The sequence below is a fragment of the Hypomesus nipponensis genome, chromosome 7 (genome assembly GCF_054491055.1).
Source record: "Hypomesus nipponensis isolate SF chromosome 7, ASM5449105v1, whole genome shotgun sequence".
Taxonomy (NCBI): Eukaryota; Metazoa; Chordata; class Actinopteri; order Osmeriformes; family Osmeridae; genus Hypomesus; species Hypomesus nipponensis.
The window spans coordinates 14,969,389-15,500,795 of record NC_140367.1 but is presented as its reverse complement, the minus strand read 5'-3'; the positions used below and the strand labels follow the sequence as shown (position 1 = coordinate 15,500,795).

Genomic DNA, 531,407 nt, shown 5'->3' with positions numbered 1-531,407 from the left:
AAATAACACGATTCTCAATGCCAATTTCGATACCATGGTAAAAAAAAAAAAGGATTTTCTAAGACTTCATGTACTTGAACTTGAAACATGAACTTAATTATACAAATATTTGGAAAAATAGCTAAATGTCATAAGACATACAAAACATGTGCAACAGAGCATAGCACAACATAATACAGTGCAATTAAGCCATTCAGCTAACAAGATAAACATGAGTTTACCTTCTAACCAAGGTAGGCTATACGCTAAATTAAAACTACAGCATAGCTAAGCTAAACTATGTAGGCTACACAACATTAGCCATTGTAACTGTAGTGCCCACCATCTCAAACATCGCTTAACGTGTCTGACAGGTAAAAAAAACAGAGAGTGCATTCTTTGGATGTATTCAGAACTTTGCCGCGACCACAACGAACATTGATTTATTTGGTATAATGCCAGTTGTTAGCATCGGTGCTGCACCTCATCTGGAACGGCTCACCTTGAATTCTTTAAAGGGGCAATTGACTGCAAAACCGATTTTACCTTGTCATAGTTGAATAACGACAGTTCGGTGGGTAAAATGAACATACCGTGAATATCAAAGTCCATTGACACCTCTTTCCTATTCAAATCTCAAAAAGAAAAAATTTGGCTGTAAAACGCTAGCTTTTCAACAAAGCTACCGGTGTGACATATGACCGGTGATCGCCCTCTCATTGGCTCTGGTCTGTATCTTTGTCACGCCCCAGAATTTACATACAGACCAGCCCACTCACTGTTGTTTCTGCCCAGTCCGAGGTATAGCGTTGATCTCCGATGCTAGTTTAGCTGTGCGCAGTACTCTGTAGGCTACTTCTAAGCAATACCAAGGATATTGAAAATGGACCACGGTCGTAAATACTATATTCCAGGCTGTACAGGGAAGCTAACACTTATAGTCTTCCCAAGGAGCCAAACATTCGACAGGCATGGCTGCTGTTCGTCTATGAGAAGATCCCGGCGAAGTTCGACACACAATTACACATTTGCTCTGAACATTTCACTCGAGACAGTTTTCTCAACCTTGGACAATTTCAAGCAGGATTTGCTAAGAAGCTGCTCCTGAAAAGAGGTGCTGTTCCGACCGTACGCTCATCGCAACTGCAAGCTGTAAGTAGGCCTAGGCTACAGTATGATTTTGTCTCTAACAGTTATTACCAATGCTAACTTCTCCTGTATCTACTACTATAGGTAGAATATGTGATGTAGTTTATTGTAAATGGGGCTGGTGCTGAGTAGAATCACGGCAATTTGTTTGCTAAGCTGTAAAGTTACCCACCTAAGTCGATCCCGTTATTATTTCAAATGATATCTAGTCAATCTGTTGGAAACAGTGTTGTGTAGATACAATAGATTTATTTTCACGTTTTTATTTCAGAGTACCAGTACATCACAAGAACGACAACACACAACAGACGCAGAATGCCAAACCGATTCTCCAAGTGTGGCATCTCACGCGACACAAATGTCTTATATGACATTGGCACCTCGCCTACGAAGCAAAGGTAACCCTTCTAATTACTCTTACATAACCTTATGGGGTTTGTGTGTTCCAAACATGTGTAGCATTATGCCTGGGTAGCATTTAGCAGAGCAGGGTTATCCAAGTATGTTTACCATGATGACTGGGTGCTTTTATCAATTCTGTGAGCCATTCTGTCAGGGCTGGCTGCAAGGAGGACCCAAAAGCGGAGTACGGAACTGAAAGTTTATTAAAGAATAACCGAAATCTCACAAGCAAAGCTCTGGAACAAAAATAGAAAACAAGCCGCAGAAGGCAACTCAAAAGGGATGATCCGAAAAACGTAGTCAGGGAAGGCAATCCGGTATGTCCAGGAAAGGGTAAGGCAGCGGTTCGACGTGGCTGGAACAAAGGGCGTATCACATGTAAAGGAACTGGTGTCAAACATAACAAAACTATTCGGCAAAGAAGGAGGGAAAACAGAGGGTATTTATAAGGGGTGTAATCAATGCAAACAGGGAACAGGTGGTGAGAAGGAAAATAGAAATAACGTTGCAATGACATACAGTGACCACTAGGTCACCCCTCAACCCCTGACACATTCAGAACAAATTAAAGAACCATTCATAGTATGAATAGAACTAGTGATCATCTGTATTATCACTTATTGGTCTGATCTCAAACAATTGCATTACCTTTGGTGGGGGAGGCTGGTGAAAATGATTTGGTCAATAGGTATGAATGGGTTTATATACAAACAATATGGCTGAATAGTAAATTGTGTGTTGAAGATGCCTTTTCATTTACTTGTGCTATTGTATCACAGCAATACATTGTCCTTAGGCACTGAGCTATCCGTAAGAAATACCACTAAAATACTCTCCCCCTCCCTCGTTTAAAGGCATACAGGCATCAGTACTATGCCAAAGTGTGGCAGTAGGCACAACGGCTCCTTCAGTCGTTGGGCCATTGTCTTCAACTCCTTTGAAGGGTCTGAGGCCAGAAAAAAGACCTCGTCTAGAATTTGAGGAGGAGGTGGAGGATGTTTCCTATGCAGGCACTGATCCTCAAGATTTAACATTCGATCCTGCACAGTCAGTTACGATGGAGACAGAATCATCTCAGCTTGAGTAAGCAAAGTTACAACTCTCACAATGCAGCAGTGTTATTTACATACAATGTGACTGTTGTCAGATTGTGCAATTGATTTTTGACAGAGATGTTCAATGTTGTTTTGTCTTTTTTTCTTAGCTCTTGTAGTACATCAGCAGTGTCACCGTACGGTGATGCAAAGTACATTGTTTTTGAGCAATGCCTCATCAGTCTGTTCGAGACATGCCCTTTGTGCACAAGGCAGTGTAAAGTCAAGCCACGCAGAAAAGGGTCCTTCGTAGCTGTTGACCAACTATGCCCTCATTGCCAGTTCTTCAGACAGTGGAAGAGTCAGCCAGTTAATGGGAGCACCCCTGTTGGCAACCTTCAGCTGTCTGCTGCCATCTACTTTTCTGGAGCTTCATTTGCAAAGTTGAAAAAGGTACTGTGATCATTGTCCCCTGCAGAACGTGTTTGTCAAACCCTCAACTCAACACTTATTTACTTTGAATTATTTTTTAGGTGTTTGGGGCAATGCAGCTGAGAACACATAGTTATGCTGCCTTCAGAAAACATGCTAAAGCATACCTGGAACCAGCTATAATCCACAGCTAGACTGAATGGCAAACAGCTACGCTTCAAACACTCAGTAAGGCAACCACTGTCATTCTCGGAGGCGATATGCGAGCAGAATCACCAGGTACACATTTTTCTTTCTGTTCAAATGTGTATGCATTATATCAACAATTTTAGGTGAGTTGTTGCCTTACAGTGAATAATTCCACTCATGTTTATTGACTAAATTTAGGACATTCTGCAAAGTATGGGAGCTACTCGATGATGGATATGCAGACCAACCAAATCATAGACATACAGCTGGTGCAGGTATTTGAAATCATTAGGACTAACGCAATTGATCACATGCATATGCACAAGTAGTATTGACAATAGTGTCATTACAAACCCCTATAAGCCTTAGCTGTCTTTTGGCATACACATATGTGGTCAAAATGGTCAGAAACGTGTGTACATAATCCCCAGTTTTGGCACAGAATGTAAAAAGGTTACTGGATCGCTTTTCTATGTCTGCCTCGTTCTACCCAGAGCAACGAGGTGGAGGGAAGCTCATACATGGAGAAGGAGGGTCTCATAAGAGCTTTGGACCTCCTACATGGTAGTGATGTGAAGTTGGAGTGCATCATCAACGATCGTCGCCCTCAGATCCAAAAGTTCCTGAGGGACCGTAAAATCACCCATTACTATGACGTATGGCATGTAGCAAAAGGTATGTTCCCCTTTATTTATATATTGTTCAATACATATAGACGTTTATTAGTTAACACATTTGTGAAGTGGCTATCAGCTTTAACATAAATTGAATTATCACTGAACAATTTTTGTCTTTCTATTTAAATTTAATTAATTAGGCATGTCAAAGAAGCTGGAACTACTTGCAAAAGACAAGGAGTGTGCTTTGGTGAAAAAGTGGCATAGGAGCATAGTCAACCACCTGTACTGGTGTGCCACAAGCTCCCTCTCTGGAACAGAGAAGGTAGCAAAATGGAAGTCTGTGTTGAACCACATTCAAGATGTCCATAGTCATTCTGACCCAGCTTTCCCAAAGCGTGAACATCAATCCAATGCCTCAAAGGACCCTAGCAAGTGGTTTCGACCAGGTGTGTATTACACAGTGCATTATAAAGCTATGTTGTGAGCAAACATGTTATGTATCTTCATCAATATACAAGATTCTAAATTACAATTTACATTCTCTTACATTTCTCTTAGGTTCTACAGCTCTGAACAGGATTGAAAAGGTGCTAACAAACAAGAGGTGCCTTACTGATGTTGAAAAGCTAAGCCATCATTTCCAGACATCATGCCGAATCCCAATACTCCCCCTTACCCCTTCCCCCTAATTTACCCCTAGCCCTTGGCCCTCGAAACTAAGAAATGGGACACCACTTGGTTACAGGTACGTCATCTAGCACGCATCGATATCTCCAAAGCAAGTAGTGTTATGCACTGATTTAAACGAAATTCGCTGCTAATGGAGTTTACTTTAAACTGTAGACATGCTAGTCAAAGAAATGCGGGACTGTTGTGCAATTCAGCACTGTAATATTAGCGTACCAAACTAGCGATTTTTAGAAACGTTTCAATTAGGAAAATGGTTGCAAATATATATGTTCATGACTGCATATAACACAAAACAAGACTGTCATAATTTTTTTATAAATTAATTAAGCCGAAAATATTATATTTAGCGGACTCTCTGGATGATCTGGCCGCCATTGTTGCCGGTCGCGCAGTTTTCACATAGCCCTCGGTTTCAAGTAAGCTCCCGACCTCACTTGGTTTCAAGGGGTGTATACCCCTTAGTCTTAGCCCTTCCCCTAGCTCAAAAAGAGTATTGGGACACCACTAGCTCTCACGGGAACGCGCAAAACGAAGGGGAAGGGGTAAGGGTAAGGGGTAAGGGGGAGTATTGGGATTCGGCCCAACTGTGGAGTCATCCAGTGTTTTGCTCCCAAAAATGTTGTTTTCCCCTTCATTGGAATGCTATGCAGGTATGTACAATCAAATCTTTAGTAATGCAAATGTGAATGGGGGACCAGATGTCTGCAGACACTGGTTTTGTTCCGTGAAGGTGTGACATGAGCAATGGTCTGGAGACATCAGGCCTAATTGCCGGCCATCAAAATGCAAACTATTTCAGTTTAGGCTACTCTAACTGAAAGGCACTGGCTAGAGTCTAGTTCACAGTTTTAGCAACAGTCTTTGCTATGAATTTACAGGAATAATTTGATTGGTGTGTGCATACAAAATGACTCACAATTGTTTTACAACATTTCTGGTGTTGTTCTGTTTAGGTTGTACCTTGCTGCCATGCACTTCAATGAGAATGCCGAGCCCCCACAACGGAAGACAGCCAAGGGGAAAACAATTTATCGACTTGTGTTCCCAAAGGCCAAAAGGGGAGGTTACACGGTCAAACAAATGAAGACAGAGCCAACAATGTGTAAGTATAAAAAATATATTTTTTATTATAAACAACAAATCAAAATGTGCATCAGCAAAGGCGCTAAAATATAACTTGTATTCACATCTATTCACACACAACAGGCTATGTCTTCAACATGATGCAACTGGTGTTGGAAGAGATCATCCATGACCCCCTTCCTTATGTGGCTGCCGTCCAGCGTATTCCTGTGCCCCAGCCCCTGTGTGGTCAGCTTGACAGGCCTTCCATGGAGGATTCTGTTGTTCAACATTTGACACGGTTCAGTCAAGGGGGGGTCTGAACCCAACGTACTGCCGCACCACACAAGAAGGGATGACAACACGGACACTTCTTCCAAGGGAACCCCAGCACCAGCACACAAAAGTCCTGTAGGACAAATGTCTGCATTGCCTGCAAACAGAACAGGGTGGAAGAGCACACTTTGTTTTACTATTTATTTTATCATTAGTATTTATTTTACATTTCAAGGTAATACACAGGATGATTGTGTTGACACAAAATAAAGTTTGTCATTCTGTCTTGATCAAACTGTGTTTTTTGTAATATGCTCAACTAATAATGAATGCTTATTGGTTGTAAACACTTTATTTATATACTGTATCGGATTGGCCTCATCTTTCCATCCCTCTTATTCTCAAACGGCCATGGTCAACCCTGTAATTATTCATTGCATTTTGCAAGGAATACATATTGAGGCACACCGGGTCGAGGCCAGGATGGTCAATCATACAGGTTATTGCTTAAGAAACCTGGTCCATTCTTCTCATGACCTATACAAAAAAAAGATGACCATGCAGTTATTTCACAATTTTGAATGAGCAGAAAGCAGCATGTAGCTTGTACATGTATCTCCAGTTTTAGTTACCTGAGGTATTTCCCGACAACATATATTTTCTCTATCCAGGGGCATGTGTGCACAGTTTCCACAAGTACACCTGGTAAGGGCAGATGATTGTAAGATCACATAACTACATGGAAAGAACATACTCTAATAATCAGGTGGCCTTATCAGCAGGAGAGTATGGTAACAATAATACTATACTGACGTATACTTTCGTTGCTATCAGTGATATGAACAGCCCAATGCAGACTGGCTGCGAACTTTTTAGCTAACAGGGTGTCTTGACAAAAATAATACCAAGAGGGTACAAGTAATAAAACAGTGCTAATTAATAACATTTAGCTTACAATGCTAAAACAAACCTAATAAAAAGTTATGCTTAGGCTACGACATTGAAGTGCGAGTTTTAGCCTACACTAGGAGCTACGCTATTACTGTACAGCTAACAGGTGATGTTGCAAATTCAAGACAATTCGAAATGACAACTTACCAATCTGAAACAGTCATTTCAAATCTTCGGGCGAATGGTTGCTCCTCTACTTCAGATTCTTCCTCTGATTCAGGCTCAAACATATAAGGTCGAACACCTAATGCCTCCATGTTATTTTCACCGTGGATGTTTTATTTAGTGCATGTCGCGTCTTTGCTCGCAGCTTCGCTCGTTGTAAACCAACCAATCAGCGCGCAGCTCATCTAAATATTAATGAGCATACCATAAAAAGAGAAAACCTAGCGTTTTTTCCCAGGAACATTTTAGAGGATGTAAAAGGGGGCATAGAACAGCACCAGGGGCATTTTCAGCTCAAACAATGTTACATACCCTATTCTGAGACCTTAAGGAACAGTGTGAAACAACAAAAAAACACAATCAATTGTCCCTTAAACAAATCCGGATGACGATCTTTCAGTTGCTTAGTTAAATTGGAAGTATTACCTCCCTGCAGTTGCTATCTTGGTTTTCTGAATGTAAACGTCGCCTGGAACACTCCTGAATACTGCCCCCGACAGTTCCAGAAGAGGCGCAGCACCGATGCTAACATCTGGCATCGGCGCTCACGGTGCTTACGGTGCTTCAAAAATATGGGCATCGTCGGTGTTTTGTTATTTTAGCATCGAAAGGTATCGTAAGTATCGGTTCTCGTGACATCCCTATTCCCAATATAGACATCCTGGTGGAAATGTTGTTGTTCTATTATGGATACCTTAGGTTCTTTGTTCAGACTCAAGTGTACCAATTTATCTTTGAAATTGTTGTTTCTTCTGTACCCAGAGTTTAATTTAAAACCAACCAGGTCTTCCAGGGTCTCCTGGGCCTGTCCAAAGTTGTGCCTTAACTGGCCACCCAAACGTCCCAGAGGATGAGAGAACGTTGTGACCACAGGTATAATTTTCTTTTCATCATTTTGCACTACATTTGTCCCACTTGTTTGAAACACCCGTCTCACTTAACTCCTTATCCCCCTCAGGAACCTCAGAGAGTATCCCCGAGGCCTCAGGGCTTTAAAGAGGACCGATGTCGCCTCCTCCACATCCCTAAGGTGAATACAAATGTGATGGAATCTGATCAATTGTGATTTGACCAGACACTTATATGTATGCTTAGGATGGTAACTGTTTTTGTGGAGCAACGCGTGCCTATCTGTTTCCTTAAAGAAAACTTTAGTGTTTTTGTTGTTGCCCCCAAACTGGATGAAACTGGATGAACTGGATGACCTGTGTGTCTAGAAATTCTAATGTTTCCCTCTGGATGTTGTGTGTTATTTTGATGGCCGGATGATGTGTGTTTAAGACTTCCAAGAATGCTTTAAAACTCTCCATGTCTCCCTCCCAGATACCAAAGATGTCGTCAAGGTACCTAAAATACAGCGACGGCAGATGGCGGCATTTCACAAATACTGATTCTTTCCACCCACACATATACAAGTTAGCATAGGCTGGGGCAAATTTTTTGCCCATAGCTGTACCATGGATCTGGAGGTAGTGTTTGTTGTTAAACTCAAAGTCATTCCGGTCCAGGCTCATCTTTAACAGTTCTAAAATATACGCATCAGGGGTCTCATTTATAAAGCTTGCGTACGCACAAAACGGGGCTGAAAATGTGCGTACGCCACTTTCGACGCAAAGGTTGTGATTTATAAAAAACAAACTTGACGGGAGAATGTGCGGTCCTCCACGCAAACTCTGACCCTCCTGTAGGCCTACGCACATTTTGAAAACAGTTGGAATTGGTGACGCAGATGACCGTACTGTAGTCAGACTGCAGAAATTGAATGTGGGAAGAACATTACTCGAAATGTTTATATATTTTGTTTTCCTCACACACGTTTTTTTCATTCAATTTCATGATTATCATGAAAATTACATCCAGCAGTGTTATTTGCGCTTGTACTGAGTGATTCTTGTTCCATAAACACCTTGTACGATCCAACTCAAATCAAAAAATAATAATCAGCGCTTCCTCACCATCAGATTGTCCACTGCGGGAGTTCAGGAGGGGGAGATTCCCCGACTGCATGGAATACAGGATAAAGTCACATATCCTACCTTTAGATAACTGCAGAACACAGTGTATAACTAAATATATTTATTTAATACTGTGCAAATATCCTCATGTCAAAAAGTGGAAATACAGTCCTTCAGCTCCCGTGCAATCGCTACACTCTACGTCCTCGTTATCAGTCCAGACTTTAATAGATTACTGTTCATAACAAAACACTTTTGTTTTCAAATTGTATCTCGACTCGCAGTATATCACTGTCACAGTTGACGTCACTCGCACAGTTTTTTTTAAATTGGTGATCTACCGGCCACCACATTTTTTTTTTCGGGCTCCACCAATAGGCTAATAGTGTCTGAGAAGTTGTCATGCGCTATGATTCACCGAAAAGAACAAATGTATGCCAGGGTCATGATGAGATACAAGATTAGCATTCATAAGGTGCTTTGCATTGACTATTTATGGTTAAAAATGGGCGTGTTCAGGGCGGGGTACAATGCTGATTCACGTACACACACTTGTGGGTAATCGGTGATTTATAAAGGGAACATTGCGTACAGGTGTGCGTACGCACGGTTTTATAAATCTGAATTTTTGTGTGCGTACGCCATTTTAGGCTTTTGGGCGTACGTACACTTTTAGTAAGAATCCTACGCACAGTTTTATAAATGAGACCCCTTGTCTTCCTGGAACAGGAAATTTATTAAAAGCAGCTCTTATTGACTGTAGGCCCAAGGTCGTATCTATGTTGGTGTACAGAGAGTTAATGTCAATAGAAAACAAAAACGCATCGGCTGAGACAGAAATTAACCCAACTTTCTCCACAAAATCATATGTATCCTTTATGTAGGAAGCATGTTTGTGTGAAAGAGGGTTAATGTGCAGGTCCAGATACTCAGCGATATTAGACGACTCTGAGCCACAGTCACTCACTATAGGTCGACCACAGGGAACCCGGCCCGGGACAGTCCATTGGGCCAGGCCCTTGTGTATCTTCGGAAGCAGGTAGAAGACTCTTGGCCTGGGAACATCCGGCCCCAACAGGTAAGTCATTTGTTTTGATGTTATTATGTCATCCCGGAACCTATCACACAAGATGGGTCGGATCATGATTTGTGTCTCGGGCTGCATTGAATGTAATAAAGGTGTGTAATGATCTCTGTTGGCCAATTGTCTCTCTGCTTCCAATAGTTACTGTGTCCTGTCCATAATCACAATTTGTGACCCCTTATCTGCCGGTTTGATTAATAGAGCTGGGTTGTCCGCCAGGGTTTTAATGGCTTGGAGTTCCTCTATGCTCAAATTGTAGGTGTGTTCCGGCATCGGTCTAAAAGCCCTTAAGGCTTCCAGATCCTTTTCGATAAGGGTCTCAATTGTGTTTGACACTCTCCTTGGCACCCAGCTTGACGGGTCCGTGAAGGGTGTATGGACATATTCATTTTCATAATTGAAATGATCTAAAAGCTTCAATCTCCTGTGATACACATGGAGATCTCGGCGTAATTCCCTGCGGTCTGGCTGTTTTGGAGTAGGAATAAAAGTAAGTCCCAGTTCCAACACTTTTTTCTCAACCTCATTCAGTCTATAAGACCTCGAGAGGTTCATAATGTTAGATGTTGGAGCTGTATCTTCACTCTCGTCTCCATCTAGTTAAAAAATTCAAGCCAAAGTTTAAAAATTCTATCCGCAGTTTCCGGAGTCCAATGGACCGGGTCCCTTGGCATCACACAGAAGTGGCGCGTCTCCAAGACAGGTAAGTATTCACAATGTTTAACAATATCCTGATTAAATCTCCTCAGTAGGCTCTTTTGTTTGCCACTCAGCCTATCTGAGAAGTGGATCTGTGCTACATAAATAGTAGCATGTGGAAATGCTGTGTCACACACTGCTGGAAGTCGACGCAACTGTTTTAGTAACGTCTCAGGTACGTTCTCCTTTAAACAGTTCACCAGGCCCACAGAAAGGATAACCTTTTCTACTTCTGTTTGAGGTGTTAGCTTTGCTATTACTCCCCTTAGGTGATCACAAGAGGCTCCTGGGAAACTGTCCACTTGGATGTTATTATTCTCAAAGGTGGGTATTCTTGCGAGATTGGAGTCTCCAACAAACAGTGTTGGTTTTGTGACTTTCAGATTCCTAAAGTGGATCTTTCTTATAACATTTTGATGTTTCACAGGTTCCCTGCGAGAGGCGGTGCCCAGTGGCAGCTGGCAGCGAGGACTAAGGTAAGTGGGGCTGGGGGTGTGTGGGGAGGGGCCGGAACGGGGGACTGGGGCGGTTGAGGTTAGGGTCAGGTGACAGAAAAGGGGTAAGGCCCCCATTAATCCCCAAATGGTTGGGGTAAGGCACTGGGGGCAGAATGGGGGTAAGATCCCCATCTGTCCCTGGTGGAGGGGAAGCCCAGGAAAGGGCTCAAAAATGTCATTTAGCCATTTTTGAGTGTTGTTTTTAACTATATCGGATGGTTTGATGAATGATGCTAATTTGTGTACCTGTCTTTCCATCCCTTAGGGCAGATTCCTGTTAAAAGAGAATGACTCAGGATCTCGGAATGGTGTAATGCTTGGAGAAGTTTAAAGTATTTCTTGGTGAGTGGGATGTTGAGAGTATTCGATGTGTAATTCCCTCTCTTTGTTGTGTTTCCCCCCAGGACGTTTCCCACTTCCGTGAGGACGGCGGTCTGCTCCTGGCTCACCTCCATACCTACTGGTGATTGAAAACTGCTTGGGTTAGGTAAGGGGAATAACTAGGTAAAAAATATTTTTTCACCCAGGGTGCACGGGCACAAGGACTAAACCTATGTGGAAACCCATAGTGAAAAATTAGAAAATTAAGGAAGAAAATGAAAAGGGGGGGGGGGGGAGGGAAAAGAGTAAGAAAACATACAAGAAGATAAGGGTAGGGGGAAGAACAAATATATAATTCACAGTAGAAAAAGTGCTCCAGATTAAAAAGTGCTTACATTAACGAGGGGTACCAGGTGGGGAAAGGTTATGGTTGGGGGGGATGGGGAAGAGCAGAAAGAAGGAGGGGTCAAGGGAGGGAAGGGGGGGGAAGGGGGGGGGGGCTAAAAGGAAAAAGAAGGGGGAAGGTTAAGTTTAGGCAAAAAAAAAGGGGAAGAGGGGGGGGTAGGTTAGGTTTTGGTTAGGGTCATATTGACAAAAAGGGGAGGGGAAGAGGGGAAAGGGAAGGTTGGGTTTAGGCAGGAGGGAGAAAAAAGGAGGGGAGGGAGAGAGAAACCAAAGAGGGAAGGAGAGCAAGTGTGGTTAAGGGGGAGGAATAAGAGTTAGGGTGGGAGATGTGTGGGGTGTGTTGGTGTAAAAGGAATACAGGCCCTGCAGGGATAAATCCTGGGACAAGGAAGGGAACAGAGAAAACCCCACTGTAAGTCTCATATGCATCACTTATAAATAACAAAGTTAATTTATCAATAAATAAATAAATATAAGTACAAACCAAATCATAAGATAAATGAGAAATAAGACCTAGTGAAGTGCCACAAAAAACATTTTACCGCACAAGAAACACACGAAAAATTATATATAAATCCTAAAATAAGTGCTTGATAGGTCTGTTTCCCAATATCAGTTATTGTAAATAAATTCATAAAAGTGAATGCATATTTTCTAAGACAAACTTTAAGTCATTCCGTTCCCTCTTTTTTATTTTCATCACAGAATTTCACGAAGGCCCAGGAGGAATAACTCGTATTACCCCATCCCTACCGGTACCCAGGAACCCAGGTAAGTAGAAAACATTTTCAATTTGATATAATACATTTTGTTATTGATAATTGTTTTCATGTTCTTACTTGTTTTGTATGTCCCCTTTTTCCTTTTTTAGGTATATATATATATATATATCTACGTAGGCCCATACACTCAAATACAGGCACCTCTTAATGACCTTTTAACTTCAACCAAAAGGAGGCCCACCTAAAGGTCTGAGGTTGTCTGAACCACCCCCAACTTCAATATGAAGAGTGACTACAATAGAGGTTCATGTAGGAACAATTTAAAAGGTACATATCTAAGAGAGATAGTATGTAAAAAAAAACCTTAAACATATCTCTAGACATATGTAAATTACATCACACACATGAAAAAATTCCACACACATTCATACAATAGTTTTTAATTTTCACTCCATGCAATTTCCTCTAAGGGATAGGGAGTTCCACAGAGAACCCTGTTAGTAATAACCTTATTTGGCCACCAGGTGGGGCCTAACAGCCAGACTGGGAAAATAAGGGACATTCACCTCTCATTGAGACCTAAAGGGGTCATGGAATTCAAGGTTTGAATCCATTTCTTTTCAGTTCTCATTCGCTGAGGTCTGGTCCATTGGTTGTTAGTTTCCAGGCCAATAATCTGTAAGGTATCTGCTGAGTGCGTCTGAAAGGGCATATAGAGTAGAGTGGTTCTGCTGCCTCTTCCAATGTGGTAAAGATGTTGTTTTAACCGAACCCCCAATGAGTTTTTAGTTTCTCCCACATATATTCTCTAACACACTGTGCATCTAATAGCATAAACTACATTAATGCTCTTAGGTCCCACTCTCTGCCAAATAGGGGCTCCTAAGCCTGAAGATGTATTGGAGATATACTTAAGGTAAGTAAAATGCTGGTTATTAGGAGACACAGATTCTTTTTTTTTCTTACTACTGTTAGAGTGAACCGGTATATCTTTAAGGTTCTTATTCCTCCTATACGCTGATATCACTCTGAAGTCTCCCAGTTCTAGGTTACCTGCCTGTGCTACGACAAAGTTAGACTTCAGCTTGGAGTTCAGGCTCAGCAGTGTCCGGGAGTATTTGGAAACAAAGGGTATTGCGTGGCGGTTGTCAGTGGCCTTAACCCATTTATCTCCCATCAGGAATCTATTCTTAACCTCTGTTTTGATTTCTCTTAGAAAGCGTTTGGAATAGCCCCGAGGGCCCAGAGCCTAGAAAAGGACCCGGGTGGCCACCTCCACATCCTCAGCAAAGGTACATATTCTATGAAATCTAATAAGTTGAGATTTTATCAGTCCCCCATAAGTATGTTTAGGATAAAAGCTAGCCTTATGGAGGAGGGCATGTCTATCCGTATCCTTAAAAAACCCTAAACCCTAGTTTCTTAGTCTCTCCCTCTCCCCCAATAAAAAACACCTGTGTATCCAAAAATTCCAGTCTCTCACACTGTATGTTATGGGTAATTGTAATGGCAGGGTGATGAGTATTCAAGAGGTCCAAAAATGCCTGAAATTCTAATTGGGAGCCACTCCAAATGCCAAAAATATCATCCAAATAGCTAAGGTGCAACAGTGGTGTGGTTTCACATTTAGCAAGAGCAGTTTCCTCCCACATTCTCATATAGAGATTTGCAAATGCTGGAGCAAATTTATTTTCCATTGCAGTCCCATGGATCTGGAGGTAAAATTTGTTAAATTCAAAATCATTTCTCAGCAGGCTCAGTTCCAATAATTGAAGAATGGCTGCATCTGGACGGGATGAATTTGGATACATCTCAAAGGTTTCCCTAACTGCCTGTAAACCCAATTGTGTATCTATATTAGTATACAAGGAATTTATATCCACAGAGAATAAAAAGGCATCCTTAGGGGCCTGGATGGTTTTTAATTTACTGACAAAATCATAGGTATCCCTCACATAACTAGAATGTCTCTGTGATAATGGATTAATATAAAAGTCTATGTATTCTGCTATCCCATAGGATTCCGACCTATAGTCACTGACTATGGGCCGACCACTAGGGACCTGGAAAGGGATAGACCATTTATCTGGAGGTTTATGTATCTTAGGTAGTAGGTAGATTTGCCTGGGTCTAGGTGTATCAGGACCAGACAGGTAATCTAACTGTTTCTTTGTAATATACTTCCCTTGATATAGGTCTCTTAAGATCTCCCGCAGTAATACTTGTGTTTCTCCCTGAATAGAGTGAGTTAAGGGAACATAATGCATAGCATTGGAGAGTTGTTTTTCCGCCTCCAAAATATATTGTACTCTATCCAGGATAACCACCTGTGAGCCCTTATCGGCTGGTTTAATAACAATACTGTCATTATTTTTCAGGTCCTTCAGAGCTCTAAGCTGTTCCTTAGTAAGATTAGTCTGACTGGATGGTTTTGGTCTAAACCCAGCCAAAACTCTTACATCCTTCCGGATAAGGTTCTGTATACTTGGAGAGATGGTTTCCATTGCTGGGATCCATGTAGAGGCTTTAGTGAACGGTATGTGTGGAAAGTCTTTCTCATACTGAAAGTAATCAAGCAATTTCAGTCTTCTATGATATGTAAATAAATCTCTGCGTATCTCATCCCTATCTAATTTACCCGGGGTGGGGATAAAAGACAAGCCTTTTTCTAAAACTTCTCTTTCCTCCACAGAAAGCCTGTAAGAGGAGGACAACTTGGTGATGTTGGAATAGAGGGGAGTTGTATCTGGACCCCCCCTTACATGTTTAACTGATCCAACCAATGGTCCAGGATCTCAGAAGCGGTCTCCTTGGTCCAGTGGACTGGATCCTTTGGGTCAGTCTTAAAACGGAGTCTACTGATATCAGGTAAGTATGAACATTTATCCACTATGGTAAGGTTTAGAGTTTTTAAAAGATGCTGTTGTTCTCTGTCCAGACGATCTGAATAACTAATGATAGGTACAAACACCTCTGCATTGGGGAATACTACTTCACAGGTCTTTAACAACTGTTGCAGCTGTTTCCAAGTGGTAGAAGTAACCTGTTTCCTAAGGCAGTTGTTAAGGCCGAAGGATAACACTAACTTCTCTGTAGTGGGGTTGGGTTCCATTACTTTTAGGACCTCCCGAATATGATGAAAAGTAGCTCCAGGGAAGCTGTCAACCTGAACTTGCGGATCTCGAAAGGTTGGTATGGGTGACAGATTTGAATCTCCCAACACCGCTATTGGTTTGTCTACTCTGAGGGTCCAATCTGTTGTCTTCCTATTTGTAATAGGATGCCTAGTAGGTTCCGGGCGTGTGTCAGAAGCAGACTCTCCAGGTAAGTTTAAAGTTTTAAAATGGGGGGACTCAGATTGGGTGTCACTCTGATTAAAAAAATATTTTAGAGTGTGACCCATCATCATATTTGTGTCTCCACCTTCCGTTGTTAATTTTGGTAGAGTCTGCTCTTCCACCGCCCGGGATCCTTTCTGTTTTAAATCAGGAGGAGGAGAAGGAGAGAAAGGGGAGATGTCATTACTGCAGGGTAAGACCACATTACTGTACAGTCTAAGTCCTGCTCTAGGGATATTCCCGATCGTACTGGAGGAGGGCCTGTTCTTATCTAATTCTATGACAGTGGTAAGGTTTCTCCCCACGTCCTCCGTCTGGTCTCTCTCAACCTCCCCATTGTCCCTCTCCTCAGGTGGAGGCATCTCAAAGGAATCTTCCCCCAAAGCAATAGAGATGTTTTGAAGATGTTCAGGTATGATTGTTATGGCTGTCACTACGCTGAATTATGGGCTAAAGCCCCTGTGACAGCTGTATCTGTATTATCTGCCTTTTTGTTTTCTAATCCAGAGGCTAAAACAAGACTCTGCTGCTGAGGATCACGAGAGCGCTGCACCGATGGAGGAAAGGCTGTTGGTAAGTGTCTAGGAGGTTGTGGATTGCTCAGCAATGGTGGAAAGTCTGTGTCAAATTGGGCTGAAAGCGGTTCCACCACTGGGGCCCTATCTGTACAATGCAATAATGATCTTAATGTTTCCACTGAACTGACAGTAAACTTCCGTTTATATCTTGTTTTTGCCCAAGAGACTGCCCTATCAAACGCCCCCACATCCCACTCTCCCAACTCACGGATTCCCTCTGCTATCACCTGGTCATAATGTTCCCTTAGGATAGACATATTTACGTTCATCCAATCCAGAGTGTTTAGTTTAACTTTCTCCAAAGTTGTTTGATTAGGGGATGAAGGCTTGATAAAAGCTGTAAGTTTATCAACCTGCCTCACCATGCCAGGGGGTGCAGAGTTCTTGGTCAATGAATCCGTTAGGATCTCAGTGTGATGTAAAGCCTGAAGCAGTTTAAAATATTTCTTAGTTAAGGCCAGGTCAATAGTGGGACCAGGTCCCTGGGTAGGCTGTTCACTAGTCCTATTAACTCCTAGGTCCGGTCTAGACTCACCCCGTCTGCCGTTCCGGGCCTGCCTAATGAAGCGTTGATGGTACGCAGCCATTTGGTGAAAGTCTAATTGGTCTAAAAACAGCTGAATTGTTCTTAAGGTGAAGGCTTAAGAAAAAGTGCATTGAAAATATTAAGTGCAACCAGGAATTTCTACTGTGAATAATATAAATATAACAAATATGAGATAGATTTAAGGAAATAGCAAATGTCAAATAACTCAAATGATGTCAAAATAACAATATGTACCAGGTCTCACTCACTCTAATATGGATGTTATTTCACAAAAGGTGGGTTCCCATCGCCATCTAGTGGGTAAAAGTGGTCATCGCTATTTTGGTGGAAATCAAGGGCCCAGTACAATGAAGGAATATCAGTTCAATTAGAGTTTTGTAGAGTTCTAGGGCTGTTAGGCTACTCCATCAACCAAATAATTGTCAGTCCCTAAATATTCAAAAAATTGTGTCCGGACAGAAAATCTAGAGAGAATATATAATTGTCTATGAGCAAGGAGGTCTAAATTGTTTGTAAGCAAAGTTCCAAGGAAGGGAAAGACGTCCTCTTCGGTGTGCACACCAATAGAAGGTCCTCCTTAAAGGGAAAAAAGGGTTATACACTCCATAGTCACACCATCCTCACTTCTTTCGTTTAAGTTGTCCAGCTTTTTGATTTCCTCTTTTTGTTTAGGAAAGAGCAATGCCACCATGGAAGGTTTGAGAACCTTCTCAAAACCGGAATCTGAGTCCCCAGTAAAAAAATAGTTATGTATCAAACATTGGAGTTAAAAAAAGTCATTTGTAGAAGAATAAAAGAGGGCCAGGGTTAGGGTAAGGGAGAGCACACGAGCATGGCACTCATTTGAATGGCACTCATTTACATATCGCTAGCCCATTGGCCGAGGCGCTTTGACACCGCCCAGAAAACCTCAGGACAGTACACGGACGTTACAGGGTTTTGAGACTTTGCTCCACCTTGTGGACAAAAAAAAAAAAGAGGTCAACGGTTGTGGCCTTAGGCGTCTGGTGAAGCCCTTGTGCGGGCTCTGACACGCACACGCGGGTGATCTCCCTGCATTCAGCAGGCCTCCAGCTTTCCGTGGGTATGCGTTGTGTGGGTGTTTGTCCCCCAATTGGGCCCCTCGGGCAGGCAAAGGCGCGAGGCGTGGCGTGATGTTTTTGGTCCTGATGGGCTGCGGGAGGGGAGTGAGTGAAACAGTGGGGGACCAGGGTGGGAGGAGGAGTCCGCCACAATCTTATTTGCTTGTCTCAGGGTCCTCGAGGTGTGCAGGTCATCGAGGGAAGGCAGATTGCCTTCCGTACTATGAGCAGGTCAAAACGAACATTAGAGAGAGTGACAGAGAGACACCTGCCAGCGCGTCCACTCAGGAGAGAAGCCGTAGCACTGTTCATCTCATTGTGATAATACCCAAGGGGCACACACGGGCTCACCTGTACGGCGACTCTTTGTCAGACTCCCAAAGCCTCTCTGAAATGGAATATACATGGTGGTCTGAATTGAGTTGTCATTGAAATAGTAAAAAAACGGTCAATGGTAACAGCACAACAACGTGGATGGGGACTTGACTCCAATTGCCCCGTAGGATAGGCCCTTGTTAGCTTTTAGACCAATAGAAGCAGGCCATAACATAACAGCCTTAGATGGTATTTGTCTGCTGTTTATACGACGATATCATTTTTCTACCGTTCACATTTGCACGGGTGAACACTAAACAATTTAGGAATCAATGAGTGTCTGCAGGTAGGTCATGTCAATAATGATCTTTTCTATTGGCCGTGGTATAAAAAGGTCAAAGGCAGATTGAATGACTTTGACATGTGAGACAGCACACCTTGTGGTTGACCTGGGTCATTTCTATTATGTTATGAGATTTTTCTGTACCCTGGCTTTCATGGGGGATTGAGGACCACGGTATTTTGCCATTTTTGGACATCATTACCATTCTTTGAGCTGCTAAATCAATGGTGTCCTCTTCCTCGTCAGAGCTATCTGCATTGTGTCTCTTCACTCTGCACCCCCTCTTCCTCATCATGATCAAAAATATGATCAAGTGCTTCTTGAGTAGTGAGTGAGTCTGCTCATTTTGACCACTGCAGACGCTGCTTCAGAATGAAATGGGTAAAGCCTAAAATAGGTCTTATTTATAGCAATTTCTGGAAACCACTCCCCTCAATTTATTTTTACTGAACAGCAAACAGACAGACAGACAGACACTCAGACACACAGACAGATGCTCAAAACAGTAACCCTTTGATCTGTTAGGTGAGAAACAAGTGGATTCCCCTTTCCTGCACTGCGCACCAGCATAAACGTATACAAAGTTACAGATAAACGGGTACTGTCTAGTCGGTGTTTGTGTGTGAGCATGTGCGGTGTGCCAGGTGTGTGGCCAAAAGCGCGAGAAAACCCAAGCTCATATAAAACTGAGGGACGGGAGATATGTGTGCAGGTCCTCGAGGGAAGGCAGATTGCAGCCAATCCCCTTCTCTGCAGTGCGGATGACACGCTGCAGCCTGCTCTTGTCCTTGGCAGTGGCAGCAGCGTACCAGGTCAACAAAAAGAAGAAGAAGAAGGCAATGGAAAAAGGCAGGAATGCAAATGGAATGCGTTATGAAATCATGTGTTTGTTTATTTTTGCAGGTGCTCTGTGGCGATGGATGAGTGTGTAAATCCATGTGTCTGCAGGTAGGTGCCAAATATTTGGAGATTAAGGTAAGTGTTGTTGCAACGTTTTTTAGTGTGTAGGTGAGTGCCATTTTTGGACATCATTACCATTCTTTGAGCTGCTAAATCAATGGTGTCCTCTTCCTCGTCAGAGCTATTTGCATTGTGTTCTGGATCCCATTCAATATTGTCCTCTGTTTCAGACACTTCCTCCTCTATTTCACATTCACTCTGCACCCCCTCTCTCTCATCATGATCAAAAATATGATCAAATGCTTCTTGAGTAGTGAGTGAGTCTGCTCATTTTGACCACTGCAGACGCTGCTTCAGAATGAGATGGGTAAAGCCTAAAACAGGTCTTATTTATAGCAATTTCTGGAAACCACTCCCCTCAATTTATTTTTACTGAACAGCAGACAGACAGACACACACACACACACACAGATGCTCAAAACAGTAACCCTTTGATCTGTTAGGTGAGAAACAAGTGGATTCCCCTTTCCCGCACTGCGCACCAGCATAAACGGATACAAAGTTACAGATAAATGGGTACTGTCTAGTCGGTGTTTGTGTGTGAGCATGTGCGGTGTGCCAGGTGTGTGGTCAAAAGCGCGAGAAAACCCAAGCTCATATAAAACTGAGGGACGGGAGATATGTGTGCAGGTCCTCGAGGGAAGGCAGATTGGAGCCAATCCCCTTCTCTGCAGTGCGGATGACACGCTGCAGCCTGCTCTTGTCCTTGGCATTGGCAGCAGCGTACCAGGTCAACAAAAACAAGAAGAAGGCAAGTGAAAAGGGCAGGAATGCAAATGGATGCGTTGCGAAATCATGTGGGTTTTTTTGCAGGTGCTCTGTGGCGATGGATGAGTGTGTAAATCCATGTGTCTGCAGGTAGGTGCCAAATATTTGGAGATCAAGGTAAGTGTTGTTGCAACGTTTTTTAGTGTGTAGTTGAGTGCCATTTTTGGACATCATTAACATTCTTTGAGCTGCTAAATCAATGGTGTCCTCTTCCTCGTCAGAGCTATCTGCATTGTGTTCTGGATCCCATTCAATATTGTACTCTGTTTCAGACACTTCCTCCTCTATTTCACATTCACTCTGCACCCCCTCTTCCTCATCATGATATGATCAAGTGCTTCTTGAGTAGTGAGTGAGTCTGCTCATTTTGACCACTGCAGACGCTGGGTTAGGGTTAGGTGTGGCAATAATAACGAGGAAACACCCTGCGGGACCCCGACGGGACCGCAGTACAGGTGAGACCCCACTTAGGCACGCGCACCTGAAACCCCACTCACTCCGTCCCCCTGAAATGAATGAATGAGCAAATCTGTTCTATAGGCTACTCCTTCTCTTCTGCCAGTAGCATTGACCAATAGGAGTAGTATTAACATCCCACAGGGATAGAGTTGTCCGAAGCCTTGACTAGTACCTATGGTCAAAAAAGGTTCCCAGGGACCTTTGCCTTCTTTCTCCTTTTTACTTTCTCTGTGGTGATGGGAGGTGACTCAAGACAAATCTAGTGATAATGAACAATGGGGCTTACTGAGGGACATTCTTCAGGGGTGACATACTGTTGTCCGAAGACTCTACCGCTAACCATTGTTAAGGCCAACCTTTCAATAAAAGAGTCTGCTCAATAGGCGCCTCCTTCTCTTCTCTTCAGGGATGGCAAGAACATCCACCGAGTGGTAATCAAAACGCAACTCAAATTTAATTAAAACCGTTCTCTGACTCAGAATCCCCGTAAAGGTTAAGACCAACATAATCCAGAAGCCCAGGGCCAGCAGTCTCACAGAGAAATCGTGTCACACAAGCACATCCCTACTCTGCACAATAATACAACCCAGACCACCAAAGCCCGCAAAGTGGTTGAGGTCACATCCGATCTTCCCCAGCACCAACAATGCCGACCGTGATGCCTAATCAATGCCCTGACAGATGACTGCCGGCTAGCATGACACCAGGATCACATCCGATATACCTGATGCCCACGGCCACTCCAGGCAGTCACCCGAGACCACGTCCCATGACAAGGCCCAAGATTAAGATCACTGTAGAGGGCTAAAAGCCCAGCAGTGAGTCCAGGTGGTTCAGAGATTATGAAAAGTCATAGCCATCATCTCCTGAAGGAGCTGAACGTTTTGATACAAAAATTATAGGAATCGGTGAAAGTATGCAGGACTAGTTAAAGGCCAAAAAACGGCTTAAGAACTAAGAATATGGAACTAGAAAAGGCTGTTCCTGCGAAACAGCAGTGAGAATGCAGAAAACCTGAATGGGGATAGCTGACCATGCTAAAAAGCTGAAAATTGTGAACATTTTTAGAAAGTTATAAGCTGAAGCTTCAAAGCTCCCGAAAGGTATTTAAAATAGGGGCTGGAGCTGGACGAAGGCATACAACTAAAAAAAAAAAAAAAAAAAAAAGATTCCTTCCTTAAGGAGGAATCCAAATAAATCTGTTTGCAGCTTCGCTGCTTGGCCCCTAATAAAACTAACAATAACAATAGTTTTCCTCCTTACGGAGGAATCCTAAATATAGCTGCAAGCAGCAATGGTGGATTCCTCCTAACATTACAAACCATTGAAAAATGTATATTCTTCACAAATAGTCACTGTATAGAAAAATCCATGCTGCCGACTTACCAATGAGAACAAAGGCAAATGTGTGAGATGAACTGATGTGGAGCACAAATCATCCAAGAAGCAGTACTTCAAGTCTACCACTTGAACTGGTTTCATCACTTAAGACACTAAAAGTCAGCAGCTTGGCATGCTGGGACATGGAAAGGATTAAACATGTTGACTTTCATCAGAGTAAAAAATGCTGGTTTGTCTTTTTTCATCAATTTCCTCAAAAAAGCAGTCTGCAGACCCTTACAAAAAAGAAATATATGAAAGCTTACTATAAGTATACTAAAATATGGATAGTACACTTTTAGTTCACTTTTGATATACTTTTAATAAGTATGCTTAGAAAATAGTTCACTTTTAATATACTTTTAAGTATGCTTTGAAAATAGTTCACTTGATATACTATTAAGGAGTATGCTTAGAAAATAGTTCACTTTTTATATACTTTTAAGTATGCTTTGAAAATAGTTCACTTTTGTAAGAAGTATACTTAGAAAAAGGTTTACTTTTGATGTACTTTTAAGTATGCTTTGAAAATAGTTATCTTTTGATATACTTTTAAGAAGTATGCTTAGAAACCGAAAATTGTATACATTTCTTCTGGAGTAAGATTTACTTTGTCTATTATTATACAGCAAAAACAGTCAAAATAATTTTAAAGTACATTACAGGTTACATTTTTTAGATCCATCTCATTCTAATTATTAATGTCTATGAAAATCTATTATGAATCGCACATTTAATCTTTTTTTGTTACTGAAGCTGTAACCTTAATTACTCCCAAAACATTCTGAAGCCCTATACTCTTATAATAATAATTATCAATTGGAGTATTAATGGGGAAAAAAATAAAAAGCTACTTGAGAATTTGAAGGTTATACTGTCAAACTGACTGAAGAACGAAATAACAACGTGAAATAATGAAGATAGTGTGGCTCATTGGCTAGTCAATTCCCATGATGCAAGGCGGCAAATAGTGTTAACATTTGCTGATAAGTTTGCCGTTTGTTCGAAATACAAATGTAAGACGAGAGTGTATAGCGTCCTACTGAAGTGAACACCGAGAGCGCTGCATTGACTGCGAGTGATCAAGGCTGTAGTATAATATTGAGTTTAGCTAAAACATAGTCTTTTGGGTAGAACTGAAGGGTCAGCAGTTAGATAACCAGTTCAAACTGGTCAAGAAGTAGCTAGCCAGTGAGTCAGTTTCGGTTTCGGTTTCAGGGTACTCAGGGTATTTTTTTGTTTGACAGTAATTGGGGGCGTTGTATCTGCGCATTAGCATATTGTCAGAAATATTAATCTATCAAGCATTGCACAGTCAGTCGGTGAACAAGTTTAAGAAAGCTTTATTGCTTGCGGCCAGCCCACAAGGAGACAAAAACATCACACGCCATTGTGCTACAAAGTTTGTCCGCTAGCATGTTGCGCTAGCTAGCTATTTAAGCAGAACCGCTCTTTACAGTCATTGGTTAAGACAAAGGCATGCAAATGTTCCATTGCTCTTCTTCATTGGCTCCTTGCATAGACCTGGCGCAGGCGTGTGTGCGTGCGTGTTGGAGTGTGTGTGCCTTTTGACCCCTGTAAGCTTGATCACATGATTCACCCAACACAGATAAGGCCAGACATCTTTTATGGCCTCTCCAGTAAGAGAGAGTGGTCAGCCCACGTCACCTTGTTTACATATGCCTAGTGTTACCCAAAGTCCAGATTTGTGGGTAGGCCTCTCTCTACACACAAGGAATGCTGAACACAGAATCATTCTTATACAGGATAAATGTGTTACATCTTCAATTTTCCCAACACATATTTAAGGCGGTTAGCACTACAGAGGCAGCCTCGTCTGGCAGCCTTGGCGCACAAAGACTCAGTCGAACAAAGACAAAGGAGTCTACCTGCGGAGTCCACCGAGGAAGGCCGAAGAGGCGGATCACCTCTTCTGATAAGTATCAACCTATTCATATTCATAAATTTGATTATATTCTACCTAGAACCTATTCATAGCTATTAGTGTTTCCTTAGCATTCCTGTTCATTACACTACCCGTAGACGTAGATATGTCACAAAGTATATTCGGTCAACTTCTAACCTTCACTACCTGCCCTTTCTCTTTCTTTAGCGCTCTGGAACTGCCAGTCTGCTGTGAACAAGGCTGACTTCATCCCGGCGTTTGCATCCCAGGCTTCTCTTCATGCTGTTGCGCTGACAGAGATGTGGATCCGCCCAGAGAACACTGCAACTCCAGCTGCTCTCTCCGTCAACCACTCTTTCACTCACTCACCCCGCTCAACCGGACGGTGTGGTGGGACAGGTTTGCTTCTTTCCCCTCATATTAAATACACATCCACACCACTCTCCTTTACTGCCAAATCATTTGAACACCATTATGTGATGATAACTAATCCTATCAAAGCATGCTTAATTGTTCTTTATTGCCCACCAGGACCGCTTGCTGACTTTGTGGAGGAGCTGGACATGCTCCTCAGCGTCCTCCCGGATGATGGAACCCCCCTGATAGTCCTTGGGGACTTCAACATCCACCTCCAGGGAACGCAGGCTGTCGACTTCTTGTCCCTCCTGACCTCCTTTGACTTGACGCTGCTGAGCACACCGGCGACCCACAAGGCAGGCAAACAGCTAGACCTCGTCCTGACACGTAACTGTATCACTGACTTAACCTCTGTAACCCCACTGCACATTTCTGATCACTTCTTTATCAAATTCTCTGTCTCTCTCCCTCCAACCCCTCCTACCTCCCCTCCCCTCGTAACTTTCCGGCGCAACCTCCGCTCCCTATCCCCCTCCCATTTCTCCTCTGTTGTAACATCCACCCTCCCTCCCATTGACGAGTTCCCGTCCCACCCCACTAACACTGCCACTGACACCCTGTTAACCACTTTAACTGCATCACTTGACTCTCTGTCCCCTGTCAACCAGGCCTGCGCGATCCTCTTCCTCCTGCCCGTGGCTTACGGATGTTATTCGTGAAGAGCGGTCCACCCTTCGAGCAGCTGAGAGGAGATGGCGCAAGTCCAAAGACGGTCTGGACCTTGATAAGTATCACTCCCTCCTTAAATCGTTCTCTTCTCACATAACTGGTGCTAAATCCCTCTACCTTCTTAACAAAATTAACTCTGCTTCAAACCCCCACAAACTTTTCTCTACCTTCTCCACCCTTCTTAACCCACCTCCCCCACCCCCCCACCCCCACTCCACCCTGACAGCAGACAACTTCTCCTCCTTCTTTGAGGAAAAAGTCTCCGACATTAGCAGTCGGTTCCCTAAACCCACCTTTCTTACCCCCTCACCATTCATGACTGACCCAACTAAATGTCTTAACTCTTTCTCTCCCCTGTCCGAGTCAGAGCTCTCTGACCTCATTCTCTCTCATCGCCCCACCTCCTGCCCCCTTGATCCTGTCCCCTCCACTCTCTTTCAAACCATCTCCCCCTCTATCATAACTTTTCTGCTCCATGTCCTAAACTCCTCTCTTACCTCTGGCACCTTCCCCTCTGCCTTCAAACAGGCCAGAGTTACCCCTCTACTCAAAAAACCCTCCCTTAACCCTGCTGTCCTCCAGAACTACAGACCGGTATCACTGCTACCCTTCTTTTCTAAAACAATTGAACGTGCTGTATCTAACCAACTGTCTAACTTTCTCTCTCAGAACAACCTGCTTGACTCCAACCAATCAGGCTTCAAGACCGGCCACTCCACAGAGACTGCCCTCCTTTCAGTCACCATTGCCCTTCAGTCTGCCAGAACCACCAGATCCTGCTCTACAGACTTTCTGAGATGGGCATCACTGGCACTGCACTCCAGTGGATCTCATCCTTGGGAAGATCCTACTAGGTCTCCTGGGGAGGCAAACTGTCTGACCCTCACCAGCTCTCCACCGGTGTCCCACAGGGCTCCGTCCTTGGACCCCTCCTCTTTTCTCTGTACACCACCTCACTTGGACCAATCATCACCTCCCATGGCTTCTCCTACCACTGCTACGCCGACGACACCCAGCTGTACCTGTCGTTCCCCCTGACCGATCCGGGGATCTCAGCTAGGATTGAAGCCTGCCTCGCAGACATCTCCGCCTGGATGACTGAGCACCACCTCCAGCTGAACCTCGCCAAAACTGAACTTCTCATCATCCCGGCTAAACCCTCCATCTCCCACGATCTGTCAATCACCCTGGGATCTGCGACGGTGACCCCCTCATCCTCTGCCAGGAACCTTGGGGTTACCATGGATGATGAGCTCTCCCTCACGGCCCACATCGCTGCAGTCTCCCGGTCTTGTAGATTCAAGTCTAGACATCAAGTCTCTCCTGCAACCTTACACCCCCACCCGTCACCTACGGTCTTCTTCAGACAACCGCCTAGTGGTCCCACCGCTCAAGACCGCCCGGTCCCAACACAAGCTCTTCTCCTGCCTGGCCCCCCAATGGTGGAACCAGCTCCCCACCTCCATCAGGGACACTGACTGTCTCCCCACCTTCAAGAAAAGGCTCAAGACGCACTTGTTCCGGGAGTACAACGGCACTTAAGAATGCTTGGCTGGACATGTTAGTTAGTTTCCTCCAGGATCACAATGACTCTTATTAAGTGACTCGTTGCTCTTTTAGGTTAGATAAAACGAAGCTAAGTTTTGTACTCGCTGTGAAATATTTTACTGTTGATTGTTCTTCTACAGGTACAGTCCTGCACTTTTGTGGTTCATGTTGTTTTAATTTGTAACTTATGGGTCTTCCCTTTTGGCACTTTTTCACAATGTATGCTTCATGTTTTGGCTACTTGCAATGTTTAGGACTATCTCGTTGTTATGATCAGTGACCTATGCTCTTTTGTAAAGCTCTCTCTTGGAAGTCGCTTTGGATAAAAGCGTCTGCTAAATGAATAAATGTAAATGTCAATTCGTGCCAGACACGCGGAGGATAGAATAGTGAAAAAGTAGCATCACAACGGGCGAAACACTGCAGCTACTCTTGTTTCTACATCATTCATCTTCTTACGCTGATCACGCCTAATGGAGGTTCCCAGCACACACAAGATGGACGACAAAGAGAAAGAAGAGAGTCATCCTAATTCAACTCAACATTTTCCTAGTCAACTGTATGAAACCCGCTCAGTTATATCACGTTTTTCTAAGAGCTCTAGCAAGTCATCAGCAAGTTTGGCAGCAGCTAAAGCAAGAGCTGAGGCTGTACAGGCTCAATCTGACTTTGTAAAGAGAGAAACTCCGGTAATGTTAGAACGGGCCCGGTTAGAAGCCGAGCTAGTCTCAATTCACCATGAGAAGGAAGTGACAGCAGCATTAGTTGAAACCAGAATACTAAAGTCCGCAGCAGCTGAACTAGAGTCTAAAGGAAGTATTAAATCTGAGGACCTTATCAACATTCCCAAAGACTCTCAAGAACGACGTACAATTGATTATGTCGAACGCCACACTAGAATACACCCTAGTCAGCTTTCACTCTTTAAGGCAGTACCTGCCGACACGTCACAGCAAGTCCACTGTTTTCCTGACAAACAGTGCAGGTGAGACAAATACACCAGCCCACAACCATCATGACTACTGCCAGGTAAATAAGAGCACCTCAGAGAGATTTAACCAAACCAACCCTAAGGCTCCCTACATAAACGCTCCTTTCCAAGATATAGCCAGATACCTAGTGAGACGCGAGCTTGTGACATCCGGGCTCATCAAGTTTGACGATCGTCCAAAAAACTACTGGGCTTGGAAGTCTTCATTCCACCATGCCATGGAGGAGCTAAACCTTACAGCCAGTGAGGAACTCGACCTCCTAACAAAGTGATTAGGCACTAAATCTACAGAACACGTAAGGAGAATCAGAGCTGTCCACGTGCACAATCCCATCACAGGGCTTAAGATGGCGTGGCTACGCCTTGAGGAGTATTTTGTCTGTCCCAAGATAATTGAAAAGGCTCTCCTCGACAAATTAGAAACATTTCCCAAAATTAATAACAAAGATCCCCCAAAGCTAAGAGAGCTCGGCGACCTGTTAAAAGAGCTTGAAGCAGCAAAAACGAGTGGCTACCTACCTGGGCTGACCTACATTGACAGTGCACGTGGAGTAAATCCGATTGTTGAAAAGTTGCCGAATAATCTTCAAGAGAAATTGATGTCATGAGGTTCTCAGTACAAGATCCAGTACCAAGTTCCATTTCCCCCATTCTCTTTCTTCGCCAGCTTTGTGTGTCAGGAAGCACACACGCAACGATCCAAGCTTCTCTCTGACCTCATCTGGTCCTACTCCAATCAAGCAAGACCATTCTGTGAAAAGGTACAGACACAACAAGAGCATGGTTTCCGCCCATAAAACTGACATCTCATCCTCAAGCACCACTGACACGCCAGAGTCTCAGTGCAGCAACCTGGATGTAGACAGGCAATGCCCTATACATAAAAAGCCTCATCCTCTCAGATGATGCAGAGGTTTCAGAATGAAGACCCAAGAAGATCGGAAAGCGTTCTTAAAGGAGAATGAAATATGCTTCCGGTGTTGTTCTTCAAACAATCACGTGGCAAAAGACTGTTAAACGTCAGTCCAGTGTAAAGAGTGTGATAGCTACAGTAACATCACAGCCGCCTCACCTCTCTGTGTCGTACACTCGACAAGAAGCCCGAAAAGAAAGAACACTTCGTAGCTTTCATGCAGAAGATCTTCGATAACAATCATGCTGAATTGGCTCCAACGCTGAGTGAGGGAGAAGAAGCCTGGTATTTACCTACCTTTGGAGTCTACCACCCACGCATACCAGGTCAAATCAGAGTCGTGTTTGACTCAAGCGCTCAGTACTTAGGCGTTTCACTGAATGATGTGTTGCTCACTGGGCCAGACTTGAATAATAGCCTACATGGGGTTCTATTGCGCTTCAGACGGGAGCAGATAGCCATCACCGTGGACATAGAACATATGTTTCACAGCTTCATCGTCAAAGAAGACTATAGGAACTATCTCAGATTCCTGTGGTTCAAAGATTATGATACAAGAAAAAACATTGTCGAGTACAGAATGAGAGTACATGTATTCGGCAACAGCCCTTCACCTGCTGTTGCTATGTATGGTCTGCGACGCGCAGCTTTACATGGGGAACCTGAATTCAGTGCAGAAGCAAAACACTTCGTAGAGGGGGACTTTTACGTCGACGATGGACTCAAGTCGCTGCCCTCATGAATCCATCATCCTGCTCAAAGCCACGCAAGGTATGCTTACCATGTCAAACCTGAGACTCCATAAGATAGCGTCTAACTGTTCTGCAGTCATGCTAGCCTTTCCCTCACAAGACTATACAAAAGACCTGAAAGATCTCGACTTTGACGTGGACAGCCCCCCCGTTCAACGTAGTCTCGGGTTGAGCTGGGACCTCAGCAGCGACACCTTCAACATCGCTACTAGTGACAAGCCATTTACACGAAGAGGCGTTCTTGCAACAGTCAACAGCATATTCGATCCCCTTGGCTTGGTCGCCCCATCACCATCCAAGGTAAGCAGATGCTCAGAGAACTCACCAGCTCCACCACTGACTGGTATGCCCCCCTTCCTGCTGAGAAAGAAATGGAATGGGTTGTATGGAAAGATTCATTACAAGATCTCAAGGTATTTAAAGTTCCTTGTACTTATATTGCTACATCTCTCTCCAGCTCCAAGAGAAAGGAAATCCATGTGTTCTCAGATGCTTCAGTGCAAGCTATTGCAGCCGCTGCTTACATAAAACTGACGGATCTTGACGGACAGTGCCATATAGGTTTCATCATGGGTAAAGCCGAGCTGGCTCCTCAGACCATCCATACCATTCCCAGACTGGAGCTCTGCGCTGCTGTTCTGGCAGTTGTAATGGCAATTTTTGACATAGTTACTAAGAGTGTCTTTTTTAAGAGACTGAGGTTGTGTTTAGACAGATGGTAGCTGACCATCTGTCTAAACACAAGGTATTTGAGACTGATCTAATCAACAGTTTCCTGGGGCACTAAAGTTGGGGAGAGTGGTCAGCAAGTTAACCTCTGCCCTCCTGAGCCTTGGCCTCAGGAGATAAAGCCAGTGTCCTGTTTATCATGAACTACATCAAGGACATGGGACGCTGGCCTAGGGGTTTCTATTGTATTAAACTGTCACTGACCAGTGTTGACCAATCATGGTGACTGCTGTATTGATTGATTATTAACATCTGGTATCTGTTCATATAAGGGAGCCTTTCCTTATTGTCCTTTATCACTCTTACGAACGACCTGTGTGGATAGCACCTCCTTCGTTGAGACTGATCAGCAAAGCTTTGTTTAATCATATTAATTGTATAGTCTAAATAAATTGTATTAAAACCATATCCCTTGACTGTTCAGATCTACACAGTGCCACTCAAATTCTTCCATAACATTTGGTGGCCTAGTACAGAGATCCTCGATCGGTCTATGGCGTTCAGCAGGCAGCTCCCCTCGGCGAATTGATCCTCCGGTACAGAGCAGCCTTTTCCTCCATTGTGTGAGACAGCAGGGCCAGGGGGGGGTGCCCGTTGGACGTTCTGTGACAGACACGGGATCTTCAAAAGAACCGGTGAGATATTCTTTTTGGTCACTGTGTGATGTTGAATTGTCTAAATATGGTTATAAGCTATTGTCAATAATTCGGTTAAAGGTAGAAATTGGGCAGTGGTCAGAGGAACAGTGTCCTGTATGTGTTGAGTTGTACGAATTAATAAGGTAAGGTTGTTGAACCTATCTTTTACGTGAGAGTCGTAAGAAAAAGATCTGCAGAGTGTGTCGACAGACATACATAGAGGTAGTGTGTTTGACGAAACACACATAGAGGGAGAAAAACTCACATGTGATATCGTGTTTTGTGTTTCTTGGAGACCCTAAGGACTAGAATATTTGGGTTTGTGATAGTTTGAGAAGTTGTATTGGCTTTGGTGGTCATAACAGTTCTTATTTATTAACGTGGCGTAAACGTGATTCTAAGTCCAGAGAGAAAAGTATACTAATGAGGTAATCAGCTGAGTGTTTTTGGAGGGTTTGAGTCCCTGAATTTGGTGAAACAGAAAAAGTTAGTAAGTATCCTGAGGGATTTTCAGAATAAAGGTTTGAGTTTTGACACGCGTGTTCATGTTCATTTTTGTTTTACTTGCAAGTTATGTTTTTTTTTAGGTTAAAAGAAGTAAGAGTGACAAATGGTGTCAGAGTAAAAGCCATATCCTACAAATTACAAAAATTAACTTTAAATTATTTTTATTTTGGTTTGAACAATTGTAATTTATGATTGTGCAGTTGGGGTATATTTTCATTGAAAAGTTGTGAAGTCGGAATTTGAGAGTTTTACAAAAGGAAAGGGGTAATTTTGTTAATATTTATTTCCTTTCGTTGGTTATTGTTGGTTCAGTGTGGTTATTGTTGGTACAATGTGTTCAAATATTGATTGTAATTCGAAAATGAATAGGGCTAAAGATGGTCTGGAGGCAGGATTAACTTGCAAAACATCAATTACATGAAGCAAAAGTATGGTAACGATAGTTTATTGTAAATGCAATGGATTGATGTGTATTTCCGTTTGTGGGGTCGTTTTGTTTAAGGACCTTATTGAATTACGAAAGCTTGTGCAGAGAGAAATTGATATCGATGTAAGCCTGATTTGAAGTCTTTTTCTGACTGGATGGAGGCAGGTAGTGTCAGAGAGAAAGACATGTTAGAACAGAATAGTGTTTTTTTCTTCATGTATTTCATGATTCAGATTCAAGATTCAAATGTTCTTGCTGTTCCGCAAACCGCAGTTGGAGGGGTTTTCGGGTGAATGCGCAGGCGCACAAGGGTTTGCTGGCAAAATGAGTTATTACTTATTTTCAAAAGAAGAAGTTAAAGTCCTCTCCGGTACAAAGGGTTTGAGTCCCTGAACGAGTTTTTGTGTTTGGAATGCACAAAATGCGCGGTTTAACTGCGGGTATTTGAGCATTATGGACGTGAATGTCCGGAGATGTGTCATTGCTATTGAAAGTTTCTACATTTGTGCGGTTATTGTTGCTGAGATGTGTTTGTTTTGATATGTTTGGGTCTGGTGGTAGACACGTGCCTTACAAACATGTGTTATTAAATCCTAGCCAAACAAACAGGTTGACAAGGCCTGGGCAACCAGGGGCCTGTACTACGAATCAAGATCAACATGCTCTGGATTACTTTCAGTTACCCGGCTATGCGAAGCCTAACAATCGCAGTCACGATAAGCGGTACTACGACGGCGGTTATCAATTCTCTAACTCAACCCAGATCTTTCCAATCTAGAGACGTGCGCGTTCACATAAAGGGGCGGTGTTTGCACCGTATGTCCAATCGCAAACATGGACGAAACAAGAGCAGCATATTTCACGAAGGAGGAGCAGACAATCTTACAAACTTTGTCTGCTTCTCTTGCATGAAATATTGTAATACAATCATATCAGGAATACAGACATATAATATAGGCAAAATTCAACAAAGTCGCTGCAGCCAATCTGGCAGAAAATAGCAGCTGTAAATGCGTAAGCTACATGATTTATTGAAGATGTGATCATAATTACATGTGTGCATTCCACAACGTTAAACTTTTGTTGCTGTATTATTTTAGTTGCAACCCTGCAGTGGCAACCTTGCAGTGGCAAACGATTGTGGGAGCAAATAAAAAATAAAACCATAATTCAAAACGGTAAGCCAATACTTGTACATATTTTAAGGCCAACAAGTACAAGGCTGAATTGCCTGAACTCGTCCCTTTTTTAGGATATCTATCAGGGTCACCCCATGGTGGAAGGGGGCATTTCTTCAGACCCTGGTGGCAGAAGGTTGGAAGCCCAGGCATATGTATGTTTCAAGTAGCCTAATCTATGTGACCATGTTCATTCAACAATTATTTATGAATATTGTAGGAGTGAAATGTATTACTGTTCTCTGCAGTGACTGTCGTCCCACTGTGCCATACAGAGGTAACAGTGAAACTAATAGTCATACGCCAGTATGTATGCCATATGTGGTTGCTAAATATTGATCCAATATACCATTTACTTTCTCGTCCAGGTCCTAGATGATCAGGAAACTGTGTCTGCCTGCTCATTTTGGGGGTACACTTTTGAGTTGTAGTTACCACAATAAGCAATGAACCTTGTAATAGTCAAATGGACACCTTCAACTTTGACCAAGTGTGCCTTGGAAAGGGACAATTTTCTTTTGTTTCAGGTTGGAGCAGACAATGTGAGGGGCTCTGTATAAAAAAAAAACCCTGGAGCTCGATTATTAGAGGCTTTTAATTAAAAAAACAAGGCTGGAGACAGAAAAACTGGAATATGAGAAGAGGTAGTAATTGACTGAATGAATGACACTAAAATTAGTTACACTAACATATTTTTCTGTATTCCTAGGGAAGGGAGAACACATGAGGATGTATTTGTTAAACTTTGTTGTACGTTTTGGTCTTTTTAATACCTTTTTGTGGCTTTCTTGTTGTGCCGTTTGAATCTTTTCTGGGGGTTTTCACCACTTATCTCTTGAAAAATGCTATAAAAGTGAATGAAACATCAAAATTCAATGAAAGTAGTGAAATGATCATTTATGTATCAGTTGTGAAGAGCTTTGTACAGATACCCATTGTTCTTCTTGGTTTGAAAGGTTTTGATTGGGGGAAAAAAAAACACATTTCTGATACGGAAATGATTAGAAAATGGCTCAAAGCACCCAAGGACAACAGCATGGGTTAAGTTGTAAAATATGATATCATTTGCATACATTTCCAGAAGGGAAATCAGAACATTGAGTGAAAAACCTTGTTTCATTTTGTCAACATATTAGAGTCCAAAGTTTTTACAAAGGGCACTTTGGAAATCTCTTTTTCACCACGACATTAATCAGAATATGGTGGCAACAACCATTAAATAAAATCTGTTGCAAATAGCGTAGCAGACCTTGTTCTTGCTCTTGCTCAGGTTCTCTGCATCACCCACACTATCAAAGTACCCATAGCGAAATAACGAAACAATATGCATACAGTCTGTGGGACTCTGAGTGCACAGCTTCAATGTGTAGCATTGGCCAAATACGGCTCAAGAAGCTGGAAATATACGTAATTCCCTCTGTTAAGAACCTACATCTTTCAGAAAGATACTGATGAGGAAATGCGAAAGGGTTTTGTCAGTCTCTAAATGTTCTGTTTCTTCTGAGTGCACCTCTGACAATCCGCGTACCAAGCTCCATAGGAACTTCTATGAACGGTGACGACATTATCGTCAAGAATGAGTTAATGGGCAGGGTTTTTATACCGGTTGATCTCTGATCTCCAACTTAACCTGCTCCCGACCAGGTTAGCCGTTCAGCATATGTTACCATGGCGATCTACCCCGGTAACAAGTAATCCACCGTCGTAGTACAGAAAACCCTGGGTTGAACCTGAAGTTACCTCGCTAACGCCAAATCTTGATTCGTAGTACATGCCCCTGGACTCAGATATAGGCGTGAACATAAGATAGGACTTTTCAGTGTACAATGTAGAATTTTGACCTTTTAAGATTGCTGATGAATTGGGAATTGTAATTTACGCATGGTAACCTAGAGGGGTTTGTGACCAGAAGTAGAATGAGTTCCGAACTGGTAACGTACAATGTTGACACACGTACACAGATGAAACGCTTGGGAGAGAACTTGTTATATCCTCTTCAGATTCTTATAGATATTTATCGGTTATGACATTGTTGGTAAAGGAGAGACAATTGACTTATTTTATTGTTCTACAACTTTGTGTTAACTGTTGGATATTTGATGTTAGATTTTACATCAGTCTGATTTGTTTTGAAGACGGAGAAAGTATGAATGTAAATTCTTGGACTGAATTCTCTATTTGAAAAGAGGCGCATGCGCTTGAGTCGATATACAAACTACAAAATATTCAAGTTAAATATTTTTATTTTGGGTTTTTGGTCCGCGAAAATTTGAGAGATTTGATTTGGTGAATTTAAATACAGAAAAATAGAAGAGAATCTAAAATAAAAAGGTATTAAAGATAATAGGAGATTCAAATAAAAATTGAGGTTATTCGTAATTTGGTTGTTATATAAATAGTTTTATTCTCTACAAATCGGTTTAAAAGTTGGTTACTTCAGGGTAAGCTTGTCAATTCATAAAAGGGAAAAGAGTTAACATATTTACTGATTAATTAATACTCCATTGGATCTACATATGAATTTGGGAAAGGTATGGAAACAGGGGATTTCTTATCTTCACCTGTAGAACAACTTGCTGTATGCAAATATGGGGTTCACTCTAACTGATGATTATTTCACAGAGAAATGCTAGTGCTGAAACAAATATGGGGTTCACTCTAACTGATGATTATTTCACAGAGAAATGCTAGTGCTGAAACTAGCTGGAGCAGTTTCTAGATTACCTGCAAGCAATGATGAACTAACTTGAATGTGTTTTTGATATTGACATATGTTTGCAGGAAGTGCTGAGATGGTGTTGTCATTGTCCAGATAAGCCTAACTTAACAAATTTGGGTTGACAGGAGTCTCTCAAGGAAATTTGTTGTGTGACTTTGATTCAATATTTGTCACAGAATCTTTAAGGGAAGTGCAGGCTTCTTAGAGAGAAAGAGTTGACATTTAGGAATTTATGACTGACTGATCCAAACAGAAAATGTGTGGGGTTTTAATAGTTTTATAACTTTAGCTTCAGCAGTTTGACTTTATGGTAGGACTGTGAGAGTTTGATGTAATACTGCTTAGTTGAAAATGTTTGACTGTATTTAACCCAAGTGAGAATTTTGTTTTTGTTTGAGCGTATTTTACAAGAATTACAGAATGCAGCAGACAGATGGAGAAAGGAATGGTGGAATGGAGATTTGAATTTGGACTAAACCACAAGAAAATGCGTTTTGGAAAAAGGAAGGATATGAGAATGGAAGTGGAGGTTGTATGGTCTGCATAAAACATTTATCTTGAGATTTTGCTCAGTTAATACATGGAAAGATCATGCCTCTACAGTTTGTGTGATATCAAGTATGCATTAATTTTAACATACAAGGGGATTTTTAATAATTGCATAGTCATTTTGTCAGACTCATATGTGGAACAATTATTATGGGAAAAGGAATTTAAACATGTTAAGCTTCATAGTTAAGGTTAGAGAAACCATTTGAGTATTGATAGAAGGATTTTTTGGAGTTACATTTTGGAGAAGTGATACTGTTTTAATGATTGTTGATGATTGATAGAAGAAGTTGTTGGAAGAAGTTTTAGATGTCTCAGGCAGATTTTGGTTCAGTTGTCAAGCTTTTGTGAATTTAGATTATTCTTCAATTAGATTTTTTCTTTGAGGATACATAATGATAATGGGTCACACTTGGTTAAGGACGTTATTTTGGTGTTGATAGGAGTCAACATTGTGTTAATTACTTCAGTTGAATGAGAAAATGGGATCTTGAAGATGAAGTCAGACGACAAGAAATACGTTACCTATTAACTGACCTTTGTGAGAATGTGCTTGTTTATCACTGTGCAACCCTTGGTAGTCTTTGTTTGAGATTCAGAGGCAGGTGAAGGAGGCTATTCCTTATCCGGTGACAGGACCGCTACATGATCTGAAACCAGGGGACTGGATCGTGGTGAAGGACCTGAAACGCAAGTCCTGGAAAACTCCAAGGTGGACGGGGCCATTCCAGATTCTCCTGATGACTAATTTGGCGGTTAAGATCGATGGGAGAGCAATGTGGATACACGCTCGCCATTGTAAGCGTGCGGATGCACGTTCTGCGTAGTACCAAGGAAAACTCAGAGTCTGTGTGTATAGTGCAGGTCTTTGAAAGTTGCTGTGAGCAATTTGATCGTCATTTGAAATTGGTTCGACTAGACTAAACTGCCTGAAAGAAGATTGCCTATAGCCAACTGAAGATGGAAAAAGAGGTTAATGTAAATGATAGGAAGGAATTCAGATTTTCATGATGAAGATATCAATGTGTTTGCTTTTGATGTTCTAAATATAAGGGTATGTATAGATTGATGGGAATACATTTGCTTTGTGTGTGTTTGTATTCTGTACGGATATCTTTTACTGAGTTATTGCTTACTTTTGTTGATGTTTTAGTCTTATTTTCCTTAAATTGACTGTTTGGATTTATGTTGTTAAAAAAAAAAAAAAAGTAATGACTGTAATGGCAATTTTTGACATAGTTACTAAGAGTGTCTTTTTTAAGAGACTGAGGTTGTGTTTAGACAGATGGTCAGCAAAGGTATTTGGAACTGATCTAACCAACAGTTTCCTGGGGCACTAAAGTTGGGGAGAGTGGTCAGCAAGTTAACCTCTGCCCTCCTGAGCCTTGGCCTCAGGAGATAAATCCAGTGTCCTGTTTATCATGAATTACATCAAGGACATGGGACGCTGGCCTAGGGGTTTCTATTGTCTTAAACTGTCACTGACCGGTGCTGACCAATCATGGTGACCGCTGTATTGATTGATTATTAACATCTGGTATCTGTTCATATAAGGGAGCCTTTCCTTATTGTCCTTAATCATTCTTACGAACGACCTGTGTGGATAGCACCTCCTTCGTTGAGACTGATCAGCAAAGCTTTGTTTAATCATATCTAATTGTATAGTCTAAATAAATTGTATTAAAACCATATCCCTTGACTGTTCAGATCTATACAGTGCCACTCGAATTCTTCCATAACACAGTCGAGGTTGCAGAGTTAGTTTTGCAGGAGCTCGACATCCAGCCAGATGCTCTAGAATTTTACACTGACAGTAAGGTGGTGTTAGGTTACATCTGCAATGAAACTAGGAGGTTTTACGTATACGTCAGTAACAGAGTACAACGTATACGAAGAGTCTCTCATCCTGAGCAATGGCATTATGTCCCAACTAACCTTAACCCTGCAGATGTCGCAACCAGGCCAATACTTATTAACATTAAGTTAGTAAAATTGGTTACTAACTTGGTTACAGAATACGCAGTCAATGCAGTGGTTTCGATGTTCACTTCAGCAGGACACTATACGCTCTCAGCTGATTCCAGGTTACTGCGGCTTTTAAACCAAATTCTACAACGCCCCCAATTACTGTAAAACAAAAGACAACCCTGAGTACTCTGCCACCGAAACTAACTCACTGGCTAGCTCCTCTTTGACCAGTTTAAACTAGTTATCCAACTGCTGTACCTTCAGCTCTACCCCTGCGACTAAGTTTTAGCTGACCCCACTAAAAACAACAGCCTCGATTACTCGCAGTCAATGCGGCGGTCTCGATGTTCACTTCAGCAGGACACTATACGCAAAAATTAAGTTCCAAGAAAACATTACAAATAAGACACATGCTAGAGTGCATGTGTTTCTACTGAGTGAACATTGTGACCGTCATCTTACTAGTGGGTTAATCTGTCCTTGTTTCATTATTTGTGTTAGCTAGACTTAGTCTCATCACGGACAGGGCTCTGCGCCAGTAGTTAGGAATAACTCACAACCGAGAGTACGTGTGTAGTTGGTACTTTACTGTGCAAGGAACAAACCCGTGCGACCACACCGGAGACAACCAGGGGCCGGAGCACGCAGCCAGCGAACACAAACGGCGCATGCGCCAATACAGTTAACAATAACATGCCAGCAGACTGGCGTGACCACCTTTCTCCTCCCCATCGCCGACCTGCGTGAGAGAGCATGACAACCGATAGCCACAATACAGCACACAACAACCCAAACTACAATACACAACATAGAAAACGACTAACTATACAGGCAAACCAGCCACATGTTATTTGAGCAGTCAACAAGCTGCGACACACCCACACCAGCAGTACACATGAGAGTGAGAACAGAATGGCATTACACATACAAGGAGCAGCGAAATAAGGTACATGAAAGGGATACGCAAAGAGTTCATCACGAGTCCATGACATAATCACGCAGACGAGAGGGCTGGCGACGCTGCCTGGTGGAACGCCTTGGCGAGGGGGGAGCAACATCAGGATCAGCCTTTGCAAGCTCTGGAGCCTCCCAGAGCCCACAGGATAGGGCCGTGGAGTTGGGGCGTAGACCCATCGGAGCGGGCACCGATGCTTTTTCGGGGGGGATGACGGGAGGAGTGGAGGTCTGGGGAAATACCACCTGAGGCATAGTTGGAGCCATCATGTCGTCGTCATCGGATGAGCCGTCGGAGCTGGAGACACGGCCGGCATCGGGGCAGGTGGCTGGAACCTTGTAGCAGTCACTTGTCTTGACACGATAGGTGAGGTCTCTAAGCTGTGAACCTGCAAACTTGCGCAGACTACACCAGAGGCCTTCGACAGAAACAACGAGGTATCGGTCGCGGCTGCATGATTTGTTGCGATCCACGTGCAGGTAGACAAGATCACCAACCACGATAGAAGTGGGGGGTAGGGTCTTCCCCCCAGGGGCTTTAGATTTCTCACTAGAAGGGTGATTCTGCACCCGCTTGTCATGCTGCAACCGTATAAGATCCTCATCAGCCAGAGGCAACTGAACACAGGTGAACTGGTCCCTCTGTGTCCACATCTCTCGGGCGGACAGGCCGCGCGACCGGATCCTGGAGTTCAGGCAAGCAGTTGCTATGGCTAGGAGCCTCGCCGATACCGGACCACCACGCGGCTGCTGCCTGAGCAGTTCCTCCTCCAACTCCTGAACGGCCCTTTCCGCGACAGGGTTTTTATTGGGGTTCTTGGCTCGCCCTAGCTCCAGTGAAATCCTGTGTTGGGCAAGAAGCGAGTCAGCTACCAGGGCCTTAAAGGCAGGGGCCGGATCAGTCCGGATCACGGCAAAGGGGCCATCTAGAGGGCGTAGTTCCACACATAATCTGATGAGTCCATCCCGCAAAGTCTGGTGACACTCATCCTCCACAAGCATGGCCACGGTAAAGGACGTCACACACTCTCGTACTACCAGCACCAACTGGCGTGTACGTTTCATGACATCCGCGGCAAAGGTGATGCCGACGGCCGCCGGGGGGTTGGATGAGGACTGCGCTGCAATGGCCTGGGGTGTATGTTTGAGGGCCGCACACGAATGACAGCCATCAGTGACACGGCTGACAGCCTTGTCAAGGTCAAGGGCAAAAAAGTACCTCCCAACAACCTTTCTCAGCTGATTCGCTGAAGGGTGGCTAAGCTGCAAGTGCAAAGCAGTTAACAGACCGTCCAAAACCTGCCTAGGAACGATAATGCACTCACGTGAAGGGGAGAGGGGCTCGTCACGTCTCACAATGAGCACACCGTCACTGGACATGGATGCTATGTTGAGATATCTCTTGACGTCCTTGATGTTGGTAAGCTTCTTGGATGGCCGTGTGCCTTGAGTAAGATGTGCATGGGTGCGACGCAAATCCGGACACTCAGACTGTAGAGATCTCCATGCCGTTCTGCTCGTGAACGGGAGTCTCGCGCGACCAGCCAGGATGTCCTCACTAGACAGTAGACGTACAACTGAAGCCTGCAGGTGTTGCACAAAAATGCATACTTGGCATGCCATGTCAGTTCAGTCAGGGGGGTTCCGACTGGCAAAATCAGACGGGAGAATGGCGGCGCCTGCCACATGTCGGATTGAGACTTGGAATCTGCTCGCCGTCGAGAGGAACGTAGACACTCTGGGACTCGCAGAGAACTCACCCCTGCACAACTTCTCATAGGCTTGCACGCACGGCTTGCTGTCTGTCAGGACACATGCTCTGTGTGAAGACTGAATGATGTATGGGCCAAAGTGTTTAACAGCCGCTGCAATAGCGAGGGCCTCCACCTCGCAGGGTAACCACGTCAACTGGTGGCTACGCAATTTGGCGCTGAAAAAGCCAGCAAGAGCAAGTTTATCGTTGCGCATGACGTACAGGGTAGCGGCTACGCCAGGTCTTCTCACAGCGTCGTCAGAGACAATCCATAACTGGTCATCTGGACGCGGCAGAGTGACGGAACGGCTCGAGGAGAGTGACTCTTTCACCTTATTGAAGGTGCAGTACAGGTCGTCAGTCCATGTGATCTTCTCCTGTGATGCTCTTCCCGCTATGGCATCGTCCAGAGGGGCAAGGAGGGCAGAGCAGTGTTGAATCACACGGGCCATTACTTTGACGGCACCGATGAAGGATTTCATGCCACCAACTGTTTTCGGAGGCTCACAAGCAGTTAGCGTGGACACGCGATGGGGACTAGGCTGAAGTTTACCCTGGGACCACACCCACCCCAATACAGCCGTGGAGTGAGGGTTAATGACAGTCTTAGGTGCTGAAAGGCGCAAGTTGCAGCGCCTGAGCGCATGTAGGACCAAAGACCAGTTTTTCAACAGCTCTTCAGGGGAGTCGCCGCCACAGTATAGATCGTCAGCAAGCTTGGCCACAACACCTGCTTGAAGTAGATCCCCTAGCACGCGGCACATGAGTTCCTCAAGAGCCGTCTCTGATCCAGGCATGCCCATAGCTGAGCGTGTATAGACACGGACTCCACGGAAAGGGGTGACGACGCCACAGTATTTCATGGATTTGTGTGCTAGAGGTATCTGGTAGAAGGCATTAGTTAGGTCAGTCGCTATCAGGTGTCTCCATTGAGCTATTTGTCGTATGGTACTGTCAACGTCAGGCATCAGAGAGGGCTGGGGTTTGGAATATCGGCCAACGTCCGTGAAGGCAGTCACCAGACGATACCCGCCACTCTGTTTCCTCACCAAGAACGAGGGGTTGAGATACTCCACCGACACATCCACATCCTCTGGACGACGGAAGACCCCGAGACTCTCCAGTTCATCAAACTTTAGTTGTAACTCAGTAAGTTTGTCCCTGCCATACAGAGGTAAACGGCCTTTGCGTTGGGGCGGTTCAACAGGACCCATGTTAACTTTGGCTTCAAAAGGGCCTAGGGCACCATTGTAACCAGGGATAGCAGGATTGAATACCTCATCATGTTGGTCTAGTAATGTACGGAACCTATGTTTGACGGCAGGAGAGAGCAAGTTGTCCGGATCCAATTGGACACTCTGGGAGTGCTTAGGTCCAGTAGCTGGTGACAAAAGGTGCCTGACTATGGGCATGCTGGTGTAAGGAGCAGGTAGTGGGTGAGGAGTGGTAGGGGACGAGAGAGGATCCACTTGGCAAAAGTGTTGATGGCGCCTAAGGATGTGAGGCTCATTAGAGAGGTTAGGGATACGGATCCTTCCTGCAACACTGGATACGACCCCAGGGTGGGGCCAGGTCTGTGCCGCATCACACATGCGTACACGACGCTCGTCCAGACGGGGCTCCATGACATATGCCGAGTCAGATGGGGCATCAGGTGGGAGACAAACCTCTACAAACTCACCCGGCCATACTGTGATAGACGTGGGAGGAGCACGCAATACAATGGTGCGACGGACAGTATTGATGTCATGATGGCTGCCAGTGGAGCCATAGGGAAATGCTGTCCCATCACCCAAGGTGACAAGTCTTTTACCAGGTCGCACCGAAATATCATTCGTGGACATAAAGGGGGTGCCTGCCAACACGTCAACATCCAAGTTCTCCACTACCAGGCCATCAAACTGAAATGACTTTGAGTCACGACAGAATGTGAGGCGAGTCTCGCCAACCACCTTCATGGGAGAGGAACCATCAGCCTGGTGAGCTGACTGGGAGCTGGGGGAGATGTGGACATTAAGTCGGCGAGCAGCAGATAGTCTAATCATGTTGCACGTAGCACCGCTGTCGAGAATGATGCGTGCGTGGTGGTGTTTGTAGAAAGTGTCGATGTATGGAGATTGACGGACTTGAACAGAGCGAGCAGTGTGAGGCTGTGTGGGCTCTGGCAATCCATGAGGAGGTGGCTCATCAGGGAATTCATGGCACACAAGTGCGTCGTCATCAGGGTTTTCGTCGAGCACAGAAACTATTTGCCTAGCCTTAAGCATGAATTTCCGATCCTGCTCAGGTAAGTATTTGCATGTGCTGAGGAAGTGTGTGTTGCTCGGGCGTCCTGCTTGTTTGCAAAGGGGACATGACTCCTCGTGAGAGCCAGTTCTCATTGGCAGTCTATCAGAGGGAGCATACGAGGGCCTGCGTGGCAATGGGGTACTAAATGACCGGCTAGTGGTAGCAGCACGCATGATTTTAGCATTGTCGGCAGAGCGGATTTCGTTGAGGAGAGAGTCGAGGGCTTGAGAAATCTCTGATTTAATTGAGGCCAGAGTGCGTGTGCGTAACTCAGTACCATAGCGCGGTTTGATGAGTTTGGGTAGCTCCGGGTGTATTAGACGTAACCATGTCACAACTATGAAGTTCTCGAGGGATGGGGATAGCTCCTCGTCCTCAGATACAACTTCGCCGTGGTGAGTCAAAACATTGGCTTTGAGAAGGCTATCTTCTGTGAAGGCCATAAGGCGCTGATATAGATCTTCAGGTCGCTCATCAGTTTCTAGATGCATATCCACAAAATCAATTAACTGAGCGCCAGTTGTCTGAAACCCATAATGTAGGCGAATGGCTTGCCAGATACCGTCTATGGATATAGAATTTTTGACAATGGTATTGCGTGAAATCACGGGCAATAGTTAGCAATTTGGCCTAGCATCAGCTCCAAATGACTAACTTTCTGTTGAGCAGTCCGTCTACGGGCTGCGGGCAAGTCATCGCCGTCATCCCCGAATCCTCTGAGGACGTTATTTTTACTCTTTTTAATCCACGTCGTACCCTCGACGAGAAACGGGGCAAACAATGGATCCAAAGACAGCGTGTACAGTAAGTTCTGCTTCCAGTTTTCAAAAGAATTCAAAGTCTCTTGTTTGGACAAGCACCACTGTTTCGGTGCGCGGTTAGCGTTAGCTGCCATTATGCAGATGTGTAGAAGAGTTAGCCAGCTACCTTCTCAGTCGGTGACTCGTGCGTCCGAGTTATGATGGGGGGTAGGGTTAGATGACTTTGCGCTGTCACCACGCCAGTAGTTAGGAATAACTCACAACCGAGAGTACGTATGTAGTTGGTACTTTACTGTGCAAGGAACAAACCCGTGCGACCACACCGGAGACAACCAGGGGCCGGAGCACGCAGCCAGCGAACACAAACGGCGCATGCGCCAATACAGTTAACAATAACATGCCAGCAGACTGGCGCTGGGGTACAAAGCTAGATTGGTTTATGGTAACTAGCTAGCGATTGAGTTTCAGGGTATTCGCTGCCGCAAACCCAGCTCTGTTGACATTATAATTAGGGCCATTGTCAGCTGTGCATTAGCATATTTAAGGCGGCTAGCAGCTTCGTCTCGGTGCACGAAGTCAGGGAGTCTACCTGCGGGAGTCCACCGAGAATGGCCGACGAGGGGGACCACCTATTCAGATAAGTATCAACCTATTTGTACATATTCATAGCTAGCATGTGTTTCTTCAGCATTCCCGCTCATTACACCACTCGCAGACCTGCCCTCTCTTTCTATAGGGTTCTGGAACAACCAGTTTGCTGTGAACAAGGCAGACTTCATCCCGGCATTTGCATCCATGCTTCTCTGCACGCCCTTGCGCTGACAGAGACATGGATCCGCCCAGAGAACACTGCAACTCCAGTTACTCTCTCCGTCAACCACTCGTTCTCTCACTCACCTCGCTAAACTGGGTGAGGTGGTAGGACAGGTTCACTTCTTTCCCCACATATTAAATACACATCCACCCCACTCCCTGTTACTGCCAAATCATTTTAACACCATTATGTGATGCTAACTGATCCTATCAAAGCATTTTTTGTTGTCACCAGGGCCGCTAGCTGACTTTGTGGAGGAGCTGGACATGTTTCTCAGCGTCCTCCCGGATGATGGAACACCGCTGATTCAAAATCCACCTCGAAGGAACGCAGGCCGTCGACTTCAAGACTCTTCTGACTTCCTTCGACCTGAAGCTGCTGAACACACCGGCGACCCACAAAGCCGGAAAGCAGCTCGACCTCATCCTGACACGTAACTGTATCACTGACTTAACCTCTGTAACTACATTGTGACTACACATTTCTGATCACCCGACTACACATTCCTGATCACTCCTTCATACAATTCTCTGTCTCTCTCTCCAACCCTTACTACCTTCCCTCCCCTCGCAACTTTCCACCGCAACCTTCGCTCCCTATCCCACTCCCATTTCTCCTCCATTGTAATATCCTCCCTCCCTCCCTCCCATTGACGAGTTAATGTCCCACCCCACTGACACTGCCACTAACACCCTGTTATCCACATTAACTGTATCACTCGACACTCTCTGTCACCTGTCAACCAGGCCTGCGCGATCTTCTCCCTCCTGCCCGTGGCTCACGATGTTATTGGTGAAAAATGGTCCATCTTTCGGGCAGCTGAGAGGATATAGCGCAAGTCCAAAGACGGTCTGGACCTTGATAAGTATCACTCCCTCCTCAAATCCACATTACAACAGCCATATTTCCATGTTATAGTATTTTGAATAAGACTGACATCGTTTTTTAAATACCTTCATTGCATGCGCCAAACCCTACAAATCAAATTATTTTGTGTAACCTAAATTTACTCGACAATAAACCGGATTCAGATATGTTTTCGGCACTTAAACTTGTATGGCTTAACAAATATCCCAGTTCCATCATAACTGTTGTAAAAAGAGAACCAAAATAATCTTATTTTCCATCGGAAGTAACTTTCAGCATGAGTTTAATGTAGTTTTCATGGTCGGCCTACGTGTGTCTCCACTGAGTCTCTGTGCTACGATGCACTTAGCGATCTACGACTGGTCTGGAGCTCTCGTTAATCTACGACGATTTTCAAGTGCCTCTTTAGCTACGATGGTTTCGGAAAACGGCCCGTACAACTAAGATCCATCGTACGATGGACTCTACGATCAACTTGGACTTACGACGCACCCCTGGTCTGTTCACACGGACAAGGTGGTCAAAGCAGCCCGTAAACGCCTCTTCTTCCTGAGGAGACTGAAGAAGTTTGGTATGGACTCAGTCATCCTCACTAACTTTTACAGATGCACTGTAGAGAGCATTCTGACTGGTTGCATTAAAGTGTGGTGTGGGAGCTGCACAGACAGGGACCGCAATGCCCTACGAAGTGTGGTCCGTTCTGCTGAGTTCATAATCGGCAGGAAGCTCCCAGCCCTACAGGACACCTACCACACACGTTGCCTCAGGAAAGCCGGCAGGATTCTAAGAGACTGTTACCACCCATCCTTCAGCCTCTTTACCCCGTTGCCTTCTGACAGGCGTTACCGCAGCATCCGGTCGCGCACCCGCAGACTGGACAACAGTTTCTACCCAAGGGCCATCAGGCTTCTGAATGGTCACTGATATGGACATTGATTCACTGCACACTAGTCACTTATACACTGTCACTTTCAGTACTGGTGGCACTATCAGTAACATTGCACTACTGTACCTCACTGTACTTCGCCATCAGGCTCCAGTATGGTCATTGACATAGTCACTGATCTGCAATTTTGCAGTATTGTACTGTACTCCACCTAGGTTAGAATAGGTTGTAGGGTTGTAATAGGTATTATGTGCCTTTAGGGTTAGTATAGTGTATTATTTATTGTTACCTGTATATTTAGGAAGTTTCACTTATTGAAGCTCAGCATAGATGTAAATTATGTTCTGTGTACTTATATGTTATGCCAGGTGTTTGCGTCGTCTTGTCTTAAGAATTTCAGTTTCCAGTCTGACCTTGTGTTGTTCTGTGTACCTGACAAATAAGACTTGAAACTTGAAACTTCTTAACCCCCCTCCCCCACCCCTCCACCCTGACAGCATACGACTTCTCCTCCTTCTTTGAGAAAAAGGTTGCTGCATTCAGTTCCCTGAACCCACCTTTCCTACCCACTCACCCTCTATGACAGACCTTACCAAATGATAAAACTCTTTCTCTCTCCTGTCCGAGGCAGATCTTTGACCTCATTCTCTCTCATCGCCTCATCTCCTGTCCCCTTGATCCAGTCCCCTTCCCCCTCTTTCAAACCATCTCTCCCTCCATCATAACTTGTCTTCTCCATGTCCTTAACTCTTCTCTTACTGACAGCAGTTTCCCATCTGCCTTCAAAATACTGTAATTTCCATCATGTGGTTGGTTTTCTTCTCCAAAACTTCAGTTCTGTCCATAACTTAACTGTGTGATTATTATGATAAACTGTCTCTGAAACTTGCTGCAGCAGGGACTTTCTTTTTATCCCAAATATCAAGGTTTTAATTGGTTCATTTACGATCTGATATAATTTTTTGGCTACTGAAATGCCGGTCAAACGTTTGAATAGGAATTCAAATTGTAGGTTAGGCTACTCAATAATGAATTGTGATTACTTAGCTTAATTTGTACTTATTTTCCACCCCTGCTCAGCTGCAGTAATGTGTGATCATTTGGACTTCAGAACAATAAATAATTCATGATAATTTACAGTAAATGCCTCCTTATCTCCTTCCAATCTGAAAGGTAACCTTTGATGTTCTTGTCAATCTTTGGTTAAGTTAGTGACTGAATTGTGAGTTTGTATAGATGTTGACAAAAGGTGTGTCCTGATTCTTTTGCTGACTCTACTCAGTACTTTATCAGCAAGGGAGTAAATTTTATGACTTTCTTAGGGAAGTCCCGCAGCCATAGAAACCCTATATGGATAGCTTATAAAGGCGCCAGCAACTCTTTACTTGACGTCAGTAGCAAGTTAAGAGAACTGTGCAAGAAGGATCCAGTCTGTACAGGTAAGTTACAAATGAACATTTACCTATTAGTCTTGAACAGGGAGAGGAAGCGATGGATCTTAAAATTTCTGTCATACATTTTCAGTCTTCATCATTATGGTCCTTAATCTGTACAAACTGTAACTACTGTATCAGTTTTGTTGGTGACAAATGAATATAAGTAATAAAACACACACACTTAAGTGTATTTCTGTGACTTAAGAACACAAGTTTAGTGATGAGAAGAGGCCATTCACCCTGCTAGGTCCGTCTTTCTGTCTATGGAGTGTAACTAAAATAAATACATTTTAAGCTGTGATTAGATTTAAATATATATAAGGTAAGAGATGGAGTATTCATCATTTCCTAGAGAAGAACAAGACATGCATTTGACAGCTGCTATGTTTCTTTTCTCTTGGATACAAACTTCAGAAAGCTTTCCTGTTAGACTTCTTACCAGGGTTACTGAAGGATAAATGGCCTTCCACAACCACCTTTCTCGTGTGCAGAAAATACTGCTGGCAATGTTTTGTTTTCCTCTGCTTCCATTCTACCTGTGCTATGTGTGTAAGTACGATTGCAGTGATTATTTTTTATTGTTGATTATGTCTTGTCTGAATTACTTTCAGCTGTTATAGAGCATCGTTCAAAATTATGAGTGGATGTACATGAAGAAGTGACTTACATAGTTGTTTTGCACTATATTTTGCATGCCATCTAACATGTTATCTGCAACCCCCACTAAATGTCTTAGGCTTCTGTGCCAGTGAAGACAAAAACTATAATGATGATAGCCAGGAATACAAACTTGGTAAGTAAAATGAGGCTAACATAAGATAATGTTAGATCATTATGGCAATGATCCACATTATTTGAGTCATTGAGCAAGCTGAAAGAGGTCCAAAGTCAGCATATCGGTTAATGACGCAGTGGCTGTGCCATTTTGCATACTTAATTACTGTGAATGACAAGACTGCTTTGACGTGTCTCACAGAGTGCGGGGAGAAGGCCAGAGCCGATGCGGTTGAACGACACAGTGATAATGGTGAGAGACATTTACTGGTGTGTAACATAATACAGAAACTCAATCAGTTTTTCTGAAGGCAGCAAAAAATAGAGCATTGCAAGATGACCAAACATTGTGAGCCTTTTACATACCTGACACATCAACGGTTGTTAAAAATGTTAAGAAAAAACGAATGCCCTCTCATTGCTTTTTTTTTTTTTCTTATTCACCTTGTTTATGGAAAACGTACAGAATTAGTTTTCAAGGCCTGGAAATATAGTGATTTCTTTTTACATATATACGTATTTTTACATGTTTTGGAAAATTTGATTTTTTTAAAAGAATGATCATGCTTTTGATAATTTTGTTTGTAAGCTTATCATCATGTACATTTGTATGCAATGTATGTGCTTACTAGCTCGCTAGTTTAGTAACATTTATTACAATAACATGCTGCACGTTATGAAGTTGGAATGGTTGAAACGCGTTAAATGCTGCGGCGGCTGCTGGCCTTTCAAAGAGGGGAAGTTCATTTTCGGCCTACATCCTAAAAACGTTCCATTTATTTGGCTAGTTCACTGGCTAGTTCACCCCCACAACACTAGCCTAACCTACTGAATGAATTAATGAATGAACAAACGATCTATCAAAACAATATTGATCTCGAAGGAGGAAATGTGGAAATTAGGTTAAACTGAAACAAAGAACATGGTGTATAATTGTATGAAATGTATGATGAGAAATGGTTACATTACATTTATTCATTTAGCAGACGCTTTTATCCAAAGAGACTTCCAAGAGAGAGCTTTACAAAGTGCATAGGTCACTGATACTAACAACAAGATAACCCCAAAGCATTGCGAGTAGCCAAAACAAGAAGTACACATTGTGAGCAACCAAAAAAATAAGTGCTAAAGGGAGGAAACCATAAGAGCGTGTAGTTAAACAAGTTACAATTAAACAACATGAAACTCTAAGTGCAAGTGTACCTGTAAGAAAGCAATAAAAATAGGATTAACTAAAATAGAAAACAGTTTAAATCAGCTACCACTAACAAACAAGAGCAACAGTCTCTAAGCAAGAGTCATTGTGATCCTTGAGGAAACCAGCGTTGGGTTCACCAAACCATTCCTAAGTACCGTTGTACTCCCAGAACAAGTGCGTCTTGAGCCTTCTCTTGAAGGTGGAGAGACAGCCTGTGTCTCTGATGGAGGTGGGGAGTTGATTCCACCACTGGGGGGCCAGGCAGGAGAAGAGCTTGTGTTGGGATCGGGCGGTCTTGAGCGGTGGGACCACCAGGCGGTTATCTGAAGAAGACCGTAGGTGGCGAGTGGGTTAGCAATTGGTTAGCAATTTCGCCAAGCAAATACCAAGAAATAGGTTTCTACAGTTTGTCTTTCAACTACAGTTGCAAAATCCGCAATGGGACTGAACTTGAATAGCTTCGATGACTTTTTATAGTACAACATTACTGTCAATCAAAAGGAGATGCAGTCTGTCGACAGACCCTCCAATCATCACGCACAAGTCCAGGGCGGGACATAATCACAGCATTTATCCAATGACCGTATAGTTTCGAAGCACTGAAAAAAACCTAACCAGCCTCATTGAAGACCATGGAAGCTGAGCTTCAACAGGGAAATGCACTGTGGCACTACGCATGGGCGTATCTAACCCTAACCTAAAAGTTTAATTAGCCCCCCACTAGAGGACACTATTTAAAAGGATGTTTTCAAAATTGTCTTCTGGGGTAACATGCCTCCAGACCCCCCTAGTGGGAACCTAGATTCGCCCCTGGTACTACGGGAATGTATGAGAAAGAAATCAGTCAGTTGACCTGCTAATATATGTAGCTGATTCTGAATGAACTCGTCTTCGATGTGAACGTGTTCTAACGCATTTAAAATGTTAACACAATAGTAAATATTTGACCATGAATTTTTTGAAATGTTAGGGGAAGCTGACCTTCCCTTGCAGTCTTAAATAAATTGCCACTGGTTAAATGGTTCAAGAGTTTAACCGCGGGGAAGTCTGCGGGGAGAGAATACACTATTTGTCATTCTTCAAGATGTAGTCCATATTTATGCTTCAAATCCCACAGGCATCTCAAGTTTACATTATGATTTAGTTGTAAGGCTACTTCACTCATTATAATGCAGAAATACAGTCATGGAAATTTGGTAAGAAGTTATAGAAAAGTCATGGAAAAGGGTAAACATTTGTTGGAAACCTGTGCTTTGCATTTTGTTCACAGTCACAGTTGAGGTTCAACCAAGGAGAAGCACTCCAACGTTGTCAAAGAGATTTTCTTTTGGTAAAGGTAAGGTGAATGACAACAATAGAGGCTGACAGGAATTGTAAGGAGTTTCACACAAGATTACATTTAAGAAAAGGTTGTGTCTCACAAGCACTGTGTATTCCTGTTTTGAAAACAGGTATGCTACCTCTTGACTGGTCACTTTGGATTATTTGAGTTAGGCCATGTTAAAATGCATCCAAAAAGTTATATAAAGTATGCAAGATGAAATGAGGAAAAGTATTTTTGGTGCACTACAGGAAAAGATGTAAGGAGAAATGAAGTTCCATATGAAAATGAGGGTAAAACAAGTTCCTTTCTGGTTTAAAAACATGCAAATAATGTGTTTTTTGCTTTTAACAAAATTAATCTAATGGAGATAATTCAGCCAGGTGTCTACTGCACCCTAAAAATGTGTTGGCATGGACTTTATTACAGGTTTTGTTGGTGATGACTATAAAACAGAGCTTGGCAGGAAGACTGAATATGGTGAGTCTGTATAAACCAAATACAGAGAAAGCTTATTTTTCCCCCTCAACGAATGGTGTGTTTTGTAAATCATCAAATCAAAATGTATTTGTATAGCCCTTTTTACAAGCAATGTCACAGAGGGCTTCATATACACCCATAGAACTGCCCCTCAACCAACCTAAACCCTCAAGGAAGACAAGGAAAAACTCACTAGAGAAATAAATTAAAGAATTTGTAGCCCATACAGCAAAGCTTAACGTACATGGTTTGTTTTGCTGTGCTTCTCATTTTAGCTTTCCCATGGGACAAATCCAACCTGAAGTCAATGTGCATTTATTTAGATAAACTCAAACATATTGATGCTTATGCAAGTAAGGTAAGCCTTCCTTTTATTGGAATCTGTCTTTATAAAATTGCTGTTTAATATGCTTTGTACTTTTTGGTAAGGTAATTTTGGAACAGAGTGTATGCTTTGTAAATGCTTAGTTTTTCAAACATTGGTGTCATTGCATTACGTTAGAGCTGTGCAAGGGGGAAAAATTGCTGTGATTGTGCTCTTTGTTCTCAGGTGAAAGCCAAGGACACTGTGGAGGCCCTGGTCCAAGAGCTGCTGAAGGGGACTAAAAGTGACATGGAGAAGCTGAGGGCTATCTGGATGTGGGTCACACACCACATTGGTGAGTCTGCTCTAGAGGGCTAGGTTTATTCATTTCAGTTTTTCACGATTGCTAAAACACATTTCTTGAAACAGTCAACCATTTTCTCAAAACTGTAAACACAAAACCAAATATTCAAACTCAATTTCCCAAAACTCTGACTCTTCTGGCAAAATCTAACACTCGCCCCTAAACCATTTAACCTGTGCTCAAAATCAAACTATGCTTTCAGATCATATATACAGCAAATCAATATATAAACACTATGGAGCATTCATTAGACACAACAAAAAAAATGTTAGAACACAGCGTCCAGAGCATGTAGTTAAAGAAAATGTTGTTATTAGTGTATACACAGTATAAATGCCATTTCCAATAAAGAAAATATTACAGTAACCATCACTTAGTAGCCTGGTCCTAACCAGACCCTCGTACATTTCATTTGTACAGAGGGTCTGGGATCTCTCCATTGACAAACGTTAACTTCCTTGAAGGCGGGTCCTCTGTTGAAGTTTAAAACTATTGGATCCGTCCAGAGCCACTCTGATTTGCCATAACCAATCGCAAGCATTCGCCTTAGCCAACTCCTCCACCACCACTGTAACACATCATATTTACGTAATAGCGTCTGCTGTGGATACAAATCAGTAAATAAAACCGATGCATGGTATGCAATTACTCATGCAGTAAACGCTGTATCTGGAGAAGTGCGCAGAACTGATGAAGTAAAAACATAAATGGTTTAACTTAAATCTGAATTCTTAAGCAAAAAAACAGTGTTTTTTTGACTGTTACAAATATCCATGAGGACTGCTCTTGGTAGCCTAAAGCGTTCCAACAGGTAGCCTACTCGTCGCTCTCTGTAAATAAATCGGTATGGTCAAGGAAGATGTGATTCCTCCTCAGGGAAAGATCTGCAACATTTTGCAGCAGCAATAAATACGCCATTGTGTGGTGTAGTCCTAGTGTAAGGAATAAGCCTACTTTGGGTCTATAAATACAGTGATAAGTCACTTATTATTTGATGGCAAAGTTCCCTGTTAACATAATTGATTTGAATTGAAGGCAAAGCAAGGCTAGTTTACAGTTTTTTGAATGACCCATCTCAGAGTAGCTTTATAGAATGTACGGTTACTGTATTGAAAAAAAAAAGACATCGCATAATTGCTGCAGTAAAGGCTTCATTTGCAACAGGACAAGAAATATGCAATATAGCTTCCATTTACAGTATTACCCAAGCTTTGGCCCCTCTCTGAGCGCCACCACACATTCTAACTCCTCTCCCTTGTCCCACTCCTCTCCCTTGTTCTGGTACTTGTCTTCCTCTCCCTTGTGCAGGCATTACTGTATTCTTACTTTCTTTTGCTGCTCTATATTGTTCTTTTCCCACACTAGATCAGCCCAAAGAGGTTCTCTTTACTGTCTATACCATATGGTCATGCAATTGAAAGAACCTCAACACCTGAGTGTTTCCTAGTTGGGAATCAGCTGTGATGTACAGTATTTGCATAACTTAAGCTGTTTCTCAGTAGCAATAGAATAAAATACAGGGCATATATTTCTGTTTCAATTCACAATATAAACAGCTGTTCAGTTTGACTTTAGCCAATAATTTAGGTTTTGAACATGATGTTATCTGTTTTGCTGACAGTGTGAAAGCATTGGTAAATTGGGCAGTAAAAATCGATTGTTTTGGTCTTGGTTGAGCTTGTGTGTAAAAGAAGTTCAAGCATTAAAAGTTTGTGTTTACTCTATGCATTTTGTGTCAAAGTAACAAGAAATGTGTTAATTGTACAGCCTACACAGATGGATGTTGTGCTCACTGTGTTGAGTTTAGGAAACTTGTTAAAGGTATTGAAAAAACTTTCATAGCGATTGTAAAATACTGTATTTGTATATGCCTAGCACAATTCATACACAATGGAAATTCCAAGTGCATTACAAATGAGCAGAAGTGTAAGTGTAGTTTGTATTTATTAAAACAAACAAAAATATAGCTGCAAGCAGCAATGTGGTGGCCAAGCAGGTCAGATGACCCAGAAGAAACTTTCGACATCTAGTGACTGTGGTGTACCTGGCTTCCTTTGCAGTGGCTTACAGTCTCGCAAAACAGAGAATCGGAGACATGACAAGCTTGTCAGCTTTGGCTGGATTCGAACCTCTGACGTTGACATTGCCAGGACTCCAACTTATCCTAGTGAGCTATTCTCAGTGCTGGAAATTACAGATTTCAGTTACTGGGTAACAATTTGATTTGTCCAAAGTTTAAACATCTGTAATTCAGTTCTATTTTGACATGTCAAGGTGATTGTGGTCTGAAGATAATCTGTGCCAAATTAGGTGAATATTTGATATTTACCAAAAACGGTTCATTCATTCATTCAAAATGGCGGCCACATCTATTCAGCTGGTATCACAATTTAACATGTGTCGACACAGGATCGCCCCCTAGCGGTTAGATGACACCACCTTGTGTGGACCTCTTTGGAACAGGGTCCTGAGCACCTGTACCAAGTTTTATGTCAATTCAGCAAATGTTTCCTGAGATATGATCTCTCTTCCTGTTTTGGCGGCTTCATCGCCGAATTTGATCAGCTTTACCGAAATGTGAAAAGGTTTGTGAGGCTTGATCTGAAGATAAATGGTGCCAAATTTTTGCTTATTGCAGCGCCACCTAGAGGTGAAATGGCATGACCTATTTTGGACCTCTTTAGAACAGTGTCCCTAGTCCCTATACCAAATTTGGTGTCAATGCAGTAAAGAGGTGCTGAGATATGACCTCACTTCTTTTATGATGGCTTGGTTGACGACTTTGATTGGCTGTTCCAGTCAAAAGTGTAGAAAATCAGAAAAACATGTGATGTCTTTTGTGAGGCTTGGTCTGAAGATGATCTGTGTCAAATTTGGTGAAGATTGGATAAACCTTATAGGAGAGGTAGCGAAAAAACCGGTATATACAAAATGGCAGCCACATCAATTCAGCCATATCAATTTGATGTGGCTGTAACTAACAAACGGTTGCGAAAATCAAAGTTCCAGGGGATAACTTTTGTGAGGCTTGGTCTGAAGATCATCTGTGGCAATTTTTAAGAACATTCAACAAGAATTGTAGGAGGAGTAGCGAAAAAACGCTTTTCCTTTACATTCAAAATGGCGGAGAATCTATAGGACTGGGTATGATGTCATGCGTTGAACTCGTCTTGATCCAGGGAATCCAACGATACCTCATTTTGGACAATGGGGCATATGGTTCAAAAGTAACATGTGTAAACACAACTTAAACTTTGACCCAATGGTGGCGCTAGATGGTTGAAATGGGAGACATGAAACTTGGTGAAATTGATGAGGGGACTGGTCCCAAGAGTGTGCCAAATTTCACAACTTCTGACCATGTGGTTGGGGCTGCCATAGACTCAAATGACAGATGTGTGATAATAATAATAAATAAAGCTGCAAGCAGCAATGGAGGGGCCAAGCAGTCCAGAGCAGGACATGGCCTCCATAGCACTTGAGCAACAATTAAGTCACAACAACCTGTTGCACTCATGCAACACACCAAGTTTGGTTGCAATATCTGTTTGCGTTCCAAAGTAGTGAGTGTTCAAAGTGTTTTTTCTGGTATAACACCACAGGCCTCCTCTGCTCCTCGTGGGAACGATGGAACCCAACTTTGGTGACAATCGCACAAATGGTTGCTAAGTTACACTCTCACGTGTCTTTTTCGGCTTCGCCGCCGCCTTTGATCGTCTCTACCGAACAAACGGTTTTGAAAATGGAAAATCCATCTGTCACCTTTGTGAAGCTTGGTCTGAAGATCGTTTGTGCCAAATTTAGTAACGATTGGACTATTTGGGGCGTTTAAAAGGTTTTTACACTTTTCCATGAAATCCAAAATGGCGGCCGCGTCAATTCGGTTGTTATGAAATATAATCGATGGTCAAGCTTGATATCTCACAATACATCAACAGACAAAGAAATTACTTTATTAGGGTAAACATTTCAACAGTTATTAGCCAAAACACGTTTATGCTTCCTGCCACGGCTTTTACTCACATGACACAATTTTTGGAGGACATCCTTAGAATAAAGTTCAGAGTAGGCGTACCAACTTTGGTGTCACTGCCTCAAAGAACTGCTGAGATATGACTTCACTTCCTGTTTGGTGGCTATTCTGCTGATTTTGATTGGCTGTCACGGACAAACGGTTGTGGGATTAAAATGCTCTACCATAGCTTTTGTGCGGCATGGTCTGAAGAGCATATCTGGTAATTTTGAAGGAGATTTGACAAAAATTGTAGGAGGAGTAGGCTTTCAAAGGTTTTTGATAAAACCGGAAATAGTGGAAAATCTATATAACCATAAATTGACGCCATAGGTTGAACTCGTCTTGATCCATGGAATCCAATGGTACTTCACCTTTTGAAAATCAGTCATACGGTTCAAAAGTTGCGTGTGTAAACACAAGTCCAACTTTGACCCATTGGTGGCGATATAATGCCCAAGTATGGGACATGAAACTTTGTGAATTGGACCAGGAAACTGTCCCAAATGAGTGTGCCAAATTTCACAACTTTCGACCAAGTGCTTTTAGAGCCTGCCATAAGACCCCATGGCGGAAGAATAATAATAATAAATATAACTGCAAGCAGTAATGGCGGATTCCTCCAAACATTGTGAACCATTGAATTTTTTTTATTCTTGACAAATTGTAACTGTATAGAAAAATCAATGCTGCTGATTTACCAAGGGGATACCAAATCTGACCAATTCCAAATATAGCTGCAAGCAGCAATGAGGTGGCCAAGCAGTCAAATAACCCAGAAAACATTTTAGACATCCTCAGAAGAGGGTAACAAGTACACGCAGCAAGTTTGGTGTGAATCCATCAAAGATTTGCTGAGATACAACCCAACTTCCTGTATGCTGGCTTAACGGCACATTTTGATTGCCTGTACCGGAAAAACGGTTTCGAAAATCAGAAAACCATGTGTTAGCTTTTGTGAGTCTTGGTCTGAAGATAATCTCTGCTAAATTTGGTGAAGATTTGACAACATGTGTAGGAGGAGTACAGAAAAAACGTTTTTCATTGAATTCAGAATGGCGGACGCATAAATTCGGCTATTATCACAAATTATTATGAGTCACACACGGGATGTCCCAAGATATCATGAGACAAAGGAATCACTCAATAAAGGCAAACAAATCAATAGTTATTGGCCAAAACACATTTTTGCTTCCTGCGGCCACGCCCAGTGATCACATGACACCAAATTGTCTAGATATCCTCAGAAGAGGGTTCCGAGTCATCATACCAAGTTTGGTGTTGATATCTTGAAGATTTGCTGAGATATGACTTCACTTCCTTTTTGGCTGCTTTTCTGCTGAATTTGATTGGCTGTACCGGACAAACGGTTGTGAGGATCACAATTCTAATCGATAACTTTTGTGAGGCTTGGTCTGAAGATCATCTCTGGTCATTTTGAAGAAGTTTTGACAAAAATTGTAGGAGGAGTAGGCTTTCAAAGGTTTTTGATAAAACCGGAAATAGCAGAAAATCTATATAACCGGAAATTGACGTCATAGGATGCGTTGAACTCGGCTTGATCCAGGGAATCCAATGGTACCTCATTTGTGAAAATCGGTCATACGGTTCAAAAGTTGCGTGTGTAAACACAAGTCCAACTTTGACCCGTTGGTGGCGCTAGAGTGGTCTAATGGGAGACCTGAAACTTGGTGTAGGTATAGAATGAACTGTCCTTAATGAGTGTGCCAAATTTTACAAAAAGTTGTCGAAGGGGTCTAGGGGCTGCCATTGACTCCCATGGCACTAGAATAAAAAAAAAAGAAATATAACTGCAAGCAGTAATGGCGGATTCCTCCAAACACTGCGAACCATTGAAAAATGTTTATTTTTGACAAATTGTAACTGTATAGAAAAATGTATGCTGCAGAATTACCAATGGCATACCAAATCTGAAATGCAATACCATCAAGATCCACAAGGGCCTTTATTTCAAGCCAGTAAGTGAAGGAAGGGGGCTTGGTGAGCTTATCCATTCCAGAAAGCCTTGTATCTTTATGCATTAAGGCGTGGCCTGTAGCGCCACCTATGGGTAATGGTGGGACATTTGTGGTGTGGTAGTTACTCTTGGCCTATACTATTAATGTTTCAGGATTTTAAAAACTTTTTACCATTGCATATAAAATCGGAAATGCAATACCAACAGGATCCACATGGGCTTTGGGTAAAGTGTGGTAGTTACTCTTGGCCTGTACTGTCAATGTGTCAGGATTTGGAGACCTTTTTACTATTGCATACAAAGTAGGAAATGCAATGACACCAAGGTCCTCAAGGGCCTATGCTGATATTCAAGGAATGAGTGGGGGCTTGGTCAGCCCACACAGTCCTGATATGTTGCGTGTGTGTCTTGCCAAGCCCGCGCGTGTCAAGGGAAGAATGAGTGTGTGAGAATTTGGAGCATACGCGGGGAGGAGCAGGGGACACATTTCATTGTAAATTTCCCTAGAAATTAGCCAAGCATGCATGTTTCAAAGATTCACCAAAAATCGACCTTTCATGTTTGAGTCAACTTTTTCTCAGATTTGTGTACTAAACATTCTCAAGAGTCTTCATATGAACTTATTTGACTGGCTTACGTGTAAAGCATTGCGAACCATTGAAAAATGTATTTTCTTGACAAATTGTAACTGTATAGAAAAATCAATGCTGCAGAATTTCCAATGGGATACCAAATCTGAAATGCAATAACATCAAGATCCACAAGGGCCTTTATTTCAAGCCAAGAAGTGAAGCGCTTTAATCTTCACAAGAAGTGAAGTGCTTTGTGCTTTAGGGCGTGGCCTGTAGCGACACCTATTGGTAATGGTGGGCCATTTGTGGTGTGGTAGTTACTCTTGGCCTATACTATCAATGTTTCAGGATGTTTTTAACTTTTTACCATTGCATACAAAATCGGAAATGCAATACCAACAAGATCCACATGGGCTTTTGTTAAAGTGTTGTTGTTACTGTTGGCCTTTACTATCAATGTTTCAGGATTTGGAGAACTTTTTACCATGGCAAACAAAATCTGAAATGCAATACCATCAAGATCCACCAGGCCTTTGCAAAAGACCAAGGAATGAGTGGGGGCTTGGTAAGCCCACACTCTCCTGAAATGTTGCGTGTGCGTCTTGCCAAGCCCGCGCGTGTGTCAAGGGAAGACCTATGGGTAATAGTGGGCCATTTGTGGTGTGGTAGTTACTCTTGGTCTATACTATCAATGTTTCAGAATTTGTATAACTTTTTACCATTGCATGCAAAATCGGAAATGCAATACCAACAAGATCCACATGGGCTTTTGTTAAAGTGTTTCTCGGCCTACACTATCAATGTTTCAGGATTTGAGACCTTTTTACCATTGCATACAAAATCGGAAATGCAATACCATCAAGAGCCACATGGGCCTTTGCTAAAGACCAAGGAATGAGTGGGGGCTTGGTCAGCCCACACTCTCCTGAAATGTTGCGTGTGCGTCTTGGTTGGGGAAGGCTGAGTGAGTGTGAGATTTTGGAGCACGCGCGGGGAGGAGCAGGGGAGACATTCATTGGAAATTTGCCTAGAAATTAGCCAAGCAAGCATGTTTCAAATATTCACCAAAAATCGACCTTTCATCTTACAGTCAACTTTTTCACAGATTTGTGTTATGAACATTCTCAAGAGTCTTCATATGAACTTGTGATTGAATCAGAGTATCAGTTTTTGACTGGCTGATGTGTAAAGCATTATTTTAGCGTTAGCGATAAGTTCAATTTGCTTTATATCAATCATTTTTTGAGATATGAATTTGCCTTTGCACATGGTAACATGTTGTAGTGTCTTCCTCCGATCTACCAAGTTTAGTGTTGATATCTCAAAGATTTGCTGAGACATGACTTCACATCCTGTTTGGCGGCTTTTCTGATGAATTTGATTGGCTGTACCGGACAGACGGTTATGAGGATCAAAATTCCTTTGATAACTTTTGTGAGGCTTGGTCTGAAGATCATCTCTGGTGATTTTGAAGAAGATATGACAAAAATTGTAGGAGGAGTAGGCTTTCAAAGGTTTTTGATAAAACCGGAAATGGCGGGAAATCTATATAACCGGAAATTAACGCCATGGTGTGCGTTGAACTCGGCTTGATCCAGGGAATCCAATGGTACCTCATTTTTGAAAATGAGTCATACGGTTCAAAAGTTGCGTGTGTAAACACAAGTCCAACTTTGACCCATTGGTGGCGCTAGAGTGGTCTAATGGGAGACATGAAACTTGGTGTAGGTATAGAAGAAACTGTCCTTAATGAGTGTGCCAAATTTCACAAAAAGTTGTCGATGGGGTCTAGGGGCTGCCATTGACTCCCATGGTACAAGAATTACAAATAATAAAACCACCAATAACAATAGGTTTCCTCCTTACGGAGGAATCCTAAATATAGCTGCAAGCAGCAATGGAGGGGCCAAGCAGTCCAGAGCAGGACATGGCCTCCATAGCACTTGCGCAACAATTAAGTCACAATAACCTGTTGCACTCATGCAACACACCAAGTTTGGTTGAAATATATGTTTGCGTTCCAAAGTACTGAGTGTTCAAAGTGTTTTTTTCTGGTATAACACCACAGGCCTCCTCTGCTCCTCGTGGGAACGATGGAACCCAAGTTTGGTGACAATCGCACAAATGGTTGCTGAGATAGGCTCTTGCGTCTCGTTTGGCGGCTTCGCCGCTGCCTGAGTGTATGACACTTACATAATTGTGTGGTTAATATAGAATAGCAGACAGATATAAATGTATTGTTTAAAAGTTATGACCATTCTAGTGATGAATGAGAAAACAGGCTAAAGCATTTAGAATGTCAAGATTCATTTCACATCACCACTTCTCAAATACCTTTGCATTCAATAAATTGCATCTGAAAATAACGGACACCACCACTGAAATATGCATTTTATGTGTTCAATAAAACACACACTTTATTTGTTTTGAACATTAAACTGTGAGGGGAATGATATCTCAGCAAAACAACAAACTTTCTACTGTAAATATTTTTTTTAATAAATAACTGCAAAGCAGAAGATATATAAATGCATAAACTCAACTGCAATCCCTGTTGAGAAAGGAGAGGGAGAAGACAGGGAGATAAAGAGGCAGGGGGAAGACAACACCAATAAACACATCCTTTTCCATCTACGCCTTGTCGCGATACTGGTCACACTCAGATGACTGCCAAAACGGAAAACAGTTCCTATTGCAAAGCAAGCAAAGACGTTTGCCATTACATTTCGGCGCGCAAGAAACTACATTTGTTTTATTTTCAGTCCTATTTTTACGATCATAGCCATAGCATAGCCAGGCAGTGGTTCTCAAATCTGTCCTCAAATACCACCTGTTCTGCATGTTTTAGATGTTTCCCTGCTCCAACACACCTGATTCAAATGCATGTTTGTTACCAGGCTTCTACAGAGCTAGATAACGACCCATTTATTTCATCAGGTGTGTTGGAGCAGGAAAACATCTCATATGCAGGACAGGTGGTACCTGAGGACCGATTTGAGAACCACTGTGTTACAGGATTTTTTCCATTCTAGGGAATATGGGTTGTGTGAAGTGACGACAAAGGAGGGACTACAGGTTTTAGCATAATAATCCGATTATTATGAGTATTAGTCTTATGGGAAACAGAAACAAATAATATACATTGATACATACCCAGATGATGTTCCTGGCTGGGTATCAGGTTCAATCTCATTTTTCCATCTCCTCCTCGTCCTGGTCTTCCTCCAGCAGTTCCTGGTTCAGTAGGTCCTCCTCCTGTGTGGTAATCAACAGTCAGCTGCCTCCTCCTCTTGCAGGGATAGTCTTCCTTCACCTCTACAACAGAAAAAAAAAATTAGTAGCCTGCAGTGTGTTCTTCCCAAATCCGATAAACCATAACGTTGAACTGTGGACAGCCCTTTCACACCTTCCTTGCGAATAGTAAGATACAAACATCCTAAAATCACGTCTGTATGATGGATGGGTATAGCTATCTGCAAAAATATAGAAGGATGTTTCATGACATGAGAAAATCAACAAGCTAAACTTATCCAACTGCAGTAGCACACCAGTTTCCAGGCAGTTCTGAACCTACCTATCCCAACCTCAGGCAAATGTACGGAAGCAACAACATTGGCCCAAAAAGTTATTGATCTTTAGCTAAAATATGACATAGTATTGCTAGTAACTATTTACTTCACACACACAAAAAAGTTGATATAAGAAGAGATTTGCTGCTTGCCTGTCAACAAGCACCGATTGGGTGAAGTCGAAAAACTAACTAGCAGCATAGTTACTCCTCCGCGTAACTATCAAGGTTTTACTATATTCCACAATCGGCTAAATTGCCCAAAAAGTTATAAATATTTAGCTTAAAGTGTACATGGTGGTCCTAGCTAATGTTTGTTATCCAGGTTTCCCAAAATTAGCTAAATCGTTCTTCTTTTTGCTCACGTCACTCCAGTCCTAGTTCTACAAATAAATGCTTCGTAACTAAAACATTTGACTTTTAATTTGAACAATGTTGACAATATTGATAACACATGTAAAGAAACTTGTCTTACCTCGTATGATCGACTCAGTTTTCAAAATGAAGCAGTAAATCCAACTCTTGCGGTGATCTTACACCATACCATAGATATCCTTTATATGTCTGTGCGGTCAGAAATAGGACTCTACCAGCAGTTTCAAAAACGTGTTTGTTTTGTTGCCACGGTGATGGTGCAGCTAGGATTGCTAACAAGCTGGGCAGACAGAATAATATACATTTACCTAGCATCCACACCTCAAACAAGTTAACCTAGACGCAAAACTATAAGTCGTATAAAAAAAATGAGGATATTTTCCGAGACCCAAGACTCTGCCGAAACCAGAGATGTCCTTTATATGTCTGTGCGGTCAGAAATACGACTCTACTGGCAGTTTAGAAATCGTCTTCCTTGTGCTTTTTCTGAGAAATGTGTCCCTAGATTTTACATTGGTCTCAAACGTGTTTGTTTGGTTGCCACGGTGATGGTGCAGCTATGATTGCTAACAAGCTTGGCAGAGAGAATAATATACATTTACCTAGCATCCACACCTCAAACAAGTGAACCTAGACGCAAAACTATAAGTCCGATAAAAAAAATGAGGATATTTTCCGAGACCCAAGACTCTGCCGAAACCAGAGATGTCCTTTATATGTCTGTGCGGAAAGAAATACGACTCTACTGGCAGTTTAGAAATCGTCGTCCTTGTGCTTTGTCTGAGAAATGTGTCACTAGATTTGCATTGGGCTCTATGGGGCGAGAGTTGGACTTTGTCTCGCTTTCGTGGGGCTCTGAAAAAATGTGTAAGTTTGTTGGATTCCACAGACAACTGTCTACGACCAACACATAATTAGCTATCTATTGATCCAAAAATGAAGCACGAAGAGTGAAAATTGTGGCAATGCTGGCAAACTAGAAATACTTTTTGAAACTGATTTCGAAGCTCCCCTCCACTCTAAGCGTTTCAGTCAGCACTCTAGACTCTCACATAGACACCCATGTAAATCTCAGAAACGGTTTGAAAAACTAATGAAACATAATCAGTGATATTAAAAAAAGTTGAAAAGATATCAAAAGGCTGAATTACAGAAACTATAGTTTAGTGTTTTGTCATCATTTTAAAATTTAAATGGTGGCTGTAGCTGAAAGATTGAGGAAGAAGAAGGATTTGAAAGTTGAAGAAGTTTAAGAGGATTGAGAGGATTTGAGAAAAAAAAAACATGTAAAAAATATGATGAATATTGATATTTTCCATGAAATCCAAAATGGCGGCCGCATCAATTCGGTTATTATGAAAGGTTATAAATGGCCAGGCTTGATATCTCACAAGAAATCAAGAGACAAAGAAATTACTTTATTAAGGTAAACACTTCAACGGTTATTAGCCAAAACACGTTTATGCTTCCGGCCACGCCCCCTTGTAGTCACATGACACCATTTTTGGAGGACATCCTTAAAATAAAGTTCCGAGTAAGCCTACCAACTTTGGTGTCACTGCCTCAAAGAACTGCTGAGATATCGCTTCACTTCCTGTTTAGCGGCTTATCTGCAGAATTTGATTGGCTGTACCGGACAAACGGTTTTGAAAATCAAATATCCTTCGATAACTTTTGTGAGGCTTGGTCTGAAGATCATATCTGGTAATTGTGATGAAGATTTGACAAAATTTGTAGGAGGAGTAGGCTTTTAAAGGTTTTTGATAAAACCGGAAATAGCGGAAAATCTATATAACCGGAAATTGACGCCATGGTGTGCATTGCACTCGGCTTGATCCAGGGAATCCAATGGTACCTCATTTTTTAAAATGGGACATACGGTTCAAAAGTTGCGTGTGTAAACACAACTCCAACTTTGACCCGTTGGTGGCGCTAGAGTGCCAAAGTATGGGACATGAAACTTTGTGACTTGGACCAGGGGACTGTCCCTAATGAGTGTGCCAAATTTCACAACTTTCGACCAAGCGCTTCTAGGGCCTGCCATAGACACCCAGTCTTAAGAATAATAATAAATATAACTGCAAGCAGTAATGGCGGATTCCTCCAAACACTGCAAACCATTGAACAATGTTTATTCTTGACAAATTGTAACTGTATAGAAGAATGTATGCTGCAGAATTACCAATGGCATACCAAATCTGAAATGCAATACCATCAAGATCCACAAGGGCCTTTATTTCAAGCCAGTAAGTGAAGGAAGGGGGCTTGGTGAGCTTATCCATTCAAGAAAGCCTTGTATCTTTATGCATTAAGGCGTGGCCTGTAGCGCCACCTATGGGTAATGGTGGGCCATTTGTGGTGTGGTAGTTACTCTTGGCCTATACTATTAATGTTTCAGGATTTTAAAAACTTTTTACCACTGCATATAAAATCGAAAATGCAATACCAACAGGATCCACATGGGCTTTGGGTAAAGTGTGGTAGTTACTCTTGGCCGGTACTGTCAATGTGTCAGGATTTGGAGACCTTTTTACTATTGCATACAAAGTAGGAAATGCAATGACACCAAGGTCCTCAAGGGCCTATGCTGATATTCAAGGAATGAGTTGGGGCTTGGTCAGCCCACACAGTCCTGATATGTTGCGTGTATGTCTTGCCAAGCCCGCGCGTGTCAAGGGAAGAATGAGTGTGTGAGAATTTGGAGCATGCGCGGGGAGGAGCAGGGGACACATTTCATTGTAAATTTCCCTAGAAATTAGCCAAGCATGCATGTTTCAAAGATTCACCAAAAATCGACCTTTCATCTTAGAGTCAACTTTTTCTCAGATTTGTGTACTAAACATTCTCAAGAGTCTTCATATGAACTTGTTTGACTGGCTTACATGTAAAGCATTGCGAACCATTGAAAAATGTATATTCTTGACAAATTGTAACTGTATAGAAAAATCAATGCTGCAGAATTTCCAATGGGATACCAAATTTGAAATGCAATAACATCAAGATCCACAAGGGCCTTTATTTCAAGCCAAGAAGTGAAGTGCTTTAATCTTCACAAGAAGTGAAGTGCTTTGTGCTTTAAGGCGTGGCCTGTAGCGACACCTATTGGTAATGGTGGGCCATTTGTGGTGTGGTAGTTACTCTTGGCCTATACTATCAATGTTTCAGGATGTTTTTAACTTTTTACCATTGCATACAAAATCGGAAAAAAATACCAACAATATCCACATGGGCTTTTGTTAAAGTGTTGTTGTTACTGTTGGCCTTTACTATCAATGTTTCAGGATTTGGAGAACTTTTTACCATGGCAAACAAAATCTGAAATGCAATACCATCAAGATCCACAAGGCCTTTGCAAAAGACCAAGGAATGAGTGGGGGCTTGGTAAGCCCACACTCTCCTGAAATGTTGCGTGTGCGTCTTGCCAAGCCCGCGCGTGTGTCAAGGGAAGACCTATGGGTAATAGTGGGCCATTTGTGGTGTGGTAGTTACTCTTGGTCTATACTATCAATGTTTCAAGATTTTTATAACTTTTTACCATTGTATACAAAATCGGAAAAGCAATACCAACAAGATCCACATGGGCTTTTTGTTAAACTGTTTCTTTGCCTATACTATCTATGTTTCAGGATTTTGAGACCTTTTTACCATTGCATACAAAATCGGAAATGCAATACCATCAAGATCCACATGGGCCTTTTTTCAAGCCAATACGTGAAGGGAGGGGGCTTGGTGAACCTATCCATTCCAGAAAGCCTTGTATCTTTGTGCTTTTGGGCGTGGCCTATAGCGCCACCTATGGGTAATGGTGGGCCATTTGAGGTGTGGTATTTACTCTTGGTCTATACTATCAATGTTTCAGGATTTGAGACCTTTTTACCATTGCATACAAAATCGGAAATGCAATACCATCAAGAGCCACATGGGCCTTTGCTAAAGACCAAGGAATGAGTGGGGGCTTGGTCAGCCCACACTCTCCTGAAATGTTGCGTGTGCGTCTTGGCCGCGCGTGTGTCAAGGGAAGGCTGAGTGTGTGTGAGATTTTGGAGCACGCGCGGGGAGGAGCAGGGGAGACATTCATTGGAAATTTGCCTAGAAATTAGCCAAGCAAGCATGTTTCAAATATTCACCAAAAATCGACCTTTCATCTTACAGTCAACTTTTTCACAGATTTGTGTTATGAACATTCTCAAGAGTCTTCATATGAACTTGTGATTGAATCAGAGTATCAGTTTTTGACTGGCTGATGTGCAAAGCATTATTTTAGCGTTAGCGATAAGTTCAATTTGATTTATATCAATCATTTTTAGAGATATGAATTTGCCTTTGCACATGGTAATATGTTGTAGTGTCTTCCTCCGATCTACCAAGTTTAGTGTTGATATCTCAAAGATTTGCTGAGACATGACTTCACATCCTGTTTGGTGGCTTTTCTGATGAATTTGATTGGCTGTACCGGACAGACGGTTATGAGGATCAAAATTCCTTTGATAACTTTTGTGAGGCTTGGTTTGAAGATCATCTCTGGTGATTTTGAAGAATATATGACAAAAATTGTAGGAGGAGTAGGCTTTCAAAGGTTTTTGATAAAACCGGAAATGGCGGGAAATCTATATAACCGGAAATTAACGCCATGGTGTGCGTTGAACTCGGCTTGATCCAGGGAATCCAATGGTACCTCATTTTTGAAAATGAGTCATACGGTTCAAAAGTTGCGTGTGTAAACACAAGTCCAACTTTGACCCATTGGTGGCGCTAGAGTGGTCTAATGGGAGACATGAAACTTGGTGTAGGTATAGAAGAAACTGTCCTTAATGAGTGTGCCAAATTTCACAAAAAGTTGTCGATGGGGTCTAGGGGCTGCCATTGACTCCCATGGTACAAGAATTACAAATAATAAAACCACCAATAACAATAGGTTTCCTCCTTACGGAGGAATCCTAATAATAATAAATATAGCTGCAAGCAGCAATGGAGGGGCCAAGCAGTCCAGAGCAGGACATGGCCTCCATAGCACTTGCGCAACAATTAAGTCACAATAACCTGTTGCACTCATGCAACACACCAAGTTTGGTTGAAATATCTGTTTGCGTTCCAAAGTACTGAGTGTTTGAAGTGTTTTTTTCCGGTGTAACACCACAGGCCTCCTCTGCTCCTCTTGGGAACGATGGAACCCAAGTTCGGTGACAATCGCTAAAATGGTTGCTGAGTTACGCTCTAACGTGTCTTTTGTGGCTTCGCCGCCGCCTTTGATCGGCTCTACCGAACAAACGGTTTCGAAAATTTGAAAATCCATCAGACACCTTTGTGAAGCTTGGTCTGAAGATCATCTGTGCCAAATTTAGTAAACATTGGACAAAATTTGGGGCGTGTAAAAGGTTTTTACACTTTTCCATGAAATCCAAAATGGCGGCCGCGTCAATTCGGTTGTTATGAAATATTATCGATGGTCAAGCTTGATATCTCACAAGACATCAAGAGACAAAGAAATTACTTTATTAAGGTAAATACTTCAACAGTTATTAGCCAAAACACGTTTATGCTTCCGGCCACGCCCCCTTTTAGTCACATGACACCATTTTTGGAGAACATCCTTAGAATAAAGTTCCGAGTAGGCGTACCAACTTTGGTGTCACTGCTTCAAAGAACTGCTGAGATATGGCTTCACTTCCTGTTTGGCGGCTTTTCTGCAGAATTTGATTGGCTATACCGGACAAACGGTTTTGAAAATCAAATATCCTTCGATAACTTTTGTGAAGCTTGGTCTGAAGATCATATCTGGTAATTTTGAAGAAGATTTGACAAAATTGGTAGGAGGAGTAGGCTTTTAAAGGTTTTTGATAAAACCGGAAATAGCGGAAAATCTATATAACCGGAAATTGACGCCATGGTGTGCATTGCACTCGGCTTGATCCAGGGAATCCAATGGTACCTCATTTTTGAAAATGGGACATACGGTTCAAAAGTTGCGTGTGTAAACACAACTCCAACTTTGACCCGTTGGTGGCGCTAGAGTGCCAAAGTATGGGACATGAAACTTTGTGACTTGGACCAGGGGACTGTCCCTAATGAGTGTGCCAAATTTCACAACTTTCGACCAAGCGCTTCTAGGGCCTGCCATAGACACCCAGTCTTAAGAATAATAATAATAAATATAACTGCAAGCAGTAATGGCGGATTCCTCCAAACACTGCAAACCATTGAACAATGTTTATTCTTGACAAATTGTAACTGTATAGAAGAATGTATGCTGCAGAATTACCAATGGCATACCAAATCTGAAATGCAATACCATCAAGATCCACAAGGGCCTTTATTTCAAGCCAGTAAGTGAAGGAAGGGGGCTTGGTGAGCTTATCCATTCCAGAAAGCCTTGTATCTTTATGCATTAAGGCGTGGCCTGTAGCGCCACCTATGGGTAATGGTGGGCCATTTGTGGTGTGGTAGTTACTCTTGGCCTATACTATTAATGTTTCAGGATTTTAAAAACTTTTTACCACTGCATATAAAATCGAAAATGCAATACCAACAGGATCCACATGGGCTTTGGGTAAAGTGTGGTAGTTACTCTTGGCCTGTACTGTCAATGTGTCAGGATTTGGAGACCTTTTTACTATTGCATACAAAGTAGGAAATGCAATGACACCAAGGTCCTCAAGGGCCTATGCTGATATTCAAGGAATGAGTTGGGGCTTGGTCAGCCCACACAGTCCTGATATGTTGCGTGTATGTCTTGCCATGCCCGCGCGTGTCAAGGGAAGAATGAGTGTGTGGGAATTTGGAGCATGCGCGGGGAGGAGCAGGGGACACATTTCATTGTAAATTTCCCTAGAAATTAGCCAAGCATGCATGTTTCAAAGATTCACCAAAAATCGACCTTTCATCTTAGAGTCAACTTTTTCTCAGATTTGTGTACTAAACATTCTCAAGAGTCTTCATATGAACTTGTTTGACTGGCTTACATGTAAAGCATTGCGAACCATTGAAAAATGTATATTCTTGACAAATTGTAACTGTATAGAAAAATCAATGCTGCAGAATTTCCAATGGGATACCAAATCTGAAATGCAATAACATCAAGATCCACAAGGGCCTTTATTTCAAGCCAAGAAGTGAAGTGCTTTAATCTTCACAAGAAGTGAAGTGCTTTGTGCTTTAAGGCGTGGCCTGTAGCGACACCTATTGGTAATGGTGGGCCATTTGTGGTGTGGTAGTTACTCTTGGCCTATACTATCAATGTTTCAGGATGTTTTTAACTTTTTACCATTGCATACAAAATCGGAAAAATATACCAACAAGATCCACATGGGCTTTTGTTAAAGTGTTGTTGTTACTGTTGGCCTTTACTATCAATGTTTCAGGATTTGGAGAACTTTTTACCATGGCAAACAAAATCTGAAATGCAATACCATCAAGATCCACAAGGCCTTTGCAAAAGACCAAGGAATGAGTGGGGGCTTGGTAAGCCCACACTCTCCTGAAATGTTGCGTGTGCGTCTTGCCAAGCCCGCGCGTGTGTCAAGGGAAGACCTATGGGTAATAGTGGGCCATTTGTGGTGTGGTAGTTACTCTTGGTCTATACTATCAATGTTTCAGGATTTTTATAACTTTTTACCATTGTATACAAAATCGGAAAAGCAATACCAACAAGATCCACATGGGCTTTTTGTTAAACTGTTTCTTTGCCTATACTATCTATGTTTCAGGATTTTGAGACCTTTTTACCATTGCATACAAAATCGGAAATGCAATACCATCAAGATCCACATGGGCCTTTTTTCAAGCCAATACGTGAAGGGAGGGGGCTTGGTGAACCTATCCATTCCAGAAAGCCTTGTATCTTTGTGCTTTAGGGCGTGGCCTATAGCGCCACCTATGGGTAATGGTGGGCCATTTGAGGTGTGGTATTTACTCTTGGTCTATACTATCAATGTTTCAGGATTTGAGACCTTTTTACCATTGCATACAAAATCGGAAATGCAATACCATCAAGAGCCACATGGGCCTTTGCTAAAGACCAAGGAATGAGTGGGGGCTTGGTCAGCCCACACTCTCCTGAAATGTTGCGTGTGCGTCTTGGCCGCGCGTGTGTCAAGGGAAGGCTGAGTGTGTGTGAGATTTTGGAGCACGCGCGGGGAGGAGCAGGGGAGACATTCATTGGAAATTTGCCTAGAAATTAGCCAAGCAAGCATGTTTCAAATATTCACCAAAAATCGACCTTTCATCTTACAGTCAACTTTTTCACAGATTTGTGTTATGAACATTCTCAAGAGTCTTCATATGAACTTGTGATTGAATCAGAGTATCAGTTTTTGACTGGCTGATGTGCAAAGCATTATTTTAGCGTTAGCGATAAGTTCAATTTGATTTATATCAATCATTTTTAGAGATATGAATTTGCCTTTGCACATGGTAATATGTTGTAGTGTCTTCCTCCGATCTACCAAGTTTAGTGTTGATATCTCAAAGATTTGCTGAGACATGACTTCACATCCTGTTTGGCGGCTTTTCTAATGAATTTGATTGGCTGTACCGGACAGACGGTTATGAGGATCAAAATTCCTTTGATAACTTTTGTGAGGCTTGGTTTGAAGATCATCTCTGGTGATTTTGAAGAATATATGACAAAAATTGTAGGAGGAGTAGGCTTTCAAAGGTTTTTGATAAAACCGGAAATGGCGGGAAATCTATATAACCGGAAATTAACGCCATGGTGTGCGTTGAACTCGGCTTGATCCAGGGAATCCAATGGTACCTCATTTTTGAAAATGAGTCATACGGTTCAAAAGTTGCGTGTGTAAACACAAGTCCAACTTTGACCCATTGGTGGCGCTAGAGTGGTCTAATGGGAGACATGAAACTTGGTGTAGGTATAGAAGAAACTGTCCTTAATGAGTGTGCCAAATTTCACAAAAAGTTGTCGATGGGGTCTAGGGGCTGCCATTGACTCCCATGGTACAAGAATTACAAATAATAAAACCACCAATAACAATAGGTTTCCTCCTTACGGAGGAATCCTAATAAATATAGCTGCAAGCAGCAATGGAGGGGCCAAGCAGTCCAGAGCAGGACATGGCCTCCATAGCACTTGCGCAACAATTAAGTCACAATAACCTGTTGCACTCATGCAACACACATAGTTTGGTTGAAATATCTGTTTGCGTTCCAAAGTACTGTGTGTTCAAAGTGTTTTTTTCTGGTATAACACCACAGGCCTCCTCTGCTCCTCGTGGGAACGATGGAACCCAAGTTTGGTGACAATCGCACAAATGGTTGCTGAGATAGGCTCTTGCGTCTCGTTTGGCGGCTTCGCCGCTGCCTGAGTGTATGACACTTACATAATTGTGTGGTTAATATAGAATAGCAGACAGATATAAATGTATTGTTTAAAAGTTAAGACCATTCTAGTGATGAATGAGAAAACAGGCTAAAGCATTTAGAATGTCAAGATTAATTTCACATCACCACTTCTCAAATACCTTTGCATTCAATAAATTGCATCTGAAAATAACGGACACCACCACTGAAATATGCATTTTATGTGTTCAATAAAACACACACTTTATTTGTTTTGAACATTAAACTGTGAGGGGAATGATATCTCAGCAAAACAACAAACTTTCTACTGTAAATAATTTTTTTTATAAATAACTGCAAAGCAGAAGATATATAAATGCATAAACTCAACTGCAATCCCTGTTGAGAAAGGAGAGGGAGAAGACAGGGAGATAAAGAGGCAGGGGGAAGACAACACCAATAAACACATCCTTTTCCATCTACGCCTTGTCGCGATACTGGTCACACTCAGATGACTGCCAAAACGGAAAACAGTTCCTATTGCAAAGCAAGCAAAGTCGTTTGCCATTACATTTCGGCGCGCAAGAAACTACATTTGTTTTATTTTCAGTCCTATTTTTACGATCATAGCCATAGCATAGCCAGGCAGTGGTTCTCAAATCTGTCCTCAAATACCACCTGTTCTGCATGTTTTAGATGTTTCCCTGCTCCAACACACCTGATTCAAATGCATGTTTGTTACCAGGCTTCTACAGAGCTAGATAACGACCCATTTATTTCAATCAGGTGTGTTGGAGCAGGAAAACATCTCATATGCAGGACAGGTGGTACCTGAGGACCGATTTGAGAACCACTGTGTTACAGGATTTTTTTCCATTCTAGGGAATATGGGTTGTGTGAAGTGACGACAAAGGAGGGACTACAGGTTTTAGCATAATAATCTGATTATTATGAGTATTAGTCTTATGGGAAACAGAAACAAATAATATACATTGATACATACCCAGATGATGTTCCTGGCTGGGTATCAGGTTCAATCTAATTTTTCCATCTCCTACTCGTCCTGGTCTTCCTCCAGCAGTTCCTGGTTCAGGAGGTCCTCCTCCTGTGTGGTAATCAACAGTCAGCTGCCTCCTCCTCTTGCAGGGATAGTCTTCCTTCACCTCTACAACAGAAAAAAAATCAAATTAGTAGCCTGCAGTGTGTTCTTCCCAAATCCGATAAACCATAACGTTGAACTGTGGACAGCCCTTTCACACCTTCCTTGCGAATAGTAAGATACAAACATCCTAAAATCACGTCTGTATGATGGATGGGTATAGCTATCTGCAAAAATATAGAAGGATGTTTCATGACATGAGAAAATCAACAAGCTAAACTTATCCAACTGCAGTAGCACACCAGTTTCCAGGCAGTTCTGAACCTACCTATCCCAACCTCAGGCAAATGTACGGAAGCAACAACATTGGCCCAAAAAGTTATTGATCTTTAGCTAAAATATGACATAGTATTGCTAGTAACTATTTACTTCACACACACAAAAAAGTTGATATAAGAAGAGATTTGCTGCTTGCCTGTCAACAAGCACCGATTGGGTGAAGTCGAAAAACTAACTAGCAGCATAGTTACTCCTCCGCGTAACTATCAAGGTTTTACTATATTCCACAATCGGCTAAATTGCCCAAAAAGTTATAAATATTTAGCTTAAAGTGTACATGGTGGTCCTAGCTAATGTTTGTTATCCAGGTTTCCCAAAATTAGCTAAATCGTTCTTCTTTTTGCTCACGTCACTCCAGTCCTAGTTCTACAAATAAATGCTTCGTAACTAAAACATTTGACTTTTAATTTGAACAATGTTGACAATATTGATAACACATGTAAAGAAACTTGTCTTACCTCGTATGATCGACTCAGTTTTCAAAATGAAGCAGTAAATCCAACTCTTGCGGTGATCTTACACCATACCATAGATATCCTTTATATGTCTGTGCGGTCAGAAATAGGACTCTACCAGCAGTTTCAAAAACGTGTTTGTTTTGTTGCCACGGTGATGGTGCAGCTAGGATTGCTAACAAGCTGGGCAGACAGAATAATATACATTTACCTAGCATCCACACCTCAAACAAGTTAACCTAGACGCAAAACTATAAGTCGTATAAAAAAAATGAGGATATTTTCCGAGACCCAAGACTCTGCCGAAACCAGAGATGTCCTTTATATGTCTGTGCGGTCAGAAATACGACTCTACTGGCAGTTTAGAAATCGTCTTCCTTGTGCTTTTTCTGAGAAATGTGTCCCTAGATTTTACATTGGTCTCAAACGTGTTTGTTTGGTTGCCACGGTGATGGTGCAGCTATGATTGCTAACAAGCTTGGCAGAGAGAATAATATACATTTACCTAGCATCCACACCTCAAACAAGTGAACCTAGACGCAAAACTATAAGTCCGATAAAAAAAATGAGGATATTTTCCGAGACCCAAGACTCTGCCGAAACCAGAGATGTCCTTTATATGTCTGTGCGGAAAGAAATACGACTCTACTGGCAGTTTAGAAATCGTCGTCCTTGTGCTTTGTCTGAGAAATGTGTCACTAGATTTGCATTGGGCTCTATGGGGCGAGAGTTGGACTTTGTCTCGCTTTTGTGGGGCTCTGAAAAAATGTGTAAGTCTGTTGGATTCCACAGACAACTGTCTACGACCAACACATAATTAGCTATCTATTGATCCAAAAATGAAGCATGAAGAGTGAAAATTGTGGCAATGCTGGCAAACTAGAAATACTTTTTGAAACTGATTTCGAAGCTCCCCTCCACTCTAAGCGTTTCAGTCAGCAGTCTAGACTCTCACATAGACACCCATGTAAATCTCAGAAACGGTTTGAAAAACTAATGAAACATAATCAGTGATATTAAAAAAAGTTGAAAATATATCAAAAGGCTGAATTACAGAAAAAATTGTTTAGGGTTTTGTCAACATTTTAAAGTTTAAATGGTGGCTGTAGCTGAAAGATTGAGGAAGAAGAACGTTGAAGAAGTTTAAGAGGATTGAGAGGATTTGAGAAAAAAAAACCATGTTAAAAATATGATGAATATTGATATTTTCCATGAAATCCAAAATGGCGGCCGCGTCAATTCGGTTATTATGAAAAGTTATCAATGGCCAGGCTTGATATCTCACAAGACATCAAGAGACAAAAAATTACTTTATTAAGGTAAACACTTCAACAGTTATTAGCCAAAACACGTTTATGCTTCCGGCCACGCCCCCTTTTAGTCACATGACACCATTTTTGGAGAACATCCTTAGAATAAAGTTCCGAGTAGGCGTACCAACTTTGGTGTCACTGCTTCAAAGAACTGCTGAGATATGGCTTCACTTCCTGTTTGGCGGCTTTTCTGCAGAATTTGATTGGCTGTACCGGACAAACGGTTTTGAAAATCAAATATCCTTCGATAACTTTTGTGAGGCTTGGTCTGAAGATCATATCTGGTAATTTTGAAGAAGATTTGACAAAATTTGTAGGAGGAGTAGGCTTTTAAAGGTTTTTGATAAAACCGGAAATAGCGGAAAATCTATATAACCGGAAATTGACGCCATGGTGTGCATTGCACTCGGCTTGATCCAGGGAATCCAATGGTACCTCATTTTTGAAAATGGGACATACGGTTCAAAAGTTGCGTGTGTAAACACAACTCCAACTTTGACCCGTTGGTGGCGCTAGAGTGCCAAAGTATGGGACATGAAACTTTGTGACTTGGACCGGGGGACTGTCCCTAATGAGTGTGCCAAATTTCACAACTTTCGACCAAGCGCTTCTAGGGCCTGCCATAGACACCCAGTCTTAAGAATAATAATAATAATAATAATAATAATACTACCAATTACAATAGGTGCCTCGCAGCTTCGCTGCTTGGCCCCTAATAATAAATATAACTGCAAGCAGTAATGGCGGATTCCTCCAAACACTGCGAACCATTGAAAAATGTTTATTTTTGACAAATTGTAACTGTATAGAAAAATGTATGCTGCAGAATTACCAATGGCATACCAAATCTGAAATGCAATACCATCAAGATCCACAAGGGCCTTTATTTCAAGCCAGTAAGTGAAGGAAGGGGGCTTGGTGAGCTTATCCATTCCAGAAAGCCTTGTATCTTTATGCATTAAGGCGTGGCCTGTAGCGCCACCTATGGGTAATGGTGGACCATTTGTGGTGTGGTAGTTACTCTTGGCCTATACTATTAATGTTTCAGGATTTTAAAAACTTTTTACCATTGCATATAAAATCGGAAATGCAATACCAACAGGATCCACATGGGCTTTGGGTAAAGTGTGGTAGTTACTCTTGGCCTGTACTGTCAATGTGTCAGGATTTGGAGACCTTTTTACTATTGCATACAAAGTAGGAAATGCAATGACACCAAGGTCCTCAAGGGCCTATGCTGATATTCAAGGAATGAGTGGGGGCTTGGTCAGCCCACACAGTCCTGATATGTTGCGTGTGTGTCTTGCCAAGCCCGCGCGTGTCAAGGGAAGAATGAGTGTCTGAGAATTTGGAGCATGCGCGGGGAGGAGCAGGGGACACATTTCATTGTAAATTTCCCTAGAAATTAGCCAAGCATGCATGTTTCAAAGATTCACCAAAAATCGACCTTTCATCTTAGAGTCAACTTTTTCTCAGATTTGTGTACTAAACATTCTCAAGAGTCTTCATATGAACTTGTTTGACTGGCTTACGTGTAAAGCATTGCGAACCATTGAAAAATGTATATTCTTGACAAATTGTAACTGTATAGAAAAATCAATGCTGCAGAATTTCCAATGGGATACCAAATCTGAAATGCAATAACATCAACATCCACAAGGGCCTTTATTTCAAGCCAAGAAGTGAAGCGCTTTAATCTTCACAAGAAGTGAAGTGCTTTGTGCTTTAGGGCGTGGCCTGTAGCGACACCTATTGGTAATGGTGGGCCATTTGTGGTGTGGTAGTTACTCTTGGCCTATACTATCAATGTTTCAGGATGTTTTTAACTTTTTACCATTGCATACAAAATCGGAAATGCAATACCAACAAGATCCACATGGGCTTTTGTTAAAGTGTTGTTGTTACTCTTGGCCTTTACTATCAATGTTTCAGGATTTGGATAACTTTTTACCATGGCAAACAAAATCTGAAATGCAATACCATCAAGATCCACATGGCCTTTGCAAAAGACCAAGGAACACTCTCCTGAAATGTTGCGTGTGCGTCTTGCCAAGCCCGCGCGTGTGTCAAGGGAAGACCTATGGGTAATAGTGGGCCATTTGTGGTGTGGTAGTTACTCTTGGTCTATACTATCAATGTTTCAGGATTTTTATAACTTTTTACCATTGTATACAAAATCGGAAAAGCAATACCAACAAGATCCACATGGGCTTTTTGTTAAAGTGTTTCTTTGCCTATACTATCTATGTTTCAGGATTTTGAGACCTTTTTACCATTGCATACAAAATCGGAAATGCAATACCATCAAGAGCCACATGGGCCTTTTTTTCAAGCCAATAAGTGAAGGGAGGGGGCTTGGTGAGCCTATCCATTCCAGAAAGCCTTGTATATTTGTGCTTTTTGGCGTGGCCTGTAGCGCCACCTATGGGTAATGGTGGGCCATTTGTGGTGTGGTAGTTACTCTTGGTCTATACTATCAATGTTTCAGGATTTTTATAACTTTTTACCATTGCATACAAAATCGGAAATGCAATACCAACAAGATCCACATGGGCTTTTGTTAAAGTGTTTCTCGGCCTACACTATCAATGTTTCAGGATTTGAGACCTTTTTACCATTGCATACAAAATCGGAAATGCAATACCATCAAGAGCCACATGGGCCTTTGCTAAAGACCAAGGAATGAGTGGGGGCTTGGTCAGCCCACACTCTCCTGAAATGTTGCGTGTGCGTCTTGGCCGCGCGTGTGTCAAGGGAAGGCTGAGTGTGTGTGAGATTTTGGAGCACGCGCGGGGAGGAGCAAGGGAGACATTCATTGGAAATTTGCCTAGAAATTAGGCAAGCAAGCATGTTTCAAATATTCACCAAAAATCGACCTTTCATCTTACAGTCAACTTTTTCACAGATTTGTGTTATGAACATTCTCAAGAGTTTTCATATGAACTTGTGATTGAATCAGAGTATCAGTTTTTGAATGGCTGATGTGTAAAGCATAATTTTAGCGTTAGCGATAAGTTCAATTTGCTTTATATCAATCATTTTTTGAGATATGAATTTGCCTTTGCACATGGTAACATGTTGTAGTGTCTTCCTCCGATCTACCAAGTTTAGTGTTGATATCTCAAAGATTTGCTGAGACATGACTTCACATCCTGTTTTGCGGCTTTTCTGATGAATTTGATTGGCTGTACCGGACAGACGGTTATGAGGATCAAAATTCCTTTGATAACTTTTGTGAGGCTTGGTCTGAAGATCATCTCTGGTGATTTTGAAGAAGATATGACAAAAATTGTAGGAGGAGTAGGCTTTCAAAGGTTTTTGATAAAACCGGAAATGGCGGGAAATCTATATAACCGGAAATTAACGCCATGGTTTGCGTTGAACTCGGCTTGATCCAGGGAATCCAATGGTACCTCATTTTTGAAAATGAGTCATACGGTTCAAAAGTTGCGTGTGTAAACACAAGTCCAACTTTGACCCATTGGTGGCGCTAGAGTGGTCTAATGGGAGACATGAAACTTGGTGTAGGTATAGAAGAAACTGTCCTTAATGAGTGTGCCAAATTTCACAAAAAGTTGTCGATGGGGTCTAGGGGCTGCCATTGACTCCCATGGTACAAGAATTACAAATAATAAAACCACCAATAACAATAGGTTTCCTCCTTACGGAGGAATCCTAAATATAACTGCAAGCAGTAATGGCGGATTCCTCCAAACACTGCGAACCATTGAAAAATGTTTATTTTTGACAAATTGTAACTGTATAGAAAAATGTATGCTGCAGAATTACCAATGGCATACCAAATCTGAAATGCAATACCATCAAGATCCACAAGGGCCTTTATTTCAAGCCAGTAAGTGAAGGAAGGGGGCTTGGTGAGCTTATCCATTCCAGAAAGCCTTGTATCTTTATGCATTAAGGCGTGGCCTGTAGCGCCACCTATGGGTAATGGTGGGCCATTTGTGGTGTGGTAGTTACTCTTGGCCTATACTATTAATGTTTCAGGATTTTAAAAACTTTTTACCATTGCATATAAAATCGGAAATGCAATACCAACAGGATCCACATGGGCTTTGGGTAAAGTGTGGTAGTTACTCTTGGCCTGTACTGTCAATGTGTCAGGATTTGGAGACCTTTTTACTATTGCATACAAAGTAGGAAATGCAATGACACCAAGGTCCTCAAGGGCCTATGCTGATATTCAAGGAATGAGTGGGGGCTTGGTCAGCCCACACAGTCCTGATATGTTGCGTGTGTGTCTTGCCAAGCCCGCGCGTGTCAAGGGAAGAATGAGTGTGAGAATTTGGAGCATGCGCGGGGAGGAGCAGGGGACACATTTCATTGTAAATTTCCCTAGAAATTAGCCAAGCATGCATGTTTCAAAGATTCACCAAAAATCGACCTTTCATCTTAGAGTCAACTTTTTCTCAGATTTGTGTACTAAACATTCTCAAGAGTCTTCATATGAACTTGTTTGACTGGCTTACGTGTAAAGCATTGCGAACCATTGAAAAATGTATATTCTTGACAAATTGTAACTGTATAGAAAAATCAATGCTGCAGAATTTCCAATGGGATACCAAATCTGAAATGCAATAACATCAACATCCACAAGGGCCTTTATTTCAAGCCAAGAAGTGAAGCGCTTTAATCTTCACAAGAAGTGAAGTGCTTTGTGCTTTAGGGCGTGGCCTGTAGCGACACCTATTGGTAATGGTGGGCCATTTGTGGTGTGGTAGTTACTCTTGGCCTATACTATCAATGTTTCAGGATGTTTTTAACTTTTTACCATTGCATACAAAATCGGAAATGCAATACCAACAAGATCCACATGGGCTTTTGTTAAAGTGTTGTTGTTACTCTTGGCCTTTACTATCAATGTTTCAGGATTTGGAGAACTTTTTACCATGGCAAACAAAATCTGAAATGCAATACCATCAAGATCCACATGGCCTTTGCAAAAGACCAAGGAACACTCTCCTGAAATGTTGCGTGTGCGTCTTGCCAAGCCCGCGCGTGTGTCAAGGGAAGACCTATGGGTAATAGTGGGCCATTTGTGGTGTGGTAGTTACTCTTGGTCTATACTATCAATGTTTCAGGATTTTTATAACTTTTTACCATTGTATACAAAATCGGAAAAGCAATACCAACAAGATCCACATGGGCTTTTTGTTAAACTGTTTCTTTGCCTATACTATCTATGTTTCAGGATTTTGAGACCTTTTTACCATTGCATACAAAATCGGAAATGCAATACCATCAAGATCCACATGGGCCTTTTTTCAAGCCAATACGTGAAGGGAGGGGGCTTGGTGAACCTATCCATTCCAGAAAGCCTTGTATCTTTGTGCTTTTGGGCGTGGCCTATAGCGCCACCTATGGGTAATGGTGGGCCATTTGAGGTGTGGTATTTACTCTTGGTCTATACTATCAATGTTTCAGGATTTGAGACCTTTTTACCATTGCATACAAAATCGGAAATGCAATACCATCAAGAGCCACATGGGCCTTTGCTAAAGACCAAGGAATGAGTGGGGGCTTGGTCAGCCCACACTCTCCTGAAATGTTGCGTGTGCGTCTTGGCCGCGCGTGTGTCAAGGGAAGGCTGAGTGTGTGTGAGATTTTGGAGCACGCGCGGGGAGGAGCAGGGGAGACATTCATTGGAAATTTGCCTAGAAATTAGCCAAGCAAGCATGTTTCAAATATTCACCAAAAATCGACCTTTCATCTTACAGTCAACTTTTTCACAGATTTGTGTTATGAACATTCTCAAGAGTCTTCATATGAACTTGTGATTGAATCAGAGTATCAGTTTTTGAATGGCTGATGTGTAAAGCATAATTTTAGCGTTAGCGATAAGTTCAATTTGCTTTATATCAATCATTTTTTGAGATATGAATTTGCCTTTGCACATGGTAACATGTTGTAGTGTCTTCCTCCGATCTACCAAGTTTAGTGTTGATATCTCAAAGATTTGCTGAGACATGACTTCACATCCTGTTTGGCGGCTTTTCTGATGAATTTGATTGGCTGTACCGGACAGACGGTTATGAGGATCAAAATTCCTTTGATAACTTTTGTGAGGCTTGGTCTGAAGATCATCTCTGGTGATTTTGAAGAAGATATGACAAAAATTGTAGGAGGAGTAGGCTTTCAAAGGTTTTTGATAAAACCGGAAATGGCGGGAAATCTATATAACCGGAAATTAACGCCATGGTGTGCGTTGAACTCGGCTTGATCCAGGGAATCCAATGGTACCTCATTTTTGAAAATGAGTCATACGGTTCAAAAGTTGCGTGTGTAAACACAAGTCCAACTTTGACCCATTGGTGGCACTAGAGTGGTCTAATGGGAGACATGAAACTTGGTGTAGGTATAGAAGAAACTGTCCTTAATGAGTGTGCCAAATTTCACAAAAAGTTGTCGATGGGGTCTAGGGGCTGCCATTGACTCCCATGGTACAAGAATTACAAATAATAAAACCACCAATAACAATAGGTTTCCTCCTTACGGAGGAATCCTAATAATAATAATAATAATACTACCAATTACAATAGGTGCCTCGCAGCTTCGCTGCTTGGCCCCTAATAATAATAATAATACTACCAATTACAATAGGTGCCTCGCAGCTTCGCTGCTTGGCCCCTAAATATAACTGCAAGCAGTAATGGCGGATTCCTCCAAACACTGCGAACCATTGAAAAATGTTTATTTTTGACAAATTGTAACTGTATAGAAAAATGTATGCTGCAGAATTACCAATGGCATACCAAATCTGAAATGCAATACCATCAAGATCCACAAGGGCCTTTATTTCAAGCCAGTAAGTGAAGGAAGGGGGCTTGGTGAGCTTATCCATTCCAGAAAGCCTTGTATCTTTATGCATTAAGGCGTGGCCTGTAGCGCCACCTATGGGTAATGGTGGACCATTTGTGGTGTGGTAGTTACTCTTGGCCTATACTATTAATGTTTCAGGATTTTAAAAACTTTTTACCATTGCATATAAAATCGGAAATGCAATACCAACAGGATCCACATGGGCTTTGGGTAAAGTGTGGTAGTTACTCTTGGCCTGTACTGTCAATGTGTCAGGATTTGGAGACCTTTTTACTATTGCATACAAAGTAGGAAATGCAATGACACCAAGGTCCTCAAGGGCCTATGCTGATATTCAAGGAATGAGTGGGGGCTTGGTCAGCCCACACAGTCCTGATATGTTGCGTGTGTGTCTTGCCAAGCCCGCGCGTGTCAAGGGAAGAATGAGTGTGAGAATTTGGAGCATGCGCGGGGAGGAGCAGGGGACACATTTCATTGTAAATTTCCCTAGAAATTAGCCAAGCATGCATGTTTCAAAGATTCACCAAAAATCGACCTTTCATCTTAGAGTCAACTTTTTCTCAGATTTGTGTACTAAACATTCTCAAGAGTCTTCATATGAACTTGTTTGACTGGCTTACGTGTAAAGCATTGCGAACCATTGAAAAATGTATATTCTTGACAAATTGTAACTGTATAGAAAAATCAATGCTGCAGAATTTCCAATGGGATACCAAATCTGAAATGCAATAACATCAACATCCACAAGGGCCTTTATTTCAAGCCAAGAAGTGAAGCGCTTTAATCTTCACAAGAAGTGAAGTGCTTTGTGCTTTAGGGCGTGGCCTGTAGCGACACCTATTGGTAATGGTGGGCCATTTGTGGTGTGGTAGTTACTCTTGGCCTATACTATCAATGTTTCAGGATGTTTTTAACTTTTTACCATTGCATACAAAATCGGAAATGCAATACCAACAAGATCCACATGGGCTTTTGTTAAAGTGTTGTTGTTACTCTTGGCCTTTACTATCAATGTTTCAGGATTTGGAGAACTTTTTACCATGGCAAACAAAATCTGAAATGCAATACCATCAAGATCCACATGGCCTTTGCAAAAGACCAAGGAACACTCTCCTGAAATGTTGCGTGTGCGTCTTGCCAAGCCCGCGCGTGTGTCAAGGGAAGACCTATGGGTAATAGTGGGCCATTTGTGGTGTGGTAGTTACTCTTGGTCTATACTATCAATGTTTCAGGATTTTTATAACTTTTTACCATTGTATACAAAATCGGAAAAGCAATACCAACAAGATCCACATGGGCTTTTTGTTAAACTGTTTCTTTGCCTATACTATCTATGTTTCAGGATTTTGAGACCTTTTTACCATTGCATACAAAATCGGAAATGCAATACCATCAAGATCCACATGGGCCTTTTTTCAAGCCAATACGTGAAGGGAGGGGGCTTGGTGAACCTATCCATTCCAGAAAGCCTTGTATCTTTGTGCTTTTGGGCGTGGCCTATAGCGCCACCTATGGGTAATGGTGGGCCATTTGAGGTGTGGTATTTACTCTTGGTCTATACTATCAATGTTTCAGGATTTGAGACCTTTTTACCATTGCATACAAAATCGGAAATGCAATACCATCAAGAGCCACATGGGCCTTTGCTAAAGACCAAGGAATGAGTGGGGGCTTGGTCAGCCCACACTCTCCTGAAATGTTGCGTGTGCGTCTTGGCCGCGCGTGTGTCAAGGGAAGGCTGAGTGTGTGTGAGATTTTGGAGCACGCGCGGGGAGGAGCAGGGGAGACATTCATTGGAAATTTGCCTAGAAATTAGCCAAGCAAGCATGTTTCAAATATTCACCAAAAATCGACCTTTCATCTTACAGTCAACTTTTTCACAGATTTGTGTTATGAACATTCTCAAGAGTCTTCATATGAACTTGTGATTGAATCAGAGTATCAGTTTTTGAATGGCTGATGTGTAAAGCATAATTTTAGCGTTAGCGATAAGTTCAATTTGCTTTATATCAATCATTTTTTGAGATATGAATTTGCCTTTGCACATGGTAACATGTTGTAGTGTCTTCCTCCGATCTACCAAGTTTAGTGTTGATATCTCAAAGATTTGCTGAGACATGACTTCACATCCTGTTTGGCGGCTTTTCTGATGAATTTGATTGGCTGTACCGGACAGACGGTTATGAGGATCAAAATTCCTGTGATAACTTTTGTGAGGCTTGGTCTGAAGATCATCTCTGGTGATTTTGAAGAAGATATGACAAAAATTGTAGGAGGAGTAGGCTTTCAAAGGTTTTTGATAAAACCGGAAATGGCGGGAAATCTATATAACCGGAAATTAACGCCATGGTGTGCGTTGAACTCGGCTTGATCCAGGGAATCCAATGGTACCTCATTTTTGAAAATGAGTCATACGGTTCAAAAGTTGCGTGTGTAAACACAAGTCCAACTTTGACCCATTGGTGGCACTAGAGTGGTCTAATGGGAGACATGAAACTTGGTGTAGGTATAGAAGAAACTGTCCTTAATGAGTGTGCCAAATTTCACAAAAAGTTGTCGATGGGGTCTAGGGGCTGCCATTGACTCCCATGGTACAAGAATTACAAATAATAAAACCACCAATAACAATAGGTTTCCTCCTTACGGAGGAATCCTAATAATAATAATAATAATACTACCAATTACAATAGGTGCCTCGCAGCTTCGCTGCTTGGCCCCTAATAATAATAATAATACTACCAATTACAATAGGTGCCTCGCAGCTTCGCTGCTTGGCCCCTAAATATAACTGCAAGCAGTAATGGCGGATTCCTCCAAACACTGCGAACCATTGAAAAATGTTTATTTTTGACAAATTGTAACTGTATAGAAAAATGTATGCTGCAGAATTACCAATGGCATACCAAATCTGAAATGCAATACCATCAAGATCCACAAGGGCCTTTATTTCAAGCCAGTAAGTGAAGGAAGGGGGCTTGGTGAGCTTATCCATTCCAGAAAGCCTTGTATCTTTATGCATTAAGGCGTGGCCTGTAGCGCCACCTATGGGTAATGGTGGACCATTTGTGGTGTGGTAGTTACTCTTGGCCTATACTATTAATGTTTCAGGATTTTAAAAACTTTTTACCATTGCATATAAAATCGGAAATGCAATACCAACAGGATCCACATGGGCTTTGGGTAAAGTGTGGTAGTTACTCTTGGCCTGTACTGTCAATGTGTCAGGATTTGGAGACCTTTTTACTATTGCATACAAAGTAGGAAATGCAATGACACCAAGGTCCTCAAGGGCCTATGCTGATATTCAAGGAATGAGTGGGGGCTTGGTCAGCCCACACAGTCCTGATATGTTGCGTGTGTGTCTTGCCAAGCCCGCGCGTGTCAAGGGAAGAATGAGTGTCTGAGAATTTGGAGCATGCGCGGGGAGGAGCAGGGGACACATTTCATAGTAAATTTCCCTAGAAATTAGCCAAGAATGCATGTTTCAAAGATTCACCAAAAATCGACCTTTCATCTTAGAGTCAACTTTTTCTCAGATTTGTGTACTAAACATTCTCAAGAGTCTTCATATGAACTTGTTTGACTGGCTTACGTGTAAAGCATTGCGAACCATTGAAAAATGTATATTCTTGACAAATTGTAACTGTATAGAAAAATCAATGCTGCAGAATTTCCAATGGGATACCAAATCTGAAATGCAATAACATCAACATCCACAAGGGCCTTTATTTCAAGCCAAGAAGTGAAGCGCTTTAATCTTCACAAGAAGTGAAGTGCTTTGTGCTTTAGGGCGTGGCCTGTAGCGACACCTATTGGTAATGGTGGGCCATTTGTGGTGTGGTAGTTACTCTTGGCCTATACTATCAATGTTTCAGGATGTTTTTAACTTTTTACCATTGCATACAAAATCGGAAATGCAATACCAACAAGATCCACATGGGCTTTTGTTAAAGTGTTGTTGTTACTCTTGGCCTTTACTATCAATGTTTCAGGATTTGGATAACTTTTTACCATGGCAAACAAAATCTGAAATGCAATACCATCAAGATCCACATGGCCTTTGCAAAAGACCAAGGAACACTCTCCTGAAATGTTGCGTGTGCGTCTTGCCAAGCCCGCGCGTGTGTCAAGGGAAGACCTATGGGTAATAGTGGGCCATTTGTGGTGTGGTAGTTACTCTTGGTCTATACTATCAATGTTTCAGGATTTTTATAACTTTTTACCATTGTATACAAAATCGGAAAAGCAATACCAACAAGATCCACATGGGCTTTTTGTTAAAGTGTTTCTTTGCCTATACTATCTATGTTTCAGGATTTTGAGACCTTTTTACCATTGCATACAAAATCGGAAATGCAATACCATCAAGAGCCACATGGGCCTTTTTTTCAAGCCAATAAGTGAAGGGAGGGGGCTTGGTGAGCCTATCCATTCCAGAAAGCCTTGTATATTTGTGCTTTTTGGCGTGGCCTGTAGCGCCACCTATGGGTAATGGTGGGCCATTTGTGGTGTGGTAGTTACTCTTGGTCTATACTATCAATGTTTCAGGATTTTTATAACTTTTTACCATTGCATACAAAATCGGAAATGCAATACCAACAAGATCCACATGGGCTTTTGTTAAAGTGTTTCTCGGCCTACACTATCAATGTTTCAGGATTTGAGACCTTTTTACCATTGCATACAAAATCGGAAATGCAATACCATCAAGAGCCACATGGGCCTTTGCTAAAGACCAAGGAATGAGTGGGGGCTTGGTCAGCCCACACTCTCCTGAAATGTTGCGTGTGCGTCTTGGCCGCGCGTGTGTCAAGGGAAGGCTGAGTGTGTGTGAGATTTTGGAGCACGCGCGGGGAGGAGCAAGGGAGACATTCATTGGAAATTTGCCTAGAAATTAGCCAAGCAAGCATGTTTCAAATATTCACCAAAAATCGACCTTTCATCTTACAGTCAACTTTTTCACAGATTTGTGTTATGAACATTCTCAAGAGTTTTCATATGAACTTGTGATTGAATCAGAGTATCAGTTTTTGAATGGCTGATGTGTAAAGCATAATTTTAGCGTTAGCGATAAGTTCAATTTGCTTTATATCAATCATTTTTTGAGATATGAATTTGCCTTTGCACATGGTAACATGTTGTAGTGTCTTCCTCCGATCTACCAAGTTTAGTGTTGATATCTCAAAGATTTGCTGAGACATGACTTCACATCCTGTTTTGCGGCTTTTCTGATGAATTTGATTGGCTGTACCGGACAGACGGTTATGAGGATCAAAATTCCTTTGATAACTTTTGTGAGGCTTGGTCTGAAGATCATCTCTGGTGATTTTGATGAAGATATGACAAAAATTGTAGGAGGAGTAGGCTTTCAAAGGTTTTTGATAAAACCGGAAATGGCGGGAAATCTATATAACCGGAAATTAACGCCATGGTGTGCGTTGAACTCGGCTTGATCCAGGGAATCCAATGGTACCTCATTTTTGAAAATGAGTCATACGGTTCAAAAGTTGCGTGTGTAAACACAAGTCCAACTTTGACCCATTGGTGGCGCTAGAGTGGTCTAATGGGAGACATGAAACTTGGTGTAGGTATAGAAGAAACTGTCCTTAATGAGTGTGCCAAATTTCACAAAAAGTTGTCGATGGGGTCTAGGGGCTGCCATTGACTCCCATGGTACAAGAATTACAAAATATAACTGCAAGCAGTAATGGCGGATTCCTCCAAACACTGCGAACCATTGAAAAATGTTTATTTTTGACAAATTGTAACTGTATAGAAAAATGTATGCTGCAGAATTACCAATGGCATACCAAATCTGAAATGCAATACCATCAAGATCCACAAGGGCCTTTATTTCAAGCCAGTAAGTGAAGGAAGGGGGCTTGGTGAGCTTATCCATTCCAGAAAGCCTTGTATCTTTATGCATTAAGGCGTGGCCTGTAGCGCCACCTATGGGTAATGGTGGACCATTTGTGGTGTGGTAGTTACTCTTGGCCTATACTATTAATGTTTCAGGATTTTAAAAACTTTTTACCATTGCATATAAAATCGGAAATGCAATACCAACAGGATCCACATGGGCTTTGGGTAAAGTGTGGTAGTTACTCTTGGCCTGTACTGTCAATGTGTCAGGATTTGGAGACCTTTTTACTATTGCATACAAAGTAGGAAATGCAATGACACCAAGGTCCTCAAGGGCCTATGCTGATATTCAAGGAATGAGTGGGGGCTTGGTCAGCCCACACAGTCCTGATATGTTGCGTGTGTGTCTTGCCAAGCCCGCGCGTGTCAAGGGAAGAATGAGTGTCTGAGAATTTGGAGCACGCGCGGGGAGGAGCAGGGGACACATTTCATTGTAAATTTCCCTAGAAATTAGCCAAGCATGCATGTTTCAAAGATTCACCAAAAATCGACCTTTCATCTTAGAGTCAACTTTTTCTCAGATTTGTGTACTAAACATTCTCAAGAGTCTTCATATGAACTTGTTTGACTGGCTTACGTGTAAAGCATTGCGAACCATTGAAAAATGTATATTCTTGACAAATTGTAACTGTATAGAAAAATCAATGCTGCAGAATTTCCAATGGGATACCAAATCTGAAATGCAATAACATCAACATCCACAAGGGCCTTTATTTCAAGCCAAGAAGTGAAGCGCTTTAATCTTCACAAGAAGTGAAGTGCTTTGTGCTTTAGGGCGTGGCCTGTAGCGACACCTATTGGTAATGGTGGGCCATTTGTGGTGTGGTAGTTACTCTTGGCCTATACTATCAATGTTTCAGGATGTTTTTAACTTTTTACCATTGCATACAAAATCGGAAATGCAATACCAACAAGATCCACATGGGCTTTTGTTAAAGTGTTGTTGTTACTCTTGGCCTTTACTATCAATGTTTCAGGATTTGGATAACTTTTTACCATGGCAAACAAAATCTGAAATGCAATACCATCAAGATCCACATGGCCTTTGCAAAAGACCAAGGAACACTCTCCTGAAATGTTGCGTGTGCGTCTTGCCAAGCCCGCGCGTGTGTCAAGGGAAGACCTATGGGTAATAGTGGGCCATTTGTGGTGTGGTAGTTACTCTTGGTCTATACTATCAATGTTTCAGGATTTTTATAACTTTTTACCATTGTATACAAAATCGGAAAAGCAATACCAACAAGATCCACATGGGCTTTTTGTTAAAGTGTTTCTTTGCCTATACTATCTATGTTTCAGGATTTTGAGACCTTTTTACCATTGCATACAAAATCGGAAACGCAATACCATCAAGAGCCACATGGGCCTTTTTTTCAAGCCAATAAGTGAAGGGAGGGGGCTTGGTGAGCCTATCCATTCCAGAAAGCCTTGTATATTTGTGCTTTTTGGCGTGGCCTGTAGCGCCACCTATGGGTAATGGTGGGCCATTTGTGGTGTGGTAGTTACTCTTGGTCTATACTATCAATGTTTCAGGATTTTTATAACTTTTTACCATTGCATACAAAATCGGAAATGCAATACCAACAAGATCCACATGGGCTTTTGTTAAAGTGTTTCTCGGCCTACACTATCAATGTTTCAGGATTTGAGACCTTTTTACCATTGCATACAAAATCGGAAATGCAATACCATCAAGAGCCACATGGGCCTTTGCTAAAGACCAAGGAATGAGTGGGGGCTTGGTCAGCCCACACTCTCCTGAAATGTTGCGTGTGCGTCTTGGCCGCGCGTGTGTCAAGGGAAGGCTGAGTGTGTGTGAGATTTTGGAGCACGCGCGGGGAGGAGCAAGGGAGACATTCATTGGAAATTTGCCTAGAAATTAGCCAAGCAAGCATGTTTCAAATATTCACCAAAAATCGACCTTTCATCTTACAGTCAACTTTTTCACAGATTTGTGTTATGAACATTCTCAAGAGTTTTCATATGAACTTGTGATTGAATCAGAGTATCAGTTTTTGAATGGCTGATGTGTAAAGCATAATTTTAGCGTTAGCGATAAGTTCAATTTGCTTTATATCAATCATTTTTTGAGATATGAATTTGCCTTTGCACATGGTAACATGTTGTAGTGTCTTCCTCCGATCTACCAAGTTTAGTGTTGATATCTCAAAGATTTGCTGAGACATGACTTCACATCCTGTTTTGCGGCTTTTCTGATGAATTTGATTGGCTGTACCGGACAGACGGTTATGAGGATCAAAATTCCTGTGATAACTTTTGTGAGGCTTGGTCTGAAGATCATCTCTGGTGATTTTGAAGAAGATATGACAAAAATTGTAGGAGGAGTAGGCTTTCAAAGGTTTTTGATAAAACCGGAAATGGCGGGAAATCTATATAACCGGAAATTAACGCCATGGTGTGCGTTGAACTCGGCTTGATCCAGGGAATCCAATGGTACCTCATTTTTGAAAATGAGTCATACGGTTCAAAAGTTGCGTGTGTAAACACAAGTCCAACTTTGACCCATTGGTGGCGCTAGAGTGGTCTAATGGGAGACATGAAACTTGGTGTAGGTATAGAAGAAACTGTCCTTAATGAGTGTGCCAAATTTCACAAAAAGTTGTCGATGGGGTCTAGGGGCTGCCATTGACTCCCATGGTACAAGAATTACAAATAATAAAACCACCAATAACAATAGGTTTCCTCCTTACGGAGGAATCCTAATAATAAAACCACCAATAACAATAGGTTTCCTCCTTACGGAGGAATCCTAATAATACTACCAATTACAATAGGTGCCTCGCAGCTTCGCTGCTTGGCCCCTAATAAAACTAACAAATATAACTGCAAGCAGTAATGGCGGATTCCTCCAAACACTGCAAACCATTGAACAATGTTTATTCTTGACAAATTGTAACTGTATAGAAGAATGTATGCTGCAGAATTACCAATGGCATACCAAATCTGAAATGCAATAGCATCAAGACCCACAAGGGCCTTTATTTCAAGCCAGTAAGTGAAGGAAGGGGGCTTGGTGAGCTTATCCATTCCAGAAAGCCTTGTATCTTTATGCATTAAGGCGTGGCCTGTAGCGCCACCTATGGGTAATGGTGGGCCATTTGTGGTGTGGTAGTTACTCTTGGCCTATACTATTAATGTTTCAGGATTTTAAAAACTTTTTACCACTGCATATAAAATCGAAAATGCAATACCAACAGGATCCACATGGGCTTTGGGTAAAGTGTGGTAGTTACTCTTGGCCTGTACTGTCAATGTGTCAGGATTTGGAGACCTTTTTACTATTGCATACAAAGTAGGAAATGCAATGACACCAAGGTCCTCAAGGGCCTATGCTGATATTCAAGGAATGAGTTGGGGCTTGGTCAGCCCACACAGTCCTGATATGTTGCGTGTATGTCTTGCCGCGCGTGTCAAGGGAAGAATGAGTGTGTGAGAATTTGGAGCATGCGCGGGGAGGAGCAGGGGACACATTTCATTGTAAATTTCCCTAGAAATTAGCCAAGCATGCATGTTTCAAAGATTCACCAAAAATCGACCTTTCATCTTAGAGTCAACTTTTTCTCAGATTTGTGTACTAAACATTCTCAAGAGTCTTCATATGAACTTGTTTGACTGGCTTACATGTAAAGCATTGCGAACCATTGAAAAATGTATATTCTTGACAAATTGTAACTGTATAGAAAAATCAATGCTGCAGAATTTCCAATGGGATACCAAATCTGAAATGCAATAACATCAAGATCCACAAGGGCCTTTATTTCAAGCCAAGAAGTGAAGTGCTTTAATCTTCACAAGAAGTGAAGTGCTTTGTGCTTTAAGGCGTGGCCTGTAGCGACACCTATTGGTAATGGTGGGCCATTTGTGGTGTGGTAGTTACTCTTGGCCTATACTATCAATGTTTCAGGATGTTTTTAACTTTTTACCATTGCATACAAAATCGGAAAAATATACCAACAATATCCACATGGGCTTTTGTTAAAGTGTTGTTGTTACTGTTGGCCTTTACTATCAATGTTTCAGGATTTGGAGAACTTTTTACCATGGCAAACAAAATCTGAAATGCAATACCATCAAGATCCACAAGGCCTTTGCAAAAGACCAAGGAATGAGTGGGGGCTTGGTAAGCCCACACTCTCCTGAAATGTTGCGTGTGCGTCTTGCCAAGCCCGCGCGTGTGTCAAGGGAAGACCTATGGGTAATAGTGGGCCATTTGTGGTGTGGTAGTTACTCTTGGTCTATACTATCAATGTTTCAGGATTTTTATAACTTTTTACCATTGTATACAAAATCGGAAAAGCAATACCAACAAGATCCACATGGGCTTTTTGTTAAACTGTTTCTTTGCCTATACTATCTATGTTTCAGGATTTTGAGACCTTTTTACCATTGCATACAAAATCGGAAATGCAATACCATCAAGATCCACATGGGCCTTTTTTCAAGCCAATACGTGAAGGGAGGGGGCTTGGTGAACCTATCCATTCCAGAAAGCCTTGTATCTTTGTGCTTTTGGGCGTGGCCTATAGCGCCACCTATGGGTAATGGTGGGCCATTTGAGGTGTGGTATTTACTCTTGGTCTATACTATCAATGTTTCAGGATTTGAGACCTTTTTACCATTGCATACAAAATCGGAAATGCAATACCATCAAGAGCCACATGGGCCTTTGCTAAAGACCAAGGAATGAGTGGGGGCTTGGTCAGCCCACACTCTCCTGAAATGTTGCGTGTGCGTCTTGGCCGCGCGTGTGTCAAGGGAAGGCTGAGTGTGTGTGAGATTTTGGAGCACGCGCGGGGAGGAGCAGGGGAGACATTCATTGGAAATTTGCCTAGAAATTAGCCAAGCAAGCATGTTTCAAATATTCACCAAAAATCGACCTTTCATCTTACAGTCAACTTTTTCACAGATTTGTGTTATGAACATTCTCAAGAGTCTTCATATGAACTTGTGATTGAATCAGAGTATCAGTTTTTGACTGGCTGATGTGCAAAGCATTATTTTAGCGTTAGCGATAAGTTCAATTTGATTTATATCAATCATTTTTAGAGATATGAATTTGCCTTTGCACATGGTAATATGTTGTAGTGTCTTCCTCCGATCTACCAAGTTTAGTGTTGATATCTCAAAGATTTGCTGAGACATGACTTCACATCCTGTTTTGCGGCTTTTCTGATGAATTTGATTGGCTGTACCGGACAGACGGTTATGAGGATCAAAATTCCTTTGATAACTTTTGTGAGGCTTGGTTTGAAGATCATCTCTGGTGATTTTGAAGAATATATGACAAAAATTGTAGGAGGAGTAGGCTTTCAAAGGTTTTTGATAAAACCGGAAATGGCGGGAAATCTATATAACCGGAAATTAACGCCATGGTGTGCGTTGAACTCGGCTTGATCCAGGGAATCCAATGGTACCTCATTTTTGAAAATTAGTCATACGGTTCAAAAGTTGCGTGTGTAAACACAAGTCCAACTTTGACCCATTGGTGGCGCTAGAGTGGTCTAATGGGAGACATGAAACTTGGTGTAGGTATAGAAGAAACTGTCCTTAATGAGTGTGCCAAATTTCACAAAAAGTTGTCGATGGGGTCTAGGGGCTGCCATTGACTCCCATGGTACAAGAATTACAAATAATAAAACCACCAATAACAATAGGTTTCCTCCTTACGGAGGAATCCTAAATATAACTGCAAGCAGTAATGGCGGATTCCTCCAAACACTGCGAACCATTGAAAAATGTTTATTCTTGACAAATTGTAACTGTATAGAAAAATGTATGCTGCAGAATTACCAATGGCATACCAAATCTGAAATGCAATACCATCAAGATCCACAAGGGCCTTTATTTCAAGCCAGTAAGTGAAGGAAGGGGGCTTGGTGAGCTTATCCATTCCAGAAAGCCTTGTATCTTTATGCATTAAGGCGTGGCCTGTAGCGCCACCTATGGGTAAAGGTGGGCCATTTGTGGTGTGGTAGTTACTCTTGGCCTATACTATTAATGTTTCAGGATGTTTTTAACTTTTTACCATTGCATACAAAATCGGAAAAATATACCAACAATATCCACATGGGCTTTTGTTAAAGTGTTGTTGTTACTGTTGGCCTTTACTATCAATGTTTCAGGATTTGGAGAACTTTTTACCATGGCAAACAAAATCTGAAATGCAATACCATCAAGATCCACAAGGCCTTTGCAAAAGACCAAGGAATGAGTGGGGGCTTGGTAAGCCCACACTCTCCTGAAATGTTGCGTGTGCGTCTTGCCAAGCCCGCGCGTGTGTCAAGGGAAGACCTATGGGTAATAGTGGGCCATTTGTGGTGTGGTAGTTACTCTTGGTCTATACTATCAATGTTTCAGGATTTTTATAACTTTTTACCATTGTATACAAAATCGGAAAAGCAATACCAACAAGATCCACATGGGCTTTTTGTTAAACTGTTTCTTTGCCTATACTATCTATGTTTCAGGATTTTGAGACCTTTTTACCATTGCATACAAAATCGGAAATGCAATACCATCAAGATCCACATGGGCCTTTTTTCAAGCCAATACGTGAAGGGAGGGGGCTTGGTGAACCTATCCATTCCAGAAAGCCTTGTATCTTTGTGCTTTTGGGCGTGGCCTATAGCGCCACCTATGGGTAATGGTGGGCCATTTGAGGTGTGGTATTTACTCTTGGTCTATACTATCAATGTTTCAGGATTTGAGACCTTTTTACCATTGCATACAAAGTAGGAAATGCAATGACACCAAGGTCCTCAAGGGCCTATGCTGATATTCAAGGAATGAGTGGGGGCTTGGTCAGCCAACACAGTCCTGATATGTTGCGTGTGTGTCTTGCCAAGCCCGCGCGTGTCAAGGGAAGAATGAGTGTCTGAGAATTTGGAGCATGCGCGGGGAGGAGCAGGGGACACATTTCATTGTAAATTTCCCTAGAAATTAGCCAAGCATGCATGTTTCAAAGATTCACCAAAAATCGACCTTTCATCTTAGAGTCAACTTTTTCTCAGATTTGTGTACTAAACATTCTCAAGAGTCTTCATATGAACTTGTTTGACTGGCTTACGTGTAAAGCATTGCGAACCATTGAAAAATGTATATTCTTGACAAATTGTAACTGTATAGAAAAATCAATGCTGCAGAATTTCCAATGGGATACCAAATCTGAAATGCAATAACATCAACATCCACAAGGGCCTTTATTTCAAGCCAAGAAGTGAAGCGCTTTAATCTTCACAAGAAGTGAAGTGCTTTGTGCTTTAGGGCGTGGCCTGTAGCGACACCTATTGGTAATGGTGGGCCATTTGTGGTGTGGTAGTTACTCTTGGCCTATACTATCAATGTTTCAGGATGTTTTTAACTTTTTACCATTGCATACAAAATCGGAAATGCAATACCAACAAGATCCACATGGGCTTTTGTTAAAGTGTTGTTGTTACTCTTGGCCTTTACTATCAATGTTTCAGGATTTGGATAACTTTTTACCATGGCAAACAAAATCTGAAATGCAATACCATCAAGATCCACATGGCCTTTGCAAAAGACCAAGGAACACTCTCCTGAAATGTTGCGTGTGCGTCTTGCCAAGCCCGCGCGTGTGTCAAGGGAAGACCTATGGGTAATAGTGGGCCATTTGTGGTGTGGTAGTTACTCTTGGTCTATACTATCAATGTTTCAGGATTTTTATAACTTTTTACCATTGTATACAAAATCGGAAAAGCAATACCAACAAGATCCACATGGGCTTTTTGTTAAAGTGTTTCTTTGCCTATACTATCTATGTTTCAGGATTTTGAGACCTTTTTACCATTGCATACAAAATCGGAAATGCAATACCATCAAGAGCCACATGGGCCTTTTTTTCAAGCCAATAAGTGAAGGGAGGGGGCTTGGTGAGCCTATCCATTCCAGAAAGCCTTGTATATTTGTGCTTTTTGGCGTGGCCTGTAGCGCCACCTATGGGTAATGGTGGGCCATTTGTGGTGTGGTAGTTACTCTTGGTCTATACTATCAATGTTTCAGGATTTTTATAACTTTTTACCATTGCATACAAAATCGGAAATGCAATACCAACAAGATCCACATGGGCTTTTGTTAAAGTGTTTCTCGGCCTACACTATCAATGTTTCAGGATTTGAGACCTTTTTACCATTGCATACAAAATCGGAAATGCAATACCATCAAGAGCCACATGGGCCTTTGCTAAAGACCAAGGAATGAGTGGGGGCTTGGTCAGCCCACACTCTCCTGAAATGTTGCGTGTGCGTCTTGGCCGCGCGTGTGTCAAGGGAAGGCTGAGTGTGTGTGAGATTTTGGAGCACGCGCGGGGAGGAGCAAGGGAGACATTCATTGGAAATTTGCCTAGAAATTAGCCAAGCAAGCATGTTTCAAATATTCACCAAAAATCGACCTTTCATCTTACAGTCAACTTTTTCACAGATTTGTGTTATGAACATTCTCAAGAGTTTTCATATGAACTTGTGATTGAATCAGAGTATCAGTTTTTGAATGGCTGATGTGTAAAGCATAATTTTAGCGTTAGCGATAAGTTCAATTTGCTTTATATCAATCATTTTTTGAGATATGAATTTGCCTTTGCACATGGTAACATGTTGTAGTGTCTTCCTCCGATCTACCAAGTTTAGTGTTGATATCTCAAAGATTTGCTGAGACATGACTTCACATCCTGTTTTGCGGCTTTTCTGATGAATTTGATTGGCTGTACCGGACAGACGGTTATGAGGATCAAAATTCCTTTGATAACTTTTGTGAGGCTTGGTCTGAAGATCATCTCTGGTGATTTTGAAGAAGATATGACAAAAATTGTAGGAGGAGTAGGCTTTCAAAGGTTTTTGATAAAACCGGAAATGGCGGGAAATCTATATAACCGGAAATTAACGCCATGGTGTGCGTTGAACTCGGCTTGATCCAGGGAATCCAATGGTACCTCATTTTTGAAAATGAGTCATACGGTTCAAAAGTTGCGTGTGTAAACACAAGTCCAACTTTGACCCATTGGTGGCGCTAGAGTGGTCTAATGGGAGACATGAAACTTGGTGTAGGTATAGAAGAAACTGTCCTTAATGAGTGTGCCAAATTTCACAAAAAGTTGTCGATGGGGTCTAGGGGCTGCCATTGACTCCCATGGTACAAGAATTACAAATAAATATAGCTGCAAGCAGCAATGGAGGGGCCAAGCAGTCCAGAGCAGGACATGGCCTCCATAGCACTTGCGCAACAATTAAGTCACAATAACCTGTTGCACTCATGCAACACACCAAGTTTGGTTGAAATATCTGTTTGCGTTCCAAAGTACTGAGTGTTTAAAGTGTTTTTTTCCGGTGTAACACCACAGGCCTCCTCTGATCCTCTTGGGAACGATGGAACCCAAGTTCGGTGACAATCGCTAAAATGGTTGCTGAGTTACGCTCTAACGTGTCTTTTGTGGCTTCGCCGCCGCCTTTGATCGGCTCTACCGAACAAACGGTTTCGAAAATTTGAAAATCCATCAGACACCTTTGTGAAGCTTGGTCTGAAGATCATCTGTGCCAAATTTAGTAAACATTGGACAAAATTTGGGGCGTGTAAAAGGTTTTTACACTTTTCCATGAAATCCAAAATGGCGGCCGCGTCAATTCGGTTGTTATGAAATATTATCGATGGTCAAGCTTGATATCTCACAAGACATCAAGAGACAAAGAAATTACTTTATTAAGGTAAATACTTCAACAGTTATTAGCCAAAACACGTTTATGCTTCCGGCCACGCCCCCTTTTAGTCACATGACACCATTTTTGGAGGACATCCTTAGAATAAAGTTCAGAGTAAGCGTACCAACTTTGGTGTCACTGCCTCAAAGAACTGCTGAGATATCGCTTCACTTCCTGTTTGGCGGCTTTTCTGCAGAATTTGATTGGCTGTACCGGACAAACGGTTTTGAAAATCAAATATCCTTCGATAACTTTTGTGAGGCTTGGTCTGAAGATCATATCTGGTAATTTTGAAGAAGATTTGACAAAATTTGTAGGAGGAGTAGGCTTTTAAAGGTTTTTGATAAAACCGGAAATAGCGGAAAATCTATATAACCGGAAATTGACGCCATGGTGTGCATTGCACTCGGCTTGATCCAGGGAATCCAATGGTACCTCATTTTTGAAAATGGGACATACGGTTCAAAAGTTGCGTGTGTAAACACAACTCCAACTTTGACCCGTTGGTGGCGCTAGAGTGCCAAAGTATGGGACATGAAACTTTGTGACTTGGACCGGGGGACTGTCCCTAATGAGTGTGCCAAATTTCACAACTTTCGACCAAGCGCTTCTAGGGCCTGCCATAGACACCCAGTCTTAAGAATAATAATAATAAATATAGCTGCAAGCAGCAATGGAGGGGCCAAGCAGTCCAGAGCAGGACATGGCCTCCATAGCACTTGCGCAACAATTAAGTCACAATAACCTGTTGCACTCATGCAACACACCAAGTTTGGTTGAAATATCTGTTTGCGTTCCAAAGTACTGAGTGTTTAAAGTGTTTTTTTTCCGGTGTAACACCACAAGCCTCCTCTGCTCCTCTTGGGAACGATGGAACCCAAGTTCGGTGACAATCGCTAAAATGGTTGCTGAGTTACGCTCTAACGTGTCTTTTGTGGCTTCGCCGCCGCCTTTGATCGGCTCTACCGAACAAACGGTTTCGAAAATTTGAAAATCCATCAGACACCTTTGTGAAGCTTGGTCTGAAGATCATCTGTGCCAAATTTAGTAAACATTGGACAAAATTTGGGGCGTGTAAAAGGTTTTTACACTTTTCCATGAAATCCAAAATGGCGGCCGCGTCAATTCGGTTGTTATGAAATATTATCGATGGTCAAGCTTGATATCTCACAAGACATCAAGAGACAAAGAAATTACTTTATTAAGGTAAATACTTCAACAGTTATTAGCCAAAACACGTTTATGCTTCCGGCCACGCCCCCTTTTAGTCACATGACACCATTTTTGGAGAACATCCTTAGAATAAAGTTCCGAGTAGGCGTACCAACTTTGGTGTCACTGCTTCAAAGAACTTCTGAGATATGGCTTCACTTCCTGTTTGGCGGCTTTTCTGCAGAATTTGATTGGCTATACCGGACAAACGGTTTTGAAAATCAAATATCCTTCGATAACTTTTGTGAAGCTTGGTCTGAAGATCATATCTGGTAATTTTGAAGAAGATTTGACAAAATTGGTAGGAGGAGTAGGCTTTTAAAGGTTTTTGATAAAACCGGAAATAGCGGAAAATCTATATAACCGGAAATTGACGCCATGGTGTGCATTGCACTCGGCTTGATCCAGGGAATCCAATGGTACCTCATTTTTGAAAATGGGACATACGGTTCAAAAGTTGCGTGTGTAAACACAACTCCAACTTTGACCCGTTGGTGGCGCTAGAGTGCCAAAGTATGGGACATGAAACTTTGTGACTTGGACCAGGGGACTGTCCCTAATGAGTGTGCCAAATTTCACAACTTTCGACCAAGCGCTTCTAGGGCCTGCCATAGACACCCAGTCTTAAGAATAATAATAATAATAATACTACCAATTACAATAGGTGCCTCGCAGCTTCGCTGCTTGGCCCCTAAATATAACTGCAAGCAGTAATGGCGGATTCCTCCAAACACTGCGAACCATTGAAAAATGTTTATTTTTGACAAATTGTAACTGTATAGAAAAATGTATGCTGCAGAATTACCAATGGCATACCAAATCTGAAATGCAATACCATCAAGATCCACAAGGGCCTTTATTTCAAGCCAGTAAGTGAAGGAAGGGGGCTTGGTGAGCTTATCCATTCCAGAAAGCCTTGTATCTTTATGCATTAAGGCGTGGCCTGTAGCGCCACCTATGGGTAATGGTGGACCATTTGTGGTGTGGTAGTTACTCTTGGCCTATACTATTAATGTTTCAGGATTTTAAAAACTTTTTACCATTGCATATAAAATCGGAAATGCAATACCAACAGGATCCACATGGGCTTTGGGTAAAGTGTGGTAGTTACTCTTGGCCTGTACTGTCAATGTGTCAGGATTTGGAGACCTTTTTACTATTGCATACAAAGTAGGAAATGCAATGACACCAAGGTCCTCAAGGGCCTATGCTGATATTCAAGGAATGAGTGGGGGCTTGGTCAGCCCACACAGTCCTGATATGTTGCGTGTGTGTCTTGCCAAGCCCGCGCGTGTCAAGGGAAGAATGAGTGTCTGAGAATTTGGAGCATGCGCGGGGAGGAGCAGGGGACACATTTCATTGTAAATTTCCCTAGAAATTAGCCAAGCATGCATGTTTCAAAGATTCACCAAAAATCGACCTTTCATCTTAGAGTCAACTTTTTCTCAGATTTGTGTACTAAACATTCTCAAGAGTCTTCATATGAACTTGTTTGACTGGCTTACGTGTAAAGCATTGCGAACCATTGAAAAATGTATATTCTTGACAAATTGTAACTGTATAGAAAAATCAATGCTGCAGAATTTCCAATGGGATACCAAATCTGAAATGCAATAACATCAACATCCACAAGGGCCTTTATTTCAAGCCAAGAAGTGAAGCGCTTTAATCTTCACAAGAAGTGAAGTGCTTTGTGCTTTAGGGCGTGGCCTGTAGCGACACCTATTGGTAATGGTGGGCCATTTGTGGTGTGGTAGTTACTCTTGGCCTATACTATCAATGTTTCAGGATGTTTTTAACTTTTTACCATTGCATACAAAATCGGAAATGCAATACCAACAAGATCCACATGGGCTTTTGTTAAAGTGTTGTTGTTACTCTTGGCCTTTACTATCAATGTTTCAGGATTTGGAGAACTTTTTACCATGGCAAACAAAATCTGAAATGCAATACCATCAAGATCCACATGGCCTTTGCAAAAGACCAAGGAACACTCTCCTGAAATGTTGCGTGTGCGTCTTGCCAAGCCCGCGCGTGTGTCAAGGGAAGACCTATGGGTAATAGTGGGCCATTTGTGGTGTGGTAGTTACTCTTGGTCTATACTATCAATGTTTCAGGATTTTTATAACTTTTTACCATTGTATACAAAATCGGAAAAGCAATACCAACAAGATCCACATGGGCTTTTTGTTAAAGTGTTTCTTTGCCTATACTATCTATGTTTCAGGATTTTGAGACCTTTTTACCATTGCATACAAAATCGGAAATGCAATACCATCAAGAGCCACATGGGCCTTTTTTTCAAGCCAATAAGTGAAGGGAGGGGGCTTGGTGAGCCTATCCATTCCAGAAAGCCTTGTATATTTGTGCTTTTTGGCGTGGCCTGTAGCGCCACCTATGGGTAATGGTGGGCCATTTGTGGTGTGGTAGTTACTCTTGGTCTATACTATCAATGTTTCAGGATTTTTATAACTTTTTACCATTGCATACAAAATCGGAAATGCAATACCAACAAGATCCACATGGGCTTTTGTTAAAGTGTTTCTCGGCCTACACTATCAATGTTTCAGGATTTGAGACCTTTTTACCATTGCATACAAAATCGGAAATGCAATACCATCAAGAGCCACATGGGCCTTTGCTAAAGACCAAGGAATGAGTGGGGGCTTGGTCAGCCCACACTCTCCTGAAATGTTGCGTGTGCGTCTTGGCCGCGCGTGTGTCAAGGGAAGGCTGAGTGTGTGTGAGATTTTGGAGCACGCGCGGGGAGGAGCAAGGGAGACATTCATTGGAAATTTGCCTAGAAATTAGCCAAGCAAGCATGTTTCAAATATTCACCAAAAATCGACCTTTCATCTTACAGTCAACTTTTTCACAGATTTGTGTTATGAACATTCTCAAGAGTTTTCATATGAACTTGTGATTGAATCAGAGTATCAGTTTTTGAATGGCTGATGTGTAAAGCATAATTTTAGCGTTAGCGATAAGTTCAATTTGCTTTATATCAATCATTTTTTGAGATATGAATTTGCCTTTGCACATGGTAACATGTTGTAGTGTCTTCCTCCGATCTACCAAGTTTAGTGTTGATATCTCAAAGATTTGCTGAGACATGACTTCACATCCTGTTTGGCGGCTTTTCTGATGAATTTGATTGGCTGTACCGGACAGACGGTTATGAGGATCAAAATTCCTTTGATAACTTTTGTGAGGCTTGGTCTGAAGATCATCTCTGGTGATTTTGAAGAAGATATGACAAAAATTGTAGGAGGAGTAGGCTTTCAAAGGTTTTTGATAAAACCGGAAATGGCGGGAAATCTATATAACCGGAAATTAACGCCATGGTGTGCGTTGAACTCGGCTTGATCCAGGGAATCCAATGGTACCTCATTTTTGAAAATGAGTCATACGGTTCAAAAGTTGCGTGTGTAAACACAAGTCCAACTTTGACCCATTGGTGGCGCTAGAGTGGTCTAATGGGAGACATGAAACTTGGTGTAGGTATAGAAGAAACTGTCCTTAATGAGTGTGCCAAATTTCACAAAAAGTTGTCGATGGGGTCTAGGGGCTGCCATTGACTCCCATGGTACAAGAATTACAAATAATAAAACCACCAATAACAATAGGTTTCCTCCTTACGGAGGAATCCTAAATATAACTGCAAGCAGTAATGGCGGATTCCTCCAAACACTGCAAACCATTGAACAATGTTTATTCTTGACAAATTGTAACTGTATAGAAGAATGTATGCTGCAGAATTACCAATGGCATACCAAATCTGAAATGCAATACCATCAAGATCCACAAGGGCCTTTATTTCAAGCCAGTAAGTGAAGGAAGGGGGCTTGGTGAGCTTATCCATTCCAGAAAGCCTTGTATCTTTATGCATTAAGGCGTGGCCTGTAGCGCCACCTATGGGTAATGGTGGGCCATTTGTGGTGTGGTAGTTACTCTTGGCCTATACTATTAATGTTTCAGGATTTTAAAAACTTTTTACCACTGCATATAAAATCGAAAATGCAATACCAACAGGATCCACATGGGCTTTGGGTAAAGTGTGGTAGTTACTCTTGGCCTGTACTGGCAATGTGTCAGGATTTGGAGACCTTTTTACTATTGCATACAAAGTAGGAAATGCAATGACACCAAGGTCCTCAAGGGCCTATGCTGATATTCAAGGAATGAGTTGGGGCTTGGTCAGCCCACACAGTCCTGATATGTTGCGTGTATGTCTTGCCAAGCCCGCGCGTGTCAAGGGAAGAATGAGTGTGTGAGAATTTGGAGCATGCGCGGGGAGGAGCAGGGGACACATTTCATTGTAAATTTCCCTAGAAATTAGCCAAGCATGCATGTTTCAAAGATTCACCAAAAATCGACCTTTCATCTTAGAGTCAACTTTTTCTCAGATTTGTGTACTAAACATTCTCAAGAGTCTTCATATGAACTTGTTTGACTGGCTTACATGTAAAGCATTGCGAAGCATTGAAAAATGTATATTCTTGACAAATTGTAACTGTATAGAAAAATCAATGCTGCAGAATTTCCAATGGGATACCAAATCTGAAATGCAATAACATCAAGATCCACAAGGGCCTTTATTTCAAGCCAAGAAGTGAAGTGCTTTAATCTTCACAAGAAGTGAAGTGCTTTGTGCTTTAAGGCGTGGCCTGTAGCGACACCTATTGGTAATGGTGGGCCATTTGTGGTGTGGTAGTTACTCTTGGCCTATACTATCAATGTTTCAGGATGTTTTTAACTTTTTACCATTGCATACAAAATCGGAAAAATATACCAACAATATCCACATGGGCTTTTGTTAAAGTGTTGTTGTTACTGTTGGCCTTTACTATCAATGTTTCAGGATTTGGAGAACTTTTTACCATGGCAAACAAAATCTGAAATGCAATACCATCAAGATCCACAAGGCCTTTGCAAAAGACCAAGGAATGAGTGGGGGCTTGGTAAGCCCACACTCTCCTGAAATGTTGCGTGTGCGTCTTGCCAAGCCCGCGCGTGTGTCAAGGGAAGACCTATGGGTAACAGTGGGCCATTTGTGGTGTGGTAGTTACTCTTGGTCTATACTATCAATGTTTCAGGATTTTTATAACTTTTTACCATTGTATACAAAATCGGAAAAGCAATACCAACAAGATCCACATGGGCTTTTTGTTAAACTGTTTCTTTGCCTATACTATCTATGTTTCAGGATTTTGAGACCTTTTTACCATTGCATACAAAATCGGAAATGCAATACCATCAAGATCCACATGGGCCTTTTTTCAAGCCAATACGTGAAGGGAGGGGGCTTGGTGAACCTATCCATTCCAGAAAGCCTTGTATCTTTGTGCTTTTGGGCGTGGCCTATAGCGCCACCTATGGGTAATGGTGGGCCATTTGAGGTGTGGTATTTACTCTTGGTCTATACTATCAATGTTTCAGGATTTGAGACCTTTTTACCATTGCATACAAAATCGGAAATGCAATACCATCAAGAGCCACATGGGCCTTTGCTAAAGACCAAGGAATGAGTGGGGGCTTGGTCAGCCCACACTCTCCTGAAATGTTGCGTGTGCGTCTTGGCCGCGCGTGTGTCAAGGGAAGGCTGAGTGTGTGTGAGATTTTGGAGCACGCGCGGGGAGGAGCAGGGGAGACATTCATTGGAAATTTGCCTAGAAATTAGCCAAGCAAGCATGTTTCAAATATTCACCAAAAATCGACCTTTCATCTTACAGTCAACTTTTTCACAGATTTGTGTTATGAACATTCTCAAGAGTCTTCATATGAACTTGTGATTGAATCAGAGTATCAGTTTTTGACTGGCTGATGTGCAAAGCATTATTTTAGCGTTAGCGATAAGTTCAATTTGATTTATATCAATCATTTTTAGAGATATGAATTTGCCTTTGCACATGGTAATATGTTGTAGTGTCTTCCTCCGATCTACCAAGTTTAGTGTTGATATCTCAAAGATTTGCTGAGACATGACTTCACATCCTGTTTGGCGGCTTTTCTGATGAATTTGATTGGCTGTACCGGACAGACGGTTATGAGGATCAAAATTCCTTTGATAACTTTTGTGAGGCTTGGTTTGAAGATCATCTCTGGTGATTTTGAAGAATATATGACAAAAATTGTAGGAGGAGTAGGCTTTCAAAGGTTTTTGATAAAACCGGAAATGGCGGGAAATCTATATAACCGGAAATTAACGCCATGGTGTGCGTTGAACTCGGCTTGATCCAGGGAATCCAATGGTACCTCATTTTTGAAAATTAGTCATACGGTTCAAAAGTTGCGTGTGTAAACACAAGTCCAACTTTGACCCATTGGTGGCGCTAGAGTGGTCTAATGGGAGACATGAAACTTGGTGTAGGTATAGAAGAAACTGTCCTTAATGAGTGTGCCAAATTTCACAAAAAGTTGTCGATGGGGTCTAGGGGCTGCCATTGACTCCCATGGTACAAGAATTACAAATAATAAAACCACCAATAACAATAGGTTTCCTCCTTACGGAGGAATCCTAAATATAACTGCAAGCAGTAATGGCGGATTCCTCCAAACACTGCGAACCATTGAAAAATGTTTATTTTTGACAAATTGTAACTGTATAGAAAAATTTATGCTGCAGAATTACCAATGGCATACCAAATCTGAAATGCAATACCATCAAGATCCACAAGGGCCTTTATTTCAAGCCAGTAAGTGAAGGAAGGGGGCTTGGTGAGCTTATCCATTCCAGAAAGCCTTGTATCTTTATGCATTAAGGCGTGGCCTGTAGCGCCACCTATGGGTAATGGTGGGCCATTTGTGGTGTGGTAGTTACTCTTGGCCTATACTATTAATGTTTCAGGATTTTAAAAACTTTTTACCATTGCATATAAAATCGGAAATGCAATACCAACAGGATCCACATGGGCTTTGGGTAAAGTGTGGTAGTTACTCTTGGCCTGTACTGTCAATGTGTCAGGATTTGGAGACCTTTTTACTATTGCATACAAAGTAGGAAATGCAATGACACCAAGGTCCTCAAGGGCCTATGCTGATATTCAAGGAATGAGTGGGGGCTTGGTCAGCCCACACAGTCCTGATATGTTGCGTGTGTGTCTTGCCAAGCCCGCGCGTGTCAAGGGAAGAATGAGTGTCTGAGAATTTGGAGCATGCGCGGGGAGGAGCAGGGGACACATTTCATTGTAAATTTCCCTAGAAATTAGCCAAGCATGCATGTTTCAAAGATTCACCAAAAATCGACCTTTCATCTTAGAGTCAACTTTTTCTCAGATTTGTGTACTAAACATTCTCAAGAGTCTTCATATGAACTTGTTTGACTGGCTTACGTGTAAAGCATTGCGAACCATTGAAAAATGTATATTCTTGACAAATTGTAACTGTATAGAAAAATCAATGCTGCAGAATTTCCAATGGGATACCAAATCTGAAATGCAATAACATCAACATCCACAAGGGCCTTTATTTCAAGCCAAGAAGTGAAGCGCTTTAATCTTCACAAGAAGTGAAGTGCTTTGTGCTTTAGGGCGTGGCCTGTAGCGACACCTATTGGTAATGGTGGGCCATTTGTGGTGTGGTAGTTACTCTTGGCCTATACTATCAATGTTTCAGGATGTTTTTAACTTTTTACCATTGCATACAAAATCGGAAATGCAATACCAACAAGATCCACATGGGCTTTTGTTAAAGTGTTGTTGTTACTCTTGGCCTTTACTATCAATGTTTCAGGATTTGGAGAACTTTTTACCATGGCAAACAAAATCTGAAATGCAATACCATCAAGATCCACATGGCCTTTGCAAAAGACCAAGGAACACTCTCCTGAAATGTTGCGTGTGCGTCTTGCCAAGCCCGCGCGTGTGTCAAGGGAAGACCTATGGGTAATAGTGGGCCATTTGTGGTGTGGTAGTTACTCTTGGTCTATACTATCAATGTTTCAGGATTTTTATAACTTTTTACCATTGTATACAAAATCGGAAAAGCAATACCAACAAGATCCACATGGGCTTTTTGTTAAAGTGTTTCTTTGCCTATACTATCTATGTTTCAGGATTTTGAGACCTTTTTACCATTGCATACAAAATCGGAAATGCAATACCATCAAGAGCCACATGGGCCTTTTTTTCAAGCCAATAAGTGAAGGGAGGGGGCTTGGTGAGCCTATCCATTCCAGAAAGCCTTGTATATTTGTGCTTTTTGGCGTGGCCTGTAGCGCCACCTATGGGTAATGGTGGGCCATTTGTGGTGTGGTAGTTACTCTTGGTCTATACTATCAATGTTTCAGGATTTTTATAACTTTTTACCATTGCATACAAAATCGGAAATGCAATACCAACAAGATCCACATGGGCTTTTGTTAAAGTGTTTCTCGGCCTACACTATCAATGTTTCAGGATTTGAGACCTTTTTACCATTGCATACAAAATCGGAAATGCAATACCATCAAGAGCCACATGGGCCTTTGCTAAAGACCAAGGAATGAGTGGGGGCTTGGTCAGCCCACACTCTCCTGAAATGTTGCGTGTGCGTCTTGGCCGCGCGTGTGTCAAGGGAAGGCTGAGTGTGTGTGAGATTTTGGAGCACGCGCGGGGAGGAGCAAGGGAGACATTCATTGGAAATTTGCCTAGAAATTAGCCAAGCAAGCATGTTTCAAATATTCACCAAAAATCGACCTTTCATCTTACAGTCAACTTTTTCACAGATTTGTGTTATGAACATTCTCAAGAGTTTTCATATGAACTTGTGATTGAATCAGAGTATCAGTTTTTGACTGGCTGATGTGCAAAGCATTATTTTAGCGTTAGCGATAAGTTCAATTTGATTTATATCAATCATTTTTAGAGATATGAATTTGCCTTTGCACATGGTAATATGTTGTAGTGTCTTCCTCCGATCTACCAAGTTTAGTGTTGATATCTCAAAGATTTGCTGAGACATGACTTCACATCCTGTTTGGCGGCTTTTCTGATGAATTTGATTGGCTGTACCGGACAGACGGTTATGAGGATCAAAATTCCTTTGATAACTTTTGTGAGGCTTGGTTTGAAGATCATCTCTGGTGATTTTGAAGAATATATGACAAAAATTGTAGGAGGAGTAGGCTTTCAAAGGTTTTTGATAAAACCGGAAATGGCGGGAAATCTATATAACCGGAAATTAACGCCATGGTGTGCGTTGAACTCGGCTTGATCCAGGGAATCCAATGGTACCTCATTTTTGAAAATTAGTCATACGGTTCAAAAGTTGCGTGTGTAAACACAAGTCCAACTTTGACCCATTGGTGGCGCTAGAGTGGTCTAATGGGAGACATGAAACTTGGTGTAGGTATAGAAGAAACTGTCCTTAATGAGTGTGCCAAATTTCACAAAAAGTTGTCGATGGGGTCTAGGGGCTGCCATTGACTCCCATGGTACAAGAATTACAAATAATAAAACCACCAATAACAATAGGTTTCCTCCTTACGGAGGAATCCTAAATATAACTGCAAGCAGTAATGGCGGATTCCTCCAAACACTGCGAACCATTGAAAAATGTTTATTTTTGACAAATTGTAACTGTATAGAAAAATGTATGCTGCAGAATTACCAATGGCATACCAAATCTGAAATGCAATACCATCAAGATCCACAAGGGCCTTTATTTCAAGCCAGTAAGTGAAGGAAGGGGGCTTGGTGAGCTTATCCATTCCAGAAAGCCTTGTATCTTTATGCATTAAGGCGTGGCCTGTAGCGCCACCTATGGGTAATGGTGGACCATTTGTGGTGTGGTAGTTACTCTTGGCCTATACTATTAATGTTTCAGGATTTTAAAAACTTTTTACCATTGCATATAAAATCGGAAATGCAATACCAACAGGATCCACATGGGCTTTGGGTAAAGTGTGGTAGTTACTCTTGGCCTGTACTGTCAATGTGTCAGGATTTGGAGACCTTTTTACTATTGCATACAAAGTAGGAAATGCAATGACACCAAGGTCCTCAAGGGCCTATGCTGATATTCAAGGAATGAGTGGGGGCTTGGTCAGCCCACACAGTCCTGATATGTTGCGTGTGTGTCTTGCCAAGCCCGCGCGTGTCAAGGGAAGAATGAGTGTCTGAGAATTTGGAGCATGCGCGGGGAGGAGCAGGGGACACATTTCATTGTAAATTTCCCTAGAAATTAGCCAAGCATGCATGTTTCAAAGATTCACCAAAAATTGACCTTTCATCTTAGAGTCAACTTTTTCTCAGATTTGTGTACTAAACATTCTCAAGAGTCTTCATATGAACTTGTTTGACTGGCTTACGTGTAAAGCATTGCGAACCATTGAAAAATGTATATTCTTGACAAATTGTAACTGTATAGAAAAATCAATGCTGCAGAATTTCCAATGGGATACCAAATCTGAAATGCAATAACATCAACATCCACAAGGGCCTTTATTTCAAGCCAAGAAGTGAAGCGCTTTAATCTTCACAAGAAGTGAAGTGCTTTGTGCTTTAGGGCGTGGCCTGTAGCGACACCTATTGGTAATGGTGGGCCATTTGTGGTGTGGTAGTTACTCTTGGCCTATACTATCAATGTTTCAGGATGTTTTTAACTTTTTACCATTGCATACAAAATCGGAAATGCAATACCAACAAGATCCACATGGGCTTTTGTTAAAGTGTTGTTGTTACTCTTGGCCTTTACTATCAATGTTTCAGGATTTGGATAACTTTTTACCATGGCAAACAAAATCTGAAATGCAATACCATCAAGATCCACATGGCCTTTGCAAAAGACCAAGGAACACTCTCCTGAAATGTTGCGTGTGCGTCTTGCCAAGCCCGCGCGTGTGTCAAGGGAAGACCTATGGGTAATAGTGGGCCATTTGTGGTGTGGTAGTTACTCTTGGTCTATACTATCAATGTTTCAGGATTTTTATAACTTTTTACCATTGTATACAAAATCGGAAAAGCAATACCAACAAGATCCACATGGGCTTTTTGTTAAAGTGTTTCTTTGCCTATACTATCTATGTTTCAGGATTTTGAGACCTTTTTACCATTGCATACAAAATCGGAAATGCAATTCCATCAAGAGCCACATGGGCCTTTTTTTCAAGCCAATAAGTGAAGGGAGGGGGCTTGGTGAGCCTATCCATTCCAGAAAGCCTTGTATATTTGTGCTTTTTGGCGTGGCCTGTAGCGCCACCTATGGGTAATGGTGGGCCATTTGTGGTGTGGTAGTTACTCTTGGTCTATACTATCAATGTTTCAGGATTTTTATAACTTTTTACCATTGCATACAAAATCGGAAATGCAATACCAACAAGATCCACATGGGCTTTTGTTAAAGTGTTTCTCGGCCTACACTATCAATGTTTCAGGATTTGAGACCTTTTTACCATTGCATACAAAATCGGAAATGCAATACCATCAAGAGCCACATGGGCCTTTGCTAAAGACCAAGGAATGAGTGGGGGCTTGGTCAGCCCACACTCTCCTGAAATGTTGCGTGTGCGTCTTGGCCGCGCGTGTGTCAAGGGAAGGCTGAGTGTGTGTGAGATTTTGGAGCACGCGCGGGGAGGAGCAAGGGAGACATTCATTGGAAATTTGCCTAGAAATTAGCCAAGCAAGCATGTTTCAAATATTCACCAAAAATCGACCTTTCATCTTACAGTCAACTTTTTCACAGATTTGTGTTATGAACATTCTCAAGAGTTTTCATATGAACTTGTGATTGAATCAGAGTATCAGTTTTTGAATGGCTGATGTGTAAAGCATAATTTTAGCGTTAGCGATAAGTTCAATTTGCTTTATATCAATCATTTTTTGAGATATGAATTTGCCTTTGCACATGGTAACATGTTGTAGTGTCTTCCTCCGATCTACCAAGTTTAGTGTTGATATCTAAAAGATTTGCTGAGACATGACTTCACATCCTGTTTTGCGGCTTTTCTGATGAATTTGATTGGCTGTACCGGACAGACGGTTATGAGGATCAAAATTCCTTTGATAACTTTTGTGAGGCTTGGTCTGAAGATCATCTCTGGTGATTTTGAAGAAGATATGACAAAAATTGTAGGAGGAGTAGGCTTTCAAAGGTTTTTGATAAAACCGGAAATGGCGGGAAATCTATATAACCGGAAATTAACGCCATGGTGTGCGTTGAACTCGGCTTGATCCAGGGAATCCAATGGTACCTCATTTTTGAAAATGAGTCATACGGTTCAAAAGTTGCGTGTGTAAACACAAGTCCCATTGGTGGCGCTAGAGTGGTCTAATGGGAGACATGAAACTTGGTGTAGGTATAGAAGAAACTGTCCTTAATGAGTGTGCCAAATTTCACAAAAAGTTGTCGATGGGGTCTAGGGGCTGCCATTGACTCCCATGGTACAAGAATTACAAATAATAAAACCACCAATAACAATAGGTTTCCTCCTTACGGAGGAATCCTAAATATAACTGCAAGCAGTAATGGCGGATTCCTCCAAACACTGCGAACCATTGAAAAATGTTTATTTTTGACAAATTGTAACTGTATAGAAAAATGTATGCTGCAGAATTACCAATGGCATACCAAATCTGAAATGCAATACCATCAAGATCCACAAGGGCCTTTATTTCAAGCCAGTAAGTGAAGGAAGGGGGCTTGGTGAGCTTATCCATTCCAGAAAGCCTTGTATCTTTATGCATTAAGGCGTGGCCTGTAGCGCCACCTATGGGTAATGGTGGACCATTTGTGGTGTGGTAGTTACTCTTGGCCTATACTATTAATGTTTCAGGATTTTAAAAACTTTTTACCATTGCATATAAAATCGGAAATGCAATACCAACAGGATCCACATGGGCTTTGGGTAAAGTGTGGTAGTTACTCTTGGCCTGTACTGTCAATGTGTCAGGATTTGGAGACCTTTTTACTATTGCATACAAAGTAGGAAATGCAATGACACCAAGGTCCTCAAGGGCCTATGCTGATATTCAAGGAATGAGTGGGGGCTTGGTCAGCCCACACAGTCCTGATATGTTGCGTGTGTGTCTTGCCAAGCCCGCGCGTGTCAAGGGAAGAATGAGTGTCTGAGAATTTGGAGCATGCGCGGGGAGGAGCAGGGGACACATTTCATTGTAAATTTCCCTAGAAATTAGCCAAGCATGCATGTTTCAAAGATTCACCAAAAATCGACCTTTCATCTTAGAGTCAACTTTTTCTCAGATTTGTGTACTAAACATTCTCAAGAGTCTTCATATGAACTTGTTTGACTGGCTTACGTGTAAAGCATTGCGAACCATTGAAAAATGTATATTCTTGACAAATTGTAACTGTATAGAAAAATCAATGCTGCAGAATTTCCAATGGGATACCAAATCTGAAATGCAATAACATCAACATCCACAAGGGCCTTTATTTCAAGCCAAGAAGTGAAGCGCTTTAATCTTCACAAGAAGTGAAGTGCTTTGTGCTTTAGGGCGTGGCCTGTAGCGACACCTATTGGTAATGGTGGGCCATTTGTGGTGTGGTAGTTACTCTTGGCCTATACTATCAATGTTTCAGGATGTTTTTAACTTTTTACCATTGCATACAAAATCGGAAATGCAATACCAACAAGATCCACATGGGCTTTTGTTAAAGTGTTGTTGTTACTCTTGGCCTTTACTATCAATGTTTCAGGATTTGGAGAACTTTTTACCATGGCAAACAAAATCTGAAATGCAATACCATCAAGATCCACATGGCCTTTGCAAAAGACCAAGGAACACTCTCCTGAAATGTTGCGTGTGCGTCTTGCCAAGCCCGCGCGTGTGTCAAGGGAAGACCTATGGGTAATAGTGGGCCATTTGTGGTGTGGTAGTTACTCTTGGTCTATACTATCAATGTTTCAGGATTTTTATAACTTTTTACCATTGTATACAAAATCGGAAAAGCAATACCAACAAGATCCACATGGGCTTTTTGTTAAAGTGTTTCTTTGCCTATACTATCTATGTTTCAGGATTTTGAGACCTTTTTACCATTGCATACAAAATCGGAAATGCAATACCATCAAGAGCCACATGGGCCTTTTTTTCAAGCCAATAAGTGAAGGGAGGGGGCTTGGTGAGCCTATCCATTCCAGAAAGCCTTGTATATTTGTGCTTTTTGGCGTGGCCTGTAGCGCCACCTATGGGTAATGGTGGGCCATTTGTGGTGTGGTAGTTACTCTTGGTCTATACTATCAATGTTTCAGGATTTTTATAACTTTTTACCATTGCATACAAAATCGGAAATGCAATACCAACAAGATCCACATGGGCTTTTGTTAAAGTGTTTCTCGGCCTACACTATCAATGTTTCAGGATTTGAGACCTTTTTACCATTGCATACAAAATCGGAAATGCAATACCATCAAGAGCCACATGGGCCTTTGCTAAAGACCAAGGAATGAGTGGGGGCTTGGTCAGCCCACACTCTCCTGAAATGTTGCGTGTGCGTCTTGGCCGCGCGTGTGTCAAGGGAAGGCTGAGTGTGTGTGAGATTTTGGAGCACGCGCGGGGAGGAGCAAGGGAGACATTCATTGGAAATTTGCCTAGAAATTAGCCAAGCAAGCATGTTTCAAATATTCACCAAAAATCGACCTTTCATCTTACAGTCAACTTTTTCACAGATTTGTGTTATGAACATTCTCAAGAGTTTTCATATGAACTTGTGATTGAATCAGAGTATCAGTTTTTGAATGGCTGATGTGTAAAGCATAATTTTAGCGTTAGCGATAAGTTCAATTTGCTTTATATCAATCATTTTTTGAGATATGAATTTGCCTTTGCACATGGTAACATGTTGTAGTGTCTTCCTCCGATCTACCAAGTTTAGTGTTGATATCTCAAAGATTTGCTGAGACATGACTTCACATCCTGTTTTGCGGCTTTTCTGATGAATTTGATTGGCTGTACCGGACAGACGGTTATGAGGATCAAAATTCCTTTGATAACTTTTGTGAGGCTTGGTCTGAAGATCATCTCTGGTGATTTTGAAGAAGATATGACAAAAATTGTAGGAGGAGTAGGCTTTCAAAGGTTTTTGATAAAACCGGAAATGGCGGGAAATCTATATAACCGGAAATTAACGCCATGGTGTGCGTTGAACTCGGCTTGATCCAGGGAATCCAATGGTACCTCATTTTTGAAAATGAGTCATACGGTTCAAAAGTTGCGTGTGTAAACACAAGTCCAACTTTGACCCATTGGTGGCGCTAGAGTGGTCTAATGGGAGACATGAAACTTGGTGTAGGTATAGAAGAAACTGTCCTTAATGAGTGTGCCAAATTTCACAAAAAGTTGTCGATGGGGTCTAGGGGCTGCCATTGACTCCCATGGTACAAGAATTACAAATAATAAAACCACCAATAACAATAGGTTTCCTCCTTACGGAGGAATCCTAATAATACTACCAATTACAATAGGTGCCTCGCAGCTTCGCTGCTTGGCCCCTAATAAAACCACCAATAACAATAGGTTTCCTCCTTACGGAGGAATCCTAATAATAAAACCACCAATAACAATAGGTTTCCTCCTTACGGAGGAATCCTAATAATAAAACCACCAAATATAGCTGCAGGCAGCAATGGCGGCTTCCTCCTTAACATTGCAAACCATTACCAAATTGACATGACACAGACATGTATTTCACACATGTACACAACATTTCAAGACAATTGGATCAATGGCTGATTTTAAGTCATTTTCAAAAATTCTTCACAAATTGTCACTGTAGAGAAATGTCCATGCTGCCGACATTGTGGGTTCTTGATACTCTTTTGTTCCCCATGAGCAATATGAGGCATGCGTACCAACTTTTAGAAATTTTGGACAAACAGGGTTAAAATGCTGTTGTCGTCGTTGTCATCTACCGCTTGTCCAGGGGTCGGGTCGCGGGGGCAGCAACCTAAGAAGGCCCCAACTTCCCTCTCCCCGGCCACTTCCACCAGCTCCCCCTGGGGGACCCCGAGGCGTTCCCAGGCCAGCCAAGAGACAGTCCCTCCAGCGTGTCCTGGGTCTTCCCCGGGGCCCCTTCCCAGTGGGACGTGCCCAAAACACCTCACCAGGGAGGGGTCCAGGAGGCATCCTGATCAGATGCCCGAGCCACCTCAGCTGGCTCCTCTCGACGCAGAGGAGCAGCGGTTCTCCTCTGAGCCCCTCCCGGATGACCGAGCTTCTTACCCTATCTCTAAGGGAAAGCCCGGACACCCTGCGGAGAAAGCTCATTTCGGCCGCTTGTATTCGGTCACCGCCCATAGTTCGTGACCATTGGTGAGGGTAGGAACGTAGATCGACTGGTAAATAGAGAGCTTTGCCTTTCGACTCAGCTCCTTCTTCACCACGACGGACCGATGCAGAGCCCGCATCACTGCGAACGCCGCACCGATCCGCCTGTCGATCTTGCGCTGCATTCTTCCCTCACTCGTGAACAAGACCCAGAGATACTTGAAGTCCTCGGCTTGGGTCAATGTGCCTTTCATCAACCCCAAGTTTGCGTGCTACAGGTCTGTTGCTGCTTGTGAGTGCTTTCTGCACAGCTTTCTGTTTGAAAGCTAAAATATAAGAATGTTTTGGCATGCTACTTCAGATTTCTACAAAAAGGAGAGACACGCGCAGCTTCAATTTTACACTCAGCGTTTGTTTGACCTCCTTGTCTAGTTGTTTGTCTGCAGCGTTTAATCAAAGAAATATGGTATATGACAGCAATATTTTTTTTATGTAACTTGCCTTTTTAACATCACAAGTGGCCCCAGCTTTGCCCCTTATGGTCTAGGACTTCCCCTAGCTGCATTGCAAATCAAGAATAGAGCTTTTCATTTGGCCCAGTGGCAGACTGTCTGAGGTTGTCAAATGTCACCACTCATGGAATGCTTCTTGTCCAATAAAATAGACTTACTTGAATGGAACTAATTGTTGTGCACACATTTATATTCCAGTTATAAACAAATATCAACCATATTGTACATGGATAAAGTTGCTTCCTAATTGCATTCACTCTTATTTCATAGTTTTTTGTGATGTCAAAGTAGAATAACTACATATGTGTCTTACATAAACATACACACTGAATTTTAAATCAATTGTAGTCAGTGTAGTTACATGTGGTAATATGTCCATGTCATTGTTGTGTTGGAAATGTATGTGAATGCTGGGTGGTTGACTATTTCTTATTGTATGATCTGTTTGAGATGTAAGCAAGGTAAATATTCTGTGAGGTGTTAAGATAGATAGCAGTTTTAGAATAAACAAATACTTTATTAGCAATGAACAAAATTTACAAGTTAAAGGCAAATGAATAAGTAAAATGAATATAAGTAAAAGAACGTATGTTGAGCACACTCATGCTGTTTGAGGTTGTCAAATATCACCAGACATGGACTTCTGCCTAAATTGACATGCACCAACTCAGAGCAATGAGTTTCAACAACCATCAGCACAGTTATTCAATTTGTTGACTCTACTCTTAATGCAAGACTATGTTAAAGTTATTGTCTGACATTCTTTGTCGGCAACTGTTTATGGAGGAACCATCCCTCAACAAATTGCTTTGGTCATGCTTTCTTAAAAGTCTAGTCCTTAATTTAGATGTGCCAAAGAAGATGATAACATGACCAAGCTGTGTTTGGTTGATTCAACTGTATAGTTCTGAAGAAGAAGACCTTCTGTTTCTTTTAACAGTAGAATTAGCTGTGGCCAAACTAATCACAGAATGCCTACTAGTCTAAAATGTCTACTAGACTAAGGAGTGAAGGTGGGAGCTTGGTACTGTTGGGGCCATGTACTGTTATGGTTTTTGAGTCAAACAACTTGCTAAATGATTAAATGTCAAATCCAACTTTAAATGTATAAAAGAGAGAATTAAACCTAGAGGTTTAAAAGGCTACATTTGTTTAAACAAACTACAGACAGGATTTGGGGTAAAAGCTCTAGAAATTAGCCGAGCATACATATTTTAAATACTCACAATTAATCTACTTTTCATCTTACATTAAACTATTTTTCAGATTTGTGGGGGTGCCGTTATAGGTTCGAGAGGCTTTTTTGCTCCTCATGAGAAATAAGGCATATGTAATGAATTTCAGAATTTTGGGACAAATGGGATGCAAATGGAATCACTTTGAAAATTGACAATTGGGGGGGTGGCCGTAGCGCCACCTATGGATAATGGTGGGTCATTGTGGTGTGTTAGTTACTCATGGCCTATACCATCAATGTTTCAGGATTTTGAGAACTTTTTACCTTTGCATACAAAATCAGAAATGCAATACCATCAAGATCCACAAGGCCTTTGCTAGAAACTAAGGAATGAGTGGGGGCTTGGTCAGCCCACACTCTGGAGATGTTGCGTGTGCGTCTTGTCAAGCCCGCGCGTGTGTCAAGGGAAAGCTGAGTGTGTGTGAGGATTTGGAGCAGGCGCGGGCAGGAGGAGGGGAGAGAGTGATTTCTCCAAAATAGCTCTGAAACTAGCCAAGCATGTATATTTAAAATATTCACCAAAAATCTACTTTTCATCTTACATTCATCTTTTTTTCAGATTTGAATACTAAACATTCTCACGAGTCTTCATATAAACTAGTGATAGTATCAGAGTATCCGTTTTAGACCGGTGGATGTGTAAAGCATTATTTTAGCGTTAGCGATAAATTTGATTTGCTTGATATCAGTCATTCTTTTAGATATTAAGTAAATTTTTCAAATAAGAACATGTTGTAGTGTCTTCCACCGATATACCAAGTTTGGGGTTGATATCTTAAAGATTTGCTGAGATTTGACCCAACTTCCTGTTTGGTTCCTTTGTTGATGATTTTGATTGGCTGTACCGGACAAACAGTTTTGAAAATCAAAAATCCTATTGATAACTTTTGTGAGGCTCAGCCCAGAGATCCTCTCTGGCAACGTTGAAGAAAATTCGACCAAAAATATAGGAGGAGTAGCGAAAAAACGTGTTTCCTCAATCTTTATTGTACAGAAAAATCCAATATGGCGGCCGTTATAGGTTCTAGAGGCTTTTTTGTTCCTCATGAGAAATAAGGTATCTGTAATAAATTTCAGCATTTTGGGACTTATGGCCTGCAAATGGCATCACTTAAAAAATTGACATTTTGGGGCGTGGCCTGTAGCGCCACCTATTGTCTCACATGGCCCATGTTTGGTATGGTAGTTACTAATGGTCTGCAGTTTCAACATGCCAAATTTCACAACTTTTTACTATTGTGCTCTAGGGGCTGCCATTGACTCCCATGGGTAAAACATAATAATAATATTACCACCAATAACAATAGGGTTCCCTCCTACCGGAGGAACCCTAATAACAATAGGTTTCCTCCTTACGGAGGAATCCTAAATATAGCTGCAAGCAGCAATGGAGGGGCCAAGCAGTCCAGAGCAGGACATGGCCTCCATAGCACTTGCGCAACAATTAAGTCACAACAACCTGTTGCACTCATGCAACACACCAAGTTTGGTTGAAATATCTGTTTGCGTTCCAAAGTACTGAGTGTTTAAAGTGTTTTTTTCTGGCATAACACCACAGGCCTCCTCTGCTCCTCTTGGGAACGATGGAACCCAAGTTCGGTGACAATCGCTAAAATGGTTGCTGAGTTACGCTCTAACGTGTCTTTTGTGGCTTCGCCGCCGCCTTTGATCGGCTCTACCGAACAAACGGTTTCGAAAATGGAAAATCCATCTGACACCTTTGTGAAGCTTGGTCTGAAGATCATCTGTGCCAAATTTAGTAAACATTGGACAAAATTTGGGGCGTGTAAAAGCTTTTTACACTTTTCCATGAAATCCAAAATGGCGGCCGCGTCAATTCGGTTGTTATGAAATATTATCGATGGTCAAGCTTGATATCTCACAAGACATCAACAGACAAAGAATTACTTTATTAAGGTAAACACTTCAACAGTTATTAGCCAAAACACGTTTATGCTTCCGGCCACGCCCCCTTTTAGTCACATGACACCATTTTTGGAGGACATCCTTAGAATAAAGTTCTGAGTAGGCCTACCAACTTTGGTGTCACTGCCTCAAAGAACTGCTGAGATATGGCTTCACTTCCTGTTTGGCGGCTTTTCTGCAGAATTTGATTGGCTGTACCGGACAAACGGTTTTGAAAATTAAATATCCTTCGATAACTTGTGTGAAGCTTGGTCTGAAGATCATGTGTGGGAATTTTGAAGAAGATTTGACAAAATTTGTAGGAGGAGTAGGCTTTTAAAGTTTTGTGATAAAACCGGAAATAGCGGAAAATCTATATAACCGGAAATTGACGCCATGGTGTGCATTGCACTCGGCTTGATCCAGGGAATCCAACGGTACCTCATTTTTGAAAATGGGACATACGGTTCAAAAGTTGCGTGTGTAAACACAACTCCAACTTTGACCCGTTGGTGGCGCTAGAGTGCCGAAGCATGGGACATGAAACTTTGTAAATTGGACCAGGGGACTGTCCTCAATGAGTGTGCCAAATTTCAAAACTTTCGACCAAGCGCTTATGGGGGCTGCCATAGACACCCATGGCGGAAGAATAATAATAAATATAACTGCAAGCAGTAATGGCGGATTCCTCCAAACACTGCGAACCATTGAAAATTTTTATTTTTGACAAATTGTAACTGTATAGAAAAATGTATGCTGCAGAATTACCAATGGCATACCAAATCTGAAATGCAATACCATCAAGATCCACAAGGGCCTTTATTTCAAGCCAGTAAGTGAAGGAAGGGGGCTTGGTGAGCTTATCCATTCCAGAAAGCCTTGTATCTTTATGCATTAAGGCGTGGCCTGTAGCGCCACCTATGGGTAATGGTGGACCATTTGTGGTGTGGTAGTTACTCTTGGCCTATACTATTAATGTTTCAGGATTTTAAAAACTTTTTACCATTGCATATAAAATCGGAAATGCAATACCAACAGGATCCACATGGGCTTTGGGTAAAGTGTGGTAGTTACTCTTGGCCTGTACTGTCAATGTGTCAGGATTTGGAGACCTTTTTACTATTGCATACAAAGTAGGAAATGCAATGACACCAAGGTCCTCAAGGGCCTATGCTGATATTCAAGGAATGAGTGGGGGCTTGGTCAGCCCACACAGTCCTGATATGTTGCGTGTGTGTCTTGCCAAGCCCGCGCGTGTCAAGGGAAGAATGAGTGTCTGAGAATTTGGAGCATGCGTGGGGAGGAGCAGGGGACACATTTCATTGTAAATTTCCCTAGAAATTAGCCAAGCATGCATGTTTCAAAGATTCACCAAAAATCGACCTTTCATCTTAGAGTCAACTTTTTCTCAGATTTGTGTACTAAACATTCTCAAGAGTCTTCATATGAACTTGTTTGACTGGCTTACGTGTAAAGCATTGCGAACCATTGAAAAATGTATATTCTTGACAAATTGTAACTGTATAGAAAAATCAATGCTGCAGAATTTCCAATGGGATACCAAATCTGAAATGCAATAACATCAACATCCACAAGGGCCTTTATTTCAAGCCAAGAAGTGAAGCGCTTTAATCTTCACAAGAAGTGAAGTGCTTTGTGCTTTAGGGCGTGGCCTGTAGCGACACCTATTGGTAATGGTGGGCCATTTGTGGTGTGGTAGTTACTCTTGGCCTATACTATCAATGTTTCAGGATGTTTTTAACTTTTTACCATTGCATACAAAATCGGAAATGCAATACCAACAAGATCCACATGGGCTTTTTGTTAAAGTGTTTCTTTGCCTATACTATCTATGTTTCAGGATTTTGAGACCTTTTTACCATTGCATACAAAATCGGAAATGCAATACCATCAAGAGCCACATGGGCCTTTTTTTCAAGCCAATAAGTGAAGGGAGGGGGCTTGGTGAGCCTATCCATTCCAGAAAGCCTTGTATATTTGTGCTTTTTGGCGTTGCCTGTAGCGCCACCTATGGGTAATGGTGGGCCATTTGTGGTGTGGTAGTTACTCTTGGTCTATACTATCAATGTTTCAGGATTTTTATAACTTTTTACCATTGCATACAAAATCGGAAATGCAATACCAACAAGATCCACATGGGCTTTTGTTAAAGTGTTTCTCGGCCTACACTATCAATGTTTCAGGATTTGAGACCTTTTTACCATTGCATACAAAATCGGAAATGCAATACCATCAAGAGCCACATGGGCCTTTGCTAAAGACCAAGGAATGAGTGGGGGCTTGGTCAGCCCACACTCTCCTGAAATGTTGCGTGTGCGTCTTGGCCGCGCGTGTGTCAAGGGAAGGCTGAGTGTGTGTGAGATTTTGGAGCACGCGCGGGGAGGAGCAAGGGAGACATTCATTGGAAATTTGCCTAGAAATTAGCCAAGCAAGCATGTTTCAAATATTCACCAAAAATCGACCTTTCATCTTACAGTCAACTTTTTCACAGATTTGTGTTATGAACATTCTCAAGAGTTTTCATATGAACTTGTGATTGAATCAGAGTATCAGTTTTTGAATGGCTGATGTGTAAAGCATAATTTTAGCGTTAGCGATAAGTTCAATTTGCTTTATATCAATCATTTTTTGAGATATGAATTTGCCTTTGCACATGGTAACATGTTGTAGTGTCTTCCTCCGATCTACCAAGTTTAGTGTTGATATCTCAAAGATTTGCTGAGACATGACTTCACATCCTGTTTTGCGGCTTTTCTGATGAATTTGATTGGCTGTACCGGACAGACGGTTATGAGGATCAAAATTCCTTTGATAACTTTTGTGAGGCTTGGTCTGAAGATCATCTCTGGTGATTTTGAAGAAGATATGACAAAAATTGTAGGAGGAGTAGGCTTTCAAAGGTTTTTGATAAAACCGGAAATGGCGGGAAATCTATATAACCGGAAATTAACGCCATGGTGTGCGTTGAACTCGGCTTGATCCAGGGAATCCAATGGTACCTCATTTTTGAAAATGAGTCATATGGTTCAAAAGTTGCGTGTGTAAACACAAGTCCAACTTTGACCCATTGGTGGCGCTAGAGTGGTCTAATGGGAGACATGAAACTTGGTGTAGGTATAGAAGAAACTGTCCTTAATGAGTGTGCCAAATTTCACAAAAAGTTGTCGATGGGGTCTAGGGGCTGCCATTGACTCCCATGGTACAAGAATTACAAATAATAAAACCACCAATAACAATAGGTTTCCTCCTTACGGAGGAATCCTAAATATAACTGCAAGCAGTAATGGCGGATTCCTCCAAACACTGCGAACCATTGAAAAATGTTTATTTTTGACAAATTGTAACTGTATAGAAAAATGTATGCTGCAGAATTACCAATGGCATACCAAATCTGAAATGCAATACCATCAAGATCCACAAGGGCCTTTATTTCAAGCCAGTAAGTGAAGGAAGGGGGCTTGGTGAGCTTATCCATTCCAGAAAGCCTTGTATCTTTATGCATTAAGGCGTGGCCTGTAGCGCCACCTATGGGTAATGGTGGGCCATTTGTGGTGTGGTAGTTACTCTTGGCCTATACTATTAATGTTTCAGGATTTTAAAAACTTTTTACCATTGCATATAAAATCGGAAATGCAATACCAACAGGATCCACATGGGCTTTGGGTAAAGTGTGGTAGTTACTCTTGGCCTGTACTGTCAATGTGTCAGGATTTGGAGACCTTTTTACTATTGCATACAAAGTAGGAAATGCAATGACACCAAGGTCCTCAAGGGCCTATGCTGATATTCAAGGAATGAGTGGGGGCTTGGTCAGCCCACACAGTCCTGATATGTTGCGTGTGTGTCTTGCCAAGCCCGCGCGTGTCAAGGGAAGAATGAGTGTCTGAGAATTTGGAGCATGCGCGGGGAGGAGCAGGGGACACATTTCATTGTAAATTTCCCTAGAAATTAGCCAAGCATGCATGTTTCAAAGATTCACCAAAAATCGACCTTTCATCTTAGAGTCAACTTTTTCTCAGATTTGTGTACTAAACATTCTCAAGAGTCTTCATATGAACTTGTTTGACTGGCTTACGTGTAAAGCATTGCGAACCATTGAAAAATGTATATTCTTGACAAATTGTAACTGTATAGAAAAATCAATGCTGCAGAATTTCCAATGGGATACCAAATCTGAAATGCAATAACATCAAGATCCACAAGGGCCTTTATTTCAAGCCAAGAAGTGAAGCGCTTTAATCTTCACAAGAAGTGAAGTGCTTTGTGCTTTAGGGCGTGGCCTGTAGCGACACCTATTGGTAATGGTGGGCCATTTGTGGTGTGGTAGTTACTCTTGGCCTATACTATCAATGTTTCAGGATGTTTTTAACTTTTTACCATTGCATACAAAATCGGAAATGCAATACCAACAAGATCCACATGGGCTTTTGTTAAAGTGTTGTTGTTACTCTTGGCCTTTACTATCAATGTTTCAGGATTTGGATAACTTTTTACCATGGCAAACAAAATCTGAAATGCAATACCATCAAGATCCACATGGCCTTTGCAAAAGACCAAGGAACACTCTCCTGAAATGTTGCGTGTGCGTCTTGCCAAGCCCGCGCGTGTGTCAAGGGAAGACCTATGGGTAATAGTGGGCCATTTGTGGTGTGGTAGTTACTCTTGGTCTATACTATCAATGTTTCAGGATTTTTATAACTTTTTACCATTGTATACAAAATCGGAAAAGCAATACCAACAAGATCCACATGGGCTTTTTGTTAAAGTGTTTCTTTGCCTATACTATCTATGTTTCAGGATTTTGAGACCTTTTTACCATTGCATACAAAATCGGAAATGCAATACCATCAAGAGCCACATGGGCCTTTTTTTCAAGCCAATAAGTGAAGGGAGGGGGCTTGGTGAGCCTATCCATTCCAGAAAGCCTTGTATATTTGTGCTTTTTGGCGTGGCCTGTAGCGCCACCTATGGGTAATGGTGGGCCATTTGTGGTGTGGTAGTTACTCTTGGTCTATACTATCAATGTTTCAGGATTTTTATAACTTTTTACCATTGCATACAAAATCGGAAATGCAATACCAACAAGATCCACATGGGCTTTTGTTAAAGTGTTTCTCGGCCTACACTATCAATGTTTCAGGATTTGAGACCTTTTTACCATTGCATACAAAATCGGAAATGCAATACCATCAAGAGCCACATGGGCCTTTGCTAAAGACCAAGGAATGAGTGGGGGCTTGGTCAGCCCACACTCTCCTGAAATGTTGCGTGTGCGTCTTGGCCGCGCGTGTGTCAAGGGAAGGCTGAGTGTGTTTGAGATTTTGGAGCACGCGCGGGGAGGAGCAAGGGAGACATTCATTGGAAATTTGCCTAGAAATTAGCCAAGCAAGCATGTTTCAAATATTCACCAAAAATCGACCTTTCATCTTACAGTCAACTTTTTCACAGATTTGTGTTATGAACATTCTCAAGAGTTTTCATATGAACTTGTGATTGAATCAGAGTATCAGTTTTTGAATGGCTGATGTGTAAAGCATAATTTAAGCGTTAGCGATAAGTTCAATTTGCTTTATATCAATCATTTTTTGAGATATGAATTTGCCTTTGCACATGGTAACATGTTGTAGTGTCTTCCTCCGATCTACCAAGTTTAGTGTTGATATCTCAAAGATTTGCTGAGACATGACTTCACATCCTGTTTTGCGGCTTTTCTGATGAATTTGATTGGCTGTACCGGACAGACGGTTATGAGGATCAAAATTCCTTTGATAACTTTTGTGAGGCTTGGTCTGAAGATCATCTCTGGTGATTTTGAAGAAGATATGACAAAAATTGTAGGAGGAGTAGGCTTTCAAAGGTTTTTGATAAAACCGGAAATGGTGGGAAATCTATATAACCGGAAATTAACGCCATGGTGTGCGTTGAACTCGGCTTGATCCAGGGAATCCAATGGTACCTCATTTTTGAAAATGAGTCATACGGTTCAAAAGTTGCGTGTGTAAACACAAGTCCAACTTTGACCCATTGGTGGCGCTAGAGTGGTCTAATGGGAGACATGAAACTTGGTGTAGGTATAGAAGAAACTGTCCTTAATGAGTGTGCCAAATTTTACAAAAAGTTGTCGATGGGGTCTAGGGGCTGCCATTGACTCCCATGGTACAAGAATTACAAAATATAACTGCAAGCAGTAATGGCGGATTCCTCCAAACACTGCAAACCATTGAACAATGTTTATTCTTGACAAATTGTAACTGTATAGAAGAATGTATGCTGCAGAATTACCAATGGCATACCAAATCTGAAATGCAATACCATCAAGATCCACAAGGGCCTTTATTTCAAGCCAGTAAGTGAAGGAAGGGGGCTTGGTGAGCTTATCCATTCCAGAAAGCCTTGTATCTTTATGCATTAAGGCGTGGCCTGTAGCGCCACCTATGGGTAATGGTGGGCCATTTGTGGTGTGGTAGTTACTCTTGGCCTATACTATTAATGTTTCAGGATTTTAAAAACTTTTTACCACTGCATATAAAATCGAAAATGCAATACCAACAGGATCCACATGGGCTTTGGGTAAAGTGTGGTAGTTACTCTTGGCCTGTACTGTCAATGTGTCAGGATTTGGAGACCTTTTTACTATTGCATACAAAGTAGGAAATGCAATGACACCAAGGTCCTCAAGGGCCTATGCTGATATTCAAGGAATGAGTTGGGGCTTGGTCAGCCCACACAGTCCTGATATGTTGCGTGTATGTCTTGCCAAGCCCGCGCGTGTCAAGGGAAGAATGAGTGTGTGAGAATTTGGAGCATGCGCGGGGAGGAGCAGGGGACACATTTCATTGTAAATTTCCCTAGAAATTAGCCAAGCATGCATGTTTCAAAGATTCACCAAAAATCGACCTTTCATCTTAGAGTCAACTTTTTCTCAGATTTGTGTACTAAACATTCTCAAGAGTCTTCATATGAACTTGTTTGACTGGCTTACGTGTAAAGCATTGCGAACCATTGAAAAATGTATATTCTTGACAAATTGTAACTGTATAGAAAAATCAATGCTGCAGAATTTCCAATGGGATACCAAATCTGAAATGCAATAACATCAAGATCCACAAGGGCCTTTATTTCAAGCCAAGAAGTGAAGTGCTTTAATCTTCACAAGAAGTGAAGTGCTTTGTGCTTTAAGGCGTGGCCTGTAGCGACACCTATTGGTAATGGTGGGCCATTTGTGGTGTGGTAGTTACTCTTGGCCTATACTATCAATGTTTCAGGATGTTTTTAACTTTTTACCATTGCATACAAAATCGGAAAAATATACCAACAATATCCACATGGGCTTTTGTTAAAGTGTTGTTGTTACTGTTGGCCTTTACTATCAATGTTTCAGGATTTGGAGAACTTTTTACCATGGCAAACAAAATCTGAAATGCAATACCATCAAGATCCACAAGGCCTTTGCAAAAGACCAAGGAATGAGTGGGGGCTTGGTAAGCCCACACTCTCCTGAAATGTTGCGTGTGCGTCTTGCCAAGCCCGCGCGTGTGTCAAGGGAAGACCTATGGGTAATAGTGGGCCATTTGTGGTGTGGTAGTTACTCTTGGTCTATACTATCAATGTTTCAGGATTTTTATAACTTTTTTTACCATTGTATACAAAATCGGAAAAGCAATACCAACAAGATCCACATGGGCTTTTTGTTAAACTGTTTCTTTGCCTATACTATCTATGTTTCAGGATTTTGAGACCTTTTTACCATTGCATACAAAATCGGAAATGCAATACCATCAAGATCCACATGGGCCTTTTTTCAAGCCAATACGTGAAGGGAGGGGGCTTGGTGAACCTATCCATTCCAGAAAGCCTTGTATCTTTGTGCTTTTGGGCGTGGCCTATAGCGCCACCTATGGGTAATGGTGGGCCATTTGAGGTGTGGTATTTACTCTTGGTCTATACTATCAATGTTTCAGGATTTGAGACCTTTTTACCATTGCATACAAAATCGGAAATGCAATACCATCAAGAGCCAAATGGGCCTTTGCTAAAGACCAAGGAATGAGTGGGGGCTTGGTCAGCCCACACTCTCCTGAAATGTTGCGTGTGCGTCTTGGCCGCGCGTGTGTCAAGGGAAGGCTGAGTGTGTGTGAGATTTTGGAGCACGCGCGGGGAGGAGCAGGGGAGACATTCATTGGAAATTTGCCTAGAAATTAGCCAAGCAAGCATGTTTCAAATATTCACCAAAAATCGACCTTTCATCTTACAGTCAACTTTTTCACAGATTTGTGTTATGAACATTCTCAAGAGTCTTCATATGAACTTGTGATTGAATCAGAGTATCAGTTTTTGACTGGCTGATGTGCAAAGCATTATTTTAGCGTTAGCGATAAGTTCAATTTGATTTATATCAATCATTTTTAGAGATATGAATTTGCCTTTGCACATGGTAATATGTTGTAGTGTCTTCCTCCGATCTACCAAGTTTAGTGTTGATATCTCAAAGATTTGCTGAGACATGACTTCACATCCTGTTTGGCGGCTTTTCTGATGAATTTGATTGGCTGTACCGGACAGACGGTTATGAGGATCAAAATTCCTTTGATAACTTTTGTGAGGCTTGGTTTGAAGATCATCTCTGGTGATTTTGAAGAATATATGACAAAAATTGTAGGAGGAGTAGGCTTTCAAAGGTTTTTGATAAAACCGGAAATGGCGGGAAATCTATATAACCGGAAATTAACGCCATGGTGTGTGTTGAACTCGGCTTGATCCAGGGAATCCAATGGTACCTCATTTTTGAAAATTAGTCATACGGTTCAAAAGTTGCGTGTGTAAACACAAGTCCAACTTTGACCCATTGGTGGCGCTAGTGTGGTCTAATGGGAGACATGAAACTTGGTGTAGGTATAGAAGAAACTGTCCTTAATGAGTGTGCCAAATTTCACAAAAAGTTGTCGATGGGGTCTAGGGGCTGCCATTGACTCCCATGGTACAAGAATTACAAATAATAAAACCACCAATAACAATAGGTTTCCTCCTTACGGAGGAATCCTAATAATAAAACCACCAATAACAATAGGTTTCCTCCTTACGGAGGAATCCTAATAATAAAACCACCAATAACAATAGGTTTCCTCCTTACGGAGGAATCCTAAATATAACTGCAAGCAGTAATGGCGGATTCCTCCAAACACTGCAAACCATTGAACAATGTTTATTCTTGACAAATTGTAACTGTATAGAAGAATGTATGCTGCAGAATTACCAATGGCATACCAAATCTGAAATGCAATACCATCAAGATCCACAAGGGCCTTTATTTCAAGCCAGTAAGTGAAGGAAGGGGGCTTGGTGAGCTTATCCATTCCAGAAAGCCTTGTATCTTTATGCATTAAGGCGTGGCCTGTAGCGCCACCTATGGGTAATGGTGGGCCATTTGTGGTGTGGTAGTTACTCTTGGCCTATACTATTAATGTTTCAGGATTTTAAAAACTTTTTACCACTGCATATAAAATCGAAAATGCAATACCAACAGGATCCACATGGGCTTTGGGTAAAGTGTGGTAGTTACTCTTGGCCTGTACTGTCAATGTGTCAGGATTTGGAGACCTTTTTACTATTGCATACAAAGTAGGAAATGCAATGACACCAAGGTCCTCAAGGGCCTATGCTGATATTCAAGGAATGAGTTGGGGCTTGGTCAGCCCACACAGTCCTGATATGTTGCGTGTATGTCTTGCCAAGCCCGCGCGTGTCAAGGGAAGAATGAGTGTGTGAGAATTTGGAGCATGCGCGGGGAGGAGCAGGGGACACATTTCATTGTAAATTTCCCTAGAAATTAGCCAAGCATGCATGTTTCAAAGATTCACCAAAAATCGACCTTTCATCTTAGAGTCAACTTTTTCTCAGATTTGTGTACTAAACATTCTCAAGAGTCTTCATATGAACTTGTTTGACTGGCTTACATGTAAAGCATTGCGAAGCATTGAAAAATGTATATTCTTGACAAATTGTAACTGTATAGAAAAATCAATGCTGCAGAATTTCCAATGGGATACCAAATCTGAAATGCAATAACATCAAGATCCACAAGGGCCTTTATTTCAAGCCAAGAAGTGAAGTGCTTTAATCTTCACAAGAAGTGAAGTGCTTTGTGCTTTAAGGCGTGGCCTGTAGCGACACCTATTGGTAATGGTGGGCCATTTGTGGTGTGGTAGTTACTCTTGGCCTATACTATCAATGTTTCAGGATGTTTTTAACTTTTTACCATTGCATACAAAATCGGAAAAATATACCAACAATATCCACATGGGCTTTTGTTAAAGTGTTGTTGTTACTGTTGGCCTTTACTATCAATGTTTCAGGATTTGGAGAACTTTTTACCATGGCAAACAAAATCTGAAATGCAATACCATCAAGATCCACAAGGCCTTTGCAAAAGACCAAGGAATGAGTGGGGGCTTGGTAAGCCCACACTCTCCTGAAATGTTGCGTGTGCGTCTTGCCAAGCCCGCGCGTGTGTCAAGGGAAGACCTATGGGTAACAGTGGGCCATTTGTGGTGTGGTAGTTACTCTTGGTCTATACTATCAATGTTTCAGGATTTTTATAACTTTTTACCATTGTATACAAAATCGGAAAAGCAATACCAACAAGATCCACATGGGCTTTTTGTTAAACTGTTTCTTTGCCTATACTATCTATGTTTCAGGATTTTGAGACCTTTTTACCATTGCATACAAAATCGGAAATGCAATACCATCAAGATCCACATGGGCCTTTTTTCAAGCCAATACGTGAAGGGAGGGGGCTTGGTGAACCTATCCATTCCAGAAAGCCTTGTATCTTTGTGCTTTTGGGCGTGGCCTATAGCGCCACCTATGGGTAATGGTGGGCCATTTGAGGTGTGGTATTTACTCTTGGTCTATACTATCAATGTTTCAGGATTTGAGACCTTTTTACCATTGCATACAAAATCGGAAATGCAATACCATCAAGAGCCACATGGGCCTTTGCTAAAGACCAAGGAATGAGTGGGGGCTTGGTCAGCCCACACTCTCCTGAAATGTTGCGTGTGCGTCTTGGCCGCGCGTGTGTCAAGGGAAGGCTGAGTGTGTGTGAGATTTTGGAGCACGCGCGGGGAGGAGCAGGGGAGACATTCATTGGAAATTTGCCTAGAAATTAGCCAAGCAAGCATGTTTCAAATATTCACCAAAAATCGACCTTTCATCTTACAGTCAACTTTTTCACAGATTTGTGTTATGAACATTCTCAAGAGTCTTCATATGAACTTGTGATTGAATCAGAGTATCAGTTTTTGACTGGCTGATGTGCAAAGCATTATTTTAGCGTTAGCGATAAGTTCAATTTGATTTATATCAATCGTTTTTAGAGATATGAATTTGCCTTTGCACATGGTAATATGTTGTAGTGTCTTCCTCCGATCTACCAAGTTTAGTGTTGATATCTCAAAGATTTGCTGAGACATGACTTCACATCCTGTTTGGCGGCTTTTCTGATGAATTTGATTGGCTGTACCGGACAGACGGTTATGAGGATCAAAATTCCTTTGATAACTTTTGTGAGGCTTGGTTTGAAGATCATCTCTGGTGATTTTGAAGAATATATGACAAAAATTGTAGGAGGAGTAGGCTTTCAAAGGTTTTTGATAAAACCGGAAATGGCGGGAAATCTATATAACCGGAAATTAACGCCATGGTGTGTGTTGAACTCGGCTTGATCCAGGGAATCCAATGGTACCTCATTTTTGAAAATTAGTCATACGGTTCAAAAGTTGCGTGTGTAAACACAAGTCCAACTTTGACCCATTGGTGGCGCTAGTGTGGTCTAATGGGAGACATGAAACTTGGTGTAGGTATAGAAGAAACTGTCCTTAATGAGTGTGCCAAATTTCACAAAAAGTTGTCGATGGGGTCTAGGGGCTGCCATTGACTCCCATGGTACAAGAATTACAAATAATAAAACCACCAATAACAATAGGTTTCCTCCTTACGGAGGAATCCTAATAATAAAACCACCAATAACAATAGGTTTCCTCCTTACGGAGGAATCCTAATAATAAAACCACCAATAACAATAGGTTTCCTCCTTACGGAGGAATCCTAAATATAACTGCAAGCAGTAATGGCGGATTCCTCCAAACACTGCAAACCATTGAACAATGTTTATTCTTGACAAATTGTAACTGTATAGAAGAATGTATGCTGCAGAATTACCAATGGCATACCAAATCTGAAATGCAATACCATCAAGATCCACAAGGGCCTTTATTTCAAGCCAGTAAGTGAAGGAAGGGGGCTTGGTGAGCTTATCCATTCCAGAAAGCCTTGTATCTTTATGCATTAAGGCGTGGCCTGTAGCGCCACCTATGGGTAATGGTGGGCCATTTGTGGTGTGGTAGTTACTCTTGGCCTATACTATTAATGTTTCAGGATTTTAAAAACTTTTTACCACTGCATATAAAATCGAAAATGCAATACCAACAGGATCCACATGGGCTTTGGGTAAAGTGTGGTAGTTACTCTTGGCCTGTACTGTCAATGTGTCAGGATTTGGAGACCTTTTTACTATTGCATACAAAGTAGGAAATGCAATGACACCAAGGTCCTCAAGGGCCTATGCTGATATTCAAGGAATGAGTTGGGGCTTGGTCAGCCCACACAGTCCTGATATGTTGCGTGTATGTCTTGCCAAGCCCGCGCGTGTCAAGGGAAGAATGAGTGTGTGAGAATTTGGAGCATGCGCGGGGAGGAGCAGGGGACACATTTCATTGTAAATTTCCCTAGAAATTAGCCAAGCATGCATGTTTCAAAGATTCACCAAAAATCGACCTTTCATCTTAGAGTCAACTTTTTCTCAGATTTGTGTACTAAACATTCTCAAGAGTCTTCATATGAACTTGTTTGACTGGCTTACATGTAAAGCATTGCGAAGCATTGAAAAATGTATATTCTTGACAAATTGTAACTGTATAGAAAAATCAATGCTGCAGAATTTCCAATGGGATACCAAATCTGAAATGCAATAACATCAAGATCCACAAGGGCCTTTATTTCAAGCCAAGAAGTGAAGTGCTTTAATCTTCACAAGAAGTGAAGTGCTTTGTGCTTTAAGGCGTGGCCTGTAGCGACACCTATTGGTAATGGTGGGCCATTTGTGGTGTGGTAGTTACTCTTGGCCTATACTATCAATGTTTCAGGATGTTTTTAACTTTTTACCATTGCATACAAAATCGGAAAAATATACCAACAATATCCACATGGGCTTTTGTTAAAGTGTTGTTGTTACTGTTGGCCTTTACTATCAATGTTTCAGGATTTGGAGAACTTTTTACCATGGCAAACAAAATCTGAAATGCAATACCATCAAGATCCACAAGGCCTTTGCAAAAGACCAAGGAATGAGTGGGGGCTTGGTAAGCCCACACTCTCCTGAAATGTTGCGTGTGCGTCTTGCCAAGCCCGCGCGTGTGTCAAGGGAAGACCTATGGGTAACAGTGGGCCATTTGTGGTGTGGTAGTTACTCTTGGTCTATACTATCAATGTTTCAGGATTTTTATAACTTTTTACCATTGTATACAAAATCGGAAAAGCAATACCAACAAGATCCACATGGGCTTTTTGTTAAACTGTTTCTTTGCCTATACTATCTATGTTTCAGGATTTTGAGACCTTTTTACCATTGCATACAAAATCGGAAATGCAATACCATCAAGATCCACATGGGCCTTTTTTCAAGCCAATACGTGAAGGGAGGGGGCTTGGTGAACCTATCCATTCCAGAAAGCCTTGTATCTTTGTGCTTTTGGGCGTGGCCTATAGCGCCACCTATGGGTAATGGTGGGCCATTTGAGGTGTGGTATTTACTCTTGGTCTATACTATCAATGTTTCAGGATTTGAGACCTTTTTACCATTGCATACAAAATCGGAAATGCAATACCATCAAGAGCCAAATGGGCCTTTGCTAAAGACCAAGGAATGAGTGGGGGCTTGGTCAGCCCACACTCTCCTGAAATGTTGCGTGTGCGTCTTGGCCGCGCGTGTGTCAAGGGAAGGCTGAGTGTGTGTGAGATTTTGGAGCACGCGCGGGGAGGAGCAGGGGAGACATTCATTGGAAATTTGCCTAGAAATTAGCCAAGCAAGCATGTTTCAAATATTCACCAAAAATCGACCTTTCATCTTACAGTCAACTTTTTCACAGATTTGTGTTATGAACATTCTCAAGAGTCTTCATATGAACTTGTGATTGAATCAGAGTATCAGTTTTTGACTGGCTGATGTGCAAAGCATTATTTTAGCGTTAGCGATAAGTTCAATTTGATTTATATCAATCATTTTTAGAGATATGAATTTGCCTTTGCACATGGTAATATGTTGTAGTGTCTTCCTCCGATCTACCAAGTTTAGTGTTGATATCTCAAAGATTTGCTGAGACATGACTTCACATCCTGTTTGGCGGCTTTTCTGATGAATTTGATTGGCTGTACCGGACAGACGGTTATGAGGATCAAAATTCCTTTGATAACTTTTGTGAGGCTTGGTTTGAAGATCATCTCTGGTGATTTTGAAGAATATATGACAAAAATTGTAGGAGGAGTAGGCTTTCAAAGGTTTTTGATAAAACCGGAAATGGCGGGAAATCTATATAACCGGAAATTAACGCCATGGTGTGTGTTGAACTCGGCTTGATCCAGGGAATCCAATGGTACCTCATTTTTGAAAATTAGTCATACGGTTCAAAAGTTGCGTGTGTAAACACAAGTCCAACTTTGACCCATTGGTGGCGCTAGTGTGGTCTAATGGGAGACATGAAACTTGGTGTAGGTATAGAAGAAACTGTCCTTAATGAGTGTGCCAAATTTCACAAAAAGTTGTCGATGGGGTCTAGGGGCTGCCATTGACTCCCATGGTACAAGAATTACAAATAATAAAACCACCAATAACAATAGGTTTCCTCCTTACGGAGGAATCCTAATAATAAAACCACCAATAACAATAGGTTTCCTCCTTACGGAGGAATCCTAATAATAAAACCACCAATAACAATAGGTTTCCTCCTTACGGAGGAATCCTAAATATAACTGCAAGCAGTAATGGCGGATTCCTCCAAACACTGCAAACCATTGAACAATGTTTATTCTTGACAAATTGTAACTGTATAGAAGAATGTATGCTGCAGAATTACCAATGGCATACCAAATCTGAAATGCAATACCATCAAGATCCACAAGGGCCTTTATTTCAAGCCAGTAAGTGAAGGAAGGGGGCTTGGTGAGCTTATCCATTCCAGAAAGCCTTGTATCTTTATGCATTAAGGCGTGGCCTGTAGCGCCACCTATGGGTAATGGTGGGCCATTTGTGGTGTGGTAGTTACTCTTGGCCTATACTATTAATGTTTCAGGATTTTAAAAACTTTTTACCACTGCATATAAAATCGAAAATGCAATACCAACAGGATCCACATGGGCTTTGGGTAAAGTGTGGTAGTTACTCTTGGCCTGTACTGTCAATGTGTCAGGATTTGGAGACCTTTTTACTATTGCATACAAAGTAGGAAATGCAATGACACCAAGGTCCTCAAGGGCCTATGCTGATATTCAAGGAATGAGTTGGGGCTTGGTCAGCCCACACAGTCCTGATATGTTGCGTGTATGTCTTGCCAAGCCCGCGCGTGTCAAGGGAAGAATGAGTGTGTGAGAATTTGGAGCATGCGCGGGGAGGAGCAGGGGACACATTTCATTGTAAATTTCCCTAGAAATTAGCCAAGCATGCATGTTTCAAAGATTCACCAAAAATCGAGCTTTCATCTTAGAGTCAACTTTTTCTCAGATTTGTGTACTAAACATTCTCAAGAGTCTTCATATGAACTTGTTTGACTGGCTTACATGTAAAGCATTGCGAAGCATTGAAAAATGTATATTCTTGACAAATTGTAACTGTATAGAAAAATCAATGCTGCAGAATTTCCAATGGGATACCAAATCTGAAATGCAATAACATCAAGATCCACAAGGGCCTTTATTTCAAGCCAAGAAGTGAAGTGCTTTAATCTTCACAAGAAGTGAAGTGCTTTGTGCTTTAAGGCGTGGCCTGTAGCGACACCTATTGGTAATGGTGGGCCATTTGTGGTGTGGTAGTTACTCTTGGCCTATACTATCAATGTTTCAGGATGTTTTTAACTTTTTACCATTGCATACAAAATCGGAAAAATATACCAACAATATCCACATGGGCTTTTGTTAAAGTGTTGTTGTTACTGTTGGCCTTTACTATCAATGTTTCAGGATTTGGAGAACTTTTTACCATGGCAAACAAAATCTGAAATGCAATACCATCAAGATCCACAAGGCCTTTGCAAAAGACCAAGGAATGAGTGGGGGCTTGGTAAGCCCACACTCTCCTGAAATGTTGCGTGTGCGTCTTGCCAAGCCCGCGCGTGTGTCAAGGGAAGACCTATGGGTAACAGTGGGCCATTTGTGGTGTGGTAGTTACTCTTGGTCTATACTATCAATGTTTCAGGATTTTTATAACTTTTTACCATTGTATACAAAATCGGAAAAGCAATACCAACAAGATCCACATGGGCTTTTTGTTAAACTGTTTCTTTGCCTATACTATCTATGTTTCAGGATTTTGAGACCTTTTTACCATTGCATACAAAATCGGAAATGCAATACCATCAAGATCCACATGGGCCTTTTTTCAAGCCAATACGTGAAGGGAGGGGGCTTGGTGAACCTATCCATTCCAGAAAGCCTTGTATCTTTGTGCTTTTGGGCGTGGCCTATAGCGCCACCTATGGGTAATGGTGGGCCATTTGAGGTGTGGTATTTACTCTTGGTCTATACTATCAATGTTTCAGGATTTGAGACCTTTTTACCATTGCATACAAAATCGGAAATGCAATACCATCAAGAGCCACATGGGCCTTTGCTAAAGACCAAGGAATGAGTGGGGGCTTGGTCAGCCCACACTCTCCTGAAATGTTGCGTGTGCGTCTTGGCCGCGCGTGTGTCAAGGGAAGGCTGAGTGTGTGTGAGATTTTGGAGCACGCGCGGGGAGGAGCAGGGGAGACATTCATTGGAAATTTGCCTAGAAATTAGCCAAGCAAGCATGTTTCAAATATTCACCAAAAATCGACCTTTCATCTTACAGTCAACTTTTTCACAGATTTGTGTTATGAACATTCTCAAGAGTCTTCATATGAACTTGTGATTGAATCAGAGTATCAGTTTTTGACTGGCTGATGTGCAAAGCATTATTTTAGCGTTAGCGATAAGTTCAATTTGATTTATATCAATCGTTTTTAGAGATATGAATTTGCCTTTGCACATGGTAATATGTTGTAGTGTCTTCCTCCGATCTACCAAGTTTAGTGTTGATATCTCAAAGATTTGCTGAGACATGACTTCACATCCTGTTTGGCGGCTTTTCTGATGAATTTGATTGGCTGTACCGGACAGACGGTTATGAGGATCAAAATTCCTTTGATAACTTTTGTGAGGCTTGGTTTGAAGATCATCTCTGGTGATTTTGAAGAATATATGACAAAAATTGTAGGAGGAGTAGGCTTTCAAAGGTTTTTGATAAAACCGGAAATGGCGGGAAATCTATATAACCGGAAATTAACGCCATGGTGTGCGTTGAACTCGGCTTGATCCAGGGAATCCAATGGTACCTCATTTTTGAAAATTAGTCATACGGTTCAAAAGTTGCGTGTGTAAACACAAGTCCAACTTTGACCCATTGGTGGCGCTAGAGTGGTCTAATGGGAGACATGAAACTTGGTGTAGGTATAGAAGAAACTGTCCTTAATGAGTGTGCCAAATTTCACAAAAAGTTGTCGATGGGGTCTAGGGGCTGCCATTGACTCCCATGGTACAAGAATTACAAATAATAAAACCACCAATAACAATAGGTTTCCTCCTTACGGAGGAATCCTAAATATAACTGCAAGCAGTAATGGCGGATTCCTCCAAACACTGCGAACCATTGAAAAATGTTTATTTTTGACAAATTGTAACTGTATAGAAAAATGTATGCTGCAGAATTACCAATGGCATACCAAATCTGAAATGCAATACCATCAAGATCCACAAGGGCCTTTATTTCAAGCCAGTAAGTGAAGGAAGGGGGCTTGGTGAGCTTATCCATTCCAGAAAGCCTTGTATCTTTATGCATTAAGGCGTGGCCTGTAGCGCCACCTATGGGTAATGGTGGACCATTTGTGGTGTGGTAGTTACTCTTGGCCTATACTATTAATGTTTCAGGATTTTAAAAACTTTTTACCATTGCATATAAAATCGGAAATGCAATACCAACAGGATCCACATGGGCTTTGGGTAAAGTGTGGTAGTTACTCTTGGCCTGTACTGTCAATGTGTCAGGATTTGGAGACCTTTTTACTATTGCATACAAAGTAGGAAATGCAATGACACCAAGGTCCTCAAGGGCCTATGCTGATATTCAAGGAATGAGTGGGGGCTTGGTCAGCCCACACAGTCCTGATATGTTGCGTGTGTGTCTTGCCAAGCCCGCGCGTGTCAAGGGAAGAATGAGTGTCTGAGAATTTGGAGCATGCGCGGGGAGGAGCAGGGGACACATTTCATTGTAAATTTCCCTAGAAATTAGCCAAGCATGCATGTTTCAAAGATTCACCAAAAATCGACCTTTCATCTTAGAGTCAACTTTTTCTCAGATTTGTGTACTAAACATTCTCAAGAGTCTTCATATGAACTTGTTTGACTGGCTTACGTGTAAAGCATTGCGAACCATTGAAAAATGTATATTCTTGACAAATTGTAACTGTATAGAAAAATCAATGCTGCAGAATTTCCAATGGGATACCAAATCTGAAATGCAATAACATCAACATCCACAAGGGCCTTTATTTCAAGCCAAGAAGTGAAGCGCTTTAATCTTCACAAGAAGTGAAGTGCTTTGTGCTTTAGGGCGTGGCCTGTAGCGACACCTATTGGTAATGGTGGGCCATTTGTGGTGTGGTAGTTACTCTTGGCCTATACTATCAATGTTTCAGGATGTTTTTAACTTTTTACCATTGCATACAAAATCGGAAATGCAATACCAACAAGATCCACATGGGCTTTTGTTAAAGTGTTGTTGTTACTCTTGGCCTTTACTATCAATGTTTCAGGATTTGGATAACTTTTTACCATGGCAAACAAAATCTGAAATGCAATACCATCAAGATCCACATGGCCTTTGCAAAAGACCAAGGAACACTCTCCTGAAATGTTGCGTGTGCGTCTTGCCAAGCCCGCGCGTGTGTCAAGGGAAGACCTATGGGTAATAGTGGGCCATTTGTGGTGTGGTAGTTACTCTTGGTCTATACTATCAATGTTTCAGGATTTTTATAACTTTTTACCATTGTATACAAAATCGGAAAAGCAATACCAACAAGATCCACATGGGCTTTTTGTTAAAGTGTTTCTTTGCCTATACTATCTATGTTTCAGGATTTTGAGACCTTTTTACCATTGCATACAAAATCGGAAATGCAATACCATCAAGAGCCACATGGGCCTTTTTTTCAAGCCAATAAGTGAAGGGAGGGGGCTTGGTGAGCCTATCCATTCCAGAAAGCCTTGTATATTTGTGCTTTTTGGCGTGGCCTGTAGCGCCACCTATGGGTAATGGTGGGCCATTTGTGGTGTGGTAGTTACTCTTGGTCTATACTATCAATGTTTCAGGATTTTTATAACTTTTTACCATTGCATACAAAATCGGAAATGCAATACCAACAAGATCCACATGGGCTTTTGTTAAAGTGTTTCTCGGCCTACACTATCAATGTTTCAGGATTTGAGACCTTTTTACCATTGCATACAAAATCGGAAATGCAATACCATCAAGAGCCACATGGGCCTTTGCTAAAGACCAAGGAATGAGTGGGGGCTTGGTCAGCCCACACTCTCCTGAAATGTTGCGTGTGCGTCTTGGCCGCGCGTGTGTCAAGGGAAGGCTGAGTGTGTGTGAGATTTTGGAGCACGCGCGGGGAGGAGCAAGGGAGACATTCATTGGAAATTTGCCTAGAAATTAGCCAAGCAAGCATGTTTCAAATATTCACCAAAAATCGACCTTTCATCTTACAGTCAACTTTTTCACAGATTTGTGTTATGAACATTCTCAAGAGTTTTCATATGAACTTGTGATTGAATCAGAGTATCAGTTTTTGAATGGCTGATGTGTAAAGCATAATTTTAGCGTTAGCGATAAGTTCAATTTGCTTTATATCAATCATTTTTTGAGATATGAATTTGCCTTTGCACATGGTAACATGTTGTAGTGTCTTCCTCCAATCTACCAAGTTTAGTGTTGATATCTCAAAGATTTGCTGAGACATGACTTCACATCCTGTTTTGCGGCTTTTCTGATGAATTTGATTGGCTGTACCGGACAGACGGTTATGAGGATCAAAATTCCTTTGATAACTTTTGTGAGGCTTGGTCTGAAGATCATCTCTGGTGATTTTGAAGAAGATATGACAAAAATTGTAGGAGGAGTAGGCTTTCAAAGGTTTTTGATAAAACCGGAAATGGCGGGAAATCTATATAACCGGAAATTAACGCCATGGTGTGCGTTGAACTCGGCTTGATCCAGGGAATCCAATGGTACCTCATTTTTGAAAATGAGTCATACGGTTCAAAAGTTGCGTGTGTAAACACAAGTCCAACTTTGACCCATTGGTGGCGCTAGAGTGGTCTAATGGGAGACATGAAACAGCTTCGCTGCTTGGCCCCTAATAATAAGAAAAGGTAGAATCACTTATGTGGCTTTGCCGCTTCGCGGCTTGGCCACCAATAAGAAAAGGTAGAATCACTTATGTGGCTTCGCCGCTTCGCGGCTTGGCCACCAAATATAGCAGCAAGCAGCAATGGAGGGGCCAAGCAGTCCAGAGAAGGACATGGCCTCCATAGCACTTGTGCAACAATTAAGTCACAATAACCTGTTGCACTCATTGCAACACACCAAGTTTGGTTGAAATATCTGTTTGCGTTCCAAAGTACTGAGTGTTCAAACTGTTTTTTTTCTGGTATAACACCACAGGCCTCCTCTGCCCCTCGTTGGAACCCAAGTTTGGTGACAATCGCACAAATGGTTGCTGAGTTATGCTCCCACGTGTCATCGTTGCCGCCTTTGATCGGCTCTACCGAACAAACGGTTTTGAAAATGGAAAATCCATCTTACACCTTTTGAAGCTTGGTCTGAAGATCATCTGTGCCAAATATTGTAAACATTGGACAAAATTTGGGGCGTGTAAAAGGTTTTTACACTTTTCCATTAAATCCAAAATGGCGGCCGCGTCAATTCGGTTGTTATGAAATATTATCGATGGTCAAGCTTGATAACTCACAATACATCAACAGACAAAGAAATTACTTTATTAAGGTAAACACTTAAATAGTTATTAGCCAAAACACGTTTATGCTTCCGGCCACGCCCCCTTTTAGTCACATGACACAATATTTGGAGGACATCCTCAGAATAAGGTTCCGAGTAGGCATACCAAATTTGGTGTCACTGTCTCAAAGAACTGCTGAGATATTACTTCATTTCCTGTTTGGTGGCTTTCCTGATGGCTTTGATTGGCTGTCACGGACAAATGGTTGTGGGGATCAAAATGCTCTACCATAACTTTTGTGCGGCTTAGTCTGAAGATCAGCTCTGGTAATTTTTAAGAAGATTTGACAAGAATTGTAGGAGGAATAGGCTTTCAAAGGTTTTTGATATAACCGGAAATTGACGCCATGGTGTGCATTGAACTCGGCTTGATCCAGGGAATCCAACGGTATGTCATTTTTGAAAATGGGTCATACGGTTTAAAAGTTGCGTGTGTAAACACAAGTCCAACTTTGACCCGTTGGTGGCGCTAGAGTGCCTGAGTATGGGACATGAAACTTTGTGAATTGGACCAGGGGACTGTCTCCAATGAGTGTGCCAAATTTCAAAACTTTCGACCAATCACTTAGGGGGGCTGCCATTGACACCCAGTCCTAAGAATAATAATAATAAATATAGCTGCAAGCAGCAATGAAGGGGCCAAGCATCATTCGATATGGAAATTCAGTAGCTAAAGAAGCAAAGCAAAACATTTCATAAAAAACATTCATGTCATTTTGAGACAAAATGCGCTGGCTAGATGTAGCTAGTTATATCAGCAGCTTCGCTGCTTGGCCCCTAACTAGAGAGCATACAATTTCTGGGGAAATTGTGAGGGTGTGCTTGTGGCTGCCCCAGCTGCCCATACTCTCCTGGTGTTTACATATTTCAAAAAGCATTTAGATGTATGACTGCAGTTCTGACCATTGTGTTCCCTTGATAATAAGTTTGTAAAAATTACATGCATCACTCAGATGGAGGAGAGATGATACTGGTTGGTTGGAAGAGAAGGAGGCCAAATGTAGCTCATGAAGGTGCAGCGCTAGGTAACTTGTAACTAACTTAAATTATAATCAGATAAACAACTTGTTGGTTGCCCAACAAGAGGAAGACACAGCATCTGCTTCTTCAACTCCTTAATCCTCTCAAGGCAACTGTTGCACCCGGTTATGAGGTTGTAGGCTATGGGACGTCTAATATTGCATTTGTCTATGTGTAGGACCGTGTTTCTCAAGTGGTAGGACATATTGATTCATAAAAGCATCCAAATGTAGCCTATCAACGTCAATATATTAATGTTTTCTGTTATTTTAAAGTAAGCTCAGAGACGTATGAATGTAGAGTTGCTCGCTATATAGGCCTAGAGTTGCCTACCGGACACCGTGAGCTGAGCTCGCAATGCCTAGCCCTAGCCTACGTGACGCCGCTTTTTATGACACACTTCAAAGATGTAAAGATGGTGCGATTTAACCCTGTAAGACCCCATGGCAGTAGCGGACTGGCCATCGGGAGAATCGGGAGAATACCCGATGAGCCGTAGCACTTTTGGGCCGGAGGGCCGCCGGTCCTCCGACCCATAATTTTTTACTACTAATAAAAATGTTGGAAGAAGATTGAGCAACACGGTTTGCCGGCCCCCCTTTCCCCCAGGCGGGTTGGTCTATTCCAAATGAACGTCTATGCAGACCTTTGTGCCGCTTATATACACAACAGCGACACTGACAGATTGAAAGTTAGCTATAGAGACAATATAAAGATGGAAAACCAGGTTAGGAACGTAAACGTAATTACCTTCACTACACAATGTTTTACCAATTGGACAAAAGGCTATTTGTTTGTTTTACATCAAGCTCAAAAAACTACTTTTCGCTCAAATCAGCCAAAATAATTTGCTCGCATTAAGCGTGGAAGTCCCAAAGCATCACATCAGGCACAGAATTTGCATGCATTAGCAGGGCGCTCGCTGTGGTGGCGTATACGGGACTGGTTCTGGTAGGCTGGTCTGGATCAAAGTCCAGGGCCTATTTTTACTCCCAGTCCGTCCCTGCCCCATGGTTGTAAAATTACAACGAGACTTTGAACGGTCTAATTGCTCTTTTTTTACATTTTGGGTGGCTCTTAAAAGAGCCGTTGTTTTGTGTGCTGTGGCTAGCACAGGAGTCGTCGGAATCCATCTTGGTTGTTTCCCAAGAACACATTGTTTCCAATGTGATCAAGGTGGACACCGTCGGGTCGGTACATCCACACAAAACCGTGTCTTATTTGGGGGTGTTGAATGCTCCCCATCCCACAGTCGGCCAGGAAGCTAGACACGGCTGCGTTGACTTGACGTCTTACCCTGTCGATACCAGAAGCGCTAGTGCTCCTTTGATACCTCCAGACGCAGCGTTCCAGGATATCCGAAAACACCAGCAGAGTGTTTGGGAACATCTCCATGATGGCCCCCAGGTCTCGCTTCATCTGCCTCGTCAGGTCTACCCCGGTCAGTTGGCCGAGGTAGTTTCCCCTGACGTGGAGCACCATTATGTCCAGGCTGGGAAGCATGCCACGCTTCTCACGGAGCTTAGGCACAACGTCTGCCCACCTCATGCCCCTCACCCCTACCCATTCAATATGGCACTCCAGTGCAAGGTCGGGGTACAGTCCGACTTCCGCGTGCCGCGCAAACCAGTAGACCAACGAGCTGCCAACAATCCAGACGTGGGGACGACTTTGGTTGTCCATGGTGTGATATGATCCAACATCCAACATCTGCCTCTTATATACTAGCTGGTTTCCCGCTTCTTCTTTTTCAAACAATGCAAGGCTAACATCTACCTGTTTATTTGCCGCCTGTGTCTGTGTTGTTTTTATTCACAATATTCTCATTGGTTGGCCTTGAAGACAAATATAGCTCTATATTATTTCTGAGACACTCGTCCTATTATGTAATTTTAACGCCCTGAATGGCATCATTTCAGTAATGAGGGCAAGCACAGGCTTATTGATTACTTAAAAAACGTGTTTCCTTATGCATGATAGAGGAGCCTAGTTAGAGAAGGATTTAGCAGTTTTATTATTACAAGCCTATTTTATTAATAATTTTCAGAGTAACCTCAAACTTTTCTTTTGTTTCTTTGACCTTACATTTTCTTTGAGGGCTTAGTGGTCTTGGTTTAACATCATTATTTATAGCGACATCATTACCGGACACTGTTAGCTCGCAATGTAGACAAAGAATGCTCGTGCAACAAAGTTGTAACTTGGTAACAAGTAGCCAGCTAGAAACCGAGCAGAAGTTTGTAGCCATATAAAGGCCTATATATGTAGGCTACTTGATTTGGCTGCAAGATTCACTGATTTTGAGTGTCCAAGATATGATGGATTCTGATCTGTATCAACAGTCTGGCCATGTAGCTTAGGCTTGTCCGGGAAGAGTGGATTTTTTTTTACGGCAGGTCTGGAAGATAAATTTAGTTGCACCTGGTTAGAAACACATCGAATTTAATGCAATTTTACACAACACATACATGATTCAAAAATGAACACCCATCTTTGCTGTATTGAAAGGGTCCCGTGTAAGCTATGGGACGTCTATTGCATTTGTCTATGTGTAGGACAGTGTTTCTCAAGTGGTGGGTCCCGACCCAAAAGTTGATCGCAAGCTGGTGTAGGTCATTCTGATTAATAAAAGCATCTTACTACATGTTTTATGTTATTTAAAAGTAAGCTCAGAAACGTATGAATGTAAAAGGCATCTTTGTAAACCACTCTGATCTGTTGCAATGTGTAGGCCTATAACTATGTAAACCGAACATTTAACTTACTTGACTGTAAAGAATGACTGTATTCTAGCTGACCAACAGCGCAAAGACAACAAAGCTGACGAGATGTAATACATATAGTCCTATATATATCTGGCTACTACAGTACGGCACTATCTGGTGGCTGGACGAATTGTAAAGTAACCTCCCGAAAGCGGTCTGGAACGGACGACGAAAGGTAGAAAATTAGCTGTAGGATTAACAGCTAGGCTAACTAATTTGTCTTATACTGTAGCTACCTGACACTCGTATATTGTACAGTACTGTAGGCTACCTCCCCAGGCCAAAGCGATCTGGAACGGAAGACTACAAGGTCGCAAGTTAGCTCTAGCTCGAACTTACGGTCTAACACCTTTGGTAACAGATAGTAGCAGAGATGTGCCGGTGTAACAGCTAGAGCTAACTTCTCTGTGAAAATAGGAAACCGTTTACACCGTTTACGAAAGTAGAGCTAGACTAGCTAGCTAGCTCTACGGTAGCTATAATCATCAGCATACATATTTCACAAGAGTTTCGTATCACAATTTTAAATGAGTAAATGGTTATCACCATGGCTAGTCAAATCGTTTACTTGAAATCTAATAAAATAATAAATCCAAAAACGAAAATGTATTTGTGAGGAATGTTTAATTAACAATTGAAAACAGATGTAGCATTATGTTGTATGTATGCCCTGTGTCGCCCGGGCAACAGAGGCTATGTCATGATGACTCATGATGCTAATGCATCAGCTGCAGACCACTCTTTCCGAAAATAGATGTGCTAGCTTAATAACAATGCGTACATCATATTATACGGTACATTTCATAATTTTGTTTTATGACAATGTTAAATGAGTAAATAGTTCACCCTGGCCTCTTTGCTTGTAGCGTTTCTAGTTAGCCTATCATCTCCCAGAAGTTAACAAGCTGCTAAACTAATGTTCTGCAACAGGTAGTCACGCGTGTTTTCGTGACGTTAGTGACTTTAGCGACCTCAGTGACTGTGGCTAGCAAGTTAGCCACCATTAGCTTCACTTTTCACCACAAAAACGTAATTTCTACTTACACCGTGCAACGGAACGTAAATCCCAATACAAGCAACTCAATGGCTACCAAAACGAAACGTTTGACACCGAGGTTGTCTACGTAGTCCAAATATTAACAAAGACATTTTCTGTGGGCATCTTTGAAGGAGTTTCTATGTGACACAAAGCAGAAGTGCACCTTGCACTTGTCACAGTAGACATGCGTTTTTCCGGAACAGCCTGGCAATTTGCACCTTGTTGCTTCTTTTTTTACATCATAAATTTGGCATGTGGTCCAGCATGTCGGTCTGCCCCTCTTGAATGGGCCGTTGTTCCATGGCTCTTTTCTTTTTTGCTGGCTCATCATGAGGAGTTGGACTCGTACACGGACTGGGTGTGCTGGAACTGCTCGGCCTCCCTCGTTTCCTCAATGCGTAGGGCTTCCCCACGCGCACAAGAGCTTCTGCCACATTCATTTTAAAGTCGAGAAGATCCATGACTTGCTGTGGCCGAGTGCCCTGGCGTTCTTTGTCTCCCCGATACTCAAGCCAGCTGTTCTCTACAGCAACATCAAATGCATGAATGATCATGCGCAGTGGCCATTTGCGGGACTGGATGTCAATCCTGTAAAGGCTGACGAGTTTATCCAGCTTGTCCACACCTCCCATGGCCTGGTTGTATTTCTTCACCACCTCTGGACGCTTGATCTTCACAAACCGCCCCTCTTTCTGCTCCCACCTCTCAACTTCATCTTCATCTCCTACACCAACAAAGTTGGAGGACAGCACAATGGAGCGGTTATCAAACCACTTCACTAGAACCACCTTTCCATCCCTACTCCTCACTTCATCGTGGCTCCCCCGCCCTTTCTTTGACATTTCCTTGTCTGTCTGCAGTGGGGGCTTTGCAAAGCGACAAACCCTAGCTGTTCCAGCTGCATGGATTTTCTTTTCTGCCAGCACTTCAAGGACATTGTAGGTGGTGAAGAAGTTGTCAAAGAAGAGCTTGTGGTTCGGAACCTGGATTCTCGGGCACAGGTCGGCGATTACAGCTGCTCCATGTCCTAAAACCTTCTTTTTCTGCTCAGAGAGCTCTGATGTGGCACCTTGATAGATGAGGAAGTCATAACCAAGGCCACTTTTGCCACAGAGGAAATACACCTTGACTCCCCATGGTTCTGGCTTCCCTTTGATGTACTGAAGCACAGAAAGTTTCCCCCTGAAAGGCACAATCTGCTCATCAATAATCCAAAATAAGAGGATATTTTCCGAAACCCAAGACTCTCCCAAAACCAGACATGTCCTTTATATGTCTGTGCGGTCAGAAATACGACTCTACCGGCAGTTTAAAAACATGTCTACTTTCGAAATTCTCTGACAAATTTGACCCACTTCTCCATTGAAGTTAGTAAGAGAATTTGAAAGGCTGCTCTCGCTTCAAGGCTCAAAGCTGAAAATCTGTAAATGTGAGCTCTTTAGTAGTTACATTGGCTGAAAGAGGACAAGTTTTCCTACATTTTAAGGTATAACTTGTTTCTGTAAGTTAAACTATATGAACGTCAGAGGAATTTGTTTGACAATTTAGTTGAATATCAGAAAAAGAGCAGCCAGCAGAGTGTGCCACTGCTGGCTGCTCAACCATAAAAATCAAGAAGGAGCTACATTTTTCAATGTATTTAAAACTGTCACGATTCAAAATTGGCTGAATATTTGAAAAAGCTGAATCATTTGGGAATAGCTGAATGTCATTTTAAAGTTTGAATGGTGTCTCTAGCTGAAAGTATGCTGAACTAGTTAAGTTTGAAAGAGGAGGAAGCTTTTTAATGATATGAAAGGATTTACCATTACTTTTAATGGGAGAATAATTTGCACAAAAACCTTAATTCTTTAAATAGTATAAAAGTGAGAAATACCACAAGTCATAGCCAACATCTCCTGAAGAAGCTGAACGTTTTGATACCAAAATTGTAGGAATCGGTGAAAGTATGCTGGACTAGTTAAAGGCCAAAAAACGGCGGAAGAACTAAGAAGTTGATATAATAATAACTAGAAAAGGCTGTTCCTGTGAAACAGCAGTGGGAATGCTGAAAACCTGAATGGGGATCGCTGATCATGCTAAAAAAGCTTAAAATTGTGAACATTTTCAGAAAGTTATAAGCTGAAGCTTCAAAGTGACCGAAAGGTATTTTAAATAGGGGCTGGAGCTGGACGAAGGCATAAAACGACAGAAAAGAGAAGAAAAACACTAAACAAAGTGAAAAAAATCTGAAAGAAGAGAAACAATGCATAAAAATTTGAACATTTAGCAAAAAAATATTTGCTGGAGTTTCAAAAGGCCTGAAATGTATGTTAGAAAGGACCTGCAGCAAGATGAAAGCAGAAAAGTACAGAAAAGATAAGAAAACTGCAAAAGTACTGGCAGTTAGAAGGTACCGCTGTGAAATGTATTTTTGAAAGGACCTGGTGCAAGATGAAGGCAGAAAACAGAAGAAAAGAAGAAGAAAAATGCAAAACAAAAAGGGGAAAAATTCTGAAAGATGAGCTGCAGGAAAATTTGAAAATTGAACAGAAAACCAGTTGCTGAAGTCTGGGTTGAACGAATTTGAAGGTAAAAGGACAACACTGGAATGATTTGAACTTACTGGAAAAACGTAGCAACCGCTGATCTCTGGCAACAGACTGGCAACATTTCTAACCTAGAATCTCAAAACGGAGGAGAAACTAATCATGCGTGCCTGCACACCCAGTCCTGTTCAGACACTTTAAGATTACATCAAAATAATAATTCATAGTGCAGGGTTGCTGATGTTGTTGTCCCTGGTGAGTTTTTTATAGTAAATAACAAGATCATGCTACATCTAACAAGCGGATCATTTCTTGAAAATGTGTCAAAGTGGTATGTATTAACACCGTAGGCTTGAATAATAACCGAAGGCGTGAAGCTAGAGAGAGAGATGATGCAATGGAAGATTTCCTACGTAAGTAGGCTATATCTACTACTTCAAATTAAAAACGGAGAAGATATTGAGAGTAAAGACAAGTTACTGTAATGTTCGCCTCAATGCTGCAGTGTTAGATTAAGGAGGCGAGGAATGGTTTGCGACTTCCTTTCATTTATTTAGGCAAAACAGATTAATTTTTATCACTCTTGGCCGTGACCACGCCGTGTATGCTTCTAGTTGTTTCACAAAAACCCCAACTCTCTCGCTCTCACCAACTCCCGGTTGTTCCCCCCTCTCGAGGGACAATCCCTCCCAATAGGTCTCAACAGCAGAACCACATCAACCTTGCTGATAACATTAGTGCATAACATAAAACCATATAAACATTCGTCTAACCGATTGATAATAACAGGAACACAATAACTCAGCTCGTTACATTACTTTACATCTGAGTTCAATATCGTCAATTAAAAGTAAAAACTTTCCAGTTACGAAGCGTTTGTTCGTAGGATTACAGTAACGCCAGCTGCAGCAAACACTTACCCCAGCCCTGGTTTGGCTGTATGTGATGGTCAGCTATGACTGTCGAGCCTCAATTTAAAATAAAAACTATCTAGCTAGATTATGTACACTTTAAGCTCAATGTACATACCTTGTTTGGGCAATTTGGTCGATTGTGGAAAAAAAAGTCGAACCGTATTAGCCAAGTTATGGAGAGGCATCACGCTAGCTCGATTATGAGAAATGTAGCTAGATTCCACACCTCAAACAAGTTAACCTAGACGCAAAACTATACATCCAATCCAAAAAAAAAAATCCGAAACCCAAGACTCCCGAAACCAGACATGTCCTTTATATGTCTGTGCGGTCAGAAATATGACTCTACCGGCAGTTTAAAAACACGTCAATCATAAAAATCAAGAAGGAGCTACATTTTTTATTTGCACAATTTTTTTTTTTATAAAAGTGAGAAATACCAGAAGTCATAGCCATCATCACGTTTTGATACAAAAATTGTGGGAATCGGTGAAAGTATGCAGGACTAGTTAAAGGCCAAAAAATGGCGGAAGAACTGAGAAGTTGAAAAGCAATAGTGAGAACAGCATTCTCACAATAATAATAATAAGAAAGAGAAACAGGAAAACAATAGTGAGAATGCTTAACAGCATTCTCACAATAAAGAGAAACAGGAAAACAATAGTGAGAATGCATCTCACAACTAGAAAAGGCATTTCCTGCTGAAAATGCGTTGGAATGCTGAAATCGGAAATAATTTTTTTAAATGGCTGAAAATACAGAAATGAGAAAATACCTGCCAGCTGAAATTAATTTTGAAAATGTGTGACTCACTCTAAAGAGGCAGCAGTGCCGCCGCTCCCATAACGCGCACTACGCGCTGTGCGTAGGGCACCAAGTCCTGAGGGGGCACCAAAAATGTGCCAACTGAAAAATCATCATAGTATTATAATTATAATGCCGATATTATTTCAGTAGGCCTATATAAATATTACGCACCTTTTAGGCATGTTTATCACAAAACAGGTAAAACAACAGATATATTTAATTGCTCAAAAAACGTTACGATGGTGCCCCCCCCACCACCACCCCGCAAAAAAACAAATACACACTCAACTTTCCAAGCTCGCCGTGGGTGCCCTTTTCTATCTCAGTGGCCTGACGAACTTTGACAGTAGGCTAGGTAAAATTTTCGAAAATTGCCTCAAAAAGACAACAGGAGTCAGTGGCATAAAAAGAAATAAACTGCAAGATGATGCCCGTGCATCACTTTCAGATAAGTCCATGTTTAATTATTGTTAATACGGGAAATATGCTGCTAACTTATAGTTAGCCTATGCATACACCTCGAACTAGCTGACGTTATTGCTAATTTTAGCACACTCAAATATGTTAGGTGCAAACTAAATTTAGATTTTACTGTTAAAATGTATCTATGCATTTGAAATAACTGACGCCAGCTAGATGTTACTTTACTGTACATTCTATGATACTTTTATATTCGATTGATCAAATAGCTTTTAAATGAGTAATAAAGGTGGAGAGCTCCTTTTAAATGTTTATAATTAATTTGGAAAACCATGCTAAGAAACGTAAGGGTGGGGCTGAAAAATTAAGAGACAAAAATACATCATGCACTCAAATAAATTTTTACTCCGTAACCAGCATCATAACAAACACAGAATGTGGATGCATTGACAGGGCAGCTGTGGTGGTGGTGGGGGGGGCATCATAAAGGAATTATGCGTAGAGCACTAATTTGGCTCGCGGCGGCACTGAGAGGCAGTGTGGTAGCTGAACTGCATCATCTCACAAAGCTAAGTGCTTAAATACAATGCGGGAGAATACGTTTGAACGTTGTGAAGCAATCAAAGAAAAAGTTGAATTTCAAGAGGCACAATACATATCACAAATGTAAGGAATAAGACAGCTATATAAGCAGAGTGGTTGTGTAAGCTACCACTCTGTATCAGCAGTCATTTAATACTTCCATACACTTAAGCATTCTACCGCCCTTATACTGTTTGCAGAACATTACAAAGTGTGGTGTAGACCAGTACATCACAGTAAAACATATTTATTGTATGAAAATTACACAGTTCTCAAATACACATGTATGGTTTTAATTAAGATGAACACGAAAATTAGACCATCACGTAGCCTTACAAAAATGAACGACATTGAATAATTAACAAGGCTAAGGGGAGAAGGCCAGAAACTACTGGTACATCGCATTCAGTTGGTTTAAATGCCTGCTATAATTTTAGCTGACCACTAGATGTCACTGTGCTCTCCAATTTCAATGCGCCAATAGTTCGGCTCTTTGATTCGGAGCAATACGGAAGAAACCTCAAGGCATCGTTCGCCCATCCCTACTAATTACACATGTAAACGGAGCAATACTGTTTTTTGGCATAAACCGACAATGGCTATCGGGTTTCTCATAGTCAAGTGAACGCACTCGGTGGCGTAGTAGAACAAAACAGTAGCCTACCATTAGCATAGTAGTTAGTAAAAGAGATATTAGCAGCATCTGCAGAATTAGAAGTTGTAGTGTGGCATAAGATATAGCAGTATCAGTAGTGGTAGTAGTTGTGTTGTGGTGCTCTTAGTCTTTTAATGAGACAAGTTGACTGAATCGCTTGTCATGTGTCTCCACTAATCAGCTAATACCAATCACCTGTGTAAGAGACTGGCGCTTGTTTGTGTGGTTGTCACGGTGATGGTGCAGCTATGGCTGCTAATGCGCTGAGGGCAGAGACTACCAGAAATTTAGCAAGAATCCACACCTCAAACAAGTTAACGTAGATGCAAAACTATACGTCCAATACAAAAAATCAAGATATTTTCCGAGACCCAAGACTCTGCCGAAACCAGAGATGTCCATTATATGTCTGTGCATTCAGAAATACAGCTTTAACGGCAGTTTATAAATCTTGTTATTTTTTGTTTTCTGTGACGAATTTGTCACCACATTTGCATTGGACTCTATGGGGCGAGAGTTTGACTTTTTCTCGCTTTCGTGGGGCTCTGAACAAATGTGTAAGTCTTTTGGATTCCACAGACAACTGTCTACAACCAGCACAAAATTAGCTATTTATTGATCTAAAAAAGAAGCATGACGAGCGAAAATTGTGGCAATACTGGCAAACTAGAAATATGTTTTCAACGACACCCGAAGCTTCCCTCCACTCTAAGCGATTCAGTCTGCACTCTGGGCTTTCTCGTAAACACCCATGTAAATCTCAGAAACGGTTTGAAAAAGTCATGAAACGTAATCAGTGATATTGAAAAAAGTTGAATAGATATCAAAAAGCTGAATTTAAAAAAAATAGTTTATGGTTTTTTCAACGTTTTAAAGTTTAAATTGTGTCTCTAGCTGAAAGATTGAGGAAGAAGAAGGATTTGGAAGTTGAAGAAGTTTTAAGAAGTTTGAGAGGATTTGAAAGAAAACTCCATTGGAAACCCATGTTAAAAATATTATGAATATTGATTTATATTAACTCAAGCATAAGAGGTACAAAGCTGAAAAGTTATAGCAGTCAGAGCCTGAAACTGATGATTTTTTTTGATAGCTGAACGGTTTTAATAGCTGAAGATTTGAAGGCGCTGAAAGGTGCCGCGTAAGAAATAGAATAAGAAGAAGTTGAACTAGAAAAGGCATTTCCTGCTGAAAATGCGTTGGAATGCTGAAATCTGAAATAATTTTTTTTAATGGCTGAAAATACAGAAATGAGAAAATACCCTCAAGCTGAAATTAACGTAACAAATGTATGACTTACACAAAAGAGGGAGTGTGGAAGCTGAACTGCATCATCTAACGAAGCTCAGTGCTTAAAAACTGTGCGGGAGAATACGTTTGAACGTTGTGAAGCAGCATTCCAACAATAAAGATTCAAAAAACAATACTTGGAATGCTGAAGCAGCATTCCAACAACTAGAGAGGGTACAATTTCTGGGGAAATTGTAGGGTGTGCTTGCTTACTTGCGTTGGTTGCAGGGGTCCGTATTTAAATTACATTTATGTATATTTTATATTAAAATGCATAGCTTACTTATTATTTATAAAGATTACATAGATTTAAAAGCATATTTTTTTCTGCTCATTTACAACTCAAAATACTAAGAGTGAAGAGTAGAATGAAATAGTTGTCTACTCATTTCCCCTGCAAGGGGAATGGTGATCAGCAACCTCATAGTTGAATCAAAACTAAAACATTTGGCAGACCGGTGTAAAAATTGACCTAATCTCTATGACTTAAACGTCATTGTAAGTTTTTCCCTTCTCGTAATATTTTCAGGCATTTAGCCTACTCATATTGCATTCATTCAATAATAAAGAACCCCCTTTGAAGCTTATGTTAACAACAACGTTACCAGCAGCTAGCTCAGAAGGAATCGTGATTCAAATAGTACCATCTGCTAACTGAAAATATGCCCCCAAAAACGTAAATAAGCTTGACATTTATTTTGGGGAAAATCACTCATTCATAAAAATGTCAGTGGTAGCGATCATTGTCAGTAAAAAGGCAAAATGCGATATAGCCCTGCTGTGTGGAGAAGCTGCCCTGGTAAATTGTAGGCTACAACTAGGCCTACTACTACAGTAGACTGTCTTGGTAGCAATTGCGTTGGTTGAATTTGATTTAACGTTACTTCCGTTGAACGTTCAAGGCTGAAATGAATTATTTTCATGAACAGATTAAAGTTTAGTCTGTGGCAATGAAGTTCAGGTTAGTAGTCACTAGTCAGATAGTTTCACCTATTGAAAGACTTTTGATTTAAGTAATGGTAGTGCCGAACATGTGCCGTTTGACTTCCTACGTAGGCTACTGTACTGTAAACAGCTGTGGAGATGTTTTTTTTTTTGCTACTGTACTAGACTATGCTACAGTACAGCGTTGCAGTGAGCTACACTGGTTTGAAACCACAGGTAATGATCATTTCACCAACAAATCGTTTACTTGTAATCTAATGTCATAATAAATCCTACAACAAAAATGTAATTGTGAGGAATGTTTATTTTAACGATTGAAAACAGATGCATCATAGACCGCTGTTTGCCGCCTGTGTTTACGGACAACAGAGGCTAATGTCATGATGCTAATGCTTCAGTGAAATAGTAGACTACTGTTTCCGAAAGTAGATATAACTACGTCCTTATATCAGCTTATATTGTTTTTCATATCACAAAGTAAAATTTGTAAATAGTTATCACCCTGTCCTATTTGCTTATGGCATTTCTGCAGCTCCCTTGCAGTAAAGCAGTTAGCCTAGCTATCTCCCAGAAGTTAACGAGCTGCTAAACTTATGTTCTGCTAGAGGTAGTTACGCGATATTTCGTGACGTTAGTGACGTCAGTAGCCTCAGTGACTGTGGCTAGCAAGTTAGACACCGTTAGCATAACTTTTGCCACAAAAACTTAATTAAAACCTAAACCGTGCAACGGTACATAAATCCCAATAGAACCAACGCAATCGCGACCAAGACGAACCTTTTTACATCGACGTTGTCTATGTAGTCCAAATATTGACTGAGCCTTAGGGGCGCGAAAATAAACAATAATAATAAAAATAATAAATATATATGTGAGATAACAATGGTTGTGCCCTTGCCGAAGGCAAAGCACACCCAATAATAATAATATATATGTGAGATAACAATGGTTTGTGCTCGTCGAAGGCAAGCACACCCCAATAATACTAACAATTACAATTGTAATTGCTTCGCTGCTTGGCACCTAATAATAATACCAACAATTACAATAGGGTCCTCCTGACGGAGGAACCCTAATAAGAAGAATACGTAGAAACCCTTAGGCTCCCCCTAGCCGCTTCGCGGCTTGTCCACCAAAAAGTGTAAAATTATGAAATTATAAAGGAGAGGTATATAAGGTATTTAAAATTGTGCGTAAGAGTGCTCTTGGGTGTGTGTAAATTCTGTTCTTACCTAAGAACAAATCCCAAATAAGAAAACATTGGTGAATGCCAGAATCTTCTTGAAACCTGCGTAAGTGGGGTTTGAGAACAAATTTGTCCGTAAGAACATTTGGTGAATGAAGCCCATTGTGTTTTACAGATGACAACTGTGTTGTAGTTGTGTTTACTGTTTGCCGCCTGTGTTTACCATTTTGCAGCACAAGTGCATCCCAGTGCAAAATGTGTTGAATGAGATGTTGTGAATGAGAATGTGTTTAGAGTTTTGCCAAAAGAGTGTCTGATTTGACAAATTGGTTTAGTTCACTGAACGTTTGATTCAGAGAATGGGGTTTAGTGTTTTAGCAATTGTGAAAAACTGTAATTTCCTGCCCGTTAACAGTATGTTGCTCATGAGGTTGGTGCACAGGAACCAAAGAGGTCAATGGCCATAGTCATGTCAACCCTAAGAGTGTGTCACGCAATACCTGAAGACGGGGGATTTTTGACAGACGATCGCTTTGGCTCTTTGTTTTCCAAACACAAAGTGACACACATTTTTGGACGCAGGACACAAATGACAGCAGCACTGATGCTTCTGTGGCTGAGTTTTGTTGCATGGCAATGCTGGATATGTTAAGGAGTCCGCAATGCGAATGACTCCTCCCCTCGGGGTGAATAGGCACAGTCTTGTCCATTCAATCTCTTGATCCCTAACTTGCTCTGCTGACTTATGTCCTTACAGAATATGATGTTGTGGGCCTCCAAAACCCTGATCTCAGATCAGGCTCCCCCAGTGATGTCTTAAAGACAGGGAAAGGAGTGTGTGCAGGCTACGCTGGCCTTTTCCAAGCTATGTGCAGGTAGCTCCCACCAAAGCTCTTTCAATCCAATCAACATTACAAACTGATAATCAACGGGTTTGTTGGTCGGGTTAAGTCATTATCAATAAATCAAGAAGTTCAGTTTGCATTGAGCTGATGACTCTTGTCATCACTCGTCTTGACCGGCTTCTGCATTTAGCATTCTGTAGCCTTGTGGGGCATTGCTGAGCCATCAGAGATTGAGTGTGTTTGCTTTACTAAATCCTATGATACTAATGTTGATCGGGCTGTACTGCACTGCGCTTGACTGCTTCCGGAAAGCGTGTCCACTGCTAAGAAGTACTGGCTTGCTGAGGCGTCTGTGAATGCCTGTGATTGCCGTAACCCACTTGCAGTGTGGTTCAGTCTTGCAGGCATAGAGTGTCAGCAGGTGTCTGGGTACTCCAAGGGTGGAATGTACAAGCTGGGTGCCCGCTTCACAGGGAGTGCCACCCACGCCTGGAATGCAGTCAGACTAGCAGGGACCTGGCATTTACTGGACAGCACATGGGGAGCTGGGAACGTCCGTGATAATCACTCCACATTCAAATTCGAGTAAGTGCACTTCTCAAGCTCTCCTTTTAAGTTCCCCGCTAAACATGTGTGCATTGCACTTCGGCAGCGCACTGAGGATAAAACAGAATTACCGGAGTGGACAGACCATAATACTTGTCTCCTGGTGTTGCTTTTGCTTTAAGATACAATGAGTTCTACTTCCTGACGCACCCTGCACTCTTTGTGGGAGATCATTTCCCACTTGAGAGCCAGTGGCAGCTGCTCAACCCTCGGCTTTCCTTGAAGCAATTTGAGAACTCGATGCATTTGAGAAGCACGTTTTATAATTTGGCCCTCCTCTCTATACACCCTGAGACATATCTCATCCAATCAGGTCAGTAGTTTTTGCTGCCTTCCAGATTTATTTATGTTGATATTATCAGGGATTCACTTTGTTGCTGAATAAAGTTTTGATTTCGGTCTTGGTATCACTTTTGCTTGTGTACAGTAATGTAATGTATGTAACGTGTAAGGTATATCCTTGGCTTCTCTCCCCAATGCAGATGGAAAGACAACGATCACAGTTAAGAGTTCATCACCTGTGCTGTTCATGCACAACATGAATGGGAAACAGCGCGACGCTATCATGACACTCACACCAGATGGCATGAAGCTGGATGTCTTCCCCCAGGAAACTGAAAAGCATACCTTGGATATATATGCAAAGGCCTTGAATTCTAGAGAGGAGGAAAAGTACAGCCAAGTGTGTCAGTATCAGCTCCAGTGCAAGGCGGTCAACAGGGAAATGCGGCTTCCGGATGACCTGAGTAACCCAGTGGGGCCCAGCTGGCTGACGGAGAGGAGGGGCCTCCAGCATCCCTCGCAGCGCGGCCCCATCGTCCACGCGGCGGACGGCCGCTGCTCCCTTTGCTTCCGCGTAGCAAGCCACTTGGACCTCATGGCCATGCTGAGCGCCGCAGCCATGACCGACGATGAGCAGAGGAGACATGTTTTTCAGTCCAGGCGAGGAGACTCTGTGGATTTCAGGGTGCAGGTCCCCAGGGCGGGGTTGTACGTGTTCAGCGTATATGGCAGGGATAAAGCAGAGATAGGGAGCTATGGGTTCCTCTGTAATTATCTGATCTCCTGCACCAACCCCACAGTGAGGTGGCCTTTCTACCCACTGAGGTACGATTCCTGGAAAGAGGACTATGAGCTGGTGGAGCCCCTGTCAGGGGTCCTGCCAGCCAGTCATATGGTCAAGTTTAAGATGAGGATCCCCCACGTGTCACAGGTCTCCGTGGGTGGCAGGGACACACAGGAGCTGGTCCTTGATGCAAATGGGTACTGGAGTGGCTGCTGCAGTACAGTGGGGTGCACCGACCTCAACATCATGATCCAAGTCAATCCTGGCGACCGATCATGTTCCTTTGTTCTCAACTATCAAGTGGAGAGCCACTAGTGACCATTCTGTCTCCCTTTCTGCGGTTTGGCAAGAGGTGGATCTGACTAACATCCCTCTTCTAAGATGACATTGAGGCATGCTAATGAGCTTCTAAGAGAGGTTCAAGCAAATAATTAAAAAGGTTTAGTAAATTAAATTCATAAGAAATTCTTTCAAGTTCTTGCATTGTCACCTCAGGTGATGGTTTATTCATATATTCTACTATTAACATTAGAGTGTAAACTGTTTCAAAGTGTTTTGGGGTTGTTGTTAGTTTTTTTTTATCAGTGAAACTAAGTACACATATGGCTGGGTGTGTAATTAATAATTACAATTTAATTTAACTATTTAAATTAAGACAATTTGTGGTGAAAATGTAAAAGCTGGCTTAAAAATGGCAGCAAGAGGGTGTGAGATCAGGGGCGGCGGACCCTATATATATATATATATATAATTACACTATCAGGGCCAGAGTGGGACCCATTTTCAACCCGGCCAAAACCAGCCCATCCCCACCAGGATGCCTGACATACGCTGAACATTCGGGGCTTGACCCGAACCTAGGACCTGACCAGCGCTCGACATTAACATTTTTACTCACCAGCCACTGTGGCTAGTGGTTTTCCAAAGTTACTAGCCACTCAGCAATTTCACTAGCCACAATTTTGTTGTTGGGAAATTAAGTTTTATTTGATTAAAGTTGCCTACGGTATGCTACAATTTACTTGAAGAACTAGATTAACTAGAAGAACTAGAATCCTTTCAAATGTAAATGACCATTGTAAACACCCAAAATCAAGACAACATAAAATGTATGTCGCCAATTATTTTGCTCTTTTAAGTGTGTAAAGCTCCTTTTGTATGAAAATATGCAGCCGATTAAGACAAAGACAAAATGAGTAGCTCATTGCATATAACGGGGTGTAAAGATGTATTGAAAATATATGAACTAAACAGAATTGTTTTTTGTCCGGTTAAATATTAATGAAAAACAACTATTTTAATCTTTTTTATTTCGGTTTAACTTTCATCACCAGTTTTTCTCTTTTTTGTCTGCCCTGCGGGTTTTCCTACCGCCACATCCTTGGCTTGCACTGAGCAGGGTCCTCAAGTTTTATCAACAGCCCCACGAGAGAAGATTTTGCGTGTGTTCGCGCGTCTATGTTGCTTAGCAACGAAAGTACAGTGTTGGTGGTGAAGCTCGCCCCTTGCACCAAATCTCACGCCAAGGTTTTTGAAAAAGTTGGCAGCCCTGTTAATGTCATGCCCTGAACCTGACCTAGTCAAGGTTTTTATGTTAGCTGAAATCTGAATTTCACGTTAATGTGAGCGCAATATTTTTTTACATTAATTTCAGTGCAAAATCCACTCCAGGCCTGAGTACTATTACTAAATGAGCAATATTTTAGGGGGTGCTATCGGGGTGCTTTGGTCTTTCTTGGGGGTGCTGAAGCACCTGCTAGCTCCTCCCTAGCACCGCCCATGTGAGATGAACCATCATGGCCTTGTGATGTATCCGGCCTTGATTCTCCGTCCGAGGAGCCCTGGACCTATGTGGTCTGTGAACAAGGCTGGATTAACCATTAGGGCAACTGGGCACTTGCCCAGGGGCACATGACATTTAAGGGGCCCTTGACAATGTCAACTAAAATGTTATATCACGTTATGAACGCAGTCCCAACTTTCCTTAATGTGAGTACTTTATTGCAACTCGTTTGATCAAAATATTATGTCAAATCACGTCAAAAACAGTGCTTGTGTAGTCTAGTCGCCAGTGCCGCCGCTCCCATAACGCGCACTACGCACTTTGCATAGGGCACCAACTTCTGAGGGTGCACCAAAAAATTGCCAACTGAAAAATCATCATAGTTATAATACTTATAATGCCGATATTATTTTAGTATAGAAATATTAGGCACTTATATTATAAAACAGGCAGAACAAAAGATATATTTAAATGCTCAAAAAAAGTTACGATGGTGCCCCCCCCCCAAAAAAAAAACTCATACACACTCAACTTACCAAGCTCGCTGTGGATGCCCTTCCCTATCTCAATGGCCTGACTAACTTTGACAGTAGGCTAGGTCAAATTTTCTAAAATGGGCTTAAAAAGATAACAGGAGTTAGGGGAAGAAAAAAAGAAAGAAAGAGACTGCGAGATGGTGCCCGTGCATCACTTTCAGGTAAGACCATGTTTAATCTTTTTTTTTTTTGCCATTTAAAATGCTTTCTTTTTCCGGTTTTCTGCAACCACATTGCGCGTGCATCCCGAATGTTTACAAACAAATAATTGGTCTATAGGCTAAGGCAGCAGCCAGGTTCGATATTGTAAACTCTGCAGGATGTAGTCGGAAAATAACTAAAGCTAGATAGGCTAAACGTTAATCTAGCATATCCAACAAAAATAAAATCAAACATTCACCATCAAAGTGAAGTATTTTTTTTTTGACTATAGTATTTCACGAGCAATTTCCTGTTGCAGGCCTAATGAGTTGGACAGAGAGGATTGCAGTGAGTCAGTTGTGGTCAGTGATCGTCAAACCGAAGCAGGAGTTGACAGTGATCAGGAGGACCATGTTGATGACATGCCAGTCAATGCAGAACAGGATAAGACCGGAGCAGGAGCAAATTAAGCCCCTATATAAAACCTATAATTTTTCCTCTGACCCAGCACAACTAGGGGGTCTGGGGGAATGTTCTCCCAGAAGAAATGTTGGAAAATATATTTTTAAATGGTGTCCTCTAGTGGGTTTTAGGAAGAGAAATTAACAAATTTAGATAAAAAAATATATATATGTATATATATTTATTAATTTTTAAAAATTGTTTGGGGGGGGGCGGCTAATGAAACTTTTGGAGGGACGCTTCATTAAAAAGATATATACTTACTACTGGCTCTTGCAAACCTAAAGGTTGATCTGCGATCCCCAAACAGCCAGCACGGTTCACAGTAGGCACAACCACGTATCAAAGAGTATCAAAGCCAACCACGGGGCAGTTTTATACCGGCCTTTGTTGTAAAGTGATAAAATGACTCTGAAAAGCAACGATTCAATTGATTCCTAGGGACTGCAAATACCCTTCAACTCGCAGTAGATGATGAGCTGTTTGGAAAAGCAAAAGTTGTCTGACTGCTATGACAGGGACATTGCGCCCACGTTTCCAGCGCAACTCCTATCATTCAGGTCCTGCTTTAAAGCAGCGATCTCTCAGCAGTCATCGGTGCAACAGATAGCAAAAATGCTGATTGTTGATAACCACTCGGTTACATCAGCATTGGGAGAGGTTTCTTACCGTACCTGTGACCGTAGCCACAGCAGAGCGATCATTTTCTAAACTAAAGATGATTAAGACCTACTTAAGGAGCAGCATGGGACAGGAGAGACTGAGTGGATTAGCTACCCTGTCCATCGAAAGCATCCAAGCCAGGGAGTTGAACATTTCTGAAATTGTTGAGGAATTTGCTCAACGCAAGGCTCGTAGGATGCCATTCTAAACGTCATGCATGTTATATTTTTTTCATATGCCTAATGCTACTTGAAATTACTTTTTCTCTTCAATGTCGTAAAAAGAATGTTACTTTGCGCATAGCCCTAAGTGATATTGTTGGAGGAAGTTTTTTTGTTATTGCATGCAGCAGACAAGGCGCTGACTGTGGATCCGCTGTCGAGTGTCTGTTCCCATAAATCAATGCAAATATTAGTAATTCACAATAATGTTTGATTACCCCCTGAATAAGTTGTATTAATGTTTTCCCAAGTTATCTATCTGCTCATTATATAGCCTACTGTTTCTCCAAAATCAATTTGATTAATGAAATACTGTGTTCATTGGTGTTTTCATTAAAACCTATTGTAGCAACCCTTAATGTGTATTGTACATCATAAATACATTTCCCTGCGCCTCGCTAAGCTCAACACTCAATAATTTTGCCTGACAATAGGTTGGTTAAGGGGCCTGTTGGTAAGATCTGCACTCAGGCCTGCCAAGTCATTATTACGCCGCTGATGTCATAACATGAAATAACTTTTGTTTGGTTTGTAGATTAAAATCATTCTGATACCAAGGTTGACTGACTTTAATCTACGAACCAAACCATTTATAAAAAAAATTCTAAGGCTGCATTAGCAGAGACCTGAATGATACAGCCCCTTTGTACCCCTCATATCCCTTTTCCACCAAAGCCAGGCCGGTGCTGGTTCTGGGCTGGTTCCAATGCTCGAACCAGTTCTTTGGTTTTCCACACAAATAAACCTGGCTCCGGTTCCAAAAAACAGGTTCCAACTCAGCACCAAGTTTAAGGTGGGCCAGAAACAAGAACCGGTGACATTGGGTGCCAGGGGGCGGGATTATCGTCCCGTCCCGTGCCAAAACAAATACATTACGCCGCCACTTCTAAAAAAGACCAGTAGGCCTACAATAGCTAATACAATGGACAGCGAGACGGTAATTTGTATTCACTCTGCCCATGAGATGCTTAACCTGATTGCAAGTGTATTCAAAAGACTCCCGGGACACTCAAAAGTTTTGAAAAAACTGTGCAGGGGTTAAATCCGGCACAACTGTGTCCCACCAATAGCGTGATCGGGCTATATAGGCTATGTCCACATGTGACCTCCGCCTTGCCCTCAGCCATAATACAATCTGCAAAGGTAAAATCATGTATGTTTTGGTTTGTTTACAGGTGTATAGTCCATATGAGCTGCTACGTTTAGCTATAATACTAACAGCCAAAACGTTCAAGATAATTAGCCTACCGTTCTTCTTGAACGTAACCTGTCTTCATTGCGACCACGAATAGCTGTAAATGCACGTCTACAAAGTGCAGTATACGTTTGTATAGCCAACATTAACATTACTGGTAGGTATTCCTCAATTGTTGTTACACTGACTTCAATGTTTTATGACTTGTTGTGTGTGACAATGTTGTAATGACTTGTTACAATGATTTCATGCTGCGTTGCTAGGACAACGGAGGCATATGACGTAGTAGCACTACTCTGGCTCTCAGTCGGTAGAAAATCGAGCTGGTTCTTAGATTAGCCAGCACCGAACCGCATAAGCACCAGCACCGAACCGCATAAGCACCAGCCCAGAACCAGCACCGGCCCGGTTTTGGTGGAAAAGGGCTATCAGAGACTCGTTTTGCACAAAAGGGACTGCGATGTTAAAATGAACATCACACTTTGTAGCACACACCTATTGAGTTGGTCTCAAATTGAAGAGGAAGGTGAACCAAGGAAGACTCTGAAATTATCATTAAAAGTTGTGTTCATGTAAATAGAGTTCTAAACAGCTTTTAACGTCATGTTTGATATGAATTTGTTTCTTATTTTATGTATTACATTCTAGTAATATTTGTAATGTTTTAACATGTATTTTTACATGGTTTACAGAGTTTGTGCTTGCAGTAGTCCAACATGTGTTTACATATTCACTTGTCTTGCAAAGGCCTCACACTTGGTCTACTGCAGCCTTGAGTAAACCAGTGATGGTCCAATTTGAATTTGTATGAATTTGTATATATTAAAAAACCTTTCTTTCATATGGCCGGTGTCCATATTTTCATATGCAGGTTTGAGTTTATATATGGCGAAGATATACCAATCTCTTTGAGTTGTTTACTATACAAGCTCCGGTGCGTTTCATTGTGATCACCTTGGTTAAAGATTTGTTATTGATTATGTTTCATTATTATTGTACTGATTATCTTACTATTTAGATAATAAACTATCATTGTGCATTTAAAGTTACTCATTGTAAGTATCACACTAATGTGGTGAAAACCTTGAGCAAGTTGGGTTGATAAGAGGTAATCTTCTTGTCTCCAGAAGGTTAGGGTAGTTATGGCATCCCTAACCACCAGATCCTGCTCTCCAGACTTTCTGAGATAGGCATCACTGGCACTGCACTCCAGTGGATCTCATCCTACCTGTCAGGAAGATCCTACCAGGTTTCCTGGGGAGGCAACTGTCAGCCCCTCGCCAGCTCTCCACTGGTGTCCTTCAGGGCTCCGTCTTTGGACCTCCTCTTCTCTCTATACACCTCACTTGGACCAATCATCACCTCCCATGGCTTCTCTTACCACTGCTATGCTGACGACACGCAGCTGTACCTGTCATTCCCCCCGACCGATCCGGACATCTCAGCTCGGATTGAGGCCTGCCTCACAGACATCTCCGCCTGGATGACTAAGCACCACCTCCAACTGAACCTTGCCAAAACACAACTTCTCATCATCCCGGCCAAACCTTCCATCTCCCACGATCTCTCAATCACCTTGGGATCTGCGACGGTGACCCCTTCATCATCTGCCAGAAACCTTGGGGTTACCATGGATGACAAGCTCTCCCTCACAGCCCACATTGCTGCAGTCTCCTGGTCGTGTAGATTCACCCTCTACAATATCCGGACGATCAGAGATACCTGTCTTAGCACTCCACCCAGCTGCTAGTCGAAGCACTTTTACTCTCAAAGTTGGTCTACTGCAACTCGCTGCTCGCCGGTCTCCCAGCATGCGCAACCCACCCTCTTCAGAGGATTTAGAATGCAGCGGCCCGCCCGGCCTACAATCTACCCAGACACTCCCATGTTATCCCGCTCCTCATCTCCCTCCACTGGCTACCCATCACGGCCCGCATCAGATTCAAGACCCTGGTACTGACCTTCCGAGCAGTGAACGGGACTGCACCCGACTACATCAAGTCTCTCCTGCAGCCTTACACCCTACGGTCTTCTTCAGACAACTGCCTGGTGGTCCCATCGCTCAAGACCGCCCGGTCCCAACACAAGCTCTTCTCCTGCCTGGCCCCCCAGTGGTGGAATCAACTCCCCACCTCCATCAGAGACACTGACTGTCTCCCCACCTTCAATGGTTTTGAATGGTTAATGGTTTTCTGGACCCAATAGTAGTTTCCTCAAGGATCACAATTACTTTTTACTGTTGTTTGCTTTTCTACAGGTACACTTGCTCTTATAGCAGTTCATATTGTTTAATTGTAACTTGTTTAACTACATGCTCTTATGGTTCTTCCGTTTGGCACTTATTTTGGTTGTTCACAATATGTCTTTCATGTTTTGGCTACCCGCAATGTTTTTGGGGCTATCTTGTTGTTATCATCAGTGACCTATACACTTTGTAAAGCTCTCTCTTGGAAGTCGCTTTGGATAAAAGCGTCTGCTAAATGAATAAATGTAACAGTTTAATGTTTAACAAGCACTAACTTGCTAATGACTCATAATTGTATCCTAATTTAGTTCCTTGGTGTTTGGTAATGAAGGGCCTCATAGCAACATGTTTCTAAGTAAATATTAATTTGACTGTTAATCATCAAGATGATATGAAACAGTCACTCATGCAATGGTATGCAAAATCATGATCCTACTAAACAGCTACTTCAATTAGGGTACAATCATTTAGCAATCAATTACTTCTTTATCAATTCTTGGATACCTATTTGGAAGTCGAAAACAAACATTTAGCACTTTGTCAACCATTATTAAATGATCTATATCTTCTGATTATAAATATAGCTATAATCATACAGTAGCAACTAAACTTGTCAAGGAGTATCAACCCAACTCCAACCACGGATCTCAAGTCTGCGCAAATTACTGAGTAGATGCCAATCAAATACAGCATCTATACTATAATGCAAGGAATTTCTGTGTCTTTTTGTCTGTGCATGTTTTAAAGTGTTTTGTTTTGGGGAACAATTAACTTGGGAACCAGGCACTGTGTAAAGTTTTAATTTTGCAGGTGTCCATCTCAGGACCCAAGGACATGAGGCTGACGGATAAGAGCTTTGCGTTTCCGAAAGAAGTTTTGCTGCGTTTGGGTCCACTCTGTACTCCACTGTAACAAATGTCTAGATGTTTGTGGGGTTAATACATTTAATACATACATTGATCACCAAGAAATAAGTAATTGATCATGTAAGAAACAGCCGACAATTATGGGCTACATAATCATTTGCACCAGAGTACCAGCAATTTGGTCAAAAGACTGAAAAAGTATGCTTTTATGGTGTGCATCAGTGACAAAATTATGATGTCTTTTGAGAATTTCAATTGTGATCTGAGAAATATGGAATCCAAAGCCACTAAGAAAAGCTTTTATCACTGGCTGCAGCATGGGCACTGTGCCCTACCTATATTTCCAGACGTGTGTATTTGTGTGTGTGTGTGCATCACCGACTTCATCACGGGAACTGTGAACATCGTTTTTACGCTGTCATCATGAAGACTTGTCACAAAGTGTTAACAGTATTTTTTGAATGCAAAATACAAAACAAGTATTTTGATACAAAATATGATGCTATATCCATCAAACCTAACAAATACAAATAACAAAATCCAATTTTGTATTTACATTTAGACTTTTAATAAATTTTTTGAAATGAGTATTTGAAATACATAATATATATTTGATATATATGACATATCATAAATACTGCCCATCCCTAAACATGACTGTACAATTTTCTCATTTAATCTGCAAATAGGCCTACACAACTGTTGGCCATTGGCTTTGCCAAGATGAAGAGATCCAGGCAGACAAACGGAGATACATTCCAATCTGATAACAGCAGCAAACATGAAACCCCTTACGAAAAATAAGTATACTTCAAGTTTAATTTGTAAGTATACTTAAGTATAAAAAGTATACTATTATCATGGTACTTACAGTATACTAGCAGTGTACTCATTTTATACAATTTTTGTACTAAGTAAACCGAATTGGACCACTTTTAGGTAATTTAGTACACTTTAAAGTACACTTGTAGTGTATTTGAAGTTTACTTTTGAATACTGTAAAGTAGCCTGTTGTGCACTTTTAGTTTATGAAGTATACTTCGTTAAGTACCTCAAAGTATATATTTGAATACTGTAAAGTAACCTGTGTAGTGCCCTTTCAGTTCATGAAGTAGGATATACTTCCTTAAGTACCTCAAAGTATACTTTAAACACTTTCAAGTCCACTTTCAATTGATATAAGTACTTCAAGAAGTAATCTTAAAAAAGGTCAATTTAATATGATTTACTACTAGGGATGGGACGTATGGCACTGACTCAGGGCCGGCCCACGCCTTTAAGGGCCCTTAAGCAGAATGTTTTGGGGGGCCCCTCAGCGTCGCCAAATTATGTTCTTTCTTGATTGTCGTAATTCTTCGATTAAATTTATTACACATCATTTTTACCATTGTTTTTGGTGCGCCGTTTTTTTCAGGGGTGGCGTTTAAGTGAGGGCAACGTTTAATCGAAGAAATACGGTATTTTTGGCTAGCTGAGCGTGTTCGTTTGCTACATGAAATGTTCTTAGATAGTTTGAACAGTACGGTCTTCTAAATCACCCATCAAGCAACGAGCATATGTCATTGTTAGACTAGCTAGTTCTATCTCATCTGCTTTCTATTAACGCTAATTTGCAAGGAATGCAAGAACAGCTAGATAACAAAAACACCTAGACTACCTAAGCTACTGTACAGCCTGTAAACTAGCTAGTTTAGCTTGCTAACGCAAGAGCTCCTTCTCCAGTTCTTTCAATAAATAATCTAGACAGGTATTAGCAATAGGCTAGACTGCTATTCGTTTTCTGGTTAGTTTTCTTAAGCTTCCCTTCTAATGCAGCCTAACAGCTAGCCTTTAGCTAGCTAGAGTAATTTGCTAAGTAAGGTATGTTGATAGGATATTACAAACGTATTTAGCCAACAGTGGACCCCTAGTTTATTGTCTAAAGGATGGACCCCTATACCCCTTTTCCACCAAAGCCGGGCCGGTGCTGGTTCTGGGCTGGTGCTTATGCGGTTCGGTGCTGGTTCTAATCTAAGAACCAGCTCGATTTTCCACCGACAGAGTATAGGGCTACTACGTCATACGCCTCCGTTGTCCTAGCAACGCAGCATGAAATCATTGTAACAACTCATTACAACATTGTCACACACAACAAGTAATCAAACATTGAAGTCATTGTCAGAAAAATGGAGGAATACCTACCAGTAATGTTTATATTGGCTATACAAACGTATACTGCACTTCGTAGACGTGCATTTACAGCTATTCGTGGTCGCTATGAAGAGAGGTTACGTTCAAGAAGAACGGTAGGCTAATTATCTCGAACGTTTTGGCTGTTAGTATTATAGCTAAACGTAGCAGTTCATATGGACTATACCTGTAAACAAACCAAAACATACATGATTTTACCTTTGCAGATCGTATTATGGCTGAGGGCAAGGCGGAGGTCACATGTTGTGTGGACATACCCCCGATCACGCTATTGGTGGGACACAGTTGTGCCGGATTTTATTCCTGCACAGTTTGTTCAAAACTTTCGAGTGTCCCGGGAGTCTTTTGAGTACATTTGCGATCAGGTCAGACATCTCATGGGCAGAGCGAATACAAATTACCGTCTCGCTGTTCCTCTGAGAAAACGTGTAGCAATTGCTCTCTGGAAGCTGGCCACCGGCAGCGAATATAGATCCATCAGCCACCTTTTTGGTGTTGGAATAAGCACAGTGTTCAACTGTGTTGAGGATTTCTGCGACGCTGTCATAAATGTCCTGCTTCCTCGACACATCGCTACTCCAGATGCTGCCAAGCTCATTGAAATGGCCACATTCTTCCATAACCGCTGGAGAATACCACAGTGTGTTGGCGCAATAGACGGAAGCCACATCCCTATAATTGCACCTGAGGAGTATCCCCGGGACTACTTTAACAGGAAAGGGTGGCACTCGATCGTCTTACAAGGAGTTGTGGATGGGAAAGGCCTGTTTTGGGATGTGTGTGTGGGCTATGCAGGGAGTGTGCATGATGCTCGAGTGCTAAGGCAGTCCCATCTATGGGAGCTACTAAATGATGGGGAATTACTGGGAAAGAACAAAATGGCCATCTCTGGCTTTAACGTTGGACACTATTTAATTGGTGACCCGGCTTACCCCATGCAGAACTGGCTTATGAAGCCCTTCTCCGACACTGGCAGACTGTCAGCAGAGCAACACACGTACAACTACAGACTGAGCAGTGCGCGCTCAGTTGTAGAGATGGCTTTTGGGAGACTAAAGGGGCGATGGAGATGTCTTCTCAAAAGAAATGACTGCAAGCTGGAGCTGGAGCTGAGCAAGACGATGACCTTGACCTGCTGTGTACTTCATAATATTTGTGAAGAGCATGGTGACAATTTCATTGAGGAGCACGACAGGCAGTTCAACATTCAGCCTCCAGGTCAGGTATTGCCTGAGCATGGTGAGCTGGAAGGGGCAGACATTAGGGCAGCCATAATGAGCTACTTCAACAGAAGAGAAGAATAAATGTTTGTACTGCATAGATAATTCAATTGCAAAGAGTCCCCTACAGTCTCCTCCCTTAACTGTGTTCTGTTCTGTTTACCTGATAAAAGCTGCACATCTCATCAATTCAAGTTTGAGTTGTTATTCACATATTTAAAACTGAAGAACAAGAATACATGGATAAATAATTATATTTTTATTAATAAATAGTTAAATATAAAAACAAGAATAAGTAGATAAATAATTATATTTTAAATTCATAAATAGTTAGATGTAACAATGCATATTTCATTTATTGGCTTGGAACTCCATCGCCGTCACCATGCGCCCCATAAGACCCAGCAGAGCGCCCGTATCTGCCTCCATTTTCTGCATCATCTCCCTGCTGAAATCTAAAAATCTTGTGTCCGCCTTCTCCATATAGACAATTAAGTCCTCATTTGCACGCTTTCTTTTTCCTGTTCACAAAACAAAACAATACAGATTAGAAAAACAAAAGAGGACAGTGGACAGATAGGTCTACTTCACTTGGCTTACCAAAACATGCGCGTCTTATAATTTGTTAACAAAACACATTATTAAATTAACAGACATCCCAAGTCTACCGGAAGCTCCCGCATTTCAATAGCGGCTCCCTGACACCCGCAAATGCTATACAATCTCCCTGAAATCGGGGATTTTGTATTTATAGCGAGCGAGAGACTGTCAAATGGTCATTTCTGGTAGGGGGGGGGGGGGGGTAAGCGCTGGTAGAGGAGGGTATTGCGTCCCGAGGGGAGGGGGGGGGGGAGCCACCCCCCTGAAATGAGTCTCTGCAGGTCGGGATGTCTGCATTAATGCACAACACATCTTACCTCCTTGGGCTTTAGCTTGCTGTACAGAGCTAGATGGTGCCGGTGAGCTGCTGTCCCGTGGCATTGGCAAAGTTGTTTCCTCACCCTCCTCCACTTCCACATCAGTGACAGACAACTCTATAAATAGCCAAATCAAGAGAATTGTGTCTTAAACATAGTCTTGCAAACTACACTTACATAAACTTCAGTCTTTTTGTGGTGACAAACGTCAACTCGTGAAAACATTTACTTTTTCCAGCATTGCTGTGGCTGAATTCAGCGCCCCCCTCACCTGACAAGCCGGTCTGTCACCTAATACCGACTCCAGGATGTCAAAATATGGGTTTTTCTTAGGACGACCACTGCCACTTCGCCCAAGGTCCTTCTTCTGGTCCCTATATTCTTTTTTTAATTTTTTAATTTTATTTATTAGTTGCTCTATACTTCTGTCGTAGCCAGCCGCGGCCATCTCCAGCTTTATATTTTCAAAAATTGGTTTCGTTCGAACGGCACCGTCTAATTTATTTTGAACCTCTGTGGTGGACCACAGAGCCAGTAAACATTTCGTTTCCTCCTCAGACCATTGTTGTTTTAGTTTTGCGTCCATTGTGTTACTGTAGCTGTACTGGTCTTTTTTTAGAAGTGGCGGCGTAATGTATAGGCCTATTGTTTTTGCACGGGACGGGACGATAATCCCGCCCCTGGCACCCGACGTCATCGGTTCTTGTTTCTGGCCCACCTTAATGTTGGTGCGGAGTTGGAACCTGTTTTTTGGAACCGGAGCCAGGTTTATTTGTGTGGAAAACCGAAGAACTGGTTCGAGAATTGGAACCAGCCCAGAACCAGCACCGGCCCGGCTTTGGTGGAAAAGGGGTACTAGAGGACCCCTAGTGCAAGAAAAGAGAATGTTCATCAATGACATGCTGCTACTAAGCTAGGTATTTCAGGACATGTTACTCCTACCGTATTTTTGGGGAGACGTTTATTAAACAATGTAAATTTTTGGTGCAGCGTTTAATCGAGAGCATCGTTTAATTGCAGAAACACGGTACATTAAAGTGTGATTTTATGTATATTGGGGGCCCTAAGCAGCCGCTAAGTTCGCTAATGCCTTGGGACGGCCCTGCACTGACTTGTGTCGCAAAACCAATAAGCACAGTTTCAAAAAGTGTTTTGGAGCTTGTATCAAATTACCCCCCTTACCTGTTCTAAAATCAGCGTAAACCACGGACTCGCGGGGCTTATTGCTTTTCTAAAACTGTTACTACAAATATTTGATATGGTTTCATCAATAAAAACAATTAGAAACAAAATCGTTTAATAATAAATCGTCATTCTTCCGCTACTACAAAGTATAGTTCCTACATAAATCATTGCCACGCAACAGCCAGATGGACATCTTTGCCGTCCTTTTTCAATTTGAAATATTCGACGCGCAGTAATATGGAATGTTAATGAATGTTATGAAGACAACCTGTGAGGTTATGCTGGATTTTACAACGGCATGGAACGCGATATAGCCAATCACAATCAAGGATGGGAACGACCAGTTTTAGAAATTACGATAACCACGTGATAGATGACGTTCAATGCTTCAAACGTCACAATCTGGTTCGAAGTTTTGCAGCTCTTCTGAGCCAGAGCCATAGGGAACGAAGACACCGCTTTTTGTTAAAGACAAATCACACATTTCCAGAGAAGCAGCACCAGGCATTGCTCGAGTTTCTTCCATCGGTCTTTATTATTGTGGCGACCCTGCACTTCAGGAAGTGGGAAAGAATGTCAGGACATTATTGGTAGAGTACGGGGGGTCACCTTTAATTTCCGGGGTGACAACAGGTGATATAAGGGGAAGTTTGGGTGGGTTCGGGGCTCTTAAGTTGTGGCTGTTGTAGTGAACCTGTGTCCTACTACTATTTGCAACTGTTGTACTCTACTGTGTTACCTGTTGTTAAAGTGTTCTATTTAGTAAAGAGGGTTAATTCAATGTGGGCAGTAGCCTAAATAACTGTCTGTTTATTGAGACAATAAAACACTGATTCTTGGGAATTTGGATAAAACAGTTTTTAATTTTGAAAATAACAAGTTAGTTAAATTACAAAAGAGACTATTACTTTAATAAGTCAAGAGCACTGAAGAAACATATTTTAAGCATATTCATTTAAAACAAATAAAACTCCCTCTGACGGTGGTGACTTAGGAACTGACGGGGGTGACACTAATCTGACGGTGGTGACAGTGGCCTCATTACAACATATAATTCCGAAATGTATACCACTCAAGTCAATCGCTTCTTGTTTAACAACCTTATCCAACTATTGGGTCCAAGAAATAACAATCATGAGCACTGTGATAAACATTTTTCAAGGAATATAAGGTAAAATTAAGCAATATCATTATTAAAAGTACCCCATTCCCATATCATCAAATATCAAATCATCATAGTAAAAAATAAAATCATTACCAGTAGGAATAATGTACTATGTATCACTGACATCATCCTAAACTGTCATGTAGTGCCCCCTACTCATAAAATAATACATTATATTCTTCTGAAAACTGTAAACTGTATATTGGACATGAAGAACAGATAACAATTGTGTGCACTGTGGCAAACATTCAATAAGAAACATATAGGTTCAATTAGCAATAGGCTATCAAAGTACCCCTTAATAATCATCTGAATAAACTGAAATGTTCCAAAATACAGAAAGCATTCTGTGTAAATACCACAGAACATATTTGGCACAAAAATAATAAAAATTCACACGTGAACTCCTGTGAGTATTCCCTGACTTATTTACATCACTCCACCGCTCATTTTTGCGACACACTGCAAAACAGCCCCGCCCCCGAACAACACAGTGGAGGGTTCCAACGGAGAGTCAGGGGCCGGTAGAGGAGCTGGTGCACCTCCAAATGGTGCCTGCTCCAACTTGTCATTTGTCTCATCCCCACTGGGTTACTCTTCCAGGAGTACACCAAGGGGGGTGGAGACACGTTTGCAGCAGCTGATCCGGGAGCAGGTTCCGGTCCAGCGGACCGATTTGAGCCAGAACCAGGACCCCGCCATCCAGCACTCCAATCCAGGGGTGCTGAGAAGGAGGTCCCAAAGAGCACCCACCCGGAGGTGTTGAAGACGTCGAAAGGTGAGTCACATGTGGAGAAAGCCAGAGAGGGGCTGCTGTTGCTACCATGCCTCTTTCCCCCATATGTGATTCATGAAGCAGATGACAGCACCCAGACGGGAAACCAGAGAGAGGAGCCTGGAGAGGGGAAGACACTTTCAGTCTTCCTCCGGCCTCTACATGAAGCAGATGACAGAACCCAGAACGGGGATGAGAAGATACTGAGGCAGAGGCCCTCGGTTGTTTCAAGAAAACCGAGGCCGCTGCCTGAGCTACGATGCAAGATGAGATCCAGACATACCGACGCACACACCTGACAGACATTTACTGATACTGGACGCATGAGTCCACAGACATCGCATACATGAGCCACACCGAGAGTCACTATTGCACGCCACCAATTATACTGATGTGAACATTGAGATTCATCATAAAGCACACATGAAGAACAATCTGTACAACAACACCTTACCGTGGACGACAAAAATGACTGGACCAGCATTAGAGGGGACAGACCTTGCAGAGTTTGTGGTTAGAGTCCCAAGCACCCTGGAAGTTATCCAGGGATATCTGTCCCTCTGTCAATGGCTGATATGTGTAAGGTTAAGAAGTGGTTTTGTGTAAGGTTGGATGTAACAAATGTGACTGTTCTTTGGAACGAATCAGTCATCTCTTGAATATTCCCCATCTGCATGGTTATGGTGTATGGCAGAGTGGTACAGTGAGAGTGTTGGGGAATAATACATGTAAGGATACGGTTTCTATGTATGCTCACCCTCTACTGGATGATTTGAAAGTTCCATTGTATCTGAGTTCAATGTTACTTGTCTTGTATACCATTTGGATGGGTGACATTAATTCCTGATGTTGCTGACTATGCTATTCATACACCTTTAGCATACTACAGAAGATGTAGTATATGGTTGATTGAATGTTCAAATAATTATGGGAAGTTAGTTGAAAAAAAAATACATTTAACCACACTGTGTTTATGTATGCTAACAGCCTGTTGCATGACTGCCTGTTGCAGATGGACCTGTAAGTACTGTATAAGGACATCACCATGTTGGCTTCCTCATGTAGCTAACAAGGGCACCATGTGGGGATGTGGTAAGAGTGCTTATTATTTCCTGCCGGCCGACTGGTCGGGAATGGGTTACCTTGGGTTTATTGTAGGAGCCCTCAGACCTATAGATGGGTTGCCCCTGCACCCCTTGCCCAAACATTGGTGGCACCGCCACAAAAGAAGTATTATTAAAGCAGATGCTAAGAATCTGGGATCACATCACGTGGATTCAATAGTACCTCAGTCACTTGTCATGTTTTCAGCTGCTATTTTCCCTGTGTATGGTGTTATCACTGCCTTTACAGATATAAGGAGCTTAGCACTAGGGTTGGAATCTATTGGTAATGAGACAGCCAACGCCTTAACTGCGGTTGCTTCTGAGATGGAGGCCAAGAGGCAGGTAGTGCTACAGAACCCTATGGCACTGGATTATCTGTTGTCAGCTCTGTGATAGGTCATGACTGATGTACTTTTATCCCAGAATATCCCAGAATCTGCTAATATCACAAATATGCTCACATTAAAGAGATAATTTCAGCTTTGGGGGAACTTGAAGCTTGGAATTGTGCTGACTGACCTCCTCGGGTGGGGTTTCTTTTTCGACTATATTTCAAATGGGAATCACTGGATTGGGCGAGTTAATCGTTGTTGTGCTGATTGTGGTTTGTGCTTGGAAGATGTGTACTTTCGGCTGTGTACAGTGCTGTGCAGTAGGCTCTCGGAAGCATGCCAGTAAAATTATGGTAGCCCAAATCAAGCCACAGACAAAAGCAAGCAAAACTGATGATTACTGTATTGCCCTGAGAATGATGGACTTGTCTGATATGTAATCTCAAGTACCACGTGACTACTTTGCCAATGTAATAAAGATGGCCATTTGCCTCCTTCTATTTTCCAATTGATATACAATATTGTATGCAATCTGAAGAGATCTGTCTTTAACCACAAATCCGTTAACAATAATTAAAGATAATGGTTACTTTATTGCTTGTATACTGTTTGAAATGCTCTGAATTTACATGTAATGAACAGTGTTTGGTCTATACCCTGCTGTGTTGAGCTCACGAGAGCACGACCCTTGGTTATGTCCAGGAGAGAAATATGCCTATGTTTCTAGAATCGTTGATAAACTGTCATTATGCTGTTTGCTTATGAAGTGAATAGCTGTAAGCTGGTTCTTTTGTAAGGTCCTAGGAAATGCCTGTGTTACTAGGATGAATCAGAGGTTACAATATCACCAAAGTGTATAATGCCATGCAACTTTGAACAAGGAAAATAGAAGGAGGGTTAAGGTCATTTCTGGGAGCCCTATCTAGAGAACTAAACAAAAGCTATTCACTTCATTGACTTTGTACCTTTTCACCTGATTGGGTACTACCTAATACTTCTTCAAATCCTATAATCATGTATGCTGTACTGAGTAATAAAAGATACTATATTGTTTGATTGTTAAGGTATTGAAATGTTATGAAACTTGTGAAATGTAAGGCACTACAGCAGGTCCCAGGTAAACAGTTGATGAATGATTGTTGTGTTGACGTTAAACGTCAAAAGGGGGGACTGTGGAAGAAATTTAGATTTCCTGTGTGCTTACATTATTCACTAATCAAGAGAACTAGTCATTGGATACTAGTTAGTATGTTCTCATGTAAGCTTGCTATTAATAAGAGTAGATTGTGTCTATGTGTCAGGGTTAATAGATGTTTGAGATCAGTAGAAAGTACTAGCTAAATGGTCCTTGTCATGACTACAAGGAGAGCTCCAACTATGAACTCTGTAGTTTGAGTGGTCATGTGTTGGGAGCTGTTAATCTCTTTCTCTGAGACTGTTGTAACGTCATTACTGCCTGACTGTCACTATCTATGTTTACATTCTTGTGCCCTATAAAAGATGGTCCTCTGTCCTTCAGAGCGGAGAGAGACTTGATTGAGACCTAAGCCTGGTATTGTGTTGTCATTTATTGTCAGAGGTCTGGTTTTGTCTCCCAATCTGCAGATTGATAAATACTTATTAAAATCCAGAACTCAACTGAATTTAGTCACTCCGTTTATGAAGAGACGGACAAAACACTTTCTTCATCATAGGCTACACACCATAGCTGTTAATGTGTGGATTTTAGTTTGTAATTTCAAATGTTTAGGCATCAGGCATAGGCCTATATCTCAATCTAAATGATCCGAGTATAATTATCATAGCAATATAATTGTTAACAGTAGCCTACAATTGCAAAACAAACCTAAAACTGCCCTCCATTTCCCCGACACAAAAACCATGTTAAAAAGTTAGGCTACTGGATGTATTGATTAATAGTAGGCTATTTATTTTAAACAATGTAAAAAAAGCCAATTTAGATGAGTTTAGAGGGTGTTATTTAATCAACGAAGTAAAGGTCTAAAAAGGTCCTCGACCTACGTAACCTATCCTTTACAACGTCAATCATGGCGTGTCATTTTATTTTGATTGAAGCGGTGGATAAAGGAGCTGTCATTGTACACGATTTAAAGGGAACGTTCTTTCTGGAAGAAGTCACGTGGCCGTGTGCATTGCTTTTGCCGTGGTGGATTGTATGATCCATGTTTTACCTCTCGGGCTGCTTAAGAATAGGGTGCACGCGCAATTAGCTTTACATTTACATTTACATTTATTCATTTAGCAGACGCTTTTATCCAAAGCGACTTCCAAGAGAGAGCTTTACAAAAGAGCATAGGTCACTGAACATAACAACGAGATAGTCCCAAACATTGCAAGCAGCCAAAACATGAAGCATACATTGTGAAAAAGCTAAACAAGTGCCAAAAGGGAAGACCCATAAGAGCATGTAGTTATACAAGTTAAAAATAAAACAACATGAACCACAAAAGTGCAGGACTGTACCTGTAAAAGAACAATCAACAGTAAAATATTACACAGCAAGTACAAGACTTAACTTCGTTATATCTAACCTACAATAGCAACAAGTCACTCAATAAGAGTCGTAGTGATCCTGGAGGAGACTAACAAATCCAGCCATGCATTCTTAAGTGCCGTTGTACTCCCGGAACAAGTGCGTCTTGAGCCTTTTCTTGAAGGTGGGGAGACAGTCAGTGTCCCTGATGGAGCTGGGGAGCTGGTTCCACCATTGGGGCGCCAGGCAGGAGAAGAGCTTTACTACTTAAATCTGACTTGAATTAGTAGGACTGCGTGAGCTGAAATTGGCCTTTATGGAACCGCTTTAGCCCCGCTTGACTAATTAAACTTATTCAAGTCTGGTTTAGGACTTTAAGTCTAGCTTTTTTGAGCGGCCTTTATGGAACAGGCCCCTGGTCTCTGGTTTATAACCAACCATGTCGGGGACGCTACATTGGTGTCAGAAGTGCTTGAACCTAGCCATTGCTCCAGCGATCAACTTCCACTGCGGATAGGGCTGCTCATGAGGGGCCGGGCGCCCGTCCTAAAATAAAGGTGGAACGATTGGATGGAGGCGGAGGGAGTGGCGTTGTAGGTCCGCTAATCTGCGCGCCCAGATGCAGCTGGCTTGCCCCCGCTCTCTGCATGAGGCGCTTGACGTCACGAGACGTCATGAGGTCATCTGGGGAGAGGCTACGGGGGATAAACCGAAAGCCTTGCCCGTAATAAGAGCAGCGGAACCGTGCTTGGAGAGTGGTGACAAACCTTCGTGGGCGACGGAGATAACCAAACTGATCCGGGCTATCTCACTGCCTGCTGCGCGTCAGCCCCGTGAGACTCCCCACCGGCGTCCAGGCGACAGGGTTTGTTGGGGATGTGGCCTGCCTGGTCATTTGGTGCGTGACTGGGGTCCGTGCAGATGGGGCCGGGCGTGGTACAGGCCTTAGACCTGCCCTGGCTGGAGGAGCAGCTGCTGTGCATTGACAATGAGGGATCTGGGGGAGACATTGTTGTGGTGGGGCGCACAACAGCGGGGGACTTTTGCCACATTCCTGTGGTGGTTGAAGGGACACCATGCACGGCCTTGGTGGACACGGGGTCCCCTGTGACGATCATGCAGCCGGACGTAGTTCCAGTGGGGTTGGTGTTGGAACCGACAGCGATGCAACTTAGAACTGTCACAGGTGAGACAGCCCCTATGTTAGGGAAGAAGATTATGTCACTGAAAGTGGGGGGGCGGTCCAGCATTTGGTGTGGGTGGCTGGTGTTCAGGACCCCCTGTACAGCGCTCGACTGGTCAAGATCAGACCTCGACGCATCCCACTGGCAAGGCAAGAGGCTGCTGACAAGGCTGTGGACGAGATGGAGGTGGCAGGTTTCATTGAGCCGTCTAATAGCCCGTGGTTAGCTCCTGTAGTCATGGTTCCTAAAAAGAGGGGCAATCTGCGGTTTTGTGTGGACTATAAAGGGCTGAATGCAGTCACTGAGAAGGCCAGTTGGGAAAAGACAGAGAGTTTTGTGGGACTGCAGAGTGCCAACAAGCCTCGCCTCACCTGACCCGTCAGTGCCCTTCATACTGGACACGGACGCTAGTAATGTGGGTATGGGGGCAGTGTTGGCACAGGCCAGCTCAGAAGGAGAGAGGGTGGTGGCATAATTCAGCCGGACTTTCAGCAAGGAGGAACAGCGTTATTGTGTGACCCGTCAAGAGCTACTGGCTATCGTGGCAGCAGTGAGACATTTCAAGTATTACTTGTGTGGTGTCCTCTTTCTCATCTGCACTGACCATGCTGCTTTACAGTGGCTGCTGTCATTCAAGGAACCCGAGGGACAGATAGCACGCTGGATGGAGGAGCTGCAGTCCTTCAACTTCAGGGTGGAGCAGCAGGCAGGGGCTCGCCATGCCAACGCAGACGCCCTGTCCCGCCAACCCTGTGCAGATGAAGGCTGCGGCTACTGTGAAAAATGAATGGCCAGAGAGAGAGAGCTGTGTGAGGAGGGAGGAGCAGTGGCGGAAGTGAAGCAGCTGGGGCTCCCTGTGTGCAGTGAGACTAGCCTGGTCGACGTCAGCGAGTGGAGGAAAAAGCAGGCGGAGGACCGGGAACTGGCCCCGGTGTTGGAGTGGGTACGTGTGGGGCAACGTCCAAGCAGGGAGGAGGTGTCCCATCTTTCTCCAGGCTGGGCGGGGTTTCAGGCGTTGCAACTAGCAGAGGGGGTGCTGCAAAGGGGTTGGGTGGCTCCAGTGACAGGGGAGGTCACGTGGCAGCTCGTGGTTCCAAGAGTCCTAAGACAACTGTCTAACTGTGTTAGAGCAGTTGCATGGGGGCTTGGGCAGTGGACACTTCGGGACGACCAAGACATTGAGGCAGTTGAGGAAGGGCTTTTACTGGGGGAGACACAAACGAGATGTGGAGGACTTCTGTAGACAGTGTGACAGCTGTGCGGCCCGGAAGGGCCCCCCTGGGCAGTCACACGCCCAACTCCAGCAGTTCCCAGTAGGGGCTCCTCTAGAGCGGGTGGGGGTAGACGTGATAGGCCCCTTTCCTGTGTCCAAGGGGGGAAATAGGTGGGTGTTGACAGCCATGGACTACTTCACTAAATGGCCCGAATCCTACGCCCTCCCAAACCACGAAGCTGAGACGGTTGCTAACGCACTGATAGGAGGGTTTATTAGTCGGTTTGGAGTCCCAGAGGTAATTCACAGTCCAGAGTGTTCTCGGAGCGAGCGGCTGAGGGTGGAGAAGACCCGCACTACGCCTCTCCACCGGCTGGTCTCCAGCTCTCCTGAAGAAACTGCGCACGGGAAGGAACTGGGAAGAGAACTGCACACACCAGCTGAAATGGCGTTTGGGCATCCACCGGGAGAAGGGGGAGCGGCCCCCGGCCTCGACTACGCTAGAAAGCTCCGAGACCTGACTTACAATCTGGTTCGAAGTTTTGCCGCTCTTCTGAACCAGAGCCATAGGGAACGAAGACACCGCTTTTAAAGACAAATCACACATTTCCAGAGAAGCAGCACCAGGCATTTCCCGAGTTTCTTCCATCGGTCTTTATTATTGTGGCGACCCTGCACTTCAGGAAGTGGGAAAGAATGTCAGGACATTATTGGTAGAGTACGGGGGGTCACCTTTAAGTTCAGGGGTGACAACAGGTGATATAAGGGGAAGTTTGGGTGGGTTCGGAGCTCTTAAGTTGTGGCTGTTGTAGTGAACCTGTTTCCTACTACTTTTAGCAAGCGTTGTACTCTACTGTGTTACCTGTTGTTAAAGTGTTCTATTTAGGGTTAGTCTGGCGTGGGCAGTAGCCTAAATAACTGCCTGTTTATCGAGACAATAAAAGTTTATAACCACCCGTGTCGGGGACGCTACATTATTTAGCCAAATCTTAATCTTAAGCCTGTCGTGAGATGCACCCCCCCTCTATTGTCTGTTCTGTATATCCCAGCATCAAATGATTCTTACTGTACACTGAGTGCACTAGTATGAGTAAGCACAGTAGGAGAGCGCAACACGCATATCAGGCGCAGCATTCAGTCAGTTTCTGTGCTTGTTTTCATTTTTGTGAGCGCAGAAAATCCCAATTCGCACAGGTAGCCTATGTGGTAGTGAAAGGAATAAGCATAGAATTAGAAATACTGGCCCTACTGAGGACAGGATATTCTGACAAAATGCTTATCCAGAATGATGATAAGGTCACAGATCCATAGCGTCAGTGCGATCGCAGCTGAGCTGCAACAACTCGGTTTCTTCTGCAGGACTAAGCGTCAACTTAAGCAAAGCCTGAGGAGGATTCTCAGGGGGAGGATTTTGCATCCACCTTTTATCATTCAGAGTGGCATACCTCTCTGTTGGAAAATAGCGATCAAAGTTCTCAATAAGGGCAACCAAATGAGTTTGATTACGCGCAGACGGCTGCTGGTCTTTCAAATGGGGGAAATTCATTTTTGGCCTAAAACATATATATTTTACATTATTTTTCTAGTTCACTGGCTAGTTCACCCTTACGACACTATCTTAGCCTACTGTATGTATGTAGTATGTATGAATGAATGAATGAATGAATGAATGAATGAATGAAGGAAGGAACGATCAACAAAACAATATTAAACTCGAAGAAAATGTGGGAATTAGGTTCAACTGAAACAAGGCATGTGTATAATTGTATGAAATGTATGATGAAAACTTGCTAGCAACTTCACCAAGTAAATAGCCTACCAAGAAATAGGTTGCAGCAGCTCTTTCTATGGGACTGAGCTTGAATAGCTTCAGTGACTTTTTATAGTACAAAATTACTGTCAATCAAAAGGAGACAGACCCTCCTATTTCGACAGACCCTCCTATCATCACGCGGAAGCCCTGCATCCAGGCCAGCCCACTCCTCCATTCACCCCCAGCTGAGCGTCCATGGGCGGGACATAATCGCAACAATTATCCAATGACCGTATAGTTTTGAAGCACTGAAGAAAACTGTTCAAAGCAACCCCATTGAAGTCCTGGAAGCTGTAGCCTGACGTTGTCATACTCATAATTCTGGTCAGAATATGAGTCTGAAAACTCTCCGTTGGGCTGTGTTTCAACCGAACTCGTAAAACAAATGCCTCTACGCTCAATTGGATAGACCTACAACCAATCAGAGCAACTTAATATGTTGTTTGTTGAAAACGAATTCAACCCAAGGGGGGTGTTCCATCAACGTCGCTAACGCAAGTCGCGCCAACACAAATAAGTCTCACTTGGGTGAACGTCAACTTAGACTTAAGCCTCAAGCCGTTCCACTAACGTTCCGTTCCACTAACAGGCAACGCTAATTCAAGCTAGACCTCAATAAGCTTAGACTCTGCAGCCCAGATCAGGCGATCGTCGAAAAGAGGAGTTATGTCGCAAAAAGCAAAGCGTAAAGCAGCAGAGAGGTGTTGTTTCAGCAGCGTAAATTGATTTTTTGACTTTTTGGAGCTGTCCCCAAAAAGGGCAATGTTGCCGCAATTAACATGGCAAGGGAGGGAGACAACTTGTCGAACCATTACGACCGTTAAAATGCGTATATTGTAAACCTACCAAATCTACTTAACATATATGCATTTAGGCCTACTGATAATTTGCGTAATTTGATGAGCTGTCTTAAACCGTTCTGACAGGCTAGCCTATGGCCGATATTCTCAACAGGAGATTGAGAATAATAGCCCAAAAAAGAAAGTGGGAGCAATTGAAAATTGTAGGATAAAATTCAAAACACTGAAGAAAGCCATGGTTAATTGCACTTGATGTGGGCTGATAATGTTTTTGTCTTCAAATCTTGAACAAAATCAATACATTTCTTCAAAATAACTTTGCCACGCGCATGTATTAACTGATAGGCTAAATGCTGAGAAAGATAACCATGACTAAAGGGAAAGATAACCATGACTAAAATAGGGATTCACTGAAATGACTAGTATTGCACAGATCCATCACTGACTTTTTAGATCAGAAGGTGACCCAAACTGCACACTTTGTTTGGCAGAACAGTCATTTTAAATTGCTCAGCATGACTATCATTATTATATCACGTGTATTTCCAATTAACATAGTCTGCCTCCACAGATCCAGAGGAGGCTTGGACAGTGATAGACTCACTTTGGGAAAGCATGCCCAGACTGTAGGGCACAGCATCTAATTGTCTTCTTTGGAAAGGGCAACATTTGGGACACTGTCATGTAGGGGTGTAGCCGGTGTGTGGTGAAACTCACTCCTCAAGTATATAAGAGGCCACCCGCGTCAAGGAAATGCTAACTTTTCGTTGGCGTAGTTGGTAGTGGTGGCGCTTGGGAAGTCTGAGGTGGTGAGTTCGACTCCCGGTGGGAGCGGACAGTGGCCTGTATACCTCTGACTGAACTTGCAATACCACGTCTGTTACAGTGGTGCCGTGACCCGGATCGCTAGGATAGCATCAGCTAGCCGACAGGAGTGAGTTTGAGGGGTGAATGTAGCCGGCGTGTGGTGAAACTCACTTCTCAAGTATGTAAAAGGCCACCCGCATCAGCAAATTGCTAGCTTTTCGTTGGCGTAGTTGGTAGTGGTGGCGCTTGGGAAGTCAGAGGTGGTGAGTTCGACTCCCGGTGGGATGCAATACCACGTCTGTTACAGGGGCAGCATAAAGGGCACTTCATAACAGCACCCTTTTCCATTGGAAGTAAGGGCATGGGAACAGACCAATTTAGGCCATTATAAGGGCACCATATAGGGTACTGCATCACATTTTCTATACTATAAAGGAACTCATTAAGACGTGTTTTTACATTTATAGAGGACACACTGTCATTTATTGCGTGGGGCATCCTGGGCACTCAAGCATATTTTACAATGTGAATGGCATACAGTAGGGCACTTGGTCTAATTTTTGCCATTCTAAGGCATTTTAGAAACACTTTCAACCATGGGGGCACCAGGCAGTCACGCCCTGAGTCTTCCAATGGGCCTGGAAACACCCATGGGGACAGTATATTGCACCTATAATATTGGGGAAGCCAGAGGAGAGGTAATAGAGAGGCTTGTCAACATATAGGCTACTTTAAACAATGAAAATACTTTATATAATTGAATAAAAAGTCTCCTTGATTCTTTGTGTTTCACGATTACCTGAAAAACTGATGATAGTATTCAGGTACTGCTTGGAGCAAAGTATACCCTTCATATTTTCTGGCATAGTTCAAGAACGTCCCACATGCAAAGACATAGACAGATGCAGACAGACTGAACAGTGTCAAGGCTTGGCTACAGTGGGTTTGCTCTTATAGTCTACTCTCCTACTTTCTACAAAGGATGGTAGGCTGCTCTTATGTGTTCATTGCCATCCTTAAGAGTTGCTTAAGTGTTATTATATATATATATATATATATATATATATATATATATATATTATATTATTTATTTTTTATTTTATTTAAGAATGACAATTAAATCTATCTAGATAAACTATGCTGGGCCTACTGAACCTATACTTCTTCCACAGATACTGGTCAGGGAAGCATTACTTCTGTCTCTGAAGACCCTTGGGGCTGGTGGGATAAACACTCTTTGTCTAATCTGAGCACCTTCATCCACCACAGGCTTGTCAAAGAAAGGATACGCCATAATTGATTGTAACTTGTCTTGAGGCTCTGCTTAGTTTCTAAGGCCTTATTTTATGTCAATTAACTAATGGCTTTTGAAAACAGATAAAGTGACATTTTTTATTAACTTGTTAATTTAAATTAATATATTTTTGGGAGATGAAGTAGGCCTAAACACGCGAATCATTCATGTATGCACTTCAAAAAGTCTGAATTTATGTTCCCGAACACGGACTAAAGTGCTTTGCGCGCAGGAATTTACTCGACGGAACTGTCTTTTGAGATTCTGTTTCCGCCTGTTTGAAATTATTTGCAACACATTTTAGTTTAGCTTGACTTTTAGCCTGACAGGGATCAGGCTAGTCCCGATCCTTGGTTACGTAGCTAGAACTAGAATACTCCACCTTAATGGAACGGAACTCTCGCTAAAGTAAGTGAGACTTGGCGAAATAAGTCTCGCTTTCCCTTAATCGACGTTGATGGAACACCCCCAAGGGCTCTTTCGTGATGTTGATTACCTTACTGTTGATCATCTGTCCATTATCTATAAAGCCCGCCCTGGCAATTTCATTGGTCCGCCCACATCCCGGTTTTATGTTCCCAATACGAGACCCTCCGGACCCAACTTCCCGACCAAATTTTTTAGTGGGCGGTGAGAAGTTGGGCTGGCAGCCAGGCTATAGAAACTGAGCTTCAACAGGGAAATGCACTGCGGCGTTACGGGAATGTATGAGAAGGAAATCAGTCAGTTGACCTGCTAATATATGTAGCTGATTCTGAATGAACTCGTCTTCGATATGAACGTGTTCTAACGCATTTAAAATGTTCAATAGTAAATATTTGACCATTAATTAGTTTAAGAAATCGCCACTGGCAGAGATTCAGATCGTGACAAGGCGACCCCCCAAAAATCTTTTGCGACCCACCCGAGGGTCGCGACCTAGTCTTTGGGAAACACTGCATTAGACTACACTACACGATGGATAGAGAGGATTGTCAATGTGACTGGCTGGCAGAGGCATAAAACCGCGATGCGGTTATTTTAGATTTAGATCATTTAGTGGCAAAATCAAGGTTACTCGATTACAGGTTCCGTGACCACTCATGAACTCTGGATGGATTAGTTAGAGCTGACAGAAGCATATGATTTATACACGTAAGTAGGCTACAAAACATCCAACTTTTATTTCTTTATTATACAGTCTTCAGTCATAATACTCCAGCACTTGGGGGGGGGGGCAGTAAATGACTTACCTTACTGCGGATGCATATGAAGAAGTTCTACCGTAAAACGCCGCTGTTTACGTTGCTTTACGTCTACCGCCTGCTTATTGACGGTAAAATGGGGCGGGGGTAATGTATACACATCCAAAACGCTTTGTCAAATTTAGACCAGTAAGTGATTGTGAAAGCGCAAAACTGACAGTATAACTAATAAAGATGGATCCCAATCGAATAATCCAGGCTTTGAAGGGGACAATTGATCCCAACCTCAGGATAGCGGCTGAAAATGAACTCAATCAGGTGGGTGTTTGAGCGAAATAAGTTTTTTTGTTAACGGGTTAATCATACATCCTTTATGTTAAGAATGGGTTCATGTTATGATTGTAAGGCCCAGCATCGAGAACCAAATACTTTTCCGAACCTTCACAGTTTAGTTTTCGTGCTCTTGCGGTTCCCTTTGGTCATTAATTGTTTGAAAACCGTCGCTGAAACATAAGATGTTGCCTCGTAAATGATATAATTCATTTTACAGCTTCACAATCCACATATTGTTCAGAGCGAGGATAACGTAATAGATAGTAACTAACTGATAAACAGAATATGCAAGTACAGTTGCTAAACAAATAACAAAGTCAATCAACCAGAGTGTTGTTTCCTCGGTGTGTTGGTTTAAGAGAATACTCTCGGACGCTCTTACCCATGCAGTAAGCTACCATTTCTGACATCATGCCCCAATAAGAAAATGTGATATACACCCTGCAAATCGGACTAGTTTGTTCGCGTTCAAACAGATCATCTCAATTCAGGGAAACTCGGAAGAAATTCATTACATTATCTCGATTTAAAACGTATTGCTGACTGGTTGATTTCATTGTGTCTTGTCTTATAAATGTTGGTTCACAACTCAATGGAGGTGTTTTTTTATTTGTGTTCCAGTCTTACAAGATCATCAACTTTGCCCCCACCCTGCTCCAGATTATTGTGTCTGAACAGGTAGAGTTCCCCGTACGCCAAGCAGGTAAGGAGGACTAGATTAAATTTTAGACTACGCGTTGACTGAAACTATTAAATGGACTATAGTATGTGGTGGTAATGAAATGGTATGAGCATTTGTGAAAAGTAGTTGACCCTGAAAATGTGTGTGGTGTCCAGTACCGTCTGATCTTCAGTGTGTGATGTCTTCATTGTGCGCCTGCCCTGTGCAGCAGCCATTTACCTGAAGAACATGGTTAGCCAGTACTGGCAGGACCGCGAGCCCTCAATTGGGGAGGTGGTGTTCCCCTTCAACATCCATGAGAATGACCGCCAGCAGATTCGAGATAACATCGTGGAGGGCATTATCCAGTGCCCAGAATCCATACGGTAAGTCACAACTCTGTAGCTTTGACTGAAATCTGAATGTAGCTATACTTCAATTGTGGTGGTAGTGTTCGTGCATTGAACACCCAGTGTTGGGATCTCTCTCTCTCTCTCTCTCTCTCTCTCTCTCTCTCTCTCTCTCTCTCTCTCTCTCTCTCTCTCTCTCTCTCAGGGCCCAGCTGACGGTGTGTTTGCGAGCCATCATAAAGCACGACTTCCCTGGTCGCTGGACAGCCATTGTGGATAAGATTGGGGTGTACCTGCAGTCTCAGAACAGTGGCTGGTATGGCAGTCTGCTGGCCCTCTACCAGCTTGTCAAGAACTACGAGTGAGTCTCACCTCCTTCCTCTGCTCTGGTTGTCTCTCCTTAGTGCCCGTCTCTGGGGCCTGGTGGCCACTGATGACGGTACAACAAGGAATTGTAGTCCTCATCAAAGATAGTTGGAGATGGTTGATTAGGTGTTTTGTTTCTGAGGGTGTTGTGTGTGCTGATCTGTATAATGCTGATCAATGTGTATGTGTGTGGGCCAGGTATAAGAAGGCTGATGACAGGGAGCCGTTGCTGGCAGCCATGCAGATCTTTCTACCCCGTATCCAGCAACTCATAATCCAGCTGCTGCCAGACTCCACCATCTTCTCTGTCCTCATCCAGAAACAGATCCTTAAGATCTTCCACGCACTCGTACAGGTGTGTCTTGGTTAGATCTCTTTGCACTAGGTAGTCCCTCTAAACTAGTGGCTGTGTCTGTCATAGTTGTGGGAGACATGGTGTGTTACCGACAGTGTGGATGTAAGTGCGTAACGGAGTGTGTGTTCTCTTCTGCAGTACTCCCTGCCTCTCCAGCTTATCAACAACACTATTATGACTCAGTGGATGGAGATACTGAGGGCTGTGATGGACCGCAGTGTTCCTCCAGTGAGTTTCACACACACACACTCTCGCTCTGCTCTTTCAATCCCTCTCTTCCTTCCACTTCTTGTTTTTTTCATAATATGAACATGTTTTCCAACCCTGTGTCTACATTTGTGTGTGTGTGGTAGGAGACGTTGGAGGTTGATGAAGACGACCGTCCGGAGCTGGTGTGGTGGAAGTGTAAGAAGTGGGCTATGCACATCTTGACCAGGCTGTTTGAGAGGTGAGGCTCCGTAGTCACCATCACCTTACTTGAGGATGAATCGAGACAGAATTCGCTTCCTGGAGATGTACTAAAACAGTTTCCCGTTTCGTAGGTATGGAAGCCCAGGGAATGTGACTAAGGAATACTTTGAGTTTGCAGATTTCTTCCTCAAGACATACGCCATGGGCATACAGCAGGTAGGAAAAGTGTGCAATGTGCATTGATAATTCTAGGAGCTTACACTGGACTCTCCACTCATGAATTGATGCCGAATTTTGGAAACTCTCTATTGCACACTGTATTTCTCATGTCATATTCAGACAAATAACTAGGAATGGTTTGATTAAACAGGTTTTTTAGGTTTTGAATTGATGAGAATACATTATGTACTGGGTTTGGAGGCAGGGATCCCTCACTGAATTGCTCCTCCCAAGTTTTCTTACATTTTTTCCCAAATGCGAAGCCATCTGTGGCATTGCTTTTAGAATGGACCATCAAATAATGCCAGGAGTGTTTGTGTGTATGTTTTTGTCCCACAATTATCTCAAAAACCAGGCACTGTGCAAAGTTCAAATTTGGCAGGTGTCCATTTAGGAACCCAAGGACGTTGTTTGGATAAGCTCTCCAAGATCCCCAAAAGTTATTTGCCACCAGTTTCACGATGGAACTCTTTCAGCCATGTTGAGCTGGCACTATGTATAGTGAGCACTTGAGCAACTGATCTTACGTGTCAATGTGTGAAGTTGAAATGCCGTGTATTGCTCTGATGAGTGGTTGGTGAAAAGTAAATAGTCCTATAAAGTGCATTGCATTATATGACAAACTTGTTGAAGACGAACAAATTGCAAACACCAATGATTTACATTTAGCAGACGTTCTGATCCAGAGCGACTTACAGTAAGTACAGGGACATTCCCCTAAGGCAAGTAGGGTGAAGTGCCTTGCCCAAGGACAGAACGTAATTTTCACGGCTGGGAATCGAACCGGAAACCTTCTGATTAATAGGTCAGCCATCTGACTCCCTACAATATGGCCAGGTGAGCAGGGTTTTCTTTTTGAAGGAAATGCTGGATAGCTAACAAAGAGAAAGATTATATTTAGAGTGGATATTTTATGTCAGCTGGAAGGATATTAACTAACACAAACAACTCACTATGGTTAAGCCTGATTTCCATTGCTTTAGGCCTCATCAAACAAGGACTTCACAAATATGTTTTTTGGGTAGGCCTATAGTCATTTAGTAGCTAACGCCGATAGCGCCAGGTGAGCAGGCCTGACTGTTGGCATAACATTGAATCAGCTTCTTTCTAAGGGTTTTATCATTTTTATCATTTAGCAGACGCTTTCATCCAGAGCGATTTACAGTAAGTACAGGGACATTCCCCCAAGGGGGAAGTGCTTTGTCCAAGGCTACAAAGTCATTTTTCATGGCTGGCAATCGAACAGGCAACCTTCTGATTAATAGCCCGATTCCCTAACTGCTCAGCCAATTGATCACCAGTTGTCTGTATGGATGAAATCCTGGCTAGCAAACAGACAATATAAAGTGGATTCTTTACTTTAGTAGCCTTTAGATCAGTGCATTTTGTTAGAACTGTCATCAGCTGCATCACATCAATCTATAATTCCAGAAATCTGTGTGTCACTGACATCTTACTCAGCGACATCACAGGCACTGTGCCTTATATGTAGTTCAAGGAATCTGTGTTTGTGTGTCTCATTGACATCTTAATCATTGACTGGCACTGTGCACTATTAAAAATATAACTGGATTTATGAACAAACCAATTGCTAAATCAAGCTAAAATCAATATCATACTTTATTATATTGCATGTGTATAATATATAATAAGGCAGAAATCCATTAGCTAGTTAACAAGTTAGAAAACATTAATAAATAACCTATTTATAATTTTAGTATTTAGTAGTTATGCATGGACAAATACTGTACATTTGTCTCAGGACAATATTCAAACTTAACAGAACAGGAAGTCAAGAGAAGTCTTGTCTGTATGTAGAACAAATTGTTAACGTGCTGGAAGTATATCTTATAAGCAACAACAAAATAATAGTTTACTGTTATTATAATATTTCACATATCTAACACCTTGTGAGCTGGTGAATACATTTTCTGTTCTCGCTGATGATTCTGTGTGTGTGTGTGTGTGTGTGTGTGTGTTGTCACTCAGGTGCTGTTGAAGGTGTTGGACCAGCACAGACAAAAGCAGTATGTAACTCCACACGTCCTACAACAGTCCCTCAGCTACCTGCGTCAGGGACTGTCCCACTCCATCACCTGGAAACACATGAAACCCCACATGCAGGTCTGGAACACACACAATACTAATCAAAAAGTAGACTTCCTAAGCTGAGTGTTGGCCTGTTAGCTGAATTGTTTCCTCCTGTTTTCTATAGACCATTTGTCAGGAGGTGATCTTCCCTCTCATGTGCTACAAAGATGAGGATGAGAAACTCTGGCAGGAGGACCCTTATGAGTACATCCGTATGAAGTTTAGTAAGTCATCACAAACCACACTCAGACATGCTGACAGACAGCCAGGCAAGCTAAGAGGATACACAACACCTTTTACCCATTTGTGTGCTTGTAGAGGTAGTGTTACATCTGGTGGCGAATGCCTGGCACGACAAGGAACCTCTCTGACATAGTCAGGTGGTTCTGTGGGCTTACTGACTGATTGGTCTGTGTGCATTCCAGACTTGTACGATGACCACGCCCTCCCCGCCACAGAGGCCCAGAGTCTCCTGTGCAAAGCCGCCCGCAAGAGGAAGGAGGTGAGGACAGTCCATCTATGAGGACTAAGAACATACAGTGGTGTGAAAAAGCCCCCTGATTGCCCCCTTGCAACCTAATAACTGTTGGAGAACCCAAGTTTGCTTCAGCTTGAGGTCACAAATGGATGGCCGGACATTCTCCTTCAGGATTTTTTGGTAGACAGCAGAATTCATGGTTCCATTTATCACAGCAAGTCTTCCAGATCCTGAAGCAGCAAAACAGCCCCAGACACACTCACTGCGTTTACATGATGGGGTCAATTCGAATTTAGCTTCGTTCGGATCATGGGAATTTTTGGGGTAACTGCTATTATCCGAATATAAATGGCAGTGAATAAACCGAATCATTGGCAATCAAAGCATGTCATATCCCAGTGCGATACGTGGCGCTGTTTTCAATACAACTAGTGGTAATACAGCCCTTTCCGCTTGACCTCTTCACCACTACCAACAACAACAATATCAACATTTTGAGAAAGACGGCGAATGGAGAGCAAGGTGAAGCTACGTCCCTCTACATTTTGTGCATGATGACAATAGGAGTACTGCAAATGCAAACGGCACTATTGGCGCTATTGGCTCTCGTTGTTTGTTTGTTTCTGCCGGGCCGGCACCCGGCAGCAACAACTTATCGTCTTTTTAGAGTTCCAGGTCACGACCTGGGAGGGAGGGCGGCGGGATCTCAAGCACACACAAAGACGCATAGTCCAGTTCATAGTCCAATTCACCGTTTACAAGCATGCGACGCGGACCGAGTTATCTCGGGGTGTCGATCGGATTGTAGTCGGACCGCAAGTATTCTAACAAAGGTGTTTACAAGAAACAGATAATTCTATTTCAGTCCAAATAAACCAGTAATTCTAATCCATGTAAACGCAGTGACTATCACCACCATATTTTACTGTTGGTATGATGTTGACAAGTACAAAAAGTCTTTTTTGTATATTATACGACATAAATTTAGATTGACAAAATATATTTGAAAATCCCTCTGAATATGTCTAGATATTCCAAGTACAAAGCAGTATGTAAAATTGTATGGCTTTACCTATTATGAGCCAAGAGTTGTCTAGCTTGACATGTGTGCTAGATGTCATTTTCCTAAAATCCTATTCACCTGTAGCACCTCCCCTTATATTGTATTTTTTGCTAGATGTTCCCCCACTTCAAAAGTCATCCTGTGGCCTTCAAAGGTGGACGGTGAGGGCATATGGTTATATTCCTTGACCGTTAACCTTTGACCTCTGCTCCTTGCTTCAACAGATTTTGCCCCAGATGATGGACTTCTGTCACCAGATCCTGATGGAGCCCACCACTGACCCTCGCAGGAAGGACGGGGGGTTGCACGTCATCGGCTCATTGGCAGAACTCTTGCTGAAGGTTTGTGTGTGTGTTATCCATCCTCTCTTTTGCCCTTTTCACTATCTATTATCTGTTGTATCCAGCTCTAATAGCTTGTCTCTCTTCTGTTTGTCTCTCTCTCCTGTGTCTCTACAGAAGCGGTTATTCAGGGATCAGATGGAGCTGATGTTACAGAACTACGTGTTCCCCCTCCTCAACTCTCCTCTGGGATACCTACGAGCTAGGGTGAGACACCATAACCTCTGGCGTTGCATACCTCCATCTGTGAATTGTATCTATCTTTCGTTTTCTGTCTGTCTGTCTTTCTGTGTGTTGTTCGGTCGGTCGGTCGGTCGGTACAGTCGGTCGAACAGGCTCTATAAAAAGGGGGCTACTGTTTCTCTTGTGCAGGGGAACACAATGGGGAGCCTTGTGATGCACTCTGGTGGCAGGAGGACAGCATTGCAGATCACTAATTTCAAAAGACATAGACAGGATTTAGTTGAGCAGTTGCAATGATTAAGGCCCAGCCATAGGGCGTGCAGATGAGTAATTTGGTGGGGTGTCTGCAGTCATGCTGGGTGCTGCACTCCTTCAGTCCACTGCGATTCCATGATGAGCTGGTTCTGAGGAACGCGGTGGAGTTGGTCAGGCAGGACCTGATTGAAGACAAGGAGATGCCCGTCAAAGTGGAGGCTGCCATTGCTCTGCAGACACTAGTCAGCAACCAAGAGCAAGGTCTGAGGCTCTACAAGCAGACACACACTCTTTCTAACACACGCACACACAAACTTACACTTACATTACACAGCTAATTGCACATACCAATAGCATCCTTGTATCAAATCTAAGCTACTATCTGGACCAAAACACACACACACTAAGTCCCATTCCTCTCTGTGTCTCTGAAGCGAAAGTCTACATCAGGCCCTACATCCGACCCATCATGCAGGAGCTGCTGCACATTGTCAAGGAGACAGAGAACGACGACCTCACCAACGTCATCCAGAAGATGATCTGTGAGTACAACCAGGAAGTGGCCGTCATCGCCGTGGACATGACGCAGAACCTGGTTAGTGTCCTCTAGACCCTAAACCATGTGTGTGTTTGTTTGCACTCTTATCTGAGTGTGTGTTTGTCTAAAAATGTGAGGAGAATGAGGTATGTGTGTGGTATGGATATGCATTCTTTGTGTGTGTGTGTATGCAGGCTGAGATTTTCACGAAGGTGCTACAGAGTGAGGAGTATGAGGAGAGTGAGGACAAGACTGTCATGGCCCTGAGCATTCTCAGCACCATTGACACTATATTGACTGTCATGGAGGACCACAAAGAGGTGAGATATCAGCAGGTGTATTTCTCTCCTCCTGATACTGTATCAGGATTGCTGCCGCCCCCCCCTTTCTCACTCTGTCTCACTCTCAGATTACTCAACAGTTGGAGGGGATCTGTTTGCAGGTCATCGGTCTGGTGTTACAGAAGCCCATCATAGGTATGGCAGGTGTGTGTGCGCACGTCATTCTGTTTTTTTTGTGTCACATGTATTAATTGTTCAGAGAGATAGAGACTGCTTGATCATTACATCTACATTTAGTCATTTAGCAGACGCTCTTATCCAAAGCGACTTACAGTAAGTACAGGGACATTCCGAGGCAAGTAGGGTGAAGTGTATTGCCCAAGGACACGTCACTTGGCACGGCCGGGAATTGAACCAACAACAGGGTTTCCCACAGCACCTTGCAGTCAAGGCGGCCACCTTGACAACACGCCTGCCACCTTAACTACGTTGTCAAAAACGTTTCTTTTTTTTAATGAGCGATATCCGCCGTGGGACTCTATCCAGTTTTCCCCCTTTCATTCCAACGGCAGTCTCCCTTCTGTCCTTAAGGAAGATTTTTGTGAATCACAGTTCATTGTCAACCTGTCCAGGCCTGTACAAAACCTGCACTCTCACTGTCTTATGTAACTTTTCAACACCCCGATCCCCACCACCTCCTCCAGAGTTCTATGAGGAGATCCTGTCCCTGGCGTTTGGGCTCACCTGTCAGACCATTTCCCCCCAGATGTGGCAGCTGCTAGGGGTCCTATACGAGGTCTTCCAGCATGACTGCTTCGACTACTTTACAGGTAACATACATACAACTGAGGTTAGTTCAAGAGTTCAAGTCTTTTATTTGTCAGGTACACAGAACAACACAGGGTTAGACTGGGCACTGAAATTCTTAAGACAAGACAACGCAAGCACCCGGCATAACATAACATATAAGTACACGGAACACAAAGTGTTTGTTAGTGTTTGGTGAAGCCGTGCATTAAGTATTTGAATTTATTGAAAGGACTGCCCCTTGGGATGTAGCATCTAATTTTTGAGACACAAATACAAAATTATAGTATACATGCAAAATACACAGTATTACATAACATACATTTCATATACACACAGCTCACTCACCCTGTCCTACCCACACCCCCAGACCTCAGCTATTGTACTAGAAAATGTGTTATAATTACCTGGAAAATACAAAATTCAATATCATCAGCATAAAGAGCCATTGAAGCACAAGGTTGTACATTAAGTATGTCATTGTAAATTATAAGCATGAACAGGTTGTTTTAAGATGAACAAATTAAGATAACCTGAAGCACAAGAAAAAGGTAGTAGATCTCAGAAAAAGAGCAAAATTATCCCAATCAGAAGGATCTTTATATTGGAATGACCCTCTTTCCAAAAAATTCTAGTGACAAAAAAAATGGATGTTGCTCATGTCTGAGTGGATATGAAGGTCTACATGGAACCAAAAACTGTTTCAAATAGGTAGGACAATTAAAACTTGAGAGGGAACCATTTCTGGGGAAATTGTAGGGTGTGTTTGCTTGTGCACTGCTTTTTTAGCAGTGGGGGCAGGTCTGTCCGAACCCCCCCGGCTGAAACAAAGTGCTAACCCTATATTTCGGAGATGGTTATTGTAATAGTCTAATAGCTAATGTAATACTGCCCATATTTTGGTCATATTTCCCCTAAAGAAATAAAGTTAGACTACTTAATGACACCTTACAGTCATATAGTATGTTCTAAAGGCATAAATGCTGCCAATTAATAATTGCCGTAACCACTTATTGTAAATGGTCAGTAGCCTAGTGTGACGGGTATGTAACAGCTGTTGCCACGCTCCGTCACGACAAGGCTCGTTTGCCACTCACTGGGCTCGAACGCACAATCTCTGACTTGCCAAGCGTGACCACTACCAGCTACGCCCAAAAAAATCTAGCTCTTTGTTGACGCGGGTGGCGTATTACATATCTGAGGAGCAAGTTTCATTTAATTCTGTTACACTATAAGGGGCCACTCGAAAGCATGTACACTGTCGGCTTCATTTGATCTTGATAGGCTAAGCATTCTTTAGCAACCCTAACCCTAATAACAAAATACCCACTATTAATTAAAACTACTTCAGCATAATAATGCGCCTAAAATACAAACGCGAGCGAGAGCAGCAATCGCTATCGAATCAACAGGCATGCAATTATGCTAGCAGGGGAAGAATACAAACAACGAAAATCACCAGTTAACTTAAAGTTGCAATAACTGTAGACTAATACAATAACAGGCTTTAATGAACTGAAAACATAAGTTATACAACTTACAGTTCTCAATGACGCACACACGCAATCCCAACTGCGCTGTGACGCGCGTGTCCTTGCTATTCTCCAACATGCACTCTAACAATCACTGCTGATAGACGGCCTAAAATCTTGTACAGCCCTATTTCTGATACTGTGGCAGCAGAAATATAGCCGTGGCGGGCCGCCACAACAAAATCAACATAGGGGAAACACTGTAGGGTACATAAACTAGCAGTACTAGTTATGCAACACTCATCATCATCATAATAGTAACATATATACAGTATAGGCCTATTTAACTTAGCTTTCTTTGCCGAGCTAGAACAACAAAGGAGCCTGATATTCAAGGGGGTCAGATGCCTGAGCGGTTAGGTAATCGGGCTAGTAATCAGAAGGTTGTCGGTACGATTCCCTGCTGTGCCAATAACGTTGTGTCCTTGGGCAAGGTACTTCACCCTACTTGCCTCGGGGGAATGTCCCTGTACTTACTGTAAGTCGCTCTGGATAAGAGCGTCTGCTAAATGACTAAATGTACATGTAGGTTTACAGTTTCTTTAATCCGATAAAAAAAAAAAAAACGTAAGTAGTCATACTAAAAACACGAAGCAAAGAAACGAATGGTCGAGTCTGAGTCTGGAACATTTGTTCCATCTAGGCTTAGGTTATATCTACTAAAAACCAAGTGAAAGGAATACTATACACTACTAATGGCATTGATTTTGTAAAGTTCACATGATGTACCATATTTCTTCGATTAAACGCTGCAGCGTTTATAACAATGTTCATTTTTGGTGCGCCATTTATTCAAGGACGGCGAGGAGAGTTCAGGGTCAATCCAAACTCTAAGTCATTTGAATGGGTCAGCTTTGTCAAGGAGTGACCCATAATAAATAATATGCTAAACGAAGGGATAAGCCTTATTTTTCAAGAGTTTGTTATTATGAAACCAGTTTTGGACCTAATTAAAATTGGACTGCATTCTGGATTTGTAAATTAGAAGTGTAAATAACAGTGTCATCAGCATCAAAATTAACCTTACAATTTGAGCATATTTGAGGTAGGTTATTAATAGAAATAGAAAAAATAAGTGGTGGACGTACTCATTTCGTCAACAATTAGTTGAAAGGGGTCTTTGTATGACCAAAGAAAATAGTTTAACAGGGACAGTTCAATCCTGGTAGGGGGTATATTAAACAGATAATCAAACCAGAGGAGTGTATTTTGAGGTAAACCAATATAATAAAACGTATAAAAGAAAAGATAATGATCAACCATAGCAAAGTCTTGGAAACATCGCTAAAAAATTGCACCCGTGAGTTGGCCTCTATCAAATGTTTGGAACACATCACTAGTGAAGTTTGGAAGAACTAAATTGTGGATTAATAAATGTTTAACCAGATTGAAAAGGAGATAAAATATTGGAACAGATTGATGTCTAAAATTATTCCAAAGTTACTCCATCTTTTGAAAAGGGGTAACTGGCGCATTTCCATTGGGGGAATTAAACAGTTACATTTAGATAAATCTACCAGAGCATACAGTATTACAAAGTTTACTAATTTGGTTTCCAAACCGTTTCTACCAGCTCTACAACTTTATTTCAACTCACATGAAAACAGTATACAAGATTTGTCTAATAAAAATGTTTGAAGAACCATCCGTACTAAAGGAATTTGATGCTTGAATTAATTACTAATCTTTCTTAATTAGTATCTTGTATATATAGCTTTTATTTTTTATTAATTAGGGTTACATTGATTACAAAATAGTCTAGGGTTATGAGAAAAGCTATCTTAATAGTAGTTAGAAATAAGAAAAGCTAACTTAATATTAGATAGATTTTGCATTCCATTTCATTCTTAATTAGCATCTTGTTTATGAAGCTTTATTGAGAATAGGGTTACATTGATTACCAAAAAGTCTAGGGTGATGAGAAAAGCTATCTAAATAGTAATTAGATTCAGCATTCCTTGTTTTGTGCTTACATAAATTATTTAACAATCTATAGGTTTACCAGTCCACATAATCTTGAGACGAACTATATTCTTGCCCAGGTTTTATCCCTTTGCTTGAAATGGTTAATACAATGTTAGCTGATCCAGCTATGTCTACCTTTAATGTTTTTTATGGGAGTATGTATATATTTAGTTGATCATCAGTAACCTGAACTTAAAATGAATTAACTGAAATGTTTCCCAGTTTATATCAATTGGGTATTGAATTAAATGGTCTACATTAATATTTTAGCATTGTCTCAGTATAATATATTTGGGAGGAGGAATTTTATTTTTCAGGGGGATAACTGAAATAATCTGTCACAACTCAATCTGTAGTTATCTTTCAGTATTTGTGACAAATATTGTATCCAATCCAACAGCGATAAATTTCGATAATCCACTCTTGTAAATGTATTACTGATTACTGAATTTATAACTGACTGGGGTTTAAATTTCTACCTACCAAATAAACAATCACCAGTTATTACTGAAGTCACCTAAGATGATCATTTAATTATGACTTTCAAGAGAATTCATAGTTTTTTATATAAATCTATTCTAAAATACACTTTGTAGAGTCTGTCAGAGCAGAGGTGACCCTCCTTGAGGGTTTAGGTTGGTTGAGGGGCAGTTCTATGGGCGTATGTGAAGCCCTCTGTGACATGCTTGCGTGTAAAAAGGGCTATACAAATACATTTGATTTGATTTTGATTAGATTTATGCATTTTAGCAATAATTAGATGTTTGCTATCATGAAGAATAATGTTGTTAAAAATACTTTAGAAAGAAATTAACTGGCTCTTTATTAGGAATGACGCACTTAAAAACAAGATGAAACATTAGTACAGTATTAACGTCACCAGACATATAGAGACAGAGATAGGTATAATGGCAGGATGGCGATGCTAGTGATGATAATGATGATGTTGAAGGTTGTGCTTTCTTCTTAGACATGATGCCTCTTTTGCACAACTACGTTACCGTGGACACTGACATGCTCCTATCCAACCCCAAACACCTAGAGGTAATCTACACCATGTGCAGAAAGGTGAGTCCCCACACAGTATGGCTATGTGTGTGTTCTTAAATATATGCATGTGTCTGACAGTCTCTTTTAATGCGTGTCTGTGTGTAATTCTTATTTACTTTGTGTATTGTGAGAGTGTGTGTCTGACTGTGTGTAATGTGCGTGCAAGTACGTCTATGTGACCTCTGACCTCTGTCAGGTGCTAAGCAGTGATGCGGGGGAGGATGCAGAGTGCCACGCCGCCAAGCTGCTGGAGGTCATCATCCTCCAGTGTCGGGGTCGAGCCATCGACCAGGTGAGACGGAACACATGAAACATTCAAGAACACCAAGGGCCTCATGCATAAACATTGCGTAAACATTGCGTTCGCACAAAAAGCTTGCGTACGCTGGTTTTCACGCACAGTTTGTGATGTATAAAGATTTACTTGACGCGAGAGTGTGCGGACCGTCCGTAAAGTCTTGTCTGGCTCTGTAACGTGGCAAATTCAAACTGAAAAGTGCAGAAACTCACCAAATATTGCAGAATAAAGTTTCCACTACTACGTTTATGACGTTGACTATTCAAAAAACATAAAAATAAGTTTGATTATTAATGTGGATGATCACATCAAAATTCCAAAACCCAAAACTGGAAATGCTATATAGCCTTCTGTTTAATCCGCCACCACTTAATAACTTCTGTTAAACTTGTGTGTCAAACAAATGACAAAATCACTCAGGAAATGCATGTCACGCTAACCCTATAGCTGCCATGCTGTTACGATGCACCATTTGTAAAGTGCATTACAAGTCATTTTATTTGTAATGCACTTTACATTTAGCTAAATCTCAAAGTGATACAGGTTAAAAACACGAAAGGGCGCAAATAGTGACAGTTTTCCACTCCGCCGACTTTCTTTTGTCGCTAATACCTGATGACAGACCGCCAAACGGGACACATTTTCTCGTCTCCACCCTCGGTTGTCAGAACCTCAATCTCACAGTCACCATATTTCTTTCAATAAACGCAGCAGAGTTTAACGTTCATTTTTCGTGTGGCGTTTTTGAGGGCAGCGTTTTTTCGAAGAAATATGGTAATTCAGACAAAGAAATGACCTCAGGAGTGCATTTACAGTCCATCTGTATATTCATTTATGGGAGGAGGCAAGGCGGGGTCAGTGGCTCGTTCACGTGCGGTCAATTTCACGTTGATTGTGATTTATAAAGGAAAGGTGCGCAGGACCTGGTGTACGACCGGTTTTATACATGTGAATATTTCTGTGCGTAGTTACTTTTCGAGTTTTGGCCATACGCCATCTTCTGGTATGAAAGTTGCACAATCCTTTGTACATGAGGCCCCAGGTTCTCACATCTGTGTGTCTTGCCTTCAAGGGGCCTTCAAGGTTCCATATTAACAGTAAGCCAGCAACAAAGCACTCACTTTGCTCACTTGTGCAAAGAAATGGATTAGTGACTTTACCCAACGCAGCTTTGTTCGTTCAGGTTCCCTAAAATGTTTTTAAAAAAATACGCATAGGCAGCCCATTGGGTTTCAACCTTTTATTATTATTATTGTTTTGCATCTTCTTCCTCTCCCATTGGAGTCTATGACAGCCCCTAGAACTGTAAGGTAAAAGGTTGTGGAATTTTAAAACAAGCATTGGGGACAGTCCCCTGATCCTTTTCAACAGGTTTCATATCTTCACCTTGAGCACTCCACCAATTAGTCAAAGCTATAGATTCGTTTACACATAGCTTTTGAATTGTATGCCCGATTTAAAAAAAATGAGGTACCATATTTCCTGGATTAAACTGAGTTCAACAAACTAAATGCTGTCAATTTCCGCCAAATTGGATTTTCACCTATATATGTTTTTTATCAAATTGTATTATTACTAGAGACCATTTGTCCGGTACAAGCTATCAAATTTAGCAATTGAGCCGCCAAACCACATGTTGGAAATTTCGCAGTAACTTATTGAGAAATTTGCACCAAACGTAGTTTGTCAACTTGGTACCCTGTTCTGAGGATGTACAACACATTTTGTGTCACGATCACTGGGCAGGGAGGGACAAATTTGTTGCTGCAGGAAGAAAAAATGTGTTTTGGCTAATAACTGTTGACAAGTCTTCTTTGTCACATCCTATCTTAACACATATCAACATATCAAAACATGTTAACCATTGTCAATAAAATCTTTTTTTTTTTTTTTTAAGGCCACACATATTCCAATCATCACCATATTTGGCACAGATAGGCTGCCACTGCAGTGCTAGCCGCCTTAAATATGCTAAGGCACAGCTGACGATGGCTCTAGCTAATTATGATGAAAACAAAGCGCGGCGGCAACTACCCAGAAACTCGATCTCGAGCTAGTTACCATAGACCAGGGGTAGGCAACCCTGGTCCTCGAGGGCCGCTGTCCTGCATGTTTTAGAAGTTTCCCTGCTCCAGTACACTTGATTCAAATCAATGGCTCGTTATCAAGCTCTGTGGAACCTGGGTAATGACCATTCATTTGAATCCGGTGTGCTGGTGCAGGGAAACATCTAAAACAGGCTGGACAGCAGCCCTCGAGGACCAGGGTTTACATTTAGTCATTTAGCAGACGCTCTTATCCAGAGCGACCTACAGTAAGTACAGGGACATTTTCCCTGAGGCAAGTAGGGTGAAGTGCCTTGTCCAAGGACACAACGTCACGATTATTAGCCTGATGCTCTACCCGCTCAGCCACATGACTCCTACCTGGTTGCCTACCCCTCGCATAGACCAATCTAGATGCTAAACTTTTAAAGCTCTGCTTGTGGGACTAGTCTAGCTAACACAATAATGAAACAAGTCTGATTAACCTCACTAGTAAGATGGCAGTCAAGATGTTCACTCAGCAGAAACTTCTGTGTTTCTGCGCAATATCACGAACAGGGGCCCTTTCTCCGTACGTCGCTTATAACATCCGAGATCAAATGATACATCCAAGATGACATCATCTTGCGTATCATGATCTTGCTAATTCAGTTCTTCAAACACCCATGTTGTTTATAATTAGTATAGCTGGATTGATATATTTACATTTACATTTATTTAGCAGACGCTTTTATCCAAAGCGAATTCCAAGAGAGAGCTTTACAAAGTGCATAGGTCACTGATAATAACAACAAGATAGCCCCAAAGCATTGCGGGTAACTAAAAACAAGAAGCACACATTGTGAACAACCAAAAAATAAGTGCCAAAGGGAAGAACCATAAGAGCATGTAGTTAAGCAAGTTACAATTAAACAACATGAATCTCTAAGTGAAAGTGTACCTGTAGAAAAGCAAGCAACAGTAAAATAAAATAAAAATAAGATTAACTGAAAAGAATATTTTGCAGCGAATACAACAGTTCAAATCAGTTACCACTAACCAACAAGAGCAACAAGTCTCTAACCAAGAGTCATTGTGATCCTTGAGGAAACTAGCGTTGGGTTTAACAAACCATTCCTAAGTACCGTTGTACTCCCGGAACAAGTGCGTCTTGAGCCTTCTCTTGAAGGTGGAGAGACAGTCTGTGTTACTGATGGAGGTGGGGAGTTAATTCTACCACTAGGGGGCCAGGCAGGAGAAGAGCTTGTGTTGGGACCGGGCAGTCTTGAGCGGTGGGACCACCAGGCGGTTGTCTGAAGAAGACCGTAGGTGGCGAGTGGGGGTGTAAGGCTGCAGGAGAAACTTGATGTAGTCGGGTGCAGTCCCGTTCACTGCTCTGAAGGTCAGTACCAGGGTCTTGAATCTGATGCGGGCCGTGATGGGTAGCCAGTGGAGGGAGGTGAGGAGCGGGATAACGTGGGAGCGTCTGGGTAGATTGTAGACCAGGCGGGCCTCTGCGTTCTGAATCCTCTGAAGAGGACGGGTTGCGAATGCTGGGAGATCGGCGAGCAGCGAGTTGCAGTAGTCCAACTTGGAGAGGACAAGTGCTTGGACAAGCAGCTGGGTGGAGTGCTCAGACAGGTATCTCCTGATCTTCCGGATGTTGTAGACTACACGACCGGGAGACCGCAGCAATGTGGGCCTTGAGGGAGGGCTCGTCATCCATGGTAACCCCAAGGTTCCTGGCAGAGGATGAAAGGGTCACCATCGCAGATCCCAGGGTGATTGAGAGGTCGTGGGAGATGGAGGGTTTGGCCGGGATGATGAGAAGTTCTGTTTTGGCGAGGTTCAGCTGGAGGTGGTGCTCGATCATCCAGGCGGAGATGTCTGCGAGGCAGGCCGCAATCCTAGCTGAGAACCCCTGATCGGTCGAGGGGAACGACAGGTACAGCTGCATGTCGTCAGCATAGCAGTGGTAGGAGAAGCCATGGGAGGTGATGATTGGTCCAAGTGAGGTGGTGTACAGAGAGAAGAGGAGGGGTCCAAGGACGGAGCCCTGTGGGACACCATAGGAGAGCTGGCGAGGGTCTGACAGTTTGCCTCCCCAGGAGACCTGGTAGGATCTTCCCGACAGGTAGGATGAGATCCACTGGAGTGCAGTGCCAGTGATGCCCATCTCAGAAAGTCTGTAGAGCAGGATCTGGTGGTTAACCGTATCAAACTGATAAAACAAAGGTTCTGTACGTCTTCAGTCACTTCTCAAAATTTAAAAACAGCACTGGAACTCAGCAGGGTTAATGCAAAGTGTTTTATTGGTTCTCAGGTAACAAAGATTGCCAATAGAACGTGAGCGTGATCTCGGGATCAGACTGAAGTTTTCTCCGTACAATTTAACTTATATAGTCTTTCTCCCCATTGTATGTTAATATGGTACGATATTTTGTTGGTTTCGCAGACATTAGGTAATCTTACAAAGCGGATCCCTTGTCTCAGGGGATTCAAAACAGGTACTTTCCTACGTAGACACTTCTTCCAATTAGGAACTTTCTGACCTTGAACAGCCAGCTGCATTAGGCTTCTGGGCGTAAGGCCGCAAATATATCTCGTAAGTTACAGCTATGCATCCTGGTCCTTTATGAAGGCATACACATGCTCCTCTCCCCCACTCATCCTTTAATTATTTAAACCTTATTTTTGGGCTTCATGTCTCCGACTATTGTTTAGGAATAACAATAATCAGCAAACAGCTTTGCATCTGGTTTCCTATAATATAGCATGTACTACAAAGGTGATTACAAGTTTCATTGAATCCAAAATCATTAACCATATTCATAATTACAACAGTATGGTGTTTTTTTTCCACAACAAAACGCTGCAAAAAGGTCCAGCAGAATGATGACGGATGACCTTGAAGCCGCTCTGGCAGACTGGAGGGCAGTGTTGACTGAAAGGAGGGCAGTCTCTGTGGAGTGTCCTGTTTTGAAGCCCGATTGGTTGGGGTCAAGCAGGTTGTTCTGAGAGAGAAAGTTAGACAGTTGGTTAGATACAGCACGTTCAATTGTTTTAGAAAAGAAGGGTAACAGTGATACCGGTCTGTAGTTCTGGAGGACGGCAGGGTTAAGGGAGGGTTATGCGTTGGTCTAAAAGGGGGTATGCATTGATAGTAGAAACCTTGATCAGCAACGCTGCTATTGGCTGCTAAGTCTATGGCTGCTTACCTTGGCCAAAAAGAGCATCCCTTTTTTTCCCCAACAGAGCAACAGCTTGCTCAAAGGTTACTCCGAATATTAAGATTTAATCAGAACGTCAGGGAACACCTCAAAGTCTGCAAAATCCAAGAAAGAGGGCTGGCAAAAAGTAGCAGACCAAATCAAATAAGGAGTAGTGACCAAGTTAGATGATATATTGCTTATTACAGTAAGCTAGGCCTAAGTTTTTTTTAAGTACTTTGTTTATCATCTTTAATGTCATAATGTGGTTTCAACAAATGTATATGTAAATGACACCCTCACACAAAAAACTAAATGACTATCTCTCAAAAAGTGGCCTATAGTAGCATATTGCGCGTAAGGATCTATCTATCACGCAATGAGCAATTAATTCGGTTTCATGTTAAATTCTGCTAATTATTCTTGCACCTTCCGCAACTGTTGTAAAAACGGGAAAGGCATGGCTGTGACAGACTTCCTGTATCACCTCTGCTTTTAAAGCTTCAATCTAATTGTGTTTACATAAAATGAACCTGCTCCCGAGCAAGTTTAAGCTTACGGACCTGTTGCTATGACAGCAAGTCCAGGATGAGCTTGGAAGAACCATGAGCCATGTGATACCCCAATAATTGGAGCACATCCTTCGGTCCCCCTTTTTGAAGATGGGAGCCACCATCCAGGTCTGCCATTCCAAAGGCACTTTTCCTGACTACCCACAACACTGAAGAAATCCACATCATCTGCTTTATCCGGGGTCAGGTCACAGTGGCAGCAGGCTAAGTAGGGTATTCCAGAAGTCCCAGCAAAGCTATCCATTTCTGCCTGGGGGATCCTGAGGCAGGGTATGGTGTGCTTTTCTTATAATATATATTTTTTTGTCTGTGAACTGCAAAAAAAGCTCCAGTTTTGACTCATCTATCCTAAGGACATTCTCCCTGAAGAATTGTGGTTTGTCAACATGCATTTTAGCGAATTCCAATATTGCTTTTTTATGTTTTCCTTTCAAAATTGAAGTCCTCCTGGGTCTTTTTCCATAGAGGCCACTTACGCTCAAAAGCAACAGTTGGTGCGATCAGAAACTGAAGTACCTTCACTTTGGAGTTCATCTGGTTTCTCTTTGGCAGTTGTCCTTGGTTTTTCTCCTACTATTCACACTATCCTTCTGTTTAATCTGGGGTCTATTTTCCTCTGGCAGCCATATACAGGGAGGTTAGCTACAGTTCCATGGACCTTGAACTTCTTTATAATATTTGCAACTGTTTTCACAGGAACATTAAGATTTATTTTTCTTTCTTGGTAGCCATGAAAGTCAGGAGCACCAGCTAAAATGTAGTAGCACCCAACCCAAAATGTTCAAATCGTCTTTTCAGCTCTTCAAATTTTGGATGCGAGTTGGCTCCCTGTCACTTGACAACGGAGCGCAGTGACAATGAGTTATTGACGGCAAATTTTAACCAATTTAAAATATGCATTAAAGTTAAGAATGTAAAGAGGAAGTTTAACTGGTTATGTAATGTTGGATAGAACGGTAGAGCAGGCACATTAGGCAGTAGGCTAATTATTGAGCATTTTGTAAAGAAACAGGTTGCCCTATAACGATAATTGCACTTGCACAAATGTTCTCAAATATATTTTGAGGTCACAGAGATACAATTTTGGGAGCATATGCAACCAAAGTGGTCGCAATTTCAAGCCCTGTCTATTTCTTTTCTGATCTCCTCAGACAACTCATTTGCTTTCTGTGGTCCATGTTCAGTGTGGTGCACACAATCATATCAAATGGCACAGTGACTACTTTTCACCAAATAAATAAGATTAATTACCTTACAAGATTGGAGACTAATTAAAGAAAAAAAAAATGTTTGAAAAATCATAATGTAGAATCAGCAATAATTCATCTACTTTCACAGCTTCTTAACTTTATTCTATGACATACCAATGGCATGTAAGTATGGAGTACATGATGCAATAGCTTTTAATATCATTGCTTTCAGGAGGAATTAAGCATTATTTCAATGAGCTATAAGGGTACCAACAAATGTGAGCGCATCTCTATCTCAGTAAATCTTTGATGCATTCAATGACGGTATATATCCTCTGAACCCTACTCTGGGGATGTTAAACATGTGTTTTGCATAATTTCACTAGCTCGGTCCCCTCATTCCTAAAAGTAGGATTTTAACTAAATCCATACCAGAGCTTGATTGATATTGCCTGATACAATGGAACCTCACTCACCTGAATTACAGACAGACTCAAGGAAACGCTCACTGAAAAAAATTATATTAATTGTGTCCAAGGTCTGCCTCCGTCCGTCATCCGTCCGTCATCTGACGCTTGTCCGGGGATCGGGTCGCTGGGGCAGCGACCTAAGCAGGGAGGCCCAGGCTTCCCTCTCCCCGACCACTTCCACCACCTCTTCCTGGGGGACCCCGAGGCGTTCCCAGGCCAGCCGAGTGACATAGTCCCTCCAGCGTGTCCTGGGTCTTCCCCGGGGCCTCTTCCCAGTGGGACGTGCCCGGAACACCTCACCAGGGAGGCGTCCAGGAGGCATCCTAATCAGATGCCCGAGCCACCTCAGCTGGCTCCTCTCAACGCGGAGGAGCAGCGGTTCTACTCTGAGCCCCTCCCGGATGACCGAGCTTCTCACCCTATCTCTAAGGGAGAGCCCGGACACCCTGCGGAGAAAGCTCATTTCGCCCGCTTGTATTCGCGATCTCGTTCTTTCGGTCACTACCCATAGTTCGTGACCATAGGTGAGGGTAGGAACGTAGATCGACTGGTAAATAGAGAGCGTTGCCTTTCGACTCAGCTCCTTCTTCACCATGACGGACCGATCGGAGCCCGCATCACTGCGGACGCTGCACCGATCCGCCTGTCGACCTCGCGCTCCATTCTTCCCTCACTTGTGAACAAGACCCCGAGATACTTGAACTCCTCCGCTTGGTTCAGGATCTCCTCCCCGACCCGGAGATGGCACTCCACCCTTTTCCGGTCGATAACCATGGCCTCAGATTTGTAGGTGCTGATTCGCATCCCAGCCGCTTCACATTCGGTTGCGAACCGCTCCAGTGAGAGCTGAAGGTCACGGCCAGATTGAAGCCAACAGGACAACATCATCTGCAAAAAGCAGCGACCCAATCCTGAGGTCACCAAACCGGACCCCCTCAACACCCTGGCTGCGCCTAGAAATCCTGTCCATATAGGTAATGAACAGAATCGGTGACATAGGGCAGCCCTGGCGGAGTCCAACCCTCACCGGAAACAAGTTCGACTTACTACCGGCAATGCGGACCAAACTCTGGCACCGGTCGTACAGGGACCGGACAGCCCCGATCAGGGAATCCGGTACCCCGTACTCTCGGAGCACCCCCCACATGAGCCCCCGAGGGACACGGTCCAACGCCTTTTCCAAATCCACTTCCAAATGTGTAGACTGGTTGGGCGAACTCCCATGTACCCTCCAGGACTCCGCGGAGGGTATAGAGCTGGTCCACTGTTCCACGGCCAGGACGAAAACCACATTGCTCTTCCTGAATCCGAGGTTCGACAATCCGGCGGACCCTCCTCTCTAGGACCCCTGAATAGACTTTCCCAGGGAGGCTGAGGAGTGTGATCCCCCTAAAGTTGGAGCACACCCTCCGGTCCCCCTTTTTAAAGAGGGGAACCACCACCCCGGTCTGCCAGCCCAGAGGCACTGGACCGATGTCCACGCGATGTTGCAGAGTCGTGTCAACCAAGACAGCCCTACAACATCCAGAGCCTTAAGGAACTCTGGGCGGACCTCGTCCACCCCAGGGGCCCTGCCACCGCGGAGCTTTTCAACCACCTCGGCGACCTCAGCCCCAGAGATAGAAGGGCCCCTCCCGATGTCCCCAGACTCTGCCTCCATGTCGGAAAGCGTGTTGGTTGAATTAAGGAGGTCTTCGAAGTATTCCTTCCACCGATCCAGGACGTCCCCCGTCGAAGTCAGCAGCGCACCATCTCCACCGTATACAGTGTTGACAGAGCACTGCTTCCCCCTCCTGAGTCGCCGGATGGTGGTCCAGAACCTTTTTGAAGCCGTTCGGAAGTCATTCCATGGCCTCGCCGAACTCCTCCCATGCCCGGGTTTTTGCCTTCGCGACCGTCGAAGCCGCGCTCCGCTTGGTCTGCTGGTACACATCAGCTGCCTCTGGGGTCCTACCAGCCAATAAAGTTCGATAGGCCTCCTTCTTCAGCTTGACGGCATCCCTCACCTCCGGAGTCCACCACCGGGTCCGAGGGTTACCGCCGCGACATGCACCGACCGCCTTGCGGCCGCAGCTCCGGTCAGCCGCTTCAACAATGGAGGCACGGAACATGGCCCATTCGGACTCAATGTCCCCGGCCCCCCCCGATACATGATTGAAGCTCTCCCGGAGGTGGGAGTTGAAGCTCCTTCTGACAGAGGGTTCCGCCAGCCGTTCCCAGCAGACCCTCACATTACGTTTGGGCCTGCCAGGCCTGACCGGCGTCCTCCCCCACCATCGAAGCCAACTCACCACCAGGTGGTGATCAGTTGACAGCTCCGCCCCTCTCCTCACCCGAGTGTCCAAAACATGCGGCCCCAAGTCCGACGACACGACTACAAAGTCGATCATCGAACTGAGACCTCGGGTGTCCTGGTGCCAGTTGCGCATATGGACACCCTTATGCTTGAACATGGTGTTCGTTATGGACAAGCCGTGTTTAGCACAGAAGTCCAACAACAGAACACCACTCGGGTTCAGATCCAAGGTCTGCCTCTTAACTCAAATACATGAAATAATCTGAAAACTATTTATTCTTCCCTTTCTTTCTCTACTTTCTTCCCTCTTTCCCTCCCCTTCTCTTGTTCTTTCATCCTCCCCTCTCCCTCCAGGTCATCCCTCTGTTTGTGGAGGTAGTTTTGGAGCGGCTGACACGGGGGGTCAAGTCCAGTGAGCTTAGGACCATGTGTCTTCAGGTGGCCATCGCAGCCCTCTACTACAACCCCGCCCTCCTCATGCACACCCTCGACAACATGCACTTCCCCCACAACCCCCAGCCAATCACGGCACACTTTGTCAACCAGTGGATGAACGACACAGAGTTCTTCCTGGGGTGAGGGCGGGAGAGAGCTGCATTTCCTGAACCTCACTATAGTGATATACATTAGTTCTGCACAGTGTGTCTTACAACAGTATTGCTTTTGGTCTTAAATCAAATGCTAAGCATTTTCTTTGATTCATATTTCACTATTTCACTCTTTTATTCCCTTCTTTCCGCTCAACTATTCCCTCTCTCTCTCTATCCTCTTCTCTTTCTCTCACCCACACCCCATCTCCCAGGCTGCACGACCGTAAGATGTGCATCATTGGGTTAAGCTTGTTGATGGAGCTCCCAAGCCGGCCAGCGGTGGTTGAGGAGGTAGCTGCCCAGATTGTACCCTCCGTCCTGCTCCTCTTCCTGGGGCTCAATCATCTCTATGCTTCCCGCCTCCTTCACAAGCCAGACTTGCTAGCCAGGGCTGGGGGAGCAGAGGAGGACCAGAATGGTGAGGGGAGGGGGGGCAACTCTGTCCCAGATAACCCAGACAAGTCTTAGCTTAAATGGTCTACAGTTCAGTAAGTATGTGTTCAGGGTGTTGATATTGCAGGAAAACATATTGAGCTAATAAGACATTTATTAACCTGACCTGTGCCCATGGTGTTTTCGTTCTGCAGGAGCTAGTCTGCAGTTCTAGCAAGCAAGCTATCTCCCAGAAGCTAACTAGCCTAGCTAGCTAACAAAAACAGAAAAACTGCTGTATAACAAACCGGGCGACATCATTGCCAGCTATGTTTCCTGTAACAACACCACACTGATCTGCATTTGACAGCTTTCATGTAAAAACAGAGGGTTGTTTCTGCCAACAGAGGAGATTCCCAGTGATGAGGATGAGGTGAATGAGAAACGCACGGCCATGCATCAGCAGGCCAGCAGGCCGGCGGGTCAGGAGGAGGAAGAGGAGGAGGATGAGGAGGACTACTGGGATGAAGCAGGTCTGGAGGGCACGGCCCTGGAGGAGTACAGCACGCCCCTGGACTACGACAATGGAGAGGATGAGTACCAGTTCTTCACTGCAGCACTGCTTAGTGAGTCACCTGGAGGATACACTATCATACACACACTGCCATACACACACACACACACACAGACGGACACACTATCATAAAACACACTATCATACAGACACACACTATCACCACATACTGTGGTGGAATATATCGTTTTAAAACCAATTATTTATTTACATCGATAATACTTAACAAAGATCTTTTGTGATCCATCTATCGATAGGTATATATATGTTCTTAATATCTGGTCTTTATAAGCAAAAATCAATCATTGTAAACGTCACATTCCTTTCCCTCAATGAACTTCTGCTCATAGAAAAGACATGCATCTGTCTCAAGGCCCTTGTTATCATCAGCTCACTCCAAACAATACAATCTTTCAGTACAATCAGAGTTGAACCATCAGTAACCCTCAGACCAATTGTCTCAAAACACTGTTATCCTTCCATTCCACAGGATCCCCCCATAGCAGCTAAGATCACATCATAGAACTTTAGGGGGGGGTCCATCCTAAATGGTGAACTGGTTTCTGCAGGGTCACCAACTTCAGAAGTAATTAAAACATAAATTCAGAAGTAATTAAAACATACATTTTTACATAGACTTACATAAACACACACAATCTACCAAGAGGGTATTCCAGATGGCGGGTTTAGTGAAAACACTGAGATGGTTAACCCCATCTCAGATGGGGCAAACTCTGGGTTTTCCATTCCTGAAAGAGAGGTAATGCAAACTGTGGGTGAGTGTCCATGGTAACTGAATCTGTGAACCTAACCTGCTCGCTGGCAGGTTTTCCTTAACAAACTGCATTTCTACCTATCCCCTGCCACTGTCTGAGCCTGATAAAGTTGGCAGACATGGGGTGTCCTTTCCTGGTTCAGTCGACCAATCTCAAACAAAAGTAGATTTGCTTAGCCTTACGTCAGGAGAGAATTATAAGACCGTGATCAAATGTGCTTTGATTCCCTGATGAATACCTAAGTGAACGTTACCGTTTTCCATCACACTACATAATGTATTTTAGCCACATTCTTAGACCTTACATTGCTGATGTTACACACCGTGGACGTGCAGTCCACAGTTCTGCATGCAGAATTCACCTGCCATTAACGGAAAATCTCACTGGTTGCAGCTATGCAGGCTAATAGACCCGCTTTCCTGGCAATGCCATCCATGCCCTGTTCAACAGAATCATAATGTGCGATTAGTTGTTCCATTCATTATTCTCATCACTTCAGTATACATTTAAAACTGACAATTCCACACAAGACTGTAAATGGGGAAACAACTACCAGTAGCTACTGTACATGTAGGCCTCTCGGATGCAGCAGTCAATGTTTCTTTATGATCATAATCATTATCTGTGATGAAAAGCATTCAGTTGGGGTAACTGCTACTACTTCCACTACAAGTGGAAATAGGCACAAACTGACTGAATTTACTTTGTATCATGTCAATTATAAATATAGCTGTAAGCAGCAATGAGGTGGCCAAGCTGGTAAAGCAGGTAAATTGAACAAATTTTTTTTTAGACATCACACAGAACAGGGTTCTGAGTAAATGCAGCTATGAATCCATCGTAGATTTGCTGAGATACAACCCAACTTCTTGTTTGCCGGCTTTGCCGCATATTTTGATTGGCTGTACCGATCAAACCGTTTCAAAAATCGAAAATAATTTTGATAGTTTGTGTGAGGATTGCCATGACTATATACAGCTAGACTACAGGTAGCTAGCGACTGCGTTGTACCTGGCTTCCTTTGCAGTGGCTTACAGTCTCGCTAAACAGAAAACCAGTGACATGGCAGGCTCGTTGGCTTTGAACCTCTTACGTTGCCCTTGCCAGGACACAAATTTATCCTAGTGAGCTATTCTCACTTTGTTCAGTTACTGTGTAAAAATAAAAGCAGTTTTTCAACTGGCAAGCGGTTGTTAGATTTGTTTAAACAGCTGTAATTCAGTCCTATTTTGACATGTCAATGTGATTGTGGTCTGAAGCTAATCTGTACCAAATTGGGTCAATATTGGATACGTTTTGTTACGCGCACGCCTAGTGGCAGAGTGAGAGGGACGTTTATTGTCCTTTCTGAAAGTAACTTTTAAATATAACACTTTAGTGGCGCGGCGGCCTTGCACATGGTGGTGATTGGAAAGGGGAGTGGAATGGTGTCCTGATTGGGGCCCGGGTAATTAAGGGGAGGAGTTTATTGTTTTTGAACTACTGGATGGCGGAAAGAGGGGGGGACCTGAGAGTTGTTTTGAGAGTGTCACCATCCATGCGACCGGTTATCCCCCTGGGTTTTCTGTCCCCCAGCCTGCTGATCTGTCTTGTAGTGGCACACGCCGTGCTTAATGTATAGAACACATATATAATATGATCGACCCGACCAACCGCGGGCGAGCTGTCCGCCGAACCGAACGGCGGCTTGGGCTGTCCTGGAGACTGGGGTGGGAGTCTACTCGAATGGGGTGAGTGTTCCAGTCTTCTCCTTTTCACTTTCCACCTGGCCGGCCGCTGTTTAGTGTAGCATCTGGTTTAGCCTTAATATTCCCCCTAGACAACAACGAGCGTAACAATTTTGATTTAGGAATAAAAATAAATAAATAAATAAATTGAAAAAAAATCATCTGGTATCACAAGTTAACATTTGTCAGACACGGGATCGCCCCTAGCAGTTAGATGACACAACCTTTTGTGGTCCCGAGCAGGGTTCCGAGGACCTGTACCATGTTTGATGTCAATTCAGCAAATATTTCCTGACATATGATCTCACTTCCTGTTTTGGCGGCTTCCTCGCCGACTTTGATCAGCTTTACCGGAAAAACAGTTTTGAAAATCAAAAACCGTGTAAACGCGTTTGTGAGGCTTGATCTGAAGATAATTGGTGCCAAATGTTTGCTTATTGCAGCGCCACCTAGAGGTGAAATGGCATGACCTATTTTGGACCTCTTTAGAACAGTGTCCCTAGTCCCTATACCAAATTTGGTGTCAATGCAATAAAGAGGTGCTGAGATATGACCTCACTTCTTTTATGGTGGCTTAGTTGACGACTTTTTTTGGCTGTTCCAGTCAAAGGTTTAGATAATCAAAAGTACATGTGATGTATTTTGTGAGGCTTGGTCTGAAGATGATCTGTGCCAAATTTGGTGAAGATTGGACAAACCTTATATGAGAGGTAGCGAATAAACGTTATATTCAAAATGGCGGCCACATCAATTCAGCCACGTCAATTTGATGTGGCTGTAACTAAAAAACGATTTCGCAAATCAAAAATCCATGTGATAACTTTTGTGAGGCTTGGTCTGAAGATCATCTGTGGCAATTTTGAAGAAAATTCAACAAGAATTGTAGGAGTAGCGAAAAAGCGCTTTTCCTTTACATTCAAAATGGGGGAGAATCTATAGGACTGGGTATGATGTCATAGAGTGCGTTGAACTCGTATTGATCCAATGGAATCCAACAATACCTCATTTTTGACAATGGGGCATATGGTTCAAAAGGAACATGTGTAAACACACCTTCAACTTTGACCCATTGGTGGAGCTAGATGGGTGGAATGGGAGACATGAAACTTGGTGAAATTGATGAGGGGACTGGTCCCAAGAGTGTGCCAAATTTCACAACTTCTGACATTGTGGTTCTAGGGGCTGCCATAGACTCCCATGGTAGAAGAAGATGTGTAATAAAAAGAATAAGAATAAGTAGAAATCCTCAGGTGGCTTCGCCGCTTCGCGGCTTGGCCACCAATAACTAGAGAGGGTACCATTTCTGGGGAAATTGTAGGGTGTGCTTGCTTGCTTCAGTTGCAGGTGGGTCAGTTTTCCCTTCTAGTGATATTACAATCATTTAGCCTACTCATATTGCATAATTCACTAAGAACACCCTTTGAAACAAGGAACCCCCTTTGAAACAAACTACTGTTACGGTGCGTGTCCACTACAGCGGCGCAGAGCGTCGGCTTCCAATCCATTTTCAATTCAACCGGGCGTTGACGCTGGTGTAGGGCATTGTGGGAAGGCGAGCGGGGCGTCGACGCTCGCGTAGGGTATTGTGGGAAGGCGAGCGGGGCGTCGAAAGTTGGATTTTCTCAACTTTATGTAAATGAGGAGTGTGAAAACGCTAGCGTTGGCCGATCGGGTTGGTTTCTTGTAACATAGCAACTGTTTGTCATGGTAAACATTTCGAGGTTTGACAATTTGAAGATGGAAGAGCAACTCATTGTATGTGTGTCTACACACTCAGTCTTGTTTTATAATCCTCTGTACAATTAAAGAGACGTTAACAAAAAATGTATACCTGGCGCAGGATTGCCGAGGTTGTCGGTGTCCCTGGTGTGTTAAATTCAGTCTTGTCACTTTAGCTAGCTATAGTACGCAACCTATCTCTAACTTTCTTCTGTGCTAGCTGCGTACTGTACTAGTCTAGCTACAGTAGTCTAGTTTACCCGGCACACGATTGACATTCAACGTTGAAATGCTGGCAGTCACTCGCTAGCAATACAGTAAATGTGTAGTGGCCATAACCAAGCGAATGTTATTAATTAATTTAGGGGGACATGGCTAATTCAAACGCAGTTTGCTAGAGGCAAGCTTGCTGCCGTTACTATCCACACAAGCGCAGGAAATTAGAACGTTTCTTTTGTAAGGGATAATTAAGCAATAAGCCCCAAGAGGCCGTGGTTTGCGCTGATTTTGGAACAGGTAAGGGGAGTTGTTAGGCACGACGCGAAGTGGAGTTTTCGCCCGTTTTGTTTCGCCATGAAGGGGCTTATTTCCCCGATAATGACCGGCATTCTATACATTATCCCGCTTATTACACGGCTAATTGCCAACAAAAATAACTTAACACAGTGTGTCTTTTTACAATGTATTTGTTACCATTTGTATTGTTGATCAGTAGAGAAATAGTTCGCCAAAGACATTGAACTTCATAGACTTAGAGCATTATTTAGGCTTCAAATCAGCTGACGTCGCTAAGAAACAGAGTACGCTGGGGTTGAAAAGTTACCGGACTACTTGCTGAGTGCTACAAAAGACGTGAATCCGAGGCAAAAAGGCCACTTCCCTTGACAGCGGTCAAATATGCATAGCAACGGTCAAATATGAGAAAATTGTTCACTGCAGAACGTTGGGAAGCCCCATTCAAGTGAATGGAGAATTCTACAGCATTAAGAACAGCCGTGTAAGACATAATAAAGTTTAGCCATAGCTGTGGCATCGAAGACAGTACTGTAGCCTACTACACTGCCAGTGGACGAGCCGAGTCTGTGACTCTGTGGCTAACGTCAAAACAAGACGCAGTCTCACTCAAATTCCAAGTTTTACACAAATAACAAACTATGCTGACCCGCTGGCTGTCTTCGCAATCGCCATATCTTTAAAACACTGCTGTCCATTTAGAGGTAGAATTGACCCTGGTACGAAATTAAGAAAATACTCACCAGATGCAACAAAAAATACTACTATGACGCTTTCTAGCATGGCTGCCGCCTAAAAGACGAGGCGGTCTCACGGGCAACCTGCACTCGCTCAAATTTCAAAGACTGTCACGACCTAAATCAGAAATAAGAGATTGCAGAATCGCTTTCTCTATAAAGCCAAAATGGTTGTGATTTTTTGAGGGGTGGTATTTTTCACTCGTAATCCAAGGTCCAATTTGCGAGCTAGAAAGTCTCTATCACGTTGTATCCATGCGTCGTTGCTAACGTGTGTTGACGTGGTGACGTAGCTAGCACAGGTTACCCTTCGTTGACAAAAGGCACTTTGTCCCCACAAAAACGTTGTAACCTTCTAAACTGTGCAACGGAACGTAAATCCAAATACAAGCAACTCAATCGAGACTCAGACGAACATTTTGACACAGGCGTTGTCTATGTAGTCCAAATATTGACTGAGCCTTAGGGGCTTGAAAATAAACAATACAAATAATAATAAATATATATGTGAGATAACAATGGTTTGTGCTGCTGAAGGCAAGCACACCCCAATAATAGGAATACTAACAAAAACAATAGGTTCCCTCCTACCGGAGGAACCCTAATAATAATAAATATAGCCGCAAGCAGCAATGTGGTGGCCAAGCAGGTCAGATGACTCAAAAGAAACTTTCGACCTCTAGTGACTGCGGTTTACCTGGCTTCCTTTGCAGTGGCTTATAGCCTCGCTAAACAGAGAATCAGAGATATGACAAGCTTCTCAGCTTTGGCTGGATTTGAACCTCTGACGTTGACGTTGCCAGAACACCAATTTATCTTAGTGAGCTATTCTCAGTGCTGGAAATCAGATTTCAGTGACTGTGTAAAAATATAAGGAATTTTTCCTGTGGCAAGCGGTTGTCAGATTTGGCCCAAGTTTAAACAGCTGTAATTCAGTCCTATTTTGATATGTCAATGTGATTGTGGTCTGAAGATAATCTGTGTTAAAGTTGGTGAATATTTGATACATTTTGTAGGAGGAGTAGGACAAAACCGATTTATTAATTCATTCAAAATGGAGGTTAGAGGACACATATCTGTAAAGCACAATAAATCTGACTCTTCTTGAGTATAGATCCCCTGAGATTGAAAGATTATCATTACCATTATGATTATACTGTTAGACAGCTACTGTGGCATACCTGGCTTCACTAAACAGATAAACAAGTATCATGACATTTACTTTTAGTCATTTAGCAGACGCTCTTATCCAGAGCGACTTACATTAAGTACAGGGACATTCCCCCGCACCAATCACCTGTGTGAGGGACTGAGTGCTTGCCACGGTGATGGTGCAGCTATGATTGCTAACGCACTGAGGGCAGAGAATAACAGAAATGTAACTGGAATCCACACCTCAAACAAGTTAACCTAGACGCAAAACTGTACGTTCAATCCCAAAACTAAGCATATTTTCCGAGACCCAAGACTCTGCCGAAACCAGAGATGTCCTTTATATGTCCGTGCGGTCAGAAATACGACTCTACCGGCAGTTTTAAAATCGTCTTCCTTTCGGCCTTTTCTGATGAATTTTACCAACCCGTAGTGAAGTCCACGTTCTCTTAGCATCACGTGTCGTTGCCGGTATCAAAGCATGCAAGACAACAGGTGCGTTCGACATGACCCGACTTCATGCGGCTCTGCAGGCAGCTGACTTGAAACAGTGAATTCTGGTTAGACTTATTGTCCGACTTCAGACGGCGCCGAGGATACGTCACTGTGACGTCGCCATAAAAAAATTACCGTGAGATCGATACGAGAACTGCCGGCTGTGTAGCCGAGCGCATTTTCTCAAGAGCAACTGCACGGGTTCAAGTGACGACACAGCTATTTCATGATTGGCCAGACTCACACACAACAACTTTGACACGTGTTTTGTTTTGTAATATTTGGACACCTTCAGTGTCGCCAACGCTCAAAAAAGTTTAATTGAATTAAAAATGTGTTGAAGAAAGGGTTTTAGTCAGCCTCTTCACTAACGGAAAGACTAAGTTTAATTATAAATAAAGTAAAGTAAGCAAACAGCGCTTTATTGGCCATGACTGACATCAACGCAGCAAACCACAAGAAGCTGGAATGTCAGACGTCACAGAGCCGTTTTCAACTCCTCCCCGACTGCAAGAGACTACTCTCACCGGTCGTTTCATACAGCTGCAGTCCATGTCGAACGCACCTAACATGGCTTTGCATGAAGGTGATGTCAAACGAGTTTGACCTGCTTTGCCAAATTGACTAAAACTATTTGATTTGTAACTTTACCCTCAAAAAAAGTTGACGAGTGGACGTGTGGACTACACACATTGATTATCTGGCCTTTTTTTCAGTAGGCGGTCACAGCCTGATAATTAAATTGTTCAATCAAGTTGTTTGTAAATATGTGTTCGCGCACGCTAGACTGCATGTTCCAATGTATTTTACATCGTGGCTGGCTAGGGGTGCGTGTTAAAATATATTACAATCAATGGCGATTTCTTTAAGACTGCAAGGTAAGCTCAGCTTCCCCTGCAATAAAAAAAGATCCTAACCTTGCCCTGAGAAGGAGCTAACATTTTTATGTATTTAAAACTGTAACAATTCAAAATTGGCTGAATATTTGATAAAGCTTAATCATTTTGAAATAGTTTAATGTCTTGTGAATTTTAAACGTTGAATGGTGTCTCTAGCTGAAAGTATGCTGAAGTAGTTAAGTTTGAAAGAGGAGGAAGCTTTTTAATGATTTGAAAGGATTTACCATTACTTTTAATGGGAGAATAATTTGCACAAAATCCATAATTCTTTAAAAAGTATAAAAGTGAGAAATGAGAAAATCAGTGAAAGTATGCAGGACAAGTTAAAGGCATAGAGTTAATATAACTATAGTAAGCTATTTTTGTCTTCCAAGATGGCGTCCCCATTAATTTCTATGAAAAGTGCTCAGTGGCGCAGTGAGGCAAGCGAGAGCGCGAGACTATAGACCATCTTTCCACTTCCGTGTCTTCCGGTCTAGCTTTAAACAGTGGCTCTTATTTTTCCCTAGCTCCGAGACCTCGTGCACGCTTGCAACTAGCTGTAGCTGTACACGTCATACTTTGCGACAACCAGTCACGAGCATAGATTTATATGGTTACGAGCGTGTGAGCTAAGGCAATGCAGTTGCAGAATCTATGTGCAGAATGGGGTACAAGTCCGATAAGAATCAGACACATGATGCAAACTTAACGGATATGTATTCTGTCACTGTATAGTATTCCTTTCACTTGTTTTTTAGAAATAGGCTATAGGGCTAAATATAGGGCTATTCTAGATGGAGCTCATCACATATGTTGCTTTTTTTCTTTGTGATATGAGTATGATTTCCAACGCATTGTATCGGATGAAATAAACTGTTAACATGAACAGCTCCGTCGTTGTTCTCGCCAGGCAAAGAAAGTTTAATTGTTATTTTGGTAACCGAAATCTTCCATAATGCAGCCTTACCATAGCTTACTGTCAACTTTATACTCAAACGAAATGCCACGAAATTCACACTTTCTTCAATTTCACATCAGTGTCGAAATGTGACCTGTGTTTTATATGTTCAACCTAGAAAACCAAACATCTATTAATGGATATAACGCAATCTAACAATATGTGTTTATAATGTAATAAATAAAAGCTCGAGAAGTGTGTCTAAAATATACTTTATAGACCAATTATTTGTTTGTAAACATTCGGGATGCGTGCGCAATGTGGCAGCAGAAAACTGGGAAAGGATAGCATTTTAAATGGCAAAAGGACCACACGGACAATACAAATAGTTAGATTTAAAAAGACCAAAAAGGTTGAGGAGGACAGCCTTTAAGAGAGAAAGCGATTACCCATTGATCTGTCTCATCAGAATTTTGATTTGGGTCACAAAAGTCTTGAAAGTTGAGTGAGAATGTCGCCCAGTACAGACCGCATAGTCGAGCGGCAACCATGTCTTCACGTCATGTCACCAAGTTCATAATTTTACAGTTTTACGGTCAATTCTACATCAAAAAAATCGAGCAGGGTAGCTTTCAAGAGATATGGGAATTCTGCCAGCTGTTCCGATTATTTTTCTGATTTGTTGAAACTGGAAATCTGAGTGACATTGCATCCCCGTTATACTGTTTTGACGTTAGCCTCAGTCAGACTCGCTCACTGGCAGTGTGCACAATGTTGTTTTTCACTCTATTCTACACCAGAAACGTCAGGGAGGACTGCCTTATGTCGATACGAGCCTAATGAAGATAGCCAGCATCTCGGATTTCTTTAACCGAGCCTGTTTCATTCGTCATTTGCCTGAGAAAGCGACCTCCGTTAGCCAGGCTAGTTTTGCCCAATCACTTGGTCAGGCTATTTAAGGTTATTGGGGTCGGGTGAATTTTGTGCATTAACAAGTGAAACGTAAATGTATTTGTCCAAAGGCCAAGAGCCTCAAAAAGTTAATATCAAGCCCTGCAATCCAGTGGCCAAAAATATATGATGACCTGATCGACACTCCAAGTGTAATAGACGGGGGAGAAGTTCGTCTTTTGCAACTGACATGCACAGTTGAGCCTTCTTGACAGTTGTGTGACGTAGGGTGATAATTGGTCTATTGAACATTTGGGGCATATTCAAGACGTTTCCATCAGATGTAAGTGGGGGTGAAACATAGTCACTGAGGACCTTCATTGTCCCACAAAAGCAGTCTGGTTTGATGACACGACCAAAAAAATAATAATGGGTGTGTTTAACAAAAGCTTCTGAAGGCAAGACTAATATTATTTAAATATATATAATTTCCTATTGCGGTTAACAGTTAAAGTATTCATCTTCGTCTTTGCTCCAGATAGACATGTCAACAATCTATGCTCGCGCTTAACATAATATAGGCTATTTGCCATCATGTCATGAACGTTTTTACGAAAAATCTAATCTGTTTTAAAATAACGGGAATATACTATATTAACAACATATTATACTATATGCTACAACAAGGCAGGCAACTCAAGCCATTTCTCCCTGTGCTCATTCAATATAAGTCTATGGCTCATTCAGCTCAATGTAAATCGGCTATCGGCCAATGAATGTGAACTTTTGTGCTCGTGCCCTGTTAGTATCCGCGAGCACATTTGCAGGCAACTTTTATTGACGTAGGCAAATAAATGGGGTGCTAGTTTACCCATTTCGGATTGGTTTCAAACTTAGCAAAAACGTAGGAAAAATTATTCTATGAAAAAGTTATTAGTATGAGCCAGGTTAGAGAATCGAACCAAAATGATTGGGGGAGATAGTTTTGTAAATGTTGACTGCAGTTAATAGAATAAAAACGACCGGAAGACACGGGAACCTAACCGTAAATGCAATACCACCTAAATCCACCGGGGCCATTGCTTCAAGCCGAGGGGCAAGGGGTGGGGGTCTGGTTAAAGGGCAAAAAACGGCGGAAGAACTGAGAAGTTGAAAAGCAATAAATGCTTAACAGCATTCTCACAATAAAAATAAGTTGAATAAAGATTCAAAGAGCAATACTTGGAATGCTGAAGCAGAAAAACAAAAAAATATGCCTTGCCTGTTTGTTGTAGTATGTGTTACATATTTCATATTAATATAATAATAATATACTCCTTGAGTCACCACCTTACCGCGGTGGAGGGGTTTGTGTGTCCTAGTGATCCTGGAAGCTATGTTGTCGGGGGCTTTATGCCCCTGGTAGGGTCACCCAAGGCAAACAGGTTCCAGGTGAAAGACCAGACAAAGCGTGGCTCAAAAAACCAACCATGAAGAAAAACATTAATGGTTCTCAGTTGCCCTTGCCCGGAAGCGGGTCACCGGGGCCCCCCCCTGAAGCCAGGCCCGGGGGTGGGGCTCGATGGCGAGCACCTGGTGGCTGGGCCTTTTCCCATGGGGCCCGGTCGGGCACAGCCCGAAGAGACAACGTGGGACCCTCTTCCAGTGGGCTCACCATCCGCAGGAGGGGTCATGGGGGTCGGGTGCAATGTGAGACGGGCAAAGGCGGGGGCCTTGGTGGTCCGATCCTCGGCTGCAGAAGCTAGCTTTAGGGACGTGGAATGTCACCTCGCTGGCGGGAAAGGAGCCTGAGCTGGTGCGCGAGGTAGAGAGTTTCCGGCTAGATATAGTCGGCCTCGCCTCGACGCACAGCATAGGCTCCGGAACCAGTCTCTTTGAGAGGGGCTGGACTCTCTTCCACTCTGGAGTTGCCCTTGGTGAGAGGCGTCGAGCTGGGGTGGGAATACTTGTTTCCCCTCGGTTCGGCGCCTGTACATTGGGGTTCACCCCGGTGGACGAGAGGGTAGCCTCCCTCCGCCTTCGGGTTGGGGGACGGGTCCCCACTGTCGTTTGTGCTTATGCACCAAACGGCAGCTCAGAGTACCCACCCTTTTTGGAGTCTCTGGGGGGGGTGCTGGAAAGCGCTCCTCCCGGGGATCCCTCGTCCTCCTGGGGGACTTCAATACTCATGTGGGCAATGACAGTGAGACCTGGAGGGGCGTGATTGGGAGGAACGGCCCCCCCGATCTGAACCCGAGTGGTGTCTTGTTGTTGGACTTCTGTGCTAGACACGGCTTGTCCATAACAAACACCATGTTCAAGCATAAGGGTGTTCATATGTGCACCTGGCACCAGGACACCCGAGGTCTCAGCTCGATGATCGACTTTGTAGTCGTGTCGTCGGACTTGGGGCCGCATGTCTTGGACACTCGGGTGAAGAGAGGGGCGGAGCTGGCAACTGATCACCACCTGGTGGTGAGTTGGCTTCGATGGTGGGGGAAGACGCTGGTCAGGCCTGGCAGGCCCAAACGTAATGTGAGGGTCTGCTGGGAACGGCTGGCGGAACCCTCTGTCAGAAGGAGCTTCAACTCCCACCTCCGGGAGAGCTTCGATCAGGTCTCGGGGGGAGCCGGGGACATTGAGTCCGAATGGGCCATGTTCCGGGCCTCCATTGTTGAAGCGGCTGACCGGAGCTGCGGCCGCAAGGCGGTCGGTGCATGTCGCGGCGGTAACCCTCGGACCCGGTGGTGGACTCCGGATGTGAGGGATGCCGTCAAGCTGAAGAAGGAGGCCTATCGGACTTTATTGGCTGGTAGGACTCCTGAGGCAGCTGATGTGTACCGGCAGGCCAAGCGGTATGTGGCTTTGGCGGTCGCGGAGGGAAAAACCCGGGCATGGGAGGAGCTCGGCGAGACCATGGAGAATGACTTTCGAATGGTTTCAAAAAGGTTCTGGACCACCATCCGGCGGCTCAGGAGGGGGAAGCAGTGCTCTGTCAACACTGTATACGGTGCGGATGGTGCGCTGCTGACCTCGACAGGGGACGTCCTGGATCGGTGGAAGGAATACTTCGAAGACCTCCTTAATTCCACCAACACGCTTTCCGACGTGGAGGCAGTGTCTGGGGACATCGGGGGGGGCCCTTCTATCTCTGGGGCTGAGGTCGCCGAGGTGGTTAAAAAGCTCCGCGGTGGCAGGGCCACTGGGGTGGTGAGGGTTGGACTCCGCCAGGGCTGCCCTATGTCACCGATTCTGTTCATTACCTATATGGACAGGATTTCTAGGCGCAACCAGGGTGTTGAGGGGGTCCGGTTTGGTGACCTCAGGATTGGGTCGCTGCTTTTTGCAGATGATGTGGTCCTGTTGGCTTCATCGGGCCGTGACCTTCAGCTCTCACTGGAGCGGTTCGCAACCGAATTTGAAGCGGCTGGGATGCGAATCAGCATCTACAAATCTGAGGCCATGGTTATCGACCGGAAAAGGGTGGAGTGCCATCTCCGGGTCGGGGAGGAGATCCTGAACCAAGCGGAGGAGTTCAAGTATCTCGGGGTCTTGTTCACGAGTGAGGGAAGAATGGAGCGCGAGGTCGACAGGCGGATCAGTGCAGCGTCCGCAGTGATGCGGGCTCTGCATCGGTCCATCGTGGTGAAGAAGGAGCTGAGTTGAAAGGCGAAGCTCTCTATTTACCAGTCGATCTACGTTCCTACCCTCACCTATGGTCACGAAGTATGGGTAGTGACCGAAAGAACGAGATCGCGAATACAAGCGGGCGAAATGAGCTTTCTCCGCAGGGTGTCCGGGCTCTCCCTTAGAGATAGGGTGAGAAGCTCGGTCATCCGGGAGGGGCTCAGAGTAGAACCACTGCTCCTCAGCGTCGAGAGGAGCCAGCTGAAGTGGCTCGGGCATCTGATTAGGATGCCTCCTGGACGCCTCCCTGGTGAGGTGTTCTGGGCACGTCCCACTGGGAAGAGGCCCCGGGGAAGACCCAGGACACGCTGTAGGGACTATGTCTCTCGGCTGGCCTGGGAACGCCTCGGGGTCCCTCAGGAAGAGCTGGTGGAAGTGGCCGGGGAGAGGGAAGTCTAGGCCTCCCTGCTTAGGTCCTGCCCCCGCGACCCGATCCCCGGACAAGCGGCAGATGATGGATGGATGGATGGATAATATTATAATTATATAATACATTTTATTTCTAACGCACATTTTCTCTTGAAAACAAATCTCAAAGTGCTACAGTTCAGATTATAAAAGGTAAAACATCAATATAAAATACAATGAGATAATTAAAACTCATAAGATATGCTCAAAAGAAATTCTTTTAGTCCTTTTTTTTAAGTCTCAGTGGGTTGAGGTCCCCTCAGATGGTCGTGGAGGGCATTCCAGATCCGAGGAGCAGCAGAACAGAAAGCCTGGTCACCCATGGTGCTGAACTTAGTCCTGGGGAGATGGCGACGGTTTGAATTTTAGAATTTGTTTTTTTCGGAGAGATCGTGCTGTAGTTGTAGGGGTCAGTAGATTTTTCTACTGGGTGAGAAGGGAGACCTTGAATTAAATCCTAGTAGAAACGGGAAGCCAATGAAGTGAATGGAGAATGGGTGTGATGTGGTCGTATTTCCGCACTCTCATCAGAATCCTTGCATCACTGTTTTGAGCATACTGCAATCTCTGCAGGCTATTGTTAGGGATCCCGATGAGAAGTGTGTTACAGTAATCCAGTCTGGAGGAGACAAAGGCATGGACTAAGTTTTTGGGCATCAGCTTAGGTAAGAGTGGAACGGAGTTTGGCAATATTTCTGAGATGGTAGAAAGAAATCTTGCTGAGGTTTTGATATGGGCTTCAAAGGCGGGTTGTGGGTCAAATTTTACGCCAAGATTGGTGACAGTTGTGGAGAGGAGAATGTCATGGCCAGAAATGGTTACACCAGTTATGGAGGATGACTGGATTTGATGTGAGATGCCAACAAGAATTGCGTTTCATCCACGCCTTTATCTCCTCCAGACAGGTGGTGAGTAAAGACAGAGATGAATATATGAATATGTGCTCAGATTCACCATAAACACGTATTAACACTTCTAACCGAAGTGTTAATACGTGGGGTGAAGTAGGAGAAACATTTTTTTGGGCCGAGTGCCATGGTGGATGCTAGTATCAAAGTTCCATTGATGTTGGCTACAGACCTCATTCACACGCTATTTCAAATCAGCTGTTCTGCAACCAAAATGTCAGAGTTTACCATTTTAGGGTAAATTAAAGGTGAGACTCACAGTTTGTTTATCCCGCTTTCTGGAATACCCTCCTGTCCTACACCTGCACATATTACACACTCACCCAGTGTATGTTACAGGGGTCCAGAGTACAGATGTAGGCTGGTACCAGTCACTCACAGCGCCACTAAGTGATGACCAGAAGAAACAGCTGCAGGAGATCTACAGCCTGTCCCAGCAGAGGAGGAGCACGGCCACCAAGGGCCAGTGGTGAGACACTTCACTGGGCCACGGATCAATGGGAAGAGAGGAGTCTAGAGAGCCAATAAAAGACAGGAGACTGACATCATGCTTTGGTCTAAGACATGATAATTTCTCTTTGTTGTTTCAGAGTGGTGAGGAGCATGGCTGGAGGCTGGAGGTGTGATGGAGCAGCAGAACTGGTCTGACCTCATCCTGGAAAGTATAAATAACTGCTTCAGACCAGCCTGAACTAGACTTTACTGATTCCATCAAGAATGGACGCTCATCAAAACCAGACTGGTGAAAGACTTACCAGAGACTGGGCTGCTCCACTACATAACCAGACCAGGACGTCACACGCTTCAAAACCTTGACCACAGCTGGACTATTCCACACCAGACTGGACTGTGTGTGTTAGCTGCGCAAGTGTGTGTACTATTAAAAATAACTCCGTCACTGACCAGCAATTTATTCTAGTTATACTTTGCAGTCCTTTGGTCTGTGATTTTGTAATTGTGTGTGTACAGTATATGACAGGGTGAGTGTATGTGACAGAGTGTTTGTATGTGTGATATTGTAAATACAATCTTTGTCTTTATAGCTCGACTTTCTATCATTGTTACAGTAGTGAGGAAGATATGTTGGCAACAATCAGAGATATTTACACTGTCAGGCTGCCGACTGCACTGCTGAGAGGATGGATGGATGGATGGATAGATGGATGCTGGGTTTAGAGGTCAAAGGTCACTATCTGTTGACCCCAGTGTGTGAAAGATCAACGGTTAGGATCATTAGAGAACAAAGCCTTCTCTTTTTGTTTGTCTTCGTTTTGTAACAGTTTCTGAATTAACTGAAGAAATGTCATAAAAATCATCTAGCAAAGGTGTGTTTAGCTGTTTGCTGTTGTTACTTCTTCTCTTCCTGCAGCCCCTCCACACCTTTTTCAAAACAGAAAATTGATCTGTCACATTTAAGATCATCATTTAAAGACATCATGCAGAGCTCGACGTTTGAATCAAATATCACAGCCGTTTATATGTTTCTGTCAGTTTGTCTATGTCTTTTGTTACTTCCTCTATAAATTCAAATCACATTTACAAAGATATCAAGAGCACGCATGCAATGTGTGTAATTGATGTGTTTGAGTGATGAGGTTTTTTTTAAAGGTATTTTTATAGATTGAGGCATAAATTGGACACATATCCACCAACGGTATGACATAAATTATGGTCTGATTTCTTGTCAAATCTTTCTTGTCTCGTGTACTGTATGCTGTTTGTGTGTTATGGTGTTTCCGGCAATATAGGCCCATTTAGGCAGGTAAGTTAGGCCTTTTGTTGGTCCAGCATTTTCCAGTACCTTCCTTTTAAATGCTTTGTGTGTTTTATTTGTTTTATTTATTATTTTTTTGTATATAGTGTCGTGTTTCTTATGATGTAGAAAGAATGAACTGTGTTCTTTGCAATATGTTGGCACTCCACATTCTCCAGGATCGATTTCATTTCAGAGGGGTAAGCAAAGAATATTTACAGTTCTCCTATTCTGGCCCGGTGATCTGGTTTTTTGCTTCCCTCTGGAAAGTTAGGGTCAAACATAAGTGTTTGTATCCCAATCCCCCCCTCCACTTTTCCCCTCTGTGAAGCGCATTGTGTTGCCTCCTGGCATGAAATGTGAGCTGAGCTGAGCACCCCTCCACACACCAAAGACTAGTCTGAGATCAGTGGTCTGAGTGTAGGGGCAGCTGTGTCTCAACTGGGACTCTCAATAAAGAGATGGAGAAGCTGTCTGAGTCTAAACTGAAGAAGATTAAATAGTATGCAGTGGATGTGACCCTGTGCTGTAGCACATCCCAATCACATCATGTCTGAGGATTGGAATCAGGTGAGGGATGAAGACAAAGCAGGATCAGCCAACCAAAAGACCCAGAGACAACCCAGACACAGATTTGATCATTCTGTCTGTGTCCAGGGAAAGCAGGGTTTCTCCTCAGGGATTTTCTCCTCAATTATGAGGTGCAGGTTGAGGGGAAGACTTGGTAGGATATGGGAGTGGTCAGAGAGTCTATCAACAGGAAGAGGAAGATCACATTGAGTCTGGATAGTAGTCCTGGTGCAGGTAAGCATATAGCTACTGGCCCCTCTGTCCTTTCCCTGAGACAGAAGCCCCAGAAGGTGGGGGGTGTTTGTGGACTATGAGAAAGGTCAGGTCCCTTTATGATGTGGAGGCTAGGTCTAAGATCTACTCTTTCTCATTTACTGAGAAACTGTACCTATTCTTTGGCCCTAGTCCGAATTATGTAGGTAAATACGCTGCCCCACTGATCATAACTTCTTTAAACTGTACTCCCTGTACACCACCTCACTTGGACCAATCATCACCTCCCACAGCTTCTCCTACCACTGCTAAGCTGACGACACGCAGCTGTACCTGTCGTTCCCCCCTACTGATCCGGGGATCTCAGCTAGGATTGAGGCCTGCCTCACAGACATCTCCGCCTGGATGACCAAGCACCACCTCCAGCTGAACCTCGCGAAAACAGAACTTATCATCCCGGCCAAACCCTCCATCACCCACAATCTCTCAATCATCCTGGGATCCGCGATGGTGACCCCCTCATCCTCTTCCAGGAACCTCGGGGTGACCATGGATGACGAGCCCTCCCTCACAGCCCACATTGCTGCGGTCTCACGGTCATGTAAGTTCACCCTCTTCAACATCCGGAAGATCAGGAGATACCTGTTTGAGCACTCCACCCAACTGCTAGTCCAAGCGCTTGTCCTCTCCAAGTTGGACTACTGCAACTCGCTGCTCGCCGGTCTCCCAGCATGCGCAACCCGCCCTCTCCAGAGGATTCAGAACGCAGCGGCCCGCCTGGTCTTCAACCTACCCAGACGCTCCCATGTCAACTCATCTCCCTTCACTGGCTACCCATCACGGCCTGTATCAGATTCAAGACCCTGGTACTGACCTTCCGAGCGGTGAACGGGGCTGCACCCGACGACATCAAGTCTCTCCTCCTGCCCTACACCCCCACCCGCCACCTCCGGTCTTCTTATGACAACCGTCTGGTGGTCCCTCTGCTAAAGACCGCCCAGTCCCAACACAAACTCTTCTCCTGTCTGGCCCCCCAGTAGTGGAATCAACTCCCCACCTCCATCAGTAACACAGACTGTCTCTCCACCTTCAAGAAAAGGCTCAAGACTCACTTGTTCCGGGAATACAACGACACCTAGGAATGATTTGCTGGATCTTATGTTAGTTTCCTCCAGGATCACAATGACTCTTATTGAGAGACTTGTTGGTTAGCTGTAACTGATTTAAACTCTTGCTTGCTTTTCTACGGGTACACTCCTGCACTTTGAGGCTCATGTTTAATTGTCACGTCACGTCACGTCATCTTCCGCTTGTCCGGGGATCGGGTCGCGGGGGCAACGACCTAAGCAGGGAGGCCCAGGCTTCCCTCTCCCCGGCCACTTCCACCACCTCTTCCTGGGGGACCCCGAGGCGTTCCCAGGCCAGCCGAGTGACATAGTCCCTCCAGCGTGTCCTGGGTCTTCCCCGGGGCCTCTTCCCAGTGGGACGTGCCCGGAACACCTCACCAGGGAGGCGTCCAGGAGGCATCCTAATCAGATGCCCGAGCCACCTCAGCTGGCTCCTCTCGACGCGGAGGAGCAGCGGTTCTACTCTGAGCCCCTCCCGGATGACCGAGCTTCTCACCCTATCTCTAAGGGAGAGCCCGGACACCCTGCGGAGAAAGCTCATTTCGGCCGCTTGTATTCGCGATTCGGATGTTTAATTGTAACTTGTTTAACTACATGCTCTTATGGTTCTTCCCTTTGGCACTTATTTTTGGATTTTCACAATGTATGCTTCATGTTTGGCTACCTGCAATGTTTGTGGATATCTCGGTGTTATTATCAGTGACCTATGCACTTTTGTAAAGCTCTCTCTTGGAAGTTGCTTTGGATAAAAGCGTCAGCTAAATGAATAAATGTAAAAGAAAGTCAGAGACTTTCTTTGATTACCCATTGTTGAACATGGACCCATTTCTGACACGTTATAATTAAATTCACGAGTGCAGTATCACACCTGCAATAGAATAAGTGACATGTGGCTGGTACAGGGATGCAAACAACGCGCTTTTCGGCGCCTCGCGCTTTTTTTCACATCAGTTTGGGTGACTTGCGTGAATCGTGCAGATCCAATGCATTTGCATCGTTTTGTATAAAACTCATGGGTGAATGCCTAAAAAGGGGCCAACTGACTTATAGCAACTGTGTTTCATTCTATCCACATCCTACTGAAGAGATTTTGGCTTTATAATCAGTTTTGGAGACATTCAGTTTTGTATTGCTTTAAAGTGCTTTTCATCTCTTGAATATCTTTTTCAATGCATTTGCATGGTTTTGTGGGTGAATGGTTTCCCATCAACTATGACTATTCTACCATTTTAATCTTGGTGGTTTATACCTGGGAAAAGGGTTTTGGCATTGAAATGGAGCGTGTCTAGTCAGTAATATCATTTTTAATTCATTGCCACGCGTTCAAGTTTTTTATTTGTCAGGTACACAAAACAACACAAGGTCAGACTGAGCACTGAAATTCTTAAGACAAGACAACGCAAGCACCTGGCATAATATATAAGTACACAGAACATAATTTACATCTATGCTGAGCTTCAATAAGTGAAACTTCCTAAGTATACAGATAGCAATAAATAATTGACTATACTAACCCTAATACTAAAACTTCCTAAATTACAGATAACAATAAATAATACACTATACTAACCCTAAATACACATAAAACCTATTTCAACCCTATAACCTATTCTAACTTAAGTGGAGTACAGTACAATAGTGCAAAATTGCAGATCAGTGACTATGTCAATGACCATACTGGAGCCTGATGGCGGTACAGTGAGGTACAGTAGTGCAATGTTACTGAGCCAGTAGCTGAAAGTGACAGTGTATAAGTGACTAGTGTGCAGTAAATCAATGTCCATATCAGTGTACATTCAGAAGCCTGAAGGCCCTTGGGTAGAAACTGTTGTCCAGTCTGCGTGTGCGTGACCGGATTCTGCGGTAACGCCTGCCAGAAAACAACGGGGTAAAGAGACTGAAGTATGGGTGGGAACAGTGTCTTAGAATCCTGCCGGCTTTCCTTAGGCAACGTGTATGGTAGGTGTCCTGTAGGGCTGGGAGCTTCCTGCCGATGATGAACTCAGCAGAACGGACCACACTTCGTAGGGCCTTGCGGTCCCTGTCTGTGCAGCTCCCATACCACACTGTAATACAACCAGTCAGAATGCTCTCTATAGTGCATCTGTAAAAGTTAGTGAGGATGACTGAGTCCATACCAAACTTCTTCAGTCTCCTCAGGAAGAAGAGGCGCTTACGGGCCGATTTGACCACCTTGTCCGTGTGAACAGACCAGGGGTCTCATTTATAAAGCTTGCGTACACACAAAACGGGGCTGAAAATGTGCGTACGCCACTTTCCTCGCAAAGGTTGTGATTTATAAAAAACAAACTTGACGGGAGAATGTGCGGTCCTCCAAGCAAACTCTGACCCTCCCGTAGGCCTACGCACATTTTGAAAACAGTTGGAATTGGCCACGCAGATGACCGTACTGTAGTCAGATTGCAGAAATTGAATGTGGGAAGAACATTACTCGTAATATTTATATATTTTGTTTTCCTCACACACGTTTTTTTCATTCAATTTCATGATTATCATGAAGATTACATACATCAGCGTTATTTGCGCTTGTACTGAGTGATTCTTGTTCCATAAACACCTTGTACAATCCAACTCAAATTTGAAATAAAAATTCAGCGCTTCCTCACCATCAGATTGTCCACTATGGGAGTTCAGGAAGGGGAGATTCCCCGACTGCATGGAATACAAGATAACATCACATATCCTACCTTTAGATAACTGCAGAACACAGTGTATGACTAAATATATTTATTTAATACTGTGCAAAATATCCTCATATGTCAAAAACTGGAAATACAGTCGTCAAGCTCCCGTGCAATCGCTACACTCTACATCCTCGTTATCATTCCAGACTTTAATAGATTACTGTTCATAACAAAACGCTTTTGTTTTCAAATTGTATCTCAACTCGCAGTATCACTGCCACAGTTGACGCCACTCGCACAGTTTTTTTAAAATTGGTGATCTACCGGCCACCACATTTTCTGAGTTTTCGGGCTCCACCAATAGGCTAACAGTGTCTGAGAAGTTGTCATGCGCTATGATTCACCGTAAAGAACAATCGTATGCCAGGGTCATGATGACATATACTAGATTAGCATTCATGAGGTGCTTTGCATTGACTATTTATGGTTAAAAATGGGCGTTTTCAGGGCGGGGTACAATGCTGATTCACGTACGCACACTTGTGGGTAATCTGTGATTTATAAAGGGAACATTGCGTACAGGTGTGCGTACGCACGGTTTTATAAATCTGAATTTTTGTGTGCGTACGCCATTTTAGGCTTTTGGGCGTACGTACACTTTTAGTAAGAATCCTACGCACAGTTTTATAAATGAGGCGCCAGGTGAGATCGTTGCTTATGTTCACCCCGAGGAACTTGAAGCAGCTGACCTTCTCCACTTCAGATCCGTTGATGAGTAGGGGTGCATGCTCCTCCTCCTGCGGCCTCCTATAGTCCACAATCATCTCCTTGGTCTTGCTGATGTTGAGAGAGAGGTTATTGTCCTGGCACCAGGATGTCAGGGTGTCAACCTCCTCTCTGTAGGCTGACTCGTCACTATCAGAGATGAGGCCCACGATGGTTGTGTCGTCAGCAAACTTAACAAGGAGGTTGGAGCTGTTAGTTGCCGCACAGTCTTGAGTGAACAAGGAGAACAGGAGAGGGCTGAGCACGCAGCCCTGGGGGTCACTTGTGTTGGTGATCAGTACAGATGAGGTGCGGTCACCGATTCTCACCACCTGTGGCCTCCCCGTCAGGAAGTGGAAGATCCACTTGCAGAGAGAAGTGCTTAGTCCCAGGTCCACAAGCTTGGAGACTAGTCTGGAGTGGATGATGGTGTTGAATGCTGAGCTGTAGTCAATGAACAGCATCCTCACATACGTATTCCCCTTGTCCAGGTGGGAGAGAGCGGTGTGCATAGTCAGAGCGATGGCATCGTCTGTAGACCTGTTGGACCGGTATGCAAAACTGCATAGGGTCCAGGGTGGGAGGCAGCGAGGAGCAGATGAATGATTTGACTAGCCGCTCAAAGCACTTCATAATGGCAGAGGTCAGTGCTATCGGGCGATAGTCTTTCAAACATGTGACCTTGGTGTTTTTGGGCACAGGCATGATGGTGGTCCTCTTGAAGCAGGTGGGGAGTACAGACAGGTTAAGGGAGAGGTTGAAGATGTCACTGAAGACCCCTGCCAGCTGGTCAGCGCAGCCACTGAGGGCTGACAGCATGTGATGACAGTGCTTATATTTCAGCCTTCAACAAACTGACTAAAAATCACTGTATTTCATCCTATCCACATACTACTGAACAGATCTTGGCTTTAGAATCAGTTTTGGAGACTTTCAGTTTTGTATTGCTTTAAAATGCTTTTCAGCTCCTGAATAGCGTTTTCAATGCATTTGCATGGTTTTGTATAAAATTTCTGGGTGAATGGTTTCCCCTCAACTATGACTATTCTACCATTTTCATATTGGTGGTTTATACCAGGGGAAAAGGGTCTTGGCATTTAAATGGTTCGTTACTAGACATTCCGTTTTGTATTGCTTGAAAGCATATAGTTGATGGTAAACCATTCACCCACAAAACCATGCAAATACATGGAAAACGCTATTCAAGAGCTGAAAAGAACTTTAAAGCAATACAAAACTGAATGTCTCCAAAACTGATTCTAAAGCCAAAATCTCTTCAGTAGTATATGGATAGGATGAAATACAGTTGTTTTCAGTCAGTTTGTTTAAGGCTGGACTATAAGCACTGTCATATCATGTGTGGCAATGAAGTAAACATGATATTACTGACTAGTAACGCTCCATTTCAAAGCCAAAACCTTTTTCCAAGGTATAAACCACCAAGATTAAAATGGTAGAATAGTCATAGTTGATGGGAAACCATTCACCCAGAAGTTTTACACAAAACCATGCAAAAGCATCAAAAACTCTATTCAAGAGCTGAGAAGAACTTTAAAGCAATACAAAACTGAATGTCTCCAAAACTGATTCTAAAGCCAAAATCTCTTCAGTATTATGTGGATAGGATGAAATACAGTTGTTTTCAGTCAGTTCGTTTAAGGCGGAAATATAAGTACTGTCATATCATGTGTGTCAATGAAGTAAACATGATATTACTGACTAGTAACGCTCCATTTAAATGCCAAAACCCTTTTCCCAGGTATAAACCACCAAGATTGAAATGGTAGAAGAGTCAGAGTTGATGAGAAACCATTCACCCACAAAACCATGCAAATGCAATGAAAACGCTATTCAAGAGCTAACAAGAACTTTAAAGCAAAACAAAACTGAATGTCTCCAAACCTGATTCTAAAGCCAAAATCTCTTCAGTAGTATAAAGATAGAATGACATGCAGTTGCTATCAGTCAGTTTGACCCATTTTAGGCATATACCCAGAAGTTTTATACAAAACGCCAACGGCAAGGTCACGGGTTCCATCGCCTTACGGGCAATTAACAGCTTTTTGGACATGTTTTTCTTTCTTGCCCGCGTCTGTGGCAAGGCTTTGACATGCTACTGCAGACTGTGGGCTTTGTGCCGAAATAGCTCAGGGAACTGCTGCGTAAGCTTGTCGCTTTTAAATATCGGAGCTGATAGCGCAGCGCAGTGCACCAGTAGGCCGTGTTTTCCCTCCATCATTGGATGATATGGCAAAACGCCATTAAAAGATTTTTGGACGTATTTTTCTTTCTTGCCCACGTCTGTGCCAAGGCTTGGACATGCTACTGCAGACTGTACGTTTTGTGCCGAAATAGCTCAGTTAGGAGAGCGTTAGACTTAAGATCTAAAGCTCCATGGTTCGATCCCGGGGTTCGGCAAGGCTTTGGCATTTCCAAAGTACAGTCTACTCAAGGAAGTGGTTGACGGTGCATTTTCTCAAAGGTCACGCCAAAACACTGCTGACCATTTACTGGTCAGAGAAAGGCGTGACACGGGACCTGCTGCATAAACTTGTCGCTTTTAAATATCGGAGCTGATAGCGCAGCGAAGTGCACCAGTAGGCCGTGTTTCCCCTCCCCTCCATCATTGGATGATATAGCAACTCGCAAAACGCCATTAACAGCTTTTTGGACATGTTTTTCTTTCTTGCCCGCGTCTGTGGCAAGGCTTGGACAAGCTACTGCAGCCTGTTCTGTGCTGAAATAGCTCAGTTGGGAGAGTGTTAGACTGAAGATCTAAAGGTCCTTGGTTCGATCCCGCGTTTCGGCAAGGCTTTGGTGTTTCCAAAGTACAGTCTGCTCAAGGAAGTGGTTGACGTAGCATTTTCTCAAAGGTCACGCCAAAACACTGCTGACCACTGACTGGTCAGAGAAATGCGTGACACGGGACCTGCTGCATAAACTTGTCGCTTTTAAATATCGGAGCTGATAGCGCAGCGAAGTGCACCAGTAGGCCGTGTTTCCCCTCCATCATTGGATGATATGGCAACTCGCAAAACTCCATTAACAGCTTTTTGGACATGTTTTTCTTTCTTGCTCGCGTCTGTGGCAAGGCTTGGACATGCTACTGAAGCCTGTTGACTTTGTGCCGAAATAGCTCAGTTGGGAGAGTGTTAGACTGAAGATCTAAAGGTCCCTGGTTCGATCCCGGGTTTCGGCAAGGCTTTGGTGTTTCCAAAGTACACTCTACTCAAGGAAGTGGTTGACGGTGCATTTTCTCAAAAGTCACGCCAAAACACTGCTGACCTTATTGGTCAGAGAAAGGCGCGACACGGGACCTGCTGCATAAACTTTCGCTTTTAAATATCGGAGCTGATAGCGCAGCGAAGTGCACCAGTAGGCTGTGTTTCCCCTCCATCATTAAATGATAGGGCAACTCGCAAAACTCCATTAACAGCTTTTTGGACATGTTTTGCTTTCTTGCTCGCGTCTGTGGCAAGGCTTGGACATGCTACTGCAGCCTGTTCTGTGCCGAAATAGCTCAGTTGGGAGAGCGTTAGACTGAAGATCTAAAGGTCCCTGGTTCGATCCCGGGTTTCGGCAAGGCTTTGGTGTTTCCAAAGTACACTCTTCTCAAGGAAGTGGTTGACGGTGCATTTTCTCAAAAGTCACGCCAAAACACTGCTGACCATTGACTGGTCAGAGAAAGGCGTGACACGGGAGCTGCTGCATAAACTTGTCGCTTTTAAATATCGGAGCTGATAGCGCAGCGAAGTGCACCAATAGGCTGTGTTTCCCTTCCATCATTGGATGATAGGGCAACTCGCAAAACTCCATTAACAGCTTTTTGGACATGTTTTTCTTTCTTGCTCGCGTCTGTGGCAAGGCTTGGACATGCTACTGCAGCCTGTTCTGTTCCGAAATAGCTCAGTTGGGAGAGCGTTAGACTTAAGATCTAAAGGTCCCTGGTTCAATCCTGGGTTTCGGCAAGGGTTTGGTGTTTCCAAAGTACACTCTACTCAAGGAAGTGGTTGACGGTGCATTTTCTCAAAAGTCACGCCAAAACACTGCTGACCTTATTGGTCAGAGAAAGGCGCGACACGGGACCTGCTGCATAAACTTTCGCTTTTAAATATCGGAGCTGATAGCGCAGCGAAGTGCACCAGTAGGCTGTGTTTCCCCTCCATCATTAAATGATAGGGCAACTCGCAAAACTCCATTAACAGCTTTTTGGACATGCTTTTCTTTCTTGTCCGCGTCTGTGGCAAGGCTTGGACAAGCTACTGCAGCCTGTTTTCTCTGTGCCGAAATAGCTCAGTTAGGAGAGCGTTAGACTTAAGATCTAAAGGTCCCTGGTTCAATCCTGGGTTTCGGCAAGGGTTTGGTGTTTCCAAAGTACACTCTACTCAAGGAAGTGGTTGACGGTGCATTTTCTCAAAAGTCACGCCAAAACACTGCTGACCTTATTGGTCAGAGAAAGGCGCGACACGGGACCTGCTGCATAAACTTTCGCTTTTAAATATCGGAGCTGATAGCGCAGCGAAGTGCACCAGTAGGCTGTGTTTCCCCTCCATCATTAAATGATAGGGCAACTCGCAAAACTCCATTAACAGCTTTTTGGACATGCTTTTCTTTCTTGTCCGCGTCTGTGGCAAGGCTTGGACAAGCTACTGCAGCCTGTTGACTCTGTGCCGAAATAGCTCAGTTAGGAGAGCGTTAGACTTAAGATCTAAAGGTCCCTGGTTCAATCCTGGGTTTCGGCAAGGGTTTGGTGTTTCCAAAGTACACTCTACTCAAGGAAGTGGTTGACGGTGCATTTTCTCAAAAGTCACGCCAAAACACTGCTGACCTTATTGGTCAGAGAAAGGCGCGACACGGGACCTGCTGCATAAACTTTCGCTTTTAAATATCGGAGCTGATAGCGCAGCGAAGTGCACCAGTAGGCTGTGTTTCCCCTCCATCATTAAATGATAGGGCAACTCGCAAAACTCCATTAACAGCTTTTTGGACATGTTTTGCTTTCTTGCTGGCGTCTGTGGCAAGGCTTGGACATGCTACTGCAGCCTGTTCTGTGCCGAAATAGCTCAGTTGGGAGAGCGTTAGACTGAAGATCTAAAGGTCCCTGGTTCGATCCCGGGTTTCGGCAAGGGTGTGGTGTTTCCAAAGTACACTCTATTCAAGGAAGTGGTTGACGGTGCATTTTCTCAAAAGTCACGCCAAAACACTGCTGACCATTGACTGGTCAGAGAAAGGCGCGACACGGGACCTGCTGCATAAACTTGTCGCTTTTAAATATCGGAGCTGATAGCGCAGCGAAGTGCACCAGTAGGCTGTGTTTCCCCTCCATCATTAAATGATAGGGCAACTCGCAAAACTCCATTAACAGCTTTTTGGACATGTTTTTCTTTCTTGCTCGCGTCTGTGGCAAGGCTTGGACATGCTACTGCAGCCTGTTGACTTTGTGCCGAAATAGCTCAGTTGGGAGAGCGTTAGACTGAAGATCTAAAGGTCCCTGGTTCGATCCCGGGTTTCGGCAAGGGTTTGGTGTTTCCAAAGTACACTCTATTCAAGGAAGTGGTTGACGGTGCATTTTCTCAAAAGTCACGCCAAAACACTGCTGACCTTATTGGTCAGAGAAAGGCGCGACACGGGACCTGCTGCATAAACTTTCGCTTTTAAATATCGGAGCTGATAGCGCAGCGAAGTGCACCAGTAGGCTGTGTTTCCCCTCCATCATTAAATGATAGGGCAACTCGCAAAACTCCATTAACAGCTTTTTGGACATGCTTTTCTTTCTTGTCCGCGTCTGTGGCAAGGCTTGGACAAGCTACTGCAGCCTGTTGACTCTGTGCCGAAATAGCTCAGTTAGGAGAGCGTTAGACTTAAGATCTAAAGGTCCCTGGTTCAATCCTGGGTTTCGGCAAGGGTTTGGTGTTTCCAAAGTACACTCTACTCAAGGAAGTGGTTGACGGTGCATTTTCTCAAAAGTCACGCCAAAACACTGCTGACCTTATTGGTCAGAGAAAGGCGCGACACGGGACCTGCTGCATAAACTTTCGCTTTTAAATATCGGAGCTGATAGCGCAGCGAAGTGCACCAGTAGGCTGTGTTTCCCCTCCATCATTAAATGATAGGGCAACTCGCAAAACTCCATTAACAGCTTTTTGGACATGTTTTTCTTTCTTGCTCGCGTCTGTGGCAAGGCTTGGACATGCTACTGCAGCCTGTTCTGTGCCGAAATAGCTCAGTTGGGAGAGCGTTAGACTGAAGATCTAAAGGTCCCTGGTTCAATCCCGGGTTTCGGCAAGGCTTTGGTGTTTCCAAAGTACACTCTTCTCAAGGAAGTGGTTGACGGTGCATTTTCTCAAAAGTCACGCCAAAACACTGCTGACCATTGACTGGTCAGAGAAAGGCGTGACACGGGAGCTGCTGCATAAACTTGTCGCTTTTAAATATCGGAGCTGATAGCGCAGCGAAGTGCACCAATAGGCTGTGTTTCCCTTCCATCATTGGATGATAGGGCAACTCGCAAAACTCCATTAACAGCTTTTTGGACATGTTTTTCTTTCTTGCTCGCGTCTGTGGCAAGGCTTGGACATGCTACTGCAGCCTGTTCTGTTCCGAAATAGCTCAGTTGGGAGAGCGTTAGACTTAAGATCTAAAGGTCCCTGGTTCAATCCTGGGTTTCGGCAAGGGTTTGGTGTTTCCAAAGTACACTCTACTCAAGGAAGTGGTTGACGGTGCATTTTCTCAAAAGTCACGCCAAAACACTGCTGACCTTATTGGTCAGAGAAAGGCGCGACACGGGACCTGCTGCATAAACTTTCGCTTTTAAATATCGGAGCTGATAGCGCAGCGAAGTGCACCAGTAGGCTGTGTTTCCCCTCCATCATTAAATGATAGGGCAACTCGCAAAACTCCATTAACAGCTTTTTGGACATGCTTTTCTTTCTTGTCCGCGTCTGTGGCAAGGCTTGGACAAGCTACTGCAGCCTGTTTTCTCTGTGCCGAAATAGCTCAGTTAGGAGAGCGTTAGACTTAAGATCTAAAGGTCCCTGGTTCAATCCTGGGTTTCGGCAAGGGTTTGGTGTTTCCAAAGTACACTCTACTCAAGGAAGTGGTTGACGGTGCATTTTCTCAAAAGTCACGCCAAAACACTGCTGACCTTATTGGTCAGAGAAAGGCGCGACACGGGACCTGCTGCATAAACTTTCGCTTTTAAATATCGGAGCTGATAGCGCAGCGAAGTGCACCAGTAGGCTGTGTTTCCCCTCCATCATTAAATGATAGGGCAACTCGCAAAACTCCATTAACAGCTTTTTGGACATGTTTTGCTTTCTTGCTGGCGTCTGTGGCAAGGCTTGGACATGCTACTGCAGCCTGTTCTGTGCCGAAATAGCTCAGTTGGGAGAGCGTTAGACTGAAGATCTAAAGGTCCCTGGTTCAATCCTGGGTTTTGGAAAGCGTTTGGTGTTTCCAAAGTACACTCTACTCAAGGAAGTGGTTGACGGTGCATTTTCTCAAAAGTCACGCCAAAACACTGCTGACCTTATTGGTCAGAGAAAGGCGCGACACGGGACCTGCTGCATAAACTTGTCGCTTTTAAATATCGGAGCTGATAGCGCAGCGAAGTGCACCAGTAGGCCGTGTTTCCCCTCCATCATTGGATGATATGGCAACTCGCAAAACGCCATTAACAGTTTTTTGGACATGCTTTTCTTTCTTGCCCGCGTCTGTGGCAAGGCTTGGACAAGCTACTACAGCCTGTTCTGTGCCGAAATAGCTCAGTTGGGAGAGCGTTAGACTGAAGATCTAAAGGTCCCTGGTTCGATCCCGGGTTTCGGCAAGGGTTTGGTGTTTCCAAAGTACACTCTACTCAAGGAAGTGGTTGACGGTGCATTTTCTCAAAAGTCACGCCAAAACACTGCTGACCACTGACTGGTCAGAGAAAGGCGCGACACGGGACCTGCTGCATAAACTTGTCGCTTTTAAATATCGGAGCTGATAGCGCAGCAAAGTGCACCAGTAGGCTGTGTTTCCCCTCCATCATTAAATGATAGGGCAACTCGCAAAACTCCATTAACAGCTTTTTGGACATGTTTTTCTTTCTTGCTCGCGTCTGTGGCAAGGCTTGGACATGCTACTGCAGCCTGTTGACTTTGTGCCGAAATAGCTCAGTTGGGAGAGCGTTAGACTGAAGATCTAAAGGTCCCTGGTTCGATCCCGGGTTTCGGCAAGGGTTTGGTGTTTCCAAAGTACACTCTATTCAAGGAAGTGGTTGACGGTGCATTTTCTCAAAAGTCACGCCAAAACACTGCTGACCTTATTGGTCAGAGAAAGGCGCGACACGGGACCTGCTGCATAAACTTTCGCTTTTAAATATCGGAGCTGATAGCGCAGCGAAGTGCACCAGTAGGCTGTGTTTCCCCTCCATCATTAAATGATAGGGCAACTCGCAAAACTCCATTAACAGCTTTTTGGACATGCTTTTCTTTCTTGTCCGCGTCTGTGGCAAGGCTTGGACAAGCTACTGCAGCCTGTTGACTCTGTGCCGAAATAGCTCAGTTAGGAGAGCGTTAGACTTAAGATCTAAAGGTCCCTGGTTCAATCCTGGGTTTCGGCAAGGGTTTGGTGTTTCCAAAGTACACTCTACTCAAGGAAGTGGTTGACGGTGCATTTTCTCAAAAGTCACGCCAAAACACTGCTGACCTTATTGGTCAGAGAAAGGCGCGACACGGGACCTGCTGCATAAACTTGTCGCTTTTAAATATCGGAGCTGATAGCGCAGCGAAGTGCACCAGTAGGCTGTGTTTCCCCTCCATCATTAAATGATAGGGCAACTCGCAAAACTCCATTAACAGCTTTTTGGACATGTTTTTCTTTCTTGCTCGCGTCTGTGGCAAGGCTTGGACATGCTACTGCAGCCTGTTGACTTTGTGCCGAAATAGCTCAGTTGGGAGAGCGTTAGACTGAAGATCTAAAGGTCCCTGGTTCGATCCCGGGTTTCGGCAAGGCTTTGGTGTTTCCAGAGTATAGTCTACTCAAGGAAGTGATTGACGGTGCATTTTCTCAAAGGTCACGCCAAAACACTGCTGACCACTGACTGGTCAGAGAAAGGCGTGACACGGGACCTGCTGCATAAACTTTCGCTTTTAAATATCGGAGCTGATAGCGCAGCGAAGTGCACCAGTAGGCTGTGTTTCCCCTCCATCATTAAATGATAGGGCAACTCGCAAAACTCCATTAACAGCTTTTTGGACATGCTTTTCTTTCTTGTCCGCGTCTGTGGCAAGGCTTGGACAAGCTACTGCAGCCTGTTGACTCTGTGCCGAAATAGCTCAGTTAGGAGAGCGTTAGACTTAAGATCTAAAGGTCCCTGGTTCAATCCTGGGTTTCGGCAAGGGTTTGGTGTTTCCAAAGTACACTCTACTCAAGGAAGTGGTTGACGGTGCATTTTCTCAAAAGTCACGCCAAAACACTGCTGACCTTATTGGTCAGAGAAAGGCGCGACACGGGACCTGCTGCATAAACTTTCGCTTTTAAATATCGGAGCTGATAGCGCAGCGAAGTGCACCAGTAGGCTGTGTTTCCCCTCCATCATTAAATGATAGGGCAACTCGCAAAACTCCATTAACAGCTTTTTGGACATGCTTTTCTTTCTTGCCCGCGTCTGTGGCAAGGCTTGGACATGCTACTGCAGCCTGTTCTGTGCCGAAATAGCTCAGTTGGGAGAGCGTTAGACTGAAGATCTAAAGGTCCCTGGTTCGATCCCGGGTTTCGGCAAGGGTTTGGTGTTTCCAAAGTACACTCTATTCAAGGAAGTGGTTGACGGTGCATTTTCTCAAAAGTCACGCCAAAACACTGCTGACCATTGACTGGTCAGAGAAAGGCGCGACACGGGACCTGCTGCATAAACTTGTCGCTTTTAAATATCGGAGCTGATAGCGCAGCGAAGTGCACCAGTAGGCTGTGTTTCCCCTCCATCATTAAATGATAGGGCAACTCGCAAAACTCCATTAACAGCTTTTTGGACATGTTTTTCTTTCTTGCTCGCGTCTGTGGCAAGGCTTGGACATGCTACTGCAGCCTGTTGACTTTGTGCCGAAATAGCTCAGTTGGGAGAGCGTTAGACTGAAGATCTAAAAGTCCCTGGTTCAATCCCGGGTTTCGGCAAGGGTTTGGTGTTTCCAAAGTACACTCTACTCAAGGAAGTGGTTGACGGTGCATTTTCTCAAAAGTCACGCCAAAACACTGCTGACCACTGACTGGTCAGAGAAAGGCGTGACACGGGACCTGCTGCATAAACTTGTCGCTTTTAAATATCGGAGCTGATAGCGCAGCGAAGTGCACCAGTAGGCCGTGTTTCCCCTCCATCATTGGATGATATGGCAACTCGCAAAACTCCATTAACAGCTTTTTGGACATGTTTTTCTTTCTTGCTCGCGTCTGTGGCAAGGCTTGGACATGCTACTGTAGCCTGTTCTGTGCCGAAATAGCTCAGTTAGGAGAGCGTTAGACTTAAGATCTAAAGCTCCATGGTTCGATCCCGGGGTTCGGCAAGGCTTTGGCGTTTCCAAAGTGCGGTCTACTCAAGGAAGTGGTTGACGGTGCATTTTCTCAAAAGTCACGCCAAAACACTGCTGACCATTGACTGGTCAGAGAAAGGCGTGACACGGGAGCTGCTGCATAAACTTTCGCTTTTAAATATCGGAGCTGATAGCGCAGCGAAGTGCACCAGTAGGCTGTGTTTCCCCTCCATCATTAAATGATAGGGCAACTCGCAAAACTCCATTAACAGCTTTTTGGACATGTTTTTCTTTCTTGCTCGCATCTGTGGCAAGGCTTGGACATGCTACTGCAGCCTGTTGACTTTGTGCCGAAATAGCTCAGTTGGGAGAGCGTTAGATTGAAGATCTAAAGGTCCCTGGTTCAATCCCGGGTTTCGGCAAGGCTTTGGTGTTTCCAGAGTATAGTCTACTCAAGGAAGTGATTGACGGTGCATTTTCTCAAAGGTCACGCCAAAACACTGCTGACCACTGACTGGTCAGAGAAAGGCGTGACACGGGACCTGCTGCATAAACTTTCGCTTTTAAATATCGGAGCTGATAGCGCAGCGAAGTGCACCAGTAGGCTGTGTTTCCCCTCCATCATTAAATGATAGGGCAACTCGCAAAACTCCATTAACAGCTTTTTGGACATGCTTTTCTTTCTTGTCCGCGTCTGTGGCAAGGCTTGGACAAGCTACTGCAGCCTGTTGACTCTGTGCCGAAATAGCTCAGTTAGGAGAGCGTTAGACTTAAGATCTAAAGGTCCCTGGTTCAATCCTGGGTTTCGGCAAGGGTTTGGTGTTTCCAAAGTACACTCTACTCAAGGAAGTGGTTGACGGTGCATTTTCTCAAAAGTCACGCCAAAACACTGCTGACCTTATTGGTCAGAGAAAGGCGCGACACGGGACCTGCTGCATAAACTTTCGCTTTTAAATATCGGAGCTGATAGCGCAGCGAAGTGCACCAGTAGGCTGTGTTTCCCCTCCATCATTAAATGATAGGGCAACTCGCAAAACTCCATTAACAGCTTTTTGGACATGCTTTTCTTTCTTGCCCGCGTCTGTGGCAAGGCTTGGACATGCTACTGCAGCCTGTTCTGTGCCGAAATAGCTCAGTTGGGAGAGCGTTAGACTGAAGATCTAAAGGTCCCTGGTTCGATCCCGGGTTTCGGCAAGGGTTTGGTGTTTCCAAAGTACACTCTATTCAAGGAAGTGGTTGACGGTGCATTTTCTCAAAAGTCACGCCAAAACACTGCTGACCATTGACTGGTCAGAGAAAGGCGCGACACGGGATCTGCTGCATAAACTTTCGCTTTTAAATATCGGAGCTGATAGCGCAGCGAAGTGCACCAGTAGGCTGTGTTTCCCCTCCATCATTAAATGATAGGGCAACTCGCAAAACTCCATTAACAGCTTTTTGGACATGTTTTTCTTTCTTGCTCGCGTCTGTGGCAAGGCTTGGACATGCTACTGCAGCCTGTTGACTTTGTGCCGAAATAGCTCAGTTGGGAGAGCGTTAGATTGAAGATCTAAAGGTCCCTGGTTCAATCCCGGGTTTCGGCAAGGCTTTGGTGTTTCCAGAGTATAGTCTACTCAAGGGAGTGATTGACGGTGCATTTTCTCAAAGGTCACGCCAAAACACTGCTGACCACTGACTGGTCAGAGAAAGGCGTGACACGGGACCTGCTGCATAAACTTTCGCTTTTAAATATCGGAGCTGATAGCGCAGCGAAGTGCACCAGTAGGCTGTGTTTCCCCTCCATCATTAAATGATAGGGCAACTCGCAAAACTCCATTAACAGCTTTTTGGACATGCTTTTCTTTCTTGTCCGCGTCTGTGGCAAGGCTTGGACAAGCTACTGCAGCCTGTTGACTCTGTGCCGAAATAGCTCAGTTAGGAGAGCGTTAGACTTAAGATCTAAAGGTCCCTGGTTCAATCCTGGGTTTCGGCAAGGGTTTGGTGTTTCCAAAGTACACTCTACTCAAGGAAGTGGTTGACGGTGCATTTTCTCAAAAGTCACGCCAAAACACTGCTGACCACTGACTGGTCAGAGAAAGGCGTGACACGGGACCTGCTGCATAAACTTGTCGCTTTTAAATATCGGAGCTGATAGCGCAGCGAAGTGCACCAGTAGGCTGTGTTTCCCCTCCATCATTAAATGATAGGGCAACTCGCAAAACTCCATTAACAGCTTTTTGGACATGCTTTTCTTTCTTGCCCGCGTCTGTGGCAAGGCTTGGACAAGCTACTGCAGCCTGTTGACTCTGTGCCGAAATAGCTCAGTTAGGAGAGCGTTAGACTTAAGATCTAAAGGTCCCTGGTTCAATCCTGGGTTTCGGCAAGGGTTTGGTGTTTCCAAAGTACACTCTACTCAAGGAAGTGGTTGACGGTGCATTTTCTCAAAAGTCACGCCAAAACACTGCTGACCTTATTGGTCAGAGAAAGGCGCGACACGGGACCTGCTGCATAAACTTTCGCTTTTAAATATCGGAGCTGATAGCGCAGCGAAGTGCACCAGTAGGCTGTGTTTCCCCTCCATCATTAAATGATAGGGCAACTCGCAAAACTCCATTAACAGCTTTTTGGACATGTTTTTCTTTCTTGCTGGCGTCTGTGGCAAGGCTTGGACATGCTACTACAGCCTGTTCTGTGCCGAAATAGCTCAGTTGGGAGAGCGTTAGACTGAAGATCTAAAGGTCCCTGGTTCAATCCCGGGTTTCGGCAAGGGTTTGGTGTTTCCAAAGTACACTCTACTCAAGGAAGTGGTTGACGGTGCATTTTCTCAAAAGTCACGCCAAAACACTGCTGACCTTATTGGTCAGAGAAAGGCGCGACACGGGACCTGCTGCATAAACTTTCGCTTTTAAATATCGGAGCTGATAGCGCAGCGAAGTGCACCAGTAGGCTGTGTTTCCCCTCCATCATTAAATGATAGGGCAACTCGCAAAACTCCATTAACAGCTTTTTGGACATGTTTTTCTTTCTTGCTCGCGTCTGTGGCAAGGCTTGGACATGCTACTGCAGCCTGTTGACTTTGTGCCGAAATAGCTCAGTTGGGAGAGCGTTAGATTGAAGATCTAAAGGTCCCTGGTTCAATCCCGGGTTTCGGCAAGGCTTTGGTGTTTCCAGAGTATAGTCTACTCAAGGAAGTGATTGACGGTGCATTTTCTCAAAGGTCACGCCAAAACACTGCTGACCACTGACTGGTCAGAGAAAGGCGTGACACGGGACCTGCTGCATAAACTTGTCGCTTTTAAATATCGGAGCTGATAGCGCAGCGAAGTGCACCAGTAGGCTGTGTTTCCCCTCCATCATTAAATGATAGGGCAACTCGCAAAACTCCATTAACAGCTTTTTGGACATGCTTTTCTTTCTTGCCCGCGTCTGTGGCAAGGCTTGGACATGCTACTGCAGCCTGTTGACTCTGTGCCGAAATAGCTCAGTTAGGAGAGCGTTAGACTTAAGATCTAAAGGTCCCTGGTTCAATCCTGGGTTTTGGAAAGCGTTTGGTGTTTCCAAAGTACAGTCTACTCAAGGAAGTGGTTGACGGTGCATTTTCTCAAAGGTCACGCCAAAACACTGCTGACCATTGACTGGTCAGAGAAAGGCGCGACACGGGACCTGCTGCATAAACTTGTAGCTTTTAAATATCGGAGCTGATAGCGCAGCGAAGTGCACCAGTAGGCTGTGTTTCCCCTCCATCATTGGATGATATGGCAACTCGCAAAACTCCATTAACAGCTTTTTGGACATGTTTTTCTTTCTTGCTCGCGTCTGTGGCAAGGCTTGGACATGCTACTGCAGCCTGTTGACTTTGTGCCGAAATAGCTCAGTTGGGAGAGCGTTAGACTGAAGATCTAAAGGTCCCTGGTTCGATCCTGGGTTTCGGCAAGGGTTTGGTGTTTCCAAAGTACAATCTACTCAAGGAAGTGGTTGACGGTGCATTTTCTCAAAAGTCACGCCAAAACACTGCTGACCTTATTGGTCAGAGAAAGGCGCGACACGGGACCTGCTGCATAAACTTTCGCTTTTAAATATCGGAGCTGATAGCGCAGCGAAGTGCACCAGTAGGCTGTGTTTCCCCTCCATCATTAAATGATAGGGCAACTCGCAAAACTCCATTAACAGCTTTTTGGACATGTTTTTCTTTCTTGCTCGCGTCTGTGGCAAGGCTTGGACATGCTACTGCAGCCTGTTGACTTTATGCCGAAATAGCTCAGTTGGGAGAGCGTTAGACTGAAGATCTAAAGGTACCTGGTTCAATCCCGGGTTTCGGCAAGGCTTTGGTGTTTCCAGAGTATAGTCTACTCAAGGAAGTGATTGACGGTGCATTTTCTCAAAGGTCACGCCAAAACACTGCTGACCACTGACTGGTCAGAGAAAGGCGTGACACGGGACCTGCTGCATAAACTTGTCGCTTTTAAATATCGGAGCTGATAGCGCAGCGAAGTGCACCAGTAGGCCGTGTTTCCCCTCCATCATTGGATGATATGGCAACTCGCAAAACTCCATTAACAGCTTTTTGGACATGTTTTTCTTTCTTGCTCGCGTCTGTGGCAAGGCTTGGACATGCTACTGCAGCCTGTTCTGTGCCGAAATAGCTCAGTTGGGAGAGCGTTAGACTGAAGATCTAAAGGTCCCTGGTTCGATCCCGGGTTTCGGCAAGGGTTTGGTGTTTCCAAAGTACACTCTATTCAAGGAAGTGGTTGACGGTGCATTTTCTCAAAAGTCACGCCAAAACACTGCTGACTATTGACTGGTCAGAGAAAGGCGCGACACGGGACCTGCTGCATAAACTTGTCGCTTTTAAATATCGGAGCTGATAGCACAGCGAAGTGCACCAGTAGGCCGTGTTTCCCCTCCATCATTAAATGATAGGGCAACTCGCAAAACTCCATTAACAGCTTTTTGGACATGCTTTTCTTTCTTGCCCGCGTCTGTGGCGAGGCTTGGACAAGCTACTGCAGCCTGTTGACTCTGTGCCGAAATAGCTCAGTTAGGAGAGCGTTAGACTTAAGATCTAAAGGTCCCTGGTTCAATCCTGGGTTTCGGCAAGGGTTTGGTGTTTCCAAAGTACACTCTACTCAAGGAAGTGGTTGACGGTGCATTTTCTCAAAAGTCACGCCAAAACACTGCTGACCTTATTGGTCAGAGAAAGGCGCGACACGGGACCTGCTGCATAAACTTGTCGCTTTTAAATATCGGAGCTGATAGCGCAGCGAAGTGCACCAGTAGGCCGTGTTTCCCCTCCATCATTGGATGATATGGCAACTCGCAAAACTCCATTAACAGCTTTTTGGACATGTTTTTCTTTCTTGCTCGCGTCTGTGGCAAGGCTTGGACATGCTACTGCAGCCTGTTCTGTGCCGAAATAGCTCAGTTGGGAGAGCGTTAGACTGAAGATCTAAAGGTCCCTGGTTCAATCCCGGGTTTCGGCAAGGCTTTGGTGTTTCCAGAGTATAGTCTACTCAAGGAAGTGATTGACGGTGCATTTTCTCAAAGGTCACGCCAAAACACTGCTGACCACTGACTGGTCAGAGAAAGGCGTGACACGGGAGCTGCTGCATAAACTTGTCGCTTTTAAATATCGGAGCTGATACCGCAGCGAAGTGCACCAGTAGGCCGTGTTTCCCCTCCATCATTGGATGATATGGCAACTCGTAAAACTCCATTAACAGCTTTTTGGACATGTTTTTCTTTCTTGCTCGCGTCTGTGGCAAGGCTTGGACATGCTACTGCAGCCTGTTCTGTGCCGAAATAGCTCAGTTGGGAGAGCGTTAGACTGAAGATCTAAAGGTCCCTGGTTCAATCCCGGGTTTCGGCAAGGCTTTGGTGTTTCCAGAGTATAGTCTACTCAAGGAACTGATTGACGGTGCATTTTCTCAAAGGTCACGCCAAAACACTGCTGACCACTGACTGGTCAGAGAAAGGCGTGACACGGGACCTGCTGCATAAACTTGTCGCTTTTAAATATCGGAGCTGATAGCGCAGCGAAGTGCACCAGTAGGCCGTGTTTCCCCTCCATCATTGGATGATATGGCAACTCGCAAAACTCCATTAACAGCTTTTTGGACATGTTTTTCTTTCTTGCTCGCGTCTGTGGCAAGGCTTGGACATGCTACTGCAGCCTGTTCTGTGCCGAAATAGCTCAGTTGGGAGAGCGTTAGACTGAAGATCTAAAGGTCCCTGGTTCGATCCCGGGTTTCGGCAAGGGTTTGGTGTTTCCAAAGTACACTCTATTCAAGGAAGTGGTTGACGGTGCATTTTCTCAAAAGTCACGCCAAAACACTGCTGACCATTGACTGGTCAGAGAAAGGCGCGACACGGGACCTGCTGCATAAACTTGTCGCTTTTAAATATCGGAGCTGATAGCACAGCGAAGTGCACCAGTAGGCCGTGTTTCCCCTCCATCATTAAACGATAGGGCAACTCGCAAAACTCCATTAACAGCTTTTTGGACATGCTTTTCTTTCTTGCCCGCGTCTGTGGCGAGGCTTGGACAAGCTACTGCAGCCTGTTGACTCTGTGCCGAAATAGCTCAGTTGGGAGAGCGTTAGACTGAAGATCTAAAGGTCCCTGGTTCGATCCCGGGTTTCGGCAAGGGTTTGGTGTTTCCAAAGTACACTCTACTCAAGGAAGTGGTTGACGGTGCATTTTCTCAAAAGTCACGCCAAAACACTGCTGACCATTGACTGGTCAGAGAAAGGCGCGACACGGGACCTGCTGCATAAACTTGTCGCTTTTAAATATTGGAGCTGATAGCGCAGCGAAGTGCACCAATAGGCTGTGTTTCCCCTCCATCATTAAATGATAGGGCAACTCGCAAAACTCCATTAACATCTTTTTGGACATGTTTTTCTTTCTTGCTCGCGTCTGTGGCGAGGCTTGGACATGCTACTGCAGCCTGTTCTGTGCCGAAATAGCTCAGTTGGGAGAGTGTTAGACTGAAGATCTAAAGGTCCCTGGTTCAATCCCGGGTTTCGGCAAGGGTTTGGTGTTTCCAAAGTAAAGTCTACTCAAGGAAGTGGTTGACGGTGCATTTTCTCAAAAGTCACGCCAAAACACTGCTGACCACTGACTGGTCAGAGAAAGGCGTGACACGGGACCTGCTGCATAAACTTGTCGCTTTTAAATATCGGAGCTGATAGCGCAGCGAAGTGCACCAGTAGGCTGTGTTTCCCCTCCATCATTGGATGATATGGCAACTCGCAAAACTCCATTAACAGCTTTTTGGACATGTTTTTCTTTCTTGCTCGCGTCTGTGGCAAGGCTTGGACATGCTACTGCAGCCTGTTGACTTTGTGCCGAAATAGCTCAGTTGGGAGAGCGTTAGACTGAAGATCTAAAGGTCCCTGGTTCGATCCCGGGTTTCGGCAAGGGTTTGGTGTTTCCAGAGTATAGTCTACTCAAGGAAGTGATTGACGGTGCATTTTCTCAAAGGTCACGCCAAAACACTGGTGACCACTGACTGGTCAGAGAAAGGCGTGACACGGGACCTGCTGCATAAACTTGTCGCTTTTAAATATCGGAGCTGATAGCGCAGCGAAGTGCACCAGTAGGCTGTGTTTCCCCTCCATCATTGGATGATATGGCAACTCGCAAAACTCCATTAACAGCTTTTTGGACATGTTTTTCTTTCTTGCTGGCGTCTGTGGCAAGGCTTGGACATGCTACTGCAGCCTGTTCTGTGCCGAAATAGCTCAGTTGGGAGAGCGTTAGACTGAAGATCTAAAGGTCCCTGGTTCAATCCCGGGTTTCGGCAAGGCTTTGGTGTTTCCAGAGTATAGTCTACTCAAGGAAGTGATTGACGGTGCATTTTCTCAAAGGTCACGCCAAAACACTGCTGACCACTGACTGGTCAGAGAAAGGCGTGACACGGGAGCTGCTGCATAAACTTGTCGCTTTTAAATATCGGAGCTGATACCGCAGCGAAGTGCACCAGTAGGCCGTGTTTCCCCTCCATCATTGGATGATATGGCAACTCGTAAAACTCCATTAACAGCTTTTTGGACATGTTTTTCTTTCTTGCTCGCGTCTGTGGCAAGGCTTGGACATGCTACTGCAGCCTGTTCTGTGCCGAAATAGCTCAGTTGGGAGAGCGTTAGACTGAAGATCTAAAGGTCCCTGGTTCAATCCCGGGTTTTGGCAAGGCTTTGGTGTTTCCAGAGTATAGTCTACTCAAGGAACTGATTGACGGTGCATTTTCTCAAAGGTCACGCCAAAACACTGCTGACCACTGACTGGTCAGAGAAAGGCGTGACACGGGACCTGCTGCATAAACTTGTCGCTTTTAAATATCGGAGCTGATAGCGCAGCGAAGTGCACCAGTAGGCCGTGTTTCCCCTCCATCATTGGATGATATGGCAACTCGCAAAACTCCATTAACAGCTTTTTGGACATGTTTTTCTTTCTTGCTCGCGTCTGTGGCAAGGCTTGGACATGCTACTGCAGCCTGTTCTGTGCCGAAATAGCTCAGTTGGGAGAGCGTTAGACTGAAGATCTAAAGGTCCCTGGTTCGATCCCGGGTTTCGGCAAGGGTTTGGTGTTTCCAAAGTACACTCTATTCAAGGAAGTGGTTGACGGTGCATTTTCTCAAAAGTCACGCCAAAACACTGCTGACCATTGACTGGTCAGAGAAAGGCGCGACACGGGACCTGCTGCATAAACTTGTCGCTTTTAAATATCGGAGCTGATAGCACAGCGAAGTGCACCAGTAGGCCGTGTTTCCCCTCCATCATTAAACGATAGGGCAACTCGCAAAACTCCATTAACAGCTTTTTGGACATGCTTTTCTTTCTTGCCCGCGTCTGTGGCGAGGCTTGGACAAGCTACTGCAGCCTGTTGACTCTGTGCAGAAATAGCTCAGTTAGGAGAGCGTTAGACTTAAAATCTAAAGGTCCCTGGTTCAATCCTGGGTTTCGGCAAGGGTTTGGTGTTTCCAAAGTACACTCTACTCAAGGAAGTGGTTGACGGTGCATTTTCTCAAAAGTCACGCCAAAACACTGCTGACCTTATTGGTCAGAGAAAGGCGCGACACGGGACCTGCTGCATAAACTTGTCGCTTTTAAATATCGGAGCTGATAGCGCAGCGAAGTGCACCAGTAGGCTGTGTTTCCCCTCCATCATTAAATGATAGGGCAACTCGCAAAACTCCATTAACAGCTTTTTGGACATGTTTTTCTTTCTTGCTCGCGTCTGTGGCAAGGCTTGGACATGCTACTGCAGCCTGTTCTGTGCCGAAATAGCTCAGTTGGGAGAGCGTTAGACTGAAGATCTAAAGGTCCCTGGTTCGATCCCGGGTTTCGGCAAGGGTTTGGTGTTTCCAAAGTACACTCTATTCAAGGAAGTGGTTGACGGTGCATTTTCTCAAAAGTCACGCCAAAACACTGCTGACCATTGACTGGTCAGAGAAAGGCGCGACACGGGACCTGCTGCATAAACTTGTCGCTTTTAAATATCGGAGCTGATAGCGCAGCGAAGTGCACCAGTAGGCTGTGTTTCCCCTCCATCATTAAATGATAGGGCAACTCGCAAAACTCCATTAACAGCTTTTTGGACATGTTTTTCTTTCTTGCTCGCGTCTGTGGCAAGGCTTGGACATGCTACTGCAGCCTGTTGACTTTGTGCCGAAATAGCTCAGTTGGGAGAGCGTTAGACTGAAGATCTAAAGGTCCCTGGTTCGATCCCGGGTTTCGGCAAGGGTTTGGTGTTTCCAAAGTACACTCTACTCAAGGAAGTGGTTGACGGTGCATTTTCTCAAAAGTCACGCCAAAACACTGATGACCATTGACTGGTCAGAGAAAGGCGCGACACGGGACCTGCTGCATAAACTTTCGCTTTTAAATATCGGAGCTGATAGCGCAGCGAAGTGCACCAGTAGACTCTGTTTCCCCTCCATCATTAAATGATAGGGCAACTCGCAAAACTCCATTAACAGCTTTTTGGACATGTTTTTCTTTCTTGCTCGCGTCTGTGGCAAGGCTTGGACATGCTACTGCAGCCTGTTCTGTGCCGAAATAGCTCAGTTGGGAGAGCGTTAGACTGAAGATCTAAAGGTCCCTGTTTCGATCCCGGGTTTCGGCAAGGGTTTGGTGTTTCCAAAGTACACTCTACTCAAGGAAGTGGTTGACGGTGCATTTTCTCAAAAGTCACGCCAAAACACTGCTGACCATTGACTGGTCAGAGAAAGGCGCGACACGGGACCTGCTGCATAAACTTGTCGCTTTTAAATATCGGAGCTGATAGCGCAGCGAAGTGCACCAGTAGGCCGTGTTTCCCCTCCATCATTGGATGATATGGCAACTCGCAAAACTCCATTAACAGCTTTTTGGACATGTTTTTCTTTCTTGCCCGCGTCTGTGGCAAGGTTTGGACAAGCTACTGCAGCCTGTTGACTTTGTGCCGAAATAGCTCAGTTGGGAGAGCGTTAGACTGAAGATCTGAAGGTCCCTGGTTCGATCCCGGGTTTCGGCAAGGGTTTGGTGTTTCCAAAGTACACTCTACTCAAGGAAGTGGTTGACGGTGCATTTTCTCAAAAGTCACGCCAAAACACTGCTGACCATTGACTGGTCAGAGAAAGGCGCGACACGGGACCTGCTGCATAAACTTGTCGCTTTTAAATATTGGAGCTGATAGCGCAGCGAAGTGCACCAATAGGCTGTGTTTCCCCTCCATCATTAAATGATAGGGCAACTCGCAAAACTCCATTAACATCTTTTTGGACATGTTTTTCTTTCTTGCTCGCGTCTGTGGCGAGGCTTGGACATGCTACTGCAGCCTGTTCTGTGCCGAAATAGCTCAGTTGGGAGAGTGTTAGACTGAAGATCTAAAGGTCCCTGGTTCAATCCCGGGTTTCGGCAAGGGTTTGGTGTTTCCAAAGTAAAGTCTACTCAAGGAAGTGGTTGACGGTGCATTTTCTCAAAAGTCACGCCAAAACACTGCTGACCACTGACTGGTCAGAGAAAGGCGTGACACGGGACCTGCTGCATAAACTTGTCGCTTTTAAATATCGGAGCTGATAGCGCAGCGAAGTGCACCAGTAGGCTGTGTTTCCCCTCCATCATTGGATGATATGGCAACTCGCAAAACTCCATTAACAGCTTTTTGGACATGTTTTTCTTTCTTGCTCGCGTCTGTGGCAAGGCTTGGACATGCTACTGCAGCCTGTTGACTTTGTGCCGAAATAGCTCAGTTGGGAGAGCGTTAGACTGAAGATCTAAAGGTCCCTGGTTCGATCCCGGGTTTCGGCAAGGGTTTGGTGTTTCCAGAGTATAGTCTACTCAAGGAAGTGATTGACGGTGCATTTTCTCAAAGGTCACGCCAAAACACTGGTGACCACTGACTGGTCAGAGAAAGGCGTGACACGGGACCTGCTGCATAAACTTGTCGCTTTTAAATATCGGAGCTGATAGCGCAGCGAAGTGCACCAGTAGGCTGTGTTTCCCCTCCATCATTGGATGATATGGCAACTCGCAAAACTCCATTAACAGCTTTTTGGACATGTTTTTCTTTCTTGCTGGCGTCTGTGGCAAGGCTTGGACATGCTACTGCAGCCTGTTGCCTTTGTGCCGAAATAGCTCAGTTGGGAGAGCGTTAGACTGAAGATCTAAAGGTCCCTGGTTCGATCCCGGGTTTCGGCAAGGCTTTGGTGTTTCCAGAGTATAGTCTACTCAAGGAAGTGATTGACGGTGCATTTTCTCAAAAGTCACGCCAAAACACTGGTGACCACTGACTGGTCAGAGAAAGGCGTGACACGGGACCTGCTGCATAAACTTGTCGCTTTTAAATATCGGAGCTGATAGCGCAGCGAAGTGCACCAGTAGGCTGTGTTTCCCCTCCATCATTGGATGATATGGCAACTCGCAAAACTCCATTAACAGCTTTTTGGACATGTTTTTCTTTCTTGCTGGCGTCTGTGGCAAGGCTTGGACATGCTACTGCAGCCTGTTTTTTGTGCCGAAATAGCTCAGTTGGGAGAGCGTTAGACTGAAGATCTAAAGGTCCCTGGTTCGATCCCGGGTTTCGGCAAGGGTTTGGTGTTTCCAGAGTATAGTCTACTCAAGGAAGTGATTGACGGTGCATTTTCTCAAAAGTCACGCCAAAACACTGATGACCATTGACTGGTCAGAGAAAGGCGCGACACGGGACCTGCTGCATAAACTTTCGCTTTTAAATATCGGAGCTGATAGCGCAGCGAAGTGCACCAGTAGACTCTGTTTCCCCTCCATCATTAAATGATAGGGCAACTCGCAAAACTCCATTAACAGCTTTTTGGACATGTTTTTCTTTCTTGCTCGCGTCTGTGGCAAGGCTTGGACATGCTACTGCAGCCTGTTCTGTGCCGAAATAGCTCAGTTGGGAGAGCGTTAGGCTGAAGATCTAAAGGTCCCTGGTTCGATCCCGGGTTTCGGCAAGGGTTTGGTGTTTCCAAAGTACACTCTATTCAAGGAAGTGGTTGACGGTGCATTTTCTCAAAAGTCACGCCAAAACACTGCTGACCATTGACTGGTCAGAGAAAGGCGCGACACGGGACCTGCTGCATAAACTTGTCGCTTTTAAATATCGGAGCTGATAGCGCAGCGAAGTGCACCAGTAGGCTGTGTTTCCCCTCCATCATTAAATGATAGGGCAACTCGCAAAACTCCATTAACAGCTTTTTGGACATGTTTTTCTTTCTTGCTCGCGTCAGTGGCAAGGCTTGGACATGCTACTGCAGCCTGTTGACTTTGTGCCGAAATAGCTCAGTTGGGAGAGCGTTAGACTGAAGATCTAAAGGTCCCTGGTTCGATCCCGGGTTTCGGCAAGGGTTTGGTGTTTCCAAAGTACACTCTACTCAAGGAAGTGGTTGACGGTGCATTTTCTCAAAAGTCACGCCAAAACACTGATGACCATTGACTGGTCAGAGAAAGGCGCGACACGGGACCTGCTGCATAAACTTTCGCTTTTAAATATCGGAGCTGATAGCGCAGCGAAGTGCACCAGTAGACTCTGTTTCCCCTCCATCATTAAATGATAGGGCAACTCGCAAAACTCCATTAACAGCTTTTTGGACATGTTTTTCTTTCTTGCTCGCGTCTGTGGCAAGGCTTGGACATGCTACTGCAGCCTGTTCTGTGCCGAAATAGCTCAGTTGGGCGAGTGTTAGACTGAAGATCTAAAGGTCCCTGGTTCAATCCCGGGTTTCGGCAAGGGTTTGGTGTTTCCAAAGTAAAGTCTACTCAAGGAAGTGGTTGACGGTGCATTTTCTCAAAGGTCACGCCAAAACACTGCTGACCACTGACTGGTCAGAGAAAGGCGTGACACGGGAGCTGCTGCATAAACTTGTCGCTTTTAAATATTGGAGCTGATAGCGCAGCGAAGTGCACCAATAGGCTGTGTTTCCCCTCCATCATTGGATGATATGGCAACTCGCAAAACTCCATTAACAGCTTTTTGGACATGTTTTTCTTTCTTGCTCGCGTCTGTGGCAAGGCTTGGACATGCTACTGCAGCCTGTTCTGTGCCGAAATAGCTCAGTTGGGAGAGCGTTAGACTGAAGATCTAAAGGTCCCTGGTTCAATCCCGGGTTTCGGCAAGGCTTTGGTGTTTCCAGAGTATAGTCTACTCAAGGAAGTGATTGACGGTGCATTTTCTCAAAGGTCACGCCAAAACACTGCTGACCACTGACTGGTCAGAGAAAGGCGTGACACGGGAGCTGCTGCATAAACTTGTCGCTTTTAAATATCGGAGCTGATACCGCAGCGAAGTGCACCAGTAGGCCGTGTTTCCCCTCCATCATTGGATGATATGGCAACTCGTAAAACTCCATTAACAGCTTTTTGGACATGTTTTTCTTTCTTGCTCGCGTCTGTGGCAAGGCTTGGACATGCTACTGCAGCCTGTTCTGTGCCGAAATAGCTCAGTTGGGAGAGCGTTAGACTGAAGATCTAAAGGTCCCTGGTTCAATCCCGGGGTTCGGCAAGGCTTTGGTGTTTCCAGAGTATAGTCTACTCAAGGAAGTGATTGACGGTGCATTTTCTCAAAGGTCACGCCAAAACACTGCTGACCACTGACTGGTCAGAGAAAGGCGTGACACGGGACCTGCTGCATAAACTTGTCGCTTTTAAATATCGGAGCTGATAGCGCAGCGAAGTGCACCAGTAGGCCGTGTTTCCCCTCCATCATTGGATGATATGGCAACTCGCAAAACTCCATTAACAGCTTTTTGGACATGTTTTTCTTTCTTGCTCGCGTCTGTGGCAAGGCTTGGACATGCTACTGCAGCCTGTTCTGTGCCGAAATAGCTCAGTTGGGAGAGCGTTAGACTGAAGATCTAAAGGTCCCTGGTTCAATCCCGGGGTTCGGCAAGGCTTTGGTGTTTCCAAAGTACACTCTATTCAAGGAAGTGGTTGACGGTGCATTTTCTCAAAAGTCACGCCAAAACACTGCTGACCATTGACTGGTCAGAGAAAGGCGCGACACGGGACCTGCTGCATAAACTTGTCGCTTTTAAATATCGGAGGTGATAGCGCAGCGAAGTGCACCAGTAGGCTGTGTTTCCCCTCCATCATTAAATGATAGGGCAACTCGCAAAACTCCATTAACAGCTTTTTGGACATGTTTTTCTTTCTTGCTCGCGTCTGTGGCAAGGCTTGGACATGCTACTGCAGCCTGTTGACTTTGTGCCGAAATAGCTCAGTTGGGAGAGTGTTAGACTGAAGATCTAAAGGTCCCTGGTTCGATTCCGGGTTTCGGCAGGGGTTTGGTGTTTCCAGAGTATAGTCTACTCAAGGAAGTGATTGACGGTGCATTTTCTCAAAGGTCACGCCAAAACACTGCTGACCACTGACTGGTCAGAGAAAGGCGTGACACGGGACCTGCTGCATAAACTTGTCGCTTTTAAATATCGGAGCTGATAGCGCAGCGAAGTGCACCAGTAGGCCGTGTTTCCCCTCCATCATTGGATGATATGGCAACTCGCAAAACTCCATTAACAGCTTTTTGGACATGTTTTTCTTTCTTGCTCGCGTCTGTGGCAAGGCTTGGACATGCTACTGCAGCCTGTTCTGTGCCGAAATAGCTCAGTTGGGAGAGCGTTAGACTGAAGATCTAAAGGTCCCTGGTTCAATCCCGGGGTTCGGCAAGGCTTTGGTGTTTCCAAAGTACACTCTATTCAAGGAAGTGGTTGACGGTGCATTTTCTCAAAAGTCACGCCAAAACACTGCTGACCATTGACTGGTCAGAGAAAGGCGCGACACGGGACCTGCTGCATAAACTTGTCGCTTTTAAATATCGGAGCTGATAGCGCAGCGAAGTGCACCAGTAGGCTGTGTTTCCCCTCCATCATTAAATGATAGGGCAACTCGCAAAACTCCATTAACAGCTTTTTGGACATGTTTTTCTTTCTTGCTCGCGTCTGTGGCAAGGCTTGGACATGCTACTGCAGCCTGTTGACTTTGTGCCGAAATAGCTCAGTTGGGAGAGTGTTAGACTGAAGATCTAAAGGTCCCTGGTTCGATTCCGGGTTTCGGCAGGGGTTTGGTGTTTCCAGAGTATAGTCTACTCAAGGAAGTGATTGACGGTGCATTTTCTCAAAGGTCACGCCAAAACACTGCTGACCACTGACTGGTCAGAGAAAGGCGTGACACGGGACCTGCTGCATAAACTTGTCGCTTTTAAATATCGGAGCTGATAGCGCAGCGAAGTGCACCAGTAGGCTGTGTTTCCCCTCCATCATTGGATGATATGGCAACTCGCAAAACTCCATTAACAGCTTTTTGGACATGTTTTTCTTTCTTGCTCGCGTCTGTGGCAAGGCTTGGACATGCTACTGCAGCCTGTTCTGTGCCGAAATAGCTCAGTTGGGAGAGTGTTAGACTGAAGATCTAAAGGTCCCTGGTTCGATCCCGGGTTTCGGCAAGGGTTTGGTGTTTCCAAAGTAAAGTCTACTCAAGGAAGTGGTTGACGGTGCATTTTCTCAAAAGTCACGCCAAAACACTGCTGACCACTGACTGGTCAGAGAAAGGCGTGACACGGGACCTGCTGCATAAACTTGTCGCTTTTAAATATCGGAGCTGATAGCGCAGCGAAGTGCACCAGTAGGCTGTGTTTCCCCTCCATCATTAAATGATAGGGCAACTCGCAAAACTCCATTAACAGCTTTTTGGACATGTTTTTCTTTCTTGCTCGCGTCTGTGGCAAGGCTTGGACATGCTACTGCAGCCTGTTGACTTTGTGCCGAAATAGCTCAGTTGGGAGAGCGTTAGACTGAAGATCTAAAGGTCCCTGGTTCGATCCCGGGTTTCGGCAAGGGTTTGGTGTTTCCAAAGTACACTTTACTCAAGGAAGTGGTTGACGGTGCATTTTCTCAAAAGTCACGCCAAAACACTGATGACCATTGACTGGTCAGAGAAAGGCGCGACACGGGACCTGCTGCATAAACTTTCGCTTTTAAATATCGGAGCTGATAGCGCAGCGAAGTGCACCAGTAGACTCTGTTTCCCCTCCATCATTAAATGATAGGGCAACTCGCAAAACTCCATTAACAGCTTTTTGGACATGTTTTTCTTTCTTGCTCGCGTCTGTGGCAAGGCTTGGACATGCTACTGCAGCCTGTTCTGTGCCGAAATAGCTCAGTTGGGAGAGCGTTAGACTGAAGATCTAAAGGTCCCTGTTTCGATCCCGGGTTTCGGCAAGGGTTTGGTGTTTCCAAAGTACACTCTACTCAAGGAAGTGGTTGACGGTGCATTTTCTCAAAAGTCACGCCAAAACACTGCTGACCATTGACTGGTCAGAGAAAGGCGCGACACGGGACCTGCTGCATAAACTTGTCGCTTTTAAATATCGGAGCTGATAGCGCAGCGAAGTGCACCAGTAGGCCGTGTTTCCCCTCCATCATTGGATGATATGGCAACTCGCAAAACTCCATTAACAGCTTTATGGACATGTTTTTCTTTCTTGCTCGCGTCTGTGGCAAGGCTTGGACAAGCTACTGCAGCCTGTTGACTTTGTGCCGAAATAGCTCAGTTGGGAGAGCGTTAGACTGAAGATCTAAAGGTCCCTGGTTCGATCCCGGGTTTCGGCAAGGGTTTGGTGTTTCCAAAGTACACTCTACTCAAGGAAGTGGTTGACGGTGCATTTTCTCAAAAGTCACGCCAAAACACTGCTGACCATTGACTGGTCAGAGAAAGGCGCGACACGGGACCTGCTGCATAAACTTGTCGCTTTTAAATATTGGAGCTGATAGCGCAGCGAAGTGCACCAATAGGCTGTGTTTCCCCTCCATCATTAAATGATAGGGCAACTCGCAAAACTCCATTAACATCTTTTTGGACATGTTTTTCTTTCTTGCTCGCGTCTGTGGCGAGGCTTGGACATGCTACTGCAGCCTGTTCTGTGCCGAAATAGCTCAGTTGGGAGAGTGTTAGACTGAAGATCTAAAGGTCCCTGGTTCAATCCCGGGTTTCGGCAAGGGTTTGGTGTTTCCAAAGTAAAGTCTACTCAAGGAAGTGGTTGACGGTGCATTTTCTCAAAAGTCACGCCAAAACACTGCTGACCACTGACTGGTCAGAGAAAGGCGTGACACGGGACCTGCTGCATAAACTTGTCGCTTTTAAATATCGGAGCTGATAGCGCAGCGAAGTGCACCAGTAGGCTGTGTTTCCCCTCCATCATTGGATGATATGGCAACTCGCAAAACTCCATTAACAGCTTTTTGGACATGTTTTTCTTTCTTGCTCGCGTCTGTGGCAAGGCTTGGACATGCTACTGCAGCCTGTTGACTTTGTGCCGAAATAGCTCAGTTGGGAGAGCGTTAGACTGAAGATCTAAAGGTCCCTGGTTCGATCCCGGGTTTCGGCAAGGGTTTGGTGTTTCCAGAGTATAGTCTACTCAAGGAAGTGATTGACAGTGCATTTTCTCAAAGGTCACGCCAAAACACTGGTGACCACTGACTGGTCAGAGAAAGGCGTGACACGGGACCTGCTGCATAAACTTGTCGCTTTTAAATATCGGAGCTGATAGCGCAGCGAAGTGCACCAGTAGGCTGTGTTTCCCCTCCATCATTGGATGATATGGCAACTCGCAAAACTCCATTAACAGCTTTTTGGACATGTTTTTCTTTCTTGCTGGCGTCTGTGGCAAGGCTTGGACATGCTACTGCAGCCTGTTGCCTTTGTGCCGAAATAGCTCAGTTGGGAGAGCGTTAGGCTGAAGATCTAAAGGTCCCTGGTTCGATCCCGGGTTTCGGCAAGGCTTTGGTGTTTCCAGAGTATAGTCTACTCAAGGAAGTGATTGACGGTGCATTTTCTCAAAAGTCACGCCAAAACACTGCTGACCACTGACTGGTCAGAGAAAGGCGTGACACGGGACCTGCTGCATAAACTTGTCGCTTTTAAATATCGGAGCTGATAGCGCAGCGAAGTGCACCAGTAGGCTGTGTTTCCCCTCCATCATTAAATGATAGGGCAACTCGCAAAACTCCATTAACAGCTTTTTGGACATGTTTTTCTTTCTTGCTGGCGTCTGTGGCAAGGCTTGGACATGCTACTACAGCCTGTTCTGTGCCGAAATAGCTCAGTTGGGAGAGCGTTAGACTGAAGATCTAAAGGTCCCTGGTTCGATCCCGGGTTTCGGCAAGGGTTTGGTGTTTCCAAAGTACACTCTACTCAAGGAAGTGGTTGACGGTGCATTTTCTCAAAAGTCACGCCAAAACACTGCTGACCACTGACTGGTCAGAGAAAGGCGCGACACGGGACCTGCTGCATAAACTTGTCGCTTTTAAATATCGGAGCTGATAGCGCAGCGAAGTGCACCAGTAGGCCGTGTTTCCCCTCCATCATTGGATGATATGGCAACTCGCAAAACTCCATTAACAGCTTTATGGACATGTTTTTCTTTCTTGCTCGCGTCTGTGGCAAGGCTTGGACAAGCTACTGCAGCCTGTTGACTTTGTGCCGAAATAGCTCAGTTGGGAGAGCGTTAGACTGAAGATCTAAAGGTCCCTGGTTCGATCCCGGGTTTCGGCAAGGGTTTGGTGTTTCCAAAGTACACTCTACTCAAGGAAGTGGTTGACGGTGCATTTTCTCAAAAGTCACGCCAAAACACTGCTGACCATTGACTGGTCAGAGAAAGGCGCGACACGGGACCTGCTGCATAAACTTGTCGCTTTTAAATATTGGAGCTGATAGCGCAGCGAAGTGCACCAATAGGCTGTGTTTCCCCTCCATCATTAAATGATAGGGCAACTCGCAAAACTCCATTAACATCTTTTTGGACATGTTTTTCTTTCTTGCTCGCGTCTGTGGCGAGGCTTGGACATGCTACTGCAGCCTGTTCTGTGCCGAAATAGCTCAGTTGGGAGAGTGTTAGACTGAAGATCTAAAGGACCCTGGTTCAATCACGGGTTTCGGCAAGGGTTTGGTGTTTCCAAAGTAAAGTCTACTCAAGGAAGTGGTTGACGGTGCATTTTCTCAAAAGTCACGCCAAAACACTGCTGACCACTGACTGGTCAGAGAAAGGCGTGACACGGGACCTGCTGCATAAACTTGTCGCTTTTAAATATCGGAGCTGATAGCGCAGCGAAGTGCACCAGTAGGCTGTGTTTCCCCTCCATCATTGGATGATATGGCAACTCGCAAAACTCCATTAACAGCTTTTTGGACATGTTTTTCTTTCTTGCTCGCGTCTGTGGCAAGGCTTGGACATGCTACTGCAGCCTGTTGACTTTGTGCCGAAATAGCTCAGTTGGGAGAGCGTTAGACTGAAGATCTAAAGGTCCCTGGTTCGATCCCGGGTTTCGGCAAGGGTTTGGTGTTTCCAGAGTATAGTCTACTCAAGGAAGTGATTGACAGTGCATTTTCTCAAAGGTCACGCCAAAACACTGGTGACCACTGACTGGTCAGAGAAAGGCGTGACACGGGACCTGCTGCATAAACTTGTCGCTTTTAAATATCGGAGCTGATAGCGCAGCGAAGTGCACCAGTAGGCTGTGTTTCCCCTCCATCATTGGATGATATGGCAACTCGCAAAACTCCATTAACAGCTTTTTGGACATGTTTTTCTTTCTTGCTGGCGTCTGTGGCAAGGCTTGGACATGCTACTGCAGCCTGTTGCCTTTGTGCCGAAATAGCTCAGTTGGGAGAGCGTTAGACTGAAGATCTAAAGGTCCCTGGTTCGATCCCGGGTTTCGGCAAGGGTTTGGTGTTTCCAGAGTATAGTCTACTCAAGGAAGTGATTGACGGTGCATTTTCTCAAAAGTCACGCCAAAACACTGATGACCATTGACTGGTCAGAGAAAGGCGCGACACGGGACCTGCTGCATAAACTTTCGCTTTTAAATATCGGAGCTGATAGCGCAGCGAAGTGCACCAGTAGACTCTGTTTCCCCTCCATCATTAAATGATAGGGCAACTCGCAAAACTCCATTAACAGCTTTTTGGACATGTTTTTCTTTCTTGCTCGCGTCTGTGGCAAGGCTTGGACATGCTACTGCAGCCTGTTCTGTGCCGAAATAGCTCAGTTGGGAGAGCGTTAGGCTGAAGATCTAAAGGTCCCTGGTTCGATCCCGGGTTTCGGCAAGGGTTTGGTGTTTCCAAAGTACACTCTATTCAAGGAAGTGGTTGACGGTGCATTTTCTCAAAAGTCACGCCAAAACACTGCTGACCATTGACTGGTCAGAGAAAGGCGCGACACGGGACCTGCTGCATAAACTTGTCGCTTTTAAATATCGGAGCTGATAGCGCAGCGAAGTGCACCAGTAGGCTGTGTTTCCCCTCCATCATTAAATGATAGGGCAACTCGCAAAACTCCATTAACAGCTTTTTGGACATGTTTTTCTTTCTTGCTCGCGTCTGTGGCAAGGCTTGGACATGCTACTGCAGCCTGTTGACTTTGTGCCGAAATAGCTCAGTTGGGAGAGCGTTAGACTGAAGATCTAAAGGTCCCTGGTTCGATCCCGGGTTTCGGCAAGGGTTTGGTGTTTCCAAAGTACACTCTACTCAAGGAAGTGGTTGACGGTGCATTTTCTCAAAAGTCACGCCAAAACACTGATGACCATTGACTGGTCAGAGAAAGGCGCGACACGGGACCTGCTGCATAAACTTTCGCTTTTAAATATCGGAGCTGATAGCGCAGCGAAGTGCACCAGTAGACTCTGTTTCCCCTCCATCATTAAATGATAGGGCAACTCGCAAAACTCCATTAACAGCTTTTTGGACATGTTTTTCTTTCTTGCTCGCGTCTGTGGCAAGGCTTGGACATGCTACTGCAGCCTGTTCTGTGCCGAAATAGCTCAGTTGGGCGAGTGTTAGACTGAAGATCTAAAGGTCCCTGGTTCAATCCCGGGTTTCGGCAAGGGTTTGGTGTTTCCAAAGTAAAGTCTACTCAAGGAAGTGGTTGACGGTGCATTTTCTCAAAGGTCACGCCAAAACACTGCTGACCACTGACTGGTCAGAGAAAGGCGTGACACGGGAGCTGCTGCATAAACTTGTCGCTTTTAAATATTGGAGCTGATAGCGCAGCGAAGTGCACCAATAGGCTGTGTTTCCCCTCCATCATTGGATGATATGGCAACTCGCAAAACTCCATTAACAGCTTTTTGGACATGTTTTTCTTTCTTGCTCGCGTCTGTGGCAAGGCTTGGACATGCTACTGCAGCCTGTTCTGTGCCGAAATAGCTCAGTTGGGAGAGCGTTAGACTGAAGATCTAAAGGTCCCTGGTTCAATCCCGGGTTTCGGCAAGGCTTTGGTGTTTCCAGAGTATAGTCTACTCAAGGAAGTGATTGACGGTGCATTTTCTCAAAGGTCACGCCAAAACACTGCTGACCACTGACTGGTCAGAGAAAGGCGTGACACGGGAGCTGCTGCATAAACTTGTCGCTTTTAAATATCGGAGCTGATACCGCAGCGAAGTGCACCAGTAGGCCGTGTTTCCCCTCCATCATTGGATGATATGGCAACTCGTAAAACTCCATTAACAGCTTTTTGGACATGTTTTTCTTTCTTGCTCGCGTCTGTGGCAAGGCTTGGACATGCTACTGCAGCCTGTTCTGTGCCGAAATAGCTCAGTTGGGAGAGCGTTAGACTGAAGATCTAAAGGTCCCTGGTTCAATCCCGGGGTTCGGCAAGGCTTTGGTGTTTCCAGAGTATAGTCTACTCAAGGAAGTGATTAACGGTGCATTTTCTCAAAGGTCACGCCAAAACACTGCTGACCACTGACTGGTCAGAGAAAGGCGTGACACGGGACCTGCTGCATAAACTTGTCGCTTTTAAATATCGGAGCTGATAGCGCAGCGAAGTGCACCAGTAGGCCGTGTTTCCCCTCCATCATTGGATGATATGGCAACTCGCAAAACTCCATTAACAGCTTTTTGGACATGTTTTTCTTTCTTGCTCGCGTCTGTGGCAAGGCTTGGACATGCTACTGCAGCCTGTTCTGTGCCGAAATAGCTCAGTTGGGAGAGCGTTAGACTGAAGATCTAAAGGTCCCTGGTTCAATCCCGGGGTTCGGCAAGGCTTTGGTGTTTCCAAAGTACACTCTATTCAAGGAAGTGGTTGACGGTGCATTTTCTCAAAAGTCACGCCAAAACACTGCTGACCATTGACTGGTCAGAGAAAGGCGCGACACAGGAGCTGCTGCATAAACTTGTCGCTTTTAAATATCGGAGCTGATAGCGCAGCGAAGTGCACCAGTAGGCTGTGTTTCCCCTCCATCATTAAATGATAGGGCAACTCGCAAAACTCCATTAACAGCTTTTTGGACATGTTTTTCTTTCTTGCTCGCGTCTGTGGCAAGGCTTGGACATGCTACTGCAGCCTGTTGACTTTGTGCCGAAATAGCTCAGTTGGGAGAGTGTTAGACTGAAGATCTAAAGGTCCCTGGTTCGATTCCGGGTTTCGGCAGGGGTTTGGTGTTTCCAGAGTATAGTCTACTCAAGGAAGTGATTGACGGTGCATTTTCTCAAAGGTCACGCCAAAACACTGCTGACCACTGACTGGTCAGAGAAAGGCGTGACACGGGACCTGCTGCATAAACTTGTCGCTTTTAAATATCGGAGCTGATAGCGCAGCGAAGTGCACCAGTAGGCCGTGTTTCCCCTCCATCATTGGATGATATGGCAACTCGCAAAACTCCATTAACAGCTTTTTGGACATGTTTTTCTTTCTTGCTCGCGTCTGTGGCAAGGCTTGGACATGCTACTGCAGCCTGTTCTGTGCCGAAATAGCTCAGTTGGGAGAGCGTTAGACTGAAGATCTAAAGGTCCCTGGTTCAATCCCGGGGTTCGGCAAGGCTTTGGTGTTTCCAAAGTACACTCTATTCAAGGAAGTGGTTGACGGTGCATTTTCTCAAAAGTCACGCCAAAACACTGCTGACCATTGACTGGTCAGAGAAAGGCGCGACACGGGACCTGCTGCATAAACTTGTCGCTTTTAAATATCGGAGCTGATAGCGCAGCGAAGTGCACCAGTAGGCTGTGTTTCCCCTCCATCATTAAATGATAGGGCAACTCGCAAAACTCCATTAACAGCTTTTTGGACATGTTTTTCTTTCTTGCTCGCGTCTGTGGCAAGGCTTGGACATGCTACTGCAGCCTGTTCTGTGCCGAAATAGCTCAGTTGGGAGAGTGTTAGACTGAAGATCTGAAGGTCCCTGGTTCGATCCAGGGTTTCGGCAAGGGTTTGGTGTTTCCAAAGTAAAGTCTACTCAAGGAAGTGGTTGACGGTGCATTTTCTCAAAGGTCACGCCAAAACACTGCTGACCACTGACTGGTCAGAGAAAGGCGTGACACGGGACCTGCTGCATAAACTTGTCGCTTTTAAATATCGGAGCTGATAGCGCAGCGAAGTGCACCAGTAGGCCGTGTTTCCCCTCCATCATTGGATGATATGGCAACTCGCAAAACTCCATTAACAGCTTTTTGGACATGTTTTTCTTTCTTGCTCGCGTCTGTGGCAAGGGTTGGACATGCTACTGCAGCCTGTTCTGTGCCGAAATAGCTCAGTTGGGAGAGTGTTAGACTGAAGATCTAAAGGTCCCTGGTTCGATCCCGGGTTTCGGCAAGGGTTTGGTGTTTCCAAAGTAAAGTCTACTCAAGGAAGTGGTTGACGGTGCATTTTCTCAAAGGTCACGCCAAAACACTGCTGACCACTGACTGGTCAGAGAATGGCGTGACACGGGACCTGCTGCATAAACTTGTCGCTTTTAAATATCGGAGCTGATAGCGCAGCGAAGTGCACCAGTAGGCCGTGTTTCCCCTCCATCATTAAATGATAGGGCAACTCGCAAAACTCCATTAACAGCTTTTTGAACATGTTTTTCTTTCTTGCTCGCGTCTGTGGCAAGGCTTGGACATGCTACTGCAGCCTGTTCTGTGCCGAAATAGCTCAGTTGGGAGAGCGTTAGACTGAAGATCTAAAGGTCCCTGGTTCGATCCCGGGGTTCGGCAAGGCTTTGGCGTTTCCAAAGTGCGGTCTACTCAAGGAAGTGTTTGACGGTGCATTTTCTCAAAAGTCACGCCAAAACACTGCTGACCATTGACTGGTCAGAGAAAGGCGTGACACGGGAGCTGCTGCATAAACTTGTCGCTTTTAAATATCGGAGCTGATAGCGCAGCGAAGTGCACCAATAGGCTGTGTTTCCCCTCCATCATTGGATGATATGGCAACTCGTAAAACTCCATTAACAGCTTTTTGGACATGTTTTTCTTTCTTGCTCGCGTCTGTGGCAAGGCTTGGACATGCTACTGCAGCCTGTTCTGTGCCGAAATAGCTCAGTTGGGAGAGCGTTAGACTGAAGATCTAAAGGTCCCTGGTTCAATCCCGGGGTTCGGCAAGGCTTTGGTGTTTCCAGAGTATAGTCTACTCAAGGAAGTGATTGACGGTGCATTTTCTCAAAGGTCACGCCAAAACACTGCTGACCACTGACTGGTCAGAGAAAGGCGTGACACGGGACCTGCTGCATAAACTTGTCGCTTTTAAATATCGGAGCTGATAGCGCAGCGAAGTGCACCAGTAGGCCGTGTTTCCCCTCCATCATTGGATGATATGGCAACTCGCAAAACTCCATTAACAGCTTTTTGGACATGTTTTTCTTTCTTGCTCGCGTCTGTGGCAAGGCTTGGACATGCTACTGCAGCCTGTTCTGTGCCGAAATAGCTCAGTTGGGAGAGCGTTAGACTGAAGATCTAAAGGTCCCTGGTTCGATCCCGGGTTTCGGCAAGGGTTTGGTGTTTCCAAAGTACACTCTATTCAAGGAAGTGGTTGACGGTGCATTTTCTCAAAAGTCACGCCAAAACACTGCTGACCATTGACTGGTCAGAGAAAGGCGCGACACGGGACCTGCTGCATAAACTTGTCACTTTTAAATATCGGAGCTGATAGCGCAGCGAAGTGCACCAGTAGGCTGTGTTTCCCCTCCATCATTAAATGATAGGGCAACTCGCAAAACTCCATTAACAGCTTTTTGGACATGTTTTTCTTTCTTGCTCGCGTCTGTGGCAAGGCTTGGACATGCTACTGCAGCCTGTTGACTTTGTGCCGAAATAGCTCAGTTGGGAGAGTGTTAGACTGAAGATCTAAAGGTCCCTGGTTCGATTCCGGGTTTCGGCAGGGGTTTGGTGTTTCCAGAGTATAGTCTACTCAAGGAAGTGATTGACGGTGCATTTTCTCAAAGGTCACGCCAAAACACTGCTGACCACTGACTGGTCAGAGAAAGGCGTGACACGGGACCTGCTGCATAAACTTGTCGCTTTTAAATATCGGAGCTGATAGCGCAGCGAAGTGCACCAGTAGGCTGTGTTTCCCCTCCATCATTGGATGATATGGCAACTCGCAAAACTCCATTAACAGCTTTTTGGACATGTTTTTCTTTCTTGCTCGCGTCTGTGGCAAGGCTTGGACATGCTACTGCAGCCTGTTCTGTGCCGAAATAGCTCAGTTGGGAGAGTGTTAGACTGAAGATCTAAAGGTCCCTGGTTCGATCGCGGGTTTCGGCAAGGGTTTGGTGTTTCCAAAGTAAAGTCTACTCAAGGAAGTGGTTGACGGTGCATTTTCTCAAAGGTCACGCCAAAACACTGCTGACCACTGACTGGTCAGAGAAAGGCGTGACACGGGACCTGCTGCATAAACTTGTCGCTTTTAAATATCGGAGCTGATAGCGCAGCGAAGTGCACCAGTAGGCCGTGTTTCCCCTCCATCATTGGATGATATGGCAACTCGCAAAACGCCATTAACAGCTTTTTGGACATGTTTTTCTTTCTTGCCCGCGTCTGTGGCAAGGGTTGGACAAGCTACTACAGCCTGTTCTGTGCCGAAATAGCTCAGTTGGGAGAGTGTTAGACTGAAGATCTAAAGGTCCCTGGTTCGATCCCGGGTTTCGGCAAGGCTTTGGTGTTTCCAAAGTAAAGTCTACTCAAGGAAGTGGTTGACGGTGCATTTTCTCAAAGGTCACGCCAAAACACTGCTGACCATTGACTGGTCAGAGAAAGGCGCGACACGGGACCTGCTGCATAAACTTGTTGCTTTTAAATATTGGAGCTGATAGCGCAGCAAAGTGCACCAATAGGCTGTGTTTCCCCTCCATCATTAAATGATAGGGCAACTCGCAAAACTCCATTAACAGCTTTTTGGACATGTTTTTCTTTCTTGCTGGCGTCTGTGGCAAGGCTTGGACATGCTACTACAGCCTGTTCTGTGCCGAAATAGCTCAGTTGGGAGAGCGTTAGACTGAAGATCTAAAGGTCCCTGGTTCAATCCCGGGTTTCGGCAAGGGTTTGGTGTTTCCAAAGTAAAGTCTACTCAAGGAAGTGGTTGACGGTGCATTTTCTCAAAAGTCACGCCAAAACACTGCTGACCACTGACTGGTCAGAGAAAGGCGTGACACGGGACCTGCTGCATAAACTTGTCGCTTTTAAATATCGGAGCTGATAGCGCAGCGAAGTGCACCAGTAGGCTGTGTTTCCCCTCCATCATTGGATGATATGGCAACTCGCAAAACTCCATTAACAGCTTTTTGGACATGTTTTTCTTTCTTGCTCGCGTCTGTGGCAAGGCTTGGACATGCTACTGCAGCCTGTTGACTTTGTGCCGAAATAGCTCAGTTGGGAGAGCGTTAGACTGAAGATCTAAAGGTCCCTGGTTCGATCCCGGGTTTCGGCAAGGGTTTGGTGTTTCCAGAGTATAGTCTACTCAAGGAAGTGATTGACGGTGCATTTTCTCAAAGGTCACGCCAAAACACTGGTGACCACTGACTGGTCAGAGAAAGGCGTGACACGGGACCTGCTGCATAAACTTGTCGCTTTTAAATATCGGAGCTGATAGCGCAGCGAAGTGCACCAGTAGGCTGTGTTTCCCCTCCATCATTGGATGATATGGCAACTCGCAAAACTCCATTAACAGCTTTTTGGACATGTTTTTCTTTCTTGCTGGCGTCTGTGGCAAGGCTTGGACATGCTACTGCAGCCTGTTGCCTTTGTGCCGAAATAGCTCAGTTGGGAGAGCGTTAGACTGAAGATCTAAAGGTCCCTGGTTCGATCCCGGGTTTCGGCAAGGCTTTGGTGTTTCCAGAGTATAGTCTACTCAAGGAAGTGATTGACGGTGCATTTTCTCAAAAGTCACGCCAAAACACTGGTGACCACTGACTGGTCAGAGAAAGGCGTGACACGGGACCTGCTGCATAAACTTGTCGCTTTTAAATATCGGAGCTGATAGCGCAGCGAAGTGCACCAGTAGGCTGTGTTTCCCCTCCATCATTGGATGATATGGCAACTCGCAAAACTCCATTAACAGCTTTTTGGACATGTTTTTCTTTCTTGCTGGCGTCTGTGGCAAGGCTTGGACATGCTACTGCAGCCTGTTTTTTGTGCCGAAATAGCTCAGTTGGGAGAGCGTTAGACTGAAGATCTAAAGGTCCCTGGTTCGATCCCGGGTTTCGGCAAGGGTTTGGTGTTTCCAGAGTATAGTCTACTCAAGGAAGTGATTGACGGTGCATTTTCTCAAAAGTCACGCCAAAACACTGATGACCATTGACTGGTCAGAGAAAGGCGCGACACGGGACCTGCTGCATAAACTTTCGCTTTTAAATATCGGAGCTGATAGCGCAGCGAAGTGCACCAGTAGACTCTGTTTCCCCTCCATCATTAAATGATAGGGCAACTCGCAAAACTCCATTAACAGCTTTTTGGACATGTTTTTCTTTCTTGCTCGCGTCTGTGGCAAGGCTTGGACATGCTACTGCAGCCTGTTCTGTGCCGAAATAGCTCAGTTGGGAGAGCGTTAGGCTGAAGATCTAAAGGTCCCTGGTTCGATCCCGGGTTTCGGCAAGGGTTTGGTGTTTCCAAAGTACACTCTATTCAAGGAAGTGGTTGACGGTGCATTTTCTCAAAAGTCACGCCAAAACACTGCTGACCATTGACTGGTCAGAGAAAGGCGCGACACGGGACCTGCTGCATAAACTTGTCGCTTTTAAATATCGGAGCTGATAGCGCAGCGAAGTGCACCAGTAGGCTGTGTTTCCCCTCCATCATTAAATGATAGGGCAACTCGCAAAACTCCATTAACAGCTTTTTGGACATGTTTTTCTTTCTTGCTCGCGTCTGTGGCAAGGCTTGGACATGCTACTGCAGCCTGTTGACTTTGTGCCGAAATAGCTCAGTTGGGAGAGCGTTAGACTGAAGATCTAAAGGTCCCTGGTTCGATCCCGGGTTTCGGCAAGGGTTTGGTGTTTCCAAAGTACACTCTACTCAAGGAAGTGGTTGACGGTGCATTTTCTCAAAAGTCACGCCAAAACACTGATGACCATTGACTGGTCAGAGAAAGGCGCGACACGGGACCTGCTGCATAAACTTTCGCTTTTAAATATCGGAGCTGATAGCGCAGCGAAGTGCACCAGTAGACTCTGTTTCCCCTCCATCATTAAATGATAGGGCAACTCGCAAAACTCCATTAACAGCTTTTTGGACATGTTTTTCTTTCTTGCTCGCGTCTGTGGCAAGGCTTGGACATGCTACTGCAGCCTGTTCTGTGCCGAAATAGCTCAGTTGGGCGAGTGTTAGACTGAAGATCTAAAGGTCCCTGGTTCAATCCCGGGTTTCGGCAAGGGTTTGGTGTTTCCAAAGTAAAGTCTACTCAAGGAAGTGGTTGACGGTGCATTTTCTCAAAGGTCACGCCAAAACACTGCTGACCACTGACTGGTCAGAGAAAGGCGTGACACGGGAGCTGCTGCATAAACTTGTCGCTTTTAAATATTGGAGCTGATAGCGCAGCGAAGTGCACCAATAGGCTGTGTTTCCCCTCCATCATTGGATGATATGGCAACTCGCAAAACTCCATTAACAGCTTTTTGGACATGTTTTTCTTTCTTGCTCGCGTCTGTGGCAAGGCTTGGACATGCTACTGCAGCCTGTTCTGTGCCGAAATAGCTCAGTTGGGAGAGCGTTAGACTGAAGATCTAAAGGTCCCTGGTTCAATCCCGGGTTTCGGCAAGGCTTTGGTGTTTCCAGAGTATAGTCTACTCAAGGAAGTGATTGACGGTGCATTTTCTCAAAGGTCACGCCAAAACACTGCTGACCACTGACTGGTCAGAGAAAGGCGTGACACGGGAGCTGCTGCATAAACTTGTCGCTTTTAAATATCGGAGCTGATACCGCAGCGAAGTGCACCAGTAGGCCGTGTTTCCCCTCCATCATTGGATGATATGGCAACTCGTAAAACTCCATTAACAGCTTTTTGGACATGTTTTTCTTTCTTGCTCGCGTCTGTGGCAAGGCTTGGACATGCTAGTGCAGCCTGTTCTGTGCCGAAATAGCTCAGTTGGGAGAGCGTTAGACTGAAGATCTAAAGGTCCCTGGTTCAATCCCGGGGTTCGGCAAGGCTTTGGTGTTTCCAGAGTATAGTCTACTCAAGGAAGTGATTGACGGTGCATTTTCTCAAAGGTCACGCCAAAACACTGCTGACCACTGACTGGTCAGAGAAAGGCGTGACACGGGACCTGCTGCATAAACTTGTCGCTTTTAAATATCGGAGCTGATAGCGCAGCGAAGTGCACCAGTAGGCCGTGTTTCCCCTCCATCATTGGATGATATGGCAACTCGCAAAACTCCATTAACAGCTTTTTGGACATGTTTTTCTTTCTTGCTCGCGTCTGTGGCAAGGCTTGGACATGCTACTGCAGCCTGTTCTGTGCCGAAATAGCTCAGTTGGGAGAGCGTTAGACTGAAGATCTAAAGGTCCCTGGTTCAATCCCGGGGTTCGGCAAGGCTTTGGTGTTTCCAGAGTACACTCTATTCAAGGAAGTGGTTGACGGTGCATTTTCTCAAAAGTCACGCCAAAACACTGCTGACCATTGACTGGTCAGAGAAAGGCGCGACACGGGACCTGCTGCATAAACTTGTCGCTTTTAAATATCGGAGCTGATAGCGCAGCGAAGTGCACCAGTAGGCTGTGTTTCCCCTCCATCATTAAATGATAGGGCAACTCGCAAAACTCCATTAACAGCTTTTTGGACATGTTTTTCTTTCTTGCTCGCGTCTGTGGCAAGGCTTGGACATGCTACTGCAGCCTGTTGACTTTGTGCCGAAATAGCTCAGTTGGGAGAGTGTTAGACTGAAGATCTAAAGGTCCCTGGTTCGATTCCGGGTTTCGGCAGGGGTTTGGTGTTTCCAGAGTATAGTCTACTCAAGGAAGTGATTGACGGTGCATTTTCTCAAAGGTCACGCCAAAACACTGCTGACCACTGACTGGTCAGAGAAAGGCGTGACACGGGACCTGCTGCATAAACTTGTCGCTTTTAAATATCGGAGCTGATAGCGCAGCGAAGTGCACCAGTAGGCTGTGTTTCCCCTCCATCATTGGATGATATGGCAACTCGCAAAACTCCATTAACAGCTTTTTGGACATGTTTTTCTTTCTTGCTCGCGTCTGTGGCAAGGCTTGGACATGCTACTGCAGCCTGTTCTGTGCCGAAATAGCTCAGTTGGGAGAGTGTTAGACTGAAGATCTAAAGGTCCCTGGTTCGATCCCGGGTTTCGGCAAGGGTTTGGTGTTTCCAAAGTAAAGTCTACTCAAGGAAGTGGTTGACGGTGCATTTTCTCAAAGGTCACGCCAAAACACTGCTGACCACTGACTGGTCAGAGAAAGGCGTGACACGGGACCTGCTGCATAAACTTGTCGCTTTTAAATATCGGAGCTGATAGCGCAGCGAAGTGCACCAGTAGGCCGTGTTTCCCCTCCATCATTGGATGATATGGCAACTCGCAAAACTCCATTAACAGCTTTTTGGACATGTTTTTCTTTCTTGCTCGCGTCTGTGGCAAGGGTTGGACATGCTACTGCAGCCTGTTCTGTGCCGAAATAGCTCAGTTGGGAGAGTGTTAGACTGAAGATCTAAAGGTCCCTGGTTCGATCCCGGGTTTCGGCAAGGGTTTGGTGTTTCCAAAGTAAAGTCTACTCAAGGAAGTGGTTGACGGTGCATTTTCTCAAAGGTCACGCCAAAACACTGCTGACCACTGACTGGTCAGAGAATGGCGTGACACGGGACCTGCTGCATAAACTTGTCGCTTTTAAATATCGGAGCTGATAGCGCAGCGAAGTGCACCAGTAGGCCGTGTTTCCCCTCCATCATTAAATGATAGGGCAACTCGCAAAACTCCATTAACAGCTTTTTGAACATGTTTTTCTTTCTTGCTCGCGTCTGTGGCAAGGCTTGGACATGCTACTGCAGCCTGTTCTGTGCCGAAATAGCTCAGTTGGGAGAGCGTTAGACTGAAGATCTAAAGGTCCCTGGTTCGATCCCGGGGTTCGGCAAGGCTTTGGCGTTTCCAAAGTGCGGTCTACTCAAGGAAGTGTTTGACGGTGCATTTTCTCAAAAGTCACGCCAAAACACTGCTGACCATTGACTGGTCAGAGAAAGGCGTGACACGGGAGCTGCTGCATAAACTTGTCGCTTTTAAATATCGGAGCTGATAGCGCAGCGAAGTGCACCAATAGGCTGTGTTTCCCCTCCATCATTGGATGATATGGCAACTCGTAAAACTCCATTAACAGCTTTTTGGACATGTTTTTCTTTCTTGCTCGCGTCTGTGGCAAGGCTTGGACATGCTACTGCAGCCTGTTCTGTGCCGAAATAGCTCAGTTGGGAGAGCGTTAGACTGAAGATCTAAAGGTCCCTGGTTCAATCCCGGGGTTCGGCAAGGCTTTGGTGTTTCCAGAGTATAGTCTACTCAAGGAAGTGATTGACGGTGCATTTTCTCAAAGGTCACGCCAAAACACTGCTGACCACTGACTGGTCAGAGAAAGGCGTGACACGGGACCTGCTGCATAAACTTGTCGCTTTTAAATATCGGAGCTGATAGCGCAGCGAAGTGCACCAGTAGGCCGTGTTTCCCCTCCATCATTAAATGATAGGGCAACTCGCAAAACTCCATTAACAGCTTTTTGAACATGTTTTTCTTTCTTGCTCGCGTCTGTGGCAAGGCTTGGACATGCTACTGCAGCCTGTTCTGTGCCGAAATAGCTCAGTTGGGAGAGCGTTAGACTGAAGATCTAAAGGTCCCTGGTTCGATCCCGGGGTTCGGCAAGGCTTTGGCGTTTCCAAAGTGCGGTCTACTCAAGGAAGTGTTTGACGGTGCATTTTCTCAAAAGTCACGCCAAAACACTGCTGACCATTGACTGGTCAGAGAAAGGCGTGACACGGGAGCTGCTGCATAAACTTGTCGCTTTTAAATATCGGAGCTGATAGCGCAGCGAAGTGCACCAATAGGCTGTGTTTCCCCTCCATCATTGGATGATATGGCAACTCGTAAAACTCCATTAACAGCTTTTTGGACATGTTTTTCTTTCTTGCTCGCGTCTGTGGCAAGGCTTGGACATGCTACTGCAGCCTGTTCTGTGCCGAAATAGCTCAGTTGGGAGAGCGTTAGACTGAAGATCTAAAGGTCCCTGGTTCAATCCCGGGGTTCGGCAAGGCTTTGGTGTTTCCAGAGTATAGTCTACTCAAGGAAGTGATTGACGGTGCATTTTCTCAAAGGTCACGCCAAAACACTGCTGACCACTGACTGGTCAGAGAAAGGCGTGACACGGGACCTGCTGCATAAACTTGTCGCTTTTAAATATCGGAGCTGATAGCGCAGCGAAGTGCACCAGTAGGCCGTGTTTCCCCTCCATCATTGGATGATATGGCAACTCGCAAAACTCCATTAACAGCTTTTTGGACATGTTTTTCTTTCTTGCTCGCGTCTGTGGCAAGGCTTGGACATGCTACTGCAGCCTGTTCTGTGCCGAAATAGCTCAGTTGGGAGAGCGTTAGACTGAAGATCTAAAGGTCCCTGGTTCGATCCCGGGTTTCGGCAAGGGTTTGGTGTTTCCAAAGTACACTCTATTCAAGGAAGTGGTTGACGGTGCATTTTCTCAAAAGTCACGCCAAAACACTGCTGACCATTGACTGGTCAGAGAAAGGCGCGACACGGGACCTGCTGCATAAACTTGTCGCTTTTAAATATCGGAGCTGATAGCGCAGCGAAGTGCACCAGTAGGCTGTGTTTCCCCTCCATCATTAAATGATAGGGCAACTCGCAAAACTCCATTAACAGCTTTTTGGACATGTTTTTCTTTCTTGCTCGCGTCTGTGGCAAGGCTTGGACATGCTACTGCAGCCTGTTGACTTTGTGCCGAAATAGCTCAGTTGGGAGAGTGTTAGACTGAAGATCTAAAGGTCCCTGGTTCGATTCCGGGTTTCGGCAGGGGTTTGGTGTTTCCAGAGTATAGTCTACTCAAGGAAGTGATTGACGGTGCATTTTCTCAAAGGTCACGCCAAAACACTGCTGACCACTGACTGGTCAGAGAAAGGCGTGACACGGGACCTGCTGCATAAACTTGTCGCTTTTAAATATCGGAGCTGATAGCGCAGCGAAGTGCACCAGTAGGCTGTGTTTCCCCTCCATCATTGGATGATATGGCAACTCGCAAAACTCCATTAACAGCTTTTTGGACATGTTTTTCTTTCTTGCTCGCGTCTGTGGCAAGGCTTGGACATGCTACTGCAGCCTGTTCTGTGCCGAAATAGCTCAGTTGGGAGAGTGTTAGACTGAAGATCTAAAGGTCCCTGGTTCGATCCCGGGTTTCGGCAAGGGTTTGGTGTTTCCAAAGTAAAGTCTACTCAAGGAAGTGGTTGACGGTGCATTTTCTCAAAGGTCACGCCAAAACACTGCTGACCACTGACTGGTCAGAGAAAGGCGTGACACGGGACCTGCTGCATAAACTTGTCGCTTTTAAATATCGGAGCTGATAGCGCAGCGAAGTGCACCAGTAGGCCGTGTTTCCCCTCCATCATTGGATGATATGGCAACTCGCAAAACTCCATTAACAGCTTTTTGGACATGTTTTTCTTTCTTGCTCGCGTCTGTGGCAAGGGTTGGACATGCTACTGCAGCCTGTTCTGTGCCGAAATAGCTCAGTTGGGAGAGTGTTAGACTGAAGATCTAAAGGTCCCTGGTTCGATCCCGGGTTTCGGCAAGGGTTTGGTGTTTCCAAAGTAAAGTCTACTCAAGGAAGTGGTTGACGGTGCATTTTCTCAAAGGTCACGCCAAAACACTGCTGACCACTGACTGGTCAGAGAATGGCGTGACACGGGACCTGCTGCATAAACTTGTCGCTTTTAAATATCGGAGCTGATAGCGCAGCGAAGTGCACCAGTAGGCCGTGTTTCCCCTCCATCATTAAATGATAGGGCAACTCGCAAAACTCCATTAACAGCTTTTTGAACATGTTTTTCTTTCTTGCTCGCGTCTGTGGCAAGGCTTGGACATGCTACTGCAGCCTGTTCTTTGCCGAAATAGCTCAGTTGGGAGAGCGTTAGACTGAAGATCTAAAGGTCCCTGGTTCGATCCCGGGGTTCGGCAAGGCTTTGGCGTTTCCAAAGTGCGGTCTACTCAAGGAAGTGTTTGACGGTGCATTTTCTCAAAAGTCACGCCAAAACACTGCTGACCATTGACTGGTCAGAGAAAGGCGTGACACGGGAGCTGCTGCATAAACTTGTCGCTTTTAAATATCGGAGCTGATAGCGCAGCGAAGTGCACCAATAGGCTGTGTTTCCCCTCCATCATTGGATGATATGGCAACTCGCAAAACTCCATTAACAGCTTTTTGGACATGTTTTTCTTTCTTGCTCGCGTCTGTGGCAAGGCTTGGACATGCTACTGCAGCCTGTTGACTTTGTGCCGAAATAGCTCAGTTGGGAGAGCGTTAGACTGAAGATCTAAAGGTCCCTGGTTCGATCCCGGGGTTCGGCAAGGCTTTGGCGTTTCCAAAGTGCGGTCTACTCAAGGAAGTGTTTGACGGTGCATTTTCTCAAAAGTCATGCCAAAACACTGCTGACCACTGACTGGTCAGAGAAAGGCGTGACACGGGACCTGCTGCATAAACTTGTCGCTTTTAAATATCGGAGCTGATAGCGCAGCGAAGTGCACCAGTAGGCCGTGTTTCCCCTCCATCATTGGATGGTATGGCAACTCGCAAAACTCCATTAACAGCTTTTTGGACATGTTTTTCTTTCTTGCTCGCGTCTGTGGCAAGGCTTGGACATGCTACTGCAGCCTGTTCTGTGCCGAAATAGCTCAGTTGGGAGAGCGTTAGACTGAAGATCTAAAGGTCCCTGGTTCAATCCCGGGTTTCGGCAAGGCTTTGGTGTTTCCAGAGTAAAGTCTACTCAAGGAAGTGATTGACGGTGCATTTTCTCAACGGTCATGCCAAAACACTGCTGACCATTGACTGGTCAGAGAAAGGCGTGACACGGGAGCTGCTGCATAAACTTGTCGCTTTTAAATATTGGAGCTGATAGCGCAGCGAAGTGCACCAATAGGCTGTGTTTCCCCTCCATCATTGGATGATATGGCAACTCGCAAAACTCCATTAACAGCTTTTTGGACATGTTTTTCTTTCTTGCTCGCGTCTGTGGCAAGGCTTGGACATGCTACTACAGCCTGTTCTGTGCCGAAATAGCTCAGTTGGGAGAGTGTTAGACTGAAGATCTAAAGGTCCCTGGTTCGATCCCGGGTTTCGGCAAGGGTTTGGTGTTTCCAAAGTAAAGTCTACTCAAGGAAGTGGTTGACGGTGCATTTTCTCAAAGGTCACGCCAAAACACTGCTGACCACTGACTGGTCAGAGAATGGCGTGACACGGGACCTGCTGCATAAACTTGTCGCTTTTAAATATCGGAGCTGATAGCGCAGCGAAGTGCACCAGTAGGCCGTGTTTCCCCTCCATCATTAAATGATAGGGCAACTCGCAAAACTCCATTAACAGCTTTTTGAACATGTTTTTCTTTCTTGCTCGCGTCTGTGGCAAGGCTTGGACATGCTACTGCAGCCTGTTCTGTGCCGAAATAGCTCAGTTGGGAGAGCGTTAGACTGAAGATCTAAAGGTCCCTGGTTCGATCCCGGGGTTCGGCAAGGCTTTGGCGTTTCCAAAGTGCGGTCTACTCAAGGAAGTGTTTGACGGTGCATTTTCTCAAAAGTCACGCCAAAACACTGCTGACCATTGACTGGTCAGAGAAAGGCGTGACACGGGAGCTGCTGCATAAACTTGTCGCTTTTAAATATCGGAGCTGATAGCGCAGCGAAGTGCACCAATAGGCTGTGTTTCCCCTCCATCATTGGATGATATGGCAACTCGCAAAACTCCATTAACAGCTTTTTGGACATGTTTTTCTTTCTTGCTCGCGTCTGTGGCAAGGCTTGGACATGCTACTGCAGCCTGTTGACTTTGTGCCGAAATAGCTCAGTTGGGAGAGCGTTAGACTGAAGATCTAAAGGTCCCTGGTTCAATCCCGGGTTTCGGCAAGGCTTTGGTGTTTCCAGAGTAAAGTCTACTCAAGGAAGTGATTGACGGTGCATTTTCTCAACGGTCATGCCAAAACACTGCTGACCACTGACTGGTCAGAGAAAGGCGTGACACGGGACCTGCTGCATAAACTTGTCGCTTTTAAATATCGGAGCTGATAGCGCAGCGAAGTGCACCAGTAGGCCGTGTTTCCCCTCCATCATTGGATGGTATGGCAACTCGCAAAACTCCATTAACAGCTTTTTGGACATGTTTTTCTTTCTTGCTCGCGTCTGTGGCAAGGCTTGGACATGCTACTGCAGCCTGTTCTGTGCCGAAATAGCTCAGTTGGGAGAACGTTAGACTGAAGATCTAAAGGTCCCTGGTTCAATCCCGGGTTTCGGCAAGGCTTTGGTGTTTCCAGAGTATAGTCTACTCAAGGAAGTGATTGACGGTGCATTTTCTCAAAGGTCACGCCAAAACACTGCTGACCACTGACTGGTCAGAGAAAGGCGTGACACGGGACCTGCTGCATAAACTTGTCGCTTTTAAATATCGGAGCTGATAGCGCAGCGAAGTGCACCAGTAGGCCGTGTTTCCCCTCCATCATTGGATGATATGGCAACTCGCAAAACTCCATTAACAGCTTTTTGGACATGTTTTTCTTTCTTGCTCGCGTCTGTGGCAAGGCTTGGACATGCTACTGCAGCCTGTTCTGTGCCGAAATAGCTCAGTTGGGAGAGCGTTAGACTGAAGATCTAAAGGTCCCTGGTTCAATCCCGGGTTTCGGCAAGGCTTTGGTGTTTCCAGAGTATAGTCTACTCAAGGAAGTGATTGACGGTGCATTTTCTCAAAGGTCACGCCAAAACACTGCTGACCACTGACTGGTCAGAGAAAGGCGTGACACGGGAGCTGCTGCATAAACTTGTCGCTTTTAAATATCGGAGCTGATAGCGCAGCGAAGTGCACCAGTAGGCCGTGTTTCCCCTCCATCATTGGATGGTATGGCAACTCGCAAAACTCCATTAACAGCTTTTTGGACATGTTTTTCTTTCTTGCTCGCGTCTGTGGCAAGGCTTGGACATGCTACTGCAGCCTGTTCTGTGCCGAAATAGCTCAGTTGGGAGAGCGTTAGACTGAAGATCTAAAGGTCCCTGGTTCAATCCCGGGTTTCGGCAAGGCTTTGGTGTTTCCAGAGTATAGTCTACTCAAGGAAGTGATTGACGGTGCATTTTCTCAAAGGTCACGCCAAAACACTGCTGACCACTGACTGGTCAGAGAAAGGCGTGACACGGGACCTGCTGCATAAACTTGTCGCTTTTAAATATCGGAGCTGATAGCGCAGCGAAGTGCACCAGTAGGCCGTGTTTCCCCTCCATCATTGGATGATATGGCAACTCGCAAAACTCCATTAACAGCTTTTTGGACATGTTTTTCTTTCTTGCTCGCGTCTGTGGCAAGGCTTGGACATGCTACTGCAGCCTGTTCTGTGCCGAAATAGCTCAGTTGGGAGAGCGTTAGACTGAAGATCTAAAGGTCCCTGGTTCAATCCCGGGTTTCGGCAAGGCTTTGGTGTTTCCAGAGTATAGTCTACTCAAGGAAGTGATTGACGGTGCATTTTCTCAAAGGTCACGCCAAAACACTGCTGACCACTGACTGGTCAGAGAAAGGCGTGACACGGGAGCTGCTGCATAAACTTGTCGCTTTTAAATATCGGAGCTGATACCGCAGCGAAGTGCACCAGTAGGCCGTGTTTCCCCTCCATCATTGGATGATATGGCAACTCGTAAAACTCCATTAACAGCTTTTTGGACATGTTTTTCTTTCTTGCTCGCGTCTGTGGCAAGGCTTGGACATGCTACTGCAGCCTGTTCTGTGCCGAAATAGCTCAGTTGGGAGAGCGTTAGACTGAAGATCTAAAGGTCCCTGGTTCAATCCCGGGTTTCGGCAAGGCTTTGGTGTTTCCAGAGTATAGTCTACTCAATGAAATGATTGATGGTGCATTTTCTCAAAGGTCACGCCAAAACACTGCTGACCACTGACTGGTCAGAGAAAGGCGTGACACGGGATCTGCTGCATAAACTTGTCGCTTTTAAATATCGGAGCTGATACCGCAGCGAAGTGCACCAGTAGGCCGTGTTTCCCCTCCATCATTGGATGATATGGCAACTCGTAAAACTCCATTAACAGCTTTTTGGACATGTTTTTCTTTCTTGCTCGCGTCTGTGGCAAGGCTTGGACATGCTACTGCAGCCTGTTCTGTGCCGAAATAGCTCAGTTGGGAGAGCGTTAGACTGAAGATCTAAAGGTCCCTGGTTCAATCCCGGGTTTCGGCAAGGCTTTGGTGTTTCCAGAGTATAGTCTACTCAAGGAAGTGATTGACGGTGCATTTTCTCAAAGGTCACGCCAAAACACTGCTGACCACTGACTGGTCAGAGAAAGGCGTGACACGGGACCTGCTGCATAAACTTGTCGCTTTTAAATATCGGAGCTGATAGCGCAGCGAAGTGCACCAGTAGGCCGTGTTTCCCCTCCATCATTGGATGATATGGCAACTCGCAAAACTCCATTAACAGCTTTTTGGACATGTTTTTCTTTCTTGCTCGCGTCTGTGGCAAGGCTTGGACATGCTACTGCAGCCTGTTCTGTGCCGAAATAGCTCAGTTGGGAGAGCGTTAGACTGAAGATCTAAAGGTCCCTGGTTCGATCCCGGGTTTCGGCAAGGGTTTGGTGTTTCCAAAGTAAAGTCTACTCAAGGAAGTGGTTGACGGTGCATTTTCTCAAAGGTCACGCCAAAACACTGCTGACCACTGACTGGTCAGAGAAAGGCGTGACACGGGACCTGCTGCATAAACTTGTCGCTTTTAAATATCGGAGCTGATAGCGCAGCGAAGTGCACCAGTAGGCCGTGTTTCCCCTCCATCATTAAATGATAGGGCAACTCGCAAAACTCCATTAACAGCTTTTTGAACATGTTTTTCTTTCTTGCTCGCGTCTGTGGCAAGGCTTGGACATGCTACTGCAGCCTGTTCTGTGCCGAAATAGCTCAGTTGGGAGAGCGTTAGACTGAAGATCTAAAGGTCCCTGGTTCGATCCCGGGGTTCGGCAAGGCTTTGGCGTTTCCAAAGTGCGGTCTACTCAAGGAAGTGTTTGACGGTGCATTTTCTCAAAAGTCACGCCAAAACACTGCTGACCATTGACTGGTCAGAGAAAGGCGTGACACGGGAGCTGCTGCATAAACTTGTCGCTTTTAAATATCGGAGCTGATAGCGCAGCGAAGTGCACCAATAGGCTGTGTTTCCCCTCCATCATTGGATGATATGGCAACTCGCAAAACTCCATTAACAGCTTTTTGGACATGTTTTTCTTTCTTGCTCGCGTCTGTGGCAAGGCTTGGACATGCTACTGCAGCCTGTTGACTTTGTGCCGAAATAGCTCAGTTGGGAGAGCGTTAGACTGAAGATCTAAAGGTCCCTGGTTCAATCCCGGGTTTCGGCAAGGCTTTGGTGTTTCCAGAGTAAAGTCTACTCAAGGAAGTGATTGACGGTGCATTTTCTCAACGGTCATGCCAAAACACTGCTGACCACTGACTGGTCAGAGAAAGGCGTGACACGGGACCTGCTGCATAAACTTGTCGCTTTTAAATATCGGAGCTGATAGCGCAGCGAAGTGCACCAGTAGGCCGTGTTTCCCCTCCATCATTGGATGGTATGGCAACTCGCAAAACTCCATTAACAGCTTTTTGGACATGTTTTTCTTTCTTGCTCGCGTCTGTGGCAAGGCTTGGACATGCTACTGCAGCCTGTTCTGTGCCGAAATAGCTCAGTTGGGAGAGCGTTAGACTGAAGATCTAAAGGTCCCTGGTTCAATCCCGGGTTTCGGCAAGGCTTTGGTGTTTCCAGAGTATAGTCTACTCAAGGAAGTGATTGACGGTGCATTTTCTCAAAGGTCACGCCAAAACACTGCTGACCACTGACTGGTCAGAGAAAGGCGTGACACGGGACCTGCTGCATAAACTTGTCGCTTTTAAATATCGGAGCTGATAGCGCAGCGAAGTGCACCAGTAGGCCGTGTTTCCCCTCCATCATTGGATGATATGGCAACTCGCAAAACTCCATTAACAGCTTTTTGGACATGTTTTTCTTTCTTGCTCGCGTCTGTGGCAAGGCTTGGACATGCTACTGCAGCCTGTTCTGTGCCGAAATAGCTCAGTTGGGAGAGCGTTAGACTGAAGATCTAAAGGTCCCTGGTTCAATCCCGGGTTTCGGCAAGGCTTTGGTGTTTCCAGAGTATAGTCTACTCAAGGAAGTGATTGACGGTGCATTTTCTCAAAGGTCACGCCAAAACACTGCTGACCACTGACTGGTCAGAGAAAGGCGTGACACGGGAGCTGCTGCATAAACTTGTCGCTTTTAAATATCGGAGCTGATAGCGCAGCGAAGTGCACCAGTAGGCCGTGTTTCCCCTCCATCATTGGATGGTATGGCAACTCGCAAAACTCCATTAACAGCTTTTTGGACATGTTTTTCTTTCTTGCTCGCGTCTGTGGCAAGGCTTGGACATGCTACTGCAGCCTGTTCTGTGCCGAAATAGCTCAGTTGGGAGAGCGTTAGACTGAAGATCTAAAGGTCCCTGGTTCAATCCCGGGTTTCGGCAAGGCTTTGGTGTTTCCAGAGTATAGTCTACTCAATGAAATGATTGATGGTGCATTTTCTCAAAGGTCACGCCAAAACACTGCTGACCACTGACTGGTCAGAGAAAGGCGTGACACGGGATCTGCTGCATAAACTTGTCGCTTTTAAATATCGGAGCTGATACCGCAGCGAAGTGCACCAGTAGGCCGTGTTTCCCCTCCATCATTGGATGATATGGCAACTCGTAAAACTCCATTAACAGCTTTTTGGACATGTTTTTCTTTCTTGCTCGCGTCTGTGGCAAGGCTTGGACATGCTACTGCAGCCTGTTCTGTGCCGAAATAGCTCAGTTGGGAGAGCGTTAGACTGAAGATCTAAAGGTCCCTGGTTCAATCCCGGGTTTCGGCAAGGCTTTGGTGTTTCCAGAGTATAGTCTACTCAAGGAAGTGATTGACGGTGCATTTTCTCAAAGGTCACGCCAAAACACTGCTGACCACTGACTGGTCAGAGAAAGGCGTGACACGGGACCTGCTGCATAAACTTGTCGCTTTTAAATATCGGAGCTGATAGCGCAGCGAAGTGCACCAGTAGGCCGTGTTTCCCCTCCATCATTGGATGATATGGCAACTCGCAAAACTCCATTAACAGCTTTTTGGACATGTTTTTCTTTCTTGCTCGCGTCTGTGGCAAGGCTTGGACATGCTACTGCAGCCTGTTCTGTGCCGAAATAGCTCAGTTGGGAGAGCGTTAGACTGAAGATCTAAAGGTCCCTGGTTCAATCCCGGGTTTCGGCAAGGGTTTGGTGTTTCCAAAGTACACTCTATTCAAGGAAGTGGTTGACGGTGCATTTTCTCAAAAGTCACGCCAAAACACTGCTGACCATTGACTGGTCAGAGAAAGGCGCGACACGGGACCTGCTGCATAAACTTGTCGCTTTTAAATATCGGAGCTGATAGCACAGCGAAGTGCACCAGTAGGCTGTGTTTCCCCTCCATCATTGGATGATATGGCAACTCGCAAAACTCCATTAACAGCTTTTTGGACATGTTTTTCTTTCTTGCTCGCGTCTGTGGCAAGGGTTGGACATGCTACTGCAGCCTGTTCTGTGCCGAAATAGCTCAGTTGGGAGAGTGTTAGACTGAAGATCTAAAGGTCCCTGGTTCGATCCCGGGTTTCGGCAGGGGTTTGGTGTTTCCAGAGTATAGTCTACTCAAGGAAGTGATTGACGGTGCATTTTCTCAAAGGTCACGCCAAAACACTGCTGACCACTGACTGGTCAGAGAAAGGCGTGACACGGGACCTGCTGCATAAACTTGTCGCTTTTAAATATCGGAGCTGATAGCGCAGCGAAGTGCACCAGTAGGCTGTGTTTCCCCTCCATCATTGGATGATAGGGCAACTCGCAAAACTCCATTAACAGCTTTTTGGACATGTTTTTCTTTCTTGCTCGCGTCTGTGGCAAGGGTTGGACATGCTACTGCAGCCTGTTCTGTGCCGAAATAGCTCAGTTGGGAGAGTGTTAGACTGAAGATCTAAAGGTCCCTGGTTCGATCCCGGGTTTCGGCAAGGGTTTGGTGTTTCCAAAGTAAAGTCTACTCAAGGAAGTGGTTGACGGTGCATTTTCTCAAAGGTCACGCCAAAACACTGCTGACCACTGACTGGTCAGAGAAAGGCGTGACACGGGACCTGCTGCATAAACTTGTCGCTTTTAAATATCGGAGCTGATACCGCAGCGAAGTGCACCAGTAGGCCGTGTTTCCCCTCCATCATTGGATGATATGGCAACTCGCAAAACTCCATTAACAGCTTTTTGGACATGTTTTTCTTTCTTGCTCGCGTCTGTGGCAAGGCTTGGACATGCTACTGTAGCCTGTTCTGTGCCGAAATAGCTCAGTTAGGAGAGCGTTAGACTTAAGATCTAAAGCTCCATGGTTCGATCCCGGGGTTCGGCAAGGCTTTGGCGTTTCCAAAGTGCGGTCTACTCAAGGAAGTGGTTGACGGTGCATTTTCTCAAAAGTCACGCCAAAACACTGCTGACCATTGACTGGTCAGAGAAAGGCGTGACACGGGAGCTGCTGCATAAACTTTCGCTTTTAAATATCGGAGCTGATAGCGCAGCGAAGTGCACCAATAGGCTGTGTTTCCCCTCCATCATTGGATGATATGGCAACTCGCAAAACTCCATTAACAGCTTTTTGGACATGTTTTTCTTTCTTGCTCGCGTCTGTGGCAAGGCTTGGACATGCTACTGCAGCCTGTTCTGTGCCGAAATAGCTCAGTTGGGAGAGCGTTAGACTGAAGATCTAAAGGTCCCTGGTTCGATCCCGGGTTTCGGCAAGGGTTTGGTGTTTCCAAAGTACACTCTATTCAAGGAAGTGGTTGACGGTGCATTTTCTCAAAAGTCACGCCAAAACACTGCTGACCATTGACTGGTCAGAGAAAGGCGCGACACGGGACCTGCTGCATAAACTTGTCGCTTTTAAATATCGGAGCTGATAGCGCAGCGAAGTGCACCAGTAGGTTGTGTTTCCCCTCCATCATTAAATGATAGGGCAACTCGCAAAACTCCATTAACAGCTTTTTGGACATGTTTTTCTTTCTTGCTCGCGTCTGTGGCAAGGCTTGGACATGCTACTGCAGCCTGTTGACTTTGTGCCGAAATAGCTCAGTTGGGAGAGTGTTAGACTGAAGATCTAAAGGTCCCTGGTTCGATCCCGGGTTTCGGCAGGGGTTTGGTGTTTCCAGAGTATAGTCTACTCAAGGAAGTGATTGACGGTGCATTTTCTCAAAGGTCACGCCAAAACACTGCTGACCACTGACTGGTCAGAGAAAGGCGTGACACGGGACCTGCTGCATAAACTTGTCGCTTTTAAATATCGGAGCTGATAGCGCAGCGAAGTGCACCAGTAGGCTGTGTTTCCCCTCCATCATTGGATGATATGGCAACTCGCAAAACTCCATTAACAGCTTTTTGGACATGTTTTTCTTTCTTGCTCGCGTCTGTGGCAAGGCTTGGACATGCTACTGCAGCCTGTTGACTTTGTGCCGAAATAGCTCAGTTGGGAGAGCGTTAGACTGAAGATCTAAAGGTCCCTGGTTCGATCCCGGGTTTCGGCAAGGGTTTGGTGTTTCCAGAGTATAGTCTACTCAAGGAAGTGATTGACGGTGCATTTTCTCAAAAGTCACGCCAAAACACTGATGACCATTGACTGGTCAGAGAAAGGCGCGACACGGGACCTGCTGCATAAACTTTCGCTTTTAAATATCGGAGCTGATAGCGCAGCGAAGTGCACCAGTAGACTCTGTTTCCCCTCCATCATTAAATGATAGGGCAACTCGCAAAACTCCATTAACAGCTTTTTGGACATGTTTTTCTTTCTTGCTCGCGTCTGTGGCAAGGCTTGGACATGCTACTGCAGCCTGTTCTGTGCCGAAATAGCTCAGTTGGGAGAGCGTTAGGCTGAAGATCTAAAGGTCCCTGGTTCGATCCCGGGTTTCGGCAAGGGTTTGGTGTTTCCAAAGTACACTCTATTCAAGGAAGTGGTTGACGGTGCATTTTCTCAAAAGTCACGCCAAAACACTGCTGACCATTGACTGGTCAGAGAAAGGCGCGACACGGGACCTGCTGCATAAACTTGTCGCTTTTAAATATCGGAGCTGATAGCGCAGCGAAGTGCACCAGTAGGCTGTGTTTCCCCTCCATCATTAAATGATAGGGCAACTCGCAAAACTCCATTAACAGCTTTTTGGACATGTTTTTCTTTCTTGCTCGCGTCTGTGGCAAGGCTTGGACATGCTACTGCAGCCTGTTGACTTTGTGCCGAAATAGCTCAGTTGGGAGAGCGTTAGACTGAAGATCTAAAGGTCCCTGGTTCGATCCCGGGTTTCGGCAAGGGTTTGGTGTTTCCAAAGTACACTCTACTCAAGGAAGTGGTTGACGGTGCATTTTCTCAAAAGTCACGCCAAAACACTGATGACCATTGACTGGTCAGAGAAAGGCGCGACACGGGACCTGCTGCATAAACTTTCGCTTTTAAATATCGGAGCTGATAGCGCAGCGAAGTGCACCAGTAGACTCTGTTTCCCCTCCATCATTAAATGATAGGGCAACTCGCAAAACTCCATTAACAGCTTTTTGGACATGTTTTTCTTTCTTGCTCGCGTCTGTGGCAAGGCTTGGACATGCTACTGCAGCCTGTTCTGTGCCGAAATAGCTCAGTTGGGCGAGTGTTAGACTGAAGATCTAAAGGTCCCTGGTTCAATCCCGGGTTTCGGCAAGGGTTTGGTGTTTCCAAAGTAAAGTCTACTCAAGGAAGTGGTTGACGGTGCATTTTCTCAAAGGTCACGCCAAAACACTGCTGACCACTGACTGGTCAGAGAAAGGCGTGACACGGGAGCTGCTGCATAAACTTGTCGCTTTTAAATATTGGAGCTGATAGCGCAGCGAAGTGCACCAATAGGCTGTGTTTCCCCTCCATCATTGGATGATATGGCAACTCGCAAAACTCCATTAACAGCTTTTTGGACATGTTTTTCTTTCTTGCTCGCGTCTGTGGCAAGGCTTGGACATGCTACTGCAGCCTGTTGACTTTGTGCCGAAATAGCTCAGTTGGGAGAGTGTTAGACTGAAGATCTAAAGGTCCCTGGTTCGATCACGGGTTTCGGCAGGGGTTTGGTGTTTCCAGAGTATAGTCTACTCAAGGAAGTGATTGACGGTGCATTTTCTCAAAGGTCACGCCAAAACACTGCTGACCACTGACTGGTCAGAGAAAGGCGTGACACGGGACCTGCTGCATAAACTTGTCGCTTTTAAATATCGGAGCTGATAGCGCAGCGAAGTGCACCAGTAGGCTGTGTTTCCCCTCCATCATTGGATGATATGGCAACTCGCAAAACTCCATTAACAGCTTTTTGGACATGTTTTTCTTTCTTGCTCGCGTCTGTGGCAAGGCTTGGACATGCTACTGCAGCCTGTTGACTTTGTGCCGAAATAGCTCAGTTGGGAGAGCGTTAGACTGAAGATCTAAAGGTCCCTGGTTCGATCCCGGGTTTCGGCAAGGGTTTGGTGTTTCCAGAGTATAGTCTACTCAAGGAAGTGATTGACGGTGCATTTTCTCAAAAGTCACGCCAAAACACTGATGACCATTGACTGGTCAGAGAAAGGCGCGACACGGGACCTGCTGCATAAACTTTCGCTTTTAAATATCGGAGCTGATAGCGCAGCGAAGTGCACCAGTAGACTCTGTTTCCCCTCCATCATTAAATGATAGGGCAACTCGCAAAACTCCATTAACAGCTTTTTGGACATGTTTTTCTTTCTTGCTCGCGTCTGTGGCAAGGCTTGGACATGCTACTGCAGCCTGTTCTGTGCCGAAATAGCTCAGTTGGGAGAGCGTTAGGCTGAAGATCTAAAGGTCCCTGGTTCGATCCCGGGTTTCGGCAAGGGTTTGGTGTTTCCAAAGTACACTCTATTCAAGGAAGTGGTTGACGGTGCATTTTCTCAAAAGTCACGCCAAAACACTGCTGACCATTGACTGGTCAGAGAAAGGCGCGACACGGGACCTGCTGCATAAACTTGTCGCTTTTAAATATCGGAGCTGATAGCGCAGCGAAGTGCACCAGTAGGCTGTGTTTCCCCTCCATCATTAAATGATAGGGCAACTCGCAAAACTCCATTAACAGCTCTTTGGACATGTTTTTCTTTCTTGCTCGCGTCTGTGGCAAGGCTTGGACATGCTACTGCAGCCTGTTGACTTTGTGCCGAAATAGCTCAGTTGGGAGAGCGTTAGACTGAAGATCTAAAGGTCCCTGGTTCGATCCCGGGTTTCGGCAAGGGTTTGGTGTTTCCAAAGTACACTCTACTCAAGGAAGTGGTTGACGGTGCATTTTCTCAAAAGTCACGCCAAAACACTGATGACCATTGACTGGTCAGAGAAAGGCGCGACACGGGACCTGCTGCATAAACTTTCGCTTTTAAATATCGGAGCTGATAGCGCAGCGAAGTGCACCAGTAGACTCTGTTTCCCCTCCATCATTAAATGATAGGGCAACTCGCAAAACTCCATTAACAGCTTTTTGGACATGTTTTTCTTTCTTGCTCGCGTCTGTGGCAAGGCTTGGACATGCTACTGCAGCCTGTTCTGTGCCGAAATAGCTCAGTTGGGCGAGTGTTAGACTGAAGATCTAAAGGTCCCTGGTTCAATCCCGGGTTTCGGCAAGGGTTTGGTGTTTCCAAAGTAAAGTCTACTCAAGGAAGTGGTTGACGGTGCATTTTCTCAAAGGTCACGCCAAAACACTGCTGACCACTGACTGGTCAGAGAAAGGCGTGACACGGGAGCTGCTGCATAAACTTGTCGCTTTTAAATATTGGAGCTGATAGCGCAGCGAAGTGCACCAATAGGCTGTGTTTCCCCTCCATCATTGGATGATATGGCAACTCGCAAAACTCCATTAACAGCTTTTTGGACATGTTTTTCTTTCTTGCTCGCGTCTGTGGCAAGGCTTGGACATGCTACTGCAGCCTGTTGACTTTGTGCCGAAATAGCTCAGTTGGGAGAGTGTTAGACTGAAGATCTAAAGGTCCCTGGTTCGATCCCGGGTTTCGGCAGGGGTTTGGTGTTTCCAGAGTATAGTCTACTCAAGGAAGTGATTGACGGTGCATTTTCTCAAAGGTCACGCCAAAACACTGCTGACCACTGACTGGTCAGAGAAAGGCGTGACACGGGACCTGCTGCATAAACTTGTCGCTTTTAAATATCGGAGCTGATAGCGCAGCGAAGTGCACCAGTAGGCTGTGTTTCCCCTCCATCATTGGATGATATGGCAACTCGCAAAACTCCATTAACAGCTTTTTGGACATGTTTTTCTTTCTTGCTCGCGTCTGTGGCAAGGCTTGGACATGCTACTGCAGCCTGTTGACTTTGTGCCGAAATAGCTCAGTTGGGAGAGCGTTAGACTGAAGATCTAAAGGTCCCTGGTTCGATCCCGGGTTTCGGCAAGGGTTTGGTGTTTCCAGAGTATAGTCTACTCAAGGAAGTTATTGACGGTGCATTTTCTCAAAAGTCACGCCAAAACACTGATGACCATTGACTGGTCAGAGAAAGGCGCGACACGGGACCTGCTGCATAAACTTTCGCTTTTAAATATCGGAGCTGATAGCGCAGCGAAGTGCACCAGTAGACTCTGTTTCCCCTCCATCATTAAATGATAGGGCAACTCGCAAAACTCCATTAACAGCTTTTTGGACATGTTTTTCTTTCTTGCTCGCGTCTGTGGCAAGGCTTGGACATGCTACTGCAGCCTGTTCTGTGCCGAAATAGCTCAGTTGGGAGAGCGTTAGGCTGAAGATCTAAAGGTCCCTGGTTCGATCCCGGGTTTCGGCAAGGGTTTGGTGTTTCCAAAGTACACTCTATTCAAGGAAGTGGTTGACGGTGCATTTTCTCAAAAGTCACGCCAAAACACTGCTGACCATTGACTGGTCAGAGAAAGGCGCGACACGGGACCTGCTGCATAAACTTGTCGCTTTTAAATATCGGAGCTGATAGCGCAGCGAAGTGCACCAGTAGGCTGTGTTTCCCCTCCATCATTAAATGATAGGGCAACTCGCAAAACTCCATTAACAGCTTTTTGGACATGTTTTTCTTTCTTGCTCGCGTCTGTGGCAAGGCTTGGACATGCTACTGCAGCCTGTTGACTTTGTGCCGAAATAGCTCAGTTGGGAGAGCGTTAGACTGAAGATCTAAAGGTCCCTGGTTCGATCCCGGGTTTCGGCAAGGGTTTGGTGTTTCCAAAGTACACTCTACTCAAGGAAGTGGTTGACGGTGCATTTTCTCAAAAGTCACGCCAAAACACTGATGACCATTGACTGGTCAGAGAAAGGCGCGACACGGGACCTGCTGCATAAACTTTCGCTTTTAAATATCGGAGCTGATAGCGCAGCGAAGTGCACCAGTAGACTCTGTTTCCCCTCCATCATTAAATGATAGGGCAACTCGCAAAACTCCATTAACAGCTTTTTGGACATGTTTTTCTTTCTTGCTCGCGTCTGTGGCAAGGCTTGGACATGCTACTGCAGCCTGTTCTGTGCCGAAATAGCTCAGTTGGGCGAGTGTTAGACTGAAGATCTAAAGGTCCCTGGTTCAATCCCGGGTTTCGGCAAGGGTTTGGTGTTTCCAAAGTAAAGTCTACTCAAGGAAGTGGTTGACGGTGCATTTTCTCAAAGGTCACGCCAAAACACTGCTGACCACTGACTGGTCAGAGAAAGGCGTGACACGGGAGCTGCTGCATAAACTTGTCGCTTTTAAATATTGGAGCTGATAGCGCAGCGAAGTGCACCAATAGGCTGTGTTTCCCCTCCATCATTGGATGATATGGCAACTCGCAAAACTCCATTAACAGCTTTTTGGACATGTTTTTCTTTCTTGCTCGCGTCTGTGGCAAGGCTTGGACATGCTACTGCAGCCTGTTGACTTTGTGCCGAAATAGCTCAGTTGGGAGAGCGTTAGACTGAAGATCTAAAGGTCCCTGGTTCGATCCCGGGTTTCGGCAAGGGTTTGGTGTTTCCAAAGTACACTCTACTCAAGGAAGTGGTTGACGGTGCATTTTCTCAAAAGTCACGCCAAAACACTGCTGACCATTGACTGGTCAGAGAAAGGCGCGACACGGGACCTGCTGCATAAACTTTCGCTTTTAAATATTGGAGCTGATAGCGCAGCGAAGTGCACCAGTAGACTCTGTTTCCCCTCCATCATTAAATGATAGGGCAACTCGCAAAACTCCATTAACAGCTTTTTGGACATGTTTTTCTTTCTTGCTCGCGTCTGTGGCAAGGCTTGGACATGCTACTGCAGCCTGTTCTGTGCCGAAATAGCTCAGTTGGGAGAGCGTTAGACTGAAGATCTAAAGGTCCCTGGTTCGATCCCGGGTTTCGGCAAGGGTTTGGTGTTTCCAAAGTACACTCTATTCAAGGAAGTGGTTGACGGTGCATTTTCTCAAAAGTCACGCCAAAACACTGCTGACCATTGACTGGTCAGAGAAAGGCGCGACACGGGACCTGCTGCATAAACTTGTCGCTTTTAAATATCGGAGCTGATAGCGCAGCGAAGTGCACCAGTAGGCTGTGTTTCCCCTCCATCATTAAATGATAGGGCAACTCGCAAAACTCCATTAACAGCTTTTTGGACATGTTTTTCTTTCTTGCTCGCGTCTGTGGCAAGGCTTGGACATGCTACTGCAGCCTGTTGACTTTGTGCCGAAATAGCTCAGTTGGGAGAGTGTTAGACTGAAGATCTAAAGGTCCCTGGTTCGATCCCGGGTTTCGGCAGGGGTTTGGTGTTTCCAGAGTATAGTCTACTCAAGGAAGTGATTGACGGTGCATTTTCTCAAAGGTCACGCCAAAACACTGCTGACCACTGACTGGTCAGAGAAAGGTGTGACACGGGACCTGCTGCATAAACTTGTCGCTTTTAAATATCGGAGCTGATAGCGCAGCGAAGTGCACCAGTAGGCTGTGTTTCCCCTCCATCATTGGATGATATGGCAACTCGCAAAACTCCATTAACAGCTTTTTGGACATGTTTTTCTTTCTTGCTCGCGTCTGTGGCAAGGCTTGGACATGCTACTGCAGCCTGTTCTGTGCCGAAATAGCTCAGTTGGGAGAGTGTTAGACTGAAGATCTAAAGGTCCCTGGTTCAATCCCGGGTTTCGGCAAGGCTTTGGTGTTTCCAGAGTATAGTCTACTCAAGGAAGTGATTGACGGTGCATTTTCTCAAAGGTCACGCCAAAACACTGCTGACCACTGACTGGTCAGAGAAAGGCGTGACACGGGACCTGCTGCATAAACTTGTCGCTTTTAAATATCGGAGCTGATAGCGCAGCGAAGTGCACCAGTAGGCCGTGTTTCCCCTCCATCATTGGATGATACGCAACTCGCAAAACTCCATTAACAGCTTTTTGGACATGTTTTTCTTTCTTGCCCGCGTCTGTGGCACGGATTGGACAAGCTACCACAGCCTGTTCTGTGCCGAAATAGCTCAGTTGGGAGAGTGTTAGACTAAAGATCTAAAGGTCCCTGGTTCGATCCCGGGTTTCGGCAAGGATTTGGTGTTTCCAAAGTACAGTCTACTCAAGGAAGTGGTTGACGGTGCATTTTCTCAAAGGTCACGCCAAAACACTGCTGACCACTGACTGGTCAGAGAAAGGCGTGACACGGGACCTGCTGCATAAACTTGTCGCTTTTAAATATCGGAGCTGATAGCGCAGCGAAGTGCACCAGTAGGCCGTGTTTCCCCTCCATCATTGGATGATATGGCAACTCGCAAAACTCCATTAACAGCTTTTTGGACATGTTTTTCTTTCTTGCTCGCGTCTGTGGCAAGGCTTGGACATGCTACTGCAGCCTGTTCTGTGCCGAAATAGCTCAGTTGGGCGAGTGTTAGACTGAAGATCTAAAGGTCCCTGGTTCAATCCCGGGTTTCGGCAAGGGTTTGGTGTTTCCAAAGTAAAGTCTACTCAAGGAAGTGGTTGACGGTGCAATTTCTCAAAGGTCACGCCAAAACACTGCTGACCACTGACTGGTCAGAGAAAGGCGTGACACGGGAGTTGCTGCATAAACTTGTCGCTTTTAAATATCGGAGCTGATAGCGCAGCGAAGTGCACCAATAGGCTGTGTTTCCCCTCCATCATTGGATGATATGGCAACTCGCAAAACTCCATTAACAGCTTTTTGGACATGTTTTTCTTTCTTGCTCGCGTCTGTGGCAAGGCTTGGACATGCTACTGCAGCCTGTTGACTTTGTGCCGAAATAGCTCAGTTGGGAGAGCGTTAGACTGAAGATCTAAAGGTCCCTGGTTCGATCCCGGGTTTCGGCAAGGGTTTGGTGTTTCCAAAGTACACTCTACTCAAGGAAGTGGTTGACGGTGCATTTTCTCAAAAGTCACGCCAAAACACTGCTGACCTTATTGGTCAGAGAAAGGCGCGACACGGGACCTGCTGCATAAACTTTCGCTTTTAAATATCGGAGCTGATAGCGCAGCGAAGTGCACCAGTAGGCTGTGTTTCCCCTCCATCATTAAATGATAGGGCAACTCGCAAAACTCCATTAACAGCTTTTTGGACATGTTTTTCTTTCTTGCTCGCGTCTTTGGCAAGGCTTGGACATGCTACTGCAGCCTGTTCTGTGCCGAAATAGCTCAGTTGGGAGATTGTAAGACTGAAGATCTAAAGGTCCCTGGTTCGATCCCGGGTTTCTGCAAGGGTTTGGTGTTTCCAAAGTAAAGTCTACTCAAGGAAGTGGTTGACGGTGCATTTTCTCAAAGGTCACGCCAAAACACTGCTGACCACTGACTGGTCAGAGAAAGGCGTGACACGGGACCTGCTGCATAAACTTGTCGCTTTTAAATATCGGAGCTGATAGCGCAGCGAAGTGCACCAGTAGGCCGTGTTTCCCCTCCATCATTGGATGATATGGCAACTCGCAAAACTCCATTAACAGCTTTTTGGACATGTTTTTCTTTCTTGCTCGCGTCTGTGGCGAGGCTTGGACATGCTACTGCAGCCTGTTCTATGCCGAAATAGCTCAGTTGGGAGAGTGTTAGACTGAAGATCTAAAGGTCCCTGGTTCAATCCCGGGTTTCGGCAAGGGTTTGGTGTTTCCAAAGTAAAGTCTACTCAAGGAAGTGGTTGACGGTGCATTTTCTCAAAAGTCACGCCAAAACACTGCTGACCACTGACTGGTCAGAGAAAGGCGCGACACGGGACCTGCTGCATAAACTTGTCGCTTTTAAATATCGGAGCTGATAGCGCAGCGAAGTGCACCAGTAGGCTGTGTTTCCCCTCCATCATTAAATGATAGGGCAACTCGCAAAACTCCATTAACAGCTTTTTGGACATGTTTTTCTTTCTTGCTCGCGTCTGTGGCAAGGCTTGGACATGCTACCTGTTGCTACCAGCCTGTTGACTTTGTGCCGAAATAGCTCAGTTGGGAGAGCGTTAGACTGAAGATCTAAAGGTCCCTGGTTCGATCCCGGGTTTCGGCAAGGGTTTGGTGTTTCCAGAGTATAGTCTACTCAAGGAAGTGATTGACGGTGCATTTTCTCAAAGGTCACGCCAAAACACTGCTGACCACTGACTGGTCAGAGAAAGGCGTGACACGGGACCTGCTGCATAAACTTGTCGCTTTTAAATATCGGAGCTGATAGCGCAGCGAAGTGCACCAGTAGGCCGTGTTTCCCCTCCATCATTGGATGATATGGCAACTCGCAAAACTCCATTAACAGCTTTTTTGGACATGTTTTTCTTTCTTGCTCGCGTCTGTGGCAAGGCTTGGACATGCTACTGCAGCCTGTTGATTTTGTGCCGAAATAGCTCAGTTGGGAGAGCGTTAGACTGAAGATCTAAAGGTCCCTGGTTCGATCCCGGGTTTCGGCAAGGGTTTGGTGTTTCCAAAGTACACTCTATTCAAGGAAGTGGTTGACGGTGCATTTTCTCAAAAGTCACGCCAAAACACTGCTGACCATTGACTGGTCAGAGAAAGGCGCGACACGGGACCTGCTGCATAAACTTGTCGCTTTTAAATATCGGAGCTGATAGCGCAGCGAAGTGCACCAGTAGGCTGTGTTTCCCCTCCATCATTAAATGATAGGGCAACTCGCAAAACTCCATTAACAGCTTTTTGGACATGTTTTTCTTTCTTGCTCACGTCTGTGGCAAGGCTTGGACATGCTACTGCAGCCTGTTGACTTTGTGCCGAAATAGCTCAGTTGGGAGAGCGTTAGACTGAAGATCTAAAGGTCCCTGGTTCGATCCCGGGTTTCGGCAAGGGTTTGGTGTTTCCAAAGTACACTCTACTCAAGGAAGTGGTTGACGGTGCATTTTCTCAAAAGTCACGCCAAAACACTGCTGACCATTGACTGGTCAGAGAAAGGCGTGACACGGGAGCTGCTGCATAAACTTGTCGCTTTTAAATATCGGAGCTGATAGCGCAGCGAAGTGCACCAGTAGGCCGTGTTTCCCCTCCATCATTGGATGATATGGCAACTCGCAAAACTCCATTAACAGCTTTTTGGACATGTTTTTCTTTCTTGCTCGCGTCTGTGGCAAGGCTTGGACATGCTACTGCAGCCTGTTCTGTGCCGAAATAGCTTAGTTGGGAGAGCGTTAGACTGAAGATCTAAAGGTCCCTGGTTCGATCCCGGGTTTCGGCAAGGGTTTGGTGTTTCCAAAGTACACTCTATTCAAGGAAGTGGTTGACGGTGCATTTTCTCAAAAGTCACGCCAAAACACTGCTGACCATTGACTGGTCAGAGAAAGGCGCGACACGGGACCTGCTGCATAAACTTGTCGCTTTTAAATATCGGAGCTGATAGCGCAGCGAAGTGCACCAGTAGGCCGTGTTTCCCCTCCATCATTAAATGATAGGGCAACTCGCAAAACTCCATTAACAGCTTTTTGGACATGCTTTTCTTTCTTGCCCGCGTCTGTGGCAAGGCTTGGACAAGCTACTGCAGCCTGTTGACTCTGTGCCGAAATAGCTCAGTTAGGAGAGCGTTAGACTTAAGATCTAAAGGTCCCTAGTTCAATCCTGGGTTTCGGCAAGGGTTTGGTGTTTCCAAAGTACACTCTACTCAAGGAAGTGGTTGACGGTGCATTTTCTCAAAAGTCACGCCAAAACACTGCTGACCTTATTGGTCAGAGAAAGGCGCGACACGGGACCTGCTGCATAAACTTTCGCTTTTAAATATCGGAGCTGATAGCGCAGCGAAGTGCACCAGTAGGCTGTGTTTCCCCTCCATCATTAAATGATAGGGCAACTCGCAAAACTCCATTAACAGCTTTTTGGACATGTTTTTCTTTCTTGCTCGCGTCTTTGGCAAGGCTTGGACATGCTACTGCAGCCTGTTCTGTGCCGAAATAGCTCAGTTGGGAGATTGTAAGACTGAAGATCTAAAGGTCCCTGGTTCGATTCCGGGTTTCTGCAAGGGTTTGGTGTTTCCAAAGTAAAGTCTACTCAAGGAAGTGGTTGACGGTGCATTTTCTCAAAGGTCACGCCAAAACACTGCTGACCACTGACTGGTCAGAGAAAGGCGTGACACGGGACCTGCTGCATAAACTTGTCGCTTTTAAATATCGGAGCTGATAGCGCAGCGAAGTGCACCAGTAGGCCGTGTTTCCCCTCCATCATTGGATGATATGGCAACTCGCAAAACTCCATTAACAGCTTTTTGGACATGTTTTTCTTTCTTGCTCGCGTCTGTGGCGAGGCTTGGACATGCTACTGCAGCCTGTTCTATGCCGAAATAGCTCAGTTGGGAGAGCGTTAGACTGAAGATCTAAAGGTCCCTGGTTCAATCCCGGGTTTCGGCAAGGGTTTGGTGTTTCCAAAGTAAAGTCTACTCAAGGAAGTGGTTGACGGTGCATTTTCTCAAAAGTCACGCCAAAACACTGCTGACCACTGACTGGTCAGAGAAAGGCGTGACACGGGACCTGCTGCATAAACTTGTCGCTTTTAAATATCGGAGCTGATAGCGCAGCGAAGTGCACCAGTAGGCTGTGTTTCCCCTCCATCATTGGATGATATGGCAACTCGCAAAACTCCATTAACAGCTTTTTGGACATGTTTTTCTTTCTTGCTCGCGTCTGTGGCAAGGCTTGGACATGCTACTGCAGCCTGTTGACTTTGTGCCGAAATAGCTCAGTTGGGAGAGCGTTAGACTGAAGATCTAAAGGTCCCTGGTTCGATCCCGGGTTTCGGCAAGGGTTTGGTGTTTACAAAGTACACTCTATTCAAGGAAGTGGTTGACGGTGCATTTTCTCAAAAGTCACGCCAAAACACTGCTGACCATTGACTGGTCAGAGAAAGGCGTGACACGGGACCTGCTGCATAAACTTGTCGCTTTTAAATATCGGAGCTGATAGCGCAGCGAAGTGCACCAGTAGGCCGTGTTTCCCCTCCATCATTGGATGATATGACAACTCGCAAAACTCCATTAACAGCTTTTTGGACATGTTTTTCTTTCTTGCTCGCGTCTGTGGCAAGGCTTGGACATGCTACTGCAGCCTGTTGACTTTGTGCCGAATTAGCTCAGTTGGGAGAGTGTTAGACTGAAGATCTAAAGGTCCCTGGTTCACTCCCGGGTTTCGGCAAGGGTTTGGTGTTTCTAAAGTACAATCTACTCAAGGAAGTGGTTGACGGTGCATTTTCTCAAAAGTCACGCCAAAACACTGCTGACCACTGACTGGTCAGAGAAAGGCGCGACACGGGACCTGCTGCATAAACTTGTCGCTTTTAAATATCGGAGCTGATAGCGCAGCGAAGTGCACCAGTAGGCTGTGTTTCCCCTCCATCATTAAATGATAGGGCAACTCGCAAAACTCCATTAACAGCTTTTTGGACATGTTTTTCTTTCTTGCTCGCGTCTGTGGCAAGGCTTGGACATGCTACCTGTTGCTACCAGCCTGTTGACTTTGTGCCGAAATAGCTCAGTTGGGAGAGCGTTAGACTGAAGATCTAAAGGTCCCTGGTTCGATCCCGGGTTTCGGCAAGGGTTTGGTGTTTCCAGAGTATAGTCTACTCAAGGAAGTGATTGACGGTGCATTTTCTCAAAGGTCACGCCAAAACACTGCTGACCACTGACTGGTCAGAGAAAGGCGTGACACGGGACCTGCTGCATAAACTTGTCGCTTTTAAATATCGGAGCTGATAGCGCAGCGAAGTGCACCAGTAGGCCGTGTTTCCCCTCCATCATTGGATGATATGGCAACTCGCAAAACTCCATTAACAGCTTTTTTGGACATGTTTTTCTTTCTTGCTCGCGTCTGTGGCAAGGCTTGGACATGCTACTGCAGCCTGTTGACTTTGTGCCGAAATAGCTCAGTTGGGAGAGCGTTAGACTGAAGATCTAAAGGTCCCTGGTTCGATCCCGGGTTTCGGCAAGGGTTTGGTGTTTCCAAAGTACACTCTATTCAAGGAAGTGGTTGACGGTGCATTTTCTCAAAAGTCACGCCAAAACACTGCTGACCATTGACTGGTCAGAGAAAGGCGCGACACGGGACCTGCTGCATAAACTTGTCGCTTTTAAATATCGGAGCTGATAGCGCAGCGAAGTGCACCAGTAGGCTGTGTTTCCCCTCCATCATTAAATGATAGGGCAACTCGCAAAACTCCATTAACAGCTTTTTGGACATGTTTTTCTTTCTTGCTCACGTCTGTGGCAAGGCTTGGACATGCTACTGCAGCCTGTTGACTTTGTGCCGAAATAGCTCAGTTGGGAGAGCGTTAGACTGAAGATCTAAAGGTCCCTGGTTCGATCCCGGATTTCGGCAAGGGTTTGGTGTTTCCAAAGTACACTCTACTCAAGGAAGTGGTTGACGGTGCATTTTCTCAAAAGTCACGCCAAAACACTGCTGACCATTGACTGGTCAGAGAAAGGCGTGACACGGGAGCTGCTGCATAAACTTGTCGCTTTTAAATATCGGAGCTGATAGCGCAGCGAAGTGCACCAGTAGGCCGTGTTTCCCCTCCATCATTGGATGATATGGCAACTCGCAAAACTCCATTAACAGCTTTTTGGACATGTTTTTCTTTCTTGCTCGCGTCTGTGGCAAGGCTTGGACATGCTACTGCAGCCTGTTCTGTGCCGAAATAGCTTAGTTGGGAGAGCGTTAGACTGAAGATCTAAAGGTCCCTGGTTCGATCCCGGGTTTCGGCAAGGGTTTGGTGTTTCCAAAGTACACTCTATTCAAGGAAGTGGTTGACGGTGCATTTTCTCAAAAGTCACGCCAAAACACTGCTGACCATTGACTGGTCAGAGAAAGGCGCGACACGGGACCTGCTGCATAAACTTGTCGCTTTTAAATATCGGAGCTGATAGCGCAGCGAAGTGCACCAGTAGGCCGTGTTTCCCCTCCATCATTAAATGATAGGGCAACTCGCAAAACTCCATTAACAGCTTTTTGGACATGTTTTTCTTTCTTGCTCGCGTCTTTGGCAAGGCTTGGACATGCTACTGCAGCCTGTTCTGTGCCGAAATAGCTCAGTTGGGAGATTGTAAGACTGAAGATCTAAAGGTCCCTGGTTCGATCCCGGGTTTCTGCAAGGGTTTGGTGTTTCCAAAGTAAAGTCTACTCAAGGAAGTGGTTGACGGTGCATTTTCTCAAAGGTCACGCCAAAACACTGCTGACCACTGACTGGTCAGAGAAAGGCGTGACACGGGACCTGCTGCATAAACTTGTCGCTTTTAAATATCGGAGCTGATAGCGCAGCGAAGTGCACCAGTAGGCTGTGTTTCCCCTCCATCATTAAATGATAGGGCAACTCGCAAAACTCCATTAACAGCTTTTTGGACATGTTTTTCTTTCTTGCTCGCGTCTTTGGCAAGGCTTGGACATGCTACTGCAGCCTGTTCTGTGCCGAAATAGCTCAGTTGGGAGATTGTAAGACTGAAGATCTAAAGGTCCCTGGTTCGATCCCGGGTTTCTGCAAGGGTTTGGTGTTTCCAAAGTAAAGTCTACTCAAGGAAGTGGTTGACGGTGCATTTTCTCAAAGGTCACGCCAAAACACTGCTGACCACTGACTGGTCAGAGAAAGGCGTGACACGGGACCTGCTGCATAAACTTGTCGCTTTTAAATATCGGAGCTGATAGCGCAGCGAAGTGCACCAGTAGGCTGTGTTTCCCCTCCATCATTAAATGATAGGGCAACTCGCAAAACTCCATTAACAGCTTTTTGGACATGTTTTTCTTTCTTGCTCGCGTCTGTGGCAAGGCTTGGACATGCTACCTGTTGCTACCAGCCTGTTGACTTTGTGCCGAAATAGCTCAGTTGGGAGAGCGTTAGACTGAAGATCTAAAGGTCCCTGGTTCGATCCCGGGTTTCGGCAAGGGTTTGGTGTTTCCAGAGTATAGTCTACTCAAGGAAGTGATTGACGGTGCATTTTCTCAAAGGTCACGCCAAAACACTGCTGACCACTGACTGGTCAGAGAAAGGCGTGACACGGGACCTGCTGCATAAACTTGTCGCTTTTAAATATCGGAGCTGATAGCGCAGCGAAGTGCACCAGTAGGCCGTGTTTCCCCTCCATCATTGGATGATATGGCAACTCGCAAAACTCCATTAACAGCTTTTTTGGACATGTTTTTCTTTCTTGCTCGCGTCTGTGGCAAGGCTTGGACATGCTACTGCAGCCTGTTGACTTTGTGCCGAAATAGCTCAGTTGGGAGAGCGTTAGACTGAAGATCTAAAGGTCCCTGGTTCGATCCCGGGTTTCGGCAAGGGTTTGGTGTTTCCAAAGTACACTCTATTCAAGGAAGTGGTTGACGGTGCATTTTCTCAAAAGTCACGCCAAAACACTGCTGACCATTGACTGGTCAGAGAAAGGCGCGACACGGGACCTGCTGCATAAACTTGTCGCTTTTAAATATCGGAGCTGATAGCGCAGCGAAGTGCACCAGTAGGCTGTGTTTCCCCTCCATCATTAAATGATAGGGCAACTCGCAAAACTCCATTAACAGCTTTTTGGACATGTTTTTCTTTCTTGCTCACGTCTGTGGCAAGGCTTGGACATGCTACTGCAGCCTGTTGACTTTGTGCCGAAATAGCTCAGTTGGGAGAGCGTTAGACTGAAGATCTAAAGGTCCCTGGTTCGATCCCGGGTTTCGGCAAGGGTTTGGTGTTTCCAAAGTACACTCTACTCAAGGAAGTGGTTGACGGTGCATTTTCTCAAAAGTCACGCCAAAACACTGCTGACCATTGACTGGTCAGAGAAAGGCGTGACACGGGAGCTGCTGCATAAACTTGTCGTTTTTAAATATCGGAGCTGATAGCGCAGCGAAGTGCACCAGTAGGCCGTGTTTCCCCTCCATCATTGGATGATATGGCAACTCGCAAAACTCCATTAACAGCTTTTTGGACATGTTTTTCTTTCTTGCTCGCGTCTGTGGCAAGGCTTGGACATGCTACTGCAGCCTGTTCTGTGCCGAAATAGCTTAGTTGGGAGAGCGTTAGACTGAAGATCTAAAGGTCCCTGGTTCGATCCCGGGTTTCGGCAAGGGTTTGGTGTTTCCAAAGTACACTCTATTCAAGGAAGTGGTTGACGGTGCATTTTCTCAAAAGTCACGCCAAAACACTGCTGACCATTGACTGGTCAGAGAAAGGCGCGACACGGGACCTGCTGCATAAACTTGTCGCTTTTAAATATCGGAGCTGATAGCGCAGCGAAGTGCACCAGTAGGCCGTGTTTCCCCTCCATCATTAAATGATAGGGCAACTCGCAAAACTCCATTAACAGCTTTTTGGACATGCTTTTCTTTCTTGCCCGCGTCTGTGGCAAGGCTTGGACAAGCTACTGCAGCCTGTTGACTCTGTGCCGAAATAGCTCAGTTAGGAGAGCGTTAGACTTAAGATCTAAAGGTCCCTAGTTCAATCCTGGGTTTCGGCAAGGGTTTGGTGTTTCCAAAGTACACTCTACTCAAGGAAGTGGTTGACGGTGCATTTTCTCAAAAGTCACGCCAAAACACTGCTGACCTTATTGGTCAGAGAAAGGCGCGACACGGGACCTGCTGCATAAACTTTCGCTTTTAAATATCGGAGCTGATAGCGCAGCGAAGTGCACCAGTAGGCTGTGTTTCCCCTCCATCATTAAATGATAGGGCAACTCGCAAAACTCCATTAACAGCTTTTTGGACATGTTTTTCTTTCTTGCTCGCGTCTTTGGCAAGGCTTGGACATGCTACTGCAGCCTGTTCTGTGCCGAAATAGCTCAGTTGGGAGATTGTAAGACTGAAGATCTAAAGGTCCCTGGTTCGATCCCGGGTTTCTGCAAGGGTTTGGTGTTTCCAAAGTAAAGTCTACTCAAGGAAGTGGTTGACGGTGCATTTTCTCAAAGGTCACGCCAAAACACTGCTGACCACTGACTGGTCAGAGAAAGGCGTGACACGGGACCTGCTGCATAAACTTGTCGCTTTTAAATATCGGAGCTGATAGCGCAGCGAAGTGCACCAGTAGGCCGTGTTTCCCCTCCATCATTGGATGATATGGCAACTCGCAAAACTCCATTAACAGCTTTTTGGACATGTTTTTCTTTCTTGCTCGCGTCTGTGGCGAGGCTTGGACATGCTACTGCAGCCTGTTCTATGCCGAAATAGCTCAGTTGGGAGAGTGTTAGACTGAAGATCTAAAGGTCCCTGGTTCAATCCCGGGTTTCGGCAAGGGTTTGGTGTTTCCAAAGTAAAGTCTACTCAAGGAAGTGGTTGACGGTGCATTTTCTCAAAAGTCACGCCAAAACACTGCTGACCACTGACTGGTCAGAGAAAGGCGTGACACGGGACCTGCTGCATAAACTTGTCGCTTTTAAATATCGGAGCTGATAGCGCAGCGAAGTGCACCAGTAGGCTGTGTTTCCCCTCCATCATTGGATGATATGGCAACTCGCAAAACTCCATTAACAGCTTTTTGGACATGTTTTTCTTTCTTGCTCGCGTCTGTGGCAAGGCTTGGACATGCTACTGCAGCCTGTTGACTTTGTGCCGAAATAGCTCAGTTGGGAGAGCGTTAGACTGAAGATCTAAAGGTCCCTGGTTCGATCCCGGGTTTCGGCAAGGGTTTGGTGTTTCCAAAGTACACTCTATTCAAGGAAGTGGTTGACGGTGCATTTTCTCAAAAGTCACGCCAAAACACTGCTGACCATTGACTGGTCAGAGAAAGGCGTGACACGGGACCTGCTGCATAAACTTGTCGCTTTTAAATATCGGAGCTGATAGCGCAGCGAAGTGCACCAGTAGGCCGTGTTTCCCCTCCATCATTGGATGATATGACAACTCGCAAAACTCCATTAACAGCTTTTTGGACATGTTTTTCTTTCTTGCTCGCGTCTGTGGCAAGGCTTGGACATGCTACTGCAGCCTGTTGACTTTGTGCCGAATTAGCTCAGTTGGGAGAGTGTTAGACTGAAGATCTAAAGGTCCCTGGTTCACTCCCGGGTTTCGGCAAGGGTTTGGTGTTTCTAAAGTACAATCTACTCAAGGAAGTGGTTGACGGTGCATTTTCTCAAAAGTCACGCCAAAACACTGCTGACCACTGACTGGTCAGAGAAAGGCGCGACACGGGACCTGCTGCATAAACTTGTCGCTTTTAAATATCGGAGCTGATAGCGCAGCGAAGTGCACCAGTAGGCTGTGTTTCCCCTCCATCATTAAATGATAGGGCAACTCGCAAAACTCCATTAACAGCTTTTTGGACATGTTTTTCTTTCTTGCTCGCGTCTGTGGCAAGGCTTGGACATGCTACCTGTTGCTACCAGCCTGTTGACTTTGTGCCGAAATAGCTCAGTTGGGAGAGCGTTAGACTGAAGATCTAAAGGTCCCTGGTTCGATCCCGGGTTTCGGCAAGGGTTTGGTGTTTCCAGAGTATAGTCTACTCAAGGAAGTGATTGACGGTGCATTTTCTCAAAGGTCACGCCAAAACACTGCTGACCACTGACTGGTCAGAGAAAGGCGTGACACGGGACCTGCTGCATAAACTTGTCGCTTTTAAATATCGGAGCTGATAGCGCAGCGAAGTGCACCAGTAGGCCGTGTTTCCCCTCCATCATTGGATGATATGGCAACTCGCAAAACTCCATTAACAGCTTTTTTGGACATGTTTTTCTTTCTTGCTCGCGTCTGTGGCAAGGCTTGGACATGCTACTGCAGCCTGTTGACTTTGTGCCGAAATAGCTCAGTTGGGAGAGCGTTAGACTGAAGATCTAAAGGTCCCTGGTTCGATCCCGGGTTTCGGCAAGGGTTTGGTGTTTCCAAAGTACACTCTATTCAAGGAAGTGGTTGACGGTGCATTTTCTCAAAAGTCACGCCAAAACACTGCTGACCATTGACTGGTCAGAGAAAGGCGCGACACGGGACCTGCTGCATAAACTTGTCGCTTTTAAATATCGGAGCTGATAGCGCAGCGAAGTGCACCAGTAGGCTGTGTTTCCCCTCCATCATTAAATGATAGGGCAACTCGCAAAACTCCATTAACAGCTTTTTGGACATGTTTTTCTTTCTTGCTCACGTCTGTGGCAAGGCTTGGACATGCTACTGCAGCCTGTTGACTTTGTGCCGAAATAGCTCAGTTGGGAGAGCGTTAGACTGAAGATCTAAAGGTCCCTGGTTCGATCCCGGGTTTCGGCAAGGGTTTGGTGTTTCCAAAGTACACTCTACTCAAGGAAGTGGTTGACGGTGCATTTTCTCAAAAGTCACGCCAAAACACTGCTGACCATTGACTGGTCAGAGAAAGGCGTGACACGGGAGCTGCTGCATAAACTTGTCGCTTTTAAATATCGGAGCTGATAGCGCAGCGAAGTGCACCAGTAGGCCGTGTTTCCCCTCCATCATTGGATGATATGGCAACTCGCAAAACTCCATTAACAGCTTTTTGGACATGTTTTTCTTTCTTGCTCGCGTCTGTGGCAAGGCTTGGACATGCTACTGCAGCCTGTTCTGTGCCGAAATAGCTTAGTTGGGAGAGCGTTAGACTGAAGATCTAAAGGTCCCTGGTTCGATCCCGGGTTTCGGCAAGGGTTTGGTGTTTCCAAAGTACACTCTATTCAAGGAAGTGGTTGACGGTGCATTTTCTCAAAAGTCACGCCAAAACACTGCTGACCATTGACTGGTCAGAGAAAGGCGCGACACGGGACCTGCTGCATAAACTTGTCGCTTTTAAATATCGGAGCTGATAGCGCAGCGAAGTGCACCAGTAGGCCGTGTTTCCCCTCCATCATTAAATGATAGGGCAACTCGCAAAACTCCATTAACAGCTTTTTGGACATGCTTTTCTTTCTTGCCCGCGTCTGTGGCAAGGCTTGGACAAGCTACTGCAGCCTGTTGACTCTGTGCCGAAATAGCTCAGTTAGGAGAGCGTTAGACTTAAGATCTAAAGGTCCCTAGTTCAATCCTGGGTTTCGGCAAGGGTTTGGTGTTTCCAAAGTACACTCTACTCAAGGAAGTGGTTGACGGTGCATTTTCTCAAAAGTCACGCCAAAACACTGCTGACCTTATTGGTCAGAGAAAGGCGCGACACGGGACCTGCTGCATAAACTTTCGCTTTTAAATATCGGAGCTGATAGCGCAGCGAAGTGCACCAGTAGGCTGTGTTTCCCCTCCATCATTAAATGATAGGGCAACTCGCAAAACTCCATTAACAGCTTTTTGGACATGTTTTTCTTTCTTGCTCGCGTCTTTGGCAAGGCTTGGACATGCTACTGCAGCCTGTTCTGTGCCGAAATAGCTCAGTTGGGAGATTGTAAGACTGAAGATCTAAAGGTCCCTGGTTCGATCCCGGGTTTCTGCAAGGGTTTGGTGTTTCCAAAGTAAAGTCTACTCAAGGAAGTGGTTGACGGTGCATTTTCTCAAAAGTCACGCCAAAACACTGCTGACCATTGACTGGTCAGAGAAAGGCGCGACACGGGACCTGCTGCATAAACTTGTCGCTTTTAAATATCGGAGCTGATAGCGCAGCGAAGTGCACCAGTAGGCTGTGTTTCCCCTCCATCATTAAATGATAGGGCAACTCGCAAAACTCCATTAACAGCTTTTTGGACATGTTTTTCTTTCTTGCTCGCGTCTGTGGCAAGGCTTGGACATGCTACTGCAGCCTGTTCTGTGCCGAAATAGCTCAGTTGGGAGAGCGTTAGACTGAAGATCTAAAGGTCCCTGGTTCAATCCCGGGTTTCGGCAAGGCTTTGGTGTTTCCAGAGTATAGTCTACTCAAGGAAGTGATTGACGGTGCATTTTCTCAAAGGTCACGCCAAAACACTGCTGACCACTGACTGGTCAGAGAAAGGCGTGACACGGGACCTGCTGCATAAACTTGTCGCTTTTAAATATCGGAGCTGATAGCGCAGCGAAGTGCACCAGTAGGCCGTGTTTCCCCTCCATCATTGGATGATACGCAACTCGCAAAACTCCATTAACAGCTTTTTGGACATGTTTTTCTTTCTTGCCCGCGTCTGTGGCACGGATTGGACAAGCTACCACAGCCTGTTCTGTGCCGAAATAGCTCAGTTGGGAGAGTGTTAGACTAAAGATCTAAAGGTCCCTGGTTCGATCCCGGGTTTCGGCAAGGATTTGGTGTTTCCAAAGTACAGTCTACTCAAGGAAGTGGTTGACGGTGCATTTTCTCAAAGGTCACGCCAAAACACTGCTGACCACTGACTGGTCAGAGAAAGGCGTGACACGGGACCTGCTGCATAAACTTGTCGCTTTTAAATATCGGAGCTGATAGCGCAGCGAAGTGCACCAGTAGGCCGTGTTTCCCCTCCATCATTGGATGATATGGCAACTCGCAAAACTCCATTAACAGCTTTTTGGACATGTTTTTCTTTCTTGCTCGCGTCTGTGGCGAGGCTTGGACATGCTACTGCAGCCTGTTCTATGCCGAAATAGCTCAGTTGGGAGAGTGTTAGACTGAAGATCTAAAGGTCCCTGGTTCAATCCCGGGTTTCGGCAAGGGTTTGGTGTTTCCAAAGTAAAGTCTACTCAAGGAAGTGGTTGACGGTGCATTTTCTCAAAAGTCACGCCAAAACACTGCTGACCACTGACTGGTCAGAGAAAGGCGTGACACGGGACCTGCTGCATAAACTTGTCGCTTTTAAATATCGGAGCTGATAGCGCAGCGAAGTGCACCAGTAGGCTGTGTTTCCCCTCCATCATTGGATGATATGGCAACTCGCAAAACTCCATTAACAGCTTTTTGGACATGTTTTTCTTTCTTGCTCGCGTCTGTGGCAAGGCTTGGACATGCTACTGCAGCCTGTTGACTTTGTGCCGAAATAGCTCAGTTGGGAGAGCGTTAGACTGAAGATCTAAAGGTCCCTGGTTCGATCCCGGGTTTCGGCAAGGGTTTGGTGTTTCCAAAGTACACTCTATTCAAGGAAGTGGTTGACGGTGCATTTTCTCAAAAGTCACGCCAAAACACTGCTGACCATTGACTGGTCAGAGAAAGGCGCGACACGGGACCTGCTGCATAAACTTGTCGCTTTTAAATATCGGAGCTGATAGCGCAGCGAAGTGCACCAGTAGGCCGTGTTTCCCCTCCATCATTAAATGATAGGGCAACTCGCAAAACTCCATTAACAGCTTTTTGGACATGCTTTTCTTTCTTGCCCGCGTCTGTGGCAAGGCTTGGACAAGCTACTGCAGCCTGTTGACTCTGTGCCGAAATAGCTCAGTTAGGAGAGCGTTAGACTTAAGATCTAAAGGTCCCTGGTTCAATCCTGGGTTTCGGCAAGGGTTTGGTGTTTCCAAAGTACACTCTACTCAAGGAAGTGGTTGACGGTGCATTTTCTCAAAAGTCACGCCAAAACACTGCTGACCTTATTGGTCAGAGAAAGGCGCGACACGGGACCTGCTGCATAAACTTTCGCTTTTAAATATCGGAGCTGATAGCGCAGCGAAGTGCACCAGTAGGCTGTGTTTCCCCTCCATCATTAAATGATAGGGCAACTCGCAAAACTCCATTAACAGCTTTTTGGACATGTTTTTCTTTCTTGCTCGCGTCTGTGGCAAGGCTTGGACATGCTACTGCAGCCTGTTCTGTGCCGAAATAGCTCAGTTGGGAGAGTGTTAGACTGAAGATCTAAAGGTCCCTGGTTCGATCCCGGGTTTCTGCAAGGGTTTGGTGTTTCCAAAGTAAAGTCTACTCAAGGAAGTGGTTGACGGTGCATTTTCTCAAAGGTCACGCCAAAACACTGCTGACCACTGACTGGTCAGAGAAAGGCGTGACACGGGACCTGCTGCATAAACTTGTCGCTTTTAAATATCGGAGCTGATAGCGCAGCGAAGTGCACCAGTAGGCCATGTTTCCCCTCCATCATTAAATGATAGGGCAACTCGCAAAACTCCATTAACAGCTTTTTGGACATGTTTTTCTTTCTTGCTCGCGTCTGTGGCAAGGCTTGGACATGCTACTGCAGCCTGTTGACTTTGTGCCGAAATAGCTCAGTTGGGAGAGCGTTAGACTGAAGATCTAAAGGTCCCTGGTTCGATCCCGGGTTTCGGCAAGGGTTTGGTGTTTCCAAAGTACACTCTACTCAAGGAAGTGGTTGACGGTGCATTTTCTCAAAAGTCACGCCAAAACACTGCTGACCATTGACTGGTCAGAGAAAGGCGCAACACGGGACCTGCTGCATAAACTTGTCGCTTTTAAATATTGGAGCTGATAGCGCAGCGAAGTGCACCAATAGGCTGTGTTTCCCCTCCATCATTAAATGATAGGGCAACTCGCAAAACTCCATTAACAGCTTTTTGGACATGTTTTTCTTTATTGCTCGCGTCTGTGGCAAGGCTTGGACATGCTACTGCAGCCTGTTCTGTGCCGAAATAGCTCAGTTGGGAGAGTGTTAGACTGAAGATCTAAAGGTCCCTGGTTCGATCCCGGGTTTCGGCAAGGATTTGGTGTTTCCAAAGTACAGTCTACTCAAGGAAGTGGTTGACGGTGCATTTTCTCAAAGGTCACGCCAAAACACTGCTGACCACTGACTGGTCAGAGAAAGGCGTGACACGGGACCTGCTGCATAAACTTGTCGCTTTTAAATATCGGAGCTGATAGCGCAGCGAAGTGCACCAGTAGGCCGTGTTTCCCCTCCATCATTGGATGATATGACAACTCGCAAAACTCCATTAACAGCTTTTTGGACATGTTTTTCTTTCTTGCTCGCGTCTGTGGCAAGGCTTGGACATGCTACTGCAGCCTGTTGACTTTGTGCCGAATTAGCTCAGTTGGGAGAGTGTTAGACTGAAGATCTAAAGGTCCCTGGTTCACTCCCGGGTTTCGGCAAGGGTTTGGTGTTTCTAAAGTACAATCTACTCAAGGAAGTGGTTGACGGTGCATTTTCTCAAAAGTCACGCCAAAACACTGCTGACCACTGACTGGTCAGAGAAAGGCGCGACACGGGACCTGCTGCATAAACTTGTCGCTTTTAAATATCGGAGCTGATAGCGCAGCGAAGTGCACCAGTAGGCTGTGTTTCCCCTCCATCATTAAATGATAGGGCAACTCGCAAAACTCCATTAACAGCTTTTTGGACATGTTTTTCTTTCTTGCTCGCGTCTGTGGCAAGGCTTGGACATGCTACCTGTTGCTACCAGCCTGTTGACTTTGTGCCGAAATAGCTCAGTTGGGAGAGCGTTAGACTGAAGATCTAAAGGTCCCTGGTTCGATCCCGGGTTTCGGCAAGGGTTTGGTGTTTCCAGAGTATAGTCTACTCAAGGAAGTGATTGACGGTGCATTTTCTCAAAGGTCACGCCAAAACACTGCTGACCACTGACTGGTCAGAGAAAGGCGTGACACGGGACCTGCTGCATAAACTTGTCGCTTTTAAATATCGGAGCTGATAGCGCAGCGAAGTGCACCAGTAGGCCGTGTTTCCCCTCCATCATTGGATGATATGGCAACTCGCAAAACTCCATTAACAGCTTTTTTGGACATGTTTTTCTTTCTTGCTCGCGTCTGTGGCAAGGCTTGGACATGCTACTGCAGCCTGTTGACTTTGTGCCGAAATAGCTCAGTTGGGAGAGCGTTAGACTGAAGATCTAAAGGTCCCTGGTTCGATCCCGGGTTTCGGCAAGGGTTTGGTGTTTCCAAAGTACACTCTATTCAAGGAAGTGGTTGACGGTGCATTTTCTCAAAAGTCACGCCAAAACACTGCTGACCATTGACTGGTCAGAGAAAGGCGCGACACGGGACCTGCTGCATAAACTTGTCGCTTTTAAATATCGGAGCTGATAGCGCAGCGAAGTGCACCAGTAGGCTGTGTTTCCCCTCCATCATTAAATGATAGGGCAACTCGCAAAACTCCATTAACAGCTTTTTGGACATGTTTTTCTTTCTTGCTCACGTCTGTGGCAAGGCTTGGACATGCTACTGCAGCCTGTTGACTTTGTGCCGAAATAGCTCAGTTGGGAGAGCGTTAGACTGAAGATCTAAAGGTCCCTGGTTCGATCCCGGGTTTCGGCAAGGGTTTGGTGTTTCCAAAGTACACTCTACTCAAGGAAGTGGTTGACGGTGCATTTTCTCAAAAGTCACGCCAAAACACTGCTGACCATTGACTGGTCAGAGAAAGGCGTGACACGGGAGCTGCTGCATAAACTTGTCGCTTTTAAATATCGGAGCTGATAGCGCAGCGAAGTGCACCAGTAGGCCGTGTTTCCCCTCCATCATTGGATGATATGGCAACTCGCAAAACTCCATTAACAGCTTTTTGGACATGTTTTTCTTTCTTGCTCGCGTCTGTGGCAAGGCTTGGACATGCTACTGCAGCCTGTTCTGTGCCGAAATAGCTTAGTTGGGAGAGCGTTAGACTGAAGATCTAAAGGTCCCTGGTTCGATCCCGGGTTTCGGCAAGGGTTTGGTGTTTCCAAAGTACACTCTATTCAAGGAAGTGGTTGACGGTGCATTTTCTCAAAAGTCACGCCAAAACACTGCTGACCATTGACTGGTCAGAGAAAGGCGCGACACGGGACCTGCTGCATAAACTTGTCGCTTTTAAATATCGGAGCTGATAGCGCAGCGAAGTGCACCAGTAGGCCGTGTTTCCCCTCCATCATTAAATGATAGGGCAACTCGCAAAACTCCATTAACAGCTTTTTGGACATGCTTTTCTTTCTTGCCCGCGTCTGTGGCAAGGCTTGGACAAGCTACTGCAGCCTGTTGACTCTGTGCCGAAATAGCTCAGTTAGGAGAGCGTTAGACTTAAGATCTAAAGGTCCCTAGTTCAATCCTGGGTTTCGGCAAGGGTTTGGTGTTTCCAAAGTACACTCTACTCAAGGAAGTGGTTGACGGTGCATTTTCTCAAAAGTCACGCCAAAACACTGCTGACCTTATTGGTCAGAGAAAGGCGCGACACGGGACCTGCTGCATAAACTTTCGCTTTTAAATATCGGAGCTGATAGCGCAGCGAAGTGCACCAGTAGGCTGTGTTTCCCCTCCATCATTAAATGATAGGGCAACTCGCAAAACTCCATTAACAGCTTTTTGGACATGTTTTTCTTTCTTGCTCGCGTCTTTGGCAAGGCTTGGACATGCTACTGCAGCCTGTTCTGTGCCGAAATAGCTCAGTTGGGAGATTGTAAGACTGAAGATCTAAAGGTCCCTGGTTCGATCCCGGGTTTCTGCAAGGGTTTGGTGTTTCCAAAGTAAAGTCTACTCAAGGAAGTGGTTGACGGTGCATTTTCTCAAAGGTCACGCCAAAACACTGCTGACCACTGACTGGTCAGAGAAAGGCGTGACACGGGACCTGCTGCATAAACTTGTCGCTTTTAAATATCGGAGCTGATAGCGCAGCGAAGTGCACCAGTAGGCCGTGTTTCCCCTCCATCATTAAATGATAGGGCAACTCGCAAAACTCCATTAACAGCTTTTTGGACATGTTTTTCTTTCTTGCTCGCGTCTGTGGCAAGGCTTGGACATGCTACTGCAGCCTGTTGACTTTGTGCTGAAATAGCTCAGTTGGGAGAGCGTTAGACTGAAGATCTAAAGGTCCCTGGTTCAATCCCGGGTTTCGGCAAGGCTTAGGTGTTTCCAGAGTATAGTCTACTCAAGGAAGTGATTGACGGTGCATTTTCTAAAAGGTCACGCCAAAACACTGCTGACCACTGACTGGTCAGAGAAAGGCGTGACACGGGACCTGCTGCATAAACTTGTCGCTTTTAAATATCGGAGCTGATAGCGCAGCGAAGTGCACCAGTAGGCCGTGTTTCCCCTCCATCATTGGATGATATGGCAACTCGCAAAACTCCATTAACAGCTTTTTGGACATGTTTTTCTTTCTTGCTCGCGTCTGTGGCAAGGCTTGGACATGCTACTGCAGCCTGTTCTGTGCCGAAATAGCTTAGTTGGGAGAGCGTTAGACTGAAGATCTAAAGGTCCCTGGTTCGATCCCGGGTTTCGGCAAGGGTTTGGTGTTTCCAAAGTACACTCTATTCAAGGAAGTGGTTGACGGTGCATTTTCTCAAAAGTCACGCCAAAACACTGCTGACCATTGACTGGTCAGAGAAAGGCGCGACACGGGACCTGCTGCATAAACTTGTCGCTTTTAAATATCGGAGCTGATAGCGCAGCGAAGTGCACCAATAGGCTGTGTTTCCCCTCCATCATTGGATGATATGGCAACTCGCAAAACTCCATTAACAGCTTTTTGGACATGTTTTTCTTTCTTGCTCGCGTCTGTGGCAAGGCTTGGACATGCTACTGCAGCCTGTTGACTTTGTGCTGAAATAGCTCAGTTGGGAGAGTGTTAGACTGAAGATCTAAAGGTCCCTGGTTCGATCCCGGGTTTCGGCAAGGGTTTGGTGTTTCCAAAGTACAATCTACTCAAGGAAGTGGTTGACGGTGCATTTTCTCAAAAGTCACGCCAAAACACTGCTGACCATTGACTGGTCAGAGAAAGGCGCGACACGGGACCTGCTGCATAAACTTGTCGCTTTTAAATATCGGAGCTGATAGCGCAGCGAAGTGCACCAGTAGGCTGTGTTTCCCCTCCATCATTAAATGATAGGGCAACTCGCAAAACTCCATTAACAGCTTTTTGGACATGTTTTTCTTTCTTGCTGGCGTCTGTGGCAAGGTTTGGACATGCTACTGCAGCCTGTTGACTTTGTGCCGAAATAGCTCAGTTGGGAGAGTGTTAGACTGAAGATCTAAAGGTCCCTGGTTCGATCCCGGGTTTCGGCAAGGGTTTGGTGTTTCCAAAGTACAATCTACTCAAGGAAGTGGATGACGGTGCATTTTCTCAAAAGTCACGCCAAAACACTGATGACCATTGACTGGTCAGAGAAAGGCGCGACACGGGACCTGCTGCATAAACTTGTCGCTTTTAAATATCGGAGCTGATAGCGCAGCGAACTGCACCAGTAGACTCTGTTTCCCCTCCATCATTAAATGATAGGGCAACTCGCAAAACTCCATTAACAGCTTTTTGGACATGTTTTTCTTTCTTGCTCGCGTCTAAGGCAAGGCGTGGACATGCTACTGCAGCCTGTTGACTTTGTGCCGAAATAGCTCAGTTGGGAGAGCGTTAGACTGAAGATCTAAAGGTCCCTGGTTCGATCCCGGGTTTCGGCAGGGGTTTGGTGTTTCCAGAGTATAGTCTACTCAAGGAAGTGATTGACGGTGCATTTTCTCAAAGGTCACGCCAAAACACTGCTGACCACTGACTGGTCAGAGAAAGGCGTGACACGGGACCTGCTGCATAAACTTGTCGCTTTTAAATATCGGAGCTGATAGCGCAGCGAAGTGCACCAGTAGGCCGTGTTTCCCCTCCATCATTGGATGATATGGCAACTCGCAAAACTCCATTAACAGCTTTTTGGACATGTTTTTCTTTCTTGCTCGCGTCTGTGGCAAGGCTTGGACATGCTACTGCAGCCTGTTCTGTGCCGAAATAGCTCAGTTGGGAGAGTGTTAGACTGAAGATCTAAAGGTCCCTGGTTCGATCCCGGGTTTCGGCAAGGGTTTGGTGTTTCCAAAGTAAAGTCTACTCAAGGAAGTGGTTGACGGTGCATTTTCTCAAAGGTCACGCCAAAACACTGCTGACCACTGACTGGTCAGAGAAAGGCGTGACACGGGACCTGCTGCATAAACTTGTCGCTTTTAAATATCGAGCTGATAGCGCAGCGAAGTGCACCAGTAGGCCGTGTTTCCCCTCCATCATTGGATGATATGGCAACTCGCAAAACTCCATTAACAGCTTTTTGGACATGTTTTTCTTTCTTGCTCGCGTCTGTGGCAAGGGTTGGACATGCTACTGCAGCCTGTTCTGTGCCGAAATAGCTCAGTTGGGAGAGTGTTAGACTGAAGATCTAAAGGTCCCTGGTTCGATCCCGGGTTTCGGCAAGGGTTTGGTGTTTCCAAAGTAAAGTCTACTCAAGGAAGTGGTTGACGGTGCATTTTCTCAAAGGTCACGCCAAAACACTGCTGACCACTGACTGGTCAGAGAATGGCGTGACACGGGACCTGCTGCATAAACTTGTCGCTTTTAAATATCGGAGCTGATAGCGCAGCGAAGTGCACCAGTAGACTCTGTTTCCCCTCCATCATTAAATGATAGGGCAACTCGCAAAACTCCATTAACAGCTTTTTGGACATGTTTTTCTTTCTTGCTCGCGTCTGTGGCAAGGCGTGGACATGCTACTGCAGCCTGTTGACTTTGTGCCGAAATAGCTCAGTTGGGAGAGCGTTAGACTGAAGATCTAAAGGTCCCTGGTTCGATCCCGGGTTTCGGCAGGGGTTTGGTGTTTCCAGAGTATAGTCTACTCAAGGAAGTGGTTGACGGTGCATTTTCTCAAAGGTCACGCCAAAACACTGCTGACCACTGACTGGTCAGAGAAAGGCGTGACACGGGACCTGCTGCATAAACTTGTCGCTTTTAAATATCGGAGCTGATAGCGCAGCGAAGTGCACCAGTAGGCCGTGTTTCCCCTCCATCATTGGATGATATGGCAACTCGCAAAACTCCATTAACAGCTTTTTGGACATGTTTTTCTTTCTTGCTCTCGTCTGTGGCAAGGCTTGGACATGCTACTGCAGCCTGTTGACTTTGTGCCGAAATAGCTCAGTTGGGAGAGCGAAAGACTGAAGATCTGAAGGTCCCTGGTTCTAACCCGGGTTTCGGCAAGGGTTTTGTGTTTCCAAAGTACACTCTACTCAAGGAAGTGGTTGACGGTGCATTTTCTCAAAAGTCACGCCAAAACACTGCTGACCATTGACTGGTCAGAGAAAGGCGTGACACGGGAGCTGCTGCATAAACTTGTCGCTTTTAAATATCGGAGCTGATAGCGCAGCGAAGTGCACCAGTAGGCCGTGTTTCCCCTCCATCATTGGATGATATGGCAACTCGCAAAACTCCATTAACAGCTTTTTGGACATGTTTTTCTTTCTTGCTCGCGTCTGTGGCAAGGCTTGGACATGCTACTGCAGCCTGTTCTGTGCCGAAATAGCTTAGTTGGGAGAGCGTTAGACTGAAGATCTAAAGGTCCCTGGTTCGATCCCGGGTTTCGGCAAGGGTTTGGTGTTTCCAAAGTACACTCTATTCAAGGAAGTGGTTGACGGTGCATTTTCTCAAAAGTCACGCCAAAACACTGCTGACCATTGACTGGTCAGAGAAAGGCGCGACACGGGACCTGCTGCATAAACTTGTCGCTTTTAAATATCGGAGCTGATAGCGCAGCGAAGTGCACCAGTTAGCCGTGTTTCCCCTCCATCATTAAATGATAGGGCAACTCGCAAAACTCCATTAACAGCTTTTTGGACATGCTTTTCTTTCTTGCCCGCGTCTGTGGCAAGGCTTGGACAAGCTACTGCAGCCTGTTGACTCTGTGCCGAAATAGCTCAGTTAGGAGAGCGTTAGACTTAAGATCTAAAGGTCCCTAGTTCAATCCTGGGTTTCGGCAAGGGTTTGGTGTTTCCAAAGTACACTCTACTCAAGGAAGTGGTTGACGGTGCATTTTCTCAAAAGTCACGCCAAAACACTGCTGACCTTATTGGTCAGAGAAAGGCGCGACACGGGACCTGCTGCATAAACTTTCGCTTTTAAATATCGGAGCTGATAGCGCAGCGAAGTGCACCAGTAGGCTGTGTTTCCCCTCCATCATTAAATGATAGGGCAACTCGCAAAACTCCATTAACAGCTTTTTGGACATGTTTTTCTTTCTTGCTCGCGTCTTTGGCAAGGCTTGGACATGCTACTGCAGCCTGTTCTGTGCCGAAATAGCTCAGTTGGGAGATTGTAAGACTGAAGATCTAAAGGTCCCTGGTTCGATCCCGGGTTTCTGCAAGGGTTTGGTGTTTCCAAAGTAAAGTCTACTCAAGGAAGTGGTTGACGGTGCATTTTCTCAAAGGTCACGCCAAAACACTGCTGACCACTGACTGGTCAGAGAAAGGCGTGACACGGGACCTGCTGCATAAACTTGTCGCTTTTAAATATCGGAGCTGATAGCGCAGCGAAGTGCACCAGTAGGCCGTGTTTCCCCTCCATCATTAAATGATAGGGCAACTCGCAAAACTCCATTAACAGCTTTTTGGACATGTTTTTCTTTCTTGCTCGCGTCTGTGGCAAGGCTTGGACATGCTACTGCAGCCTGTTGACTTTGTGCTGAAATAGCTCAGTTGGGAGAGCGTTAGACTGAAGATCTAAAGGTCCCTGGTTCAATCCCGGGTTTCGGCAAGGCTTAGGTGTTTCCAGAGTATAGTCTACTCAAGGAAGTGATTGACGGTGCATTTTCTAAAAGGTCACGCCAAAACACTGCTGACCACTGACTGGTCAGAGAAAGGCGTGACACGGGACCTGCTGCATAAACTTGTCGCTTTTAAATATCGGAGCTGATAGCGCAGCGAAGTGCACCAGTAGGCCGTGTTTCCCCTCCATCATTGGATGATATGGCAACTCGCAAAACTCCATTAACAGCTTTTTGGACATGTTTTTCTTTCTTGCTCGCGTCTGTGGCAAGGCTTGGACATGCTACTGCAGCCTGTTCTGTGCCGAAATAGCTTAGTTGGGAGAGCGTTAGACTGAAGATCTAAAGGTCCCTGGTTCGATCCCGGGTTTCGGCAAGGGTTTGGTGTTTCCAAAGTACACTCTATTCAAGGAAGTGGTTGACGGTGCATTTTCTCAAAAGTCACGCCAAAACACTGCTGACCATTGACTGGTCAGAGAAAGGCGCGACACGGGACCTGCTGCATAAACTTGTCGCTTTTAAATATCGGAGCTGATAGCGCAGCGAAGTGCACCAATAGGCTGTGTTTCCCCTCCATCATTGGATGATATGGCAACTCGCAAAACTCCATTAACAGCTTTTTGGACATGTTTTTCTTTCTTGCTCGCGTCTGTGGCAAGGCTTGGACATGCTACTGCAGCCTGTTGACTTTGTGCTGAAATAGCTCAGTTGGGAGAGTGTTAGACTGAAGATCTAAAGGTCCCTGGTTCGATCCCGGGTTTCGGCAAGGGTTTGGTGTTTCCAAAGTACAATCTACTCAAGGAAGTGGTTGACGGTGCATTTTCTCAAAAGTCACGCCAAAACACTGCTGACCATTGACTGGTCAGAGAAAGGCGCGACACGGGACCTGCTGCATAAACTTGTCGCTTTTAAATATCGGAGCTGATAGCGCAGCGAAGTGCACCAGTAGGCTGTGTTTCCCCTCCATCATTAAATGATAGGGCAACTCGCAAAACTCCATTAACAGCTTTTTGGACATGTTTTTCTTTCTTGCTGGCGTCTGTGGCAAGGTTTGGACATGCTACTGCAGCCTGTTGACTTTGTGCCGAAATAGCTCAGTTGGGAGAGTGTTAGACTGAAGATCTAAAGGTCCCTGGTTCGATCCCGGGTTTCGGCAAGGGTTTGGTGTTTCCAAAGTACAATCTACTCAAGGAAGTGGATGACGGTGCATTTTCTCAAAAGTCACGCCAAAACACTGATGACCATTGACTGGTCAGAGAAAGGCGCGACACGGGACCTGCTGCATAAACTTGTCGCTTTTAAATATCGGAGCTGATAGCGCAGCGAACTGCACCAGTAGACTCTGTTTCCCCTCCATCATTAAATGATAGGGCAACTCGCAAAACTCCATTAACAGCTTTTTGGACATGTTTTTCTTTCTTGCTCGCGTCTAAGGCAAGGCGTGGACATGCTACTGCAGCCTGTTGACTTTGTGCCGAAATAGCTCAGTTGGGAGAGCGTTAGACTGAAGATCTAAAGGTCCCTGGTTCGATCCCGGGTTTCGGCAGGGGTTTGGTGTTTCCAGAGTATAGTCTACTCAAGGAAGTGATTGACGGTGCATTTTCTCAAAGGTCACGCCAAAACACTGCTGACCACTGACTGGTCAGAGAAAGGCGTGACACGGGACCTGCTGCATAAACTTGTCGCTTTTAAATATCGGAGCTGATAGCGCAGCGAAGTGCACCAGTAGGCCGTGTTTCCCCTCCATCATTGGATGATATGGCAACTCGCAAAACTCCATTAACAGCTTTTTGGACATGTTTTTCTTTCTTGCTCGCGTCTGTGGCAAGGCTTGGACATGCTACTGCAGCCTGTTCTGTGCCGAAATAGCTCAGTTGGGAGAGTGTTAGACTGAAGATCTAAAGGTCCCTGGTTCGATCCCGGGTTTCGGCAAGGGTTTGGTGTTTCCAAAGTAAAGTCTACTCAAGGAAGTGGTTGACGGTGCATTTTCTCAAAGGTCACGCCAAAACACTGCTGACCACTGACTGGTCAGAGAAAGGCGTGACACGGGACCTGCTGCATAAACTTGTCGCTTTTAAATATCGAGCTGATAGCGCAGCGAAGTGCACCAGTAGGCCGTGTTTCCCCTCCATCATTGGATGATATGGCAACTCGCAAAACTCCATTAACAGCTTTTTGGACATGTTTTTCTTTCTTGCTCGCGTCTGTGGCAAGGGTTGGACATGCTACTGCAGCCTGTTCTGTGCCGAAATAGCTCAGTTGGGAGAGTGTTAGACTGAAGATCTAAAGGTCCCTGGTTCGATCCCGGGTTTCGGCAAGGGTTTGGTGTTTCCAAAGTAAAGTCTACTCAAGGAAGTGGTTGACGGTGCATTTTCTCAAAGGTCACGCCAAAACACTGCTGACCACTGACTGGTCAGAGAATGGCGTGACACGGGACCTGCTGCATAAACTTGTCGCTTTTAAATATCGGAGCTGATAGCGCAGCGAAGTGCACCAGTAGACTCTGTTTCCCCTCCATCATTAAATGATAGGGCAACTCGCAAAACTCCATTAACAGCTTTTTGGACATGTTTTTCTTTCTTGCTCGCGTCTGTGGCAAGGCGTGGACATGCTACTGCAGCCTGTTGACTTTGTGCCGAAATAGCTCAGTTGGGAGAGCGTTAGACTGAAGATCTAAAGGTCCCTGGTTCGATCCCGGGTTTCGGCAGGGGTTTGGTGTTTCCAGAGTATAGTCTACTCAAGGAAGTGATTGACGGTGCATTTTCTCAAAGGTCACGCCAAAACACTGCTGACCACTGACTGGTCAGAGAAAGGCGTGACACGGGACCTGCTGCATAAACTTGTCGCTTTTAAATATCGGAGCTGATAGCGCAGCGAAGTGCACCAGTAGGCCGTGTTTCCCCTCCATCATTGGATGATATGGCAACTCGCAAAACTCCATTAACAGCTTTTTGGACATGTTTTTCTTTCTTGCTCGCGTCTGTGGCAAGGGTTGGACATGCTACTGCAGCCTGTTCTGTGCCGAAATAGCTCAGTTGGGAGAGTGTTAGACTGAAGATCTAAAGGTCCCTGGTTCGATCCCGGGTTTCGGCAAGGGTTTGGTGTTTCCAAAGTAAAGTCTACTCAAGGAAGTGGTTGACGGTGCATTTTCTCAAAGGTCACGCCAAAACACTGCTGACCACTGACTGGTCAGAGAAAGGCGTGACACGGGACCTGCTGCATAAACTTGTCGCTTTTAAATATCGAGCTGATAGCGCAGCGAAGTGCACCAGTAGGCCGTGTTTCCCCTCCATCATTGGATGATATGGCAACTCGCAAAACTCCATTAACAGCTTTTTGGACATGTTTTTCTTTCTTGCTCGCGTCTGTGGCAAGGGTTGGACATGCTACTGCAGCCTGTTCTGTGCCGAAATAGCTCAGTTGGGAGAGTGTTAGACTGAAGATCTAAAGGTCCCTGGTTCGATCCCGGGTTTCGGCAAGGGTTTGGTGTTTCCAAAGTACACTCTATTCAAGGAAGTGGTTGACGGTGCATTTTCTCAAAAGTCACGCCAAAACACTGCTGACCATTGACTGGTCAGAGAAAGGCGCGACACGGGACCTGCTGCATAAACTTGTCGCTTTTAAATATCGGAGCTGATAGCGCAGCGAAGTGCACCAGTAGGCTGTGTTTCCCCTCCATCATTAAATGATAGGGCAACTCGCAAAACTCCATTAACAGCTTTTTGAACATGTTTTTCTTTCTTGCTCGCGTCTGTGGCAAGGCTTGGACATGCTACTGCAGCCTGTTGACTTTGTGCCGAAAAAGCTCAGTTGGGAGAGCGTTAGACTGAAGATCTAAAGGTCCCTGGTTCGATCCCGGGGTTCGGCAAGGCTTTGGCGTTTCCAAAGTGCGGTCTACTCAAGGAAGTGTTTGACGGTGCATTTTCTCAAAAGTCACGCCAAAACACTGCTGACCATTGACTGGTCGGAGAAAGGCGTGACACGGGAGCTGCTGCATAAACTTGTCGCTTTTAAATATCGGAGCTGATAGCGCAGCGAAGTGCACCAATAGGCTGTGTTTCCCCTCCATCATTGGATGATATGGCAACTCGCAAAACTCCATTAACAGCTTTTTGGACATGTTTTTCTTTCTTGCTCGCGTCTGTGGCAAGGCTTGGACATGCTACTGCAGCCTGTTGACTTTGTGCCGAAATAGCTCAGTTGGGAGAGTGTTAGACTGAAGATCTAAAGGTCCCTGGTTCGATCCCGGGTTTCGGCAAGGGTTTGGTGTTTCCAAAGTACACTCTATTCAAGGAAGTGGTTGACGGTGCATTTTCTCAAAAGTCACGCCAAAACACTGCTGACCATTGACTGGTCAGAGAAAGGCGCGACACGGGACCTGCTGCATAAACTTGTCGCTTTTAAATATCGGAGCTGATAGCGCAGCGAAGTGCACCAATAGGCTGTGTTTCCCCTCCATCATTGGATGATATGGCAACTCGCAAAACTCCATTAACAGCTTTTTGGACATGTTTTTCTTTCTTGCTCGCGTCTGTGGCAAGGCTTGGACATGCTACTGCAGCCTGTTGACTTTGTGCTGAAATAGCTCAGTTGGGAGAGTGTTAGACTGAAGATCTAAAGGTCCCTGGTTCGATCCCGGGTTTCGGCAAGGGTTTGGTGTTTCCAAAGTACAATCTACTCAAGGAAGTGGTTGACGGTGCATTTTCTCAAAAGTCACGCCAAAACACTGCTGACCTTATTGGTCAGAGAAAGGCGCGACACGGGACCTGCTGCATAAACTTTCGCTTTTAAATATCGGAGCTGATAGCGCAGCGAAGTGCACCAGTAGGCTGTGTTTCCCCTCCATCATTAAATGATAGGGCAACTCGCAAAACTCCATTAACAGCTTTTTGGACATGTTTTTCTTTCTTGCTCGCGTCTGTGGCAAGGCTTGGACATGCTACTGCTGCCTGTTGACTTTGTGCCGAAATAGCTCAGTTGGGAGAGCGTTAGACTGAAGATCTAAAGGTCCCTGGTTCAATCCCGGGTTTCGGCAAGGCTTTGGTGTTTCCAGAGTATAGTCTACTCAAGGAAGTGATTGACGGTGCATTTTCTCAAAGGTCACGCCAAAACACTGCTGACCACTGACTGGTCAGAGAAAGGCGTGACACGGGACCTGCTGCATAAACTTGTCGCTTTTAAATATCGGAGCTGATAGCGCAGCGAAGTGCACCAGTAAGCCGTGTTTCCCCTCCATCATTGGATGATATGGCAACTCGCAAAACTCCATTAACAGCTTTTTGGACATGTTTTTCTTTCTTGCTCGCGTCTGTGGCAAGGCTTGGACATGCTACTGCAGCCTGTTGACTTTGTGCCGAAATAGCTCAGTTGGGAGAGCGTTAGACTGAAGATCTAAAGGTCCCTGGTTCGATCCCGGGTTTCGGCAAGGGTTTGGTGTTTCCAAAGTACACTCTATTCAAGGAAGTGGTTGACGGTGCATTTTCTCAAAAGTCACGCCAAAACACTGATGACCATTGACTGGTCAGAGAAAGGCGCGACACGGGACCTGCTGCATAAACTTGTCGCTTTTAAATATCGAGCTGATAGCGCAGCGAAGTGCACCAGTAGGCCGTGTTTCCCCTCCATCATTGGATGATATGGCAACTCGCAAAACTCCATGAACAGCTTTTTGGACATGTTTTTCTTTCTTGCTCGCGTCTGTGGCAAGGGTTGGACATGCTACTGCAGCCTGTTCTGTGCCGAAATAGCTCAGTTGGGAGAGTGTTAGACTGAAGATCTAAAGGTCCCTGGTTCGATCCCGGGTTTCGGCAAGGGTTTGGTGTTTCCAAAGTAAAGTCTACTCAAGGAAGTGGTTGACGGTGCATTTTCTCAAAGGTCACGCCAAAACACTGCTGACCACTGACTGGTCAGAGAAAGGCGTGACACGGGACCTGCTGCATAAACTTGTCGCTTTTAAATATCGAGCTGATAGCGCAGCGAAGTGCACCAGTAGGCCGTGTTTCCCCTCCATCATTGGATGATATGGCAACTCGCAAAACTCCATTAACAGCTTTTTGGACATGTTTTTCTTTCTTGCTCGCGTCTGTGGCAAGGGTTGGACATGCTACTGCAGCCTGTTCTGTGCCGAAATAGCTCAGTTGGGAGAGTGTTAGACTGAAGATCTAAAGGTCCCTGGTTCGATCCCGGGTTTCGGCAAGGGTTTGGTGTTTCCAAAGTAAAGTCTACTCAAGGAAGTGGTTGACGGTGCATTTTCTCAAAGGTCACGCCAAAACACTGCTGACCACTGACTGGTCAGAGAATGGCGTGACACGGGACCTGCTGCATAAACTTGTCGCTTTTAAATATCGGAGCTGATAGCGCAGCGAAGTGCACCAGTAGGCCGTGTTTCCCCTCCATCATTAAATGATAGGGCAACTCGCAAAACTCCATTAACAGCTTTTTGAACATGTTTTTCTTTCTTGCTCGCGTCTGTGGCAAGGCTTGGACATGCTACTGCAGCCTGTTGACTTTGTGCCGAAAAAGCTCAGTTGGGAGAGCGTTAGACTGAAGATCTAAAGGTCCCTGGTTCGATCCCGGGTTTCGGCAAGGGTTTGGTGTTTCCAAAGTACACTCTATTCAAGGAAGTGGTTGACGGTGCATTTTCTCAAAAGTCACGCCAAAACACTGCTGACCATTGACTGGTCAGAGAAAGGCGCGACACGGGACCTGCTGCATAAACTTGTCGCTTTTAAATATCGGAGCTGATAGCGCAGCGAAGTGCACCAGTAGGCTGTGTTTCCCCTCCATCATTAAATGATAGGGCAACTCGCAAAACTCCATTAACAGCTTTTTGAACATGTTTTTCTTTCTTGCTCGCGTCTGTGGCAAGGCTTGGACATGCTACTGCAGCCTGTTGACTTTGTGCCGAAAAAGCTCAGTTGGGAGAGCGTTAGACTGAAGATCTAAAGGTCCCTGGTTCGATCCCGGGGTTCGGCAAGGCTTTGGCGTTTCCAAAGTGCGGTCTACTCAAGGAAGTGTTTGACGGTGCATTTTCTCAAAAGTCACGCCAAAACACTGCTGACCATTGACTGGTCGGAGAAAGGCGTGACACGGGAGCTGCTGCATAAACTTGTCGCTTTTAAATATCGGAGCTGATAGCGCAGCGAAGTGCACCAATAGGCTGTGTTTCCCCTCCATCATTGGATGATATGGCAACTCGCAAAACTCCATTAACAGCTTTTTGGACATGTTTTTCTTTCTTGCTCGCGTCTGTGGCAAGGCTTGGACATGCTACTGCAGCCTGTTGACTTTGTGCTGAAATAGCTCAGTTGGGAGAGTGTTAGACTGAAGATCTAAAGGTCCCTGGTTCGATCCCGGGTTTCGGCAAGGGTTTGGTGTTTCCAAAGTACAATCTACTCAAGGAAGTGGTTGACGGTGCATTTTCTCAAAAGTCACGCCAAAACACTGCTGACCTTATTGGTCAGAGAAAGGCGCGACACGGGACCTGCTGCATAAACTTTCGCTTTTAAATATCGGAGCTGATAGCGCAGCGAAGTGCACCAGTAGGCTGTGTTTCCCCTCCATCATTAAATGATAGGGCAACTCGCAAAACTCCATTAACAGCTTTTTGGACATGTTTTTCTTTCTTGCTCGCGTCTGTGGCAAGGCTTGGACATGCTACTGCTGCCTGTTGACTTTGTGCCGAAATAGCTCAGTTGGGAGAGCGTTAGACTGAAGATCTAAAGGTCCCTGGTTCAATCCCGGGTTTCGGCAAGGCTTTGGTGTTTCCAGAGTATAGTCTACTCAAGGAAGTGATTGACGGTGCATTTTCTCAAAGGTCACGCCAAAACACTGCTGACCACTGACTGGTCAGAGAAAGGCGTGACACGGGACCTGCTGCATAAACTTGTCGCTTTTAAATATCGGAGCTGATAGCGCAGCGAAGTGCACCAGTAAGCCGTGTTTCCCCTCCATCATTGGATGATATGGCAACTCGCAAAACTCCATTAACAGCTTTTTGGACATGTTTTTCTTTCTTGCTCGCGTCTGTGGCAAGGCTTGGACATGCTACTGCAGCCTGTTGACTTTGTGCCGAAATAGCTCAGTTGGGAGAGCGTTAGACTGAAGATCTAAAGGTCCCTGGTTCGATCCCGGGTTTCGGCAAGGGTTTGGTGTTTCCAAAGTACACTCTATTCAAGGAAGTGGTTGACGGTGCATTTTCTCAAAAGTCACGCCAAAACACTGATGACCATTGACTGGTCAGAGAAAGGCGCGACACGGGACCTGCTGCATAAACTTGTCGCTTTTAAATATCGAGCTGATAGCGCAGCGAAGTGCACCAGTAGGCCGTGTTTCCCCTCCATCATTGGATGATATGGCAACTCGCAAAACTCCATGAACAGCTTTTTGGACATGTTTTTCTTTCTTGCTCGCGTCTGTGGCAAGGGTTGGACATGCTACTGCAGCCTGTTCTGTGCCGAAATAGCTCAGTTGGGAGAGTGTTAGACTGAAGATCTAAAGGTCCCTGGTTCGATCCCGGGTTTCGGCAAGGGTTTGGTGTTTCCAAAGTAAAGTCTACTCAAGGAAGTGGTTGACGGTGCATTTTCTCAAAGGTCACGCAAAAACACTGCTGACCACTGACTGGTCAGAGAAAGGCGTGACACGGGACCTGCTGCATAAACTTGTCGCTTTTAAATATCGAGCTGATAGCGCAGCGAAGTGCACCAGTAGGCCGTGTTTCCCCTCCATCATTGGATGATATGGCAACTCGCAAAACTCCATTAACAGCTTTTTGGACATGTTTTTCTTTCTTGCTCGCGTCTGTGGCAAGGGTTGGACATGCTACTGCAGCCTGTTCTGTGCCGAAATAGCTCAGTTGGGAGAGTGTTAGACTGAAGATCTAAAGGTCCCTGGTTCGATCCCGGGTTTCGGCAAGGGTTTGGTGTTTCCAAAGTAAAGTCTACTCAAGGAAGTGGTTGACGGTGCATTTTCTCAAAGGTCACGCCAAAACACTGCTGACCACTGACTGGTCAGAGAATGGCGTGACACGGGACCTGCTGCATAAACTTGTCGCTTTTAAATATCGGAGCTGATAGCGCAGCGAAGTGCACCAGTAGGCCGTGTTTCCCCTCCATCATTAAATGATAGGGCAACTCGCAAAACTCCATTAACAGCTTTTTGAACATGTTTTTCTTTCTTGCTCGCGTCTGTGGCAAGGCTTGGACATGCTACTGCAGCCTGTTGACTTTGTGCCGAAAAAGCTCAGTTGGGAGAGCGTTAGACTGAAGATCTAAAGGTCCCTGGTTCGATCCCGGGTTTCGGCAAGGGTTTGGTGTTTCCAAAGTACACTCTATTCAAGGAAGTGGTTGACGGTGCATTTTCTCAAAAGTCACGCCAAAACACTGCTGACCATTGACTGGTCAGAGAAAGGCGCGACACGGGACCTGCTGCATAAACTTGTCGCTTTTAAATATCGGAGCTGATAGCGCAGCGAAGTGCACCAGTAGGCTGTGTTTCCCCTCCATCATTAAATGATAGGGCAACTCGCAAAACTCCATTAACAGCTTTTTGAACATGTTTTTCTTTCTTGCTCGCGTCTGTGGCAAGGCTTGGACATGCTACTGCAGCCTGTTGACTTTGTGCCGAAAAAGCTCAGTTGGGAGAGCGTTAGACTGAAGATCTAAAGGTCCCTGGTTCGATCCCGGGGTTCGGCAAGGCTTTGGCGTTTCCAAAGTGCGGTCTACTCAAGGAAGTGTTTGACGGTGCATTTTCTCAAAAGTCACGCCAAAACACTGCTGACCATTGACTGGTCGGAGAAAGGCGTGACACGGGAGCTGCTGCATAAACTTGTCGCTTTTAAATATCGGAGCTGATAGCGCAGCGAAGTGCACCAATAGGCTGTGTTTCCCCTCCATCATTGGATGATATGGCAACTCGCAAAACTCCATTAACAGCTTTTTGGACATGTTTTTCTTTCTTGCTCGCGTCTGTGGCAAGGCTTGGACATGCTACTGCAGCCTGTTGACTTTGTGCTGAAATAGCTCAGTTGGGAGAGTGTTAGACTGAAGATCTAAAGGTCCCTGGTTCGATCCCGGGTTTCGGCAAGGGTTTGGTGTTTCCAAAGTACAATCTACTCAAGGAAGTGGTTGACGGTGCATTTTCTCAAAAGTCACGCCAAAACACTGCTGACCTTATTGGTCAGAGAAAGGCGCGACACGGGACCTGCTGCATAAACTTTCGCTTTTAAATATCGGAGCTGATAGCGCAGCGAAGTGCACCAGTAGGCTGTGTTTCCCCTCCATCATTAAATGATAGGGCAACTCGCAAAACTCCATTAACAGCTTTTTGGACATGTTTTTCTTTCTTGCTCGCGTCTGTGGCAAGGCTTGGACATGCTACTGCTGCCTGTTGACTTTGTGCCGAAATAGCTCAGTTGGGAGAGCGTTAGACTGAAGATCTAAAGGTCCCTGGTTCAATCCCGGGTTTCGGCAAGGCTTTGGTGTTTCCAGAGTATAGTCTACTCAAGGAAGTGATTGACGGTGCATTTTCTCAAAGGTCACGCCAAAACACTGCTGACCACTGACTGGTCAGAGAAAGGCGTGACACGGGACCTGCTGCATAAACTTGTCGCTTTTAAATATCGGAGCTGATAGCGCAGCGAAGTGCACCAGTAAGCCGTGTTTCCCCTCCATCATTGGATGATATGGCAACTCGCAAAACTCCATTAACAGCTTTTTGGACATGTTTTTCTTTCTTGCTCGCGTCTGTGGCAAGGCTTGGACATGCTACTGCAGCCTGTTGACTTTGTGCCGAAATAGCTCAGTTGGGAGAGCGTTAGACTGAAGATCTAAAGGTCCCTGGTTCGATCCCGGGTTTCGGCAAGGGTTTGGTGTTTCCAAAGTACACTCTATTCAAGGAAGTGGTTGACGGTGCATTTTCTCAAAAGTCACGCCAAAACACTGATGACCATTGACTGGTCAGAGAAAGGCGCGACACGGGACCTGCTGCATAAACTTGTCGCTTTTAAATATCGAGCTGATAGCGCAGCGAAGTGCACCAGTAGGCCGTGTTTCCCCTCCATCATTGGATGATATGGCAACTCGCAAAACTCCATGAACAGCTTTTTGGACATGTTTTTCTTTCTTGCTCGCGTCTGTGGCAAGGGTTGGACATGCTACTGCAGCCTGTTCTGTGCCGAAATAGCTCAGTTGGGAGAGTGTTAGACTGAAGATCTAAAGGTCCCTGGTTCGATCCCGGGTTTCGGCAAGGGTTTGGTGTTTCCAAAGTAAAGTCTACTCAAGGAAGTGGTTGACGGTGCATTTTCTCAAAGGTCACGCCAAAACACTGCTGACCACTGACTGGTCAGAGAAAGGCGTGACACGGGACCTGCTGCATAAACTTGTCGCTTTTAAATATCGAGCTGATAGCGCAGCGAAGTGCACCAGTAGGCCGTGTTTCCCCTCCATCATTGGATGATATGGCAACTCGCAAAACTCCATTAACAGCTTTTTGGACATGTTTTTCTTTCTTGCTCGCGTCTGTGGCAAGGGTTGGACATGCTACTGCAGCCTGTTCTGTGCCGAAATAGCTCAGTTGGGAGAGTGTTAGACTGAAGATCTAAAGGTCCCTGGTTCGATCCCGGGTTTCGGCAAGGGTTTGGTGTTTCCAAAGTAAAGTCTACTCAAGGAAGTGGTTGACGGTGCATTTTCTCAAAGGTCACGCCAAAACACTGCTGACCACTGACTGGTCAGAGAATGGCGTGACACGGGACCTGCTGCATAAACTTGTCGCTTTTAAATATCGGAGCTGATAGCGCAGCGAAGTGCACCAGTAGGCCGTGTTTCCCCTCCATCATTAAATGATAGGGCAACTCGCAAAACTCCATTAACAGCTTTTTGAACATGTTTTTCTTTCTTGCTCGCGTCTGTGGCAAGGCTTGGACATGCTACTGCAGCCTGTTGACTTTGTGCCGAAAAAGCTCAGTTGGGAGAGCGTTAGACTGAAGATCTAAAGGTCCCTGGTTCGATCCCGGGGTTCGGCAAGGCTTTGGCGTTTCCAAAGTGCGGTCTACTCAAGGAAGTGTTTGACGGTGCATTTTCTCAAAAGTCACGCCAAAACACTGCTGACCATTGACTGGTCAGAGAAAGGCGTGACACGGGAGCTGCTGCATAAACTTGTCGCTTTTAAATATCGGAGCTGATAGCGCAGCGAACTGCACCAATAGGCTGTGTTTCCCCTCCATCATTGGATGATATGGCAACTCGCAAAACTCCATTAACAGCTTTTTGGACATTTTTTTCTTTCTTGCTCGCGTCTGTGGCAAGGCTTGGACATGCTACTGCAGCCTGTTGACTTTGTGCCGAAATAGCTCAGTTGGGAGAGTGTTAGACTGAAGATCTAAAGGTCCCTGGTTCGATCCCGGGTTTCGGCAAGGGTTTGGTGTTTCCAAAGTACAATCTACTCAAGGAATAGTTGACGGTGCATTTTCTCAAAAGTCACGCCAAAACACTGCTGACCTTATTGGTCAGAAAAAGGCGCGACACGGGACCTGCTGCATAAACTTTCGCTTTTAAATATCGGAGCTGATAGCGCAGCGAAGTGCACCAGTAGACTCTGTTTCCCCTCCATCATTAAATGATAGGGCAACTCGCAAAACTCCATTAACAGCTTTTTGGACATGTTTTTCTTTCTTGCTCGCGTCTGTGGCAAGGCTTGGACATGCTACTGCAGCCTGTTGACTTTGTGCCGAAATAGCTCAGTTGGGAGAGCGTTAGACTGAAGATCTAAAGGTCCCTGGTTCAATCCCGGGTTTCGGCAAGGCTTTGGTGTTTCCAGAGTAAAGTCTACTCAAGGAAGTGATTGACGGTGCATTTTCTCAACGGTCATGCCAAAACACTGCTGACCACTGACTGGTCAGAGAAAGGCGTGACACGGGACCTGCTGCATAAACTTGTCGCTTTTAAATATCGGAGCTGATAGCGCAGCGAAGTGCACCAGTAGGCCGTGTTTCCCCTCCATCATTGGATGATATGGCAACTCGCAAAACTCCATTAACAGCTTTTTGGACATGTTTTTCTTTCTTGCTCGCGTCTGTGGCAAGGCTTGGACATGCTACTGCAGCCTGTTCTGTGCCGAAATAGCTCAGTTGGGAGAGCGTTAGACTGAAGATCTAAAGGTCCCTGGTTCGATCCCGGGTTTCGGCAAGGGTTTGGTGTTTCCAAAGTACACTCTATTCAAGGAAGTGGTTGACGGTGCATTTTCTCAAAAGTCACGCCAAAACACTGCTGACCATTGACTGGTCAGAGAAAGGCGCGACACGGGACCTGCTGCATAAACTTGTCGCTTTTAAATATCGGAGCTGATAGCGCAGCGAAGTGCACCAGTAGGCTGTGTTTCCCCTCCATCATTAAATGATAGGGCAACTCGCAAAACTCCATTAACAGCTTTTTGGACATGTTTTTCTTTCTTGCTCGCGTCTGTGGCAAGGCTTGGACATGCTACTGCAGCCTGTTGACTTTGTGCCGAAATAGCTCAGTTGGGAGAGTGTTAGACTGAAGATCTAAAGGTCCCTGGTTCGATCCCGGGTTTCGGCAGGGGTTTGGTGTTTCCAGAGTATAGTCTACTCAAGGAAGTGATTGACGGTGCATTTTCTCAAAGGTCACGCCAAAACACTGCTGACCACTGACTGGTCAGAGAAAGGCGTGACACGGGACCTGCTGCATAAACTTGTCGCTTTTAAATATCGGAGCTGATAGCGCAGCGAAGTGCACCAGTAGGCCGTGTTTCCCCTCCATCATTGGATGATATGGCAACTCGCAAAACTCCATTAACAGCTTTTTGGACATGTTTTTCTTTCTTGCTCGCGTCTGTGGCAAGGCTTGGACATGCTACTGCAGCCTGTTCTGTGCCGAAATAGCTCAGTTGGGAGAGTGTTAGACTGAAGATCTAAAGGTCCCTGGTTCAATCCCGGGTTTCGGCAAGGCTTTGGTGTTTCCAGAGTATAGTCTACTCAAGGAAGTGATTGACGGTGCATTTTCTCAAAGGTCACGCCAAAACACTGCTGACCACTGACTGGTCAGAGAAAGGCGTGACACGGGACCTGCTGCATAAACTTGTCGCTTTTAAATATCGGAGCTGATAGCGCAGCGAAGTGCACCAGTAGGCCGTGTTTCCCCTCCATCATTGGATGATACGCAACTCGCAAAACTCCATTAACAGCTTTTTGGACATGTTTTTCTTTCTTGCCCGCGTCTGTGGCACGGATTGGACAAGCTACCACAGCCTGTTCTGTGCCGAAATAGCTCAGTTGGGAGAGTGTTAGACTAAAGATCTAAAGGTCCCTGGTTCGATCCCGGGTTTCGGCAAGGATTTGGTGTTTCCAAAGTACAGTCTACTCAAGGAAGTGGTTGACGGTGCATTTTCTCAAAGGTCAAGCCAAAACACTGCTGACCACTGACTGGTCAGAGAAAGGCGTGACACGGGACCTGCTGCATAAACTTGTCGCTTTTAAATATCGGAGCTGATAGCGCAGCGAAGTGCACCAGTAGGCCGTGTTTCCCCTCCATCATTGGATGATATGGCAACTCGCAAAACTCCATTAACAGCTTTTTGGACATGTTTTTCTTTCTTGCTCGCGTCTGTGGCAAGGCTTGGACATGCTACTGCAGCCTGTTCTGTGCCGAAATAGCTCAGTTGGGCGAGTGTTAGACTGAAGATCTAAAGGTCCCTGGTTCGATCCCGGGTTTCGGCAAGGGTTTGGTGTTTCCAAAGTAAAGTCTACTCAAGGAAGTGGTTGACGGTGCATTTTCTCAAAGGTCACGCCAAAACACTGCTGACCACTGACTGGTCAGAGAAAGGCGTGACACGGGACCTGCTGCATAAACTTGTCGCTTTTAAATATCGGAGCTGATAGCGCAGCGAAGTGCACCAGTAGGCCGTGTTTCCCCTCCATCATTGGATGATATGGCAACTCGCAAAACTCCATTAACAGCTTTTTGGACATGTTTTTCTTTCTTGCTCGCGTCTGTGGCAAGGCTTGGACATGCTACTGCAGCCTGTTCTGTGCCGAAATAGCTCAGTTGGGCGAGTGTTAGACTGAAGATCTAAAGGTCCCTGGTTCGATCCCGGGTTTCGGCAAGGGTTTGGTGTTTCCAAAGTAAAGTCTACTCAAGGAAGTGGTTGACGGTGCATTTTCTCAAAGGTCACGCCAAAACACTGCTGACCACTGACTGGTCAGAGAAAGGCGTGACACGGGACCTGCTGCATAAACTTGTCGCTTTTAAATATCGGAGCTGATAGCGCAGCGAAGTGCACCAGTAGGCCGTGTGTCCTCTCCATCATTGGATGATACGCAACTCGCAAAACTCCATTAACAGCTTTTTGGACATGTTTTTCTTTCTTGCCCGCGTCTGTGGCACGGATTGGACAAGCTACCACAGCCTGTTCTGTGCCGAAATAGCTCAGTTGGGAGAGTGTTAGACTAAAGATCTAAAGGTCCCTGGTTCGATCCCGGGTTTCGGCAAGGATTTGGTGTTTCCAAAGTACAGTCTACTCAAGGAAGTGGTTGACGGTGCATTTTCTCAAAGGTCACGCCAAAACACTGCTGACCACTGACTGGTCAGAGAAAGGCGTGACACGGGACCTGCTGCATAAACTTGTCGCTTTTAAATATCGGAGCTGATAGCGCAGCGAAGTGCACCAGTAGGCCGTGTTTCCCCTCCATCATTGGATGATATGGCAACTCGCAAAACTCCATTAACAGCTTTTTGGACATGTTTTTCTTTCTTGCTCGCGTCTGTGGCAAGGCTTGGACATGCTACTGCAGCCTGTTCTGTGCCGAAATAGCTCAGTTGGGCGAGTGTTAGACTGAAGATCTAAAGGTCCCTGGTTCGATCCCGGGTTTCGGCAAGGGTTTGGTGTTTCCAAAGTAAAGTCTACTCAAGGAAGTGGTTGACGGTGCATTTTCTCAAAGGTCACGCCAAAACACTGCTGACCACTGACTGGTCAGAGAAAGGCGTGACACGGGACCTGCTGCATAAACTTGTCGCTTTTAAATATCGGAGCTGATAGCGCAGCGAAGTGCACCAGTAGGCCGTGTTTCCCCTCCATCATTGGATGATATGGCAACTCGCAAAACTCCATTAACAGCTTTTTGGACATGTTTTTCTTTCTTGCTCGCGTCTGTGGCAAGGGTTGGACATGCTACTGCAGCCTGTTCTGTGCCGAAATAGCTCAGTTGGGAGAGTGTTAGACTGAAGATCTAAAGGTCCCTGGTTCGATCCCGGGTTTCGGCAAGGGTTTGGTGTTTCCAAAGTAAAGTCTACTCAAGGAAGTGGTTGACGGTGCATTTTCTCAAAGGTCACGCCAAAACACTGCTGACCACTGACTCGTCAGAGAATGGCGTGACACGGGACCTGCTGCATAAACTTGTCGCTTTTAAATATCGGAGCTGATAGCGCAGCGAAGTGCACCAGTAGGCCGTGTTTCCCCTCCATCATTAAATGATAGGGCAACTCGCAAAACTCCATTAACAGCTTTTTGAACATGTTTTTCTTTCTTGCTCGCGTCTGTGGCAAGGCTTGGACATGCTACTGCAGCCTGTTGACTTTGTGCTGAAAAAGCTCAGTTGGGAGAGCGTTAGACTGAAGATCTAAAGGTCCCTGGTTCGATCCCGGGGTTCGGCAAGGCTTTGGCGTTTCCAAAGTGCGGTCTACTCAAGGAAGTGTTTGACGGTGCATTTTCTCAAAAGTCACGCCAAAACACTGCTGACCATTGACTGGTCAGAGAAAGGCGTGACACGGGAGCTGCTGCATAAACTTGTCGCTTTTAAATATCGGAGCTGATAGCGCAGCGAAGTGCACCAATAGGCTGTGTTTCCCCTCCATCATTGGATGATATGGCAACTCGCAAAACTCCATTAACAGCTTTTTGGACATGTTTTTCTTTCTTGCTCGCGTCTGTGGCAAGGCTTGGACATGCTACTGCAGCCTGTTGACTTTGTGCCGAAATAGCTCAGTTGGGAGAGTGTTAGACTGAAGATCTAAAGGTCCCTGGTTCGATCCCGGGTTTCGGCAAGGGTTTGGTGTTTCCAAAGTACAATCTACTCAAGGAATAGTTGACGGTGCATTTTCTCAAAAGTCACGCCAAAACACTGCTGACCTTATTGGTCAGAGAAAGGCGCGACACGGGACCTGCTGCATAAACTTTCGCTTTTAAATATCGGAGCTGATAGCGCAGCGAAGTGCACCAGTAGACTCTGTTTCCCCTCCATCATTAAATGATAGGGCAACTCGCAAAACTCCATTAACAGCTTTTTGGACATGTTTTTCTTTCTTGCTCGCGTCTGTGGCAAGGCTTGGACATGCTACTGCAGCCTGTTGACTTTGTGCCGAAATAGCTCAGTTGGGAGAGCGTTAGACTGAAGATCTAAAGGTCCCTGGTTCAATCCCGGGTTTCGGCAAGGCTTTGGTGTTTCCAGAGTAAAGTCTACTCAAGGAAGTGATTGACGGTGCATTTTCTCAACGGTCATGCCAAAACACTGCTGACCACTGACTGGTCAGAGAAAGGCGTGACACGGGACCTGCTGCATAAACTTGTCGCTTTTAAATATCGGAGCTGATAGCGCAGCGAAGTGCACCAGTAGGCCGTGTTTCCCCTCCATCATTAAATGATAGGGCAACTCGCAAAACTCCATTAACAGCTTTTTGGACATGCTTTTCTTTCTTGCCCGCATCTGTGGCAAGGCTTGGACAAGCTACTGCAGCCTGTTGACTCTGTGCCGAAATAGCTCAGTTAGGAGAGCGTTAGACTGAAGATCTAAAGGTCCCTGGTTCAATCCTGGGTTTCGGCAAGGGTTTGGTGTTTCCAAAGTACACTCTACTCAAGGAAGTGGTTGACGGTGCATTTTCTCAAAAGTCACGCCAAAACACTGCTGACCACTGACTGGTCAGAGAAAGGCGTGACACGGGACCTGCTGCATAAACTTGTCGCTTTTAAATATCGGAGCTGATAGCGCAGCGAAGTGCACCAGTAGGCCGTGTTTCCCCTCCATCATTGGATGATATGGCAACTCGCAAAACTCCATTAACAGCTTTTTGGACATGTTTTTCTTTCTTGCTGGCGTCTGTGGCAAGGCTTGGACATGCTACTGCAGCCTGTTCTGTGCCGAAATAGCTCAGTTGGGAGAGTGTTAGACTGAAGATCTAAAGGGCCCTGGTTCGATCCCGGGTTTCGGCAAGGGTTTGGTGTTTCCAAAGTAAAGTCTACTCAAGGAAGTGGTTGACGGTGCATTTTCTCAAAGGTCACGCCAAAACACTGCTGACCACTGACTGGTCAGAGAAAGGCGTGACAAGGGAGCTGCTGCATAAACTTGTCGCTTTTAAATATTGGAGCTGATAGCGCAGCGAAGTGCACCAATAGGCTGTGTTTCCCCTCCATCATTGGATGATATGGCAACTCGCAAAACTCCATTAACAGCTTTTTGGACATGTTTTTCTTTCTTGCTCGCGTCTGTGGCAAGGCTTGGACATGCTACTGCAGCCTGTTGACTTTGTGCCGAAATAGCTCAGTTGGGAGAGCGTTAGACTGAAGATCTAAAGGTCCCTGGTTCGATCCCGGGTTTCGGCAAGGGTTTGGTGTTTCCAAAGTACACTCTACTCAAGGAAGTGGTTGACGGTGCATTTTCTCAAAAGTCACGCCAAAACACTGCTGACCATTGACTGGTCAGAGAAAGGCGCGACACGGGACCTGCTGCATAAACTTGTCGCTTTTAAATATCGGAGCTGATAGCGCAGCGAAGTGCACCAGTAGGCCGTGTTTCCCCTCCATCATTAAATGATAGGGCAACTCGCAAAACTCCATTAACAGCTTTTTGAACATGCTTTTCTTTCTTGCCCGCATCTGTGGCAAGGCTTGGACAAGCTACTGCAGCCTGTTGACTCTGTGCCGAAATAGCTCAGTTAGGAGAGCGTTAGACTTAAGATCTAAAGGTCCCTGGTTCAATCCTGGGTTTCGGCAAGGGTTTGGTTTTTCCAAAGTACACTCTACTCAAGGAAGTGGTTGACGGTGCATTTTCTCAAAAGTCACGCCAAAACACTGCTGACCACTGACTGGTCAGAGAAAGGCGTGACACGGGACCTGCTGCATAAACTTGTCGCTTTTAAATATCGGAGCTGATAGCGCAGCGAAGTGCACCAGTAGGCCGTGTTTCCCCTCCATCATTGGATGATATGGCAACTCGCAAAACTCCATTAACAGCTTTTTGAACATGTTTTTCTTTCTTGCTCGCGTCTGTGGCAAGGCTTGGACATGCTACTGCAGCCTGTTGACTTTGTGCCGAAAAAGCTCAGTTGGGAGAGCGTTAGACTGAAGATCTAAAGGTCCCTGGTTCGATCCCGGGGTTCGGCAAGGCTTTGGCGTTTCCAAAGTGCGGTCTACTCAAGGAAGTGTTTGACGGTGCATTTTCTCAAAAGTCACGCCAAAACACTGCTGACCATTGACTGGTCAGAGAAAGGCGCGACACGGGAGCTGCTGCATAAACTTGTCGCTTTTAAATATCGGAGCTGATAGCGCAGCGAAGTGCACCAATAGGCTGTGTTTCCCCTCCATCATTGGATGATATGGCAACTCGCAAAACTCCATTAACAGCTTTTTGGACATGTTTTTCTTTCTTGCTCGCGTCTGTGGCAAGGCTTGGACATGCTACTGCAGCCTGTTGACTTTGTGCCGAAATAGCTCAGTTGGGAGAGTGTTAGACTGAAGATCTAAAGGTCCCTGGTTCGATCCCGGGTTTCGGCAAGGGTTTGGTGTTTCCAAAGTACAATCTACTCAAGGAATAGTTGACGGTGCATTTTCTCAAAAGTCACGCCAAAACACTGCTGACCTTATTGGTCAGAGAAAGGCGCGACACGGGACCTGCTGCATAAACTTTCGCTTTTAAATATCGGAGCTGATAGCGCAGCGAAGTGCACCAGTAGACTCTGTTTCCCCTCCATCATTAAATGATAGGGCAACTCGCAAAACTCCATTAACAGCTTTTTGGACATGTTTTTCTTTCTTGCTCGCGTCTGTGGCAAGGCTTGGACATGCTACTGCAGCCTGTTGACTTTGTGCCGAAATAGCTCAGTTGGGAGAGCGTTAGACTGAAGATCTAAAGGTCCCTGGTTCAATCCCGGGTTTCGGCAAGGCTTTGGTGTTTCCAGAGTAAAGTCTACTCAAGGAAGTGATTGACGGTGCATTTTCTCAACGGTCATGCCAAAACACTGCTGACCACTGACTGGTCAGAGAAAGGCGTGACACGGGACCTGCTGCATAAACTTGTCGCTTTTAAATATCGGAGCTGATAGCGCAGCGAAGTGCACCAGTAGGCCGTGTTTCCCCTCCATCATTGGATGATATGGCAACTCGCAAAACTCCATTAACAGCTTTTTGGACATGTTTTTCTTTCTTGCTCGCGTCTGTGGCAAGGCTTGGACATGCTACTGCAGCCTGTTCTGTGCCGAAATAGCTCAGTTGGGAGAGTGTTAGACTGAAGATCTAAAGGTCCCTGGTTCAATCCCGGGTTTCGGCAAGGCTTTGGTGTTTCCAGAGTATAGTCTACTCAAGGAAGTGATTGACGGTGCATTTTCTCAAAGGTCACGCCAAAACACTGCTGACCACTGACTGGTCAGAGAAAGGCGTGACACGGGACCTGCTGCATAAACTTGTCGCTTTTAAATATCGGAGCTGATAGCGCAGCGAAGTGCACCAGTAGGCCGTGTTTCCCCTCCATCATTGGATGATACGCAACTCGCAAAACTCCATTAACAGCTTTTTGGACATGTTTTTCTTTCTTGCCCGCGTCTGTGGCACGGATTGGACAAGCTACCACAGCCTGTTCTGTGCCGAAATAGCTCAGTTGGGAGAGTGTTAGACTAAAGATCTAAAGGTCCCTGGTTCGATCCCGGGTTTCGGCAAGGATTTGGTGTTTCCAAAGTACAGTCTACTCAAGGAAGTGGTTGACGGTGCATTTTCTCAAAGGTCACGCCAAAACACTGCTGACCACTGACTGGTCAGAGAAAGGCGTGACACGGGACCTGCTGCATAAACTTGTCGCTTTTAAATATCGGAGCTGATAGCGCAGCGAAGTGCACCAGTAGACTCTGTTTCCCCTCCATCATTAAATGATAGGGCAACTCGCAAAACTCCATTAACAGCTTTTTGGACATGTTTTTCTTTCTTGCTCGCGTCTGTGGCAAGGCTTGGACATGCTACTGCAGCCTGTTCTGTGCCGAAATAGCTCAGTTGGGAGAGTGTTAGACTGAAGATCTAAAGGTCCCTGGTTCAATCCCGGGTTTCGGCAAGGCTTTGGTGTTTCCAGAGTATAGTCTACTCAAGGAAGTGATTGACGGTGCATTTTCTCAAAGGTCACGCCAAAACACTGCTGACCACTGACTGGTCAGAGAAAGGCGTGACACGGGACCTGCTGCATAAACTTGTCGCTTTTAAATATCGGAGCTGATAGCGCAGCGAAGTGCACCAGTAGGCCGTGTTTCCCCTCCATCATTGGATGATACGCAACTCGCAAAACTCCATTAACAGCTTTTTGGACATGTTTTTCTTTCTTGCCCGCGTCTGTGGCACGGATTGGACAAGCTACCACAGCCTGTTCTGTGCCGAAATAGCTCAGTTGGGAGAGTGTTAGACTAAAGATCTAAAGGTCCCTGGTTCGATCCCGGGTTTCGGCAAGGATTTGGTGTTTCCAAAGTACAGTCTACTCAAGGAAGTGGTTGACGGTGCATTTTCTCAAAGGTCACGCCAAAACACTGCTGACCACTGACTGGTCAGAGAAAGGCGTGACACGGGACCTGCTGCATAAACTTGTCGCTTTTAAATATCGGAGCTGATAGCGCAGCGAAGTGCACCAGTAGGCCGTGTTTCCCCTCCATCATTGGATGATATGGCAACTCGCAAAACTCCATTAACAGCTTTTTGGACATGTTTTTCTTTCTTGCTCGCGTCTGTGGCAAGGCTTGGACATGCTACTGCAGCCTGTTCTGTGCCGAAATAGCTCAGTTGGGCGAGTGTTAGACTGAAGATCTAAAGGTCCCTGGTTCGATCCCGGGTTTCGGCAAGGGTTTGGTGTTTCCAAAGTAAAGTCTACTCAAGGAAGTGGTTGACGGTGCATTTTCTCAAAGGTCACGCCAAAACACTGCTGACCACTGACTGGTCAGAGAAAGGCGTGACACGGGAGCTGCTGCATAAACTTGTCGCTTTTAAATATTGGAGCTGATAGCGCAGCGAAGTGCACCAATAGGCTGTGTTTCCCCTCCATCATTGGATGATATGGCAACTCGCAAAACTCCATTAACAGCTTTTTGGACATGTTTTTCTTTCTTGCCCGCGTCTGTGGCAAGGCTTGGACATGCTACTGCAGCCTGTTGACTTTGTGCCGAAATAGCTCAGTTGGGAGAGCGTTAGACTGAAGATCTAAAGGTCCCTGGTTCGATCCCGGGTTTCGGCAAGGGTTTGGTGTTTCCAAAGTACACTCTACTCAAGGAAGTGGTTGACGGTGCATTTTCTCAAAAGTCACGCCAAAACACTGCTGACCATTGACTGGTCAGAGAAAGGCGCGACACGGGACCTGCTGCATAAACTTGTCGCTTTTAAATATCGGAGCTGATAGCGCAGCGAAGTGCACCAGTAGGCCGTGTTTCCCCTCCATCATTGGATGATATGGCAACTCGCAAAACTCCATTAACAGCTTTTTGGACATGTTTTTCTTTCTTGCTCGCGTCTGTGGCAAGGCTTGGACATGCTACTGCAGCCTGTTCTGTGCCGAAATAGCTCAGTTGGGAGAGTGTTAGACTGAAGATCTAAAGGTCCCTGGTTCGATCCCGGGTTTCGGCAAGGGTTTGGTGTTTCCAAAGTAAAGTCTACTCAAGGAAGTGGTTGACGGTGCATTTTCTCAAAGGTCACGCCAAAACACTGCTGACCACTGACTGGTCAGAGAAAGGCGTGACACGGGACCTGCTGCATAAACTTGTCGCTTTTAAATATCGGAGCTGATAGCGCAGCGAAGTGCACCAGTAGGCCGTGTTTCCCCTCCATCATTGGATGATATGGCAACTCGCAAAACTCCATTAACAGCTTTTTGGACATGTTTTTCTTTCTTGCTCGCGTCTGTGGCAAGGGTTGGACATGCTACTGCAGCCTGTTCTGTGCCGAAATAGCTCAGTTGGGAGAGTGTTAGACTGAAGATCTAAAGGTCCCTGGTTCGATCCCGGGTTTCGGCAAGGGTTTGGTGTTTCCAAAGTAAAGTCTACTCAAGGAAGTGGTTGACGGTGCATTTTCTCAAAGGTCACGCCAAAACACTGCTGACCACTGACTGGTCAGAGAATGGCGTGACACGGGACCTGCTGCATAAACTTGTCGCTTTTAAATATCGGAGCTGATAGCGCAGCGAAGTGCACCAGTAGGCCGTGTTTCCCCTCCATCATTAAATGATAGGGCAACTCGCAAAACTCCATTAACAGCTTTTTGAACATGTTTTTCTTTCTTGCTCGCGTCTGTGGCAAGGCTTGGACATGCTACTGCAGCCTGTTGACTTTGTGCCGAAAAAGCTCAGTTGGGAGAGCGTTAGACTGAAGATCTAAAGGTCCCTGGTTCGATCCCGGGGTTCGGCAAGGCTTTGGCGTTTCCAAAGTGCGGTCTACTCAAGGAAGTGTTTGACGGTGTATTTTCTCAAAAGTCACGCCAAAACACTGCTGACCATTGACTGGTCAGAGAAAGGCGTGACACGGGAGCTGCTGCATAAACTTGTCGCTTTTAAATATCGGAGCTGATAGCGCAGCGAAGTGCACCAATAGGCTGTGTTTCCCCTCCATCATTGGATGATATGGCAACTCGCAAAACTCCATTAACAGCTTTTTGGACATGTTTTTCTTTCTTGCTCGCGTCTGTGGCAAGGCTTGGACATGCTACTGCAGCCTGTTGACTTTGTGCCGAAATAGCTCAGTTGGGAGAGTGTTAGACTGAAGATCTAAAGGTCCCTGGTTCGATCCCGGGTTTCGGCAAGGGTTTGGTGTTTCCAAAGTACAATCTACTCAAGGAATAGTTGACGGTGCATTTTCTCAAAAGTCACGCCAAAACACTGCTGACCTTATTGGTCAGAGAAAGGCGCGACACGGGACCTGCTGCATAAACTTTCGCTTTTAAATATCGGAGCTGATAGCGCAGCGAAGTGCACCAGTAGACTCTGTTTCCCCTCCATCATTAAATGATAGGGCAACTCGCAAAACTCCATTAACAGCTTTTTGGACATGTTTTTCTTTCTTGCTCGCGTCTGTGGCAAGGCTTGGACATGCTACTGCAGCCTGTTGACTTTGTGCCGAAATAGCTCAGTTGGGAGAGCGTTAGACTGAAGATCTAAAGGTCCCTGGTTCAATCCCGGGTTTCGGCAAGGCTTTGGTGTTTCCAGAGTAAAGTCTACTCAAGGAAGTGATTGACGGTGCATTTTCTCAACGGTCATGCCAAAACACTGCTGACCATTGACTGGTCAGAGAAAGGCGTGACACGGGAGCTGCTGCATAAACTTGTCGCTTTTAAATATCGGAGCTGATAGCGCAGCGAAGTGCACCAATAGGTTGTGTTTCCCCTCCATCATTGGATGATATGGCAACTCGCAAAACTCCATTAACAGCTTTTTGGACATGTTTTTCTTTCTTGCTCGCGTCTGTGGCAAGGCTTGGACATGCTACTGCAGCCTGTTGACTTTGTGCCGAAATAGCTCAGTTGGGAGAGTGTTAGACTGAAGATCTAAAGGTCCCTGGTTCGATCCCGGGTTTCGGCAAGGGTTTGGTGTTTCCAAAGTACAATCTACTCAAGGAATAGTTGACGGTGCATTTTCTCAAAAGTCACGCCAAAACACTGCTGACCTTATTGGTCAGAGAAAGGCGCGACACGGGACCTGCTGCATAAACTTTCGCTTTTAAATATCGGAGCTGATAGCGCAGCGAAGTGCACCAGTAGACTCTGTTTCCCCTCCATCATTAAATGATAGGGCAACTCGCAAAACTCCATTAACAGCTTTTTGGACATGTTTTTCTTTCTTGCTCGCGTCTGTGGCAAGGCTTGGACATGCTACTGCAGCCTGTTGACTTTGTGCCGAAATAGCTCAGTTGGGAGAGCGTTAGACTGAAGATCTAAAGGTCCCTGGTTCAATCCCGGGTTTCGGCAAGGCTTTGGTGTTTCCAGAGTAAAGTCTACTCAAGGAAGTGATTGACAGTGCATTTTCTCAACGGTCATGCCAAAACACTGCTGACCACTGACTGGTCAGAGAAAGGCGTGACACGGGACCTGCTGCATAAACTTGTCGCTTTTAAATATCGGAGCTGATAGCGCAGCGAAGTGCACCAGTAGGCCGTGTTTCCCCTCAATCATTGGATGATATGGCAACTCGCAAAACTCCATTAACAGCTTTTTGGACATGTTTTTCTTTCTTGCTCGCGTCTGTGGCAAGGCTTGGACATGCTACTGCAGCTTGTTGACTTTGTGCCGAAATAGCTCAGTTGGGAGAGTGTTAGACTGAAGATCTAAAGGTCCCTGGTTCGATCCCGGGTTTCGGCAGGGGTTTGGTGTTTCCAGAGTATAGTCTACTCAAGGAAGTGATTGACGGTGCATTTTCTCAAAGGTCACGCCAAAACACTGCTGACCACTGACTGGTCAGAGAAAGGCGTGACACGGGACCTGCTGCATAAACTTGTCGCTTTTAAATATCGGAGCTGATAGCGCAGCGAAGTGCACCAGTAGGCTGTGTTTCCCCTCCTTCATTGGATGATATGGCAACTCGCAAAACTCCATTAACAGCTTTTTGGACATGTTTTTCTTTCTTGCTCGCGTCTGTGGCAAGGCTTGGACATGCTACTGCAGCCTGTTCTGTGCCGAAATAGCTCAGTTGGCAGAGTGTTAGACTGAAGATCTAAAGGTCCCTGGTTCAATCCCGGGTTTCGGCAAGGCTTTGGTGTTTCCAGAGTATAGTCTACTCAAGGAAGTGATTGACGGTGCATTTTCTCAAAGGTCACGCCAAAACACTGCTGACCACTGACTGGTCAGAGAAAGGCGTGACACGGGACCTGCTGCATAAACTTGTCGCTTTTAAATATCGGAGCTGATAGCGCAGCGAAGTGCACCAGTAGGCCGTGTTTCCCCTCCATCATTGGATGATACGCAACTCGCAAAACTCCATTAACAGCTTTTTGGACATGTTTTTCTTTCTTGCCCGCGTCTGTGGCACGGATTGGACAAGCTACCACAGCCTGTTCTGTGCCGAAATAGCTCAGTTGGGAGAGTGTTAGACTAAAGATCTAAAGGTCCCTGGTTCGATCCCGGGTTTCGGCAAGGATTTGGTGTTTCCAAAGTACAGTCTACTCAAGGAAGTGGTTGACGGTGCATTTTCTCAAAGGTCACGCCAAAACACTGCTGACCACTGACTGGTCAGAGAAAGGCGTGACACGGGACCTGCTGCATAAACTTGTCGCTTTTAAATATCGGAGCTGATAGCGCAGCGAAGTGCACCAGTAGGCCGTGTTTCCCCTCCATCATTGGATGATATGGCAACTCGCAAAACTCCATTAACAGCTTTTTGGACATGTTTTTCTTTCTTGCTCGCGTCTGTGGCAAGGCTTGGACATGCTACTGCAGCCTGTTCTGTGCCGAAATAGCTCAGTTGGGGGAGTGTTAGACTGAAGATCTAAAGGTCCCTGGTTCAATCCCGGGTTTCGGCAAGGGTTTGGTGTTTCCAAAGTAAAGTCTACTCAAGGAAGTGGTTGACGGTGCATTTTCTCAAAGGTCACGCCAAAACACTGCTGACCACTGACTGGTCAGAGAAAGGCGTGACACGGGAGCTGCTGCATAAACTTGTCGCTTTTAAATATTGGAGCTGATAGCGCAGCGAAGTGCACCAATAGGCTGTGTTTCCCCTCCATCATTGGATGATATGGCAACTCGCAAAACTCCATTAACAGCTTTTTGGACATGTTTTTCTTTCTTGCTCGCGTCTGTGGCAAGGCTTGGACATGCTACTGCAGCCTGTTGACTTTGTGCCGAAATAGCTCAGTTGGGAGAGCGTTAGACTGAAGATCTAAAGGTCCCTGGTTCGATCCCGGGTTTCGGCAAGGGTTTGGTGTTTCCAAAGTACACTCTACTCAAGGAAGTGGTTGACGGTGCATTTTCTCAAAAGTCACGCCAAAACACTGCTGACCATTGACTGGTCAGAGAAAGGCGCGACACGGGACCTGCTGCATAAACTTGTCGCTTTTAAATATTGGAGCTGATAGCGCAGCGAAGTGCACCAATAGGCTGTGTTTCCCCTCCATCATTAAATGATAGGGCAACTCGCAAAACTCCATTAACAGCTTTTTGGACATGTTTTTCTTTCTTGCTCGCGTCTGTGGCGAGGCTTGGACATGCTACTGCAGCCTGTTCTGTGCCGAAATAGCTCAGTTGGGAGAGTGTTAGACTGAAGATCTAAAGGTCCCTGGTTCAATCCCGGGTTTCGGCAAGGGTTTGGTGTTTCCAAAGTAAAGTCTACTCAAGGAAGTGGTTGACGGTGCATTTTCTCAAAAGTCACGCCAAAACACTGCTGACCACTGACTGGTCAGAGAAAGGCGTGACACGGGACCTGCTGCATAAACTTGTCGCTTTTAAATATCGGAGCTGATAGCGCAGCGAAGTGCACCAGTAGGCTGTGTTTCCCCTCCATCATTGGATGATATGGCAACTCGCAAAACTCCATTAACAGCTTTTTGGACATGTTTTTCTTTCTTGCTCGCGTCTGTGGCAAGGCTTGGACATGCTACTGCAGCCTGTTGACTTTGTGCCGAAATAGCTCAGTTGGGAGAGCGTTAGACTGAAGATCTAAAGGTCCCTGGTTCGATCCCGGGTTTCGGCAAGGGTTTGGTGTTTCCAGAGTATAGTCTACTCAAGGAAGTGATTGACGGTGCATTTTTTCAAAGGTCACGCCAAAACACTGCTGACCACTGACTGGTCAGAGAAAGGCGTGACACGGGACCTGCTGCATAAACTTGTCGCTTTTAAATATCGGAGCTGATAGCGCAGCGAAGTGCACCAGTAGGCTGTGTTTCCCCTCCTTCATTGGATGATACGGCAACTCGCAAAACTCCATTAACAGCTTTTTGGACATGTTTTTCTTTCTTGCTCGCGTCTGTGGCAAGGCTTGGACATGCTACTGCAGCCTGTTCTGTGCCGAAATAGCTCAGTTGGGAGAGTGTTAGACTGAAGATCTAAAGGTCCCTGGTTCAATCCCGGGTTTCGGCAAGGCTTTGGTGTTTCCAGAGTATAGTCTACTCAAGGAAGTGATTGACGGTGCATTTTCTCAAAGGTCACGCCAAAACACTGCTGACCACTGACTGGTCAGAGAAAGGCGTGACACGGGACCTGCTGCATAAACTTGTCGCTTTTAAATATCGGAGCTGATAGCGCAGCGAAGTGCACCAGTAGGCCGTGTTTCCCCTCCATCATTGGATGATACGCAACTCGCAAAACTCCATTAACAGCTTTTTGGACATGTTTTTCTTTCTTGCCCGCGTCTGTGGCACGGATTGGACAAGCTACCACAGCCTGTTCTGTGCCGAAATAGCTCAGTTGGGAGAGTGTTAGACTAAAGATCTAAAGGTCCCTGGTTCGATCCCGGGTTTCGGCAAGGATTTGGTGTTTCCAAAGTACAGTCTACTCAAGGAAGTGGTTGACGGTGCATTTTCTCAAAGGTCACGCCAAAACACTGCTGACCACTGACTGGTCAGAGAAAGGCGTGACACGGGACCTGCTGCATAAACTTGTCGCTTTTAAATATCGGAGCTGATAGCGCAGCGAAGTGCACCAGTAGGCCGTGTTTCCCCTCCATCATTGGATGATATGGCAACTCGCAAAACTCCATTAACAGCTTTTTGGACATGTTTTTCTTTCTTGCTCGCGTCTGTGGCAAGGCTTGGACATGCTACTGCAGCCTGTTCTGTGCCGAAATAGCTCAGTTGGGCGAGTGTTAGACTGAAGATCTAAAGGTCCCTGGTTCAATCCCGGGTTTCGGCAAGGGTTTGGTGTTTCCAAAGTAAAGTCTACTCAAGGAAGTGGTTGACGGTGCATTTTCTCAAAGGTCACGCCAAAACACTGCTGACCACTGACTGGTCAGAGAAAGGCGTGACACGGGAGCTGCTGCATAAACTTGTCGCTTTTAAATATTGGAGCTGATAGCGCAGCGAAGTGCACCAATAGGCTGTGTTTCCCCTCCATCATTGGATGATATGGCAACTCGCAAAACTCCATTAACAGCTTTTTGGACATGTTTTTCTTTCTTGCTCGCGTCTGTGGCAAGGCTTGGACATGCTACTGCAGCCTGTTGACTTTGTGCCGAAATAGCTCAGTTGGGAGAGCGTTAGACTGAAGATCTAAAGGTCCCTGGTTCGATCCCGGGTTTCGGCAAGGGTTTGGTGTTTCCAAAGTACACTCTACTCAAGGAAGTGGTTGACGGTGCATTTTCTCAAAAGTCACGCCAAAACACTGCTGACCATTGAGTGGTCAGAGAAAGGCGCGACACGGGACCTGCTGCATAAACTTGTCGCTTTTAAATATTGGAGCTGATAGCGCAGCGAAGTGCACCAATAGGCTGTGTTTCCCCTCCATCATTAAATGATAGGGCAACTCGCAAAACTCCATTAACAGCTTTTTGGACATGTTTTTCTTTCTTGCTCGCGTCTGTGGCGAGGCTTGGACATGCTACTGCAGCCTGTTCTGTGCCGAAATAGCTCAGTTGGGAGAGTGTTAGACTGAAGATCTAAAGGTCCCTGGTTCAATCCCGGGTTTCGGCAAGGGTTTGGTGTTTCCAAAGTAAAGTCTACTCAAGGAAGTGGTTGACGGTGCATTTTCTCAAAAGTCACGCCAAAACACTGCTGACCACTGACTGGTCAGAGAAAGGCGTGACACGGGACCTGCTGCATAAACTTGTCGCTTTTAAATATCGGAGCTGATAGCGCAGCGAAGTGCACCAATAGGCTGTGTTTCCCCTCCATCATTGGATGATATGGCAACTCGCAAAACGCCATTAACAGTTTTTTGGACATGTTTTTCTTTCTTGCTCGCGTCTGTGGCAAGGCTTGGACATGCTACTGCAGCCTGTTGACTTTGTGCCGAAATAGCTCAGTTGGGAGAGTGTTAGACTGAAGATCTAAAGGTCCCTGGTTCGATCCCGGGTTTCGGCAAGGGTTTGGTGTTTCCAAAGTACAATCTACTCAAGGAATAGTTGACGGTGCATTTTCTCAAAAGTCACGCCAAAACACTGCTGACCTTATTGGTCAGAGAAAGGCGCGACACGGGACCTGCTGCATAAACTTTCGCTTTTAAATATCGGAGCTGATAGCGCAGCGAAGTGCACCAGTAGACTCTGTTTCCCCTCCATCATTAAATGATAGGGCAACTCGCAAAACTCCATTAACAGCTTTTTGGACATGTTTTTCTTTCTTGCTCGCGTCTGTGGCAAGGCTTGGACATGCTACTGCAGCCTGTTGACTTTGTGCCGAAATAGCTCAGTTGGGAGAGCGTTAGACTGAAGATCTAAAGGTCCCTGGTTCAATCCCGGGTTTCGGCAAGGCTTTGGTGTTTCCAGAGTAAAGTCTACTCAAGGAAGTGATTGACGGTGCATTTTCTCAACGGTCATGCCAAAACACTGCTGACCATTGACTGGTCAGAGAAAGGCGTGACACGGGAGCTGCTGCATAAACTTGTCGCTTTTAAATATCGGAGCTGATAGCGCAGCGAAGTGCACCAATAGGCTGTGTTTCCCCTCCATCATTGGATGATATGGCAACTCGCAAAACTCCATTAACAGCTTTTTGGACATGTTTTTCTTTCTTGCTCGCGTCTGTGGCAAGGCTTGGACATGCTACTGCAGCCTGTTGACTTTGTGCCGAAATAGCTCAGTTGGGAGAGTGTTAGACTGAAGATCTAAAGGTCCCTGGTTCGATCCCGGGTTTCGGCAAGGGTTTGGTGTTTCCAAAGTACAATCTACTCAAGGAATAGTTGACGGTGCATTTTCTCAAAAGTCACGCCAAAACACTGCTGACCTTATTGGTCAGAGAAAGGCGCGACACGGGACCTGCTGCATAAACTTTCGCTTTTAAATATCGGAGCTGATAGCGCAGCGAAGTGCACCAGTAGACTCTGTTTCCCCTCCATCATTAAATGATAGGGCAACTCGCAAAACTCCATTAACAGCTTTTTGGACATGTTTTTCTTTCTTGCTCGCGTCTGTGGCAAGGCTTGGACATGCTACTGCAGCCTGTTGACTTTGTGCCGAAATAGCTCAGTTGGGAGAGCGTTAGACTGAAGATCTAAAGGTCCCTGGTTCAATCCCGGGTTTCGGCAAGGCTTTGGTGTTTCCAGAGTAAAGTCTACTCAAGGAAGTGATTGACGGTGCATTTTCTCAACGGTCATGCCAAAACACTGCTGACCACTGACTGGTCAGAGAAAGGCGTGACACGGGACCTGCTGCATAAACTTGTCGCTTTTAAATATCGGAGCTGATAGCGCAGCGAAGTGCACCAGTAGGCCGTGTTTCCCCTCAATCATTGGATGATATGGCAACTCGCAAAACTCCATTAACAGCTTTTTGGACATGTTTTTCTTTCTTGCTCGCGTCTGTGGCAAGGCTTGGACATGCTACTGCAGCTTGTTGACTTTGTGCCGAAATAGCTCAGTTGGGAGAGTGTTAGACTGAAGATCTAAAGGTCCCTGGTTCGATCCCGGGTTTCGGCAGGGGTTTGGTGTTTCCAGAGTATAGTCTACTCAAGGAAGTGATTGACGGTGCATTTTCTCAAAGGTCACGCCAAAACACTGCTGACCACTGACTGGTCAGAGAAAGGCGTGACACGGGACCTGCTGCATAAACTTGTCGCTTTTAAATATCGGAGCTGATAGCGCAGCGAAGTGCACCAGTAGGCTGTGTTTCCCCTCCTTCATTGGATGATATGGCAACTCGCAAAACTCCATTAACAGCTTTTTGGACATGTTTTTCTTTCTTGCTCGCGTCTGTGGCAAGGCTTGGACATGCTACTGCAGCCTGTTCTGTGCCGAAATAGCTCAGTTGGGAGAGTGTTAGACTGAAGATCTAAAGGTCCCTGGTTCAATCCCGGGTTTCGGCAAGGCTTTGGTGTTTCCAGAGTATAGTCTACTCAAGGAAGTGATTGACGGTGCATTTTCTCAAAGGTCACGCCAAAACACTGCTGACCACTGACTGGTCAGAGAAAGGCGTGACACGGGACCTGCTGCATAAACTTGTCGCTTTTAAATATCGGAGCTGATAGCGCAGCGAAGTGCACCAGTAGGCCGTGTTTCCCCTCCATCATTGGATGATACGCAACTCGCAAAACTCCATTAACAGCTTTTTGGACATGTTTTTCTTTCTTGCCCGCGTCTGTGGCACGGATTGGACAAGCTACCACAGCCTGTTCTGTGCCGAAATAGCTCAGTTGGGAGAGTGTTAGACTAAAGATCTAAAGGTCCCTGGTTCGATCCCGGGTTTCGGCAAGGATTTGGTGTTTCCAAAGTACAGTCTACTCAAGGAAGTGGTTGACGGTGCATTTTCTCAAAGGTCACGCCAAAACACTGCTGACCACTGACTGGTCAGAGAAAGGCGTGACACGGGACCTGCTGCATAAACTTGTCGCTTTTAAATATCGGAGCTGATAGCGCAGCGAAGTGCACCAGTAGGCCGTGTTTCCCCTCCATCATTGGATGATATGGCAACTCGCAAAACTCCATTAACAGCTTTTTGGACATGTTTTTCTTTCTTGCTCGCGTCTGTGGCAAGGCTTGGACATGCTACTGCAGCCTGTTCTGTGCCGAAATAGCTCAGTTGGGGGAGTGTTAGACTGAAGATCTAAAGGTCCCTGGTTCAATCCCGGGTTTCGGCAAGGGTTTGGTGTTTCCAAAGTAAAGTCTACTCAAGGAAGTGGTTGACGGTGCATTTTCTCAAAGGTCACGCCAAAACACTGCTGACCACTGACTGGTCAGAGAAAGGCGTGACACGGGAGCTGCTGCATAAACTTGTCGCTTTTAAATATTGGAGCTGATAGCGCAGCGAAGTGCACCAATAGGCTGTGTTTCCCCTCCATCATTGGATGATATGGCAACTCGCAAAACTCCATTAACAGCTTTTTGGACATGTTTTTCTTTCTTGCTCGCGTCTGTGGCAAGGCTTGGACATGCTACTGCAGCCTGTTGACTTTGTGCCGAAATAGCTCAGTTGGGAGAGCGTTAGACTGAAGATCTAAAGGTCCCTGGTTCGATCCCGGGTTTCGGCAAGGGTTTGGTGTTTCCAAAGTACACTCTACTCAAGGAAGTGGTTGACGGTGCATTTTCTCAAAAGTCACGCCAAAACACTGCTGACCATTGACTGGTCAGAGAAAGGCGCGACACGGGACCTGCTGCATAAACTTGTCGCTTTTAAATATTGGAGCTGATAGCGCAGCGAAGTGCACCAATAGGCTGTGTTTCCCCTCCATCATTAAATGATAGGGCAACTCGCAAAACTCCATTAACAGCTTTTTGGACATGTTTTTCTTTCTTGCTCGCGTCTGTGGCGAGGCTTGGACATGCTACTGCAGCCTGTTCTGTGCCGAAATAGCTCAGTTGGGAGAGTGTTAGACTGAAGATCTAAAGGTCCCTGGTTCAATCCCGGGTTTCGGCAAGGGTTTGGTGTTTCCAAAGTAAAGTCTACTCAAGGAAGTGGTTGACGGTGCATTTTCTCAAAAGTCACGCCAAAACACTGCTGACCACTGACTGGTCAGAGAAAGGCGTGACACGGGACCTGCTGCATAAACTTGTCGCTTTTAAATATCGGAGCTGATAGCGCAGCGAAGTGCACCAGTAGGCTGTGTTTCCCCTCCATCATTGGATGATATGGCAACTCGCAAAACTCCATTAACAGCTTTTTGGACATGTTTTTCTTTCTTGCTCGCGTCTGTGGCAAGGCTTGGACATGCTACTGCAGCCTGTTGACTTTGTGCCGAAATAGCTCAGTTGGGAGAGCGTTAGACTGAAGATCTAAAGGTCCCTGGTTCGATCCCGGGTTTCGGCAAGGGTTTGGTGTTTCCAGAGTATAGTCTACTCAAGGAAGTGATTGACGGTGCATTTTTTCAAAGGTCACGCCAAAACACTGCTGACCACTGACTGGTCAGAGAAAGGCGTGACACGGGACCTGCTGCATAAACTTGTCGCTTTTAAATATCGGAGCTGATAGCGCAGCGAAGTGCACCAGTAGGCTGTGTTTCCCCTCCTTCATTGGATGATACGGCAACTCGCAAAACTCCATTAACAGCTTTTTGGACATGTTTTTCTTTCTTGCTCGCGTCTGTGGCAAGGCTTGGACATGCTACTGCAGCCTGTTCTGTGCCGAAATAGCTCAGTTGGGAGAGTGTTAGACTGAAGATCTAAAGGTCCCTGGTTCAATCCCGGGTTTCGGCAAGGCTTTGGTGTTTCCAGAGTATAGTCTACTCAAGGAAGTGATTGACGGTGCATTTTCTCAAAGGTCACGCCAAAACACTGCTGACCACTGACTGGTCAGAGAAAGGCGTGACACGGGACCTGCTGCATAAACTTGTCGCTTTTAAATATCGGAGCTGATAGCGCAGCGAAGTGCACCAGTAGGCCGTGTTTCCCCTCCATCATTGGATGATACGCAACTCGCAAAACTCCATTAACAGCTTTTTGGACATGTTTTTCTTTCTTGCCCGCGTCTGTGGCACGGATTGGACAAGCTACCACAGCCTGTTCTGTGCCGAAATAGCTCAGTTGGGAGAGTGTTAGACTAAAGATCTAAAGGTCCCTGGTTCGATCCCGGGTTTCGGCAAGGATTTGGTGTTTCCAAAGTACAGTCTACTCAAGGAAGTGGTTGACGGTGCATTTTCTCAAAGGTCACGCCAAAACACTGCTGACCACTGACTGGTCAGAGAAAGGCGTGACACGGGACCTGCTGCATAAACTTGTCGCTTTTAAATATCGGAGCTGATAGCGCAGCGAAGTGCACCAGTAGGCCGTGTTTCCCCTCCATCATTGGATGATATGGCAACTCGCAAAACTCCATTAACAGCTTTTTGGACATGTTTTTCTTTCTTGCTCGCGTCTGTGGCAAGGCTTGGACATGCTACTGCAGCCTGTTCTGTGCCGAAATAGCTCAGTTGGGCGAGTGTTAGACTGAAGATCTAAAGGTCCCTGGTTCAATCCCGGGTTTCGGCAAGGGTTTGGTGTTTCCAAAGTAAAGTCTACTCAAGGAAGTGGTTGACGGTGCATTTTCTCAAAGGTCACGCCAAAACACTGCTGACCACTGACTGGTCAGAGAAAGGCGTGACACGGGAGCTGCTGCATAAACTTGTCGCTTTTAAATATTGGAGCTGATAGCGCAGCGAAGTGCACCAATAGGCTGTGTTTCCCCTCCATCATTGGATGATATGGCAACTCGCAAAACTCCATTAACAGCTTTTTGGACATGTTTTTCTTTCTTGCTCGCGTCTGTGGCAAGGCTTGGACATGCTACTGCAGCCTGTTGACTTTGTGCCGAAATAGCTCAGTTGGGAGAGCGTTAGACTGAAGATCTAAAGGTCCCTGGTTCGATCCCGGGTTTCGGCAAGGGTTTGGTGTTTCCAAAGTACACTCTACTCAAGGAAGTGGTTGACGGTGCATTTTCTCAAAAGTCACGCCAAAACACTGCTGACCATTGACTGGTCAGAGAAAGGCGCGACACGGGACCTGCTGCATAAACTTGTCGCTTTTAAATATTGGAGCTGATAGCGCAGCGAAGTGCACCAATAGGCTGTGTTTCCCCTCCATCATTAAATGATAGGGCAACTCGCAAAACTCCATTAACAGCTTTTTGGACATGTTTTTCTTTCTTGCTCGCGTCTGTGGCGAGGCTTGGACATGCTACTGCAGCCTGTTCTGTGCCGAAATAGCTCAGTTGGGAGAGTGTTAGACTGAAGATCTAAAGGTCCCTGGTTCAATCCCGGGTTTCGGCAAGGGTTTGGTGTTTCCAAAGTAAAGTCTACTCAAGGAAGTGGTTGACGGTGCATTTTCTCAAAAGTCACGCCAAAACACTGCTGACCACTGACTGGTCAGAGAAAGGCGTGACACGGGACCTGCTGCATAAACTTGTCGCTTTTAAATATCGGAGCTGATAGCGCAGCGAAGTGCACCAGTAGGCTGTGTTTCCCCTCCATCATTGGATGATATGGCAACTCGCAAAACTCCATTAACAGCTTTTTGGACATGTTTTTCTTTCTTGCTCGCGTCTGTGGCAAGGCTTGGACATGCTACTGCAGCCTGTTGACTTTGTGCCGAAATAGCTCAGTTGGGAGAGCGTTAGACTGAAGATCTAAAGGTCCCTGGTTCGATCCCGGGTTTCGGCAAGGGTTTGGTGTTTCCAGAGTATAGTCTACTCAAGAAAGTGATTGACGGTGCATTTTCTCAAAGGTCACGCCAAAACACTGCTGACCACTGACTGGTCAGAGAAAGGCGTGACACGGGACCTGCTGCATAAACTTGTCGCTTTTAAATATCGGAGCTGATAGCGCAGCGAAGTGCACCAGTAGGCTGTGTTTCCCCTCCATCATTGGATGATATGGCAACTCGCAAAACTCCATTAACAGCTTTTTGGACATGTTTTTCTTTCTTGCTCGCGTCTGTGGCAAGGCTTGGACATGCTACTGCAGCCTGTTGACTTTGTGCCGAAATAGCTCAGTTGGGAGAGCGTTAGACTGAAGATCTAAAGGTCCCTGGTTCGATCCCGGGTTTCGGCAAGGGTTTGGTGTTTCCAGAGTATAGTCTACTCAAGGAAGTGATTGACGGTGCATTTTCTCAAAGGTCACGCCAAAACACTGCTGACCACTGACTGGTCAGAGAAAGGCGTGACACGGGACCTGCTGCATAAACTTGTCGCTTTTAAATATCGGAGCTGATAGCGCAGCGAAGTGCACCAGTAGGCTGTGTTTCCCCTCCATCATTGGATGATATGGCAACTCGCAAAACTCCATTAACAGCTTTTTGGACATGTTTTTCTTTCTTGCTCGCGTCTGTGGCAAGGCTTGGACATGCTACTGCAGCCTGTTGACTTTGTGCCGAAATAGCTCAGTTGGGAGAGCGTTAGACTGAAGATCTAAAGGTCCCTGGTTCGATCCCGGGTTTCGGCAAGGGTTTGGTGTTTCCAGAGTATAGTCTACTCAAGGAAGTGATTGACGGTGCATTTTCTCAAAGGTCACGCCAAAACACTGCTGACCACTGACTGGTCAGAGAAAGGCGTGACACGGGACCTGCTGCATAAACTTGTCGCTTTTAAATATCGGAGCTGATAGCGCAGCGAAGTGCACCAGTAGGCTGTGTTTCCCCTCCATCATTGGATGATATGGCAACTCGCAAAACTCCATTAACAGCTTTTTGGACATGTTTTTCTTTCTTGCTCGCGTCTGTGGCAAGGCTTGGACATGCTACTGCAGCCTGTTGACTTTGTGCCGAAATAGCTCAGTTGGGAGAGCGTTAGACTGAAGATCTAAAGGTCCCTGGTTCGATCCCGGGTTTCGGCAAGGGTTTGGTGTTTCCAGAGTATAGTCTACTCAAGGAAGTGATTGACGGTGCATTTTCTCAAAGGTCACGCCAAAACACTGCTGACCACTGACTGGTCAGAGAAAGGCGTGACACGGGACCTGCTGCATAAACTTGTCGCTTTTAAATATCGGAGCTGATAGCGCAGCGAAGTGCACCAGTAGGCTGTGTTTCCCCTCCATCATTGGATGATATGGCAACTCGCAAAACTCCATTAACAGCTTTTTGGACATGTTTTTCTTTCTTGCTCGCGTCTGTGGCAAGGCTTGGACATGCTACTGCAGCCTGTTGACTTTGTGCCGAAATAGCTCAGTTGGGAGAGCGTTAGACTGAAGATCTAAAGGTCCCTGGTTCGATCCCGGGTTTCGGCAAGGGTTTGGTGTTTCCAGAGTATAGTCTACTCAAGGAAGTGATTGACGGTGCATTTTCTCAAAGGTCACGCCAAAACACTGCTGACCACTGACTGGTCAGAGAAAGGCGTGACACGGGACCTGCTGCATAAACTTGTCGCTTTTAAATATCGGAGCTGATAGCGCAGCGAAGTGCACCAGTAGGCTGTGTTTCCCCTCCATCATTGGATGATATGGCAACTCGCAAAACTCCATTAACAGCTTTTTGGACATGTTTTTCTTTCTTGCTCGCGTCTGTGGCAAGGCTTGGACATGCTACTGCAGCCTGTTGACTTTGTGCCGAAATAGCTCAGTTGGGAGAGCGTTAGACTGAAGATCTAAAAGTCCCTGGTTCGATCCCGGGTTTCGGCAAGGGTTTGGTGTTTCCAAAGTACACTCTACTCAAGGAAGTGGTTGACGGTGCATTTTCTCAAAAGTCACGCCAAAACACTGCTGACCATTGACTGGTCAGAGAAAGGCGCGACACGGGACCTGCTGCATAAACTTGTCGCTTTTAAATATTGGAGCTGATAGCGCAGCGAAGTGCACCAATAGGCTGTGTTTCCCCTCCATCATTAAATGATAGGGCAACTCGCAAAACTCCATTAACAGCTTTTTGGACATGTTTTTCTTTCTTGCTCGCGTCTGTGGCGAGGCTTGGACATGCTACTGCAGCCTGTTCTGTGCCGAAATAGCTCAGTTGGGAGAGTGTTAGACTGAAGATCTAAAGGTCCCTGGTTCAATCCCGGGTTTCGGCAAGGGTTTGGTGTTTCCAAAGTAAAGTCTACTCAAGGAAGTGGTTGACGGTGCATTTTCTCAAAAGTCACGCCAAAACACTGCTGACCACTGACTGGTCAGAGAAAGGCGTGACACGGGACCTGCTGCATAAACTTGTCGCTTTTAAATATCGGAGCTGATAGCGCAGCGAAGTGCACCAGTAGGCTGTGTTTCCCCTCCATCATTGGATGATATGGCAACTCGCAAAACTCCATTAACAGCTTTTTGGACATGTTTTTCTTTCTTGCTCGCGTCTGTGGCAAGGCTTGGACATGCTACTGCAGCCTGTTGACTTTGTGCCGAAATAGCTCAGTTGGGAGAGCGTTAGACTGAAGATCTAAAGGTCCCTGGTTCGATCCCGGGTTTCGGCAAGGGTTTGGTGTTTCCAGAGTATAGTCTACTCAAGGAAGTGATTGACGGTGCATTTTCTCAAAGGTCACGCCAAAACACTGCTGACCACTGACTGGTCAGAGAAAGGCGTGACACGGGACCTGCTGCATAAACTTGTCGCTTTTAAATATCGGAGCTGATAGCGCAGCGAAGTGCACCAGTAGGCTGTGTTTCCCCTCCATCATTGGATGATATGGCAACTCGCAAAACTCCATTAACAGCTTTTTGGACATGTTTTTCTTTCTTGCTCGCGTCTGTGGCAAGGCTTGGACATGCTACTGCAGCCTGTTGACTTTGTGCCGAAATAGCTCAGTTGGGAGAGCGTTAGACTGAAGATCTAAAGGTCCCTGGTTCGATCCCGGGTTTCGGCAAGGGTTTGGTGTTTCCAGAGTATAGTCTACTCAAGGAAGTGATTGACGGTGCATTTTCTCAAAGGTCACGCCAAAACACTGCTGACCACTGACTGGTCAGAGAAAGGCGTGACACGGGACCTGCTGCATAAACTTGTCGCTTTTAAATATCGGAGCTGATAGCGCAGCGAAGTGCACCAGTAGGCTGTGTTTCCCCTCCATCATTGGATGATATGGCAACTCGCAAAACTCCATTAACAGCTTTTTGGACATGTTTTTCTTTCTTGCTCGCGTCTGTGGCAAGGCTTGGACATGCTACTGCAGCCTGTTGACTTTGTGCCGAAATAGCTCAGTTGGGAGAGCGTTAGACTGAAGATCTAAAGGTCCCTGGTTCGATCCCGGGTTTCGGCAAGGGTTTGGTGTTTCCAGAGTATAGTCTACTCAAGGAAGTGATTGACGGTGCATTTTCTCAAAGGTCACGCCAAAACACTGCTGACCACTGACTGGTCAGAGAAAGGCGTGACACGGGACCTGCTGCATAAACTTGTCGCTTTTAAATATCGGAGCTGATAGCGCAGCGAAGTGCACCAGTAGGCTGTGTTTCCCCTCCATCATTGGATGATATGGCAACTCGCAAAACTCCATTAACAGCTTTTTGGACATGTTTTTCTTTCTTGCTCGCGTCTGTGGCAAGGCTTGGACATGCTACTGCAGCCTGTTGACTTTGTGCCGAAATAGCTCAGTTGGGAGAGCGTTAGACTGAAGATCTAAAGGTCCCTGGTTCGATCCCGGGTTTCGGCAAGGGTTTGGTGTTTCCAGAGTATAGTCTACTCAAGGAAGTGATTGACGGTGCATTTTCTCAAAGGTCACGCCAAAACACTGCTGACCACTGACTGGTCAGAGAAAGGCGTGACACGGGACCTGCTGCATAAACTTGTCGCTTTTAAATATCGGAGCTGATAGCGCAGCGAAGTGCACCAGTAGGCTGTGTTTCCCCTCCATCATTGGATGATATGGCAACTCGCAAAACTCCATTAACAGCTTTTTGGACATGTTTTTCTTTCTTGCTCGCGTCTGTGGCAAGGCTTGGACATGCTACTGCAGCCTGTTGACTTTGTGCCGAAATAGCTCAGTTGGGAGAGCGTTAGACTGAAGATCTAAAGGTCCCTGGTTCGATCCCGGGTTTCGGCAAGGGTTTGGTGTTTCCAGAGTATAGTCTACTCAAGGAAGTGATTGACGGTGCATTTTCTCAAAGGTCACGCCAAAACACTGCTGACCACTGACTGGTCAGAGAAAGGCGTGACACGGGACCTGCTGCATAAACTTGTCGCTTTTAAATATCGGAGCTGATAGCGCAGCGAAGTGCACCAGTAGGCTGTGTTTCCCCTCCATCATTGGATGATATGGCAACTCGCAAAACTCCATTAACAGCTTTTTGGACATGTTTTTCTTTCTTGCTCGCGTCTGTGGCAAGGCTTGGACATGCTACTGCAGCCTGTTGACTTTGTGCCGAAATAGCTCAGTTGGGAGAGCGTTAGACTGAAGATCTAAAGGTCCCTGGTTCGATCCCGGGTTTCGGCAAGGGTTTGGTGTTTCCAGAGTATAGTCTACTCAAGGAAGTGATTGACGGTGCATTTTCTCAAAGGTCACGCCAAAACACTGCTGACCACTGACTGGTCAGAGAAAGGCGTGACACGGGACCTGCTGCATAAACTTGTCGCTTTTAAATATCGGAGCTGATAGCGCAGCGAAGTGCACCAGTAGGCTGTGTTTCCCCTCCATCATTGGATGATATGGCAACTCGCAAAACTCCATTAACAGCTTTTTGGACATGTTTTTCTTTCTTGCTCGCGTCTGTGGCAAGGCTTGGACATGCTACTGCAGCCTGTTGACTTTGTGCCGAAATAGCTCAGTTGGGAGAGCGTTAGACTGAATATCTAAAGGTCCCTGGTTCGATCCCGGGTTTCGGCAAGGGTTTGGTGTTTCCAGAGTATAGTCTACTCAAGGAAGTGATTGACGGTGCATTTTCTCAAAGGTCACGCCAAAACACTGCTGACCATTGACTGGTCAGAGAAAGGCGTGACACGGGACCTGCTGCATAAACTTGTCGCTTTTAAATATCGGAGCTGATAGCGCAGCGAAGTGCACCAGTAGGCTGTGTTTCCCCTCCATCATTGGATGATATGGCAACTCGCAAAACTCCATTAACAGCTTTTTGGACATGTTTTTCTTTCTTGCTCGCGTCTGTGGCAAGGCTTGGACATGCTACTGCAGCCTGTTGACTTTGTGCCGAAATAGCTCAGTTGGGAGAGCGTTAGACTGAAGATCTAAAGGTCCCTGGTTCGATCCCGGGTTTCGGCAAGGGTTTGGTGTTTCCAAAGTACACTCTACTCAAGGAAATGGTTGACGGTGCATTTTCTCAAAAGTCACGCCAAAACACTGCTGACCATTGACTGGTCAGAGAAAGGCGCGACACGGGACCTGCTGCATAAACTTGTCGCTTTTAAATATCGGAGCTGATAGCGCAGCGAAGTGCACCAGTAGGCTGTGTTTCCCCTCCATCATTAAATGATAGGGCAACTCGCAAAACTCCATTAACAGCTTTTTGGACATGTTTTTCTTTCTTGCCCGCGTCTGTGGCACGGATTGGACAAGCTACCACAGCCTGTTCTGTGCCGAAATAGCTCAGTTGGGAGAGTGTTAGACTGAAGATATAAAGGTCCCTGGTTCGATCCCGGGTTTCGGCAAGGATTTGGTGTTTCCAAAGTACAGTCTACTCAAGGAAGTGGTTGACGGTGCATTTTCTCAAAGGTCACGCCAAAACACTGCTGACCACTGACTGGTCATAGAAAGGCGTGACACGGGACCTGCTGCATAAACTTGTCGCTTTTAAATATCGGAGCTGATAGCGCAGCGAAGTGCACCAGTAGGCCGTGTTTCCCCTCCATCATTGGATGATATGGCAACTCGCAAAACTCCATTAACAGCTTTTTGGACATGTTTTTCTTTCTTGCTCGCGTCTGTGGCAAGGCTTGGACATGCTACTGCAGCCTGTTGACTTTGTGCCGAAATAGCTCAGTTGGGAGAGCGTTAGACTGAAGATCTAAAGGTCCCTGGTTCGTTCCCGGGTTTCGGCAAGGGTTTGGTGTTTCCAAAGTACACTCTACTCAAGGAAGTGGTTGACGGTGCATTTTCTCAAAAGTCACGCCAAAACACTGCTGACCATTGACTGGTCAGAGAAAGGCGCGACACGGGACCTGCTGCATAAACTTGTCGCTTTTAAATATCGGAGCTGATAGCGCAGCGAAGTGCACCAGTAGGCTGTGTTTCCCCTCCATCATTAAATGATAGGGCAACTCGCAAAACTCCATTAACAGCTTTTTGGACATGTTTTTCTTTCTTGCCCGCGTCTGTGGCACGGATTGGACAAGCTACCACAGCCTGTTCTGTGCCGAAATAGCTCAGTTGGGAGAGTGTTAGACTGAAGATCTAAAGGTCCCTGGTTCGATCCCGGGTTTCGGCAAGGATTTGGTGTTTCCAAAGTACAGTCTACTCAAGGAAGTGGTTGACGGTGCATTTTCTCAAAGGTCACGCCAAAACACTGCTGACCATTGACTGGTCAGAGAAAGGCGCGACACGGGACCTGCTGCATAAACTTGTCGCTTTTAAATATCGGAGCTGATAGCGCAGCGAAGTGCACCAGTAGGCTGTGTTTCCCCTCCATCATTAAATGATAGGGCAACTCGCAAAACTCCATTAACAGCTTTTTGGACATGTTTTTCTTTATTGCTCGCGTCTGTGGCGAGGCTTGGACATGCTACTGCAGCCTGTTCTGTGCCGAAATAGCTCAGTTGGGAGAGTGTTAGACTGAAGATCTAAAGGTCCCTGGTTCAATCCCGGGTTTCGGCAAGGGTTTGGTGTTTCCAAAGTAAAGTCTACTCAAGGAAGTGGTTGACGGTGCATTTTCTCAAAGGTCACGCCAAAACACTGCTGACCACTGACTGGTCAGAGAAAGGCGTGACACGGGACCTGCTGCATAAACTTGTCGCTTTTAAATATCGGAGCTGATAGCGCAGCGAAGTGCACCAGTAGGCTGTGTTTCCCCTCCATCATTGGATGATATGGCAACTCGCAAAACTCCATTAACAGCTTTTTGGACATTTTTTTCTTTCTTGCTCGCGTCTGTGGCAAGGCTTGGACATGCTACTGCAGCCTGTTGACTTTGTGCCGAAATAGCTCAGTTGGGAGAGCGTTAGACTGAAGATCTAAAGGTCCCTGGTTCGATCCCGGGTTTCGGCAAGGGTTTGGTGTTTCCAGAGTATAGTCTACTCAAGGAAGTGATTGACGGTGCATTTTCTCAAAGGTCACGCCAAAACACTGCTGACCATTGACTGGTCAGAGAAAGGCGCGACACGGGACCTGCTGCATAAACTTGTCGCTTTTAAATATCGGAGCTGATAGCGCAGCGAAGTGCACCAGTAGGCTGTGTTTCCCCTCCATCATTAAATGATAGGGCAACTCGCAAAACTCCATTAACAGCTTTTTGGACATGTTTTTCTTTCTTGCCCGCGTCTGTGGCACGGATTGGACAAGCTACCACAGCCTGTTCTGTGCCGAAATAGCTCAGTTGGGAGAGTGTTAGACTGAAGATCTAAAGGTCCCTGGTTCGATCCCGGGTTTCGGCAAGGATTTGGTGTTTCCAAAGTACAGTCTACTCAAGGAAGTGGTTGACGGTGCATTTTCTCAAAGGTCACGCCAAAACACTGCTGACCACTGACTGGTCAGAGAAAGGCGTGACACGGGACCTGCTGCATAAACTTGTCGCTTTTAAATATCGGAGCTGATAGCGCAGCGAACTGCACCAGTAGGCCGTGTTTCCCCTCCATCATTGGATGATATGACAACTCGCAAAACTCCATTAACAGCTTTTTGGACATGTTTTTCTTTCTTGCTCGCGTCTGTGGCAAGGCTTGGACATGCTACTGCAGCCTGTTGACTTTGTGCCGAATTAGCTCAGTTGGGAGAGTGTTAGACTGAAGATCTAAAGGTCCCTGGTTCACTCCCGGGTTTCGGCAAGGGTTTGGTGTTTCTAAAGTACAATCTACTCAAGGAAGTGGTTGACGGTGCATTTTCTCAAAAGTCACGCCAAAACACTGCTGACCACTGACTGGTCAGAGAAAGGCGTGACACGGGACCTGCTGCATAAACTTGTCGCTTTTAAATATCGGAGCTGATAGCGCAGCGAAGTGCACCAGTAGGCTGTGTTTCCCCTCCATCATTGGATGATATGGCAACTCGCAAAACTCCATTAACAGCTTTTTGGACATGTTTTTCTTTCTTGCTCGCGTCTGTGGCAAGGCTTGGACATGCTACTGCAGCCTGTTGACTTTGTGCCGAAATAGCTCAGTTGGGAGAGCGTTAGACTGAAGATCTAAAGGTCCCTGGTTCGATCCCGGGTTTCGGCAAGGGTTTGGTGTTTCCAAAGTACACTCTACTCAAGGAAGTGGTTGACGGTGCATTTTCTCAAAAGTCACGCCAAAACACTGCTGACCATTGACTGGTCAGAGAAAGGCGCAACACGGGACCTGCTGCATAAACTTGTCGCTTTTAAATATTGGAGCTGATAGCGCAGCGAAGTGCACCAATAGGCTGTGTTTCCCCTCCATCATTAAATGATAGGGCAACTCGCAAAACTCCATTAACAGCTTTTTGGACATGTTTTTCTTTATTGCTCGCGTCTGTGGCGAGGCTTGGACATGCTACTGCAGCCTGTTCTGTGCCGAAATAGCTCAGTTGGGAGAGTGTTAGACTGAAGATCTAAAGGTCCCTGGTTCAATCCCGGGTTTCGGCAAGGGTTTGGTGTTTCCAAAGTAAAGTCTACTCAAGGAAGTGGTTGACGGTGCATTTTCTCAAAGGTCACGCCAAAACACTGCTGACCACTGACTGGTCAGAGAAAGGCGTGACACGGGACCTGCTGCATAAACTTGTCGCTTTTAAATATCGGAGCTGATAGCGCAGCGAAGTGCACCAGTAGGCTGTGTTTCCCCTCCATCATTGGATGATATGGCAACTCGCAAAACTCCATTAACAGCTTTTTGGACATGTTTTTCTTTCTTGCTCGCGTCTGTGGCAAGGCTTGGACATGCTACTGCAGCCTGTTGACTTTGTGCCGAATTAGCTCAGTTGGGAGAGTGTTAGACTGAAGATCTAAAGGTCCCTGGTTCACTCCCGGGTTTCAGCAAGGGTTTGGTGTTTCTAAAGTACAATCTACTCAAGGAAGTGGTTGACGGTGCATTTTCTCAAAAGTCACGCCAAAACACTGCTGACCACTGACTGGTCAGAGAAAGGCGCAACACGGGACCTGCTGCATAAACTTGTCGCTTTTAAATATCGGAGCTGATAGCGCAGCGAAGTGCACCAGTAGGCTGTGTTTCCCCTCCATCATTAAATGATAGGGCAACTCGCAAAACTCCATTAACAGCTTTTTGGACATGTTTTTCTTTCTTGCTCGCGTCTGTGGCGAGGCTTGGACATGCTACCTGTTGCTACCAGCCTGTTGACTTTGTGCCGAAATAGCTCAGTTGGGAGAGCGTTAGACTGAAGATCTAAAGGTCCCTGGTTCGATCCCGGGTTTCGGCAAGGGTTTGGTGTTTCCAGAGTATAGTCTACTCAAGGAAGTGATTGACGGTGCATTTTCTCAAAGGTCACGCCAAAACACTGCTGACCACTGACTGGTCAGAGAAAGGCGTGACACGGGACCTGCTGCATAAACTTGTCGCTTTTAAATATCGGAGCTGATAGCGCAGCGAAGTGCACCAGTAGGCTGTGTTTCCCCTCCATCATTGGATGATATGGCAACTCGCAAAACTCCATTAACAGCTTTTTGGACATGTTTTTCTTTCTTGCTCGCGTCTGTGGCAAGGCTTGGACATGCTACTGCAGCCTGTTGACTTTGTGCCGAAATAGCTCAGTTGGGAGAGCGTTAGACTGAAGATCTAAAGGTCCCTGGTTCGATCCCGGGTTTCGGCAAGGGTTTGGTGTTTCCAGAGTATAGTCTACTCAAGGAAGTGATTGACGGTGCATTTTCTCAAAGGTCACGCCAAAACACTGCTGACCACTGACTGGTCAGAGAAAGGCGTGACACGGGACCTGCTGCATAAACTTGTCGCTTTTAAATATCGGAGCTGATAGCGCAGCGAAGTGCACCAGTAGGCTGTGTTTCCCCTCCATCATTGGATGATATGGCAACTCGCAAAACTCCATTAACAGCTTTTTGGACATGTTTTTCTTTCTTGCTCGCGTCTGTGGCAAGGCTTGGACATGCTACTGCAGCCTGTTGACTTTGTGCCGAAATAGCTCAGTTGGGAGAGCGTTAGACTGAAGATCTAAAGGTCCCTGGTTCGATCCCGGGTTTCGGCAAGGGTTTGGTGTTTCCAGAGTATAGTCTACTCAAGAAAGTGATTGACGGTGCATTTTCTCAAAGGTCACGCCAAAACACTGCTGACCACTGACTGGTCAGAGAAAGGCGTGACACGGGACCTGCTGCATAAACTTGTCGCTTTTAAATATCGGAGCTGATAGCGCAGCGAAGTGCACCAGTAGGCTGTGTTTCCCCTCCATCATTGGATGATATGGCAACTCGCAAAACTCCATTAACAGCTTTTTGGACATGTTTTTCTTTCTTGCTCGCGTCTGTGGCAAGGCTTGGACATGCTACTGCAGCCTGTTGACTTTGTGCCGAAATAGCTCAGTTGGGAGAGCGTTAGACTGAAGATCTAAAGGTCCCTGGTTCGATCCCGGGTTTCGGCAAGGGTTTGGTGTTTCCAGAGTATAGTCTACTCAAGGAAGTGATTGACGGTGCATTTTCTCAAAGGTCACGCCAAAACACTGCTGACCACTGACTGGTCAGAGAAAGGCGTGACACGGGACCTGCTGCATAAACTTGTCGCTTTTAAATATCGGAGCTGATAGCGCAGCGAAGTGCACCAGTAGGCTGTGTTTCCCCTCCATCATTGGATGATATGGCAACTCGCAAAACTCCATTAACAGCTTTTTGGACATGTTTTTCTTTCTTGCTCGCGTCTGTGGCAAGGCTTGGACATGCTACTGCAGCCTGTTGACTTTGTGCCGAAATAGCTCAGTTGGGAGAGCGTTAGACTGAAGATCTAAAGGTCCCTGGTTCGATCCCGGGTTTCGGCAAGGGTTTGGTGTTTCCAGAGTATAGTCTACTCAAGGAAGTGATTGACGGTGCATTTTCTCAAAGGTCACGCCAAAACACTGCTGACCACTGACTGGTCAGAGAAAGGCGTGACACGGGACCTGCTGCATAAACTTGTCGCTTTTAAATATCGGAGCTGATAGCGCAGCGAAGTGCACCAGTAGGCTGTGTTTCCCCTCCATCATTGGATGATATGGCAACTCGCAAAACTCCATTAACAGCTTTTTGGACATGTTTTTCTTTCTTGCTCGCGTCTGTGGCAAGGCTTGGACATGCTACTGCAGCCTGTTGACTTTGTGCCGAAATAGCTCAGTTGGGAGAGCGTTAGACTGAAGATCTAAAGGTCCCTGGTTCGATCCCGGGTTTCGGCAAGGGTTTGGTGTTTCCAGAGTATAGTCTACTCAAGGAAGTGATTGACGGTGCATTTTCTCAAAGGTCACGCCAAAACACTGCTGACCACTGACTGGTCAGAGAAAGGCGTGACACGGGACCTGCTGCATAAACTTGTCGCTTTTAAATATCGGAGCTGATAGCGCAGCGAAGTGCACCAGTAGGCTGTGTTTCCCCTCCATCATTGGATGATATGGCAACTCGCAAAACTCCATTAACAGCTTTTTGGACATGTTTTTCTTTCTTGCTCGCGTCTGTGGCAAGGCTTGGACATGCTACTGCAGCCTGTTGACTTTGTGCCGAAATAGCTCAGTTGGGAGAGCGTTAGACTGAAGATCTAAAGGTCCCTGGTTCGATCCCGGGTTTCGGCAAGGGTTTGGTGTTTCCAGAGTATAGTCTACTCAAGGAAGTGATTGACGGTGCATTTTCTCAAAGGTCACGCCAAAACACTGCTGACCACTGACTGGTCAGAGAAAGGCGTGACACGGGACCTGCTGCATAAACTTGTCGCTTTTAAATATCGGAGCTGATAGCGCAGCGAAGTGCACCAGTAGGCTGTGTTTCCCCTCCATCATTGGATGATATGGCAACTCGCAAAACTCCATTAACAGCTTTTTGGACATGTTTTTCTTTCTTGCTCGCGTCTGTGGCAAGGCTTGGACATGCTACTGCAGCCTGTTGACTTTGTGCCGAAATAGCTCAGTTGGGAGAGCGTTAGACTGAAGATCTAAAAGTCCCTGGTTCGATCCCGGGTTTCGGCAAGGGTTTGGTGTTTCCAAAGTACACTCTACTCAAGGAAGTGGTTGACGGTGCATTTTCTCAAAAGTCACGCCAAAACACTGCTGACCATTGACTGGTCAGAGAAAGGCGTGACACGGGACCTGCTGCATAAACTTGTCGCTTTTAAATATTGGAGCTGATAGCGCAGCGAAGTGCACCAATAGGCTGTGTTTCCCCTCCATCATTAAATGATAGGGCAACTCGCAAAACTCCATTAACAGCTTTTTGGACATGTTTTTCTTTCTTGCTCGCGTCTGTGGCAAGGCTTGGACATGCTACTGCAGCCTGTTGACTTTGTGCCGAAATAGCTCAGTTGGGAGAGCGTTAGACTGAAGATCTAAAGGTCCCTGGTTCGATCCCGGGTTTCGGCAAGGGTTTGGTGTTTCCAGAGTATAGTCTACTCAAGGAAGTGATTGACGGTGCATTTTCTCAAAGGTCACGCCAAAACACTGCTGACCACTGACTGGTCAGAGAAAGGCGTGACACGGGACCTGCTGCATAAACTTGTCGCTTTTAAATATCGGAGCTGATAGCGCAGCGAAGTGCACCAGTAGGCTGTGTTTCCCCTCCATCATTGGATGATATGGCAACTCGCAAAACTCCATTAACAGCTTTTTGGACATGTTTTTCTTTCTTGCTCGCGTCTGTGGCAAGGCTTGGACATGCTACTGCAGCCTGTTGACTTTGTGCCGAAATAGCTCAGTTGGGAGAGCGTTAGACTGAAGATCTAAAGGTCCCTGGTTCGATCCCGGGTTTCGGCAAGGGTTTGGTGTTTCCAGAGTATAGTCTACTCAAGGAAGTGATTGACGGTGCATTTTCTCAAAGGTCACGCCAAAACACTGCTGACCACTGACTGGTCAGAGAAAGGCGTGACACGGGACCTGCTGCATAAACTTGTCGCTTTTAAATATCGGAGCTGATAGCGCAGCGAAGTGCACCAGTAGGCTGTGTTTCCCCTCCATCATTGGATGATATGGCAACTCGCAAAACTCCATTAACAGCTTTTTGGACATGTTTTTCTTTCTTGCTCGCGTCTGTGGCAAGGCTTGGACATGCTACTGCAGCCTGTTGACTTTGTGCCGAAATAGCTCAGTTGGGAGAGCGTTAGACTGAATATCTAAAGGTCCCTGGTTCGATCCCGGGTTTCGGCAAGGGTTTGGTGTTTCCAGAGTATAGTCTACTCAAGGAAGTGATTGACGGTGCATTTTCTCAAAGGTCACGCCAAAACACTGCTGACCATTGACTGGTCAGAGAAAGGCGTGACACGGGACCTGCTGCATAAACTTGTCGCTTTTAAATATCGGAGCTGATAGCGCAGCGAAGTGCACCAGTAGGCTGTGTTTCCCCTCCATCATTGGATGATATGGCAACTCGCAAAACTCCATTAACAGCTTTTTGGACATGTTTTTCTTTCTTGCTCGCGTCTGTGGCAAGGCTTGGACATGCTACTGCAGCCTGTTGACTTTGTGCCGAAATAGCTCAGTTGGGAGAGCGTTAGACTGAAGATCTAAAGGTCCCTGGTTCGATCCCGGGTTTCGGCAAGGGTTTGGTGTTTCCAAAGTACACTCTACTCAAGGAAATGGTTGACGGTGCATTTTCTCAAAAGTCACGCCAAAACACTGCTGACCATTGACTGGTCAGAGAAAGGCGCGACACGGGACCTGCTGCATAAACTTGTCGCTTTTAAATATCGGAGCTGATAGCGCAGCGAAGTGCACCAGTAGGCTGTGTTTCCCCTCCATCATTAAATGATAGGGCAACTCGCAAAACTCCATTAACAGCTTTTTGGACATGTTTTTCTTTCTTGCCCGCGTCTGTGGCACGGATTGGACAAGCTACCACAGCCTGTTCTGTGCCGAAATAGCTCAGTTGGGAGAGTGTTAGACTGAAGATATAAAGGTCCCTGGTTCGATCCCGGGTTTCGGCAAGGATTTGGTGTTTCCAAAGTACAGTCTACTCAAGGAAGTGGTTGACGGTGCATTTTCTCAAAGGTCACGCCAAAACACTGCTGACCACTGACTGGTCATAGAAAGGCGTGACACGGGACCTGCTGCATAAACTTGTCGCTTTTAAATATCGGAGCTGATAGCGCAGCGAAGTGCACCAGTAGGCCGTGTTTCCCCTCCATCATTGGATGATATGGCAACTCGCAAAACTCCATTAACAGCTTTTTGGACATGTTTTTCTTTCTTGCTCGCGTCTGTGGCAAGGCTTGGACATGCTACTGCAGCCTGTTGACTTTGTGCCGAAATAGCTCAGTTGGGAGAGCGTTAGACTGAAGATCTAAAGGTCCCTGGTTCGTTCCCGGGTTTCGGCAAGGGTTTGGTGTTTCCAAAGTACACTCTACTCAAGGAAGTGGTTGACGGTGCATTTTCTCAAAAGTCACGCCAAAACACTGCTGACCATTGACTGGTCAGAGAAAGGCGCGACACGGGACCTGCTGCATAAACTTGTCGCTTTTAAATATCGGAGCTGATAGCGCAGCGAAGTGCACCAGTAGGCTGTGTTTCCCCTCCATCATTAAATGATAGGGCAACTCGCAAAACTCCATTAACAGCTTTTTGGACATGTTTTTCTTTCTTGCCCGCGTCTGTGGCACGGATTGGACAAGCTACCACAGCCTGTTCTGTGCCGAAATAGCTCAGTTGGGAGAGTGTTAGACTGAAGATCTAAAGGTCCCTGGTTCGATCCCGGGTTTCGGCAAGGATTTGGTGTTTCCAAAGTACAGTCTACTCAAGGAAGTGGTTGACGGTGCATTTTCTCAAAGGTCACGCCAAAACACTGCTGACCATTGACTGGTCAGAGAAAGGCGCGACACGGGACCTGCTGCATAAACTTGTCGCTTTTAAATATCGGAGCTGATAGCGCAGCGAAGTGCACCAGTAGGCTGTGTTTCCCCTCCATCATTAAATGATAGGGCAACTCGCAAAACTCCATTAACAGCTTTTTGGACATGTTTTTCTTTATTGCTCGCGTCTGTGGCGAGGCTTGGACATGCTACTGCAGCCTGTTCTGTGCCGAAATAGCTCAGTTGGGAGAGTGTTAGACTGAAGATCTAAAGGTCCCTGGTTCAATCCCGGGTTTCGGCAAGGGTTTGGTGTTTCCAAAGTAAAGTCTACTCAAGGAAGTGGTTGACGGTGCATTTTCTCAAAGGTCACGCCAAAACACTGCTGACCACTGACTGGTCAGAGAAAGGCGTGACACGGGACCTGCTGCATAAACTTGTCGCTTTTAAATATCGGAGCTGATAGCGCAGCGAAGTGCACCAGTAGGCTGTGTTTCCCCTCCATCATTGGATGATATGGCAACTCGCAAAACTCCATTAACAGCTTTTTGGACATTTTTTTCTTTCTTGCTCGCGTCTGTGGCAAGGCTTGGACATGCTACTGCAGCCTGTTGACTTTGTGCCGAAATAGCTCAGTTGGGAGAGCGTTAGACTGAAGATCTAAAGGTCCCTGGTTCGATCCCGGGTTTCGGCAAGGGTTTGGTGTTTCCAGAGTATAGTCTACTCAAGGAAGTGATTGACGGTGCATTTTCTCAAAGGTCACGCCAAAACACTGCTGACCATTGACTGGTCAGAGAAAGGCGCGACACGGGACCTGCTGCATAAACTTGTCGCTTTTAAATATCGGAGCTGATAGCGCAGCGAAGTGCACCAGTAGGCTGTGTTTCCCCTCCATCATTAAATGATAGGGCAACTCGCAAAACTCCATTAACAGCTTTTTGGACATGTTTTTCTTTCTTGCCCGCGTCTGTGGCACGGATTGGACAAGCTACCACAGCCTGTTCTGTGCCGAAATAGCTCAGTTGGGAGAGTGTTAGACTGAAGATCTAAAGGTCCCTGGTTCGATCCCGGGTTTCGGCAAGGATTTGGTGTTTCCAAAGTACAGTCTACTCAAGGAAGTGGTTGACGGTGCATTTTCTCAAAGGTCACGCCAAAACACTGCTGACCACTGACTGGTCAGAGAAAGGCGTGACACGGGACCTGCTGCATAAACTTGTCGCTTTTAAATATCGGAGCTGATAGCGCAGCGAACTGCACCAGTAGGCCGTGTTTCCCCTCCATCATTGGATGATATGACAACTCGCAAAACTCCATTAACAGCTTTTTGGACATGTTTTTCTTTCTTGCTCGCGTCTGTGGCAAGGCTTGGACATGCTACTGCAGCCTGTTGACTTTGTGCCGAATTAGCTCAGTTGGGAGAGTGTTAGACTGAAGATCTAAAGGTCCCTGGTTCACTCCCGGGTTTCGGCAAGGGTTTGGTGTTTCTAAAGTACAATCTACTCAAGGAAGTGGTTGACGGTGCATTTTCTCAAAAGTCACGCCAAAACACTGCTGACCACTGACTGGTCAGAGAAAGGCGTGACACGGGACCTGCTGCATAAACTTGTCGCTTTTAAATATCGGAGCTGATAGCGCAGCGAAGTGCACCAGTAGGCTGTGTTTCCCCTCCATCATTGGATGATATGGCAACTCGCAAAACTCCATTAACAGCTTTTTGGACATGTTTTTCTTTCTTGCTCGCGTCTGTGGCAAGGCTTGGACATGCTACTGCAGCCTGTTGACTTTGTGCCGAAATAGCTCAGTTGGGAGAGCGTTAGACTGAAGATCTAAAGGTCCCTGGTTCGATCCCGGGTTTCGGCAAGGGTTTGGTGTTTCCAAAGTACACTCTACTCAAGGAAGTGGTTGACGGTGCATTTTCTCAAAAGTCACGCCAAAACACTGCTGACCATTGACTGGTCAGAGAAAGGCGCAACACGGGACCTGCTGCATAAACTTGTCGCTTTTAAATATTGGAGCTGATAGCGCAGCGAAGTGCACCAATAGGCTGTGTTTCCCCTCCATCATTAAATGATAGGGCAACTCGCAAAACTCCATTAACAGCTTTTTGGACATGTTTTTCTTTATTGCTCGCGTCTGTGGCGAGGCTTGGACATGCTACTGCAGCCTGTTCTGTGCCGAAATAGCTCAGTTGGGAGAGTGTTAGACTGAAGATCTAAAGGTCCCTGGTTCAATCCCGGGTTTCGGCAAGGGTTTGGTGTTTCCAAAGTAAAGTCTACTCAAGGAAGTGGTTGACGGTGCATTTTCTCAAAGGTCACGCCAAAACACTGCTGACCACTGACTGGTCAGAGAAAGGCGTGACACGGGACCTGCTGCATAAACTTGTCGCTTTTAAATATCGGAGCTGATAGCGCAGCGAAGTGCACCAGTAGGCTGTGTTTCCCCTCCATCATTGGATGATATGGCAACTCGCAAAACTCCATTAACAGCTTTTTGGACATTTTTTTCTTTCTTGCTCGCGTCTGTGGCAAGGCTTGGACATGCTACTGCAGCCTGTTGACTTTGTGCCGAAATAGCTCAGTTGGGAAAGCGTTAGACTGAAGATCTAAAGGTCCCTGGTTCGATCCCGGGTTTCGGCAAGGGTTTGGTGTTTCCAGAGTATAGTCTACTCAAGGAAGTGATTGACGGTGCATTTTCTCAAAGGTCACGCCAAAACACTGCTGACCACTGACTGGTCAGAGAAAGGCGTGACACGGGACCTGCTGCATAAACTTGTCGCTTTTAAATATCGGAGCTGATAGCGCAGTGAAGTGCACCAGTAGGCTGTGTTTCCCCTCCATCATTGGATGATATGGCAACTCGCAAAACTCCATTAACAGCTTTTTGGACATGTTTTTCTTTCTTGCTCGCGTCTGTGGCAAGGCTTGGACATGCTACTGCAGCCTGTTGACTTTGTGCCGAAATAGCTCAGTTGGGAGAGCGTTAGACTGAAGATCTAAAGGTCCCTGGTTTGATCCCGGGTTTCGGCAAGGGTTTGGTGTTTCCAAAGTACACTCTACTCAAGGAAGTGGTTGACGGTGCATTTTCTCAAAAGTCACGCCAAAACACTGCTGACCATTGACTGGTCAGAGAAAGGCGCGACACGGGACCTGCTGCATAAACTTGTCGCTTTTAAATATCGGAGCTGATAGCGCAGCGAAGTGCACCAGTAGGCTGTGTTTCCCCTCCATCATTAAATGATAGGGCAACTCGCAAAACTCCATTAACAGCTTTTTGGACATGTTTTTCTTTCTTGCCCGCCTCTGTGGCACGGATTGGACAAGCTACCACAGCCTGTTCTGTGCCGAAATAGCTCAGTTGGGAGAGTGTTAGACTGAAGATCTAAAGGTCCCTGGTTCGATCCCGGGTTTCGGCAAGGATTTGGTGTTTCCAAAGTACAGTCTACTCAAGGAAGTGGTTGACGGTGCATTTTCTCAAAGGTCACGCCAAAACACTGCTGACCACTGACTGGTCAGAGAAAGGCGTGACACGGGACCTGCTGCATAAACTTGTCGCTTTTAAATATCGGAGCTGATAGCGCAGCGAACTGCACCAGTAGGCCGTGTTTCCCCTCCATCATTGGATGATATGACAACTCGCAAAACTCCATTAACAGCTTTTTGGACATGTTTTTCTTTCTTGCTCGCGTCTGTGGCAAGGCTTGGACATGCTACTGCAGCCTGTTGTCTTTGTGCCGAATTAGCTCAGTTGGGAGAGTGTTAGACTGAAGATCTAAAGGTCCCTGGTTCACTCCCGGGTTTCGGCAAGGGTTTGGTGTTTCTAAAGTACAATCTACTCAAGGAAGTGGTTGACGGTGCATTTTCTCAAAAGTCACGCCAAAACACTGCTGACCACTGACTGGTCAGAGAAAGGCGTGACACGGGACCTGCTGCATAAACTTGTCGCTTTTAAATATCGGAGCTGATAGCGCAGCGAAGTGCACCAGTAGGCTGTGTTTCCCCTCCATCATTGGATGATATGGCAACTCGCAAAACTCCATTAACAGCTTTTTGGACATGTTTTTCTTTCTTGCTCGCGTCTGTGGCAAGGCTTGGACATGCTACTGCAGCCTGTTGACTTTGTGCCGAAATAGCTCAGTTGGGAGAGCGTTAGACTGAAGATCTAAAGGTCCCTGGTTCGATCCCGGGTTTCGGCAAGGGTTTGGTGTTTCCAAAGTACACTCTACTCAAGGAAGTGGTTGACGGTGCATTTTCTCAAAAGTCACGCCAAAACACTGCTGACCATTGACTGGTCAGAGAAAGGCGCAACACGGGACCTGCTGCATAAACTTGTCGCTTTTAAATATTGGAGCTGATAGCGCAGCGAAGTGCACCAATAGGCTGTGTTTCCCCTCCATCATTAAATGATAGGGCAACTCGCAAAACTCCATTAACAGCTTTTTGGACATGTTTTTCTTTATTGCTCGCGTCTGTGGCGAGGCTTGGACATGCTACTGCAGCCTGTTCTGTGCCGAAATAGCTCAGTTGGGAGAGTGTTAGACTGAAGATCTAAAGGTCCCTGGTTCAATCCCGGGTTTCGGCAAGGGTTTGGTGTTTCCAAAGTAAAGTCTACTCAAGGAAGTGATTGACGGTGCATTTTCTCAAAGGTCACGCCAAAACACTGCTGACCACTGACTGGTCAGAGAAAGGCGTGACACGGGACCTGCTGCATAAACTTGTCGCTTTTAAATATCGGAGCTGATAGCGCAGCGAAGTGCACCAGTAGGCCGTGTTTCCCCTCCATCATTGGATGATATGACAACTCGCAAAACTCCATTAACAGCTTTTTGGACATGTTTTTCTTTCTTGCTCGCGTCTGTGGCAAGGCTTGGACATGCTACTGCAGCCTGTTGACTTTGTGCCGAATTAGCTCAGTTGGGAGAGTGTTAGACTGAAGATCTAAAGGTCCCTGGTTCACTCCCGGGTTTCAGCAAGGGTTTGGTGTTTCTAAAGTACAATCTACTCAAGGAAGTGGTTGACGGTGCATTTTCTCAAAAGTCACGCCAAAACACTGCTGACCACTGACTGGTCAGAGAAAGGCGCAACACGGGACCTGCTGCATAAACTTGTCGCTTTTAAATATCGGAGCTGATAGCGCAGCGAAGTGCACCAGTAGGCTGTGTTTCCCCTCCATCATTAAATGATAGGGCAACTCGCAAAACTCCATTAACAGCTTTTTGGACATGTTTTTCTTTCTTGCTCGCGTCTGTGGCGAGGCTTGGACATGCTACCTGTTGCTACCAGCCTGTTGACTTTGTGCCGAAATAGCTCAGTTGGGAGAGCGTTAGACTGAAGATCTAAAGGTCCCTGGTTCGATCCCGGGTTTCGGCAAGGGTTTGGTGTTTCCAGAGTATAGTCTACTCAAGGAAGTGATTGACGGTGCATTTTCTCAAAGGTCACGCCAAAACACTGCTGACCACTGACTGGTCAGAGAAAGGCGTGACACGGGACCTGCTGCATAAACTTGTCGCTTTTAAATATCGGAGCTGATAGCGCAGCGAAGTGCACCAGTAGGCTGTGTTTCCCCTCCATCATTGGATGATATGGCAACTCGCAAAACTCCATTAACAGCTTTTTGGACATGTTTTTCTTTCTTGCTCGCGTCTGTGGCAAGGCTTGGACATGCTACTGCAGCCTGTTGACTTTGTGCCGAAATAGCTCAGTTGGGAGAGCGTTAGACTGAAGATCTAAAGGTCCCTGGTTCGATCCCGGGTTTCGGCAAGGGTTTGGTGTTTCCAGAGTATAGTCTACTCAAGGAAGTGATTGACGGTGCATTTTCTCAAAGGTCACGCCAAAACACTGCTGACCACTGACTGGTCAGAGAAAGGCGTGACACGGGACCTGCTGCATAAACTTGTCGCTTTTAAATATCGGAGCTGATAGCGCAGCGAAGTGCACCAGTAGGCTGTGTTTCCCCTCCATCATTGGATGATATGGCAACTCGCAAAACTCCATTAACAGCTTTTTGGACATGTTTTTCTTTCTTGCTCGCGTCTGTGGCAAGGCTTGGACATGCTACTGCAGCCTGTTGACTTTGTGCCGAAATAGCTCAGTTGGGAGAGCGTTAGACTGAAGATCTAAAGGTCCCTGGTTCGATCCCGGGTTTCGGCAAGGGTTTGGTGTTTCCAGAGTATAGTCTACTCAAGGAAGTGATTGACGGTGCATTTTCTCAAAGGTCACGCCAAAACACTGCTGACCACTGACTGGTCAGAGAAAGGCGTGACACGGGACCTGCTGCATAAACTTGTCGCTTTTAAATATCGGAGCTGATAGCGCAGCGAAGTGCACCAGTAGGCTGTGTTTCCCCTCCATCATTGGATGATATGGCAACTCGCAAAACTCCATTAACAGCTTTTTGGACATGTTTTTCTTTCTTGCTCGCGTCTGTGGCAAGGCTTGGACATGCTACTGCAGCCTGTTGACTTTGTGCCGAAATAGCTCAGTTGGGAGAGCGTTAGACTGAAGATCTAAAGGTCCCTGGTTCGATCCCGGGTTTCGGCAAGGGTTTGGTGTTTCCAGAGTATAGTCTACTCAAGGAAGTGATTGACGGTGCATTTTCTCAAAGGTCACGCCAAAACACTGCTGACCACTGACTGGTCAGAGAAAGGCGTGACACGGGACCTGCTGCATAAACTTGTCGCTTTTAAATATCGGAGCTGATAGCGCAGCGAAGTGCACCAGTAGGCTGTGTTTCCCCTCCATCATTGGATGATATGGCAACTCGCAAAACTCCATTAACAGCTTTTTGGACATGTTTTTCTTTCTTGCTCGCGTCTGTGGCAAGGCTTGGACATGCTACTGCAGCCTGTTGACTTTGTGCCGAAATAGCTCAGTTGGGAGAGCGTTAGACTGAAGATCTAAAGGTCCCTGGTTCGATCCCGGGTTTCGGCAAGGGTTTGGTGTTTCCAAAGTAAAGTCTACTCAAGGAAGTGGTTGACGGTGCATTTTCTCAAAGGTCACGCCAAAACACTGCTGACCACTGACTGGTCAGAGAAAGGCGTGACACGGGACCTGCTGCATAAACTTGTCGCTTTTAAATATCGGAGCTGATAGCGCAGCGAAGTGCACCAGTAGGCTGTGTTTCCCCTCCATCATTAAATGATAGGGCAACTCGCAAAACTCCATTAACAGCTTTTTGGACATGTTTTTCTTTCTTGCCCGCGTCTGTGGCACGGATTGGACAAGCTACCACAGCCTGTTCTGTGCCGAAATAGCTCAGTTGGGAGAGTGTTAGACTGAAGATCTAAAGGTCCCTGGTTCGATCCCGGGTTTCGGCAAGGATTTGGTGTTTCCAAAGTACAGTCTACTCAAGGAAGTGGTTGACGGTGCATTTTCTCAAAGGTCACGCCAAAACACTGCTGACCATTGACTGGTCAGAGAAAGGCGCGACACGGGACCTGCTGCATAAACTTGTCGCTTTTAAATATCGGAGCTGATAGCGCAGCGAAGTGCACCAGTAGGCTGTGTTTCCCCTCCATCATTAAATGATAGGGCAACTCGCAAAACTCCATTAACAGCTTTTTGGACATGTTTTTCTTTATTGCTCGCGTCTGTGGCGAGGCTTGGACATGCTACTGCAGCCTGTTCTGTGCCGAAATAGCTCAGTTGGGAGAGTGTTAGACTGAAGATCTAAAGGTCCCTGGTTCAATCCCGGGTTTCGGCAAGGGTTTGGTGTTTCCAAAGTAAAGTCTACTCAAGGAAGTGGTTGACGGTGCATTTTCTCAAAGGTCACGCCAAAACACTGCTGACCACTGACTGGTCAGAGAAAGGCGTGACACGGGACCTGCTGCATAAACTTGTCGCTTTTAAATATCGGAGCTGATAGCGCAGCGAAGTGCACCAGTAGGCTGTGTTTCCCCTCCATCATTGGATGATATGGCAACTCGCAAAACTCCATTAACAGCTTTTTGGACATGTTTTTCTTTCTTGCTCGCGTCTGTGGCAAGGCTTGGACATGCTACTGCAGCCTGTTGACTTTGTGCCGAAATAGCTCAGTTGGGAGAGCGTTAGACTGAAGATCTAAAGGTCCCTGGTTCGATCCCGGGTTTCGGCAAGGGTTTGGTGTTTCCAGAGTATAGTCTACTCAAGGAAGTGATTGACGGTGCATTTTCTCAAAGGTCACGCCAAAACACTGCTGACCATTGACTGGTCAGAGAAAGGCGCGACACGGGACCTGCTGCATAAACTTGTCGCTTTTAAATATCGGAGCTGATAGCGCAGCGAAGTGCACCAGTAGGCTGTGTTTCCCCTCCATCATTAAATGATAGGGCAACTCGCAAAACTCCATTAACAGCTTTTTGGACATGTTTTTCTTTCTTGCCCGCGTCTGTGGCACGGATTGGACAAGCTACCACAGCCTGTTCTGTGCCGAAATAGCTCAGTTGGGAGAGTGTTAGACTGAAGATCTAAAGGTCCCTGGTTCGATCCCGGGTTTCGGCAAGGATTTGGTGTTTCCAAAGTACAGTCTACTCAAGGAAGTGGTTGACGGTGCATTTTCTCAAAGGTCACGCCAAAACACTGCTGACCACTGACTGGTCAGAGAAAGGCGTGACACGGGACCTGCTGCATAAACTTGTCGCTTTTAAATATCGGAGCTGATAGCGCAGCGAAGTGCACCAGTAGGCCGTGTTTCCCCTCCATCATTGGATGATATGACAACTCGCAAAACTCCATTAACAGCTTTTTGGACATGTTTTTCTTTCTTGCTCGCGTCTGTGGCAAGGCTTGGACATGCTACTGCAGCCTGTTGACTTTGTGCCGAATTAGCTCAGTTGGGAGAGTGTTAGACTGAAGATCTAAAGGTCCCTGGTTCACTCCCGGGTTTCGGCAAGGGTTTGGTGTTTCTAAAGTACAATCTACTCAAGGAAGTGGTTGACGGTGCATTTTCTCAAAAGTCACGCCAAAACACTGCTGACCACTGACTGGTCAGAGAAAGGCGTGACACGGGACCTGCTGCATAAACTTGTCGCTTTTAAATATCGGAGCTGATAGCGCAGCGAAGTGCACCAGTAGGCTGTGTTTCCCCTCCATCATTGGATGATATGGCAACTCGCAAAACTCCATTAACAGCTTTTTGGACATGTTTTTCTTTCTTGCTCGCGTCTGTGGCAAGGCTTGGACATGCTACTGCAGCCTGTTGACTTTGTGCCGAAATAGCTCAGTTGGGAGAGCGTTAGACTGAAGATCTAAAGGTCCCTGGTTCGATCCCGGGTTTCGGCAAGGGTTTGGTGTTTCCAAAGTACACTCTACTCAAGGAAGTGGTTGACGGTGCATTTTCTCAAAAGTCACGCCAAAACACTGCTGACCATTGACTGGTCAGAGAAAGGCGCAACACGGGACCTGCTGCATAAACTTGTCGCTTTTAAATATTGGAGCTGATAGCGCAGCGAAGTGCACCAATAGGCTGTGTTTCCCCTCCATCATTAAATGATAGGGCAACTCGCAAAACTCCATTAACAGCTTTTTGGACATGTTTTTCTTTATTGCTCGCGTCTGTGGCGAGGCTTGGACATGCTACTGCAGCCTGTTCTGTGCCGAAATAGCTCAGTTGGGAGAGTGTTAGACTGAAGATCTAAAGGTCCCTGGTTCAATCCCGGGTTTCGGCAAGGGTTTGGTGTTTCCAAAGTAAAGTCTACTCAAGGAAGTGGTTGACGGTGCATTTTCTCAAAGGTCACGCCAAAACACTGCTGACCACTGACTGGTCAGAGAAAGGCGTGACACGGGACCTGCTGCATAAACTTGTCGCTTTTAAATATCGGAGCTGATAGCGCAGCGAAGTGCACCAGTAGGCTGTGTTTCCCCTCCATCATTGGATGATATGGCAACTCGCAAAACTCCATTAACAGCTTTTTGGACATTTTTTTCTTTCTTGCTCGCGTCTGTGGCAAGGCTTGGACATGCTACTGCAGCCTGTTGACTTTGTGCCGAAATAGCTCAGTTGGGAAAGCGTTAGACTGAAGATCTAAAGGTCCCTGGTTCGATCCCGGGTTTCGGCAAGGGTTTGGTGTTTCCAGAGTATAGTCTACTCAAGGAAGTGATTGACGGTGCATTTTCTCAAAGGTCACGCCAAAACACTGCTGACCACTGACTGGTCAGAGAAAGGCGTGACACGGGACCTGCTGCATAAACTTGTCGCTTTTAAATATCGGAGCTGATAGCGCAGCGAAGTGCACCAGTAGGCTGTGTTTCCCCTCCATCATTGGATGATATGGCAACTCGCAAAACTCCATTAACAGCTTTTTGGACATGTTTTTCTTTCTTGCTCGCGTCTGTGGCAAGGCTTGGACATGCTACTGCAGCCTGTTGACTTTGTGCCGAAATAGCTCAGTTGGGAGAGTGTTAGACTGAAGATCTAAAGGTCCCTGGTTCACTCCCGGGTTTCGGCAAGGGTTTGGTGTTTCTAAAGTACAATCTACTCAAGGAAGTGGTTGACGGTGCATTTTCTCAAAAGTCACGCCAAAACACTGCTGACCACTGACTGGTCAGAGAAAGGCGTGACACGGGACCTGCTGCATAAACTTGTCGCTTTTAAATATCGGAGCTGATAGCGCAGCGAAGTGCACCAGTAGGCTGTGTTTCCCCTCCATCATTGGATGATATGGCAACTCGCAAAACTCCATTAACAGCTTTTTGGACATGTTTTTCTTTCTTGCTCGCGTCTGTGGCAAGGCTTGGACATGCTACTGCAGCCTGTTGACTTTGTGCCGAAATAGCTCAGTTGGGAGAGCGTTAGACTGAAGATCTAAAGGTCCCTGGTTCGATCCCGGGTTTCGGCAAGGGTTTGGTGTTTCCAAAGTACACTCTACTCAAGGAAGTGGTTGACGGTGCATTTTCTCAAAAGTCACGCCAAAACACTGCTGACCATTGACTGGTCAGAGAAAGGCGCAACACGGGACCTGCTGCATAAACTTGTCGCTTTTAAATATTGGAGCTGATAGCGCAGCGAAGTGCACCAATAGGCTGTGTTTCCCCTCCATCATTAAATGATAGGGCAACTCGCAAAACTCCATTAACAGCTTTTTGGACATGTTTTTCTTTATTGCTCGCGTCTGTGGCGAGGCTTGGACATGCTACTGCAGCCTGTTCTGTGCCGAAATAGCTCAGTTGGGAGAGTGTTAGACTGAAGATCTAAAGGTCCCTGGTTCAATCCCGGGTTTCGGCAAGGGTTTGGTGTTTCCAAAGTAAAGTCTACTCAAGGAAGTGGTTGACGGTGCATTTTCTCAAAGGTCACGCCAAAACACTGCTGACCACTGACTGGTCAGAGAAAGGCGTGACACGGGACCTGCTGCATAAACTTGTCGCTTTTAAATATCGGAGCTGATAGCGCAGCGAAGTGCACCAGTAGGCTGTGTTTCCCCTCCATCATTGGATGATATGGCAACTCGCAAAACTCCATTAACAGCTTTTTGGACATTTTTTTCTTTCTTGCTCGCGTCTGTGGCAAGGCTTGGACATGCTACTGCAGCCTGTTGACTTTGTGCCGAAATAGCTCAGTTGGGAAAGCGTTAGACTGAAGATCTAAAGGTCCCTGGTTCGATCCCGGGTTTCGGCAAGGGTTTGGTGTTTCCAAAGTACACTCTACTCAAGGAAGTGGTTGACGGTGCATTTTCTCAAAAGTCACGCCAAAACACTGCTGACCATTGACTGGTCAGAGAAAGGCGCGACACGGGACCTGCTGCATAAACTTGTCGCTTTTAAATATCGGAGCTGATAGCGCAGCGAAGTGCACCAGTAGGCTGTGTTTCCCCTCCATCATTAAATGATAGGGCAACTCGCAAAACTCCATTAACAGCTTTTTGGACATGTTTTTCTTTCTTGCCCGCGTCTGTGGCACGGATTGGACAAGCTACCACAGCCTGTTCTGTGCCGAAATAGCTCAGTTGGGAGAGTGTTAGACTGAAGATCTAAAGGTCCCTGGTTCGATCCCGGGTTTCGGCAAGGATTTGGTGTTTCCAAAGTACAGTCTACTCAAGGAAGTGGTTGACGGTGCATTTTCTCAAAGGTCACGCCAAAACACTGCTGACCATTGACTGGTCAGAGAAAGGCGCGACACGGGACCTGCTGCATAAACTTGTCGCTTTTAAATATCGGAGCTGATAGCGCAGCGAAGTGCACCAGTAGGCTGTGTTTCCCCTCCATCATTAAATGATAGGGCAACTCGCAAAACTCCATTAACAGCTTTTTGGACATGTTTTTCTTTATTGCTCGCGTCTGTGGCGAGGCTTGGACATGCTACTGCAGCCTGTTCTGTGCCGAAATAGCTCAGTTGGGAGAGTGTTAGACTGAAGATCTAAAGGTCCCTGGTTCAATCCCGGGTTTCGGCAAGGGTTTGGTGTTTCCAAAGTAAAGTCTACTCAAGGAAGTGGTTGACGGTGCATTTTCTCAAAGGTCACGCCAAAACACTGCTGACCACTGACTGGTCAGAGAAAGGCGTGACACGGGACCTGCTGCATAAACTTGTCGCTTTTAAATATCGGAGCTGATAGCGCAGCGAAGTGCACCAGTAGGCTGTGTTTCCCCTCCATCATTGGATGATATGGCAACTCGCAAAACTCCATTAACAGCTTTTTGGACATTTTTTTCTTTCTTGCTCGCGTCTGTGGCAAGGCTTGGACATGCTACTGCAGCCTGTTGACTTTGTGCCGAAATAGCTCAGTTGGGAGAGCGTTAGACTGAAGATCTAAAGGTCCCTGGTTCGATCCCGGGTTTCGGCAAGGGTTTGGTGTTTCCAGAGTATAGTCTACTCAAGGAAGTGATTGACGGTGCATTTTCTCAAAGGTCACGCCAAAACACTGCTGACCATTGACTGGTCAGAGAAAGGCGCGACACGGGACCTGCTGCATAAACTTGTCGCTTTTAAATATCGGAGCTGATAGCGCAGCGAAGTGCACCAGTAGGCTGTGTTTCCCCTCCATCATTAAATGATAGGGCAACTCGCAAAACTCCATTAACAGCTTTTTGGACATGTTTTTCTTTCTTGCCCGCGTCTGTGGCACGGATTGGACAAGCTACCACAGCCTGTTCTGTGCCGAAATAGCTCAGTTGGGAGAGTGTTAGACTGAAGATCTAAAGGTCCCTGGTTCGATCCCGGGTTTCGGCAAGGATTTGGTGTTTCCAAAGTACAGTCTACTCAAGGAAGTGGTTGACGGTGCATTTTCTCAAAGGTCACGCCAAAACACTGCTGACCACTGACTGGTCAGAGAAAGGCGTGACACGGGACCTGCTGCATAAACTTGTCGCTTTTAAATATCGGAGCTGATAGCGCAGCGAACTGCACCAGTAGGCCGTGTTTCCCCTCCATCATTGGATGATATGACAACTCGCAAAACTCCATTAACAGCTTTTTGGACATGTTTTTCTTTCTTGCTCGCGTCTGTGGCAAGGCTTGGACATGCTACTGCAGCCTGTTGACTTTGTGCCGAATTAGCTCAGTTGGGAGAGTGTTAGACTGAAGATCTAAAGGTCCCTGGTTCACTCCCGGGTTTCGGCAAGGGTTTGGTGTTTCTAAAGTACAATCTACTCAAGGAAGTGGTTGACGGTGCATTTTCTCAAAAGTCACGCCAAAACACTGCTGACCACTGACTGGTCAGAGAAAGGCGTGACACGGGACCTGCTGCATAAACTTGTCGCTTTTAAATATCGGAGCTGATAGCGCAGCGAAGTGCACCAGTAGGCTGTGTTTCCCCTCCATCATTGGATGATATGGCAACTCGCAAAACTCCATTAACAGCTTTTTGGACATGTTTTTCTTTCTTGCTCGCGTCTGTGGCAAGGCTTGGACATGCTACTGCAGCCTGTTGACTTTGTGCCGAATTAGCTCAGTTGGGAGAGTGTTAGACTGAAGATCTAAAGGTCCCTGGTTCACTCCCGGGTTTCGGCAAGGGTTTGGTGTTTCTAAAGTACAATCTACTCAAGGAAGTGGTTGACGGTGCATTTTCTCAAAAGTCACGCCAAAACACTGCTGACCACTGACTGGTCAGAGAAAGGCGTGACACGGGACCTGCTGCATAAACTTGTCGCTTTTAAATATCGGAGCTGATAGCGCAGCGAAGTGCACCAGTAGGCTGTGTTTCCCCTCCATCATTGGATGATATGGCAACTCGCAAAACTCCATTAACAGCTTTTTGGACATGTTTTTCTTTCTTGCTCGCGTCTGTGGCAAGGCTTGGACATGCTACTGCAGCCTGTTGACTTTGTGCCGAAATAGCTCAGTTGGGAGAGCGTTAGACTGAAGATCTAAAGGTCCCTGGTTCGATCCCGGGTTTCGGCAAGGGTTTGGTGTTTCCAAAGTACACTCTACTCAAGGAAGTGGTTGACGGTGCATTTTCTCAAAAGTCACGCCAAAACACTGCTGACCATTGACTGGTCAGAGAAAGGCGCAACACGGGACCTGCTGCATAAACTTGTCGCTTTTAAATATTGGAGCTGATAGCGCAGCGAAGTGCACCAATAGGCTGTGTTTCCCCTCCATCATTAAATGATAGGGCAACTCGCAAAACTCCATTAACAGCTTTTTGGACATGTTTTTCTTTATTGCTCGCGTCTGTGGCGAGGCTTGGACATGCTACTGCAGCCTGTTCTGTGCCGAAATAGCTCAGTTGGGAGAGTGTTAGACTGAAGATCTAAAGGTCCCTGGTTCAATCCCGGGTTTCGGCAAGGGTTTGGTGTTTCCAAAGTAAAGTCTACTCAAGGAAGTGGTTGACGGTGCATTTTCTCAAAGGTCACGCCAAAACACTGCTGACCACTGACTGGTCAGAGAAAGGCGTGACACGGGACCTGCTGCATAAACTTGTCGCTTTTAAATATCGGAGCTGATAGCGCAGCGAAGTGCACCAGTAGGCTGTGTTTCCCCTCCATCATTGGATGATATGGCAACTCGCAAAACTCCATTAACAGCTTTTTGGACATTTTTTTCTTTCTTGCTCGCGTCTGTGGCAAGGCTTGGACATGCTACTGCAGCCTGTTGACTTTGTGCCGAAATAGCTCAGTTGGGAAAGCGTTAGACTGAAGATCTAAAGGTCCCTGGTTCGATCCCGGGTTTCGGCAAGGGTTTGGTGTTTCCAGAGTATAGTCTACTCAAGGAAGTGATTGACGGTGCATTTTCTCAAAGGTCACGCCAAAACACTGCTGACCACTGACTGGTCAGAGAAAGGCGTGACACGGGACCTGCTGCATAAACTTGTCGCTTTTAAATATCGGAGCTGATAGCGCAGTGAAGTGCACCAGTAGGCTGTGTTTCCCCTCCATCATTGGATGATATGGCAACTCGCAAAACTCCATTAACAGCTTTTTGGACATGTTTTTCTTTCTTGCTCGCGTCTGTGGCAAGGCTTGGACATGCTACTGCAGCCTGTTGACTTTGTGCCGAAATAGCTCAGTTGGGAGAGCGTTAGACTGAAGATCTAAAGGTCCCTGGTTTGATCCCGGGTTTCGGCAAGGGTTTGGTGTTTCCAAAGTACACTCTACTCAAGGAAGTGGTTGACGGTGCATTTTCTCAAAAGTCACGCCAAAACACTGCTGACCATTGACTGGTCAGAGAAAGGCGCGACACGGGACCTGCTGCATAAACTTGTCGCTTTTAAATATCGGAGCTGATAGCGCAGCGAAGTGCACCAGTAGGCTGTGTTTCCCCTCCATCATTAAATGATAGGGCAACTCGCAAAACTCCATTAACAGCTTTTTGGACATGTTTTTCTTTCTTGCCCGCGTCTGTGGCACGGATTGGACAAGCTACCACAGCCTGTTCTGTGCCGAAATAGCTCAGTTGGGAGAGTGTTAGACTGAAGATCTAAAGGTCCCTGGTTCGATCCCGGGTTTCGGCAAGGATTTGGTGTTTCCAAAGTACAGTCTACTCAAGGAAGTGGTTGACGGTGCATTTTCTCAAAGGTCACGCCAAAACACTGCTGACCACTGACTGGTCAGAGAAAGGCGTGACACGGGACCTGCTGCATAAACTTGTCGCTTTTAAATATCGGAGCTGATAGCGCAGCGAACTGCACCAGTAGGCCGTGTTTCCCCTCCATCATTGGATGATATGACAACTCGCAAAACTCCATTAACAGCTTTTTGGACATGTTTTTCTTTCTTGCTCGCGTCTGTGGCAAGGCTTGGACATGCTACTGCAGCCTGTTGTCTTTGTGCCGAATTAGCTCAGTTGGGAGAGTGTTAGACTGAAGATCTAAAGGTCCCTGGTTCACTCCCGGGTTTCGGCAAGGGTTTGGTGTTTCTAAAGTACAATCTACTCAAGGAAGTGGTTGACGGTGCATTTTCTCAAAAGTCACGCCAAAACACTGCTGACCACTGACTGGTCAGAGAAAGGCGTGACACGGGACCTGCTGCATAAACTTGTCGCTTTTAAATATCGGAGCTGATAGCGCAGCGAAGTGCACCAGTAGGCCGTGTTTCCCCTCCATCATTGGATGATATGGCAACTCGCAAAACTCCATTAACAGCTTTTTGGACATGTTTTTCTTTCTTGCTCGCGTCTGTGGCAAGGGTTGGACATGCTACTGCAGCCTGTTCTGTGCCGAAATAGCTCAGTTGGGAGAGTGTTAGACTGAAGATCTAAAGGTCCCTGGTTCGATCCCGGGTTTCGGCAAGGGTTTGGTGTTTCCAAAGTACACTCTATTCAAGGAAGTGGTTGACGGTGCATTTTCTCAAAAGTCACGCCAAAACACTGCTGACCATTGACTGGTCAGAGAAAGGCGCAACACGGGACCTGCTGCATAAACTTGTCGCTTTTAAATATCGGAGCTGATAGCGCAGCGAAGTGCACCAGTAGGCTGTGTTTCCCCTCCATCATTAAATGATAGGGCAACTCGCAAAACTCCATTAACAGCTTTTTGGACATGTTTTTCTTTCTTGCTCGCGTCTGTGGCAAGGCTTGGACATGCTACTGCAGCCTGTTGACTTTGTGCCGAAATAGCTCAGTTGGGAGAGCGTTAGACTGAAGATCTAAAGGTCCCTGGTTCGATCCCGGGTTTCGGCAAGGGTTTGGTGTTTCCAAAGTACACTCTACTCAAGGAAGTGGTTGACGGTGCATTTTCTCAAAAGTCACGCCAAAACACTGCTGACCATTGACTGGTCAGAGAAAGGCGCAACACGGGACCTGCTGCATAAACTTGTCGCTTTTAAATATTGGAGCTGATAGCGCAGCGAAGTGCACCAATAGGCTGTGTTTCCCCTCCATCATTAAATGATAGGGCAACTCGCAAAACTCCATTAACAGCTTTTTGGACATGTTTTTCTTTATTGCTCGCGTCTGTGGCGAGGCTTGGACATGCTACTGCAGCCTGTTCTGTGCCGAAATAGCTCAGTTGGGAGAGTGTTAGACTGAAGATCTAAAGGTCCCTGGTTCAATCCCGGGTTTCGGCAAGGGTTTGGTGTTTCCAAAGTAAAGTCTACTCAAGGAAGTGATTGACGGTGCATTTTCTCAAAGGTCACGCCAAAACACTGCTGACCACTGACTGGTCAGAGAAAGGCGTGACACGGGACCTGCTGCATAAACTTGTCGCTTTTAAATATCGGAGCTGATAGCGCAGCGAAGTGCACCAGTAGGCCGTGTTTCCCCTCCATCATTGGATGATATGACAACTCGCAAAACTCCATTAACAGCTTTTTGGACATGTTTTTCTTTCTTGCTCGCGTCTGTGGCAAGGCTTGGACATGCTACTGCAGCCTGTTGACTTTGTGCCGAATTAGCTCAGTTGGGAGAGTGTTAGACTGAAGATCTAAAGGTCCCTGGTTCACTCCCGGGTTTCAGCAAGGGTTTGGTGTTTCTAAAGTACAATCTACTCAAGGAAGTGGTTGACGGTGCATTTTCTCAAAAGTCACGCCAAAACACTGCTGACCACTGACTGGTCAGAGAAAGGCGCAACACGGGACCTGCTGCATAAACTTGTCGCTTTTAAATATCGGAGCTGATAGCGCAGCGAAGTGCACCAGTAGGCTGTGTTTCCCCTCCATCATTAAATGATAGGGCAACTCGCAAAACTCCATTAACAGCTTTTTGGACATGTTTTTCTTTCTTGCTCGCGTCTGTGGCGAGGCTTGGACATGCTACCTGTTGCTACCAGCCTGTTGACTTTGTGCCGAAATAGCTCAGTTGGGAGAGCGTTAGACTGAAGATCTAAAGGTCCCTGGTTCGATCCCGTTTTCGGCAAGGGTTTGGTGTTTCCAGAGTATAGTCTACTCAAGGAAGTGATTGACGGTGCATTTTCTCAAAGGTCACGCCAAAACACTGCTGACCACTGACTGGTCAGAGAAAGGCGCAACACGGGACCTGCTGCATAAACTTGTCGCTTTTAAATATCGGAGCTGATAGCGCAGCGAAGTGCACCAGTAGGCTGTGTTTCCCCTCCATCATTAAATGATAGGGCAACTCGCAAAACTCCATTAACAGCTTTTTGGACATGTTTTTCTTTCTTGCTCGCGTCTGTGGCGAGGCTTGGACATGCTACCTGTTGCTACCAGCCTGTTGACTTTGTGCCGAAATAGCTCAGTTGGGAGAGCGTTAGACTGAAGATCTAAAGGTCCCTGGTTCGATCCCGTTTTCGGCAAGGGTTTGGTGTTTCCAGAGTATAGTCTACTCAAGGAAGTGATTGACGGTGCATTTTCTCAAAGGTCACGCCAAAACACTGCTGACCACTGACTGGTCAGAGAAAGGCGTGACACGGGACCTGCTGCATAAACTTGTCGCTTTTAAATATCGGAGCTGATAGCGCAGCGAAGTGCACCAGTAGGCCGTGTTTCCCCTCCATCATTGGATGATATGGCAACTCGCAAAACTCCATTAACAGCTTTTTTGGACATGTTTTTCTTTCTTGCTCGCGTCTGTGGCAAGGCTTGGACATGCTACTGCAGCCTGTTCTGTGCCGAAATAGCTCAGTTGGGAGAGTGTTAGACTGAAGATCTAAAGGTCCCTGGTTCAATCCCGGGTTTCGGCAAGGGTTTGGTGTTTCCAAAGTAAAGTCTACTCAAGGAAGTGGTTGACGGTGCATTTTCTCAAAGGTCACGCCAAAACACTGCTGACCACTGACTGGTCAGAGAAAGGCGTGACACGGGACCTGCTGCATAAACTTGTCGCTTTTAAATATCGGAGCTGATAGCGCAGCGAAGTGCACCAGTAGGCTGTGTTTCCCCTCCATCATTGGATGATATGGCAACTCGCAAAACTCCATTAACAGCTTTTTGGACATGTTTTTCTTTCTTGCTCGCGTCTGTGGCAAGGCTTGGACATGCTACTGCAGCCTGTTGACTTTGTGCCGAAATAGCTCAGTTGGGAGAGCGTTAGACTGAAGATCTAAAGGTCCCTGGTTCGATCCCGGGTTTCGGCAAGGGTTTGGTGTTTCCAGAGTATAGTCTACTCAAGGAAGTGATTGACGGTGCATTTTCTCAAAGGTCACGCCAAAACACTGCTGACCACTGACTGGTCAGAGAAAGGCGTGACACGGGACCTGCTGCATAAACTTGTCGCTTTTAAATATTGGAGCTGATAGCGCAGCGAAGTGCACCAATAGGCTGTGTTTCCCCTCCATCATTAAATGATAGGGCAACTCGCAAAACTCCATTAACAGCTTTTTGGACATGTTTTTCTTTATTGCTCGCGTCTGTGGCGAGGCTTGGACATGCTACTGCAGCCTGTTCTGTGCCGAAATAGCTCAGTTGGGAGAGTGTTAGACTGAAGATCTAAAGGTCCCTGGTTCAATCCCGGGTTTCGGCAAGGGTTTGGTGTTTCCAAAGTAAAGTCTACTCAAGGAAGTGGTTGACGGTGCATTTTCTCAAAGGTCACGCCAAAACACTGCTGACCACTGACTGGTCAGAGAAAGGCGTGACACGGGACCTGCTGCATAAACTTGTCGCTTTTAAATATCGGAGCTGATAGCGCAGCGAAGTGCACCAGTAGGCTGTGTTTCCCCTCCATCATTGGATGATATGGCAACTCGCAAAACTCCATTAACAGCTTTTTGGACATTTTTTTCTTTCTTGCTCGCGTCTGTGGCAAGGCTTGGACATGCTACTGCAGCCTGTTCTGTGCCGAAATAGCTCAGTTGGGAGAGTGTTAGACTGAAGATCTAAAGGTCCCTGGTTCAATCCCGGGTTTCGGCAAGGGTTTGGTGTTTCCAAAGTAAAGTCTACTCAAGGAAGTGGTTGACGGTGCATTTTCTCAAAGGTCACGCCAAAACACTGCTGACCACTGACTGGTCAGAGAAAGGCGTGACACGGGACCTGCTGCATAAACTTGTCGCTTTTAAATATCGGAGCTGATAGCGCAGCGAAGTGCACCAGTAGGCTGTGTTTCCCCTCCATCATTAAATGATAGGGCAACTCGCAAAACTCCATTAACAGCTTTTTGGACATGTTTTTCTTTCTTGCTCGCGTCTGTGGCAAGGCTTGGACATGCTACTGCAGCCTGTTGTCTTTGTGCCGAATTAGCTCAGTTGGGAGAGTGTTAGACTGAAGATCTAAAGGTCCCTGGTTCACTCCCGGGTTTCGGCAAGGGTTTGGTGTTTCTAAAGTACAATCTACTCAAGGAAGTGGTTGACGGTGCATTTTCTCAAAAGTCACGCCAAAACACTGCTGACCACTGACTGGTCAGAGAAAGGCGTGACACGGGACCTGCTGCATAAACTTGTCGCTTTTAAATATCGGAGCTGATAGCGCAGCGAAGTGCACCAGTAGGCTGTGTTTCCCCTCCATCATTGGATGATATGGCAACTCGCAAAACTCCATTAACAGCTTTTTGGACATGTTTTTCTTTCTTGCTCGCGTCTGTGGCAAGGCTTGGACATGCTACTGCAGCCTGTTGACTTTGTGCCGAAATAGCTCAGTTGGGAGAGCGTTAGACTGAAGATCTAAAGGTCCCTGGTTCGATCCCGGGTTTCGGCAAGGGTTTGGTGTTTCCAAAGTACACTCTACTCAAGGAAGTGGTTGACGGTGCATTTTCTCAAAAGTCACGCCAAAACACTGCTGACCATTGACTGGTCAGAGAAAGGCGCAACACGGGACCTGCTGCATAAACTTGTCGCTTTTAAATATTGGAGCTGATAGCGCAGCGAAGTGCACCAATAGGCTGTGTTTCCCCTCCATCATTAAATGATAGGGCAACTCGCAAAACTCCATTAACAGCTTTTTGGACATGTTTTTCTTTATTGCTCGCGTCTGTGGCGAGGCTTGGACATGCTACTGCAGCCTGTTCTGTGCCGAAATAGCTCAGTTGGGAGAGTGTTAGACTGAAGATCTAAAGGTCCCTGGTTCAATCCCGGGTTTCGGCAAGGGTTTGGTGTTTCCAAAGTAAAGTCTACTCAAGGAAGTGATTGACGGTGCATTTTCTCAAAGGTCACGCCAAAACACTGCTGACCACTGACTGGTCAGAGAAAGGCGTGACACGGGACCTGCTGCATAAACTTGTCGCTTTTAAATATCGGAGCTGATAGCGCAGCGAAGTGCACCAGTAGGCCGTGTTTCCCCTCCATCATTGGATGATATGACAACTCGCAAAACTCCATTAACAGCTTTTTGGACATGTTTTTCTTTCTTGCTCGCGTCTGTGGCAAGGCTTGGACATGCTACTGCAGCCTGTTGACTTTGTGCCGAATTAGCTCAGTTGGGAGAGTGTTAGACTGAAGATCTAAAGGTCCCTGGTTCACTCCCGGGTTTCAGCAAGGGTTTGGTGTTTCTAAAGTACAATCTACTCAAGGAAGTGGTTGACGGTGCATTTTCTCAAAAGTCACGCCAAAACACTGCTGACCACTGACTGGTCAGAGAAAGGCGCAACACGGGACCTGCTGCATAAACTTGTCGCTTTTAAATATCGGAGCTGATAGCGCAGCGAAGTGCACCAGTAGGCTGTGTTTCCCCTCCATCATTAAATGATAGGGCAACTCGCAAAACTCCATTAACAGCTTTTTGGACATGTTTTTCTTTCTTGCTCGCGTCTGTGGCGAGGCTTGGACATGCTACCTGTTGCTACCAGCCTGTTGACTTTGTGCCGAAATAGCTCAGTTGGGAGAGCGTTAGACTGAAGATCTAAAGGTACCTGGTTCGATCCCGTTTTCGGCAAGGGTTTGGTGTTTCCAGAGTATAGTCTACTCAAGGAAGTGATTGACGGTGCATTTTCTCAAAGGTCACGCCAAAACACTGCTGACCACTGACTGGTCAGAGAAAGGCGCAACACGGGACCTGCTGCATAAACTTGTCGCTTTTAAATATCGGAGCTGATAGCGCAGCGAAGTGCACCAGTAGGCTGTGTTTCCCCTCCATCATTAAATGATAGGGCAACTCGCAAAACTCCATTAACAGCTTTTTGGACATGTTTTTCTTTCTTGCTCGCGTCTGTGGCGAGGCTTGGACATGCTACCTGTTGCTACCAGCCTGTTGACTTTGTGCCGAAATAGCTCAGTTGGGAGAGCGTTAGACTGAAGATCTAAAGGTCCCTGGTTCGATCCCGTTTTCGGCAAGGGTTTGGTGTTTCCAGAGTATAGTCTACTCAAGGAAGTGATTGACGGTGCATTTTCTCAAAGGTCACGCCAAAACACTGCTGACCACTGACTGGTCAGAGAAAGGCGTGACACGGGACCTGCTGCATAAACTTGTCGCTTTTAAATATCGGAGCTGATAGCGCAGCGAAGTGCACCAGTAGGCCGTGTTTCCCCTCCATCATTGGATGATATGGCAACTCGCAAAACTCCATTAACAGCTTTTTTGGACATGTTTTTCTTTCTTGCTCGCGTCTGTGGCAAGGCTTGGACATGCTACTGCAGCCTGTTCTGTGCCGAAATAGCTCAGTTGGGAGAGTGTTAGACTGAAGATCTAAAGGTCCCTGGTTCAATCCCGGGTTTCGGCAAGGGTTTGGTGTTTCCAAAGTAAAGTCTACTCAAGGAAGTGGTTGACGGTGCATTTTCTCAAAGGTCACGCCAAAACACTGCTGACCACTGACTGGTCAGAGAAAGGCGTGACACGGGACCTGCTGCATAAACTTGTCGCTTTTAAATATCGGAGCTGATAGCGCAGCGAAGTGCACCAGTAGGCTGTGTTTCCCCTCCATCATTGGATGATATGGCAACTCGCAAAACTCCATTAACAGCTTTTTGGACATGTTTTTCTTTCTTGCTCGCGTCTGTGGCAAGGCTTGGACATGCTACTGCAGCCTGTTGACTTTGTGCCGAAATAGCTCAGTTGGGAGAGCGTTAGACTGAAGATCTAAAGGTCCCTGGTTCGATCCCGGGTTTCGGCAAGGGTTTGGTGTTTCCAGAGTATAGTCTACTCAAGGAAGTGATTGACGGTGCATTTTCTCAAAGGTCACGCCAAAACACTGCTGACCACTGACTGGTCAGAGAAAGGCGTGACACGGGACCTGCTGCATAAACTTGTCGCTTTTAAATATTGGAGCTGATAGCGCAGCGAAGTGCACCAATAGGCTGTGTTTCCCCTCCATCATTAAATGATAGGGCAACTCGCAAAACTCCATTAACAGCTTTTTGGACATGTTTTTCTTTATTGCTCGCGTCTGTGGCGAGGCTTGGACATGCTACTGCAGCCTGTTCTGTGCCGAAATAGCTCAGTTGGGAGAGTGTTAGACTGAAGATCTAAAGGTCCCTGGTTCAATCCCGGGTTTCGGCAAGGGTTTGGTGTTTCCAAAGTAAAGTCTACTCAAGGAAGTGGTTGACGGTGCATTTTCTCAAAGGTCACGCCAAAACACTGCTGACCACTGACTGGTCAGAGAAAGGCGTGACACGGGACCTGCTGCATAAACTTGTCGCTTTTAAATATCGGAGCTGATAGCGCAGCGAAGTGCACCAGTAGGCTGTGTTTCCCCTCCATCATTGGATGATATGGCAACTCGCAAAACTCCATTAACAGCTTTTTGGACATTTTTTTCTTTCTTGCTCGCGTCTGTGGCAAGGCTTGGACAAGCTACTGCAGCCTGTTCTGTGCCGAAATAGCTCAGTTGGGAGAGCGTTAGACTGAAGATCTAAAGGTCCCTGGTTCAATCCTGGGTTTTGGAAAGCGTTTGGTGTTTCCAAAGTACAGTCTACTCAAGGAAGTGGTTGACGGTGCATTTTCTCAAAGGTCACGCCAAAACACTGCTGACCACTGACTGGTCAGAGAAAGGCGTGACACGGGACCTGCTGCATAAACTTGTCGCTTTTAAATATCGGAGCTGATAGCGCAGCGAAGTGCACCAGTAGGCTGTGTTTCCCCTCCATCATTAAATGATAGGGCAACTCGCAAAACTCCATTAACAGCTTTTTGGACATGTTTTTCTTTCTTGCCCGCGTCTGTGGCACGGATTGGACAAGCTACCACAGCCTGTTCTGTGCCGAAATAGCTCAGTTGGGAGAGTGTTAGACTGAAGATCTAAAGGTCCCTGGTTCGATCCCGGGTTTCGGCAAGGATTTGGTGTTTCCAAAGTACAGTCTACTCAAGGAAGTGGTTGACGGTGCATTTTCTCAAAGGTCACGCCAAAACACTGCTGACCATTGACTGGTCAGAGAAAGGCGCGACACGGGACCTGCTGCATAAACTTGTCGCTTTTAAATATCGGAGCTGATAGCGCAGCGAAGTGCACCAGTAGGCTGTGTTTCCCCTCCATCATTAAATGATAGGGCAACTCGCAAAACTCCATTAACAGCTTTTTGGACATGTTTTTCTTTATTGCTCGCGTCTGTGGCGAGGCTTGGACATGCTACTGCAGCCTGTTCTGTGCCGAAATAGCTCAGTTGGGAGAGTGTTAGACTGAAGATCTAAAGGTCCCTGGTTCAATCCCGGGTTTCGGCAAGGGTTTGGTGTTTCCAAAGTAAAGTCTACTCAAGGAAGTGGTTGACGGTGCATTTTCTCAAAGGTCACGCCAAAACACTGCTGACCACTGACTGGTCAGAGAAAGGCGTGACACGGGACCTGCTGCATAAACTTGTCGCTTTTAAATATCGGAGCTGATAGCGCAGCGAAGTGCACCAGTAGGCTGTGTTTCCCCTCCATCATTGGATGATATGGCAACTCGCAAAACTCCATTAACAGCTTTTTGGACATTTTTTTCTTTCTTGCTCGCGTCTGTGGCAAGGCTTGGACATGCTACTGCAGCCTGTTGACTTTGTGCCGAAATATCTCAGTTGGGAGAGCGTTAGACTGAAGATCTAAAGGTCCCTGGTTCGATCCCGGGTTTCGGCAAGGGTTTGGTGTTTCCAGAGTATAGTCTACTCAAGGAAGTGATTGACGGTGCATTTTCTCAAAGGTCACGCCAAAACACTGCTGACCATTGACTGGTCAGAGAAAGGCGCGACACGGGACCTGCTGCATAAACTTGTCGCTTTTAAATATCGGAGCTGATAGCGCAGCGAAGTGCACCAGTAGGCTGTGTTTCCCCTCCATCATTAAATGATAGGGCAACTCGCAAAACTCCATTAACAGCTTTTTGGACATGTTTTTCTTTCTTGCCCGCGTCTGTGGCACGGATTGGACAAGCTACCACAGCCTGTTCTGTGCCGAAATAGCTCAGTTGGGAGAGTGTTAGACTGAAGATCTAAAGGTCCCTGGTTCGATCCCGGGTTTCGGCAAGGATTTGGTGTTTCCAAAGTACAGTCTACTCAAGGAAGTGGTTGACGGTGCATTTTCTCAAAGGTCACGCCAAAACACTGCTGACCACTGACTGGTCAGAGAAAGGCGTGACACGGGACCTGCTGCATAAACTTGTCGCTTTTAAATATCGGAGCTGATAGCGCAGCGAAGTGCACCAGTAGGCCGTGTTTCCCCTCCATCATTGGATGATATGACAACTCGCAAAACTCCATTAACAGCTTTTTGGACATGTTTTTCTTTCTTGCTCGCGTCTGTGGCAAGGCTTGGACATGCTACTGCAGCCTGTTGACTTTGTGCCGAATTAGCTCAGTTGGGAGAGTGTTAGACTGAAGATCTAAAGGTCCCTGGTTCACTCCCGGGTTTCGGCAAGGGTTTGGTGTTTCTAAAGTACAATCTACTCAAGGAAGTGGTTGACGGTGCATTTTCTCAAAAGTCACGCCAAAACACTGCTGACCACTGACTGGTCAGAGAAAGGCGTGACACGGGACCTGCTGCATAAACTTGTCGCTTTTAAATATCGGAGCTGATAGCGCAGCGAAGTGCACCAGTAGGCTGTGTTTCCCCTCCATCATTGGATGATATGGCAACTCGCAAAACTCCATTAACAGCTTTTTGGACATGTTTTTCTTTCTTGCTCGCGTCTGTGGCAAGGCTTGGACATGCTACTGCAGCCTGTTGACTTTGTGCCGAAATAGCTCAGTTGGGAGAGCGTTAGACTGAAGATCTAAAGGTCCCTGGTTCGATCCCGGGTTTCGGCAAGGGTTTGGTGTTTCCAAAGTACACTCTACTCAAGGAAGTGGTTGACGGTGCATTTTCTCAAAAGTCACGCCAAAACACTGCTGACCATTGACTGGTCAGAGAAAGGCGCAACACGGGACCTGCTGCATAAACTTGTCGCTTTTAAATATTGGAGCTGATAGCGCAGCGAAGTGCACCAATAGGCTGTGTTTCCCCTCCATCATTAAATGATAGGGCAACTCGCAAAACTCCATTAACAGCTTTTTGGACATGTTTTTCTTTATTGCTCGCGTCTGTGGCGAGGCTTGGACATGCTACTGCAGCCTGTTCTGTGCCGAAATAGCTCAGTTGGGAGAGTGTTAGACTGAAGATCTAAAGGTCCCTGGTTCAATCCCGGGTTTCGGCAAGGGTTTGGTGTTTCCAAAGTAAAGTCTACTCAAGGAAGTGGTTGACGGTGCATTTTCTCAAAGGTCACGCCAAAACACTGCTGACCACTGACTGGTCAGAGAAAGGCGTGACACGGGACCTGCTGCATAAACTTGTCGCTTTTAAATATCGGAGCTGATAGCGCAGCGAAGTGCACCAGTAGGCTGTGTTTCCCCTCCATCATTGGATGATATGGCAACTCGCAAAACTCCATTAACAGCTTTTTGGACATTTTTTTCTTTCTTGCTCGCGTCTGTGGCAAGGCTTGGACATGCTACTGCAGCCTGTTGACTTTGTGCCGAAATAGCTCAGTTGGGAAAGCGTTAGACTGAAGATCTAAAGGTCCCTGGTTCGATCCCGGGTTTCGGCAAGGGTTTGGTGTTTCCAGAGTATAGTCTACTCAAGGAAGTGATTGACGGTGCATTTTCTCAAAGGTCACGCCAAAACACTGCTGACCACTGACTGGTCAGAGAAAGGCGTGACACGGGACCTGCTGCATAAACTTGTCGCTTTTAAATATCGGAGCTGATAGCGCAGCGAAGTGCACCAGTAGGCTGTGTTTCCCCTCCATCATTGGATGATATGGCAACTCGCAAAACTCCATTAACAGCTTTTTGGACATGTTTTTCTTTCTTGCTCGCGTCTGTGGCAAGGCTTGGACATGCTACTGCAGCCTGTTGACTTTGTGCCGAAATAGCTCAGTTGGGAGAGTGTTAGACTGAAGATCTAAAGGTCCCTGGTTCACTCCCGGGTTTCGGCAAGGGTTTGGTGTTTCTAAAGTACAATCTACTCAAGGAAGTGGTTGACGGTGCATTTTCTCAAAAGTCACGCCAAAACACTGCTGACCACTGACTGGTCAGAGAAAGGCGTGACACGGGACCTGCTGCATAAACTTGTCGCTTTTAAATATCGGAGCTGATAGCGCAGCGAAGTGCACCAGTAGGCTGTGTTTCCCCTCCATCATTGGATGATATGGCAACTCGCAAAACTCCATTAACAGCTTTTTGGACATGTTTTTCTTTCTTGCTCGCGTCTGTGGCAAGGCTTGGACATGCTACTGCAGCCTGTTGACTTTGTGCCGAAATAGCTCAGTTGGGAGAGCGTTAGACTGAAGATCTAAAGGTCCCTGGTTCGATCCCGGGTTTCGGCAAGGGTTTGGTGTTTCCAAAGTACACTCTACTCAAGGAAGTGGTTGACGGTGCATTTTCTCAAAAGTCACGCCAAAACACTGCTGACCATTGACTGGTCAGAGAAAGGCGCAACACGGGACCTGCTGCATAAACTTGTCGCTTTTAAATATTGGAGCTGATAGCGCAGCGAAGTGCACCAATAGGCTGTGTTTCCCCTCCATCATTAAATGATAGGGCAACTCGCAAAACTCCATTAACAGCTTTTTGGACATGTTTTTCTTTATTGCTCGCGTCTGTGGCGAGGCTTGGACATGCTACTGCAGCCTGTTCTGTGCCGAAATAGCTCAGTTGGGAGAGTGTTAGACTGAAGATCTAAAGGTCCCTGGTTCAATCCCGGGTTTCGGCAAGGGTTTGGTGTTTCCAAAGTAAAGTCTACTCAAGGAAGTGGTTGACGGTGCATTTTCTCAAAGGTCACGCCAAAACACTGCTGACCACTGACTGGTCAGAGAAAGGCGTGACACGGGACCTGCTGCATAAACTTGTCGCTTTTAAATATCGGAGCTGATAGCGCAGCGAAGTGCACCAGTAGGCTGTGTTTCCCCTCCATCATTGGATGATATGGCAACTCGCAAAACTCCATTAACAGCTTTTTGGACATTTTTTTCTTTCTTGCTCGCGTCTGTGGCAAGGCTTGGACATGCTACTGCAGCCTGTTGACTTTGTGCCGAAATAGCTCAGTTGGGAAAGCGTTAGACTGAAGATCTAAAGGTCCCTGGTTCGATCCCGGGTTTCGGCAAGGGTTTGGTGTTTCCAGAGTATAGTCTACTCAAGGAAGTGATTGACGGTGCATTTTCTCAAAGGTCACGCCAAAACACTGCTGACCACTGACTGGTCAGAGAAAGGCGTGACACGGGACCTGCTGCATAAACTTGTCGCTTTTAAATATCGGAGCTGATAGCGCAGCGAAGTGCACCAGTAGGCTGTGTTTCCCCTCCATCATTGGATGATATGGCAACTCGCAAAACTCCATTAACAGCTTTTTGGACATGTTTTTCTTTCTTGCTCGCGTCTGTGGCAAGGCTTGGACATGCTACTGCAGCCTGTTGACTTTGTGCCGAATTAGCTCAGTTGGGCGAGTGTTAGACTGAAGATCTAAAGGTCCCTGGTTCACTCCCGGGTTTCGGCAAGGGTTTGGTGTTTCTAAAGTACAATCTACTCAAGGAAGTGGTTGACGGTGCATTTTCTCAAAAGTCACGCCAAAACACTGCTGACCACTGACTGGTCAGAGAAAGGCGTGACACGGGACCTGCTGCATAAACTTGTCGCTTTTAAATATCGGAGCTGATAGCGCAGCGAAGTGCACCAGTAGGCTGTGTTTCCCCTCCATCATTGGATGATATGGCAACTCGCAAAACTCCATTAACAGCTTTTTGGACATGTTTTTCTTTCTTGCTCGCGTCTGTGGCAAGGCTTGGACATGCTACTGCAGCCTGTTGACTTTGTGCCGAAATAGCTCAGTTGGGAGAGCGTTAGACTGAAGATCTAAAGGTCCCTGGTTCGATCCCGGGTTTCGGCAAGGGTTTGGTGTTTCCAAAGTACACTCTACTCAAGGAAGTGGTTGACGGTGCATTTTCTCAAAAGTCACGCCAAAACACTGCTGACCATTGACTGGTCAGAGAAAGGCGCAACACGGGACCTGCTGCATAAACTTGTCGCTTTTAAATATTGGAGCTGATAGCGCAGCGAAGTGCACCAATAGGCTGTGTTTCCCCTCCATCATTAAATGATAGGGCAACTCGCAAAACTCCATTAACAGCTTTTTGGACATGTTTTTCTTTATTGCTCGCGTCTGTGGCGAGGCTTGGACATGCTACTGCAGCCTGTTCTGTGCCGAAATAGCTCAGTTGGGAGAGTGTTAGACTGAAGATCTAAAGGTCCCTGGTTCAATCCCGGGTTTCGGCAAGGGTTTGGTGTTTCCAAAGTAAAGTCTACTCAAGGAAGTGGTTGACGGTGCATTTTCTCAAAGGTCACGCCAAAACACTGCTGACCACTGACTGGTCAGAGAAAGGCGTGACACGGGACCTGCTGCATAAACTTGTCGCTTTTAAATATCGGAGCTGATAGCGCAGCGAAGTGCACCAGTAGGCTGTGTTTCCCCTCCATCATTGGATGATATGGCAACTCGCAAAACTCCATTAACAGCTTTTTGGACATTTTTTTCTTTCTTGCTCGCGTCTGTGGCAAGGCTTGGACATGCTACTGCAGCCTGTTGACTTTGTGCCGAAATAGCTCAGTTGGGAAAGCGTTAGACTGAAGATCTAAAGGTCCCTGGTTCGATCCCGGGTTTCGGCAAGGGTTTGGTGTTTCCAGAGTATAGTCTACTCAAGGAAGTGATTGACGGTGCATTTTCTCAAAGGTCACGCCAAAACACTGCTGACCACTGACTGGTCAGAGAAAGGCGTGACACGGGACCTGCTGCATAAACTTGTCGCTTTTAAATATCGGAGCTGATAGCGCAGTGAAGTGCACCAGTAGGCTGTGTTTCCCCTCCATCATTGGATGATATGGCAACTCGCAAAACTCCATTAACAGCTTTTTGGACATGTTTTTCTTTCTTGCTCGCGTCTGTGGCAAGGCTTGGACATGCTACTGCAGCCTGTTGACTTTGTGCCGAAATATCTCAGTTGGGAGAGCGTTAGACTGAAGATCTAAAGGTCCCTGGTTTGATCCCAGGTTTCGGCAAGGGTTTGGTGTTTCCAAAGTACAGTCTACTCAAGGAAGTGGTTGACGGTGCATTTTTCAAAAGTCACGCCAAAACACTGCTGACCATTGACTGGTCAGAGAAAGGCGCGACACGGGACCTGCTGCATAAACTTGTCGCTTTTAAATATCGGAGCTGATAGCGCAGCGAAGTGCACCAGTAGGCCGTGTTTCCCCTCCATCATTAAATGATAGGGCAACTCGCAAAACTCCATTAACAGCTTTTTGGACATGTTTTTCTTTCTTGCTCGCGTCTGTGGCAAGGCTTGGACATGCTACCTGTTGCTACCAGCCTTTTGACTTTGTGCCGAAATAGCTCAGTTGGGAGAGCGTTAGACTGAAGATCTAAAGGTCCCTGGTTCGATCCCGGGTTTCGGCAAGGGTTTGGTGTTTCCAGAGTATAGTCTACTCAAGGAAGTGATTGACGGTGCATTTTCTCAAAGGTCACGCCAAAACACTGCTGACCACTGACTGGTCAGAGAAAGGCGTGACACGGGACCTGCTGCATAAACTTGTCGCTTTTAAATATCGGAGCTGATAGCGCAGCGAAGTGCACCAGTAGGCTGTGTTTCCCCTCCATCATTGGATGATATGGCAACTCGCAAAACTCCATTAACAGCTTTTTGGACATGTTTTTCTTTCTTGCGCGCGTCTGTGGCAAGGCTTGGACATGCTACTGCAGCCTGTTGACTTTGTGCCGAAATAGCTCAGTTGGGAGAGCGTTAGACTGAAGATCTAAAGGTCCCTGGTTTGATCCCGGGTTTCGGCAAGGGTTTGGTGTTTCCAAAGTACACTCTACTCAAGGAAATGGTTGACGGTGCATTTTCTCAAAAGTCACGCCAAAACACTGCTGACCATTGACTGGTCAGAGAAAGGCGCGACACGGGACCTGCTGCATAAACTTGTCGCTTTTAAATATCGGAGCTGATAGCGCAGCGAAGTGCACCAGTAGGCTGTGTTTCCCCTCCATCATTAAATGATAGGGCAACTCGCAAAACTCCATTAACAGCTTTTTGGACATGTTTTTCTTTCTTGCCCGCGTCTGTGGCACGGATTGGACAAGCTACCACAGCCTGTTCTGTGCCGAAATAGCTCAGTTGGGAGAGCGTTAGACTGAAGATCTAAAGGTCCCTGGTTCGATCCCGGGTTTCGGCAAGGGTTTGGTGTTTCCAGAGTATAGTCTACTCAAGGAAGTGATTGACGGTGCATTTTCTCAAAGGTCACGCCAAAACACTGCTGACCACTGACTGGTCAGAGAAAGGCGTGACACGGGACCTGCTGCATAAACTTGTCGCTTTTAAATATCGGAGCTGATAGCGCAGCGAAGTGCACCAGTAGGCTGTGTTTCCCCTCCATCATTGGATGATATGGCAACTCGCAAAACTCCATTAACAGCTTTTTGGACATGTTTTTCTTTCTTGCTCGCGTCTGTGGCAAGGCTTGGACATGCTACTGCAGCCTGTTGACTTTGTGCCGAAATAGCTCAGTTGGGAGAGCGTTAGACTGAAGATCTAAAGGTCCCTGGTTCGATCCCGGGTTTCGGCAAGGGTTTGGTGTTTCCAAAGTACACTCTACTCAAGGAAATGGTTGACGGTGCATTTTCTCAAAAGTCACGCCAAAACACTGCTGACCATTGACTGGTCAGAGAAAGGCGCGACACGGGACCTGCTGCATAAACTTGTCGCTTTTAAATATCGGAGCTGATAGCGCAGCGAAGTGCACCAGTAGGCTGTGTTTCCCCTCCATCATTAAATGATAGGGCAACTCGCAAAACTCCATTAACAGCTTTTTGGACATGTTTTTCTTTCTTGCCCGCGTCTGTGGCACGGATTGGACAAGCTACCACAGCCTGTTCTGTGCCGAAATAGCTCAGTTGGGAGAGTGTTAGACTGAAGATATAAAGGTCCCTGGTTCGATCCCGGGTTTCGGCAAGGATTTGGTGTTTCCAAAGTACAGTCTACTCAAGGAAGTGGTTGACGGTGCATTTTCTCAAAGGTCACGCCAAAACACTGCTGACCACTGACTGGTCAGAGAAAGGCGTGACACGGGACCTGCTGCATAAACTTGTCGCTTTTAAATATCGGAGCTGATAGCGCAGCGAAGTGCACCAGTAGGCTGTGTTTCCCCTCCATCATTAAATGATAGGGCAACTCGCAAAACTCCATTAACAGCTTTTTGGACATGTTTTTCTTTCTTGCTCGCGTCTGTGGCAAGGCTTGGACATGCTACCTGTTGCTACCAGCCTGTTGACTTTGTGCCGAAATAGCTCAGTTGGGAGAGCGTTAGACTGAAGATCTAAAGGTCCCTGGTTCGATCCCGGGTTTCGGCAAGGGTTTGGTGTTTCCAGAGTATAGTCTACTCAAGGAAGTGATTGACGGTGCATTTTCTCAAAGGTCACGCCAAAACACTGCTGACCACTGACTGGTCAGAGAAAGGCGTGACACGGGACCTGCTGCATAAACTTGTCGCTTTTAAATATCGGAGCTGATAGCGCAGCGAAGTGCACCAGTAGGCCGTGTTTCCCCTCCATCATTGGATGATATGGCAACTCGCAAAACTCCATTAACAGCTTTTTTGGACATGTTTTTCTTTCTTGCTCGCGTCTGTGGCAAGGCTTGGACATGCTACTGCAGCCTGTTCTGTGCCGAAATAGCTCAGTTGGGAGAGTGTTAGACTGAAGATCTAAAGGTCCCTGGTTCAATCCCGGGTTTCGGCAAGGGTTTGGTGTTTCCAAAGTAAAGTCTACTCAAGGAAGTGGTTGACGGTGCATTTTCTCAAAGGTCACGCCAAAACACTGCTGACCACTGACTGGTCAGAGAAAGGCGTGACACGGGACCTGCTGCATAAACTTGTCGCTTTTAAATATCGGAGCTGATAGCGCAGCGAAGTGCACCAGTAGGCTGTGTTTCCCCTCCATCATTGGATGATATGGCAACTCGCAAAACTCCATTAACAGCTTTTTGGACATGTTTTTCTTTCTTGCTCGCGTCTGTGGCAAGGCTTGGACATGCTACTGCAGCCTGTTGACTTTGTGCCGAAATAGCTCAGTTGGGAGAGCGTTAGACTGAAGATCTAAAGGTCCCTGGTTCGATCCCGGGTTTCGGCAAGGGTTGGTGTTTCCGGAGTATAGTCTACTCAAGGAAGTGATTGACGGTGCATTTTCTCAAAGGTCACGCCAAAACACTGCTGACCACTGACTGGTCAGAGAAAGGCGTGACACGGGACCTGCTGCATAAACTTGTCGCTTTTAAATATCGGAGCTGATAGCGCAGCGAAGTGCACCAGTAGGCTGTGTTTCCCCTCCATCATTGGATGATATGGCAACTCGCAAAACTCCATTAACAGCTTTTTGGACATGTTTTTCTTTCTTGCTCGCGTCTGTGGCAAGGCTTGGACATGCTACTGCAGCCTGTTGACTTTGTGCCGAAATAGCTCAGTTGGGAGAGCGTTAGACTGAAGATCTAAAGGTCCCTGGTTCGATCCCGGGTTTCGGCAAGGGTTTGGTGTTTCCAAAGTACACTCTACTCAAGGAAATGGTTGACGGTGCATTTTCTCAAAAGTCACGCCAAAACACTGCTGACCATTGACTGGTCAGAGAAAGGCGCGACACGGGACCTGCTGCATAAACTTGTCGCTTTTAAATATCGGAGCTGATAGCGCAGCGAAGTGCACCAGTAGGCTGTGTTTCCCCTCCATCATTAAATGATAGGGCAACTCGCAAAACTCCATTAACAGCTTTTTGGACATGTTTTTCTTTCTTGCCCGCGTCTGTGGCACGGATTGGACAAGCTACCACAGCCTGTTCTGTGCCGAAATAGCTCAGTTGGGAGAGTGTTAGACTGAAGATCTAAAGGTCCCTGGTTCGATCCCGGGTTTCGGCAAGGATTTGGTGTTTCCAAAGTACAGTCTACTCAAGGAAGTGGTTGACGGTGCATTTTCTCAAAGGTCACGCCAAAACACTGCTGACCACTGACTGGTCAGAGAAAGGCGTGACACGGGACCTGCTGCATAAATTTGTCGCTTTTAAATATCGGAGCTGATAGCGCAGCGAAGTGCACCAGTAGGCCGTGTTTCCCCTCCATCATTGGATGATATGACAACTCGCAAAACTCCATTAACAGCTTTTTGGACATGTTTTTCTTTCTTGCTCGCGTCTGTGGCAAGGCTTGGACATGCTACTGCAGCCTGTTGACTTTGTGCCGAATTAGCTCAGTTGGGAGAGTGTTAGACTGAAGATCTAAAGGTCCCTGGTTCACTCCCGGGTTTCGGCAAGGGTTTGGTGTTTCTAAAGTACAATCTACTCAAGGAAGTGGTTGACGGTGCATTTTCTCAAAAGTCACGCCAAAACACTGCTGACCACTGACTGGTCAGAGAAAGGCGCGACACGGGACCTGCTGCATAAACTTGTCGCTTTTAAATATCGGAGCTGATAGCGCAGCGAAGTGCACCAGTAGGCTGTGTTTCCCCTCCATCATTAAATGATAGGGCAACTCGCAAAACTCCATTAACAGCTTTTTGGACATGTTTTTCTTTCTTGCTCGCGTCTGTGGCGAGGCTTGGACATGCTACTGCAGCCTGTTCTGTGCCGAAATAGCTCAGTTGGGAGAGTGTTAGACTGAAGATCTAAAGGTCCCTGGTTCAATCCCGGGTTTCGGCAAAGGTTTGGTGTTTCCAAAGTAAAGTCTACTCAAGGAAGTGGTTGACGGTGCATTTTCTCAAAGGTCACGCCAAAACACTGCTGACCACTGACTGGTCAGAGAAAGGCGTGACACGGGACCTGCTGCATAAACTTGTCGCTTTTAAATATCGGAGCTGATAGCGCAGCGAAGTGCACCAGTAGGCTGTGTTTCCCCTCCATCATTGGATGATATGGCAACTCGCAAAACTCCATTAACAGCTTTTTGGACATGTTTTTCTTTCTTGCTCGCGTCTGTGGCAAGGCTTGGACATGCTACTGCAGCCTGTTGACTTTGTGCCGAAATAGCTCAGTTGGGAGAGCGTTAGACTGAAGATCTAAAGGTCCCTGGTTCGATCCCGGGTTTCGGCAAGGGTTTGGTGTTTCCAAAGTACACTCTACTCAAGGAAGTGGTTGACGGTGCATTTTCTCAAAAGTCACGCCAAAACACTGCTGACCATTGACTGGTCAGAGAAAGGCGCAACACGGGACCTGCTGCATAAACTTGTCGCTTTTAAATATTGGAGCTGATAGCGCAGCGAAGTGCACCAATAGGCTGTGTTTCCCCTCCATCATTAAATGATAGGGCAACTTGCAAAACTCCATTAACAGCTTTTTGGACATGTTTTTCTTTATTGCTCGCGTCTGTGGCGAGGCTTGGACATGCTACTGCAGCCTGTTCTGTGCCGAAATAGCTCAGTTGGGAGAGTGTTAGACTGAAGATCTAAAGGTCCCTGGTTCAATCCCGGGTTTCGGCAAGGGTTTGGTGTTTCCAAAGTAAAGTCTACTCAAGGAAGTGGTTGACGGTGCATTTTCTCAAAGGTCACGCCAAAACACTGCTGACCACTGACTGGTCAGAGAAAGGCGTGACACGGGACCTGCTGCATAAACTTGTCGCTTTTAAATATCGGAGCTGATAGCGCAGCGAAGTGCACCAGTAGGCCGTGTTTCCCCTCCATCATTGGATGATATGGCAACTCGCAAAACTCCATTAACAGCTTTTTTGGACATGTTTTTCTTTCTTGCTCGCGTCTGTGGCAAGGCTTGGACATGCTACTGCAGCCTGTTCTGTGCCGAAATAGCTCAGTTGGGAGAGTGTTAGACTGAAGATCTAAAGGTCCCTGGTTCAATCCCGGGTTTCGGCAAGGGTTTGGTGTTTCCAAAGTAAAGTCTACTCAAGGAAGTGGTTGACGGTGCATTTTCTCAAAGGTCACGCCAAAACACTGCTGACCACTGACTGGTCAGAGAAAGGCGTGACACGGGACCTGCTGCATAAACTTGTCGCTTTTAAATATCGGAGCTGATAGCGCAGCGAAGTGCACCAGTAGGCTGTGTTTCCCCTCCATCATTGGATGATATGGCAACTCGCAAAACTCCATTAACAGCTTTTTGGACATGTTTTTCTTTCTTGCTCGCGTCTGTGGCAAGGCTTGGACATGCTACTGCAGCCTGTTGACTTTGTGCCGAAATAGCTCAGTTGGGAGAGCGTTAGACTGAAGATCTAAAGGTCCCTGGTTCGATCCCGGGTTTCGGCAAGGGTTTGGTGTTTCCAGAGTATAGTCTACTCAAGGAAGTGATTGACGGTGCATTTTCTCAAAGGTCACGCCAAAACACTGCTGACCACTGACTGGTCAGAGAAAGGCGTGACACGGGACCTGCTGCATAAACTTGTCGCTTTTAAATATCGGAGCTGATAGCGCAGCGAAGTGCACCAGTAGGCTGTGTTTCCCCTCCATCATTGGATGATATGGCAACTCGCAAAACTCCATTAACAGCTTTTTGGACATGTTTTTCTTTCTTGCTCGCGTCTGTGGCAAGGCTTGGACATGCTACTGCAGCCTGTTCTGTGCCGAAATAGCTCAGTTGGGAGAGTGTTAGACTGAAGCTATAAAGGTCCCTGGTTCGATCCCGGGTTTCGGCAAGGATTTGGTGTTTCCAAAGTACAGTCTACTCAAGGAAGTGGTTGACGGTGCATTTTCTCAAAGGTCACGCCAAAACACTGCTGACCACTGACTGGTCAGAGAAAGGCGTGACACGGGACCTGCTGCATAAACTTGTCGCTTTTAAATATCGGAGCTGATAGCGCAGCGAAGTGCACCAGTAGGCTGTGTTTCCCCTCCATCATTGGATGATATGTTAACTCGCAAAACTCCATTAACAGCTTTTTGGACATGTTTTTCTTTCTTGCTCGCGTCTGTGGCAAGGCTTGGACATGCTACTGCAGACTGCTGTTTTTGTGCTGAAATATCTCAGTTGGGAGAGCGTTAGACTGAAGATCTAAAGGTCCCTGGTTCGTTCCCGGGTTTCGGCAAGGGTTTGGTGTTTCCAAAGTACACTCTACTCAAGGAAGTGGTTGACGGTGCATTTTCTCAAAAGTCACGCCAAAACACTGCTGACCATTGACTGGTCAGAGAAAGGCGCGACACGGGACCTGCTGCATAAACTTGTCGCTTTTAAATATCGGAGCTGATAGCGCAGCGAAGTGCACCAGTAGGCTGTGTTTCCCCTCCATCATTAAATGATAGGGCAACTCGCAAAACTCCATTAACAGCTTTTTGGACATGTTTTTCTTTCTTGCCCGCGTCTGTGGCACGGATTGGACAAGCTACCACAGCCTGTTCTGTGCCGAAATAGCTCAGTTGGGAGAGTGTTAGACTGAAGATCTAAAGGTCCCTGGTTCGATCCCGGGTTTCGGCAAGGATTTGGTGTTTCCAAAGTACAGTCTACTCAAGGAAGTGGTTGACGGTGCATTTTCTCAAAGGTCACGCCAAAACACTGCTGACCACTGACTGGTCAGAGAAAGGCGTGACACGGGACCTGCTGCATAAACTTGTCGCTTTTAAATATCGGAGCTGATAGCGCAGCGAACTGCACCAGTAGGCCGTGTTTCCCCTCCATCATTGGATGATATGACAACTCGCAAAACTCCATTAACAGCTTTTTGGACATGTTTTTCTTTCTTGCTCGCGTCTGTGGCAAGGCTTGGACATGCTACTGCAGCCTGTTGACTTTGTGCCGAATTAGCTCAGTTGGGAGAGTGTTAGACTGAAGATCTAAAGGTCCCTGGTTCACTCCCGGGTTTCGGCAAGGGTTTGGTGTTTCTAAAGTACAATCTACTCAAGGAAGTGGTTGACGGTGCATTTTCTCAAAAGTCACGCCAAAACACTGCTGACCACTGACTGGTCAGAGAAAGGCGTGACACGGGACCTGCTGCATAAACTTGTCGCTTTTAAATATCGGAGCTGATAGCGCAGCGAAGTGCACCAGTAGGCTGTGTTTCCCCTCCATCATTGGATGATATGGCAACTCGCAAAACTCCATTAACAGCTTTTTGGACATGTTTTTCTTTCTTGCTCGCGTCTGTGGCAAGGCTTGGACATGCTACTGCAGCCTGTTGACTTTGTGCCGAAATAGCTCAGTTGGGAGAGCGTTAGACTGAAGATCTAAAGGTCCCTGGTTCGATCCCGGGTTTCGGCAAGGGTTTGGTGTTTCCAAAGTACACTCTACTCAAGGAAGTGGTTGACGGTGCATTTTCTCAAAAGTCACGCCAAAACACTGCTGACCATTGACTGGTCAGAGAAAGGCGCAACACGGGACCTGCTGCATAAACTTGTCGCTTTTAAATATTGGAGCTGATAGCGCAGCGAAGTGCACCAATAGGCTGTGTTTCCCCTCCATCATTAAATGATAGGGCAACTCGCAAAACTCCATTAACAGCTTTTTGGACATGTTTTTCTTTATTGCTCGCGTCTGTGGCGAGGCTTGGACATGCTACTGCAGCCTGTTGTCTTTGTGCCGAAATAGCTCAGTTGGGAGAGCGTTAGACTGAAGATCTAAAGGTCCCTGGTTCGTTCCCGGGTTTCGGCAAGGGTTTGGTGTTTCCAAAGTACACTCTACTCAAGGAAGTGGTTGACGGTGCATTTTCTCAAAAGTCACGCCAAAACACTGCTGACCATTGACTGGTCAGAGAAAGGCGCGACACGGGACCTGCTGCATAAACTTGTCGCTTTTAAATATCGGAGCTGATAGCGCAGCGAAGTGCACCAGTAGGCTGTGTTTCCCCTCCATCATTAAATGATAGGGCAACTCGCAAAACTCCATTAACAGCTTTTTGGACATGTTTTTCTTTCTTGCCCGCGTCTGTGGCACGGATTGGACAAGCTACCACAGCCTGTTCTGTGCCGAAATAGCTCAGTTGGGAGAGTGTTAGACTGAAGATCTAAAGGTCCCTGGTTCGATCCCGGGTTTCGGCAAGGATTTGGTGTTTCCAAAGTACAGTCTACTCAAGGAAGTGGTTGACGGTGCATTTTCTCAAAGGTCACGCCAAAACACTGCTGACCACTGACTGGTCAGAGAAAGGCGTGACACGGGACCTGCTGCATAAACTTGTCGCTTTTAAATATCGGAGCTGATAGCGCAGCGAAGTGCACCAGTAGGCCGTGTTTCCCCTCCATCATTGGATGATATGACAACTCGCAAAACTCCATTAACAGCTTTTTGGACATGTTTTTCTTTCTTGCTCGCGTCTGTGGCAAGGCTTGGACATGCTACTGCAGCCTGTTGACTTTGTGCCGAATTAGCTCAGTTGGGAGAGTGTTAGACTGAAGATCTAAAGGTCCCTGGTCCACTCCCGGGTTTCGGCAAGGGTTTGGTGTTTCTAAAGTACAATCTACTCAAGGAAGTGGTTGACGGTGCATTTTCTCAAAAGTCACGCCAAAACACTGCTGACCACTGACTGGTCAGAGAAAGGCGCGACACGGGACCTGCTGCATAAACTTGTCGCTTTTAAATATCGGAGCTGATAGCGCAGCGAAGTGCACCAGTAGGCTGTGTTTCCCCTCCATCATTAAATGATAGGGCAACTCGCAAAACTCCATTAACAGCTTTTTGGACATGTTTTTCTTTCTTGCTCGCGTCTGTGGCGAGGCTTGGACATGCTACTGCAGCCTGTTCTGTGCCGAAATAGCTCAGTTGGGAGAGTGTTAGACTGAAGATCTAAAGGTCCCTGGTTCAATCCCAGGTTTCGGCAAAGGTTTGGTGTTTCCAAAGTAAAGTCTACTCAAGGAAGTGGTTGACGGTGCATTTTCTCAAAGGTCACGCCAAAACACTGCTGACCACTGACTGGTCAGAGAAAGGCGTGACACGGGACCTGCTGCATAAACTTGTCGCTTTTAAATATCGGAGCTGATAGCGCAGCGAAGTGCACCAGTAGGCTGTGTTTCCCCTCCATCATTGGATGATATGGCAACTCGCAAAACTCCATTAACAGCTTTTTGGACATGTTTTTCTTTCTTGCTCGCGTCTGTGGCAAGGCTTGGACATGCTACTGCAGCCTGTTGACTTTGTGCCGAAATAGCTCAGTTGGGAGAGCGTTAGACTGAAGATCTAAAGGTCCCTGGTTCGATCCCGGGTTTCGGCAAGGGTTTGGTGTTTCCAAAGTACACTCTACTCAAGGAAGTGGTTGACGGTGCATTTTCTCAAAAGTCACGCCAAAACACTGCTGACCATTGACTGGTCAGAGAAAGGCGCAACACGGGACCTGCTGCATAAACTTGTCGCTTTTAAATATTGGAGCTGATAGCGCAGCGAAGTGCACCAATAGGCTGTGTTTCCCCTCCATCATTAAATGATAGGGCAACTTGCAAAACTCCATTAACAGCTTTTTGGACATGTTTTTCTTTATTGCTCGCGTCTGTGGCGAGGCTTGGACATGCTACTGCAGCCTGTTCTGTGCCGAAATAGCTCAGTTGGGAGAGTGTTAGACTGAAGATCTAAAGGTCCCTGGTTCAATCCCGGGTTTCGGCAAAGGTTTGGTGTTTCCAAAGTAAAGTCTACTCAAGGAAGTGGTTGACGGTGCATTTTCTCAAAGGTCACGCCAAAACACTGCTGACCACTGACTGGTCAGAGAAAGGCGTGACACGGGACCTGCTGCATAAACTTGTCGCTTTTAAATATCGGAGCTGATAGCGCAGCGAAGTGCACCAGTAGGCTGTGTTTCCCCTCCATCATTGGATGATATGGCAACTCGCAAAACTCCATTAACAGCTTTTTGGACATGTTTTTCTTTCTTGCTCGCGTCTGTGGCAAGGCTTGGACATGCTACTGCAGCCTGTTGACTTTGTGCCGAAATAGCTCAGTTGGGAGAGCGTTAGACTGAAGATCTAAAGGTCCCTGGTTCGATCCCGGGTTTCGGCAAGGGTTTGGTGTTTCCAAAGTACACTCTACTCAAGGAAGTGGTTGACGGTGCATTTTCTCAAAAGTCACGCCAAAACACTGCTGACCATTGACTGGTCAGAGAAAGGCGCAACACGGGACCTGCTGCATAAACTTGTCGCTTTTAAATATTGGAGCTGATAGCGCAGCGAAGTGCACCAATAGGCTGTGTTTCCCCTCCATCATTAAATGATAGGGCAACTTGCAAAACTCCATTAACAGCTTTTTGGACATGTTTTTCTTTATTGCTCGCGTCTGTGGCGAGGCTTGGACATGCTACTGCAGCCTGTTCTGTGCCGAAATAGCTCAGTTGGGAGAGTGTTAGACTGAAGATCTAAAGGTCCCTGGTTCAATCCCGGGTTTCGGCAAGGGTTTGGTGTTTCCAAAGTAAAGTCTACTCAAGGAAGTGGTTGACGGTGCATTTTCTCAAAGGTCACGCCAAAACACTGCTGACCACTGACTGGTCAGAGAAAGGCGTGACACGGGACCTGCTGCATAAACTTGTCGCTTTTAAATATCGGAGCTGATAGCGCAGCGAAGTGCACCAGTAGGCTGTGTTTCCCCTCCATCATTGGATGATATGGCAACTCGCAAAACTCCATTAACAGCTTTTTGGACATGTTTTTCTTTCTTGCTCGCGTCTGTGGCAAGGCTTGGACATGCTACTGCAGCCTGTTGACTTTGTGCCGAAATAGCTCAGTTGGGAGAGCGTTAGACTGAAGATCTAAAGGTCCCTGGTTCGATCCCGGGTTTCGGCAAGGGTTTGGTGTTTCCAGAGTATAGTCTACTCAAGGAAGTGATTGACGGTGCATTTTCTCAAAGGTCACGCCAAAACACTGCTGACCACTGACTGGTCAGAGAAAGGCGTGACACGGGACCTGCTGCATAAACTTGTCGCTTTTATAGCGCAGCGAAGTGCACCAGTAGGCTGTGTTTCCCCTCCATCATTGGATGATATGGCGACTCGCAAAACTCCATTAACAGCTTTTTGGACATGTTTTTCTTTCTTGCTCGCGTCTGTGGCAAGGCTTGGACATGCTACTGCAGCCTGTTGACTTTGTGCCGAAATAGCTCAGTTGGGAGAGCGTTAGACTGAAGATCTAAAGGTCCCTGGTTCAATCCCGGGTTTCGGCAAGGGTTTGGTGTTTCCAAAGTACACTCTACTCAAGGAAGTGGTTGACGGTGCATTTTCTCAAAAGTCACGCCAAAACACTGCTGACCACTGACTGGTCAGCGAAAGGCGCGACACGGGACCTGCTGCATAAACTTGTCGCTTTTAAATATCGGAGCTGATAGCGCAGCGAAGTGCACCAGTAGGCTGTGTTTCCCCTCCATCATTAAATGATAGGGCAACTCGCAAAACTCCATTAACAGCTTTTTGGACATGTTTTTCTTTATTGCCCGCGTCTGTGGCACGGATTGGACAAGCTACCACAGCCTGTTCTGTGCCGAAATAGCTCAGTTGGGAGAGTGTTAGACTGAAGATCTAAAGGTCCCTGGTTCGATCCCGGGTTTCGGCAAGGATTTGGTGTTTCCAAAGTACAGTCTACTCAAGGAAGTGGTTGACGGTGCATTTTCTCAAAGGTCACGCCAAAACACTGCTGACCACTGACTGGTCAGAGAAAGGCGTGACACGGGACCTGCTGCATAAACTTGTCGCTTTTAAATATCGGAGCTGATAGCGCAGCGAAGTGCACCAGTAGGCCGTGTTTCCCCTCCATCATTGGATGATATGACAACTCGCAAAACTCCATTAACAGCTTTTTGGACATGTTTTTCTTTCTTGCTCGCGTCTGTGGCAAGGCTTGGACATGCTACTGCAGCCTGTTGACTTTGTGCCGAATTAGCTCAGTTGGGAGAGTGTTAGACTGAAGATCTAAAGGTCCCTGGTTCACTCCCGGGTTTCGGCAAGGGTTTGGTGTTTCTAAAGTACAATCTACTCAAGGAAGTGGTTGACGGTGCATTTTCTCAAAAGTCACGCCAAAACACTGCTGACCACTGACTGGTCAGAGAAAGGCGTGACACGGGACCTGCTGCATAAACTTGTCGCTTTTAAATATCGGAGCTGATAGCGCAGCGAAGTGCACCAGTAGGCTGTGTTTCCCCTCCATCATTGGATGATATGGCAACTCGCAAAACTCCATTAACAGCTTTTTGGACATGTTTTTCTTTCTTGCTCGCGTCTGTGGCAAGGCTTGGACATGCTACTGCAGCCTGTTGACTTTGTGCCGAAATAGCTCAGTTGGGAGAGCGTTAGACTGAAGATCTAAAGGTCCCTGGTTCGATCCCGGGTTTCGGCAAGGGTTTGGTGTTTCCAAAGTACACTCTACTCAAGGAAGTGGTTGACGGTGCATTTTCTCATAAGTCACGCCAAAACACTGCTGACCATTGACTGGTCAGAGAAAGGCGCAACACGGGACCTGCTGCATAAACTTGTCGCTTTTAAATATTGGAGCTGATAGCGCAGCGAAGTGCACCAATAGGCTGTGTTTCCCCTCCATCATTAAATGATAGGGCAACTCGCAAAACTCCATTAACAGCTTTTTGGACATGTTTTTCTTTATTGCTTGCGTCTGTGGCGAGGCTTGGACATGCTACTGCAGCCTGTTCTGTGCCGAAATAGCTCAGTTGGGAGAGTGTTAGACTGAAGATCTAAAGGTCCCTGGTTCAATCCCGGGTTTCGGCAAGGGTTTGGTGTTTCCAAAGTAAAGTCTACTCAAAGAAGTGGTTGACGGTGCATTTTCTCAAAGGTCACGCCAAAACACTGCTGACCACTGACTGGTCAGAGAAAGGCGTGACACGGGACCTGCTGCATAAACTTGTCGCTTTTAAATATCGGAGCTGATAGCGCAGCGAAGTGCACCAGTAGGCTGTGTTTCCCCTCCATCATTGGATGATATGGCAACTCGCAAAACTCCATTAACAGCTTTTTGGACATTTTTTTCTTTCTTGCTCGCGTCTGTGGCAAGGCTTGGACATGCTACTGCAGCCTGTTGACTTTGTGCCGAAATAGCTCAGTTGGGAGAGCGTTAGACTGAAGATCTAAAGGTCCCTGGTTCGATCCCGGGTTTCGGCAAGGGTTTGGTGTTTCCAGAGTATAGTCTACTCAAGGAAGTGATTGACGGTGCATTTTCTCAAAGGTCACGCCAAAACACTGCTGACCACTGACTGGTCAGAGAAAGGCGTGACACGGGACCTGCTGCATAAACTTGTCGCTTTTAAATATCGGAGCTGATAGCGCAGCGAAGTGCACCAGTAGGCTGTGTTTCCCCTCCATCATTGGATGATATGGCAACTCGCAAAACTCCATTAACAGCTTTTTGGACATGTTTTTCTTTCTTGCTCGCGTCTGTGGCAAGGCTTGGACATGCTACTGCAGCCTGTTGACTTTGTGCCGAAATAGCTCAGTTGGGAGAGCGTTAGACTGAAGATCTAAAGGTCCCTGGTTCGATCCCGGGTTTCGGCAAGGGTTTGGTGTTTCCAAAGTACACTCTACTCAAGGAAGTGGTTGACGGTGCATTTTCTCAAAAGTCACGCCAAAACACTGCTGACCATTGACTGGTCAGAGAAAGGCGCGACACGGGACCTGCTGCATAAACTTGTCGCTTTTAAATATCGGAGCTGATAGCGCAGCGAAGTGCACCAGTAGGCTGTGTTTCCCCTCCATCATTAAATGATAGGGCAACTCGCAAAACTCCATTAACAGCTTTTTGGACATGTTTTTCTTTCTTGCCCGCGTCTGTGGCACGGATTGGACAAGCTACCACAGCCTGTTCTGTGCCGAAATAGCTCAGTTGGGAGAGTGTTAGACTGAAGATCTAAAGGTCCCTGGTTCGATCCCGGGTTTCGGCAAGGATTTGGTGTTTCCAAAGTACAGTGTACTCAAGAAAGTGGTTGACGGTGAATTTTCTCAAAGGTCACACCAAAAAACTGCTGACCACTGACTGGTCAGAGAAAGGCGCGACACGGGACCCGCTTCATAAACTTGTCGCTTTTAATTATCGGAGCTGATAGCGCAGCGAAGTGCACCAGTAGGCCGTGTTTCCCCTCCATCATTGGATGATATGACAACTCGCAAAACTCCATTAACAGCTTTTTGGACATGTTTTTCTTTCTTGCTCGCGTCTGTGGCAAGGCTTGGACATGCTACTGCAGCCTGTTGACTTTGTGCCGAATTAGCTCAGTTGGGAGAGTGTTAGACTGAAGATCTAAAGGTCCCTGGTTCACTCCCGGGTTTCGGCAAGGGTTTGGTGTTTCTAAAGTACAATCTACTCAAGGAAGTGGTTGACGGTGCATTTTCTCAAAAGTCACGCCAAAACACTGCTGACCACTGACTGGTCAGAGAAAGGCGTGACACGGGACCTGCTGCATAAACTTGTCGCTTTTAAATATCGGAGCTGATAGCGCAGCGAAGTGCACCAGTAGGCTGTGTTTCCCCTCCATCATTGGATGATATGGCAACTCGCAAAACTCCATTAACAGCTTTTTGGACATGTTTTTCTTTCTTGCTCGCGTCTGTGGCAAGGCTTGGACATGCTACTGCAGCCTGTTGACTTTGTGCCGAAATAGCTCAGTTGGGAGAGCGTTAGACTGAAGATCTAAAGGTCCCTGGTTCGATCCCGGGTTTCGGCAAGGGTTTGGTGTTTCCAAAGTACACTCTACTCAAGGAAGTGGTTGACGGTGCATTTTCTCAAAAGTCACGCCAAAACACTGCTGACCATTGACTGGTCAGAGAAAGGCGCAACACGGGACCTGCTGCATAAACTTGTCGCTTTTAAATATTGGAGCTGATAGCGCAGCGAAGTGCACCAATAGGCTGTGTTTCCCCTCCATCATTAAATGATAGGGCAACTTGCAAAACTCCATTAACAGCTTTTTGGACATGTTTTTCTTTATTGCTCGCGTCTGTGGCGAGGCTTGGACATGCTACTGCAGCCTGTTCTGTGCCGAAATAGCTCAGTTGGGAGAGTGTTAGACTGAAGATCTAAAGGTCCCTGGTTCAATCCCGGGTTTCGGCAAGGGTTTGGTGTTTCCAAAGTAAAGTCTACTCAAGGAAGTGGTTGACGGTGCATTTTCTCAAAGGTCACGCCAAAACACTGCTGACCACTGACTGGTCAGAGAAAGGCGTGACACGGGACCTGCTGCATAAACTTGTCGCTTTTAAATATCGGAGCTGATAGCGCAGCGAAGTGCACCAGTAGGCTGTGTTTCCCCTCCATCATTGGATGATATGGCAACTCGCAAAACTCCATTAACAGCTTTTTGGACATGTTTTTCTTTCTTGCTCGCGTCTGTGGCAAGGCTTGGACATGCTACTGCAGCCTGTTGACTTTGTGCCGAAATAGCTCAGTTGGGAGAGCGTTAGACTGAAGATCTAAAGGTCCCTGGTTCGATCCCGGGTTTCGGCAAGGGTTTGGTGTTTCCAGAGTATAGTCTACTCAAGGAAGTGATTGATGGTGCATTTTCTCAAAGGTCACGCCAAAACACTGCTGACCACTGACTGGTCAGAGAAAGGCGTGACACGGGACCTGCTGCATAAACTTGTCGCTTTTATAGCGCAGCGAAGTGCACCAGTAGGCTGTGTTTCCCCTCCATCATTGGATGATATGGCGACTCGCAAAACTCCATTAACAGCTTTTTGGACATGTTTTTCTTTCTTGCTCGCGTCTGTGGCAAGGCTTGGACATGCTACTGCAGCCTGTTGACTTTGTGCCGAAATAGCTCAGTTGGGAGAGCGTTAGACTGAAGATCTAAAGGTCCCTGGTTCGATCCCGGGTTTCGGCAAGGGTTTGGTGTTTCCAAAGTACACTCTACTCAAGGAAGTGGTTGACGGTGCATTTTCTCAAAAGTCACGCCAAAACACTGCTGACCATTGACTGGTCAGCGAAAGGCGCGACACGGGACCTGCTGCATAAACTTGTCGCTTTTAAATATCGGAGCTGATAGCGCAGCGAAGTGCACCAGTAGGCTGTGTTTCCCCTCCATCATTAAATGATAGGGCAACTCGCAAAACTCCATTAACAGCTTTTTGGACATGTTTTTCTTTATTGCCCGCGTCTGTGGCACGGATTGGACAAGCTACCACAGCCTGTTCTGTGCCGAAATAGCTCAGTTGGGAGAGTGTTAGACTGAAGATCTAAAGGTCCCTGGTTCGATCCCGGGTTTCGGCAAGGATTTGGTGTTTCCAAAGTACAGTCTACTCAAGGAAGTGGTTGACGGTGCATTTTCTCAAAGGTCACGCCAAAACACTGCTGACCACTGACTGGTCAGAGAAAGGCGTGACACGGGACCTGCTGCATAAACTTGTCGCTTTTAAATATCGGAGCTGATAGCGCAGCGAAGTGCACCAGTAGGCCGTGTTTCCCCTCCATCATTGGATGATATGACAACTCGCAAAACTCCATTAACAGCTTTTTGGACATGTTTTTCTTTCTTGCTCGCGTCTGTGGCAAGGCTTGGACATGCTACTGCAGCCTGTTGACTTTGTGCCGAATTAGCTCAGTTGGGAGAGTGTTAGACTGAAGATCTAAAGGTCCCTGGTTCACTCCCGGGTTTCGGCAAGGGTTTGGTGTTTCTAAAGTACAATCTACTCAAGGAAGTGGTTGACGGTGCATTTTCTCAAAAGTCACGCCAAAACACTGCTGACCACTGACTGGTCAGAGAAAGGCGTGACACGGGACCTGCTGCATAAACTTGTCGCTTTTAAATATCGGAGCTGATAGCGCAGCGAAGTGCACCAGTAGGCTGTGTTTCCCCTCCATCATTGGATGATATGGCAACTCGCAAAACTCCATTAACAGCTTTTTGGACATGTTTTTCTTTATTGCTCGCGTCTGTGGCGAGGCTTGGACATGCTACTGCAGCCTGTTCTGTGCCGAAATAGCTCAGTTGGGAGAGTGTTAGACTGAAGATCTAAAGGTCCCTGGTTCAATCCCGGGTTTCGGCAAGGGTTTGGTGTTTCCAAAGTAAAGTCTACTCAAGGAAGTGGTTGACGGTGCATTTTCTCAAAGGTCACGCCAAAACACTGCTGACCACTGACTGGTCAGAGAAAGGCGTGACACGGGACCTGCTGCATAAACTTGTCGCTTTTAAATATCGGAGCTGATAGCGCAGCGAAGTGCACCAGTAGGCTGTGTTTCCCCTCCATCATTGGATGATATGGCAACTCGCAAAACTCCATTAACAGCTTTTTGGACATGTTTTTCTTTCTTGCTCGCGTCTGTGGCAAGGCTTGGACATGCTACTGCAGCCTGTTGACTTTGTGCCGAAATAGCTCAGTTGGGAGAGCGTTAGACTGAAGATCTAAAGGTCCCTGGTTCGATCCCGGGTTTCGGCAAGGGTTTGGTGTTTCCAGAGTATAGTCTACTCAAGGAAGTGATTGATGGTGCATTTTCTCAAAGGTCACGCCAAAACACTGCTGACCACTGACTGGTCAGAGAAAGGCGTGACACGGGACCTGCTGCATAAACTTGTCGCTTTTATAGCGCAGCGAAGTGCACCAGTAGGCTGTGTTTCCCCTCCATCATTGGATGATATGGCGACTCGCAAAACTCCATTAACAGCTTTTTGGACATGTTTTTCTTTCTTGCTCGCGTCTGTGGCAAGGCTTGGACATGCTACTGCAGCCTGTTGACTTTGTGCCGAAATAGCTCAGTTGGGAGAGCGTTAGACTGAAGATCTAAAGGTCCCTGGTTCGATCCCGGGTTTCGGCAAGGGTTTGGTGTTTCCAAAGTACACTCTACTCAAGGAAGTGGTTGACGGTGCATTTTCTCAAAAGTCACGCCAAAACACTGCTGACCATTGACTGGTCAGCGAAAGGCGCGACACGGGACCTGCTGCATAAACTTGTCGCTTTTAAATATCGGAGCTGATAGCGCAGCGAAGTGCACCAGTAGGCTGTGTTTCCCCTCCATCATTAAATGATAGGGCAACTCGCAAAACTCCATTAACAGCTTTTTGGACATGTTTTTCTTTATTGCCCGCGTCTGTGGCACGGATTGGACAAGCTACCACAGCCTGTTCTGTGCCGAAATAGCTCAGTTGGGAGAGTGTTAGACTGAAGATCTAAAGGTCCCTGGTTCGATCCCGGGTTTCGGCAAGGATTTGGTGTTTCCAAAGTACAGTCTACTCAAGGAAGTGGTTGACGGTGCATTTTCTCAAAGGTCACGCCAAAACACTGCTGACCACTGACTGGTCAGAGAAAGGCGTGACACGGGACCTGCTGCATAAACTTGTCGCTTTTAAATATCGGAGCTGATAGCGCAGCGAAGTGCACCAGTAGGCCGTGTTTCCCCTCCATCATTGGATGATATGACAACTCGCAAAACTCCATTAACAGCTTTTTGGACATGTTTTTCTTTCTTGCTCGCGTCTGTGGCAAGGCTTGGACATGCTACTGCAGCCTGTTGACTTTGTGCCGAATTAGCTCAGTTGGGAGAGTGTTAGACTGAAGATCTAAAGGTCCCTGGTTCACTCCCGGGTTTCGGCAAGGGTTTGGTGTTTCTAAAGTACAATCTACTCAAGGAAGTGGTTGACGGTGCATTTTCTCAAAAGTCACGCCAAAACACTGCTGACCACTGACTGGTCAGAGAAAGGCGTGACACGGGACCTGCTGCATAAACTTGTCGCTTTTAAATATCGGAGCTGATAGCGCAGCGAAGTGCACCAGTAGGCTGTGTTTCCCCTCCATCATTGGATGATATGGCAACTCGCAAAACTCCATTAACAGCTTTTTGGACATGTTTTTCTTTCTTGCTCGCGTCTGTGGCAAGGCTTGGACATGCTACTGCAGCCTGTTGACTTTGTGCCGAAATAGCTCAGTTGGGAGAGCGTTAGACTGAAGATCTAAAGGTCCCTGGTTCGATCCCGGGTTTCGGCAAGGGTTTGGTGTTTCCAAAGTACACTCTACTCAAGGAAGTGGTTGACGGTGCATTTTCTCAAAAGTCACGCCAAAACACTGCTGACCATTGACTGGTCAGAGAAAGGCGCAACACGGGACCTGCTGCATAAACTTGTCGCTTTTAAATATTGGAGCTGATAGCGCAGCGAAGTGCACCAATAGGCTGTGTTTCCCCTCCATCATTAAATGATAGGGCAACTCGCAAAACTCCATTAACAGCTTTTTGGACATGTTTTTCTTTATTGCTCGCGTCTGTGGCGAGGCTTGGACATGCTACTGCAGCCTGTTCTGTGCCGAAATAGCTCAGTTGGGAGAGTGTTAGACTGAAGATCTAAAGGTCCCTGGTTCGATCCCGGGTTTCGGCAAGGATTTGGTGTTTCCAAAGTACAGTGTACTCAAGGAAGTGGTTGACGGTGCATTTTCTCAAAGGTCACGCCAAAACACTGCTGACCACTGACTGGTCAGAGAAAGGCGTGACACGGGACCTGCTGCATAAACTTGTCGCTTTTAAATATCGGAGCTGATAGCGCAGCGAAGTGCACCAGTAGGCCGTGTTTCCCCTCCATCATTGGATGATATGACAACTCGCAAAACTCCATTAACAGCTTTTTGGACATGTTTTTCTTTCTTGCTCGCGTCTGTGGCAAGGCTTGGACATGCTACTGCAGCCTGTTGACTTTGTGCCGAATTAGCTCAGTTGGGAGAGTGTTAGACTGAAGATCTAAAGGTCCCTGGTTCACTCCCGGGTTTCGGCAAGGGTTTGGTGTTTCTAAAGTACAATCTACTCAAGGAAGTGGTTGACGGTGCATTTTCTCAAAAGTCACGCCAAAACACTGCTGACCACTGACTGGTCAGAGAAAGGCGTGACACGGGACCTGCTGCATAAACTTGTCGCTTTTAAATATCGGAGCTGATAGCGCAGCGAAGTGCACCAGTAGGCTGTGTTTCCCCTCCATCATTGGATGATATGGCAACTCGCAAAACTCCATTAACAGCTTTTTGGACATGTTTTTCTTTCTTGCTCGCGTCTGTGGCAAGGCTTGGACATGCTACTGCAGCCTGTTGACTTTGTGCCGAAATAGCTCAGTTGGGAGAGCGTTAGACTGAAGATCTAAAGGTCCCTGGTTCGATCCCGGGTTTCGGCAAGGGTTTGGTGTTTCCAAAGTACACTCTACTCAAGGAAGTGGTTGACGGTGCATTTTCTCAAAAGTCACGCCAAAACACTGCTGACCATTGACTGGTCAGAGAAAGGCGCAACACGGGACCTGCTGCATAAACTTGTCGCTTTTAAATATTGGAGCTGATAGCGCAGCGAAGTGCACCAATAGGCTGTGTTTCCCCTCCATCATTAAATGATAGGGCAACTTGCAAAACTCCATTAACAGCTTTTTGGACATGTTTTTCTTTATTGCTCGCGTCTGTGGCGAGGCTTGGACATGCTACTGCAGCCTGTTCTGTGCCGAAATAGCTCAGTTGGGAGAGTGTTAGACTGAAGATCTAAAGGTCCCTGGTTCAATCCCGGGTTTCGGCAAGGGTTTGGTGTTTCCAAAGTAAAGTCTACTCAAGGAAGTGGTTGACGGTGCATTTTCTCAAAGGTCACGCCAAAACACTGCTGACCACTGACTGGTCAGAGAAAGGCGTGACACGGGACCTGCTGCATAAACTTGTCGCTTTTAAATATCGGAGCTGATAGCGCAGCGAAGTGCACCAGTAGGCTGTGTTTCCCCTCCATCATTGGATGATATGGCAACTCGCAAAACTCCATTAACAGCTTTTTGGACATGTTTTTCTTTCTTGCTCGCGTCTGTGGCAAGGCTTGGACATGCTACTGCAGCCTGTTGACTTTGTGCCGAAATAGCTCAGTTGGGAGAGCGTTAGACTGAAGATCTAAAGGTCCCTGGTTCGATCCCGGGTTTCGGCAAGGGTTTGGTGTTTCCAGAGTATAGTCTACTCAAGGAAGTGATTGACGGTGCATTTTCTCAAAGGTCACGCCAAAACACTGCTGACCACTGACTGGTCAGAGAAAGGCGTGACACGGGACCTGCTGCATAAACTTGTCGCTTTTATAGCGCAGCGAAGTGCACCAGTAGGCTGTGTTTCCCCTCCATCATTGGATGATATGGCGACTCGCAAAACTCCATTAACAGCTTTTTGGACATGTTTTTCTTTCTTGCTCGCGTCTGTGGCAAGGCTTGGACATGCTACTGCAGCCTGTTGACTTTGTGCCGAAATAGCTCAGTTGGGAGAGCGTTAGACTGAAGATCTAAAGGTCCCTGGTTCGATCCCGGGTTTCGGCAAGGGTTTGGTGTTTCCAAAGTACACTCTACTCAAGGAAGTGGTTGACGGTGCATTTTCTCAAAAGTCACGCCAAAACACTGCTGACCATTGACTGGTCAGCGAAAGGCGCGACACGGGACCTGCTGCATAAACTTGTCGCTTTTAAATATCGGAGCTGATAGCGCAGCGAAGTGCACCAGTAGGCTGTGTTTCCCCTCCATCATTAAATGATAGGGCAACTCGCAAAACTCCATTAACAGCTTTTTGGACATGTTTTTCTTTCTTGCCCGCGTCTGTGGCACGGATTGGACAAGCTACCACAGCCTGTTCTGTGCCGAAATAGCTCAGTTGGGAGAGTGTTAGACTGAAGATCTAAAGGTCCCTGGTTCGATCCCGGGTTTCGGCAAGGATTTGGTGTTTCCAAAGTACAGTCTACTCAAGGAAGTGGTTGACGGTGCATTTTCTCAAAGGTCACGCCAAAACACTGCTGACCACTGACTGGTCAGAGAAAGGCGTGACACGGGACCTGCTGCATAAACTTGTCGCTTTTAAATATCGGAGCTGATAGCGCAGCGAAGTGCACCAGTAGGCCGTGTTTCCCCTCCATCATTGGATGATATGACAACTCGCAAAACTCCATTAACAGCTTTTTGGACATGTTTTTCTTTCTTGCTCGAGTCTGTGGCAAGGCTTGGACATGCTACTGCAGCCTGTTGACTTTGTGCCGACTTAGCTCAGTTGGGAGAGTGTTAGACTGAAGATCTAAAGGTCCCTGGTTCACTCCCGGGTTTCGGCAAGGGTTTGGTGTTTCTAAAGTACAATCTACTCAAGGAAGTGGTTGACGGTGCATTTTCTCAAAAGTCACGCCAAAACACTGCTGACCACTGACTGGTCAGAGAAAGGCGTGACACGGGACCTGCTGCATAAACTTGTCGCTTTTAAATATCGGAGCTGATAGCGCAGCGAAGTGCACCAGTAGGCTGTGTTTCCCCTCCATCATTGGATGATATGGCAACTCGCAAAACTCCATTAACAGCTTTTTGGACATGTTTTTCTTTCTTGCTCGCGTCTGTGGCAAGGCTTGGACATGCTACTGCAGCCTGTTGACTTTGTGCCGAAATAGCTCAGTTGGGAGAGCGTTAGACTGAAGATCTAAAGGTCCCTGGTTCGATCCCGGGTTTCGGCAAGGGTTTGGTGTTTCCAAAGTACACTCTACTCAAGGAAGTGGTTGACGGTGCATTTTCTCAAAAGTCACGCCAAAACACTGCTGACCATTGACTGGTCAGAGAAAGGCGCAACACGGGACCTGCTGCATAAACTTGTCGCTTTTAAATATTGGAGCTGATAGCGCAGCGAAGTGCACCAATAGGCTGTGTTTCCCCTCCATCATTAAATGATAGGGCAACTCGCAAAACTCCATTAACAGCTTTTTGGACATGTTTTTCTTTATTGCTCGCGTCTGTGGCGAGGCTTGGACATGCTACTGCAGCCTGTTCTGTGCCGAAATAGCTCAGTTGGGAGAGTGTTAGACTGAAGATCTAAAGGTCCCTGGTTCAATCCCGGGTTTCGGCAAGGGTTTGGTGTTTCCAAAGTAAAGTCTACTCAAGGAAGTGGTTGACGGTGCATTTTCTCAAAGGTCACGCCAAAACACTGCTGACCACTGACTGGTCAGAGAAAGGCGTGACACGGGACCTGCTGCATAAACTTGTCGCTTTTAAATATCGGAGCTGATAGCGCAGCGAAGTGCAACAGTAGGCTGTGTTTCCCCTCCATCATTGGATGATATGGCAACTCGCAAAACTCCATTAACAGCTTTTTGGACATTTTTTTCTTTCTTGCTCGCGTCTGTGGCAAGGCTTGGACCTGCTACTGCAGCCTGTTGACTTTGTGCCGAAATAGCTCAGTTGGGAGAGCGTTAGACTGAAGATCTAAAGGTCCCTGGTTCGATCCCGGGTTTCGGCAAGGGTTTGGTGTTTCCAGAGTATAGTCTACTCAAGGAAGTGATTGACGGTGCATTTTCTCAAAGGTCACGCCAAAACACTGCTGACCACTGACTGGTCAGAGAAAGGCGTGACACGGGACCTGCTGCATAAACTTGTCGCTTTTAAATATCGGAGCTGATAGCGCAGCGAAGTGCACCAGTAGGCTGTGTTTCCCCTCCATCATTGGATGATATGGCAACTCGCAAAACTCCATTAACAGCTTTTTGGACATGTTTTTCTTTCTTGCTCGCGTCTGTGGCAAGGCTTGGACATGCTACTGCAGCCTGTTGACTTTGTGCCGAAATAGCTCAGTTGGGAGAGCGTTAGACTGAAGATCTAAAGGTCCCTGGTTCGATCCCGGGTTTCGGCAAGGGTTTGGTGTTTCCAAAGTACACTCTACTCAAGGAAGTGGTTGACGGTGCATTTTCTCAAAAGTCACGCCAAAACACTGCTGACCATTGACTGGTCAGAGAAAGGCGCGACACGGGACCTGCTGCATAAACTTGTCGCTTTTAAATATCGGAGCTGATAGCGCAGCGAAGTGCACCAGTAGGCTGTGTTTCCCCTCCATCATTAAATGATAGGGCAACTCGCAAAACTCCATTAACAGCTTTTTGGACATGTTTTTCTTTCTTGCCCGCGTCTGTGGCACGGATTGGACAAGCTACCACAGCCTGTTCTGTGCCGAAATAGCTCAGTTGGGAGAGTGTTAGACTGAAGATCTAAAGGTCCCTGGTTCGATCCCGGGTTTCGGCAAGGATTTGGTGTTTCCAAAGTACAGTGTACTCAAGGAAGTGGTTGACGGTGCATTTTCTCAAAGGTCACGCCAAAACACTGCTGACCACTGACTGGTCAGAGAAAGGCGTGACACGGGACCTGCTGCATAAACTTGTCGCTTTTAAATATCGGAGCTGATAGCGCAGCGAAGTGCACCAGTAGGCCGTGTTTCCCCTCCATCATTGGATGATATGACAACTCGCAAAACTCCATTAACAGCTTTTTGGACATGTTTTTCTTTCTTGCTCGCGTCTGTGGCAAGGCTTGGACATGCTACTGCAGCCTGTTGACTTTGTGCCGAATTAGCTCAGTTGGGAGAGTGTTAGACTGAAGATCTAAAGGTCCCTGGTTCACTCCCGGGTTTCGGCAAGGGTTTGGTGTTTCTAAAGTACAATCTACTCAAGGAAGTGGTTGACGGTGCATTTTCTCAAAAGTCACGCCAAAACACTGCTGACCACTGACTGGTCAGAGAAAGGCGTGACACGGGACCTGCTGCATAAACTTGTCGCTTTTAAATATCGGAGCTGATAGCGCAGCGAAGTGCACCAGTAGGCTGTGTTTCCCCTCCATCATTGGATGATATGGCAACTCGCAAAACTCCATTAACAGCTTTTTGGACATGTTTTTCTTTCTTGCTCGCGTCTGTGGCAAGGCTTGGACATGCTACTGCAGCCTGTTGACTTTGTGCCGAAATAGCTCAGTTGGGAGAGCGTTAGACTGAAGATCTAAAGGTCCCTGGTTCGATCCCGGGTTTCGGCAAGGGTTTGGTGTTTCCAAAGTACACTCTACTCAAGGAAGTGGTTGACGGTGCATTTTCTCAAAAGTCACGCCAAAACACTGCTGACCATTGACTGGTCAGAGAAAGGCGCAACACGGGACCTGCTGCATAAACTTGTCGCTTTTAAATATTGGAGCTGATAGCGCAGCGAAGTGCACCAATAGGCTGTGTTTCCCCTCCATCATTAAATGATAGGGCAACTCGCAAAACTCCATTAACAGCTTTTTGGACATGTTTTTCTTTATTGCTCGCGTCTGTGGCGAGGCTTGGACATGCTACTGCAGCCTGTTCTGTGCCGAAATAGCTCAGTTGGGAGAGTGTTAGACTGAAGATCTAAAGGTCCCTGGTTCAATCCCGGGTTTCGGCAAGGGTTTGGTGTTTCCAAAGTAAAGTCTACTCAAGGAAGTGGTTGACGGTGCATTTTCTCAAAGGTCACGCCAAAACACTGCTGACCACTGACTGGTCAGAGAAAGGCGTGACACGGGACCTGCTGCATAAACTTGTCGCTTTTAAATATCGGAGCTGATAGCGCAGCGAAGTGCACCAGTAGGCTGTGTTTCCCCTCCATCATTGGATGATATGGCAACTCGCAAAACTCCATTAACAGCTTTTTGGACATTTTTTTCTTTCTTGCTCGCGTCTGTGGCAAGGCTTGGACATGCTACTGCAGCCTGTTGACTTTGTGCCGAAATAGCTCAGTTGGGAGAGCGTTAGACTGAAGATCTAAAGGTCCCTGGTTCGATCCCGGGTTTCGGCAAGGGTTTGGTGTTTCCAGAGTATAGTCTACTCAAGGAAGTGATTGACGGTGCATTTTCTCAAAGGTCACGCCAAAACACTGCTGACCACTGACTGGTCAGAGAAAGGCGTGACACGGGACCTGCTGCATAAACTTGTCGCTTTTAAATATCGGAGCTGATAGCGCAGCGAAGTGCACCAGTAGGCTGTGTTTCCCCTCCATCATTGGATGATATGGCAACTCGCAAAACTCCATTAACAGCTTTTTGGACATGTTTTTCTTTCTTGCTCGCGTCTGTGGCAAGGCTTGGACATGCTACTGCAGCCTGTTGACTTTGTGCCGAAATAGCTCAGTTGGGAGAGCGTTAGACTGAAGATCTAAAGGTCCCTGGTTCGATCCCGGGTTTCGGCAAGGGTTTGGTGTTTCTAAAGTACAATCTACTCAAGGAAGTGGTTGACGGTGCATTTTCTCAAAAGTCACGCCAAAACACTGCTGACCACTGACTGGTCAGAGAAAGGCGTGACACGGGACCTGCTGCATAAACTTGTCGCTTTTAAATATCGGAGCTGATAGCGCAGCGAAGTGCACCAGTAGGCTGTGTTTCCCCTCCATCATTGGATGATATGGCAACTCGCAAAACTCCATTAACAGCTTTTTGGACATGTTTTTCTTTCTTGCTCGCGTCTGTGGCAAGGCTTGGACATGCTACTGCAGCCTGTTGACTTTGTGCCGAAATAGCTCAGTTGGGAGAGCGTTAGACTGAAGATCTAAAGGTCCCTGGTTCGATCCCGGGTTTCGGCAAGGGTTTGGTGTTTCCAAAGTACACTCTACTCAAGGAAGTGGTTGACGGTGCATTTTCTCAAAAGTCACGCCAAAACACTGCTGACCATTGACTGGTCAGAGAAAGGCGCAACACGGGACCTGCTGCATAAACTTGTCGCTTTTAAATATTGGAGCTGATAGCGCAGCGAAGTGCACCAATAGGCTGTGTTTCCCCTCCATCATTAAATGATAGGGCAACTCGCAAAACTCCATTAACAGCTTTTTGGACATGTTTTTCTTTATTGCTCGCGTCTGTGGCGAGGCTTGGACATGCTACTGCAGCCTGTTCTGTGCCGAAATAGCTCAGTTGGGAGAGTGTTAGACTGAAGATCTAAAGGTCCCTGGTTCAATCCCGGGTTTCGGCAAGGGTTTGGTGTTTCCAAAGTAAAGTCTACTCAAGGAAGTGGTTGACGGTGCATTTTCTCAAAGGTCACGCCAAAACACTGCTGACCACTGACTGGTCAGAGAAAGGCGTGACACGGGACCTGCTGCATAAACTTGTCGCTTTTAAATATCGGAGCTGATAGCGCAGCGAAGTGCACCAGTAGGCTGTGTTTCCCCTCCATCATTGGATGATATGGCAACTCGCAAAACTCCATTAACAGCTTTTTGGACATTTTTTTCTTTCTTGCTCGCGTCTGTGGCAAGGCTTGGACATGCTACTGCAGCCTGTTGACTTTGTGCCGAAATAGCTCAGTTGGGAGAGCGTTAGACTGAAGATCTAAAGGTCCCTGGTTCGATCCCGGGTTTCGGCAAGGGTTTGGTGTTTCCAGAGTATAGTCTACTCAAGGAAGTGATTGACGGTGCATTTTCTCAAAGGTCACGCCAAAACACTGCTGACCACTGACTGGTCAGAGAAAGGCGTGACACGGGACCTGCTGCATAAACTTGTCGCTTTTAAATATCGGAGCTGATAGCGCAGCAAAGTGCACCAATAGGCTGTGTTTCCCCTCCATCATTGGATGATATGGCAACTCGCAAAACTCCATTAACAGCTTTTTGGACATGTTTTTCTTTCTTGCTGGCGTCTGTGGCAAGGCTTGGACATGCTACTACAGCCTGTTGACTTTGTGCCGAAATAGCTCAGTTGGGAGAGCGTTAGACTGAAGATCTAAAGGTCCCTGGTTCGATCCCGGGTTTCGGCAAGGGTTTGGTGTTTCCAAAGTACACTCTACTCAAGGAAGTGGTTGACGGTGCATTTTCTCAAAAGTCACGCCAAAACACTGCTGACCACTGACTGGTCAGAGAAAGGCGTGACACGGGACCTGCTGCATAAACTTGTCGCTTTTAAATATCGGAGCTGATAGCGCAGCGAAGTGCACCAGTAGGCTGTGTTTCCCCTCCATCATTGGATGATATGGCAACTCGCAAAACTCCATTAACAGCTTTTTGGACATGTTTTTCTTTCTTGCTCGCGTCTGTGGCAAGGCTTGGACATGCTACTGCAGCCTGTTGACTTTGTGCCGAAATAGCTCAGTTGGGAAGGGCGTTAGACTGAAGATCTAAAGGTCCCTGGTTCGATCCCGGGTTTCGGCAAGGGTTTGGTGTTTCCAAAGTACACTCTACTCAAGGAAGTGGTTGACGGTGCATTTTCTCAAAAGTCACGCCAAAACACTGCTGACCATTGACTGGTCAGAGAAAGGCGCAACACGGGACCTGCTGCATAAACTTGTCGCTTTTAAATATCGGAGCTGATAGCGCAGCGAAGTGCACCAATAGGCTGTGTTTCCCCTCCATCATTAAATGATAGGGCAACTCGCAAAACTCCATTAACAGCTTTTTGGACATGTTTTTCTTTATTGCTCGCGTCTGTGGCGAGGCTTGGACATGCTACTGCAGCCTGTTCTGTGCCGAAATAGCTCAGTTGGGAGAGTGTTAGACTGAAGATCTAAAGGTCCCTGGTTCAATCCCGGGTTTCGGCAAGGGTTTGGTGTTTCCAAAGTAAAGTCTACTCAAGGAAGTGGTTGACGGTGCATTTTCTCAAAGGTCACGCCAAAACACTGCTGACCACTGACTGGTCAGAGAAAGGCGTGACACGGGACCTGCTGCATAAACTTGTCGCTTTTAAATATCGGAGCTGATAGCGCAGTGAAGTGCACCAGTAGGCTGTGTTTCCCCTCCATCATTGGATGATATGGCAACTCGCAAAACTCCATTAACAGCTTTTTGGACATGTTTTTCTTTCTTGCTCGCGTCTGTGGCAAGGCTTGGACATGCTACTGCAGCCTGTTGCCTTTGTGCCGAAATAGCTCAGTTGGTAGAGCGTTAGACTGAAGATCTAAAGGTCCCTCGTTTGATCCCGGGTTTCGGCAAGGGTTTGGTGTTTCCAAAGTACACTCTACTCAAGGAAGTGGTTAACGGTGCATTTTCTCAAAAGTCACGCCAAAACACTGCTGACCATTGACTGGTCAGAGAAAGGCGCGACACGGGACCTGCTGCATAAACTTGTCGCTTTTAAATATCGGAGCTGATAGCGCAGCGAAGTGCACCAGTAGGCTGTGTTTCCCCTCCATCATTAAATGATAGGGCAACTCGCAAAACTCCATTAACAGCTTTTTGGACATGTTTTTCTTTCTTGCCCGCGTCTGTGGCACGGATTGGACAAGCTACCACAGCCTATTCTGTGCCGAAATAGCTCAGTTGGGAGAGTGTTAGACTGAAGATCTAAAGGTCCCTGGTTCACTCCCGGGTTTCGGCAAGGGTTTGGTGTTTCTAAAGTACAATCTACTCAAGGAAGTGGTTGACGGTGCATTTTCTCAAAAGTCACGCCAAAACACTGCTGACCACTGACTGGTCAGAGAAAGGCGCGACACGGGACCTGCTGCATAAACTTGTCGCTTTTAAATATCGGAGCTGATAGCGCAGCGAAGTGCACCAGTAGGCTGTGTTTCCCCTCCATCATTAAATGATAGGGCAACTCGCAAAACTCCATTAACAGCTTTTTGGACATGTTTTTCTTTCTTGCTCGCGTCTGTGGCAAGGCTTGGACATGCTACCTGTTGCTACCAGCCTGTTGACTTTGTGCCGAAATAGCTCAGTTGGGAGAGCGTTAGACTGAAGATCTAAAGGTCCCTGGTTCGATCCCGGGTTTCGGCAAGGGTTTGGTGTTTCCAGAGTATAGACTACTCAAGGAAGTGATTGACGGTGCATTTTCTCAAAGGTCACGCCAAAACACTGCTGACCATTGACTGGTCAGAGAAAGGCGCGACACGGGACCTGCTGCATAAACTTGTCGCTTTTAAATATCGGAGCTGATAGCGCAGCGAAGTGCACCAGTAGGCTGTGTTTCCCCTCCATCATTAAATGATAGGGCAACTCGCAAAACTCCATTAACAGCTTTTTGGACATGTTTTTCTTTCTTGCCCGCGTCTGTGGTACGGATTGGACAAGCTACCACAGCCTGTTCTGTGCCGAAATAGCTCAGTTGGGAGAGTGTTAGACTGAAGATCTAAAGGTCCCTGGTTCGATCCCGGGTTTCGGCAAGTATTTGGTGTTTTCAAAGTACAGTCTACTCAAGGAAGTGGTTGACGGTGCATTTTCTCAAAGGTCACGCCAAAACACTGCTGACCACTGACTGGTCAGAGAAAGGCGTGACACGGGACCTGCTGCATAAACTTGTCGCTTTTAAATATCGGAGCTGATAGCGCAGCGAAGTGCACCAGTAGGCTGTGTTTCCCCTCCATCATTGGATGATATGGCAACTCGCAAAACTCCATTAACAGCTTTTTGGACATGCTTTTCTTTCTTGCCCGCGTCTGTGGCAAGGCTTGGACAAGCTACTGCAGACTGTTGACTATGTGCCGAAATAGCTCAGTTAGGAGAGCGTTAGACTGAAGATCTAAAGGTCCCTCGTTCAATCCCGGGTTTCGGCGAGGCTTTGGTGTTTCCAGAGTATAGTCTACTCAAGGAAGTGATTGACGGTGCATTTTCTCAAAGGTCACGCCAAAACACTGCTGACCACTGACTGGTCAGAGAAAGGCGTGACACGGGACCTGCTGCATAAACTTGTCGCTTTTAAATATCGGAGCTGATAGCGCAGCGAAGTGCACCAGTAGGCCGTGTTTCCCCTCCATCATTGGATGATATGGCAACTCGCAAAACTCCATTAACAGCTTTTTTGGACATGTTTTTCTTTCTTGCTCGCGTCTGTGGCAAGGCTTGGACATGCTACTGCAGCCTGTTCTGTGCCGAAATAGCTCAGTTGGGAGAGTGTTAGACTGAAGATCTAAAGGTCCCTGGTTCAATCCCGGGTTTCGGCAAGGGTTTGGTGTTTCCAAAGTAAAGTCTACTCAAGGAAGTGGTTGACGGTGCATTTTCTCAAAGGTCACGCCAAAACACTGCTGACCACTGACTGGTCAGAGAAAGGCGTGACACGGGACCTGCTGCATAAACTTGTCGCTTTTAAATATCGGAGCTGATAGCGCAGCGAAGTGCACCAGTAGGCTGTGTTTCCCCTCCATCATTGGATGATATGGCAACTCGCAAAACTCCATTAACAGCTTTTTGGACATGTTTTTCTTTCTTGCTCGCGTCTGTGGCAAGGCTTGGACATGCTACTGCAGCCTGTTGACTTTGTGCCGAAATAGCTCAGTTGGGAGAGCGTTAGACTGAAGATCTAAAGGTCCCTGGTTCGATCCCGGGTTTCGGCAAGGGTTTGGTGTTTCCAAAGTACACTCTACTCAAGGAAGTGGTTGACGGTGCATTTTCTCAAAAGTCACGCCAAAACACTGCTGACCATTGACTGGTCAGAGAAAGGCGCGACACGGGACCTGCTGCATAAACTTGTCGCTTTTAAATATCGGAGCTGATAGCGCAGCGAAGTGCACCAGTAGGCTGTGTTTCCCCTCCATCATTAAATGATAGGGCAACTCGCAAAACTCCATTAACAGCTTTTTGGACATGTTTTTCTTTCTTGCCCGCGTCTGTGGTACGGATTGGACAAGCTACCACAGCCTGTTCTGTGCCGAAATAGCTCAGTTGGGAGAGTGTTAGACTGAAGATCTAAAGGTCCCTGGTTCGATCCCGGGTTTCGGCAAGTATTTGGTGTTTTCAAAGTACAGTCTACTCAAGGAAGTGGTTGACGGTGCATTTTCTCAAAGGTCACGCCAAAACACTGCTGACCACTGACTGGTCAGAGAAAGGCGTGACACGGGACCTGCTGCATAAACTTGTCGCTTTTAAATATCGGAGCTGATAGCGCAGCGAAGTGCACCAGTAGGCTGTGTTTCCCCTCCATCATTGGATGATATGGCAACTCGCAAAACTCCATTAACAGCTTTTTGGACATGCTTTTCTTTCTTGCCCGCGTCTGTGGCAAGGCTTGGACAAGCTACTGCAGACTGTTGACTATGTGCCGAAATAGCTCAGTTAGGAGAGCGTTAGACTGAAGATCTAAAGGTCCCTGGTTCAATCCCGGGTTTCGGCGAGGCTTTGGTGTTTCCAGAGTATAGTCTACTCAAGGAAGTGATTGACGGTGCATTTTCTCAAAGGTCAAGCCAAAACACTGCTGACCACTGACTGGTCAGAGAAAGGCGTGACACGGGACCTGCTGCATAAACTTGTCGCTTTTAAATATCGGAGCTGATAGCGCAGCGAAGTGCACCAGTAGGCTGTGTTTCCCCTCCATCATTGGATGATATGGCAACTCGCAAAACTCCATTAACAGCTTTTTGGACATGCTTTTCTTTCTTGCCCGCGTCTGTGGCAAGGCTTGGACAAGCTACTGCAGACTGTTGACTATGTGCCGAAATAGCTCAGTTAGGAGAGCGTTAGACTGAAGATCTAAAGGTCCCTCGTTCAATCCCGGGTTTCGGCGAGGCTTTGGTGTTTCCAGAGTATAGTCTACTCAAGGAAGTGATTGACGGTGCATTTTCTCAAAGGTCACGCCAAAACACTGCTGACCACTGACTGGTCAGAGAAAGGCGTGACACGGGACCTGCTGCATAAACTTGTCGCTTTTAAATATCGGAGCTGATAGCGCAGCGAAGTGCACCAGTAGGCCGTGTTTCCCCTCCATCATTGGATGATATGGCAACTCGCAAAACTCCATTAACAGCTTTTTTGGACATGTTTTTCTTTCTTGCTCGCGTCTGTGGCAAGGCTTGGACATGCTACTGCAGCCTGTTCTGTGCCGAAATAGCTCAGTTGGGAGAGTGTTAGACTGAAGATCTAAAGGTCCCTGGTTCAATCCCGGGTTTCGGCAAGGGTTTGGTGTTTCCAAAGTAAAGTCTACTCAAGGAAGTGGTTGACGGTGCATTTTCTCAAAGGTCACGCCAAAACACTGCTGACCACTGACTGGTCAGAGAAAGGCGTGACACGGGACCTGCTGCATAAACTTGTCGCTTTTAAATATCGGAGCTGATAGCGCAGCGAAGTGCACCAGTAGGCTGTGTTTCCCCTCCATCATTGGATGATATGGCAACTCGCAAAACTCCATTAACAGCTTTTTGGACATGTTTTTCTTTCTTGCTCGCGTCTGTGGCAAGGCTTGGACATGCTACTGCAGCCTGTTGACTTTGTGCCGAAATAGCTCAGTTGGGAGAGCGTTAGACTGAAGATCTAAAGGTCCCTGGTTCGATCCCGGGTTTCGGCAAGGGTTTGGTGTTTCCAAAGTACACTCTACTCAAGGAAGTGGTTGACGGTGCATTTTCTCAAAAGTCACGCCAAAACACTGCTGACCATTGACTGGTCAGAGAAAGGCGCGACACGGGACCTGCTGCATAAACTTGTCGCTTTTAAATATCGGAGCTGATAGCGCAGCGAAGTGCACCAGTAGGCTGTGTTTCCCCTCCATCATTAAATGATAGGGCAACTCGCAAAACTCCATTAACAGCTTTTTGGACATGTTTTTCTTTCTTGCCCGCGTCTGTGGTACGGATTGGACAAGCTACCACAGCCTGTTCTGTGCCGAAATAGCTCAGTTGGGAGAGTGTTAGACTGAAGATCTAAAGGTCCCTGGTTCGATCCCGGGTTTCGGCAAGTATTTGGTGTTTTCAAAGTACAGTCTACTCAAGGAAGTGGTTGACGGTGCATTTTCTCAAAGGTCACGCCAAAACACTGCTGACCACTGACTGGTCAGAGAAAGGCGTGACACGGGACCTGCTGCATAAACTTGTCGCTTTTAAATATCGGAGCTGATAGCGCAGCGAAGTGCACCAGTAGGCTGTGTTTCCCCTCCATCATTGGATGATATGGCAACTCGCAAAACTCCATTAACAGCTTTTTGGACATGTTTTTCTTTCTTGCTCGCGTCTGTGGCAAGGCTTGGACATGCTACTGCAGCCTGTTGACTTTGTGCCGAAATAGCTCAGTTGGGAGAGCGTTAGACTGAAGATCTAAAGGTCCCTGGTTCGATCCCGGGTTTAGGCAAGGGTTTGGTGTTTCCAAAGTACACTCTACTCAAGGAAGTGGTTGACGGTGCATTTTCTCAAAAGTCACGCCAAAACACTGCTGACCATTGACTGGTCAGAGAAAGGCGCAACACGGGACCTGCTGCATAAACTTTTCGCTTTTAAATATTGGAGGTGATAGCGCAGCGAAGTGCACCAATAGGCTGTGTTTCCCCTCCATCATTAAATGATAGGGCAACTCGCAAAACTCCATTAACAGCTTTTTGGACATGTTTTTCTTTCTTGCTCGCGTCTGTGGCGAGGCTTGGACATGCTACTGCAGCCTGTTCTGTGCCGAAATAGCTCAGTTGGGAGAGTGTTAGACTGAAGATCTAAAGGTCCCTGGTTCAATCCCGGGTTTCGGCAAGGGTTTGGTGTTTCCAAAGTAAAGTCTACTCAAGGAAGTTGTTGACGGTTTATTTTCTCAAAGGTCACGCCAAAACACTGCTGACCACTGACTGGTCAGAGAAAGGGCGTGACACGGGACCTGCTGCATAAACTTGTCGCTTTTAAATATCGGAGCTGATAGCGCAGCGAAGTGCACCAGTAGGCTGTGTTTCCCCTCCATCATTGGATGATATGGCAACTCGCAAAACTCCATTAACAGCTTTTTGGACATTTTTTTCTTTCTTGCTCGCGTCTGTGGCAAGGCTTGGACATGCTACTGCAGCCTGTTGACTTTGTGCCGAAATAGCTCAGTTGGGAAAGCGTTAGACTGAAGATCTAAAGGTCCCTGGTTCGATCCCGGGTTTCGGCAAGGGTTTGGTGTTTCCAGAGTATAGTCTACTCAAGGAAGTGATTGACGGTGCATTTTCTCAAAGGTCACGCCAAAACACTGCTGACCACTGACTGGTCAGAGAAAGGCGTGACACGGGACCTGCTGCATAAACTTGTCGCTTTTAAATATCGGAGCTGATAGCGCAGCGAAGTGCACCAGTAGGCTGTGTTTCCCCTCCATCATTGGATGATATGGCAACTCGCAAAACTCCATTAACAGCTTTTTGGACATGTTTTTCTTTCTTGCTCGCGTCTGTGGCAAGGCTTGGACATGCTACTGCAGCCTGTTGCCTTTGTGCCGAAATAGCTCAGTTGGTAGAGCGTTAGACTGAAGATCTAAAGGTCCCTGGTTTGATCCCGGGTTTCGGCAAGGGTTTGGTGTTTCCAAAGTACACTCTACTCAAGGAAGTGGTTAACGGTGCATTTTCTCAAAAGTCACGCCAAAACACTGCTGACCATTGACTGGTCAGAGAAAGGCGCGACACGGGACCTGCTGCATAAACTTGTCGCTTTTAAATATCGGAGCTGATAGCGCAGCGAAGTGCACCAGTAGGCTGTGTTTCCCCTCCATCATTAAATGATAGGGCAACTCGCAAAACTCCATTAACAGCTTTTTGGACATGTTTTTCTTTCTTGCCCGCGTCTGTGGCACGGATTGGACAAGCTACCACAGCCTATTCTGTGCCGAAATAGCTCAGTTGGGAGAGTGTTAGACTGAAGATCTAAAGGTCCCTGGTTCGATCCCGGGTTTCGGCAAGGATTTGGTGTTTCCAAAGTACAGTCTACTCAAGGAAGTGGTTGACGGTGCATTTTCTCAAAGGTCACGCCAAAACACTGCTGACCACTGACTGGTCAGAGAAAGGCGTGACAAGGGACCTGCTGCATAAACTTGTCGCTTTTAAATATCGGAGCTGATAGCGCAGCGAAGTGCACCAGTAGGCCGTGTTTCCCCTCCATCATTGGATGATATGACAACTCGCAAAACTCCATTAACAGCTTTTTGGACATGTTTTTCTTTCTTGCTCGCGTCTGTGGCAAGGCTTGGACATGCTACTGCAGCCTGTTGACTTTGTGCCGAATTAGCTCAGTTGGGAGAGTGTTAGACTGAAGATCTAAAGGTCCCTGGTTCACTCCCGGGTTTCGGCAAGGGTTTGGTGTTTCTAAAGTACAATCTACTCAAGGAAGTGGTTGACGGTGCATTTTCTCAAAAGTCACGCCAAAACACTGCTGACCACTGACTGGTCAGAGAAAGGCGCGACACGGGACCTGCTGCATAAACTTGTCGCTTTTAAATATCGGAGCTGATAGCGCAGCGAAGTGCACCAGTAGGCTGTGTTTCCCCTCCATCATTAAATGATAGGGCAACTCGCAAAACTCCATTAACAGCTTTTTGGACATGTTTTTCTTTCTTGCTCGCGTCTGTGGCAAGGCTTGGACATGCTACCTGTTGCTACCAGCCTGTTGACTTTGTGCCGAAATAGCTCAGTTGGGAGAGCGTTAGACTGAAGATCTAAAGGTCCCTGGTTCGATCCCGGGTTTCGGCAAGGGTTTGGTGTTTCCAGAGTATAGACTACTCAAGGAAGTGATTGACGGTGCATTTTCTCAAAGGTCACGCCAAAACACTGCTGACCACTGACTGGTCAGAGAAAGGCGTGACACGGGATCTGCTGCATAAACTTGTCGCTTTTAAATATCGGAGCTGATAGCGCAGCGAAGTGCACCAGTAGGCCGTGTTTCCCCTCCATCATTGGATGATATGGCAACTCGCAAAACTCCATTAACAGCTTTTTTGGACATGTTTTTCTTTCTTGCTCGCGTCTGTGGCAAGGCTTGGACATGCTACTGCAGCTTGTTGACTTTGTGCCGAAATAGCTCAGTTGGGAGAGCGTTAGACTGAAGATCTAAAGGTCCCTGGTTCGATCCCGGGTTTCGGCAAGGGTTTGGTGTTTCCAAAGTACACTCTACTCAAGGAAGTGGTTGACGGTGCATTTTCTCAAAAGTCACGCCAAAACACTGCTGACCATTGACTGGTCAGAGAAAGGCGCGACACGGGACCTGCTGCATAAACTTGTCGCTTTTAAATATCGGAGCTGATAGCGCAGCGAAGTGCACCAGTAGGCTGTGTTTCCCCTCCATCATTAAATGATAGGGCAACTCGCAAAACTCCATTAACAGCTTTTTGGACATGTTTTTCTTTCTTGCCCGCGTCTGTGGTACGGATTGGACAAGCTACCACAGCCTGTTCTGTGCCGAAATAGCTCAGTTGGGAGAGTGTTAGACTGAAGATCTAAAGGTCCCTGGTTCGATCCCGGGTTTCGGCAAGTATTTGGTGTTTTCAAAGTACAGTCTACTCAAGGAAGTGGTTGACGGTGCATTTTCTCAAAGGTCACGCCAAAACACTGCTGACCACTGACTGGTCAGAGAAAGGCGTGACACGGGACCTGCTGCATAAACTTGTCGCTTTTAAATATCGGAGCTGATAGCGCAGCGAAGTGCACCAGTAGGCTGTGTTTCCCCTCCATCATTAAATGATAGGGCAACTCGCAAAACTCCATTAACAGCTTTTTGGACATGTTTTTCTTTCTTGCCCGCGTCTGTGGCACGGATTGGACAAGCTACCACAGCCTATTCTGTGCCGAAATAGCTCAGTTGGGAGAGTGTTAGACTGAAGATCTAAAGGTCCCTGGTTCGATCCCGGGTTTCGGCAAGGATTTGGTGTTTCCAAAGTACAGTCTACTCAAGGAAGTGGTTGACGGTGCATTTTCTCAAAGGTCACGCCAAAACACTGCTGACCACTGACTGGTCAGAGAAAGGCGTGACACGGGACCTGCTGCATAAACTTGTCGCTTTTAAATATCGGAGCTGATAGCGCAGCGAAGTGCACCAGTAGGCCGTGTTTCCCCTCCATCATTGGATGATATGACAACTCGCAAAACTCCATTAACAGCTTTTTGGACATGTTTTTCTTTCTTGCTCGCGTCTGTGGCAAGGCTTGGACATGCTACTGCAGCCTGTTGACTTTGTGCCGAATTAGCTCAGTTGGGAGAGTGTTAGACTGAAGATCTAAAGGTCCCTGGTTCACTCCCGGGTTTCGGCAAGGGTTTGGTGTTTCTAAAGTACAATCTACTCAAGGAAGTGGTTGACGGTGCATTTTCTCAAAAGTCACGCCAAAACACTGCTGACCACTGACTGGTCAGAGAAAGGCGCGACACGGGACCTGCTGCATAAACTTGTCGCTTTTAAATATCGGAGCTGATAGCGCAGCGAAGTGCACCAGTAGGCTGTGTTTCCCCTCCATCATTAAATGATAGGGCAACTCGCAAAACTCCATTAACAGCTTTTTGGACATGTTTTTCTTTCTTGCTCGCGTCTGTGGCAAGGCTTGGACATGCTACCTGTTGCTACCAGCCTGTTGACTTTGTGCCGAAATAGCTCAGTTGGGAGAGCGTTAGACTGAAGATCTAAAGGTCCCTGGTTCGATCCCGGGTTTCGGCAAGGGTTTGGTGTTTCCAGAGTATAGACTACTCAAGGAAGTGATTGACGGTGCATTTTCTCAAAGGTCACGCCAAAACACTGCTGACCACTGACTGGTCAGAGAAAGGCGTGACACGGGATCTGCTGCATAAACTTGTCGCTTTTAAATATCGGAGCTGATAGCGCAGCGAAGTGCACCAGTAGGCCGTGTTTCCCCTCCATCATTGGATGATATGGCAACTCGCAAAACTCCATTAACAGCTTTTTTGGACATGTTTTTCTTTCTTGCTCGCGTCTGTGGCAAGGCTTGGACATGCTACTGCAGCTTGTTGACTTTGTGCCGAAATAGCTCAGTTGGGAGAGCGTTAGACTGAAGATCTAAAGGTCCCTGGTTCGATCCCGGGTTTCGGCAAGGGTTTGGTGTTTCCAAAGTACACTCTACTCAAGGAAGTGGTTGACGGTGCATTTTCTCAAAAGTCACGCCAAAACACTGCTGACCATTGACTGGTCAGAGAAAGGCGCGACACGGGACCTGCTGCATAAACTTGTCGCTTTTAAATATCGGAGCTGATAGCGCAGCGAAGTGCACCAGTAGGCTGTGTTTCCCCTCCATCATTAAATGATAGGGCAACTCGCAAAACTCCATTAACAGCTTTTTGGACATGTTTTTCTTTCTTGCCCGCGTCTGTGGTACGGATTGGACAAGCTACCACAGCCTGTTCTGTGCCGAAATAGCTCAGTTGGGAGAGTGTTAGACTGAAGATCTAAAGGTCCCTGGTTCGATCCCGGGTTTCGGCAAGTATTTGGTGTTTTCAAAGTACAGTCTACTCAAGGAAGTGGTTGACGGTGCATTTTCTCAAAGGTCACGCCAAAACACTGCTGACCACTGACTGGTCAGAGAAAGGCGTGACACGGGACCTGCTGCATAAACTTGTCGCTTTTAAATATCGGAGCTGATAGCGCAGCGAAGTGCACCAGTAGGCTGTGTTTCCCCTCCATCATTGGATGATATGGCAACTCGCAAAACTCCATTAACAGCTTTTTGGACATGCTTTTCTTTCTTGCCCGCGTCTGTGGCAAGGCTTGGACAAGCTACTGCAGACTGTTGACTATGTGCCGAAATAGCTCAGTTAGGAGAGCGTTAGACTGAAGATCTAAAGGTCCCTCGTTCAATCCCGGGTTTCGGCGAGGCTTTGGTGTTTCCAGAGTATAGTCTACTCAAGGAAGTGATTGACGGTGCATTTTCTCAAAGGTCACGCCAAAACACTGCTGACCACTGACTGGTCAGAGAAAGGCGTGACACGGGACCTGCTGCATAAACTTGTCGCTTTTAAATATCGGAGCTGATAGCGCAGCGAAGTGCACCAGTAGGCCGTGTTTCCCCTCCATCATTGGATGATATGGCAACTCGCAAAACTCCATTAACAGCTTTTTTGGACATGTTTTTCTTTCTTGCTCGCGTCTGTGGCAAGGCTTGGACATGCTACTGCAGCCTGTTCTGTGCCGAAATAGCTCAGTTGGGAGAGTGTTAGACTGAAGATCTAAAGGTCCCTGGTTCAATCCCGGGTTTCGGCAAGGGTTTGGTGTTTCCAAAGTAAAGTCTACTCAAGGAAGTGGTTGACGGTGCATTTTCTCAAAGGTCACGCCAAAACACTGCTGACCACTGACTGGTCAGAGAAAGGCGTGACACGGGACCTGCTGCATAAACTTGTCGCTTTTAAATATCGGAGCTGATAGCGCAGCGAAGTGCACCAGTAGGCTGTGTTTCCCCTCCATCATTGGATGATATGGCAACTCGCAAAACTCCATTAACAGCTTTTTGGACATGTTTTTCTTTCTTGCTCGCGTCTGTGGCAAGGCTTGGACATGCTACTGCAGCCTGTTGACTTTGTGCCGAAATAGCTCAGTTGGGAGAGCGTTAGACTGAAGATCTAAAGGTCCCTGGTTCGATCCCGGGTTTCGGCAAGGGTTTGGTGTTTCCAAAGTACACTCTACTCAAGGAAGTGGTTGACGGTGCATTTTCTCAAAAGTCACGCCAAAACACTGCTGACCATTGACTGGTCAGAGAAAGGCGCGACACGGGACCTGCTGCATAAACTTGTTGCTTTTAAATATCGGAGCTGATAGCGCAGCGAAGTGCACCAGTAGGCTGTGTTTCCCCTCCATCATTAAATGATAGGGCAACTCGCAAAACTCCATTAACAGCTTTTTGGACATGTTTTTCTTTCTTGCCCGCGTCTGTGGTACGGATTGGACAAGCTACCACAGCCTGTTCTGTGCCGAAATAGCTCAGTTGGGAGAGTGTTAGACTGAAGATCTAAAGGTCCCTGGTTCGATCCCGGGTTTCGGCAAGTATTTGGTGTTTTCAAAGTACAGTCTACTCAAGGAAGTGGTTGACGGTGCATTTTCTCAAAGGTCACGCCAAAACACTGCTGACCACTGACTGGTCAGAGAAAGGCGTGACACGGGACCTGCTGCATAAACTTGTCGCTTTTAAATATCGGAGCTGATAGCGCAGCGAAGTGCACCAGTAGGCTGTGTTTCCCCTCCATCATTGGATGATATGGCAACTCGCAAAACTCCATTAACAGCTTTTTGGACATGTTTTTCTTTCTTGCTCGCGTCTGTGGCAAGGCTTGGACATGCTACTGCAGCCTGTTGACTTTGTGCCGAAATAGCTCAGTTGGGAGAGCGTTAGACTGAAGATCTAAAGGTCCCTGGTTCGATCCCGGGTTTCGGCAAGGGTTTGGTGTTTCCAAAGTACACTCTACTCAAGGAAGTGGTTGACGGTGCATTTTCTCAAAAGTCACGCCAAAACACTGCTGACCATTGACTGGTCAGAGAAAGGCGCAACACGGGACCTGCTGCATAAACTTGTCGCTTTTAAATATTAGAGCTGATAGCGCAGCGAAGTGCACCAATAGGCTGTGTTTCCCCTCCATCATTAAATGATAGGGCAACTCGCAAAACTCCATTAACAGCTTTTTGGACATGTTTTTCTTTCTTGCTCGCGTCTGTGGCGAGGCTTGGACATGCTACTGCAGCCTGTTCTGTGCCGAAATAGCTCAGTTGGGAGAGTGTTAGACTGAAGATCTAAAGGTCCCTGGTTCAATCCCGGGTTTCGGCAAGGGTTTGGTGTTTCCAAAGTAAAGTCTACTCAAGGAAGTTGTTGACGGTTTATTTTCTCAAAGGTCACGCCAAAACACTGCTGACCACTGACTGGTCAGAGAAAGGGCGTGACACGGGACCTGCTGCATAAACTTGTCGCTTTTAAATATCGGAGCTGATAGCGCAGCGAAGTGCACCAGTAGGCTGTGTTTCCCCTCCATCATTGGATGATATGGCAACTCGCAAAACTCCATTAACAGCTTTTTGGAAAAATTTTTCTTTCTTGCTCGCGTCTGTGGCAAGGCTTGGACATGCTACTGCAGCCTGTTGACTTTGTGCCGAAATAGCTCAGTTGGGAAAGCGTTAGACTGAAGATCTAAAGGTCCCTGGTTCGATCCCGGGTTTCGGCAAGGGTTTGGTGTTTCCAGAGTATAGTCTACTCAAGGAAGTGATTGACGGTGCATTTTCTCAAAGGTCACGCCAAAACACTGCTGACCACTGACTGGTCAGAGAAAGGCGTGACACGGGACCTGCTGCATAAACTTGTCGCTTTTAAATATCGGAGCTGATAGCGCAGTGAAGTGCACCAGTAGGCTGTGTTTCCCCTCCATCATTGGATGATATGGCAACTCGCAAAACTCCATTAACAGCTTTTTGGACATGTTTTTCTTTCTTGCTCGCGTCTGTGGCAAGGCTTGGACATGCTACTGCAGCCTGTTGCCTTTGTGCCGAAATAGCTCAGTTGGGAGAGCGTTAGACTGAAGATCTAAAGGTCCCTGGTTTGATCCCGGGTTTCGGCAAGGGTTTGGTGTTTCCAAAGTACCCTCTACTCAAGGAAGTGGTTGACGGTGCATTTTCTCAAAAGTCACGCCAAAACACTGCTGACCATTGACTGGTCAGAGAAAGGCGCGACACGGGACCTGCTGCATAAACTTGTCGCTTTTAAATATCGGAGCTGATAGCGCAGCGAAGTGCACCAGTAGGCTGTGTTTCCCCTCCATCATTAAATGATAGGGCAACTCGCAAAACTCCATTAACAGCTTTTTGGACATGTTTTTCTTTCTTGCCCGCGTCTGTGGCACGGATTGGACAAGCTACCACAGCCTATTCTGTGCCGAAATAGCTCAGTTGGGAGAGTGTTAGACTGAAGATCTAAAGGTCCCTGGTTCGATCCCGGGTTTCGGCAAGGATTTGGTGTTTCCAAAGTACAGTCTACTCAAGGAAGTGGTTGACGGTGCATTTTCTCAAAGGTCACGCCAAAACACTGCTGACCACTGACTGGTCAGAGAAAGGCGTGACAAGGGACCTGCTGCATAAACTTGTCGCTTTTAAATATCGGAGCTGATAGCGCAGCGAAGTGCACCAGTAGGCCGTGTTTCCCCTCCATCATTGGATGATATGACAACTCGCAAAACTCCATTAACAGCTTTTTGGACATGTTTTTCTTTCTTGCTCGCGTCTGTGGCAAGGCTTGGACATGCTACTGCAGCCTGTTGACTTTGTGCCGAATTAGCTCAGTTGGGAGAGTGTTAGACTGAAGATCTAAAGGTCCCTGGTTCACTCCCGGGTTTCGGCAAGGGTTTGGTGTTTCTAAAGTACAATCTACTCAAGGAAGTGGTTGACGGTGCATTTTCTCAAAAGTCACGCCAAAACACTGCTGACCACTGACTGGTCAGAGAAAGGCGCGACACGGGACCTGCTGCATAAACTTGTCGCTTTTAAATATCGGAGCTGATAGCGCAGCGAAGTGCACCAGTAGGCTGTGTTTCCCCTCCATCATTAAATGATAGGGCAACTCGCAAAACTCCATTAACAGCTTTTTGGACATGTTTTTCTTTCTTGCTCGCGTCTGTGGCAAGGCTTGGACATGCTACCTGTTGCTACCAGCCTGTTGACTTTGTGCCGAAATAGCTCAGTTGGGAGAGCGTTAGACTGAAGATCTAAAGGTCCCTGGTTCGATCCCGGGTTTCGGCAAGGGTTTGGTGTTTCCAGAGTATAGTCTACTCAAGGAAGTGATTGACGGTGCATTTTCTCAAAGGTCACGCCAAAACACTGCTGACCACTGACTGGTCAGAGAAAGGCGTGACACGGGACCTGCTGCATAAACTTGTCGCTTTTAAATATCGGAGCTGATAGCGCAGCGAAGTGCACCAGTAGGCCGTGTTTCCCCTCCATCATTGGATGATATGGCAACTCGCAAAACTCCATTAACAGCTTTTTTGGACATGTTTTTCTTTCTTGCTCGCGTCTGTGGCAAGGCTTGGACATGCTACTGCAGCCTGTTCTGTGCCGAAATAGCTCAGTTGGGAGAGTGTTAGACTGAAGATCTAAAGGTCCCTGGTTCAATCCCGGGTTTCGGCAAGGGTTTGGTGTTTCCAAAGTAAAGTCTACTCAAGGAAGTGGTTGACGGTGCATTTTCTCAAAGGTCACGCCAAAACACTGCTGACCACTGACTGGTCAGAGAAAGGCGTGACACGGGACCTGCTGCATAAACTTGTCGCTTTTAAATATCGGAGCTGATAGCGCAGCGAAGTGCACCAGTAGGCTGTGTTTCCCCTCCATCATTGGATGATATGGCAACTCGCAAAACTCCATTAACAGCTTTTTGGACATGTTTTTCTTTCTTGCTCGCGTCTGTGGCAAGGCTTGGACATGCTACTGCAGCCTGTTGACTTTGTGCCGAAATAGCTCAGTTGGGAGAGCGTTAGACTGAAGATCTAAAGGTCCCTGGTTCGATCCCGGGTTTCGGCAAGGGTTTGGTGTTTCCAAAGTACACTCTACTCAAGGAAGTGGTTGACGGTGCATTTTCTCAAAAGTCACGCCAAAACACTGCTGACCATTGACTGGTCAGAGAAAGGCGCGACACGGGACCTGCTGCATAAACTTGTCGCTTTTAAATATCGGAGCTGATAGCGCAGCGAAGTGCACCAGTAGGCTGTGTTTCCCCTCCATCATTAAATGATAGGGCAACTCGCAAAACTCCATTAACAGCTTTTTGGACATGTTTTTCTTTCTTGCCCGCGTCTGTGGTACGGATTGGACAAGCTACCACAGCCTGTTCTGTGCCGAAATAGCTCAGTTGGGAGAGTGTTAGACTGAAGATCTAAAGGTCCCTGGTTCGATCCCGGGTTTCGGCAAGTATTTGGTGTTTTCAAAGTACAGTCTACTCAAGGAAGTGGTTGACGGTGCATTTTCTCAAAGGTCACGCCAAAACACTGCTGACCACTGACTGGTCAGAGAAAGGCGTGACACGGGACCTGCTGCATAAACTTGTCGCTTTTAAATATCGGAGCTGATAGCGCAGCGAAGTGCACCAGTAGGCTGTGTTTCCCCTCCATCATTGGATGATATGGCAACTCGCAAAACTCCATTAACAGCTTTTTGGACATGCTTTTCTTTCTTGCCCGCGTCTGTGGCAAGGCTTGGACAAGCTACTGCAGACTGTTGACTATGTGCCGAAATAGCTCAGTTAGGAGAGCGTTAGACTGAAGATCTAAAGGTCCCTGGTTCAATCCCGGGTTTCGGCGAGGCTTTGGTGTTTCCAGAGTATAGTCTACTCAAGGAAGTGATTGACGGTGCATTTTCTCAAAGGTCAAGCCAAAACACTGCTGACCACTGACTGGTCAGAGAAAGGCGTGACACGGGACCTGCTGCATAAACTTGTCGCTTTTAAATATCGGAGCTGATAGCGCAGCGAAGTGCACCAGTAGGCCGTGTTTCCCTTCCATCATTGGATGATATGGCAACTCGCAAAACTCCATTAACAGCTTTTTTGGACATGTTTTTCTTTCTTGCTCGCGTCTGTGGCAAGGCTTGGACATGCTACTGCAGCCTGTTCTGTGCCGAAATAGCTCAGTTGGGAGAGTGTTAGACTGAAGATCTAAAGGTCCCTGGTTCAATCCCGGGTTTCGGCAAGGGTTTGGTGTTTCCAAAGTAAAGTCTACTCAAGGAAGTGGTTGACGGTGCATTTTCTCAAAGGTCACGCCAAAACACTGCTGACCACTGACTGGTCAGAGAAAGGCGTGACACGGGACCTGCTGCATAAACTTGTCGCTTTTAAATATCGGAGCTGATAGCGCAGCGAAGTGCACCAGTAGGCTGTGTTTCCCCTCCATCATTGGATGATATGGCAACTCGCAAAACTCCATTAACAGCTTTTTGGACATGTTTTTCTTTCTTGCTCGCGTCTGTGGCAAGGCTTGGACATGCTACTGCAGCCTGTTGACTTTGTGCCGAAATAGCTCAGTTGGGAGAGCGTTAGACTGAAGATCTAAAGGTCCCTGGTTCGATCCCGGGTTTCGGCAAGGGTTTGGTGTTTCCAAAGTACACTCTACTCAAGGAAGTGGTTGACGGTGCATTTTCTCAAAAGTCACGCCAAAACACTGCTGACCATTGACTGGTCAGAGAAAGGCGCGACACGGGACCTGCTGCATAAACTTGTCGCTTTTAAATATCGGAGCTGATAGCGCAGCGAAGTGCACCAGTAGGCTGTGTTTCCCCTCCATCATTAAATGATAGGGCAACTCGCAAAACTCCATTAACAGCTTTTTGGACATGTTTTTCTTTCTTGCCCGCGTCTGTGGTACGGATTGGACAAGCTACCACAGCCTGTTCTGTGCCGAAATAGCTCAGTTGGGAGAGTGTTAGACTGAAGATCTAAAGGTCCCTGGTTCGATCCCGGGTTTCGGCAAGGGTTTGGTGTTTCCAGAGTATAGTCTACTCAAGGAAGTGATAGACGGTGCATTTTCTCAAAGGTCACGCCAAAACACTGCTGACCACTGACTGGTCAGAGAAAGGCGTGACACGGGAGCTGCTGCATAAACTTGTCGCTTTTAAATATTGGAGCTGATAGCGCAGCGAAGTGCACCAATAGGCTGTGTTTCCCCTCCATCATTGGATGATATGGCAACTCGCAAAACTCCATTAACAGCTTTTTGGACATGTTTTTCTTTCTTGCTCGCGTCTGTGGCAAGGCTTGGACATGCTACTGCAGCCTGTTGACTTTGTGCTGAATTAGCTCAGTTGGGAGAGTGTTAGACTGAAGATCTAAAGGTCCCTGGTTCACTCCCGGGTTTCGGCAAGGGTTTGGTGTTTCCAAAGTACACTCTACTCAAGGAAGTGGTTAACGGTGCATTTTCTCAAAAGTCACGCCAAAACACTGCTGACCATTGACTGGTCAGAGAAAGGCGTGACATGGGAGCTGCTGCATAAACTTGTCGCTTTTAAATATCGGAGCTGATAGCGCAGCGAAGTGCACCAATAGGCTGTGTTTCCCCTCCATCATTGGATGATATGGCAACTCGCAAAACTCCATTAACAGCTTTTTGGACATGTTTTTCTTTCTTGCTCGCGTCTGTGGCAAGGCTTGGACATGCTACTGCAGCCTGTTGACTTTGTGCCGAAATAGCTCAGTTGGGAGAGCGTTAGACTGAAAATCTAAAGGTCCCTGGTTCGATCCCGGGTTTCGGCAAGGGTTTGGTGTTTCCAAAGTACACTCTACTCAAGGAAGTGGTTGACGGTGCATTTTCTCAAAAGTCACGCCAAAACACTGCTGACCATTGACTGGTCAGAGAAAGGCGCGACACAGGACCTGCTGCATAAACTTGTCGCTTTTAAATATCGGAGCTGATAGCGCAGCGAAGTGCACCAGTAGGCTGTGTTTCCCCTCCATCATTAAATGATAGGGCAACTCGCAAAACTCCATTAACAGCTTTTTGGACATGTTTTTCTTTCTTGCCCGCGTCTGTGGTACGGATTGGACAAGCTACCACAGCCTGTTCTGTGCCGAAATAGCTCAGTTGGGAGAGTGTTAGACTGAAGATCTAAAGGTCCCTGGTTCGATCCCGGGTTTCGGCAAGTATTTGGTGTTTTCAAAGTACAGTCTACTCAAGGAAGTGGTTGACGGTGCATTTTCTCAAAGGTCACGCCAAAACACTGCTGACCACTGACTGGTCAGAGAAAGGCGTGACACGGGACCTGCTGCATAAACTTGTCGCTTTTAAATATCGGAGCTGATAGCGCAGCGAAGTGCACCAGTAGGCTGTGTTTCCCCTCCATCATTGGATGATATGGCAACTCGCAAAACTCCATTAACAGCTTTTTGGACATGCTTTTCTTTCTTGCCCGCGTCTGTGGCAAGGCTTGGACAAGCTACTGCAGACTGTTGACTATGTGCCGAAATAGCTCAGTTAGGAGAGCGTTAGACTGAAGATCTAAAGGTCCCTGGTTCAATCCCGGGTTTCGGCGAGGCTTTGGTGTTTCCAGAGTATAGTCTACTCAAGGAAGTGATTGACGGTGCATTTTCTCAAAGGTCACGCCAAAACACTGCTGACCACTGACTGGTCAGAGAAAGGCGTGACACGGGACCTGCTGCATAAACTTGTCGCTTTTAAATATCGGAGCTGATAGCGCAGCGAAGTGCACCAGTAGGCCGTGTTTCCCTTCCATCATTGGATGATATGGCAACTCGCAAAACTCCATTAACAGCTTTTTTGGACATGTTTTTCTTTCTTGCTCGCGTCTGTGGCAAGGCTTGGACATGCTACTGCAGCCTGTTCTGTGCCGAAATAGCTCAGTTGGGAGAGTGTTAGACTGAAGATCTAAAGGTCCCTGGTTCAATCCCGGGTTTCGGCAAGGGTTTGGTGTTTCCAAAGTAAAGTCTACTCAAGGAAGTGGTTGACGGTGCATTTTCTCAAAGGTCACGCCAAAACACTGCTGACCACTGACTGGTCAGAGAAAGGCGTGACACGGGACCTGCTGCATAAACTTGTCGCTTTTAAATATCGGAGCTGATAGCGCAGCGAAGTGCACCAGTAGGCTGTGTTTCCCCTCCATCATTGGATGATATGGCAACTCGCAAAACTCCATTAACAGCTTTTTGGACATGTTTTTCTTTCTTGCTCGCGTCTGTGGCAAGGCTTGGACATGCTACTGCAGCCTGTTGACTTTGTGCCGAAATAGCTCAGTTGGGAGAGCGTTAGACTGAAGATCTAAAGGTCCCTGGTTCGATCCCGGGTTTCGGCAAGGGTTTGGTGTTTCCAAAGTACACTCTACTCAAGGAAGTGGTTGACGGTGCATTTTCTCAAAAGTCACGCCAAAACACTGCTGACCATTGACTGGTCAGAGAAAGGCGCGACACGGGACCTGCTGCATAAACTTGTCGCTTTTAAATATCGGAGCTGATAGCGCAGCGAAGTGCACCAGTAGGCTGTGTTTCCCCTCCATCATTAAATGATAGGGCAACTCGCAAAACTCCATTAACAGCTTTTTGGACATGTTTTTCTTTCTTGCCCGCGTCTGTGGTACGGATTGGACAAGCTACCACAGCCTGTTCTGTGCCAAAATAGCTCAGTTGGGAGAGTGTTAGACTGAAGATCTAAAGGTCCCTGGTTCGATCCCGGGTTTCGGCAAGTATTTGGTGTTTTCAAAGTACAGTCTACTCAAGGAAGTGGTTGACGGTGCATTTTCTCAAAGGTCACGCCAAAACACTGCTGACCACTGACTGGTCAGAGAAAGGCGTGACACGGGACCTGCTGCATAAACTTGTCGCTTTTAAATATCGGAGCTGATAGCGCAGCGAAGTGCACCAGTAGGCTGTGTTTCCCCTCCATCATTGGATGATATGGCAACTCGCAAAACTCCATTAACAGCTTTTTGGACATGCTTTTCTTTCTTGCCCGCGTCTGTGGCAAGGCTTGGACAAGCTACTGCAGACTGTTGACTATGTGCCGAAATAGCTCAGTTAGGAGAGCGTTAGACTGAAGATCTAAAGGTCCCTGGTTCAATCCCGGGTTTCGGCGAGGCTTTGGTGTTTCCAGAGTATAGTCTACTCAAGGAAGTGATTGACGGTGCATTTTCTCAAAGGTCACGCCAAAACACTGCTGACCACTGACTGGTCAGAGAAAGGCGTGACACGGGACCTGCTGCATAAACTTGTCGCTTTTAAATATCGGAGCTGATAGCGCAGCGAAGTGCACCAGTAGGCCGTGTTTCCCTTCCATCATTGGATGATATGGCAACTCGCAAAACTCCATTAACAGCTTTTTTGGACATGTTTTTCTTTCTTGCTCGCGTCTGTGGCAAGGCTTGGACATGCTACTGCAGCCTGTTCTGTGCCGAAATAGCTCAGTTGGGAGAGTGTTAGACTGAAGATCTAAAGGTCCCTGGTTCAATCCCGGGTTTCGGCGAGGCTTTGGTGTTTCCAGAGTATAGTCTACTCAAGGAAGTGATTGACGGTGCATTTTCTCAAAGGTCACGCCAAAACACTGCTGACCACTGACTGGTCAGAGAAAGGCGTGACACGGGACCTGCTGCATAAACTTGTCGCTTTTAAATATCGGAGCTGATAGCGCAGCGAAGTGCACCAGTAGGCCGTGTTTCCCTTCCATCATTGGATGATATGGCAACTCGCAAAACTCCATTAACAGCTTTTTTGGACATGTTTTTCTTTCTTGCTCGCGTCTGTGGCAAGGCTTGGACATGCTACTGCAGCCTGTTCTGTGCCGAAATAGCTCAGTTGGGAGAGTGTTAGACTGAAGATCTAAAGGTCCCTGGTTCAATCCCGGGTTTCAGCAAGGGTTTGGTGTTTCCAAAGTAAAGTCTACTCAAGGAAGTGGTTGACGGTGCATTTTCTCAAAGGTCACGCCAAAACACTGCTGACCACTGACTGGTCAGAGAAAGGCGTGACACGGGACCTGCTGCATAAACTTGTCGCTTTTAAATATCGGAGCTGATAGCGCAGCGAAGTGCACCAGTAGGCTGTGTTTCCCCTCCATCATTGGATGATATGGCAACTCGCAAAACTCCATTAACAGCTTTTTGGACATGTTTTTCTTTCTTGCTCGCGTCTGTGGCAAGGCTTGGACATGCTACTGCAGCCTGTTGACTTTGTGCCGAAATAGCTCAGTTGGGAGAGCGTTAGACTGAAGATCTAAAGGTCCCTGGTTCGATCCCGGGTTTCGGCAAGGGTTTGGTGTTTCCAAAGTACACTCTACTCAAGGAAGTGGTTGACGGTGCATTTTCTCAAAAGTCACGCCAAAACACTGCTGACCATTGACTGGTCAGAGAAAGGCGCGACACGGGACCTGCTGCATAAACTTGTCGCTTTTAAATATCGGAGCTGATAGCGCAGCGAAGTGCACCAGTAGGCTGTGTTTCCCCTCCATCATTAAATGATAGGGCAACTCGCAAAACTCCATTAACAGCTTTTTGGACATGTTTTTCTTTCTTGCCCGCGTCTGTGGTACGGATTGGACAAGCTACCACAGCCTGTTCTGTGCCGAAATAGCTCAGTTGGGAGAGTGTTAGACTGAAGATCTAAAGGTCCCTGGTTCGATCCCGGGTTTCGGCAAGGGTTTGGTGTTTCCAGAGTATAGTCTACTCAAGGAAGTGATTGACGGTGCATTTTCTCAAAGGTCACGCCAAAACACTGCTGACCACTGACTGGTCAGAGAAAGGCGTGACACGGGACCTGCTGCATAAACTTGTCGCTTTTAAATATCGGAGCTGATAGCGCAGCGAAGTGCACCAGTAGGCTGTGTTTCCCCTCCATCATTGGATGATATGGCAACTCGCAAAACTCCATTAACAGCTTTTTGGACATGCTTTTCTTTCTTGCCCGCGTCTGTGGCAAGGCTTGGACAAGCTACTGCAGACTGTTAACTATGTGCCGAAATAGCTCAGTTAGGAGAGCGTTAGACTGAAGATCTAAAGGTCCCTGGTTCAATCCCGGGTTTCGGCGAGGCTTTGGTGTTTCCAGAGTATAGTCTACTCAAGGAAGTGATTGACGGTGCATTTTCTCAAAAGTCACGCCAAAACACTGCTGACCATTGACTGGTCAGAGAAAGGCGTGACACGGGAGCTGCTGCATAAACTTGTCGCTTTTAAATATTGGAGCTGATAGCGCAGCGAAGTGCACCAATAGGCTGTGTTTCCCCTCCATCATTGGATGATATGGCAACTCGCAAAACTCCATTAACAGCTTTTTGGACATGTTTTTCTTTCTTGCTCGCGTCTGTGGCAAGGCTTGGACATGCTACTGCAGCCTGTTGACTTTGTGCTGAATTAGCTCAGTTGGGAGAGTGTTAGACTGAAGATCTAAAGGTCCCTGGTTCACTCCCGGGTTTCGGCAAGGGTTTGGTGTTTCCAAAGTACACTCTACTCAAGGAAGTGGTTAACGGTGCATTTTCTCAAAAGTCACGCCAAAACACTGCTGACCATTGACTGGTCAGAGAAAGGCGTGACATGGGAGCTGCTGCATAAACTTGTCGCTTTTAAATATCGGAGCTGATAGCGCAGCGAAGTGCACCAATAGGCTGTGTTTCCCCTCCATCATTGGATGATATGGCAACTCGCAAAACTCCATTAACAGCTTTTTGGACATGTTTTTCTTTCTTGCTCGCGTCTGTGGCAAGGCTTGGACATGCTACTGCAGCCTGTTGACTTTGTGCCGAAATAGCTCAGTTGGGAGAGCGTTAGACTGAAAATCTAAAGGTCCCTGGTTCGATCCCGGGTTTCGGCAAGGGTTTGGTGTTTCCAAAGTACACTCTACTCAAGGAAGTGGTTGACGGTGCATTTTCTCAAAAGTCACGCCAAAACACTGCTGACCATTGACTGGTCAGAGAAAGGCGCGACACGGGACCTGCTGCATAAACTTGTCGCTTTTAAATATCGGAGCTGATAGCGCAGCGAAGTGCACCAGTAGGCTGTGTTTCCCCTCCATCATTAAATGATAGGGCAACTCGCAAAACTCCATTAACAGCTTTTTGGACATGTTTTTCTTTCTTGCCCGCGTCTGTGGTACGGATTGGACAAGCTACCACAGCCTGTTCTGTGCCGAAATAGCTCAGTTGGGAGAGTGTTAGACTGAAGATCTAAAGGTCCCTGGTTCGATCCCGGGTTTCGGCAAGTATTTGGTGTTTTCAAAGTACAGTCTACTCAAGGAAGTGGTTGACGGTGCATTTTCTCAAAGGTCACGCCAAAACACTGCTGACCACTGACTGGTCAGAGAAAGGCGTGACACGGGACCTGCTGCATAAACTTGTCGCTTTTAAATATCGGAGCTGATAGCGCAGCGAAGTGCACCAGTAGGCTGTGTTTCCCCTCCATCATTGGATGATATGGCAACTCGCAAAACTCCATTAACAGCTTTTTGGACATGCTTTTCTTTCTTGCCCGCGTCTGTGGCAAGGCTTGGACAAGCTACTGCAGCCTGTTGACGTTGTGCTGAATTAGCTCAGTTAGGAGAGCGTTAGACTGAAGATCTAAAGGTCCCTGGTTCAATCCCGGGTTTCGGCGAGGCTTTGGTGTTTCCAGAGTATAGTCTACTCAAGGAAGTGATTGACGGTGCATTTTCTCAAAAGTCACGCCAAAACACTGCTGACCATTGACTGGTCAGAGAAAGGCGTGACACGGGAGCTGCTGCATAAACTTGTCGCTTTTAAATATTGGAGCTGATAGCGCAGCGAAGTGCACCAATAGGCTGTGTTTCCCCTCCATCATTGGATGATATGGCAACTCGCAAAACTCCATTAACAGCTTTTTGGACATGTTTTTCTTTCTTGCTCGCGTCTGTGGCAAGGCTTGGACATGCTACTGCAGCCTGTTGACTTTGTGCTGAATTAGCTCAGTTGGGAGAGTGTTAGACTGAAGATCTAAAGGTCCCTGGTTCACTCCCGGGTTTCGGCAAGGGTTTGGTGTTTCCAAAGTACACTCTACTCAAGGAAGTGGTTAACGGTGCATTTTCTCAAAAGTCACGCCAAAACACTGCTGACCATTGACTGGTCAGAGAAAGGCGTGACATGGGAGCTGCTGCATAAACTTGTCGCTTTTAAATATCGGAGCTGATAGCGCAGCGAAGTGCACCAATAGGCTGTGTTTCCCCTCCATCATTGGATGATATGGCAACTCGCAAAACTCCATTAACAGCTTTTTGGACGTTTTTCTTTCTTGCTCGCGTCTGTGGCAAGGCTTGGACATGCTACTGCAGCCTGTTGACTTTGTGCCGAAATAGCTCAGTTGGGAGAGCGTTAGACTGAAGATCTAAAGGTCCCTGGTTCGCTCCCGGGTTTCGGCAAGGGTTTGGTGTTTCCAAAGTACAATCTACTCAAGGAAGTGGTTGACGGTGCATTTTCTCAAAAGTCACGCCAAAACACTGCTGACCACTGACTGGTCAGAGAAAGGCGCGACACGGGACCTGCTGCATAAACTTGTCGCTTTTAAATATCGGAGCTGATAGCGCAGCGAAGTGCACCAGTAGGCTGTGTTTCCCCTCCATCATTAAATGATAGGGCAACTCGCAAAACTCCATTAACAGCTTTTTGGACATGTTTTTCTTTCTTGCTCGCGTCTGTGGCAAGGCTTGGGCATGCTACTGCAGCCTGTTGACTTTGTGCCGAAATAGCTCAGTTGGGAGAGCGTTAGACTGAAGATCTAAAGGTCCCTGGTTCAATCCCGGGTTTCGGCGAGGCTTTGGTGTTTCCAGAGTATAGTCTACTCAAGGAAGTGATTGACGGTGCATTTTCTCAAAAGTCACGCCAAAACACTGCTGACCATTGACTGGTCAGAGAAAGGCGTGACACGGGAGCTGCTGCATAAACTTGTCGCTTTTAAATATTGGAGCTGATAGCGCAGCGAAGTGCACCAATAGGCTGTGTTTCCCCTCCATCATTGGATGATATGGCAACTCGCAAAACTCCATTAACAGCTTTTTGGACATGTTTTTCTTTCTTGCTCGCGTCTGTGGCAAGGCTTGGACATGCTACTGCAGCCTGTTGACTTTGTGCTGAATTAGCTCAGTTGGGAGAGTGTTAGACTGAAGATCTAAAGGTCCCTGGTTCACTCCCGGGTTTCGGCAAGGGTTTGGTGTTTCCAAAGTACACTCTACTCAAGGAAGTGGTTAACGGTGCATTTTCTCAAAAGTCACGCCAAAACACTGCTGACCATTGACTGGTCAGAGAAAGGCGTGACATGGGAGCTGCTGCATAAACTTGTCGCTTTTAAATATCGGAGCTGATAGCGCAGCGAAGTGCACCAATAGGCTGTGTTTCCCCTCCATCATTGGATGATATGGCAACTCGCAAAACTCCATTAACAGCTTTTTGGACATGTTTTTCTTTCTTGCTCGCGTCTGTGGCAAGGCTTGGACATGCTACTGCAGCCTGTTGACTTTGTGCCGAAATAGCTCAGTTGGGAGAGCGTTAGACTGAAAATCTAAAGGTCCCTGGTTCGATCCCGGGTTTCGGCAAGGGTTTGGTGTTTCCAAAGTACACTCTACTCAAGGAAGTGGTTGACGGTGCATTTTCTCAAAAGTCACGCCAAAACACTGCTGACCATTGACTGGTCAGAGAAAGGCGCGACACGGGACCTGCTGCATAAACTTGTCGCTTTTAAATATCGGAGCTGATAGCGCAGCGAAGTGCACCAGTAGGCTGTGTTTCCCCTCCATCATTAAATGATAGGGCAACTCGCAAAACTCCATTAACAGCTTTTTGGACATGTTTTTCTTTCTTGCCCGCGTCTGTGGTACGGATTGGACAAGCTACCACAGCCTGTTCTGTGCCGAAATAGCTCAGTTGGGAGAGTGTTAGACTGAAGATCTAAAGGTCCCTGGTTCGATCCCGGGTTTCGGCAAGTATTTGGTGTTTTCAAAGTACAGTCTACTCAAGGAAGTGGTTGACGGTGCATTTTCTCAAAGGTCACGCCAAAACACTGCTGACCACTGACTGGTCAGAGAAAGGCGTGACACGGGACCTGCTGCATAAACTTGTCGCTTTTAAATATCGGAGCTGATAGCGCAGCGAAGTGCACCAGTAGGCTGTGTTTCCCCTCCATCATTGGATGATATGGCAACTCGCAAAACTCCATTAACAGCTTTTTGGACATGCTTTTCTTTCTTGCCCGCGTCTGTGGCAAGGCTTGGACAAGCTACTGCAGCCTGTTGACGTTGTGCTGAATTAGCTCAGTTAGGAGAGCGTTAGACTGAAGATCTAAAGGTCCCTGGTTCAATCCCGGGTTTCGGCGAGGCTTTGGTGTTTCCAGAGTATAGTCTACTCAAGGAAGTGATTGACGGTGCATTTTCTCAAAAGTCACGCCAAAACACTGCTGACCATTGACTGGTCAGAGAAAGGCGTGACACGGGAGCTGCTGCATAAACTTGTCGCTTTTAAATATTGGAGCTGATAGCGCAGCGAAGTGCACCAATAGGCTGTGTTTCCCCTCCATCATTGGATGATATGGCAACTCGCAAAACTCCATTAACAGCTTTTTGGACATGTTTTTCTTTCTTGCTCGCGTCTGTGGCAAGGCTTGGACATGCTACTGCAGCCTGTTGACTTTGTGCTGAATTAGCTCAGTTGGGAGAGTGTTAGACTGAAGATCTAAAGGTCCCTGGTTCACTCCCGGGTTTCGGCAAGGGTTTGGTGTTTCCAAAGTACACTCTACTCAAGGAAGTGGTTAACGGTGCATTTTCTCAAAAGTCACGCCAAAACACTGCTGACCATTGACTGGTCAGAGAAAGGCGTGACATGGGAGCTGCTGCATAAACTTGTCGCTTTTAAATATCGGAGCTGATAGCGCAGCGAAGTGCACCAATAGGCTGTGTTTCCCCTCCATCATTGGATGATATGGCAACTCGCAAAACTCCATTAACAGCTTTTTGGACGTTTTTCTTTCTTGCTCGCGTCTGTGGCAAGGCTTGGACATGCTACTGCAGCCTGTTGACTTTGTGCCGAAATAGCTCAGTTGGGAGAGCGTTAGACTGAAGATCTAAAGGTCCCTGGTTCGCTCCCGGGTTTCGGCAAGGGTTTGGTGTTTCCAAAGTACAATCTACTCAAGGAAGTGGTTGACGGTGCATTTTCTCAAAAGTCACGCCAAAACACTGCTGACCACTGACTGGTCAGAGAAAGGCGCGACACGGGACCTGCTGCATAAACTTGTCGCTTTTAAATATCGGAGCTGATAGCGCAGCGAAGTGCACCAGTAGGCTGTGTTTCCCCTCCATCATTAAATGATAGGGCAACTCGCAAAACTCCATTAACAGCTTTTTGGACATGTTTTTCTTTCTTGCTCGCGTCTGTGGCAAGGCTTGGGCATGCTACTGCAGCCTGTTGACTTTGTGCCGAAATAGCTCAGTTGGGAGAGCGTTAGACTGAAGATCTAAAGATCCCTGGTTCGATCCCGGGTTTCGGCAAGGGCTTGGTGTTTCCAAAGTACACTCTACTCAAGGAAGTGGTTGACGGTGCATTTTCTCAAAAGTCACGCCAAAACACTGCTGACCACTGACTGGTCAGAGAAAGGCGTGACACGGGACCTGCTGCATAAACTTGTCGCTTTTAAATATCGGAGCTGATAGCGCAGCGAAGTGCACCAGTAGGCTGTGTTTCCCCTCCATCATTGGATGATATGGCAACTCGCAAAACTCCATTAACAGCTTTTTGGACATGCTTTTCTTTCTTGCCCGCGTCTGTGGCAAGGCTTGGACAAGCTACTGCAGACTGTTGACTATGTGCCGAAATAGCTCAGTTAGGAGAGCGTTAGACTGAAGATCTAAAGGTCCCTGGTTCAATCCCGGGTTTCGGCGAGGCTTTGGTGTTTCCAGAGTATAGTCTACTCAAGGAAGTGATTGACGGTGCATTTTCTCAAAGGTCACGCCAAAACACTGCTGACCACTGACTGGTCAGAGAAAGGCGTGACACGGGACCTGCTGCATAAACTTGTCGCTTTTAAATATCGGAGCTGATAGCGCAGCGAAGTGCACCAGTAGGCCGTGTTTCCCTTCCATCATTGGATGATATGGCAACTCGCAAAACTCCATTAACAGCTTTTTTGGACATGTTTTTCTTTCTTGCTCGCGTCTGTGGCAAGGCTTGGACATGCTACTGCAGCCTGTTCTGTGCCGAAATAGCTCAGTTGGGAGAGTGTTAGACTGAAGATCTAAAGGTCCCTGGTTCAATCCCGGGTTTCGGCGAGGCTTTGGTGTTTCCAGAGTATAGTCTACTCAAGGAAGTGATTGACGGTGCATTTTCTCAAAGGTCACGCCAAAACACTGCTGACCACTGACTGGTCAGAGAAAGGCGTGACACGGGACCTGCTGCATAAACTTGTCGCTTTTAAATATCGGAGCTGATAGCGCAGCGAAGTGCACCAGTAGGCCGTGTTTCCCTTCCATCATTGGATGATATGGCAACTCGCAAAACTCCATTAACAGCTTTTTTGGACATGTTTTTCTTTCTTGCTCGCGTCTGTGGCAAGGCTTGGACATGCTACTGCAGCCTGTTCTGTGCCGAAATAGCTCAGTTGGGAGAGTGTTAGACTGAAGATCTAAAGGTCCCTGGTTCAATCCCGGGTTTCAGCAAGGGTTTGGTGTTTCCAAAGTAAAGTCTACTCAAGGAAGTGGTTGACGGTGCATTTTCTCAAAGGTCACGCCAAAACACTGCTGACCACTGACTGGTCAGAGAAAGGCGTGACACGGGACCTGCTGCATAAACTTGTCGCTTTTAAATATCGGAGCTGATAGCGCAGCGAAGTGCACCAGTAGGCTGTGTTTCCCCTCCATCATTGGATGATATGGCAACTCGCAAAACTCCATTAACAGCTTTTTGGACATGTTTTTCTTTCTTGCTCGCGTCTGTGGCAAGGCTTGGACATGCTACTGCAGCCTGTTGACTTTGTGCCGAAATAGCTCAGTTGGGAGAGCGTTAGACTGAAGATCTAAAGGTCCCTGGTTCGATCCCGGGTTTCGGCAAGGGTTTGGTGTTTCCAAAGTACACTCTACTCAAGGAAGTGGTTGACGGTGCATTTTCTCAAAAGTCACGCCAAAACACTGCTGACCATTGACTGGTCAGAGAAAGGCGCGACACGGGACCTGCTGCATAAACTTGTCGCTTTTAAATATCGGAGCTGATAGCGCAGCGAAGTGCACCAGTAGGCTGTGTTTCCCCTCCATCATTAAATGATAGGGCAACTCGCAAAACTCCATTAACAGCTTTTTGGACATGTTTTTCTTTCTTGCCCGCGTCTGTGGTACGGATTGGACAAGCTACCACAGCCTGTTCTGTGCCGAAATAGCTCAGTTGGGAGAGTGTTAGACTGAAGATCTAAAGGTCCCTGGTTCGATCCCGGGTTTCGGCAAGGGTTTGGTGTTTCCAGAGTATAGTCTACTCAAGGAAGTGATTGACGGTGCATTTTCTCAAAGGTCACGCCAAAACACTGCTGACCACTGACTGGTCAGAGAAAGGCGTGACACGGGACCTGCTGCATAAACTTGTCGCTTTTAAATATCGGAGCTGATAGCGCAGCGAAGTGCACCAGTAGGCTGTGTTTCCCCTCCATCATTGGATGATATGGCAACTCGCAAAACTCCATTAACAGCTTTTTGGACATGCTTTTCTTTCTTGCCCGCGTCTGTGGCAAGGCTTGGACAAGCTACTGCAGACTGTTAACTATGTGCCGAAATAGCTCAGTTAGGAGAGCGTTAGACTGAAGATCTAAAGGTCCCTGGTTCAATCCCGGGTTTCGGCGAGGCTTTGGTGTTTCCAGAGTATAGTCTACTCAAGGAAGTGATTGACGGTGCATTTTCTCAAAAGTCACGCCAAAACACTGCTGACCATTGACTGGTCAGAGAAAGGCGTGACACGGGAGCTGCTGCATAAACTTGTCGCTTTTAAATATTGGAGCTGATAGCGCAGCGAAGTGCACCAATAGGCTGTGTTTCCCCTCCATCATTGGATGATATGGCAACTCGCAAAACTCCATTAACAGCTTTTTGGACATGTTTTTCTTTCTTGCTCGCGTCTGTGGCAAGGCTTGGACATGCTACTGCAGCCTGTTGACTTTGTGCTGAATTAGCTCAGTTGGGAGAGTGTTAGACTGAAGATCTAAAGGTCCCTGGTTCACTCCCGGGTTTCGGCAAGGGTTTGGTGTTTCCAAAGTACACTCTACTCAAGGAAGTGGTTAACGGTGCATTTTCTCAAAAGTCACGCCAAAACACTGCTGACCATTGACTGGTCAGAGAAAGGCGTGACATGGGAGCTGCTGCATAAACTTGTCGCTTTTAAATATCGGAGCTGATAGCGCAGCGAAGTGCACCAATAGGCTGTGTTTCCCCTCCATCATTGGATGATATGGCAACTCGCAAAACTCCATTAACAGCTTTTTGGACATGTTTTTCTTTCTTGCTCGCGTCTGTGGCAAGGCTTGGACATGCTACTGCAGCCTGTTGACTTTGTGCCGAAATAGCTCAGTTGGGAGAGCGTTAGACTGAAAATCTAAAGGTCCCTGGTTCGATCCCGGGTTTCGGCAAGGGTTTGGTGTTTCCAAAGTACACTCTACTCAAGGAAGTGGTTGACGGTGCATTTTCTCAAAAGTCACGCCAAAACACTGCTGACCATTGACTGGTCAGAGAAAGGCGCGACACGGGACCTGCTGCATAAACTTGTCGCTTTTAAATATCGGAGCTGATAGCGCAGCGAAGTGCACCAGTAGGCTGTGTTTCCCCTCCATCATTAAATGATAGGGCAACTCGCAAAACTCCATTAACAGCTTTTTGGACATGTTTTTCTTTCTTGCCCGCGTCTGTGGTACGGATTGGACAAGCTACCACAGCCTGTTCTGTGCCGAAATAGCTCAGTTGGGAGAGTGTTAGACTGAAGATCTAAAGGTCCCTGGTTCGATCCCGGGTTTCGGCAAGTATTTGGTGTTTTCAAAGTACAGTCTACTCAAGGAAGTGGTTGACGGTGCATTTTCTCAAAGGTCACGCCAAAACACTGCTGACCACTGACTGGTCAGAGAAAGGCGTGACACGGGACCTGCTGCATAAACTTGTCGCTTTTAAATATCGGAGCTGATAGCGCAGCGAAGTGCACCAGTAGGCTGTGTTTCCCCTCCATCATTGGATGATATGGCAACTCGCAAAACTCCATTAACAGCTTTTTGGACATGCTTTTCTTTCTTGCCCGCGTCTGTGGCAAGGCTTGGACAAGCTACTGCAGCCTGTTGACGTTGTGCTGAATTAGCTCAGTTAGGAGAGCGTTAGACTGAAGATCTAAAGGTCCCTGGTTCAATCCCGGGTTTCGGCGAGGCTTTGGTGTTTCCAGAGTATAGTCTACTCAAGGAAGTGATTGACGGTGCATTTTCTCAAAAGTCACGCCAAAACACTGCTGACCATTGACTGGTCAGAGAAAGGCGTGACACGGGAGCTGCTGCATAAACTTGTCGCTTTTAAATATTGGAGCTGATAGCGCAGCGAAGTGCACCAATAGGCTGTGTTTCCCCTCCATCATTGGATGATATGGCAACTCGCAAAACTCCATTAACAGCTTTTTGGACATGTTTTTCTTTCTTGCTCGCGTCTGTGGCAAGGCTTGGACATGCTACTGCAGCCTGTTGACTTTGTGCTGAATTAGCTCAGTTGGGAGAGTGTTAGACTGAAGATCTAAAGGTCCCTGGTTCACTCCCGGGTTTCGGCAAGGGTTTGGTGTTTCCAAAGTACACTCTACTCAAGGAAGTGGTTAACGGTGCATTTTCTCAAAAGTCACGCCAAAACACTGCTGACCATTGACTGGTCAGAGAAAGGCGTGACATGGGAGCTGCTGCATAAACTTGTCGCTTTTAAATATCGGAGCTGATAGCGCAGCGAAGTGCACCAATAGGCTGTGTTTCCCCTCCATCATTGGATGATATGGCAACTCGCAAAACTCCATTAACAGCTTTTTGGACGTTTTTCTTTCTTGCTCGCGTCTGTGGCAAGGCTTGGACATGCTACTGCAGCCTGTTGACTTTGTGCCGAAATAGCTCAGTTGGGAGAGCGTTAGACTGAAGATCTAAAGGTCCCTGGTTCGCTCCCGGGTTTCGGCAAGGGTTTGGTGTTTCCAAAGTACAATCTACTCAAGGAAGTGGTTGACGGTGCATTTTCTCAAAAGTCACGCCAAAACACTGCTGACCACTGACTGGTCAGAGAAAGGCGCGACACGGGACCTGCTGCATAAACTTGTCGCTTTTAAATATCGGAGCTGATAGCGCAGCGAAGTGCACCAGTAGGCTGTGTTTCCCCTCCATCATTAAATGATAGGGCAACTCGCAAAACTCCATTAACAGCTTTTTGGACATGTTTTTCTTTCTTGCTCGCGTCTGTGGCAAGGCTTGGGCATGCTACTGCAGCCTGTTGACTTTGTGCCGAAATAGCTCAGTTGGGAGAGCGTTAGACTGAAGATCTAAAGGTCCCTGGTTCAATCCCGGGTTTCGGCGAGGCTTTGGTGTTTCCAGAGTATAGTCTACTCAAGGAAGTGATTGACGGTGCATTTTCTCAAAAGTCACGCCAAAACACTGCTGACCATTGACTGGTCAGAGAAAGGCGTGACACGGGAGCTGCTGCATAAACTTGTCGCTTTTAAATATTGGAGCTGATAGCGCAGCGAAGTGCACCAATAGGCTGTGTTTCCCCTCCATCATTGGATGATATGGCAACTCGCAAAACTCCATTAACAGCTTTTTGGACATGTTTTTCTTTCTTGCTCGCGTCTGTGGCAAGGCTTGGACATGCTACTGCAGCCTGTTGACTTTGTGCTGAATTAGCTCAGTTGGGAGAGTGTTAGACTGAAGATCTAAAGGTCCCTGGTTCACTCCCGGGTTTCGGCAAGGGTTTGGTGTTTCCAAAGTACACTCTACTCAAGGAAGTGGTTAACGGTGCATTTTCTCAAAAGTCACGCCAAAACACTGCTGACCATTGACTGGTCAGAGAAAGGCGTGACATGGGAGCTGCTGCATAAACTTGTCGCTTTTAAATATCGGAGCTGATAGCGCAGCGAAGTGCACCAATAGGCTGTGTTTCCCCTCCATCATTGGATGATATGGCAACTCGCAAAACTCCATTAACAGCTTTTTGGACATGTTTTTCTTTCTTGCTCGCGTCTGTGGCAAGGCTTGGACATGCTACTGCAGCCTGTTGACTTTGTGCCGAAATAGCTCAGTTGGGAGAGCGTTAGACTGAAAATCTAAAGGTCCCTGGTTCGATCCCGGGTTTCGGCAAGGGTTTGGTGTTTCCAAAGTACACTCTACTCAAGGAAGTGGTTGACGGTGCATTTTCTCAAAAGTCACGCCAAAACACTGCTGACCATTGACTGGTCAGAGAAAGGCGCGACACGGGACCTGCTGCATAAACTTGTCGCTTTTAAATATCGGAGCTGATAGCGCAGCGAAGTGCACCAGTAGGCTGTGTTTCCCCTCCATCATTAAATGATAGGGCAACTCGCAAAACTCCATTAACAGCTTTTTGGACATGTTTTTCTTTCTTGCCCGCGTCTGTGGTACGGATTGGACAAGCTACCACAGCCTGTTCTGTGCCGAAATAGCTCAGTTGGGAGAGTGTTAGACTGAAGATCTAAAGGTCCCTGGTTCGATCCCGGGTTTCGGCAAGTATTTGGTGTTTTCAAAGTACAGTCTACTCAAGGAAGTGGTTGACGGTGCATTTTCTCAAAGGTCACGCCAAAACACTGCTGACCACTGACTGGTCAGAGAAAGGCGTGACACGGGACCTGCTGCATAAACTTGTCGCTTTTAAATATCGGAGCTGATAGCGCAGCGAAGTGCACCAGTAGGCTGTGTTTCCCCTCCATCATTGGATGATATGGCAACTCGCAAAACTCCATTAACAGCTTTTTGGACATGCTTTTCTTTCTTGCCCGCGTCTGTGGCAAGGCTTGGACAAGCTACTGCAGCCTGTTGACGTTGTGCTGAATTAGCTCAGTTAGGAGAGCGTTAGACTGAAGATCTAAAGGTCCCTGGTTCAATCCCGGGTTTCGGCGAGGCTTTGGTGTTTCCAGAGTATAGTCTACTCAAGGAAGTGATTGACGGTGCATTTTCTCAAAAGTCACGCCAAAACACTGCTGACCATTGACTGGTCAGAGAAAGGCGTGACACGGGAGCTGCTGCATAAACTTGTCGCTTTTAAATATTGGAGCTGATAGCGCAGCGAAGTGCACCAATAGGCTGTGTTTCCCCTCCATCATTGGATGATATGGCAACTCGCAAAACTCCATTAACAGCTTTTTGGACATGTTTTTCTTTCTTGCTCGCGTCTGTGGCAAGGCTTGGACATGCTACTGCAGCCTGTTGACTTTGTGCTGAATTAGCTCAGTTGGGAGAGTGTTAGACTGAAGATCTAAAGGTCCCTGGTTCACTCCCGGGTTTCGGCAAGGGTTTGGTGTTTCCAAAGTACACTCTACTCAAGGAAGTGGTTAACGGTGCATTTTCTCAAAAGTCACGCCAAAACACTGCTGACCATTGACTGGTCAGAGAAAGGCGTGACATGGGAGCTGCTGCATAAACTTGTCGCTTTTAAATATCGGAGCTGATAGCGCAGCGAAGTGCACCAATAGGCTGTGTTTCCCCTCCATCATTGGATGATATGGCAACTCGCAAAACTCCATTAACAGCTTTTTGGACGTTTTTCTTTCTTGCTCGCGTCTGTGGCAAGGCTTGGACATGCTACTGCAGCCTGTTGACTTTGTGCCGAAATAGCTCAGTTGGGAGAGCGTTAGACTGAAGATCTAAAGGTCCCTGGTTCGCTCCCGGGTTTCGGCAAGGGTTTGGTGTTTCCAAAGTACAATCTACTCAAGGAAGTGGTTGACGGTGCATTTTCTCAAAAGTCACGCCAAAACACTGCTGACCACTGACTGGTCAGAGAAAGGCGCGACACGGGACCTGCTGCATAAACTTGTCGCTTTTAAATATCGGAGCTGATAGCGCAGCGAAGTGCACCAGTAGGCTGTGTTTCCCCTCCATCATTAAATGATAGGGCAACTCGCAAAACTCCATTAACAGCTTTTTGGACATGTTTTTCTTTCTTGCTCGCGTCTGTGGCAAGGCTTGGGCATGCTACTGCAGCCTGTTGACTTTGTGCCGAAATAGCTCAGTTGGGAGAGCGTTAGACTGAAGATCTAAAGATCCCTGGTTCGATCCCGGGTTTCGGCAAGGGCTTGGTGTTTCCAAAGTACACTCTACTCAAGGAAGTGGTTGACGGTGCATTTTCTCAAAAGTCACGCCAAAACACTGCTGACCATTGACTGGTGAGAGAAAGGCGTGACACGGGAGCTGCTGCATAAACTTGTCGCTTTTAAATATCGGAGCTGATAGCGCAGCGAAGTGCACCAATAGGCTGTGTTTCCCCTCCATCATTGGATGATATGGCAACTCGCAAAACTCCATTAACAGCTTTTTGGACATGTTTTTCTTTCTTGCTCGCGTCTGTGGCAAGGCTTGGACATGCTACTGCAGCCTGTTGACTTTGTGCCGAAATAGCTCAGTTGGGAGAGCGTTAGACTGAAGATCTAAAGGTCCCTGGTTCGATCCCGGGTTTTGGCAAGGGTTTGGTGTTTCCAAAGTACACTCTACTCAAGGAAGTGGTTGACGGTGCATTTTCTCAAAAGTCACGCCAAAACACTGCTGACCATTGACTGGTTTAGAGAAAGGCGCGACACGGGACCTGCTGCATAAACTTGTCGCTTTTAAATATCGGAGCTGATAGCGCAGCGAAGTGCACCAGTAGGCTGTGTTTCCCCTCCATCATTAAATGATAGGGCAACTCGCAAAACTCCATTAACAGCTTTTTGGACATGTTTTTCTTTCTTGCCCGCGTCTGTGGCACGGATTGGACAAGCTACCACAGCCTGTTCTGTGCAGAAATAGCTCAGTTGGGAGAGTGTTAGACTGAAGATCTAAAGGTCCCTGGTTCGATCCCGGGTTTCGGCAAGGGTTTGATGTTTCCAAAGTAAAGTCTACTCAAGGAAGTGGTTGACGGTGCATTTTCTCAAAGGTCACGCCAAAACACTGCTGACCACTGACTGGTCAGAGAAAGGCGTGACACGGGACCTGCTGCATAAACTTGTCGCTTTTAAATATCGGAGCTGATAGCGCAGCAAAGTGCACCAGTAGGCTGTGTTTCCCCTCCATCATTGGATGATATGGCAACTCGCAAAACGCCATTAACAGTTTTTTGGACATGCTTTTCTTTCTTGCCGCGTCTGTGGCAAGGCTTGGACATGCTACTGCAGCCTGCAGACTTTGCCGAAATAGCTCAGTTGGGAGAGCGTTAGACTGAAGATCTAAAGGTCCCTGGTTCGATCCCGGGTTTCGGCAAGGCTTTGGTGTTTCCAAAGTACAGTCTACTCAAGGAAGTGATTGACGGTGCATTTTCTCAAAGGTCACGCCAAAACACTGCTGACCATTGACTGGTCAGAGAAAGGCGTGACACGGGACCTGCTGCATAAACTTGTCGCTTTTAAATATCGGAGCTGATAGCGCAGCGAAGTGCACCAGTAGGCTGTGTTTCCCCTCCATCATTGGATGATATGGCAACTCGCAAAACTCCATTAACAGCTTTTTGGACATGCTTTTCTTTCTTGCCCGCGTCTGTGGCAAGGCTTGGACATGCTACTGCAGCCTGCAGACTTTGCCGAAATAGCTCAGTTGGGAGAGCGTTAGACTGAAGATCTAAAGGTCCCTGGTTCGATCCCGGGTTTCGGCAAGGCTTTGGTGTTTCCAAAGTACAGTCTACTCAAGGAAGTGGTTGACGGTGCATTTTCTCAAAAGTCACGCCAAAACACTGCTGACCATTGACTGGTCAGAGAAAGGCGTGACACGGGACCTGCTGCATAAACCTGTCGCTTTTAAATATCGAAGCTGATAGCGCAGCGAAGTGCACCAGTAGGCCGTGTTTCCCCTCCATCATTGGATGATATGGCAACTCGCAAAACGCCATTAACAGTTTTTTGGACATGCTTTTCTTTCTTGCCCGCGTCTGTGGCCCGGCTTGGACAAGCTACTGCAGACTGTTGACTATGTGCCGAAATAGCTCAGTTGGGAGAGCGTTAGACTGAAGATCTAAAGGTCCCTGGTTCAATCCCGGGTTTCGGCAAGGCTTTGGTGTTTCCAGAGTATAGTCTACTCAAGGAAGTGATTGACGGTGCATTTTCTCAAAAGTCACGCCAAAACACTGCTGACCATTGACTGGTCAGAGAAAGGCGTGACACGGGAGCTGCTGCATAAACTTGTCGCTTTTAAATATTGGAGCTGATAGCGCAGCGAAGTGCACCAATAGGCTGTGTTTCCCCTCCATCATTGGATGATATGGCAACTCGCAAAACTCCATTAACAGCTTTTTGGACATGTTTTGCTTTCTTGCTCGCGTCTGTGGCAAGGCTTGGACATGCTACTGCAGCCTGTTGACTTTGTGCCGAAATAGCTCAGTTGGGAGAGCGTTAGACTGAAGATCTAAAGGTCCCTGCTTCGCTCCCGGGTTTCGGCAAGGGTTTGGTGTTTCCAAAGTACAATCTACTCAAGGAAGTGGTTGACGGTGCATTTTCTCAAAAGTCACGCCAAAACACTGCTGACCACTGACTGGTCAGAGAAAGGCGCGACACGGGACCTGCTGCATAAACTTGTCGCTTTTAAATATCGGAGCTGATAGCGCAGCGAAGTGCACCAGTAGGCTGTGTTTCCCCTCCATCATTAAATGATAGGGCAACTCTCAAAACTCCATTAACAGCTTTTTGGACATGTTTTTCTTTCTTGCCCGCGTCTGTGGCACGGATTGGACAAGCTACCACAGCCTGTTCTGTGCAGAAATAGCTCAGTTGGGAGAGTGTTAGACTGAAGATCTAAAGGTCCCTGGTTCGATCCCGGGTTTCGGCAAGGGTTTGATGTTTCCAAAGTAAAGTCTACTCAAGGAAGTGGTTGACGGTGCATTTTCTCAAAGGTCACGCCAAAACACTGCTGACCACTGACTGGTCAGAGAAAGGCGTGACACGGGACCTGCTGCATAAACTTGTCGCTTTTAAATATCGGAGCTGATAGCGCAGCAAAGTGCACCAGTAGGCTGTGTTTCCCCTCCATCATTGGATGATATGGCAACTCGCAAAACGCCATTAACAGTTTTTTGGACATGCTTTTCTTTCTTGCCGCGTCTGTGGCAAGGCTTGGACATGCTACTGCAGCCTGCAGACTTTGCCGAAATAGCTCAGTTGGGAGAGCGTTAGACTGAAGATCTAAAGGTCCCTGGTTCGATCCCGGGTTTCGGCAAGGCTTTGGTGTTTCCAAAGTACAGTCTACTCAAGGAAGTGATTGACGGTGCATTTTCTCAAAGGTCACGCCAAAACACTGCTGACCATTGACTGGTCAGAGAAAGGCGTGACACGGGACCTGCTGCATAAACCTGTCGCTTTTAAATATCGAAGCTGATAGCGCAGCGAAGTGCACCAGTAGGCTGTGTTTCCCCTCCATCATTGGATGATAGGGCAACTCGCAAAACGCCATTAACAGTTTTTTGGACATGCTTTTCTTTCTTGCCCGCGTCTGTGGCAAGGCTTGGACAAGCTACGGCCTGTTCTGTGCCGAAATAGCTCAGTTGGGAGAGCGTTAGACTGAAGATCTAAAGGTCCCTGGTTCAATCCCGGGTTTCGGCAAGGGTTTGGTGTTTCCAAAGTACACTCTACTCAAGGAAGTGGTTGACGGTGCATTTTCTCAAAAGTCACGCCAAAACACTGCTGACCACTGACTGGTCAGAGAAAGGCGCGACACGGGACCTGCTGCATAAACTTGTCGCTTTTAAATATCGGAGCTGATAGCGCAGCAAAGTGCACCAGTAGGCTGTGTTTCCCCTCCATCATTGGATGATATGGCAACTCGCAAAACGCCATTAACAGTTTTTTGGACATGCTTTTCTTTCTTGCCGCGTCTGTGGCAAGGCTTGGACATGCTACTGCAGCCTGCAGACTTTGCCGAAATAGCTCAGTTGGGAGAGCGTTAGACTGAAGATCTAAAGGTCCCTGGTTCGATCCCGGGTTTCGGCAAGGCTTTGGTGTTTCCAAAGTACAGTCTACTCAAGGAAGTGATTGACGGTGCATTTTCTCAAAGGTCACGCCAAAACACTGCTGACCATTGACTGGTCAGAGAAAGGCGTGACACGGGACCTGCTGCATAAACCTGTCGCTTTTAAATATCGAAGCTGATAGCGCAGCGAAGTGCACCAGTAGGCTGTGTTTCCCCTCCATCATTGGATGATAGGGCAACTCGCAAAACGCCATTAACAGTTTTTTGGACATGCTTTTCTTTCTTGCCCGCGTCTGTGGCAAGGCTTGGACAAGCTACTGCAGACTGTTGACTATGTGCCGAAATAGCTCAGTTGGGAGAGCGTTAGACTGAAGATCTAAAGGTCCCTGGTTCAATCCCGGGTTTCGGCAAGGGTTTGGTGTTTCCAAAGTACAATCTACTCAAGGAAGTGGTTGACGGTGCATTTTCTCAAAAGTCACGCCAAAACACTGCTGACCACTGACTGGTCAGAGAAAGGCGCGACACGGGACCTGCTGCATAAACTTGTCGCTTTTAAATATCGGAGCTGATAGCGCAGCGAAGTGCACCAGTAGGCTGTGTTTCCCCTCCATCATTAAATGATAGGGCAACTCTCAAAACTCCATTAACAGCTTTTTGGACATGTTTTTCTTTCTTGCTCGCGTCTGTGGCATGGCTTGGACATGCTACTGCAGCCTGTTGACTTTGTGCCGAAATAGCTCAGTTGGGAGAGCGTTAGACTGAAGATCTAAAGATCCCTGGTTCGATCCCGGGTTTCGGCAAGGGTTTGGTGTTTCCAAAGTACACTCTACTCAAGGAAGTGGTTGACGGTGCATTTTCTCAAAAGTCACGCCAAAACACTGCTGACCATTGACTGGTCAGAGAAAGGCGTGACACGGGAGCTGCTGCATAAACTTGTCGCTTTTAAATATCGGAGCTGATAGCGCAGCGAAGTGCACCAATAGGCTGTGTTTCCCCTCCATCATTGGATGATATGGCAACTCGCAAAACTCCATTAACAGCTTTTTGGACATGTTTTTCTTTCTTGCTCGCGTCTGTGGCAAGGCTTGGACATGCTACTGCAGCCTGTTGACTTTGTGCTGAAATAGCTCAGTTGGGAAAGCGTTAGACTGAAGATCTAAAGGTCCCTGGTTCGATCCTGGGTTTCGGCAAGGGTTTGGTGTTTCCAAAGTACACTCTACTCAAGGAAGTGGTTGACGGTGCATTTTCTCAAAAGTCACGCCAAAACACTGCTGACCATTGACTGGTCAGAGAAAGGCGCGACACGGGACCTGCTGCATAAAGTTGTCGCTTTTAAATATCGGAGCTGAAAGCGCAGCGAAGTGCACCAGTAGGCTGTGTTTCCCCTCCATCATTAAATGATAGGGCAACTCGCAAAACTCCATTAACAGCTTTTTGGACATGTTTTTCTTTCTTGCCCGCGTCTGTGGCACGGATTGGACAAGCTACCACAGCCTGTTCTGTGCAGAAATAGCTCAGTTGGGAGAGTGTTAGACTGAAGATCTAAAGGTTCTGGTTCGATCCCGGGTTTCGGCAAGGGTTTGATGTTTCCAAAGTAAAGTCTACTCAAGGAAGTGGTTGACGGTGCATTTTCTCAAAGGTCACGCCAAAACACTGCTGACCACTGACTGGTCAGAGAAAGGCGTGACACGGGACCTGCTGCATAAACTTGTCGCTTTTAAATATCGGAGCTGATAACGCAGCAAAGTGCACCAGTAGGCTGTGTTTCCCCTCCATCATTAAATGATAGGGCAACTCGCAAAACTCCATTAACAGCTTTTTGGACATGTTTTTCTTTCTTGCCCGCGTCTGTGGCACGGATTGGACAAGCTACCACAGCCTGTTCTGTGCAGAAATAGCTCAGTTGGGAGAGTGTTAGACTGAAGATCTAAAGGTTCTGGTTCGATCCCGGGTTTCGGCAAGGGTTTGGTGTTTCCAAAGTACACTCTACTCAAGGAAGTGGTTGACGGTGCATTTTCTCAAAAGTCACGCCAAAACACTGCTGACCATTGACTGGTCAGAGAAAGGCGTGACACGGGAGCTGCTGCATAAACTTGTCGCTTTTAAATATCGGAGCTGATAGCGCAGCGAAGTGCACCAATAGGCTGTGTTTCCCCTCCATCATTGGATGATATGGCAACTCGCAAAACTCCATTAACAGCTTTTTGGACATGTTTTTCTTTCTTGCTCGCGTCTGTGGCAAGGCTTGGACATGCTACTGCAGCCTGTTGACTTTGTGCTGAAATAGCTCAGTTGGGAAAGCGTTAGACTGAAGATCTAAAGGTCCCTGGTTCGATCCTGGGTTTCGGCAAGGGTTTGGTGTTTCCAAAGTACACTCTACTCAAGGAAGTGGTTGACGGTGCATTTTCTCAAAAGTCACGCCAAAACACTGCTGACCATTGACTGGTCAGAGAAAGGCGCGACACGGGACCTGCTGCATAAACTTGTCGCTTTTAAATATCGGAGCTGATAGCGCAGCGAAGTGCACCAGTAGGCTGTGTTTCCCCTCCATCATTAAATGATAGGGCAACTCTCAAAACTCCATTAACAGCTTTTTGGACATGTTTTTCTTTCTTGCTCGCGTCTGTGGCATGGCTTGGACATGCTACTGCAGCCTGTTGACTTTGTGCCGAAATAGCTCAGTTGGGAGAGCGTTAGACTGAAGATCTAAAGATCCCTGGTTCGATCCCGGGTTTCGGCAAGGGTTTGGTGTTTCCAAAGTACACTCTACTCAAGGAAGTGGTTGACGGTGCATTTTCTCAAAAGTCACGCCAAAACACTGCTGACCATTGACTGGTCAGAGAAAGGCGTGACACGGGAGCTGCTGCATAAACTTGTCGCTTTTAAATATCGGAGCTGATAGCGCAGCGAAGTGCACCAATAGGCTGTGTTTCCCCTCCATCATTGGATGATATGGCAACTCGCAAAACTCCATTAACAGCTTTTTGGACATGTTTTTCTTTCTTGCTCGCGTCTGTGGCAAGGCTTGGACATGCTACTGCAGCCTGTTGACTTTGTGCTGAAATAGCTCAGTTGGGAAAGCGTTAGACTGAAGATCTAAAGGTCCCTGGTTCGATCCTGGGTTTCGGCAAGGGTTTGGTGTTTCCAAAGTACACTCTACTCAAGGAAGTGGTTGACGGTGCATTTTCTCAAAAGTCACGCCAAAACACTGCTGACCATTGACTGGTCAGAGAAAGGCGCGACACGGGACCTGCTGCATAAAGTTGTCGCTTTTAAATATCGGAGCTGAAAGCGCAGCGAAGTGCACCAGTAGGCTGTTTTTCCCCTCCATCATTAAATGATAGGGCAACTCGCAAAACTCCATTAACAGCTTTTTGGACATGTTTTTCTTTCTTGCCCGCGTCTGTGGCACGGATTGGACAAGCTACCACAGCCTGTTCTGTGCAGAAATAGCTCAGTTGGGAGAGTGTTAGACTGAAGATCTAAAGGTTCTGGTTCGATCCCGGGTTTCGGCAAGGGTTTGATGTTTCCAAAGTAAAGTCTACTCAAGGAAGTGGTTGACGGTGCATTTTCTCAAAGGTCACGCCAAAACACTGCTGACCACTGACTGGTCAGAGAAAGGCGTGACACGGGACCTGCTGCATAAACTTGTCGCTTTTAAATATCGGAGCTGATAGCGCAGCAAAGTGCACCAGTAGGCTGTGTTTCCCCTCCATCATTGGATGATATGGCAACTCGCAAAACGCCATTAACAGTTTTTTGGACATGCTTTTCTTTCTTGCCGCGTCTGTGGCAAGGCTTGGACATGCTACTGCAGCCTGCAGACTTTGCCGAAATAGCTCAGTTGGGAGAGCGTTAGACTGAAGATCTAAAGGTCCCTGGTTCGATCCCGGGTTTCGGCAAGGCTTTGGTGTTTCCAAAGTACAGTCTACTCAAGGAAGTGATTGACGGTGCATTTTCTCAAAGGTCACGCCAAAACACTGCTGACCATTGACTGGTCAGAGAAAGGCGTGACACGGGACCTGCTGCATAAACCTGTCGCTTTTAAATATCGAAGCTGATAGCGCAGCGAAGTGCACCAGTAGGCTGTGTTTCCCCTCCATCATTGGATGATAGGGCAACTCGCAAAACGCCATTAACAGTTTTTTGGACATGCTTTTCTTTCTTGCCCGCGTCTGTGGCAAGGCTTGGACAAGCTACTGCAGACTGTTGACTATGTGCCGAAATAGCTCAGTTGGGAGAGCGTTAGACTGAAGATCTAAAGGTCCCTGGTTCAATCCCGGGTTTCGGCAAGGCTTTGGTGTTTCCAGAGTATAGTCTACTCAAGGAAGTGATTGACGGTGCATTTTCTCAAAAGTCACGCCAAAACACTGCTGACCATTGACTGGTCAGAGAAAGGCGTGACACGGGAGCTGCTGCATAAACTTGTCGCTTTTAAATATTGGAGCTGATAGCGCAGCGAAGTGCACCAGTAGGCCGTGTTTCCCCTCCATCATTAAATGATAGGGCAACTCGCAAAACTCCATTAACAGCTTTTTGGACATGTTTTTCTTTCTTGCCCGCGTCTGTGGCACGGATTGGACAAGCTACCACAGCCTGTTCTGTGCAGAAATAGCTCAGTTGGGAGAGTGTTAGACTGAAGATCTAAAGGTTCTGGTTCGATCCCGGGTTTCGGCAAGGGTTTGGTGTTTCCAAAGTACACTCTACTCAAGGAAGTGGTTGACGGTGCATTTTCTCAAATGTCACGCCAAAACACTGCTGACCATTGACTGGTCAGAGAAAGGCGTGACACGGGAGCTGCTGCATAAACTTGTCGCTTTTAAATATCGGAGCTGATAGCGCAGCGAAGTGCACCAATAGGCGGTGTTTCCCCTCCATCATTGGATGATATGGCAACTCGCAAAACTCCATTAACAGCTTTTTGGACATGTTTTTCTTTCTTGCTCGCGTCTGTGGCAAGGCTTGGACATGCTACTGCAGCCTGTTGACTTTGTGCTGAAATAGCTCAGTTGGGAAAGCGTTAGACTGAAGATCTAAAGGTCCCTGGTTCGATCCTGGGTTTCGGCAAGGGTTTGGTGTTTCCAAAGTACACTCTACTCAAGGAAGTGGTTGACGGTGCATTTTCTCAAAAGTCACGCCAAAACACTGCTGACCATTGACTGGTCAGAGAAAGGCGCGACACGGGACCTGCTGCATAAACTTGTCGCTTTTAAATATCGGAGCTGATAGCGCAGCGAAGTGCACCAGTAGGCTGTGTTTCCCCTCCATCATTAAATGATAGGGCAACTCGCAAAACTCCATTAACAGCTTTTTGGACATGTTTTTCTTTCTTGCCCGCGTCTGTGGCACGGATTGGACAAGCTACCACAGCCTGTTCTGTGCAGAAATAGCTCAGTTGGGAGAGTGTTAGACTGAAGATCTAAAGGTCCCTGGTTCGATCCCGGGTTTCGGCAAGGGTTTGATGTTTCCAAAGTAAAGTCTACTCAAGGAAGTTGTTGACGGTTTATTTTCTCAAAGGTCACGCCAAAACACTGCTGACCACTGACTGGTCAGAGAAAGGGCGTGACACGGGACCTGCTGCATAAACTTGTCGCTTTTAAATATCGGAGCTGATAGCGCAGCGAAGTGCACCAGTAGGCTGTGTTTCCCCTCCATCATTGGATGATATGGCAACTCGCAAAACTCCATTAACAGCTTTTTGGAAATTTTTTTCTTTCTTGCTCGCGTCTGTGGCAAGGCTTGGACATGCTACTGCAGCCTGTTGACTTTGTGCCGAAATAGCTCAGTTGGGAAAGCGTTAGACTGAAGATCTAAAGGTCCCTGGTTCGATCCCGGGTTTCGGCAAGGGTTTGGTGTTTCCAGAGTATAGTCTACTCAAGGAAGTGATTGACGGTGCATTTTCTCAAAGGTCACGCCAAAACACTGCTGACCACTGACTGGTCAGAGAAAGGCGTGACACGGGACCTGCTGCATAAACTTGTCGCTTTTAAATATTGGAGCTGATAGCGCAGCGAAGTGCACCAATAGGCTGTGTTTCCCCTCCATCATTGGATGATATGGCAACTCGCAAAACTCCATTAACAGCTTTTTGGACATGTTTTTCTTTCTTGCTCGCGTCTGTGGCAAGGCTTGGACATGCTACTGCAGCCTGTTGACTTTGTGCTGAATTAGCTCAGTTGGGAGAGTGTTAGACTGAAGATCTAAAGGTCCCTGGTTCACTCCCGGGTTTCGGCAAGGGTTTGGTGTTTCCAAAGTACACTCTACTCAAGGAAGTGGTTAACGGTGCATTTTCTCAAAAGTCACGCCAAAACACTGCTGACCATTGACTGGTCAGAGAAAGGCGTGACATGGGAGCTGCTGCATAAACTTGTCGCTTTTAAATATCGGAGCTGATAGCGCAGCGAAGTGCACCAATAGGCTGTGTTTCCCCTCCATCATTGGATGATATGGCAACTCGCAAAACTCCATTAACAGCTTTTTGGACATGTTTTTCTTTCTTGCTCGCGTCTGTGGCAAGGCTTGGACATGCTACTGCAGCCTGTTGACTTTGTGCCGAAATAGCTCAGTTGGGAGAGCGTTAGACTGAAAATCTAAAGGTCCCTGGTTCGATCCCGGGTTTCGGCAAGGGTTTGGTGTTTCCAAAGTACACTCTACTCAAGGAAGTGGTTGACGGTGCATTTTCTCAAAAGTCACGCCAAAACACTGCTGACCATTGACTGGTCAGAGAAAGGCGCGACACAGGACCTGCTGCATAAACTTGTCGCTTTTAAATATCGGAGCTGATAGCGCAGCGAAGTGCACCAGTAGGCTGTGTTTCCCCTCCATCATTAAATGATAGGGCAACTCGCAAAACTCCATTAACAGCTTTTTGGACATGTTTTTCTTTCTTGCCCGCGTCTGTGGTACGGATTGGACAAGCTACCACAGCCTGTTCTGTGCCGAAATAGCTCAGTTGGGAGAGTGTTAGACTGAAGATCTAAAGGTCCCTGGTTCGATCCCGGGTTTCGGCAAGTATTTGGTGTTTTCAAAGTACAGTCTACTCAAGGAAGTGGTTGACGGTGCATTTTCTCAAAGGTCACGCCAAAACACTGCTGACCACTGACTGGTCAGAGAAAGGCGTGACACGGGACCTGCTGCATAAACTTGTCGCTTTTAAATATCGGAGCTGATAGCGCAGCGAAGTGCACCAGTAGGCTGTGTTTCCCCTCCATCATTGGATGATATGGCAACTCGCAAAACTCCATTAACAGCTTTTTGGACATGCTTTTCTTTCTTGCCCGCGTCTGTGGCAAGGCTTGGACAAGCTACTGCAGCCTGTTGACTTTGTGCTGAATTAGCTCAGTTAGGAGAGCGTTAGACTGAAGATCTAAAGGTCCCTGGTTCAATCCCGGGTTTCGGCGAGGCTTTGGTGTTTCCAGAGTATAGTCTACTCAAGGAAGTGATTGACGGTGCATTTTCTCAAAAGTCACGCCAAAACACTGCTGACCATTGACTGGTCAGAGAAAGGCGTGACACGGGAGCTGCTGCATAAACTTGTCGCTTTTAAATATTGGAGCTGATAGCGCAGCGAAGTGCACCAATAGGCTGTGTTTCCCCTCCATCATTGGATGATATGGCAACTCGCAAAACTCCATTAACAGCTTTTTGGACATGTTTTTCTTTCTTGCTCGCGTCTGTGGCAAGGCTTGGACATGCTACTGCAGCCTGTTGACTTTGTGCTGAATTAGCTCAGTTGGGAGAGTGTTAGACTGAAGATCTAAAGGTCCCTGGTTCACTCCCGGGTTTCGGCAAGGGTTTGGTGTTTCCAAAGTACACTCTACTCAAGGAAGTGGTTAACGGTGCATTTTCTCAAAAGTCACGCCAAAACACTGCTGACCATTGACTGGTCAGAGAAAGGCGTGACATGGGAGCTGCTGCATAAACTTGTCGCTTTTAAATATCGGAGCTGATAGCGCAGCGAAGTGCACCAATAGGCTGTGTTTCCCCTCCATCATTGGATGATATGGCAACTCGCAAAACTCCATTAACAGCTTTTTGGACATGTTTTTCTTTCTTGCTCGCGTCTGTGGCAAGGCTTGGACATGCTACTGCAGCCTGTTGACTTTGTGCCGAAATAGCTCAGTTGGGAGAGCGTTAGACTGAAAATCTAAAGGTCCCTGGTTCGATCCCGGGTTTCGGCAAGGGTTTGGTGTTTCCAAAGTACACTCTACTCAAGTAAGTGGTTGACGGTGCATTTTCTCAAAAGTCACGCCAAAACACTGCTGACCATTGACTGGTCAGAGAAAGGCGCGACACGGGACCTGCTGCATAAACTTGTCGCTTTTAAATATCGGAGCTGATAGCGCAGCGAAGTGCACCAGTAGGCTGTGTTTCCCCTCCATCATTAAATGATAGGGCAACTCGCAAAACTCCATTAACAGCTTTTTGGACATGTTTTTCTTTCTTGCCCGCGTCTGTGGTACGGATTGGACAAGCTACCACAGCCTGTTCTGTGCCGAAATAGCTCAGTTGGGAGAGTGTTAGACTGAAGATCTAAAGGTCCCTGGTTCGATCCCGGGTTTCGGCAAGTATTTGGTGTTTTCAAAGTACAGTCTACTCAAGGAAGTGGTTGACGGTGCATTTTCTCAAAGGTCACGCCAAAACACTGCTGACCACTGACTGGTCAGAGAAAGGCGTGACATGGGAGCTGCTGCATAAACTTGTCGCTTTTAAATATCGGAGCTGATAGCGCAGCGAAGTGCACCAATAGGCTGTGTTTCCCCTCCATCATTGGATGATATGGCAACTCGCAAAACTCCATTAACAGCTTTTTGGACATGTTTTTCTTTCTTGCTCGCGTCTGTGGCAAGGCTTGGACATGCTACTGCAGCCTGTTGACTTTGTGCCGAAATAGCTCAGTTGGGAGAGCGTTAGACTGAAGATCTAAAGGTCCCTGGTTCGATCCCGGGTTTTGGCAAGGGTTTGGTGTTTCCAAAGTACACTCTACTCAAGGAAGTGGTTGACGGTGCATTTTCTCAAAAGTCACGCCAAAACACTGCTGACCATTGACTGGTTTAGAGAAAGGCGCGACACGGGACCTGCTGCATAAACTTGTCGCTTTTAAATATCGGAGCTGATAGCGCAGCGAAGTGCACCAGTAGGCTGTGTTTCCCCTCCATCATTAAATGATAGGGCAACTCGCAAAACTCCATTAACAGCTTTTTGGACATGTTTTTCTTTCTTGCCCGCGTCTGTGGCACGGATTGGACAAGCTACCACAGCCTGTTCTGTGCAGAAATAGCTCAGTTGGGAGAGTGTTAGACTGAAGATCTAAAGGTCCCTGGTTCGATCCCGGGTTTCGGCAAGGGTTTGATGTTTCCAAAGTAAAGTCTACTCAAGGAAGTGGTTGACGGTGCATTTTCTCAAAGGTCACGCCAAAACACTGCTGACCACTGACTGGTCAGAGAAAGGCGTGACACGGGACCTGCTGCATAAACTTGTCGCTTTTAAATATCGGAGCTGATAGCGCAGCAAAGTGCACCAGTAGGCTGTGTTTCCCCTCCATCATTGGATGATATGGCAACTCGCAAAACGCCATTAACAGTTTTTTGGACATGCTTTTCTTTCTTGCCGCGTCTGTGGCAAGGCTTGGACATGCTACTGCAGCCTGCAGACTTTGCCGAAATAGCTCAGTTGGGAGAGCGTTAGACTGAAGATCTAAAGGTCCCTGGTTCGATCCCGGGTTTCGGCAAGGCTTTGGTGTTTCCAAAGTACAGTCTACTCAAGGAAGTGATTGACGGTGCATTTTCTCAAAGGTCACGCCAAAACACTGCTGACCATTGACTGGTCAGAGAAAGGCGTGACACGGGACCTGCTGCATAAACTTGTCGCTTTTAAATATCGGAGCTGATAGCGCAGCGAAGTGCACCAGTAGGCTGTGTTTCCCCTCCATCATTGGATGATATGGCAACTCGCAAAACTCCATTAACAGCTTTTTGGACATGCTTTTCTTTCTTGCCCGCGTCTGTGGCAAGGCTTGGACATGCTACTGCAGCCTGCAGACTTTGCCGAAATAGCTCAGTTGGGAGAGCGTTAGACTGAAGATCTAAAGGTCCCTGGTTCGATCCCGGGTTTCGGCAAGGCTTTGGTGTTTCCAAAGTACAGTCTACTCAAGGAAGTGATTGACGGTGCATTTTCTCAAAGGTCACGCCAAAACACTGCTGACCATTGACTGGTCAGAGAAAGGCGTGACACGGGACCTGCTGCATAAACCTGTCGCTTTTAAATATCGAAGCTGATAGCGCAGCGAAGTGCACCAGTAGGCTGTGTTTCCCCTCCATCATTAAATGATAGGGCAACTCGCAAAACTCCATTAACAGCTTTTTGGACATGTTTTTCTTTCTTGCCCGCGTCTGTGGCACGGATTGGACAAGCTACCACAGCCTGTTCTGTGCAGAAATAGCTCAGTTGGGAGAGTGTTAGACTGAAGATCTAAAGGTCCCTGGTTCGATCCCGGGTTTCGGCAAGGGTTTGATGTTTCCAAAGTAAAGTCTACTCAAGGAAGTGGTTGACGGTGCATTTTCTCAAAGGTCACGCCAAAACACTGCTGACCACTGACTGGTCAGAGAAAGGCGTGACACGGGACCTGCTGCATAAACTTGTCGCTTTTAAATATCGGAGCTGATAGCGCAGCAAAGTGCACCAGTAGGCTGTGTTTCCCCTCCATCATTGGATGATATGGCAACTCGCAAAACGCCATTAACAGTTTTTTGGACATGCTTTTCTTTCTTGCCGCGTCTGTGGCAAGGCTTGGACATGCTACTGCAGCCTGCAGACTTTGCCGAAATAGCTCAGTTGGGAGAGCGTTAGACTGAAGATCTAAAGGTCCCTGGTTCGATCCCGGGTTTCGGCAAGGCTTTGGTGTTTCCAAAGTACAGTCTACTCAAGGAAGTGATTGACGGTGCATTTTCTCAAAGGTCACGCCAAAACACTGCTGACCATTGACTGGTCAGAGAAAGGCGTGACACGGGACCTGCTGCATAAACTTGTCGCTTTTAAATATCGGAGCTGATAGCGCAGCGAAGTGCACCAGTAGGCTGTGTTTCCCCTCCATCATTGGATGATATGGCAACTCGCAAAACTCCATTAACAGCTTTTTGGACATGCTTTTCTTTCTTGCCCGCGTCTGTGGCAAGGCTTGGACATGCTACTGCAGCCTGCAGACTTTGCCGAAATAGCTCAGTTGGGAGAGCGTTAGACTGAAGATCTAAAGGTCCCTGGTTCGATCCCGGGTTTCGGCAAGGCTTTGGTGTTTCCAAAGTACAGTCTACTCAAGGAAGTGATTGACGGTGCATTTTCTCAAAGGTCACGCCAAAACACTGCTGACCATTGACTGGTCAGAGAAAGGCGTGACACGGGACCTGCTGCATAAACCTGTCGCTTTTAAATATCGAAGCTGATAGCGCAGCGAAGTGCACCAGTAGGCTGTGTTTCCCCTCCATCATTAAATGATAGGGCAACTCGCAAAACTCCATTAACAGCTTTTTGGACATGTTTTTCTTTCTTGCCCGCGTCTGTGGCACGGATTGGACAAGCTACCACAGCCTGTTCTGTGCAGAAATAGCTCAGTTGGGAGAGTGTTAGACTGAAGATCTAAAGGTCCCTGGTTCGATCCCGGGTTTCGGCAAGGGTTTGATGTTTCCAAAGTAAAGTCTACTCAAGGAAGTGGTTGACGGTGCATTTTCTCAAAGGTCACGCCAAAACACTGCTGACCACTGACTGGTCAGAGAAAGGCGTGACACGGGACCTGCTGCATAAACTTGTCGCTTTTAAATATCGGAGCTGATAGCGCAGCAAAGTGCACCAGTAGGCTGTGTTTCCCCTCCATCATTGGATGATATGGCAACTCGCAAAACGCCATTAACAGTTTTTTGGACATGCTTTTCTTTCTTGCCGCGTCTGTGGCAAGGCTTGGACATGCTACTGCAGCCTGCAGACTTTGCCGAAATAGCTCAGTTGGGAGAGCGTTAGACTGAAGATCTAAAGGTCCCTGGTTCGATCCCGGGTTTCGGCAAGGCTTTGGTGTTTCCAAAGTACAGTCTACTCAAGGAAGTGATTGACGGTGCATTTTCTCAAAGGTCACGCCAAAACACTGCTGACCATTGACTGGTCAGAGAAAGGCGTGACACGGGACCTGCTGCATAAACTTGTCGCTTTTAAATATCGGAGCTGATAGCGCAGCGAAGTGCACCAGTAGGCTGTGTTTCCCCTCCATCATTGGATGATATGGCAACTCGCAAAACTCCATTAACAGCTTTTTGGACATGCTTTTCTTTCTTGCCCGCGTCTGTGGCAAGGCTTGGACATGCTACTGCAGCCTGCAGACTTTGCCGAAATAGCTCAGTTGGGAGAGCGTTAGACTGAAGATCTAAAGGTCCCTGGTTCGATCCCGGGTTTCGGCAAGGCTTTGGTGTTTCCAAAGTACAGTCTACTCAAGGAAGTGATTGACGGTGCATTTTCTCAAAGGTCACGCCAAAACACTGCTGACCATTGACTGGTCAGAGAAAGGCGTGACACGGGACCTGCTGCATAAACCTGTCGCTTTTAAATATCGAAGCTGATAGCGCAGCGAAGTGCACCAGTAGGCTGTGTTTCCCCTCCATCATTGGATGATAGGGCAACTCGCAAAACGCCATTAACAGTTTTTTGGACATGCTTTTCTTTCTTGCCCGCGTCTGTGGCAAGGCTTGGACAAGCTACTGCAGACTGTTGACTATGTGCCGAAATAGCTCAGTTGGGAGAGCGTTAGACTGAAGATCTAAAGGTCCCTGGTTCAATCCCGGGTTTCGGCAAGGCTTTGGTGTTTCCAGAGTATAGTCTACTCAAGGAAGTGATTGACGGTGCATTTTCTCAAAAGTCACGCCAAAACACTGCTGACCATTGACTGGTCAGAGAAAGGCGTGACACGGGACCTGCTGCATAAACTTGTCGCTTTTAAATATTGGAGCTGATAGCGCAGCGAAGTGCACCAATAGGCTGTGTTTCCCCTCCATCATTGGATGATATGGCAACTCGCAAAACTCCATTAACAGCTTTTTGGACATGTTTTGCTTTCTTGCTCGCGTCTGTGGCAAGGCTTGGACATGCTACTGCAGCCTGTTGACTTTGTGCCGAAATAGCTCAGTTGGGAGAGCGTTAGACTGAAGATCTAAAGGTCCCTGGTTCGCTCCCGGGTTTCGGCAAGGGTTTGGTGTTTCCAAAGTACAATCTACTCAAGGAAGTGGTTGACGGTGCATTTTCTCAAAAGTCACGCCAAAACACTGCTGACCACTGACTGGTCAGAGAAAGGCGCGACACGGGACCTGCTGCATAAACTTGTCGCTTTTAAATATCGGAGCTGATAGCGCAGCGAAGTGCACCAGTAGGCTGTGTTTCCCCTCCATCATTAAATGATAGGGCAACTCTCAAAACTCCATTAACAGCTTTTTGGACATGTTTTTCTTTCTTGCTCGCGTCTGTGGCATGGCTTGGACATGCTACTGCAGCCTGTTGACTTTGTGCCGAAATAGCTCAGTTGGGAGAGTGTTAGACTGAAGATCTAAAGATCCCTGGTTCGATCCCGGGTTTCGGCAAGGGTTTGGTGTTTCCAAAGTACACTCTACTCAAGGAAGTGGTTGACGGTGCATTTTCTCAAAAGTCACGCCAAAACACTGCTGACCATTGACTGGTCAGAGAAAGGCGCGACACGGGACCTGCTGCATAAACTTGTCGCTTTTAAATATCGGAGCTGATAGCGCAGCGAAGTGCACCAGTAGGCTGTGTTTCCCCTCCATCATTAAATGATAGGGCAACTCGCAAAACTCCATTAACAGCTTTTTGGACATGTTTTTCTTTCTTGCCCGCGTCTGTGGCACGGATTGGACAAGCTACCACAGCCTGTTCTGTGCAGAAATAGCTCAGTTGGGAGAGTGTTAGACTGAAGATCTAAAGGTCCCTGGTTCGATCCCGGGTTTCGGCAAGGGTTTGATGTTTCCAAAGTAAAGTCTACTCAAGGAAGTGGTTGACGGTGCATTTTCTCAAAGGTCACGCCAAAACACTGCTGACCACTGACTGGTCAGAGAAAGGCGTGACACGGGACCTGCTGCATAAACTTGTCGCTTTTAAATATCGGAGCTGATAGCGCAGCAAAGTGCACCAGTAGGCTGTGTTTCCCCTCCATCATTGGATGATATGGCAACTCGCAAAACGCCATTAACAGTTTTTTGGACATGCTTTTCTTTCTTGCCGCGTCTGTGGCAAGGCTTGGACATGCTACTGCAGCCTGCAGACTTTGCCGAAATAGCTCAGTTGGGAGAGCGTTAGACTGAAGATCTAAAGGTCCCTGGTTCGATCCCGGGTTTCGGCAAGGCTTTGGTGTTTCCAAAGTACAGTCTACTCAAGGAAGTGATTGACGGTGCATTTTCTCAAAGGTCACGCCAAAACACTGCTGACCATTGACTGGTCAGAGAAAGGCGTGACACGGGACCTGCTGCATAAACTTGTCGCTTTTAAATATCGGAGCTGATAGCGCAGCGAAGTGCACCAGTAGGCTGTGTTTCCCCTCCATCATTGGATGATATGGCAACTCGCAAAACTCCATTAACAGCTTTTTGGACATGCTTTTCTTTCTTGCCCGCGTCTGTGGCAAGGCTTGGACATGCTACTGCAGCCTGCAGACTTTGCCGAAATAGCTCAGTTGGGAGAGCGTTAGACTGAAGATCTAAAGGTCCCTGGTTCGATCCCGGGTTTCGGCAAGGCTTTGGTGTTTCCAAAGTACAGTCTACTCAAGGAAGTGATTGACGGTGCATTTTCTCAAAGGTCACGCCAAAACACTGCTGACCATTGACTGGTCAGAGAAAGGCGTGACACGGGACCTGCTGCATAAACCTGTCGCTTTTAAATATCGAAGCTGATAGCGCAGCGAAGTGCACCAGTAGGCTGTGTTTCCCCTCCATCATTGGATGATAGGGCAACTCGCAAAACGCCATTAACAGTTTTTTGGACATGCTTTTCTTTCTTGCCCGCGTCTGTGGCAAGGCTTGGACAAGCTACTGCAGACTGTTGACTATGTGCCGAAATAGCTCAGTTGGGAGAGCGTTAGACTGAAGATCTAAAGGTCCCTGGTTCAATCCCGGGTTTCGGCAAGGCTTTGGTGTTTCCAGAGTATAGTCTACTCAAGGAAGTGATTGACGGTGCATTTTCTCAAAAGTCACGCCAAAACACTGCTGACCATTGACTGGTCAGAGAAAGGCGTGACACGGGACCTGCTGCATAAACTTGTCGCTTTTAAATATTGGAGCTGATAGCGCAGCGAAGTGCACCAATAGGCTGTGTTTCCCCTCCATCATTGGATGATATGGCAACTCGCAAAACTCCATTAACAGCTTTTTGGACATGTTTTGCTTTCTTGCTCGCGTCTGTGGCAAGGCTTGGACATGCTACTGCAGCCTGTTGACTTTGTGCCGAAATAGCTCAGTTGGGAGAGCGTTAGACTGAAGATCTAAAGGTCCCTGGTTCGCTCCCGGGTTTCGGCAAGGGTTTGGTGTTTCCAAAGTACAATCTACTCAAGGAAGTGGTTGACGGTGCATTTTCTCAAAAGTCACGCCAAAACACTGCTGACCACTGACTGGTCAGAGAAAGGCGCGACACGGGACCTGCTGCATAAACTTGTCGCTTTTAAATATCGGAGCTGATAGCGCAGCGAAGTGCACCAGTAGGCTGTGTTTCCCCTCCATCATTAAATGATAGGGCAACTCTCAAAACTCCATTAACAGCTTTTTGGACATGTTTTTCTTTCTTGCTCGCGTCTGTGGCATGGCTTGGACATGCTACTGCAGCCTGTTGACTTTGTGCCGAAATAGCTCAGTTGGGAGAGCGTTAGACTGAAGATCTAAAGATCCCTGGTTCGATCCCGGGTTTCGGCAAGGGTTTGGTGTTTCCAAAGTACACTCTACTCAAGGAAGTGGTTGACGGTGCATTTTCTCAAAAGTCACGCCAAAACACTGCTGACCATTGACTGGTCAGAGAAAGGCGCGACACGGGACCTGCTGCATAAACTTGTCGCTTTTAAATATCGGAGCTGATAGCGCAGCGAAGTGCACCAGTAGGCTGTGTTTCCCCTCCATCATTAAATGATAGGGCAACTCGCAAAACTCCATTAACAGCTTTTTGGACATGTTTTTCTTTCTTGCCCGCGTCTGTGGCACGGATTGGACAAGCTACCACAGCCTGTTCTGTGCAGAAATAGCTCAGTTGGGAGAGTGTTAGACTGAAGATCTAAAGGTCCCTGGTTCGATCCCGGGTTTCGGCAAGGGTTTGATGTTTCCAAAGTAAAGTCTACTCAAGGAAGTGGTTGACGGTGCATTTTCTCAAAGGTCACGCCAAAACACTGCTGACCACTGACTGGTCAGAGAAAGGCGTGACACGGGACCTGCTGCATAAACTTGTCGCTTTTAAATATCGGAGCTGATAGCGCAGCAAAGTGCACCAGTAGGCTGTGTTTCCCCTCCATCATTGGATGATATGGCAACTCGCAAAACGCCATTAACAGTTTTTTGGACATGCTTTTCTTTCTTGCCGCGTCTGTGGCAAGGCTTGGACATGCTACTGCAGCCTGCAGACTTTGCCGAAATAGCTCAGTTGGGAGAGCGTTAGACTGAAGATCTAAAGGTCCCTGGTTCGATCCCGGGTTTCGGCAAGGCTTTGGTGTTTCCAAAGTACAGTCTACTCAAGGAAGTGATTGACGGTGCATTTTCTCAAAGGTCACGCCAAAACACTGCTGACCATTGACTGGTCAGAGAAAGGCGTGACACGGGACCTGCTGCATAAACTTGTCGCTTTTAAATATCGGAGCTGATAGCGCAGCGAAGTGCACCAGTAGGCTGTGTTTCCCCTCCATCATTGGATGATATGGCAACTCGCAAAACTCCATTAACAGCTTTTTGGACATGCTTTTCTTTCTTGCCCGCGTCTGTGGCAAGGCTTGGACATGCTACTGCAGCCTGCAGACTTTGCCGAAATAGCTCAGTTGGGAGAGCGTTAGACTGAAGATCTAAAGGTCCCTGGTTCGATCCCGGGTTTCGGCAAGGCTTTGGTGTTTCCAAAGTACAGTCTACTCAAGGAAGTGATTGACGGTGCATTTTCTCAAAGGTCACGCCAAAACACTGCTGACCATTGACTGGTCAGAGAAAGGCGTGACACGGGACCTGCTGCATAAACCTGTCGCTTTTAAATATCGAAGCTGATAGCGCAGCGAAGTGCACCAGTAGGCTGTGTTTCCCCTCCATCATTGGATGATAGGGCAACTCGCAAAACGCCATTAACAGTTTTTTGGACATGCTTTTCTTTCTTGCCCGCGTCTGTGGCAAGGCTTGGACAAGCTACTGCAGACTGTTGACTATGTGCCGAAATAGCTCAGTTGGGAGAGCGTTAGACTGAAGATCTAAAGGTCCCTGGTTCAATCCCGGGTTTCGGCAAGGCTTTGGTGTTTCCAGAGTATAGTCTACTCAAGGAAGTGATTGACGGTGCATTTTCTCAAAAGTCACGCCAAAACACTGCTGACCATTGACTGGTCAGAGAAAGGCGTGACACGGGACCTGCTGCATAAACTTGTCGCTTTTAAATATTGGAGCTGATAGCGCAGCGAAGTGCACCAATAGGCTGTGTTTCCCCTCCATCATTGGATGATATGGCAACTCGCAAAACTCCATTAACAGCTTTTTGGACATGTTTTGCTTTCTTGCTCGCGTCTGTGGCAAGGCTTGGACATGCTACTGCAGCCTGTTGACTTTGTGCCGAAATAGCTCAGTTGGGAGAGCGTTAGACTGAAGATCTAAAGGTCCCTGGTTCGCTCCCGGGTTTCGGCAAGGGTTTGGTGTTTCCAAAGTACAATCTACTCAAGGAAGTGGTTGACGGTGCATTTTCTCAAAAGTCACGCCAAAACACTGCTGACCACTGACTGGTCAGAGAAAGGCGCGACACGGGACCTGCTGCATAAACTTGTCGCTTTTAAATATCGGAGCTGATAGCGCAGCGAAGTGCACCAGTAGGCTGTGTTTCCCCTCCATCATTAAATGATAGGGCAACTCTCAAAACTCCATTAACAGCTTTTTGGACATGTTTTTCTTTCTTGCTCGCGTCTGTGGCATGGCTTGGACATGCTACTGCAGCCTGTTGACTTTGTGCCGAAATAGCTCAGTTGGGAGAGCGTTAGACTGAAGATCTAAAGATCCCTGGTTCGATCCCGGGTTTCGGCAAGGGTTTGGTGTTTCCAAAGTACACTCTACTCAAGGAAGTGGTTGACGGTGCATTTTCTCAAAAGTCACGCCAAAACACTGCTGACCATTGACTGGTCAGAGAAAGGCGCGACACGGGACCTGCTGCATAAACTTGTCGCTTTTAAATATCGGAGCTGATAGCGCAGCGAAGTGCACCAGTAGGCTGTGTTTCCCCTCCATCATTAAATGATAGGGCAACTCGCAAAACTCCATTAACAGCTTTTTGGACATGTTTTTCTTTCTTGCCCGCGTCTGTGGCACGGATTGGACAAGCTACCACAGCCTGTTCTGTGCAGAAATAGCTCAGTTGGGAGAGTGTTAGACTGAAGATCTAAAGGTCCCTGGTTCGATCCCGGGTTTCGGCAAGGGTTTGATGTTTCCAAAGTAAAGTCTACTCAAGGAAGTGGTTGACGGTGCATTTTCTCAAAGGTCACGCCAAAACACTGCTGACCACTGACTGGTCAGAGAAAGGCGTGACACGGGACCTGCTGCATAAACTTGTCGCTTTTAAATATCGGAGCTGATAGCGCAGCAAAGTGCACCAGTAGGCTGTGTTTCCCCTCCATCATTGGATGATATGGCAACTCGCAAAACGCCATTAACAGTTTTTTGGACATGCTTTTCTTTCTTGCCGCGTCTGTGGCAAGGCTTGGACATGCTACTGCAGCCTGCAGACTTTGCCGAAATAGCTCAGTTGGGAGAGCGTTAGACTGAAGATCTAAAGGTCCCTGGTTCGATCCCGGGTTTCGGCAAGGCTTTGGTGTTTCCAAAGTACAGTCTACTCAAGGAAGTGATTGACGGTGCATTTTCTCAAAGGTCACGCCAAAACACTGCTGACCATTGACTGGTCAGAGAAAGGCGTGACACGGGACCTGCTGCATAAACCTGTCGCTTTTAAATATCGAAGCTGATAGCGCAGCGAAGTGCACCAGTAGGCTGTGTTTCCCCTCCATCATTGGATGATAGGGCAACTCGCAAAACGCCATTAACAGTTTTTTAGAAATGTTTTTCTTTCTTGCCCGGGTCTGTGGCAAGGCTTGGACATGCTACTGCAGACTGTGGGCTTTGTGCCAAAATAGCTCAGTTAGGAGAGCGTTAGACTGAAGATCTAAAGGTCCCTGGTTCAATCCCGGGTTTCGGCAAGGGTTTGGTGTTTCCAAAGTACAATCTACTCAAGGAAGTGGTTGACGGTGCATTTTCTCAAAAGTCACGCCAAAACACTGCTGACCACTGACTGGTCAGAGAAAGGCGCGACACGGGACCTGCTGCATAAACTTGTCGCTTTTAAATATCGGAGCTGATAGCGCAGCGAAGTGCACCAGTAGGCTGTGTTTCCCCTCCATCATTAAATGATAGGGCAACTCTCAAAACTCCATTAACAGCTTTTTGGACATGTTTTTCTTTCTTGCTCGCGTCTGTGGCATGGCTTGGACATGCTACTGCAGCCTGTTGACTTTGTGCCGAAATAGCTCAGTTGGGAGAGCGTTAGACTGAAGATCTAAAGATCCCTGGTTCGATCACGGGTTTCGGCAAGGGTTTGGTGTTTCCAAAGTACACTCTACTCAAGGAAGTGGCTGACGGTGCATTTTCTCAAAAGTCACGCCAAAACACTGCTGACCATTGACTGGTCAGAGAAAGGCGTGACACGGGAGCTGCTGCATAAACTTGTCGCTTTTAAATATCGGAGCTGATAGCGCAGCGAAGTGCACCAATAGGCTGTGTTTCCCCTCCATCATTGGATGATATGGCAACTCGCAAAACTCCATTAACAGCTTTTTGGACATGTTTTTCTTTCTTGCTCGCGTCTGTGGCAAGGCTTGGACATGCTACTGCAGCCTGTTGACTTTGTGCTGAAATAGCTCAGTTGGGAAAGCGTTAGACTGAAGATCTAAAGGTCCCTGGTTCGATCCCGGGTTTCGGCAAGGGTTTGGTGTTTCCAAAGTACACTCTACTCAAGGAAGTGGTTGACGGTGCATTTTCTCAAAAGTCACGCCAAAACACTGCTGACCATTGACTGGTCAGAGAAAGGCGCGACACGGGACCTGCTGCATAAACTTGTCGCTTTTAAATATCGGAGCTGATAGCGCAGCGAAGTGCACCAGTAGGCTGTGTTTCCCCTCCATCATTAAATGATAGGGCAACTCGCAAAACTCCATTAACAGCTTTTTGGACATGTTTTTCTTTCTTGCCCGCGTCTGTGGCACGGATTGGACAAGCTACCACAGCCTGTTCTGTGCAGAAATAGCTCAGTTGGGAGAGTGTTAGACTGAAGATCTAAAGGTTCTGGTTCGATCCCGGGTTTCGGCAAGGGTTTGATGTTTCCAAAGTAAAGTCTACTCAAGGAAGTGGTTGACGGTGCATTTTCTCAAAGGTCACGCCAAAACACTGCTGACCACTGACTGGTCAGAGAAAGGCGTGACACGGGACCTGCTGCATAAACTTGTCGCTTTTAAATATCGGAGCTGATAGCGCAGCAAAGTGCACCAGTAGGCTGTGTTTCCCCTCCATCATTGGATGATATGGCAACTCGCAAAACGCCATTAACAGTTTTTTGGACATGCTTTTCTTTCTTGCCGCGTCTGTGGCAAGGCTTGGACATGCTACTGCAGCCTGCAGACTTTGCCGAAATAGCTCAGTTGGGAGAGCGTTAGACTGAAGATCTAAAGGTCCCTGGTTCGATCCCGGGTTTCGGCAAGGCTTTGGTGTTTCCAAAGTACAGTCTACTCAAGGAAGTGATTGACGGTGCATTTTCTCAAAGGTCACGCCAAAACACTGCTGACCATTGACTGGTCAGAGAAAGGCGTGACACGGGACCTGCTGCATAAACCTGTCGCTTTTAAATATCGAAGCTGATAGCGCAGCGAAGTGCACCAGTAGGCTGTGTTTCCCCTCCATCATTGGATGATAGGGCAACTCGCAAAACGCCATTAACAGTTTTTTGGACATGCTTTTCTTTCTTGCCCGCGTCTGTGGCAAGGCTTGGACAAGCTACTGCAGACTGTTGACTTTGTGCTGAAATAGCTCAGTTGGGAAAGCGTTAGACTGAAGATCTAAAGGTCCCTGGTTCGATCCCGGGTTTCGGCAAGGGTTTGGTGTTTCCAAAGTACACTCTACTCAAGGAAGTGGTTGACGGTGCATTTTCTCAAAAGTCACGCCAAAACACTGCTGACCATTGACTGGTCAGAGAAAGGCGCGACACGGGACCTGCTGCATAAACTTGTCGCTTTTAAATATCGGAGCTGATAGCGCAGCGAAGTGCACCAGTAGGCTGTGTTTCCCCTCCATCATTAAATGATAGGGCAACTCGCAAAACTCCATTAACAGCTTTTTGGACATGTTTTTCTTTCTTGCCCGCGTCTGTGGCACGGATTGGACAAGCTACCACAGCCTGTTCTGTGCAGAAATAGCTCAGTTGGGAGAGTGTTAGACTGAAGATCTAAAGGTCCCTGGTTCGATCCCGGGTTTCGGCAAGGGTTTGATGTTTCCAAAGTAAAGTCTACTCAAGGAAGTGGTTGACGGTGCATTTTCTCAAAGGTCACGCCAAAACACTGCTGACCACTGACTGGTCAGAGAAAGGCGTGACACGGGACCTGCTGCATAAACTTGTCGCTTTTAAATATCGGAGCTGATAGCGCAGCAAAGTGCACCAGTAGGCTGTGTTTCCCCTCCATCATTGGATGATATGGCAACTCGCAAAACGCCATTAACAGTTTTTTGGACATGCTTTTCTTTCTTGCCGCGTCTGTGGCAAGGCTTGGACATGCTACTGCAGCCTGCAGACTTTGCCGAAATAGCTCAGTTGGGAGAGCGTTAGACTGAAGATCTAAAGGTCCCTGGTTCGATCCCGGGTTTCGGCAAGGCTTTGGTGTTTCCAAAGTACAGTCTACTCAAGGAAGTGATTGACGGTGCATTTTCTCAAAGGTCACGCCAAAACACTGCTGACCATTGACTGGTCAGAGAAAGGCGTGACACGGGACCTGCTGCATAAACCTGTCGCTTTTAAATATCGAAGCTGATAGCGCAGCGAAGTGCACCAGTAGGCTGTGTTTCCCCTCCATCATTGGATGATAGGGCAACTCGCAAAACGCCATTAACAGTTTTTTGGACATGCTTTTCTTTCTTGCCCGCGTCTGTGGCAAGGCTTGGACAAGCTACTGCAGACTGTTGACTATGTGCCGAAATAGCTCAGTTGGGAGAGCGTTAGACTGAAGATCTAAAGGTCCCTGGTTCAATCCCGGGTTTCGGCAAGGCTTTGGTGTTTCCAGAGTATAGTCTACTCAAGGAAGTGATTGACGGTGCATTTTCTCAAAAGTCACGCCAAAACACTGCTGACCATTGACTGGTCAGAGAAAGGCGTGACACGGGAGCTGCTGCATAAACTTGTCGCTTTTAAATATTGGAGCTGATAGCGCAGCGAAGTGCACCAATAGGCTGTGTTTCCCCTCCATCATTGGATGATATGGCAACTCGCAAAACTCCATTAACAGCTTTTTGGACATGTTTTGCTTTCTTGCTCGCGTCTGTGGCAAGGCTTGGACATGCTACTGCAGCCTGTTGACTTTGTGCCGAAATAGCTCAGTTGGGAGAGCGTTAGACTGAAGATCTAAAGGTCCCTGGTTCGCTCCCGGGTTTCGGCAAGGGTTTGGTGTTTCCAAAGTACAATCTACTCAAGGAAGTGGTTGACGGTGCATTTTCTCAAAAGTCACGCCAAAACACTGCTGACCACTGACTGGTCAGAGAAAGGCGCGACACGGGACCTGCTGCATAAACTTGTCGCTTTTAAATATCGGAGCTGATAGCGCAGCGAAGTGCACCAGTAGGCTGTGTTTCCCCTCCATCATTAGATGATAGGGCAACTCTCAAAACTCCATTAACAGCTTTTTGGACATGTTTTTCTTTCTTGCTCGCGTCTGTGGCATGGCTTGGACATGCTACTGCAGCCTGTTGACTTTGTGCCGAAATAGCTCAGTTGGGAGAGCGTTAGACTGAAGATCTAAAGATCCCTGGTTCGATCCCGGGTTTCGGCAAGGGTTTGGTGTTTCCAAAGTACACTCTACTCAAGGAAGTGGTTGACGGTGCATTTTCTCAAAAGTCACGCCAAAACACTGCTGACCATTGACTGGTCAGAGAAAGGCGTGACACGGGAGCTGCTGCATAAACTTGTCGCTTTTAAATATCGGAGCTGATAGCGCAGCGAAGTGCACCAATAGGCTGTGTTTCCCCTCCATCATTGGATGATATGGCAACTCGCAAAACTCCATTAACAGCTTTTTGGACATGTTTTTCTTTCTTGCTCGCGTCTGTGGCAAGGCTTGGACATGCTACTGCAGCCTGTTGACTTTGTGCTGAAATAGCTCAGTTGGGAAAGCGTTAGACTGAAGATCTAAAGGTCCCTGGTTCGATCCCGGGTTTCGGCAAGGGTTTGGTGTTTCCAAAGTACACTCTACTCAAGGAAGTGGTTGACGGTGCATTTTCTCAAAAGTCACGCCAAAACACTGCTGACCATTGACTGGTCAGAAAAAGGCGCGACACGGGACCTGCTGCATAAACTTGTCGCTTTTAAATATCGGAGCTGATAGCGCAGCGAAGTGCACCAGTAGGCTGTGTTTCCCCTCCATCATTAAATGATAGGGCAACTCGCAAAACTCCATTAACAGCTTTTTGGACATGTTTTTCTTTCTTGCCCGCGTCTGTGGCACGGATTGGACAAGCTACCACAGCCTGTTCTGTGCAGAAATAGCTCAGTTGGGAGAGTGTTAGACTGAAGATCTAAAGGTTCTGGTTCGATCCCGGGTTTCGGCAAGGGTTTGATGTTTCCAAAGTAAAGTCTACTCAAGGAAGTGGTTGACGGTGCATTTTCTCAAAGGTCACGCCAAAACACTGCTGACCACTGAATGGTCAGAGAAAGGCGTGACACGGGACCTGCTGCATAAACTTGTCGCTTTTAAATATCGGAGCTGATAGCGCAGCAAAGTGCACCAGTAGGCTGTGTTTCCCCTCCATCATTGGATGATATGGCAACTCGCAAAACGCCATTAACAGTTTTTTGGACATGCTTTTCTTTCTTGCCGCGTCTGTGGCAAGGCTTGGACATGCTACTGCAGCCTGCAGACTTTGCCGAAATAGCTCAGTTGGGAGAGCGTTAGACTGAAGATCTAAAGGTCCCTGGTTCGATCCCGGGTTTCGGCAAGGCTTTGGTGTTTCCAAAGTACAGTCTACTCAAGGAAGTGATTGACGGTGCATTTTCTCAAAGGTCACGCCAAAACACTGCTGACCATTGACTGGTCAGAGAAAGGCGTGACACGGGACCTGCTGCATAAACCTGTCGCTTTTAAATATCGAAGCTGATAGCGCAGCGAAGTGCACCAGTAGGCTGTGTTTCCCCTCCATCATTGGATGATAGGGCAACTCGCAAAACGCCATTAACAGTTTTTTGGACATGCTTTTCTTTCTTGCCCGCGTCTGTGGCAAGGATTGGACAAGCTACTGCAGACTGTTGACTATGTGCCGAAATAGCTCAGTTGGGAGAGCGTTAGACTGAAGATCTAAAGGTCCCTGGTTCAATCCCGGGTTTCGGCAAGGCTTTGGTGTTTCCAGAGTATAGTCTACTCAAGGAAGTGATTGACGGTGCATTTTCTCAAAAGTCACGCCAAAACACTGCTGACCATTGACTGGTCAGAGAAAGGCGTGACACGGGAGCTGCTGCATAAACTTGTCGCTTTTAAATATTGGAGCTGATAGCGCAGCGAAGTGCACCAATAGTCTGTGTTTCCCATCCAGCATTAAATGATATGGCAACTCGCAAAACTCCATTAACAGCTTTTTGGACATGTTTTTCTTTCTTGCTCGCATCTGTGGCAAGGCTTGGACATGCTACTGCAGCCTGTTGACTTTGTGCCGAAATAGCTCAGTTGGGAGAGCGTTAGACTGAAGATCTAAAGGTCCCTGGTTCAATCCTGGGTTTTGGAAAGCGTTTGGTGTTTCCAAAGTACAGTCTACTCAAGGAAGTGGTTGACGGTGCATTTTCTCAAAGGTCACGCCAAAAGACTGCTGACCACTGACTGGTCAGAGAAAGGCACGACACGGGACCTGCTGCATAAGCTTGTTGCTTTTAAATATCGGAGCTGATAGCGGAGCGCTATCCACCAGTAGGCCGTGTTTCCCCTCCATCATTGGATGATATGGCATTTTCTCAAAGGTCACGCCAAAACACTGCTGACCTTTCAGTTTTTTAATGTTTGAAAGTGCTTTTCAGCTCCTGAATAGCGTTTTCCATGCATTTACAATGTTTGGCATGTACCTTCTGGCTGAATGGTTTTGTTGGTTTTAACTGTCTCACTATGTTTCTGTCGGTGTTTATAAATAGTGAAGGTGTTTTGAGAAGATGTTTAGCCATTAAATTCCGTTTTTGAGACTTTCCGTTTTTTAATGCTTTAAAGTGCTTTCCAGCTCTTGAATAGCGTTTTCAATACATTTACAAAGTTTGGCATGTAACTTCTGCCTGAATGGTTTTCTTGATGTTTTAAGTTTTATAACATGCTTCTGTTACTGTTTATACATGGTAAAGGGGTTTTGTGAAGACGTTTAGCCTTTAGATTCCGTTTTTGAGACTTTCCTTTTTTTATTGCTCTAAAGTGCTTTTCAGCTCCTGAATAGCGTTTTCAATGCATTTACAAATTTCGGCACGTAACTTCTGCCTGAATGTTTTTTTTACATGTTTGAAGTGTTATAACATGCTTCTGAGGCTGCATTATATTGAAAAGGTGTTTTGTTAAGATGTTTAGCCCTTAGATTCACTCTTAGAGACTTTCCTTTTTTATTGCTCTAAAGTGCTTTTCAGCTCTTGAATAGCGTTTTCAATGCATTTACAAAGTTTGGCATGTAATTTCTGTCTGAATGGGTTTCTTGATGTTATAAGTATTATAACATGCTTCTGAGGCTGTTTATAAATGGTAAAGAGGTTTTGTGAAGACGTTTAGCCTTTAGATTCCGTTTTTGAGACTTTCCTTTTTTATTGCTCTACATTGCTTTTCAGCTCCTGAATAGCGTTTTCAATGCATTTACAAAGTTTGGGCATGTAACTTCTGCCTGAAGGGTTTTCTTGATGTTTGAAGTGTTATAACATGCTTTTGTGGCTGCATTCATGTTGAAAAGGTGTTTTGTGAAGATTTTTAGCCCTTAGATTCACTCTTTGAGATTTTCCTTTTTTTATAGCTCTAAAGTGCTTTTCAGCTCCTGAATAGCGTTTTCAATACATATACAAAGTTTGGCATATAACTTCTGCCTGAATGGGTTTCTTGATGTTTGAAGTGTTATAACATGCTTCTGTGGCTGTTTATACATGGAAAAGGTTATTTGTGAAGATGTTTAGCCCTCAGGTTTACTTTTTGAGACTTTCCTTTTTTTATTGCTCTAACGTGCTTTTCAGCTCCTGAATAGCGTTTTCAATGCATTTCCAAAGTTTGGCATCTAAGTTCTAACTGGATGGTTTTCTTAATGTTTGAAGTGATATAACATGCTTCTGTGGCTGAATTCATATTGAAAAGGTGTTTTGTGAAGATTTTTAGCCTTTAGATTCCGTTTTTAAGATTTTCCTTTTTTTATTGCTCTAACGTGCTTTTCAGCTCCTGAATAGCGTTTTCAATGCATTTACAAAGTTTGGCATGTAACTTCTGCTGGAATGGTTTTCTTGATGTTTGAAGTGATATAACCTGCTTCTGTGGCTGCATTATGTTGAAAAGGTGTTTTGTGAAGATGTTTAGCCCTTAGATTCACTCTTTGAGATTTTCCTTTTTTTATTGCTCTAAAGTGCTTTTCAGCTCCTGAATAGCGTTTTCAATGCAATTACAAAGATTCGGCATGTAACTTCTGTCTGAATGGTTTTCTTGATGTTTGAAGGGTTATAACATTCTTCTGTGGCTGCATTATGTTGAAAAGGTGTTTTGTGAAGATGTTTAGCCCTTAGATTCACTCTTTGAGACTTTCCTTTTTGTATTGTTCTACAGTGCTTTTCAGCTCTTGAATAGCGTTTTCAATGCATTTACAAAGTTTGGCATGTAACTTCTGCCTGAATGGTTTTCTTGATGTTTGAAATGTTATAACATGCTTCTGTGGCTGCATTCATGTTGAAAAGGTGTTTTGTGAAGATGTTTAGCCCTTAGATTCACTCTTTGAAACTTTCCTTTTTTTATTGATCTAAAGTGCTTTTCGGCTCCTGAAAAGCGTTTTCAATGCATAGACAAAGTTTGGCATGTTACTTCTGTCTGAATGGGTTTCTTGATGTTTGAAGTGTTGTAACATGCTTCTGTGGCTGCATTCATGTTAAAAAGGTGTTTTGTGAAGATTTTTAGCCCTTAGATTCACTCTTTGAGACTTTCCTTTTTTTATTGCTCTAATGTGCTTTTCAGCTCCTGAATAGCGTTTTCAAAGCATTTCCAAACTTTGGCATGTTACTTCTGCCTGAATAGTTTTCTTGATGTTTGAAGTGTTATAACATGCTTCTGTGGCTGCATTATATTGAAAAGGTGTTTTTTTTAGCCCTTAGATTCACTCTTAGAGACTTTCCTTTTTTATTGCTCTAAAGTGCTTTTCATCTCCTGAATAGCGTTTTCAATGCATTTACAAAGTTTGGCATGTAACTTCTGTCTGAATGGGTTTCTTGATGTTATAAGTATTATAACATGCTTCTGAGGCTGTTTATAAATGGTAAAGAGGTTTTGTGAAGACGTTTAGCCTTTAGATTCCGTTTTTGAGACTTTCCTTTTTCATTGCTCTACATTGCTTTTCAGCTCCTGAATAGCGTTTTCAATGCATTTACAAAGTTTGGGCATGTAACTTCTGCCTGAATGGTTTTCTTGATGTTTGAAATGTTATAACATGCTTCTGTGGCTGCATTCATGTTGAAAAGGTGTTTTGTGAAGATGTTTAGCCCTTAGATTCACTCTTTGAAACTTTCCTTTTTTTATTGATCTAAAGTGCTTTTCGGCTCCTGAAAAGCGTTTTCAATGCATAGACAAAGTTTGGCATGTTACTTCTGTCTGAATGGGTTTCTTGATGTTTGAAGTGTTGTAAACATGCTTCTGTGGCTGCATTCATGTTAAAAAGGTGTTTTGTGAAGATGTTTAGCCCTTAGATTCACTCTTTGAACCTTTCCTTTTTTTATTGATCTAAAGTGCTTTTCGGCTCCTGAAAAGCGTTTTCAATGCATAGACAAAGTTTGGCATGTTACTTCTGTCTGAATGGGTTTCTTGATGTTTGAAGTGTTGTAACATGCTTCTGTGGCTGCATTCATGTTAAAAAGGTGTTTTGTGAAGATGTTTAGCCCTTAGATTCACTCTTTGAACCTTTCCTTTTTTTATTGATCTAAAGTGCTTTTCGGCTCCTGAAAAGCGTTTTCAATGCATAGACAAAGTTTGGCATGTTACTTCTGTCTGAATGGGTTTCTTGATGTTTGAAGTGTTGTAACATGCTTCTGTGGCTGCATTCATGTTAAAAATGTGTTTTGTGAAGATTTTTAGCCCTTAGATTCACTCTTTGAGACTTTCCTTTTTTTATTGCTCTAAAGTGCTTTTCAGCTCCTGAATAGCGTTTCAAAGCATTTCCAAATTTGGGCATTTAACTTCTGCCTGGATGGTTTTCTTGATGTTTGAAGTGTTATAACATGCTTCTGAGGCTGCATTATATTGAAAAGGTGTTTTGTTAAGATGTTTAGCCCTCAGATTCACTTTTTGAGACTTTCCTTTTTTTAATTGCTCTAACGTGCTTATCAGTTCCTAAATAGCGTTTTCAATGCATTTACAAAGTTTGGCATGTAACTTCTGTCTGAATGGTTTTCTTGATGTTTGAAGGGTTATAACATTCTTCTGTGGCTGCATTATGTTGAAAAGGTGTTTTGTTAAGATGTTTAGCCCTTAGATTCACTCTTAGAGACTTTCCTTTTTTATTGCTCTAAAGTGCTTTTCAGCTCTTGAATAGCGTTTTCAATGCATTTACAAAGTTTGGCATGTAACTTCTGTCTGAATGGGTTTCTTGATGTTATAAGTATTATAACATGCTTCTGAGGCTGTTTATAAATGGTAAAGAGGTTTTGTGAAGACGTTTAGCCTTTAGATTCCGTTTTTAGACTTTCCTTTTTTATTGCTCTACATTGCTTTTCAGCTCCTGAATAGCGTTTTCAATGCATTTACAAAGTTTGGGCATGTAACTTCTGCCTGAAGGGTTTTCTTGATGTTTGAAGTGTTATAACATGCTTTTGTGGCTGCATTCATGTTGAAAAGGTGTTTTGTGAAGATGTTTAGCCCTTAGATTCACTCTTTGAGATTTTCCTTTTTTTATTGCTCTAAAGTGCTTTTCAGCTCCTGAATAGCGTTTTCAATGCATTTACAAAGATTCGGCATGTAACTTCTGCCTGAAGGGTTTTCTTGATGTTTGAAGTGTTATAACATGCTTTTGTGGCTGCATTCATGTTGAAAAGGTGTTTTGTGAAGATGTTTAGCCCTTAGATTCACTCTTTGAGATTTTCCTTTTTTTATTGCTCTAAAGTGCTTTTCAGCTCCTGAATAGCGTTTTCAATGCATTTACAAAGTTTGGGCATGTAACTTCTGCCTGAATGGTTTTCTTGATGTTTGAAATGTTATAACATGCTTCTGTGGCTGCATTCATGTTGAAAAGGTGTTTTGTGAAGATGTTTAGCCCTTAGATTCACTCTTTGAAACTTTCCTTTTTTTATTGATCTAAAGTGCTTTTCGGCTCCTGAAAAGCGTTTTCAATGCATAGACAAAGTTTGGCATGTTACTTCTGTCTGAATGGGTTTCTTGATGTTTGAAGTGTTGTAACATGCTTCTGTGGCTGCATTCATGTTGAAAAGGTGTTTTGTGAAGATGTTTAGCCCTTAGATTCACTCTTTGAACCTTTCCTTTTTTTATTGATCTAAAGTGCTTTTCGGCTCCTGAAAAGCGTTTTCAATGCATAGACAAAGTTTGGCATGTTACTTCTGTCTGAATGGGTTTCTTGATGTTTGAAGTGTTGTAACATGCTTCTGTGGCTGCATTCATGTTAAAAATGTGTTTTGTGAAGATTTTTAGCCCTTAGATTCACTCTTTGAGACTTTCCTTTTTTTATTGCTCTAAAGTGCTTTTCAGCTCCTGAATAGCGTTTCAAAGCATTTCCAAATTTGGGCATTTAACTTCTGCCTGGATGGTTTTCTTGATGTTTGAAGTGTTATAACATGCTTCTGAGGCTGCATTATATTGAAAAGGTGTTTTGTTAAGATGTTTAGCCCTCAGATTCACTTTTTGAGACTTTCCTTTTTTTAATTGCTCTAACGTGCTTATCAGTTCCTAAATAGCGTTTTCAATGCATTTACAAAGTTTGGCATGTAACTTCTGTCTGAATGGTTTTCTTGATGTTTGAAGGGTTATAACATTCTTCTGTGGCTGCATTATGTTGAAAAGGTGTTTTGTTAAGATGTTTAGCCCTTAGATTCACTCTTAGAGACTTTCCTTTTTTATTGCTCTAAAGTGCTTTTCAGCTCTTGAATAGCGTTTTCAATGCATTTACAAAGTTTGGCATGTAACTTCTGTCTGAATGGGTTTCTTGATGTTATAAGTATTATAACATGCTTCTGAGGCTGTTTATAAATGGTAAAGAGGTTTTGTGAAGACGTTTAGCCTTTAGATTCCGTTTTTGAGACTTTCCTTTTTTATTGCTCTACATTGCTTTTCAGCTCCTGAATAGCGTTTTCAATGCATTTACAAAGTTTGGGCATGTAACTTCTGCCTGAAGGGTTTTCTTGATGTTTGAAGTGTTATAACATGCTTTTGTGGCTGCATTCATGTTGAAAAGGTGTTTTGTGAAGATGTTTAGCCCTTAGATTCACTCTTTGAGATTTTCCTTTTTTTATTGCTCTAAAGTGCTTTTCAGCTCCTGAATAGCGTTTTCAATGCATTTACAAAGATTCGGCATGTAACTTCTGCCTGAAGGGTTTTCTTGATGTTTGAAGTGTTATAACATGCTTTTGTGGCTGCATTCATGTTGAAAAGGTGTTTTGTGAAGATGTTTAGCCCTTAGATTCACTCTTTGAGATTTTCCTTTTTTTATTGCTCTAAAGTGCTTTTCAGCTCCTGAATAGCGTTTTCAATGCATTTACAAAGTTTGGGCATGTAACTTCTGCCTGAATGGTTTTCTTGATGTTTGAAATGTTATAACATGCTTCTGTGGCTGCATTCATGTTGAAAAGGTGTTTTGTGAAGATGTTTAGCCCTTAGATTCACTCTTTGAAACTTTCCTTTTTTTATTGATCTAAAGTGCTTTTCGGCTCCTGAAAAGCGTTTTCAATGCATAGACAAAGTTTGGCATGTTACTTCTGTCTGAATGGGTTTCTTGATGTTTGAAGTGTTGTAACATGCTTCTGTGGCTGCATTCATGTTGAAAAGGTGTTTTGTGAAGATGTTTAGCCCTTAGATTCACTCTTTGAACCTTTCCTTTTTTTATTGATCTAAAGTGCTTTTCGGCTCCTGAAAAGCGTTTTCAATGCATAGACAAAGTTTGGCATGTTACTTCTGTCTGAATGGGTTTCTTGATGTTTGAAGTGTTGTTACATGCTTCTGTGGCTGCATTCATGTTAAAAAGGTGTTTTGTGAAGATGTTTAGCCCTTAGATTCACTCTTTGAACCTTTCCTTTTTTTATTGATCTAAAGTGCTTTTCGGCTCCTGAAAAGCGTTTTCAATGCATAGACAAAGTTTGGCATGTTACTTCTGTCTGAATGGGTTTCTTGATGTTTGAAGTGTTGTAACATGCTTCTGTGGCTGCATTCATGTTAAAAATGTGTTTTGTGAAGATTTTTAGCCCTTAGATTCACTCTTTGAGACTTTCCTTTTTTTATTGCTCTAAAGTGCTTTTCAGCTCCTGAATAGCGTTTCAAAGCATTTCCAAATTTGGGCATTTAACTTCTGCCTGGATGGTTTTCTTGATGTTTGAAGTGTTATAACATGCTTCTGAGGCTGCATTATATTGAAAAGGTGTTTTGTTAAGATGTTTAGCCCTCAGATTCACTTTTTGAGACTTTCCTTTTTTTAATTGCTCTAACGTGCTTATCAGTTCCTAAATAGCGTTTTCAATGCATTTACAAAGTTTGGCATGTAACTTCTGTCTGAATGGTTTTCTTGATGTTTGAAGGGTTATAACATTCTTCTGTGGCTGCATTATGTTGAAAAGGTGTTTTGTTAAGATGTTTAGCCCTTAGATTCACTCTTAGAGACTTTCCTTTTTTATTGCTCTAAAGTGCTTTTCAGCTCTTGAATAGCGTTTTCAATGCATTTACAAAGTTTGGCATGTAACTTCTGTCTGAATGGGTTTCTTGATGTTATAAGTATTATAACATGCTTCTGAGGCTGTTTATAAATGGTAAAGAGGTTTTGTGAAGACGTTTAGCCTTTAGATTCCGTTTTTGAGACTTTCCTTTTTTATTGCTCTACATTGCTTTTCAGCTCCTGAATAGCGTTTTCAATGCATTTACAAAGTTTGGGCATGTAACTTCTGCCTGAAGGGTTTTCTTGATGTTTGAAGTGTTATAACATGCTTTTGTGGCTGCATTCATGTTGAAAAGGTGTTTTGTGAAGATGTTTAGCCCTTAGATTCACTCTTTGAGATTTTCCTTTTTTTATTGCTCTAAAGTGCTTTTCAGCTCCTGAATAGCGTTTTCAATGCATTTACAAAGATTCGGCATGTAACTTCTGCCTGAAGGGTTTTCTTGATGTTTGAAGTGTTATAACATGCTTTTGTGGCTGCATTCATGTTGAAAAGGTGTTTTGTGAAGATGTTTAGCCCTTAGATTCACTCTTTGAGATTTTCCTTTTTTTATTGCTCTAAAGTGCTTTTCAGCTCCTGAATAGCGTTTTCAATACATATACAAAGTTTGGCATATAACTTCTGCCTGAATGGGTTTCTTGATGTTTGAAGTGTTATAACATGCTTCTGTGGCTGTTTATACATGGAAAAGGTTATTTGTGAAGATGTTTAGCCCTCAGATTTACTTTTTGAGACTTTCCTTTTTTTATTGCTCTAACGTGCTTTTCAGCTCCTGAATAGCGTTTTCAATGCATTTCCAAAGTTTGGCATCTAAGTTCTAACTGGATGGTTTTCTTAATGTTTGAAGTGATATAACATGCTTCTGTGGCTGAATTCATATTGAAAAGGTGTTTTGTGAAGATGTTTAGCCTTTAGATTCTGTTTTTGAGATTTTCCTTTTTTTATTGCTCTAACGTGCTTTTCAGCTCCTGAATAGCGTTTTCAATGCATTTACAAAGTTTGGCATGTAACTTCTGCTGGAATGGTTTTCTTGATGTTTGAAGTGATATAACATGCTTCTGTGGCTGCATTAATGTTGAAAAGGTGTTTTGTGAAGATGTTTAGTCTTTAGATTCCGTTTTTGAGACTATCCTTTTTTTATTGCTCTAAAGTGCTTTTCAGCTCCTGAAAAGCGTTTTCAATGCATTTACAAGGTTTGGCATGTAACTTCTGCCTGGATGGTTTTCTTGATGTTTTAAGTGTTATAACATGCTTCTGTGGCTGTTTATACATGGAAAAGGTGTTTTGTGAAGATGTTTAGCCCTCAGATTCACTTTTTGAGACTTTCCTTTTTGTATGGCTCTAACGTGCTTTTCAGCTCCTGAATAGCGTTTTCAATGCATTTACAAAGTTTGGCATATAACTTCTGCTGGAATGGTTTTCTTGATGTTTGAAGTGTTAAAACATGCTTCCGTGGCTGCATTCATGTTGAAAAGGTGTTTTGTGAAGATTTTTAGCCCTTAGATTCACTTTTTAAGACTTTCCTTTTTTTATTGCTCTAACGTGCTTTTCAGCTCCTGAATAGCGTTTTCAATGCATTTACAAAGTTTGGCATGTAAGTTTTACCTGGATGGTTTTCTTGATGTTTGAAGTGATATAACATGCTTCTGTGGCTGCATTAATGTTGAAAAGGTGTTTTGTGAAGATGTTTAGTCTTTAGATTCCGTTTTTGAGACTTTCCTTTTTATATTGCTCTAAAGTGCTTTTCAGCTCCTGAAAAGCGTTTTCAATGCATTTACAAACTTTGGCATATAACTTCTGCCTGGATGGTTTTCTTGATGTTTTAAGTGTTATAACATGCTTCTGTGGCTGTTTATACATGGAAAAGGTGTTTTGTGAAGATGTGTAGCCCTCAGATTCACTTTTTGAGACTTTCCTTTTTTTAATTGCTCTAACGTGCTTATCAGTTCCTAAATAGCGTTTTCAATGCATTTACAAAGTTTGGCATGTAACTTCTGTCTGAATGGTTTTCTTGATGTTTGAAGGGTTATAACATTCTTCTGTGGCTGCATTATGTTGAAAAGGTGTTTTGTGAAGATGTTTAGCCCTTAGATTCACTCTTTGAGACGTTCCTTTTTTTATTGCTCTAACGTGCTTTTCAGCTCCTGAATAGCGTTTTCAATACATATACAAAGTTTGGCATATAACTTCTGTCTGAATGGGTTTCTTGATGTTATAAGTATTATAACATGCTTCTGAGGCTGTTTATAAATGGTAAAGAGGTTTTGTGAAGACGTTTAGCCTTTAGATTCCGTTTTTGAGACTTTCCTTTTTTATTGCTCTATATTGCTTTTCAGCTCCTGAATAGCGTTTTCAATGCATTTACAAAGTTTGGGCATGTAACTTCTGCCTGAAGGGTTTTCTTGATGTTTGAAGTGTTATAACATGCTTTTGTGGCTGCATTCATGTTGAAAAGGTGTTTTGTGAAGATGTTTAGCCCTTAGATTCACTCTTTGAGATTTTCCTTTTTTTATTGCTCTAAAGTGCTTTTCAGCTCCTGAATAGCGTTTTCAATGCATTTACAAAGATTCGGCATGTAACTTCTGCCTGAAGGGTTTTCTTGATGTTTGAAGTGTTATAACATGCTTTTGTGGCTGCATTCATGTTGAAAAGGTGTTTTGTGAAGATGTTTAGCCCTTAGATTCACTCTTTGAGATTTTCCTTTTTTTATTGCTCTAAAGTGCTTTTCAGCTCCTGAATAGCGTTTTCAATACATATACAAAGTTTGGCATATAACTTCTGCCTGAATGGGTTTCTTGATGTTTGAAGTGTTATAACATGCTTCTGTGGCTGTTTATACATGGAAAAGGTTATTTGTGAAGATGTTTAGCCCTCAGATTTACTTTTTGAGACTTTCCTTTTTTTATTGCTCTAACGTGCTTTTCAGCTCCTGAATAGCGTTTTCAATGCATTTCCAAAGTTTGGCATCTAAGTTCTAACTGGATGGTTTTCTTAATGTTTGAAGTGATATAACATGCTTCTGTGGCTGAATTCATGTTGAAAAGGTGTTTTGTGAAGATGTTTAGCCTTTAGATTCTGTTTTTGAGATTTTCCTTTTTTTATTGCTCTAACGTGCTTTTCAGCTCCTGAATAGCGTTTTCAATGCATTTACAAAGTTTGGCATGTAACTTCTGCTGGAATGGTTTTCTTGATGTTTGAAGTGATATAACCTGCTTCTGTGGCTGCATTATGTTGAAAAGGTGTTTTGTGAAGATGTTTAGCCCTTAGATTCACTCTTTGAGATTTTCCTTTTTTTATTGCTCTAAAGTGCTTTTCAGCTCCTGAATAGCGTTTTCAATGCAATTACAAAGATTCGGCATGTAACTTCTGTCTGAATGGTTTTCTTGATGTTTGAAGTGTTATAACATGCTTTTGTGGCTGCATTCATGTTGAAAAGGTGTTTTGTGAAGATGTTTAGCCCTTAGATTCACTCTTTGAGATTTTCCTTTTTTTATTGCTCTAAAGTGCTTTTCAGCTCCTGAATAGCGTTTTCAATACATATACAAAGTTTGGCATATAACTTCTGCCTGAATGGGTTTCTTGATGTTTGAAGTGTTATAACATGCTTCTGTGGCTGTTTATACATGGAAAAGGTTATTTGTGAAGATGTTTAGCCCTCAGATTTACTTTTTGAGACTTTCCTTTTTTTATTGCTCTAACGTGCTTTTCAGCTCCTGAATAGCGTTTTCAATGCATTTCCAAAGTTTGGCATCTAAGTTCTAACTGGATGGTTTTCTTAATGTTTGAAGTGATATAACATGCTTCTGTGGCTGAATTCATGTTGAAAAGGTGTTTTGTGAAGATGTTTAGCCTTTAGATTCTGTTTTTGATATTTTCCTTTTTTTATTGCTCTAACGTGCTTTTCAGCTCCTGAATAGCGTTTTCAATGCATTTACAAAGTTTGGCATGTAACTTCTGCTGGAATGGTTTTCTTGATGTTTGAAGTGATATAACCTGCTTCTGTGGCTGCATTATGTTGAAAAGGTGTTTTGTGAAGATGTTTAGCCCTTAGATTCACTCTTTGAGATTTTCCTTTTTTTATTGCTCTAAAGTGCTTTTCAGCTCCTGAATAGCGTTTTCAATGCAATTACAAAGATTCGGCATGTAACTTCTGTCTGAATGGTTTTCTTGATGTTTGAAGGGTTATAACATTCTTCTGTGGCTGCATTATGTTGAAAAGGTGTTTTGTGAAGATGTTTAGCCCTTAGATTCACTCTTTGAGACTTTCTTTTTTTTATTGCTCTACAGTGCTTTTCTGTTCTTGAATAGCGTTTTCAATGCATTTACAAAGTTTGGCATGTAACTTCTGCCTGAAGGGTTTTCTTGATGTTTGAAGTGATATAACATGCTTCTGTGGCTGCATTCATGTTGAAAAGGTGTTTTGTGAAGATGTTTAGCCCTTATATTCACTTTTTGAGACTTTCCTTTTTTTATTAAAGTGCTTTTCAGCTCCTGAATAGCGTTTTCAATGCATTTACAAAGATTCGGCATGTAACTTCTGCCTGAAGGGTTTTCTTGATGTTTGAAGTGTTATAACATGCTTTTGTGGCTGCATTCATGTTGAAAAGGTGTTTTCTGAAGATGTTTAGCCCTTAGATTCACTCTTTGAGATTTTCCTTTTTTTATTGCTCTAAAGTGCTTTTCAGCTCCTGAATAGCGTTTTCAATACATATACAAAGTTTGGCATATAACTTCTGCCTGAATGGGTTTCTTGATGTTTGAAGTGTTATAACATGCTTCTGTGGCTGTTTATACATGGAAAAGGTTATTTGTGAAGATGTTTAGCCCTCAGATTTACTTTTTGAGACTTTCCTTTTTTTATTGCTCTAACGTGCTTTTCAGCTCCTGAATAGCGTTTTCAATGCATTTCCAAAGTTTGGCATCTAAGTTCTAACTGGATGGTTTTCTTAATGTTTGAAGTGATATAACATGCTTCTGTGGCTGAATTCATGTTGAAAAGGTGTTTTGTGAAGATGTTTAGCCTTTAGATTCTGTTTTTGAGATTTTCCTTTTTTTATTGCTCTAACGTGCTTTTCAGCTCCTGAATAGCGTTTTCAATGCATTTACAAAGTTTGGCATGTAACTTCTGCTGGAATGGTTTTCTTGATGTTCGAAGTGATATAACCTGCTTCTGTGGCTGCATTATGTTGAAAAGGTGTTTTGTGAAGATGTTTAGCCCTTAGATTCACTCTTTGAGATTTTCCTTTTTTTATTGCTCTAAAATGCTTTTCAGCTCCTGAATAGCGTTTTCAATGCAATTACAAAGATTCGGCATGTAACTTCTGTCTGAATGGTTTTCTTGATGTTTGAAGTGTTATAACATGCTTTTGTGGCTGCATTCATGTTGAAAAGGTGTTTTGTGAAGATGTTTAGCCCTTAGATTCACTCTTTGAGATTTTCCTTTTTTTATTGCTCTAAAGTGCTTTTCAGCTCCTGAATAGCGTTTTCAATACATATACAAAGTTTGGCATATAACTTCTGCCTGAATGGGTTTCTTGATGTTTGAAGTGTTATAACATGCTTCTGTGGCTGTTTATACATGGAAAAGGTTATTTGTGAAGATGTTTAGCCCTCAGATTTACTTTTTGAGACTTTCCTTTTTTTATTGCTCTAACGTGCTTTTCAGCTCCTGAATAGAGTTTTCAATGCATTTACAAAGTTTGGCATGTAACTTCTGCTGGAATGGTTTTCTTGATGTTTGAAGTGATATAACCTGCTTCTGTGGCTGCATTATGTTGAAAAGGTGTTTTGTGAAGATGTTTAGCCCTTAGATTCACTCTTTGAGATTTTCCTTTTTTTATTGCTCTAAAGTGCTTTTCAGCTCCTGAATAGCGTTTTCAATGCAATTACAAAGATTCGGCATGTAACTTCTGTCTGAAGGGTTTTCTTGATGTTTGTAGTGTTATAACATGCTTCTGAGGCTGTTTATAAATGGTAAAGAGGTTTTGTGAAGACGTTTAGCTTTTAGATTCCGTTTTTGAGACTTTCCTTTTTTATTGCTCTACATTGCTTTTCAGCTCCTGAATAGCGTTTTCAATGCATTTACAAAGTTTGGGCATGTAACTTCTGCCTGAAGGGTTTTCTTGATGTTTGAAGTGTTATAACATGCTTTTGTGGCTGCATTCATGTTGAAAAGGTGTTTTGTGAAGATGTTTAGCCCTTAGATTCACTCTTTGAGATTTTCCTTTTTTTATTGCTCTAAAGTGCTTTTCAGCTCCTGAATAGCGTTTTCAATGCATTTACAAAGATTCGGCATGTAACTTCTGCCTGAAGGGTTTTCTTGATGTTTGAAGTGTTATAACATGCTTTTGTGGCTGCATTCATGTTGAAAAGGTGTTTTCTGAAGATGTTTAGCCCTTAGATTCACTCTTTGAGATTTTCCTTTTTTTATTGCTCTAAAGTGCTTTTCAGCTCCTGAATAGCGTTTTCAATACATATACAAAGTTTGGCATATAACTTCTGCCTGAATGGGTTTCTTGATGTTTGAAGTGTTATAACATGCTTCTGTGGCTGTTTATACATGGAAAAGGTTATTTGTGAAGATGTTTAGCCCTCAGATTTACTTTTTGAGACTTTCCTTTTTTTATTGCTCTAACGTGCTTTTCAGCTCCTGAATAGCGTTTTCAATGCATTTCCAAAGTTTGGCATCTAAGTTCTAACTGGATGGTTTTCTTGATGTTTGAAGTGATATAACCTGCTTCTGTGGCTGAATTCATGTTGAAAAGGTGTTTTGTGAAGATGTTTAGCCTTTAGATTCTGTTTTTGATATTTTCCTTTTTTTATTGCTCTAACGTGCTTTTCAGCTCCTGAATAGCGTTTTCAATGCATTTACAAAGTTTGGCATGTAACTTCTGCTGGAATGGTTTTCTTGATGTTTGAAGTGATATAACCTGCTTCTGTGGCTGCATTATGTTGAAAAGGTGTTTTGTGAAGATGTTTAGCCCTTAGATTCACTCTTTGAGATTTTCCTTTTTTTATTGCTCTAAAGTGCTTTTCAGCTCCTGAATAGCGTTTTCAATGCAATTACAAAGATTCGGCATGTAACTTCTGTCTGAATGGTTTTCTTGATGTTTGAAGGGTTATAACATTCTTCTGTGGCTGCATTATGTTGAAAAGGTGTTTTGTGAAGATGTTTAGCCCTTAGATTCACTCTTTGAGACTTTCCTTTTTGTATTGTTCTACAGTGCTTTTCAGCTCTTGAATAGCGTTTTCAATAAATTTACAAAGTTTGGCATGTAACTTCTGCCTGAAGGGTTTTCTTGATGTTTGAAGTGTTATAACATGCTTTTGTGGCTGCATTCATGTTGAAAAGGTGTTTTGTGAAGATGTTTAGCCCTTAGATTCACTCTTTGAGATTTTCCTTTTTTTATTGCTCTAAAGTGCTTTTCAGCTCCTGAATAGCGTTTTCAATGCATTTACAAAGATTCGGCATGTAACTTCTGCCTGAAGGGTTTTCTTGATGTTTGAAGTGTTATAACATGCTTTTGTGGCTGCATTCATGTTGAAAAGGTGTTTTCTGAAGATGTTTAGCCCTTAGATTCACTCTTTGAGATTTTCCTTTTTTTATTGCTCTAAAGTGCTTTTCAGCTCCTGAATAGCGTTTTCAATACATATACAAAGTTTGGCATATAACTTCTGCCTGAATGGGTTTCTTGATGTTTGAAGTGTTATAACATGCTTCTGTGGCTGTTTATACATGGAAAAGGTTATTTGTGAAGATGTTTAGCCCTCAGATTTACTTTTTGAGACTTTCCTTTTTTTATTGCTCTAACGTGCTTTTCAGCTCCTGAATAGCGTTTTCAATGCATTTCCAAAGTTTGGCATCTAAGTTCTACCTGGATGGTTTTCTTAATGTTTGAATTGATATAACATGCTTCTGTGGCTGTATTCATGTTGAAAAGGTGTTTTGTGAAGATGTTTAGCCTTTAGATTCTGTTTTTGATATTTTCCTTTTTTTATTGCTCTACCGTGCTTTTCAGCTCTTGAATAGCGTTTTCAATGCATTTACAAAGTTTGGCATGTAACTTCTGCCTGAAGGGTTTTCTTGATGTTTGAAGTGTTATAACATGCTTTTGTGGCTGCATTCATGTTGAAAAGGTGTTTTGTGAAGATGTTTAGCCCTTAGATTCACTCTTTGAGATTTTCCTTTTTTTATTGCTCTAAAGTGCTTTTCAGCTCCTGAATAGCGTTTTCAATACATATACAAAGTTTGGCATATTACTTCTGCCTGAATGGGTTTCTTGATGTTTGAAGTGTTATAACATGCTTCTGTGGCTGTTTATACATGGAAAAGGTTATTTGTGAAGATGTTTAGCCCTCAGATTTACTTTTTGAGACTTTCCTTTTTTTATTGCTCTAACGTGCTTTTCAGCTCCTGAATAGCGTTTTCAATGCATTTACAAAGTTTGGCATGTAACTTCTGCTGGAATGGTTTTCTTGATGTTTGAAGTGATATAACCTGCTTCTGTGGCTGCATTATGTTGAAAAGGTGTTTTGTGAAGATGTTTAGCCCTTAGATTCACTCTTTGAGATTTTCCTTTTTTTATTGCTCTAAAGTGCTTTTCAGCTCCTGAATAGCGTTTTCAATGCAATTACAAAGATTCGGCATGTAACTTCTGTCTGAAGGGTTTTCTTGATGTTTGTAGTGTTATAACATGCTTCTGAGGCTGTTTATAAATGGTAAAGAGGTTTTGTGAAGACGTTTAGCCTTTAGATTCCGTTTTTGAGACTTTCCTTTTTTATTGCTCTACATTGCTTTTCAGCTCCTGAATAGCGTTTTCAATGCATTTACAAAGTTTGGGCATGTAACTTCTGCCTGAAGGGTTTTCTTGATGTTTGAAGTGTTATAACATGCTTTTGTGGCTGCATTCATGTTGAAAAGGTGTTTTGTGAAGATGTTTAGCCCTTAGATTCACTCTTTGAGATTTTCCTTTTTTTATTGCTCTAAAGTGCTTTTCAGCTCCTGAATAGCGTTTTCAATGCATTTACAAAGATTCGGCATGTAACTTCTGCCTGAAGGGTTTTCTTGATGTTTGAAGTGTTATAACATGCTTTTGTGGCTGCATTCATGTTGAAAAGGTGTTTTCTGAAGATGTTTAGCCCTTAGATTCACTCTTTGAGATTTTCCTTTTTTTATTGCTCTAAAGTGCTTTTCAGCTCCTGAATAGCGTTTTCAATACATATACAAAGTTTGGCATATAACTTCTGCCTGAATGGGTTTCTTGATGTTTGAAGTGTTATAACATGCTTCTGTGGCTGTTTATACATGGAAAAGTTTATTTGTGAAGATGTTTAGCCCTCAGATTTACTTTTTGAGACTTTCCTTTTTTTATTGCTCTAACGTGCTTTTCAGCTCCTGAATAGCGTTTTCAATGCATTGGCATGTAAGTTTTACCTGGATGGTTTTCTTGATGTTTGAAGTGATATAACATGCTTCTGTGGCTGCATTAATGTTGAAAAGGTGTTTTGTGAAGATGTTTAGTCTTTAGATTCCGTTTTTGAGACTTTCCTTTTTATATTGCTCTAAAGTGCTTTTCAGCTCCTGAAAAGCGTTTTCAATGCATTTACAAACTTTGGCATATAACTTCTGCCTGGATGGTTTTCTTGATGTTTGAAGTGTTATAACATGCTTCTGTGGCTGTTTATACATGGAAAAGGTGTTTTGTGAAGATGTGTAGCCCTCAGATTCACTTTTTGAGACTTTCCTTTTTTTAATTGCTCTAACGTGCTTATCAGTTCCTAAATAGCGTTTTCAATGCATTTACAAAGTTTGGCATGTAACTTCTGTCTGAATGGTTTTCTTGATGTTTGAAGGGTTATAACATTCTTCTGTGGCTGCATTATGTTGAAAAGGTGTTTTGTTAAGATGTTTAGCCCTTAGATTCACTCTTAGAGACTTTCCTTTTTTATTGCTCTAAAGTGCTTTTCAGCTCTTGAATAGCGTTTTCAATGCATTTACAAAGTTTGGCATGTAACTTCTGTCTGAATGGTTTTCTTGATGTTTGAAGGGTTATAACATTCTTCTGTGGCTGCATTATGTTGAAAAGGTGTTTTGTTAAGATGTTTAGCCCTTAGATTCACTCTTAGAGACTTTCCTTTTTTATTGCTCTAAAGTGCTTTTCAGCTCTTGAATAGCGTTTTCAATGCATTTACAAAGTTTGGCATGTAACTTCTGTCTGAATGGTTTTCTTGATGTTTGAAGGGTTATAACATTCTTCTGTGGCTGCATTATGTTGAAAAGGTGTTTTGTTAAGATGTTTAGCCCTTAGATTCACTCTTAGAGACTTTCCTTTTTTATTGCTCTAAAGTGCTTTTCAGCTCTTGAATAGCGTTTTCAATGCATTTACAAAGTTTGGCATGTAACTTCTGTCTGAATGGGTTTCTTGATGTTATAAGTATTATAACATGCTTCTGAGGCTGTTTATAAATGGTAAAGAGGTTTTGTGAAGACGTTTAGCCTTTAGATTCCGTTTTTGAGACTTTCCTTTTTTATTGCTCTACATTGCTTTTCAGCTCCTGAATAGCGTTTTCAATGCATTTACAAAGTTTGGGCATGTAACTTCTGCCTGAAGGGTTTTCTTGATGTTTGAAGTGTTATAACATGCTTTTGTGGCTGCATTCATGTTGAAAAGGTGTTTTGTGAAGATGTTTAGCCCTCAGATTTACTTTTTGAGACTTTCCTTTTTTTATTGCTCTAACGTGCTTTTCAGCTCCTGAATAGCGTTTTCAATGCCTTTCCAAAGTTTGGCATCTAAGTTCTAACTGGATGGTTTTCTTAATGTTTGAAGTGATATAACATGCTTCTGTGGCTGAATTCATATTAAAAAGGTGTTTTGTGAAGATGTTTAGCCTTTAGATTCTGTTTTTGAGATTTTCCTTTTTTTATTGCTCTAACGTGCTTTTCAGCTCCTGAATAGCGTTTAAAATGCATTTACAAAGTTTGGCATGTAAGTTTTACCTGGATGGTTTTCTTGATGTTTGAAGTGATATAACATGCTTCTGTGGCTGCATTAATGTTGAAAAGGTGTTTTGTGAAGATGTTTAGTCTTTAGAATCCGTTTTTGAGACTTTCCTTTTTGTATGGCTCTAACGTGCTTTTCAGCTCCTGAATAGCGTTTTCAATGCATTTACAAAGTTTGGCATGTAACTTCTGCTGGAATGGTTTTCTTGATGTTTGAAGTGATATAACCTGCTTCTGTGGCTGCATTATGTTGAAAAGGTGTTTTGTGAAGATGTTTAGCCCTTAGATTCACTCTTTGAGATTTTCCTTTTTTTATTGCTCTAAAGTGCTTTTCAGCTCCTGAATAGCGTTTTCAATGCAATTACAAAGATTCGGCATGTAACTTCTGTCTGAATGGTTTTCTTGATGTTTGAAGGGTTATAACATTCTTCTGTGGCTGCATTATGTTGAAAAGGTGTTTTGTGAAGATTTTTAGCCCTTAGATTCACTCTTTGAGACTTTCCTTTTTGTATTGTTCTACAGTGCTTTTCAGCTCTTGAATAGCGTTTTCAATGCATTTACAAAGTTTGGCATGTAACTTCTGCCTGAAGGGTTTTCTTGATGTTTGAAGTGTTATAACATGCTTTTGTGGCTGCATTCATGTTGAAAAGGTGTTTTGTGAAGATGTTTAGCCCTTAGATTCACTCTTTGAGATTTTCCTTTTTTTATTGCTCTAAAGTGCTTTTCAGCTCCTGAATAGCGTTTTCAATACATATACAAAGTTTGGCATATAACTTCTGCCTGAATGGGTTTCTTGATGTTTGAAGTGTTATAACATGCTTCTGTGGCTGTTTATACATGGAAAAGGTTATTTGTGAAGATGTTTAGCCCTCAGATTTACTTTTTGAGACTTTCCTTTTTTTATTGCTCTAACGTGCTTTTCAGCTCCTGAATAGCGTTTTCAATGCATTTACAAAGTTTGGCATGTAACTTCTGCTGGAATGGTTTTCTTGATGTTTGAAGTGATATAACCTGCTTCTGTGGCTGCATTATGTTGAAAAGGTGTTTTGTGAAGATGTTTAGCCCTTAGATTCACTCTTTGAGATTTTCCTTTTTTTATTGCTCTAAAGTGCTTTTCAGCTCCTAAATAGCGTTTTCAATGCAATTACAAAGATTCGGCATGTAACTTCTGTCTGAATGGGTTTCTTGATGTTATAAGTATTATAACATGCTTCTGAGGCTGTTTATAAATGGTAAAGAGGTTTTGTGAAGACGTTTAGCCTTTAGATTCCGTTTTTGAGACTTTCCTTTTTATATTGCTCTAAAGTGCTTTTCAGCTCCTGAAAAGCGTTTTCAATGCATTTACAAACTTTGGCATATAACTTCTGCCTGGATGGTTTTCTTGATGTTTGAAGTGTTATAACATGCTTCTGTGGCTGTTTATACATGGAAAAGGTGTTTTGTGAAGATGTGTAGCCCTCAGATTCACTTTTTGAGACTTTCCTTTTTTTAATTGCTCTAACGTGCTTATCAGTTCCTAAATAGCGTTTTCAATGCATTTACAAAGTTTGGCATGTAACTTCTGTCTGAATGGTTTTCTTGATGTTTGAAGGGTTATAACATTCTTCTGTGGCTGCATTATGTTGAAAAGGTGTTTTGTTAAGATGTTTAGCCCTTAGATTCACTCTTAGAGACTTTCCTTTTTTATTGCTCTAAAGTGCTTTTCAGCTCTTGAATAGCGTTTTCAATGCATTTACAAAGTTTGGCATGTAACTTCTGTCTGAATGGTTTTCTTGATGTTTGAAGGGTTATAACATTCTTCTGTGGCTGCATTATGTTGAAAAGGTGTTTTGTTAAGATGTTTAGCCCTTAGATTCACTCTTAGAGACTTTCCTTTTTTATTGCTCTAAAGTGCTTTTCAGCTCTTGAATAGCGTTTTCAATGCATTTACAAAGTTTGGCATGTAACTTCTGTCTGAATGGTTTTCTTGATGTTTGAAGGGTTATAACATTCTTCTGTGGCTGCATTATGTTGAAAAGGTGTTTTGTTAAGATGTTTAGCCCTTAGATTCACTCTTAGAGACTTTCCTTTTTTATTGCTCTAAAGTGCTTTTCAGCTCTTGAATAGCGTTTTCAATGCATTTACAAAGTTTGCCATGTAACTTCTGTCTGAATGGGTTTCTTGATGTTATAAGTATTATAACATGCTTCTGAGGCTGTTTATAAATGGTAAAGTGGTTTTGTGAAGACGTTTAGCCTTTAGATTCCGTTTTTGAGACTTTCCTTTTTTATTGCTCTACATTGCTTTTCAGCTCCTGAATAGCGTTTTCAATGCATTTACAAAGTTTGGGCATGTAACTTCTGCCTGAAGGGTTTTCTTGATGTTTGAAGTGTTATAACATGCTTTTGTGGCTGCATTCATGTTGAAAAGGTGTTTTGTGAAGATGTTTAGCCCTCAGATTTACTTTTTGAGACTTTCCTTTTTTTATTGCTCTAACGTGCTTTTCAGCTCCTGAATAGCGTTTTCAATGCCTTTCCAAAGTTTGGCATCTAAGTTCTAACTGGATGGTTTTCTTAATGTTTGAAGTGATATAACATGCTTCTGTGGCTGAATTCATATTGAAAAGGTGTTTTGTGAAGATGTTTAGCCTTTAGATTCTGTTTTTGAGATTTTCCTTTTTTTATTGCTCTAACGTGCTTTTCAGCTCCTGAATAGCGTTTTCAATGCATTTACAAAGTTTGGCATGTAAGTTTTACCTGGATGGTTTTCTTGATGTTTGAAGTGATATAACATGCTTCTGTGGCTGCATTAATGTTGAAAAGGTGTTTTGTGAAGATGTTTAGCCCTTAGATTCACTCTTTGAGATTTTCCTTTTTTTATTGCTCTAAAGTGCTTTTCAGCTCCTGAATAGCGTTTTCAATGCAATTACAAAGATTCGGCATGTAACTTCTGCCTGAAGGGTTTTCTTGATGTTTGAAGTGTTATAACATGCTTTTGTGGCTGCATTCATGTTGAAAAGGTGTTTTGTGAAGATGTTTAGCCCTTAGATTCACTCTTTGAGATTTTCCTTTTTTTATTGCTCTAAAGTGCTTTTCAGCTCCTGAATAGCGTTTTCAATACATATACAAAGTTTGGCATATAACTTCTGCCTGAATGGGTTTCTTGATGTTTGAAGTGTTATAACATGCTTCTGTGGCTGTTTATACATGGAAAAGGTTATTTGTGAAGATGTTTAGCCCTCAGATTTACTTTTTGAGACTTTCCTTTTTTTATTGCTCTAACGTGCTTTTCAGCTCCTGAATAGCGTTTTCAATACATATACAAAGTTTGGCATATAACTTCTGCCTGAATGGGTTTCTTGATGTTTGAAGTGTTATAACATGCTTCTGTGGCTGTTTATACATGGAAAAGGTTATTTGTGAAGATGTTTAGCCCTCAGATTTACTTTTTGAGACTTTCCTTTTTTTATTGCTCTAACGTGCTTTTCAGCTCCTGAATAGCGTTTTCAATACATTTACAAAGTTTGGCATGTAACTTCTGCTGGAATGGTTTTCTTGATGTTTGAAGTGATATAACCTGCTTCTGTGGCTGCATTAAGTTGAAAAGGTGTTTTGTGAAGATGTTTAGCCCTTAGATTCACTCTTTGAGATTTTCCTTTTTTTATTGCTCTAAAGTGCTTTTCAGCTCCTGAATAGCGTTTTCAATGCAATTACAAAGATTCGGCATGTAACTTCTGTCTGAATGGTTTTCTTGATGTTTGAAGGGTTATAACATTCTTCTGTGGCTGCATTATGTTGAAAAGGTGTTTTGTGAAGATGTTTAGCCCTTAGATTCACTCTTTGAGACTTTCCTTTTTGTATTGTTCTACAGTGCTTTTCAGCTCTTGAATAGCGTTTTCAATGCATTTACAAAGTTTGGCATGTAACTTCTGCCTGAAGGGTTTTCTTGATGTTTGAAGTGTTATAACATGCTTTTGTGGCTGCATTCATGTTGAAAAGGTGTTTTGTGAAGATGTTTAGCCCTTAGATTCACTCTTTGAGATTTTCCTTTTTTTATTGCTCTAAAGTGCTTTTCAGCTCCTGAATAGCGTTTTCAATACATATACAAAGTTTGGCATATAACTTCTGCCTGAATGGGTTTCTTGATGTTTGAAGGGTTATAACATGCTTCTGTGGCTGTTTATACATGGAAAAGGTTATTTGTGAAGATGTTTAGCCCTCAGATTTACTTTTTGAGACTTTCCTTTTTTTATTGCTCTAACGTGCTTTTCAGCTCCTGAATAGCGTTTTCAATGCATTTACAAAGTTTGGCATGTAACTTCTGCTGGAATGGTTTTCTTGATGTTTGAAGTGATATAACCTGCTTCTGTGGCTGCATTATGTTGAAAAGGTGTTTTGTGAAGATGTTTAGCCCTTAGATTCACTCTTTGAGATTTTCCTTTTTTTATTGCTCTAAAGTGCTTTTCAGCTCCTGAATAGCGTTTTCAATGCAATTACAAAGATTCGGCATGTAACTTCTGTCTGAATGGTTTTCTTGATGTTTGTAGTGTTATAACATGCTTCTGAGGCTGTTTATAAATGGTAAAGAGGTTTTGTGAAGACGTTTAGCCTTTAGATTCCGTTTTTGAGACTTTCCTTTTTTATTGCTCTACATTGCTTTTCAGCTCCTGAATAGCGTTTTCAATGCATTTACAAAGTTTGGGCATGTAACTTCTGCCTGAAGGGTTTTCTTGATGTTTGAAGTGTTATAACATGCTTTTGTGGCTGCATTCATGTTGAAAAGGTGTTTTGTGAAGATGTTTAGCCCTTAGATTCACTCTTTGAGATTTTCCTTTTTTTATTGCTCTAAAGTGCTTTTCAGCTCCTGAATAGCGTTTTCAATGCATTTACAAAGATTCGGCATGTAACTTCTGCCTGAAGGGTTTTCTTGATGTTTGAAGTGTTATAACATGCTTTTGTGGCTGCATTCATGTTGAAAAGGTGTTTTGTGAAGATGTTTAGCCCTTAGATTCACTCTTTGAGATTTTCCTTTTTTTATTGCTCTAAAGTGCTTTTCAGCTCCTGAATAGCGTTTTCAATACATATACAAAGTTTGGCATATAACTTCTGCCTGAATGGGTTTCTTGATGTTTGAAGTGTTATAACATGCTTCTGTGGCTGTTTATACATGGAAAAGGTTATTTGTGAAGATGTTTAGCCCTCAGATTTACTTTTTGAGACTTTCCTTTTTTTATTGCTCTAACGTGCTTTTCAGCTCCTGAATAGCGTTTTCAATGCATTTCCAAAGTTTGGCATCTAAGTTCTAACTGGATGGTTTTCTTAATGTTTGAAGTGATATAACATGCTTCTGTGGCTGAATTCATATTGAAAAGGTGTTTTGTGAAGATGTTTAGCCTTTAGATTCTGTTTTTGAGATTTTCCTTTTTTTATTGCTCTAACGTGCTTTTCAGCTCCTGAATAGCGTTTTCAATGCATTTACAAAGTTTGGCATGTAACTTCTGCTGGAATGGTTTTCTTGATGTTTGAAGTGATATAACATGCTTCTGTGGCTGCATTAATGTTGAAAAGGTGTTTTGTGAAGATGTTTAGTCTTTAGATTCCGTTTTTGAGACTTTCCTTTTTATATTGCTCTAAAGTGCTTTTCAGCTCCTGAAAAGCGTTTTCAATGCATTTACAAACTTTGGCATATAACTTCTGCCTGGATGGTTTTCTTGATGTTTGAAGTGTTATAACCTGCTTCTGTGGCTGCATTATATTGAAAAGGTGTTTTGTTAAGATGTTTAGCCCTTAGATTCACTCTTTGAGACTTTCCTTTTTGTATTGTTCTACAGTGCTTTTCAGCTCTTGAATAGCGTTTTCAATGCATTTACAAAGTTTGGCATGTAACTTCTGTCTGAATGGTTTTCTTGATGTTTGAAGGGTTATAACATGCTTCTGTGGCTGCATTATGTTGAAAAGGTGTTTTGTGAAGATGTTTAGCCCTTAGATTCACTTTTTGAGACGTTCCTTTTTTTATTGCTCTAACGTGCTTTTCAGCTCCTGAATAGCGTTTTCAATACATATACAAAGTTTGGCATATAACTTCTGCCTGAATGGGTTTCTTGATGTTTGTAGTGTTATAACCTGCTTCTGTGGCTGCATTATATTGAAAAGGTGTTTTGTTAAGATGTTTAGCCCTTAGATTCACTCTTAGAGACTTTCCTTTTTTATTGCTCTAAAGTGCTTTTCAGCTCTTGAATAGCGTTTTCAATGCATTTACAAAGTTTGGCATGTAACTTCTGTCTGAATGGGTTTCTTGATGTTATAAGTATTATAACATGCTTCTGAGGCTGTTTATAAATGGTAAAGAGGTTTTGTGAAGACGTTTAGCCTTTAGATTCCGTTTTTGAGACTTTCCTTTTTTATTGCTCTACATTGCTTTTCAGCTCCTGAATAGCGTTTTCAATGCATTTACAAAGTTTGGGCATGTAACTTCTGCCTGAAGGGTTTTCTTGATGTTTGAAGTGTTATAACATGCTTTTGTGGCTGCATTCATGTTGAAAAGGTGTTTTGTGAAGATGTTTAGCCCTTAGATTCACTCTTTGAGATTTTCCTTTTTGTATTGCTCTAAAGTGCTTTTCAGCTCCTGAATAGCGTTTTCAATGCAATTACAAAGATTCGGCATGTAACTTCTGCCTGAAGGGTTTTCTTGATGTTTGAAGTGTTATAACATGCTTTTGTGGCTGCATTCATGTTGAAAAGGTGTTTTGTGAAGATGTTTAGCCCTTAGATTCACTCTTTGAGATTTTCCTTTTTTTATTGCTCTAAAGTGCTTTTCAGCTCCTGAATAGCGTTTTCAATACATATACAAAGTTTGGCATATAACTTCTGCCTGAATGGGTTTCTTGATGTTTGAAGTGTTATAACATGCTTCTGTGGCTGTTTATACATGGAAAAGGTTATTTGTGAAGATGTTTAGCCCTCAGATTTACTTTTTGAGACTTTCCTTTTTTTATTGCTCTAACGTGCTTTTCAGCTCCTGAATAGCGTTTTCAATGCATTTCCAAAGTTTGGCATCTAAGTTCTAACTGGATGGTTTTCTTAATGTTTGAAGTGATATAACATGCTTCTGTGGCTGAATTCATGTTGAAAAGGTGTTTTGTGAAGATGTTTAGCCTTTAGATTCTGTTTTTGAGATTTTCCTTTTTTTATTGCTCTAACGTGCTTTTCAGCTCCTGAATAGCGTTTTCAATGCATTTACAAAGTTTGGCATGTAACTTCTGCTGGAATGGTTTTCTTGATGTTCGAAGTGATATAACCTGCTTCTGTGGCTGCATTATGTTGAAAAGGTGTTTTGTGAAGATGTTTAGCCCTTAGATTCACTCTTTGAGATTTTCCTTTTTTTATTGCTCTAAAGTGCTTTTCAGCTCCTGAATAGCGTTTTCAATGCAATTACAAAGATTCGGCATGTAACTTCTGTCTGAATGGTTTTCTTGATGTTTGAAGGGTTATAACATTCTTCTGTGGCTGCATTATGTTGAAAAGGTGTTTTGTGAAGATGTTTAGCCCTTAGATTCACTCTTTGAGACTTTCCTTTTTGTATTGTTCTACAGTGCTTTTCAGCTCTTGAATAGCGTTTTCAATGCAATTACAAAGATTCGGCATGTAACTTCTGTCTGAATGGTTTTCTTGATGTTTGAAGGGTTATAACATTCTTCTGTGGCTGCATTATGTTGAAAAGGTGTTTTGTGAAGATGTTTAGCCCTTAGATTCACTCTTTGAGACTTTCCTGTTTTTATTGCTCTAACGTGCTTTTCAGCTCCTGAATAGCGTTTTCAATGCATTTCCAAAGTTTGGCATGTAAGTTCTACCTGGATGGTTTTCTTGATGTTTGAAGTGATATAACATGCTTCTGTGGCTGTTTATACATGGTAAAGGGGTTTTGTGAAGACGTTTAGCCCTTGGATTCCGTTTTTGAGACTTTCCTTTTTTTATTGCTCTAACGTGCTTTTCAGCTCCTGAATAGCGTTTTCAATGCATTTACAAAGTTTGGCATGTAACTTCTGCCTGGATGGTTTTCTTGATGTTTTAAGTGTTATAACATGCTTCTGTGGCTGTTTATACATGGAAAATGTGTTTTGTGAAGATGTGTAGCCCTCAGATTCACTTTTTGAGACTTTCCTTTTTTTAATTGCTCTAACGTGCTTATCAGTTCCTAAATAGCGTTTTCAATGCATTTACAAAGTTTGGCATGTAACTTCTGTCTGAATGGTTTTCTTGATGTTTGAAGGGTTATAACATTCTTCTGTGGCTGCATTATGTTGAAAAGGTGTTTTGTGAAGATGTTTAGCCCTTAGATTCACTCTTTGAGACTTTCCTTTTTTTATTGCTCTACAGTGCTTTTCAGCTCTTGAATAGCGTTTTCAATGCATTTACAAAGTTTGGCATGTAACTTCTGCCTGAAGGGTTTTCTTGATGTTTGAAGTGATATAACATGCTTCTGTGGCTGCATTCATGTTGAAAAGGTGTTTTGTGAAGATGTTTAGCCCTTAGATTCACTCTTTGAGATTTTCCTTTTTTTATTGCTCTAAAGTGCTTTTCAGCTCCTGAATAGCGTTTTCAATGCAATTACAAATTTTCGGCATGTAACTTCTGCCTGAAGGGTTTTCTTGATGTTTGAAGTGTTATAACATGCTTTTGTGGCTGTTTATACATGGTAAAGGGGTTTTGTGAAGATGTTTAGCCCTCAGATTCACTTTTTGAGACTTTCCTTTTTTTATTGCTCTAACGTGCTTTTCAGTTCTTGAATAGCGTTTTCAATGCATTTCCAAAGTTTGGCATCTAAGTTTACCTGGATGGTTTTCTTAATGTTTGAAGTGATATAACATGCTTCTGTGGCTGCATTCATGTTGAAAAGGTGTTTTGTGAAGATGTTTAGCCCTTAGATTCACTTTTTGAGACTTTTCTTTTTTTATTGCTCTAATGTGCTTTTCAGCTCTTGATTAGCGTTTTCAATGCCTATACAAAGATTGGCATGTAACTTCTGTCTGAATGGGTTTCTTGATGTTTAAAGTGTTGTAACATCCTTCTGTGGTTGCATTCATGTTGAAAAGTTGTTTTGTGAGGATGTTCAGCCCTTGGATTCCGTTTTTGAGACTTTCCTTTTTTTATTGTTCTACAGTGCTTTTCAGCTCCTGAATAGCGTTTTCAATGCATTTACAAAGTTTGGCATGTAACTTCTGCCTGAATGGTTTTCTTGATGTTTGAAGTGTTATAACATGCTTCTGTGGCTGCATTCATGTTGAAAAGGTGTTTTGTGAGTTTAGCCCTCAGATTCACTTTTTGAGACTTTCCTTTTTTTATTGCTCTAACGTGCTTTTCAGCTCCTGAATAGCGTTTTCAATGCATTTACAAAGTTTGGCATGTAACTTCTGCCTGAATGGTTTTCTTGATGTTTGAAGTGTTATAACATGCTTCTGTGGCTGTTTATACATGGAAAATGTGTTTTGTGAAGATGTGTAGCCCTCAGATTCACTTTTTGAGACTTTCCTTTTTTTAATTGCTCTAACGTGCTTATCAGTTCCTAAATAGCGTTTTCAATGCATTTACAAAGTTTGGCATGTAACTTCTGTCTGAATGGTTTTCTTGATGTTTGAAGGGTTATAACATTCTTCTGTGGCTGCATTATGTTGAAAAGGTGTTTTGTGAAGATGTTTAGCCCTTAGATTCACTCTTTGAGACTTTCCTTTTTGTATTGTTCTACAGTGCTTTTCAGCTCTTGAATAGCGTTTTCAATGCATTTACAAAGTTTGGCATGTAACTTCTGCCTGAAGGGTTTTCTTGATGTTTGAAGTGTTATAACATGCTTTTGTGGCTGCATTCATGTTGAAAAGGTGTTTTGTGAAGATGTTTAGCCCTTAGATTCACTCTTTGAGATTTTCCTTTTTTTATTGCTCTAAAGTGCTTTTCAGCTCCTGAATAGCGTTTTCAATGCATTTACAAAGTTTGGCATATAACTTCTGCCTGGATGGTTTTCTTGATGTTTGAAGTGTTAAAACATGCTTTTGTGGCTGTTTATACATGGTAAAGGGGTTTTGTGAAGATGTTTAGCCCTCAGATTCACTTTTTGAGACTTTCCTTTTTTTATTGCTCTAACGTGCTTTTCAGTTCTTGAATAGCGTTTTCAATGCATTTCCAAAGTTTGGCATCTAAGTTCTACCTGGATGGTTTTCTTAATGTTTGAAGTGATATAACATGCTTCTGTGGCTGCATTCATGTTGAAAAGGTGTTTTGTGAAGATGTTTAGCCCTTAGATTCACTTTTTGAGACTTTTCTTTTTTTATTGCTCTAATGTGCTTTTCAGCTCTTGATTAGCGTTTTCAATGCCTATACAAAGATTGGCATGTAACTTCTGTCTGAATGGGTTTCTTGATGTTTAAAGTGTTGTAACATCCTTCTGTGGTTGCATTCATGTTGAAAAGGTGTTTTGTGAGGATGTTCAGCCCTTAGATTCACTTTTTGAGACTTTCCTTTTTTTATTGTTCTACAGTGCTTTTCAGCTCCTGAATAGCGTTTTCAATGCATTTACAAAGTTTGGCATGTAACTTCTGCCTGAATGGTTTTCTTGATGTTTGAAGTGTTATAACATGCTTCTGTGGCTGCATTCATGTTGAAAAGGTGTTTTGTGAGTTTAGCCCTCAGATTCATTTTTTGAGACTTTCCTTTTTTTATTGCTCTAACGTGCTTTTCAGCTCCTGAATAGCGGTTTCAATGCATTTACAAAGTTTGGCATGTAACTTCTGCCTGAATGGTTTTCTTGATGTTTGAAGTGTTATAACATGCTTCTGTGGCTGTTTATACATGGTAAAGGGGTTTTGTGAAGACGTTTAGCCTTTAGATTCTGTTTTTCAGACTTTCCTTTTTTATTGCTCTAAAGTGCTTTTCAGCTCCTGAATAGCGTTTTTTAATGCATTTACAACGTTTGGGCATGTAACTTCTGCCTGAAGGGTTTTCTTGATGTTTTAAGTGTTATAACATGCTTCTGTGGCTGCATTATGTTGAAAAGGTGTTTTGTGAAGATGTTTAGCCCTTAGATTCACTCTTTGAGACTTTCCTTTTTTTATTGCTCTACCGTGCTTTTTAGCTCTTGAATAGCGTTTTCAATGCATTTACAAAGTTTGGCATGTAACTTCTGTCTGAATGGGTTTCTTGATGTTTGAAGTGTTATAACATGCTTCTGTGGCTGTTTATACATGGAAAACGTGTTTAGTGAAAATGTTTAGCATTTAGATTCCGTTTTTGAAACTTTCCCTTTTTTATTGCTCTAAAGTGCTTTTCAGCTCCTGAACAGCGTTTTCAATGCATTTACAAAGTTTGGCATGTACCTTCTGCCTGAATGGATTTCTTGATGTTTGAAGGGTTATAACATTCTTCTGTGGCTGCATTATGTTGAAAAGGTGTTTTGTGAAGATGTTTCACTCCTGAATAGCGTTTTCAATGCATTTACAAGGTTTGGCATGTAACTTCTGCCTGGATGGTTTTCTTGATGTTTTAAGTGTTATAACATGCTTCTGTGGCTGTTTATACATGGTAAAGGGGTTTTGTGAGTTTAGCCCTCAGATTCATTTTTTGAGACTTTCCTTTTTTTATTGCTCTAACGTGCTTTTCAGCTCCTGAATAGCGGTTTCAATGCATTTACAAAGTTTGGCATGTAACTTCTGCCTGAATGGTTTTCTTGATGTTTGAAGTGTTATAACATGCTTCTGTGGCTGTTTATACATGGTAAAGGGGTTTTGTGAAGACGTTTAGCCTTTAGATTCTGTTTTTCAGACTTTCCTTTTTTATTGCTCTAAAGTGCTTTTCAGCTACTGAATAGCGTTTTTTAATGCATTTACAACGTTTGGGCATGTAACTTCTGCCTGAAGGGTTTTCTTGATGTTTTAAGTGTTATAACATGCTTCTGTGGCTGCATTATGTTGAAAAGGTGTTTTGTGAAGATGTTTAGCCCTTAGATTCACTCTTTGAGACTTTCCTTTTTTTATTGCTCTACCGTGCTTTTCAGCTCCTGAATAGCGTTTTCAATGCATTTACAAAGTTTGGCATGTAAGTTTTACCTGGATGGTTTTCTTGATGTTTGAAGTGATATAACATGCTTCTGTGGCTGCATTAATGTTGAAAAGGTGTTTTGTGAAGATGTTTAGTCTTTAGATTCCGTTTTTGAGACTTTCCTTTTTATATTGCTCTAAAGTGCTTTTCAGCTCCTGAAAAGCGTTTTCAATGCATTTACAAGGTTTGGCATATAACTTCTGCCTGGATGGGTTTCTTGATGTTTTAAGTGTTATAACATGCTTCTGTGGCTGTTTATACATGGAAAAGGTGTTTTGTGAAGATGTGTAGCCCTCAGATTCACTTTTTGAGACTTTCCTTTTTTTAATTGCTCTAACGTGCTTATCAGTTCCTGAATAGCGTTTTCAATGCATTTACAAAGTTTGGCATGTAACTTCTGTCTGAATGGTTTTCTTGATGTTTGAAGTGATATAACATGCTTCTGTGGCTGTTTATACATGGTAAAGGGGTTTTGTGAAGACGTTTAGCCCTTAGATTACGTTTTTGAGACTTTCCTTTTTTTATTGCTCTAACGTGCTTTTCAGCTCCTGAATAGCTGTTTCAATGCATTTACAAAGTTTGGCATATTAGTTCTATCTGGATGGTTTTCTTGATGTTTGAAGTGTTATAACATGCTTCTGTGGCTGTTTATACATGGAAAATGTGTTTTGTGAAGATGTTTAGCCCTTAGATTCACTCTTTGAGACTATCCTTTTTTTATTGCTCAAAAGTGCTTTTCAGCTCCTGAATAGCGTTTTCAATGCATTTACAAGGTTTGGCATATAACTTCTGCCTGGATGGTTTTCTTGATGTGTTAAGTGTTATAACAGCTTCTGTGGCTGTTTATACATGGAAAAGGTGTTTTGTGAAGACGTTTAGCCCTTAGATTCCGTTTTTGAGACTTTCCTTTTTTTATTGCTCTAACGTGCTTTTCAGCTCCTGAATAGCGTTTTCAATGCATTTACAAAGTTTGGCATATTAGTTCTACCTGGATGGTTTTCTTGATGTTTGAAGTGATATAACATGCTTCTGTGGCTGCATTAATGTTGAAAAGGTGTTTTTTGAAGATGTTTAGTCTTTAGATTCAGTTTTTGAGACTTTCCTTTTTATATTGCTCTAAAGTGCTTTTCAGCTCCTGAATAGCGTTTTCAATGCATTTACAAAGTTTGGCATATAACTTCTGCCTGAATGGTTTTCTTGATGTCTGAAGTGTTATAACATACTTCTGTGGCTGTTTATACATGGAAAAGGTGTTTTGTGAAGATGTTTAGCCCTCAGATTTACTTTTTGAGACTTTCCTTTTTTTATTGCTCTAACGTGCTTTTCAGCTCCTGAACAGCGTTTTCAATGCATTTCCAAAGTTTGGCATCTAAGTTCTACCTGGATGGTTTTCTTAATGTTTGAAGTGATATAACATGCTTCTGTGGCTGCATTCATATTGAAAAGGTGTTTTGTGGAGATGTTTAGCCTTTAGATTCCGTTTTTGAGACTTTCCTTTTTACATTGCTCTAAAGTGCTTTTCAGCTCCTGAATAGCGTTTTCAATGCATTTCCAAAGTTTGGCATGTAGTTCTACCTGGATGGTTTTCTTGATGTTTGAAGTGTTATAACATGCTTCTGTGGCTGTTTATACATGGAAAAGGTGTTTTGTGAAGATGTTTAGCCCTTAGATTCACTCTTTGAGTATCCTTTTTTCATTGCTCAAAAGTGCTTTTCAGCTCCTGAAAAGCGTTTTCAATGCATTTACAAGGTTTGGCATATAACTTCTGCCTGGATGGTTTTCTTGTTGTTTTAAGTGTTATAACATGCTTCTATGGCTTACATGGAAAAGGAGTTTTGTGAAGATGTGTAGCCCTCAGATTCACTTTTTGAGACTTTCCTTTTTTTAATTGCTCTAACGTGCTTATCAGTTCCTAAATAGCGTTTTCAATGCATTTACAAAGTTTGGCATGTAACTTCTGTCTGAATGGTTTTCTTGATGTTTGAAGGGTTAAAACATTCTTCTGTGGCTGCATTATGTTGAAAAGGTGTTTTGTGAAGATGTTTAGCCCTTAGATTCACTCTTTGAGAAGTTCCTTTTTTTATTGCTCTAACGTGCTTTTCAGCTCTTGAATAGCGTTTTCAATGCATTTCCAAAGTTTGGCATGTAAGTTCTACCTGGATGGTTTTCTTGATGTTTGAAGTGATATAACATGCTTCTGTGGCTGTTTATACATGGTAAAGGGGTTTTGTGAAGACGTTTAGCCCTTAGATTCCGTTTTTGAGACTTTCCTTTTTTTATTGCTCTAACGTGCTTTTCAGCTCCTGAATAGCGTTTTCAATGCATTTACAAAGTTTGGCATATTAGTTCTACCTGGATGGTTTTCTTGATGTTTTAAGTGTTATAACATGCTTCTATGGCTTACATGGAAAAGGAGTTTTGTGAAGATGTGTAGCCCTCAGATTCACTTTTTGAGACTTTCCTTTTTTTAATTGCTGTAACGTGCTTATCAGTTCCTAAATAGCGTTTTCAATGCATTTACAAAGTTTGGCATGTAACTTCTGTCTGAATGGTTTTCTTGATGTTTGAAGGGTTAAAACATTCTTCTGTGGCTGCATTATGTTGAAAAGGTGTTTTGTGAAGATGTTTAGCCCTTAGATTCACTCTTTGAGACGTTCCTTTTTTTATTGCTCTAACGTGCTTTTCAGCTCTTGAATAGCGTTTTCAATGCATTTCCAAAGTTTGGCATGTAAGTTCTACCTGGATGGTTTTCTTGATGTTTGAAGTGATATAACATGCTTCTGTGGCTGTTTATACATGGTAAAGGGGTTTTGTGAAGACGTTTAGCCCTTAGATTCCGTTTTTGAGACTTTCCTTTTTTTATTGCTCTAACGTGCTTTTCAGCTCCTGAAAGCGTTTTCAATGCATTTCCAAAGTTTGGCATCTAAGTTCTACCTGGATGGTTTTCTTAATGTTTGAATTCATATAACATGCTTCGGTGGCTGTTTATACATGGAAAAGGTGTTTTGTGAAGATGTGTAGCCCTCAGATTCACTTTTTGAGACTTTCCTTTTTTTAATTGCTCTAACGTGCTTATCAGTTCCTAAATAGCGTTTTCAATGCATTTACAAAGTTTGGCATGTAACTTCTGTCTGAATGGTTTTCTTGATGTTTAAAGTGTTGTAACATCCTTCTGTCGTTGTTTATAGATGGAAAAGTTTTTATTTTTTTTTTACTTTTAGCCTTTAGATTCCGTTTTTGGGACTTTCCTTTTTGTATTGTTCTACAGTGCTTTTCAGCTCTTGAATAGCGTTTTCAATGCATTTACAAAGATTCGGCATGTAACTTCTGTCTGAATGGTTTTCTTGATGTTTGTAGTGTTATAACATGCTTCTGTGGCTGCATTATATTGAAAAGGTGTTTTGTTAAGATGTTTAGCCCTTAGATTCACTCTTAGAGACTTTCCTTTTTTATTGCTCTAAAGTGCTTTTCAGCTCTTGAATAGCGTTTTCAATGCATTTACAAAGTTTGGCATGTAACTTCTGTCTGAATGGGTTTCTTGATGTTATAAGTATTATAACATGCTTCTGAGGCTCTTTATAAATGGTAAAGAGGTTTTGTGAAGACGTTTAGCCTTTAGATTCCGTTTTTGAGACTTTCCTTTTTTTATTGCTCTAACGTGCTTTTCAGCTCCTGAATAGCGTTTTCAATGGATTTCCAAAGTTTGGCATGTAAGTTCTACCTGGATGGTTTTCTTGATGTTTAAAGATATATAACATGCTTATGTGGCTGCATTAATGTTGAAAAGGTGTTTTGTGAAGATGTTTAGCCTTTAGATTCCGTTTTTGAGACTTTCCTTTTTATATTGCTCTAAAGTGCTTTTCAGCTCCTGAATAGCGTTTTTTAATGCATTTACAACGTTTGGCATGTAATTTCTGCCTGAAGGGTTTTCTTGATGTTTTAAGTGTTATAACATGCTTCTGTGGCTGCATTATGTTGAAAAGGTGTTTTGTGAAGATGTTTAGCCTTTAGATTCCGTTTTTGAGACTTTCATTTTTCTATTGCTCTAAAGTGCTTTTCAGCTCCTGAACAGCGTTTTCAATGCATTTACAAAGTTTGGCATGTAACTTCTGTCTGAATGAGTTTCTTGTTGTTTGAAGTGTTGTAACATGCTTCTGTGGCTGTTTATACATGGAAAAGGTGTTAAGTGAAGATGTTTAGCCTTTAGATTCCGTTTTTGAGACTTTCCTTTTTTCATTGCTCTAAAGTGCTTTTCAGCTCCTGAATAGCGTTTTCAATGCATTTACAAAGTTTGGCATGAAAACCATTCAGCCAGAAGGTACATGTCAAACATTGTAAATGCATGGAAAACGCTATTCAGGAGCTGAAAAGCACTTTAAAGCAATACAAAACTAAAAGTCTCAAAAACGAACCTAATGGCTAAACATCTTCGCAAAACACCTTTGCCATGTATAAAACACCCACAGAAACAAGTAATAACAGTTAAAACATCAAGAAAACCATTCAGCCAGAAGATAGATGTCACACATTGTAATTGCATGGAAAACGCTATTCAGGAGCTGAAAAGCACTTTAAAGCAATAAAAACTGAAAGTCTCAAAAACGGAATCTAATGGCTAAACATCTTAACAAAACACCTTTGTCATGTATAAACACCCACAGAAACATGTAATAACAGTTAAAACATCAAGAAAACCATTCAGCCAGAAGATAGATGTCACACATTGTAAATGCATGGAAAACGCTATTCAGGAGCTGAAAAGCACTTTAAAGCAATACAAAACTAAAAGTCTCAAAAACGAACCTAATGGCTAAACATCTTCGCAAAACACCTTTGCCATGTATAAACACCCACAGAAACAAGTAATAACAGTTAAAACATCAAGAAAACCATTCAGCCAGAAGATAGATGTCACACATTGTAAATGCATGGAAAATACTATTCAGGAGCTGAAAAGCACTTTAAAGCAATAAAAAACTGAAGGTCTCAAAAACGGAATCTAATGGCTAAATATCTTCACAAAACACCTTTAAACCCACAGAAACATGTTATAACAGTTAAAACATCAAGAAAACCATTCAGCCAGAAGGTACATGTCAAACATTGTAAATGCATGGAAAACGCTATTCAGGAGCTGAAAAGCACTTTAAAGTAATAAAAAACTGAAGGTCTCAAAAACGGAATCTAATGGTTAAATATCTTCACAAAACACCTTTACCATGTATAAACACCCACAGAAACATGTAATAACAGTTAAAACATCAAGAAAACCATTCAGCCAGTAGGTACATGTCAAACATTGTAAATTAATGGAAAATGCTATTCAGGAGCTGAAAAGCACTTTAAAGCAATAAAAAAATGAAAGTCTCAAAAACGGAATCGAATGGCTAAACATCTTCACAAAACAACTTTACACCCACAGAAACATGTAATAACAGTTAAAACATCAATAAAACCATTTAGCCAGAAGGTACATGTCAAACATTGTAAAATGCATCGAAAATGCTATTCAGGAGCTGAAAACCACTTTAAAGCAATAAAAAACTGAAAGTCTCAAAAACTGAATCTAATGGCTAAACATCTTCACAAAACACCTTTACACCCACAGAAACATGTAATAACAGTTAAAACATCAAGAAAACCATTCAGCCAGAAGGTACATGTTTTTGTGAACAGGTTCAATTTTGTATTGCTTTAAAGTTCTTTTCAGCTCCTGAATAGCGTTTTCCATGCATTTTACAATGTTTGACGTATCTTCTTGCTGAATGGTTTGCTTGATGTTTCAACTGTTATAACATGTGGGTCTGTGGGTGTTTATACATGGCAAAGGTGTTTTGTGAAGATGTTTAGCCATTAGATTCCGTTTTTGAGACTTTCAGTTTTGTATTGCTTTAAAGTGCTTTTCAGCTCCTGAATAGCGTTTTCCATCCATTTACATTACATTTAGCAGACGCTCTTATCCAGAGTGACATACAGTAAGTACAGGGTCATTCCCCTGAGGCAAGTAGGGTAAAGTGCCTTGCCCAAGGACACAACATCATTTTTGGCATGGCGGGGAATCGATCCGGCACCCTTCTGATTACTAGCCTGACTCCCTCACCGCGCAGCCATCTGACTCCCTGCATGACTCCTGCATTTAAAATGTTTGCCATGTACCTTCTGGCAGAATGTTTTTTTTTATGTTTTAAAGGGGCAATTGACTGCAAAACCGATCTTACCTTGTCATAGTTGAATAACGACAGTTCGGTGGGTAAACTGAACATACCGTGAATATCAAAGTCCATTGACACCTCTTTCCTATTCAAATCTCAAAAAGAAAAAATGTGGCTATAAAACGCTAGGTTTTCAACAAAGTTACCGGTCCTACGTAGGACCGGTGAACGCCCTCTTATTGGCTCTGGTCTGTATCTTTGTCACCCCCAGAATTTACATCCAGACCAGCCCGAGGTAGCATCTATCTCCGATACTAGTTTAGCTGCGCGCTGGTCTGTGTAGGCTACTTATAAGGAATTACAAAGAAGAACGTTTTGAATTATAACAAGGATATTGAAAACCGACCACGGTCGTAAATGCTGTGTTCCAGGTTGTACAGGGAAGGCTAACACTCACAGTCTTCCAAAGGAGCCAAACATTCAACAGGCATGGCTGCTGTTGTCTATGAGAACATCCCGGCGAAGTTCGACACTCAATCATTCATTTGCTCTGAACATTTCACCCGAGGCAGTTTTGACAACCTTGTACAATTTCAAGCAGGATTTGCTAGGAAGCTGAACCAGGAAAGAGGTGCTGTATGATGTTGTGCTAACAGTTATT

At 44.8% G+C, this 531,407-nt stretch overlaps 4 protein-coding genes, 1 long non-coding RNA gene and 361 other non-coding genes across 372 annotated transcripts in view; 365 read left to right on the top strand and 1 right to left on the bottom strand.

Moving 5' to 3' along the window:
* LOC146277289 (uncharacterized) overlaps positions 1–3,249 on the top strand; it is a 3,921-nt gene extending 672 nt beyond the window's left edge. The window contains exons 2-7 of one of the 2 annotated variants that reach the window (XR_014762461.1): positions 1,061–1,131; positions 1,400–1,526; positions 1,685–1,863; positions 2,385–2,613; positions 2,735–3,017; positions 3,098–3,249. This is a non-coding gene — a long non-coding RNA (uncharacterized LOC146277289). Of the gene's footprint in view, positions 1,132–1,399; positions 1,527–1,684; positions 1,864–2,384; positions 2,614–2,734; positions 3,018–3,097 lie in introns of both variants that reach the window. The other variant, XR_014762460.1, reaches the window with a different exon arrangement.
* A 152,688-nt stretch (positions 3,250–155,937) lies between these two features.
* Positions 155,938–159,146, top strand: LOC146277288 (kyphoscoliosis peptidase-like). Its single transcript, XM_084701866.1, has 3 exons — positions 155,938–156,106; positions 156,250–156,440; positions 156,610–159,146. Exons 1-3 carry the CDS (start codon positions 155,967–155,969, stop codon positions 157,506–157,508), a joined length of 1,230 nt encoding a protein of 409 aa, XP_084557992.1. The 5' UTR covers positions 155,938–155,966; the 3' UTR covers positions 157,509–159,146.
* Positions 159,147–167,872: 8,726 nt separating this feature from the next.
* On the top strand, positions 167,873–168,799 carry LOC146277287 (uncharacterized). The gene has a single exon (XM_084702047.1). It carries the CDS (start codon positions 167,873–167,875, stop codon positions 168,797–168,799), a length of 927 nt encoding a protein of 308 aa, XP_084558173.1.
* Positions 168,800–169,066: 267 nt separating this feature from the next.
* On the bottom strand, positions 169,067–170,366 carry LOC146277286 (zinc finger and SCAN domain-containing protein 29-like). The gene is made up of 2 exons (XM_084702046.1): positions 169,846–170,366; positions 169,067–169,236 (listed from the first exon to the last, which is right to left on the bottom strand). Exons 1-2 carry the CDS (start codon positions 170,327–170,329, stop codon positions 169,067–169,069), a joined length of 654 nt encoding a protein of 217 aa, XP_084558172.1. The 5' UTR covers positions 170,330–170,366.
* Positions 170,367–185,125: 14,759 nt separating this feature from the next.
* ipo8 (importin 8) lies at positions 185,126–225,953 on the top strand. Of its 6 annotated transcripts, none has more exons than XM_084701328.1 (25): positions 185,129–185,302; positions 185,939–186,020; positions 186,211–186,364; positions 186,534–186,689; positions 186,893–187,049; positions 187,188–187,277; positions 187,403–187,497; positions 187,592–187,676; positions 189,669–189,803; positions 189,895–189,994; positions 190,196–190,272; positions 191,536–191,652; positions 191,770–191,859; positions 192,186–192,351; positions 192,525–192,685; positions 192,823–192,948; positions 193,038–193,113; positions 193,614–193,739; positions 198,184–198,281; positions 198,460–198,555; positions 208,677–208,897; positions 209,125–209,330; positions 209,692–209,910; positions 224,969–225,098; positions 225,220–225,953. In XM_084701328.1, coding segments are annotated over exons 1-25 (3,048 nt in total). In that variant the 5' UTR covers positions 185,129–185,218; the 3' UTR covers positions 225,221–225,953. The 6 variants fall into 6 exon arrangements, with proteins under 6 accessions (XP_084557456.1, XP_084557458.1, XP_084557457.1 ...); XM_084701327.1 differs by having other exon boundaries at positions 186,208–186,364; XM_084701329.1 differs by having other exon boundaries at positions 185,130–185,302; positions 186,208–186,364; positions 193,038–193,104.
* An 8,094-nt stretch (positions 225,954–234,047) lies between these two features.
* trnal-uaa (transfer RNA leucine (anticodon UAA)) lies at positions 234,048–234,120 on the top strand. The gene has a single exon. It is a non-coding gene; the product is annotated as a tRNA-Leu (tRNA).
* A 1,091-nt stretch (positions 234,121–235,211) lies between these two features.
* On the top strand, positions 235,212–235,284 carry trnaf-gaa (transfer RNA phenylalanine (anticodon GAA)). Its single transcript has one exon. It is a non-coding gene; the product is annotated as a tRNA-Phe (tRNA).
* Positions 235,285–235,597: 313 nt separating this feature from the next.
* Positions 235,598–235,670, top strand: trnal-uaa (transfer RNA leucine (anticodon UAA)). Its single transcript has one exon. It is a non-coding gene; the product is annotated as a tRNA-Leu (tRNA).
* A 314-nt stretch (positions 235,671–235,984) lies between these two features.
* Positions 235,985–236,057, top strand: trnal-uaa (transfer RNA leucine (anticodon UAA)). Its single transcript has one exon. It is a non-coding gene; the product is annotated as a tRNA-Leu (tRNA).
* A 314-nt stretch (positions 236,058–236,371) lies between these two features.
* trnal-uaa (transfer RNA leucine (anticodon UAA)) lies at positions 236,372–236,444 on the top strand. Its single transcript has one exon. It is a non-coding gene; the product is annotated as a tRNA-Leu (tRNA).
* Positions 236,445–236,754: 310 nt separating this feature from the next.
* Positions 236,755–236,827, top strand: trnaf-gaa (transfer RNA phenylalanine (anticodon GAA)). The gene has a single exon. It is a non-coding gene; the product is annotated as a tRNA-Phe (tRNA).
* A 317-nt stretch (positions 236,828–237,144) lies between these two features.
* On the top strand, positions 237,145–237,217 carry trnaf-gaa (transfer RNA phenylalanine (anticodon GAA)). The gene has a single exon. It is a non-coding gene; the product is annotated as a tRNA-Phe (tRNA).
* A 314-nt stretch (positions 237,218–237,531) lies between these two features.
* Positions 237,532–237,604, top strand: trnal-uaa (transfer RNA leucine (anticodon UAA)). The gene has a single exon. It is a non-coding gene; the product is annotated as a tRNA-Leu (tRNA).
* Positions 237,605–237,914: 310 nt separating this feature from the next.
* On the top strand, positions 237,915–237,987 carry trnaf-gaa (transfer RNA phenylalanine (anticodon GAA)). Its single transcript has one exon. It is a non-coding gene; the product is annotated as a tRNA-Phe (tRNA).
* A 313-nt stretch (positions 237,988–238,300) lies between these two features.
* trnal-uaa (transfer RNA leucine (anticodon UAA)) lies at positions 238,301–238,373 on the top strand. The gene has a single exon. It is a non-coding gene; the product is annotated as a tRNA-Leu (tRNA).
* A 314-nt stretch (positions 238,374–238,687) lies between these two features.
* trnal-uaa (transfer RNA leucine (anticodon UAA)) lies at positions 238,688–238,760 on the top strand. The gene has a single exon. It is a non-coding gene; the product is annotated as a tRNA-Leu (tRNA).
* Positions 238,761–239,454: 694 nt separating this feature from the next.
* Positions 239,455–239,527, top strand: trnaf-gaa (transfer RNA phenylalanine (anticodon GAA)). Its single transcript has one exon. It is a non-coding gene; the product is annotated as a tRNA-Phe (tRNA).
* A 317-nt stretch (positions 239,528–239,844) lies between these two features.
* Positions 239,845–239,917, top strand: trnaf-gaa (transfer RNA phenylalanine (anticodon GAA)). The gene has a single exon. It is a non-coding gene; the product is annotated as a tRNA-Phe (tRNA).
* A 314-nt stretch (positions 239,918–240,231) lies between these two features.
* Positions 240,232–240,304, top strand: trnal-uaa (transfer RNA leucine (anticodon UAA)). The gene has a single exon. It is a non-coding gene; the product is annotated as a tRNA-Leu (tRNA).
* A 315-nt stretch (positions 240,305–240,619) lies between these two features.
* On the top strand, positions 240,620–240,692 carry trnaf-gaa (transfer RNA phenylalanine (anticodon GAA)). The gene has a single exon. It is a non-coding gene; the product is annotated as a tRNA-Phe (tRNA).
* Positions 240,693–241,008: 316 nt separating this feature from the next.
* trnal-uaa (transfer RNA leucine (anticodon UAA)) lies at positions 241,009–241,081 on the top strand. The gene has a single exon. It is a non-coding gene; the product is annotated as a tRNA-Leu (tRNA).
* A 310-nt stretch (positions 241,082–241,391) lies between these two features.
* trnaf-gaa (transfer RNA phenylalanine (anticodon GAA)) lies at positions 241,392–241,464 on the top strand. The gene has a single exon. It is a non-coding gene; the product is annotated as a tRNA-Phe (tRNA).
* Positions 241,465–242,167: 703 nt separating this feature from the next.
* Positions 242,168–242,240, top strand: trnal-uaa (transfer RNA leucine (anticodon UAA)). The gene has a single exon. It is a non-coding gene; the product is annotated as a tRNA-Leu (tRNA).
* Positions 242,241–242,945: 705 nt separating this feature from the next.
* trnal-uaa (transfer RNA leucine (anticodon UAA)) lies at positions 242,946–243,018 on the top strand. The gene has a single exon. It is a non-coding gene; the product is annotated as a tRNA-Leu (tRNA).
* A 310-nt stretch (positions 243,019–243,328) lies between these two features.
* On the top strand, positions 243,329–243,401 carry trnaf-gaa (transfer RNA phenylalanine (anticodon GAA)). The gene has a single exon. It is a non-coding gene; the product is annotated as a tRNA-Phe (tRNA).
* A 705-nt stretch (positions 243,402–244,106) lies between these two features.
* trnal-uaa (transfer RNA leucine (anticodon UAA)) lies at positions 244,107–244,179 on the top strand. Its single transcript has one exon. It is a non-coding gene; the product is annotated as a tRNA-Leu (tRNA).
* Positions 244,180–244,496: 317 nt separating this feature from the next.
* Positions 244,497–244,569, top strand: trnal-uaa (transfer RNA leucine (anticodon UAA)). Its single transcript has one exon. It is a non-coding gene; the product is annotated as a tRNA-Leu (tRNA).
* Positions 244,570–244,879: 310 nt separating this feature from the next.
* Positions 244,880–244,952, top strand: trnaf-gaa (transfer RNA phenylalanine (anticodon GAA)). Its single transcript has one exon. It is a non-coding gene; the product is annotated as a tRNA-Phe (tRNA).
* Positions 244,953–245,656: 704 nt separating this feature from the next.
* trnal-uaa (transfer RNA leucine (anticodon UAA)) lies at positions 245,657–245,729 on the top strand. The gene has a single exon. It is a non-coding gene; the product is annotated as a tRNA-Leu (tRNA).
* Positions 245,730–246,819: 1,090 nt separating this feature from the next.
* trnaf-gaa (transfer RNA phenylalanine (anticodon GAA)) lies at positions 246,820–246,892 on the top strand. The gene has a single exon. It is a non-coding gene; the product is annotated as a tRNA-Phe (tRNA).
* A 317-nt stretch (positions 246,893–247,209) lies between these two features.
* On the top strand, positions 247,210–247,282 carry trnal-uaa (transfer RNA leucine (anticodon UAA)). The gene has a single exon. It is a non-coding gene; the product is annotated as a tRNA-Leu (tRNA).
* Positions 247,283–247,593: 311 nt separating this feature from the next.
* trnaf-gaa (transfer RNA phenylalanine (anticodon GAA)) lies at positions 247,594–247,666 on the top strand. Its single transcript has one exon. It is a non-coding gene; the product is annotated as a tRNA-Phe (tRNA).
* Positions 247,667–247,979: 313 nt separating this feature from the next.
* On the top strand, positions 247,980–248,052 carry trnaf-gaa (transfer RNA phenylalanine (anticodon GAA)). The gene has a single exon. It is a non-coding gene; the product is annotated as a tRNA-Phe (tRNA).
* A 313-nt stretch (positions 248,053–248,365) lies between these two features.
* On the top strand, positions 248,366–248,438 carry trnaf-gaa (transfer RNA phenylalanine (anticodon GAA)). Its single transcript has one exon. It is a non-coding gene; the product is annotated as a tRNA-Phe (tRNA).
* A 317-nt stretch (positions 248,439–248,755) lies between these two features.
* trnaf-gaa (transfer RNA phenylalanine (anticodon GAA)) lies at positions 248,756–248,828 on the top strand. The gene has a single exon. It is a non-coding gene; the product is annotated as a tRNA-Phe (tRNA).
* A 703-nt stretch (positions 248,829–249,531) lies between these two features.
* trnaf-gaa (transfer RNA phenylalanine (anticodon GAA)) lies at positions 249,532–249,604 on the top strand. Its single transcript has one exon. It is a non-coding gene; the product is annotated as a tRNA-Phe (tRNA).
* Positions 249,605–249,917: 313 nt separating this feature from the next.
* Positions 249,918–249,990, top strand: trnaf-gaa (transfer RNA phenylalanine (anticodon GAA)). Its single transcript has one exon. It is a non-coding gene; the product is annotated as a tRNA-Phe (tRNA).
* A 699-nt stretch (positions 249,991–250,689) lies between these two features.
* trnaf-gaa (transfer RNA phenylalanine (anticodon GAA)) lies at positions 250,690–250,762 on the top strand. The gene has a single exon. It is a non-coding gene; the product is annotated as a tRNA-Phe (tRNA).
* Positions 250,763–251,079: 317 nt separating this feature from the next.
* On the top strand, positions 251,080–251,152 carry trnal-uaa (transfer RNA leucine (anticodon UAA)). The gene has a single exon. It is a non-coding gene; the product is annotated as a tRNA-Leu (tRNA).
* Positions 251,153–251,463: 311 nt separating this feature from the next.
* Positions 251,464–251,536, top strand: trnaf-gaa (transfer RNA phenylalanine (anticodon GAA)). The gene has a single exon. It is a non-coding gene; the product is annotated as a tRNA-Phe (tRNA).
* A 317-nt stretch (positions 251,537–251,853) lies between these two features.
* Positions 251,854–251,926, top strand: trnaf-gaa (transfer RNA phenylalanine (anticodon GAA)). Its single transcript has one exon. It is a non-coding gene; the product is annotated as a tRNA-Phe (tRNA).
* Positions 251,927–253,404: 1,478 nt separating this feature from the next.
* Positions 253,405–253,477, top strand: trnaf-gaa (transfer RNA phenylalanine (anticodon GAA)). Its single transcript has one exon. It is a non-coding gene; the product is annotated as a tRNA-Phe (tRNA).
* A 317-nt stretch (positions 253,478–253,794) lies between these two features.
* On the top strand, positions 253,795–253,867 carry trnaf-gaa (transfer RNA phenylalanine (anticodon GAA)). The gene has a single exon. It is a non-coding gene; the product is annotated as a tRNA-Phe (tRNA).
* Positions 253,868–254,182: 315 nt separating this feature from the next.
* Positions 254,183–254,255, top strand: trnaf-gaa (transfer RNA phenylalanine (anticodon GAA)). The gene has a single exon. It is a non-coding gene; the product is annotated as a tRNA-Phe (tRNA).
* Positions 254,256–254,957: 702 nt separating this feature from the next.
* Positions 254,958–255,030, top strand: trnaf-gaa (transfer RNA phenylalanine (anticodon GAA)). The gene has a single exon. It is a non-coding gene; the product is annotated as a tRNA-Phe (tRNA).
* A 698-nt stretch (positions 255,031–255,728) lies between these two features.
* Positions 255,729–255,801, top strand: trnaf-gaa (transfer RNA phenylalanine (anticodon GAA)). The gene has a single exon. It is a non-coding gene; the product is annotated as a tRNA-Phe (tRNA).
* Positions 255,802–256,890: 1,089 nt separating this feature from the next.
* On the top strand, positions 256,891–256,963 carry trnaf-gaa (transfer RNA phenylalanine (anticodon GAA)). The gene has a single exon. It is a non-coding gene; the product is annotated as a tRNA-Phe (tRNA).
* A 703-nt stretch (positions 256,964–257,666) lies between these two features.
* On the top strand, positions 257,667–257,739 carry trnaf-gaa (transfer RNA phenylalanine (anticodon GAA)). The gene has a single exon. It is a non-coding gene; the product is annotated as a tRNA-Phe (tRNA).
* A 703-nt stretch (positions 257,740–258,442) lies between these two features.
* On the top strand, positions 258,443–258,515 carry trnaf-gaa (transfer RNA phenylalanine (anticodon GAA)). Its single transcript has one exon. It is a non-coding gene; the product is annotated as a tRNA-Phe (tRNA).
* Positions 258,516–259,217: 702 nt separating this feature from the next.
* Positions 259,218–259,290, top strand: trnaf-gaa (transfer RNA phenylalanine (anticodon GAA)). The gene has a single exon. It is a non-coding gene; the product is annotated as a tRNA-Phe (tRNA).
* Positions 259,291–259,993: 703 nt separating this feature from the next.
* Positions 259,994–260,066, top strand: trnaf-gaa (transfer RNA phenylalanine (anticodon GAA)). Its single transcript has one exon. It is a non-coding gene; the product is annotated as a tRNA-Phe (tRNA).
* Positions 260,067–260,769: 703 nt separating this feature from the next.
* trnaf-gaa (transfer RNA phenylalanine (anticodon GAA)) lies at positions 260,770–260,842 on the top strand. Its single transcript has one exon. It is a non-coding gene; the product is annotated as a tRNA-Phe (tRNA).
* A 317-nt stretch (positions 260,843–261,159) lies between these two features.
* On the top strand, positions 261,160–261,232 carry trnaf-gaa (transfer RNA phenylalanine (anticodon GAA)). The gene has a single exon. It is a non-coding gene; the product is annotated as a tRNA-Phe (tRNA).
* Positions 261,233–261,935: 703 nt separating this feature from the next.
* trnaf-gaa (transfer RNA phenylalanine (anticodon GAA)) lies at positions 261,936–262,008 on the top strand. The gene has a single exon. It is a non-coding gene; the product is annotated as a tRNA-Phe (tRNA).
* A 317-nt stretch (positions 262,009–262,325) lies between these two features.
* Positions 262,326–262,398, top strand: trnaf-gaa (transfer RNA phenylalanine (anticodon GAA)). Its single transcript has one exon. It is a non-coding gene; the product is annotated as a tRNA-Phe (tRNA).
* Positions 262,399–263,100: 702 nt separating this feature from the next.
* Positions 263,101–263,173, top strand: trnaf-gaa (transfer RNA phenylalanine (anticodon GAA)). The gene has a single exon. It is a non-coding gene; the product is annotated as a tRNA-Phe (tRNA).
* A 698-nt stretch (positions 263,174–263,871) lies between these two features.
* Positions 263,872–263,944, top strand: trnaf-gaa (transfer RNA phenylalanine (anticodon GAA)). The gene has a single exon. It is a non-coding gene; the product is annotated as a tRNA-Phe (tRNA).
* A 1,089-nt stretch (positions 263,945–265,033) lies between these two features.
* Positions 265,034–265,106, top strand: trnaf-gaa (transfer RNA phenylalanine (anticodon GAA)). The gene has a single exon. It is a non-coding gene; the product is annotated as a tRNA-Phe (tRNA).
* A 2,243-nt stretch (positions 265,107–267,349) lies between these two features.
* On the top strand, positions 267,350–267,422 carry trnaf-gaa (transfer RNA phenylalanine (anticodon GAA)). Its single transcript has one exon. It is a non-coding gene; the product is annotated as a tRNA-Phe (tRNA).
* A 317-nt stretch (positions 267,423–267,739) lies between these two features.
* trnaf-gaa (transfer RNA phenylalanine (anticodon GAA)) lies at positions 267,740–267,812 on the top strand. Its single transcript has one exon. It is a non-coding gene; the product is annotated as a tRNA-Phe (tRNA).
* Positions 267,813–268,897: 1,085 nt separating this feature from the next.
* trnaf-gaa (transfer RNA phenylalanine (anticodon GAA)) lies at positions 268,898–268,970 on the top strand. The gene has a single exon. It is a non-coding gene; the product is annotated as a tRNA-Phe (tRNA).
* Positions 268,971–269,287: 317 nt separating this feature from the next.
* On the top strand, positions 269,288–269,360 carry trnaf-gaa (transfer RNA phenylalanine (anticodon GAA)). Its single transcript has one exon. It is a non-coding gene; the product is annotated as a tRNA-Phe (tRNA).
* Positions 269,361–269,677: 317 nt separating this feature from the next.
* Positions 269,678–269,750, top strand: trnaf-gaa (transfer RNA phenylalanine (anticodon GAA)). The gene has a single exon. It is a non-coding gene; the product is annotated as a tRNA-Phe (tRNA).
* Positions 269,751–270,065: 315 nt separating this feature from the next.
* Positions 270,066–270,138, top strand: trnaf-gaa (transfer RNA phenylalanine (anticodon GAA)). Its single transcript has one exon. It is a non-coding gene; the product is annotated as a tRNA-Phe (tRNA).
* Positions 270,139–270,840: 702 nt separating this feature from the next.
* Positions 270,841–270,913, top strand: trnaf-gaa (transfer RNA phenylalanine (anticodon GAA)). The gene has a single exon. It is a non-coding gene; the product is annotated as a tRNA-Phe (tRNA).
* A 698-nt stretch (positions 270,914–271,611) lies between these two features.
* Positions 271,612–271,684, top strand: trnaf-gaa (transfer RNA phenylalanine (anticodon GAA)). Its single transcript has one exon. It is a non-coding gene; the product is annotated as a tRNA-Phe (tRNA).
* A 1,089-nt stretch (positions 271,685–272,773) lies between these two features.
* trnaf-gaa (transfer RNA phenylalanine (anticodon GAA)) lies at positions 272,774–272,846 on the top strand. The gene has a single exon. It is a non-coding gene; the product is annotated as a tRNA-Phe (tRNA).
* Positions 272,847–275,475: 2,629 nt separating this feature from the next.
* trnaf-gaa (transfer RNA phenylalanine (anticodon GAA)) lies at positions 275,476–275,548 on the top strand. Its single transcript has one exon. It is a non-coding gene; the product is annotated as a tRNA-Phe (tRNA).
* A 317-nt stretch (positions 275,549–275,865) lies between these two features.
* Positions 275,866–275,938, top strand: trnaf-gaa (transfer RNA phenylalanine (anticodon GAA)). Its single transcript has one exon. It is a non-coding gene; the product is annotated as a tRNA-Phe (tRNA).
* Positions 275,939–277,799: 1,861 nt separating this feature from the next.
* Positions 277,800–277,872, top strand: trnaf-gaa (transfer RNA phenylalanine (anticodon GAA)). Its single transcript has one exon. It is a non-coding gene; the product is annotated as a tRNA-Phe (tRNA).
* Positions 277,873–278,961: 1,089 nt separating this feature from the next.
* Positions 278,962–279,034, top strand: trnaf-gaa (transfer RNA phenylalanine (anticodon GAA)). Its single transcript has one exon. It is a non-coding gene; the product is annotated as a tRNA-Phe (tRNA).
* A 699-nt stretch (positions 279,035–279,733) lies between these two features.
* On the top strand, positions 279,734–279,806 carry trnaf-gaa (transfer RNA phenylalanine (anticodon GAA)). Its single transcript has one exon. It is a non-coding gene; the product is annotated as a tRNA-Phe (tRNA).
* Positions 279,807–280,119: 313 nt separating this feature from the next.
* On the top strand, positions 280,120–280,192 carry trnaf-gaa (transfer RNA phenylalanine (anticodon GAA)). The gene has a single exon. It is a non-coding gene; the product is annotated as a tRNA-Phe (tRNA).
* A 313-nt stretch (positions 280,193–280,505) lies between these two features.
* Positions 280,506–280,578, top strand: trnaf-gaa (transfer RNA phenylalanine (anticodon GAA)). The gene has a single exon. It is a non-coding gene; the product is annotated as a tRNA-Phe (tRNA).
* A 313-nt stretch (positions 280,579–280,891) lies between these two features.
* On the top strand, positions 280,892–280,964 carry trnaf-gaa (transfer RNA phenylalanine (anticodon GAA)). The gene has a single exon. It is a non-coding gene; the product is annotated as a tRNA-Phe (tRNA).
* A 313-nt stretch (positions 280,965–281,277) lies between these two features.
* On the top strand, positions 281,278–281,350 carry trnaf-gaa (transfer RNA phenylalanine (anticodon GAA)). The gene has a single exon. It is a non-coding gene; the product is annotated as a tRNA-Phe (tRNA).
* A 313-nt stretch (positions 281,351–281,663) lies between these two features.
* On the top strand, positions 281,664–281,736 carry trnaf-gaa (transfer RNA phenylalanine (anticodon GAA)). Its single transcript has one exon. It is a non-coding gene; the product is annotated as a tRNA-Phe (tRNA).
* Positions 281,737–282,439: 703 nt separating this feature from the next.
* trnaf-gaa (transfer RNA phenylalanine (anticodon GAA)) lies at positions 282,440–282,512 on the top strand. The gene has a single exon. It is a non-coding gene; the product is annotated as a tRNA-Phe (tRNA).
* A 313-nt stretch (positions 282,513–282,825) lies between these two features.
* trnaf-gaa (transfer RNA phenylalanine (anticodon GAA)) lies at positions 282,826–282,898 on the top strand. The gene has a single exon. It is a non-coding gene; the product is annotated as a tRNA-Phe (tRNA).
* A 313-nt stretch (positions 282,899–283,211) lies between these two features.
* trnaf-gaa (transfer RNA phenylalanine (anticodon GAA)) lies at positions 283,212–283,284 on the top strand. Its single transcript has one exon. It is a non-coding gene; the product is annotated as a tRNA-Phe (tRNA).
* Positions 283,285–283,597: 313 nt separating this feature from the next.
* On the top strand, positions 283,598–283,670 carry trnaf-gaa (transfer RNA phenylalanine (anticodon GAA)). Its single transcript has one exon. It is a non-coding gene; the product is annotated as a tRNA-Phe (tRNA).
* A 313-nt stretch (positions 283,671–283,983) lies between these two features.
* Positions 283,984–284,056, top strand: trnaf-gaa (transfer RNA phenylalanine (anticodon GAA)). Its single transcript has one exon. It is a non-coding gene; the product is annotated as a tRNA-Phe (tRNA).
* Positions 284,057–284,369: 313 nt separating this feature from the next.
* trnaf-gaa (transfer RNA phenylalanine (anticodon GAA)) lies at positions 284,370–284,442 on the top strand. Its single transcript has one exon. It is a non-coding gene; the product is annotated as a tRNA-Phe (tRNA).
* Positions 284,443–285,527: 1,085 nt separating this feature from the next.
* On the top strand, positions 285,528–285,600 carry trnal-uaa (transfer RNA leucine (anticodon UAA)). The gene has a single exon. It is a non-coding gene; the product is annotated as a tRNA-Leu (tRNA).
* A 312-nt stretch (positions 285,601–285,912) lies between these two features.
* Positions 285,913–285,985, top strand: trnaf-gaa (transfer RNA phenylalanine (anticodon GAA)). Its single transcript has one exon. It is a non-coding gene; the product is annotated as a tRNA-Phe (tRNA).
* Positions 285,986–286,692: 707 nt separating this feature from the next.
* trnaf-gaa (transfer RNA phenylalanine (anticodon GAA)) lies at positions 286,693–286,765 on the top strand. Its single transcript has one exon. It is a non-coding gene; the product is annotated as a tRNA-Phe (tRNA).
* A 702-nt stretch (positions 286,766–287,467) lies between these two features.
* On the top strand, positions 287,468–287,540 carry trnaf-gaa (transfer RNA phenylalanine (anticodon GAA)). Its single transcript has one exon. It is a non-coding gene; the product is annotated as a tRNA-Phe (tRNA).
* A 1,092-nt stretch (positions 287,541–288,632) lies between these two features.
* Positions 288,633–288,705, top strand: trnaf-gaa (transfer RNA phenylalanine (anticodon GAA)). The gene has a single exon. It is a non-coding gene; the product is annotated as a tRNA-Phe (tRNA).
* A 702-nt stretch (positions 288,706–289,407) lies between these two features.
* trnaf-gaa (transfer RNA phenylalanine (anticodon GAA)) lies at positions 289,408–289,480 on the top strand. The gene has a single exon. It is a non-coding gene; the product is annotated as a tRNA-Phe (tRNA).
* A 1,092-nt stretch (positions 289,481–290,572) lies between these two features.
* Positions 290,573–290,645, top strand: trnaf-gaa (transfer RNA phenylalanine (anticodon GAA)). The gene has a single exon. It is a non-coding gene; the product is annotated as a tRNA-Phe (tRNA).
* A 702-nt stretch (positions 290,646–291,347) lies between these two features.
* trnaf-gaa (transfer RNA phenylalanine (anticodon GAA)) lies at positions 291,348–291,420 on the top strand. Its single transcript has one exon. It is a non-coding gene; the product is annotated as a tRNA-Phe (tRNA).
* A 702-nt stretch (positions 291,421–292,122) lies between these two features.
* On the top strand, positions 292,123–292,195 carry trnaf-gaa (transfer RNA phenylalanine (anticodon GAA)). The gene has a single exon. It is a non-coding gene; the product is annotated as a tRNA-Phe (tRNA).
* A 312-nt stretch (positions 292,196–292,507) lies between these two features.
* Positions 292,508–292,580, top strand: trnaf-gaa (transfer RNA phenylalanine (anticodon GAA)). The gene has a single exon. It is a non-coding gene; the product is annotated as a tRNA-Phe (tRNA).
* A 1,088-nt stretch (positions 292,581–293,668) lies between these two features.
* trnaf-aaa (transfer RNA phenylalanine (anticodon AAA)) lies at positions 293,669–293,741 on the top strand. The gene has a single exon. It is a non-coding gene; the product is annotated as a tRNA-Phe (tRNA).
* Positions 293,742–294,444: 703 nt separating this feature from the next.
* trnaf-gaa (transfer RNA phenylalanine (anticodon GAA)) lies at positions 294,445–294,517 on the top strand. The gene has a single exon. It is a non-coding gene; the product is annotated as a tRNA-Phe (tRNA).
* A 1,094-nt stretch (positions 294,518–295,611) lies between these two features.
* On the top strand, positions 295,612–295,684 carry trnaf-gaa (transfer RNA phenylalanine (anticodon GAA)). The gene has a single exon. It is a non-coding gene; the product is annotated as a tRNA-Phe (tRNA).
* Positions 295,685–296,002: 318 nt separating this feature from the next.
* Positions 296,003–296,075, top strand: trnaf-gaa (transfer RNA phenylalanine (anticodon GAA)). The gene has a single exon. It is a non-coding gene; the product is annotated as a tRNA-Phe (tRNA).
* A 317-nt stretch (positions 296,076–296,392) lies between these two features.
* trnaf-gaa (transfer RNA phenylalanine (anticodon GAA)) lies at positions 296,393–296,465 on the top strand. The gene has a single exon. It is a non-coding gene; the product is annotated as a tRNA-Phe (tRNA).
* Positions 296,466–296,778: 313 nt separating this feature from the next.
* Positions 296,779–296,851, top strand: trnaf-gaa (transfer RNA phenylalanine (anticodon GAA)). The gene has a single exon. It is a non-coding gene; the product is annotated as a tRNA-Phe (tRNA).
* Positions 296,852–297,168: 317 nt separating this feature from the next.
* On the top strand, positions 297,169–297,241 carry trnal-uaa (transfer RNA leucine (anticodon UAA)). The gene has a single exon. It is a non-coding gene; the product is annotated as a tRNA-Leu (tRNA).
* Positions 297,242–297,937: 696 nt separating this feature from the next.
* On the top strand, positions 297,938–298,010 carry trnaf-gaa (transfer RNA phenylalanine (anticodon GAA)). The gene has a single exon. It is a non-coding gene; the product is annotated as a tRNA-Phe (tRNA).
* Positions 298,011–298,327: 317 nt separating this feature from the next.
* On the top strand, positions 298,328–298,400 carry trnaf-gaa (transfer RNA phenylalanine (anticodon GAA)). The gene has a single exon. It is a non-coding gene; the product is annotated as a tRNA-Phe (tRNA).
* A 715-nt stretch (positions 298,401–299,115) lies between these two features.
* Positions 299,116–299,188, top strand: trnaf-gaa (transfer RNA phenylalanine (anticodon GAA)). The gene has a single exon. It is a non-coding gene; the product is annotated as a tRNA-Phe (tRNA).
* A 318-nt stretch (positions 299,189–299,506) lies between these two features.
* Positions 299,507–299,579, top strand: trnaf-gaa (transfer RNA phenylalanine (anticodon GAA)). The gene has a single exon. It is a non-coding gene; the product is annotated as a tRNA-Phe (tRNA).
* Positions 299,580–300,282: 703 nt separating this feature from the next.
* Positions 300,283–300,355, top strand: trnaf-gaa (transfer RNA phenylalanine (anticodon GAA)). Its single transcript has one exon. It is a non-coding gene; the product is annotated as a tRNA-Phe (tRNA).
* Positions 300,356–301,452: 1,097 nt separating this feature from the next.
* trnaf-gaa (transfer RNA phenylalanine (anticodon GAA)) lies at positions 301,453–301,525 on the top strand. The gene has a single exon. It is a non-coding gene; the product is annotated as a tRNA-Phe (tRNA).
* Positions 301,526–301,843: 318 nt separating this feature from the next.
* Positions 301,844–301,916, top strand: trnaf-gaa (transfer RNA phenylalanine (anticodon GAA)). The gene has a single exon. It is a non-coding gene; the product is annotated as a tRNA-Phe (tRNA).
* A 317-nt stretch (positions 301,917–302,233) lies between these two features.
* trnaf-gaa (transfer RNA phenylalanine (anticodon GAA)) lies at positions 302,234–302,306 on the top strand. Its single transcript has one exon. It is a non-coding gene; the product is annotated as a tRNA-Phe (tRNA).
* Positions 302,307–302,619: 313 nt separating this feature from the next.
* trnaf-gaa (transfer RNA phenylalanine (anticodon GAA)) lies at positions 302,620–302,692 on the top strand. Its single transcript has one exon. It is a non-coding gene; the product is annotated as a tRNA-Phe (tRNA).
* Positions 302,693–303,009: 317 nt separating this feature from the next.
* Positions 303,010–303,082, top strand: trnal-uaa (transfer RNA leucine (anticodon UAA)). Its single transcript has one exon. It is a non-coding gene; the product is annotated as a tRNA-Leu (tRNA).
* Positions 303,083–304,168: 1,086 nt separating this feature from the next.
* Positions 304,169–304,241, top strand: trnaf-gaa (transfer RNA phenylalanine (anticodon GAA)). The gene has a single exon. It is a non-coding gene; the product is annotated as a tRNA-Phe (tRNA).
* A 715-nt stretch (positions 304,242–304,956) lies between these two features.
* trnaf-gaa (transfer RNA phenylalanine (anticodon GAA)) lies at positions 304,957–305,029 on the top strand. The gene has a single exon. It is a non-coding gene; the product is annotated as a tRNA-Phe (tRNA).
* Positions 305,030–305,347: 318 nt separating this feature from the next.
* trnaf-gaa (transfer RNA phenylalanine (anticodon GAA)) lies at positions 305,348–305,420 on the top strand. Its single transcript has one exon. It is a non-coding gene; the product is annotated as a tRNA-Phe (tRNA).
* Positions 305,421–305,737: 317 nt separating this feature from the next.
* On the top strand, positions 305,738–305,810 carry trnaf-gaa (transfer RNA phenylalanine (anticodon GAA)). Its single transcript has one exon. It is a non-coding gene; the product is annotated as a tRNA-Phe (tRNA).
* A 313-nt stretch (positions 305,811–306,123) lies between these two features.
* On the top strand, positions 306,124–306,196 carry trnaf-gaa (transfer RNA phenylalanine (anticodon GAA)). Its single transcript has one exon. It is a non-coding gene; the product is annotated as a tRNA-Phe (tRNA).
* Positions 306,197–306,513: 317 nt separating this feature from the next.
* trnal-uaa (transfer RNA leucine (anticodon UAA)) lies at positions 306,514–306,586 on the top strand. Its single transcript has one exon. It is a non-coding gene; the product is annotated as a tRNA-Leu (tRNA).
* Positions 306,587–307,282: 696 nt separating this feature from the next.
* trnaf-gaa (transfer RNA phenylalanine (anticodon GAA)) lies at positions 307,283–307,355 on the top strand. Its single transcript has one exon. It is a non-coding gene; the product is annotated as a tRNA-Phe (tRNA).
* A 312-nt stretch (positions 307,356–307,667) lies between these two features.
* On the top strand, positions 307,668–307,740 carry trnaf-aaa (transfer RNA phenylalanine (anticodon AAA)). Its single transcript has one exon. It is a non-coding gene; the product is annotated as a tRNA-Phe (tRNA).
* Positions 307,741–308,443: 703 nt separating this feature from the next.
* Positions 308,444–308,516, top strand: trnaf-gaa (transfer RNA phenylalanine (anticodon GAA)). The gene has a single exon. It is a non-coding gene; the product is annotated as a tRNA-Phe (tRNA).
* Positions 308,517–308,833: 317 nt separating this feature from the next.
* On the top strand, positions 308,834–308,906 carry trnal-uaa (transfer RNA leucine (anticodon UAA)). Its single transcript has one exon. It is a non-coding gene; the product is annotated as a tRNA-Leu (tRNA).
* Positions 308,907–309,606: 700 nt separating this feature from the next.
* trnaf-gaa (transfer RNA phenylalanine (anticodon GAA)) lies at positions 309,607–309,679 on the top strand. Its single transcript has one exon. It is a non-coding gene; the product is annotated as a tRNA-Phe (tRNA).
* Positions 309,680–310,780: 1,101 nt separating this feature from the next.
* On the top strand, positions 310,781–310,853 carry trnaf-gaa (transfer RNA phenylalanine (anticodon GAA)). Its single transcript has one exon. It is a non-coding gene; the product is annotated as a tRNA-Phe (tRNA).
* A 318-nt stretch (positions 310,854–311,171) lies between these two features.
* On the top strand, positions 311,172–311,244 carry trnaf-gaa (transfer RNA phenylalanine (anticodon GAA)). The gene has a single exon. It is a non-coding gene; the product is annotated as a tRNA-Phe (tRNA).
* A 317-nt stretch (positions 311,245–311,561) lies between these two features.
* trnaf-gaa (transfer RNA phenylalanine (anticodon GAA)) lies at positions 311,562–311,634 on the top strand. The gene has a single exon. It is a non-coding gene; the product is annotated as a tRNA-Phe (tRNA).
* Positions 311,635–311,947: 313 nt separating this feature from the next.
* On the top strand, positions 311,948–312,020 carry trnaf-gaa (transfer RNA phenylalanine (anticodon GAA)). The gene has a single exon. It is a non-coding gene; the product is annotated as a tRNA-Phe (tRNA).
* Positions 312,021–312,337: 317 nt separating this feature from the next.
* On the top strand, positions 312,338–312,410 carry trnal-uaa (transfer RNA leucine (anticodon UAA)). Its single transcript has one exon. It is a non-coding gene; the product is annotated as a tRNA-Leu (tRNA).
* Positions 312,411–313,496: 1,086 nt separating this feature from the next.
* trnaf-gaa (transfer RNA phenylalanine (anticodon GAA)) lies at positions 313,497–313,569 on the top strand. The gene has a single exon. It is a non-coding gene; the product is annotated as a tRNA-Phe (tRNA).
* A 1,097-nt stretch (positions 313,570–314,666) lies between these two features.
* Positions 314,667–314,739, top strand: trnaf-gaa (transfer RNA phenylalanine (anticodon GAA)). Its single transcript has one exon. It is a non-coding gene; the product is annotated as a tRNA-Phe (tRNA).
* Positions 314,740–315,827: 1,088 nt separating this feature from the next.
* On the top strand, positions 315,828–315,900 carry trnaf-gaa (transfer RNA phenylalanine (anticodon GAA)). Its single transcript has one exon. It is a non-coding gene; the product is annotated as a tRNA-Phe (tRNA).
* A 703-nt stretch (positions 315,901–316,603) lies between these two features.
* On the top strand, positions 316,604–316,676 carry trnaf-gaa (transfer RNA phenylalanine (anticodon GAA)). Its single transcript has one exon. It is a non-coding gene; the product is annotated as a tRNA-Phe (tRNA).
* A 317-nt stretch (positions 316,677–316,993) lies between these two features.
* On the top strand, positions 316,994–317,066 carry trnal-uaa (transfer RNA leucine (anticodon UAA)). The gene has a single exon. It is a non-coding gene; the product is annotated as a tRNA-Leu (tRNA).
* A 1,086-nt stretch (positions 317,067–318,152) lies between these two features.
* On the top strand, positions 318,153–318,225 carry trnaf-gaa (transfer RNA phenylalanine (anticodon GAA)). Its single transcript has one exon. It is a non-coding gene; the product is annotated as a tRNA-Phe (tRNA).
* Positions 318,226–319,322: 1,097 nt separating this feature from the next.
* Positions 319,323–319,395, top strand: trnaf-gaa (transfer RNA phenylalanine (anticodon GAA)). The gene has a single exon. It is a non-coding gene; the product is annotated as a tRNA-Phe (tRNA).
* Positions 319,396–319,708: 313 nt separating this feature from the next.
* trnaf-gaa (transfer RNA phenylalanine (anticodon GAA)) lies at positions 319,709–319,781 on the top strand. Its single transcript has one exon. It is a non-coding gene; the product is annotated as a tRNA-Phe (tRNA).
* Positions 319,782–320,093: 312 nt separating this feature from the next.
* trnaf-gaa (transfer RNA phenylalanine (anticodon GAA)) lies at positions 320,094–320,166 on the top strand. Its single transcript has one exon. It is a non-coding gene; the product is annotated as a tRNA-Phe (tRNA).
* Positions 320,167–320,483: 317 nt separating this feature from the next.
* Positions 320,484–320,556, top strand: trnaf-gaa (transfer RNA phenylalanine (anticodon GAA)). The gene has a single exon. It is a non-coding gene; the product is annotated as a tRNA-Phe (tRNA).
* Positions 320,557–320,869: 313 nt separating this feature from the next.
* On the top strand, positions 320,870–320,942 carry trnaf-gaa (transfer RNA phenylalanine (anticodon GAA)). The gene has a single exon. It is a non-coding gene; the product is annotated as a tRNA-Phe (tRNA).
* A 312-nt stretch (positions 320,943–321,254) lies between these two features.
* Positions 321,255–321,327, top strand: trnaf-gaa (transfer RNA phenylalanine (anticodon GAA)). The gene has a single exon. It is a non-coding gene; the product is annotated as a tRNA-Phe (tRNA).
* Positions 321,328–322,034: 707 nt separating this feature from the next.
* On the top strand, positions 322,035–322,107 carry trnaf-gaa (transfer RNA phenylalanine (anticodon GAA)). Its single transcript has one exon. It is a non-coding gene; the product is annotated as a tRNA-Phe (tRNA).
* A 704-nt stretch (positions 322,108–322,811) lies between these two features.
* trnaf-gaa (transfer RNA phenylalanine (anticodon GAA)) lies at positions 322,812–322,884 on the top strand. Its single transcript has one exon. It is a non-coding gene; the product is annotated as a tRNA-Phe (tRNA).
* Positions 322,885–323,201: 317 nt separating this feature from the next.
* Positions 323,202–323,274, top strand: trnaf-gaa (transfer RNA phenylalanine (anticodon GAA)). Its single transcript has one exon. It is a non-coding gene; the product is annotated as a tRNA-Phe (tRNA).
* Positions 323,275–323,586: 312 nt separating this feature from the next.
* Positions 323,587–323,659, top strand: trnaf-gaa (transfer RNA phenylalanine (anticodon GAA)). Its single transcript has one exon. It is a non-coding gene; the product is annotated as a tRNA-Phe (tRNA).
* Positions 323,660–323,971: 312 nt separating this feature from the next.
* On the top strand, positions 323,972–324,044 carry trnaf-gaa (transfer RNA phenylalanine (anticodon GAA)). Its single transcript has one exon. It is a non-coding gene; the product is annotated as a tRNA-Phe (tRNA).
* A 1,484-nt stretch (positions 324,045–325,528) lies between these two features.
* Positions 325,529–325,601, top strand: trnaf-gaa (transfer RNA phenylalanine (anticodon GAA)). The gene has a single exon. It is a non-coding gene; the product is annotated as a tRNA-Phe (tRNA).
* Positions 325,602–325,918: 317 nt separating this feature from the next.
* trnaf-gaa (transfer RNA phenylalanine (anticodon GAA)) lies at positions 325,919–325,991 on the top strand. The gene has a single exon. It is a non-coding gene; the product is annotated as a tRNA-Phe (tRNA).
* A 312-nt stretch (positions 325,992–326,303) lies between these two features.
* trnaf-gaa (transfer RNA phenylalanine (anticodon GAA)) lies at positions 326,304–326,376 on the top strand. Its single transcript has one exon. It is a non-coding gene; the product is annotated as a tRNA-Phe (tRNA).
* Positions 326,377–326,688: 312 nt separating this feature from the next.
* Positions 326,689–326,761, top strand: trnaf-gaa (transfer RNA phenylalanine (anticodon GAA)). Its single transcript has one exon. It is a non-coding gene; the product is annotated as a tRNA-Phe (tRNA).
* A 1,484-nt stretch (positions 326,762–328,245) lies between these two features.
* Positions 328,246–328,318, top strand: trnaf-gaa (transfer RNA phenylalanine (anticodon GAA)). The gene has a single exon. It is a non-coding gene; the product is annotated as a tRNA-Phe (tRNA).
* Positions 328,319–328,635: 317 nt separating this feature from the next.
* Positions 328,636–328,708, top strand: trnaf-gaa (transfer RNA phenylalanine (anticodon GAA)). Its single transcript has one exon. It is a non-coding gene; the product is annotated as a tRNA-Phe (tRNA).
* Positions 328,709–329,020: 312 nt separating this feature from the next.
* Positions 329,021–329,093, top strand: trnaf-gaa (transfer RNA phenylalanine (anticodon GAA)). The gene has a single exon. It is a non-coding gene; the product is annotated as a tRNA-Phe (tRNA).
* A 312-nt stretch (positions 329,094–329,405) lies between these two features.
* On the top strand, positions 329,406–329,478 carry trnaf-gaa (transfer RNA phenylalanine (anticodon GAA)). Its single transcript has one exon. It is a non-coding gene; the product is annotated as a tRNA-Phe (tRNA).
* Positions 329,479–330,185: 707 nt separating this feature from the next.
* On the top strand, positions 330,186–330,258 carry trnaf-gaa (transfer RNA phenylalanine (anticodon GAA)). Its single transcript has one exon. It is a non-coding gene; the product is annotated as a tRNA-Phe (tRNA).
* Positions 330,259–330,571: 313 nt separating this feature from the next.
* On the top strand, positions 330,572–330,644 carry trnaf-gaa (transfer RNA phenylalanine (anticodon GAA)). Its single transcript has one exon. It is a non-coding gene; the product is annotated as a tRNA-Phe (tRNA).
* A 313-nt stretch (positions 330,645–330,957) lies between these two features.
* trnaf-gaa (transfer RNA phenylalanine (anticodon GAA)) lies at positions 330,958–331,030 on the top strand. Its single transcript has one exon. It is a non-coding gene; the product is annotated as a tRNA-Phe (tRNA).
* Positions 331,031–331,347: 317 nt separating this feature from the next.
* trnaf-gaa (transfer RNA phenylalanine (anticodon GAA)) lies at positions 331,348–331,420 on the top strand. The gene has a single exon. It is a non-coding gene; the product is annotated as a tRNA-Phe (tRNA).
* A 698-nt stretch (positions 331,421–332,118) lies between these two features.
* trnaf-aaa (transfer RNA phenylalanine (anticodon AAA)) lies at positions 332,119–332,191 on the top strand. The gene has a single exon. It is a non-coding gene; the product is annotated as a tRNA-Phe (tRNA).
* A 1,084-nt stretch (positions 332,192–333,275) lies between these two features.
* On the top strand, positions 333,276–333,348 carry trnaf-aaa (transfer RNA phenylalanine (anticodon AAA)). The gene has a single exon. It is a non-coding gene; the product is annotated as a tRNA-Phe (tRNA).
* A 699-nt stretch (positions 333,349–334,047) lies between these two features.
* On the top strand, positions 334,048–334,120 carry trnaf-gaa (transfer RNA phenylalanine (anticodon GAA)). The gene has a single exon. It is a non-coding gene; the product is annotated as a tRNA-Phe (tRNA).
* A 707-nt stretch (positions 334,121–334,827) lies between these two features.
* trnaf-gaa (transfer RNA phenylalanine (anticodon GAA)) lies at positions 334,828–334,900 on the top strand. Its single transcript has one exon. It is a non-coding gene; the product is annotated as a tRNA-Phe (tRNA).
* Positions 334,901–335,213: 313 nt separating this feature from the next.
* trnaf-gaa (transfer RNA phenylalanine (anticodon GAA)) lies at positions 335,214–335,286 on the top strand. Its single transcript has one exon. It is a non-coding gene; the product is annotated as a tRNA-Phe (tRNA).
* A 703-nt stretch (positions 335,287–335,989) lies between these two features.
* Positions 335,990–336,062, top strand: trnaf-gaa (transfer RNA phenylalanine (anticodon GAA)). Its single transcript has one exon. It is a non-coding gene; the product is annotated as a tRNA-Phe (tRNA).
* Positions 336,063–336,379: 317 nt separating this feature from the next.
* Positions 336,380–336,452, top strand: trnaf-gaa (transfer RNA phenylalanine (anticodon GAA)). The gene has a single exon. It is a non-coding gene; the product is annotated as a tRNA-Phe (tRNA).
* A 317-nt stretch (positions 336,453–336,769) lies between these two features.
* trnal-uaa (transfer RNA leucine (anticodon UAA)) lies at positions 336,770–336,842 on the top strand. The gene has a single exon. It is a non-coding gene; the product is annotated as a tRNA-Leu (tRNA).
* A 707-nt stretch (positions 336,843–337,549) lies between these two features.
* trnaf-gaa (transfer RNA phenylalanine (anticodon GAA)) lies at positions 337,550–337,622 on the top strand. Its single transcript has one exon. It is a non-coding gene; the product is annotated as a tRNA-Phe (tRNA).
* Positions 337,623–337,935: 313 nt separating this feature from the next.
* trnaf-gaa (transfer RNA phenylalanine (anticodon GAA)) lies at positions 337,936–338,008 on the top strand. Its single transcript has one exon. It is a non-coding gene; the product is annotated as a tRNA-Phe (tRNA).
* Positions 338,009–338,706: 698 nt separating this feature from the next.
* Positions 338,707–338,779, top strand: trnaf-aaa (transfer RNA phenylalanine (anticodon AAA)). Its single transcript has one exon. It is a non-coding gene; the product is annotated as a tRNA-Phe (tRNA).
* A 698-nt stretch (positions 338,780–339,477) lies between these two features.
* On the top strand, positions 339,478–339,550 carry trnaf-aaa (transfer RNA phenylalanine (anticodon AAA)). The gene has a single exon. It is a non-coding gene; the product is annotated as a tRNA-Phe (tRNA).
* Positions 339,551–340,253: 703 nt separating this feature from the next.
* On the top strand, positions 340,254–340,326 carry trnaf-gaa (transfer RNA phenylalanine (anticodon GAA)). The gene has a single exon. It is a non-coding gene; the product is annotated as a tRNA-Phe (tRNA).
* A 313-nt stretch (positions 340,327–340,639) lies between these two features.
* Positions 340,640–340,712, top strand: trnaf-gaa (transfer RNA phenylalanine (anticodon GAA)). The gene has a single exon. It is a non-coding gene; the product is annotated as a tRNA-Phe (tRNA).
* A 313-nt stretch (positions 340,713–341,025) lies between these two features.
* Positions 341,026–341,098, top strand: trnaf-gaa (transfer RNA phenylalanine (anticodon GAA)). The gene has a single exon. It is a non-coding gene; the product is annotated as a tRNA-Phe (tRNA).
* A 707-nt stretch (positions 341,099–341,805) lies between these two features.
* trnaf-gaa (transfer RNA phenylalanine (anticodon GAA)) lies at positions 341,806–341,878 on the top strand. Its single transcript has one exon. It is a non-coding gene; the product is annotated as a tRNA-Phe (tRNA).
* A 313-nt stretch (positions 341,879–342,191) lies between these two features.
* trnaf-gaa (transfer RNA phenylalanine (anticodon GAA)) lies at positions 342,192–342,264 on the top strand. The gene has a single exon. It is a non-coding gene; the product is annotated as a tRNA-Phe (tRNA).
* Positions 342,265–342,581: 317 nt separating this feature from the next.
* trnaf-gaa (transfer RNA phenylalanine (anticodon GAA)) lies at positions 342,582–342,654 on the top strand. The gene has a single exon. It is a non-coding gene; the product is annotated as a tRNA-Phe (tRNA).
* Positions 342,655–342,967: 313 nt separating this feature from the next.
* On the top strand, positions 342,968–343,040 carry trnaf-gaa (transfer RNA phenylalanine (anticodon GAA)). Its single transcript has one exon. It is a non-coding gene; the product is annotated as a tRNA-Phe (tRNA).
* Positions 343,041–343,357: 317 nt separating this feature from the next.
* Positions 343,358–343,430, top strand: trnaf-gaa (transfer RNA phenylalanine (anticodon GAA)). Its single transcript has one exon. It is a non-coding gene; the product is annotated as a tRNA-Phe (tRNA).
* Positions 343,431–344,128: 698 nt separating this feature from the next.
* Positions 344,129–344,201, top strand: trnaf-aaa (transfer RNA phenylalanine (anticodon AAA)). The gene has a single exon. It is a non-coding gene; the product is annotated as a tRNA-Phe (tRNA).
* Positions 344,202–344,904: 703 nt separating this feature from the next.
* Positions 344,905–344,977, top strand: trnaf-gaa (transfer RNA phenylalanine (anticodon GAA)). The gene has a single exon. It is a non-coding gene; the product is annotated as a tRNA-Phe (tRNA).
* A 703-nt stretch (positions 344,978–345,680) lies between these two features.
* Positions 345,681–345,753, top strand: trnaf-gaa (transfer RNA phenylalanine (anticodon GAA)). Its single transcript has one exon. It is a non-coding gene; the product is annotated as a tRNA-Phe (tRNA).
* Positions 345,754–346,451: 698 nt separating this feature from the next.
* On the top strand, positions 346,452–346,524 carry trnaf-aaa (transfer RNA phenylalanine (anticodon AAA)). Its single transcript has one exon. It is a non-coding gene; the product is annotated as a tRNA-Phe (tRNA).
* A 703-nt stretch (positions 346,525–347,227) lies between these two features.
* On the top strand, positions 347,228–347,300 carry trnaf-gaa (transfer RNA phenylalanine (anticodon GAA)). Its single transcript has one exon. It is a non-coding gene; the product is annotated as a tRNA-Phe (tRNA).
* Positions 347,301–348,003: 703 nt separating this feature from the next.
* Positions 348,004–348,076, top strand: trnaf-gaa (transfer RNA phenylalanine (anticodon GAA)). Its single transcript has one exon. It is a non-coding gene; the product is annotated as a tRNA-Phe (tRNA).
* Positions 348,077–348,389: 313 nt separating this feature from the next.
* On the top strand, positions 348,390–348,462 carry trnaf-gaa (transfer RNA phenylalanine (anticodon GAA)). The gene has a single exon. It is a non-coding gene; the product is annotated as a tRNA-Phe (tRNA).
* A 317-nt stretch (positions 348,463–348,779) lies between these two features.
* On the top strand, positions 348,780–348,852 carry trnaf-gaa (transfer RNA phenylalanine (anticodon GAA)). The gene has a single exon. It is a non-coding gene; the product is annotated as a tRNA-Phe (tRNA).
* A 313-nt stretch (positions 348,853–349,165) lies between these two features.
* trnaf-gaa (transfer RNA phenylalanine (anticodon GAA)) lies at positions 349,166–349,238 on the top strand. The gene has a single exon. It is a non-coding gene; the product is annotated as a tRNA-Phe (tRNA).
* Positions 349,239–349,555: 317 nt separating this feature from the next.
* On the top strand, positions 349,556–349,628 carry trnaf-gaa (transfer RNA phenylalanine (anticodon GAA)). Its single transcript has one exon. It is a non-coding gene; the product is annotated as a tRNA-Phe (tRNA).
* Positions 349,629–350,326: 698 nt separating this feature from the next.
* trnaf-aaa (transfer RNA phenylalanine (anticodon AAA)) lies at positions 350,327–350,399 on the top strand. The gene has a single exon. It is a non-coding gene; the product is annotated as a tRNA-Phe (tRNA).
* A 703-nt stretch (positions 350,400–351,102) lies between these two features.
* trnaf-gaa (transfer RNA phenylalanine (anticodon GAA)) lies at positions 351,103–351,175 on the top strand. The gene has a single exon. It is a non-coding gene; the product is annotated as a tRNA-Phe (tRNA).
* Positions 351,176–351,878: 703 nt separating this feature from the next.
* On the top strand, positions 351,879–351,951 carry trnaf-gaa (transfer RNA phenylalanine (anticodon GAA)). The gene has a single exon. It is a non-coding gene; the product is annotated as a tRNA-Phe (tRNA).
* Positions 351,952–352,649: 698 nt separating this feature from the next.
* trnaf-aaa (transfer RNA phenylalanine (anticodon AAA)) lies at positions 352,650–352,722 on the top strand. The gene has a single exon. It is a non-coding gene; the product is annotated as a tRNA-Phe (tRNA).
* A 703-nt stretch (positions 352,723–353,425) lies between these two features.
* Positions 353,426–353,498, top strand: trnaf-gaa (transfer RNA phenylalanine (anticodon GAA)). Its single transcript has one exon. It is a non-coding gene; the product is annotated as a tRNA-Phe (tRNA).
* A 703-nt stretch (positions 353,499–354,201) lies between these two features.
* On the top strand, positions 354,202–354,274 carry trnaf-gaa (transfer RNA phenylalanine (anticodon GAA)). Its single transcript has one exon. It is a non-coding gene; the product is annotated as a tRNA-Phe (tRNA).
* A 317-nt stretch (positions 354,275–354,591) lies between these two features.
* On the top strand, positions 354,592–354,664 carry trnaf-gaa (transfer RNA phenylalanine (anticodon GAA)). The gene has a single exon. It is a non-coding gene; the product is annotated as a tRNA-Phe (tRNA).
* A 317-nt stretch (positions 354,665–354,981) lies between these two features.
* On the top strand, positions 354,982–355,054 carry trnaf-gaa (transfer RNA phenylalanine (anticodon GAA)). The gene has a single exon. It is a non-coding gene; the product is annotated as a tRNA-Phe (tRNA).
* A 317-nt stretch (positions 355,055–355,371) lies between these two features.
* Positions 355,372–355,444, top strand: trnaf-gaa (transfer RNA phenylalanine (anticodon GAA)). The gene has a single exon. It is a non-coding gene; the product is annotated as a tRNA-Phe (tRNA).
* A 317-nt stretch (positions 355,445–355,761) lies between these two features.
* Positions 355,762–355,834, top strand: trnaf-gaa (transfer RNA phenylalanine (anticodon GAA)). The gene has a single exon. It is a non-coding gene; the product is annotated as a tRNA-Phe (tRNA).
* Positions 355,835–356,927: 1,093 nt separating this feature from the next.
* trnaf-gaa (transfer RNA phenylalanine (anticodon GAA)) lies at positions 356,928–357,000 on the top strand. The gene has a single exon. It is a non-coding gene; the product is annotated as a tRNA-Phe (tRNA).
* Positions 357,001–357,317: 317 nt separating this feature from the next.
* trnaf-gaa (transfer RNA phenylalanine (anticodon GAA)) lies at positions 357,318–357,390 on the top strand. The gene has a single exon. It is a non-coding gene; the product is annotated as a tRNA-Phe (tRNA).
* A 317-nt stretch (positions 357,391–357,707) lies between these two features.
* trnaf-gaa (transfer RNA phenylalanine (anticodon GAA)) lies at positions 357,708–357,780 on the top strand. The gene has a single exon. It is a non-coding gene; the product is annotated as a tRNA-Phe (tRNA).
* A 317-nt stretch (positions 357,781–358,097) lies between these two features.
* trnaf-gaa (transfer RNA phenylalanine (anticodon GAA)) lies at positions 358,098–358,170 on the top strand. Its single transcript has one exon. It is a non-coding gene; the product is annotated as a tRNA-Phe (tRNA).
* A 317-nt stretch (positions 358,171–358,487) lies between these two features.
* Positions 358,488–358,560, top strand: trnaf-gaa (transfer RNA phenylalanine (anticodon GAA)). The gene has a single exon. It is a non-coding gene; the product is annotated as a tRNA-Phe (tRNA).
* Positions 358,561–358,877: 317 nt separating this feature from the next.
* On the top strand, positions 358,878–358,950 carry trnaf-gaa (transfer RNA phenylalanine (anticodon GAA)). The gene has a single exon. It is a non-coding gene; the product is annotated as a tRNA-Phe (tRNA).
* Positions 358,951–359,657: 707 nt separating this feature from the next.
* trnaf-gaa (transfer RNA phenylalanine (anticodon GAA)) lies at positions 359,658–359,730 on the top strand. The gene has a single exon. It is a non-coding gene; the product is annotated as a tRNA-Phe (tRNA).
* A 1,089-nt stretch (positions 359,731–360,819) lies between these two features.
* On the top strand, positions 360,820–360,892 carry trnaf-gaa (transfer RNA phenylalanine (anticodon GAA)). The gene has a single exon. It is a non-coding gene; the product is annotated as a tRNA-Phe (tRNA).
* Positions 360,893–361,595: 703 nt separating this feature from the next.
* trnaf-gaa (transfer RNA phenylalanine (anticodon GAA)) lies at positions 361,596–361,668 on the top strand. The gene has a single exon. It is a non-coding gene; the product is annotated as a tRNA-Phe (tRNA).
* A 313-nt stretch (positions 361,669–361,981) lies between these two features.
* trnaf-gaa (transfer RNA phenylalanine (anticodon GAA)) lies at positions 361,982–362,054 on the top strand. The gene has a single exon. It is a non-coding gene; the product is annotated as a tRNA-Phe (tRNA).
* A 707-nt stretch (positions 362,055–362,761) lies between these two features.
* On the top strand, positions 362,762–362,834 carry trnaf-gaa (transfer RNA phenylalanine (anticodon GAA)). The gene has a single exon. It is a non-coding gene; the product is annotated as a tRNA-Phe (tRNA).
* A 1,101-nt stretch (positions 362,835–363,935) lies between these two features.
* On the top strand, positions 363,936–364,008 carry trnaf-gaa (transfer RNA phenylalanine (anticodon GAA)). Its single transcript has one exon. It is a non-coding gene; the product is annotated as a tRNA-Phe (tRNA).
* A 317-nt stretch (positions 364,009–364,325) lies between these two features.
* Positions 364,326–364,398, top strand: trnaf-gaa (transfer RNA phenylalanine (anticodon GAA)). Its single transcript has one exon. It is a non-coding gene; the product is annotated as a tRNA-Phe (tRNA).
* A 317-nt stretch (positions 364,399–364,715) lies between these two features.
* trnaf-gaa (transfer RNA phenylalanine (anticodon GAA)) lies at positions 364,716–364,788 on the top strand. Its single transcript has one exon. It is a non-coding gene; the product is annotated as a tRNA-Phe (tRNA).
* A 317-nt stretch (positions 364,789–365,105) lies between these two features.
* On the top strand, positions 365,106–365,178 carry trnaf-gaa (transfer RNA phenylalanine (anticodon GAA)). Its single transcript has one exon. It is a non-coding gene; the product is annotated as a tRNA-Phe (tRNA).
* Positions 365,179–365,495: 317 nt separating this feature from the next.
* On the top strand, positions 365,496–365,568 carry trnaf-gaa (transfer RNA phenylalanine (anticodon GAA)). Its single transcript has one exon. It is a non-coding gene; the product is annotated as a tRNA-Phe (tRNA).
* Positions 365,569–365,885: 317 nt separating this feature from the next.
* Positions 365,886–365,958, top strand: trnaf-gaa (transfer RNA phenylalanine (anticodon GAA)). Its single transcript has one exon. It is a non-coding gene; the product is annotated as a tRNA-Phe (tRNA).
* Positions 365,959–366,275: 317 nt separating this feature from the next.
* Positions 366,276–366,348, top strand: trnaf-gaa (transfer RNA phenylalanine (anticodon GAA)). The gene has a single exon. It is a non-coding gene; the product is annotated as a tRNA-Phe (tRNA).
* A 707-nt stretch (positions 366,349–367,055) lies between these two features.
* Positions 367,056–367,128, top strand: trnaf-gaa (transfer RNA phenylalanine (anticodon GAA)). The gene has a single exon. It is a non-coding gene; the product is annotated as a tRNA-Phe (tRNA).
* A 317-nt stretch (positions 367,129–367,445) lies between these two features.
* trnaf-gaa (transfer RNA phenylalanine (anticodon GAA)) lies at positions 367,446–367,518 on the top strand. The gene has a single exon. It is a non-coding gene; the product is annotated as a tRNA-Phe (tRNA).
* Positions 367,519–368,225: 707 nt separating this feature from the next.
* Positions 368,226–368,298, top strand: trnaf-gaa (transfer RNA phenylalanine (anticodon GAA)). The gene has a single exon. It is a non-coding gene; the product is annotated as a tRNA-Phe (tRNA).
* A 1,089-nt stretch (positions 368,299–369,387) lies between these two features.
* On the top strand, positions 369,388–369,460 carry trnaf-gaa (transfer RNA phenylalanine (anticodon GAA)). The gene has a single exon. It is a non-coding gene; the product is annotated as a tRNA-Phe (tRNA).
* A 703-nt stretch (positions 369,461–370,163) lies between these two features.
* Positions 370,164–370,236, top strand: trnaf-gaa (transfer RNA phenylalanine (anticodon GAA)). The gene has a single exon. It is a non-coding gene; the product is annotated as a tRNA-Phe (tRNA).
* Positions 370,237–370,549: 313 nt separating this feature from the next.
* On the top strand, positions 370,550–370,622 carry trnaf-gaa (transfer RNA phenylalanine (anticodon GAA)). The gene has a single exon. It is a non-coding gene; the product is annotated as a tRNA-Phe (tRNA).
* A 707-nt stretch (positions 370,623–371,329) lies between these two features.
* On the top strand, positions 371,330–371,402 carry trnaf-gaa (transfer RNA phenylalanine (anticodon GAA)). The gene has a single exon. It is a non-coding gene; the product is annotated as a tRNA-Phe (tRNA).
* A 1,479-nt stretch (positions 371,403–372,881) lies between these two features.
* On the top strand, positions 372,882–372,954 carry trnaf-gaa (transfer RNA phenylalanine (anticodon GAA)). The gene has a single exon. It is a non-coding gene; the product is annotated as a tRNA-Phe (tRNA).
* Positions 372,955–373,661: 707 nt separating this feature from the next.
* On the top strand, positions 373,662–373,734 carry trnaf-gaa (transfer RNA phenylalanine (anticodon GAA)). The gene has a single exon. It is a non-coding gene; the product is annotated as a tRNA-Phe (tRNA).
* Positions 373,735–374,835: 1,101 nt separating this feature from the next.
* trnaf-gaa (transfer RNA phenylalanine (anticodon GAA)) lies at positions 374,836–374,908 on the top strand. Its single transcript has one exon. It is a non-coding gene; the product is annotated as a tRNA-Phe (tRNA).
* A 317-nt stretch (positions 374,909–375,225) lies between these two features.
* trnaf-gaa (transfer RNA phenylalanine (anticodon GAA)) lies at positions 375,226–375,298 on the top strand. Its single transcript has one exon. It is a non-coding gene; the product is annotated as a tRNA-Phe (tRNA).
* Positions 375,299–375,615: 317 nt separating this feature from the next.
* Positions 375,616–375,688, top strand: trnaf-gaa (transfer RNA phenylalanine (anticodon GAA)). The gene has a single exon. It is a non-coding gene; the product is annotated as a tRNA-Phe (tRNA).
* A 317-nt stretch (positions 375,689–376,005) lies between these two features.
* Positions 376,006–376,078, top strand: trnaf-gaa (transfer RNA phenylalanine (anticodon GAA)). Its single transcript has one exon. It is a non-coding gene; the product is annotated as a tRNA-Phe (tRNA).
* Positions 376,079–376,395: 317 nt separating this feature from the next.
* On the top strand, positions 376,396–376,468 carry trnaf-gaa (transfer RNA phenylalanine (anticodon GAA)). The gene has a single exon. It is a non-coding gene; the product is annotated as a tRNA-Phe (tRNA).
* Positions 376,469–376,781: 313 nt separating this feature from the next.
* trnaf-gaa (transfer RNA phenylalanine (anticodon GAA)) lies at positions 376,782–376,854 on the top strand. Its single transcript has one exon. It is a non-coding gene; the product is annotated as a tRNA-Phe (tRNA).
* A 703-nt stretch (positions 376,855–377,557) lies between these two features.
* trnaf-gaa (transfer RNA phenylalanine (anticodon GAA)) lies at positions 377,558–377,630 on the top strand. The gene has a single exon. It is a non-coding gene; the product is annotated as a tRNA-Phe (tRNA).
* A 313-nt stretch (positions 377,631–377,943) lies between these two features.
* trnaf-gaa (transfer RNA phenylalanine (anticodon GAA)) lies at positions 377,944–378,016 on the top strand. The gene has a single exon. It is a non-coding gene; the product is annotated as a tRNA-Phe (tRNA).
* A 707-nt stretch (positions 378,017–378,723) lies between these two features.
* Positions 378,724–378,796, top strand: trnaf-gaa (transfer RNA phenylalanine (anticodon GAA)). The gene has a single exon. It is a non-coding gene; the product is annotated as a tRNA-Phe (tRNA).
* Positions 378,797–380,279: 1,483 nt separating this feature from the next.
* trnaf-gaa (transfer RNA phenylalanine (anticodon GAA)) lies at positions 380,280–380,352 on the top strand. The gene has a single exon. It is a non-coding gene; the product is annotated as a tRNA-Phe (tRNA).
* A 1,089-nt stretch (positions 380,353–381,441) lies between these two features.
* Positions 381,442–381,514, top strand: trnaf-gaa (transfer RNA phenylalanine (anticodon GAA)). The gene has a single exon. It is a non-coding gene; the product is annotated as a tRNA-Phe (tRNA).
* Positions 381,515–382,217: 703 nt separating this feature from the next.
* Positions 382,218–382,290, top strand: trnaf-gaa (transfer RNA phenylalanine (anticodon GAA)). The gene has a single exon. It is a non-coding gene; the product is annotated as a tRNA-Phe (tRNA).
* A 313-nt stretch (positions 382,291–382,603) lies between these two features.
* On the top strand, positions 382,604–382,676 carry trnaf-gaa (transfer RNA phenylalanine (anticodon GAA)). The gene has a single exon. It is a non-coding gene; the product is annotated as a tRNA-Phe (tRNA).
* A 1,097-nt stretch (positions 382,677–383,773) lies between these two features.
* On the top strand, positions 383,774–383,846 carry trnaf-gaa (transfer RNA phenylalanine (anticodon GAA)). The gene has a single exon. It is a non-coding gene; the product is annotated as a tRNA-Phe (tRNA).
* A 1,479-nt stretch (positions 383,847–385,325) lies between these two features.
* On the top strand, positions 385,326–385,398 carry trnaf-gaa (transfer RNA phenylalanine (anticodon GAA)). Its single transcript has one exon. It is a non-coding gene; the product is annotated as a tRNA-Phe (tRNA).
* A 703-nt stretch (positions 385,399–386,101) lies between these two features.
* Positions 386,102–386,174, top strand: trnaf-gaa (transfer RNA phenylalanine (anticodon GAA)). Its single transcript has one exon. It is a non-coding gene; the product is annotated as a tRNA-Phe (tRNA).
* A 317-nt stretch (positions 386,175–386,491) lies between these two features.
* Positions 386,492–386,564, top strand: trnaf-gaa (transfer RNA phenylalanine (anticodon GAA)). The gene has a single exon. It is a non-coding gene; the product is annotated as a tRNA-Phe (tRNA).
* Positions 386,565–388,838: 2,274 nt separating this feature from the next.
* Positions 388,839–388,911, top strand: trnaf-gaa (transfer RNA phenylalanine (anticodon GAA)). Its single transcript has one exon. It is a non-coding gene; the product is annotated as a tRNA-Phe (tRNA).
* A 1,479-nt stretch (positions 388,912–390,390) lies between these two features.
* Positions 390,391–390,463, top strand: trnaf-gaa (transfer RNA phenylalanine (anticodon GAA)). Its single transcript has one exon. It is a non-coding gene; the product is annotated as a tRNA-Phe (tRNA).
* A 2,274-nt stretch (positions 390,464–392,737) lies between these two features.
* Positions 392,738–392,810, top strand: trnaf-gaa (transfer RNA phenylalanine (anticodon GAA)). The gene has a single exon. It is a non-coding gene; the product is annotated as a tRNA-Phe (tRNA).
* Positions 392,811–393,895: 1,085 nt separating this feature from the next.
* trnaf-gaa (transfer RNA phenylalanine (anticodon GAA)) lies at positions 393,896–393,968 on the top strand. The gene has a single exon. It is a non-coding gene; the product is annotated as a tRNA-Phe (tRNA).
* Positions 393,969–395,057: 1,089 nt separating this feature from the next.
* On the top strand, positions 395,058–395,130 carry trnaf-gaa (transfer RNA phenylalanine (anticodon GAA)). The gene has a single exon. It is a non-coding gene; the product is annotated as a tRNA-Phe (tRNA).
* Positions 395,131–395,837: 707 nt separating this feature from the next.
* On the top strand, positions 395,838–395,910 carry trnaf-gaa (transfer RNA phenylalanine (anticodon GAA)). Its single transcript has one exon. It is a non-coding gene; the product is annotated as a tRNA-Phe (tRNA).
* Positions 395,911–397,393: 1,483 nt separating this feature from the next.
* trnaf-gaa (transfer RNA phenylalanine (anticodon GAA)) lies at positions 397,394–397,466 on the top strand. The gene has a single exon. It is a non-coding gene; the product is annotated as a tRNA-Phe (tRNA).
* Positions 397,467–398,949: 1,483 nt separating this feature from the next.
* On the top strand, positions 398,950–399,022 carry trnaf-gaa (transfer RNA phenylalanine (anticodon GAA)). The gene has a single exon. It is a non-coding gene; the product is annotated as a tRNA-Phe (tRNA).
* A 1,490-nt stretch (positions 399,023–400,512) lies between these two features.
* On the top strand, positions 400,513–400,585 carry trnaf-gaa (transfer RNA phenylalanine (anticodon GAA)). The gene has a single exon. It is a non-coding gene; the product is annotated as a tRNA-Phe (tRNA).
* A 703-nt stretch (positions 400,586–401,288) lies between these two features.
* trnaf-gaa (transfer RNA phenylalanine (anticodon GAA)) lies at positions 401,289–401,361 on the top strand. Its single transcript has one exon. It is a non-coding gene; the product is annotated as a tRNA-Phe (tRNA).
* Positions 401,362–401,678: 317 nt separating this feature from the next.
* trnaf-gaa (transfer RNA phenylalanine (anticodon GAA)) lies at positions 401,679–401,751 on the top strand. Its single transcript has one exon. It is a non-coding gene; the product is annotated as a tRNA-Phe (tRNA).
* Positions 401,752–402,462: 711 nt separating this feature from the next.
* trnaf-gaa (transfer RNA phenylalanine (anticodon GAA)) lies at positions 402,463–402,535 on the top strand. Its single transcript has one exon. It is a non-coding gene; the product is annotated as a tRNA-Phe (tRNA).
* A 704-nt stretch (positions 402,536–403,239) lies between these two features.
* On the top strand, positions 403,240–403,312 carry trnaf-gaa (transfer RNA phenylalanine (anticodon GAA)). The gene has a single exon. It is a non-coding gene; the product is annotated as a tRNA-Phe (tRNA).
* Positions 403,313–403,628: 316 nt separating this feature from the next.
* On the top strand, positions 403,629–403,701 carry trnaf-gaa (transfer RNA phenylalanine (anticodon GAA)). Its single transcript has one exon. It is a non-coding gene; the product is annotated as a tRNA-Phe (tRNA).
* A 313-nt stretch (positions 403,702–404,014) lies between these two features.
* trnaf-gaa (transfer RNA phenylalanine (anticodon GAA)) lies at positions 404,015–404,087 on the top strand. The gene has a single exon. It is a non-coding gene; the product is annotated as a tRNA-Phe (tRNA).
* A 1,093-nt stretch (positions 404,088–405,180) lies between these two features.
* On the top strand, positions 405,181–405,253 carry trnaf-gaa (transfer RNA phenylalanine (anticodon GAA)). Its single transcript has one exon. It is a non-coding gene; the product is annotated as a tRNA-Phe (tRNA).
* A 1,090-nt stretch (positions 405,254–406,343) lies between these two features.
* Positions 406,344–406,416, top strand: trnaf-gaa (transfer RNA phenylalanine (anticodon GAA)). The gene has a single exon. It is a non-coding gene; the product is annotated as a tRNA-Phe (tRNA).
* Positions 406,417–407,505: 1,089 nt separating this feature from the next.
* On the top strand, positions 407,506–407,578 carry trnaf-gaa (transfer RNA phenylalanine (anticodon GAA)). The gene has a single exon. It is a non-coding gene; the product is annotated as a tRNA-Phe (tRNA).
* A 707-nt stretch (positions 407,579–408,285) lies between these two features.
* Positions 408,286–408,358, top strand: trnaf-gaa (transfer RNA phenylalanine (anticodon GAA)). Its single transcript has one exon. It is a non-coding gene; the product is annotated as a tRNA-Phe (tRNA).
* Positions 408,359–409,061: 703 nt separating this feature from the next.
* Positions 409,062–409,134, top strand: trnaf-gaa (transfer RNA phenylalanine (anticodon GAA)). Its single transcript has one exon. It is a non-coding gene; the product is annotated as a tRNA-Phe (tRNA).
* Positions 409,135–410,227: 1,093 nt separating this feature from the next.
* trnaf-gaa (transfer RNA phenylalanine (anticodon GAA)) lies at positions 410,228–410,300 on the top strand. Its single transcript has one exon. It is a non-coding gene; the product is annotated as a tRNA-Phe (tRNA).
* Positions 410,301–411,003: 703 nt separating this feature from the next.
* trnaf-gaa (transfer RNA phenylalanine (anticodon GAA)) lies at positions 411,004–411,076 on the top strand. Its single transcript has one exon. It is a non-coding gene; the product is annotated as a tRNA-Phe (tRNA).
* A 703-nt stretch (positions 411,077–411,779) lies between these two features.
* Positions 411,780–411,852, top strand: trnaf-gaa (transfer RNA phenylalanine (anticodon GAA)). The gene has a single exon. It is a non-coding gene; the product is annotated as a tRNA-Phe (tRNA).
* A 303-nt stretch (positions 411,853–412,155) lies between these two features.
* Positions 412,156–412,228, top strand: trnaf-gaa (transfer RNA phenylalanine (anticodon GAA)). Its single transcript has one exon. It is a non-coding gene; the product is annotated as a tRNA-Phe (tRNA).
* A 313-nt stretch (positions 412,229–412,541) lies between these two features.
* Positions 412,542–412,614, top strand: trnaf-gaa (transfer RNA phenylalanine (anticodon GAA)). The gene has a single exon. It is a non-coding gene; the product is annotated as a tRNA-Phe (tRNA).
* Positions 412,615–413,321: 707 nt separating this feature from the next.
* trnaf-gaa (transfer RNA phenylalanine (anticodon GAA)) lies at positions 413,322–413,394 on the top strand. The gene has a single exon. It is a non-coding gene; the product is annotated as a tRNA-Phe (tRNA).
* A 703-nt stretch (positions 413,395–414,097) lies between these two features.
* trnaf-gaa (transfer RNA phenylalanine (anticodon GAA)) lies at positions 414,098–414,170 on the top strand. Its single transcript has one exon. It is a non-coding gene; the product is annotated as a tRNA-Phe (tRNA).
* A 317-nt stretch (positions 414,171–414,487) lies between these two features.
* Positions 414,488–414,560, top strand: trnaf-gaa (transfer RNA phenylalanine (anticodon GAA)). Its single transcript has one exon. It is a non-coding gene; the product is annotated as a tRNA-Phe (tRNA).
* Positions 414,561–414,873: 313 nt separating this feature from the next.
* trnaf-gaa (transfer RNA phenylalanine (anticodon GAA)) lies at positions 414,874–414,946 on the top strand. The gene has a single exon. It is a non-coding gene; the product is annotated as a tRNA-Phe (tRNA).
* A 707-nt stretch (positions 414,947–415,653) lies between these two features.
* On the top strand, positions 415,654–415,726 carry trnaf-gaa (transfer RNA phenylalanine (anticodon GAA)). Its single transcript has one exon. It is a non-coding gene; the product is annotated as a tRNA-Phe (tRNA).
* Positions 415,727–416,429: 703 nt separating this feature from the next.
* Positions 416,430–416,502, top strand: trnaf-gaa (transfer RNA phenylalanine (anticodon GAA)). The gene has a single exon. It is a non-coding gene; the product is annotated as a tRNA-Phe (tRNA).
* Positions 416,503–416,805: 303 nt separating this feature from the next.
* trnaf-gaa (transfer RNA phenylalanine (anticodon GAA)) lies at positions 416,806–416,878 on the top strand. The gene has a single exon. It is a non-coding gene; the product is annotated as a tRNA-Phe (tRNA).
* A 313-nt stretch (positions 416,879–417,191) lies between these two features.
* Positions 417,192–417,264, top strand: trnaf-gaa (transfer RNA phenylalanine (anticodon GAA)). The gene has a single exon. It is a non-coding gene; the product is annotated as a tRNA-Phe (tRNA).
* A 1,093-nt stretch (positions 417,265–418,357) lies between these two features.
* On the top strand, positions 418,358–418,430 carry trnaf-gaa (transfer RNA phenylalanine (anticodon GAA)). The gene has a single exon. It is a non-coding gene; the product is annotated as a tRNA-Phe (tRNA).
* A 303-nt stretch (positions 418,431–418,733) lies between these two features.
* On the top strand, positions 418,734–418,806 carry trnaf-gaa (transfer RNA phenylalanine (anticodon GAA)). Its single transcript has one exon. It is a non-coding gene; the product is annotated as a tRNA-Phe (tRNA).
* Positions 418,807–419,119: 313 nt separating this feature from the next.
* On the top strand, positions 419,120–419,192 carry trnaf-gaa (transfer RNA phenylalanine (anticodon GAA)). The gene has a single exon. It is a non-coding gene; the product is annotated as a tRNA-Phe (tRNA).
* Positions 419,193–419,899: 707 nt separating this feature from the next.
* trnaf-gaa (transfer RNA phenylalanine (anticodon GAA)) lies at positions 419,900–419,972 on the top strand. The gene has a single exon. It is a non-coding gene; the product is annotated as a tRNA-Phe (tRNA).
* A 313-nt stretch (positions 419,973–420,285) lies between these two features.
* trnaf-gaa (transfer RNA phenylalanine (anticodon GAA)) lies at positions 420,286–420,358 on the top strand. Its single transcript has one exon. It is a non-coding gene; the product is annotated as a tRNA-Phe (tRNA).
* A 707-nt stretch (positions 420,359–421,065) lies between these two features.
* trnaf-gaa (transfer RNA phenylalanine (anticodon GAA)) lies at positions 421,066–421,138 on the top strand. Its single transcript has one exon. It is a non-coding gene; the product is annotated as a tRNA-Phe (tRNA).
* Positions 421,139–421,841: 703 nt separating this feature from the next.
* Positions 421,842–421,914, top strand: trnaf-gaa (transfer RNA phenylalanine (anticodon GAA)). Its single transcript has one exon. It is a non-coding gene; the product is annotated as a tRNA-Phe (tRNA).
* Positions 421,915–422,217: 303 nt separating this feature from the next.
* trnaf-gaa (transfer RNA phenylalanine (anticodon GAA)) lies at positions 422,218–422,290 on the top strand. The gene has a single exon. It is a non-coding gene; the product is annotated as a tRNA-Phe (tRNA).
* A 313-nt stretch (positions 422,291–422,603) lies between these two features.
* On the top strand, positions 422,604–422,676 carry trnaf-gaa (transfer RNA phenylalanine (anticodon GAA)). Its single transcript has one exon. It is a non-coding gene; the product is annotated as a tRNA-Phe (tRNA).
* A 707-nt stretch (positions 422,677–423,383) lies between these two features.
* Positions 423,384–423,456, top strand: trnaf-gaa (transfer RNA phenylalanine (anticodon GAA)). Its single transcript has one exon. It is a non-coding gene; the product is annotated as a tRNA-Phe (tRNA).
* A 703-nt stretch (positions 423,457–424,159) lies between these two features.
* On the top strand, positions 424,160–424,232 carry trnaf-gaa (transfer RNA phenylalanine (anticodon GAA)). The gene has a single exon. It is a non-coding gene; the product is annotated as a tRNA-Phe (tRNA).
* A 317-nt stretch (positions 424,233–424,549) lies between these two features.
* trnaf-gaa (transfer RNA phenylalanine (anticodon GAA)) lies at positions 424,550–424,622 on the top strand. The gene has a single exon. It is a non-coding gene; the product is annotated as a tRNA-Phe (tRNA).
* Positions 424,623–424,935: 313 nt separating this feature from the next.
* trnaf-gaa (transfer RNA phenylalanine (anticodon GAA)) lies at positions 424,936–425,008 on the top strand. The gene has a single exon. It is a non-coding gene; the product is annotated as a tRNA-Phe (tRNA).
* Positions 425,009–425,715: 707 nt separating this feature from the next.
* Positions 425,716–425,788, top strand: trnaf-gaa (transfer RNA phenylalanine (anticodon GAA)). Its single transcript has one exon. It is a non-coding gene; the product is annotated as a tRNA-Phe (tRNA).
* A 703-nt stretch (positions 425,789–426,491) lies between these two features.
* Positions 426,492–426,564, top strand: trnaf-gaa (transfer RNA phenylalanine (anticodon GAA)). The gene has a single exon. It is a non-coding gene; the product is annotated as a tRNA-Phe (tRNA).
* Positions 426,565–426,881: 317 nt separating this feature from the next.
* On the top strand, positions 426,882–426,954 carry trnaf-gaa (transfer RNA phenylalanine (anticodon GAA)). Its single transcript has one exon. It is a non-coding gene; the product is annotated as a tRNA-Phe (tRNA).
* Positions 426,955–427,271: 317 nt separating this feature from the next.
* trnaf-gaa (transfer RNA phenylalanine (anticodon GAA)) lies at positions 427,272–427,344 on the top strand. The gene has a single exon. It is a non-coding gene; the product is annotated as a tRNA-Phe (tRNA).
* Positions 427,345–428,047: 703 nt separating this feature from the next.
* trnaf-gaa (transfer RNA phenylalanine (anticodon GAA)) lies at positions 428,048–428,120 on the top strand. Its single transcript has one exon. It is a non-coding gene; the product is annotated as a tRNA-Phe (tRNA).
* A 317-nt stretch (positions 428,121–428,437) lies between these two features.
* On the top strand, positions 428,438–428,510 carry trnaf-gaa (transfer RNA phenylalanine (anticodon GAA)). Its single transcript has one exon. It is a non-coding gene; the product is annotated as a tRNA-Phe (tRNA).
* Positions 428,511–430,388: 1,878 nt separating this feature from the next.
* On the top strand, positions 430,389–430,461 carry trnaf-gaa (transfer RNA phenylalanine (anticodon GAA)). The gene has a single exon. It is a non-coding gene; the product is annotated as a tRNA-Phe (tRNA).
* Positions 430,462–430,774: 313 nt separating this feature from the next.
* Positions 430,775–430,847, top strand: trnaf-gaa (transfer RNA phenylalanine (anticodon GAA)). Its single transcript has one exon. It is a non-coding gene; the product is annotated as a tRNA-Phe (tRNA).
* A 1,094-nt stretch (positions 430,848–431,941) lies between these two features.
* On the top strand, positions 431,942–432,014 carry trnaf-gaa (transfer RNA phenylalanine (anticodon GAA)). The gene has a single exon. It is a non-coding gene; the product is annotated as a tRNA-Phe (tRNA).
* A 313-nt stretch (positions 432,015–432,327) lies between these two features.
* On the top strand, positions 432,328–432,400 carry trnaf-gaa (transfer RNA phenylalanine (anticodon GAA)). The gene has a single exon. It is a non-coding gene; the product is annotated as a tRNA-Phe (tRNA).
* A 1,484-nt stretch (positions 432,401–433,884) lies between these two features.
* trnaf-gaa (transfer RNA phenylalanine (anticodon GAA)) lies at positions 433,885–433,957 on the top strand. Its single transcript has one exon. It is a non-coding gene; the product is annotated as a tRNA-Phe (tRNA).
* A 313-nt stretch (positions 433,958–434,270) lies between these two features.
* Positions 434,271–434,343, top strand: trnaf-gaa (transfer RNA phenylalanine (anticodon GAA)). The gene has a single exon. It is a non-coding gene; the product is annotated as a tRNA-Phe (tRNA).
* Positions 434,344–435,827: 1,484 nt separating this feature from the next.
* Positions 435,828–435,900, top strand: trnaf-gaa (transfer RNA phenylalanine (anticodon GAA)). The gene has a single exon. It is a non-coding gene; the product is annotated as a tRNA-Phe (tRNA).
* Positions 435,901–436,213: 313 nt separating this feature from the next.
* Positions 436,214–436,286, top strand: trnaf-gaa (transfer RNA phenylalanine (anticodon GAA)). The gene has a single exon. It is a non-coding gene; the product is annotated as a tRNA-Phe (tRNA).
* Positions 436,287–437,001: 715 nt separating this feature from the next.
* On the top strand, positions 437,002–437,074 carry trnaf-gaa (transfer RNA phenylalanine (anticodon GAA)). Its single transcript has one exon. It is a non-coding gene; the product is annotated as a tRNA-Phe (tRNA).
* Positions 437,075–437,392: 318 nt separating this feature from the next.
* Positions 437,393–437,465, top strand: trnaf-gaa (transfer RNA phenylalanine (anticodon GAA)). Its single transcript has one exon. It is a non-coding gene; the product is annotated as a tRNA-Phe (tRNA).
* Positions 437,466–437,778: 313 nt separating this feature from the next.
* On the top strand, positions 437,779–437,851 carry trnaf-gaa (transfer RNA phenylalanine (anticodon GAA)). Its single transcript has one exon. It is a non-coding gene; the product is annotated as a tRNA-Phe (tRNA).
* Positions 437,852–438,164: 313 nt separating this feature from the next.
* On the top strand, positions 438,165–438,237 carry trnaf-gaa (transfer RNA phenylalanine (anticodon GAA)). Its single transcript has one exon. It is a non-coding gene; the product is annotated as a tRNA-Phe (tRNA).
* Positions 438,238–438,952: 715 nt separating this feature from the next.
* On the top strand, positions 438,953–439,025 carry trnaf-gaa (transfer RNA phenylalanine (anticodon GAA)). Its single transcript has one exon. It is a non-coding gene; the product is annotated as a tRNA-Phe (tRNA).
* Positions 439,026–439,343: 318 nt separating this feature from the next.
* Positions 439,344–439,416, top strand: trnaf-gaa (transfer RNA phenylalanine (anticodon GAA)). Its single transcript has one exon. It is a non-coding gene; the product is annotated as a tRNA-Phe (tRNA).
* A 313-nt stretch (positions 439,417–439,729) lies between these two features.
* On the top strand, positions 439,730–439,802 carry trnaf-gaa (transfer RNA phenylalanine (anticodon GAA)). Its single transcript has one exon. It is a non-coding gene; the product is annotated as a tRNA-Phe (tRNA).
* Positions 439,803–440,896: 1,094 nt separating this feature from the next.
* trnaf-gaa (transfer RNA phenylalanine (anticodon GAA)) lies at positions 440,897–440,969 on the top strand. The gene has a single exon. It is a non-coding gene; the product is annotated as a tRNA-Phe (tRNA).
* A 313-nt stretch (positions 440,970–441,282) lies between these two features.
* Positions 441,283–441,355, top strand: trnaf-gaa (transfer RNA phenylalanine (anticodon GAA)). The gene has a single exon. It is a non-coding gene; the product is annotated as a tRNA-Phe (tRNA).
* Positions 441,356–441,672: 317 nt separating this feature from the next.
* Positions 441,673–441,745, top strand: trnaf-gaa (transfer RNA phenylalanine (anticodon GAA)). The gene has a single exon. It is a non-coding gene; the product is annotated as a tRNA-Phe (tRNA).
* A 1,480-nt stretch (positions 441,746–443,225) lies between these two features.
* On the top strand, positions 443,226–443,298 carry trnaf-gaa (transfer RNA phenylalanine (anticodon GAA)). The gene has a single exon. It is a non-coding gene; the product is annotated as a tRNA-Phe (tRNA).
* Positions 443,299–444,013: 715 nt separating this feature from the next.
* On the top strand, positions 444,014–444,086 carry trnaf-gaa (transfer RNA phenylalanine (anticodon GAA)). The gene has a single exon. It is a non-coding gene; the product is annotated as a tRNA-Phe (tRNA).
* A 704-nt stretch (positions 444,087–444,790) lies between these two features.
* trnaf-gaa (transfer RNA phenylalanine (anticodon GAA)) lies at positions 444,791–444,863 on the top strand. The gene has a single exon. It is a non-coding gene; the product is annotated as a tRNA-Phe (tRNA).
* A 313-nt stretch (positions 444,864–445,176) lies between these two features.
* trnaf-gaa (transfer RNA phenylalanine (anticodon GAA)) lies at positions 445,177–445,249 on the top strand. The gene has a single exon. It is a non-coding gene; the product is annotated as a tRNA-Phe (tRNA).
* A 1,094-nt stretch (positions 445,250–446,343) lies between these two features.
* trnaf-gaa (transfer RNA phenylalanine (anticodon GAA)) lies at positions 446,344–446,416 on the top strand. Its single transcript has one exon. It is a non-coding gene; the product is annotated as a tRNA-Phe (tRNA).
* Positions 446,417–446,729: 313 nt separating this feature from the next.
* trnaf-gaa (transfer RNA phenylalanine (anticodon GAA)) lies at positions 446,730–446,802 on the top strand. The gene has a single exon. It is a non-coding gene; the product is annotated as a tRNA-Phe (tRNA).
* A 707-nt stretch (positions 446,803–447,509) lies between these two features.
* trnaf-gaa (transfer RNA phenylalanine (anticodon GAA)) lies at positions 447,510–447,582 on the top strand. Its single transcript has one exon. It is a non-coding gene; the product is annotated as a tRNA-Phe (tRNA).
* A 313-nt stretch (positions 447,583–447,895) lies between these two features.
* On the top strand, positions 447,896–447,968 carry trnaf-gaa (transfer RNA phenylalanine (anticodon GAA)). Its single transcript has one exon. It is a non-coding gene; the product is annotated as a tRNA-Phe (tRNA).
* A 1,094-nt stretch (positions 447,969–449,062) lies between these two features.
* On the top strand, positions 449,063–449,135 carry trnaf-gaa (transfer RNA phenylalanine (anticodon GAA)). The gene has a single exon. It is a non-coding gene; the product is annotated as a tRNA-Phe (tRNA).
* A 1,867-nt stretch (positions 449,136–451,002) lies between these two features.
* On the top strand, positions 451,003–451,075 carry trnaf-gaa (transfer RNA phenylalanine (anticodon GAA)). The gene has a single exon. It is a non-coding gene; the product is annotated as a tRNA-Phe (tRNA).
* Positions 451,076–451,388: 313 nt separating this feature from the next.
* trnaf-gaa (transfer RNA phenylalanine (anticodon GAA)) lies at positions 451,389–451,461 on the top strand. The gene has a single exon. It is a non-coding gene; the product is annotated as a tRNA-Phe (tRNA).
* Positions 451,462–452,558: 1,097 nt separating this feature from the next.
* On the top strand, positions 452,559–452,631 carry trnaf-gaa (transfer RNA phenylalanine (anticodon GAA)). Its single transcript has one exon. It is a non-coding gene; the product is annotated as a tRNA-Phe (tRNA).
* A 313-nt stretch (positions 452,632–452,944) lies between these two features.
* On the top strand, positions 452,945–453,017 carry trnaf-gaa (transfer RNA phenylalanine (anticodon GAA)). The gene has a single exon. It is a non-coding gene; the product is annotated as a tRNA-Phe (tRNA).
* Positions 453,018–454,502: 1,485 nt separating this feature from the next.
* On the top strand, positions 454,503–454,575 carry trnaf-gaa (transfer RNA phenylalanine (anticodon GAA)). The gene has a single exon. It is a non-coding gene; the product is annotated as a tRNA-Phe (tRNA).
* A 707-nt stretch (positions 454,576–455,282) lies between these two features.
* trnaf-gaa (transfer RNA phenylalanine (anticodon GAA)) lies at positions 455,283–455,355 on the top strand. The gene has a single exon. It is a non-coding gene; the product is annotated as a tRNA-Phe (tRNA).
* A 313-nt stretch (positions 455,356–455,668) lies between these two features.
* On the top strand, positions 455,669–455,741 carry trnaf-gaa (transfer RNA phenylalanine (anticodon GAA)). The gene has a single exon. It is a non-coding gene; the product is annotated as a tRNA-Phe (tRNA).
* A 3,039-nt stretch (positions 455,742–458,780) lies between these two features.
* Positions 458,781–458,853, top strand: trnaf-gaa (transfer RNA phenylalanine (anticodon GAA)). The gene has a single exon. It is a non-coding gene; the product is annotated as a tRNA-Phe (tRNA).
* Positions 458,854–459,166: 313 nt separating this feature from the next.
* Positions 459,167–459,239, top strand: trnaf-gaa (transfer RNA phenylalanine (anticodon GAA)). The gene has a single exon. It is a non-coding gene; the product is annotated as a tRNA-Phe (tRNA).
* A 1,097-nt stretch (positions 459,240–460,336) lies between these two features.
* trnaf-gaa (transfer RNA phenylalanine (anticodon GAA)) lies at positions 460,337–460,409 on the top strand. The gene has a single exon. It is a non-coding gene; the product is annotated as a tRNA-Phe (tRNA).
* A 313-nt stretch (positions 460,410–460,722) lies between these two features.
* On the top strand, positions 460,723–460,795 carry trnaf-gaa (transfer RNA phenylalanine (anticodon GAA)). Its single transcript has one exon. It is a non-coding gene; the product is annotated as a tRNA-Phe (tRNA).
* Positions 460,796–462,280: 1,485 nt separating this feature from the next.
* trnaf-gaa (transfer RNA phenylalanine (anticodon GAA)) lies at positions 462,281–462,353 on the top strand. Its single transcript has one exon. It is a non-coding gene; the product is annotated as a tRNA-Phe (tRNA).
* Positions 462,354–463,060: 707 nt separating this feature from the next.
* Positions 463,061–463,133, top strand: trnaf-gaa (transfer RNA phenylalanine (anticodon GAA)). Its single transcript has one exon. It is a non-coding gene; the product is annotated as a tRNA-Phe (tRNA).
* A 313-nt stretch (positions 463,134–463,446) lies between these two features.
* On the top strand, positions 463,447–463,519 carry trnaf-gaa (transfer RNA phenylalanine (anticodon GAA)). Its single transcript has one exon. It is a non-coding gene; the product is annotated as a tRNA-Phe (tRNA).
* Positions 463,520–465,394: 1,875 nt separating this feature from the next.
* On the top strand, positions 465,395–465,467 carry trnaf-gaa (transfer RNA phenylalanine (anticodon GAA)). Its single transcript has one exon. It is a non-coding gene; the product is annotated as a tRNA-Phe (tRNA).
* Positions 465,468–466,168: 701 nt separating this feature from the next.
* trnaf-gaa (transfer RNA phenylalanine (anticodon GAA)) lies at positions 466,169–466,241 on the top strand. The gene has a single exon. It is a non-coding gene; the product is annotated as a tRNA-Phe (tRNA).
* Positions 466,242–466,556: 315 nt separating this feature from the next.
* Positions 466,557–466,629, top strand: trnaf-gaa (transfer RNA phenylalanine (anticodon GAA)). Its single transcript has one exon. It is a non-coding gene; the product is annotated as a tRNA-Phe (tRNA).
* A 317-nt stretch (positions 466,630–466,946) lies between these two features.
* Positions 466,947–467,019, top strand: trnaf-gaa (transfer RNA phenylalanine (anticodon GAA)). The gene has a single exon. It is a non-coding gene; the product is annotated as a tRNA-Phe (tRNA).
* Positions 467,020–468,109: 1,090 nt separating this feature from the next.
* Positions 468,110–468,182, top strand: trnaf-gaa (transfer RNA phenylalanine (anticodon GAA)). Its single transcript has one exon. It is a non-coding gene; the product is annotated as a tRNA-Phe (tRNA).
* A 310-nt stretch (positions 468,183–468,492) lies between these two features.
* Positions 468,493–468,565, top strand: trnaf-gaa (transfer RNA phenylalanine (anticodon GAA)). The gene has a single exon. It is a non-coding gene; the product is annotated as a tRNA-Phe (tRNA).
* A 314-nt stretch (positions 468,566–468,879) lies between these two features.
* trnaf-gaa (transfer RNA phenylalanine (anticodon GAA)) lies at positions 468,880–468,952 on the top strand. The gene has a single exon. It is a non-coding gene; the product is annotated as a tRNA-Phe (tRNA).
* Positions 468,953–469,269: 317 nt separating this feature from the next.
* trnaf-gaa (transfer RNA phenylalanine (anticodon GAA)) lies at positions 469,270–469,342 on the top strand. The gene has a single exon. It is a non-coding gene; the product is annotated as a tRNA-Phe (tRNA).
* Positions 469,343–472,761: 3,419 nt separating this feature from the next.
* Positions 472,762–472,834, top strand: trnaf-gaa (transfer RNA phenylalanine (anticodon GAA)). Its single transcript has one exon. It is a non-coding gene; the product is annotated as a tRNA-Phe (tRNA).
* A 317-nt stretch (positions 472,835–473,151) lies between these two features.
* On the top strand, positions 473,152–473,224 carry trnaf-gaa (transfer RNA phenylalanine (anticodon GAA)). Its single transcript has one exon. It is a non-coding gene; the product is annotated as a tRNA-Phe (tRNA).
* Positions 473,225–475,483: 2,259 nt separating this feature from the next.
* On the top strand, positions 475,484–475,556 carry trnaf-gaa (transfer RNA phenylalanine (anticodon GAA)). The gene has a single exon. It is a non-coding gene; the product is annotated as a tRNA-Phe (tRNA).
* A 313-nt stretch (positions 475,557–475,869) lies between these two features.
* trnaf-gaa (transfer RNA phenylalanine (anticodon GAA)) lies at positions 475,870–475,942 on the top strand. The gene has a single exon. It is a non-coding gene; the product is annotated as a tRNA-Phe (tRNA).
* Positions 475,943–477,039: 1,097 nt separating this feature from the next.
* Positions 477,040–477,112, top strand: trnaf-gaa (transfer RNA phenylalanine (anticodon GAA)). Its single transcript has one exon. It is a non-coding gene; the product is annotated as a tRNA-Phe (tRNA).
* Positions 477,113–477,425: 313 nt separating this feature from the next.
* trnaf-gaa (transfer RNA phenylalanine (anticodon GAA)) lies at positions 477,426–477,498 on the top strand. The gene has a single exon. It is a non-coding gene; the product is annotated as a tRNA-Phe (tRNA).
* Positions 477,499–477,815: 317 nt separating this feature from the next.
* trnaf-gaa (transfer RNA phenylalanine (anticodon GAA)) lies at positions 477,816–477,888 on the top strand. The gene has a single exon. It is a non-coding gene; the product is annotated as a tRNA-Phe (tRNA).
* Positions 477,889–478,589: 701 nt separating this feature from the next.
* Positions 478,590–478,662, top strand: trnaf-gaa (transfer RNA phenylalanine (anticodon GAA)). The gene has a single exon. It is a non-coding gene; the product is annotated as a tRNA-Phe (tRNA).
* Positions 478,663–478,977: 315 nt separating this feature from the next.
* Positions 478,978–479,050, top strand: trnaf-gaa (transfer RNA phenylalanine (anticodon GAA)). The gene has a single exon. It is a non-coding gene; the product is annotated as a tRNA-Phe (tRNA).
* A 700-nt stretch (positions 479,051–479,750) lies between these two features.
* Positions 479,751–479,823, top strand: trnaf-gaa (transfer RNA phenylalanine (anticodon GAA)). The gene has a single exon. It is a non-coding gene; the product is annotated as a tRNA-Phe (tRNA).
* Positions 479,824–480,138: 315 nt separating this feature from the next.
* trnaf-gaa (transfer RNA phenylalanine (anticodon GAA)) lies at positions 480,139–480,211 on the top strand. The gene has a single exon. It is a non-coding gene; the product is annotated as a tRNA-Phe (tRNA).
* Positions 480,212–480,911: 700 nt separating this feature from the next.
* Positions 480,912–480,984, top strand: trnaf-gaa (transfer RNA phenylalanine (anticodon GAA)). Its single transcript has one exon. It is a non-coding gene; the product is annotated as a tRNA-Phe (tRNA).
* Positions 480,985–481,299: 315 nt separating this feature from the next.
* trnaf-gaa (transfer RNA phenylalanine (anticodon GAA)) lies at positions 481,300–481,372 on the top strand. The gene has a single exon. It is a non-coding gene; the product is annotated as a tRNA-Phe (tRNA).
* A 317-nt stretch (positions 481,373–481,689) lies between these two features.
* Positions 481,690–481,762, top strand: trnaf-gaa (transfer RNA phenylalanine (anticodon GAA)). Its single transcript has one exon. It is a non-coding gene; the product is annotated as a tRNA-Phe (tRNA).
* Positions 481,763–483,242: 1,480 nt separating this feature from the next.
* Positions 483,243–483,315, top strand: trnaf-gaa (transfer RNA phenylalanine (anticodon GAA)). Its single transcript has one exon. It is a non-coding gene; the product is annotated as a tRNA-Phe (tRNA).
* Positions 483,316–483,630: 315 nt separating this feature from the next.
* Positions 483,631–483,703, top strand: trnaf-gaa (transfer RNA phenylalanine (anticodon GAA)). Its single transcript has one exon. It is a non-coding gene; the product is annotated as a tRNA-Phe (tRNA).
* Positions 483,704–484,020: 317 nt separating this feature from the next.
* On the top strand, positions 484,021–484,093 carry trnaf-gaa (transfer RNA phenylalanine (anticodon GAA)). Its single transcript has one exon. It is a non-coding gene; the product is annotated as a tRNA-Phe (tRNA).
* A 1,480-nt stretch (positions 484,094–485,573) lies between these two features.
* On the top strand, positions 485,574–485,646 carry trnaf-gaa (transfer RNA phenylalanine (anticodon GAA)). The gene has a single exon. It is a non-coding gene; the product is annotated as a tRNA-Phe (tRNA).
* A 315-nt stretch (positions 485,647–485,961) lies between these two features.
* On the top strand, positions 485,962–486,034 carry trnaf-gaa (transfer RNA phenylalanine (anticodon GAA)). Its single transcript has one exon. It is a non-coding gene; the product is annotated as a tRNA-Phe (tRNA).
* Positions 486,035–486,351: 317 nt separating this feature from the next.
* trnaf-gaa (transfer RNA phenylalanine (anticodon GAA)) lies at positions 486,352–486,424 on the top strand. Its single transcript has one exon. It is a non-coding gene; the product is annotated as a tRNA-Phe (tRNA).
* Positions 486,425–487,904: 1,480 nt separating this feature from the next.
* trnaf-gaa (transfer RNA phenylalanine (anticodon GAA)) lies at positions 487,905–487,977 on the top strand. Its single transcript has one exon. It is a non-coding gene; the product is annotated as a tRNA-Phe (tRNA).
* A 1,869-nt stretch (positions 487,978–489,846) lies between these two features.
* On the top strand, positions 489,847–489,919 carry trnaf-gaa (transfer RNA phenylalanine (anticodon GAA)). Its single transcript has one exon. It is a non-coding gene; the product is annotated as a tRNA-Phe (tRNA).
* A 1,090-nt stretch (positions 489,920–491,009) lies between these two features.
* Positions 491,010–491,082, top strand: trnaf-gaa (transfer RNA phenylalanine (anticodon GAA)). The gene has a single exon. It is a non-coding gene; the product is annotated as a tRNA-Phe (tRNA).
* Positions 491,083–491,399: 317 nt separating this feature from the next.
* trnaf-gaa (transfer RNA phenylalanine (anticodon GAA)) lies at positions 491,400–491,472 on the top strand. Its single transcript has one exon. It is a non-coding gene; the product is annotated as a tRNA-Phe (tRNA).
* Positions 491,473–493,341: 1,869 nt separating this feature from the next.
* Positions 493,342–493,414, top strand: trnaf-gaa (transfer RNA phenylalanine (anticodon GAA)). The gene has a single exon. It is a non-coding gene; the product is annotated as a tRNA-Phe (tRNA).
* Positions 493,415–493,731: 317 nt separating this feature from the next.
* trnaf-gaa (transfer RNA phenylalanine (anticodon GAA)) lies at positions 493,732–493,804 on the top strand. The gene has a single exon. It is a non-coding gene; the product is annotated as a tRNA-Phe (tRNA).
* The last annotated feature ends 37,603 nt before the right edge of the window (positions 493,805–531,407 follow it).

Excerpts from the sequence above, each read along its gene's own strand:
- LOC146277286 (XM_084702046.1), bottom strand. The coding sequence starts at position 170,329 with ATGACGTCGGGTGCCAGGGGCGGGATTATCGTCCCGTCCCGTGCAAAA. Across the intron at positions 169,237-169,845 it reads AAAAGTAAATGTTTTCACGA|GAAAAAGAAAGCGTGCAAAT; the intron begins GTTGACGTTTGT and ends TTTTGTGAACAG.
- LOC146277287 (XM_084702047.1), top strand. The coding sequence starts at position 167,873 with ATGGGCAGAGCGAATACAAATTACCGTCTCGCTGTTCCTCTGAGAAAA.
- ipo8 (XM_084701327.1), top strand. The coding sequence starts at position 185,219 with ATGGATCCCAATCGAATAATCCAGGCTTTGAAGGGGACAATTGATCCC. Across the intron at positions 186,365-186,533 it reads CAGTGCCCAGAATCCATACG|GGCCCAGCTGACGGTGTGTT; the intron begins GTAAGTCACAAC and ends TCTCTCTCTCAG. Across the intron at positions 209,331-209,691 it reads AGCAGAGGAGGACCAGAATG|AGGAGATTCCCAGTGATGAG; the intron begins GTGAGGGGAGGG and ends TTCTGCCAACAG.
- LOC146277288 (XM_084701866.1), top strand. The coding sequence starts at position 155,967 with ATGTACAAGCTGGGTGCCCGCTTCACAGGGAGTGCCACCCACGCCTGG. Across the intron at positions 156,107-156,249 it reads CACTCCACATTCAAATTCGA|ATACAATGAGTTCTACTTCC; the intron begins GTAAGTGCACTT and ends TTTTGCTTTAAG. Across the intron at positions 156,441-156,609 it reads GACATATCTCATCCAATCAG|ATGGAAAGACAACGATCACA; the intron begins GTCAGTAGTTTT and ends TCCCCAATGCAG.